This window comes from Cydia fagiglandana, chromosome 3 (assembly GCF_963556715.1).
Source record: "Cydia fagiglandana chromosome 3, ilCydFagi1.1, whole genome shotgun sequence".
NCBI lineage: Eukaryota > Metazoa > Arthropoda > Insecta > Lepidoptera > Tortricidae > Cydia > Cydia fagiglandana.
This window is the reverse complement of record NC_085934.1, coordinates 11,284,143-11,730,696: the sequence shown is the minus strand read 5'-3', so window position 1 is coordinate 11,730,696 and position 446,554 is coordinate 11,284,143. Positions and strand designations below refer to the sequence as shown.

Sequence of the window (446,554 nt, the reverse complement as noted above, 5' to 3'; positions counted from 1 at the left end):
CGTAATAGCAGACGGTGTCCGGTGTCCGACACCGGCGTCGCGCCGCCTGAGGCGACGGACGCAGCGCGGCAGCAGTCGTTGCAAAACTGCGACCTGCGACGCATGGAATTACCCAAGTTTACGCAACTTCCCTTATCTGGCTTTCAAGACAAGTTATAGCAGCATAATAATTTTGTTCAATATCGATCAAAACAAAGTTTACAAATTACATCAAAGTATGGTATTTTTTTATTCTGAAAATACGCTTCAATAGTAGATTGTGTCCCAAAACAAAATGAGGGATCAAAATGACATATTTAATTATTTGCGGCGTGGCGTGGGCGCAAATTAAATCCTGAGCGTATTGACGGATTCAACTGTGGTGGCGCCAAAGGTGGAAAAAAATATGCCACTCCATATACCTATGTGACACATACCTACTGCTTTTCACAAGACGTTCAATACTCTATACTAGCATTAAAATGTCCTAGAACAGAAAAGTACCATGTTGATCCTCCTAGCAAGGAAGAAAATTGCCACTTTGATCCCTTCATGGCATAGAAGAAAAGCCGTTTTCCGAATAGGTGAAACTTTACAGAACTTTGTGGAATAATGCATACTGTGCTGTTCTGTTGCTATCACCTAAGTACAGAAAGGCAATCGCAAGTCCATTCTACCGATGCGGAAATTAGGAAAAATCTATTACATATGAAGATTTATTTGCGTACTTTAAAATATTTACATGGATATTTGTGGCTTTCCATCACAGAAGGGTCCTTTTGCTTCAACGCCTTCAACTGAAGTAAGGTTCTTATCTGAAATTCCAACAGAAATTCTGATAGAAAGGCCTATTGCACATGAAGCATAAGGACTCTTCTGTGATGGAAAGCCACAAAAAGCCTGGAAAGCCTCACTTTATTCCTAAAGCAGAAAAAGAAGAAGAAATATCTTTATTAGCAAATAATACTTTTTTTTCATCAGTACTAACATAATAGTCTAATAAAACATGGTCTTCTCTTCCCAGTGACACAAGCCTACGTCACGATAACATGGCCGCTATATATAGCGCTATCGCATATTATCATATAGCGCTGTCGCATGATGACGTAGGCTTGTGTCAGTCACGTGACCACGAAAAGACGGGAAGAGAGTACAAGGCGGAGTATATATTATTATATACCATGAGTGCTAAGCTGTAGGCGTGCTATTTAACGCAAGTGCAGCGGGAGCTAGAGTCCATTTTACTCCCACGGGAGTTATAGCTTTTTTAGGGTTCCGTAACCTCAAATGGAAAAAAACGTACCCCTTATCGGATCACTTGTACGTCTGTATGTCTGTCCGTCTGTCACAGCCTATTTTCTCGGAAACAACTGGACCAATTAGTTAAGTTGAAATTTGGTACACATTTGTAAATTAGTGACCCAAAGACGGATATGTAATGTAAACAAATGAATTTTAAACATGGGGGTCACTTTTGGGGGGTAAATGAAAAATAAAAAATAAAGTTTTCCAACTATATCGTGATAAGTATACCTATATCAACTGATAGAACTCAGTTTGAGAATTTAAAATATGTATTTTTTTTAAATTTAAAATAAATAAATTAGAAACTCCGGCGGTAAAAATATTGCAAACTCGAGTCTTTAATTAACTCCAGCCTGTCGTGAATCTATAGACCTCGTCTCGTCGGTTAAACTTGTGTGGTTATGAACCTAAGATATAGAAACATTTATTTTTATCATATATGTACTTTCATTAATTCTGTTCAACCAAAAATATATATCTTAGCAAACGTTGAGCTATGTTGGCGAACAGTTTTCATAATAATTGTGACTAAAAATGTACGCTTCGACCGAGAGAGAGGCCGAATATTTAGTATTCGGCCAAAACTACTATTCGAGGCATCTCTTAAGACGAAACAGGAGCTGAGTTTTAAATATTTTAGGTAAATATACCGGCCTCGCTAACGGAAGCGGCTCCTAAAACTAGTGCGATAAGGACAAGGCGAAAATCCTGCGTAAAGCCGTAAAAATCTCAAAAATCGAGGTTTCGTACTCGACTGTTTCCTCCTCCAAAACATAAGCAATCCTAACCAAACTTGGAAATCTAAATAATTATGGAATTATCTGTGTCAGACCGTTTTGCTTTTTTGGCTAATTGATTTCAGTTTTGAATACTACGCCTCTCATTGCGGCATAGTCAATTAGGCCATTTGGGCCATTTTTGAAGGGCTCTATCGCCTTAAAAACAAAAATATCAAAAAAAGCAAAACGGTCCGACACAGATATTGACAATATTAATCTGTGTTGAAAGAATCATTGCTCTAGCATCAAAACCCACGGAGGAAACAGTCGAGTACGTTTGTATGGAGAAATGACCACTCCTGTTGGCTCTTAATAATAATGTCCCTTGTGCTCTAGCTAGAGCAAGCGAGGGAGTGCAACTTCGTAAATAAGTACCTAGGTCCTAGTATGAATACATTTTTCATATCTCATGCTCTGAAAGTGGGTCGTTGTTGTTCTAAAAGGTGCGCAGAAAGTGATACGTTTATGCTCTAGTGCAGAAAAGTGGTGTACTCCTCTGCGTCCCCGTCCCACGAACAACTGGGTGGAAACAAAATGGAAAAATAGTGTCTTTATTTCCTCGCCTGGAACAATTGGTAATTGTTTAATTTTATTAATCCAACGTTGATCCTTTTTTTATAAAAAATGATATAAGTGAATTGTTAAAAACAAATTATTCTTGATTTATTTCGTTGAATTCTATTTACTCGATTTCATAAGGCGGGAACCAAAAGGAATACACCAAAAATATTTTTTTAAACTTTACACTTGCGTAAATGGGCAAAGGCAGAATCTTATACAGCCACAATTAAACGTTTGTACGATATTAAATTGATTTTTAAAGATATTTAGCACTATATTCATGAAAATAAAACAAAATACAAGAAAAAATTACTTATATTATTAATCAAATTGTTATTTAATTTTTTAAATACTTTTATTATGTTATTACGTGGTGCGGCGCACCAAGGTCGCGGTGCGGTCCGGTAGTCTGTTGCGGCTTTTAGAACGAAAAATTATAAAATTAAAAAGTAAGAGGCAATCCCGCTGATTTTCATACTATAATGAACAAATCATTTAAAAATAACTGCAGTTTGTTAAAAAATGTGTGTTTTCGTAAATATTGCAATCTAAATGATTTTCGCTAGGGGTTATTAATCACACCTGTAAAGTCTCCGATTGCAAGTCCTAAAGCCTCCTCCACACTCGTGCGCGAATCGCGGCGCGAAGCCGCGAACGTGAGTGTGGCGTCGATTTTCGCAGACAGCGAAATCGACTCCACACTCGCGTTCGCGGCGTCGCCCGCGATTCACGCGCATAGTCTGGAGGGGGCTTAAGGAAAATAAATCATAGCCGTAGATCTATTAGGTACTTCCATTACTGATTTTGGAAATTGCCTTGTCTTGTTTGGTTTCCTCGCATTCGATATGAGGTAGAGTGTTTAACTCGGGTGAAAGGCACCATTTCTGTCTCGGACTATTGGCGCTCTCACTGCGTTCGAGCGCCAAACTACCTCGGCAGAAATGGGTGCCTTTCCACCCTTGGTTAACAATCTACTATTGTATATTATTTTGAGTCATACACTGCACATTTGAAAAAAATCTCCTTATACGGCTGCGTTTATTACAAGCTTTTATTTAGTTTCACCTGACCATTGTCTGTCTGTCTGTCTGTCTGTCTGTCTGTCTGTAATCAAATCTTGCAAGTTAAATTTGATCCACTTCCCGGTTTCCGATTGAGCTGAAATTTTTTATACATACGTAAGTCGGGTGACAATGCAATATTATGGTGTCATCGAGCTGATCTAATGATGGAAACCGGAGGTGGCCATAGGAACTCTGTGATGAAACAACGCAACCTAATTGTGTTAGTGGTTTTTAGAATTGTCTCGATGAGTATTAGTTGTATGTCGTAAGAAAAGTACAGTCAGCGATAAAAGCTTGTACCAAAAATAAACTTTTTGCCAAAAACTTATTTTATTTATTTATACAAACACATCCCTTACTACGCATCCTCGCACATCTCTGGTGGAAACGCAGCCTAATGGTTTTTGAAAATATCCTATTCTATTAACAGGTTATAACTTATAAATAAACCAAGACAATTTGAATCTAAATATCGAATTGCGTCGAAGATACGATATAAATACGTATGCTTATTTAACTTCCAAGAATTGTTTTTAAATGAGCGGTGAAAGCCCCACAGGTGTGTAACACATTATGGATATGGGTAGATGTGATGTGGTACCATTTTACGAAACTCTTTAAATTATGTCCCACGTAAACATGATAATAAACATAGCTGCAGCGGAGAGGCGGATACAGATAAGTAAATTATGATTTTATGATTATTTACTAATCTAGCGATGCTGATGTTTTTCAAAGATTATTATGATATTTATGATCTTAAGTTGTAATAATTCACTTGATTTGTAAGTTGTATTTTTTGTATACAATGAAATTATTTTACTTTGTATAACGTCTTTTCATTGTTAGATAATTTTTTGCTGTTATTAGGGTTCCGTAGTCAACTAAGAATCCTTATAGTTTCGCCGTCTGTTTGTATGTCTGTCTGCGGCTTCGCTCCGTGATCTTTAATGCTAGCTGCAATTTGGTTTGAATTGTGAAAAAAAAAGCGGCCAAGTGCGAGTCGGATTCGCCGATGAAGGGTTCCGTAGCAGTAAGTAACGTAATAAAATAGCGGTTTACGATTTATGACGTATTAAAAAAAACTACTTACTAGGTCTCGTTCAAACCAATTTTCGGTGGAAGTTTGCATAGTAATGTACATCATATATTATTTTTAGTTTTATCATTCTCTTATTTTAGAAGTTACAGGGGGGGGGGGGGGAAATATAATAAAAGAAAAGAAAAAGAGTAGGTACCTCCTCTACTATGTTATTTTAGAATTTTTTTTTGCGTTAATCCTATGAAATGGGATAGCGTCATCAAAAACCATTTTTTTTGATAAAGAGAATATACAGTTGGAAAATTTATCACCGAAAAATAAATTGTGTCTAAAAATTATGAAAGAAAATATTGCAAGTAAAACTTTCAATGAAGACTGTAGCAAACATGATCGGTTGACCGTTCTTGGGTTTTTACACTTTTTACAGATAGTCTTTCCGTTTTAGTAAAAGTGCTGCAAAGTGCCTTTTGCTTGTTATACACAGGATACCATCCTAATAGCCCTCCTCGTTCAAGGCAGCCTCTTGTGACAAGCGTTTAGCTACGGAACCCTACACTGAGCATAGCCCGACATGCTCTTGGCCAGTTTTTCCCATACCATACCACTGCTTTCTTCCTATTGAGTATTGAAGAGACTGATTTGAAAACAACGTGAGTACCGAATGGTCTAAAGGGGCCCACAGATTACCAGTTCGCCGGACGATATCAGCCTGTCAGTTGTAAGGAGTTGTAAAATTTTGCTTGTAACTGACAGGCCGTTATCGTCCGGCGGACTGTGGTAATCAGTGGACCCCTTAAGAGCATAGAGCAACGAAATCCCTCTTGTTATTGTACCATACTATCATTATTAATTAATCCGGGCGCCTGGCTGCTGTTCAGCGGTGGGTGTGACAGTGGTTGGGCAACAAAGGTTTTGTTCAAACTATTGAAGGTGTGCAATTTATAGAGAGGACCGAAAAGACCTTATAGCAATAAAGTCCCGTTTTTCACCCTTTGGGTAAAGAAACACGACAAAATTTGACCCAGTAAATGAGAGACTTGGCATGTTTTCGCGCATCTTGGACGTTACCCGACATCGACACTACTTTTCCCCCAGTTAAAACGCCTGGCAATGTTATATTCGAATTAAATACATAATTAGCTATTATATCACACCAAACTCGGAGCTCCATAAATTGTACACCTTCAATTTATTTGACACCTCTCACACCCACCGCTGAACAGCTGCCAGGCGCCCGAATTAATTAATAATGATAGTATGGCACACTAACTAAAGTGTTTCTTCACGCCCTTTCAAAGAAAATACATTATAAATCAAAAACACCCTGGAAAGTTATGCGAGTCGTAAGACTCGTAATATTAAAGAGAATATCACATTACGTTTAGTGACGTACCGAGTCCGAGTACCGACTATTGATTTGGCCGACTAGCCGACTAATCGGCCATCCGAGTGCCGACTAGTCGGCTAGTCAGCCAGATCATTAGTTTCGTCTTAAGGTTGGTTCAAATGCATTTAGGGCGAGTTACACCAACCACATTTGACAGACTGATCAACGCCAGCCGGCGGCGGCGCGCCCCGGCGCTTTACTATGAAACTTTCCATACATAAAAATTTAGCGAACTCTATAACGAACAGTTTGGTGCAACCGACCCTTAAACGTGCGAAACTCCTGACTTCGGCCAAACTTGGCTCCATTCGGCTCAGCATGCTCCGAGCAATTATTAGGGTTGGCACCACTTAACTTCCTTTTGCGTGTACGACCACAGATAAGATAATCACTTGTATTTTGACAACCCTAAATAGCCGAAAGGGATAGTGCCATATATTAGAAAAGGACAGCATGATTCGACCCTGAACCGCTGTCAAACTTCGGTTTTGTAGGAAGTTATCTTTCTGTTCGGCACATAGAAGGTAATCCTACCTCCTATACACCGTGAAATTTTAGTGGTTGTTTTCCCGCAACGAAATGATTCTGCTATCGATATACAGTCGACGTGTAATCTTTTTTTTAAATAATGTTAAGAAATGCCAGATTTATAAATGTGTCGAACGAAACTCGAAAGTGACCTAACACCAGTAGTAGCACTGCAGTACCCATACAACCATTTCCAGTCGCCGTTACGACACGGTGTAGACACATCTTGTGTCGACACCGTCTGTTTCGGTCACAATTCCAGTCGCAGAGTCGTCGCCGTGTCGACACAGTTACCAGAAATGGGGAAGGGTCGACACATGACACAAAGTGACATAAAGTGTGGTCGCCGTGTGCACACATTGTTTCGGGTTTGCGACTACTTTATGCCAAAATCATTCGTTCATTCGTTCATTTTGTTCCTGTCAAATGGAAACTGTCAGATGGAAAAATAGTTAAATAAAAATAAGTGACATTAATACGCCATCTCTAAAACGGATTACAAGACGTAATTATATATTGTTTGCATTTATATTACAATAGGACTTAAATTATTATGGGGAATTAAACTGCTCGAGTGATTTGATAAACTAAGTGTAATATAATCAACACGCCACCACATTGTTTTAGTTTAGCCGGAAAGGAAATTGTTTACTTCTCAGTGCTTGTGTTCATAAATATATTATTTGATGCATTTTTAGTACTTCGATGCGTATACTATACTTAAATAACAGAAATAACGCTTTACATATTACGAAACTTGTTAATTATGATGTATAAATATGGTTTAAGGCTGAGAAATATTGCAGTCACAAAGTAGTCGCAAATGTTTCGACTTTGTGTCGACTCTGTGTAGACACATGACACGCGCTGTCAAAAGTAATAACAAAGTTACTGGATTTGCAAAATGGCTCCTTGTGTTCATTTGTTTTCAGATATTCTCAAAGTGTAAAAATGACGTGGTCAGAGATGGGACTTAATAGATTAACTGTTTATTCGACTAATTAATGGAATAAAAAAAGTTAATCCTCAAATTTTAATCACGATTAGTTTAGTCGACCTAACATAGATTGAAATTGAATTAATCTGAACATTAATCGAATAAATTATCGATTAAATCTCGGTTGGAAGTTGACAGGGGGCCATTTTTGTACGTAAAAATAATAGAAATGTCTTGCATGCAGATGGTAGCCAAACACTTTGTCATAAAAGTCGAGATGGGTGTCTATTTATAGGTTTTAGGGAGTGCCGATTTCGAAAATGATGACCATTTTGGAATCCAAAATGGCGGCCATGCACTGTGTCATAAAAGTCGTCATGGATGTCGTTTTATACGTTTTAGGGGGCCCCAATTTTGAAAATGATGACCATTTTGGAATCCAAAATGGCGGCCATGCACTATGCCATAAAAGTCGTCAGGGGTGTCGTTTTATAGGTTTTAGGAGGCGCAGATTTCAAAAATGATGACCATTTTGGATTCCAAGATGGCGGCCATGCACTATGTCATAAAAGTCGTCATGGATGTCGTTTTATAGGTTTTACGGGGCCCCGATTTAGAAAATGATGACCATTTTGAAATCCAAAATGGCGGCCATGCACTATGTCATAAAAGTCGTCATGGGTGTCGTTTTATAGGTTTTAAGGGGCGCAGATTTCGAAAACGATGACCAATTTGGATTCCAAGATGGCGGCCATGCACTATGTCATAAAAGTCGTCATGGATGTCGTTTTATTGGTTTTAGGGGGCCCCGCTTTCGAAAATGATGACCATTTTGGAATCCAGAATGGCGGCCATGCACTATGTCATAAAAGTCGTCATGGGTGTCGTTTTATAGGTTTTGGGGGGCGCAGATTTCGAAAACGATAACCATTTTCGATTCCAAAATGGCGGCCATGCACTATGTCATAAAAGTCGTCATGGATGTCGTTTTATGGGTTTTAGGGGGCCCCGATTTAGAAAATGATGACCATTTTAAAATCCAAAATGGCGGCCATGCACTATGTCATAAAAGTCGTCATGGATGTCGTTTTATAGATTTTGGGGGGCGCAGATTTAAAAAATGATGACCATTTTCGATTCCAAAATGGTGGCCATGCACTATGTCATAAAAGTCGTCATGGGTGTCGTTTTATAGGTTTTAGGGGGCGCAGATTACGAAAACGATGACCATTTTGGATTCCAAAATGGCGGCCATGCACTATGTTATAAAAGTCGTCATGGATGTCGTTTTATAGGTTTTAGGGGGCCCCGCTTTCGAAAATGATGACCATTTTGGAATCCAGAATGGCGGCCATGCACTATGTCATGAAAGTTAACATGAGTGTCGTTTTATAGGTTTTGGGGGGCGCAGATTTCGAAAACGATAACCATTTTCGATTCCAAAATGGCGGCCATGCACTATGTCATAAAAGTCGTTTTATAGGTTTTAGGGGGCCCCGATTTAGAAAATGATGACCATTTTGAAATCCAAAATGGCAGCCATGCACTGTCATAAAAGTTGTCATGGGTGTCGTTTTATAGGTTTTGGGGGGCGCAGATTTAGAAAATGATGACCATTTTGGATTCCAAAATGGTGGCCAGGCACTATGTCATAAAAGTCGTCATGGGTGTCGTTTTATAGGTATTAGGGGGCGCAGATTTCGAAAACGAAGACCATTTTGGATTCCAAGATGGCGGCCATGCACTATGTCATAAAAGTCGTCATGGATGTCGTTTTGTAGGTTTTAGGGGACGCAGATTTCGAAAATGATGGCCATTTTGGAATCCAAAATGGCGGCCACTCACTATGTCATAAAAGTTGTTATGGGTGTCGTTTTATAGGTTTTGGGGGGCGCAGATTTAGAAAATGATGACCATTTTGGATTCCAAAATGGTGGCCATGCACTATGTCATAAAAGTCATCATGGGTGTCGTTTTATAGGTATTAGGGGGCGCAGATTTCGAAAACGATGACCATTTTGGATTCCAAGATGGCGGCCATGCACTATGTCATAAAAGTCGTCATGGATGTCGTTTTGTTGGTTTTAGGGGACGCAGATTTCGAAAATGATGGCCATTTTGGAATCCAAAATGGCGGCCACGTACTATGTCATAAAAGTTGTCATGGGTGTCGTTTTATAGGTTTTAGGGAGTGCAGAATTCGAAAATGATGACCATTTTGGATTCCAAGATGTCTGCCGTGCACTTTGTCATATAAGCCGTCATAGATGTTGATTTATAGGTGTTAGGAAGAGCAGATTTCGAAAATGATGACCATGACCAACAAAACTTGTCGTTGGTGTCGTTTTATAGGTTTTGGGGGGCGCAGATTTAGAAAATGATGACCATTTTGGATTCCAAAATGGTGGCCATGCACTATGTCATAAAAGTCGTCATGGGTGTCGTTTTATAGGTATTAGGGGGCGCAGATTTCGAAAACGATGACCATTTTGGATTCCAAGATGGCGGCCATGCACTATGTCATAAAAGTCGTCATGGATGTCGTTTTGTAGGTTTTAGGGGACGCAGATTTCGAAAATGATGGCCATTTTGGAATCCAAAATTGCGGCCACGCACTATGTCATAAAAGTTGTCATGGGTGTCGTTTTATAGGTTTTAGGGGGCCCTGATTTCGAAAATGATGACCATTTTGGAATCCAAAATGGCGGCCATGCAGTATGTCATTAAAGTCGTCATGGCTGTCGTTTTATAGGTTTTAGGGAGCGCAGATTTCGAAAATAATAACTATTTGGGAATCGAAGATGGCGGCCATGCACTATGTTAAAAGTCGACATGGATGTCGTTTTGTTGGTCATGGTCATCATTATCGAAATCTGCTCTTCCTAACACCTATAAATCAACATCTATGACGGCTTATATGACAAAGTGCACGGCAGACATCTTGGAATCCAAAATGGTCATCATTTTCGAATTCTGCACTCCCTAAAACCTATAAAACGATATCCATGACGACTTTTATGACAAAGTGCACGGCACACATCTTGGATTCCAAACTGGTCATCATTTTCGAAATCGGCACTTCCTAAAACCTATAAAACGATATTCATGACGACTTTTCTGACAAAATACGTAGCGGCCATCTTGGATTATAAAATGATCATCGTTTTCGAATTCTGCACTCCCTAAAACCTATAAATCGACATCCGTGACGACGCAAGTTATCTTTATTTTCAGATCTAACAAATTGCTACAGAATACAAAGGACAAAAAAAGAAGCGAGGAGGTAATGAAACAAGCAAACATACAGATGATTCCTCGACGCAATTGGATGCTTCTTAAATTGTGTCCAGATTTATTTGTCATAAAAGTTTTTAGTTTTCACGTATTACTCTCACAAGTTCCGTGACATTTCGACCTTGTAATTTTTTAAGTAAATGGTTTTGTTTATCTGTGAGGATCTCACTAGAATAATATAATCAAGGTATGTTTATATTTGATAATTGAAATAGTAACGCAAAAAAAAATTATATTTGTGTCTTATAATCCTACCGAAGACTTTTATTTTTCCTTTTCCTTCTACACAAGTTTGGTCAAGTAATAAGAATTTAGGGCTCTCAATTTTATTTTGACTTCTACAACAGTAAAGCTACGAGGCCATGTTTGGTATCGTTTTCGTATAAATTCGCAGTACCAAATTTAGTTATGGTATCACATTGACACCATTCCAAAGTAAAAACATATAAACTTACTTTCTCTTAAACTCCTCTTCACGCTTAAACTGCTGAACAGTTTTAATTTAAATTTAGTACACATATATTTTGAGTCCCGAGACAGGACATAATAAGTTATCTCAAAAATCATCCTTCAAAGGTGTGAAATGAGGTGTAGGGGGGAATTCAGAATTGACTTCTTGAAGTTAATACTGTTTAAGTTTAGGTTTGAAGTCATGTTTTTTTTTATCATTTTTAACTAAATCAAAGATGTAGACCTTCCCAAATTTAATATAAATCGGTTCAGCGGTTATTGATTTCCCGTACAAATTTCCACGCCACTTTTCACACCTTCAAAAGATGATTTTGGTTATAAGATCTATCCTATGTCCTGTTCCGGGACGCAAACTATTTCTATACCAAATTTCAACGAAATCGGTTCAGCGGTTAAGCGTCAAGAGGAGTTTAAAAAAACCGACCAAGTGCGAGTCGGACTCGCGTATTAAGGGTTCCGTACATTAAGTCCGACTCGCGCTTGACTGCACATTTCTAATAGGTTTTCCTGTCATCTATAGGTAAAGAACTATTTTGTGTATTCAGACAGACAGACATACAGACGCACGAGTGATCCTATAAGGATTCCGTTTTATGCATTTGAGGTACGGAACCCTAAAAAGATTTTTTTAATTTTGTGGAATGGTTTCCATGTTAAATGGATTCAGCAACCCAGATTTATACGAAAACGATACCATACACGGCCTAGCACCTTCACTGATGTAGATATATCAAGATAAAATTGAGAGCCCTAACTAAACTTTCAAGAGCGGATATCTCAAAAACTATTCAACATATCGAAAAAATTGACTGAATAAACTTGTAACAAATTAAATTAACTTTCATTTTGTATAAGTGGCCATGTCGCTAAGATGCATAGTTTCCGAGATATAATCGAAAAACCGGAAAATGGGACATTCAAAGCCCCCTCTCTTCAGTGGCGTGCAGTGCATACAAAAAAGGGTAGGCACTAGGGTAGGCAGTCCATACAAAATGACCAAAAAAAAAGTTGCCGATTTTTATAGTTTGCGTTACATTCCTTCAAGAATGACTCTTCTAGAGCCCGATTTAAGTCTTATCTCCACTGCACGCCACTGCCTCTCTTCCCCCCGCTCAAGGGCTACGGCCGGGGACTTTTGATATGTTCACCTCCTAACTTGTCCAAACCAAGTTACAGAGTCAAAAATTGTGTTCCGAGCATTTCCCTCTACAACTTTTTTGAGCATTCGTTGGCTGACCTAAGTAGCTTATTGCATTTCTTTAAAAACTTTTCTGTAAAAGGTTGACGGGTGTTGGGTGTTTATATGGTTTTGGTCGATTATTATCATTTGCATCGCCCATGATGACTTACTAGAATTACTTACGAGCACACGAGACACTAATAGTAGTTTGACAAACCTTGGTTTTCAAGAGGTATTTTATATTGACATTTGCTGTCACAAATTTGCTGTCAGATTTAGTCGCAAACCGCACGCAAAGTGCACACAAATGTGTCGACACCTTGTTACGGAAAAGTGTACACACGGCGACGACACTTTGTTTCGAAACAATTCTAGACACATTGTGTGGACTCTGTTACGACACATCTGACATTTAGTTACCACTTTGATGATTCTGCGACTGGAATGGTTATATGGGTAGTACCTACCTAATTCTTTTGAGTGAATGAAACAAAATAACCTAAAAAGTAGTTCCAATTATTTTTCCTTCACATATTTTACGTGCAGTTAGTTTGCAGATCCTTAAAAGTAAACATAACAAGTTAAGATCAAGCTTTTAATGATCAAAAACTTAAACAAACACTTAAACTTCCCGATACCGCAATAATTGTTCGAACTGCAATCCGCCTCATTCAATACACAATCACCTCTGCCCTGTGCATGTGCTGGCGTTTGAAACTGCCCGTGGTTAAGCAGCCGCTGTGTTGCGGCGACAATTTTATTGTTCGTCCGTGTGGAACTTGGGGGTTTAAAATCCCCCGAAGACGCAACGACTGTAAATGGTCCGGTTCCGCGTAAAGTCGCCGGGCGGCGTGGGAGTCGTAGTTAGCCCTAGCGTACAGCTGCACCATCGCGACGTACTCTAAATTAGAATATTCGTAATATCGATCCATTTACTAGAAATAGCAGTGATGACATTGACAGGATATGTTATCACATTAGTTTAATAAGCGAAGAGGATGTAATTATTCGATTTACCAAAGTTGACACAACGTAATGGCAATCATCAAACTAATAAGGTTTTATTTCAATTGTGAAGGAACAGTCTAAGTAAATTTTAATTTCAGTTGTCAAACAGTAAAGCACTCTAGCCTGTTACACAGTTTAAAAAAGTAACATGTGCATGTTTATTTGTTTATCTGTTTACAATATCGGGAACTGTCGTCGACTTGCAGTTTTAGTGCGTTACTATTGTTTTTCGCTTGTTCGAGTTTAGGTTATTTTTTTGTTATTTTTTTTTTTTGGAAAACAGTTTATTTATAAATTTGTCTATCATAATTCGAAAGTACTACCGATAGCAAATCGCCCTGCCGCGGGAAAACAACCACAAAAATTTCACGGTGTAGAAGTGGTATACGCGTGCCTCCGTGAGGGATAAAACATAGGCAATACGACACTATGAGTGGTCGAATTTATTTGTTGCCCACCATAACCCATACTAATTTATGGTGGTGAATTAAAAAAAATGTTAGCCTGTGACAAGGACAAACAATAATAGCGCTTTCGCTGCTACTCCTACTGAAAGATACATAAGACTATCCTGTTCGTGCCTTATCCAGTTAAAATACTAGATTCATGGTTCAGCAGTACTGTTATTTATTCTGTGACGCAAAGGGACGTCAAGTTGTGTCAACCCTAATAATTTTAGTAATAGAAAGAGCCGAACGGAGTCGAGTTTGCCCGAAGGAAAGAGTTCCGCAAATCCGCAGCCCTGATATTTCCTAATTTCTTGTTTCCCCAACTTTTCACTACTTGATATTGGATATTGGATAGATAGAAAAAGAATAGTAGGTGTAGATTTCAATGCAAGCGTGAAAGTGGGTAAAAATCTTAAAATAAGTCGCCTTTATAGAAAAGTGGGAAGGAGGGGGAGGAGTTTCCCCCCGCGGAAATGCTTCGTTTCTGAATTATTCATAATTTAATAGTTATAATTTAATGGCTCCTCTACACGATGGGCCAACGCCGGCCACTCTAAGGGACGCATTATAGAGATGCACCGGATATCCGGTTACTATCCGGTATCCGGACTATCCGGCCATTATTTTAGTATCCGGCCGGATACCGGATAGTAACATTGCTTGATTTCGGAGTAAACAAATGGGATTTAAGAAACAGACACGGTCATAATCGTACTTGTTTATTATTTTAATAGTAGTTTATGTGACTGCTACATAATGAAAGGCATTAAAATACGAGTGTGGGTTTATGAAACGAATGAAATGAGTTTCATAATAGTATCACACGAGTGTTTTAATGCCTAATTATGTACAGTTACATACACTGCTTTATCTACACACATATTATAAACTTTCTATGATATATTCACTAACTTCATATTACAGCCGACTTTGCTCTCTGGCGGAACTCGCGGATATGAGATGGCGTCTCCGAAATATCTTTATCGCACGTTTTACATGAAACTTTTGTTATAGTTCCTTTAAAAACGACAAAACAAATTATTTTTTACTTATAAACTAATTAAAAGATAAACTGTACGTCAAATGGCGGCAAATGAAAACTTTTTTCACGCACGTCACGCATCCGTAGTTTTTTTTTAATTCAGAGACAAACTAGAGTCGGGGTCGATTACCATATCGTCCGATACCAACTTACATGCGAGATTTGTCAATATTGTATGCAATTGTCATTTGTTTTCGAATAAAACGTCATCTCAACTGATGTTAGAATAGGGGTCAAATCAAATTGCCTTTTTTTCAGAGATGTTCGAAATTTGAAATGCATTACCAAATCGATTTTGATATAGTAATGAAGCTATTACCACATTTTCACAGATAAGAAATTTGCTGTAACAAAACAGTTTATCGTAATGTGGGCCATTATTTACGAATTTTGAAGGCATAATAGACAGTTTATGATATGTGTGTAAATAAAACAATTTAATAATTCCATTGACTTGCACGCGCATTCATTTCGAACCTAGAAATGAGTCCGCGCGAACGTCACTAGGAAACAGGTCAAACCTGCAGAATGCGCACCTGAAAAACCGAAATGTAGGTATAGTTCCGCTGGCCGAATATCCGGTATCCGGTATCCGGCCAAACAACTATCCGTTGCATCTCTAACGCATTTATGCGTTAGAGGGAGCAAGTGATATTGCTATCTCATTCTACCGCATCGCCGCGTCCCTTGGAGTGGCCGGCGCTGGCCCATTGTGTAGAGGAGCCATAAGGTTATGTTATGACAGTGCCAAAGATTGGGTTATTCGCAGACGGTCTAGAACGCAAAATGACTAGTGTAATATTTTGCCTATGTATTTTGCCTATCCTCTAGCCGCCCATACGTCAAACCTTGCCAAGCAAAATTAAATTTTATTTTGTCAACACAAAGTTCAAATTAGAATGGAACAGGAGAACTTTTTATAGGTCTCTGGGCGGCTAGAGGATATTATACTCGTATCACTTTTAGTCTACTTTTAGTCATTTTCGTCGTTTTATCTTTACGTTAGCGATGTCGACGGAGCCCCGCTGTCGCGGAGCTCCTATTCTGTGCTGTTTAGCCTTCGGCCATTTGAAGATAAGATAACTAACGAACGAACCTAACCTACCCTAGTGATATAAAGCGCCGTTCGCGATGTAGATTATAAGGGATTTAGGCAAAATATTACACTAGTCATTTTGCGTTCTAGACCGTCTTAAATATTCAATGATCACCAAAAACAAACTTATCTGCGGCAGCTAAAATTGCTTTAAATCAATTAAAAACAACCCAAAACAATCCCTCACAGCGTCAGTTATCCTCAAATAAGGCGACTAGTTTTAAGATCCAACCATTTGCAAAAAAATTACAAAAAGCAAATAATATTGGTTACATGAGTATTACTTACAGTTACGAATTTTCCCTTGAACTTGATTGATATTGTATATTACTTATATATTATTCAGCACTATAAAGTACGTTCTCCATTGATTTACATTGCATAAAATTAATCATATTTCATACAAATACACTCTTACATTTGCAATTTAAGTTAATTATTTTGACACAACAAAATTTTAAGTAAAAATAGCGGACGCCGGTTTTTCATTTTTATTTTTATTTTTTTCTGTTAACGACAGCCAACCTGGCAATGATAGTTCCATTCAGCCAAATAATCAAAGAGCATATATCTAATCACTATTATAAAGAGCTTTTTTTAAGTGAAATATCATACTTTATTTATAGTCTTTGTATCGTGTACTTTTACAATACTTACGTACGTAATACGTAAATAAATGTTTAATGGCAAAATAAAAATATACAAAGTTGATCCGAGCAAACATCCGAATGTGACCTTGTATCTTAGAGAATATAACTAAACGGAGTGGTCATTAACAGGCGTTCCCCTCTGTCGAAAATAGGCGGCCAATGGTCAACCTCATGTCAACCACATGTATGGACTGACGTTTATCTGACATGGCTATGTTTACGTTTTGTGTACATTTGATGTTATCCTCCCCCGCAAAAAACGGCAGACTATTTTGTACCGAAAATTCATAGATATAATAATATATACAGATACCTTCCAAGCGAGCTGTCAGTGGGACCACTTTTATTTAGTGTACGATTAACAAAGCGGCCCATTTTGCTGTAGCCATGTCGATAAAGTCATATCGATAAACTGTCGACATTTCTTGCAATTCTAATTTTACTTGAAAGGTTTAACGATACCTAAAATGAACAAAAACGCTTTTATTCTTTATTGTGGTTATCAGATCACAATTTTTGAGTCACGCCCCAGCAGGGAACCAAGGGAAAGTTCAGATATTTAATTAAAATACATAAATACCTACTAAAATAGGTGTTCTGCAATAATTGAATTATTTTATTATATTATAATATATTCATTATCCATTAGCATTTCAACTATGTTTATGTTTAGCTAAGATATTGAAGCTTCAATTAATCGTTATTTCGTTCCGCTGTGTAGCGTTTATCGATATATAACATGATTAAAATCGACTTTTCACATCCCTAAAAGAGCACACATATACGTTTTTACGCACACATGCACAACCTGGGTCACCTAAAAAAGGGACACTTGGACAGGGATGCCAACTTAGTGGTTTTACCACTAAATTTAGGGGGAAATAAACCAGCTAGGGGTTTTTTTAGGGGCTAAATATTTTTAGTGGTTTTTTTAGGGTTTTTTTTAAGAGTAGAAAAGTGCGGGAAATTTGAAAAAATGTAGGGCGAAGGGATATCGTCTCATAGAAAATTTGAATTTCGCGCCTTTTTCTACTGACAAGATTTTCTTTACCATCTATGTATAACGTTCATATGTATGATCATTAAAATGTCGAACCGGTTGAAAATCATAATAATGTTCTAAATTTGGAAAATCTATAATAATTTCTTTTATTTTTTATTTAGTGGGTTTTCCAAAATAATAGTACAGTTTTAGGAGTTTTTAAGTTGAACTCAGGGGTAAAAAAAAATTGGAGTTGGCAACCCTGCACTTGGATTTGAAATCCATCTTGTCAACAGTGTGGTTGTCCTTTTTTGACAAACGGCATTTTTAAAAGAGCAAGAAGAGAGAAATGATACTAGTTGCTGCGCCGTCAAAGAGATCAGAAAGCGTTGGGCCCTTGCGAAAATTATAGACATGGCGTCTCCATTGGTTATATTCTCTAAGCCTTGCAATTATGCATTAATATATTAATACTGCTCGACTTGGCGGGAGCACTGCCGTGCCCCCAGATGTAATATTTGAGCGAGAGAGAGGCAGATAAGGAAATTCCGATTTTCGTGAAACTCTAAACAATTTTTCATCGAATTTATTTAGTGATTTATCCAACAATTTTAAAAATCATGTATACAAAATGTTTTTTAATATGGCAACATACCAGTTTGACATGTGTCTTGTCGTCGTGGAAGGAGGGGGGATACGATACGCTCTTTTTTCGAAAAACCGATGATTGGTGCGGTTCGTTCGTGCTAATTTAGTAACTTTAATTTCATTTTCTTCGGTTTCTGGTGCTTCTGTGTATAGTTATCATCAATTCTACTTGGAAACATGTAAATATTCCTCTTTTTTTATTATTATCATAAGAGAACGTAACTTGATAACTATAACCTAAAAATTCCATATTTAAATTTAAACAAAAATTGTAAAAGGTGGATGAAGATACTACGCCAATATTAGATTACTAAAATATTTCATTATTTTTTTGTTAATCTGTATGTATGACAAAACACTTATGTTAAGAAGACTATTTCCATGAATTTATAGTCAAACTTGTAAATGTTTGATTGTTTTTGTTTTTAGACAATGTCGACCCTAATCCACGAAAAAATTTGGTTAGACAAGACCGTCTACCATGATGCGGAGCGGGATTACTACGAGTCCTTGTCAAAGGTCAGTAGCATCAGTTTCAGATCAAAGTGCATTAATTTAATTTTTTAAACGTATTTCATTCAATACCTTTATCTTTTATTCATCCCTCATCCATGTTGGTTGGTCTACGTACGTACTTATAAAAGTTTTTTTTATAAATATGAATAATATGATGTTGTAGGTCCGAGTTCCACTTGCCTCAACTCAGTCTTCTTTGGCTAATGAAGTGGCAAAAGCAAGGCAACATATCAAAAATTCCCTAGAATGTGTGAGTAACACTTATTTTACATAAATTCACACATTTTTTACACTACAACTTAACCCTTATAAAGAAGTACAAATGGAAAAGTAGTATAATGTAAAAATAATATGTGTAAAATAATATGTGTAAAATAATATGTGTAAAATAATATGTGTAAAATAATATGTGTAAAATAATATGTGTAAAATCATCATCATTATTAAAAATCATTATCAGAAGGTTCATTATAGGGGTTAAATAAAGTTGAGACTTGTTCATTAAGGACAATAGTCAATATAGATGCCTAATTATTAGAACATATATGTATATACCTATAAAAAGAAGGCTATACTTGCAGGATTTACATTTTGTAGAAGGCTATACTTGCCCAAACACTATTATTGAACCCAAGATACCATTAAATAATTGTAATAATTTCAGATGGATAGTGTTGCTTCGTTGGCTGGAGTTCCGAACACAGAGCTGACCAACAAAGTCAGCAACCTCGAGAAAGAAAACTCAGAACTCAAAAAGACTATGGATGACTTGCGCAAGCTCGTCATCAGCCTGCAGGCACGTGTAGAGACTCTGGAGAGCACCAAACCATCCCAAGCTAAGGCTGAGGCTCCTAAGGTGAAACCACTTATTTTATCAAATAACTTTTTATCTAATAGGGAATATTACACAAAACTCTGCCTGTAGAGGACATCACTTACTCAATCACATGGCCTACCTGAAACACGACAATCAATAGTTCTATTTCTGCCTCTATCACTCTTGCCTATTCATCAATGTCATAGTGAAAACTTGTCAAAAAACGTATGTGTGACTTACACACTGCACTCTGGTGGCACAATCATGTAGTACAATCATGGTAACATTCAAATTTAACCCTATAATGGTCCAGATTTACAAAAATACATGTAAAAGCCTCATTGCCTCTTTAAAGGCCTATAAATTCTAGGTATCATCTTGGTTTGTCCCATTCGTTTTTCGTCATGTTCTTAAATTAGTCCTATTCTGCTTTCGTCACTCATTCTACATTTGTCACAATCGTTGGTGGCTTTCAATGTAGAATGCGTGACGATAGCAGAATAGGACTAATTTAAGAACTTGACGAAAAACGAATGGGACGACCCAAGACGATACCAAATTCTGCATGAGAAAAAATACAAAAAGATGATGTTATAGGGTAGGCAGTTTTGCTGTATAATACCTAAGTGTGCCCTACAAAGGGTTAACTTGAAATTTAAATGGTCAATTTCTTGGAATTTATTGGCTTCTGATTTACATAATATTATAATTTATATTAATACTTGTTAATTATATTATGTATTGTTTAATTTTAGGCTGCAGTTAAAGAGGCTGAAGACTCAGATGATGGTGTTGATCTTTTTGGGTCAGATGACGAAGAAGAAAGTGCAGAAGCAGCTAGAATAAGAGAGGAACGCCTTGCAGCCTACAATGCTAAGAAATCTAAAAGTATGTATTTGTATAACACTGAATGTCATTGTTTGCCATCTCTGAAATCTCCTAAGGAAATGCTTAATTCCTATGCAGGCAAAGTTTCAGGCTAAGATCAAAGAAAGTTACAAATTTTTTAAGGGCTTACTCATTTGACATACTCTGTTTCTTGTTAAAGTGTATGTCCATTGCCATACAAGAAATGTGATTTTAAGCTGTTTTCATTTTGCTGCAGAGAGCAGGCCATCATAATCCATACTGAGGTATAAAGTAGAATTTATAGTATATACTTTTATTGCGGCCACAGCCACAATTAAGAGCCAACAGGAGTGGTCATTTCTCCATACAAACGTAGTCCTCGTTTTCCACCGTGGTTTTTGAAGCTAGAGCAATGATTTTTTCAACACAGATTAATATTGTCAATATCTGTGTCGGACCGTTTTGATTTTTTTTTTTTTTTGTTTTTTAAGGCGCTAGAGCCCTTCAAAAATGGCCAAAATGGCCTAATTGACTATGCCGCAATGAGAGGCGTGGTATTCAAAACTGATATCAATTAGCCAAAAAAGCAAAACGGTCCGACACAGATAATTTCATAATCATTTAGATTTCCAAATTTGGTTACGATTGGTTAAGTTTTGGAGGAGGAAAAAGAGGAGTACGAAACCTCGATTTTTGTCATTTTTACGCAGGATTTTTCGCCTCAGCTGCAGTTGTCCCTATCGCACTAATTTTAGGGGCGGAGTCAAGTTTCTAAATACGTACACAGCCAGAAAAGTGATGGGCAATAGTCGATAATCTAGTGATGTAAGAAGTTATCGATAAACCGTCTTGTGTGAAAATATCTAGATCCTCCTAAGACACAAGGGGTTTTGCGTTGAGAGGGAACACATTTTTGTAGTTACATAGGTACAATCTATTTTGAACTTTTTGATTCTAATATTTCAAATTAGAAATCAAAATCAAAATATTTTATTGCATGGTTATGGGTTTACAACATTTTTAGGTACAGTCACGCTCCGTAATTGTCGAGCAATTTAAGGTCCTAGCTAGGGAATGCAATCTCGCACCAAGATTGGCGATTCGAGATCTCGCACGAAAAATCCGAATCGAGATTGGGTGTTTCGAGATCTCGACAGTCAGATTTTCGGGATCGAGATTAATATCTCGACGAGATCGAATTTGACAAAGTAACTAAAAATGTGTTATTTTAATCAATAATCTCTAAGAATTCCATAGATATAGACATCGTAAAATCGGGCGTATCGAGATATTCCTAGGAATATAATGAAACGCCGACATTTCATGATCTGCCTAGCGAACACCAGCCATTTTGCCCAAACCTCAAGGTGTGCTATTCTGATATAGGCAAATTAAACAAAAGTCGTCTCCTTCACGATTTTCGTCGACATCTCTTCTAAATACCTAAAACTGGTATGGACGTGTTCCTCGTAGTCTCCAGAATATGAATAAACCGGTTTTTATTTTATGGAGGGGGGGGGGGCGTGTCGAAAAAAAGGAAGGAAAAAGTGGGCGGCCTACCAGCATTGATATTTGTTCACGTCTTTAGTCCTATGGGACCGATCGGTTCGTGTGAGATGTCGTTTGAAAGAGTATTAAACGTGCAATTATTGTTTTATAATAACCGTAGTCATGACTGTAGTCATTTACAAAATATTTAAAATATATGATTTTTTACCGTGCATGGATGGCATAAGTACTGACAAAACATGCGTCTACCTCAATAAATTATAACTTTACCGCAATTAATGTTATTATAAAATATACGAAAAATTTCATTAGCTTTCCAAAAACATAAGTTTTATTGATGTATGATATTATACATATAACAAAGTAATGATGAATTTTGTTCCGTCACGTAAATGGCGGGCGAATTATTATTATTTATTATTATTTGATCCAGACAGGCACTCGGTTTCGGTCTCAGCTCCGCTAGGATCGTCCGATCACTGTCTAGTGAAATCCGTGTCGATCCACTCTCCTCCTGATCTCTGCCCTAGGGGCACGAGGAGAGTATGGCGATACGAGTCAGCGGACTGGGATGAGATGCGGCATTTCTTTGCGTCTTTCCCCTGGCGGCAGGTCTGTTTTTCTTCGGGTGACCCCTCGTGTTCTGCTGAGGCTGTTGCGGATGTGATTCGGCAGGGAATGGAATATTTCATTCCGTTCTCCGACCTATCGCTCGATCACAAGACCCGAGCATGGTACAATTCGGACTGTGCTCGAGCCGAGGCCCTTAAGCAGTCTGCATACCAGGCTTGGGTATTAGCCCGCGATACCAAAGCTGGAGCACAGAGGGTTCGCGCGAGGAAAAAAGCCTTTAACTCAGCTGCCAAGTCCTGCAAACGGGTGCTTCGAAAGGCTCGATTCGACCACGTCAGTCGAATAGGGGCCAAACTCGCCTCCTACCCTCCTGGTAGCAAGCGGTTCTGGTCCCTGTCGAAAGCGGTCGAATCCAACTTCTGCCGACCCACATTGCCACCTCTGCAGAAACCTGATGGGACACTGGCCCACTCCGCGACAGAGAAAGCAAACTTGTTTGCTTCTCTGTTTGCGAGCAATTCACGTCTAGACGCAGGCTCAAAACTTCCACCTACGCTACCTCAATGCAGTTCCTCTATGCAGAGAATTGCTATTCATCAAAAAGAGGCACGCCGAGCTCTGCAGAATCTTGACGTGAATAAGGCCAGTGGACCAGACGGTATACCTGCACGTGTACTAAAGCAGTGTGCGCCTGAGTTGTCTTCTGTACTGACACGCCTGTACCGCCTCTCTCTCCAAACAAGAACGGTGCCGAAATCCTGGAAGCTTGCAAACGTGCAGCCAGTACCCAAGAAGGGTAGTCGTGCTGATCCCTGCAATTACCGACCAATCGCCATTACCTCCATGCTCTGTAAAGTCATGGAAAGGTTACTTAACGGCAAGCTGCTGGCATACCTCGAAGCAAATGATCTGCTCAGTGACCGTCAATATGGCTTTCGCCGAGGTCGGTCTACTGGGGATCTTTTAGCGTATGTCACGCACTGCTGCGGCGAGGCCATCGAGAGGAACGGTGAAGCGCTTGCTGTTTCACTGGACATCTCGAAGGCCTTTGACAGGGTTTGGCACGCAAGTCTCCTTAGCAAGCTTCCTGCATACGGCATCCCTGCTGACTTTTGTAGCTGGCTATCTGATTTCTTGAGTGAACGGTCGATCAGAGTAGTTATTGATGGCTGCTCTTCAGACCTCATGGCCATTGACGCCGGTATTCCTCAGGGGTCTGTTCTCTCCGCAACCCTTTTCCTGCTCCACATTAACGACATGCTGCAACCCAGCATTGTAGGTTATGCAGATGACAGTACGGTTGTTGAGAGATATTTGGCTAGTGCAGGGGACAGCAGGGAGGATATACGTTCACAGAGAGAGGCCATGGTTGAGCGAATGAACTTGACCCTTAGTCTCGTCTCCCAGTGGGGTGATGACAATCTGGTCACGTTCAATGCCTCCAAAACGCAGACGTGTCTATTTTCCGCAAAACGGAGTCCATTCGACCTGACTCCTTCTTTCCGGGGTGCATCTGTACCTATTGCCGACAGCCTGGAACTCCTCGGCATGGAGCTGAGTTCAGTCCTCAGCTTCGGCAGCTTCATTGAGTCTAAAGCACAAACTGCGGCCAGAAAGCTGGGCGTCCTAAATAAGGTGAAGCGATACTTCACACCTGGACAGCTTCTAACACTTTACAAAGCTCAAGTCCGGTCGTGTATGGAGTATTGCAGCCACCTGTGGGATGGCTCAGCTAAATACCAACTCGCCGCTTTGGACTCAGTGGAGCGCAGAGCCAGGAGGATGATTGGCGACAAGAAGCTAACGGCTAAGCTTCAGTCTTTGGCCCATCGGCGGAAAGTCGCCAGCCTGTCGGTATTCTACAGGTTGCACTTCGGGGAGTGTGCCCAAGAGCTACACGAGCTTATTCCACCGTCCCCATTCTACCATCGGACTTTTAGACGCACGGCCGGTTTCCATCCTTACTTGGTAGATATTCCACCAATTCGCACGAAGCGCTTTGCTTCTACTTTCCTTATGCGCACTGCCAAGGAATGGAATTCCTTGCCGGCGTCTATATTTCCGTGTTCTTATAACCCGGCAACCTTCAAATCAAGAGTGAACAGGCACCTTCTGGGCGAGCTCGCTCCATCGTAGGCCACGTCTACGCCTCGGCTAGTCTGTGGCCATGAGTAAGCCCATTCATAATAAAAAAAAAAAATTATTTATACTATAACCACTTGACCGTCCGACGATAGCATAGTATCCGAAAAAAATATGCTCTTAACCGTCCGCGGGAACCTTACTATCCAAAGGGGTGGAAGAAAGATTTGATTTCAGAGCCATCTAACGGAATATTTCAGCATTATTTACTAATTCTCTTGATGCGACAACGTAGCCTAACTAAATAGTTAGCTCTAATAAAATTTAGATGGCAGTGTAGTTATAATTTTTGTAGAAAATTGTGAATGCGCTGCGCGGGGTGTGCGTCGCTAAAAAACCCCGGACGGTTGACAGGAAAACAGTCTCGTGGGCCGGACGGTTGAGTGGATAATTGGTTTCTAATAACCGTAGTCATAACTGTAGTCATTTACAAAATCATTGAAAATATGTATATGATTTCTCGATCAATTATTTTACAATGCGCCCGCTATGAAGCTAGGAATATCAAAGAATGCATTGCTCTGATGGATCTGCCGTCTCTTTCATAAGGAAGATCGTGATATGCCTGGGTTAATATTAGATCAGGAAATGGTGGCGTTTCATGATACGCCAAGGATTACGATTTTACGATATGCCACCGACATACTACTTATTTAAGGTACCTCATGTTATATTTTGAAAATAACAACAACAAATTAAATATTTAACATAAAATCAATTTTAATTTTTACTTTACTTCTATGAAATGCTATCGAAATTAAACCACTATTTACCTTTACTTAGAAACTGCGTAACAATAATAGAGCTAATGGGCCCTGCCCCGCTGCTGGCGGCACCCTAGGTTAGGTTTTTTATAATGTGTTTATACTTATTTTTTGTTGTTTTTTATGTGTTTTTGTATTTTACTTTTATATCCATGTTATAAATGACCTAGCCTAAGAAGAAAAATAAATAAATGAAAATATAGAGCTAAAGCCGGACACATAATAGCACTGCCTGAACAACATGAATCTAAGGTCATATATTACTTAAAACAAAGTATTTCACTTTCAGTCTTGCTCGAGATCTCGAATATATTAATCGAGATCTCGACCGAGATTGCATATATCGAGATTTCCTGTCAACTAGGTTAAATTTCGAAAATACGTGCGAGATCTAGCGAGATCTCGAAATTGCGAGATCTAGATAGCATTCCCTAGTCCTAGCTGAATTGGTTGTTTCATACACTTACTCCTACTCTATAGAATATCCAATCCTGCCTTACAAAGACGTTAATATTTATATTTGTCATGTCTATACTTCGTTTCTGAGCATTATTGAAAAAAAAACTTAATTGATACTAGTATTAACCACTAAGTACGTAAATAGGGTAATTCGCCAGTAACAGGCCACTATTAGTAACTGGCCACGCCAAACCTAAAATGAATTCTATTCACCTATAAATATAATTCATTTTAGTATAAGGTGGCCAGTTATTGAAACCTTATACCTGCTAAAATGAATTCTGTATAGAGTTGAATACAATTAATTTTTAGTTTAGGGCGGCCAGTTACTGGCGAATTACCCTATTCGATATCGAGTTCCGTAAACGTAAGCCGGGTAAGTAAAAAAGTTCAATCGCAATAGGGTAATTCGTCAGTGGCCACCCCAAACCAAAAATGAATTATATTCACCTATAAATAGAATTAATTTTAGTATAAAGTGGCAAGTTATTGAAACCTTATACTAAAATGAATTCTGTTTATAGGTGAATAGGATTCATTTTTAGTTTAGGGCGGCCAGTTATTAAAAGTGGCCAGTTACTGGCGAATTACCCTACTTAGTAGTAGCAGTAACAAAAAGTGGCAATGCAAATTGCAATCAGTGAGGTGCGGGCCAGCGCGAGTACGAGCGCACCGCACGCGTCTGTGTGCGTGCATTACACATACAAATACAGTCTCTCACGCCGCGGTTACGCCCCGTCAGAGCGACGGCTATATTCAGCTTGAAATCTCAAAATTGACTTTTAGCTCAGCTCCCGTTTCGTCTTAAAATTTAAAGGTGGCTTATGTGCAGTCAGCCACAGAGACACTTGTATCCCCCCAAAACAAAGTTATGCATTGATAAATATCTCAGTAGGTGACTACATTCTGAAACATGATTTTCGACGTAATCATTAAGTAGATGTTTCATTGATACCTGTGGGGCCTGTGGCATATAGACATGGTATGTACAGACTAACCCCATTATTCATTAAACTTTATGGGCATGATTTAGTTATGTTTTATCCCTTTTTAATAAATACATAAGTCAAAATGACAGACAAGGACAAACGATTATTTGCTTATTGATGTTTGTAGTTTGTAGCCTGTTTATGAATAAAGGGGGTAACTAATTTTTTTCACCTCATTTTCCAACCTTTTTTTAATTTTCATTGATGTATAATATATTATCTGCTAAGATTGCTGATGAGATAACTGCATTCAAGTTAATAGATAATCTTGGTCCTACTCATTTAAAAAAGCGTGTTAGGTCCTGTTTTTCCAAAAAACTGATACTCGTTTTTAACTTAAAATTTTGATTTCCAGAGCCAGTGCTCATCGCCAAATCAAACATTATTCTGGATGTCAAACCTTGGGATGATGAGACTGACATGAAGGCTTTGGAAGAGGCAGTACGAAACATCACCTCAGATGGTCTCCTCTGGGGCGCAGCTAAATTAGTTCCTCTTGCTTATGGCATCCACAAACTGCAGATCTCCTGTGTAGTGGAAGATGACAAGGTTTCTGTGGATTGGCTCACCGAAGAAATTGAGAAAAATGAAGACTTTGTAAGTACTAATAAAGACAAATTAACAGCTTTATTGTTATGTTAGCCTAGTTACTAGTGAGAAGTAGTTATTTATTTGTCACAGATACACTTATCATTATCACAGATAGTGATGATGGGTGTTGATACTTCTTTTTAAGTTATAGAGATGTTCTAATACCCACGATACAATCATTAGGGTGCAAACTGAGTGGACGCTCGAGTGGGGCGACGCGACGTCCATGTTAAACAAATTCAAACTTATATGAGAGGCCTCAGTACACGCTGCTCAAATCCCTTGCAAGATTGATCTGTTGCTGCAGGCCCCGCCAAACGTGCCGCTGGTTCGCCACTGAGACTACACACACACACTACTACTATGACTAGGCGGCTATTTATTTTGTTCATGTCCTTCATATGTTTCATTCAATCTTCATGGAAAAATAATGATTATTCTATTTAGGTCAAATTTTAGATTACTTGTTGCATATCTAGGTGTGTATATATAAAGTATGCAAAATCTGCCACCGATTTCACGCCACGTTTTTTATTTACAGGTACAAAGTGTTGACATTGCAGCATTCAACAAAGTGTAACAACTAAGGTTTACTAAATAATAAAATAAAATCTTTCATTTTATTAACTATTTTTTTGACTCCCCGTCCTCATCATAAACTTACAGCTAAACGGGCAGACTATATATATTATATCATACTAATCAAGAGAAGAGACCCTTTTTATAGGGGAGCTACTTATTATTTCCAAAGAGAATAGAGTTATTAATAATTTTCTCAAATAAATGAAAAAAAAAGGTTTACAGTACATATTGTCCTATCATAGACCTGTAGGTGTTTCAGTGTCCTTTGTTCCCGCACTAGTGCGTAAAATAGCACTTTTCGTGCGTATGTCATGTACTGTAAAACATTGTATGTACGATACACGTGCGAATAGGAATTTGCTCTTTTCCGCACCTGTATTGTAAATATCTATTATTGCATGCCGCCTTTTTCTACTGATAAAGTGACTGTGCCAGTGCTTCAAAAAAAAAGAGTAGAATTTAAAAAGTCACAATACTGTAATGCCGTCCCTTTCAAATCAATGCATATAAAGACAACGGGACGATGCTACTGTGTTGCCACTGTTTAATTTCTTTCTACTCATTTCACAAATATTCAGCTTTTTAAAACTTGACTCAAACAACTCATTCTGAGCGTTGACAGCAGTTAATTAATGTCAAAATGACACACGGGAATACCGTACTGTAGCAAGTGTAGCATGCTTTGATTTTATTCACATTCTGTTTCCTTTTAATCCTTTTATAAATGTATTTATATTCAGCTATTTTGTGAGTAAAGTAAATAATTAAGTAACGACATATTGTTTTCCGTTTCTAATTAATCATGAATTGCAAGAAGTGTGAATCTCCCGGAACTGTAGTTTTACGGCAAAAGGATCACTACTGTGAAAATTGTTTTACAACTGGCATTAATCACAAATTTCGAGCCATTATTGGAAAAAATAGAGCCATACCACCAAATGAACAAGTGTTGGTTTGTTTATCGGGTGGCACTAGCTCGACAGTACTGTTGGATATGGTTTTTAATGGAATTTCTATGAGTAATCATAAGAAATTAAGGATTACACCTTGTTTTGTGCATTTAATAGGTAACCTTTATTTTATATGAATATTATTGAAGGACCTTCACCCTTTAGATAGTACCTAATCATAATAAATCTTTGACTTTCAGATAGTGTCCATGATAAAAATGCTGACAAAACTGCAAATATTGTTATAAACCAATGTAAACAATATGACTTCCAAGTTTACGTCATTCATTTGTCAGAATATGTTCAGGCTCACACCAACTTACCAGAAGCTAACAGTGTGCCTGCTAATAAGAATGAAGAGGAATTCCAAGCAATGCTGAGGAGTATGCCTGTTACAGTCAGAAATGATTATTTCATGAAAATAAGATCTAACTTACTTGTAAGAGTAGCAGAACAATTGCAGTGTAATTATATTTTCACAGCTGAAACTACAGCCACTTTAGCTATAAATTTGCTATCAAACCTTACCATGGGTCGCGGAGCACAAGTTCAGGATGATGTTGTAAGTACATATCATCTTTTTTGTAAAATTTGAAATCTGTTGATATATACGTATTTTATAGTATTAGAGCAAGATTGACAGTATTTTTATGTACAATGTTTAATATGTAAAATAACCTCATGACCTCATTAACCTCTCCAGTTGTCTTTTTATTGCAATGATAGAAACTAACAACACTTACTATGTGTATGTAATATAGTTTATTGGTCATTCATATATCTTCTTTCCTCACCACTCATAGTTTATTTATATGAGTGGTGAGGAAACTGCATTTGCCCTTAACCCTTTACCAGGCCCCGAAGAACCAGCGTGTCTTAATACGTACTTTATATGCTGTTGCAACCGTATTGAACGCCTTGTAAAAAATGTATTTATGAAAGTCGGAGATCTTCCTCTAAACCAGAAATAAAAATGTGGGTTACGGTTATCCCATCGCCTGTCTAAGTAATGAACTGTCATACTAGATTTTGTCTTATTATATTCTTGATCAGGCCAAGGGATATATTCCACCCACATCTTATATCGGTTATAATAGTCAAGGTTTAACTCCAAATCTCCTACGAACCACATGAATTCGCTCTAGGTTGAACACAAAAACTGTTTTATTACTTACGTGAGTTTTTATGACATGACAAGACAATTTACCGGGCCATGGGAAAAATAGCTCCCACACAGTTAAACTCTAATAAGGCCATGGGATAATGTCAACCCACATCCTAATTCTGGTCATACACAATAATGCATGAATATTTAGCAATGTTTACGATTACATTTGCTTTCAACACTCAAAATCTACAAAATATCAAAAAATTGTTCGATCTATGTACTTCTGTTTCATAGAAATTATGGAAAGTGTTCGAATTTCTCCGTAGTTTGCTGAAATTAGCGTTCAAGTGAATTGAAATGGCTGCCAAAGATATATTACGCAATTTAGAAGCGTGTTGTGAATGAAGATCATAAAATAATATTTTCAGGGATTGACAAAATATTTTGTAGGTGGTTTGGAGTTAAAACCTGACTACGGTAACCGATATAAGATGTGGGTGGAATATTTCCCTTGGCCTGGTAAAGGGTTAAACTGTCAACACTGAATCCTCATGTAGGTATGCATATACTCAACAATACTCATTAATTTTACATAAAATGTATGTTTGATCCCGGTAAATACCTAGATCACATGGGGCTAAAAGATGGCCTGCAATTACAATTTATAATGTGAATTAGTTTAAATTTGTTATTTTACAATTGCATTGTATCATTTATATGGAATAAGAATGCAATGCTATTATTCTTATGTGACTCCATCATTTTTAGATATTTGCCATGATAATATATGTACTTTAAACAAAGGCTTATTTCAGAGTTTTTATGATGGAAGAAATGATAGCATCAAAATATTGCGACCAATGAAAGACATTAGCAAAGAGGAACTGGACTATTATATCAAAATTAAAAACTTACATCCAGCTGACCAAAGCACTTTCCAACAAAACAGCCTGCAGTCCGTAATTGGGTCATTTGTTACTGAATTGCAAGACAGCTTTCCAGCCACAATTTCAACTATTTGCAAAACTGCTGACAAAATTGGAACTTATAACAATAACCAATCAAATGAAAAGTGTGTTCTGTGCAAGGTATGTAATGAGGGTTCTCACATGTGAATTTGATGTCATGAAGAGTCATGGAATGTATTGGTTTCCAAATATTTCAGGACTCTTCTATTTCCGCACAGACTCTAACACCTCAGGAGACCTTGAATCAGAGTTTGACTTTAAATTCCATCCCCGATTGCCCATCTATTGTGTTATGTAAGTCGGAGGGATATAGGCCAGAGGCAATTTTAGAATCTTTATGTGCAGCATGCAAACTGCAGACTCTGAGCCTCACAAATGCTGACTAGAAAGCTGTAATTTGGCATAGGTAGGGTCCTGTCCTGCTGTCCAACATTGATACTTATACACAATGCTTAATTAAAAATGTAGGTGTTAAGTACATTAATTAATTGATGGATGGATAGGTTGCCGGTAAGCGGTATGGATATTACTCATGCCTCAAAATTGATACCTAATAATGATAATTTACTCCCCTTTACATAAGTAGAGTTATTTCTGTTTAACTTCAAGGTTGAATATTGAATAAGTCTTTCAAAAACTTTAGGGGTTTACCTAAGCATAACTGTTCTATTTTTGGATTGAGGGACGAGGGACCCGTTTGCAAAATATTTATTAACTGTTACCCCAAAGATTAAAAGTAACCCTATCTATGGTACCTACTCAAGCGTGCCAATAACATTTGTGGACACATTTTAGTAGAAGCAGCAATAGAGTTTATTGCTTGAAGTATTGGAACCTCTACCAAATAAACGGGAAAGCCATCAAAATCTACAGCCAATCCGCATACTCAAATGTAAGGCGGATGAAAGGCTTGATGAAAAATCTAAACTAAACTATAGTATAATACTGAACTATGAAACGATGCTTGTACCTACATGTACACACACATATATGTAAGTATATCAGAAAGTTTTTTTTTATTTCAGAGTATCCTGAGGACAAAAAGCACAAAGTTAACCGCTCTGGAAGCAACTAACTTCTCACGAGTAGTGTCCCTTCAAAGCCCTAGTAATGCAGACTTCAAGAAAATGGAGCATCAAGCAAACTACAGTAATGAGAAATCCATGTTTCCTTATGTCAATGATCGTCTATGTTATGGTTGTAGCAGAAATTATTCAGAAATTGACGATTCAACGTTACCACGGTTTATTCATGATGCTATTCAGAGTATTACCTAGTGCTTGTTCAATTAACTTGCTCGATAACAACATTCAATCATGGCGAGGCATTGAGAGGAGTTGAGAGGAAATAGGTACCTATTTGTCAATCTATATCAGTAGCTTTAGGTACCAATTTATCTACTTATAGGAGTGGCATTAAGGTCTACAATTACTAAAATAGATTAGATAAGCAAATTATAAGGGTTGTACGTATTTATAAGGAGATGCTTGATATTAAATTGTCTAAGCATGCTCGATTTAGTACTTAATGGCTCCTCTACACGATGGGCCAACGCCGGCCACTCCAAGGGACGTATTTATGCGTTAGAGGGAGCAAGTAATATTGCTATCTCATTCTACCGCATGGCTGCGTCCCTTGGAGTGGCCGGCGTTGGCCCATGTAGAGGAGCCATAAGGGTTGCCACCCGTCTGTCCAATAACTTGGTCTAATGTCATTGCGTCTCACTCTCTCGTTAAGCAAAATGTGAGACAAAATACACATTGGCCAAAGAAATTGGACAGGTAGATTACCACCCTAAGTTACTGATTTGTTTATTTTGTTTAAATGGTTAGGTTAAAAAATTTAATACACAAGTATGTTTGTTAACCTCATAAACCTAGAGAAGGACAGGGCTCCATCTCCTGCATCATATACATGTGTTTTTATAAAATAAATAATATTGAATTTGAATTATGCACCTGTATTTTATTTTATAGAATCAATTGTGAATTTTATGGTCCGACCGAAGTTTCCCTTTCGCTATAAATCGTATTTCAAAAGGTTCGGTTTCAGCCAAAAACTTCCGAACCGAAACTTTCGTGGCGTACCGTGGCCTGTGGTGTTCACAAAGGCGCCATCGTTTGTTTAGTTTTTGAATTTTTGACCGCTTGATTAAATGTTGATAGCCCAAAATGTCATTATCGTGGAGCAATAAGAGACTTTTCAGTTCATAGATCAATCAATCAAACCAAATCAATTGATCAATCAGAGCCTGCAATTTTGTTTTCTTTTTGTTTTTAGGGTTCCGTAACCAAATGGCAAAAAACGGAACCCTTATGGATTCGTCATGTCTGTCTGTCCGTCCGTATGTCACAGTCACTTTTTTCCGAAACTAAGAACTATACTGTTGAAACTTGGTAAGTAGATGTATTCTGTGAACCGCATTAAGATTTTTACACAAAAATAGAAGACATTCAATTTTGGGGGTTCCCCATAATGGCTGGCGGGTTCAAGTTTTAGTCGGACACTATTTTTTAATTGAGTCCTATTTACTTGATTGAAAACCCTATTCAACCCTGCTGTCTTGCTCTGAGGGCCTACCGTGAACCACGTTCGATGTGTTGCCTCTCTGTCGCACTTGTAAATTCATGAGTGTGACAGGGAGGCAACACGTCGAACGTGGTTCAGGGTAAGCCCTGTTATTAGGGTCAACTATGATTAGCAAAAAAAGGGGAAGTACCAATAGTATCCAGTCCTTATGTACAGTCGCCGAATCAGATAGGTATATCGTAGCGGCCAAATCTCTGAACACGCCTCTATTGTCAGGGCCTGTTCGAACAAAATCTGGCCTGGTCTGCCAGAATGCGTGTTCAGATATTTCTGAGCACCTACCGCGACCCACGTGCGACGTATGTGTGACTTGAGGCAACACGTCGAACGTGGTTCGCGGTAGGCCGTCTGATTATTTGTATTTGACAGGTTACCAAAGTGTACAGTAAGTATATTAGGTACAAGAAATTTAAAGATACAAGCAAATCTCGTCCTTATAGTAAGCGACAAAGTTAGACCTTTGACTAGACTTCGACACATTTATATTTAGAAATTTTAGAATGAGACCTAAATTAGCAGTGCCCTGGCAGGGTTCATAGCTGTCCAATATTCTAAATAGACGTAGGTACCACCTAATGTAATGTTAATGTACACAATGTACAGCAAGATGTAGAGATAGAGTTATCTGCTTAATACTTTCAGATATAGAATAGTATAGTGAAGAGAAAGAAACCGGCTCGATCAGCATTAACAAATAATGTCAATTTTGTTCAATGTTGTAGGACTCAATCACAGCTCACAAAAAATGTTAACAACTTTAAAATTCTTACAAAATATTGGTTATTTTATATCGTTGTAACTTGTATAGTTTGGGTTATTTATTATTATTTCTCAGAGGCCATTTAAAAAAAAACATTCTGTATAGTTGTCATAAACAAGTTCAACAGGACAGGGAACCGCTTTGTCAGTAATTCTGTTCAAACATACCTGCATTAATATATACTATGGCAACCAACCTGAAAATATAGTGGCAATTGGTTTACAAGTCGAAAAAATGTTCAGGCAAAAAAGTTAGTATTGTTTATTAAGAAAATTTTGATGCAACAACTTGCAGTTATAATAATAAAAATAAATAATAATGAGGCTCACCTTTAAATTGAAGATAGACTTTATTCTATATGTATATAAGGACAGCTAACGTAACTTACTAAGAACATAGGTACTAATAAAAACAAGATTTAATCCGACATTGTCTATTAATTATAAGTTACTGGTCTTCGTTACCAAAATGTAATAAAAAAGAAAACAATTGATATTTTTAAAATTTTGTATTTATATTACACATATCTACATTTTACTTCTATTACATAAATACAAAATTTTAAATGTGATCAACGAAAAGCTGCTAACCAGTTAAACCAGTACTTGCAAAACGGTACGCAGTAGGTGTTATTTATTATATCATACAAGTAATTACAGTATCAATACCATAGGTTAATAAATGCAAATTTCAAGTGCAATAAAACTCTGAAGTACATTTTATCTTGTTCAATAACATTCAATTTTGTATTAAAAAAACGAATTCTTCATAACTTTAAAAAAATTTAAAACCCACCACTTGATACCTCAAAGTAACAGTAAAAATAAATATGCAGCTTTAGTTCATGTTCACTTTCATAGACTTGTTTTAGTAGTTTTACCACAGAGATGAAACACTTTAAAATAAACAATAAACCAGATTTACTAATATTAAACACTAAATTATATTGTCTTTCCAAACTATTTCCATTTATCAAACAATGGAATTACTTGTTGGTTCTCAAAGATGGTTACTTTCACAGATGTGTCACTCTGGGTAGGCCACTCCTTTGTCAGCGGCTCTCGTTTGGTGTTTAGTGTCTCTTCTGGAATCTTGTACAAGTATATATTCAATACATAGCATATAAAGTGTTACTATTTATTTGTAACAGTTTATGCCGCAGTATTTATTGGTCCTTGCAATGCATTGGGAGTCGGAGAGTTAGATTCAACTTTCAGCCGGCCCTGCTCCTTTACAATTGGATCTGTAATTGAAAAATAATCATGTACCTCAGCTGTTCTATATTATATATATATATAGTATATTATTACAATACAATAGTATATTATTATTAGCTACTGTTATTTGAATATGGGATTAAGGGATCTATAAGACTTTTCTTTACTAAGACAACTATTTAAAATGTAGTTTCAGTATTAATAGAAAAGAAAATAAATACACTACTGATCATTAAATTATAAAGGCATATTGTAACTGTTTTCAGTTTTCCAATTGAGACAAGTAAGTTCCATCTCATAATGAATCAGTAAGATAATAAAAGCACATTAGTAACTGTGTAATAGTGTTGAGAATTGAAATTACAATTCAGTATTAATTCCTCATATGTACCTACAATACTTATTTAGGTATAAGTAATGGCATAATGATGACATTAATAACTTATAATTTTTATGATATACTTACAGAAGTATGGGTGATCCATTGCCTCTCGTGCAGTGTAGCGTTCATAATGATCATAACGCAGAAGACGATCAAGGAAGTCTAAAGCTTCAGGAGAAACCAGATGCTGGTTTTCAGAGTGGACAAATCGTTCCCACCGCTTACGGGAATGCCTACAAATACAAAATTAAACATAGGTTAAATATAATAAATACAGCTGTTATACAATAATTTGCTTCACTATTTTTTGCCATTTGGCATACAAATACTACAATCAAGAAGAGATGGAGCATGCATTATAATATGATGTCAAACGAAAATATTATGTTAAATGTCAAACAACAACAATACAAACATGGTTTTCAGTTGCAGAGTCCACAATTTTTACTAAATTTAAAATATACATACCTGCCAAGTATATCATTAAACCGTGGATCCAATTCTATATGATATTTGTCCAAATATTCAAATAGCTCTTCTGTGCCCAGCACTTTTGCAATCCGAACAAGCTGATCGTAGTTATCATGACCATGAAAGAATGGTTCCTTGCGGAAGATCATGGATGCCAACATGCAGCCCAGTGACCACATATCCAATGAGTAGTCATACATTTGATAATCCACCAAGAGCTCAGGACCCTGAAATAGTGGTAGTACAAAAACTTACATGACAGAAACAAGATATATTAACCGACTTCCATTTCATAGAAGGAGGAGGTTCTGTATTCGGTTGTGGCAGTTTTTTTTTTCTATGTACGTTCACCGATTATTCTTTATTCTTTATTCTTTATTGTATTGCAGTCATGTTCATAATTACATTAGGTGTTACAATTTGTGGATAGTAGGTACATGACACCCTGTAAGGGCATTCAATATATCTTAAGTCTAGGTATTAAATATTTAGTACATGCATGCATCTTATACTAATAGCAATAAAATCTATATTCATAGTTTTAATATTTTATATTTTATCGACGTTTATGCATTTTTCAATGTCAAGTTCATTTATAAAGCTAGTAAAATAAAATAACAAGATTATGATGATTATTAATATTAAATGTCCAGGTTAATTTATAAATAAATTCAAGTAATAAACAATATGGTCACTATTAATTAATTTAACTATTAAGTAACTTTTAGAGAATGCATGAATGTCGATAGATGTTTACAATAATATTTCAATAAAAACTTAAATAATTTAATTTGAGTAAATACATAGTATAGCAATATTATTCCAGTGTTTGATCGTTCAGAAATTCGTCTATTGTATAATATGCTTTCTCTAGAAGAAGCTTTTTAAGCGTAATTTTAAACTGTTTGTCGCTCGGTTCCTGTTTTATACTGTCAGGGAGTTTATTTGTAATTATAATACATTACTCCGACATCCGTAGTCCGATTTGAGTAATTCTTTTTTTGTTTGAAAGGAGCTACCTCCGAGTATAATATAGGTTTCAAAGTAAGCAAATAATAACATACTAATTGTATTATTAATGGTTATAATAAACATATAACTCTCCCATATCTGAGAAATGTATAGGTCTCCAATAAAATACCATTGGAAATGGTGTGAAAAAATTGGTTTAAAAACAGTTTGTTGATTCAAGCACAAATGACTCACCTTGAAGTATCTAGACGCCACACGAACATTGTACTCTTGCCCCGGGTGGTAGAACTCAGCTAAACCCCAGTCAATAAGACGCAACTTTCTGTTGTCATGGTCAATCATCACATTGTGAGGTTTAACATCTCTGTGCATGATGCCCATACTGTGGCAGTAATCTAATGCCTTCAGAAGTTCATACAAATAATATCTGAAAGTGAAAATATACAAGTAAGTGCACTGTTCACAAATATTTGAATGCAAAATAGGTATTATTTTATAATTTAAGACAATTTCATACCTTATATCATAATCTGACAATGTTTGATACAACTGTTTAAAATCAGTGTTGTTGACATGTTCAAAAATAAGTGCCGGAGTTCGAGACACAGGATCTTTGACAACTGCTTGTAAAGTTATAATATTTGTGCCTCCTCTTAAATTTTCTAATATTTTAATTTCCCTTTTTATCTTCTTCTTTTTTACAGGCTAAAAATGAAAACTTTAATTAGAAATAGTAATTGAATAACCTTAGACTGGTGATTAATAAGGTGATCTGCAGACATTTATTAGATGTTTATTTTAAACAATTAATAAAGACTTGATATAGGCAACCATGCAAAATTAAACATAATAAAACTTGCCTTCAATATTTTTACTACACACTTCTCGTCATTTGTGATATTTATTGCCTCGAATACTTCACTGTACTTCCCGCGGCCGAGTTTGCGAACCAGCTGGTAGTCGTCCTGATTGCCCCAATCAACTACGTAGCTCTCATAGTCCCAGTACTCTCTCGGCTTCTGTGAGTTGACATCGGCGTATACCCGCGCTCTACTAGGTACTGCCATCGTACTATACCTCTGCCAACCTAAGGTTTTGTCGACGATAGTCTTTCCGGAAATTGCATATGTCTTGAGTAATGATACTGCAAATAGAAATATTTACCACGTCACTCCAACATATTAACACAATATCACTTTAACGTTCAAGTTGAAATGCTGATTCGATTTGTCACTTAGATTATGAGCCACGGAGTATTGTGATGTATAACCTAAAAACGACATCCAGCTCGATACGATTATGAGCTGGAACCACTAATATGTCACAGTAACAATTTGTTTTCACAATCTACAATTAACGTCCATTTCACAGATATAAACTAATTGTTAAATTAGGTTAGTCATGAAATATTTGAAAGTGTCTGTGGAGAGAAAAAACGCACGCCATTACTCGTCAAATGTTCGAATGGTTCAGTAAAGTAAATGTTCATACCTAAAACATTACTGTAGCCAAACCTATCTTAAACGACAACAAGTAACAGAAGACATGAAATCTTTTAAAACTAACAATTAACGTACAGTCAAAGCTACAAAATACACTTTTATCACAATTGAACCGGCTCAAATCTAGTAAAATTCAAGATGGACGCCCATCTACCTATGCTATAACCTCCCGCCACTCAGCACCATTTTGTGACTGACTCGTTAAGATTAGATTGCAATCGATTCAAACGGTCAGAATCGGAACGCGCAACATCGATTTGTGAAGTAAAACGAGAAGTAAAACGACAATTTTTGTTATTAATCTAAATAATAAATAAGTTAAGACCAATTTGCTTTGCATATTATTCACAGATTTACAAAAATCCATTTATCAATCCATAATTCTTTTTAGCGAGAATTTAACAAAATCTATCGTTGAATAACATACAAACTAGGTCATTGCACTGCACTAGTTTTCGTCCAGCTCTAGTTTTCATTCACTTGACGAAATTTGAACATAAACCTTTATTGCTGCACAAATTTGTCCTTATTGCAATCCTGGGCTACAACCGCGAAAATCGAAGTTCACAAAATGCGGGGATCTTTCTCTTTTACTCCAATGACGGCGTAATTAGAGTGACAGAGAAAAATCCCCGCAATTTGAATCGAATTTCGGTTTTCGCGGTAGCCCCTCTGAATGCCTAAACAATATTGTTTATAGATATATATATGTATTTATATAAAAAATATCTTTCGCTAGTAGCAAACTAAAGATAAAAAAGTAATTAATTAATTGGATAAACGAGTACTTAATCAGAAACCTACAATATTGTAAGATATAGTTGGTCAAACCACAAATTGGTTTCTTCAGTCAGTATGAACCAGAAAAACTATACTCATCTTTTTCTTTTGGATACTTGTACTAGTGTACAGTCTGAAAAAAAAGAGCAGAAATTAAAAAGTGGCAACACTGTAGTGCCATCCCTTTCATATATCAATTGCTTAAAAAGGGATGACACTACAGTATTGCCACTTTTTAATTTCTACTCTTTTTTTTTTGTCAGACTGTAAGACAAATTATAATATGATTTTCTCCGTCTATGATTGAAATGAGCAAATGAGACAGTCCTACGACAAACTATATATAGGATAGTACAAATTATGTTAAAGCCTACACTTATTGTTGCATTTTTCTCCAACTATTGCATGACTTTGGCCCTTTGTTTTGGCAAGGCTTTGGCCAAACGGCCAAACGGTCAAACGAATCATTTTTTCATTTTCATACCAAAGTATCGATTGCTGCTAAATGATTATCGATAAAAATCGATGCTTCCAAAATCCGACGACGACCGTTCAAAATCCGCATAATTTGTTGAACGCAAGCGCCAAACACGTTCAAAGGTAATAAATAATTATTGTAGCCACGAAGCTAGAATACACCGTGTTGACACCGTGTAACAGACAGTACCTATCACAACTGCTATCAAGTAGGACTCTTGATTTGCTAATCAAAATTGAACCATATAGGCAGGTCCGGATAGAACGAGCCGCCTCCCAAGGAAATTGCCGCGTGAAGCCTAGGGCGAGGCACATCTCTCTACCGACCGCGCTTTGCTGCGCGGAAAAACGCGATATAGGAATAGGAGACGAGAAATTCGAGAAAAGCAGTCCGAAAGAGTAGAGCACAGAATCCAAAGACTTTCTCGCTTACTCATGGTACTACACTCTGGCAAACTCACTTTGTCAGTAAAAAAGGCGCGAAGTTCGATTTTCTATAGGAGGTCAACTCTTCGCACCTACGCCTTTTTCTACCGACGGAAATGGCTTGCCAAACCCATATACCTACATATTTATAATTACGTAAAAGATGCGATTCTGTAGTTTGACTTGTCTGTCTATATAGTAATTCCACAAAGACGAAGTCGCGGGCAAAATTACTAGCTGTAATACTAAAATCCGTTGCGTGCGATGCGGCCCTGTGGACGGACGTCTACCTTAAGCCAAGGCACATTACCTATATAAATTTTCTTTGAGACGATATCACTTCACGCCTACATTTTTCAAATTTGCCGCCTTTTTCTACTGACAAGATCTGCTTGACCAACTATACCTATAATAATTACCTACTTCAAACACCCACCCGATTTTGGCTTAGATACTACCAAGATACTACCTTTACCAATAGACGACTTAGGTTCTGACTTATCATCCAGCAGACTAAGTAAAATACCTGCATGGGGCCCTACCCCGAAAAAAGAAAATCAAAGTTTTCTTTACCTGCCTCTCTATCACTCGAATATGCAAATAGAGAGAGAAATTTCAATTTTCGTTTTTCGTGGCACGCCTTCTGATCTAACAAAAAATCTCGTCTTCTCTTCCCTTTAAACTAATTAACGATCTCAAAAAATACTGATCCTATAAATGTGAGTGTGGTCTCATTCGATTCAGCGCAAAAAAATACACGAAAATGATACCTCACTTATGAACCCCCAGCACATACCCCCCCGAAAAAGGGTTAGGACACCTACATTTTTCTAGGACTCGGAAGATCCTCATTTCTAGTGCCAAGATAAAGGTCATAAACAAAGTTTCATGGATGTACATATTATGCCGCCAAAATATGCTACTTTTACCATACTAAAGCGGGCGATGTGTTGAAAATTACTTGACACGCTCTTATTCTCTTCACAATAAAATCGCGTCAAGATCATTTTGAACACCGGCCCGCTTAGCAACTTCTGCTGCTTACTGTACATGGCGAAACTATAAGGGTTTCTAGGTGACTACGAAACCCTAAATAACAGTCATCAGCAAAAGTAGCTACCTAACGGACTCAGGTAGTCTAAATGTTCTGCTGCATCTGCACACTTTCTTGCCTTTTTGAAAATGTTTCCCGCTCAGCAACTTTTGATGCTATATGTCGTTCATCAGTACAAGCATGGAATATAATTTAGTTGCCAACAACAATCGAAAAGAGATGATCTAAATATTGCGCGCGCTATTGGAACTATACGATACCTACGCTTAAATGACTGTAACAGGCCGCGAGTGTCACGGCCGCGTCTAAGGTCATGCTCCCTAATCATCCTTTAGTATGTATCAAAGAGAATATATTGTACTCAATCAATATATCTTTGGTATGTATATAATTTTCCGGCAGTTATGTAGGTAGACATAATAACTATGCCCTGTAATAATGTAACTGCACTTGTTGGTTTAAATATTATCATTATTTTCGAGAGTAGGTAGTCAAGTGTATTTATTTTAAAAAGTAGGACAAAATATAGAAGATACTTTGTCTTCCTAACTCAAGATCCGCTATCTGAAGACTAGGCTTGGTCTATAGCGCCCTCCAGACTATGCGCGTGAAGCCGCGAACGCGAGTGTGGAGTCTAGTTCGCTGATATACGAAATCGACTCCAGACTCGCGTTCGCGGCTTCGCGCCGCGATTCGCGCACGAGTGTGGAGCGGGCTTATAATGTAAAGCTTTGAGCCTCGCTCAGCGCACTCTATGCACAGCCGGTCCACCGCCGCGCTCGTTAGGGTACTGACTGAGAAGTAGGTAGGTATAAATAACGTACTCGTAGGTAACCGTGGTCAGTGCTGCTTATTAGTTGTTGCACTTGTTTCGAGTTTTGTGAGACCTGAATAATATTACTCAGTGAATATACTAGAAGAGGTACCACCACCACCAGAAGGGTGGAGAGTTGGAGACAGCAGAGGTCCCCACACCACGATCAGGATCACCTAAATTGATATTTTCTCATCATCCATTTATGAATTAGGTTAGTGTTAGGTGAGAACCGTACGATCATATCGTTAGGGAACAAAGTGCGCGCCCACTTAAAGGGTCTCTAAAAACCTATACAGGGCGTCCCACGGCTATGCCACATCGAGGGAAATTACCCTAAATATTGTAGATGGAACATTTTACTGAAAGAAGACATTATTTTAATTTAAAAAACAATTTAAACTGCATTCATAGATTTTTAAATAATTACATGGTTGAACCGGGAATCGAACCCGCCGCACGAGAAAAAAAATCACCCTGTAGCTTTATCATACCGATCGAAAGGCTTGATCATAAGGATTATTTTTTGCTAAAGAACATAGTGTCAGAAACAAAAGGAAGACCATGAATTTTAATTTGATGTGAAATTTAGCGAAATAATCAAAAGAGTGCGGCTTTGTATTCAACAGAATGAGACTACATTTTGAGCATTTGATAAATTAAATTGATTAATTTTGAATTAAACATGTTAAAATTCATGGGCTTCCTTTTATTTCCGACACTATGTTATTTAGCAAAAAATAATCCTTATGATCAAGCCTTTCGATCGGTATGATAAAGCTACAGGTTGATTTTTTTTCTCGTGCGGCGGGTTCGATTCCCGGTTCAACCATGTAATTATTTAAAAATCTATGAATGCAGTTTAAATTGTTTTTTAAATTAAAATAATGTCTTCTTTCAGTAAAATGTTCCATCTACAATATTTAGGGTACTTTCCCTCCATGTGGCATAGCCGTGGGACGCCCTGTATATTATTTTAGTCGGTGGAAAACGTTTTCTCTCGAAATGGAACTTCGTAGAAAAAAGTACCCTTATTTCGTTAGGATCGCAAAGCTATTCTGAAATAAAGCTAAATGAAGTTTTTTGACTGCATTTAATATTCGAAGGGTAGAAACTCATTATAAATAAAAGTAGCAAGAGCAAGTTACAAAACGCACCATTAATGTTTATAGATTCTAAGTCTAACAGCAGCACTATTAACTGACCATCATCTTACGTCTAAGCAATAAGGGTTACGAATTTAAAAGATTGAAATAGGATGGTATGAATTCACCTATGACATATATATATACATTTCATTTCATCACAAATCTATTAATTTATAGCAGGTAGAGAAAAAAATGTTTAATAAAAACGAACTTTAAAAAATTGTCTGTATAGTTTTGAATTGCTAGCTGTTACCTATTACTTTTAAACCATATATATATATATATATATATATATAAAGGGAGGGTTTATATATCTAAAAATCACTTTAGGTCGTAATATTTTATTCACATTTTACTCGTGTGCAACATAAAATATATTTGTGTTGCTATATTTATTTCAGTGATTATCTCATCATAGGTGTTTCATAAAATTCAACAAAATATAGGTATGTACATGACATATAGATACTCACCAAGCACAGCAGCGAGCCAAATATTAAATATCGTCCTATAAAGCCCCATATTCACTTAATAATCGGCACTCGACGATCACAAAGTTAGTAATACATACGAATACGACGGAATAAACGAGCCTGAACCATAATAAATCAGGTACTATTAACATACGCTCGTTTTCCTCTCGCATAAAGTTTACCTACGACATTTTGCAAGCGAATCGTAAAACTCGTTGCGAAACAGTCGTAAAACTTCGCACACAATATCGACAATCGAACAGTAATAATATGCCGGAGCTCTACGGAGTCTGGACGACGAGCAGCGAGGTGTCGGTGGGCGCGGACGCGTGCGCGAGAGTGAGCGCGGCGTCGGCCGTCGCGACCGGGGCGGCCGACACGGCGAAGGCCGAGCCCACGACGTAGGCGCCGGGCGCCGCGCACAGCGCGCGCAGCCGCACGCGCCGCGCCTCCCAGCGCTCCAGCCGCAGCGACACGCCCGCCTCGCCCGGCCCCGAGCCGCTCAGCGCGCCGCACCAGCCCAGCGACCGCCCGCCCTCCCTGCATCCAAATACACAGACCCTTTGATGACAACAGCCCAAACACACACGCACAGGTCCGACCCATCTAGGCACCTTCATTTACTTAGAATTAGTTAAATGCACTCTTATTCAAAATTTTAACCGTCTTAATTTTACCATCCGTCGGATTAGCTTTTTAATCGTAAAATGGTGAACAACAAATTGGCCTCGCAACCGGTGAGAAAAACCTTACCCTCTAGGTATATGTTAAGTAATATACGTTAATATAAAATATTGTTAAGGGGATGAAACATATTAATGTGCTATGGCAAAGTGTAAGGTCTCATTAGTAACAAAGTTGAAATGTAGGTAGGTATCCGGCGAATTAAATACAGATTGATTACAGATATAAAACGATATAAACACCAAATAAAGAAAAGAAAGATTTAAAAAAAAAACAAATTTACTTAATAAGCAATAACAATAAGCGAATTGTGTTTTCTCAGAACATACGAGTACGACCTTGTAGAACAAATATATATTTAGGCTCATTGAAGATTTCACTCAATGACGCAATCGTAAACCTTGGTTGGTTATGCGTGTGATGACGATAGCATGATATCAATTGTGTGACCTCGACCGAGGATTTAAATGTTAATTTCAACAGCCCAAGGTCAACAAGTTAAGTTAGGGTTCTCAAATAAAGCTGTTTGCGGAAGACGTTAGCGGCCACCGCGTTCGCACGCAACGACGCCTATTGGTTTTTTAAGACGTCGAGACAGACATGCTTGCTCGTATCAGTGACCTTGCAATTTAAACACCTTTAACCACCCATTAATTTATAAATATGTATGTTCGCAAAAACGGTGCGTGTAACGAGCAGTAATGTACCTAGGTTAAGTACCAAGAGTACCTAGAGTTATTTAAGTAGCTGTTGCTATGGAAACAAGGTAGAGAAAGTGGGTCATTTCACTTTCAAATGTAAACATACTTAATGCTATTTATGACCAGCCTCCCAATCTAATCGTCTAATCTACTATAAACAAAATCAACAAAAATCAGATAGGTCATACAGAAAAAAATACATAATAAATGTATAATGTGCTAAAGTATGTTGTCAATATAGCTTGTTGCATGGAACATACATAACAAATGCATTCAGTTGAAAAGTCTCCTTCGAAGCCAATGTACAAATCAAAAAATATATATGTGCATTACCTGTTGGTTTGTTTTGACATGTCAATAAACACGTTCACAGGGACTTGGTAACAGTTGACGATGTTGATAGTTATGGGCACCACGCACAGTTTATTCTTCTCGAAGTTATGACTGATTAGGTTCGAGTGCTCCATTCTATAGACGACGACATTATCTTTACTTTTCTTTCTAGTATCGTGGGGGTCTAACTTGATCTCGTATTCGTCGAGCTGCAACGGCGCTTCGGGTGACACGACTTCTCTCTCGCGGGACAGGACTCTGGTGAAGTCGTCCAGCCAGAGGTAATGCTGGCCATTCACAGTCGTCCCTTTCGTCCTGCGATGAGCCTTCCATCTCACCACAAACATGGATTGTATCAATCCCGCTTTCGTATCGGATCTTCCATTAGCTTCCATGTTATCTATGGAAGTATCGTAGTCAGTAACAAAGTGGGAATACGGTGAGACTGCTATATTGTCTTCAGGATCGGGTTGTCCCGTTGCAATCTTTAATCCCGACCAGCCTACTTTACTCTCTGGCGGAAAATCAAAGATTCTGCTAGCTTGGAAAACTAGGTGCATCTTTTCGCGAGAATGCAACAGTTGATTTTTATCGTCAGATGCAATCATAGCAGTAAGGCGCCACTGCCTACTGAGCAAGGAGGCTTCTAGAACTTCAATACTAATGTCATCATTTTTCTCTCCGCAGATATTCTTAATCTCAGTGACTAGATTCATGTTTTCGGAAATCTTATTCGGAGTGGTCTTTATGCTTCTCCGGGGTGTGACTGATATTTCCACTGCTTCCTGCAATGAATAGGTATCGGTATAATTTTTTTATTGAATACGTATTATGCGCGTATCTTGCTCAGAACAATAGAGTGTTATGATGTTAGTGTATTTAAATCGTGAGCATTCATATATTATGCGTGAGAAATTTGTATTGTTATCTGATTTAAGCGATATTAGCGCATTGCTAAGGACACGAATTGCTTAAATTAGATCAGTAAACAGGCAAGAGATAGCAATTTGGTTTGAAAGAAAAGTACAATCGGCGATAAAAGCGTCTATGAGAAAATATTTTATACAGATTTTTTTAAATAAATAGTATAGGTATAGTCGTTCGATTTGTAGCTGGCCCCGAACGGCTAATTCTTTGTTTATTTTTAAGTAAGACCGCATGTGCTACTTACCTGCATGAAAAAGGTTGGTTCGCTTTAACCAGTTATTGAATTACGACCCCATGGTAATTGGAACAAGATTCAAAATGAACTAATGGAAAAACATTTTGCGAGGCCGTTTGGTTCCCCTACGCGGTTACTTACCATCGAGATGCGTATACGTAAACTTAAGTAAGTACCATCGAGATGCGTATACGTAAACTTATAAGTGTATAATCGAGATGCGTAACAAAGGTGCGTTATCGGAGAGCGCACGTGCATCGGTTTTTTGTGCGTCGGACTACTTAACCCGCGCTCAGGTGCGAGTATACCATCCTGTGTTGGATGGTATAAGTAGAGTTATACCATCCTTTTTTTGCAGGTATAGTAGGACGTGCGGTTTTACTTAACAATAAACAAACGATCGGCCGTTCGGGGCCAGCTACAAATCGAACGACTACACTCGGTAAGACCGTCGTCGCGCTCACCTCGGGCGTGAACCGGAAGACGTGGCGCAGCAGCCTGTAGGCGCGCGGCTCGGGCGGCTCGGGCGGCTCGGGCGGCGCGGCGGGCTCGGGCGCGTAGAGCGCGAGCAGCGGCAGCTCGGGCGCGCGGGCGCGCGCGCGCAGCACGAGGCGGGCGCGCGCGCAGGCGCCGCGCGGCACGCCGCCCGCGCCGCGCGCCACGTGCCGCGCCGCCAGCGCGCGCCACGCGCCCGAGCGTGCCGCCCGCTCGTCTGGAACCGAACGAGATTACCTACTTTTAATTTCTGCAGACTGTAAACCTGTGTCGTGTCCTACTATTGGGTACTTATATAAAAAAATCGCCACTTTACCTATTTCGTTTATCTAAAAACGTTAACCGGTATACCCTGTATATCCTGTGTACTTATAATCTAGTTAATACCTATTTTACCCATGTCATCGAGCAATGTTTGCAAGTTCACATACGACAGTCGACAGTGTATACGCGGGACCTTTAGCTCCAGATACGTTCGGATATTTCGCTTAATCACTAAATGATATGCGCCAAGTGTGTCCAAGGATTCCAAGGAAACTCACCCGAATACCATATACCATACCGTATACCATAGGCGCCATATGCCTACCTACTTGTCGTCGTATAAAAAGTTAAATCGCTCCTCATTATCGAGTGTCAGTAGCTGAACGCAATCGGGGCGCGGCACAGCAAAGGGTATATAAGGGACTCGCATCCACGGAGACGTTCCGATACCTACTACACATAAACACTAATAAACGCTGTGCTTCAAGCGTACCCAAGACGACTCACCCGAGTACACCGTAGGCGCCTTATACTTCTCGTCGTATAAAGGCTTGAAGAGCTCTTCGTTATCGGGCGTCAGTAGCTGCACGCACTCGAGACGCGGCACAGCAAAGTGTATATAAGGGGCTCGCGTCCATGGAGACGTTCCGATATACCTAACCGACTTCACATAAACACTAATAAACGCTGTGTTTCAAGCGTGCCCTAGAAAACTCACCCGAGTACACCGTAGGCGCCTTATACTTCTCGTCGTATAAAGATTTGAAGAGCTCCTCGTTATCGGGCGTCAGTAGCTGCACGCAATCGGGGCGCGACACGGCGAAGTATACGGGCCCCGCGTCTACCGGACCCACGTTCCGGATCTCCACGTCGACGACGCGAAGCTCCCCGCTTATCACCTCCGCGCTGCTTTCCGTGAACGTCATCTGTCGCGAATAAATAGGCAAGTATAGTTCGTAGCTTCGTAACTGAGCCCGGCGGCTAATCCTATTGTCTATTGTTAAGTAAAACCGCACGTGCTACTTACCTGCAAAAAAGGGTCATACTTATTCTATTTGGCACCTGAGCGCAGGCTAGTCCAACGCTCAAAAAACCAGTGTAGTTGCGCTCTCCGATAACGCGCCTTTGTTACGCATCTCGATGACACATTTTAGACTGGCTCTGTAGCGTTCGACTCGCCGGCACTCAGTAACCGAAGTACGCAGGTTTTTATGCAGGTGGTGGTGGCACGTGGCACGAGCGGTTTTACTTAACAATAGACAATAGGATTAGCTCGGGCTCTGTTTGAAACCTACGAACTATAGCTTTAAGGCGTAGTACAATGTGACAATGACACGTTTCTCAGCCAAACAATAATGCTTTATCATGACAGACGTGGGTATACCTATACCTACCCTAGACCAATGGTTCTAGTGGTTCTTAACCGGTAGCTAACCGGTACGCACCTGAAGTCCGCGAATTTATAAACAGAACCACCCTTTCCAAACCGTTGATTAGACCAGTCAAATCTTACAAAAAAATCTCCTAAAAAAACAATGCGTGATGTAGTTCTGTATTTTTTGTATATTGTTTGGAGTCCTTGGAGGAATATGAGACTATGTTTTGCAAGCAAAAAAAAGTTGTGCTCTCTGTGTAATTTGCGTAAAACTGCAAAAATTTCAGACTTTTTTCAGAATTTACAGATTTATTGTAAAACTATGGGTTTTTGGTCAAAACTTGCTATGTAATGTTGAAAGTATATTAAATTTGGAACAATTTAAGCCCATAAACAGCGCCGTATGCCAAATAGTTCTTGAAATATGGGGCTTTAAAAAAAGGGTATTTTTTCCTTGGAATGAAATTACAAGTTTTTCCTATATTTTTAGACAAATATCGGCACAACCGCTCATGCTATGATATATATTGCAATGAATAAAGTTATAGCAAATTTAATTACCTTTCATTTAAGTGCTAGAAAAAGTCAGTAAGTCTTACAGTACTGAAGTTATCGTAAAAAAATGAAATTGCTATAATGGGGAAGGCAACTGATGTATTGTTTAAGGCATTGTCAAAATCCCTTCAAAAGGCAGTACCATCGTCGAGAACGCAATATACGATTATCTTTTACCGGTTTTCCCCGATAGCAGTAGAGCGACGTCGGAGATCAACCATTTTTAAAATGCACCCCTCTCTTAAGCACTTCAATTCAGTAATGAAATCAGGACACAATCTGTAGTTTGGCTTGTTTCTCGGCTCCATTTTTTGCTTGTAGCCATAGATCCCACGATGCCGATTCCGATTTTACAATTTGTTATGGTTTTGAACTTGTTTTAATACGACCGACCTTGACAATAGTTCACGGTAATCGGCGTGGTGTTGGTGAAATACACTGAAAGTCATGTCACTAGTATCTAGCTCGCGCTCGCTTATTGGTGCTCTTGAGTGAACTCTGAGTCGTGGTAATACAAGATCATGATAATATCCTAACCGTAACATAATGATTCATCAGAATCAGCTATCATTACCCACTCTAGGTAAACGTTTAGTTATAGGGCATGTATGTGACTCAGTCTTGTCATGTAACCAGTATATCAAAACTTCTTCAATGGTTTACCGAATTTACACAATAAATTACAAATTCATTTCCAATGGTTGTTAAGGCTGAAATGAATGTGGTGCTACTGCTCAGAGAGTTGTCAATCCACGGGTTGTAACTAGCAATACCTCTTTCACTAGTAGTATTTACTGTATAAAATAAATGTATTTATAGTAAAGAAATACAAATAATTGGAAAGTAAATGGGTCAATTTATCAATAGAAAACAAGCAATTGTGTGGTTTTATGAAACCACGATACAAGTGAAACTTTTTTCGGATTGTAGATATAGGCATTTAACTAAAAATATTCGGAAATTTATCGGATTTAGGGTGTTCAAAACGGGTTTTTTAATCTTAACTTAATTAATATTCTCTTTAATTATCTTATAAAAGCTCGCCCAACGCCAATCACGCCAGTTACTCAACATGATGCTGTAGTTCATTAATATCGCTTATACGAGTCAAGGGCTAAAGAAACCGGTATGTAAGCTTACCGATATGAAACAAATGTATGCAATCCGCCCGGCTTGGCACATCATGTTAACACACACTTATCTATACTTACCTACGTGTTTCGTTCAGTTCTTTTTCTATAAATGATTTGGTTTGTCAGTTTATACACCTATCTAGTAAAGACTAGTAGTAACAGGATATTGCCAGTTAAGACCCGTGGATTATAACACAAACGTATACCTAGAGTGGGTAATGGTAACTGATTCTGATGTATCAATTTGTTATGGTTAGGATTTTATCGTGATCTTGTATTACCATTACCACTCAGACTCAGAGTACACTCAACAGCACCAATAAGCGAGCGCAAGCTAGATACTAATGACATGACTTCCAGTAATTTCAGTGTGTTTCACCAACACCACGCCGATTACCGTGAACTATTGTCAAGGTCGGTTGTATTAAAACAAGTTCAAAACCATAACAAATTGTAAAATCAGAATCGGCATCGTGGGATCTATGGCTACAAGCAAAAAATGGGCCGAGAAACAAGCCAAACTACAGATTGTGTCTTGATTTCATTACTGAATGAATGAAGTGCTTAAGAGGTGAGTGGCGTGAGTGCATTTAAAAAATGGTTGATCTCCGACGTCGCTCTACTGCTATCGGGGAAAACCGGTAAAAGATAATCGTAGATTGCGTTCCCGACAATGGTACTGCCTTTTGAAGGGATTTTGATAATGCCTAAAACAATACATTAGTTGCCTTCCCCATTATAGCAATTTCATTTTTTTACGATAACTTCAGTACTGTAAGACTTACTGACTTTTTCTAGCACTTAAATGAAAGGTAATTAAATTTGCTATAACTTTATTCATTGCAATATATATCATAGCATGAGCGGTTGTGCCGATATTTGTCTTAAAATATAGGAAAAACTTGTAATTTCATTCCAAGGAAAAAAATACCCTTTTTTTAAAGCCCCATATCTCAAGAACTATTTGACATACGGCGCTGTTTGTGGGCTTAAATTGTTCCAAATTTAATATTCTTTCAACATTACACAGCAAGTTTTGACCAAAAACCCATAGTTTTATGAAGAAACTGTAAAATCTGAAAAAAGTCCGAAATTTTTGCAGTTTTTCGCAAATTACGCACAGAGCACAACTTTTTTTTGCTTGCAAAACATAGTCTCACATTCCTCTAAGGACTATAAACAATATACAAAAAATACAGAACTACATCACGCATTGTTTTTTTATTGTAAGATTTGACCGGTGTAGATGGCCTCTTGTAAAAAATAAAATTGATCGAGTGGTCCCTTATCATTGAAAGGTTAAGGACAAGGGTAACTGTGTCAATAACAATACCTGTAAACACGGAGCGGGCGGAATCACAGTGATTTGCAAGCGTTTATCAGAAGCATTGATTCCCGACAATAAATTCAGTTTCCCTGCTATAACCGACCCAGTTGCATTTTCATTGCCTCCTTCTCCAGCATTAATTAACCTGGAAATATAATAGTTCCTCAGATAAATGATAATATTTGCATTAAATTAACTAGATTATCTCAGTATTCATGAAATGATCATCAAATTGAGATTTTAAAATCTGAATACCATTTTAGTTACTTGCGATGGGAAATTTACCCTGGCTTTTCTTACATTTGTGTTGACTTGTTAGTTGTTGTTTCTCTAAGAAAATTGTAGCAATGGAAATAAATCTAAGAACTCACTTATACGCCACACCCTGCACACACAGCCGCCCCATGCGCAAGGGAGTCAGACTGAACGTCAACATCTTACTGCTCTCTCCCTCCAACACCACGGATTTGATCTTCTGCCCGCAAATCGCGCTGCTTTCCAAAGAGCTCCCGGACGCCACCATTGGCTCATTGTTCACAATTTGTTTGGAGTCATCGCTCTCCGAAACGAAATGCCACAAAAGCTCGACGTCTTTAAGAATGATGACTATTTTCAGCGGGTTTCGAAGAGTGATTGATATTTGTATTGGCTCTGTAAATATATATGGAGTAAATTGATTGATTTTGATTGATTGAAAGTGAAGGAAGCGAAAGAGGTATGTCCGGATCGTAGCAAGTGGAAAATACTGGAAATCCGTGGTCTCTGCCTACCCCTCCGCGAAATAGGCGTGATGATATGTACGTATGTATGATTGTAAATTGATTTATTGATTAGAATCCTATTACAATTACAAATGATTCAGAGGGTTTTCAGAATTTACCGAATAGAGAAACAGTCAATATAATATTTTAGACTTTCGCGTTTTGAATACATATTAACTCACATTATAGACGGGTCTAACGCGAATTATACTCAATTACCTTTATTTACCGACGTTTCGACACAGGTTTCACTGGTCGTGGTCGCGGCTGACTGATTGATTGATTGATAATTCGCGTTAGACCCGTCTATAATGTGAGTTAACAGTCAATATAACAAACATTGCGGAACGATCTTGTTCAAAGTCAGTTTTATTCGAGTGAAATAAGTCGACGGGGGGTTGAAGATCATTAGTACGTTGCTATGCGCCACTTAGGTATCTCTTATAGCTTGTGTCACGGTATCGTCTTGGGTCGTCCCATTCGTTTTTCGTCAAGTTCTTAAATTAGTCCTATTCTGCTTTCGTCACTCATTCTACATTCATTACAATCGTCGGTGGCTTTCAATGTAGAATGAGTGACGAAAGAAGAATAGGACTAATTTAAGAACTTGACGAAAAACGAATGGGACGACCCAAGACGATACCTGTGTCACATGTGTCCTAGCAAGATATTGCTACTATATAATAGGTACCAGTGATATAAATAAAGTCCTATCCCCTTATGCATAAAACTTTTAGCATAAGTATCTCTGTTTTTTTTTTAATTTATTATTTAATAGGACCTTTATACATTTGTACATATCGGCCCTATAAAGCCGCTTCTTATATCTTCAGAAATAAGTGTACATAAGTGGACATTTAAAATAAAAATAATTAGAATTTATTTGTTAAGCTATGCTTAACAAATAAGTATCTCTGTTACATTTTGGCTTTTTCTAACAAACACAAATGTCAAAATGTTGGACGGAAACAAAAGATTATGTTTAAGCTAATAGTGGGTATACAAACCTCCTTGCGGAGCAAACGGGTTCAAGTCGGTTTTGTTGGTGTAGAGGTCGACGGTGGGTTTGAAGATCATCGGCACGCTGCCGTACACCACTTGGAGCAGCATCTCCTCGAGCTTATGCCACGTGTGTTGTTCCTGGTGAGAGCAATGGGTACGTCACGTATGGATACCTAACATGATAATATGTTGACATTTTCTGTTTTTGTGACATTGTTTTATTTATTAATATTCTATTATTATTTCCTGTTTTTAATGTTAATGTTAAGTTGACGATATTTTAGTGAAACCTTTTGTTTTATCCTTTTGTGTAAAATACCAGCCAGCCAGGTCTTTTGTCTACAAATATTATTTAGCGTATAATTTAGTAACACAAAAACCTGGCAGGTGCTACTTGAATTTCTCCTCGCTGTCCACCGTCTGTTATGGAGCCCTCACCTGGCGGTCCGGCGTGTGGTGCACGGCGAGCGAGGTGGCGGGCACGCGGCCGGGCGAGGAGAGCGGCGCGGGGCCCACGCACAGCACCGACGTGGCCTCGCTCTCCAGCAGCGGCAGCGGCAGCACTGGCAGGTGCTCCTTGAATTCCTCCTCGCTGTCCACCCATTGCTGTGATTAATTAATATATGAGAATCACTACAGTTCTAGTACTCAGTAACAGGAATAGGGATACGCAACGAGGGTTATTTTCTGTCAAGACAGTCAAAACAGCGTTAAGTCGACGTATATAAGCGATCTTAAAATTGGAAAACCAGTTTAACAAATGATCGCTTGGGGGCTGTCCATAAATTACGTCATCGATTATTGGCGATTTTTGACCCCCCCCCCTAAAATCATCCAAAAATCATTCTTCGAATGACCCCGTTTCCTATTACGTCATGCCACCATCATCCGATGTCCAGACCCTAATTTTAAATGACGTAATTTATAAATAGCTCCTTAGTTAACACGTTCCCTAATAGCCATTCCATACATCTGTCGTGGCCAGATCATAGAATATGATATTTTCATGAAATGCCATTTTAGAATAAGTAGATCAGTTGATGATACCTGGTGCTGCAGCATGTACTCGCGCAGGAAGGCGTCCTGCTGCGCGGCGGGCTGGTGGCGCGCGGCGGGCGCCAGCGGCGCGCCGAGCCAGCGCACCGCGTCGCGCGTCAGCCGCAGCGCGCCCGCTAGGCGACCCAGCGCGAACTGCACGTGGTCCGTTGAGAGCCGCCAGCCGCTGTCGCGGTACACCTGGAAACCGACCACTCAATGTAAAAAACATATATACCACTTACATTTTAAATAGAGGTCTCACCAAACACCGAAGTTCGCAATGTGTCTTTCTCTTTTACTCCAATTAAGCCGTAATTAGAGGGAGATGCCCACAATTTGTGCGCGTTGGCCGCGCAATTTGTGAACTTTGGTGTTCGCGGTAGGCCCTCTGCTGTAATGCAAAGCGTTTTGTTCTCAAGTAACATGGCGCTGTGGGGATCGCTGTCCTGAAACACATCTTTTGCAAAAAACTGAGAGATATAAACTGACCTGGTAAGCCTGGTTGTAGCACCTATAAGCGTGTTTCTTCTGCCCCGCCTTGGAAAACCTATGTCCAGCCAGCACCATGTGGAAGGCGTATTTCCTACACATAGCCTTCGATCCGGGTCCAGAAAGGAAGCAAAGCGATGCTTGTTCGAGTAGCATGGCGCTGCGGAGATCGCTGTCCTCCGAAGTCATGCGGATCAGCTGTTTGGCGGCCTCGCCGTGCAGGCCGGCGCTGCCGAGGCAGAGGACTGATAGCAGTGTTGCTCGCACCGCGTACTGCACCATCCTAGAAGTCGTCCAAACAAATGCAATAAGTTATAAAACACACAAAGACATGTCACGAATGTTCCAGTTCAGTCTAGTTTCCTAACGAAGTGCGTGATGGGGGAACTGAAAGCGAGTTTCGTGGGGAAAATGTTACGTAACTGGCAAATCACTCGCCGTGTTATTTGTAACATTAGTAGCGGTACAAAATAAGTAGCGGGTGTCGCCAGACACCCGCTACTTTCGCACGCGTAGCTTACGATTTTTTAACCAGATATAGGCATAGTACAAAAGTAGTGGCGCTGTGAACTGTACACCTCGCGAACACCCATGACTCGAACCTCTCACGAACCTTCACGAGAATTTGTTGATAAATGCGACCTATAAAGGAGAATATCCGGACATACAACGGTCATTCTCAATAAATTCACATTTTTTGAGAATGACCGCTGCAGTCTAATTGCCGCGACCCATACAAAATGTATGTAACGAGTCGTGGCAATTAGACGCAACCGCAGACATATTCTCAGAGAATTAGGTACCTACAAAAGCTTCGCGTCGCTCGGTCATTTAGTAAATTTGATACTGAACACAAACATTAGTTACCTGCAGGTATTCAAGTAAGTCACGATACTCTCCTCCATATACCCATGCGTTTTCTTATTAGCGTCACCCGCCATGAAGGCACTGACCGCGGCCATCTCCAAGGCCCCGGCGTAGCACAGCCACGCGCTGTCGGCGTAGAACTCGCGCTTGGCCGTGTGGTACGTGTCGAAGGCGCGCTGCCACTGGCCTAATAGGAACCAGAGGTCGCCTAGACGACGCAGTTGGAGCTCCGGGCAATCGCTGGAATAGCTGAAATACAACAAGCAAAGTCAGCGACCGGAAAACTATTTAATCTTAAGAGCATCATCATTAAGAGCAGAAACTCTTAATGAATGATGATGCTTACATAGTTGTATCCTTTAATAAACTTATTTATTAAGATTAAATTAATAAATATTACTTACATTACAGTATTGTTGCCAGTTGTATTCCCACCCTTTCCTGTACCAAACCATCTTTTGGTGGCAGACAGTAAGGATCTACTAACACCTTTTCTATTAGCAACCTGAAAATCACTTTATATAGTTACAATTGGTTGAATGTAAACCAATACCAATAAATAACAACAGTCATTGTACATACCAGTTCAGATAGCTGCGATATTTGTTTTTCTAAATATGGAAGCAGTGCTTTGCCAGCATACTCTTGAAGAAATTTCTTGATGGAATCAATGTCATTGGCATTCAGAGCAAGTCCATGGACTTCAGTGGAGTAATCTAGTGGTTTTACACTGACATTCATACTCTCGGAGCTGCCTGAGAATGAGTGAGTCTAAAAAATATTAATGCATTATTCTATAAATATGTAAATTGTGAATTAATGAACCAGTGCACTTGGAATTACAAAACTAGACTATTGCATGGTTTAACTTCCCTTTTAACATTTTTAAATCCCCAGAAAATATCAAATTAAGTTAATATGCAACTTGGTCATCACTAGTCTCACCTGTAAGCTGTTAGCATTATCATAAAAATCATTCTCAGAAGTAGTCAGTGGATGCAAACCTTCTGGTGGAACATTTTGATTGGGTACAGTACTATCATCTGCAAAAAATAACATAAACCTCCTATAATTTGTTGATATCTTGCACTTGTTTGACATTAGTATGTATGTTTCCTTTTAGTTTTTGTACGCCCCACAAAATATAGTGTTAGATCTATTATTTTACCAACACAGTTGTCATTGACTTTATACACAATAATTCCAAAAAAAATAATTACCTGATGTGCAAGATCCAACAGGAAAAGGCTGTGGATCAGGGGGTGTTGTAGGCAGGTTTGACACTGGTGACAATATTTCACTCTGGAATGAATTATCAAACAAATTAATTGTTAATTGTTAAATAAGTGTAGTGTATTGAAATATGAGGGTACTTCAGCAAAACCAGTCTGGATATGTCAGGTACGCAAGCACATGTGCTCTCCCGAATTTCGGCTAAAATATCGCGATATAATAGTGGCGACGAGACAAATCGGTAGTAAAAGCGTGTATTAGGCTGTGTTAGTGAGTTTTTGTGAAGTTGTGAGTGCAAAGTGCGAAAAATGGGTATTAAATTTGGTGAATTTGATATGGGTCATGGGTGCTGGGAAAACTACATTACAAGGTTTGAATTTTGTTTAAGTGCAAATGATATTGTGGATGCAGATAAGAAAAAGGCGAATTTGTTGGCGGTATGTGGCTCTCAACTATTTGATTTAATAGTTTCTTTGTCATCTCCAACTAGTATAGCGAACATAACCTATAAACAAATTTTGGAATTTTTAAAGGCTCATTTCCACCCCACACCTAATGAGATTGTAGAATCTTTTAAATTTCACTCAAGAAATCAAGAAGAGGGGGAGAAGGTCAGAGATTATGTGGCAAATTTAAGGAAAATGAGTATTCATTGCAATTTTACTGACTTGGACCGAACTTTACGTGATCGGCTGGTCTGTGGTATTAGGAGCAAAGAGGTTCAAAGGAAACTGTTACAGTGTGAGAAGCTGACATTTACTCAAGCAACTGAGATAGCATTTTCACATGAGAGTGCCACATTTGATTCCAGTATTATTGTAGTGCCAGGACCATCTAAACCAAATGTGGAGGTCGATGAACCCATGGAAGTAAACAAGATCACTAACAAAAAGATTGATAAACAGAATAAACCATGCTACAGGTGTGGTAGGCAGCATAGAGGGGAGTGCAGATTCCGTTGGAGTAAATGTAATGCATGTGGCAGAACGGGGCACATTGAGGCAGTGTGTCTTAGCAAGAATAAACAGGACGGTGGACATAAATCAAATTGTAATGGGTTGTATGCAAATGTGAACAATGTGAGAGAAAATAAAGTTGACCCTTATATGGTAAAGGTGTCAATTGATGATTCTATTATTGACATGGAAGTTGACACGGGATGTGCGTTTACTCTAATTTCTGAAGTGACAGCCAGACTCATTTGGAAGGGAAAAGTACCTGTGTTACAGAAAGATGATATTGCATTAATTACATGGACAGAAAACCAATTGAAGATATTAGGAAAAACTAAAGTGCGAGCTTCGTTTAAGGGGTTACAGAATGACCTTATGATCTATATAGCCAGAGGTAATGGACCCAGCCTCTTAGGGCGAAATTGGTTTCAACCATTCGGAATACGGGTTCAAGGAGTAATGCATCTGAAAATAAACAGCGAGGAAATTAAAGGGCTCCTACAGAAATATAGTGATGTTTTCCAGGAAGGTTTGGGAAAGTATAAAGGCCCATTAGTCAAGATTACACCGAGAGAAGGAGCAGTGCCTAAGTTTTTGAAAAGTAGGCCCATTCCATTTGCTTTGAGGGAAAGAGTAATAAAGGAAATAGATAGACTGGTAGAGGAAGGAGTTTTGGAGCCAATTGCACACTCTGAGTGGGCTACCCCGATAGTACCAGTTCTGAAACCGAATGGTAATGTAAGGCTTTGTGGTGACTATAGGTCTACAGTAAATATGGTAACCGACACGGATACATACCCTCTGCCAACTCTAGATGAGGCTTTCACAGCCATACAAGGTGGCACAATTTTCAGTAAAATTGATTTAGAAAGGGCATATACTCAAGTTAGTGTGGACGAGGCAACAGCACAGCTATTAACAATAAATACACCAAAAGGCCTTTATAAAATGAAACGTTTAGCTTTTGGGGTCAAGGCGTGCCCAGGCATCTTTCAAAGACTAATGTCTTCCTTGCTTACAGGAATAAGAGGGATAGCTGTATTACTGGATGATATCGTTATAAGTGGCACAGACGTTGCTGAGCATAACTCCAGGTTAGAAATGGTTTTAAAGAAATTACAAGAAGCTGGACTAAGGGTAAACAAGGAAAAGTGTAATTTTGCAGTAAGAAGTGTGAAATTTTTAGGATGCCTCATTGATGAATGTGGTATACATCCTTGTGAAGATAAAATACATGCAATTGAGAGTACACCGGCCCCAAGTAATGTAAAAGAGCTCCAGGCATTCTTAGGATTGCTTAATTTTTATGATCGGTTTTTACCACACAAAGCTAATATTGCTGAACCGTTGTATAAGTTGTTAAATAAAGATGTGAAATGGCAGTGGAATATGCAGCATCAGAAGGCATTTGAAAAGTTGCGCAAGATGTTGTCGAGTACTGACACTCTAGTCCATTACGATGTGAATAAAGAGATAATTATGTCATGTGATGCGTCACAATTTGGCTTGGGCGCTGTTCTGGAACACGTGATGGAAGATGGATCTGTCAGACCGGTAATGTTTGCTTCAAGGACCATGAACGTTCATGAGAGGAATTATGGTCAGATAGACAAAGAGGCAGCAGCTATAGTATTTGGTCTTAAGAAATTCCACCAGTTTATTAGTGGCCGGAAGATTACGATCAGAACCGATCATAAACCATTGCTGGGATTGTTTGAACCGAAAAAGCCCATCCCTAATGTTATATCTCCAAGAATGCTCCGCTGGGCTTTACTATTGAACTCCTATGATTACTCCATACAATATGTGGAAGGTAAAAAGCTAGGAAACGCTGATGCTTTAAGCAGATGGCCGTCACGTGATCAATCGTCAGAAGAAGAATACTTAGGAGTCCTCCTCATAGAAGAAACTCCATCAGACCTGGAACTGTCAGCCAGTGAAGTGGCGAAACTTACAACTAAAGACAAGACACTAAGCAAGGTATTATACTGGATTCGAAACGGGTGGCCTAGCAAAGTGGATGCGGAATATAAGGTGTACTGGCAGAAACGTAACGAAATTTCAGAATATAAAAATTGCATTCTGTGGGGTAATCGGGTGATTATACCAGACAAAATGAGGCCATATATCCTACAGGAGTTACACTCAAATCATGACGGGATAGTGATAACAAAAGCCATAGCACGAAGTTATTTTTGGTGGCCAGCTATAGACAAACAAATTGAAAGTTTGGTAAATAAATGCGAAACTTGTGCTGAGAACAGAAATATGCCGGCACAAGTGAGCCATAAGTGGATAAGGCCGGAGAAGGCGTGGTCAAGATTGCATATTGATTATGCAGGGCCATTTCAAGGGAAAACGTTTCTCATCCTGATTGATGCTTATTCAAAATGGCCTGAAGTAAAGATCGTTCCTGATATGAGCTCAGGAACGTTAATAAATGTTTTAAGGGACATATTTGCAGAACAAGGTTTACCAGACACATTGGTCAGTGATAATGGCAGAAGCTTTATTTCAGATCAGTTTAAAGAATTCTTATGTACAAATGGAATAAGACAAGTCTTGACACCACCGTACCATCCAGCGTCGAATGGACAGGCCGAGAGAACGGTTCAGACGGTTAAGAATAAATTAAAGAAACAGTCCACACTTCCATGGAACATAAAATTACCTACAATATTGTATGGGTTGCGTACTACACCCAATAGTACTAATGACAAGTCACCGGCGGAACTTTTAAATTGTAGGCGTTTCAGGACAAAGTTTGACCACCTTAATCCCCTCATATTCAAGAACCAAGAGGAAACGCAAGTATGTGACAAGAATGAAAACACTGAAGTTCGTTCATTTCAAATGGGACAGACGGTGTATTTCCGGAATTACAGTTCAGGACCACGCTGGTTGAAAGGAGTCATAGAGAAGAGACAAGGCATTTGTAGGTATATAATAAGATGGAACGGGAAGCTGATGAAAAGACATATTAATCAGATACAAGGTCATGGGGGAGAGGCGAGAGATATCCACCAGAATACATCAGAAAATACTGGTCCTGAAATTATACATGACACGGAGGCGAGTAAATCACGTGAAGATAGTGATGACGATGAGGATATTAATGTAAGACTAAATGCTACTCCACCGGCCTCACAGTGGGCTGATATCATAGGGATTTCTGGGCCTCAGGATTATACGTTTAATCAGAGCCAAGAACGCATACCGCCAACCAACAAACGAGTAAGATCACCTTCATCACCACAAAACATGGAAGCCAAGAGATTAGCCATAGATTCCTATGAGAGTCTGTCAGAGTCTGATTATGAACAGACTGAAGATTCAAACTAAGACTTGTAGACGATGATACTCGTACCTAGTTAGATTTAGTATAAATATATATGATAGAGTGTAAGGACCTTGTAATAGACAATTGAATAGTGTTAGTGAACTACCAATAAACAGTGAAACTTAGTTTTAGTGAACTATCAGTGATTAGTGAAATATAGTTTTAGTGAACTATCCCGAGGGAAAGGCATGTAGTGTATTGAAATATGAGGGTACTTCAGCAAAACCAGTCTGGATATGTCAGGTACGCAAGCACATGTGCTCTCCCGAATTTCGGCTAAAATATCGCGATATAATAATAAGATATATATCAAAACACAGATACATACAGTTGAATCATTAGATCGTTTTATATACTGAGCCCAGTAATCTGTGGGTAAACTTGGATCTGTGGTGCTTTTAGAGTTAATTGACAGCATAAAACAGTTGCTGGACCCGAAGGTTTGTTTTAAGGTCTCAAATGCTGCATCAGCCCTGAAATAATGAGAATTTTTATTAGTTGACCTAGAAAATTTTATTTAATATTTATCATTAAAAATATTATAATGAATAAATCTTACAATCTACTTAGAAAATTAAAAATGTCTTAACATAAACTAACAACACAAAAACTATTTACCCCACGCCCCTCCAGATGCAAGGAGCCCATCACGCTCGCCGCATTGTGAATGTTGAACCGTGATGGACAACCTTTGCATAAGGAACGGCCCGGACAAAGTTGAAAGATATATATAGATTTGTTTGAGTAGTAAAACGTGTTAAGCATCTTACTTGTCTTTGCTTACAGCAGAAACATCATGTAACAAAAGATATGACTTCAGTACACCATTGTTGAACCACTTTGGCAATTTTGGTGGCGTAATATTCTGTAGCTGTGCATACTGCTGATTTAAGGTGTTGAATGTGTCAATGATATTATCATCGAGGGTTGTGCCCACGATGATGCAAGAGAGGAAGTGGTTGGTGTACTCATGGTCAGACGGGAACTGCACCTCTAGATAAGTCTCTCTCCAAGCTTCAAACCAAGGTGTTGATTGAGGTACATCAAATTTTCTGCCATCTGGAAATATTAAGTTATTAATGTTTTGTTTTTCATTATGCTTCTCCACCAGTAATTTATTTTGGCTGGAGTGATGACATGAAAATATAAATAGTTTCTGTAACCATTTTCATTTTTAACTGTACAGCGAGCTGCATAATTGAGTAGACACATTATACCTATATGAATTTCTTTAATTACATTTTTATATACAGGGGTGCTAAGGTGCTAGTTTTTCCGACTGTACATGTCTTTGCATCCTAATCTATTACTTATAGAGAATGTGATGTGATGAGTCACTGGAGCTGCACAATTGTAATCCAGCCATACTCTCGTATCCTAGCCAATTTACAACACGATAGAAACTGATCTTACATTTTAGCAAACTGGAACAAACAACAGTGAAAACTTAATAGGCTAAGATATAAAAACAAGGTTAACAAAAACATAATGGTATTCCTGTTAGAATCCATGATGAAGCTGGGAGTTTATTCATCTTACCTAACTCTAGTAAGACAGTTTTGTCAGTGTAGTTGTGCAAGACTGCATTGTTCAATTGTTTCCTTGCTTCAGTGGGCGGCAAAGGTTTCCAATGAACATCCCTTATTATCACTTTCCAGTTTTTAACAATACATACACTTCCACCTGGCTCTCGAATCTGACCTATGATAAAATTAAGTTTAATTAGAAATAAGAAGCCCAGATCAATATAATAAATACTAAATCTTTCTTTCTAGTATCTACTACTTTCAAACATACAACAAAACAAACAGATTTTTATTACAATAAAACTACTCCTACCTTCCCAGTCCATACTTCCGAATGGCTGTAACAGCTCCGTAAAAGACAAATTGTTTTTAGAAGTAACATGTTCTACTTTTGGACTGCATAGTACTGCAATGATAGGCGAAAAGGAGCTTTGAATAAATTCTTGCGCAGTTTTTCCCGATCTAGCCATATTTGTTTTAAATTATCTACAAGAGCTTCATCTTATAATTTCATGCAGGGTTCTGGATTGTACTTTCCTCTGAAAGAAAACACAATAATACAAAATACGTGACTTGTTTTAGTTATTTTACGTTCGCACTCAACAAGAAGAAAACAGAATAGAGGCAGACACCCATGAACAAACTGTCACTGTGTCACATCAAACGTCAGTTTTGACCGTTTTGACAACGGAAGGAGCGTTCGAAAACTATAAATTAATAGAAGCATTCACAGCTATAGTTAGTCAAACCAATTTGTCAGTCAGTAAGAACCAGGAAAACTATACTCATTATCTCTGTCTATCATTGCAATGAGGCAAACCATTTCCGTCAGTAAAAAAAGACGGCGAAAAATGTAAAATAGGTGCGAAGAATGTTCTTCCCGTGTGCCGGAGCCACACACTACGGGAGACGGCGTTGATTATTCATGCGGCCACACTGGGATTGTCGCGATAACGATGGCTTGATTCAAATTTCAGGCTATTTTCAGGCCTTTTTTCTACTGACTAAAGTCCACTAAAGTCGCGTCCTCTGATGTGCATCAAAGAGTATAGTATGATGTACAGTCTAAGCATGTCAATGTATGGGGCCCAATCAAGGCCCAATCTTCGAGCAAGCCGGTGTTGCTCGAAGGGCCCAATACAATCCACGACTCTTTCCGAATAGACTCTAGATGTGTGTTGTTTTCCAATGTAGGTCTTGGAGTAAAAAAAAAACTTGCTCAATGTTTATGTACTTAATTTTAATGAAAAATTCATTTTACAAATTTTAATACTCAATTCTATCGATCTAAAAATAAGATAATATCAGAGCCAGTATAAGTTCTTTATTTATATCCCAATAGGATGTTAGGCTCTGGTAAAAAGATTCAAGGTGGTCCTTATTTCGTCGAAGTTATATTTTTCTACGGGGCACCTGCTTAATGTGAAATCTAACACTAAAAAATTGTAATTTTTTTCTGAATCTAACAATTATTCAAAGTGGGGTAGGGGTTGGAGTAGCGACCCTTAAATGTATTTAAAAATTCTGAATGTAATATTACACTGGTTTTTTAATGATTTTACATTAAGCGGGTGCCCCGAAGAAAAATATAACTTAGACGAAATAAGGACCACCCTAAAAATATATGTTCTCAATGAAAATGTATACATAATTATCATAGATACTCTTTAATGTAAGTAGTAATTAAAAATAACTTAAAATAAAAATTGCTAAGGGTTTATTAGAATGTGTTGAATACCAAATGCGGCTAAAAGGTGAGAATCGGCGGACATATTGCTTACTAGTTTATTAACACTGTTCCCTAGCACAAAAATCAATATGGACTCAATATTCCCTTGGTAATAAGTTCATTGCAGCATTAAATACATGATAAAAGTTTCATGTAGGAAAATATAAAAAAAAGTCTTTCTCGATTTAGAGCTTGATGTCACGCTCATCAATCATCAATAAAACATTGTGACCTGAAAACTAATATAATAAAACAATTCATAATATATAATACTTGATTCACTAAACTTAATCATTTATGCGGCATTACACATTATACGTCGGTCTCCAGCGGGCGTTTTCGTGGCATGTCAGAATGATAGGTAAGGTTCGCAAATCAATCAATTCACTTTCGAGTATTTGTACTTAGTATTTGGTACCTAGTATTTATAATGTGAAATTCCAAATATCATAGCAACTAACTGCGTTATTTATAAACGTACTTGGACTACACATAAGTCAAAATGGCGAAAAAGTTCGTTTGGCTTTATCCGTCACTCAGACAATTTGCAGCTGTGAGAAAGGAACAAAACAAATGAGTTAACTGGGCATGTCAAGTTCTATGAACACGGCTATGTTACAAATACTAGGTACATTATAATACTCGTAAGTTAAGATTTTTTTGTAAACCTTACCTTGCCCTCAAACTGCCCCCTATAGTCCGACGTATGCACATTACAGTTACAGTTCATTACAAAATATGCCGTCATCACTGTCATCAGGCAAAACGTATAGATTTGTCCGTTGTCAGTGGGGCGACACTACTCCTTCCGGGCATTCTAGGCTCCGTTCGGCTGAGCTCCGAGCAATTATTAGGGTCGACACAACTTGACGTCCCTTTGCGTGCATGACCACAGATAAGAGATAATAACTTGAATTCTGACAACCCTAAATAGCTGAAAGGGATAGTGCCATACATTAGAAAGGGACAGCATGATTCGTCCCTGAATCGCTGTCAAACTTCGGATTTGTAGGAAGCGTCATTTCTGTACGGTAGTACTATTATATATTCTGTGCCGTTGTCGTCGTTATTGATTGGCATCCATGAAAGTGACACCTTATTTTTCCAAAATATGTTTAGAACAAATTCTAAATAAATCATGAAGCTCCATTGAAGCTCACATTAGGTAGGTACCAATTTAAAAGCAATATTAACATTAATAAGATAATAAGTTATCCTTCAAACATTTAAATTTTAGCAGCAAATGCAGTATTTATCTGATGTCAGATAATTTAAACTTAAAGTATACTCAGCCAGGAATAGGTGAACCTAACTTATTTCTGTTCTTAAAAATTAAATGTCTAAACCGTCTAATGAATAAAAAAAAAGGTTTATCTTATTGCTATCATATAAATGTCTATCTTAACCTATGTTTTTTTTTTAATTTACTTTATTACATAAAAATATATACGTATGCTAAGTAACTAGCTGCCGATCCATCGCTCTACCTTTTAGCCCATCAATCAATAGGTCGATAACACAATACCTAACTAGTCTCCACAATCTTATTCGCAATTATAAAATAGCGTCAAAAGAGAGTATGGTGAATTTGTGTTTTTTTACAAAGTAAGGTACATAATTTGTACAGTGGGTTGCCATTTATTGAAAGCTATATCATCCCGCGATAAAGCTCTAGTTGAATTGTCAACACGCAGAGTCGCGGACGTGGGAAGTGCTCGAGTTTCGTGTTACCACAGGCAACTGGAACAAACAGACGCTTAACTGATGTCAACCGCGGTCGATGATTGATTATGAGTCACCGGAAACCGCCGCATAGGGAAGCGTCTTTTAATAAAGCTGCGACACGTCTTTCGAATTCATGCGTCATCGATAGTTCAGTTGTCTCCGGCAGCACGGTCGATCAGGGATCGAACAGGAGCAGCGTCGCGCGACTAAGCGGGGCGGCAACCTCGGGAACCGTGGCGCTATTCGAAGTTGGAGTTGAACATGTTGATGTTGAGGTCCTCGAAGGCGGCGCCGCCGCTCTGGTCGAGGATCTGCAACATGTCCGACAGTTCGTGCGGCGCCGCGCTCTCTCCTGTGCCCGGCGCTCCTGCGCCGCCGCCCTGCCACGACCACATACCTGCGAAATACAACTTCAGTTTATAGGAACGCCTTTATAATGCTACAATAGGGAACTTGCAGTATTTTATTATACTACCCCTAGTATACATATTATAACTTATAAATATTACCATTTATTGGGACAAAATGCGGTTCAAAAGTGAATTTCTAACGCTAAAAGGGCCTGCAACATCAATGACGTCATATCTTTAACTCGGCTCAAGATTTATTGATTCAGCACATGGCAACACTGAATGAATGAACATAACGTTACTTCAAATCACGAAGAAACTTCCATAATATAAGAGTGTTCAGTAGTGATGTACCGACTATTGATTTGGCGGACTAATCGGCGCTCGGACGGCCGATTAGTCGGGCAAATCCATTAATAATTATTTTTACAAAACAGATCGGTCCAAACTGCACTGCAAAGGAGTCAACCCTCGTTCGGTCGGCCGTTGTACGTGTATACTGACCGTGTGCCGGGTGCGGGTGGTGGTTGTGGTGGTAGTGCGCAGGCGGCAGGTAGGCGGGCGCGGGCGGGGAGCGCGCGGGCGAGCCGTCGGCCGCGGGCGCGGGGCCCGCGCCGGCCGCGGGGGCCTCGCCGCTGTACGCGTAGCTCTCGCCGCCGGCTCCACCGCTCTGGACAAAAAATGACGCACTATTAAAGCATAATTTTTGTATTGTAGTATGTCGAGTTAAGTGGCATAAATATTTCTTAAAAAATTGTAAGCGACATAAAACCGTACGCCGGTGGATCGTTCTCGTGTCGGGTCTCCGGTACGCGTGACTTACGGGTCGGAGCGTGGTCCAGGTGGTGACGGGCGGCGTGTTGGCGACGCGGTGCGGCGAGTAGTCGGGCGCGTAGTGCGGCGCGTAGCCCGCGCCCGCCGGCGCGCCCGGCGACCGCGCGCCCGCGCCCGGCCCCGCGCCCATGCCCACGCTGCCCGCTGCAACAATAACATATTTTTCTCAAAAATGGAAGGCAAAGTCGACTTTGCCGTTTAAAAAATAGGTCGCGAAGCGCGGAGTTTATGGTCAGTCAAAAATTAAAAAGTTAAAAACATTGCAGTCTCGATTTTGGGACTGCAATGTTGCATACAAATTCCATTATTTGTCGAGTTCCAAACTTTTTAAAAGTTCAAATGGCCATATCAAATGAAGGCACAGGCCCATTAAACAGCCAAACAGATGATTAGTACCCGCGACTATTTAGTTGTCTCAAATAGGTTGGCGTATTTTCGGCAGAAAAATACACTTCTGTTTTTTTATTAAAAAAATAAAAAGGCGGCAAGGGCTTTTCTCTGTGAAAATATATACGTAAGAACGTTTAGTCCGGGAGCCGGCTGCATGAAACAAACCTCATCAAAAAATAGAATATACCTACCCTGTAGAGGTACCTGACATTTAGTAGATTCCAACGCACTTGGTCGGCCTAGGCTTAACCTGGCAGATTTTGTACAAATGGCAAAAACGTTGGACAAAAATTCATCAAAAAAAACCTCATCGAAAAATAGAATAGATACCTGACCTTGAGGACAGTAAAAAAAAAGTGGTCGGCCTCACCTTAGCCTGGCAGTTTTCGCAGTCTGACCAGATTTATTGGGTCACGTGAGAGCTACAATTTACCTCATCGAAAAATAGAATGAAACAAACGGATTATAATAGCTAAAATAAGCCTGTTGACGTATGTCTTGGTCGGCCTCACCTTAACCTGGCAGTTTTTGCAGTCCGACCAGATTTATAAAAAAATCATCAACATTTTTTTATCGAAAAATCGTATGAAACTTGTATGGTACGATAGCTGCCTTTGAGAACAGTAAAAAAAAAAGTGGTCGGCCAAATCCTGTGTTGGCAGGTTCCTGTGTCCGACCAATTTTGTGGTACCACGTAAGAGCTACAATTTACCTCATCGAAAAATAGAATGAAACAAACGGATTATAATAGCTAATATAAGCCTGTTGACGTATGTCTTGGTCGGCCTCACCTTAACCTGGCAGTTTTTGCAGTCCGGCCAAATTTATAAAAAAATCATCAAAAAATTTTATCGAAAAATCGTGTGAAACTTGTATGGTACGATAGCTGCCTTTGAGGAGAGTAATAAAAAAGTGGTTGGCCAAATCCTGTGATGGCAGGTTCCTGTGTCCGACCAATTTTGTGGTACCACGTGAGAGCTACAATTTACCTCATCGAAAAATAGAATGAAACAAACGGATTATAATAGCTAAAATAAGCCTGTTGACGTATGTCTTGGTCGGCCTCACCTTAACCTGGCAGTTTTTGCAGTCCGACCAGATTTATAAAAAAATCATCAACATTTTTTTATCGAAAAATCGTATGAAACTTGTATGGTACGATAGCTGCCTTTGAGAACAGTAAAAAAAAAAGTGGTCGGCCAAATCCTGTGTTGGCAGGTTCCTGTGTCCGACCAATTTTGTGGTACCACGTAAGAGCTACAATTTACCTCATCGAAAAATAGAATGAAACAAACGGATTATAATAGCTAATATAAGCCTGTTGACGTATGTCTTGGTCGGCCTCACCTTAACCTGGCAGTTTTTGCAGTCCGGCCAAATTTATAAAAAAATCATCAAAAAATTTTATCGAAAAATCGTGTGAAACTTGTATGGTACGATAGCTGCCTTTGAGGAGAGTAATAAAAAAGTGGTTGGCCAAATCCTGTGATGGCAGGTTCCTGTGTCCGACCAATTTTGTGGTACCACGTGAGAGCTACAATTTACCTCATCGAAAAATAGAATGAAACAAACGGATTATAATACCTAAAATAAACCTGTTGACGTATGGCTTGGTCGGCCTCACCGTAGCCTGGCAGTTTTTGCAGTCCGACCAAATTTGTGATACCACGTGACAGCTAGAATAGGACCACACATGCTGTATTCCATACGCATCATGACTTTGTGTACCTATCTGATGGGCGGGCGTATATGAAACGCCTTCTTGTACGTGCAGGTGATCCAGGTATACACCAAAGCTTAGTTTTCAATCGAACACTTGTAATATAAGAGGAAAAACTGCACGTGATCCTTCCAAAATTTAAATAAATGGTAAAATGTTCCTCCACGATGTTCTCAACGGGCATCTAGACTGCGTTGGATTGCTGTCACAGTTAGGGCTCCGCGCTCCCACGCGCCGAACTCGTCACACCACACTATTCCATATTCCCTGTCATCGTACCAATTATGGCCAAAATTCTATTCTATTAAATTCTGAGTAGAATCGCACGTACCTATAATAAATCGTTCCAAAACATTGACCCTTTCTTCTCCTCCAGACGTGTTTTCAAATCACAAATTGCAAAGCAACTTTCCTGGTAGTCACGCACTATCACATCCACTTACACACATACACCCACCCACCCACCCACACACACACACACACACACACACACACACACACACACACACACACACACACACGAACACATAAATTCCAATAAATGCATACAAACTAATAGATTCGCTCGTTTATGTAGGTAATGTATGTATTTTTATTTTACTATTTTTTATTTATTGTTTACGCAAAATTAGAGCTATACCTACTATTTTAGGATTTTTTTTCCAGTTTACAGTTATTATTAATTTTTTCTCTTTTTCCTTGTACCTTAAAGACTTACAAATTAAGTTATATTTACGATTCTTGTACAGCACAAGTTACAAGTCTACCCACAGATGATTTTTTATTATGTATAAATTACAGGAAGTTCTGTTATTGGCTATGCTATAAGTTCTCATGTTTTTTTGTATATTATTTAATGTAAACGCTGTTGAACTTCTCAATAAATAAAAATAAATAAAAATACACAAGATAACCTCACATATATTAAGTGATTATCCTATTGTTATTTCTTCGACTCGCAAAGGCGTTATGTGTCCTTCAAACCATTTGATCTTATACATTTCATCTCTTAATGTCCAGTCACAATGTGTTGCATCAAATTTGATGCAAGTGGATTCTGCCGCACACTGCCACATTGAATTTATGAAAGGCGCCCGTAACAAGCCATACGTCAACAGGGTTATTTTAGCTATTATAATCCGTTTGTTTCATTCTATTTTTCGATGTGGTAAATTGTAACTCTCACGTGGTACCACAAAATTGGTCGGAGACAGGAACCTGCCAACACAGGATTTGGCCGACCATTTTTTTTACTGTCCTCAAAGGCAGCTATCGTACCATACAAGTTTCATACGATTTTTCGATATAAATTTTTTGATGATTTTTTCATAAATTTGGTCGGACTGCAAAAACTGCCAGGTTAAGGTAAGGCCGACCAAGACATACGTCAACAGGCTTATTTTAGCTATTATAATCCGTTTGTTTCATTCTATTTTTCGATGAGGTAAATTGTAGCTCTCACGTGGTACCACAAAATTGGTTGGACAGAGGAACCTGCCAACACAGGATTTGGCCGACCACTTTTTTTTTACTGTCCTCAAAGGCAGCTATCGTACCATACAAGTTTCATACGATTTTTCGATAAAAAAAATTTGATGATTTTTTTATAAATTTGGTCGGACTGCAAAAACTGCCAGGCTAAGGTGAGGCCGACCACTTTTTTTTTACTGTCCTCAAAGGCAGCTATCGTACCATACAAGTTTCATACGATTTTTCGATATAAATTTTTTGATGATTTTTTCATAAATTTGGTCGGACTGCAAAAACTGCCAGGTTAAGGTAAGGCCGACCAAGACATACGTCAACAGGCTTATTTTAGCTATTATAATCCGTTTGTTTCATTCTATTTTTCGATGAGGTAAATTGTAGCTCTCACGTGGTACCACAAAATTGGTTGGACAGAGGAACCTGCCAACACAGGATTTGGCCGACCATTTTTTTTTACTGTCCTCAAAGGCAGCTATCGTACCATACAAGTTTCATACGATTTTTCGATAAAAAAAATTTGAATTTTTTTTTATATATTTGGTCGGACCGCAAAAACTGCCAGGTTAAGGTGAGGCCGACCAAGACATACGTCAACAGGCTTATTTTAGCTATTATAATCCGTTTGTTTCATTCTATTTTTCGATGAGGTAAATTGTAGCTCTTACGTGGTACCACAAAATTGGTCGGACACAGGAACCTGCCAACACAGGATTTGGCCGACAACTTTTTTTTTACTGTCCTCAAAGGCAGCTATCGTACCATACAAGTTTCATACGATTTTTGGATAAAAATTTTTTGATGATTTTTTTATAAATCTGGTCGGACTGCAAAAACTGCCAGGTTAAGGTGAGGCCGACCAAGACATACGTCAACAGGCTTATTTTAGCTATTATAATCCGTTTGTTTCATTCTATTTTTCGATGAGGTAAATTGTAGCTCTCACGTGGTACCACAAAATTGGTCGGACACAGGAACCTGCAAACACAGGATTTGGCAGACCATTTTTTTTTTACTGTCCTCAAAGGCAGCTATCGTACCATACAAGTTTCATACGATTTATCGATAAAAAATTTTTGATGATTTTTTTATAAATCTGGTCGGACTGCAAAAACTGCCAGGTTAAGGTGAGGCCGACCAAGACATACGTCAACAGGCTTATTTTAGCTATTATAATCCGTTTGTTACATTCTATTTTTCGATGAGGTAAATTGTAGCTCTCACGTGACCCAATAAATCTGGTCGGACTGCAAAAACTGCCAGGCTAAGGTGAGGCCGACCACTTTTTTTTTACTGTCCTCAAGGTCAGGTATCCTACCATACATGTTTCATTCTATTTTTCGATGAGGTTTTTTTTGATGAATTTTTGTCCAACGTTTTTGCCATTTGTACAAAATCTGCCAGGTTAAGCCTAGGCCGACCAAGTGCGTTGGAATCTACTAAATGTCAGGTACCTCTACAGGGTAGGTATATTCTATTTTTTGATGAGGTTTGTTTCATGCAGCCGGCTCCCGGACTAGTTGCTTTTGTAAAATGTTTCTCTGATATTTATGTTTCTTGCACCATTTTTGAGAAAAGCACTATATATGACTCGGCTGGAAGGCTACTTGCTGGCTTCGGATTCAATTAAACGGACTCCCAAGGTCGTCCGTTTAAAACGAATCCTCAGCCTGCAAGTAGCTACTTCCGAGCCTCGACAATAATGTACTAAAAATGGACGGCAAGGTCGACTTTGCCGTCTAAAAAATAGGTCGCGAAGCGCGTAGTTTATGGTCACTCAAAAATTAAAAAGTTAAAAACATTGCAGTCTCGCTTTTGGGATTGCAATGTTGCATACAAATTCCATTATTTGTCGAGTTCCAAACTTTTTAAAATTTGATATGGTCATATCAAATGAAGGCACAAGCCCATTAAACAGCCAAACAGATGATTAGTACCGCGACTATTTAGTTGTCTCAAATAGGTTGGCGTATTTTCGGCAGAAAAATACACTTCTATTTTTTTATTAAAAAAATAAAAAGGCGGCAAGGACTTTTTTCTGTGAAAATATATACGTAAGAACTTTGGTTTTGTAAAATATTTCTATGATATTTATATTTCTTGCACCATTTTTGAGAAAAGCACTATATATGACTCGGCTGGAAGGCTACTTGCTGGCTTCGGATTCAATTAAACGGACTCCCAAGGTCGTCCGTTTAAAACGAATCCTCAGCCTGCAAGTAGCTACTTCCGAGCCTCGACAATAATGTACTATTTCTCAAAAATGGACGGCAAGGTCGACTTTGCCGTCTAAAAAATAGGTCGCGAAGCGCGTAGTTTATGGTCACTCAAAAATTAAAAAGTTAAAAACATTGCAGTCTCGCTTTTGGGATTGCAATGTTGCATACAAATTCCATTATTTGTCGAGTTCCAAACTTTTTAAAATTTGATATGGTCATATCAAATGAAGGCACAAGCCCATTAAACAGCCAAACAGATGATTAGTACCGCGACTATTTAGTTGTCTCAAATAGGTTGGCGTATTTTCGGCAGAAAAATACACTTCTATTTTTTTATTAAAAAAATAAAAAGGCGGCAAGGACTTTTTTCTGTGAAAATATATACGTAAGAACTTTGGTTTTGTAAAATATTTCTATGATATTTATATTTCTTGCACCATTTTTGAGAAAGGCACTATATATGACTCGGCTGGAAGGCTACTTGCTGGCTTCGGATTCAATTAAACGGACTCCCAAGGTCGTCCGTTTAAAACGAATCCTCGAGTGCGTCGTATAACATATACCAACATTTGATATAATCTAATTTTAATATCATTCACAACATATAACACACGTTGGGGCTACCAACAAAAAATATATGTTTATAACATATATGGTAGAAATTCTCTAACATACTACGTATATATTAATAAATAATATAAAGTTTGTACTGGCTAATTATTTTTTTCATAACATTCATAACTTATAGGAATTATTACAAATAAAGATATTTGAAATATTTTATATTTATTATATTATATTTTTATATATAAACGCGAGCGGCTCTGACGGAAAAACCAAAAGAAATTATGCTCAATCGAAAGAGCTTGAAAAAATATCACTTTTGAATCGAGAACATGTATCCGCAAAATTCGTATTGTCGAGTATTTTGCATTTAAAAGTGAAAAAATTTCGACAATCAATGCCATATCAATGTCAAACAAAAGGTCGGCCATGTTGGTTGACATTGAAAAGTGCGTTCGGAAACTCTGAATTACCTTTGGATCCGGCATGCGTGTGATATACGGCAAGGTGTTTGGTTCGAGCGTGTAGAAAGCCTATTTAAAAAAAAAAACGACTACTGTCACTGCTCTGCAAAGATAATATAATCACTATCTGTGTAAAATGACAGATGCATTATTGATGGGAATGACGGGTAAAAACGAAAACTTATTTTTCAGTTTAAATGTTTGTGACTACAATACTAACGATGACACGGCACCAACGCGTAAAACAAATAAATAAATAAATAAATAAATATTTTAGGACATTCTTACACAGATTGACTAAGTCCCACAGTAAGCTCAAGAAGGCTTGTGTTGTGGGTACTCAGACAACGATATATATAATATACAAATACATACTTAAATACATAGAAAACACCCATGACTCAGGAACAAATATCTGTATCATCATACAAATAAATGCCCTTACTGGGATTCGAACCCAGGACCATCGGCTTCGCAGGCAGGGTCACTACCCACTAGGCCAGACCGGTCGTCGATAGAATCAGAATATATAAACCTATGCCGAAAATCGTGAGTATCTTCAAACCACATAATTGTTTCAACTTTCATTATTGTTTTGTTGTTGATACATAATTTCTCACATAATTTTGTTACTTGGACAAACCTTGCCACAATTGTTGGTTTATGACAATAGTTCCCATTGTATTCCATATGTGAGACCCATTACATGTTACAAAGTTCATAGCTGATAGCGCTGAACGTCTCTTTGGAACTACTTAAATACATAGAAAACATCCATGACTCGGTAACAAATATCTCGGCGCATCACACAAATAAATGCCCTTACCAGGATTCAAACCCAAGACCTTTGGCTTTATAGGTAAGGTCACCACCCACTAGACCAGACGGGACACAAATTTTATATACAGTATACTCAGTTGTATTTATACATTTCAGAATGGAAGGAAGAACCTTGAAGGAATGTGCTTGACAAACTAAAGCGAGATGAAAGTGAAGTTAAGTCACAAAAGTAATTCAAAGAAACTCTTGAGTTAAAGAACCAGTTGACTCCACTCTGATTATATGATCCAGTGTGAACCAGTGCGAACAACTACAGTGTATGGTGGACATATTTGATATTTGTGCTTTAGACTAACTTCAAAGAATCAAACTTGAGGCTTATCAGTGAATTGAATGAAGCTAATTTTTTACTGCTACAATTTCAGAGTCATAGTGAAGCTTAGTACATAGTACCAAAACAAGGTTGATTTTTAGATTCTGCACCCAAAGGGTAAAAACGGGACCCCTATTACTAAGGGTTTAGTTTCATTTCTACAGATTCCTATCACAGATTACCAATTCTACAGATTTTCAATTTTACAGATTCCCAAATCTACATAATTTCAATTTTACAGAAGCTTAATTCTACATAATCCCAATTCTACATAATTTCAATTTTACCTTAGGGGTGGCCAGGTGGAACGCTGGGCCTTCAGTAAGAAGTGCATATACTTGGAAAAATTCGACCTATGCCGCTGGGGTCCGGTGGCCAAATGGCACAGGCACCAGCGGCTATAGCAGAGGATGCTGTTTCGATTCCAGCCTAGGGCACTGGAGGCCTTGGTCACTTTTTAGGGTTCCATACCCAAAGGGTAAAAACGGGACCCTATTACTAAGACTCCGCTGTCCGTCTGTCTGTATTTCATGATCTTATGAACCGTGATAACTAGACAGTTGAAATTTTCACAAATGATGTATTTCTGTTGCCGCTATACATACTTAAAAATTAAATAAAAAAAATATTTCAGACCCAATATATATTAAAGCCAATACTAGGCTGTATATGACCGATGAAATGAGTAAGTTTTTATTAATATGTTTTAAATGCCATGTTGGTGGCAAACAAGCATACAAGGCTATTAGTCACTAGAAAGACTAGATCTCTGCTGTGTTACAAATCTATACACTTTATTAGGGTTCCGTACCCGAAGGGTAAAAACAAGACCCTACTATTACTAAGACTCCTCTATCCGTCTGTCTGTAGGTTGTATCTCATGAACCGTGATAGCTAGACAGTTATAACAACAAATAAGTACTAAAAACGGAATAAAATAAATAAAGTGGGGCTCCCATGCAACGAACGTATTTTTTTGCCGTTTTGTGCGTAATGGCACGAAACCTTTCGTGCGCGAGTCCGACTCGCACTTGGCCGGTCTTTCTTAGTAGGTATATGACATTTATTTCAGTTTACTTCACTGTTCGTCTGTCTGTCTGTCACCAGGCTGTATCTCATGAACCGTGATATGTAAGTAGCTAGGCAGCTGAAATTTTCACAGATTATGTATTTTTGTTGCCGCTATAACAACAAATACTAAAAACAGAATAAAATAAAGATTTAAATGGGGCTCCCATACAACAAACGTGATTTTTGACCAAAGTTAAGCAACGTCGGGAGTGGTCAGTACGTGGATGGGTGACCGGTTTTTTTTGCTTTTTTTTTTGTTTTTTTTTTGCATTGTGGTTTGCGGACGGACAGCAAAGTCTTAGTAATAGGGTCCCGTTTTACCCTTTGGGTACGGAACCCTAAAAAACCTAACGTGGGTTAGATTACGTTTTTTAGGGTTCCGTACCCAAAGGGGCGTCCGCCTGTCCGTCTGTCTGTCACCAGGCTGTATCTCACGAACCGTGATAGCTAGACAGTTGAAATTTTCACAGATGTTTTATTTCTGTTGCCGCTATAACAACAAATACTAAAAACAAAAAGATTTAAATGGGGCTCCCATACAACAAACGTGATTTTTGACCAAAATTAAGCAACGTCGGGAGTGGTCAGTACTTGGATGGGTGACCGTTTTTTATTTAGCTTTTTTTTGTTTTTTTTTTTGCATTATGGCACGGAACCCTTCGTGCGCGAGTCCGACTCGCACTTGCCCGGTTTTTTATTACATGCATATTTGTTTTAAGATATATCGGAATAGTACGTTTAGAGTTAAACTGTATGTTATGGATTTAAAGTTATCGGAGATGAGATAGGTATGTAACTGCCTTGATGAAGGTTTGAAGTCTTAAAGTAAATAATGACTCAATTCAAAATTAGTACCTATTATTATAATTTATTTTACCCGAGCGAAGCCGGGTTTTCATCTAGTCTTTATTAATAATCGCGAGCCGCTTTGACGGAAAAACCAAAAGAAATTATGCTCAATCGAAAGAGCTTGAAAAAATATCACTTTTGAATCGAGAACATGTATCCGCAAAATTCGTATTGTCGAGTATTTTGCATTTAAAAGTGAAAAAATTTCGACAAAGAACGCAAATGTTCAATTTGTTGATTGTCATTTGACAGCGTTTGTTGCGTTTAGAAACTGCAAACATGCTTACAAGTTAGGTTGGTCGTTTTTTTTTTAAATAAAAAGCAAGACGAATATTACTGTTTATTTGATGACTCCGGTATGTATAATGGTTATTATTTGCATTAAGTTTCGTTTCATATGGATATGTATACCGGTATAATTATTACATAATTTTTTTTTAAGCCAGAACGTGCGATAGTCTGTTACGGCTTTTAAGACGATTGCAACACTGCCTAGACGTCAACACCATTCGGCTTTGGGGTGTTTTGAATTACTAATTTATTCGAAAATACGTGATAAAAACCTGTTAAATAGTGTATTGTGTGTGTTAACAATAAAAAATAGTCACCGAACATAGTGCAAAGTGCAAACGCCATCGTAACGTAACGAGATTTGAACTTCAAAGCGTTCCATGGGAGTATTGTGTTTAGTATAAACATCGGTCTCTCAGTTGTATTTTAATATTTCAGAATGGTTCTAAATATTCTTACATGTCAATGCACTACTAGCTACCTGGAAATGCAAGTGAAAGCAACCTTGAAGCAGTTATGATAAACTAATAAGTGAGCGAGATGAAAATGACGTTGTTCAAAGAAACTTTGAGTTTAAGTGCCAGCTGACTGTAAACAGTGTGAAACAGTGAAAAAGCTACAGTGTATTGTGGACATATTTAATAACTGTGCTTTAGACTATGAATCAAATTTTAGGTGTATCGGTGAATTGGAAAGTGAACTAACTGCATAAAGCTAATAAGTTATCTCCGGAGTCAATGTAAGTTGAATATAAGATTAAATATAATAAGATATATAGATAGTATATATGTCGCAGTCAAAAGTGTGATCTGGTCAAAAGAACTTTTAACCGACAAAAACAGGCAAAACTGCTTTTGACTGAGCGTGTTGGTCAAAAGTAGTTTTACCTGAAAATCATTGGTTAATAGTAATTGTGACTGTTACTATCAGTCAAAAGTACTCTCAGAGATAGGTAGGTTAGGGTTATTTTTTTTTGCTACGCTCAAAAAATGAATAAAACTACTTTTGACCAACATGCTCAGTCAAAAGCGGTTTTGCCTGTTTTTGTCGGTTAAAAGTTCTTTTGACCAGTTCACACTTTTGACTGCAAAAGGTTGGGCTGGACATATGGCAAGGGAAGGTAAAGATAAGTGGGATAGAGAGGTAGCGGAATGGTATCCTAGAGATGGAGAAAGGAGAGAAGGAAACCAATAATGAGGTGGTCGGATGACATAAAGAAGCATGCGGAGCCGAATTGGATAGGGACGGCAAGGGATAGAGAGCTGGGGGAGGCCTATGCCAAGAAGGCAGACTGAAATAATTATTAAAAAGCAATGACATAAAAATTATTTAATAAAGTTACTAAGGAAAAAATATTGAAAAACTAATTGATATAAATGAAATGTGAATTTATTTAAATGTAATATGTACTGAAATTTAATTTTTTGGGCAATAAAGGCTATTCTATCCTATTCTATTCTAATTTGACAGGTGACAACAAAAAAAACATTAATTCCTGCTAAAATTTCAGAGTCATAGTTAAGCGTAGTACCAAAACAAAGTTGATTTTTAGGGTTCTGTAGCCAAAGGGTAAAAACGGGACCCCTATTACTAGGACTCCAATATATTATTAGAACAAAACAAATTATTTTCAGAAAATATTTAATAAGCCTTCAGTAAGTAGTGCATAAGTATACTTGGAAAAATCCGACCTATGCCGCCGTGGATGGCCCGGTGGCAGAATGGCACAGGCACCTGCTGCAATAGCAGAGGACGCTGCTTTGATTCCAGCCTGGGGCACTGGAGGCCTTGGTCACTTTTTAGGGTTCCATACCCAAAGGGTAAAAACGGGACCCTATTAAATACTAAGACTGCTGTCCGTCTGTCTGTCACCAGGCTGTATCTCAAGATCTCATGAACCGTGATAACTAGATTAACTAGACAGTTTCATTTTCACAAATGATGTATTTCTATTGCCGCTATAACAACAAATACTAAAAACAAATTAAAGAAATATTTAAGCGGGGCCAATGAAATGAGTAAATTTTTATTAAGGTGGATGTCTAGGGATGGGATGCCGATTATCAGCCAAAAGATGGCGTCACTGTGCACGAATTGTGGATTTTCACTATTTCTCCCAAAATACAAAGTTTCATAAGATGTGTTGATATGTGCGAAAACTAAGGACTGTATCGTTTATTATAAATACAACTTTACTTAGCCGTTTTTTCTGGTATTATATTTTTATTAAAAAATTACACATATAGTTTAATTAGTGCTTTAATAATAAGTAACATTTCGTCCTGGGAGATCACGTAAAGCATATGGTTTGGACAATATTTACCCAATCCTCCCGAGTAACTACAACGATTTTGGACAAATACTACAAGAAAATTTACGGTTTGCGAACAAGACGAGATATTACACAAAAAAAATCGTGCTATGTAAACAGCAATTACATATGATTCGTAAAGCGAAACATCTGGGCATAGTCTAATCATTTCTTTTAGTTGGAAAAAAAGTTTTGGATCTGTGCTTGGTGGCCTTTTAGAGAATATGGCATGTTACTTACGACAACCCCGACTTTGGTATACAATATAACCATCATGGAGCGTTTCTATCGACCTGTTCTAGCCATGGTTCAACGCCATGAATGTCCGTTAGGCTTTGGATTTCGGTAGATTCTTTTAGCTGTTTCCCTCATTTCGCTGGCGTCAGAAATTGACGGGAATCCAAAATGTTGCATAAAAAGTCGTTTTCATGTAAAGATAAAAATTCACCACATTTATTCTGTGGATGTTCAATTGAGCAATCATGAAAAGGACACTTGGATGGCATATTTTGGCAGCATATTAACCTTTTGTTTCTTTAAATCGTACCAAGGAATCGGTGAAATAGTCTCAAATTAAGCTCGATAGGCTTGTCCAAATTACAATTGCTAGACGATATTAAAATCATCATAAAGTCCCTAAAATAAAATAAATGTAAAACCTTCTTATATCAGATATGGCTTAAAAATACCCCCAGAGTATACCTTAAGAACATAGTAATACAAAATAATACACACGTCAACAGTTAGACCAGGTTTTATTTGTATTTATAATAAACGATACAGTCCTTATAAAAAATACTACATCCAAATCGAGACATGTTCAACTCAACATTGTCTCATTTCGTTATTACCGGAATCCAACTGCAAAATATTGCAATTTCTTGCATTCACGCACACTTACGTACTTAAAGTCACCTTAAAGTCAGTGTCAAATGTCAGCAGATTCGTAATGTTACAGTAAAGTAACCTAGAGGGCGCAGCGGATGAAATGTTTATTGTTGAAAAAAGATTGGAAATTAAATAATAAATTCTTGTAACATAATAATTACATGAGAAAAATACCTTCCAAAATATATGATCATACATGTAACAAAGTAATTCCTAAATAGTATCTTCTGCCGGTTGTTCTTTACTAAAGCAGGTCTCCGTTAGGTACGACGACGAGCGAAGCGAGGAGGAGTGTTAGGTTGAACTGCGAACAAACAGTGCGCGAGCCGAGCGAGCGAAGCGAGCGTGCCGCGGCAGCGGCCGGCGAAGCGCCAGAACGAAATTGGTCCATGGCTTAATAACTTACCGGATATTATTATTCATTTATGTTCTTCGATCTAGTAACCGATATAGTTTTTGATCGTTCGACTATATAATTTTTATGAAATTCAAGTTTTATACAATATGAAATTATGTACATTGAATGTGGTTCAAAAACAAATTAGCCATTTTGACGTTATACGATTTGGGTTTTATACAATGCAAAACTTATATTATTCAAAATTATACAAAGTGAGCGTATATCTTGTGAATGTTATATTAATAATTGGTATATATTATATTACTTACCCCGAATCCTCAGCCTGCAAGTAGCTACTTCCGAGCCTCGACAATAATGTACTAATACACTACACTACAGTCGACACTCCACACGCACTAGCTGCACAACCGGTGCAGTTAATAGTATTTTTCTCCAATATGCTCGGAAATGTTCACCTTACTGTAGCAAAAATAGTACGGGAAGTTCTTCGTTAATGTCAAACTCTAACTAAAAAACATCAAACTATCGCTGTCCTGTTCTAGCGGACGGGAAGTAAAAAAACACTACAGTAATAACTTATTACTGTAGTGTTTTTTAACACTACAGTAATAACTTATTACTGTAGTGTTTTTTACTTTTTAATAATAAAAAACGCAAACAGCCAATTATTATTGCCGCGAGCCGCTTCTACACGACCCGATCAGCTATCATTTCACGTGTATGATCGTGCGAATACTGCTTAATAAAATCAAAGATTATTTTTATATTTTTTTTAAATCTCATCCGTGTTCATAAAGCTTACATAGTTTGTCAAAGGACTTTCTCATTTCAAACATAGACAAAGAGAATCATACTATCTTTGTCTTACACTAGTACTAGCACCCAAAAGAAAAGGATGGGTGTAGTTTTCCTGGTTCTTATTGACTGAAAAGTTGGTTTGACAAACTATATTGCGCAATTATATTGAATGAACGAATATTGAATGGTACTGAATGGCAGAATAAGTTTGTGCCTTTAACTTTTAAAAATTAATTAAAGAGGGAAATTGTTTTTGACATTTTGGATGTGAAGGTTTGATTTGAGTGATGCTTGATGCTTAAATAATAATTATTTTAGCTTATTTCCTCGCATGTTTGGAGAAAAGCACTATATATGCCTCGGCAGGAATAGCAATTCGTGGATTCGTCTTCTTTGTCGGCTCCGCTTGGCGTCGTCCGACAAAATCGAAACTCATCCACGAATTGCCCTTTCCCGGCCTCTGCAATAATGTACTATTATACAATTATGATATAATAGAGCTTTTCAGTCGAGTACCGTGTTTAGGCAACGAAGCTTCCTGAGTTGCCTAAGGGAGGTACGAGATTGAAAAACTTGATTATATCACTAACGTATGCGGAGTGAAATTTGGTCAAAATTTGTTATATAAAAACACAAAAATCTAAATAAAAAATATGTGTTGTCAATGTAAAGCCAATATATCTGTCAATCAGTTTGGTAAGTCTCATAAAGATTGGTTGTTTAATTTGGTAATTATGGTAAATCAACAAGAACGCCGTCGTCAAACAGTATGTAATTTCTATAGTAGCCATCCCCTATGGCCGAAATCAAAGGTGGTGGAACATTTTGTGCAAATGGGTGAGAGTCGAAGCACTATTTACAATATTCTGGCGTCCTTTGCCTTGATGAAAACCACTGCCAGAAAGCCTGGTTCTGGAAACTATTCCAGCTTGAGCAAGGTTTCTGAGAGAGCTCGATTAAAGAAAATTACGGCCGGCCGTGTCGCACAATCTTATAGAGAGCTCGGAAGAAAATTTAAAACTGACGGCAAAACTGTTAAAAAATATCTTAAAGACATGGGCATTGATAAGCGATGTAGAAAAGTTAAGCCCACTGTCTCTGAAAACCAAGAAATCACTCAGAAAGTACGGTTGTGTAAATTAGTCAAAGAAATATTTTACGCTAAAAACAATGTCACTTGCGTTATGGATGACGAGTCATATTTCACGTTAGATGGAAACGAGTGGCAAGGCAATTACTATTTTGAGAACACCAATGGTCCAACCGATGAGAACGTGAAATATGTTGAGTATACAAAATTTCCTAAAAAAGTTTTGCTATGCTTGCCATCAGTCGACGCGGAATGCCTAAGCCTGTATTCTTTGAGTCAGGTTTAGCTGTGAACGCCGACCGCTACATAGAGCGTTGTTTGCCATTAGTGCGGGATTTCATAAATACGAGTCATAGAGGAGAAAATGTAGTGTTTTGGCCAGGCTTAGCCTCAAGCCATTATTCCAAAAAAACCCTTTGCAAAATGGCGGAGTTAAACATCCCATACGTACCGAAGACATCAAATCCACCTAATGTTCCGCAACTTCGCCCTATTAGTAGAAGAGCCGGCCGCAAATTTTCTAACCGACTTGATACCACGATGAAATGCACAATGGTTTCCCATAAAAGTGATGCTAAGTCCGAATTCGATAGTCTGCCACGGCGGAACTTGCCGAAAGTACGAAAAAGAAGGCCACTTCCGGTGCGAAAAAAGGGGGCTGATTTAACCCATCTGATACCGAAATAATAGTTATGGCAGCAGTTAGAAATTTATATGTAGACACATAAAAGCGAAGTCTGCCAGTATTTTTTTTGCCGGAAGTGCTTGGCAGACGCTCTCAAAGGTGGCCAGCGGGACCCCTAATTTAACCCATCTGATACCACCATGAAACCAATTCCAGTCGGTAGGTATGAACCCTCATGTCAGGAATATATAAGTCTGCCAAGGCTTTTCCTGCCGAAACACCTTGGCAGACGAGATTATGTAAGCAAGGTCGGCATCGGTTACCCTACACTAACCCATCTGATACCACCATGAAACCAATTCCAGTCGGTAGGTACGAACCCCCATTTTAGGAATATATAAGTCTGCCAAGGTTTTTCCTGCCGAAACACCTTGGCAGACGAGATTATAAACAAGATGACCATCGGTTACCGTACACTAACCCATCTGATACCGCCATGAAACCAATTCCAGTCGGTAGGTATGAACCCTCATTTCAGGAATATATAAGTCTGCCAAGGCTTTTCCTGCCGTAACACCATGGCAGACGAGATTATGTAAGCAAGGTCGGCATCGGTTACCCTACACTAACCCATCTGATACCACCATGAAACCAATTCCAGTTGGTAGGTATGAACCCCCATTTTAGAAATATATAAGTCTGCCAAGGTTTTTCCTGCCGAAACACCTTGGCAGACGAGATTATAAGCAAGATGACCATCGGTTACCGTACAGTAACCCATCTGATACCACCATGAAACCAATTCTAGTCGGTAGGTATGAACCCTCATTTCAGGAATTTATAAGTCTGCCAAGGCCTTTCCTGCCGAAACACCTTGACAGACGAGATTATGTAAGCAGCATCCACATACGAGGGATCCGTATTTTGGGATTATACAGATTACGGACATTATTAATAGCTGTAGGCTTATTTATTACTTTATGCTTATACATATTTGTATATTATTATGTTATTAATAAAATATATTTATAATTTATTAAACCTAAACTTAATACATTGGGAATTCATTACCTGCTTACGGCAGTAGTAGGGATAAGTGGGTCAGTTCTGGCTCACTGAGCCAGGCCAACAGTCCCTCCCCCTTTTTTCCCTTGTTGAGGCCCTGCAACCTTGCCTTGAACCCAAACTAATGTCATTGTAGCTCGAATCTAACCTAATTAATTTTTATTGCTTTTAGAATATTTCAATTATCTACTTTTGCAAAGTTAAATGTTGAAATCTCTATTTCGAAAAATGGAATTTTAATGTGACTTTAACACGTTCACTGCGTTACGGGGGCTTTAAGCCCCGTACGATGTCATCATTCAGTGCGAAGTTAAATTTATTTTAGAAGTTAAAGGGGGAGGGGAGGGTGCACACATTTTACCACTTTGGAAGTGTCTCTCGCGCAAACTATTCAGTTTAGAAATAAATGATATTAGAAACCTCAATATCATAAGCGATAAGACCGCCTGTTGTTACCTCTATTGTCTTTTTAGGGTTCCGTACCCAAAGGGTAAAACGGGACCCTATTACTAAGACTTCGCTGTCCGTCCGTCCGTCCGTCCGTCTGTCACCAGGCTGTATCTCACGAACCGAGATAGCTAGAGAGTTGAAATTTTCACAGATGATGTATTTCTGTTGCCGCTATAACAACAAATAGTAAAAACAGAATAAAATGAAGATTTAAATGGGGCTCCCATACAACAAACGTGATTTTTGACCAAAGTTAAGCAACGTCGGGAGGGGTCAGTACTTGGATGGGTGACCGTTTCTTTTTTGCTTTTTTTTGTTTTTTTTTGCATTATGGTACGGAATCCTTCGTGCGCAAGTCCGACTCGCACTTGCCCGGTTTTTTTATGTTATTGTCCATTTATTGTAAACTAAGTGTATGTGAGGCGTGCAATAAAAAGTATTGTATTGTATTGTATCATTTTTGAAGACCTATCCATAGATACCCCACACGTATGGGTTTAATGAAAAAGACATTTTAAGTTTCAGTTCTAAGTATGGGGGACCCCCAAAATTTATTGTTTTTTTTTTCTATTTTTGTGTTGAAATCTTAATGCGGTTCACAGAATACATCTACTTACCAAGTTTCAACAGTTCTTATAGTTTCGGAAAAAAGTGGCTGTGACATACGGACGGACAGACAGACAGACATGACAAATCTATAAGGGTTCCGTTTTTTGCCATTTGGCTACGGAACCCTAAAAAGGAGGTATTAATTCGGTTTTTTAATGTTTAATATCTCCGTCATTTTGGGATCGATTTTGAAAATTATTTTTTTAGTTGAGTTGTAACTTGTAAGTATATACATACAGATTGGTTCCGTCTTTGTCAAAACCCAGTTCTGATGGTGAGATTTATGAGGAATCGAGGGCACTCTTCAAATCTTGTAAGGGTGGTTCACGTTTGTATGGGAAAAATTCAAACTCTAGCTAGAAGAAGCGGCACCCCCTAATTTTGTTACACTTATTATGTTGACAAAATACGCCAAGCATCTTGCAATCTTAACTACAAGGGGGTGCTCAAACACATTGAAATTTTTCAAATTGTATGAAATCAAAAAAAATAAATAAGTTACTATTTTTTTTATTTTTATGTAAGTAGTAGTTTTCACATTATTTGAAAGTGTGATTTAAAAGATATTATTTTGTAAGAAAATGTTTTTCTACTTCAAAACTTATACATCACATGTGCAAATAGTGTGAAACCAGATATTTTAAATAAAATTCTGAATCATAATTACTCTTTTTGTTGGGTTTCAAACAACATACAAAATTTCAACGTGGTTAAGCACCACCTTGTATAGTAGTGTTGAGTCGCTCACTCGCGAGGCACCTCATTTGTACCACTCAACTCAAAAATGTCTTACTTCACTCCTCTATTCATTTTACTCATTTACTCGCGCGCATCACAAACACCTCTTGCCACACAAATCATTCACACACTTCAAATTTCAAAAAAACTCTTATCCTTACAAATTCACTCGCGAACCTCAAAAACTCAACGCTCCTCACAACTTGCAAAAGAGTCCCTGGATGGCACGAGGCGCTAGGTGCTCGCCTGCTCGCCGACATACAAAACTCAAAATGTCTCAAATGAAGAAAAGTTGCTTCTCTGTTGCACTTGTAAATTCCTACGTAAGTGTGACAGGGAGACAACATGACGAACATGGATCGCGGTACGCACTCTGTATACCAGACAGGCATTTACGAAACTTGCTTATAAACAGTAATCCTTTAGTGACTAAAATATTATTGAAATATAATACTGTAGCGTACACAATATATGATCATTTCAATAAGTTTCAAGTTTATTAAATAAAAAGTAAGTATAATTTGCATAGGTAAAATAAACATGTAGATGTAAATTATATCGATTTGAATTTGCAATACTTTTTATTAACATTATTTGTAAACGACTTCGGACTGACAAATTATGATTGTGACATATTTTTATTTATTTTGTTCGTTCGTACGTCGTTGTAGCTAATTTTAGTTCTCTAATACCTAATACCTAGTGATAATTCTTATAATTATACCAAAATAACAAAATATGGACATCGTTTTCGCCATTAAATTTACCCGCGGATCTTCCTTGGTGCCTTTTGCATGAAAAAATGAAATGTAAATGTAGCCGGCGGCGTCCGGAGCGAATGGTGCTTTGTTTAATATCATATTGGTGATATTACTGTTAAATTATCTGAAGTGGTAAGTTAGTCATTTCTATATAATAATGACTTGTGAAAATATTGAATTTGTTCTCCTTAGTTTGTTAAAAATGTGGTAGTTTTATGGTTATGAAATATATCACTACATATTATGAAACAAAGTCCCCCGCCGCGTCTGTCCGTATGTGTGTTTGTTTGTATGTTCGCGATAAACTCAAAAACTACTGGACGGATTTTCATGCGGTTTTCACCTATCAATAGAGTGATTCTTCAGGAAGGTTTAGGTGTATGTATAATTTGTTAACCCGTGCGAAGCCGGAGCGGGTAGTGATTATTATACTTAAAACTATATCAAGTAGCAAGGAGGAGGACAAAACAATCTAACAATAAAAAAGAGCTAAATTAGAACAAGTTTCATAAAAGCAGCAAATTAAGTTACTATGTGGGATCTTTCTCCTATAAGTTCTATTCTTACCTTCTACCTCCAGAATTGCACTCCTTAATTATTATTATTTATTAATTTACAAAGGAAGTGATGAATACATAAATATGTATATTTATTAAATATTTTTGCACCGTTGGCCCGTTGGATTAATAGAATAGTCGACGCTAAAAATATGCTAGTACCTCACCTCATTTGAAGTAAGACATTGTAATACCTCATTTTAGAAAATGAGGTACTCATACAAACTCATTTAAAATTGATGTCCTACCCATCACTATTGTATAGTTCGTTTTTTTAGCATTAGAAAGAACTTGCAAGAAGGTAAGCGATCTTAGCATGTCTTTTAATTGAAAAACGCTTTTCAAAATTCAAAAACTATTACTTATGAAAGCAGACGAATATAAATGATCGTACTAGATTAATAATTGTTACATATTTGCCGTAACTTATTTTTAAAATGTGTTTTTCAATTAAAAGACACATCAAGATTGTTTACCTAATTTCTAATGCTAAAAAAAAAAACGAAGTATAGTTGAGATAAATTAAGAAACTTATACACCAAGTTTCTTAATTTATCTCAACTATAATCTCAATTTATCAACATAATAAGTGTAACAAAATAAGGGGGTGCCCCTTAGGAAAAAACAATGTTTTTTGAACCACCCTAACATATAGTGATACTGGTGGATTTTAAACAAACCAAGCATTTACATTCAGAATTGTGACATTTGATGAAGTGAAACTGCTGATGATGATCAGAATGGAACTCTTCAACGACGCATAGCTCATGTTTGGGGATTTGTCCTCTTCGTTATGTTTGTTAAGCACGTTAGATTTTTAAGTCATATTTTCGTGAAGCTCAAGTTCTGATGATGGGATCCATAAGGAATCGAGGGAACTCTACAAATCTTAATGGCATTGTATAGTGACTCTTGTATTTTCATCAGGCAAACAAGGATTTACATTAAGAACAGTGGCATTTGATGAAGTGGTATTGCTGATGGTGATCAGAACGGAACTCCTCGACGACTTGTCTTTTTCTAATTGATTGTTAAGCAAGTTACCCCACTGGCAAAACAAGCAAGATTTTGAATTCGACTTCTACCTGAACCTGGACCCGGACGCGGACCCGGACTCGAGATCGCGAATTCGGACACGGACCCGTTTTCTATTTGGTTGGTGTAAATGGAGTTGGTGAATTTTTTGATTAATTCGGGCGAAAACTGGAAGGTTAGGTATCATAAAATGTTCATGAAGAGAAATTGTAAGAGATGGTATCATTACCAACAACTGTGGAAAATACTGTTTAGTTACTCTTTATTTAAAAATAGCAAAATCAAATTGCATGATTTCATTCGTTTTCTCCACTGTACACAGAATAAGTAATGATATTTATACTAGACAAAAAAATTCAAAATCGCTCTCCTTCTTGATGCGACTGGCAAATCATATTACTTTTTGGAAACCGGGTTTTTTAACCTAATTAGACCCCCGCTGAATCAGATCCGGTTGCTCGATCGAAATCTTGACCGGAAGTGAGATATTTGACATTAAAGGTCCGTTTTTTTCGTTTTTCATAAATAACTCTTAAACGGTGGTGTATAGCAAAAAATGTTCTATTACATAAGTAATATGCATAAAATTGCCTACAAGAAAGATTCAGTACAATTTTTCGCTAGGATCAATATTAAAAGAGATTTTAACGCGGGAAATTTCATTATAATCACTTCTAAGGTCCCGTTTTTTAGGTTTTCGTAAATAACTCATAAACGGTGGCCAATATCAAAAAATGTTGTTAGACGTTAATAATCTACACAAAATTTTGAACAAAAAAGATTCAGTACACTTTTTGCAGGGATCAATATTTAAAAAGATAATAAAGAGGGAAAATTAATTATACTAAATTCTAAGGTTCCTTGTTTTTATTTTTTCGTTAATAATTTGAAAAGTAAAAAATCTTATACATAAATAATAAACGTAAAATTTCCTACAAGAAACATGCAGTACACTTTTCGCTAGGATCAATATTTAAAAAGACAAAGCAGCGGGTAAGTTAATTATACTCAATTTTAAAGTCCCTTTTTAGTTTTTTGTAAATAACTCGTAAACGGTGTCCCATAGCGAAATAGGTTTTGAAGAATAAATTATCTACATAAAATTTCCTCCAAAAAACATCTAGAACACTTTTCTCTAGGATCAATATTTCAAGCGATATTAAAGGAAGAAAGTTAATTACAATCAGTTCACATGTCACTTTTTTTTAGTTTTTCGTAAATAACTCGTAAACGGTGGCCCGTTGCAAAACAATATTCTACATAAATATTAAACATAAAATTGTCCACAAAAAAGGTTCTGTACACTTTTTCGCTACGATCAATATTTAAAGAGGTATTAAAGGGGGTAAGTTAATTATAATCAATTTCCAGGTTCCTATTTTTAGGTTTACGTCTATATAGGTAAAGAACTATTTTATTTTAATTTTATTTTCAAAATTTAGACCCAGTAGTTTCGGAGATAAAGGGGGGGGGGGTATTTTTTTGTATTTTAATGTTTTATTTTGGGGAAGGGGGCTTTATCTCCGATACTACTGGGTCTAAAATTTTGAAAAGATATACAGAATAGAATCTATAGATGACAGGAAAACCTATTTGAATTATGCAGTCAAGCGCGAGTCGGACATTACTTAGTTTTTGAACCGATCCCTACAGGTTTTTTAAAGGCAATTCACTCGCGTTTAACATATATAAAATACACTGTTAAAAATTGGGTAATGTACGGAACCCTTGCAACGCGAGTCCGACTGGCGCTTGGCCGGTTTTTATTCATTTTGAGGTACGGAACCCTAAAAAGAGAAAAGTGTTCCATATGTCTTTCGTAGAAAATTTTATATCGATTATTTATTTACAAGAACATTAAGAACTTATTTTGCTATGAGCCTTATTTTACGAGTCATTTGCGAAATCCTAAAAATAGGGACCTGGAAATTGATTATAATTAACTTACCCCCTTTAATACCTCTTTAAATATTGATCGTAGCGAAAAAGTGTACAGAACCTTTTTTGTGGACACTTTTATGTTTAATATTTATGTAGAATATTGTTTTGCAAGGGGCCACCATTTACGAGTTATTTACGAAAAACTAAAAAATTGTGACCTATGAACTGATTGTAATTAACTTTCTTCCTTTAATATCGCTTGAAATATTGATCCTAGAGAAAAGTGTTCTAGATGTTTTTTGGAGGAAATTTTATGTAGATAATTTACTCTTAAAAACCTATTTCGCTATGGGACACCGTTTACGAGTTATTTACAAAAAACTAAAAAGGGACTTTAAAATTGATTATAATTAACTTACCCGCTGCTTTGTCTTTTTAAATATTGATCCTAGCGAAAAGTGTTCTGCATGTTTCTTGTAGGAAATTTTACGTTTATTATTTATGTATAAGATTTTTGTTTTGCTATGAGTCATACTTTTCAAATTATTAACGAAAAAATAAAAACAAGGAACCTTAGAATTTATTATAATTAACTTTCCCTCTTTATTATCTTTTTAAATATTGATCCCTGCGAAAAGTATACTGAATCTTTTTTGTTAAAAATTTTGTGTAGATTATTAACGTCTAACAACATTTTTTGATATTGGCCACCGTTTATGAGTTATTTACGAAAACCTAAAAAACGGGACCTTAGAAGTGATTATAATTAAATTTCCCGCGTTAAAATCTCTTTGAATATAGATCCTAGCGAAAAATTGTACTAATTCTTTCTTGTATGCAATTTTATGCAGAATACTTATGTAATAGAACATTTTTTGCTATGTGCCACCGTTTAAGAGTTATTTACGAAAAACGAAAAAAAGGGACCTTTAATGTCAAATATCTCACTTCCGGTCAAGATTTCGATTGAGCAACCGGTAAATTCGGATTCAGCGGGGTCTAATTAGGTTAAAAAATCCGGTTGCCAAAAAGTTATATGCTTTGCCAGTCGAAATCGATTTTATGAAAAATATGACCAGTCTAATTACTATATATGTTCAGAATATTATTTGAATAAACTTAGGATAGGATACTTAGGATAGGAAATAAAATGTGTGTTTTTATATCTTTAAACCCAATTACTAAGTAGACTGCACATACATTAAAGTCACATTAAAATTCCGTTTTGCGAAATAGAGATTTCAACCTTTAACTTTGCAAAAGTAGATAATTGAAATATTCTAAAAGCAATAAAAATAGTTTAGGTTAGATTCGAGCTACAATGACATTAGTTTGGGTTCAAGGCAAGATTGCAGGGCCTCAACAAGGGAAAAAAGGGGGAGGGACTGTTGGCCTGGCTCAGTGAGCCAGAACTGACCCACTTATCCCTACTACTGCCGTAAGCAGGTAATGAATTCGCAATGTATTAAGTTTAGGTTTAATAAATTATAAATATATTTTATTAATAACATAATAATATACAAATATGTATAAGCATAAAGTAATAAATAAGCCTACAGCTATTAATAATGTCCGTAATCTGTATAATCCCAAAATACGGATCCCTCGTATGTGGATGCTGCTTACATAATCTCGTCTGTCAAGGTGTTTCGGCAGAAAAGGCCTTGGCAGACTTATAAATTCCTGAAATGAGGGTTCATACCTACCGACTAGAATTGGTTTCATGGTGGTATCAGATGGGTTACTGTACGGTAACCGATGGTCATCTTGCTTATAATCTCGTCTGCCAAGGTGTTTCGGCAGGAAAAACCTTGGCAGACTTATATATTTCTAAAATGGGGGTTCATACCTACCAACTGGAATTGGTTTCATGGTGGTATCAGATGGGTTAGTGTAGGGTAACCGATGCCGACCTTGCTTACATAATCTCGTCTGCCATGGTGTTACGGCAGGAAAAGCCTTGGCAGACTTATATATTCCTGAAATGAGGGTTCATACCTACCGACTGGAATTGGTTTCATGGCGGTATCAGATGGGTTAGTGTACGGTAACCGATGGTCATCTTGTTTATAATCTCGTCTGCCAAAGTGTTTCGGCAGGAAAAACCTTGGCAGACTTATATATTCCTAAAATGGGGGTTCGTACCTACCGACTGGAATTGGTTTCATGGTGGTATCAGATGGGTTAGTGTAGGGTAACCGATGCCGACCTTGCTTACATAATCTCGTCTGCCAAGGTGTTTCGGCAGGAAAAGCCTTGGCAGACTTATATATTCCTGACATGAGGGTTCATACCTACCGACTGGAATTGGTTTCATGGTGGTATCAGATGGGTTAAATTAGGGGTCCCGCTGGCCACCTTTGAGAGCGTCTGCCAAGCACTTCCGGCAAAAAAAATACTGGCAGACTTCGCTTTTATGTGTCTACATGTAAATTTCTAACTGCTGCCATAACTATTATTTCGGTATCAGATGGGTTAAATCAGCCCCCTTTTTTCGCACCGGAAGTGGCCTTCTTTTTCGTACTTTCGGCAAGTTCCGCCGTGGCAGACTATCGAATTCGGACTTAGCATCACTTTTATGGGAAACCATTGTGCATTTCATCGTGGTATCAAGTCGGTTAGAAAATTTGCGGCCGGCTCTTCTACTATATAGAAGATTTTTGGCCAAATCTAAAGAGGCGAGTATATTGAAATAATTTTCGTCCCAAAAATCTACAGTTTGATTCGAAAAATAAAATCGGAGCTGAATAAAATGCCGACATCTGTGTTTTCGACAGCGGTGGACAAAGTACCACAGAACTGCCGTAAAGCATCTCGCATGGGTGTAACTTATTTTTTACACTAAGCCTTGATATATACATTATTATAAATACATAATTATTTTAAAAAAACGATGGTGTTTTTTTTATTTCAAATAATATTGAACTTTGTCCAAATTTCACTCCGCATACGTTATTGTATATAATATAATACTTTTTCTACGAGTCAACAAAAATAATACTCTGAATTAGTAGAACATAACTACATTTAGAGAGGTAAATAAGAAGTCAGTCGTACCAGGCGGCGCATGGTGTTGCTGGTGCAGCACGGGCTGCGCGGCCTGGTACACGTCGCGGTGCCGCAAGTGGTAGTCGTAGTTCTCCTCCGGCGGCGCCTCGCCGCTCGCGCTGCCCAGCGACCGGCTGCGCAAATAAAACAGTTAACCCCTTGATACTTTACGTTCCCAAACCTTACATTAGCAGTCTCAAGTGTTAGACACCCTCAACTCAAGTCAAATCAAGACAACAAATAGTTTTACTATCTCCTTAAAAAAATTGTGAATTATTTAAACTATCACAATTTTTACTCATTATTATTCACAATACACAACAATAATAAACTAGGAATAGTTTTATTCAAAGGTATACTCACTTTGCTAGCGTGTTTGTGCAGACAATATATTCAACATCGTCGTTGTACGGATTCAAAAAGGCGAAGGCTGACGTCCTCAGCCATATCCAATCCCTGGTTTTGGTACGAAACCGGTACATGAGGGATATGATCTGGCCTTTCAATTTTAATACTGGAAAATAAGATATAATTCGTGAGTTTCATGTCATGACAGCTCGTATAGCTACTTAAGGCTCTGTGAGTTGTAGACCACGTCAGGCGTGGCTCACTTCGCGATTTCGTCGCGTCGTCACGAAATGTTGATATTCAAACAATACAGTAGATAAAAAGACTTATTAAATGAGATAACTCTCAACTCTGTTGGTTTTTGGAACATTTTGACGCACAGTTATAATCACTGGCATGGGTTGATTAATGTAATATGGTCTCTCAACAACCGGAAATACGAAAGCATTTGCCCAAGCTGATACACAGCCCTTCGCTTCACGCAGAGTAAAAAAAGCGAGATCGACTCGGTTCACCTAATTCAGGTGTGTTAACTTCATCAGGCGTGGCTCACTCCGCAATTTCGTCGCTTTGCAACAGGTAGCTAAAAGTACATCCGTTCCACACCAATTTTGGTGGCTAGCCTGTCGCCACCTAGCGGCCATATCTGTCCTGATCGTAACAGACGCGTTTTGTTAGAGAGTGAGTCTTCTGTATCTAGTAGTAATATTATTTATTCTGTGGCATCATCATCATCACCAACCTTGATCGAAGTTGTCCCTCATATGCTGTTGGTCCTCCGGGTGGTAGAACTCGTAGCAGAGCTTGCCGAGCAGGTCGGCGGGCGCGTAGCCGAGCACCTGCGCGGCGCGCTGGTCCGCGAACGTGAACCGCCCGTCCACGGCGTGCCGCGACACGAACTCCACCCCGCCGCTGCACAGGCTGCCCTCGGCCGCGTTCGGCGTGGACGTCACCTGCACACATACCGAACTCCCTTACTAACACACACTTCGGAACCCTATTATTTTTCTACCACTACATCTTTCATTAGTATACGATTCATTATTCAAGTTGACAAGTAGGGAATTGTGAATTGGTTTCACTTGCAACTTGCATAACATGGTCATGGGATCAACCCTCCTCGTTGATCCCTTTGCAGTGCAGTTTGCACCGATCTGTTGGATGAAAAATGTTTTTATTGTCAATGTTGACTAAATTCAGCTGTTCCGATTTTTGGGTTTCAAACAATAAAAATCCTCTTTATTGCACAACATCAGAATAAATGTACACGGAAACACAAACAAAAAATACATGAAGACAGAAGTAAAGAACATGCGGCCTTATTTCTAAAGAGCGATCTATTCCAGACAAACCTTTAGGTAGTAGAGAAATGAAATTCATAATAATTTATTATATACATAATATGTATTAGGAGGTGCAAAAAACTAAAAACATTTAAAACTAAATAGCAGTAGAAATAATACCTTTAAAATTTTAGTCATAAAAATACAATACATATATTATATATACATAATACCTTACATTATAAACAATTTCGTCCTAAACTTCTGATTTGTCGTATTTCTCCTATGATATTTTATTACATTATTACAAAAATATGTAATAAGAAGTAGACAATAATGAAGAAACTTGGGATAGTTTTAATAGAAGGATGCTTATTTCTGCAGACAACACTTTTTTTCACGTCGCTCCGATGTTTGAGCGAGACAACGCTATGCGCGTTATATAGCGACATTCCGCTCGCACCTCGCACGTCGGAGCGACATGCGGATGCAGTGTGCCTTGCGGTTTGGTACTAATACCTATATATAGGTTATTGTTAAACTGACCTGTAGCCGTCCGATGGCCACGAGGCAACAATGAGACGCGTGCAGCTCGTCGTCGACCGGCCGGTCCATCTGCATGCCTGGAAACAAGTCTAATGTCCCATAGCAAATAACATTATGTTCTTTAATGGGTAAACAACATAACTATTATAAATATTCATTTATATTATAGCAAGTATGTTTCATTGGGTTAGATTATTAGACGACAGTGCAGTGGGACTGAAGAGTTTTTATATCAAACAGCTACTGTAAATGTGTAGTATAAGAACTCTGTATGAGCTACCTACATTAGGTTAGTAACCGTCATTGTCTTAATCGGTGTGTGCAAAGTACGATTCGCGAAGGGGCTTATGCTGGGCCCCTTTTATATTAAAGCATAAAAATATTAGCAATGATGAGTTTTTCTAATCTGATCTGGCACTTACTAATATTTTTATGATTTTATGATAGGACCCACTGTAAAGAATTTGATAGCTTACAGTTATGTAACACTGCATTGTCGCCAAAGTGCCCACGATAAATTTTAAATTAATCGGGACTCTGATTGATAAAGAATTGGAAAGGTTGTAAAACTACAATGAAGTTTGCGAATATTAATAAATGACTCGTGATATAAAATTATTGTAAATTTTATGCCCATTTTCATTACAACTTTTATTGTTACGCCAAACTTAAGTTATAAAATATACAGTTAATCTGTCACTTCTATTGATGAAATCTTTTTTGTTTCAAATTGATAATCAATTATACAATTACAGATGGGCCCAACCACCCGTTTGATTTTCTAAATGAAAATGCCCCCAAACAGAAAAACAAAATGGCATATGATGGTGTACCTGTAGGCGGCCAGTTCTTGATGTAACCGGTGCAGTGTACGACCGCGTAGTTGTGTCCGTCGTGCGAGGGGCCGAGCGAGTTGCGCGCGCGCAGGCGGCCGAGGTGCGCGCCCTCGGCCGAGCCGCCCACGCGCATGCGGCAGATGAAGCCGCGCCGCGAGCCCATCACCTGCCGCATGGACGCTGCATGGAAAACACACACATTATTGAATCATCATCAAAATTAACCTAGTATGTAAGGGAAATATTTAGTATACTTAATAGCCCCGTTTTGTAAAAAAAAATAGGTTCTGGTGCCTCTTTTTCCTTTTTAGACTTTTTCCCGTTTGCCGTGCCACTGACGCCACGGGGGTAAAATTTGGGTTTGTGAATATATGTGACGTTCCACGGGAAAAGGTACCTTATGAGGGTTTCTAGTTTCGGAGATATGAAATGTTTTGTAAAGAGGTGAAAAAATGCTCAATTTTTAGTGTTCCGTACAAAACTTTGTTTACGGAACACTTATGGGATCACTTCGGTCTTGCAAATCAGTTAAATACGTTTTTCTCAGAGACCGTTTGACATAAATACCTAAAATTTGGAACAGTTATAGCAATTACCATCACTCATATTGTAAATAAGTCAAAACTGCTTATTTCTTATTAAAGGGGGAAATTTAGGGGGTTGAGAGGGGTAGGCTGAAACTTTTTTCATTTGTAAGAATCGTGTGGGGTACCATTAGAAAGCTTGCAAAAAATTGAGTCGATGGACTGATTTTGACTTCATTTTAGACTGCAATAGTTTCGTCAAAAAATGCATTTAAAGTTGCAAGTTTTCATACAAAAATTTTCACCTCTGTCCTGGCGATTTTCGCGAAAACTATAGCTAACAGGCAGCTGACCAGTCAATACCCAACTTGAAGAAGCATGGAGACGGCGGGAAAATTATCAGCTTAACTTTATCTTTATTAGTTTTTCAACTGCAGCTTGACCTTTGGTTGCTTAGGGCTAGCTAACTGATGCTTACACTGGTCAATTCATATTAGGCGAGAAACATCCTTAGTTAAAACTTTGGCATTGAAATTTATGACTTATGTCTTTGACACAAAGTTTAATTCTGCTTGCTTATTTTTGTGGGATATTTAATTTTATCTCAATAGCCTACTATAAGTATGAGAGAGATCTACAAAATACGACCTTATTATATTGCAAATAAGTTTCAATTTCGAACGGGCTTTCCAACCAATGGACTAGGCATCTCAAAAATTCAAATTAAGAATTCCGTTCTTGACTGTCGTTGTGTTTTTTTTTTCCACAATAGGACACATAGAGTTAGTAAGGCGTATAGAGATAATAAAGTCATTTAATATTTATGAACAGCTTTGGCCTCATGTATAGATTTTATTGAGAGTATCTGATTCGTCGAAACAATATACACAATATTCCTTTTCATTAAGTACCATTAGTCATTACATTTCTGTATTAATTGTATAATTATAATAAAAAGTTATTGATATCTATTAATTATATTCAGTACTTATGTATATTTTTGAACGGATCGGTGAGCAACAAGATTCAGGGCTATAACCGCGAAAATAGAAGTTCGCAAATTGCGAGCATTTTTCTCTGTCACTCTAATTACGCCTTCATTGGAGTAAAAGAGAAAATCCCCGCAAATTGCGAATTTCGGTTTTCGCTGTAGCCCCTCAGTCCTGTTACGAGAAAATAATTTTGGAAGACATTAATAGTATATGACAGTTAAATATCACAGTTTTTAGAAACAAAGGTAAAATTGACGAAATATTTAAAGTAAGCCGATCTTGTTTTTTAGCAGTTCTAAATAATATTAAAGTCTATATATATGGCATAGAACTAGAAACAAAATCAAATAAAAAATAATAATGAGTTCTAAATTCAAATTGAAGGAGTATACATTTAAGGTATTATAGGCCAAGCGCGCACCACGATATTAATTTTTGCGACACGATTTTAGAATCGCGCTGTAATATATCGCAGAAAATTCACTGCGCGCACTGCGATGAAAATGTCGACGATTTGTTCATTCTCAACATGGATTTCGTACCAGTCGCTTGTCATGAAACGTGTCTTTAATATGCGATTGCTGTATGACTTTGAGCATTTATAACACAAAGGTGATCCCCGTCTATTTCCATAATTAAATGGTCAACATCTAGCGTCTCATTTTGAGACTCCATTGGAGATGCAGGTGCCGAGATGTTGGGGTTTGGAGAGCGAAATGCCGACTGAGGTCCGGCCGGGGTGCGATTTTATTATCATAGTGCGCGCGGGGCCATACAACTCCGCATGCTGCAATTCACTTTGCGACAATCGCGTCGCGAACAATCGCGGAAAAATGTGACAAATCACAATTTTAAAATCGCTGCGATTTTTTTGTCGCATATGCGCGCACTAACATATAAACACATACGTTGCATTTCTGCGACAAAATTATCGCAGGACAAAAAATCGTGGTGCGCGCTTGGCCTTACTCTAAATTATTATAATACATCAAGCATTCGCGAGATGCTCGACTTCGGTATTCAAACACAAAGCAATAGTACAAGAATATAACTAAATGCAAAGGCCGAAGGAGCGATTCGAAGATCCGAAGCGTCCGACAGACGCGTGCCTCCCGTAACTTTTCCAAGTATTTTTAAGTACAAGTGTCTAAGTCGCAAGATCCAAAGGCTGAAGTCGCATTGAGCCGAAAGCCCGAAGCATCCAGGAGGTCAGTTCTAAACACAGGTAATTAATACAAGTGTCTAAATGCGAAGGCCGGAGGCCGAGCTCCGCGTAGGGCCGAAGGCCCGAAGCCTGCAAGATGTCAGTGGTTAAACACAGAACTGACAGCCTGGACGCTTCGGGCCTTCGGCCCTACGCGGAGCTCGGCCTTCGGCCTTCGCATTTACATACTTATACTATTGTTCTGTGTTTAAGTACTAACATCCTGGACGCTTCGGGCCTTCGGCCCTACGCGGAGCTCGGCCTTCGGCTTTCGCATTTAGATACTTGTACTATTGTTCTGTGTTAAAGCACTGACATCCTGGACGCTTCGGGCCTTCGGGCTACGCGGAGGCCGGCCTTTGGCCTTCACATTTAGACACTTGTACTATTGCTCTGTGCTAAAGCGATGACATTTTGCTAAAGCTCGGCCTTCGGCCTTCGCACTTAGACACTTTGTACTATTGTTCTGTGTGTGTAGTTGAATACGGTATCCTAAAAACAGGCAAACAACCTCTGTAAAATGTAACGATGCGAGCGGTACAGCTACCATCAGTTTGGCATTGACATAAACGCTACCGTGGGCGCGAACGTAATTTACTTTCTATGTATCTCGCTCGTACTGACATATTAGTGCGAAAGAGATATACCTATAGGAAGTAAATTACGTTCACGACATCGTTTATGTCAATGCCAAACTGATGGTAGCCGTACGGAACACTAAATGCCTCGAGCTATCTCGGACTTGGCCAAATTATTTTTTATTGTGTGATCTGAAACCTTAATGCGTAACGTTTGTTTACCTGTTTTTATTTTAGTTATAAGTTAGTTATAAGCCTAGTAATGTCGTCTCAGAGTTTAGTAGAAAAGGTACCTTATGGAAAAAAAGATTGAAAATTCCCAAAAAACTAGTCAATACGGGAAAAGAAGTTTGGTAGAGAACTGTATTAGCATTCTGCAAAACTAATTTGATAATTTCAGAGTTCTGGTTGGGGCGCCTAGCAAATATTATAACCGTACATCGACCGACATCACAAATCCAAGTAGCCTGCTATTATACCAAAGTTACTCTCGTCAAGTCTTTCTTAACTAGAATAATCTTCATTTGGTTTGGTCGCATGCAATAAATCAGCCATTGGTTTGCTGAAAAATGCCAATACCCGACGCATTACCTTATGGAATATATGAGGTCATTGAACCTCAATGCCGCTTATCTTCAATGGCAACCAAAATATATTATTGATAAGAAATAGACGATTTATACCATCTTTACCCCAAAATATTATTAGTTTATCCTAACTGTTCCATCATCATCATGCCTCATCATGTAACTTAACCATAAGGTACCTTTTCATTACATACAATTTATTGGTCTTTTTTAAGATTATTATGACGAAGAACTAATTAAATTTGTGGCGGTTTAATGTAAATTAATATTTTCTATTCATAAAAGATAAACTGTAATGTTATTGATGTTTTGTAGTGATGTATTATTAGATTTATTTCCATAAGGTACCTTTTCGCAAATGTATGGAGCAAATACTGTTATTGTTATGTAAGTTTAAAGTGGCATAAGGGGTTAAATATAGTATTTAGTTGGGGTTTTAGGATTTATTTCATTTGAATGACAGAATTTCTTTCATATGTGCTCAGAAAAATTGATTGTGTGTCACATTAAAAGTAAAAATATTCAATTTTGTGATTTTATATGAAAAAGTCAGAAAATACATTTTCACCTCTAAATCAGTATTGTTTTTTGCTTAAACTGTCTGTCAGTGTCGTTTTCTAATAGATAAAATTTAAATCTTGAGAGCTCATTGCAATCAATCGTGAAAATGAAAGAAAACTTTATTTTTAAGAGATTGGTTAGTATACACATAAATCAGTCGATATCAAAAGTTTCTATTTGCATTACAGAACAAGTCGCAATATTTTTTTAATCTCAGATATATAAGGTATTATTATTTGTAGTCAACTATGTAACTTACTTCAGGAACATAGTTTTTTAGGCGGCTAAACTTAAAACTTCTCTATCGTAAAATTGCTCATTTCACAACATTATTTTCAAAAAATCATATCTCTGTAACTACGCAACCTAGGAGGTTGATCTTTTGTGTTATCGCTAGCTTATTTATTATAGATTACTGGGGTATGTATAACTCCATACCCGCCATAAGGTACCTTTGACCGTGGGACGTCACATATAATCCCAACCTAAAAGTGGGGTGTTTTTCAGTAGATTTTCATCAAAACACGATCGACGTCAAATGCCGTCTTTGGCGTCGTTGTCACGATTTTGCGTTGACGTCAATTGCCGCCTGTGGCGTTCAAAAGGTTAACGCTAAAGAAAGAGTCGCGTTACATATAGATTTTCGTACATTAACCCGCGTGTTGACATTTCTATTGCACTCGCATCATTATATTGCTCGTCAAGCTCGCATAGTGCCATTGACAACCGACGTCATGGGCGGGCGCGTCTCTTCTTTAGCCTCGCTTATTATTATGTTATTATCTCTTGTTTATACGTCCCACTGAGTCTCTTGAGCGAAAGGAATTAGGGCCGTAGTCCCGTAGAACTATGGATTTCGGACAACTTTGTGTTTCTGCTACATGTGTGCAGGTTTTCACTCTTATTAAGCTATAGGATCAGCCTAATAGTCTATACTATACTATACTATTAATTATTTGTTATTACAATGTATTAGCGTAAAAGAGCGTGCTTAATAAACTTACATTGATGTCCTTCTTTCTTCACCGTTCCGGTTTTCAGATCTAAAATGCGTCCTGTATTTTGTGGTTCTTGAGTGCTCAATTGCTCTCGAACCTTTTCGGTATCCTCTGGATGCACATGGTCATAAAAAGATGAGGAATACCATTCTCCCTAAAATATAAAGGTTAAAATTAATAATAGGACAGAATTATGAAATATTCGACAGATGCTATTTCTACGACCTCTTCTTCTTCTTCTTCCTCGCGTTATCCCGGCATTTCGCCACGGCTCATGAGAGCCTGGGGTCCGCTTGACAACTAATCCCATGATTTGACGTAGGCACTAGTTTTTACGAAAGCGACTGCCATCTGACCTTCCAACCCAGAGGGTAAACTAGGCCTTATTGGGATTAGTCCGGTTTCCTCACGATGTTTTCCTTCACCGAAAAGCGACTGGTAAATATCAAATGATATTTCGTACATAAGTTCCGAAAAACTCATAGGTACGAGCCGGGGTTTGAACCCGCGACCTCCAGATTGCAAGTCGCACGCTCTCAGCGCTAAGCCACCAGCGTTTCTACGACCTCTAAACAGTTAAAATAAAAATAACAATCTCATACCTGAGAATAGTTAAGTACTGGAGCTATACTGTCGCTGACGTAAATGACGCGACCAGAATCACAACTAACAACGAACAGGAATCCGTCTGCCGCTTCAAGGATTAAATGCTTGAGTTCTTGGTCAGTCAAAAACGATGGCTTGTATGTGCCATCCGTGGAAGTATTGCCTGTGCCTGGAAAATAGGAAAACTATTAATATGAATCGAGCTTCTTCTTCTTCTTCCTCGCGTTGTCCCGGCATTTTGCCACAGCTCATGAGAGCCTGGGGTCCACTTGACAACTTATCCCAAGAATTGGCATAGGCACTAGTTTTACGAAAAATATCAAATGTTATTTCGTACATAAGTTCCGAAAAACTCATTGGTACGAACCGGGGTTTGAACCCGCACCTCGAGATTGCCACGACCAGCCACCACCAAAAAAATAAATTTCATATTAATAAAGCTACCAGCGCTTCATTAATATGAATCGAGCTATTACGCATTCTAAAATATAATATAATAAGGCATATGTCATAACTTTATCGTGCCTTCAACCTTCAACAACAAAGCCATTAATGGTTTTTTTAAACTGTTCAAATCTCAAATGTTGGATTAGGGGCATTATTTTATGTTCCAAATTCAATTTAAATATACCTTACTTATACTTTTCGAGTAAAATTGGTGTGACATATGGACGGACAGATACTTTTATAGGGCATAGAGCGGCTGGCAAAAGAGTACCTGAGTTTAGTAGGTGGTATATATGTGCATCCGATCTTACCTCTCAATGCCTTCATATGAGCTACTGCCATACGCAGTATGGTGAGCTTGTCGGGTTTGCGTGCCAGCGCGGAGCATGTTGGCACCATGTCCGACAACTCTGTTATGTACGCCGTCATCTTGTTTCTTCGTCGTCGTTCAATCTCACAGTGGTTCTCACGGCTAACAGATAAGTTGTGTATTAGACAAGGTGTTTTTTTTTAAAGAAATGAAGTATAGTAGTATTGGGTTTGGATACAAAACAAAATGCTTAGTCATTGAAATCAAAACTGAAAATTTTAGGAATGACTGATTTCTAATATTAAAATATTATTAATAATAAATTGTTACTAGTTTCATGAAAAAAAATCAGAGTATGTTAATTCCTAGCTAAACCTTCAAAACAGTCAAAATAAATATGTATTGGCAGCGAATATACGGATATCGATCGGAGAGGATTCAAGCCCGACACGACATCAACAGTCGGCTATTGCTCTAGATAGAAACCATGACCGTCAAGTTTAAGGACAGCTAGCCTTGGTGGTACTTTTCTCGAATATGCTCCGAGCCATTGGAACACATTTATATTACATTCGTGAAACAGCTTAACTCAAACGGTTAGTGAGAAGTTATAACAGTTGAGGTTTAGCTGAATGAATCTGATTTAATGTATATTATTTATACATAAATACACAAAACTAGTTTTGTCCCCTTACCTTCTACTAGAAAACCACCGTGATATTTTTTTATTAAATGTCTGAGTTAAGCGACATACTGGACTGTAAATACCGCAAAATAGCGTTTAGAACGACGCGAATTGAGATACCGGTAAGTAACGGATTTTAAATCATTTGGCCGCGCTCCGCGGGAAGCGCGATGTGGCTAGGGCTGATTTAGTTAAAATTCGTTCAATTCCTCCTACTTACGTTTTAATAATGTTTCATTTAGTCTCTTTTTGGAAACTGAAGAAAATCGGTTCTAGGTATATTAAAATTGTACTAGGATGCCGACCCCGCAGCAAACATAGGGAAAAAGTGGTTTCAGTTCAATCTTAAGAAATTTTAGGATGATGTATATTAAAGTCTGCTGATTATTTTTAGGGTTCCGTACCCAAAGGGTAAAACGGGACCCTATTACTAAGACTCCGCTGTCCGTCCGTCCGTCCGCATGCATGCATAACTAGGGAGAAGTGGCACAAGTAATATATTTGTGTTACAGGGTGTGTCTTGTTCGCTTTTGGTTTTCCGAGTGCATAACGATAGGTGAGGAAGACAAAAAACATTTAAAAAATACTAATTTTTTTGCTAGACATGAGTGAAGTGTGTTGTAGAGCAATAACGCTATTTGTAACAACCAAACACCTATGCGTACCTACGTATAGGTGTTTGGTTTTATATCTGTAAACATTCTGTAATCTGAATGATTATACTCCGAAGCATCGTAAACAAACATCTAAATTGCCACTGCAGCTCGTACTCTCGGCACAAGTTAATAAAATATACATCATTATTGGCATTTTAAGGTGAAGGAAAAGTGCAGGTATCGCGTGATAAGACACGTTTCCAATCACACGCCAACGCCTTATTGACGACGGTGGGAAAAATGGAAATTATTTTCAAGTTGATGAATGCATTACCTCATTAATATGTCCATTAAACGAGATAGGATTAACCAAGCTAATTGAATGTTGTTAGTATATAACGGGGTCAATCAATAATGGCAAAGCAGCTTTATGTATTTCTTCGTCTTTAAATAATAGTTTGTTGGAATTTCCTAGACATTGTCGACAAGTGGACATCCATTTTGTCTAATTTGCGTAGCGCGGGTAATGAAAAGTTACTAGAGTAGGCTATCAAGTTATCAACAAGATAAACTGACACAATTTTATGACTAATATTGGAATTAAATTCCATTCTTAGTTGGGCATCGTAGTATAAACAATAAGTCAAGTTGAATGTATCAATAGTAAGTGGAGAGCCATAACTTTAAACAATAAGACTAATAAATCTTGCGCAGGTAAAGTAGTCCCAGAATCGATGCTATCTTTCGAGCACGGTGACAATAGAGGCCGTATCCAATGAGACACATTGATATCATTCTAAAAAAACTTTTTTGTACTTTATGATTTCCTGTTTTTGTATAAGCCTACCTATTCTAGACCCGTAATGTTGAAAGTCATCTTACCCATATTAATGACGTAGTTATGTAGCTACGTGAGCTGCGCTAGCTTGATGTTACGTTACGATGTGAAGCATTTGAAACGTCGAGGTAAATTTTATTCAAAATAAAGCTGGTACATCTTATTCATTGTCGAAAATGTTTTCGAAATATGTGGCATCACAGAATCGTACTTATGCTTCAAGTGCGATAAGGACCTTTCTATCAGAATTTCTGTTGGAATTTTAGATGAAAATTTCCGTATTGCACTTGAAGCACAAGGACTAGAGATGCACCGGATATCCGGTTACTATCCGGTATCCGGCCTATCCGGCCATTATTTTACTATCCGGCCGGATACCGGATAGTGACTTACTATCCGGCCGGAAACCGGATAGTAACATTGCTTGATTTCGGAGTAAACAAATTGGATTTAAGAAACAGACACGGTCATAATCGTACTTGTTTATTATTTTAAAACAATTTAATAATTCCATTGACTTGCACGCGCACTCATTTCGAACCTAGATATGAGTCCGCGCGAACGTTCACTAGGTCAAACCTTCAGAATGCGCACGTGAAAATCCGAAATGTAGGTAGGTATAGTTCCGCTGGCCGAATATCCGGCGGCCGGATACCGGATATTCGGCTGATGGTCAGGCCGAATATCCGGTATCCGGTATCCGGCCAAACAACTATCCGTTGCATCTCTAACAAGGACCATTCTGTGATAGAAAGGTACATTAAATAGTTTCTAATTTTGCATACACGCATGTACCTCATGCGGTAGTTATCTTAAAACCTGCGATAATACGACAATACACAACACACCTCTGCCTGACTGCTTCCCTATCACTCGAATATGCAAGAATGACAGGGAGGCAAAAGACGAAACTTCGATTTACCATAATTCGCGTCAGGTCCCCAGGTACTACATATTGCTTTTTGTACATGTGAAGTATGTACACAACATTCTAAACCAGGTGTAAATCAAAACAAAATATCTGAAATACAATATGGTACTTTGTGTTCACTAGCTAGCACAATACTTTGAAAGTGTCTATTTAGGTTCACTGCAAACATCGAAATTCAAAGAAGATTCTGTGTCCATTGCTACCTTGAAGGTTCATGATCATGATTATCGACCACAAGACCTACCAACTAAAAGACAGACACTAACAGAGAAAGTCTTTCAACAAGGTAGACCTACCTATACAATCTACCTGCAATCTGGTTAAGATTGCAGAGCATCATAATATGAAGACAACTAGAGACCAGTCATTGTAGGAAAACTCAGGAGGCTTTTTTCATTTAGCACTAATGATTCCAAATTACAAAGATTCGAATTTCTTACCTTGCAAATCTCTCTTTGTCTTGAATATTGTCCTCCTCCATCCTTGTGTACTTCCCCCCACTTGCGTCGTCTTCATCGGATCTGTCAATACAATACAAATTAGCACTTATTAAGATATGTATTAAATTTCCAAGATTAAATTCCAGCACAATTTATGATTTAAAGTTCTACATCTGCAATGTTAGGAAGGGTGAAAGGATTATTAGAAATCTCTGAAATATTTCAAAATGAATACTTATAAGAAATTGTATGAAGTTTCTGAGATCTTTCCACATAAAAAATCATACAATTTAGCTGACTTCCATTGTTAGTATTGGTACATCAGTAGGCATTATGTAAATGACCAAATGACTGTCTAGTTTTTTTGTATTATTGGAATTTTAAACCAGACGAGCACACACGTGTCTTGGAAAGGCGTTACTACTCTTAGGGATAAACTTATTCATGATTTCATGATATGGTAAAGAGGATGATTTCTAACTTTGATGACAACCAATAAGTACATAATAATTAAATTACATTTTGATAAGAAAAACAACATATTTATTCAATCACAGAATGTTACATATTAAAATCTCTTAAAATTTTAACATATGACCACCAACTTTGCAGGCAGTCAATACAAATTAGGAAGTGGTTATTAGATTCATTTGTTATTGTGTTAGATTCATGGGTAATTTATGCATTCCAAGGGTTTTTTTTATAATGTTTTAAATAGTTTAGGATGTTAAATTTGTTATGTACATAAAGTGAAATTTCGATGATCCGGCACATCAATGGTCTGGTATACCCAGTAATCCGGCACTAAAATTGGGATACAAATGATCATTCTATGTCCTAAATTACTATATGTGCTATCGTTTTTGGCCTTCAATCTCTTTATAAATGGCTAAGTTCCGGGTAAAAGTACATTTTTTTAAATTTAGTATTTTAGTAAAATGTATTTCTATGAAATACTAAAAAACACATCAATAATATGCAGATTTCCTCTAACTTCTAGTAAACCGAACTTTCCAGTAATACGGCTCTCTTGTGTCAGCATTAGTGCCGGATTAGTGAGATTGTACTGTACTATGTACATGTCATTTTATTGCACATAAACAGGTTTACATTATACAAGTTATTAGGTTTAGTTTAGCAGGAATAAGTATTTATCTGGACAGAGCAACTGGGATTAGATAAACTGAACTTCTATCTGAATGATTATCACTGCCAATACAATTCAAACATCTATTATGAATAAAATGCCTGAATATCTGCCACCCCATCACAACAAACAATTTTTGTTAACTACTTTTCTTTATGATCAGTTTATCAGTCTACTTTGTAGGGTTTTTAACATGTAAAAGACCTTTTCTTCTAGGTATTTAGTTGAAATAAATATCATACACAGGTGCTGCACAGCAAACTGCTATGTTGCATAGAATGTATAATATCAACTCATGAGTGACACACTTTTCAAATTAAATAAGACTCACCCAATACTGCCAGCACGGCGCTTTTGTATATCCTTTGCTGGGTCAGCCCCTACAACAAGTACTAGCTTGCTTATTTTATGAAATATGAATTTACAGCCACAACAGTGTTCAGAAATAATGAATGATAGTAGATATGTTTTATTTCCATATTTATTGAATAAATGTTCAATTATTATAAGGAAATTTTACACATGTATTGCAAATTAAAATTAGGTCATGTAAAGTGCATACTACTACTAACCACAGAGCATTAAATTGTCACTGGACTTTATACCTAATAAAAAACTATGCAAAAGATAACATTATGCAGTCATGTTAGGGAAAGTAAACTTATAAATTAAACACCCTATAGTACTTAGAAAGCACCCGTTCGAGGAATTCATAATTAGGTATGTTATGAAAACCACTTGACCTTAGTCAGCAATAATGCTGAACAAAAACAAATTAAACAAATCATGTCACTTCAGCTCTCGTTAACTGTGCTATGACCAAAATGAATAATAAATAGAAGTTTCAGAAGTTTGTGTCAAATATTAAATAAGTAATTGTGTTATTTGGCTTTTAACGTTGCTAACAACTCTGGACAACGTCAGTATGGTCGATAACATGTAACGGATGCTAGAACAACTTGAGAATACTAAATAATATGCATAAGATTACCATCTTTACATACACAATGGCTAGCGATCAAAGCGAATCTAAATGATGGAGACAAAATTTATTTCAACACAACGAAATAAGAACACCAACCGGGGATATTGGGAGCCACGGCAGACATCGGTCAATAAACTCATTAGTCCACGATATGGTATCACTTCCTAATAATACAATTTACAATAAATCACAACAAAATAATTACATCAATAAAGTACACACTGCAAACGTATGTTTATCGTAAACTGCTCAACATAAGCGCCATTTTTATTACTTTTGGCATTTTCTACTAGACATTCCATTTCTTGCCACCTGTAAAAGATTTTTCTACCATATTTCTTAATTTCTATTCATAGAGGTACAATAATATAGAGATAACACGGGGGAAGGGCTAAACGACCGAACGAGATGCACTTATGGAAATTTCAGTAGGAGTAGCAGAGAAAGCGGTATTATTGCTTGTCCTTGTCACAGTCTCATTTTTTGTTTGTTCCCCACCAAAAATGTAGTATGGTGGGCAACAAATGACCGGACCGAATTACGTAGATTGTTTTTGGTATGTTGTCAGGAATGTTAAAACGTGTTTTTAATATTGTCGCTTTGTGTATGTTTTGTCCCTCACGGAGGCAAGTGTATAGCTCATCTATGTAATACTAGGTCTATGTTTCTATTATACAGCTGGCAAAAAAGAGTAGAAATTAAAAAGTGGCAACACTGTAGTGTCGTCCCGTTTTCTTATAGTCATTGGTTTGAAAGGGACGACACTACAGTGTTGCCACTTTTTAATTTCTACTCTTTTTTGCAAAGCTGAGTGGCTACCGCAAAAACCGACATTCGCAAATTGCGGGGATCTTTCTCTTTTACTCCAATGAAGGCGTAATTAGAGTGACAGAGAAAAATCCCCGCAATTTGCGAACTTCGATTTTCGCGGTTAAAGCTCTGTATTTTAGTTTACGAGCCTAGTTAAAAAAAAAATATTTTGAACTAGAGAAGTTAATAAGACTTATGAAAACACATAAATTGTGTGTATAAATTCATGAACATATTTCAAGTGAAATCTTAAAGTACATATATAATATATATATTTGTTTTAAAATCTACTATGTTGCCTAATATTTACCTCTGGCAACATATATTAGGGCTGCCTTATTTCAATGAGACTTACCACGTGAAAAATAATAACGCGGCAAGTTTTGAAAGAATATCTGGCCACAAAGATATTACAACTATTTAAAGAATAAATTGCTATTTCAAAAAATAATACGTCATTACATTATCTAGACATAATATTTGGCAATATAAATTATGAATTTAAATGTGATGAAAACAAACCAAATGGACTAATGTATTAGGAATAGAATATAATGGAAAAACAGCTAGACGTGTTATCTGATAATGGCACTATTTACAATATTGTGTCCACATCTGAAGCTATACCAGATAACAGTCAGCAAAAACTAGACAGTCTTGCGAAAAAAGCTGCTCAACTAAGGTAAAATAGTATAAAAACAATTATAGGTACCTACAATTTTCTCTCCCGTGGACAATATTTAACAGCTTGTGGATGTGGGTGTGCAGTGGCGGCGCGTCCATAAAAGCCGATTCCCACCGGCTTGCCTGTTTTTGGACGTTTGAGCAGAGTTGTAAAGGAAATATGTAAGCCAAATTACCCCCGGCTTGCCTATGGATATGTTTGACGCGCCGCCACTGGTATGTAGGGTACTTATACTTATTTCGTTCAAATTGTAGCAATGCCTGTACGCATATTGTAGTCTATGCAATGCCTAGTCTAAACTGAAAGTCTAGTAGTCGTGTTTAATTACTATAATTACCCTTATCTACATCAAATCTGGTGGCCTAGCGGTGAGAGCGTGCGACTTGCAATCTGGAGGTCGCGGGTTCAAACCCCGGCTCGTACCAATGAGTTTTTCGGAAGTTATGTACGAAATATCATTTGATATTTACCAGTCGCTTTTCGGTGAAGGAAAACATCGTGAGGAAACCGGACTAATCCCAATAAGGCCTAGTTTACCCTCTGGGTTGAAAGGTCAGATGGCAGTCGCTTTCGTAAAAACTAGTGCCTACGTCAAATCATGGGATTAGTTGTCAAGCGGACCCTAGGCTCTCAAGAGCCGTGGCGAAATGCCGGGATAACGCGAGGAAGAAGGAGGAGATCTACATCAACTGCACACCCGAGCACCGAGCACTGAATATAAGTCTGGGGATGAGCGAATTAAATTAAGTTAAAATTTTAACGTAGGTAATAAAAGGCAATGCCATGCTTGAGTAGAGGTGCAAACTGGGTAGGTACAAGAGCGAGTGTTTTAACCTAATAAAAGGTCATTCTTAGCTTAAGTACCAATCCACAAACTTTTTCTATAAGATAATATTTATGTTACAGATGTATTCTTGAAAAGGATTTCAAAGCCTGTGACATGAAATGGAGTTTTTTCGTAGCAGCGGCGTTTAGTTTCAGATACGAAAGCTGTTTAAGGCCATTCCCTCCAGCTTTCTTAAAAAATGGGGTGAAGGACATGGACGAATTGGTAAACTCGTTTAAAGTGTATTTATAGCTAGCTACACACATTTTATAGATAAGCAAAATAAATAACAAAATTAGAAAATCATCATAAACAAGTCGACCTAGCGGTCGCCAAACTTTTGAGAAGAAGAGCCGACCACAGTAGGAATCACCAAGTTGAGGAATCTGAAGCAGCAAATGCCTACACAAGTAGTCCACAATTTTTGTTTTTCCACTCGAAGCTGGGCGCAGCAGTCCCACAGCACACATCAGCTGTGCGGGCGAGTGTTATGAAAGTTATGGCCGACAATGTGAACAGTCAGCATTCAACAAAGAAAACTATGCAGTTGATTTATAGGTAGGTATATAGACTGCTTGCCTAGAATAAATATGCTAACGTACTACTTTGTTTCAGTTGAGCGTTGTTAGTGACGTCCCAGCATTAGATCTCGTACTTGAACAACTGATAAACCTAGACGACTTGAGTAAAGTCAGTGATATAATACACCTACTGTTTTATGTTCTTGTGCGGCTAAAGGAGCCCGTACTCAAAACCTTGCAACCAGATTCGGTACGTTAATTAGGTATAAATAACACTGAGCATAGCCCCCGTTTTGACATATTAAATTTGTCCTAAAGATTTTAGCATATAAATTGGCGGTTCCCTATAGGTACTGAACGTCGTAGTTACTGGCCCGACCACAAACTAGAAAATAAACTAGTGGCTTTGTACCTACGCTGTAAAATGTGTAAATCTCGCGAGTCCCAATTTATCATTTTTATGAACATTTTCCAAAAACTGAACCTGGTTGCCTACCGCGAACCACGTTCGACGTGTTGCCTCCCTGTCACACTTACGTACGAATTTACGAGTGCGACAGAAAGGCAATACGTCGAACGTGGTTCGCGGTAGGCCCTCTGCTCAGCAAGTGCTCATGAAATTTCATGAGAATAGGTGGAGTAATGCGATCAGTAAAGGAGAACGCCTAATTATAGCACTTACAAATCTTCCATTTTCTGTTTTGCAGTATGAACAGGTTTTAAGCTACGTTGACTCCATTGAGCCTGCACCGAGACCTCAGTACATTTTCCAAGTGTTGAGTGCTTGCAAATCCAACGCGGAGCAGAAATGGAAGGATTTGTCGAGGAACCATAATATTTTCTACGCATATCATGGAAGTCACTTGGAAAACTTTTACTCGATGCTTAGTTTTAGTGTGCAACAGCATTTGAATAAGGTAGCCTATCAATCAGTTTGTATCGCATGGCCTATAATATGGCCTAGTACTTAAGTATGTATTATCAAATTAACATACCCGCACGAAAAGGCTACTCATCGATCGTCGTCTCTTGGAAGCTATTGGGTAAAAGCTATGAGGATGAACTGGTGTAAAGGAAAAAAATAATATGATTAAAAAATATAATAACGATTTAAACTAATATTAATAAAATTAAACACGTGCCTAATAGTTTGAAGAATTGAAAAGCAACAATATGTTGAGGGTTAAGTAGCTGAATACTTAAAATTATGCAGTCTTATCCAGTTCGTATCTATTTATCATGTAGCAATGTACAATGGTCGGAAACGGCCTGTACCTAACCAGCGAGCTGGGCGCCAGCCTGCCGTACAGTCGCGGCGGGTTCGGCTGGGGCGCCAGCTGCATCGGCGGGCACATCTCCTGCGTCGCGATCTGCGAGGTCATCGACGCGCCAGAGGGCATCAACTACCAGAAACCGAGCTCTAATGAAGGTCAGAAAGTCAGAATTTACACCAATCAGTTACTGCGCACTTCAAGGGTATCTACCTAACTTAATAAGTTGTGCGGTGCTGTTCGGATGTTTATCTCTTGTCTCTTAAGAATAGACTTAGACACAGTCTAGCACTCCCTCCCTCTAAGTCTAAAGTTTTTGATCGAAATTATATAAGGTATGTTTTAAGGAAAAGTTGGCAAAAAATATATGTACCTAGATCTGTTTCCTGTGTGATGTCTTTTAATTTTTAGGGTTCCGTACACTAAGGGTAAAAAAGGGACCCTATTACTAAGACTCCGCTGCTGTATCTCATGTACCGCACCGTGATAGCTAGGCAGTTGAAATTTTCACAGATGATGTATTTCTGTTGCCGCTATAAGTGCTATAACAACAAATACTAAATCAGAATATGTATAATAATAAACGGTACTGAACCCTTCGTGCGCGAGTCCGACTCGCACTTGGCCGGTTTTTAAATTTATATTATTTAATATAGGTTATTCCGGAGACACTGACCGGGCTGGATATGACAGACACATTCCCGACCACAGAGCTGCCGCTCACTACATCGTTACCAACAGTGACTTGATACGCGTGCGCTACATCTTGGTGTATGCCAAGCAACCGACCTTAATGAGGTTTCCAACCACGAGCGGCAACAGGCATAATTTTAATGGTACGTCTCTCTTATTTAATGTGTTGTGTGCAACACAAACACTAAATTTAAGATTACATACTTACGTAATAACGCCCTTTACCTATAGGTAGGGAGCAGCAGCCCTACAACGGAATACGAGTATATACATACATATAATTATAGGTGTGGGTACTTATCCATTATCCAAATAATCATGTCCTTTTGCTTCTCAAAGGTGACCCTCAATTAGCCCTACAACGGAATATAGATTTTAGATCTGAATGGGAACATATTTTTCAGAGCGCGGATTATGCCAATGGGTTTCAAGACATAAACTGTTTTCAATACTTCTTGGATACGGATTAATGCTGGCGACCATCGGATTTGCAAATAACCAACCAATGCAGCACTATTACGAATCATTACTGAGTAAATTTGATTTTAAATCTTGATTTCAAAAATAGTCGCTAGTATATGCATGGTATGATTGTTGTTTGATGACTTAATTGTTAAATTTTCGTAAATAATATTGTAATTTAGTAAACCAACTTACAAAATTGAAATAAAGATTTTTTAATAGCCTGATATTTTTTTACTAATTTCAGTTACTGTTTAATTCCATATTTTGAGAACGAAATGTACACCTAGTTTATTTGTAAACATTAAGTATTTACATTTAAATATTACACAATTTTCAAAAATATTGTCGCAAACCCAATTGTTCGTGTTAGAACAATGACGGTAGGTCGTCACGGTGCCCGTCATGGGCTGGAGCGCAATCATTGTACGATCTAATTGTTATTGTGCCGAATGTCCATCGAAACATAATGTTATGCTCATCTCACATGACTTCCGTCGTCCTGACTGACCGAACGACTGTCCCGGCATACACGCACGTGCACCGTATTATCGCAACGTCGAATCAAAGAGGAAAACAGAGATAAAGCGCGGGTTTGCACAACGGCCACGGTATTTGAACTTCCGTACCTATGTTTTGTTTTATTGTACATGGAAACAAAATGGACAGTGTATACTTATTTTGGTGCCTGTTTACACTCTCCTGTGTAATTGCTCAAGATCCTACTGTAACTTTACCACAAGGACGGATTGTTGGGGCAAGTATAAAATATATATTAAATATTACATTTATTTTATGTAGTATACCTACTTTGTGGCACCCAATGCTCCAGGAGCATCATGTTTACCTATGTAGTTAAGAAAATACTGAATTAAATTCACGACTTCGTCACCCTAATGAATCTATACTTATATTAATTGCTATATCTATAGTTAGTGTAGTATTAATAGGACTTTGTTGCCTGCAAAATGAAATTCGTCTATTAATGGCTCGCATCATCATCGGGCCTGTAAAACGCAGTGAAGCGGATATATATGCTGTCACCCCCGTTAGTGTTTTTAGGGAGGATGATAGGTATGACCGGTTCAATATTTGAAGGTCATAATTTTAAAAATACATAATAATATTATAATTTATTAGCTCTCAACTTTTTCTTTAGACAAGGGTTCCAGTTACAGTTGTTACATTTGGCCAGATTTGTGCGCAGTGGAAGCGTGCTGGGCTCATAACCTGATAAAAATTTATTACACAACTACATATAGATACTAACTTAGTAAAGAACATAATGTATAATGAAATTAAATATAGCTCAATAAAATAATGCAATACAAAATTAGCAGCAATATTAAGTTCTCAACAGAGAATATTTAACCATCTTACTCGTACTATTATTCAAACATACTTGGATTCTAACCCAAGTCTGTCAAAACTTGTCCGAATTAATTATATAAATTTTCAGATAAGGGTTTACACAACAAGTTCATCTTTAACTCCTGTCGAAGTTTTCTTTGGAGTTCCCTACGCTGCTAATGATTATTCTTCGGCTTTTACACATAGATTTGCTGTAAGTGTCACAAAATTGATTGTGTATAATGTATAGGTACACTTATTGTGTTTAAATGTTCGATTACTTATTTGAATACTATTTATTATACGCAGGCTCCAACACGACATCCTGGATGGAGTCGTACATTTTTTGCACACAAGATGCCACAGCGGTGTCCGCAGTTAAACGATAGTGAAAGCGACAACTTCAGTGAAAATTGTCTTTTCCTCAACATTTGGACACCACGGGTAAGAAATTGAGAATTTCATCAACATAAGTTTCATTAAACAATAACATACAAACTTTAACGGCGTAACGTTTTTCAGAAAGCGAGCGGATGGAAAATCTTTACCCGTGATGGTGATATTGTATAGCGAATCATGGTCTCGCGGTGGAGTGACTTTGCCGTGCCAAGAGCTGGCAGCAGAAGGGGTCGTAGTGGTGACCGTGGCATATCGTCTCCACGCTCTCTCCTTCTTCACATTAGGCTCCATCGCTGCTCGCGGAAACCTCGCCTTGCTCGATCAGTACTTGGCAATGTTGTGGGTTCGCGAAAACATAGCTGCATTCGGTGGTGACCCGTCTACGATAACCCTCTTAGGGCATTCAGCGGGTGCTGACAGTATATTGTATCACATTACGTCTCCAAGAGCTATTGGTAAAACTTAAAAAAAAATAAAGCCTGGTATGTTATACACAAAACTTGGCAAACTCTTAATCCATTTGCTTCTTTTATTGGCAGGCTTATTTCAGCGTGCGATAGTAATGTCACCTCGTGATATTTGGCAGGCCTTGGGTGAAGACATGCACTATAACGCCACTGACGCTGAGAAGATTTCGCGCGATTTGGCTCGTTCTCTAGGTTGCACCAGCGTTGTAGACCTTGAAATACTTCGATGCTTGAGAGCGAGTCCCTTGTCTGACATATTAGCCGTATATTCGGTAATTTCACGGTTCCTGTTTTCAATATTATAATTGTCTTAAAAACATATCACAATATTATGAACCTTACGCATTTTTTCAGAAATCAAATTGGAGCAGTGTCATGCGCCCAGTACCAGATAATTTTCTGCCGGAATCACAGTATTACCTACCAAATTCACTTTCCGTTGCACTCTCAGCTACTAAACAACCGACCATACAGCTTGACCTGCTTTTGGGAACGACTGACCTTGAAGCCATAAACTACAGAGGTTTGCATTTCATATATCTATCTGTTAAAATTTCGGTCAAGGTTCAGTAAATACAAATGCGAGCTGTGACAAATTGCTTTTCTCTGTTGCAGACGGACAATATGATGAACTATTGAAGCGTGGAGCGGCGTATGTTACGGAATATGCTGACACTATAGTTATACCAAAATTGTTGCGAATATTTTCATTGGACAAGTCCGATGCAATATCAGTGGTAAACCATACTCCTACTAACGGTTTATAATAAGATACTTAATAGTTTTGCACTGAGGTATTAAGCCTTTGATTGCTAAGTGATGGTGGATAGTTGTATGAGCTATCACGACCTTATGGTTATCGTAAGATGCTTCTAAGGAAATGAAATAAAACCCGCTGCTTCTCACCGTTACTCCTAAATTGTAAAGGTGAAACTTCGTTAAGAGTCTGGCTGCACTAACTATTAAGCCTCCTCCAGACTATGCGCGTGAATCGCGGGCGAAGCCGCGAACGCAAGTGTGGCGTCGATTTCGCAGATTGTTCACGTCTTCGCGCCTTGTTCTCCGTTTTTTGTCGGTATTTCGGCCCGCGTCAAAGGAGACGCGAAGCGCGAACTTGCAAGACTCCACATTACACACTATTTTGGCTCTTATGTGGCTAGATAAATATTAAATTATATTATGATTATATTACATTAAGCAGCTATATTTTACGGTTTCACAAGAAATCAAAATGGAAAAACAGCTAAATCACGTATGATGCCATAGATAACTACTACTTTCAGTTAAACTCGATCAGCTGATGCTTTTCCGCCATCTTGCCGCAAACCAAACTGCGAAATCGCCGTGAAGTGTGCGAGTGTGGAGTCATAAGCCCCCTCCAGACTATGCGCGTGAATCGCGGGCGAAGCCGCGAACGCGAGTGTGGAGTCTAGTTCGCTGATATGCGAAATCGACTGCAGACTCGCGTTCGCGGCTTCGCGCCGCGATTCGCGCACGAGTGTGGAGAGGCTTATACGTCAACTTCGCGATATGTTCGCTCCGCGACGTTGCGCCGCGATTCACGCACATAGTCTGGAGGGGGCTTTAGGAACGTCACTATGCCAGATAGGACGAATTAATTATAAGTAGGTACCTAAGGCGTGTGTGAAGCGTTTTAGTGTTATGTGGCGTGACGGTCAAAAAGTTTGCCCGTGAACACTCTGCCTGTGGAATGAACATCCAGCCAAGGTTTTCGCGGAGTATGACAGTAGGTAAGGCTTTGGGTACTTAAAAAAAGGAGTGTACCTACAGGTTTAAAGGGGTCGGCAACACGGGCTACTTTAAGGTAAGTATGCATAATAAGCTGCGGCTACCGCTTTCCGTCAGGCGGGACGTTTGCTACCTAAGTGGTATTAGAAAAATATATGATGATGAATCTATATATTCTATATATTCGAAATAGTTACAAGTTTTTGAGTATTAGGTAACTATAATGAGCCACTTTTACAATCCTCAGCTATCCGAAGCAGTTCGTTGGGAATATTGGGGCCCGCTGTCACGGGACTCTCAGGGATCAGTATTGGGCCGTGTGGAAGCAACAGGGCGCGCAGAGACAGCAGCCACCTGGGGCGCGGGCGGCGCGCTGCTGACCGCGCGGCTGGCACGACGCGTGTCGCGCCTCTTCGTGTACCGGTACTCGCAGCCCGGCGGGGTCGACCTGCAAGGACGACAGATCAATTATACAGGTAATCAAGCTTTCGCAACCTTTAAAAGAAAAAACTGGCACTAACTTCCCATTCTAACTTTACTTCAATGCTTTTGGGAATTGGGAGAGATGTCTAATGAATTACTCACAGGAGACCTGGGGGCCTAGCGTGAATCACGTTAGACGAGTTGCCTCCCTGTTACACTTACGTACGAATTTACAAGTGCGACAGAGGGGTAACACGTCGAACGTGGTTCGCGGTAGAACCTCTGACTACAGTTTTACCTATAAGGCTTTAGTATAAGCCAACCATGTACTATTATGAGGTCACATCAGTCACTGCATTGCCATTGTTATTTGTTAGCCTAGTTTAGTGTCCCACTGCTGGGCAAAGACCTCGCCTCCTTTCCTCCATTCAACCCTGTCGTTTGTACGTTCCCGAGTGCATAAATAAGTCAATTATTATATTTATTATATCATAAGTTTTCCTCTACCCCAGGAGCCGTACACGGAACAGATTTGGTGACTCTATTGGGTGATGCTTTGATGCTTCAAGTAGCGCGACGACCAGCGACTAGAGATGAGAGAAGGATTTCTTCCATGTTTCAAAAATACATCACCAACTTCGTAAAATTTGGGTAAGTTAAGATTTTGTTGAAAAAAGAGGAGAGTACAAAGAATTCTTAGGGTCAGTTGCTCCAAAGTGTCTGTCTGGCACCGTTTAAGAGTTCGCATATAAATTTTTGGTAGCTTCATAGTTCCTAACGCTGCTAAATGCCGTTTGTGCAACTTACAGAGTGAAATTACTGGCATAAAAGTCCATATTTGTGTTTTGTACAATAAAGTACATATAAATGAAGAGAAGGTCCATTCTTACCTAAATCACAGAATAAATAATAGTACTAGGTACAGAAGACTCACTCTCTAACAAAACGCGTCTGTCACGATCAGCACAGATATGGCCGCTAGGTGGCGACAGCGCCACGCGCGGCTTATGGCAAACCCCAAAATTGGGGTCGAACGGATGTAAGACTTTTAGCTACCTGTGGCAAAGCGACGAAATCGCGGAGTGAGCCACTGCCTAAATACCTGGTACCTAATCATTTTGTAAATATACGCCTTCACAGTTCAGTAGTAAAACCAAAGGCAAATTAAAAAAAAATTAGCCGCGTAAGAGTTGACTTTACATAGAATATTTGAATTTCGCGCCTTTTTCCACTTGGGTGTGTCTGAGTATAGTTTATGGCCGATGCAGGTCTCCAGGCCCCGAAGAGTGGCGCCGCTACCGCGCCGGGGACGCACATGTGCAGGAGTTGCGTGCGTGCACGACGGACGGTTGCGGCGCAGGCGCTGACGCAGGGCGAGACCCCGCCTTTTGGCTCCAGCACCTGCCGCGACTAGCTAGCTTATTCGAGGCTGGATATTCTGAACCGCTTACTTTGGAGAAAGGTATCCCTTCTATACTTACTTAGGTATAGTTGGTCAAACCAATTTGTCAGTCAGTAAGAACCAGGAAAACTATACTCATTTTTTTCTTTTGGGAGTTTTGGGTGCTAGTACTAAGTGTAAGGCAAAGATAGTATGATTCTCTCTCTCTCTCTATGATTGAAATGACACAGTCCTTTGACAAACTATAGTGTCGTCCCTTTCAAATTAATCCATATGTCACTGTAAAAGCCCGAAGTACGGCAAAACCTAGTATTTACCGGCAAAACCTAGTATTTACCGGTAAAACCTAGGTTTTACCGATGCCGATCAGTAAAAGCCCGAAATGTTAAATCTTACTAGTTTACTTCGGGCTTTTACCAACACCGCGATATGGTAAATCCTAAGTCTTACCACGGCGACCGGTAAAGTTTGAATCATGCACTGGTTCTCAACCCCTCCCGCTCAAACCCCCGTACACCGCACCGCATGCGTCGTTAAGTGGGTTAGGTTAGGTTTGAACTGCGATCCTCACAGAACCGAACAAAAGTGGGTTAGGTTAGAACTGCGAGCCTTACAGAAACGAAATGCTACTAGAAAAGTGGGTGGTTTTACCTCCTTTTCTACATAGTGCACCATCTACCATAATCTTTCATTGGGCCCCATAGAAGTCGGTTTTTTTTTCTTAAAAATTATCATCTAATAATCTCAAGAATCAGTGCATGATTCAAACTTTACCGGTCGCCGTGGTAAGACCTAGGATTTACCATATCGGTGTTGGTAAAAAAAGCCCGAACGGGACGACACTACAGTATTGTCACTTTATAATCTCTACTCTTTTTTGTCAGACTATGTATATATACTTGGTCAAGCAGATCTTGTCAGTAGAAAAAGGCGGCAAATTTGAAAAATGTAGACGCGAAGGGATATCGTCTCATAGAAAATTTGAATTTCGCGCCTTTTTCTACTGACAAGATTTGCTTGACCATCTATACCTACATATTTTTGCCCCAATTATATATTAACCTGTATATTCGATACTAGATTTAAAAAAATCCACTTTGGCTATCTAGTCCATTCTATTCTACATCGTTGTTGTAATTTGCTATTATACTTAATTACTTGTATTATCGCAGGTGAAAGTCGTCTGCGCGGCGGTGTATTCGCCCTGTGCGCAGTATCCGCGTTGTTGTTGCTGCTGCTGTGCGCGTGCGCGCTCGTGCTGCGGAGAGAGTGCGCGCGTCGCGCCGACCTTGACGATGATTCACATCACTCCCATCAGTGATTTGACGGCTTGAATTTATATACCTTGTGATTTCTTTAATAAACATGTGTATTACAAAAAATATGTTCGTGTTTGTTAATTGGGAGGGTACCTTCGTACCTATCTAAAATCTAAAGTAACAATAATAGTATAAACATATACTAATATAATATTATTTTCACGACACCAGGTCGTAAAGGCTTACTTTGCACTTCAACAACTGATAGCAAAGTTGCATTTTATTCACAGGTGAGGCCAGTGGCGGATTTGCCCTAAGGCACAGTAGGCCCGGACCTAGGGCGGCAAGATATTTAGGGGCGGCAAATTGTGACAAAAAATTCGCTGATGGTAACAAGAAATAACTCAAAATGTAGTCAATATTATGGGTGCCTTGAAAGGGGCGGCTATAGGGCCTGGGGCCTAGGGCGGCAAAGACTGCAAATCCGCCACTGGGTGAGGCAAAGTAATCAAATGCAAAATTTGAGTTGCTTTCTTATGTTTGATGGTAGAATTGACTTGAAACTTTAAATGATGATATTGGATGATAAATATTTAATAACAACCATTTGGATTTGATTTGGTTTGATTTTGTTTGATATTTTTGTTTAATATTTGCTTTCCTTCCGGGTTGGTGTGGTGAAAAATTTTGTGTTTCACTCGCGGGCAAATTTTGTTTAACCCTCGTGATTTGAAACCCTCGCAACACTCAAGATTCCATTTGAAAATATTTTTGCAATCTTTCGCATGCTCGGGTATCAATATTAGCACAAGCGGTTAAACAACAACTTTGCCCCCTTGTAAAAAACAAATAACTATTAAGAGGCCCTAAAAAGGGCGTTGAAAAAGCTGTCGTGCGAATAGGGGCTAATAAGCGCTATGGGAGTTTAGAATTTAGCGCCTCTTTAATAGCCATAACACACGAGCGCACCGCACCAAAGTCACGTTGCGGTGCGGTAGTGTGTTTTGGCTTTATCGATCGCCCAAAGACTAGGACGACTACTGTGAAAATCGTCAATTGCTTGCATTTTTCTCTGTCACTCTAATTACGCCTTTATTGGAGTAAAAGAGAAAGAAAGCAAAATATAGTAGGGTGCAGTATGGTGATACATTGCAAGATCTGTAGAGCCCTCTAACCATCAATTAAAAAAAAAGGTTAAATGTCAACGTCATTGTCAAGCAACTCGAGCAAAGCATCAAGCGCACACTACTTATTTTACTATTTTAGATCGTACGATTCACTAATTTCCCAGCAATAATTAAACTAGTTCGGTCTCTATACCCCATTGCATATTTGCTTATTTAGATTGCAAGTTCATCATCAATTGAGGATATTGAACCATGGCTTTGGCACTACAGCGACGTGCAAACGTAAGATATTCACCACTTATATTACCTAAACTCTTGTTTTGAATATACGTCGTAAGTTACCAAATTAAATGTGTCTTACACTTACCTTTGTCTGTTCTAGGTTCGCCTTCCACCTGAAGTCAACAGAGTTTTGTATATACGAAATCTGCCTTACAAAATCTCTGCCGAAGAAATGTATGATATTTTTGGAAAATATGGAGCAATTAGGCAAATCCGTGTGTAAGTTTATACGTTTGTTTGTTGAATATCTAATTTTGCTCATAAACCATGAGATAATTCTTGTGTTAAAGTATTATATGGTAACAGGTACAGGGTGTTTTCAGAAATGTTATTCTCCTACCAAAGGGCCATAAGACCTATGCTATAGAACAAGCTGCAAAGTCGTGGCTTTATTCATTTGAGGCTATAGAAATTATTTGTTTGATAAAACGGCGGGAAAGTAAAGTAAGGGCTCCAAAACTTGCTAACCTAAGAACCAACCAACCTTCCACTTTGTTTCACGGGTTGAAATGTATAGGATTAGGCTTTTTTCATATTTTATAATTTGGAAAACCCAAAGGACCATTATCTATCAAGTCAATCTGGTATTCATAGAATGTAGCTAAGAATAACAATATTACGAAACAACTTTTAATACTACAAACTTACTACTCTTATAACAGTGCCCTGTTTATCAAAAGCTTGTAATACAAGCGGAAGTCCCTTTCTAACAGGGCACAGAACTATGCATGAACTTGTAGAAACCTTAGCTAATGTTTTCGCTTTTTCAGAGGAAACACACCAGAAACCAGAGGTACTGCTTTTGTAGTGTATGAAGATATATTTGATGCAAAGAATGCCTGTGACCATCTCTCAGGTTTCAATGTCTGCAACAGATACTTGGTTGTATTATATTACCGATCAAACAAAGCCTTCAAGGGCATGGATATTGAGAAGAAGCAAGAGGAATTGGATACTCTAAAGAAGAAATATGGCATCTCATCAGAAGAACTGCGAAAATAATTTTGTTTTTAGATAAGATTTCTATTATTAAGATAATTAAATTTAATATAAGCCAATAAAAATATTATTTTCTTTGCATTCCTTCTGCTACCTTACATAACATTATCAAAATCTTGTATAGAGAAAGTATGGTTATAAATATGACAAGTGTTGAACATTTTATCAGCATCTTTCTCTCTCTCTAAAAGCAATCTGTCTGTAGATTTTTATAGTACAAACACATTACTGAAACACATTCAAAAAACCTTTAAATCTGTTTTATGGCACCTCTACACGATGGGCCAGCACCGGCCACTCCAAGGGACGCATTTATGTGTTAGAGGGAGCAAGTGATATTGCTATCTCATTCTACCGCATGGCTGCGTCCCTTGGAGTAGCCGGCGTTGGCCCATCGTGTAGAGGAGCCATTAGATTCAAAATAATATTTATTTTTTAGTGGAGTTGGCCTGACTCTCAAGCAGGGTGTTCCATACGAGTACGGTGTATGCTGTTGAAATCCCCTTGAGGCTTAACGCATTGACGCCACGCCGCGTCAAAGGTTCAGCGCACTGAGGCCGTACCCTATGCCATTTCCAAAGAGACTAGCTGCTGTTAAGTTCATTTAGACAAGGAATGATCATTACTGGGTGCACTGGTCTAGCTCTCTTTTCACTGTATTGATTTCATTTTAGTAATCGTATGTACCTACTATTAATTACCCCCCAAATTGTGAAATTTCCACCCACATTTCGGAAACATCTGATAATTTTGTATGAAAAATGAAACTTTCCACTTGAAAAATTACCTTTGCGGTTATTTCCTTTTGTAAATTTTCCGCAACTTGCAAGTCTCTAGTATATAGGTACTTAATTCACTAGGTATGGAAAGTGCTATGCGTTTCTAGAAGCCAGAGAATGTGTGTATAAGGAATATTACTCAAAACTCGGCGTAGGGGGCACCACTAGCATTAACTGTAAACTAACCGCATTGATGATGCATCAATGCAATGTCATAAATGTTTTTCGTAACAATCTGCGAAAACTTGTCAAAAAACTGTTTGGCATTGTATATATAAGTTACTATATAGTGTACGGTTTAGCGGCAGAAGTATTACTAGTCATATGCCTTATGGGAATATAGTTCAGAGCCGGAAACCGCTACCAACTTTTAGTATGTTGTTGGGTATGGCATTGGGTCTCCAAAACTGCCGGGAGACGGCGGCGCCGGCCATCTACTTCAGCGGAATGACGTCATCAAAATGACTCCCGCTTCGTTGCGAATATTGCATACTGCACCCAAACTATGCATAGCACATACACGTGTGGGGTATTAAATGAAAGCCGATTAAATAAACTATATTTTATTTATACAAAGTGTATCAAAATATGCAACAGTTTAAGAGAAATTTACAAAATAATAAAAATTACGTAAAAAAATATTCGATTATTTGGGTTTTACAACCAAACCAAAAGTCGGACGATAAAGCAATGTACTACAACATTAAAGATGACGTCTCAAGCCATACACTGATATCAATAAAATCAAAATTGGACCAAATATGTGGAAATTATGCATCAAAATGTAGATATTTGCCCATACAAATGCATAAAAGTTTAAAAAATCCAAATTGGTCATTTTCAGGATAATCCGCATAAGCTTCTAGTATGTTATTAGCAATATGACCTGGATTCTAAAACTGCCGGGAGACCATCTCTGTTGTTCCTCAGTTACAAATAATGACGTCATACAAATAATCACTGCCGAATTTCGTAAAATGTCAATTATAGCTATACCACGAGTCTCACATACACGTGAGTTACATGTAATGAAAGGTTATTAAATGTATTATGATTCACTTAAACATTATTTGTAAAAAAAATGTACGTTTAAGAGCTAGAAACAAAGAAATACCACGTTTTATGGAAAAAGTAGATGTACCTATATCAATTTTATAGCTAAACTAAAATCGTCAAAAAAAATTTGCGTATAATATATGAAAAACCAGTTATTCAACTATATATCACAATTTAAATTTTACATTTTCGACAAAAACTGTGGAAGTGGTGGAAAAAAAACTAAAGCGCCCCAACAATTCTACCTTAATGCGCTCATATTATGCAAAGAATAGTTCTATTTATCGAGTATTAAATGAATGAACATTACATAAAATACATGAAAACGACATTTTCGAATGGAACCATAATTAAAAAAATAATAATTTACTTGATAAGTAAGCAAAATACTGTTTCTTTAAGTACATAATCTCCTCCTTTCAAAGTCGGTTAAAATGTAGCTTTTGTGACCTGGGCTACAAAGACAGACATGAGGTGTCAATTTATTTGTCTTTGTAGCCCAGGTCACAAAAACCACATTTTAACCGACTTTGAAAGGAGGAGATTATGTACTTAAAGAAACAGTATTTTGCTTACTTAATTATTATTATTTTTAATTATGGTTCCATTCGAAAATGTCGTTTTCATGTATTTTATGTAATGTTCTTTCATTTAATACTCGATAATTAGAACTATTCTTTGCATAATATGAGCGCATTAAGGTAGAATTGTTGGGGCGCTTTAGTTTTTTTTCCACCACTTCCACAGTTTTTGTCGAAAATGTAAAATTTAAATTGTGATATATAGTTGAATAACTGGTTTTTCATATATTATACGCAAATTTTTTTTGACGATTTTAGTTTAGCTATAAAATTGATATACATCTACTTTTTCCATAAAACGTGGTATTTCTTTGTTTCTAGCTCTTAAACCGTACATTTTTTTTACAAATAATGTTTAAGTGAATCATAATACATTTAATAACCTTTCATTACATGTAACTCACGTGTATGTGAGACTCGTGGTATAGCTATAATTGACATTTTACGAAATTCGGCAGTGATTATTTGTATGACGTCATTATTTGTAACTGAGGAACAACAGAGATGGTCTCCCGGCAGTTTTAGAATCCAGGTCATATTGCTAATAACATACTAGAAGCTTATGCGGATTATCCTGAAAATGACCAATTTGGATTTTTTTAACTTTTATGCATTTGTATGGGCAAATATCTACATTTTGATGCATAATTTCCACATATTTGGTCCAATTTTGATTTTATTGATATCAGTGTATGGCTTGAAACGTCATTTTTAATGTTGTAGTACATTGCTTTATCGTCCGACTTTTGGTTTGGCTGTAAAACCCAAATAATCGAATATATTTTTACGTAATTTTTATTATTTTGTAAATTTCTCTTAAACTGTTGCATATTTTGATACACTTTGTATAAATAAAATATAGTTTATTTAATTGGCTTTCATTTAATACCCCACACGTGTATGTGCTATGCATAGTTTGGGTGCAGTATGCAATATTCGCAACGAAGCGGGAGTCATTTTGATGACGTCATTCCGCTGAAGTAGATGGCCGGCGCCGCCGTCTCCCGGCAGTTTTGGAGACCCAATGCCATGCCCAACAACATACTAAAAGTTGGTAGCGGTTTCCGGCTCTGAACTATCTCTGCGATCGTTTCCCATAAGGCATTATGGCACTATACTCCCTATTCCCAGGAATAGGGAGTAATATTGCAATGTTTTGCTGCTGTTAAAAAAATTGCCCAGATTGAATCTCCCAACTTTTTAGCACTGGTAGGAGCTGGAATTCTCCCCTATATATTTGGTGACTACCAGAAATATAAATTCCCAACTCATATCAGTATGTATACACAGTAGTAAAGAATGCTTTGGAAAAAATGAAAACACAAATTAATTATAAGATTTTTATTTATTTATTTCGAATGTAGGTACATACTTAATTACTAACACATACGGGTCATCGGGTTTTACATACTGAGATACACAGATCTATGGGGTGCTGCACACTGTCTATAAGTTTTAGTTAAAAGTTATTTACTATGTACTCGTAAATATGTTGAATACTTGTTTGTAATATATCTGAGTAACTGGTAATAATTTGAATATATAAGTAATCTTATAACAAAGAGTATTAAAAATTGCTAAACTTTAAGTAAGCCACCTCAAAAACGATCAACATTGAGATAAACAAAACGAAAAGATAAAAACATAAACATGAACATGCACTTCTTTCGTCTTTAACTTATATGTATAGTTACACAATCGTATAAATAGGAATAACATAGTCATTTCATTATTACATGAACAGAATACATTATTTATGCGAGTGATATATGTTGACTAACGTCTAACTCGATTTACTGTTTCATGTAATAAGTCTAATGTGGTTGAAACATTGATGCCGCTAACGGATGCGACGACACGATGGACGAACGATATGCAAGTGAGACAGTCCTATAAACTGTAAACGTACGTCTCGCTCGTACACCACCGCCGCATCTTGTTGCAGTGCCAGTGTAAAGACCACCAAAGTGATACTGTTTAATGTTGCCATTACACAAAAATACCTTTAAAAAAATAATGTCATTTAATCACTTATGAAGTAGAGCCGAGCCTCGCTCTGCTCTCTTTTTCTAGTTCCTTGTTTATATAAATGTCCTCATCGGTGGAAGTGTCGATGAGGTCGAGCGTGAGCAGCGGCTCGTTGGGGTTGAGCGGGTCCTTGCCCACGTCTTTGCAGATCCCCACGAACTGCAGTTCCACGCATAATTCTTGAAACCTAATGCAGTCTTCTACAGTCCAGTCTTGATGAAGCGGCCACACATCTGTAGGAAAAATGTAAATATTTACAATTTATATTTGTGAACTTTAAAAATAAACGGTATTAAGGACTGTATCGTTTATTATGAATACAACTTTACTTAGCCGTTTTTTCTGGTATTATATTTTTATTAAAACATTACACATATATTATAGTTTAATTAGTGCTTTAATAATAAGTAACATTTCGTCCTGGGAGATCACCTAAAGCATATGGTTTGGATAATTATTTACCCAATCCTCCCGAGTAACTACAACGATTTTGGACAAATACTACAAGAAAATTTACGGTTTACGAACAAGACGAGATATTACACAAAAAAAATCGTACTATGTAAACAGCAATTACATATGATTCGTAAAGCGAAACATCTGGGCATAGTCTAATCATTTCTTTTAGTTGGAAAAAAAGTTTTGGATCTGTGTTTGGTAGCCTTTTAGAGAATATGGCATGTTACTAACGACAACCCCGACTTTGGTATACAATATAACCATCATGGAGCGTTTCTATCGACCTGTTCTAGCCATGGTTCAACGCCATAAATGTCCGTTAGGCTTTGGATTTCGGTAGATTCTTTTAGCTGTTTCCCTCATTTCGCTGGCGTCAGAAATTGACGGGAATCCAAAATGTTGCATAAAAAGTCGTTTTCATGTAAAGATAAAAATTCACACCACATTTATTCTGTGGATGTTCAATTGAGCAATCATGAAAAGGACACTTAGATGGCATATTTTGGCAGCATATTAACCTTTTGTTTCTTTAAATCGTACCAAGGAATCGGTGAAATAGTCTCAAATTAAGCTCGATAGGCTTGTCCAATAGGGTGGAGCGAAATTATTTTTTTTGGATTTTGGATTTCTAATAGTGATAAAAAGTTGCCTTTAGGGTTTAAGATAAGAAGTTATTATGACGACTTTACTATTAAAAGGGAGTAAGTGCCTCCGCAAGGTCAATGAACTTTTGTATGAAAATTTTTTGTCCTGTATATAGCACCAACTTTGTTTAAGGATTATTTGGACTGAAAATGACAAATTTAGGTTTTTTACTTATTAATTATTCTTTTTTATTTAAAGTTATTATTTTAGGTGAATAAAAAGTTCAATCAGACATTCACCTCTATAGTAATTATTGATTATACCAGTAGTCAAATATGGGCGATATCCACTGCAATGACGTATATTTGAAATATAGTAAAATTGACCAAGTAGTGGTAAAAAAGTATGTTTTATGTCTTCATTATATCAGCGATGAAAGTGAATCCATGCTATTGCAAAATATACATACCAATTTGACGAAATTCCTGCGAATTCCAGTTTTCTATCTGATGATTAAGTGGAGGAGGGATATATATCGCTTTGGCCTTAAATATTGATTATAATATTATAAATAGGTACACAATTATATTGTTTCTGAATTATTTATCAAAGTTGATTATTTTTGTTTCAGAAGACACTTAGTTTGTCGTTGTATATAACTTAAATTGTAATTAATCACGTTTAATATCTTGTCGTCCTGAAGTGGGTTATACGGTGAGAAGAGTGTAGTCTTCAAATATATTGCAAAACTTTTTATGGACTCAAAATAAAAGAAAAAACTCTTTTAACACCTAAATGTATTCCAATACATATTTATCTAAAGTAAGAACCCTTTAAAAAAAAAGGAAAACAATATTTAACACATACATATGAGAGTAAAAGTTGCTTGCACTCACGTAGTGTTGGTGGTTTCTTCTTAGGTATTTGAAACCATTTATTATGGTTTATTTAACTGGGAAATGGATAATATCGAAGAAGGAAATTATATTTTTATGATATACAATAATCAATACATACATATCATGTTTTATTTTTTTATTTCGGTTATTTTCACTTTAGCGATGTTGATGCTGCCCGTAATGGATTTTCAAGGCCCATTTCATCAAGCAATATATTTTTTTTATAATTGGTACTTATATTTTTAATCCATATTTGTTTACTTAGGTGCTTACAATAACTGTATAATTAAATATTTAGGCAGGAAATAAAGCTTTATATCATTTTTGATGGTTACACACGTGTCACGTTTTTCCACTTCTTTAAATATTTTGAAGGTGATGCGGAGGCACAAGATGACGTCATAAAAAAATATAAAAAATCACACAATATACTCTCACCATAAGACAACTTTTCCGCACTATTAGAATTGAATTTACGAAAAAAAATTTTTTTCCATACAAGCGCGCTCCACCCTATTGTCCAAATTACATTTGCTAGACGGTATTATAATCATCATAAAGTCCCTAAAATAAAATAAATGTAAAACCTTCTTATATCAGATATGGCTTAAAAATACCCCCAGATTATACCTTAAGAACATAGTAATACAAAATAATACACACGTCAACAGTTACACCAGGTTTTATCTGTATTTATAATAAACGATACAGTCCTTACGAAATAACGATCCTATTGGAAATGATTATTTTTTGCCATAAACAAAAAATATTTGTTCTGCATGGTATTAAAATAATGTTTAATATCATGATAGATAACTTATACATACTGTGCCTTAAACTTTTTTTGACAAGTTTTCAAAGACAATAAAATATGACATTGATGTATCAAGGCGGTTTGTTAACAAGGGCCTACCGGGAAACATAAAAATTGAAAGTAGCTATCTGCCTCATTATCGCTCGAATATGCAAGAGTGATAGGTTGGATAACGAAATTTCGATTTTCTTGTTTCGCGGTAGACCAGATTGTGATGCATAGTAGTAATGGCACTCCCTACGCAGAGTTTTGCATCATATTTCCTATTATCTAATAGCTACTTTAACAGCACGGACATGACAGCGTAGCGGAGCAGGCGATAACGTCAAACATTCGCGCATCTCCGAGTAGAGGCAAGAAGCTGGATCTCGGCATCTCACTCGTCAGTCTCATCACTTGCTGGCGCCGCCGGGCCAAGTCATGTCGTGTCAAAGGCTCATAGCCGTTCGAGCATACCGCCGTAAAACTCTTACCTTCTGTTCGATATGTTTATTGATTGGGGTAGTATTGGTACAATTTGACAAATACCAACGATAGAAATTCAGTTTGCTAAAATATAAAGAAACGTGTAAAATCTTGTTAAACGAACTAACCATACAGTCTAGCCTTTATTGCCTGCGGCGGCAATGAGCGCGCCAAGGGAGCCTTGGCGGGCACGGGACGCAAGTCCTTAATGGCGAAGAGCGCCAGATCCCCGTAGTCGCAGAAGTACACTGATACCATTTCAGTCGATACAATTCCCGCTATTGTAACCCTGCAATCAATTATACTATTGAATAATTTTCTCTTCACCACACCAGCTCGCAAAGGTTCTCTTTATTCTTCAAAAAATGATGAGAGAAATTTGCATTTTATCCATGAGTGGCAACGTAATTATATGCAAATTTTGAGTTGTATCCTCATGCTGTTGGCTGGTAGAATTGACTTTTAAGTGATGATTTTGTATGATAAATAGTTGATAACGTAAATTTAGATTATACATATTTGTAATGTTGTATAATTACATCAGTATTTTCCTCGCGATGGTGCAGTGAAAAATTGGGTTTCGCTCGGCAACAGTTTATTTAAACCTCGTGCCTTAAAACCCTCGCAACGCCAAGATTCGGCGTTTCGAACCACTCATTACGCTCGTGATTAAATTTTGGAATATCTCGCTTGCTCGGGTATCATATCAATATTAACAACAACTTTGCCCCCTTGTAAAACGTAAGTATTAAAAAAATCTAATGTTTTTGTAGGTAGGTATGAGTACCTCCATTGTAAATTTCTACCAACCCGATTCAAACAAGACTAGAATCAAAGAGGTTGCCTTATTGTTATTATACAGGCAGTTATTATTCGACAGATCAATAATAAAAGAAACTTGTAACAAGGAAAATTTTAGTTGAAATGATCAGGAGTATCATGACCGCTTACCTATACCAGGAAGAATCTTTATTATAATACACAGTGTACAGTTCTCCAATGGCCGGTCTCGCCGGAGCATCTGCCTCGGTCATCTTCGGACACTCTTCCTGCAACGACGCCATCATCTCGACCAGCTTAGGCCTGGTGCTGTTCGGTTGAACCTGGTGTCAAATAAAGTGCTTAAGTATAGGCTGTGTTATGCATATTGCATACCTATTGGGAAATTTACCAGTAAATATCCCAGTAATTTTGTTCAAACTTTTTAATTAGTAAACATTATGTTACTCGTAATTTATTTAATTTCATATTATGAAGCAATAGTGTATGCGTAATGTTTTAATGAAAAAAAGAAACATGGTTTATGATAATTTACTCATCTTGTAAAATTTACTGGTAGCGGCACATCACTAGTAGTGGAGGGGTGGGAAGTGATTATGAAAAATTACTTCATACGGTCATAATGACAATTAAAAAAGTCTTCCATTAATTATGCCAAGTTTCCCTTATATATTTTTTTCAAAATCAATGTACATACGTACTAGTGATAAAATTAAAATGTATAAAATCAAGTCGCAGGGATCAGCGTCAAATATTGCGTTCTACTGGTGCCGCAAACTGACCAAGACAGCATGAGCACAGGCTCCTGATGGCCCCGAATCGTGAACATTCCAAGGGGGCGGTCCATAAATTACGTCATCGATTTTTGACGATTTTTGACCCCCCCCCCCCCCTATAAACATCCAAAAATTATGCTTCAAATGACCCCATTTCCTCCTACTTCATGCTACCGTCATCCGATGTCCAGACCCCCCCCCCCCTAATTTGAAATGACGTAATTTATGAATAGCCCCAAGGCCAATCAGTCGGTATAGCTACGCTACATATTCGGTCCTTGGTCGAACGTTCCGCGGTCGCTCACCACAAAGTTCCACGGGTTGGCGGCCATGGCGACGTAGACGTCGAAGCACTCGCCGAGCGCGGGCAGCACCGGCGGCGGCAGCGCGCCCGAGCGCTCCCGCTCCGCGCCCCCCCGCGCGCCCTCGCCCGTCGACGAGCTCCGGAAAATGCGCTCCTTCTTCCGGTGCAGCGCCTCCACGTGGTTCTGCACTCCTTTTTCTTCTTGATCGTCTTTTACCCTTTCACTGGAATTATTATGCTTCATAACTAATCATTTTCTTTTACACCTTAAATAAATGCTTAAGTAAATATCCCAATACTAGTATCCAGTAAATCCAGTTTACTAACATCTTAACAAGTGCACGTTCCGAGAACATATTTACACAACCTTATTGTCGTCTTATTAGAGGCGTGTAATTAAATAGGTATAGTTTTATAATGTTGGTTTTTAAACATGTTTGTGAACTCGACTTTACCAGTTTTAAACCATAAAAATGTGAATCTGGAGGCACAATATCTGACACGATCTTATTTGTAGCGCAATAAGAACATGTTTTTGCGGCCTTTGTTGCGTAACATATTATTACAGGTGTCTGTACACAATTCAATCATCAATTTTAGATTTATGGTGACAGTAAAGCGCTCTTAAATAAGAATAATGCCCCCAAAAGCGCATACTAGCGTCACAAATTGCGTTCGCATCTCCATTTTATCAGTCATGATCTTACAATCGAATAACGTGGAATCGGGGGTGCCAAATTGACGTTTCCGTTTACACCACCTGATTTGATCAGATTGGCGAAAGGATTTCAGGAAGTACCCTAAGACTTTTTGATGATCATCAGTGAGTAGGTAAGTGACGAAATCGGTGTTTTTAGATAATTTTTTTTATTAAGAACCAAACAGTCTTATAAAACAGATAACTAAGTATATAGAGTAACATTCTTCTAGTAATAGACTTATAGTTTCCTATATGGAAACAAATATTATAATAAAAACTTATTACTACGCATAAATGACATGCATATGTACTAGTATGTGTGACGAGATATGTGAGGAAATCTTAATTTAGCTGGTCATACAGGTGTTTATTATTTTAAAGAAGAAAAAACTAATTTTTTAAACAATCTTAGTGAGCTGCTAAATATGTCTACGTTTTGGCACTTTACATTGTACAACCTACATGTGCGTTTAATGTATGAGTGCTGAGCATGTTTAGTTCTGCTGCTTTTGATACTAAATAACATTTTATTTCGACAACTACGTTCTGTTCTGCGGGGTACGCGTAAATCTATATTTTCTAAAAGTTCAGGGGCGTCTACTAAATTATTGAATATTTTGAATAAGAAAATTAAATCAGTACAGGAGCGTCTTATGGAAAGAGATTGAAGATTGTAACTGGCTAAGGAGGAGGCGTAACTTTCGTAATTTCTACCTGTTCGGAATTCAAGAGCCTTTATGAATATTTTTTGTAATCTTTCTATTCTGTTTCTGTGTACATCATGACAGGGGTTCCAAACTACAGAAGCAAATTCTAAGCGACTTCTGACATAGCTATTATAAAGGGCTACAAATATAATGACCACCAAAAAATACTTTGGTACCCTAAATAAAATTACTGAACACCAAAAAAATAAGGCCTAAAATTACAAATGTACCACCATTTTAATTACGACTGCACTTCAAATTGTATTCGAATACCAAATATATTGAATGATTACCAAAAATCATTAATGATCACCAAATCTTGAAGACCAAATAAATGCGATATTTTCACCTAAATAAACCACTATGATACCAAAAAATTTATACATATTACCAAATAAAGTAAAATGATGCCAAAATTACTAGCCCTCCCGCTCAACCCCCGTACCCCGCACCGCATAACTTAGGTAGGCATACTGAAATGCTACTAGAAAAGTATGTTAGGTTAGGTTTGTACTGCTATCAGTTAAGTGGGCTAGGTTAACACTGCGACCCTTACAGAAACGAATTGCTACTAGAAAAGTGGGTTAGGTTAGGTTTGAACTGCGACCCTTACAGAAAAGAAATGCTACTAGAAAAGTGGGTTAGGTTAGGTTTGAACTGTGACCCTTACAGAAACGAAATGCTACTAGAAAAGTGGGTTAGGTTAGGTTTGAACTGTGACCCTTACAGAAACGAAATGCTACTAGAAAAGTGGATTAGGTTAGGTTTGAACTCCGACCCACACAGAAACGAAATTCTACTAGAAAAGTGGGTTAGGTTAGGTTTGAACTGCGACCCTTCCAGATAAGAAATGCTACTAGAAAAGTGGGTTAGGTTAGGTTTGAACTGCGAACCTTACAGAAACGAAATGTTACTAGAAAAGTGGGTTAGGTTAGGTTTGAACTGCGAACCTTACAGAAACGAAATGTTACTAGAAAAGTGGGTTAGGTTAGGTTTGAACTGCAACCCATACAGAAACGAAATGCTACTAGAAAATTTTGCTTTGCTTTAATAGGATAGCAAGATTTAAAAATTTGGTTATAATTTTACATTAAAATGGAGTTCTAATTTTGGTGGTCATTTACTATTTTTGGGTTTACAATGATTATTTTGGTGTCATTTTATTTAATAGGATAGCACGATGTAAAAATTTGGTTATCAATTGACATTAAATTGGGGTTTGAAATTTGGTAATTATTTACAATTTTTGGGTTAATAATGATTAATTTGGTGTCATTTCCTTTAATAGGATAGTAAAATGTATTAAAATTGGTAATCATTTCACATTAAAATGGTGTTATAATTTTGGTGATCATTCATTATTTTAGGGTGGTAAAGTAGATTTTTTTGGTATTAAATTTTATTAAATCTGGTGATCAGTTAAATAGCAGCCATTATAAAGTAACTTATACGTCAGGGGTCTTCGAAAGGGTTTTGCGACGCGAAGAATAAAGCCTAACTGTTTATACGCTTTATTATTATTATAGATATGAATAAAATCTAAAGTATAAGAGCTATGCAATTGAAAATTTGTATGCTTAATAATAGTAAGTCCACTATTGACATCATATCCCGAGAATTTTGTTTATCTGGTATAATCCAAACCCAAGTTATGAGGGTTCAAAAAACGACAAAGCGCTTCGAGAAAAGATGGGCAATCCTCTTATGCTTCGCTTTGCTCGTCTTGGTGGTGCCCTCTGATGTTTTTTGTTGATAATGGAGACTTTTGGGATGATTGATCACATTCTATGTCATATTGACCGGATCGTGTTCGTGACGGACGTTACGTAAATATTAAAATGACGTGCACCCTACAAAGGTGTGGTGTACTCACGGCTGCAGATAGTCGTACTCCATGAGGATGGCGTTGTTGACGGAGGCGAGGATGTTCTGCGGGCCGGTGCGCACGAAGAGCTCGACGTGCGGCGGCGCGGCGGGCGCGGCGGGCGCGGCGGGCGCGGCGGGCGCGGCGGGCGCGGGCAGCGCGCGGCACAGCACGCGCGCGCCCAGCAGCAGCTCGCGCAGCCGCGCCGCCATGCCCGGCGCCGCGCGCTCCGCCGGCCCCAGCCGCACCTGCTTGGCCTGGGAACGGACGCCGCCATCAGACGCTAAATATCCGCTATCATAACCACTATGTACAGTCATCAGCAATAGTATCTTACACAACTAGGGCCGCAAAAATATATGACGCGCTCTTATTGCGTTCCAAATAAGAACGTGTCACATATTTTTGCGGCCCTAGTTGTGTAAGATACTATTGCTAGTATCTTACACAACTACTCTTACTTAGTAGTAGTGGTGGCCCTAGTTGCATACTATTGCTGATGACTGTACATATGACTCAGTGGAAACGGACATTTTCTGCCGAGGCACCTATAATGCCTAGCAGAAGGTCTTTCTTTCCAACCCTCGGCAACAATGTACTATTTTCGTATCAGGCATATCCAATTTCTTTTTTCTTAAAAAAATCATATAGGTATGTACCATAATTTATACGAAAATAATACCAAACGTGACCTTATTGTTTATAGACAGGTAGAAATAGAGCGCAAACTGAACCACCGGTATCGTCTTCCCCGCGCCTTTCTCGAAGTTTAGCCAAGGGTAAATCAGCTTACAATTAGTACGCTACAAGGAAGAGTGATGCCCAGTCGCTTGATACACATATTTTAAGTTAGAGCAGACTGTACGGTTAGAACATTTTGAGATGGTCTTTAGCATACCTGATGCGGGTACGAGTCCAAAGCCTGGCTGAAGGCGGCGAGCGGCACGAGCGAGGACAGCGGCGCGCGCAGCACCAGCCCGCTGTCCACCAGCTGCGTGCGCACCGTGCCCTCGCCGTCGAGCCCGCTGATGATCGTGCAACGGACCCTAGAAACAAACCATTGTTTAGAAACCTCAGGGTTATCCAAACACTGGCAACAGATAGCGGTATTTTTTATAAAACTGGCAACGACAGGCAGACTCTCTAAACAGCGACGATACGATCAGGCCACGACTTTGCGCCAAATAAACCTCGGACCGCGGTAGGGCACGGCCGTGAGCAGCGCCAGCGCGTCGCGCACCAGCGCCGCCGCGCCCGCGCGCGACACCCACACGTGTCGCTCCCGAGCATGGACTCACCAGTCGCTCGACAGCGTGCGCACGATGTAGAGCGTGTGCGGCGAGGCGGGCGGGGCCTGCGGCGCGGCGGGCAGCTGGCGGCGGTAGGGCCCGGCCGTGAGCAGCGCCAGCGCGTCGCGCACCAGCGCCGCCGCGCCCGCGCGCGACACCCACACGTGTCGCTCCCGAGCATGGACTCACCAGTCGCCCGACAGCGTGCGCACGATGTAGAGCGTGTGCGGCGCGGCGGGCGGGGCCTGCGGCGCGGCGGGCAGCTGGCGGCGGTAGGGCCCGGCCGTGAGCAGCGCCAGCGCGTCGCGCACCAGCGCCGCCGCGCCCGCGCGCGACACCCACACGTGTCGCTCCCGAGCATGGACTCACCAGTCGCCCGACAGCGTGCGCACGATGTAGAGCGTGTGCGGCGCGGCGGGCGGGGCCTGCGGCGCGGCGGGCAGCTGGCGGCGGTAGGGCCCGGCCGTGAGCAGCGCCAGCGCGTCGCGCACCAGCGCCGCAGCGCCCGCGCGCGACACCCACACGTGTCGCTCCCGAGCATGGACTCACCAGTCGCCCGACAGCGTGCGCACGATGTAGAGCGTGTGCGGCGCGGCGGGCAGCTGGCGGCGGTAGGGCCCGGCCGTGAGCAGCGCCAGCGCGTCGCGCACCAGTGCCGCCGCGCCCGCGCGCGACACCCACACGTGTCGCTCCCGAGCATGGACTCACCAGTCGCCCGACAGCGTGCGCACGATGTAGAGCGTGTGCGGCGCGGCGGGCGGGGCCTGCGGCGCGGCGGGCAGCTGGCGGCGGTAGGGCCCGGCCGTGAGCAGCGCCAGCGCGTCGCGCACCAGCGCCGCCGCGCCCGCGCGCGACACCCACACGTGTCGCTCCCGAGCATGGACTCACCAGTCGCCCGACAGCGTGCGCACGATGTAGAGCGTGTGCGGCGCGGCGGGCGGGGCCTGCGGCGCGGCGGGCAGCTGGCGGCGGTAGGGCCCGGCCGTGAGCAGCGCCAGCGCGTCGCGCACCAGCGCCGCCGCGCCCGCGCGCGACACCCACACGTGTCGCTCCCGAGCATGGACTCACCAGTCGCCCGACAGCGTGCGCACGATGTAGAGCGTGTGCGGCGCGGCGGGCGGGGCCTGCGGCGCGGCGGGCAGCTGGCGGCGGTAGGGCCCGGCCGTGAGCAGCGCCAGCGCGTCGCGCACCAGCGCCGCCGCGCCCGCGCGCGACACCCACACGTGTCGCTCCCGAGCATGGACTCACCAGTCGCCCGACAGCGTGCGCACGATGTAGAGCGTGTGCGGCGCGGCGGGCGGGGCCTGCGGCGCGGCGGGCAGCTGGCGGCGGTAGGGCCCGGCCGTGAGCAGCGCCAGCGCGTCGCGCACCAGCGCCGCCGCGCCCGCGCGCGACACCCACACGTGTCGCTCCCGAGCATGGACTCACCAGTCGCCCGACAGCGTGCGCACGATGTAGAGCGTGTGCGGCGCGGCGGGCGGGGCCTGCGGCGCGGCGGGCAGCTGGCGGCGGTAGGGCCCGGCCGTGAGCAGCGCCAGCGCGTCGCGCACCAGCGCCGCCGCGCCCGCGCGCGACACCCACACGTGTCGCTCCCGAGCATGGACTCACCAGTCGCCCGACAGCGTGCGCACGATGTAGAGCGTGTGCGGCGCGGCGGGCGGGGCCTGCGGCGCGGCGGGCAGCTGGCGGCGGTAGGGCCCGGCCGTGAGCAGCGCCAGCGCGTCGCGCACCAGCGCCGCCGCGCCCGCGCGCGACACCCACACGTGTCGCTCCCGAGCATGGACTCACCAGTCGCCCGACAGCGTGCGCACGATGTAGAGCGTGTGCGGCGCGGCGGGCGGGGCCTGCGGCGCGGCGGGCAGCTGGCGGCGGTAGGGCCCGGCCGTGAGCAGCGCCAGCGCGTCGCGCACCAGCGCCGCAGCGCCCGCGCGCGACACCCACACGCGCCCCTCCTCCGTCACGCACCCCACCTCCACCTCGCACGGTTTCTGCACAATCCGACACCAGATATTTAACAAACAGTTATCATTTACGGTTGACCTGATAAATAGTGTCTTTTTACATTCTAACAAAACTGTCAAAAAAATGCCCTCTCCGGTATAGACACAGTGCGAGACAGACGAGACTAACAAGCCGTGCCGCTATCTTGTGTTAGACTCACGCCCAGTCTTTAAAACGAATACGATCCGTTGGTAAAATGTTAAAATCATGTAAAACAAGTGTGCGACGGTGAACCCGAGTGTGATGTGTGTGTGCGTGATGTGAAGTGTGTCAGTCGTGGGAGCTCCGTCATATCGTGTAGTGAGAATGCAGAAGTCGGACACGTATTCCCCGTTAAAGTTAAGGTTCGGTGCGTGTACATGTAAGCGGATCATCGCTCGCTATCGTTTGTACACCCTGCCCCAAAATTGTATGGTCACTTTATGAATGAATTCGTTCATAATTAGGCACATTAATAATGTGCCTATACTATACAATTTTACATCTTGCTGTACCTGAGTGACAGTGAAAGCGCCGGCGATGCAGAAATCGTGCACGATCTCCTTATTGAGGTTGAGGTCGCGCTGCGTGGACGTGTCGTAGAGCACCACGGCCACGGTGTGATCGTCGGGGTCGTGGCGCGGTCCGGGCATCGCCACCAGCACCTGATACAAATCATGTATTCTTCAAGTTCTCTATAAAATTACAATATTAAACGAGATGGGTTCATTAGCGCGAGAATTAAGCCCGTGACCCATAGCCTGTCCCAAGTCCCAAAACAGAAACCCTTATAGAAATTCAAAAACAAGTTACTCCGATTTTAAATTCCGGAGGATTCCCACTAATAGAAGCGTTTTATCTGAGATGGCATCAATATTCGACCCAATGGGATGGATCGCTCGAAGCGTCAAAAACTTACTAAATAGTTTTAATTGAAGCAATCTATAGCATAATAAGTCTAGCCGGTTTTGAGTTATTGCAAAAAATCTTCTCTTCTTAGTAAAAAGACGTACAAAGCGCTGCGAGGAAGACATAATTCGGTGTTTATTACTTATGATGTTTGTCATTGTTATTTAGTGACCAGAGGTGACCCTTGTTTACATTTAAAATATTAGGAACGTTCTTGTATTGTAAATAATGATGATTACCTCCCCGGGCAGCCGGCGCTGCACCAGCTCCGCGCCCGCCGCGCTGGCCGCCAGCTCCTCCGCGCCCTCCAGCCGACACAGGATGGCCTATATGAACAATGAGGCTAAATACCCACATTACCATTTAGTGCGATTTGGGTAATAAGTTCCACTTCCATCTGACAAGACTATTTATCATTCCAAATGCCATTTGTTTAGAATTTTTAGATTATTAAGGAATATTGTTGTAACAGTGTTTTTAGATATCACAGTCAGCAGCAGAAGTTGCTAAGCGGGCAACCTTACCTTTGACACGCTCTTATTCTCATAACAATAAAGTCGAGTCAAGATCATTTTGAACACCTGGCCCAATTAGCAACTTCTGCTGCTGACTGTACTAGCTAAATGTGATATGCTGATATGGTACCAATTTTATTGTTTTTTAGTTCGGTAAAACAACAGGTAAGAGATGTTTTATTGGAAATGATTGATAGAGGCTAGCTCTGATACTCGTATTGGCGAGAGCTGACCAAACTAAGAATTTTGAAGTCCCAATTCTTAACTAAGAATAGCCCTACCACAACAAGTTAACATTGTGTAGAATACCTGCGCGGGAAGTTTTCTAAACTGTGGCTCAAGAATCTTGATTTTGTTTAAGTCTACAACATCGTCGTCTCCGTGGTCGCCCAAAAAAACAGCCGCTGAATCTTCTTCGATTTCCAAGATTTTCGCTCGTTGCCATTCATCGTTATCTATGTTAACAGCGTACCTTAAAAAATATTGATAAGTAATACAGTTTTGCAGGTTATATTGACAGTTTCAAATCAAAATATCGAGAAACCTACCACGCATTTTTGATAATCATATTTTTATCAACGGATGTGCCGCCATGTTTATAAAATCTCTCCATATCGGCAAGTAAAGTTTCGAAGGCATCCTGCAATCAAATATTTGTACACGTTTAAGACGAAACAGGAGCCGAGTTTTAAATATTTTAGGTAAATATACCCGTTTCTCTAACGGAAGCGGCTCCTAAAACTAGTGCGATAAAGACAAGGCGAAAAATCCTGCGTAAAAATCTCAAAAATCGAGGTTTCGTACTCGACTGTTTCCTCCCCCAAAACTTAACCAATCGTAACCAAATTTGGAAATCTAAATGATTATGAAATTATCTGTGTCGGAGCATTTTGCTTCTTTGGCTAATTTATATCAGTTTTGAATACTACGGTCAAAAATCACGTTTGTTGTATGGGAGCCCCACTTAAATCTTTATTTTATTCTGTTTTTAGTATTTGTTGTTAAAGCGGCAACAGAAATATCATCTGTGAAAATTTCAACAGTCTAGCTATCACGGTTCGTGAGATACAATCTGGTGACAGACGGACGGACGGACGGACAGCAAAGTTTTAGTAATAGGGTCCCGTTTTACCCTTTGGGTACGGAACCCTAAAAAGCAAAACAGTCCGACACAGATATTGACAATATTAATGTGTTGAAAAAATCATTGCTCTAGCATCAAAACCCACGGAGGAAACAGTCGAGTACGTTTGTATGGAGAAATGACCACTCCTGTTGGCTCTTAACCAGTGTTGGCATCAATCTGAACTAAATCAATCCGGATTGATCAATCGAATTGACGCGTCAATCCGAATTGATCAATCCGGATTGATCAATTCGAATTGATTCAATTCAGATTGACGCGTCAATCCTATTGAATCAATCGGAATTAACGCATCAATCCTCAATTCCGATTAAATCAATTCTCAATCTAGATTAACCATAGTCCCTAAGATTACTTTTCAAAGGTGTCCTTTTTTGGGACTTACTTACTGGACTTAAAGTCGATATCTGAGGTTCCCAGAGGTTCGAAAACATGTTCCTGATATCAGTATTGACTGATGTCCCTTTTTGGGACATTTTTCGAAATTGGCCGATTACGTTCATATTCGTAATCGATGTCGACCATAGGTCCCGAAAGATGTCCCTTCCATTTCGGGACATTTTTTTAAATTATTCGTTGGCACTTTAAAACGATATCTGAGATTTCCAAAGGTTCATATGGTAGGTAACATGTTTCCGACGGCAATACAGACGTAGTTTCCTTTTTTTTTGGACATTTATGGGACATTTCTTAAAATTAACCGATTGCGTTCAAAATCGATATCTGAGGTGCCCAAAGGTTTCGAAACATGTTTCTGACGGCAATACCGAGAAATGACTTTTTACCTACGCTAAGGTTCCGAATCATGTTTCCCACGGTAATATTCCGAGATGCCCTGTTTTGGGACATTTTGGGACATTTCTTGAAACCAACCGATTGCGTTCAAAATTTATATCTGAGGTGCCCAAAGGTTGCCCAAAAGAATGATTTATTTTTATTGAATGCCTTGCGAGTATTACAGTAAGTATCGGGATATCCCCCGGTATTCACTGTAATACTGGCAAGGCTTTATATATTGAACTTTACTTGTTATTATGGATATTATTTATTCATTTATCTCACAATAACAATCTGTCATAAAAACATAACAAGCATCAAATGAAATCGAAGGGAGCCCGAAATATGATATTTTTTTATTGATTTAGACATAATTATAATATCGTATAGAAGTTATCTTCCAGATGTATTCTCATAATTATTTTTTATCCATTAATCTTGCACACGAAAATAACAAAGTGAAATTTTTAAACGCACATAACATTGTTCTAGAATAAAAAAAATGTACCTATAGATATTCAATGTTAACCTTTACGACAAATAATAGTTGGTAAATGTTACTTACCGTAAGAACAACTGCGATGTCCAATCCTCAAAGTCACGCCAAGTTAATCGTATGAAACAGTCCAGAAGTAAATCCAAAACTCCGTATAACAAGCCAACGCCAAAAGAAAATCCACAGTCCAATTTAAAACAAACACACACAGTCACACACCAACAAACAACAAGGGTTGAAGACCGAATGTCTTATCTCTACTGGACTCAAACTGGACACCACTAGAACAATAAAAGGATTAGAATCATGCTATCTCTTTCGCACTCGTACGTTTTTAGAACGCATCTTGTTATCAGCAGGGTGACGTAATGCAGGTAGTAAAGTAAGTACGCGGCTAAAGTGTAGAATCTAAATATTGCCGTTGAAACCATGTTTTGCACCTCAGATATCGATTTTGAATGCAAGCAGTCACTTTCAAAGAATGTCACTAAAATGTCCCAAAACGGACACCTTTCAATATTGCAGTTCAAAAGATGTTTAGAAACCTCTGGTTACCTCAGATATCGATTTTAAACGCAATCCGGTAATTTCTAGAAATGTCCCAAAAAAGGGCATCTCTCAATATTTCCCTCGGAAACAAGTTTTGAAACCTTTGGGCACCTCAGATATCGATTTTGAACGCTATTGGTTAATTTCAAGGAAAGTCCCGAAAATGTTCCAAAAAGGATATGTCCTTCATATTGCCGTCGGAAACATGTTTCGGAACCTTTGGTAAACTCAGACACCGCTTTTGAACGTATTTGGCTAGTTTCGAAAAATGGCCTAAATAAAAAGGACATTAGGTAGGTACATAGAAAGTAATCCGAATTGACGATTGAGGATTGACCGATCAATTCGAATTAACGATTAGTAATCGTCAATCCTCAATCAGTAGATTTAGAATTAGTTTCGTCAATCGTCAATTCGGATTGATCGGTCAATCCTCAATCGTCAATCGTCAATTCGAATTGATTTTTTGCCAACACTGCTCTTAACCCACTATGCGAATCTATTAAGAGTCGTTATACTATATCTAATACGTATACTGAGTCGTTATTACGAAAAATAATTTCAAAGCGACAGCAGTCTTGAGGCCGATTCTGATTGTTAACCTTTTCGTCGCCGAATCAAACACAAATGCTGTCACGCGGACGCCACGTCACCGAAGTGTCAAAACTGAAATTCAACTTTATGCATGTGCACGTAGGTCTATGTTGCTCTGTGGTCTATGACCGATTAATCAATCAGTCTCTGGCGTTGAACCTGCGGTGCGGATATATTGGTCAATGGCGTCCAAAAGGTTAAGGAATTTGGATTAGGCGTCACACGCGCAACAAAAAGTGCAATCAAAAACCTTCACAAGTTGTTAAATAAAATCGGCCTCCTGATGATGTTTAAATAGGTACTCATAAAATAGAAGGAAATATACTTACCCCCTTATTCATAAAACTTTACGGGCCTGATTTAGTTAAATTATGTTTTATCCCTTTCTTACAAATACAAATATAATCGAAATGACAGACAGAGACAAACGATTATTAGCTAATTGAGGTTTGTAGTGCGTTTATGAATAAGGGGGTAAATCACCTGCACCATTAAGCTTCCTCTTCTCTACGATATACATATTCATACTTACACTGTAATTTGGCCCTACAATCCGGAGCCAAATTTCGAGTGGAGAATTGGCAACGGTAACGAAAACATTCCAGTAAGCCTCTTCAGGGAACTTAAGTGGCGGCAAATCGCTGTCGCTTGTGTCGTCCGACAAACTGCTCTCGTGTAACAGCGGCGGCGCGCCCTGCAAACGAAAACCACTTCAACATCTACTTCAGACAAACTCAGACTCGATACGAATAAAATGTCTGATCTTTTGTAATCTACATTATAGTCTTATTTATAGGTTATAACTGTTATAAGTACTTCACAGCTGCGTCACTCTAAACTAAATCATGATCGGTGCAACGTGCAAGTTATTTGAACTTTTGAAAATTAATCAAAAAACAGGGCCAAGTTATTTTAAAGCAATAAATATGTCACGAAATGATAGCAATGTGATGAAATCGCTTTTGAATCAAGACGAAGATTTTGAGATGTTTATAATGATCACTGATCTCTATTATCTAGTATTCTAGTCTAGTATAATTGAACAGATAGGTACATAGACTGTTAGTTAGACTAGTTTATCTGTTGTTTTGACACATGTCATGGGGCTAAATAGAAGTTAATTAATTTCTTAGAATAAGGTCCAAATTAAAACGTGTGTTATCATCTGCTAAAACCCTGCAGCAAACTAGTGTTAACCAAACCAAACTCCATACCCCCTAATAATATAATAGAGGTCAGTGATTCATAGTATACATCCATCTATACAAGTATATAGAATCTAGCGAACGACAGTTAATCTATAAAATACAATTATTGGCTCAAAATATATTTGTCGCATAATTGAATTTTATAGCCTTAACTTTCGTTACCCTGCTTGTAAAAGAAGTGTACAATAAGAAATCTACAGGAGTGGTGTCAATAATTAGCAAGAGATATCTTCTCTACATACCTCTTTGTTAGGGAGAAGTACTAATAGTCCGTTAACCACTCTGTCTTTTAATATTCGGGGACAATTTTCCACCAGTTCTTGCCAGTTACTGGGCAAATTCTCTCCAAACTTTTGTCTAAAAACATAATTCAGCACTACATCACCACTTCCATTATTTATAACATGACAATGTCAAGTGTAAGTTAAATTATGGGGTTTAAATTGTTACATTTACTAGGAAGGACTGAAGTTTTACAATATAGTACATGATTGAATTGAAGGTAATTTTGCGTCATGCATTTCTTAGATATAAAAATATAAGCAAGTATAAGCAAGGAAATCGACTCGAGTGAGTGTTTAGTTAGTGTGTTCAGGTTTTAAATCAAGTAGTTAATGAGTCACGTCAATAGCAAAATTGCATGTCTGAATAAGTTACCAAAGAACTTACAAGTACCGTATACGATTACCTAACGCGAATCGTTTTAAATTGCAGAATAAATCACAAAACGCACTCTAATTGATATGATATTTAGGGCACCTGTTTTTTATTGCCAATATCTAACTCAATAAATTATTGGAATTGAATTGTTTCCTGTACTGACTAAATCTTATAATTCAAAAAGGATATGCTTATTGGCGTCCTCTCTTTAAATATAAGAGAATGCATGCACACATTCATCAAAACTTTGTCCCCTTGAAGAGTAAAATAAAAATAGTAGGTCAGTACCTAGTTTAGTTTGGTGTGGTTAAAACCACTTGGGGTTCTAATATTATGCATTACATTACATAATACTCTTAGTTTATGATTTGATAAAGTTTTCATGAAAGAAATAACTTCAATATAATTATTTACGAAACAGAAGGGAATATGTAATATGACAAAGCGTATACATTTTAATCATAAAACTGTGCAGTTTATCAATTTATCTACTGAACTGTTAAAGCCAAAACTTCAAGTGTTATATAGATCGTACCGATATAAGTGTGGCACGGTGCTGGCCCAGAGGCCGGCCTCGTGTTCGGCCACGAGGTCCGCGAGGGAGGCGACGGCATTGCCCGGCGAGGAGGTGGGCATGCCGCCCGACTGCGCGCTCTCTATCTCCACCAGCAGCTTCACTGCCGCCACTTCCTTGGCCAACTCTTGGGACGGCGATGAATCTGGATATGACGACGTCGAGTAGGCCGTACCAACCTGCAGTTGATATATATAATTTTAACCTTAACACTCTGCATACTAACATGCATTTTTGCTGACGGTAGTGACGGTAAATACGAGAATGAAATTGAGCTGACGGTGCATATCTATTAGCGTGTTATATAACATGGAAATATGAAACCAATAAGCGGTTATACCTTAATTGAGCAGTCGTAACTGACGGGTCCTCGTTTCGGTCGAATGTCGTGCACCTTGTAGACGGGCTGCGCTAATCCAAGCTTTCGACAGGTCCATTCCAACTTGTCCACTGAAGAGCTGGAGTCTGGTGGTGGTTCTAAGCTGTATGCTGGTGCTACATGTGTTACGGGACCGCTGTGCTCCTATAAATAGGTTTTGGTTTATATTGAACTCATAGCTCGCCAGTAAGACGTTTCTGTACACACTTGTTCGACATCCGCATCCGCATAAAATTGATGCGGAACTTCCGCGGGTGCGGATGCGAATATTCGTAACATCCCTGATACTTACAACAAAATCGTTATTAGTAGCCGGTAGGGGCAAAGGTATGAGATCAACAGTGTTCAGTCGGTCTCTCAGGCTGGACAATCTTTGTGAAGCCGACATCTTAGAGCTTTGCTTAATGTCAGGCTCATTTTCTGTGCGTATGGAATGTTTAACCTGCAATCATTTGAGAATGTACATAAAAGTCTAGCCAATCATCCGTTTGATTGGTGTTGAATGCATGTAGCATAAGATACAGGTGCCTCCTGATAATTTTCTTTGAGATTCTAGTATATAATAATCCTAAAATAGAAACGATTGGAATAGTTTAAGAAAGTGGTCATGGTTTGTGTGCCTCGCATTCATATTAATATGTTATGTAGGTACATACCTACGTAAACCATATAATATGAGACTCATTGGGATGGGTACTAGCAGAAACTGGGCGCCACGACATGTCGATTATTGAGCGTGACGAGATCATCCTTCTCCCACGCAATGTACTAGTTAGAAGAGGTGGCCAGCAATTGTCATGTAACTCACGTACCTATTATAAAGAGCCGCGCGCAGAAATCATGAGGACATGAAGTGTACTTACGTCTTCTGAGTGCATATTGACAGGTGCCAGGGGTACCCTTTCAGAGAGCCTTTCTGGCTCCCTCGCTGGCGCGGGAGGGTTGACTGGATTGGTAACAGCATTATATGTTCTCCTTTCCGTTCTCTCAGTATTTTCGGTCAATGGTTTCGATGTCGTTTTCGTTAAGGGGGGTTTCGTTTCGTATGGTTTACTGAATTTATTATTATGCTAAAATCATGTAAAGAAAATTAAGTACAGTCTGTCAAACCAAATTTGTCAGTAAATAAGAACAAAAAAGCTATAGACTCATCCTTTTCTTTTGGGTGCTAGTACTTGTGTAAGACAATGATAGTATGATTCTCACTGTTTGAAATGAGACAGTCCTTTGAAACTATATATTCACTAACCGGGAATTCAACCCGTGATGGTCGAGGTCTTGAAAAATATTAGTAATATTACAAATAGCATCCAAGCTTGGTTAGACGTTAACTAATGTAAATGAAGCATTATAGATATGTATTTACCTTGTTGCTATAATTGTTGTTGAATGGTGTTCCGCCTTTCGCTCGGTAATATTGGTTTGAGTACTGATTATTGTAATTATAGCTTGCGTTGTTATAGCTGGCGTATGACCCGGTGGTTGCGGGTTTGCGCCACGACCCTTCTTTTTTGGGAAACCGATTCTAAAAAACATAACAATGATAAAAATAATGCAGGGCTTTCTAATTTCTAACTCAGAAACCCCTGCATTATTTTAACTACCTACAACCATAACATATGAGACGTTACACGAAAAAGGTACCTTATGGCGGCCGGCGCTTACGTCGCATAGCGCCGCAATAATATTGGAGCGGCGTTAATAATAGCGTAAGCGCCAATCACCATAAGGTACCTTTTCCGTGGGACGTCACATATAAGTGGATACCTCTTATGTTCCCTCTTTAGTGTGTTAAGTTTTGAACCACTTTACAAGTGATAACTCCTAAATAGGCTAGAAGCTGTAGACCTCGCACTAAGCTTAGTAGAAAATACATACTTTGTTGAGTCATTACCACAACAAACTCACAAATCACAATGAAGTAATAACTATATACATTGAAAGGTACTAAAACTGAATAAAACCTTTGGTTTGAAATATTGTTCATGATAAATTCTGAACTGTAACCCTATACAATTCTTTACAAAGATGTATCCACTTCAAAAATATCATTTTGAATTTTCAGGCTAATCAACTTTTTTTTGCTGACATAGGTACCCTATTATGTAATTCTAATAAGGACAGTCTCTTTTACGATTGTGTCTGAAGGCATAACCTTGGCATAACTAAAGAAACATGTTACAAAAAAAGTTGATTACCCTGTTTAATGAGAGAAACATTTATCTTACAGTGAAATTAAACCTTGGTGTTGGCTTCTTGCTAGATTTTTGACGGGACACCATAGCTGCAATGTGTTGGGTTTCCTGACTTGCTATCGCATCAACATACCATTCCCCATTAATTTGGGTCACTTTGAAACCGGGAACATCAACAAAGAGCCTATCCAGTGTCGGATAACCCAGCTTTTTAAACGGTATCCACTCTCCTTGAAGTTCGCGGTAATCCCCTGTAGAAAATAAAATCAGTCTGTAAGTCCAACTCTGCCAGCCCAAACAGCACCTAACTTAAAATTATGAATTTCATTGCAGACTCGATACCTATTTCCCCAATGGAAAGCAAGCAAGGTAATGTTAAACATTAAATTATTAGTGTGCATAATGTGATCTAAATGTACTCTGTAATGCTTTTGGACTTTTATTTTTTACCCAGGTCACTTGCTCTTGGTTAAATTGAAGCCATTCTGTATGGCATTCTGCTTGCTATCCCACCCTATAATTACTATACATATGTAAGGCTTGACCAATTTTCAGGCAATTAAGGTTCCTTCCCAACAGGACACCACTGTAAGAATTAGATATTTTTAGAAATTTATCTAATAAATTAATAATGTAAGCCCTTGACCTTGAGTTCACATTTTTCTCACACCATGTGTTGTTGTAGTTTCTAGTTCCCCTAGCATGCACTTCTCGAAGGACTTTTATAGTATGTATACTATTCAAAATATACAAAAAAACTATTTTGTACTTACTGTTACATTGTTTGATGGTCAGAGCTCCTTTTACTGAGAGCAGTGTGGCTCGAAGTGCCGATATCACTTGTTCTTTATCAGCCATTTTCGCTACAATCAATAAAGACATATTAAGGAGAGATGTCGTTATACAAACACTATTAAGTACGAAGAAAGATTTTGATTTAAAGTTTTAAAAAGTTATGGCCCCAACCATAAAAAAAAATACTAAAATGTTATGGCCCCAACCATAAAAAAAATACTAAAATTAAATATTTCAAACATACGAATCTTAATATTGTCTTACTATAAACATGAATACAGGCTAATATACAATGTTCTACTATTTATTATTTTGAAGACATACCTTACTTGAAAATATGTTAGCTGCAGAAAACTGTCAGCGCCGGATTCAGTGCGGTATAGCAGTTGAAACAAGTAGTACACAAAAGAGCCTACATTTCTATTATACAAATGTTTATTGAATCATGATAAAACTCCTGAAAAAAAGATTTTGACGCGTAAGCAAGAGAAATCAGACGGTTTCACCAATTACATGTTTTTATTATTACTCTGCTATCGAGCAGGTATTCTTTCCCCATTTTTTTGTATAAATGCAACAGATTACGTCCTACCTTAGGAATTACGGCAAATTGTCTAATTCGGAATCTCAGTACTGCAATCGACCAACAATTTTTATTTCGTAAAGAAGTGGTAAGAATGTCGAACGAACGGCGAACAGTCAAGTCAATTTCTCCAACAAAACGTGTTGCAACGTTAAAAAAATATCATCAGATAAAAGCCAGCCTAAACGGGACGATCAAATGGACCGATTTGACCAAGAAAGAAATTGGCGCCAATCTCAAATTTTAACGTGGTGATATTTAAGTGGTATCCAGCTGAGATTTGTAGATAAAGACCTATTTTGTGTATATTTTCAAAATTTTAGACCCATTAGTTTCGGACATAAAAGAGGGAATGGTCATTTTTTGCCTATTTTCTTAAACTACTTCCAAAGTATTTATTTTAAAATTATAAAATATAAATATACAGGGTGGAAAGATAAGTCGGGCCCTGGAGGGAAACTACCTTAAATCCTTAAGCTGGCTTATTTTACTTAAAGGAGACATTCCTTTATTTTTAAAAAGAAACAAAACTGAATTCAAAGATTTTCTAAAACTCGCTTGCCTCGCCCGGGACTCGAACCGACTAAAAATTCCAAAAAATAAAAACTCGCAATTTTATTCTACTAGTCGATACAGTTAATGTTAATGATAACATTTCCCCAAGAAACATTAGGTCTTACACTCGTCTGTCGTACAAAATATCCATAAAAATCTAATATTTAGTACTTAAGATTTTTTTAGACAAGCCAAATTGAAGAAATAAAGAAAAAAACTTTGAATGCAGTTTTGTTTCTTTTTAATTAAAAATAAAGGAATGTCTCCTTTAAGTAAAATGAGCCAGCTTAAGGATTTAAGGTAGTTTCCCTCCAGTGGCCTATTTTATAAAGCTACAAGTTACAATTTACAAGCGGAAGTCTCGTTCTAACACATAGGGTTAGAAAGAGACTTCCGCTTGTAAATTGTAACTTGTAGCTTTATAAAATAGGCCACAGGGCCCGACTTATCTTTCCACCCTGTAGATGGTCAAGCAAATCTTGTCAGTAGAAAAGGGCGCGAAATTCAAATTTTCTATGATACGATATCCCTTCGCACCTACATTTTTCAAATTTGCCGCTTTTTAGGGTTCCGTAGCCAAATGGCAAAAAAAGGGAACCCTTATAGATTCGTCATGTCTGTCTGTCTGTCCGTGTATGTTACAGCCACTTTTTTCCGAAACTATAAGAACTATAATCTTAAAACTTGGTAAGTAGATGTATTCTGTGAACCGCATTAAGATATTCACACAAAAATAGAAAAAAAAAACAATACATTTTGGGGGTTCTCCATACATACTCCATACTTAGAAAAATATATGATGTACATACCATGCAAACTTCCACGGAAAATTGGTTTGAACGAGATCTGGTAAGTAGTTTTTAGGGTTCCGTACCCAAAGGGTAAAACGGGACCCTATTACTAAGACTTCGCTGTCCGTCCGTCCGTCCGTCCGTCCGTCTGTCACCAGGCTGTATCTCACGAACCGTGATAGCTAGACAGTTGAAATTTTCACAGATGATGTATTTCTGTTGCCGCTATAACAACAAATACTAAAAACAGAATAAAATAAAGATTTAAATGGGGCTCCCATACAACAAACGTGATTTTTGACCAAAGTTAAGCAACGTCGGGAGGGGTCAGTACTTGGATGGGTGACCGTTTTGTTTTTGCTTTTTTTGTTTTTTTTTTTGCTTTATGGTACGGAACCCTTCGTGCGCGAGTCAGACTCGCACTTGCCCGGTTTTTTTTAATACGTCATAAATCGTAAACCGCAATTTTATTATGTTACTCGCTGGTACGGAACCCTTCATGGGCGAGTCCGACTCGCACTTGGCCGCTTTTTTAAAATAGTATATCTAAGTAAATCTATAAACTGAAAAGACTAGGTACAGAAGACTCACTCTAACAAAACGCGCCTGTTACGATCAGGACAGATATGGCCGCTAGGCGGTGACAGCGCCACGCGCGGCTTATGGCAAACCCCAAAATTTTAGCTACCTATAGCAAAGCGCCGAAATCGCGGAGTGAGACACGCCTGACAATGGCCAGGGCGTGGCATGGCCCATCCTTCACCACTGTGTACTGGGGCCTTTACATTTCTAACAATATACTTAGAGGATTAGGCTATTTTAAATGAAAGAACAATTTAGAACTAAAACTATAATTCTGAAAAAAAAACACTTCAATAAAGTGACAAAAAAGAAAACATTGGCTATTAAAATACCAATCTAAACATTTTGGTTATTGCAGGACTAAACCAATTTTATTTGGTGTCATGCTAGGACACCGCCAATTGTACAGGTAGTACTGCAGATTACCATCACCTATGCCAAATTTCAGTGGCTCCAAGAACTCCTTATTCTCCATCAAGTCCAATGCATTGAAAACATCAAACCCTGAGTTCTTTGCAGTTATCAACGCATCATGCATTAAATCAACCCACGGGGTTTTAGTGGACACATTGTAAAATGCATAAGCAGCTTTCAGTGTTTTGTGCACAGGGTGGTAAACAACAGTGGATGGCAGTGTATAATAACTGACAAAGTCTGTAATAGAACCATCGGCAGCTTCCACAACAAAGCTGTCAATAATATCTGGCTGTGGAGTAAACCAGTGCTTAAAGTCCTCCTCATTAAAAATTGGAGTCAAATCAAACTTACTCAAGTAGTTATTCAATAATGGAACAACTTTTTCAGAATCTTGAGGCTCTAATTTCCGAAAACCTGGAGTTTTAGGCAAATCTGGGAGTTTAAAAAGTTTAAGAGTTCTTTGCATGGTCATGTTTCTCGACAGGTGACTAAATTTAATGTCGATTAGTTTTTTTGGGTTGAGGGATCTATGCCAATAGCGGCATGTAGCAATTGGTTTAGGCAGCACAATTCCAGCTGTGTAGACACCTTGGAATATCCCTGTCAAGTTAACTCTCCTAGTTATCTCCCTGATCAGAACAGGAGCAACTCTTTTAGCACGGAGCTTTTTGTGCACACAAAGAAAGTTTATTTCAACAACAGTTTGCACATGATCATAGATCCTCAACTGAGCAGGTATAGCAGAAATAAAGCCCACTAATCTTCCCGACTTCACAACACGCACACCGCAGTGCCAATCCATCCTCCAACCAGGAGGCTGAAGTGCCCACTTGAGGAAATCTGTTTGATAGTCGAAGCGAAACATACAGTCATCATCTTCCACATAATTTTCATTTAGCAATGTGTACAATTCCTTTAAAACCAAAGGCTCATTTAAGTTTAAGGTATCCCAATTAAAGCCATCGGGTAGAGTGTAAGGTTCCGCTCTTATATCCTCTGGTGACTTGGGTGGTTCTATAGGTTCATTAGAAACAATTTTTTCATCCATTTTGGGGACAGGCTGAGTAGACCAAAACTGGTATGACTTGTGGAGTGCTTCCTCAGTTGTCTTAGCTGGTTTCTGCTGTAGATTAAGGACGTCCATTGCCATTTTTAAATCTTTGATGGATATGTTTTGGTGAACGTCACCAGAACTGGGCACGGCCACTATCCCGTCAGCGGCGGGACTTGACCCGCCGTGGTCACCATCTCCGCCACTACGCTTTTTCTTGTTCTTATTCTTCTTTTTAGGTTTGACGTCATTGTCCTTGTGAAGGTCAGTAGACTGTGATGCATTTTGATCATCCATTTTACAGAATACTCAGATAATTATTAATTTATGGATGACTAATGGAAATCACGATATCGAGGGTTAATTTTTTTGTGGCAAATTTTTTTTTTTTTTTTCTTTTATGGCATCGCGCTCCTGGCGCATTCAGCCAAACGAGTAAAACGGGGAAACGGAATTAAAGGATTACAACATAACGGATAATTCGGAATTTTGGACAAGGATCAAGGAGAGGTATAGTATAATAAATTATAGTTTTATATTATGACGTGAAAGGAATGAATATAATATTTTAAATACATATGGTGAGGAATCATTAATATGCAGGAGAGATGTAATGGATGTAGGAAACGGAACTTTTATATCTGACAGCTGTCTTAACAATAAGGAACAATCACGTAGGTTACACGCAAAAAATATATGGTTAAGATCAGCGGGATCAGCTCCGCAAATACATGCAGAACTGGCCACGCGATTCAGCAGTTTCAGGTGTTGCGGAGTACATACGTGACCCAACCTCATTCGGATTAACATACTGGTAGCCGGTTTTGGCAACGAAATTTTAGCAAACCATGGTTTGGCAGGAATTGATGTTTGAATGCTCCGATAGTGTAACCCAGGAGCAGTACCTGCACCCGATGTCCACTGGTTCATCCACTCCTGTCGTAGATATAATTTGGGCAGAGCTAATAGGTCTTCAACAACATTTTTAAATGGGAACATGTCTCCACAGCTAATCGCATCTCGAGCTAATTCATCAACTTTTTCATTGCCTTTAATCCCTCTGTGACCAGGAATCCAAGCAATAGAGACAGAATACCCTTGTAGATGACATTTTAACAATAGGCTACGGATTTGATAGATAATTGGATTATGAGATTTAGATTTAAAAGGAAATTTAGATATTGACTGAAGAGAACTTAAAGAGTCTGAAAAAATAATTGTTTTCTTAAGATGCATTATGATGATAAATTCTAATGCTTTCAGGATTCCAAAGCACTCGCCACTGTACACAGAGGATTCTGGAGGCAATTTTATCTTTTGGTAAATATTGGATTGAATGTGAAGAACACCAATACCAACACAGCCATTGGTGGACATCTTAGAAGCATCTGTATACATATGGTTAGCACCCTGACAATCAGTACCAATAAAACCCAGAAATTGTTGGTTTTGATCTATATCATTCTTTGAAATACCTATATTCAGAAGAACCGGTGGGACTAATGTAAGAGACTCATATTCATGCTGAAAAATGGGAAGTGTAGAAGAGCTAACAGAGGGGGCTGAAATAGATTTAAGTTTTTGAAAACTTTTGATTAAACAAGGAGGACTCTTGTGTTTCCAATAATTGGATGTAGTTATTTGAAGAAGGAGGCTAGACAAGATAAACCAGAGTTGGTGATTAGAAAATTGGGAGCAACGGAAAAGAAATCTATCACAAAGATATTGGCGTCGTAAATGGAGTGGAGGCTCAACACACTCAACTTGCATAGCTTTGATAGGGCTTGAATTCATGGCGCCACAAATTATTCTCAGGGCTTTAGATTGAATACGGTCTAGTTTTTGGAATCCAGCTACATATCCAGGCTCTAACAAAAATGTCCCATAATCTAAAATACTTCTTATTAAGGCATTGTACATTAGTTTCATACAAAAAGGATGTGAACCCCACCAAACTCCTGAAACGCACCTGAGGATATTAATATTTTTTTCACATTTAGAAACTATGTAATCACAATGTGGAAGACCTGTTAATTTACTATCTAAAATAACACCTAGGAATTTGGTTTTATCTTTAATGGAAATTGAGCAGTTATTAAATTGCACATTGATCGGAGGAGGAAACATTTTTCTAGTAAACAAAACTACAACACTTTTAGACACTGAGAGCTCCAGACCATTTGAATCTAACCATAATTTGAATAAGCCTAAAGAACAAGTGACAGATCTACTGGCCTGTTCAATAGAAAGGTTTGGCGAATATAATAATAAATCATCAGCATATTGCAAGACTCTAACAGTGTCATTTAAAGATGACTCTAAATCAAATGTGTAGATATTATATAGCAAAGGACTTAATACGGATCCTTGTGGAAGCCCTCTCCACACTAAGCGGGAAACTCTATTGTTGTCATCTATGAGAAGGCTAATGGACCTTTCTGATAAAAGGTTTATTATGAAATTGGTTAACATTATTGGTATAGCTAATTTGTGAAGTTTTGCTTGTAACACTGAGACTAAGACATTATCATAAGCGGCGCTTATGTCAAGAAAAGCAGCTACTACTGACTCATTTCTAGAAAATGCCAGACGAATATCTGAAACTAAAATACCCAAGCTATCATAAGTAGACCTACCTTTTCGGAAGCCAAATTGACTATGAGAAAGTAATTGGTTTTTTTCTACAAAATATTCTAATCTGTTTTTAACTAAATGTTCTGCTACTTTAACAAATACTGAGGAAAGGGCAATCGGACGATAAGAAGAGACATCTGACACTGGTTTGGATGGCTTCAAAATAGGAATAACTATTTGAGATCTCCAAGAATCAGGAATTGTACCAGACTGGATAACAGAATTTATTATGTTTAAATAATAAGAAAGAATACCATCACTGGCATTTGCTAAAAAGGAATAAGGAACTCCATCTTCCCCAGGTGAAGTATCTTTCAAACCACTTAATACAGCTTTTAACTCCTCCATTTTAAAAGGCCCATTTAAATTGTTTAAACAGCAAGAGTCAAATAAAAAGGCAGCAGGGTGAAATACATATTCTTCGGGGACGGAAGCAGGTGCTAATCTGTCCATAAACTCTGTAGCAAGGTTAGGAGGAAAAATCTGTCTAGTGGTCTCATTGAAAGCATGTCTAAATCTTTTAATATTATTCCATACTATGGACGGTTTAACACTAGGACTAAGAGACAAACAAAATCGCTTCCAGCCATCAAACTTTTTCTTTCGTAACAATTTTTTAGTCTCACGAGCAACTTGCATGTATGTCTCAAAATTTTCATTTGTCATAAAATGACAATATTTTCTTTCAGCCTCCTTGCGGTTTCTGATTGCTTGGGTGCAATCATCATCCCACCAAGGCGGAGAAGGTATTTTACCCGATGCACTGTTTTTAACCGGGAAAACTTCATTGGCTACTTCGGTCATTGTCTGGGCTAATGCAACTGAGCAACTAACTACATTACTATCATCTATGGCCGGTAAACACAACAATTTCTCCTCTACGCGGGTTTTGAAAAGTTTCCAATCAACATTACTTAAATTATACTTAAGTCTAGGGCTAGGTTTTGGAGATGGCGGAATAGAAGATGGAAATGTAATAATGATAGGGTAGTGATCACTCCCATATGTTGACTCCAGAGTATGCCATGTGAGAGAAGATGCAAGATCGGCTGAACAAATAGACAAATCAATAGCGCTAATTGACTCTGTTGGAGCTGTACGGCGGGTTGGAGAGCCATTATTTAAAACACAAAGATTGTGCTGGTCTAAGATATTAATGAGGCGATCTCCATTATAATTGGATGCTGAACTACCCCAAACCTGGTGATGCGAGTTAAAATCTCCTAAAATTAAAACGGGCCTAGGAAGAGAGGAAATTATTTGTTCAAGCTCAACAAAAATAGATGATGATGGATGAGGAATATATACAGAAACGATACAGATGTTATTTACAATGGCAGCAACAATTGAAAAATCATCGCTATGAGATGGAAGATGAAAAGGTGAAAATGATATGGAATTCCTGACGAGTAGAGCTACTCCGCCCCATCCACCAGGAGTGCCAGGTCGCGAAGGACGGTCCTCTCTTAGACATGAATATCCCGTGACTCTAAGAAGAGCTCCAGGCTTGAGCCATGTCTCAGAGAGGGCAAAAACAAATGGTTGAAATTTGTTTAATAAATGAATTAAATCATGTTTTTTATTTATTACACTTCTGCAGTTCCATTGTATAATTTTGGCCATTATTTTTAATAGTTGAAACAAGTTCTTCAAGCATGGGGGCAACGTGGGACGGTATTCTTACATTGGGCTGAGATAAATGATTAATCAATGCTTGTATTTCCTCAGCTACTGATACATTATCTTTAACAGACTCCTGCTGTAGTGCACAGCCATTTTGAGGAGATGGGATGGTATACTCTTTAACTAAAGCATTGTGAGCTGCTACATCATACCCTGTTGTTATAAGTTTTTTAACTGTACGTGGTTTCAAAAAAGTTGTCTTTTTATAACTGTGTGACTGCATGATTCTACTTGGGGCTGGATTATGGACACTACGGTGTAAATTTGGCTGAGACTGTGGAGACTGCGACTGTGGCGATGACTGTGTCAGAAGGACATCAGCAAATGATTTTGAAACAGCTGGATGTAATTTAACTGCCTCGGCATACGAGATACAATTATTAGCCATAGTTACTTTAATATCCTTCTGTCTCTTGTGCTCCGGGCAAGCCCTGTTCGTGGCGAAATGAAAACCATTGCAAAGGCAGCAAGTGGCATCATCTTCCTCCACTGAACAGGTATGACCGGGATGCAACTGACCACACTTAAAGCACTTGGGTCTAGATCTGCAATTAGTTTTCGTATGGCCAAATTTAGTACAGTTGTAGCATTGGATTGTGGGAAAGATATACAGTTCAACAGGCAATGAGTTGTAGCAAGAAAATACCCGCTTTGGTAAAACTTGACCATCAAAAGTTAGGACAACTGTTTCAGAGGGTTGCCATGAAACGGTACCATTAACTGTGACTCTATGGTTCAAACGTCGAACTTTAAGTACTTTTCCACATCCAATGGGCACGGAAATGTTAGACACTATTTCCTCCTCCGTCCACTGTGATGGAATACCACGGACTAGGCCCATGCGCGTTACTGTAAACGATGGTATGTATGCTGTTAAATTTTCTTTGTCAAGTTGAGGATTGGTCACAAACAAATTAGCATCGATATGATTTGCAAAAGCCATAGAAATTCTTGTCCTACCAATACGTTTCACACTACCATTTATAATATTTTTGAAGCCGTTTTTTACTAAGAACCTACCAAAAGACACCGGGTGCAGGGACGAGTTAGGATCAGTTTGTTTTAATTGAACATGCACCGTAAACGGTGCAACATCAGATGTTGAAAATAAATTTCTGCCAACTTTGGTTGTTTGAATATCAGAAACTACTTTATTTGTGTCCGTATTTGTAATAGTATGAACTTGGGTCTTCTGTACAATTTCACACTCGCAAACATATTCCCCACCAGAATTTCGCTTTCTCTTTTTGTTACAATCTTTACACCTCTTATTTTTATATACTTTTCTTTTCAAATCGTTCTTATTATTTACTGATGTATCTGTGTCCATGCTAGATTCAATTTCAACATTAATACCAACTTGGAGGTTTTCCCCTCCAGGGTCAGGAGGATCATCCTCCGCCATGGTAAAGAATTACAAAAGACTTACCTAATATGAGTGAATGTCACAATATATACAAAAAAAAACAATATTTACATGTAATACTATCCAAAATATATACAATTTACCAATTCCTTGATCTTATTCTTATATTAAATTAAATTAAATGTACGAGAAACCAAAACACACAACCGCCACGTTTCACGTTTCCCGCGCTTTTTCTGTGGCAAATTGACAATGTCATACTGAACTGAATTGCCATACTAAAAATAAGTATAACTTTTTAATTATGCTCCCGGTATTATTAAGTAATAACCAGACGGGACAATTTGACCGTAGTTATGCAGAAAACGACCAACTCAATTTTTTTATCAATACAGAAAGCGACCAAAGCATAGACTTATAATATATAGAGACGGGGTCTCAGCGAGCTGTCACTGTTGCCACTTTTGTTTAGTGTGCGATTAACAATTTAACACCACCTTGCTGTAGCCATGTCGATAAAGTCATATCGATAAACTAGCGACATTTCTTACAATTTTAATTTTACTTCAAAGGTTTGACGATATCTAAAATGAACAAAAACGCTTTTATTCTTTATTGTGGTTATCAGATCATAATTTTATCGTCACGCCCCAGCAGGGAACCAAGGGAAAGTTCAGATATTTAATCAAAATACATAAATACCTACTTAGATATGTGTATGTGTTCCGCAATAATTGAAATATTTTATTATATTCAAACATATTTATTATTCATTAGCATTTCAATTATGTATATGTTTAACGAAGATATTGAAGCTTCAATTAATAGGTATTTTGTATTGAATATAATTATATGGTTTCAAATATGAACAGCATCTTCTTATATATTGTTTATTTAATCTTCTACCTTTACACACAGTATCTTTTTGTATTATAAATTCTTCTTCTTTTCTTCTTCTTTTATTTTAGTGGCGGTCTGGCCAAACTAGTTGGCACAAATTTGCCAATGTCAAGTGTTTTGATGTGTACACCTGCGAACAAAGGACAACACAGACAAATACCCACTCCCGCACAGAGCAAGGGCCACTACACGTTTTGTTTTAGCAGAGTAAAACAAAGGTGAGTGATTAGTTCAATTGCAGACGACACAAATATTATATAATCTCTTATGCCAAATTAGAGAGATACTATAATACAATGTTATTTTTCCTCAGAAACCTGGCAAGAATCCGGAATATTTTTTTATTTTCGGTGAGGCATAATAAGGACATAGATTTAATAGGGAGGGGTATTTTTAATTTTGTTAAGACAGAGTATAAATTAAAGAAGGGTGAGTTACGAGGGCAGTTAAAAAGAATATGGTCCAATGTACCGACTTCCATATTGCAGTCACACATAGGGGAGTCCCTGAGCTTGAAGCGATGCAAGAGTTCTGGCGAAGAATAAAAACCCAAGCGGAGTCTAATAATGATACTGGTGTGCCTTTTAGAGAGAGATCGATTTTTAAAAAACCAAGGACGAGAGGGTATCAAGGGTTGGATATACGAGTAAAAACATTTTTTTGACGATTTCCATCGTACGGACCAATTTTTAAACATTGTTTTCTTAGGGATACAGACTAAGTCCGAGGGGAAGATTTTAAAAAAGGAATCATTTCCGCGTAGAACAGCTTCTTTTGCAGCCTGGTCTGCTAGTTCGTTACCTAAAATGCCGCAGTGGCTCGGAATCCATCCAAAATATATGTCCAAATTGGCTAACCGACAGGAGAAAATTTCTTTTTTAATTTGAGCTATTATGTAATTACGAGCACAATTTAAGAAAGGTCTAGAGGAAATTGCCTGAAGGGCACTTAAACAATCAGTGAAAATAACAGATTTAGGGAGATTACTAGAGAGTATATATTTGATTGCCGCCCAAATGGCCAAGCATTCACCAGTAAAAACAGAGCACTCAGGGGGGAGTTTATATTTGATTGAGAGATTTAACGAAGGGCACACTACAGCACAGCCTACACAACCAAGGTCCGAGAGTTTAGAGGCATCAGAATAAAAAAATATATAATCTGGGAAGTTATCGTGTGCAAATTTATTAAATTTCGAATTTGGATGTAGCGAATTTTTATTAATGCCGCAATCTAAAATTACATTAGGAAGGAGAATAAGGGATTCAAACGGAACCGAGTATAGAGGGAGTGAGGGGTATCTTTGAATGGGGGCTCTGAGAGATGAAATTTTTTCTAAGCTGAGGACTAAATTAGGTTTAGACTTCTTGCTCCAATAAGGTTTAGTGTTACAATAATTTTGCAGCAATTTCAATTTGGGGATAAGGGGATGTGATGATAAACAAACTGTGCGGGATAAGAAGCGATCTGCTAAAAGCTTCCGCCTGAGATCTAGAGGAGGGTCTACACTCTCCACTAGGATTGCCTTCTTGGGAGAGTTTCTCATGCACCTTAATACAATTCTAAGCGCCTTCAATTGTATTTTTTCTAGAACTTTAAGAGCTTCGACACTACAAGGTTCAAATATGAAAGTACCAAAATCCAGGTGGGACCTAATGAAAGCATTATATAGAAGTTTTTGAGAATAAGGATGAGTACCCCACCACGCGCCCGAGAGGGCTCTAAGCATGTTAATATTTTTTTCACATTTTTTAGCTACATAATTTAGATGTTGAGCACCCTTAAGTTGACGGTCAAAAATAACGCCTAAGAATTTTACAGTCTCTGAGAGAGGAATTGATTCATTGTCAAAAAGAAATAGTGTTTGAGGGGAGCTTCTGGCTCTAGAGAAAATAATACCTGAGCTTTTTGATGGAGAGAGAGAAAGACCATGAGAAGAAAGCCACGTTTGGAGAGAGATAAGGGCTGTGTTAATTTTATTAGTGGCTAATTGTGGAGATTTGTCATTACAATAAATAACCAAGTCGTCCGCATATTGCAGAATTTTACAATGTAAATTTACAGATTTGTCAAGGTCCATAGTATATAAGTTATAAAGGAGAGGGCTGAGGACCGAACCCTGAGGTAGTCCCTTCCATAGACATCTTTTCCCCAAGACATTACCCTGCCATCTTAATATAATTGTCCTCTCCAAAAGAAGATTAGACACGAAGCTAACAACCTTTGAAGGAATTCCTATCTGAGACATCTTGTTTTTAAGGACTGAAAGCATGACATTATCGTAAGCTGAGGAGATATCCAAGAACACAGCAGCAACACACTCATTTCTTGAGAAAGCAAGTCTAATGTCAGTTGACAGAATAGCATGACTATCGGAAACACTTTTACCCTTGCGAAAGCCGAATTGAAAACGAGATAATAAGTTATTGTTTTCAATAGACCATTGAAGACGATTTTTCAAAAGATGTTCAGTAATTTTGCATAAGGTGGATGATAAAGCTATGGGACGGTATGAAGAGGCAAGATCCGAATTTTTACCCGGTTTCAGAATGGGAATTACATACTGTTCCTTCCAGGAGTCTGGGATAACACCATTGTCAAAAAAGCAATTAATTAGCGATAGGAAATAAGAAGTCGCCTCAGCGCCCGCTTTAGAAAGAAATGAGTAAACCACACCGTCAGGACCTGGAGAAGAGTCGGGTAGACAGTCAAGTACACATCGGAGTTCAGAGATAAAAAAGGGATTAGAAAGAAAATTATCTGGCAAAGAGGTAGACGAAGAGACAGAAGATGGAATTTCAGAAAAATTCGGAGCATAAGAAGGAGCCAATTTATTAAGAAAGTCGTCTAGCCAGGGAGGATTATTAGAAAAAGACGGAGGAGGGGCAGAGGGCCCCGCACATCGAAATATTTTAATTTTATTCCAAACAATGGTGGGATGAGTGGCAGGAGATATAGACTCACAGAAATTATTCCACCCAATTCTTTTTTTTTAATTAGTACCTTCCTGCACTTGGCCTGGATTTGTTTGAGCAAAATAAAATTTTCTTTATTAATGTTGTTGCAATATGTTTTTTCGGCATTTTTGCGTGCTTTAACTATTGAAGTGCATTCTGGGTCCCACCAAGGGAGGGAGGGACGCCTGTTTTTGGAGATATTTTTTTTTTAAGGGATGGATTCTTCCGCCGAGAGAAGTACAGATTTTTTAAAAAGAAGGTAGACATCTAGACAATTTGTTGAAGAGACAACAGGTAGATCAGCAATTTTGTTACCTAATGAAGAAGAAAACAGCGACCAATCAGCTTTTAAAAGATAAAATTTTTGAAGAGGAGGAGTCGAAGATGGCAGGGGGCAGTCCATAGAGATGGTGATGGTGATGGGGAGGTGATCACTACCATAAGACGATTGAGAGACTTCCCACGCAGCTATAGAAGTTAAGGCCGGAGAACAAATAGACAAGTCTACCGGAGATGGATTCTGTGTTGGGGATATACGACGAGTTGAACTACCATCATTTAAAACACAGAGGTTGTCATGGTCTAGAAGTTCTACAATTTTGCTACCAGAGGGGTCAGGAGAAAGAGATCCCCATAGGGGGCTGTGTGAGTTGAAGTCACCTAGCACAAGAATGGGAGGGGGAACGTTAGAAAGGAGGGACCAAAAGGACGAAATGATTCTAGGAGAAGGGTGAGGGATATATACAGAAAGGAAGCTAATATTTAAGACTCGAGCGGCTGTCACGTAAATATGCGGTTTGTTAATAAGAGAAATTTGTTGATAGTCTAAACCGTTCTTAATAAGAAGGCAACAACCAGCTGAGCCTTTGGGGCAATCCTGTCTGAGGCATGTATAGCCCTGTAAGCGAAATGAGAAAGAAGGTTTTAACCAGGTTTCTGAGAGAGCAATGACAGAAGGTTTATGTTTATTACATAAATATAATAAATCAGATTTATTCTTATTTACACTTCTAATATTCCATTGGAGAATCGAAATAGCCATACTACCCTTTAGGTAGAAGAGAGGAGAGAAGTTTCAAATAATCGGCAGCGTTGGACGGTAGTAAATTATTTTTCACCAAAAATTCTACAGCTAAAGAAACAATCGAAGAGATTATGTATGAGATGTTAGTATCTGTGCCAGAGGGGCCAGATGAAGTTGACTCTTGAGGATGGACACCGGGTTCACGGTTTTCACCAGACAGGCAGACACCATTGCCCGGAAGGGGCGTGTTATATCCAGATATTATGTCGTTATGAGCCCTACGGTCATAGCCAGGGGAAAGAGGAGCATGTGGTCTCCTCAGCGTAACCACTGTTTCCTTGTAGGAAGTAGAGGGGTGGGCAGAAGACGGGTTCTTGACTACAGCACTGTAAAGAGGTTTATTTTCGGATGCTTTTTCTCCGCCTCAGAGTAAGAAACACCTTCCTCCGACATGGTGATTTTAATGTTTTTTTGTCTGTTGAACTCAGTACAATTTTTGTCAGTTGCCATATGTCGACCTAGACAATGCAAGCAGGATACATTTGCTTCTTCTACCTTACACTCAGAGGCTTCATGAGGCTGGGCACACTTTGCACAGCGTGGTCGAGAGCGGCAATGAGCCTTTACATGGCCAAACCGAAGGCATCTGAAACATTGGATTGTGGGCAGATTGTAGGGGTCTACCTCTAGCGAGCAATGAAATAGAAAAACCCTTGAAGGGAGCGCCTGACCGTCAAAAGTAACCACCACTTTTTCTGAGGGCATCCATTGAATAGCCCCATCATTGGGATCCTTGGTTTTGTAATTAATGCGACGAGCCTTTATGGCTTTGCCAAATCCTTGAGGCGAGACAATAAGGGAAGGGAGTTCCTCATTTGTAAACTCTTTAGGAATGTATTTAACAACCCCTATGCGAGAGATATGAAAAGTTGGGATAAAAGCTTTGTATCCATCTATTAGCTGTGAATTCAAAAAGGAATTGGCACTGTCACTTGTTTGAAACTCAACCGACATTTTGTTGCGCCCTACTTTCTTAACACCGCCTTCTTTAATACCCTTTACACCGGTCTGATATAATAGTTGTCCGAACTTCACTTGATTCAAGAAGGTTTCTGATGAGTCCTTAGTAACATGTACAATAAATGGACCTAAGTCTGACACTAAGTAGTTATTCCTATGGGGAGTAGGGGGGGGTCTCATAAAACTGTTTGAATCTGAGAGAGAGTTTTGGGGGACCTCCATAGGGGTCACAAGGTTTTGGGAAGGGTCGGGAGAGCCACCCGCTGCTTCCTGTTCCAGTTGAATGGAATCTGATGACTTATGGAACTGAGATAGAGGCAGCTGCGATTCTTGGGAAGGGCCGGGGGAGCCTCCGGCTGCTTCATGTTCCAGTTGAATGGAATCTGATGAATTATGGAACTGACCTAGAGGCAGCAGCGAATCTTGGGAAGGGCCGGGGGAGCCACCGGCTGCTTCATGTTCCGTTTGAGTGGAATCTAGTGAATTTAGGGACTGAGATAGAGGCAGGTGCGATTCTATACCGGCAGACATGATAGAATTCATTTCATTAGAGCCATTATTCTGGGTGGTCATCTGCTTGGCACAGGGGGCCTCATCATCTGAATTGGATTCAGCGCGGTCTCTTTTGCGGGGAGTCGATTCTACTACATCCACGTGAACGGCTGGTGACGGCGGATTCGAAACAACCACGAATTCATCCGGAGGTTTCCCGGGGTCAAACGTGTTTGACGACATCATGTCGTCACGGAAAAGGTGGCAAGTACCTCACATGAAAGTAATTGCCACCCTTCCCACTGTTTCCACTTACCAAATGTTAGATAACGCTACCACACAGATAAACAACAAACACAAAACGATCACGCACAAAAAACACAATTAAAACCACAGAATTCTCCTGATTTCCAAATATTTTTTCGTCTCCACAACGTGCTCGAACGATGGCCGGAAGCGGAAAAAAAAACTTATAAATTCTTAACAATCTCCATAGCTAGTAATCGTGATGCAATCTCAAGTGCCACAGATAATATAGAGTATAGAGTAAATAAGTAATAAAAGGGATGTACAGACATTGTACTTCAACACTCTCCCTCAATGTTTATACATCCTTTTAACATTTGACCAAATTAAGTAAATTACACAGTTTTACAAATTTTTCACCTGATAAAGGTTTAGTTAGTATATCAGCTATCTGATCTGCTGTAGTTATATATTCAATGGTAATTAAGCCTTCTTCAACCTTTTCTTTTATAAAATTACACTTTACATCAACATGTTTCAAGCGTTTCTGATCAGGATTTTGAACAACTCTTATAGTACTCTGATTATCTTCAAAAATAACAACATTATTAATTTTAATGTTAAAATCTGACATTAACTTAATTAGCCAACAGGCTTCTACAGATGCTTCACATAAGGCAACTAGTTCAGCCTCCGTAGTACTCAAAGCAACTGTACTTTGCTTCTTTGATTTCCATGTCACAGTATTACCAAACAATTGAAACAAATATCCACTTGTGGATTTCCTGTCATTATCACGTGCAAAATCTGCATCTGCAAAACCTATTAGGCTTTCATTTTTACATTTACAATATATTAAATTATAATTAACAGTTTGTTTAACATATCTCAATACACGCTTTAATGCTTGCCATAACTTTAAAGTTGGTTGTGTTTGAAATCTGCTCAAATATGACACAGCTGTTGCTAAGTCTGGTCTGGTGCTTACCATAGCATACATTAAAGAGCCAATAAGTGATCTACACTTGTGTTCTAATGTCAAGTCAATTTCACTCGAGTCAAAGTCCAGTTTAAAATTAGGGTCCATAGGTGAATTGACACCTCTGCAATTCTCCATCTTATAAGATTGAACTACCTTTTGCAAATAGTTTGTCTGGTTCAGATAAATACCGTCATGTTTCCTTTGAATATTAATGCCTAAATACATTAGCTTTTCATTACCTAAGTCTTTCATGTGAAATTTTGAGTTTAGAAATTTCTTAACACTCTCTATTTCAGTCACACTAGGCCCTACAATCAACATGTCATCAACATACAAAATCAAGTATAACTCCCCTTTATTATAAAGACAGTAGTCATTTTTCGAACGGGTAAATCCATATTCTGTGATAACTTCTGTGAATTTCTCATACCAATACTTAGGACTCTTTTTTAAACCGTATAAGGATTTTTGTAGTTTTAAAACATGACCATCAGGAACTGTCAGACCCTGTGGGGGTTTTAAGTATAGCGCTTCATCAATTCTTCCATACAAGAAAGCACCTTTTACATCCATTTGGTGTATTTCATAATCCTTCTGAGCTGCAACTGATAAAAGAACTCTTAATGTTTGTAACTTCAAAACCGGTGAGTATATATTTTCTAATTTTTCTTTTTGTTGGTAACCTTTCACAACTAATCTTGCTTTACATATTTCTTCTTCTCCTATATTATTCTTTGTAAGGACCCATCTGCTATCCAGTAATTTTTCATTCTTAGGTACAGGTACAAATTTCCATGTTTCATTTTCTTTTAAAGTCTTTAATTCTTCATTTATTGCCTTCTTCCATTCATTTTCATCTCTTCTTCCTTTAATGTCATCATAATTTGTAGGAGCATCCTGATAACCTGTTAGTAACGCATATAATGCTGTATCATCCTTGTCAAGGTCCATTTAAGAAGAAGAAGAAGAAGAAGAAATACATTTATTTTAACGTCACAACATAGTACATGTAAAAAAAAGAGAAGTATGCAGACATAAAACAGATTAGGACGCTAAAATAGGATCCCCACTCAGCATGATGCCGCGGCAGACCGTGGCGCTGGTTTTCTGTGGGGACCTGACTTAATCTAAAATTGAATGGCGACACGTATTACGCCAACGACACACAAGTAAATTATTTACATTGATTAAAAAAAAAAACATGAACATTATTATTGATATAGCAAGGAAAACATAGAAAATTAATACACAAGTAAAAACCAGAAAAGAAAAGAACAATCACATGACATAGACTACCGTCTTTTTAAAAAAAAAATATATATAAAAAATTTGCGAGGACAATAATTATTGGTATTTGGTGTGGTAACACCAAACCACAGTACTTGTATTTGAATGTAGAACAGTTGCACAAAGTCACAGAAAAAAGAGAAGCCAAAACTTAAACTAAAGCAACTAAACTAAAACTAAGACATATCATAGTTTTGCTATAAACAGAAATGTGTGTGAGTGAGTAAAAACGTGTGAGTGAATAAAAATGATAATTGTAAGTATGTTACTGGAATGTTTGTAGTTGAATTTGTAACAAGTGCGCACGACTTTTTGTTTTGAAACCACTTAACGACTTCAGCGAACGGATACGTGGAGGCAGGTCATTCCAAATCTTCATAGCGGCGTAACGGAAACAACCACGAAAGGCCGCCGAGTTGTGACGAGGGCAGACAAGTTGCAGGTACCTAGCCTAGATGACCTAACCTCCGAGGATTTGGAGTTGTGAGCCCAGGTTAGCTTATTGTAAAGGTACGAAGGTATCTGGTGGTACACATTTCATAGTCCCGTTGCCATATTGGTTTTCTTACTTCTCTTTTTTCTCTCCCTCTTTCTGAGCTTTCTGTCTTCTCTGTCACAGTCTTCATCTTGTTTATGTCATCTTTATTTTGACTTTCTTCATTATCTTTATTCTTTAACTTCTCTATTTCCTTTTCTTCATAATTTTCGTCATTTTCCTCTTTTGTTTCCTTTTCAATTTCTTGTTCATCTTTACTCATTTCCTTCTCTGTCTTGTCCAGTACATATTTTGTATATTTGTCACAATCTGGTTTTGTCTCATCAAAGATCACGTTCCGTGCCAGTATAATTTTCTTTGTGTCGGGATCATAAAGTTTATATCCTGTGGTATAATATCCAATAAAAATCAGTTTTTTACCAGAGTTGTCCAATTTTTGTCTAAATTCTTTCGGTACATGATTGTACGCTGTACATCCGAATACTCTCATATTAGATACATTTGGTTTCCTACCTTCCCATAACTCTGCTGGCGTTTGCGTTTTCCCTTCAGTCGGGCTCCTATTTGTGACATAAGCTGAAAATAATACTGCATGGCCCCAAAACTCCTTCTTCAGTTGTGAGTCGATCAAAACAGTCTTAGCCTTCTCCATCAATGTCCGGTTCATACGCTCCGATACTCCGTTCATTTCGGGGTTATACGGCACTGTATACTGCATCTGTATCCCTTTACTGTAACAAAAGCTCTGAAATTCTTTAGAAATATACTCTCCCCCGTTATCTGATCTTAACTTCAATATGTTAGCATTAAAATGGTTTGTCACATAGAAATAATACTGTTTAAATTTGTCAAACACTTCACTCTTGTTGGATAGTAGGTATACCCATACAAAATGAGTATAGTCGTCAATAAATGTCACAAAGTATTTGTATCCTTCTTCAGTCACCGGGGTAATTGGTCCGCAGACGTCAGTGTGTACTAATTCAAGGGGTCTAGTCGCTCTACGTCCAGGTCTGTTAAAAGGTTGTCTTGTCATCTTACCTAGCAAGCATGGCTCACAAACAGGAATATTATTTTTACATTTAGTTAAATCATCCATACCATTAACCATTTGTTGTGTTGATAATAAGGTCAAATTTTTTATACCTAGGTGAGCATATCTGCGATGCCACAGCTGTCTCACATTTTTGTCACAGTTATTACTATAATTACATTCCTTTTCAAATAATGTTTCCATTTTAATTGTATATAATGACCCTACACGATTGCCTATCATGGTCAAACAATTGTGTTTGTATATTCTGACTTTTCCTATATTAAATTCAATCTTGTAACCATTTTCTTCAATCTTTGAAACTGACAGTAAATTGTTCTTTAAATCAGGCACATAGAATACATTTTTTATGTTTAAAATAACTGGCCGCTTACCTATGAATGCCCTTGCCCGAATGTTGCCAACACCTATTGCCATTAAATTCACTCCTTTCTTTGCTACCGAGATGGGCTTAGGCTGGCTGAGTTCAATATATTCTGAGAAATGTCTTTTATCATTAACATAATGGTCCGAACACCCCGAGTCTATATACCACATTAAGTCACACTTATCTTCTTTGTCATATCCTTGGGTTTCAGTCTCTGCAAGAAAAGCATGCTCAACTTCACTGTCAATTGACGCCACATACGAATGTCCACGTCCATAATCGTTCCCATAAGATCCTCGTCCTCGGTTCGAAAAGCCTCGTCCTCTGTTAGTAAAACCTCGTCCTCGGTTTGAAAAGCCTCGTCCTCTAGATGAAAAACCTCGTCCACTTGATGAAAAACCTCGTTCACTCGATGAAGAACCTCGTTCTGAATAACCCGTCTGTCCTTGATATCCTCTTCCATTTGATGAGCTGTGCTGCAGCTGGTGGGCAGGTTGAGCGCTATGATAATTTTGTCTTTCTCTACATTCATATTTTTTATGTCCCTCTTTGCCACAACTAAAACATAGAAAAGCTGATTTGTTGTACTCAGGTGCGCGTGGCATACTCTTATTTCTCTTCTCTTCTTCACCCAGCAGTCTATCCTTGACTATATCAACTGTGAGGTTAGGTATCGACTCGATCGCTGTCACTATAATTTCATAAGTGTCTGGCATGGATAACAAAATAAAGTTTATCTTTTCCTCGTCTGAGAGCGCACTCCCTGCATCCTTTAATTGTCCAAATATTTTTGATAGCGTCACAAAATGTTCCGACAATGGTGTCCCTTCCTTGTATTTAATGTCATTTAGTTGACGTCGTAAAAAGAGTTTACTTCGAGTCCCTTTTTTCATGAATTGTTTCTCTAACTTTTGGATCATATTATACGCTGTATCTTCTTCTTGAATGTAATCGATGTGACTGTCGGCCACGCCATTTATAATTATCGTTTGTGCTTTCGCCTCTGCATTTTTATTCTCAGGCACACTCGCGAAACCTGCTGCCTCTATAGCCTTTATGCAGTCGTATGCCCTTAAAATGCTACATATCCTGAACTTCCAAATGGCGAAATCCTCCCCCGCAAACTGTTTAATTTTAATCGAATTGAAATTAGCTTCCGATGACGCCATATTGCCGGCTTTTTCCTACCTCGAACTCCGTTGAAACACGCATTGAAACCACGCCGTTCTACCACTATTGAATATAATTATATGGTTTCAAATATGAACAGCATCTTCTTATATATTGTTTATTTAAGGCTACAAATATAATGACCACCAAAAAATACTTTGGTACCCTAAATAAAAAAATCATGCTTACCAAAAAAAATTACTGAACACCAAAAAAATAAGGCCTAAAATTACAAATGTACCACCATTTTAATTACGACTGCACTTCAAATTGTATTCGAATACCAAATATATTGAATGATTACCAAAAATCATTAATGATCACCAAATCTTGAAGACCAAATAAATGCGATATTTTCACCTAAATAAACCACTATGATACCAAAAAATTTATACATATTACCAAATAAAGTAAAATGATGCCAAAATTACTAGCCCCTCCCGCTCAACCCCCGTACCCCGCACCGCATAACTTAGGTAGGCATACTGAAATGCTACTAGAAAAGTATGTTAGGTTAGGTTTGTACTGCTATCAGTTAAGTGGGCTAGGTTAACACTGCGACCCTTACAGAAACGAATTGCTACTAGAAAAGTGGGTTAGGTTAGGTTTAAACTGCGACCCTTACAGAAAAGAAATGCTACTAGAAAAGTGGGTTAGGTTAGGTTTGAACTGCGAACCTTACAGAAACGAAATGCTACTAGAAAAGTGGGTTAGGTTAGGTTTGAACTGCGAACCTTACAGAAACGAAATGCTACTAGAAAAGTGGGTTAGGTTAGGTTTGAATTGTGACCCTTACAGAAACGTAATGCTACTAGAAAAGTGGGTTAGGTTAGGTTTGAACTCCGACCCACACAGAAACGAAATTCTACTAGAAAAGTGGGTTAGGTTAGGTTTGAACTGCGACCCTTCCAGATAAGAAATGCTACTAGAAAAGTGGGTTAGGTTAGGTTTGAACTGCGAACCATACAGTAAACGAAATGTTACTAGAAAAGTGGGTTAGGTTAGGTTTGAACTGCAACCCATACAGAAACGAAATGCTACTAGAAAATTTTGCTTTGCTTTAATAGGATAGCAAGATTTAAAAATTTGGTTATAATTTTACATTAAAATGGAGTTCTAATTTTGGTGGTCATTTACTATTTTTGGGTTTACAATGATTATTTTGGTGTCATTTTATTTAATAGGATAGTAAAATGTAATAAAATTGGTAATCATTTCACATTAAAATGGTGTTACAATTTTGGTGATCATTCATTATTTTAGGGTGGTAAAGTAGATTTTTTTGGTATTAAATTTTATTAAAACTGGTGATCAGTTAAATAGCAGCCTTTATTTAATCTTCTACCTTTACACACAGTATCTTTTTGTATTATAAATTCTTAACAATCTCCATAGCTAGTAATCGTGATGCAATCTCAAGTGCCACAGATAATATAGAGTATAGAGTAAATAAGTAATAAAAGGGATGTACAGACATTGTACTTCAACATTTTGTTCCGCTGTGTAGCGTTTATCGATATATAACATGATTAAAATCGACTTTTCACATCCCTAAAAGAGCACAGATACACGTTTTTACGCACACATACACAGCCTGGATGCATCAAAAGAGGCAACACTTGATTTGAAGTTCACCTTGTCAACAGTATGGTTGTCCTTTTTTGACAAATGGCATTTTAAAAGAGCGAGGAGAGAGAAATGATACTAGTTGCTGCGCCGTCAAAGAGAACAGAAAACGTAGGGGCCTTGGACCAAAGCCACTGAGTTAGGGTATAAGTCACTTTGACAAAAATAAAAAGTTGGTCGCTTTCTACAGAACTACGGTCATTTTTGGCACGACTGATTAAATTTACAATTTACTTGTGTGGTCTGAACGCGAAAATAAAATTCAAGCCAAAGCACATCGGCGGCTTGTCGATCGCACTATGAAATTGTGTACTGTAGAATTTTTTTACACTTTTCAGCCAAAGAGAACATAACATCATGCCGGCTACATACGTAACGATAAATCGTTGCGATAAAACTGTGCAGTCCGACTGTGCAGATAAATCGTTGTCGATTATCATAACGATTTGTCATACACAAGGTTCGATTTATCTGCACAGTCGGACTGCACAGTTTTATCGCAACGATTTATCGTTACGTATGTAGCCGGCATAAGAAAACGGGTCGAAACTACAGTATTGCCACTTTTTAGTTTGTAGTCTTTTTTGTCAGACTGCAGGGCCCAGTTTTATAAAGTTACAAGTTACAAGTTTACAGGCGTTTACTGGCAACACTTCCTCCGTTTTTTACAATTTGCGTTTTATAAAGTTGCTAACACACTATCGCACCGCACCAAGGTCATTGTGGGACGCACCCATAAGTAAGAGGGAGAAAGAGATATCGCTTTCTCCCTTTTACTTATGGGTGCGTCCCACAATGACCTTGGTGCGGTGCGATAGTGTGATAAAGGCTTGCTACACGGTCGCCGACAAGCCCCCAGACCGCGTGGCCTTGGCCGGTCCCGGACCGTGTAGACAGTTGTTACCAACAAAATTTGACCAAAACTGACCAAGGACAGACCAAGGTCAGACGGTTAGAAGGCTTGTCGGCGACCGTGTAGCAAGCCTTTTAGCAACTTAAAAGTACCGTGTTACAATTTTACAGGTTACAGGTACAAGTGCCTGTAGCTCAACCATAGACGAAAATATGGGAGATTAATAGTTTTAAACTCATAATCGAACAAGCGTTTTATAAAAATATTGTAAATTACAAGTGTAGATTGGTAAACTTGTAACAAAAACTGACATACGTCTTGAGTCCTGTAACAGCACAACAGCAGCTACTTGTAGTGTGTCTGATTCGCTCTTTTGCTCGTAATTCTTAAGTTTAATTAAAGTTATTCGTTTTCTTATTATCAGTTTTTGTTAATGTATCTGAAATATATAGTAAATAGGAAATGAAGTGACAATATGTTTGATATTGATTTTATTGATGATTCGTTTTATTTTATCTACTAGGAAACGGAAAGGGATTGGTGCCGATATTTGTCGTTGATTTATTAGCATTCGTCTCTTTATTTAAGTATAGTGCATTCACATTATGGTAAAGTGTACTATTCATAATTTTCGATACACAGCGTACTTATCTTTGAGCCACTACCGAAACGATACATTGTAATGTGAAACAGTACTTATTTACTTATTAGGTAAATATTTCATTAAATCTAACTTAATCTGAATCTGAAAACGGCCCGAAAAGTATATCCTTGGCATCAAACACCGCTCTCAACCACTCGATTTCTCCTTCATTTCTGGCCATTTTTCCAATACTTAACAGCAAACAATAACACAGCATTTAGTAGAGCACAGAGTATCTATGAATTCTATGACAGACATTTTTTTTAAATAGTGATGTTCTTCGCACCTGTAAATTTCACATGTAATCGAGATTGACCGTGGTGCTTTACAACTGTAATTATCTATGTGTATTTATAAAACACCTGTAGCCGTACACAGTGCATTACAGGTGCCTGTAGCCTGTACTCTTGTAACCTGTAACTTGTAACTTTATAAAACTGGGCCCTGTAGTCTGTATATTTCAAGGCCCCTACGTTTTCTGTTCTCTTTGACGGCGCAGCAACTAGTATCATTTCTCTCTCCTCGCTCTTTTAAAATGCCATTTGTCAAAAAAGGACAACCATACTGTTGACAAGGTGAACTTAAATCAAGTGTTGCCTTTTTTGATGCATCCAGGCTGTGTATGTGTGCGTAAAAACGTGTATGTGTGCTTTTTTAGGGATGTGAAAAGTCGATTTTAATCATGTTATATATCGATAAACGCTACACAGTGGAACGAAATAGCTATTAATTGAAGCTTCAATATCTTCGTTAAACATATACATAAATTGAAATGCTAATGAATAATAAATATATTAGAATATAATAAAATATTTCAATTATTGCGGAACACATATCTTAGTAGGTATTTATGTATTTTAATTAAATATCTGAACTTTCCCTTGGTTCCCTGCTGGGGCGTGACGATAAAATTGTGATCTGATAACCACAATAAAGAATAAAAGCGTTTTTGTTCATTTTAGATATCGTCAAACCTTTGAAGTAAAATTAAAATTGTAAGAAATGTCGATAGTTTATCGATATGACTTTATCGACATGGCTACAGCAAGGTGGTGTTAAATTTAACACCACCTTGCTTAATCGTACACTAAACAAAAGTGGCAACAGTGACAGCTCGCTGAGACACCGTCTCTATATATTATAAGTCTATGGTATATTTAGTTTTAGGTATTTTTAAATAAAAGGAAATAAACAATTTCGGGTAGTCATATCATTAATTATTGGCCTTTTCGCCGCAACGTCAATGAATTAATAGTATCATCAACGCCATGTCAAAAATTGCATGTAAACAAACCTGACCAAAACCACGACTTGATATGAAGTCGTGGCGTGTGAGGCACAAAATGTACTGACTTTAAGTTGCTAACACACTATCGCACCGCACCAAGGTCATTGTGGGACGCACCCATAAGTAAAAGGGAGAAAGCGATATCTCTTTCTCCCTCTTACTTATGGGTGCGTCCCACAATGACCTTGGTGCGGTGCGATAGTGTGTTAGCAACTTTATATATCAAGGCAATGGCGGCGAAAAGGTTAACCAACTAAATACAAAACCACCTGGACCAGCCAGAGGGCTTACCGCGAAAACCGAAATTCGCAATTTGCAGAGATTTTTCTCTTTTACTCCAATGAAGACTTGATTAGAGTGACAGAGAAAGATGCCCGTAATTTGCGAACTTCGATTTTCGCGGTTATAGCCCAGTCACTGAACAACCTGACTAAAGTAGCTAACACACTACCGCACCGCACCAAGGTCATTGTGGGACGCACCCATAAGTAAAAGGGAGAAAGCGATATCTCTTTCTCCCTCTTACTTATGGGTGTGTCCCACAATGACCTTGGTGCGGTGCGATAGTGTGTTAGCTACTTTATAAATGTACATTACTCATTTGATCGTGTAATGTTTTAATCTACCCTCAAGTCCCTCAACTAAGGCCAGAGTTACACTTGTAAGTTTTACTTACGTAAGTAGGGACACGGCTATACTACAGAATGAGAGATGAATATCGTTATCTCATTCTAACAAATAGCTTTGTCCCTACTTACGTAAGTAAAACTTACAAGTGTAACTCAGGCCTAAGGGTAGATATTGCTAACTTTTATTTACATACTTAAAGACATAAAGTAGTGGTTTTTTTCAGTTGCTACTGGTGACAACTAGGGGGAATTACCCAAATGTTTGAGTGGTAACAACTAGTAATAATAAATGAGCATGAACCACCAGGGACTTGGTTTGGTTGCTGCAGCCATTTGTGGATTCTAGATGTACACTCGCCATCAAATCTAACAGAATGGCCAAGGTGCTCAAATATATGAGCTAAGCAAGTAAGCATGCGCTTGATAGAGGATTTGTTCAGATAATATTTTGGCCACACCTTGGCAGCTTCGATATATCCGATGGCCACTGTTCCACCGTTTGGGGAAACTGGGAGTTTAGGCGCATAAATAAAAAACATTTTTATTATGAATATTCCACAGAATATAATGTAACAAATTACAAAGGAATATTCAATCAGTGACATTGGGGACCAAGTTTACAATCCGAGGTAAATCCAATGTACAACCGATTAAAGAAAGAAAGATAATGCAAGAACAAAAGCCAAAATCCAACTGAGATACATAAAAAAGAAAAGTTGTTATTTCCAATGACAAAAAACTAAAAGCAAACTTCTTAGTCAATGTAAATACATAGTCAAAGAGCCCAGTGGTATAACTTTCAAATATATAGAAACATTGGTAGTTGCGATGTTTTTGTTTGCGGAACTGCACTCCCAACAATCTTAATAAAGTTATATTTTGGAACGGTGCAATCCACTTTTTTATTTTTACAATTTTTATTTTATATATTTTTTTATATGAGCGGGACATGTCTAACAATAGTTGAGTTCAATATTCAAGCTTTAAACAGAACTATGTAGTTGTTTAATATACTATTAAAAGCTGGTCACTTCGTATTTACTTTAGCAATATGTAAATGGTATTACTCCTTCTTGGTGGCTTGCTGCTTAGCCTGGTGAGCCTGCAACACAGCAACAGCCTCATCTACTTTAGCCTTGAGAGATTCTCCATGTTCCAGCATGTGAAGAAGCTCGGAATTGTCAATCTCCAAAAGCATTCCAGTAATCTTGCCAGCCAAATCAGGGTGCATTCTTTGAATCAATGGGAAGAGACGTTCACCCAGCATTTGCTTTTGCTCCTGCAGTGGTGCAGCAGCTAACATTGAGGCTGTCAAAGGTTCCTGCCCCTGGATGTGTACAGCTGGTTGTGGTGCCGGAGGGTTGCGCATGTTTGCAGTGTACTTGTACCCTGCAGGACGTCCACTCTGGGTGACAAGTGGTGCTCTGATAGAAGCAGTGGCAGGGACACCTTGCTGGCCTGTGATTGGCCTTGCTCCAAGAGATGTGCGCAGTGCTGCTTGAGTTGGGCCTCTTGGTGCTGGACGGAATGGCGCCTGCATGTTTGGATAGCCAGAGGCAGCACTCTGTGTGCTCGGTCTAACCGGCGGCTGGGCGGTCCAACGCGGAGAGGGCCTTATCTGTGTCATCTGGGCTGGACCATAGAAACGCTGAGCTGGTGGAATAGTAGGGACAAAGTATCCTCCAGCACCACCTGGTTGGAATATCTGGCCCATCTGCTGCATGCGCATACTAGCCATACGCTGCATGTATTGAGACGTCAGATGAGCCTTACGGTCTTCCTTACGTTGGGCTAAAGCCACATACAATGGCTTAGTTCCAACAATGCGGCCATTCATTTCAGTGACAGCCTTGGTAGCTTCTTCTGGAGATGAGAAACATACAAACCCAAAACCTTTGCTTCGGCCATCTTCCAACATTACCTGTGGATAGCAAAACAAATTGTAGGTTGTAGATAAGGTTGATTTCAAATTGAAGCTTCATGGAAATGTCTTATTCACAACTAGTTGTATAGAGATACTGCAAATTGAAAATTTGAATTCTACCAAATAGCAACATTATATGCAATATATTTTCTATCATATTTTATTATTATTTGTCAGGCAATTGCAATAACGGATGATACCTGTATCCAAAATCATTTTGAATTTTTTCAGTGTTGATTAGAATTAGCATAATTAGTTCGAACATGCTCGCTCTATGTGGGTCGACCCAGCTATTGGTTAAATAATGCAAATAATTTTATTTATTCTTTTAACATAACATTTGATGGCCTCTTAATATACACCTCTATATACACTCCTGCTGAGAATATAGATTTAAATATTGGCTAATGCCATATTTTTATATTGGAACTCGGTGTCTGTAATCTGTCCAGGGATATCATAGCCACTGGAAAAAATTGGCTAATCAAGGCTGAAGACCGAGAAAGGTGGAAAGATATGGAGGAGGCTTATACCTGACAGGGGTCCTTAATATAGTAAAAGAAACAACAATATTAACAGAAAACTTCTAATGAAATACTATTTAAAGAAAAATAAAGGCTTTAATAAAATAAAATCTGTAATCTGTATATGACTCTGAGAGTCTGGCTGTGGTTCTATGCTGGCATTTAGACTTTTACCTAAATTGCATTTTAAGAAGTCATTTCAGTAAGTATTCTATTAAGAAAAAAAACTGTTAATAATTTATTAACCTTTTGGCCGCCGGACCTAGTCCGCAAAGACGCTCACTCACACGCCAGAGCAAATTTTAAGTAAACAACTAATAAAAAGTTTAGGGATTGCAAATAGTGATATCGATATTTACAATTTATGATAAAAATCTTTTTAATTTAGCTTTGTTCTTATCCTGTTTTAATTTAATTCCAAATTGCCAAAATTAAACATATGTTTTACACCCGAAAATGTTTAAAATATAGGGATTTAACATAAAAAACAACCACTAAACAATGTCGATTCAAGACGTGATATCGCCGCACTAGGCTGTACGAGAAGTCTTTTATACAGGACAACGGCGCGCATGGACTGCCCGCAGTGCAGATCGACAAGGACTGTTTCCGCGCGGATCAAGTAATAATAGTCTCTAGGTCAACGGCGTAAGCGCTTGTCGGTACGTAAACTTTATTGGCGTAACGTTAAAGCTGCGCATCATGTGTCGATAAAGTCAATATACCGGAACTGTTTTAGTGAAAATTACACGTGGGTTGAATTTTTAATGAGTGAAGATATTATTCCGGAATTAGAATCTATCATTATAATTTCAGTTTGGTTTACATTAATATAGGTAAACTCTTATCCAAAAAACGTTCAACGACTTGTTATAAAAAAATTACACATTAACTTCAATGTTATAACAAAAAACTAAAGTCTGATAAACAGGTATGTCCCTGTACCACTCTTGTGCGAAGCGGTCGCTGCGGTGTATCCCTTCCCACTAAGCTATAAAATAACATCAGTTATTTTTTTTATTTATCTCTTCTGCAATTCAATAGTCCACAATCTACAAGGGCAAATTTACTTGTCTGACTCTAGTTTATAGAACTAAAGAAGCTGCCTGAACTTTAAATATAGTTATGCCTATCTGACTCTCGTTCTACGTATTCTAGTAAGTAGTTATACCTACTATTCGTTGAAAAAAATTGGCGATTAACAAGTGTTCAAATACTTAGATAAAAACATATTTTTGACTTTATATTTACTTTAAAAATTCCCATATCGAGTTAACATTCCCATCCCTAGCTGTCTTTTATACAAGACAACGGCGACGAGGAACATGAAAATTGTTGAAAATTGGAACAATTTTTTTAAATGCCTTATTATAAAAGAAGGGATTTATATAGCGGCTTAAAAAGCAAATAAATGAAAAAACAAAGACCTTAAATATGAACACGAGTGTAAATGAAATTGCAATTGTTATTATTTTCACATTAACTCAGTGGTTGAATTTGTGTCTTGTATACAAGACGACGGCGCCAGCGTATCGTTCTATCGTTGTCTTCTATACCGGACAACGGCGGTCAAAGGGTTAAAAAAATAAATAGAGAAAGGCTGTGTAACAATCTTGTCACCAATACACTAGTTAGTATTCAGAAGAGTATTTAAATTGTATGTTCAAATCTATTTTGTGGTTTAAGACCCCATTACTACTGACAATAATGTGGACCTTGAAAAGAAGGTTGAGTAGACTGGTGGCTTACCTTAGCTGAGGTGATGGTGCCAAATGGAGCAAACTCTTTACGTAGACGTTCATCATCAATAGTGTCATCCAAATTCTTAACATAGAGGTTTACACCTTGGTAGCGAGTCAATCTTTCAGATTTTAGTTGTTCAAATTTACGTTTCAGTTCTTTTTGACGCTCTGCTTTCTTTTGGGCACGTCCAACATACAAGGGCTTGCCTTCAACCAGTTCTTTACCATTGAGCTCCATGCAAGCCCTCTCAGCAGCATCAGGATCTTCAAAAGCAACAAATCCAAAACCACGGGAACTTCCATCATCTTTATACATTACTTTGTGGCTAGTAATGCGGCCATACTTCTCAAACATATCTTTGAGAAGTTCATCAGCAAAATCTTCTCCAAAGTTTTTCACATATACATTTGTGAACAGTTTAGCCTTCTCTCCGAGTTCCTTTTCACGTTCCTTACGAGGAATGAATCGGCCGACGTAAACCTTCTTTCCATTGAGTAACATACCATTTACTTTCTCAATGGACTTGTTGGCAGCCTCTTCAGTTTCAAAATGAACAAAGCCATAACCCTTGGAAGCGCCAGTTTCATCTTGGGCCACCTTGCAACTCAAAATGTTGCCGAAAGCAGAGAAAGTGTCATACATGGCCTTGTTGTCAATGGTTTTATCAAGGTTTTTAATAAAGACATTGCCGACTCCAGACTTGCGAAGGGAAGGGTCACGCTGGGACCACATAATCCTGATAGGCCTCCCTTTAATCATGTCAAAATTCATGGAGTCCAAGGCTCTTTCAGCTGAAGCAAATAAAAAGTACAAATTATTTATCTTTCATTTATGGGTTCATGGAGAAAAAAAGAAAATGAGAAACTATATTACAATTTCAAATTGTAAAATTAAAAACCTTATTATGCCTACTTATACCATAAAATAAGATGAATGAATCTAATAAGCACCATGTTATGTTAAAATGAGACAAAATAGATAGGATACTGTGTGAATATTTATTAAGCAAAGATACATGCACTAAAAAACATTAGATTTATATTGCAGTCAGACGAGAGAAACTGGTTCTGTTACACATAAATTATGAGCATTTTTACATTCCAGATGTTCTAGATGCATGCACTAATGTACAAGATTTCCTAAATACATCAGTTAAAATTATTGATCACTCATTTGTGGTTATTGCACATAATTAGTATTAGGTAATCATTAAATAGTACTTAATGTATTAACTTATGTATACTAGACAAAATCAACCTAAGCAGCAATATTCTTTGATACATTATGGAGTGGGGAAAGCTAGGTAATTACAATTGAACTCAAGGTGAAATAGTGAGTAGGATTATTGAGTAGCGGTTGTATTATAATGTTTCTCTGGATATCAGTTTAAATCAATTGTTTTCTCAATCACACTGAGGTATTTTGAAATAGATAAGAACATTACCAAATCAATTGAAACTCTTGCAACAGGACGAAGATTACATTCATTGAAGAAACCAGTAATTTCCGGAAATTGAGAATTCATATTACAAGCTAGGAATGTTATTTTTGACACATTAATATGTAGAGAAGTATGAAACTCTTAATAGAACCAACTAGAAAGACGCTTATTGCAAGACTTAAAATAGTTTGGAATTTGTGATTTAGACACATGACTAAGTAATCTCCAATCTGAAGAATTCTTAACCCTGTTTAAAAAAATTAAAACCAAAGTGTGGAAAACAATACTAAAAGTAGACTATCTTTTATCAAACGTTAAGTTTAAGTATAATAAAGATTAAAGTACAACTTAAAATAGGTTATAAAAATGTTACTCACCATCGGCAGGTTGCTGAAAATTTACGTAAGCGTAGCCCAGGGATCTACGAGTAATCATATCACGGCAAACGCGTATAGAGAGAACCGGACCAGCAGTTGAAAATTTTTCAAACAACATGGCTTCGGTAATATCAGAGTGTAAATCCCCGACGTACAATGACGCCATGGGATAATTTGGCGGACCAGGATTCATTTTGAAAATCTTACTGTGACGGTATTATGTCGAACATTAACCGTAATCAAGAGCAACTTCACTTTCTCTTTACGTCGACTATCGCATTCCTTAGACCACGTTGCACGCTTACGTACTCCTAACTAAAATCGAATGATTCTCGTTTAAAATTTTGTTATTTTACTATTTTTTTGGATTTTTGTGATTTTTATGTTTTTTTTTTTATTTTACAAGAATATTTCACGAAATTCTGAGGTTTGTGTGACCTATTCCCGATGGAACACACAACCTCGCGTGAACACACCTTACTCACCAAAGGAAAAGGTGAGGTGACGTTTGTGAAATACAAAATGGCTACCCGTATATGTGGCCAAGCTGCGGTAGCTGGTGGGATATTATTAGGTCTTCTTGCGACAAATTTCACGTAATTATTATTTTGTTTTTAAAGTTAAGAACTATCTAGAAAATAGAAAATTAATTATTGAATTACCGCAGTAGTACGGAAAAGTATCACCATTTGTACTGTAAATAAATAAACATAATATATATATAACAAACTTCGATGAAAAAACAAAATATTAAAGGAAAATAAAGTCTGTCAAACAACTTTGCCAGTAAAAAATGAAAATTTTCTGGTGCGATAACCTTTCGCGCCTACATGTTTTAAATTTGCCACTACTGACGGAAATGGCTTGACAGACTATAATCTGCAACATACTAAAACTATAGCCGGTCAATCACCTTTGTCAGTAGTAAAAGGCGCGAAATTCAAATTTTTATAACCCTTTGCGCCAACATGTTTTAAATTTGCCTTCTTTCTATTGGCTTGACAGACCTTACGGTAGAATTATTTTTTCTATAATTTTTTTTTATGATTTATTTTTTAAATAAATACATTATGACTATACTAGAAAGAAACGCATCGAATGCTTATCGAATGTAGGAATAGCGCTAGCTTTTTTTTAAATTGCCTCGTGCGTTTTTTTTTTTTCATGCCAGTTATTTTTGTTAAGGCTCCGCTGCCACTTATAAACAGCGAGTGAAACACACCTAACTGCAATCGATTGATAAAATGCAGCAAAGTTCAATAAAGCGCATATGGAACTGAGCGGCTACCGCGAAAACCGAAATTCGCAAATTGCGGGGATCTTTCTCTTTTACTCCAATGAAGGCGTAATTAGAGTGACAGAGAAAAATCCCCGCAATTTACGAACTTCGATTTTCGTGGTTATAGCCCTGTATGGAGCTTGAAATAATGTTCACCATCTTTCCCAGATGCAATGAATTCAATATTCAATCACATGTTATTTGTCGCAATGTCTATAGAGCCCTGTAAAGCCCTTTGGTCATAGAGTATAGATTCTGAAATGTCATGTTGATATGACGTTTGTTATTGTGTCATATGTGACAGTCTTTTTCCCCATACTTGTTGTAGCCACCGGTTAGTTTTTAGAAATTAAATCTGTTTTTTTCTTATGTATCACATTATGATTTTACGAAATATTAGTGTTTCTTAGATAATATCTATCTAATAGCCCATCTTCCATAATATTTTACTTTATTATTTATTTTAGGTAAAGTAGTGGTCATCCAAAATGGGTAAGGGAAATAATATGATCCCGAATGGGCACTTCCACAAAGATTGGCAAAGATTTGTGAAGACTTGGTTTAACCAACCCGCTAGGAGACACCGCAGAAAACAAAACAGAATTAAGAAAGCTAAGGCCGTTGCACCAAGACCCGCGGCCGGGCCTCTGCGACCTGTTGTGCGTTGCCCCACTGTTCGCTACCACACTAAGGTCCGCGCTGGCCGCGGCTTCACCCTCCGAGAAATTAGGGTAAGTTCTTTTTCTCATATATTTGTAGAAGAACTATAAACAAAGCAATAAAGTGAATATGCTTGACCTTTCGATTTTAGGTTATTATTTTTTGTTGCATATCTGTATAGTTCGTTTTTTTTAGCATTTAGTACCTATTACTGTTAGTGTAAAATTGTAAATAATAGGTACTGTTTATATAAAATATTGTGATATACAATAAAAACCGCAAAATGTTGGCTAATACATCTGGTTGTTTTGACTTTTTTTTTTGTTTGCTACTTTGAAGTACATAGTAGTGAATTACCTCTGCCAGGTTGGATAATTTGAGTAAAAAGTAACATAATACCAATGTGTTGGAATCTTAAAAACAGCATTACACCTTGTGGTTGAAGCAGGTTTGTAAAAAGTATTCAGTTCTATATCTATACAAAACAGTTCTGATTTCTAAGTAATGTTTTTTTTTAAATTCTTAATCAGATTTTTGTTCAAAATGTTAATAATTTTAAACTAGTAACAATACTTTTTAATAAATATAATAAGTGTTTTAAATTTTAATTTGGCCCACATCTGCCTTTGTACAATGTACAAGTATTCTTCTCCACAAGTATCTCTGTAACATTTTTGTAGTATTCTATTGACTGATTGAATTATATGATCATTAATTATTTTGAATATTCTGAACTAATATTCAAAATAATTTATGATCATAAATTTAATAAGAACTACCCCTTCAAATTTTCTTTAGGACAGATTTACATATTTTTTTAGGTATAACAAGTAGATATTACCTAATTACAAAGTATTTTATTTCAGGCATCTGGTCTGAACCCTGCTTTTGCCAGAACCATTGGTATTGCTGTTGATCCTCGCAGACGCAACAAGTCTGTAGAGTCCCTCCAAATCAATGTGCAGCGACTGAAGGAGTACCGTGCCAGACTTATCCTCTTCCCTAAGGGCAAGAAGGTAATATCTCTAAGCGAGGTTTTCCATCTGTCCAATTTATTGATCCAAAGTCATTGCATCTTACTCTCTCCATTAACACTTTCGCAACCGGGCAAAAAACAGTGCACTACCCCAGAAACCGGTCGTCTATATCTGCATACAAAAGAACCCGCTGGGCGGGTTGTCCGGCATCTGAGCAAACATTACGAGTGCCTACCAGGCGGGTTCTCGGTAGTCAAAGTGTTAAGCAGAATATGACACAAAATACAAATTGGACAGGTAGAATACCACCCTTAGCTGCAAGTTACTTGCATTTCCTTCACATGGTATTGTGTGATTGTGTTTAGTGGCTCTAGAATCCAGTATGTAGTGGCCTGGGAGCCCCAATAGTACAGTCAACTGTAAAAATATGGGTGTAGCCAACTTATTCAAAAATATGTCCCATAGTTCTTAATTCACTGACATAAGGGCTATGGGGACATATTTTTGGGATGATCTGTTTTACAGTTGACTAAAAAATACAGCAATCTTGTGGTGCATGATAAACTTTAATTTCACTGGAATATTCTTTATTCAATTTAGTTTTAACTTCTAGCCGTCAAAACTTGTCAAGACACATGCAATTTTAACTGAAAAACTAAAGATTCAAATTAAAATGAGACCTTTTTATAGCCCTCTGTGTGGCTAGAGGTCAAGTTAGGTTAAGTAATGAAATTTCTTAAAAACTGCTTCCCAAAACAGTAAAACTGCCACATGATTATAGCCTTCATCACCAGTTTCACAGGTGAAACAATGTGTTTTTGAGAGCAATTGCTCAAGTTCTGTTGATATACATATTGTCTTAAAATATATAGTAGAATAAATTATGTTGCATTTTCAAGAACTGACTAGTGAAAAAACAAGAAAAATATTTTTTCACCACACCAGCTCGGAAAGGCTTACTTTGCACTTCAAAAACGAATAGCAAGGTTGCATTTTATTCACATGTGAGGCAAAGTAATCAAATTCCAATTTTTGAGTTGTTTTCTTATGTTTGCTTGTAGAATTGACTTTTAAATGATGATTTTGGATGATGAATATTTAATAACATTCATTTTGATTAGATTTTGTTTGATATTTTACATTTAATAATTGCTTCGGGTTGGTGTGGTGAAAAATTTTGTGTTACACTCGGGGGCAAATTTTGTTTAACCCTCGTGCTTTGAAACCCTCGCAACGCTCAAGATTCCATTTTTCGAATCACTCGCTACGCTCGTGGTTCAATTTTGGAATCTTTCGCTTGCTCGGGTAACAATTAACACGAGCGGTTAAACAACAACTTTGCCCCCTTGTAAAACAAATAACTATTGTTTTTTCGTTAGTGTGAAAATGGAATGCAAATCTTCTCATGTGTGACATCGGAGTCGAAATGATTATGTAACATCCTTTATGTAATGTTATTTTAACCAGGTCCTGAAGGGTGAAGCCAACGAGGAAGAACGCAAGCTGGCGACTCAACTGCGCGGCCCTCTGATGCCAGTACAGCAGCCAGCTCCCAAGTCCGTCGCGCGCGCCATCACCGAGGAAGAGAAGAACTTCAAGGCTTACCAATACCTCCGCGGCGTAAGTATACCACCCTACAATAAATAATCTGTACCACCCTATAACCTTGCGTAAAGTATGCTACAAAGACCCCTTGCGTTGCCTTTGCAAAGGGGCCTTAAAAATCACAATCGACTTTGTTTTATAAGGTGTGGTGATAATGATCATGGAATCTGGTCACAAAATTACCTGAAAATCGGTTGAGAATTGCGACTGTGTTGATAATGATCATGGAATCTGGTCACAAAATTACCTGAGAATCGGTTGAGAATTCTTCTTCTTCTTCTTCCTCGCGTTATCCCGGCATTTCGCCACGGCTCATGAGAGCCTGGGGTCCGCTTGTCAACTAATCCCATGATTTGACGTAGGCAACTAGTTTTTACGAAAGCGACTGCCATCTGACCTTCCAACCCAGAGGGTAAACTAGGCCTTATTGGGACTAGTCCGGATCCTCACGATGTTTTCCTTCACCGAAAAGCGACTGGTAAATATCAAATGATATTTCGTACATAAGTTCCGAAAAACTCATTGGTACGAGCCGGGGTTTGAACCCGCGACCTCCAGATTGCAAGTCGCACGCTCTCACCGCTAGGCCACCAGCGCTTCGACCTGTATATGAGAACATCCGGACATACAAAAGCAGATACCCAAGTCAAAACACAGACCCTCACTGACGCTTCGGTCAGATTTCCACTTTTGTTTCATTCATACTCGGAAAACTGTTATAATGGTATTTATATTTCAGGCTCGCTCTATCGCTGCCCTGGTGGGTATCCGCGCCAAGAGGCTGAAGGACGCTGCTGAAAACCCTGATGACGTGACTAAGGCGCCTACTGCTGTTAAAGATCCTAAGGCAAAGAAGTGATTTAATACATAAAATCTAAACAGATACTTTGTTTCCTTTCTATAGTTTTGTTCCCAATCATTCCTCGGTCCATTTTTAGGGTTCCGTACCCAAAGGGTAAAACGGGACCCTAATACTATGACTCCGCTGTCCGTCTGTCACCAGGCTGTATCTCACGAACCGTGATAGCTAGACAGTTGAAATTTTCACCGATGTATTTCTGTTGCCGCTATAACAAATACTAAAAAGTACGGAACCCTCGGTGGGCGAGTCTGACTCGCACTTGTCCGGTTTTTTCCTTTGCCAATCTCCGTACATATGTCCTGTATGCTCTTTTGCTTTTTAGCCGATCCATTCGGTATCTTGGCTGAATTTGCACGTTATTTGTAATGTCACGTAATGTGCCCGCGCAAGTAGCAAACGAACTATTTGTATTTACAGCTCTTATTTATGGATGAGCGAAATATTTGTTAACCTTCGAGAGGTTATTTCGTGAAACTGTAAACTCAGCCCGGCCCAAAGAGTCCCATAGTGTATATTAGGGGTCTCTATTGTTTCCCAAACAGTTTTAAGCCATAATGTATTGTTTGTCCGAATTTTCGTTAGTCATAATTGGTTTTTCTCAGAAACGCGTAACTTTTCAGGATTGCCATAAAACAAACCTAACCTAACCTATCCTATCTATAGAATAGCCTTACGAAAATCCTGAAAAGTTAACGGTTTCAGTTTTATGACTAACGATAATATGACAAACGTTACATTATGACTTAAAACTTTATGGGAAACAAAGGGACCCCGTATATTAGACCCGGCCATCGGATAACGACCCTTGTAAGAGAAATCGGGCCCCGTTCGCAATTGCCCGGCCTGTGCCTTTGGTACAGTAGTACTATTAGTTATTCTGTGGTTTTTCCTCAATAACTCTGAAAGTACTCATAGGTACTTCTGATTAAAATTTTACTGCTATCGAATGCAGAGTAACGCTACGTCTTACGTAGGCGAACAACGCGCGAACGCGGCGCGGCGCGGCGCGGCGAAATCAATCCTTTGATGCCCATAGAAGTGTCCTACGTAAGCGATCTTGTTGCGAACGCGGTGCGGCGCGATTTGCACGCGAATGTCAGGCGGCGCGGCGCGGCGCGGCGCGGCGGCGGCCGCTTTCGCCGCGCCGCGCCGCGCCGCGTTCGCGCGTTGTTCGCCTACGTAAGACGTAGCGTAAAGGTTCCGTCACACAGGCGCGTTTTATATATGTAAAAGCGGCGTGCCACGCTCACGCGCCTGTGTGACGGAGTCTTAAATGAAAATAAGAGATGTTTTTTTTTCTATCTAGCCAACATCAATTTTTTATGTAAAAATTCAAAATAATAACTGCAAAAGTAGGTTAATATGTGAAAGAGACACGAGATGATTGTTTCGTTCGGTACGGCCGTTTTTCCCTACACCAGGGGTGCGAAACTCCTGAGATCGGTCAAACTCGGCTCCGCTCGGCTCAGCACAAGGGCCCAACCTTTTCTGTTCTCTTTCACGACGCAGCAACTAGTATCATTTCTCTCACCTCGCTCTTTTAAAATGCCGTTTGTCAAAAAAGGACGACCATACTGTTGACAAGGCGGACTTCAAATCAAGTGTTGCCTTTCTTGATGCGCCCACCCTGTGTATGTGTGCGTAAAAGCGTATATGTGTGCTCTTTTAGGGATGTGAAAAGTCGATTTTAATCATGTTATATATCGATAAACGCTACACAGCGGAACGAAATAGCGATTAATTGAAGCTTCAATATCTTCGTTAAACATAAACATTATTGAAATGCTAATGGATAATGAATATATTATAATATAATAATATAATTCAATTATTGCGGAACACCTATTTTAGGAGGTATTTATGTATTTTAATTAAATATCTGAACTTTCCCTTGGTTCCCTGCTGGGGCGTGACTATAAAATTGTGATCTGATAACCACATTAAAGAATAAAAGCGTTTTTGGTCATTTTAGGTATCGTTAAGCCTTTGAAGTAAAATTAAAATTGCAAGAAATGTCGATAGTTTATCGATATGACTTTATCGACATGGCTACAGCAACGTGGGCCTCATTGTTAATCGTACACTAAACAAAAGTGGCAACAGTGACAGCTCGCTGAGACTACGTCTATATATATATTATGTCTATGGCTCAGCATTGCTCCGAGCAATTATTAGGGTTGCCACCACTTGACTTCCTTCTGCGTGCACGACCACAGATAAGATAATCACTTGAATTTTGACAACCCTAAATAGCCGAAAGGGATAGTGTCATATATTAGAAAGGGATAGCATGATTCGACCCTGAACCGCTGTCAAACTTCGGTTTTGTAGGAAGTTTCCTTTCTGTACGGTAGTACTATTATTTATTGTGCCTACACGAACGCGAGGAAAATACTCCTCAAGAGCCCATCAACGAGCACACTAGCGCCACTGCTAAAGAACATAGAGTAACTTATATCTAAAGAATCGTAATTATTCATAGATTATTTAAATTTAAGGGTTGCTACGTACTGTATTTAAGTACCTTTTGAATACATCAAACTATTGTACAGTTGCCTCCAGAAACTCGCGAACTAAATTGACAGGTCAATGTGCACAAATGATAGAGTCTGGCTAACCAAAAATTGTTGACAGATATTTCGTTGTTGTATCACCAATTGTCTATGATTTAAAAAAAGCTAAAAGTCAGTTGTCAATTTATGTCATTCATTCAAATTGTTTGCGGTTTATAATGGGTTTATTTTAAATAATATTAATAATTTCTATCCTGAGTGAGGTTCGCTAACTATTATTTAAGCTCGTAAATAATTACGACAATGTGCGAAGTCGACGTGTAGCGTTGTATAACGAAAAACTGCTATGTTTACAACTCCTAACCAAATGTAAACAAATAAGGAGGTTGGTGCTCTATAAATATTTTGATACTATAAGTACTAGTTCTAACATTTGCGTATTACTTTGAATTAAGTACGTGAATTTATTAATGCCTGAATCTCATAAATATGACAAGTGTACAAAGAAACGGATAAAAGTTCTGAAAAATATCTATAAAATCTAAATATTGGAACGTAAACATTAGGTGTTTGTCGTTGACTGTACTTTAAATAGTGGTAGAAATTATGTGATCTGACTTTGAGTGCACGTAAATGTTTATTTAACTTATTTCCTTAGGTACCTTACTTGTACACAGAATATCATAAATATTGTCGAGTATCAAAACTATAATTCCTGCTACACAAAGTGTGACCAGCCCAAAATTTTTTGAATTTCCCGCCAAAAGTTTAGGTAAAATTTCAGTAGCCAGACTCTACCACAGTTTGGCCAGTGTTGTTCATATCGATATTTTCAAAAAAGTTTGAATTAGAGAATGTCGGTATTTCCAAAATTGTGCAATTTTATAGTACCTAATAGAGACAAGGATATTTAATAAACATATTGTAATTAAATAAATATTTTATTATATTTATTTTGTTTTATTTCACTTACAGCTAGAGTAACAATTAAGTTGTAGGTGATAACATAGAAAAAGTGATTTTGGCTCAAAATACAAAAAAGGCCGGCCCAGACGGGGAAATATTTCGTATAATGTGATTAATTTCTCATTTAATTCGAGTGGTGTGGACGCAAAAATTAAATCGCCTCGGTATCCCTATGGCTTCGATTGTGAAGACCAGTCCCTAAACTGGACGTTTAAGTTGACAATTAGGTCAATATCAAGCAAATCTTGTCAGTAGACAAAGGCGCGAAATTCAAATTTACTTTGAGACGACATCCCATCGCGCCTTCATTTTTCAAATTTGCCGCCTTTTTTACTGACAAGATCTGTTTGACCAAGTATAAATAATTATGGATCAATCTCATCTACCGGCCACATGTATAAAATTAAATCACCAATTTTAGATTTATGGCGACAACCGAGCTCTTGAAATAAAGAACGGCAAGTTGCACACTAACATGACACTGAAATTTGTCAGTTTCTCATCCGCACCTCCTGATTTGATTGGTAACGACACAATCTTACAATCGAATTAACCACTTTTCTCGTCACATTCATATTAATCGAAATCGTTTGTGACCCCTTTATAATTATGACATGGGTAGTAAGTGCAATATTTTACTTATCGATATCATTTTATCGACATATACCCGTGACTATTTTTTCTTTGCTATTCCTGGTATCATTTTATTTGTCAAACTCATGTCAATTTAGTTCGCGAGTTTATGGAGGCGACCTTAGTTTATATTCGTCGGTCTATGAACAAAAACGGCCGTTTTCACTTTGGTCGCATAAATTGACGAATCCAGCAAAACTTAGTTTGATGTAATGATGTATTCAAAACGTACTTATATATAAAATAGAGTACGTAGCGGCCCCCTTTTTTAAATATCTTTCGTTTAATTTAAATAATCACGATGACCTATTTAGCAGAGCCAGTGTTGGGCATTCAAGAATAAAATCATTATTTGAATAAGAATTTCTAAGAATAAAATCACGTTGATTTTATTTCCGTCAAAATTATTCAAATAATTTTGGTCGGGAATAATTCGTGTGAAAAAATTGAATAAGAATAATCTTATTCTTAATCAAATGAATGTAATCATGATTTTATATTCTAAATAATATTCCTGGATTAAAAATCTAGTCTGAGTGCCGTTTAGACGTTACGTATAGATAGAGGTAAGTAATAGTAGTTTTTTCTCTAATTTATACCTATTTTTATGGAATAAAATCTTACAAATTTAATTTACTGTCACATAGTCTTGGTATTGGTACCCGTATTGCTTTTAATGTGATAACTAAATCATCAGGTACAATTCAGCTGATCTGATCGGGTGGTGGATAGCGAAACTCTTGAATAGCTCACTGTACCTAAAATAATGTAACAAATAAAAAAGGTGTTTTTAAAGGTATGATGAGGAGCTTGATGATGCGTATTCTTATTTCTCCCAGCAGGGCACAAATGTGAATAGGCGCTTCATAAAAATCATTCCCATATGCCTCATGTATCGCGGCGGTCACGTGGGGCAGGAACAAATGGGGAATACACTCATGATTTTTTTCTGTTTTCGAATTATGTTTAGTAGTTTCAGGGTCCGAGTTACAAGAGTTAGACCAAGAAAAGTCTGCAGCGATTTTGATAGCCCGTCGCAGTGCAAGTGTTATTTTAAATGTCAAACTTCTATGAAATTATAACGTATAAATAACACTTGCACTGCGTGGGCTATCAAAATCACTGCAGAATTTTCTCGGTCTAACTCTACCGAGACCTATGGTGTTTTTAAAAGTTCTTCTGATATTTAATATTTGCATTTATTATTAGACGGAAATGAACACTAGGTATTAAAATCGTTTGACACACCGCCTGCTGCACGTGTTTTGCATATGCTGACAATTCACCACGCCACGACTTAATCCTATTGTTGTTGCCAATGAGTAATAAATGACGGTCTCAAGTGGAAACAAACACGCCAAATAATATAATACAATTCATGCTGCGACCTGCGACTTTTTGCAAATCTAGCGATAAGCGTAGGACTCTTTTTCTTACCTGCTGTAATTTACTATCTCATTCACTTTCCGTAGGTGTGAAAGAAATAGCATACTTAAGAGCAAGGGTTATAGGTTGGTAGGGATAATATTTAAATTACTAGCAAAAGGCGCATGTGTTTAGCAAGTGCTAACAAAGAGTTCAACAACCACGACTTAAACCTATTGTTATATATACAGGGCGTCCCACGGCGATGCCACATGGAGGGAAAGTACCTTAAATATCATAGATAGCATATTTTGCTGAAAGAAGACTTCATTTTATTTTTAAAACTTAGTTAAATTGCATTCATACTTTTTTAATTTTTTTTGAAAAAAAATGTATGGAAAAAAATTATCGCGTCATTGGAGGAAAAGTACCTCAATTATTGTAAATGAACATCTTACTGAAAGAAGACATTATTTCGATTTAAAAAAACAAGTTGAATTGCATTTTAAATAATTTCATGGTTAAACCGGGAATCGAACCCGCTACACGAGAAAAAGAAATACCTTGTAGCTTTGTCATACCGATGGAAAGGCTTCAATGTGAGAATATTTTTTTTGGTACAAGGTATTTTTTTTTACTCGTGTAGCGGGTTCGATTCCCGGTTTAACCATGAAATTATTTAAAATGCAATTCAACTTGTTTTTTTAAATCGAAATAATGTCTTCTTTCAGTAAGATGTTCATTTACAATAATTAAGGTACACCTCCAATGACGCGATAATTTTTTTCCATACATTTTTTTTCAAAAAAAATTAAAAAAGTATGAATGCAACTTTACTAAGTTTTAAAAATAAAATGAAGTCTTCTTTCAGCAAAATATGCTATCTATGATATTTAAGGTACTTTCCCTCCATGTGGCATCGCCGTGGGACGCCCTGTATATGTTGCCAAATAATACTACATACAATTCATGCTACAAATCTAGCGATAAGTATCGGACTCTTTTTTTATCTGCTGTAATTTACTTTCTCATTCACTTTCCGTAGGTGTGAAAGAGATATTATACGTAAGACCTCAAGGCTTAAGGTTGATAGGAATAATAAACTAAATATGTACTTAATACGCAAAGGAATATACATTGAACCATCATAGAATATCGTAGTTTACTTTCTATGTAGCTTCATTATCAAATTTTCATCAAATGCTCCAAAAAAAATTTACCTTTCTATCAAAATAAAATATTTTTACGCTAAAAAAATCAAATCAATTCGACCATTGAAAAGAGGGGTGAAATTCATTTTATAAACTATAACCAATTGTACTACAAAAGTTAGCTTAATTCAGAATAACATTTTAATTGAATAAAACGTTATTTAAAATAATACTACTACTGGAATAATTATTCCGTGTTTTATTCTTAATTTAAAATAAAAGTGGCATGATTTATTCACTTTAATTTTATTCTAAAATAACGAGTGCAAGAATAATTCTTATTCAAATCGATTGGAATAAGAATAAAATTTCTGTTTTTATTCTTATTCTTATTCAAGTAAATTTTTGCCCAACTCTGAGCAGAGCTGATATTATAGAACATTACAAATCCAAGCGATATTAAATTCTACCAAGCAGTCAACAGGAGAAAACAACTCAATGTACATCAACTTTACTTTCCCACTCTTGTGGATAAAATGCAATTTTTTCATCAGTTTTTCAAGAATAAAAAGAGCCTTCACGAGCTTGTGTGATGAAAATAGACATGTTGATAAATAAAATTCACAATAAGTCTGAAATTCTGAATACATTTATTTCACAATAACATACAATAATCCAGTTACATTAATATAGATATAGGTCTCAAGTTTTTAAAAGTACTTAACTAGGCTACTTTTTTTCAAATAATTTCCATTTGTGTTACCAATATCTTCAGTAATGCATAACGTAAATATATATTTCAATTGTTATTGTTATTAAAATAGTAACAAAATGGAAAATTATTTAAAAAAAAGAATGCCTTACTTGATGTACATTGTACAGTACAATTGATAGACATGTGTAAATAACAAAAAAAAACTAATTCTTTAGTAGGTACTACACTAAAACCTATATTCTAGCTTAGACAATACTAAGAACTAAAATAGTACTTAATTCTAATCAAAGCAGACTGCAATAGCTTTACAGTTAGAAAATTTCTAACTTGAATATATAATACACAGTGCCTTTTAGGGTTCACTGCGGAACAGTAAATGACAAGGGAATTCGGAATGCTTGTCATCTCGTCACTTATAACTAATTGTTTTGAATTCATGTATAGGAGAATAGTTTGTGCAAACAAAATGAAGTTAGGCTGGGGTAGTAACCTCATTATTAGGTTTCTCAAGACTCTCTGCCACAGTGGTCTCTGTTTCTTCGCCATCAGCTTTGCCTTTCTTATCACTCTTCCTGAATTTGTCATACCTGTTTATGAAATAATTTAAAGTCAAAATTAAAATACTTCAATTATGATTATTGAAATTTATAAAATTACAAGGGTTGTCAAAGGTGTTTATAACTAAGGCCAGTTAACAATGTAACAGGTTTTTTTTGTACCACAGACATTCTGGCAGTTATTTCAACAGCTGAAGAAGATAACGCTTAGTAGGAGCCATATATGATGTGAATAGATTGTCAAAATTTAACGGTTCTCTCGCATTTCTATGATAATTTGCCTGTTTCAATTGTGCGGCATTTTATACGTGAAAGCACATTGGTTAAAAGATAATGATTGGAACACTAATCTACCTCCCAAGATCTTCGTCGTCGTCGCTGCCCTCGTTTGTGGGACGCACTTCGCGCAACAAATCACCAATGTCTTTATCCACATCGGCCCACAGTTTGTCTTCTCCTTAAAAAATAAAATAAAAATAAGTGTATTATTTTTCATACCATAAATATATATATAATTATTCGAATAAAATGAAACACCCGAATAAAGTTCGGATAAACTAAAAACTAAGTGAGCGTTCGGACAACCGAGTTTCGGAAAATGAAGGTTCTACCGTAAATACTTGTTTTTAATAAAGGCTTTTAATATTAAGAAATTGTACCTGTAGCATTAACAGAGTCGCCATTTTCAATCTTCTTCTTTTCTTCAGCAGGTTCAGTTTTCTCAATTTTGACTTTCTCAGCAGCATCGTCTTCATTGGCCTCTTTGTTTTCCTCAGCTAATAAAACAGATATCGATTATTCCAACTATATCATTACCTTAGAGCATTTAATTACCGGAGTCGCCATTAAGAGTCTACCTCTCTGCCGAAAAACTTGCACAATTGTGCAAACTTTTGTACAGACTGACAGGGTTATTTGTACATTATGTACAAATCATATAGAATTAGAAATACATTTGAAATCCCTCCCCTTCCGCAAAAATCGGCAGACTGTTTCGTACAGAACAGAAAATGACAGCCATGACGTCTCCAATTACTAAATGCTCTAACACACATTAAAAGCTAGTTAGTGTTAATTAGCTAGTGCGCCAAACAGTAAGTAATAAAATTAAAAACAATAAACCAAAGGCACAAAAAATTGTAACTATGCACTTAGTAATATAAAGCAGAGCTCTCTTTATAGTAAAATAAATATGAAAAATAGCTATGTTACTATTAGTTACAAATTGTTATGCAATAGGCCACTGAAATTAAAAGATTCTATTTAGTTATTCTATTCTATAAAAATTTGAAATGCTTACGCTACCCTTCGATTAGCTATTGCGGCGGTACACCACGTGCCGCAGTTGCAGCCAGTGCGTATGAGCCCTTAGGCAGTTCAGTTCTGGTTGATTGCACTCACCCCGAAGGCCACGGAACGTCGTGAATGCTCAACACTAACATTGAGTAAAACATAGTGTAAGACGGTCAGCGTGGGCGTGAGCGTGCGTGCGTGTCGTGGTCCTCGTGTATAGTCCGTTTTTTTAACATTAGAAAGAAGGTAAGCGATCTTGCCGTGTCTTTTTATTAAAAAGCACTTTTTTAAAATAAATCACAACAAATACGTAACAATTATAATTAATCATATACCACTATTTACATTTTTTTGCTTTCATAAGTAATATAAACTAATTTTTAAAAGCGTCTTTCAGACATTTTCAATAATAATAAGACATGTCAAGATTGTTTACCTTTTCTCTAATGCTAAAAAAACGAACTACAGATAGTAATAGCGTCGAGTAGTTACCTCGCTGCTGGTGCAGCTGGCGGTGGATGCGCTCGGCGTGCTTGCGCAGCGTGCGCGTGTCGCGGTGCTGCACGTAGCGGCCGAGGTGGTTGCGCAGGCGGCAGTGCCGGCGCAGCGTCTCCGCCTCCTCCGCGCCGCCCGGCTCCGTGCGCGGCAGGTACACGCGGCACAGCTCGCACCACCACACCTACGTCAACCCATGTATGTATATTAATAATTATTATATTAGGTGCCTTATAAAGAGGTGCTGTATTTCCACGTAAACGTTTGAAAGAAAGAAATAGTTATTTGTTTTACAAGGGGGCAAAGTTGTTGTTTAACCGCTCGTGCTAATATTGATACCCGAGCAAGCGAAAGATTCCAAAATTGAACCACGAGCGTAGCGAGTGGTTCGAAAAATGGAATCCTGAGCGTTGCGAGGGTTTCAAAGCACGAGGGTTATACAAAATTTTTCACTACATCAATCCGAAGCAAATATTAAATGTAAAATATAAAATAAAATCAAACCAAATCAAATCCAAATGAATGTTATTAAATATAAATCATCCAAAATCGTCATTTAAAACTCAATTCTACAAGCAAACATAAGAATTCGACTCAAAATTTGCATTTCATTATTTTGTCTCACATGTGAATAAAATGCAACTTTGCTATCGGTTTTTGAAGTGGAAAGTAAGCCTTTCCGAGTTGGTGTGGTGAAAATACATTTATTTACGTCATCATAGTTACAAAACCAGTTAAATTAAAAACAATATACCTATAGGTCAGATGGACGTTAAAAAGGATGTTTGGTGTACTGTGTGCGAAGATTGTATGGATTTAAGGCCTGTGCACACCGGCTTGCGTGTTTGTGGCGTGCTCGTGGGGCGTAGTGGTATACGGATCCTTATGATATGAGAGACGGCACACCGCTTGCGTGACGTGTGCGTGTGCGGTTCCAACATTTTAGAGCACGCGCACCGTCACGCACACTCAAGCCGGTGTGCACAGGGCCTTAAGAGCCGGTTGCACCAACAGCAATAAAAGGCCTGTCAATGTAAGAGAGCAGTCCCACGGTCGTCGCAGAGTCAACGCTCCGTCGTTTTAATTTGCAACACAAATACATTACACGCACCAGTGGAGCCTGGCCTCAACTAAGCATGAAACTTCCCGTATAATCAAATTTAGACGGAGACAAACAGTTTTCACGGTTTGGTGCAAACGAGCGAATGCATGATTAGTTTCCATATGTTAGCTAGAAACTTGGTACAGAATTGTAGAATGAAATAAGAGGAACATGAAAATGTTAGTTGATACACACCTCTAACTTCTTAATGTGGTCACTGCCAATGTTAATCTCCACCTTGGGTTTCTTGGGAGCCTCACTATCTTTCTTCTCAGTGCCAGAGTCCTCATCTTCCACCTCTGAGAATGGTTAAAATTAATTAAAACGGAAAATTACACTGACGTAAGTGCTTTTTAGGGTTCCGTACCTCAAAAGGAAAAAACGGAACCCTTATAGGATCACTCGTGCGTCTGTCTGTCTGTCCGTCTGTCAAAGCCTATTTTCTCGGAAACTACTGGACCAATTAAGTTGAAATTTGGTGGACATATTTTTTTTATAATTTTAAAATACATAGGTTCGAAGTTATTTAAGAAAATAGCCAAAAAATTACCATTTCCCCCCTTTATCTCCGAAACTACTGGGTCTAAAATTTTGAAAAAATACTCAATTTACTTCTTTACCTGTAGATGACAGGAAAACCTATTAGAAATGTGCAGTCAAGCGTGACTCGGACTTATGTACGAAACCCTAGAAACGCGAGTCCTACTCGCACTTGGCCGGTTTTTTTAAATATTATGTTAAGATACTAACCATCAACATCACCCACAGAGTCGAGAGTCATAAAGTTATCCAAATCAACATCCATGCCTTCGTCGCCGCTGCCTTCTTGAGCTTCCTTTGGGCTGGCGCGGCGAATAGTTCGGTTCGCCTTTTTCTGTACAATATAACAATATTTATTTATTATTGATATCAGTATGAGAAATTCCAAGTCAAGACGGCACATGCTCAAGAAATGAAACACATACATACATTGAAACTAACTAATTGCAATTTAGTGACCTTTACTACCAGAGTAAAGCTGTAAGGCATGTGACTTCGAAACCAATTGGTTTCTTTGGAGCTTGGGTCGGAACTGCATGAAATAATTATATTTACCAGTTGTACTTAATGAAAATAAAAACAGAATACTAATCATAATAAAGCCCGTCTTTCTTTTGGGTCGGAAGGTCAGATGGATATGGAGGCGTCACCTTGAGATGGTCTAGGGAGCAGATGTGGTGCTCGTAGATCATGGGCGAGCGGAAGGAGAGGCGGCAGACGCGGCAGAAGGGCATGAGGAAGCGCTTCATGGCGCGGTGCGTGTCGCTCTGGTTGTGCGCGAGGCGGGTGGTGCGGTGGTTGAGGCGGCACACGAGGCAGAAGGTGGTGTGCGCGGCCAGGTCGGCGCCGGCCGTGGCCTCCAGCGAGCGCTGTGCCTCGCGCTGCGCCACGCGCATGCGCAGCAGCTGCATCTTGTGGCGCCGAGCCACCGCGCTCATGGCCGCGCGGTGCTTGCTCGACATCAGGTGCTTGGCGTACCCCTATGGAATTACTGCACTTTGTAAAAACTTCATTTTAACTGGCACTGCAACTCCTTAGTTGCATGAAACCTATCAATGTGTAGTGGTCTAATTATTACGAACGTGGACTGAATTAATTTACTGTTACATTTGCAAGATGCTACAGGTTTAAAACTATTTCTAATAGTCTTGTGACTAAAAACTGAAACATATACCAATGCACTTGCCGCGATAGCAGAGGACGCAGGTTTGATTCTAGCCTGGGGCATTGGAGGCCTTGGTCACTTTTCCTTAGTATATATGACATTTATTTCAGTTTGTAATTTATACAGTAGTGTTTCTACTTGAAATAAAAACTTTTTTTTTTCTGAAAATAATTTAATTTGTTCTAATACTTCTAATATGTAGTAGTCTTGTGACTAATTGCTATTGAAGTGTGTATGATCAAGTAATTGCCTTATTATTTTAAGCTACTCCTTAGTGGTTAATTAAATTAAAACACTCAAATCATAAAAACGGACATTTGAGCTGGCCTGACTGTAAAGAATATATAGTGTACTTACACCGAAAGTGGCAGATTTGTCCTTGCAGTGCACACAGAGCAGGTGCACATAGGGCCGCTTGCGCGGCTCCGCCTCGGGCAGGTCGGGCTCCTTGTCCGTGTCCCCGTCGTCGCCCGCCTCGCCCACCTCCCCGTCAGACCCGTCCACGTCGTCTTCTGCCTATAAATTTTATTAAATCAAATACTTAGGTGTATTTCATTAAACCAATTTTCCTATCTAAAGCCATGAACGTGGAGTGCGGTCAAATGAATACTATGCATGTTACAATAAGTAACTATATAGAGTAGCAAGAGTAAGATGTAGCAACTACCTTAGGTGACTTGATCTTGGATTCCTTCTTGTCCTCGATGGCTTCGTCCTTGTCATCAGCATCCCAGTCTTCTTCAGTTGACGAGGCCTCATCTTCCTTAGACTTCACAGAGCTGTTAAAGTGTAATTTGATGTAATAACCATAATCACAAAAGTACTACAAGTATTATTTTATGCATTATATTATTTTATTATGTGTAATTTCTCATACTAAAAGTAGGCTTGTCTTTGCTTTTTATACCAGTATTTTGGAGTTACCTTGATGACATCTTTTTTTGCAGTATCATCTCATACTCTTCTTAGTATATCTAAGTTCTTAATCCTGTAAACCTAGGCATACATCATGGGCCTCATAGATACTATGTTCATTCCCAATCTGTGGAAGGTTTTCTCCAACACATCACATCCATAAATTCACAACGGCCCACGCATCTATCGGGGCATGTCACTGTCAGTTTTTCATCCCAACAAATAATATAAAGATAGTTCGGGTAAACCAAAAATAACGAAAACATAGTCGGGGGATCATATTACCTTCGGCCCTTGATAGATCTGAACGCGCGGGTGTAACCCAGCGGTCTGGTTTCGAATCGCCTATAGGAGGGGCGCGAGCGCGGGGCGCCGCGGTAGGTGGCGCGCGAGCGCAGCGTGCGGCCGCGGAAGGAGCGGCGCGTGGCGCGCATGCGCGGCGCCGAGCGGGTCGGCTCGCGCGGCGGGCCCATCGCGCTCGCCTTGCGGTACTCTCGGCTGGGCGAGCGCCTCCTGTCGTCGCCACTGAACGTGCGCCGTTCGCTGTACATCTCTTGTCTACCGCTGTAAGACCCGCCATAGTGTCCGCCGCCTTCGTGGCTACGTCTATCGCCGGACCCCTGTACACAATTCTCTCTATTTTCGCCACACGTTTTACAAAACCAAATGGTATTAAATTAAGGCACAAGAATGAGATATATGTTTTTATCTTTTGCCATAAAGCATTTCTCCTGTTTTGTTTTCTCTACAGTAAATTTCTGGGAATGAAGCATTGAATGGGTTACCCTGTACGTTGCCACTAGCCCGTGGAGTGTTTGGCGGCTCATGGTGTCGACTGTCAGCGCTCGACGGGCTAGCTTGCACCTCGAATATCAGTGTCATTGGACTTGTATTGCTCTATATTGCAAAACGGAATAAGTGGTGTATTTTTCCATCCCTTCAAATCATGGGTAGATGTTTGACAGCAAGATAGGCAGATTTGGAAGATGTGACCACAAAATGGTTCAATTGTTGAAATAAGTAAATTTCCTGCATCATTTGCTGGTTAAGCTCAAACTGACAACAGCATTCTCAAATGTGCTGAAATATTGTACATTTTAATTGGATTGTGTTGAAGATATTGCCTATAGCATGTGTAACAATCCTCATCAGTTCATTCTCTTACAAGTGGGTAAATAATTTGTCAACACTATATCTCCTTCAGTAATTTTTGACATTCTCATCTGCTTATTCTGTAATTGTATGCAATTGTTAGATTATATCCAAGTAAAAACTGTCTAGAGTAAATTACTAGGCAAAAATCAAGCCAATATCACAATCGGAAGCCAATATCACTTTCTGACTTCATTCATGGCTTAGTGCTAATATTGATTAGCACTAACATATTGATGTTAACATCATACTATAATGCATCAGATACTCAATTTCATTGTATTCTCTATTGCCTGAAACTCTTATCAAATTCTCCATTATAGTTTGACATCCATGGTTTAAACAGTTTGGTCTGCTCCTCATTCATATATTCTTTATTTAAGTCATCAATATAAGATTGCTACCTTTTCATATCAATGTTTATTAACTATAATGTATACAAACCTCCATTCTTATCCTTTTCCGTTCAGGTGATCCAGATCGGCCACCATAATCCCGATTGGAATAACCAGTTGACTCCTGTGAATAATGTTTAAGAGTAAGGGTGCTGCTGTGAGCCGTACTAGGAAGAAGTTAAAAATATCACAATGTAAATATTTATCTTCAGCCACCAACAACAAATATATAATTATTTTAAAGAGAACCCGGTAAAATAAACTATTTCTTTATGTTTGTCTAGAGCAGTGGTTCGCGAAGCGTCTGCCAGCCTTAAAACAATACAGTGAAAGATTATGTTTGTACTAAGGGGGTCGGGTCATGAAAAAGTTTGAAAAACATTGGTCTAGAATGAAAATAAACATCAAACTTATACAATGGAATCCTCTGTGGCATTTGGATTCTTGGCACTCTTAAAGGATCCAAATGCTGTTTGTGGATTTGACCTTATGACTCATATATTGATAAGTAGGCTTAATGTAATCAAAATCATAAAGCAAGTTCAACTGTATACAACTGACAATAAAGAACTTACAGATCTATAAGACTTTTTATAGGAATCTTCAATCCTATCCCTGCTTGGGGCGTATCTATTGCCACCGCTGCTGCTGTATCGGGACTCATTATTATAGGAGTAGCTGCCGCCACGTCCGCCGCGGCTCTCGTACGAGCCCCGGCCACCACTGCCGCGGTAAGAGCCACGGTATCCGCTGTTCGCTCGGCCACTGTAGCTGCCCCGCCCACTGTATCCACCGTATCCGCGACCTCGAGATGACATCTGCCCAATAATAAATAACTACTTTATAATTATAACATTAGAAGGTGACACGTTTTCTGTCTACTATAATATGTAAGGTAACAGACGGAATACACAGTTACATTAATTAATTGATACATTTAAGACAATTACTTGAATATTAAGGACTAGTAAGTCGTAGTTTAATACTTGTTTATTATAAAAGGGGAGACATGAAGAAAGCATTTACTTTCCAGAGGTATGGATATAAAATGGCGTCAAGCAAGAAGAGTCTAACGTGTGGATAGGGAAAGATATGTTAGGACAAATGTTTTAACATACATACATTCATAAAAAACTTTTGAACGAATCCCAAATCTTCAAAATTAAACTTGCTATCACAGTTTTGTAACACAAAATTTAATGGTTAACTTGGGGAAAAATCGCCATCACCGGGCCGGCGTCTTTTTTTCCGTCACGTCATTCAGTGTTGCCAGTGCCAGAAATTGCTTGCGATTGCGCTATCTACATTCGCTACATTGCGGCATTACTAAAGTACATCACACACGAGCAGATTTTTTCAATTATCGTAGGGTGTATAGAGCAAGTATAGAGCAAGTATAGAGGCGCTACTTTGACAATTTTGACATATCATAATTTGTTGATTTGGATCAAGCCGATCATTCCGATCAAGGAAAATAAATAAGTAAATGTTATTAATTTTTCTACTTCGTTAGGTACTGGTTATTTACCAGTGCAATGTTTATTTGAAGTGTTCTTTGTGCATGGTTTAAAATTGGACATGGAAAAGAGATCATTATTCGGAAATTCATTAAAAATGTAAGTCAATGTTAAAACATTTACACTCCTTCAGTAAAGTGCTGGGTTTTGTTATGGTATTTGCCCTATCTAAAAAATTATACATATATAAAAATCTGTTTTACAACTTATAAACGTAAATTCTTTTTCTTTCCTTCCGTATGTATTTCATCAGTATACCATTGTTTTTATTTACTAGTTTATTTCCTGTGTTTGAGTGAGAAGTGAAAACAAGGAACTCTTTAATTTGCTAATGTGTTTCTTATGTTTTCTTGAATATCTATCTTTGATGAAAAGTAAGATTGTGGGTTAGTTATTTTGAAAACTTAAATAAAAAAGATTGTGCAAGCATTAGGGTGGATAATACTTTTATTAAGCCTTTATAAGGCTGAGGGAATATATTTCCCACTGTATTTAGAACTTTATTTCAAAGTGATAGAGTTCAATTTTGCATAGTTCCTGACACCCTTATGCCTTATAAAGGGTTAAATTTGCTACTTCACAGTTCACACCACCTTCAGCAGCAGCAGCAAAATCACACTATTAAGTAAAATGTTTTTCTTGCAGGCATTACAATTGGCAACAATAAGGTCTCATGGAAATTTGAGGATGATCTTATCAGTATGCCTTATAAATAGAATATTAGAAACCTAATTTGAACTCTATTGCTTGCTATGGTTGATAAAATGCAGGCAAAGAAGCGATATATGACACTTGTTATATCATGTGCATTTTTAGTATATTTCTACTTCAGCAATCAACATATAAAATCAGATGCAGCTCAAAGCAGTTATTTGGACCAGCTGCCCTCATATGCCACATTAGATGAACTGTCAGAGATGCCTCCAAGAGAACAGAGAAGACCACATTCTGCACCAAGGCCTTGTCGCATGGAAACCTGTTTTGATTTTACAAAGTGTGGAAATGATCCAAAAATTTATGTCTACCCTACTGATGGGCCTGTTAGTGCATCATATCGAAAAGTATTATCAGTTATAAGAGAATCTCAGTATGCAACAAGGGATCCTAATGAAGCATGTCTGTTCTTGCCAGCTGTGGACACACTGGATGCTGACCCACTGTCTCCAGAACATGCTCCTGATGTTGCAGCACGTCTGTCAAGGCTCCCATATTGGAATAATGGTCGTAACCACTTGATATTTAACTTATATGCTGGTACTTGGCCTGATTATTCAGAAAGTGCTTTGGGCTTTGAGCCTGGTGAAGCTATACTGGCACGCGCTAGTGCATCTGAGTCGATTTTTCGTGAAGGATTTGATATTTCTCTTCCATTATTCCATAAGGAACATCCTGAACATGGTGGAGCGCCCGCTGCAGCCACTGCCAATCCCTTCCCGGCACCGAGACGGCATTTACTGGCATTTAAGGGCAAACGTTATGTGCATGGAATAGGCAGTGAAACAAGAAATTCCTTGTGGCATCTACATGATGGTAATAACATGGTTCTGGTTACAACTTGCCGACATGGAAAGTCATGGAAACATTTAAGGGATGAACGATGTGATGAAGATAATCGAGAATATGATAAGTAAGTTTGTCTACTTCATCTTTACTAAATATGTGCACTGCCAGCGCCAAATTTTCTAAAACAATGAATTTATGAACCCTGATTGTTTCAGATTTGATTATGAGCAGCTGTTGGCAAATTCCACATTTTGCCTGGTGGCTCGCGGGAGACGTCTGGGCTCGTATCGCTTCCTGGAGTCTCTGGCGGCGGGCTGCGTGCCGGTGCTGCTGAGCAACGGCTGGCGGTTGCCGTTCGACGAGCGCATCGACTGGCGCCGCGCCGTCATCTGGGCCGACGAGCGCCTACTGTTGCAGGTCATAGGAAATGAAAACATTCACTAAAACTTTTGATGAGTGGATAACTAGAAATAACAATTGCAGTAGGAACTCCAATAACATTTTATTTTATAGCAATTTATAGTATTGTGTATTTCTGCTGGTAGGTGCCCGAACTGGTGCGGTCGGTGTCTCCCGAGCGCATACTCGCGCTGCGGCAGCAAACTCAATTATTATGGGAGCAATATTTTTCCTCCATTGAAAAAATTGCCTTCACAACAATAGAAGTAAGTATTTCCTGGGTATTTTCTCTTATTTAATTAGTTTATTATTATCTTGGAGCACATTAAAGTTTTAAAAAGTTTTCTTTATAAAAAAAACTTACGGACAACAAACATCTTTGTTAATATTCCATAGTATTTTGTTTTATGTGATTTCTTCTTTGGTTTTCATAGCGGCGCCGCGTTTTCACTTACTCAAGTGTGCTTGCAACTCGAGTGCCATACCACTAGGTATAGTACCGTTCCAACATTATTATCAGTTCGATCTATTCGGTCAGATAATATTCGAGCGCGTGCTGATGGTGCGGAGGTCGCGGCAGCGCGAGGCGCTGGTGTGGAACAGCTGGCCGGGCGCGCTGGGCTCGCCGGCCGCGTACGGCGACTCGCGCGCGCAGCTGCCCCGCGCCGCGCCCGCGCCGCCGCCGCCCCGCCGCGCGCCCGCCCCGCCCCAGCCGCTCCAGGTACACTGCACGAGTCTCATTGCAGCTAGGGTTTCTGGTTTCTCGACCTTTTTAATTTCTCGAGGCACGGGAATTCTCGACCAAGATTTCTCGAGTTTCTCGAGTATCTCGAGAAATTTTGAAAGCTCCAAAAACACCATGTTAATTAATTTTTTTTGCTTTTTTTCAAATCAGACTCGTAGGTGAGATCAATAATCAAACATATGGTGCATTTTTAGTCACCATATATTGCACTTAATAATCAAAAATACAACAACAAAACTATAGTGTATTTCTTTAGGTATTCAACAAAATGTAAACAAACCACAATATGGTATTTTATGAGGCAGCAATATTCAAGTTAATAAATTTAACTCGATGTGACAAAAATTACAGAAGTTTTACTACTTACTATTAATTACTCGTAATTACTCAACGTAACAATAAAGCTGCTAAAATTCTAATATTTTGCTAATAGGATTATACCGGGATGATTTGATTTATCAATAGTAATTTAGTTTTGTAATATTTGCTATTACACTTATTACATGGTTTTATAATTCGTTACAATATTTTTTAAAGCGTTTTTCAATAAAAAGACACTACATGAATGTCATGAATCATGATAGTTCAAAAGTTTCAAAACATGAAAATCGGTTAAAGCTAGAACGATAGGGGACGGATCAAGGTAGTTTTTTATTTGGTTGGTAATAAATGTATTAAGTAAGTAAGTAGGTTCCTACCTGAAAATGTAAATAAAAACATTGTTCATATTTATTTAACTACCTAAATATTTATTTAGGTAGTTAAATAACATAACATTATAGACACATCATGAGTTATACGCGTGTTTTCTTTTTACTTATCACATGAGATTTATTTCTCGAGTTCTCGAGGCATTGAATATTTTTTTCCCGTCTCGACTTAGGACAAATTTCTCGAGATTTCTCGCCTCGGGAATTCTCGAGCAGAAACCCTAATTGCAGCCTACAACTACGCAGCCGTTACTGTACCACAGCACCACGGCTGCTACTTTTGGTGACTCACGAGCTTCCTTCTTAGTGGCGGATTTGCCCAAGGCACAGTAGGCCCGGGGCTAGGGCGGCAAGATATTTAGGGGCGGCAAATTGTGACAAAAAATTCGCTGATTGTAACAAGAAATAACTCAAAATGTAGTCAATATTATGGGTGCCTTGAATGGGGCGGCTACAGGGCCTGGGGCCTAATAGGGCGGCAAAGACTGCCAATCCGCCACTGTTCCTTCTAGCAGGCATGGCTCACTTCGCGATTTCGCCGCGTCGCTACAAGTACATGTGGCTCACACTAATTTTAGTGTCTAGCATTAGTACTTGCCGCGCACCGGTGCAGAACGGACGCCTGCTCGCGCTTGCGCGCCTTACGGTCATATCTCTCGTAATAGACGCATTTTGTTCGAGAGTGAACCTTTTGTACCTAACACTATTATTTATTGTGCTTGTAGTCACGCCCGTCGCCTGGCGCCTAACCTATATGCACCACTCTAGGCACAACTAAATTCTACATGAGAGAGCATCTACTCGACGAATTACATTTGCTATCTTTTTTGTTTAATAAAACTTTTAAAAATAAGTGACTTCTCGGACAGGCGCCCGATGTGCCGCAGGCCGCACCGCCGCCCACGCCGGGCACGTCCTTCACCGCGCTGCTGTACGCGCAGGCCACGTCGCCCGCGCTGCACCGCCTGCTGGCCAGCATCGCGGCCAGCGAGCACGCCGAGAAGGTAGTGTACCGACATACGACACTCACACACCTAGTACTTCTATACCGTCCGTTATTGCCTGCACTGTGCGTACTATTATAGCTCCTTGTCTACCTATAACTACCTACCTGGCCGTACCTGGTACCCCTGACCGTACCTGTACCTGGTGGTGGCCGTGGTGGTGGTGGTGGTACGTACCTGAGCGTACCTATAACTTAAAGTTGGTCAAGCAAATCTTGTCAGTAGAAAAAGGCGCCAAATTTAAAAAATGTAGGTGCAAAGGGTTATCGTCCCATAATAAGAAAATTTGAATTTCGCGCCTTTTTCTACTGACAAGTTTTGCTTGACCATCTAGAATAAATTCATTTAACTACCAATGAAAAGGGTCGTAATAGTACGACATAGTTCCTCTTAAACTTTTTGGGCCTACATAAGTATAGTCCGCCAAGAAAGTGGTAGACCATTTTCTTGGCTGACCATACTTTAGTTTGAACGATGATCCTGTGATTAGAAAAATAAGTAATACATGGGGCATTATCTATGAAAAGGGACCTTATTGTCGATGGCGCTTACAACGCACAGCGTTGCGCGGCATTGTATTTATATAATGAGGCGTAAGCGCCATCGACAATAAGGTCCCATTTCATAGATAACGTCACATATTATGACTGTATGTGTATGTGTAACAGGTGGTAATAGTGTGGGACAGCGACCGCGCGGCGCCGTCGCTGAAGTCGCTGGCGCGCGCGGCGGGCGACCCGCGCGACCCTCTGCCAGTGCTCGTCATAGATGCTACTACTCACTATCCTGGGTAACTAATCATTCAAACATTTCTTTATTATCTTTCGCCGTAAATAAAAGAGAACGAAAACATAGACTTTGGACTGGACTCTCTCAGTAGACGCTTGTATTCTCCCTCCCTTACTATGTCAACGTACCTATCGATATATTCGATATGATAACTTGTGTAGACTAATCGAGACATACGGCCCGATTCGAACTTTAAGATACGCCAAATATTACGACTAAATACGATAAGGATTAGATATGTCAGTGTCAAAAGTGACGTTTTTGTTTGAAGAAACCCTATCCATATCGTATCTAGTCTTAGAGGATATAACCCAGTGTTGGCCGAAACGTTAATGCAATTGAAAATGTTGGCCAATAACCATTATAAATTGAATCGTAAACTGTAATCGTCCGTTACGGTTTAAGGTTCAATTTATAATGGTTAATGGCCAACATTTTCAATTGCACTAACGTTTCGGCCAACACTGATATAACCAATGGAGACGCCATGTCTAAAATTTTCGGTACAAAATAGTCTGCCGTTTTTTGCGGGGGAGGGGCACATCAAATGTATAGGTACGTCATGTCAGATAAACGTCAGTCCATACATATGGTTGACATGTGGTTGACCATTGGCCGCCTATTTTCGACAGAGGGGAACGCCTGTTAATGGCGGCTCCATTGTTAATTACTCCGACTATCTAGTCGTAATATTTGACGTAAGTATCTTAAAGTTCGAATCGGGCTAATAGTCCTTGGGTTAGAAAGCTCTATTTCAAACCGCTTTCTCGAGTCTCATATGATCACCTATCTCACCTATCTGGCTCAGTGACAGGGTTCAATTTTAACTAGCAGCAATAGTAACAGTACTCTCGGCTTTAGGTCCATCATCGTTACATCTGTAGGAAACTGAGGCTAATGTAATACAGTAGAACCCACTTAATACGATCACGTTTAATACGACTTTAGCCTGCAACTTTAGGCCTGTTTTCATACATTTTTTTCACGTTTAATACGATTTCCCGTTTCCCTTTTTTTGCTTGGTCCCATCAGAATCGTGTTAAGCGGGTTCTACATTTCGTTGTGTGTATCAGGGAGGGCGTGTCGGCGCGCTGGCAGCCGCTGTGGGCGGTGCCGACGGCGGCGGTGTTCTCGCTGGACGGCGACGCGCCGCTGCTGGCCGAGGAGCTGGACTTCGCCTTCCGCGTGTGGAAGCACTTCCCGGAGCGTATCGTCGGCTACCCGGCGCGCTCGCACTTCTGGGATGAGGCTAAGGTGCGTTATTTTAGGGGTGCGAAACTCTTGACTTCGGCCAAACTCGGCTCAGCATTCCTCCGAGCAATTATTAGGATTGACATAACTCGATGTTCCCCTGCGTGCACGACCACAAATAAGATAATGACTTAAATTTTGACAACCCTAATTAGCCGAAAGGGATAGTGCCATATATTAGAAAGGGACAGCATGTTTCGACCCTGAACCGCTGTCAAACTTCGGTTTTGTAGGAAGTTTCCTTTCTGTACGGTAGTACTGTTATTTATTCTGTGGTTATTCGCCCATTTTGAACCTTCATCGTATTCAAATAGAGTCCGACGGTCTAGCAGACAATTTTTACTTCATATTTCGCGTGTGTATATGAGAGGTTAAGCTATTATTACGCCTATTTTGAACGTTCCTAGTATTTAATTAGGGTCCAAATGCCGCTGTGGGCGGTATCGACGGTGATGGTATTCTCACTGGGTGATGCACTGCTTCCGGCTGCGTGACTCGGCTTCGGCTTCCACCTGTGAAAATAATTCCATAATGAATTAGGGCCATCTTACACGTTTACACTTCTAGGGTGAGGCTTTGGCTTTATAATGTTTGCTGATTTTTAGGGTTCCGTACCTCAAAAGGAAAAAACGGAACCCTTATAGGATCACTTGTGCATCTGTCTGTCTGTCCGTCTGTCACAGCGTATTTTCTCGGAAACTACTGGACCAATTAAGTTGAAATTTGGTACACATATTATGTAAATTACTGACCCAAAGATGGACATATTTTTTTTATAATTTTAAAATACATAGGTTCGAAGTTATTTAAGAAAATAGCCAAAAAATGACCCCCCCCCCATTTATCTCCGTAACTACTGGGTCTAAAATTTTGAAAAATATACTGAAAATAGTTCTTTGCCTATAGATGACAGGAAAACCTATTAGAAATGTGCAGTCGTGCGTGAGGTTTTTAACCAACACTTTCCTGACGCGTCTCTATCATTAAATTAGAATAACAGGCAGCCAAGCCTAGTAACCGTCTTTTTAATCGCTTTAAAAAAAAGCTGTATTTGGGGTGCACGATAACGTGTCGTTACCTGTACACAGAACGCATGGGGCTACAGCAGCAAGTGGGGCGGCGCGTACTCGCTGGTGCTGCCGGGCGCGGCGCTGGTGCACCGCGCGTGGCTGGCCGCGTACGGCGCCGCGCCGCCCGCGCTGCGCCAGGCCGTGCGCCGCGCGCGCAACTGCGAGGACATCCTGCTCAACTGCCTCGTGGCGCACTACACGCGCCGCCCGCCGCTCAAGCTCGCGCAGCGCCGCCGCTACAAGCACCACCGGTACAGGTCACTGCCTTACAACTATTCAACTCTTTCCTAGGTAACAAGGGCGATGGCTGGTAATAACAACAACCAAAAGTAATTGCGTAAAAAAAAATTATCGAAACCAATCGTTCCAAAGCTGTTTACCTGTTATCATATTGTACGGTTCGCATCAAATAGATAGAGACGGCCAAAGTTGCCATTGCATTTCGGGGGGGTTGTTTCTATGTTAACAAAGATGTGTTACGATGTATTTGGCCACTTTAGCCGTCACTATCTACTTGACCTTAAATCGGACGTAGTTAGCTCAAGCATAGAATAATTTAAGTAAAGAAAAATGTAACTCCATACATCGGTTTTCTTATTTCGCGTTATTCCGTAGCAGGAATTTATCAGTACTGCTAGTTGCCAATAGATGTCTCGGAGAACGAAAACTCTGATGCTCAACAATTTTTTGCTAATATTAAAACCGGATTAACTGGAAGTCTATTTTCAACCCCTTCTGCTTATAATATTAGTCTTATGCTCTAGTTTCCTAGGATAGCGGGGCCGTCATATAGCGGCCGTCTCCATACTAAATAATACGGCTAAATATGGATGTCGTAGTATTTGTATGGAGATGGCCGCTATATCACGGCACGGCACCGGTATCCTAGGAAAACCGATCCTTAGTAGTACATTTTTAGTCAGTAGCTACACTTGTGACATCTGGTGTCAAGTAGGGGTACTGATAGTTCCACTACTTGACGTTAGATGTCGACTACGAAAATAACGCACGATTTGGTAAGAATACTGATGTATGGAGTTAAAATACTCTATGACTAAAATCCACATTGGTCGCAGGTCCTCATGGAGCGACCCGGAGCACTTCGTGCAGCGGCAATCCTGCCTGAACACGTTCGCGGCGGCGTGGGGCTACATGCCGCTGGTGCGCTCCGTGCTGCGGCTCGACCCCATACTCTTCAAGGACCCCGTCTCCACGCTCAGGAAGAAGTATAGGAAGATGGAGCTGGTCGCTTCCTAATTAGGTTAACAGTAAGCTTGATCTTGTGACTTATATTTATGTAGTCCGTGTTTTTTTCAAATTAAACTTTTGTATCCTAAGAAGAAGTGGTAACTTTATTCTTCCAAAATTAAATCTGAGAAACTCGGCACTGAATTACGAGGATACACATTATATATTATTGTATCTCAATATTAGATATCACATATATTTCGGAACCCTATATTTCGAAAGAAAAAGTTTATTACCACTACTTTTGAGGTTAGAAAAATTCTAATCATAAAAATAACATGGGGTATGGTTGTATGTATGGAGCGCACGTTCTTCAAAACTATGTTTTTACGTGTCATGCTCGTAAAATTGACCTCTAAGTCGCGTGTAAGCGGCATAAAGTTGCTTGTTATGTTCTAGAGCATAAAGTAAAATCATCTATTACGACCCTTATTGACTTAGCAATAAAGTTCAAATTCTGGCATACAATTAAATCACACTCAAGTTTACATTGAATAACTGAATTCAAGGGAAATTATTACCTAATATATTATTACTACGTCTGCGTGGAATGATGATTGATAAAAACTAGCCTCCTTCCTCGGTCCTCAACCTCAGACTATCTCCATATCAAATTTAGTCTATATCGCTTCAGCGGTTTAGTTCAGCGTGAAGAGGTAACAGACAGACAGTTACTACTGCATTTGTAATATTAGTGGGGATTTATCCTACTTGATAATTTTAGTTTTTTATGTTTTTTCTTTATTTATGTTTTTGGTTTTTTGATGAACTTAACTAGCTAAAAGTTCATCAAAAAACTGAAACATGGAGATTTTCCCTATTCTAATGAACATAAGTCATAGTAAAAAAAAACAAAACAGTATAAATGCTATCTTATGCAGCCGTTATAAACTGGCACCGCCATAGTGATAGAATAAGTATGTAAACGCATTCAAATTTTAAAGGCTTACCTCGCGAAGAAGAAAAAAAGCAAATTTGGCATACGGCTTGTATACTAAATAAGAAAACAATTTTGTATAGCATAAGTACATGTGATGTTTTTAACGAAAAGGTACTTACAGTTTCAGTGGTCGATAAGAGCGATTTCTAATTAATTCCTTACCTTTTTCTTAAAAAGGGCACTCAGTAAGGATTAGATAAGTGTAAATGTTGATACGCAGAAATCGAGTATACATGGGGTCCCATAAACAATCGATAATAGGTACAAAGAGTGAAAGAAAACTTATATTAAGTCACTATTAACATGTCGGTCCTCAGTGTGTATTGGCCGCGTAGCCAAGATGCCAATCGCTTACGCTCCGTAGCGATGGAAACGCAACTGTCACTGTCGCACTAATATGGAAGAGTGATAGGGAGATATAAAGCTTTTCGTTGTCGAAGCGATAGCGATTGTAATCTTGGCTAGGCCGGCAGTTATCAGCTGCAGATATAGTTGACCCTGCAAGAAAATACTGTAAATTTACCTATGTAGTACTTTACATTATAAATCATTATAATGATTAGTATAATAACGAGTGCATAACGTTTTTACTGTCACTTAAAACATAAATTGGACACTTATCGTTATATAATGAGCATAAATCGCACTCGAGGAGGGATTTTGCGAGCACGTCAGTTATTTAAGGTTTACATAAAAAAAATTGCAAGTACATGTACTTATTATTTTTTGTAACGTACAGTCGCCATCAGATATATCGGAGCGGTCAAGGTGCTCACAAATATCTAAACACGCCTCTATTGTCAGGGCGTTAGAGTGCGTGTTCAGATATTGTGAACACCTTGGGCGCTCCGATATATCTGATGGCGGCTGTACATACTATTTACACTCTAATTTAAGAATCTAACGTCAAAATTAAATCAGTCTAATTGCCAACATAATGTGTATAAACATTTTTGGAGCTAAAAGCTAAATAAATAACTGTCGTGCGTCATTATGATAATATACTTAGTTTTAATTCCAGGCGCTAGGCCTAGGCCTACCTACGTCATACGTATGATAATTGACATTTCGCCGAACATTGCTGACTGGTGTAACTAATAAAATTTTACCATCGTTACTATTAACGACCTGGAAATGGACACTAAAATATCAGTGTCAGGTGTCAATTGTCAGCGTGGTGAAATAGTCCCCCCGGCTACAAGCTCTTAGTACAAATACCTTATTCCGACAACTCGAAAATTGGTTGATTTATTGTGTGTTGTTAACTTTACTAACTTATATTATGCCCGCGTAATGCCCCGTCGAGTGCGATGTTATGCTATGAGTTCCTCTATTATGGTCATGACTCAGATCGCATTATTGTTCGTTTACGGGACACCCTGTATATGCTAAAGTAGATATTGATTGTTACTATTTGTCAAAATATCTATTATCTAAACGTTAGGTACTATAGTTGGTACTAGTTAATGTAAGTATCTGTCATATCCCTAGACCAAATAAATGAAGAAGACGAAAGAATCCAACTAATATCAACACTTTCATTTTCCATTACTTACCTATATCCTGTTTTTACTCCGAATTCAGGGATACTTTAGAGTATTTTTCCTAATACGTCAGTATTTATGCCGTTATCCGACTCAAAGCTTAGTAGTTATAGGCGCTATAGACAAAAGCTAGGTTGGTATCGAAGTTATGGTATAACTATATGCGATACACACTCACAGTATGCACCTATACTACATATACCAATTGCCATAGAAGTAAGAATATATTGAAGTGTGAGATAGAGTCGAACGTGAAAATTATATTGCTATTCATTGCAAGGTGTGAAATAGCTGAATCAGTCGTAGTTGCAGCCTTAACCTGTTGTACGCCACATGTCAAAACACAACCTGTCGTACCTATCACTGGCCTAACAAGTTGTCGCAACAGAGCAAAGGTTAGCAGTTTCTTCACAAAATGAAGGTTTCTTTGACAATATACACATTAACAATTACTGTTGTGATTGTTATTGCAACTGAGGAACGGACATACTGCTTTCCGGTTTAAATAAAAGTACTATTGTAAGAAGTACTATTCTAAGACTTGAGACCAACAAATACCTATTGGTATTTGTTGGTCTCAAATCTTTAGGTTCCGCTTGGGCAACAGTAGGAAAATGATGACATCTTTTATATAGGCTGATTTTGCTTTACTCTGAATTCTGACAGGTGAATTGAATATATAGGTCATAAAGTTATAACTTACTCTACTATTACAATTGGTATGAAATTCAAATCGAAGGGGGTTGATATTTTTAACAATTTATATGTGGACAAAGTTAGGTGGATTTACCCTTCGAAAATTACGCAACAATACGAATAATACATACATAGATTACATTTTAGGGAAAATAGGAATATAAAAATACCTAATTACCGAATAGATACGTATATATTTTCGACACTGTTAGTTTAAGTGCTTTACATTTTCGTTGAGCAATTTAGCGAACCGGAGCTAATAAAACTTACCTGACTCATTCACGGGTAAATTAGTTACAACATATCTTAGAAGTAAGTTTTGCGGAACGTAGTCATTAACGCTCTTATTGTTACACGCTACTAAATTACGGTGCCAACGTCAAAAATGCGGCCGCGTTTATACGAATGAGTCCTCGATCCATCCATTAGAGCTGACTGGTGTTTTTTGACGGTTGCCCGGCGGCGCGGCGACCGTTCTATGCAAGATGTATATTTACGCTGCATTACTGCTCTAATTTCCTAGGATAGAGGTGCCGTCATATAGCGGCCGTTTCCATACTACGACATCCATATTTAGCCGTATTATTTAGTATGGAGACGGCCGCTAATGACGGCACCGCTTAGGAAAACCGATCTTAAGCTAGCTTTCTGTTGTGAACACGAGCTGTGTTGGGTGGTATCTATGTTGTATTATACCTATAGTTCAAATTTTTTAGGCTGACCGTTTAAGACTACGGGGGCTCATAGTTCTAAACGGTCAGCTTAAAAAAATTCAACTATACCTACTACATGTATTGCACGTGCAAACGGTAGACTAAATGGTCCGGTTTTGTTGTGTTACCGACTTAAGTAAGAAAGTTGCAGATTGCGAAAACTTAAACGGCTCAACCGATTATGAAAATAGTTTTGATTGAAGCTTAATTTTAGAATTTCCTCATATTTTTTTGCATCCAGTTTACTTTATTAGATAAGTTAAGCCTTTCAGATCCCACTAGGTATATACAGGGTTAAAGTGAGCAAAACCATGTGTGGAATGTGTGCCGTAATTTTTTTCTACGTATTGTAGACAGGCCTCGGGAGAGTGAGCCATGGAGTCGATGCAAACATTAAAATGTAAATCATGCTCATTCAATAATTTCGCTCTGGAATGATTTTATAAATATCCTCAATATGAAATAGTTTTCAATTCTTTGTTTGAATTGAATTAAATATGATGCTCGACAGCAACGCTACATGCATCATTTTATTTGTTTCTTTTTTTAATTATGTACTTACACTTAGTGCCAGTTGCACCATCCGCACTTGACAGACTGATCAACGTCACCCGGCGCGCCGCGGCGGTTTACTATGAAACTTTCCATACTTCGGAAGCCGGTGTTGCTCGAAGTTTCCATACAATAAAACTTAGCATTATTTATTATGTGACTTAGCGAGTCTTTAACGATGACAAACAATTTGGTTACCGACCCTTAGCCATTCCCCGAAGTTAAATCCGTGGTCCATTTCATCTCATTTCAACAAATGCAAATGGGGTACGCCGTGTGATTTTTAATGTGAATAAAAATAAATAGAACTACCTATTCTTATGCAGTCAGGAAAGATAAGCCACCACCATTTATTTTTTTTATATTTCAATTTCCGAACAGTGCCCATTCGAAGGAAAAAATCGGGTCAAATCAAACTGCTTATTATGTGCTCTAACTTATGATTTATTTAGAATAGGTAACAAAATAAATGTTTCTTTATTTGATTTAAGTAGGTACGAAATAACCATTTTATATTGTAGGACAAAAGTTAGCTAGTTAAAATTCGGCAGTCAGGATCATTAGCATACACAGACAAGAGGTTAATAAAGTAACGATTATGTATTAGTGAGTTAATAAATGACCCATCGAACTGCATTGAATTGGTATAAGTATTGCATAAGTAGAACGCAAACTGACATAACGAAGACTTCGCAATCCAGCGGTGGCCTTGGCCCGAAAGTGGTAGCTTGGCGGGTACTGCGATGCATACCGAGTGAGCGCAGGCGAGTCGCACATCGAAAGACACCATCACCTTGTGATCTCAGGTACCTTAACAACTATACGTAAGCGAAGAGTGCTTTTATACTGGTTTGTCTGAGCATTGGAATCGCCGAGGTACAATAATTAGTTGGAATCCTATCCCTGGTAAAGCTGGCTGGCAATAGTAAACAACGACAGTGCAAGCAACGCAGCGCGCGCCGCCGGTGCCTTCGAACTTTCTGCTAAATCCTCGGACCACCTCTTCGATAGGTAAACGTGCATATTAGTGAACGTGTGTTAATGTCATTGTGAAACGTGCCAAGGGCTTTTTGGTGATTTATAAGTGTGAATGTGCATGTCGTTAGGATTTATTTGTTGTTCCGGTTGTTCGTGGACTGGTGCACTTGTACAGGGTATTCCCATACTATTTTGGGCGATACCAGGCAAAATATGAGTCCTTTAGAATACAATAAGTACTTATCTGAATTCACTTTCAAAGAAAGGCTAAGTCACCTCCTATTTGAAATTTGAAGGAAAGCTTCTGATATAAGAGTACGGGTACGGGTAACCATAAGTATAAGAAAACTTAGTTAGCTGTTGTTAATTTTAATAACCTTGTCACCTTGATGCGAAGTAACTGGTATGTTGTATAGGTAGGTAAATACTTATTTCAGATAAGCGAACTTAACTACGCTTTAATTAATTGTCAAATCAGCTTCTTTCTTACTACGAATATTTAGTTATTGACATAATACTTATCTATTACTTAATCATAATCCCATCAAAAACATAAATGTAAAAAAGGAGAGCCAAGTTCAATACAAAAATTATGCTTGGCTGTGGGGTTCGCCGCAAAAAGAATGGAGATTTAAATGAGTGCCAAGTTCTATGCAAAATCCAAATATGTATTTATAGGAACAAAATAACATTATAAACAAGTATTAAACTCTATTTCTTTGCTTTATTGGATACCTATAACAATTGCTGTTATTTAAAAAAAATGCGAGATCTTAACTGCATAGAACTTGGCACTCATTTAAATCTCCATTCTTTTTGCGGCGAACCCCACAGCCAAGCATAATTTTTGTATTGAACTTGGCTCTCCTTTTTTACATTTATGTTTTTGATGGGATATCAATACTTTTTGTAAAGAAAACTAGGCAGGTATTGAGATTTAATGTTTTTTCTTGTGTTTCCGCTGCATGTTTTTTACTTCTGTTCTTTGTATTAATTATGTGGTGCCGCGCGCCGCCAACGACACACCGTTGGCCGGTTGTTTAGCGCGTATTACAGGTTTTTTGTATGGGGACCCCCCCCTAATTTTTAACTTTTTTTATTTTTAGATTTTTTCCTACGCTTACACACAATTACCGAGCTGGATTCCAAATTTCATCCTTCTAGGTCATCTGGAAGTAGGTTAGGTTTAGGTACTATATGCCAGTCACAATAAAAAAGAAATTTGTATGGGAACCCCCCCTATTTATTAACTTTTTTTTGTTTTTAGATTTTTTCCTACGCTTACACACAATAACCGAGCTGGATTCCAAATTTCATCCTTCTAGGTCATCTGGAAGTAGGTTAGGTTTAGGTACTTATATGTCAGTCACAATAAAAAATGGTTTTTTGTATGGGGACCCCCCCTATTTTATAACTTTTTTTAATTTTTAGATTTTTTCCTACGCTTTCACACAATAATTGAGCTGGATTCCAAATTTCATCCTTCTAGGTCATCTGGAAGTAGGTTAGGTTTAGGTACTATAGGTATGTCAGTCAGTCTTAAAATTTACGACTTTTTGACCTTCATATCTTTATAACCGTTTGAGCTAGCTTCATGAAATTTGGGCTTCTAGATGTCCTTATGGATATAATTAAACACACGTAGTTTTATGTGTTTACGTTCAAGATGTTTTGAGTTATAGAAGGGTCAAAAGTGGCACCAAGTGGTTCGTGTAATATTACACTTGGCGCTGGCTAGCCAGTTCCTTTGCTTGAACTTGGCTTGACACGCTGCCGCGTGTCTAGATCAAAGATACTTTATATAAATAAATTAGTTGAGGGCTTGAGGGTATTTTTGGTGTAGTTAAGTCTAAGTACATAGGGATTATTGGTGTAGATTGTATTGTGTTACCCAAATATACCTTTAAATAAATAAATCGTTTATTTTCAGGTATAAGTATAAGGTCTATCTTATAGACTAACATAGTTACAATAATAATAGGTAGGTAGTAAAAAATACTGTAGTAAATCGTTTAGGCGACAGTTTTCTGAAGCAATACCCGTTGTAGAATTCAGCTACGGAACTGCCGAAATATCACACCCTTCGGCCATACTTAAGAGCGCGCGATACTCGGCGTACTTAATGTGACATCACACCTCAAAGTTGAATGAATTGCGGTCACCGGTATATACTTGACCGGGCCGAGCATTGCAACCGACCCGGGGCGTGCCGCATCCATGCCGTACTACCGTTCATCGGGTCATTTTTGCAATCATTACCATGCCTACTTATATTTCACCATTTCGTAGATCTCTTTTTACTGTCGAATTTGTTCCCCTATTCTAGTATTTAGTCCCAAAAATATGTAGTATGAGTAAGGTGCAAAAGTGTAAACATATCTTTGACGTCGACTGTACCTAACTGACTGGTACCTAATGAGAGTTAGGATACCTACATCCGAATTTGATTACTTTTATTTTATAAACGTTTCAGACCCTAAATTTCCTCACCAGTTATTTCAATGTTGTATTATGTACCTACTATACACACAGCCACGAAAAACGTTGTTTCCCTATCTGACACTGCTTGTATGGTCAGTATTAATAGACTCAAAGGCCAATGATGATGATGATTATGTACTGGATAATGTCGTATGACTTTAACGACACTAATTATTAATTACCTACTTACAATGAACATATTAAAAATAAATAGGCTAAATCAGAAATGTTCATTACCTGAGAAATCTAATAACGCGCCCTCGTTAACTTATTTACCTATGCAATGCATCAATAAACGACAATGAGCGGTTCCAGTTGCGTGTCTACGTAACATTTGTCAACGTTAATGTGAGTCTGATCAAGTTGATCAACCAAGAAGTACCCAAGTATCAAACAATGGGGAAAAGTGTCTGTGAGATAAGGTAAATTATGCATATAGATACTTACTGTCTACCGGTGTCGGTGATGCAATGAAGCCCGTAATGTTGCAGAGATCATGATGTCTGTGGTCGCTTTAAGTATTTCCTGGTCAGATACTGGATTAAACATGTAGGTACAGGGTAATAATGTACAGTTAAGTGTAAAAATATGGGTGTAGACAACTTACTCAAAAATATGTCCCATAGTTCTTAATTTGCTGTCATAAGAGCGGTTTCGCACTACGTCCGATCCGAATCCGATCCGAACCCGTGAAAATATAGTCCGTAGTAGCCATAGAACTATTGCTATGGTAAGTTATACGCGCTAGATCCGATCTCCGTCATTCCAGAATTCTAGTGCGTAACTTACCATAAAAATGATTCTATGGCTACTACGGACCACATTTTCACGGGTTCGGATCGGATCTGTGGCCATGAGTAAGCCCATTCATAATAAAAAAAAAAGGATTCGGATCAGACGTAGTGCGAAACCGCTCTAAGAGCTATGGGACATATTTTTGAGATGATTTGTACACCCATATTTTTACACTAGACTGTACCTACTTACCTAATTACTAAACCAGTCCCAGAATTATTATTACTAATATACCTACTTAATTATTTGTTCATGTTGCGATGGAATAATCCCTCACCTTTTGTATTTCGAGTGAAGGTAGTAAATAAGTAGATAACCATTCATTGCTGGACTCCTAGGCCAATCTTATTAAAATACGACGAATCGCTAAAACTTATCTGCACGATTAAATATAAGTAGGTATACCTATTAGGACTGTTGGTAGGTAGTGTAGTACCTACCTATAGCCAATTGCTGCTTAATGAACGTTTATTAATTTTATTATGGATCTTAATTGCAGTCGTCTGAAATAAGCTGCCGCCAAAATGCTACGAGATTTCTAAATGAAGTTAAAATAAAAACCTTAAAGTCGACGCAACATGGGCTGACGAGGAAATCCGTCAACGTAAAACTAAAACCTGTTACATAGTGAAATGCCAGTGGTTGCTGCGAACGGGAGTCCATTCGGCCCTGTACATAATTTATATCGCTAAAAATAATTGCGAACATTAAATGGCGTCAGTTTTCACGCTTATTTCTATCGACGTCAGCTTTGCATCGTCGAATAATAATTATTTTGCATAGCCAGTAATCAATATCTCTCATTAAGCACACAGGTTCATAGGGTATGCATGCGTGCACCTAATTAATTAGACCTTCGGTCAGCATTCAGTAACGGCTAATAGTATATTTAAATTAAATCTTTGATAATTAGAATAGCATGATTTTAGGCTTAAAACGTTAATTAGGTTCATTAGGAAGGTGTCGAAAAGTACCGAACTGACGCATGCAAACGAGGTGAAGTAGAGTAAACAATAAAAAGATGTATTATAACGACACTAACGTTCGTTGAGGGATGAGTTGTCGTACCTACTAAATGTATGGGAGGGTTTGAAGTTAATGTTTGGGATATTTCTGCTTTTATTTAAAAAAGTTATTAATGTAATTTTACTCATTGGGTAACGTACTTCCGATATCAATTTGAAGTTTTCTGATATCTGTTAAATTTACGGAATAAGTCGCCTGGCTACACTTAACGATTACACCCTGTATACTCGGCGCAAATCGTCAATGGGAGAACAAAAGCCCGATTCAGATATTAACCTGACGTCGGTTTGGGTGGTATTCCACCTATGCAATTTCTTTATCCAATGTGTATTGTGTATTGCGTCTCACATTTTGCTTAATGATAAGAGTGAGATGCAATGACATTGGGCAGGTGAAATACCACCCTTATACATGAAGGTACAACACACATAATAATACCTTATGTTCAATATGTTTCAGAAAAAGGGTCGGTTCGAGTAGCAGATCAAAGATGACGATAGGTAAACGCGCGGTCACCGTGCTGGCAGCAATCACCATCATCGCTGTTGCGGTGCCTTGCTTCACTGCACAACCAGTTCGTAAATAAGTACTATTCAAATCTACAGAGTTCTTATAACAGCACAGGTTTAAGGTTTCGTATATCATAGTTACATAGTCGTGCACAAGATCTCCTGCACTGACTGGCAACAACCCCCGCACTTATAGGGAAACAAGGTGAAGCGCTGTGGTCGAACAGGGAGGCCTTCTCGGGACTTAAGTACAAAATTTTCGGTAATATTTTAGGTCGCAAATAAATTCGTATAGTCGCACCAAACAAACTCTGCAGCGGATTTGATAGCCCACGCAGTGTAAGTTTTATATATACGTCATAATTTCATAGAAGTTTAACGTTTAAAATGACACTTGCACTGCGTTGGCTATCAAAATCGCTGCAGACTTTTTACGGTCTGACTATAGTGTGTAGTGTGTGTGTGTGTGTGTGTGTAAAGTCCCAAACATTCCTTGGGAGCATTGAGTCTAGCAATGTGATGTTAACAGTCTGGTGATGATGATGATGGACGCTATGTGAAAAGGCAGCGTGCGATCTCATTCTGCTGTGCCAAAATACCTACTAAAATAAAGGTAAAAGGTTAGTGTAGTGTGGTTTTTATAAACCGTACGCGAACTACCCGGTGTATTCCATCAGCTTCTACGTGTTGGGTTCGGCACCGCACACGCCTGTTATGTCCGGAACACCATTCCACGATGGGTTAATGACGCAAATTAAAATATTACCTGTGTGTTATTATTTTCAGCCATCTGCGGATGAATCCCCGGCAAAGGACCGCACTATTCGTCAAGCTGTACAAGCGCGAAAACGCGTCGCACAGACACCCAAATGGGGCTTCTTCGGAACGATTTTCCATGTGATATTGGAGGTAAATCTTATTAGTTATTATCACCCATATTTGCTGAGTTTCCTTGAGTTTGCTTGAGCACTTAGCAATATGTATTTTGATACAAGGCTAAGACAAAATGAAATTGTCAAACCTGACCCTCTCAGCAAAAATCTACCTATATCCTCTAGCCACCCATACGTCAAACCTTGTCAGGCAAAATGAAACTTTATTTTGTCAACACAAAGTTCAAATTATAATGGAACAGGAGACCTTTTTATAGGTCTCTAGGCGGCTAGAAGATAAAATACCCTAAGTATTACTTACAGCAAATATCTACCTATAAAATACCCTAAGTATTACTTAGGGTATTTTATAGGTAGATATTTGCTGCTTACCTTTTCCCTTTTCATAATACCAAAGTCGCATAATCTGACTGATGGTTTTACCCGAGTTGAAGTTAAGCGACTCATTAAGTACATTTCAGAGCGCGACGAATTAAAAAAAACAGTTTCGTTTCGGTTTTGACTCGAGGACGAGACTTGGACGCTACTTAATAATGCAAAATGCATTTTTGGTTTCAGCAAGTCAACGACACAAAAAGCGCATACAATCAAATATCGGATTTGGTGAATGGGCAGTTTACTGACGACCAGGTTAGTGGTTTCCCGCGGTCACGGTTAGACTAAGTATCATGATTTCATTTTATGTTCTTATGATATACGATACGAAATATTTGATGACCCTGGGCTTTTTTTTACTTTATTTTCCTTTCGTCGAAGTAGCTGAGGACATAACCGAAATTCATTATCAAAAATTAATTCTAATTAGTATACATATTTATATTAGCCAGGTCACAAGCAAGAACCTTGCTCATAAATGTAAGAAAAAGTTTTATCAAAAAACATTATAAAGGTGTAATGATTACTGATAGAAATATAGTTATAAATCTTTTGGGTTAATTCAGATATGTAGGTAAGTCGGTATTGTTGCGTCTACTTCAACGGATTAAGGGTTCCCCCACATCTAGCGTCTTTCGAGCGTCGGCGTCTACAACTCTATGGCCGCTGCTCGACGCAACGTCGACGCAACTGCGCAGCGACATCATTTTCCATAGCGCTGGCCAGACGCCGACGCTCGAAAGACGCTAGATGTGGGAGGGCCCTAACACGTGTAAAATGTATGTCCTTAGCCAGGAGTGACGGCAGCGCCAGCGCCGGACCCCGCCGACAATGGAACGACGCCAACGCCTAAAATATCTAGAGCCGAGTTTCTCAAAATACTTGAACGTAATTTGAAAGGCTTACAACGTCTTCGCCAGCTGGAGTGGAGAGAAGCGAAAAAGGTATTTGCTGAAATCAAGTCTCATTCATTATGCTGGTACCTACATTTTATGTATTGAAAATGTTCCCTCTCTTTCGAAAGACTCACGCTAATTAAATATGTACGGGAATATAAATTACTATTAAAGGGACAATTTTACACAAATAAAGCTTACTAGTTAAGACTTGTGTCGTGGGTAACTACTAGTCGTTCCTAAAATAAATAGTGGAGAATTCATTCTTTAGACCTTACTAATAAAATGGTCCTTCGAGCCGGATACATTAAAGTATTATTAAATACGTACGTTTACTCCACAGGATTCGATGGCAAATATACAGAGATACAAAGAAGAAATATTTGGCGGGAAAAAACCAAGGAAGAGATGATAATTACCAACCCTCTGAAGTGCAATCAAAGTCATAGGTTTAATTTATTCTGATACTAAATCTAGTATTATTATTTTATGGTGTTGTAAATATATTATAAACCCTAAGATAATTGTATTTATTGTAGCTCTAAGGTCGGGGGACACAATTATCTTTACTATAAATTACATTCAATTTCAATGTGACTACCTATTCCTATCCTATTCTTGGGACACACTATACGGTATATTGTGCAATAAACGTCCTCACGTAAAAAAGTGACTTACCTACGTTTGCCTCGTGACGGTGAAAATGAAAATAGAGATCAAAATAAACTACGACTGGTATTTCTTCAGCCTGCGGCAATTTTATTTTCTGTATTAATTTCTTTTTTCTTAGCACTCCGATTTGTGTAAAGATTTAAAATAGCACGACTTCCGGGGAACAATTCGTATTTAGTTTTGATGATTCCTCTTTGGACGCGAAAGGCCACGTCAGCTTGATCAAGCATCATTTGCATAGCTTCCTCTTGGCCAAGGCGATCAAGTACTGGAGCTGCTATTTTTAACTCACATCTATCAACCCCATCGACCTAGAACAAACATGCAAATAGAATAGTTTTTTATTCGTAAACACAGACAATAGACATACATAGAAAAAACATAGTGAAAAATAAAGTGTCACGAAATGGCCCCATCCCAGCATGTGGCTGGCGACTTCCAGCGCTGATCTTTCGATAAGACCATCAAGTGAGACATAGTCACGGAAGGTAACGGACAAAAAAAGAAATATAAAATATGCCGGAAAATAAATTACACACAGTTTACACAACTAAATTAGGTATAAAATTGTTATTTTATATTTAAGCAGTCCAATTACGTAATTCAAATTTAATACGGTAATTTGATATCTAAGTAGGTACTTAATCCTGATTAACATTATCGAACGCCATCTTTTTAGCCCGTTTATATCGACGAATGATTTTACGTGTTTCTTATTTAAGTTGTATCACAGAATAAATAATAGTACTAGATACAGAAGACTCACTCTCTAACAACACGCGTCTGTCACGATCCGATATGGCCGCTAGGTGGCGACAGCGCCACGCGCGGCTTATGGCAAACCCCAAAATTGGGGTCGAACGAATGTACTTTTAGCTACCTGTAGCAAAGCGACGAAATCGCGGAGTGAGCCACGCCTGGTTGTATTCATCTTATGTTCTATGTAGTTTGGATGTTTCACCTAAATGTGTCTCACTTATACTAAGTATAAGTATTATATCTTAAAATTAAATAGGAAAAAATGTTGTACCTTGCATAAAAGCGACAGCTTATAGTGGTCGTCAACCTTAGGCCATGTTTGTCCCAATACATTCTCCTGCCAGTTGATCAAAGGGGAGGATTGAGATATCCTTTTTGGTGCTGAAAGAAATCCTGCCCAAAGTTCAGAGCAGAAATGTGGAGCCACTGGTGACAGCATTATTATTAGAGTTGCCAATGCTAATTCGTATTCTTTGCTTTTAGCAATTACTTCTGGAGGAACTCTGTTCTGTAATTAAAGGCAAAATATTCAATACTAAGTTTAGTAGGTATATAAAAAAATGCTTATGATTAGTTGATTACCGTTGGTCTTTTGGCCAGCCGTGACCTTCATTATTCATAATCATGTTTATAGTTAGCATTACTAAGAGTTGTTCATAACATTAGAAAAATAGAATAAATTACAAAATTACCCTTAATGCATTAGTTAAGGCTTGCAGCCTCGATATGCCAACACTGAGCATGTGAGTATACTTGAAATGGTATAAAGTGTTAGCTGTAAAGTAGTTTCTAGAATCCCACAATTTGAAGTCAATTTTCTCAAACTCTTCCTTGGTAATATTATTTTGCTCATATAATGTGACATCATTCCTATGTTTGATAAAATCTCGAACAGTTATCCATAATCTATGCTGCCAATTAAGGACTCCAGGAAAGGCTGAAAATACATTAAATGGATTATAAAATTGGTCTGCAGAAATACAGACAAAATATATAGCTAGGTAGGTGTGATTATAGATCAGACTACAGTTATAGCAACTTTAGGTATATTTATATAAAATAATACACTTACTAGCTTCAGACCAGTGCCTGCTAGTTGCTGGAGGGACATCTGCTAATATTAATAGGCGCGTCGTATCACAGCCGTATGTACTCAACAATCTCTCAGGATTTTCTCCATTGTATTTAGATTTGCTCATCTTTTCCCACTGCACAACTACAGGTTGTTGCGTATGTTTTTCTATATATTTATTTCCTATCTTTTCCACATTTTCTGAAGGTATATATTTTCCTGATGATTTTAGTTTATAAGATTGTCCCATTACCATACCCTGGACTAATAGTTTTTTGAATGGTTCCTCATGTACAGTCCAGCCCAGAGAATGCAAAAAGTAGCTCATGAAGCGTGCATAGTATAAATGCAGCACTGCATGCTCTTTCCCACCAATGTAAATTTGAACAGGTGTACACCCCTCAAGCTTTTCTTTATTAAACGGCTCTTTGTTATTTTTAGGATCCAGGAAACGATAATAGTACCATGAAGAGTCAACAAATGTGTCCATAGTATCAGTTTCTCGCTTACTACTTGCACTACATTGTGGACATTTGCAGTTGACCCAGTCATGTAGATCTGCCAATGATTTGCTGCTAGTTTCTGCATAATTAAGTTCTGGCAGCTTCAATGGGAGCTGATCATATGGCACAGGGACTGGGCCACAAGTAGGGCAGTGTATGATGGGTATTGGAGTGCCCCAGTATCTTTGCCTGGATATGAGCCAGTCTTTAAGTTTTGAACTCACTAAATAACCCCCCACATCTTTAGATTTAGCTAGGTCAATAGCTCTTTGGTTCTCTTTTTCAATATTTATTGCCAAATGGGTGGATTTTACACAAAAATTAATCCTTTCTGCTAAACCTTTGTCATTTTCATCCACAGAAGGACATGCTAAGTAGATATCTCTCCCTTCTGGATAGTTAGCATCTTCACTTATATAAATTGGTATTTCAGCTTCTGTGATTGGATTTATAGCTTTCAACAGTTTACCGTCCTTGTTACTTAATTCCTGGGCTATAATATTATCCTTACTAATAGATAAAAATTCTCCATGAATTAATTTGTAAGGATCAGATGTCCAAACATCAAGTGACTTTAACTTATCATTTACCAACATATTAAACTTAACCACTGTGCCATTGCATTCACCAATCCAGTGTTTCTGTAAATTGATTATATCTTTCCAGTTTTCTAGTTGTTCACTGCTAAGCCCATCATAAAGCTTCTGTGCAAATTTTGTGGTTTTGATAAACCATTGTGTGAGAATCTTCTTTTCCACTTTGGCTCCGGAACGCCAAGAGCGGCCTTGCTCATCCACCTGCTCATCCGCTAAAACTGTTTGATCCACGGGATCCCAGTTGACACTGGCCTGTAATTTAATGTAAAATGTTTGATTTAATTATTAATTATTTTGAATTTCACAGTCTAAAATAATTATTTTCATGAAGAACTTACCTTGCTTTGGTATGCTAGACCATTTTCAAACAATTTCAAAAATATATATTGTGTCCATTTGTAATATTCTGGTTCACATGTTGACAATTCTCTGTCCCAGTCAAAATTAAATCCTAAATCAAGGAGCTGTTTTTTCATAGACTCAATATTTGAGGCAGTCCAATGCTGAGGTTTTACATTTCTTTCAATGGCAGCATTTTCTGCAGGTAGTCCAAAGGCGTCCCAACCAATAGGATGAATGACTTTATCTCCATTAAGTTTATGATATCTTGCAATGGTGTCAGAGATGGAGTAAACACGAACATGGCCCATGTGTAGGTTGCCTGATGGGTATGGGAACTGAGCCAACACATAGTGTAACTTTCCGCTGCTTACCGACTTCTCTCTTTGGACTTCTTCAGACCAGTGTTTTTCAATTTTTAATTTGATTTCCGAGTTTAAGTCTTGAGGCTGTAATTATTACTATATGAGCTATTACAGTGAAACCTGGTTAAGTGGGACCTGGATAAGTGAGAAACCTCTATAGCTGGGACTCATGGTGCGGTCCCGACACTTTAGCACTGAATTACCTCTGTTACTGAGAAAAAACGAACCTCTATAACTGGGATTCGTTATTGTGATTTTATAGTCACATTTACCTCTATAACTGAGACAGAGAGTGTATTTTACCTCTTTTACTGAGACTATATTTATAAGATTACATTTTCCTAATTGTTTTTTGGAATTTTATAGGGAATTGACTTCTGTATCTGAGATAACGTCAATCTATGACCTCTCTAACTTGGACTTCATTGAACAATTCCCGTATTCTTACTAACTCTTAGTCAAGCCACAAATTCCGCATTTGCCTGATTGTGTCTAAACAACTTCAAGTTTGATTTAGTTAATTTATGTAAGTAGTTAAAACTATCGAAACGAAAGCTGAAATTTTGATAAGTAACACGAAAAAATAAATTTTCATTTATTAAATTTCTAATACCCATTGAAGTCCGTATCAAATTTAATTTAATTTTGAAATATCTATCCTTTGGAGAATCATTCAAAATTAATTCAAAGAAATATTTAAACAGACTAAAAAAATATTTAGGGACAAGGATTATTTTACCCTATTTATTTTTAAAGATAATTACTAAATACCCTATTAACCACCTCTATAACTGAAATATACTCTATTCTCACCTCTATTAATGGAACCCTCTGTAAATGAGACAGAAATTTATTTGTACCTGGCTAACTGGGAGCCTGGGTAAGTGGAAAACCTCTTTAAGTGAGACAAATTTGCTCGCCCCTTGAGATCTCACTTATCCAGGTTTCACTGTATAATGTAATTGTATTCTAAAAAGAATTATTAAGTTCAAACGATTAAAATTTAGACTTCATACATATTTTTCTTACCCATAGTCCTAAGCTGCCGTGGAGTGACCTCAAGACGAAAAAAACTTGGTGTTTTCTTTTATGCAACGGTTTGTATTTCAGTGTGTTTAGAAACATTTTACAGAATAGATTTAGATCTTATGAATGTTTGACTTGCATAAGTGTAATATTAAATTGTACTAAAGTTTATACTGAAATGAAATATTGTGTAGTTTACATAGGTTATGTCAGGACGGTAAGACAATTCAGTGTAAGTTATTTTTAGGACTGACGATCAAGTGACATAATAACATTTTGGTATGAAAGAAATCTTCAATTGGAAATTGAATGCTCATTAATAAAATGTAATAAGTTTCAATCTAATTCAAATTTTCGATTTGATTTGACTGACTACCCAAATCCATTACTGTCAATGGTCAAAATTGACTTGGTAAACGTCAAAACAAACATAAAAGTACGTTCCGAAATAACCATAGCTCAAGCAGTAATAGACGGGCGTACCGGACCACGAGCATAAACCGTCAGCATATCTCTTTCTCTCTCTCTCAATTGAACCACGATCCACCCGTCTAATATAGCTCTAAATATCATACGATGGGTCGCTAAGTCTATAGAGCCCATTCTTGACCAGAGACAAAATAAATTGACACTTGACCAGGAAGTAAACTTTAGTTGCATTATGGTTTAAATAGTTTCACATCTCATGGTCTAGAGATTTTCACTTAAAATTAAACAGCGTAAATACCAGCAAAAACAATGGCAAAACCTAAACCCGAAGATGCAGCTGAAGACGCCAAGAAGATAGTAGATGAGGCGAAAAATTTCATTGAAAGAGCTGTTGCAGATATTGGAAAGACTTCTGCAACTAAACAGCTAATTTTAGGAACTGCGTCAGGATGGTAAGTAAAAATATAAGTTGTTCAAATTGCATCTTGCATTTTATTTTACATTCTGTTTTAAACGCATTGTTGTAAATAAATATGCGGAAACGGGTTAGTTGTTATTAAAATACATAACAACTTTTCTTTATTGTTTATTATAGGATCACAGGTTTCATCACCATGAAAATTGGAAAAGTTGCTGCAGTCGGATTAGGTGGAAGCGTCATTTTGCTACATATTGCCAGCCAGAAGGGATACATTGACATTAACTGGGACAAAATTAACAAAAAAGTTGATAAAATCAGTGACAAAATTGAGAAAGAAACAACAGGGAAGTCTCCTGATTGGTTTGAAAAAGTGAGTAAAGTTTGTTTGGTCCTTGCTGTGTGATACACAATTACATTTGTAAATTCAGGTAGTCATGAGGTTACAAAATTATTTTTTTTAATGTTCATCCATCACCATTCCTATAGCTTGATTGTTGCAAGTGATAGAGATGAAGATAAACTATGACATCAACCCATAGATGAATCATCAACCTTGATATAGTAATGCAAATATTTGTGTAGCACACTTAGTATATCCATTTCTAAAATAACACTCATATCTGATGAACAAAACAATAAATTGGCTCATGATCTGACACTTGTTTTCTATCAAGCTAATTTCATGTTTGGGTGACATAATTATAGCATCCTTGCAGTCTCGCATAACAGCAATTGTGTTTGTGTCCATCTTTACATCATTAGCTAAGATAGAAGGACCCTGGCAGCTTCTTTTTTTGTTATTGATATCAAAATTATATGTTTTTAATTAGTTCTGTGGGGCTGTATTTCAATGTAGGGTAAACATGGAAATACATGGTTACTGATATATGGCTTACTTCATGCATGTATCGCAGTTCCAATATACGTACAATAATTATTATTCTTGCATGGTTATTATGAATTAAAATCCTGCAGCTAAAATTTAATGGGCAGACATATCTACACATCTAAAGCCAATACATTATGACTTAAAACTTTACGGGAAACAATAGAGACACATCTAAATCACCTTCTTTCATAAATGTTCAACTGTATGTCTATCATATGCTTGACTGGTTTTCATTTTTTTAAATGTAAAAGACGATTTCCTTAATTGTTATAAGTTATAAATTATAAATCATTAATATTGCTCATATAAAAGGTGTACTATTAATGTTGGGTTGTTTCACACAAAGTTTAATAAATTGAAATTTATCATTTATTTTGTTGCAGGTATTATTATTTGTCAAAGATAATTCATATTACTCAGCAGGGTTCACAGGAGGATTTTTTTTTGGTATTGCATCATCCTGAATTTCAAATATCGTCTGTGAGTTCAATAAATATACATAATTGAGTCTTGAAATAAAACCAGTCAGGTATAATGATAGTTATAGATAGAGAAATCTAGATAGAGAAATCATTGGAAAGTGGTAGCTTATGTTGACAGTTAGTTTGAACGCATCTCCAGAATTAGTACTAATAGTAGAATTGTTTTTATTGTAGTTATTCCATAGACTCCACTCCAGTTTTTAAATATACTAGAAAATCATGAACATAATTTTAATGAAACCAAATTATCATTCATGATTCAGTATTAAATTATAAATTATGACAAGTAACTGTGACTGCAGTTTGTAAAGTGAAGTGGTTTAATAATTATATTGAGCAATTAAATCTTTTTTATTAAAGTCAAATATTTTGTTACAGGCGGAGCGCTTTGTTGATCGTAAATTGGATAAAGCAGAAGGACTATTGAAGAAGAAGGAAATTAAAGCAAAACGCTGGTACAACAATTTTACAGATGATGGCAGTTATCGCGCAACTGAGAGTCATGTGTTTTTAGCATCTTTCGTTGCTGGCATGGCAGTAGGGCTACTGTGTGGCAAATAGAATTCATAACAATTTAAAAATGTATTATTGTATTGAACATCCACTCCACTTGCATATTTAATAATTTAAGTAGATACTGTCTGGGGCAGGCTCTTACACCATTTTTACGATACTTTGCGGTGCTCGAAGTAGGCGCCATCCACGCCGAGGTTTTGGTCTCGTTGACGCCATATGCCACACGATAGCGTAAGCAGGCGACCAAGCTTAGGCCTATTTTCCCCAAGATCAGTAATATTTATGAATGTTTTGCTTGATATTTCTTCGTAGAAATAGTATGTATGGATACTTTAAACTTGTTTTTAAAGATTGAATCTAGTACTATATAGTATAAATTATTGTAGATATAGAAACCATAATATATTGTTGTATACTAAGTCATGATTGTCATTCATATGGTTGTAATATAAGTATATTAATAAACTCAACATGTATAATTAAACGTTTTTTTTTTACCATTATATATAACTTATGGAAATGAAACCCATATTTTCGTGACACAAAATTCATATACTGATGGGGTTGGTAGTAATCCATACAAAATACCGACATTCGATTCGACTTCGCACTTCTGGACTATACTAGACTAGAAGCGAGTCAGGCACACAGGCTGGAGTGAATTAAAGACTCGAGTTTGCAATATTCTTACCCCCGGAGTTACACATAATGTTTTAATCACACTCGCGAAGAAAAAACTAAATTTTAAGCGAAATAAACATCCTCATTTTCATTCTCATTACATATTTCTCAATAGAATAGTATATGAGGGCAAAAATCCTACACTTGCATATTTCGCGCTAGTATGGCATGTGACGGCAAAATCTTACACTTTTTTTCACCTAGCCTCCATAGGTACGCCAACCGCCCGATAAGGAACTTTGTTCCAAAAATAATCTCATCAAAACTTATTGTTATCCGATTGTTTAAGGTAGAACTTTATTACCTATGTACTTTAAAAGGATATATACTATTATGTCTTTCCCATCATGGAACAATTGTGTTTGAGAGGCGTGCACGGAGCCGAAGCCAAAACGTAGAGACCTTTTTGCCACTTCAATGAAACGTAAGGGGTACACCATAAGCGGATGCTGCCCTTGCCCGCGTAATGTAATAGGACTCACGCAGAGGCAGCACCCGTCAGAATGCAAGGCCTATTTAAGAGTTGATGGTATTTAAAATGAACTAGGCTATTGGGTGAAAGCGATGGACTAAATACTGGGCTATGGGGCAAATAACCCGACGTCTGCCTAATAGAACGGTATCCAATTTTATTTCCCGTTAGTATTATTTATAGGCTTAGAACAAGTGGGCCATGGTAGTACCACGAGCGCGGGCGCGAGATGGCTACTGTATTTTTAATATTATTAATGTCACTGTTTTAATAATATTATCTAAATAGAGTGGAACGGATCGCGCGTGAGATATTGTCGCAGTGCACTCGTGCTAAGCCTATTTTTTAGGGTTCCGTACCTCAAAAGGAAAAAAACGGAACCCTTATAGGATCACTCGTGCGTCTGTCTGTCCGTCTGTCACAGTCTATTTTCTCCGAAACTAATAGACCAATTAAGTTAAAATTTGGTACACATATGTAAGATTGTGACCCAAAGACGGATATGTAACGTAAACAAATGAATTTTAAACTTAGGGGCCACTTTTGGGGGGTAAATGAGAAAATTAAAAAAATAAAGTTTTTAAACTATATCGTGTTACATATCAAATGAAAGAGCTCATTATAAGAATCTCAAATATATATTTTTTATAATTTTATAATAAACAGTTTAGAAGTAATTCAAGAAAATAGGCAAAAAATGACCATTGCTCTTTATCTCCGAAACTACTGGGTCTAAAATTTTGAAAAAAAAATTAGTTAAAATAGGTCTTTACCTATAGATGACAGGAAAACTTATTAAAATGTACAGTCAAGCGTGAGTCGGACTTAATTACTTAGTTTTTGATCCGACCCTTACGGGTTTTTTAAAGGCAATTCACTCGCGTTTCACATATAAAAAATACATTTAAAATTGAGTAATGTACGGAACCCTTGGAACGCGAGTCCGACTCGCACTTGGCCGGTTTTTTTGGTATATCTAATGTATGAAATGTTAATAAAAACCTTTAGTAAACTTTAAGTCTTTAATTTTCATTTTTAAATTTAATGTAACGCTTAAATAATTCTGGTGATGACAAGCTCTCTAAATACCGTTCGTAATTCTTAAGATAGTCTTTTTGTATGGTACGCTTGGCTCGAGTGTATATGTATTTCTCTTTCGACGGCAAGTCCTTCCACTCGACAGTAGCGAGGTCCGGCCGCGCTCCACTTGCTTTAATTATTTCAAACAGCTCCCTGGGGCGCCTGCCAACAATACGGATGTTGACCCAAGTTGAATTTTAAGACATTAATCATTCACATCAAATTCACATGTTATCACAGAATAAATAATAGTGCTAGATACAGAACCCTCACTGGCTAACAAAACGCGTCTGTTACGATCAGGGCAGATATGGCCGCTAGGTGGCGACAGCGCCATGCGCGGCTTATGGCTAGCCACCAAAATTGGTGTGGAACAGAGGTGGCATTGACTCTCGACGAGTGTATACAGCTGGCATTAGATTTTAATATTTCACAATATCTTTATTGTATTGACGATTAGAAGACCATGGACAGGAAAAATGTTAAAATACTTACATCACAGAAGGCAACGTAGGTTCAGGTAATGGTGTATTCGTTGTAGTCTCATTTGTTTCCGGAGCTGTGGGCTCATCTACGTCTTCATCAATAACGGAGGCGGTGTAAAATCTGAAACATAAAATCATGTGACCTAGGTCTCATGGGGCGGTGGTGCGGGAACAAAAGGAAACATTATTCCCATCCACCGCCGGTAACATGGGAAATGGGAATACTTGTTTCCGTTTTGCTCCACCTGGGGTTTATATTACTAATATTACTCACGTCGTGGGCTATCAGAATATACCCGTATGTTGGCCGATTTTTCGTAGTTTTCGAGTTATAATTTTTTTTACTTTTGCTAAGAAATTCCGGGGTGAAGCTTTGCTTTGCTTTTATGCCTACTAATAATTGTTTGTGATATTTACGCTGATAACGCGACCCCATAAAATAACAGTAGGTATTAGAGCAGGTAAAAATGAACCCATGTAGATAAAAACCCGCCGCGACGCGGGTCCAGTTAAGATAATTAATAAGTTAAGGTAACTGTAGAGTGTAGGTATTCAAAACATGGATTAGCCGCCATTGAGATCTTTAAGAAAAGTCAGTCTGAAAAAGAAAGTTGTAATAGAAAATAGATTACTTACTGTTTTGGTACTTCCAAATTGCCAGTGGGTGTATCATCATATACAAGGTTCATCATTGATTCCGATTGATCGTCATAATCATCCATGTAAAATTCAACATTAAGATCTTCTCTGTAAGAGTAAAATGTGAATTTAGGTATATATTAAAAAGGGACACCAGTATCTTTATAAAATATAAAAACTGTAAAAAACGCACCAGTTGCGAGACAGACTCGCGCCCCCAGGGTTCCATAAATTATACATTTAGTTATAAAGTTTTATTTACATTTTCTTCAGATCACCTCATAGACCGGGAGATAGTGACACATTTTACTGGGTCATTTGTACCATTATGGCGGTTCGTCAGGGGTCTAAGTACGTAATGAAGGAAAGAAAAATGATGGTCATAGCGCTGGTACTGGCGGCCCAATCGTTTAAAATTAGCTTGGCACAAATGGTTGAATTGTTTTTTTTTAATTAATGTGTTCGCCTCAGTATGTTGGGCTGTAAGTCACACCGGAGAAGTATGGCATTACGCTACCGCCTACTTCTTTTTTTGGACTATCGGAAAATACGAGGATTTTTGTGGAACAAATCGTTCGACACTCGTATTTTATCCGACACGTTCGACTAACGCCCACGCGATTTGGCCGCCGGTACCAGCGCTATGAGCATCATTTTTCTTTCCTTCATTACGTACTTAGACCCCTGACGCCATACTGGTACAAATGACCCAGTAAAATGTGTCACTATCTCCCGGTCTATCACACTATTTTCAAAGTTAAGAACAGAAACAATTTATTTTAAAACTATAAAAAATATTTTTGTGATTCCCACAACCAGCTCTGATATTTTATTATATGCCTGAATGAATGAGACTAATCCAATTTATTCTAAATAAATTGTTCCTACTCGTGGCCACCCGTCACATGGGACAAATGTGAGCAAACTTTATAGGTTAAAAACTCACGGTTTATATACTTCCAAATCTGCATTGGACTGGGTATAACTATGTGAGTTAGTGGAGATGTTCAATGTAGATCCTAGTAGGCTGACATCACAATCCTCTTTAGTTGTACTCGTATTCATATTCGATGGAATATTTCCTTTTCCTCTAAAAAAATATATGTGAATTTTTATTACAAATCTTGTTGGAAAGAAGTTCCTTATTTTTAATGTATTGTTATCAGGAATATTTAATTGTACTATTGTCAATTCTGCAGGTACTAGTAATAAATTTAACTTTTTGTCTTGCCACAAATAAGCATATTTTAACAAAATGTTAATTACTCTTCTATCATGTGCTCGCAACTTCATCTGTGTGAGATGATCATAATGATTAAAACTATCCTATGTCCTTCCATATCAAATAATGTTTATAAATGTATACTTACTTTTAAATTTATTCTAAGATTATTAGTATCATTTGCAGAGCATTTCCACTTGTTAAAAATTAAAATTATACATACTTTGTAGCCTTTTTCTTAAAAAATGGTTCAGCATTTTCTAAAATACTGGTTATTTTCTTATTATTTTCAGCCTGCCACTTCTCAAATTTGTCCACAAACAACTTCTGTTCTGCAGGACTTAGTGATTTCCAGGCGTTTGTACACATTTGTGAATTCTGCAAATATATAACAAAATGAAGAGCAGCAGAATAAAATATTGGTACTTTTGTAACTGCGACCACTACTTATACCACATACTGTAAAGGGCACCGCAGGCGCCCTGTATGAAAGAGCGCCCAGGGTGCCAAATTACAAAATATGTCCCTGTAAATACCAGTAAATTAGCAGTTACCCTATAATTTATGCATATTTTCTATATGTAATGAGCATTCCCTACTCTTGCATGAGCAATTCTTTATTGTAATATTATGTATTATAATTTGAAGCTTAAATTTTTATACTTTTGTTCCAAGCAAATTAATTTTCCATTTTCAATGTACAGCTATATAAACAGAAGTCCAGAGGTTATTTTTACCGTCTTAGCTCAAAAAGGAAAACATTGGTTTTTTTTTAAATGGCTTCGGTACCAAAGCATGACAGTCCGCTAATCCGAAATTGTGTGTTGGGAGTTTTTTTGGAGATATTTATCAATATGGAATAGAAGGAAATTACCTGTCTACAGACTATTTTCTTTCTGTTACAGAACAGAACCGTGAAATACTCGGCAGCACTTGTTGGTGGCCTCCACTTTCCGTTCCTGCCCAGAATTTCCATGCTCATTTTCTTTCACGAACGTAGATTATAATCTGAATTGACCTTAACCAAGGACAGAATAAAATACACTACATCTACATCGTGTAATTTACATGTGATTAAATTAAATCAAACAAAACCACCAAAGACCAAAACATGAAAACCACAAAGTTCCAAACGTCAAAACTCCGGCAAACCCGGCAAACTTTTCTTTCACGCTCTAGCCATAGCTACATCCTCATTAAGCCCCCCATTTACACTCCTACCTTGTAGTCCGCCTCATTGGGTAGGATTGTGTATGGGGGTCGCGGACTACGTACCAAGGATATGGCTCACCGAAGACGAGGCAGTATGGCCTTTGGTCTTAGCCTGTCCAGAAAGGACGAATAAAAAAAAACAAAAAAATTTACACTGACAGCTGACAGCAAGCTCGAGGGATAGTCGTTTCATCTCGAAAAAAAAGGGCGGGAAACCGAAAAGACAAGGCGGATTTTTTGAAAATATTTCAATTAAAGTGTTTAAAGTCCTTTTTTTATTGACAAAACCAAGTTATTTTTTCCTTACTAACTGTAAATAATTGAATTTGTGTTTATATTCAGTGAATGAGCCCAGGACACGGGGGTGCGGGCGGCGGCCCCTCCCCCATGGAAACAGACACCGCCAAAACTACAACAAAAAGGAGAAATAAAGATGTTTCCAATACAGAAGTCACATCATGTAAACAAAAAATGACATACATACGAAGTCGTCGCGGTCTCTTCAAAGACCACAACCCCATATATGAAGATTTGACTAAAAGAGAGTACCCCGTACTACTACAATCTGCTTCAAATGAACTGACTCATAAAGTCCCCTTGGACATCCTCAAAGTGAATGGAATATTAAAAGAGATTACTGGGGTGCAATATGTAAAGGCTGCGGGTAACTTTTTTGTCAAAGTTTATTTCGGATGTGCCAAGGATGCAAATGCATTTTTGCTAAACAAACCACTACTACAAGCAAATACTTGGAAGGCAACAATCCCATATGACAGCATAGAGTGCCAAGGAATTATTCGTGCTCCTGTGGATCTAAGTGAAGAGACATTGCTCGAGGACTTGAAAGCAAGTTGTATGATTCTTGGTGTTAAGCGCTTTACCAAAAAACAGGACAATGGGCAATACAAACCACTCCCAACCGTCCTGGTTACATTTATGGCCTCGTCTAGACCTGACCATGTAATCTATGATCATATATGGATGCCAGTACAGGAATACATCAGACCCCTGCTTCAGTGCTTCAGGTGTTATAAGTTTGGACATGGCAGCGGAGCTTGCAAAAGCACTCAAGTATGTTCCATTTGTTCAGCTGCACATTTTTACAAGGAATGTACCACACCATCGGACTTCAAGTGCTCAAACTGTAGTGGACCCCATTCGGCAGTTTCTTATACCTGTCCAGTTAAGGCAGAAAAAAATGCACAAATTAAGAACAAGATAAATGGCAAATTCTCATATGCAACTGCAGCTGCAGTAGCTGTAACACCTAATAGCAGTAATAATCTAAACAGTAAGATTCCAAAAACTCCTGCTAAAACACCTCATGGACGTGCTATGATTGCTGACATTATTAATTCTGATATTGTTCTTAATGCAATCACCAAAACAATTTTAGAATTAATGAAGAAAAAAGAAGTCAAAAATACTTCCTCCGGTCCTATGCCAATAACGTCCCAAATGATTAAAGAGCTGCTTGTAACAAGTTTTACTACTTAAACTATGGATAGGTTGGGTATCACACAATTAAAAATACTTCATTGGAACTCCAGAAGTCTATTTCCAAAACTAGGTCAACTTGTACATTTTTTGCAAAGCTGTGACGAGAGTGTTGACATCATACTTTTTAATGAAACTTGGCTGACCCCTAGCAAAATTATTAAATTGCCCGGGTTTAGTGTAATTAGAAGAGACTCTAACCATCCGCATGGCGGTGTTGCAATTGCAATTCGTTCCAAATACAAGTTCAGTATTGTCAACACTCTATCACAGTACCATTTTCAAAATATATTAATCAATATTAACATTCATAATTTTTCTCTAGATTTGTTATGTGTATATGCTCCTCCACCTCCGAATGGTAAGTTTACTATAGATTCATTGAAAGATTCGTGTTCAAAATTTGTATGTAATAATCGTCTGATAATAGGTGACTTCAACGCACATCACTCATCTTGGAGTTCAAGAGTCAATGATGGAAGGGGTAAAGCTCTTCATGCTTTTGTGGAGAATTCTGATTTAATTTGTTTGAATGATGGCACTATCACCACTTTCGCTCCGTTTGGCCAACAAGGTAATGTTTTGGATTTGGTATTCGCTTCTCGAGCTCTTAGTTCTAGTTGTTCGGTATCTGTTCTTGATGACCTTCTTAGTAGTAATCACTTCCCTTTGCTCATTAATGTAGTTTTTGACTCGCCCACTCCTACATGTTATTCTAATAACTTATCTAATCCTCAACAAGATGATAATTCGCTAACTAAGGTAAATTTTAAAAAGATTGACTGGTGTAAGTTCAACAAGTTATGTGATGATAAATTTGAAGTTTTTGAATTTGTTGACAACCCTCTAGTAAACTATACAAAGTATTTGAGTATTTTACATGACATATTAATGACATTTACAAAAAAAAGTCACCATCATAAAAATAAATGCTTAAAAGCTGCCCCGTGGTGGAATGATGAATGTGACCGTGTAGTTTTACAAGCTAAAATTGCCTTAAGATCTTACAAACAATATCCTTCTATGGAGAATTACATTATATACAAAAAAGTAGATGCTTTAAAGAAAAGAACATTATTTGAAATTAAACGCGTGAGTTGGTTGAATCTTTGTTCCTCATTTAATCGCATGACATCGAGTAAAATTATTTGGGATTATATACGTAGATTTAAACATGCAAAACTGAATTCTGTTTCTTCATCTATTTTTTTTCAAAATCCTGATAATGCGATATCGTTTTTAGACAAAATTGCTTCCGACAATAATCATATATCAAATTGTGACCTTAATGAGTACTTTGAGAGTCGTGGCTGTCCGGAAGCTCAATGGATGGTCAAGCCATTTTCTATTAGTGAGTTTTTAGCTGCATTAGAAAATAAAAAAGAAACTTCGCCTGGTCCTGATTTAATTTCTTACAAAGTAATTAAAAACTTACCTTTTCATGCCAAGGAAATACTGTGTAAAATATTTAATGATTTGTGGCAAAGTAATTGTATTCCCCCAACGTGGAAAACGCAGCATGTCGTTCCGATATTGAAACCCTATAAGGATTCTAATTGTGTTGAGTCATATAGGCCTATTTCCTTAACATCTTGCTTTGCGAAAGTTTTTGAAACCATGTTAAAAAATAGACTAGAGTGGTTTACTGAAAAGAGCAAAGTTATTCCAAGTACTCAATACGGTTTTCGAAAAGGTAAAAGCACAATAGATAACTTAAGTTGTTTAATTGGGGACGTTAAGAACAATTTTCGGTCTAATCAATATACTTTGGCGGTTTTTTTAGACATTAAAGGGGCGTTTGATAACTTAGATCACTCATACCTTATTAAAAGTTTGTCTTTATTAGGGTTTCCTGGTCATATTTTACGTTGGTTATTCAATTTTCTTAATAATCGATCTTTAACTCTAAAAGTTAGATCTTCGTTAATAGGTTCTAAAGTTTCTACAAAGGGTACTCCTCAAGGTTCTGTATTATCTCCTCTTATATTCATTCTAAGTTTGGTTTGTTTCATGAAACAAATTCCGGCTTCTGTTAAGCACTTATTTTACGCTGATGATTTGGTGTTATATGTAAATTGTAAAGACATAAATATTGGTGAATCTATTATGAACAGTTGTCTGCGTAATATTCATAACATATTAACAAATTCACTAAAACTTGAGGTTAATGTTTCCAAATCTTCTGTAATTCTCTTTTCTCAAAATGGCTTACATTATCCTCAAATTTTATACAATTCTAACGTTATTCCTGCTCAGTCTTTTGTCAAATACGTTGGCCTATTTCTTGATTATGATCTTTCTTGGAAAACTCATATTGATACAATTTCTAAAAGAGCCGAATTGGGTTTAAACATATTAAAGTCATTAACTGGAGTAAAATGGGGAGCAGACCCAAAGGTCCTTAAAACGATATATATCGCGACAATTAGAAGTCATTTCGACTATGGTTGTATGTTTTTTGCTGATGCGAATACCCATCTTTTAAGGAAATTAGATATTATCCAAAATAGGGCGCTACGACTTATTACTGGAGCTATGATGTCATCTCCAATTAATTCTCTGGAAATAGAGGCTGGCATTGTTCCTTTATTTGTACGCAGATGTTATATCACTGACAAGTATGGTCTTAAGTTGGTTAGTCGTGATAACGATGTTACTTATAGATACTTAAATAATGTCAATATACCAAATTATAATTTAATACCGTTTCCTAATTCTTCTTCTCTAAGTGATGTTATAACTTATTTAAACTTTGAATTTCAAGATATAGTCTATTGGTCTAATTTGCTTCCCTGTTTTGAACATGAATACAATGATATTATGCGAGACGTGGTTGTTGAACTGGTCAAATTTGAATCGAAATATGACTTTTTGGAGTTTCTTGAAGATAAGACTGATTTTGTTAAATTATATACTGACGGCTCTAAAACTAAAGATAGGACCAGTTTTGCATTTTTTGACTCCTTTTTGAACATAGGAAAAGTTTTCGAATGTAGTAGTTATTTTTCAATATTTTCGGCTGAAGTATTAGGCATAATTTACGCTTTAGAACATATTCATGATAATTACATAACTGAGAATAAATTTTTAATTCTATCTGATTCCATGAGCGCTTTACAAGCACTTAAAAATAAATGTATAAGTGCATCTGTAAATTACTTAATTTATAAGTTAAGAAGTTGTTTAAGTTCTTTATTATATAGAAAAATTACTGTTGAATTTTGCTGGGTTCCGGGACATTCAGGAATTTTTGGTAACGAACTTGTAGATAAGCTTGCAAAATCCACAGAAAATATCCAAATTTGTCATTTAAAAGTACCTATGTCCGATTTAGTGCCTTTTGTAAAAGAACTTATGATTAGACGGTGGAACAACTCGTGGTCTAAATCCAAAGAAGTCAAAGGGAAATGGCTAGCTGAAATAGTCCCAGCACCTAGCACCAAGTCGTGGTTTGAATACCAAAGAAAATATGTAGAAAGGGCATTTATTACAACTATGTGTAGATTACGTATTGGTCATGCTCGTTTTCCTGCACATCTCTTTAGATTAGAGCTAAGTGAGTCTGCTGTTTGTGCACATTGTAATTTTAATGTATGTGATCTTGATCATATTTTTTTCCATTGTCCTGCATTTAATTTACAAAGGCTATTGTTTGCTGCCATGTGTACGGACACAGGTTTGCAAGTCCTGCCAAACTCCGTACAGGGTCTTTTGAAATATAAACAATTATATCCTGTAATCTATGAATTTGTTCTTCACACTATTGGCAGTTTGTAAATATTTTATAGTATAAGTGATTGAAATAACCATAAAGTTTATCTAATGTAACTTTTAGATTCATATTATAACATTGTATTTTGTAATAATTACAATGTTCGATTAGTAGTTGTTAGATTTTAGGTTCAAGCTGTGCATTGTAATTATTTTTGTGTTTTATGTTTTAAGTTTATGTCTAATGTAACTTTTAGATTCATATTATATTGTATTGTGTATTAGTAGTTAGATTTAGGTATAAGCAATGCATTGTAATTATTTTTGTTTTGTGTTTGAGCTGATGGCCTAGTTGCCAATGCTCATAATAAATTAAAAAAAAAAAAAAAAAGCAAGCTCGAGTCCGGACCGAATCAGCAACACGACACCATCACGACACGCACAATTTATTGATTAAACTCATTAAAGTACCACTAAGTAAAATTACCTAGAATCAAAAGAAATTACCATAACTTCAGCATAATTGTTTTGTGTCCGTATCGTTATGTCTAGCGGTAGTAAAAAGTAAGTTATTCTGGCATATTGTTTACGTTTTCATGGTAATCATAATCATGGTATTACAATACAATACGAATACCAATGCAATTGAATTGTATTTAGCATTATGCTTTGTAACTGTTGCCGTCCACTAATTGCTGCCTGCATGTAAGTGAACACCGCAACAAAACCTACATAGAGTATCCTTTGGAGCTCTAGCGATTTTACTATTTTTACTCACAATTAGGAATTCAACAGTACATAGCTTCAAAGTAGTAGTCATAGTAGGTAGCAGTGTTATTGTGTATAATCTTTTGCAAGTAGTTTTAATTGGTGTGTATTATTTTTCCTAGTGAATTAGTAATTTATATTGATATAATTATTATTTACAGGTATGGACTTATTTTACCAGACAAAGGTAAGCCGAATAAACCTATATTTGAAGCATCGAGGAATGTGTTCGGCAATGATTCTGAATCTGATGATGACTCTAACAACAAACCAGTATTATTGAGACCAAGTGACAACATTAATCGTCAGGTATGTTGCATTCTTATAAAGTTACATTGTGGTAGTTTTTAAATCACAATATGGTTGCTAAAAATTTAATTAGCAATAGGCCTTTCTTATTTCAAATTCAATTCCTTTGATTCAAACCCTGAGTTTTTCACTTTCACTTAAAAGGTCTAAACCTCAAACCTACAGGGCCTTAAGTTCCAAGCATTTGATTGCTCTTATGTTGTAACCTGTAGAAAGCTTCCTTTCCTTAGAATTACAGGAGAAGACACCATACATTATGTTAAATAAAGGATTTAATACAATTCTAGTTAGGGAAAAAATGCAAAACTTATTGACCCTCTTAAGTTTAGTAATATGGATCCACATAATAGTTTATCTCTGGGGATATTATTTTATGAATACATAGTGATATTATTGCAACAAATTCCTGTTTAGTCAAAGCATTTGAGGATAAACATAAATGCTATGTATTTTACAAAATAATATGTTTTTTATTACAATTATTTTTCAGGCAAAGATTACCCAAAGTAAGGCTATAGAAGAGGATCCTACAATATATCAGTATGATGAAATATATGATTCAATGACCATCAAGAAGGAAGAAAAGAAACAGAAAGTCAAGGAACTTAAACAACCAAAGTATATTGAAAACCTGTTAAAAACTGCTCATAAAAGGAAATTGGAAAATGAACGCAGGGTTGAAAGACAGGTATTTTCATATCCATTCAATAAAGAAAGTAGTAGGTTTTATTGGATTTCTTTTAACCCAACTTTAAAAAAATCTGTGCTTGGACACTTCCTGTAACAATTCCTACGAATAATATAATTTTTAAAGGTATAAATACATTTTCATCATATCATTGTTGCTCTTATAATTTCCGTTATGTGATCTATTTAATTATCAGAAAAGAAAACCTTATTATATAGTGATTACAGGGTTTTGAAAAATCGATCACATGTCGGAATTGACAAGCGTAGCGACAATATCTCATCAGTACAATGTTGAGTTATGCAATTTATATAAATTGGTAACCCTAATGAACCATTTTAAACAAAATTGAATTTTATGTTACTCAGATTCAAAAAGAAAGAGAAAAAGAAGGTGACGAGTTTAAGGACAAGGAAGTGTTTGTGACTTCAGCATATAAAAAGAAATTGGAAGATTTGCGTTTAGAGGAGGAGAAAGAAAAACGTGAAGAATATTTAGAAAAAATTGGTGATGTTACTAAGCAGAGAGATTTAGGTAAGAAACTAAAACTTTTTATATTATACTATTATCCAGAATTAGCTTATTAGCTTACAGCATTAGCAGTTTAGGTTTTTTTTGTATAAAACTGGTTGAGAATATAAACTGGTTCAATATAAAATATAAGGTTCATATGACAACGCGGTAATCTCACGAAATGGAAATGTCGCGAGTCCTCAAGAATATAACATCCAACTGTAATGGCTTCGCCACTGTTACGACGCCTTTACAAAAACATCCCTCTTGATTCCTCTGCTTACGAAATTTGCAGTGGCGTTAAAGGCATGGTTTTTGTGACTGTTGGGCATTCCAAAATTGTGTGTATTACTGATTTTGTTGCCTTTCATATTGCAGGAGGATTTTATCGCCACTTATATGAGCAGAAGTTGGGTTCAGACAAGGTATTAGATGTACCAGCGGAAACAAAGGACAGTCATGCAGATGAAACATTTAAAAATAAACGTAAAGCTAAAAATGAAGATAATGATGATGCAGCAAAGAAAAGGTCTTATAGGAAAAGAAAGTTATCTGCAGAAAATGATGGACATCTGTCTGAGGGAGAAATTGTCGATTCTGATGATGAAATTAACCGTGTAAATCTTGCTGATATTAGGTCATCTAAAAAACCCAAAGTGATTGAAGATAATATAGATGCAGACTCTGATTTTTCAATTGATTCTTCAAGTGAAGATGATGAGACAAACAAGACAAAAGCGAAAAAGACAAAGAAGAATGTGGAGACAAATGAGAATGTCAAGAATGCTAATGTCACTGATGCTCCTGAAGAGAGGACGCCACCGAAACAAATAGAAGAAGTTAAAGAAACGTTAGTTGAGACAAAAGCAGAGGTGGCTCCAGCACCCAAACCCAAAATAGACATATGGAAGAAGAGAACTGTGGGTGAAGTGTTTGATCAAGCTTTGAAAAGGTACTATGAAAGAAAAGCCGCTAAAGGTTAATTTAAAGATCTTTACTATACTTATATTACTTAAATCTAATATAATAGAAAATTCATTTCCGGGATCATGTACGGAATCTTCATTTGTGTTATACCACCACGTAATGTGCTTTGCAGTGGACTGAAAAAAAAAACAATAAATAACAATTCATAATTTTTGTGTTCATCTATAAATAATCCATAACTTTACGACAAAAGTACCTCTTCGGGCGTATTGATGTGTCATTGGACAGACCATTCAATTCATGGTGTAAAAATTCGGTATAGAAGGATTTTTATAGCACATAGGAAAGACATAAGCTAGAAAAAATCTCTTAAATGGGGTTTTATAAATTAAACTGCCAGGTGCTTACTATACTGCCCTGCTAAGCCAATTAGCGGTATAGTAAATTAAAATTGAATGCAAACCTATACTTTTAATTCTTTAATTTTATTTTCAAAATCGTTTATTTATGAGATACCTACCGCTAATTGGGCTTATTAGGGCGGTATAGAGGGTGCTTTGGGTCCTTTGACAGGTTGTTTGAAAAGATGTAAAGCTTATCTGTTAATGTGGTGAAATAATAATAAAATAATAATAATAACCTGTCATGTAAAGACTCGAAATTCTATTTATCAATGGAACCCTTTTACTGCAGCACCACATGCGTTGAGGTTTGCTTTTAAGTCCTAACGTAACGTAGCTTTTGAATGGTTTATTTTTATGTCCACATGTTATTAAAGGAACTTACCTATAAACTCCGAAACTGGATCATTTTCTCCTTCCGCACGCATGGTACCCGTGATCTCTTCATTTTCAACCATTGGCAAAACCAGTTGAACGAACTCGGGGGTATACGGCGGCGCTATTGCATCTAAAACCTGCGCACAATAAATACGTTTTAAATAATTGGAAAGTCTAAAGATATATTTATCCATTAACAAGTGTTCGTGAACTGTGAATACTGGCCGCGTCCCAACATGCCAATCGCTTTCGCTCCGTAGCGATCGAAACGCAACTGTCACTGTCACACTAATATGGAAGAGTGATAGAGAGACACAAAGCGTTTCGTTGTCGAAGCGATAGCTATGGTAACCCTGGCTAGGCCGGCGGGGGCACTTTGCACTTAAGCTTGAAGTCATGAAGTGAGTTTGATGTAGTTATTAATTCCGATTTTGGAAGGTGGCAATATAACTCTCAGTGCTTCCATTGAATGACGCCGGACGCGTCGTAAATTGCGTTTTTTAGGATTTTATACCAAAAAGCTTTTAATATAAAATCTGTCATATTGATTTTACCAAATTTTAAGCGCTCACAGTATTAGAAGGGGTGTATTTTTAATATTTATGAAGCTGTGACAATACAGTAATGAGTCGTACCTCCGTGATGAAGTATCTTATCAATGAGATGTCGGTGTCGCCCCGCTGCCAACACTGCTTGATGTAGCGCAGCACGGGCACCACGCAGCCGCGGCTCAGCAGGTTCACCATACGATCCAGAAGCATCTTCTTCAGTTCCAGCTATAACAGTATAAAAATGGCGTTATTTATAGACGTCACACAAATCTAAAATGCCTTTGACAATCGTTTATTCCTCCTTATCTGTCATATTGAAATTAATGTTTGTCGAACAAATTTTACAGAGGATGCTAAGTTTTATGTTCTTTTTAACTTCTAACAAACAAGCTACTATTATTCTCTGGCTAACCGGACAGAATAACAACAAGAAATGGTTGATCCACCCATGTTCACAAAGCTTTCAATTGACTACGATTTTTGGGAAGGTTAGTCAATAATAGAGTTAATCGATCCACATCTCATTTTTTAAATAGATGGGATTTATATAACCTCAGAAAAACAATGGATGTCCCTTCTTGTCCCAAAAGGTAAGGATACAGTAGCCTAATTTGGGTTAACGACGACAACCGGCCCTGAGATGTAGTTCTGGCCCGTACCAAAATTCTAGGTACCCCATCACCAACTTTCGGAGATCGGTAGAAGCATATTAAAACCTCTGTCAGTGTACTACTCTCACCTGTACTAAAATTTCCAATTCGTCTTGCGGCGATTCAAACAACTGGACGAGCAGCCTCAGCAGCCTGTGATGGAGCAGCTGGTGGCAGGAGGCGACCTCGTCCAGCAGCGCTAGGTGCACGGGGCAGTGCTCCGTGCACAGCTTGAAGTACGACGGCTCGGTCACGACGCACTCCACCCATACCAGCACTCCCATGCCTACTACTGGAAATCTAGAATGGAATGATAGAAAAAAAAATATTGTGGGTTCTTATCTTATCTATTAGAAAGTTTAAAGCCTTCCTCCTTTACGGCTTTTGGCGCGAATCACTCTCCAAAATACGCTACTCGGATCGGCGGCACTCGCAAAACTTACATACTCGTATATAGTGTGGACCTTTTCTTTCTAAATGTACATATTAATCTACTTATATCTTCTGTATATACTTATACATATACTCTGCCGATTTAACAACAGATAAAACCACATCACGTCACAGTTGTTTTTCGCTGAAGCTTTGACTTAGTAAGGTAACAGATAAGTAGTTATACTGGCAAGCCAACTAAATGAGTAGGAAAAAACGGCAAACGGAAAGCGTGAAAGCCGATCTTCCATGTACATTTGGTTTCTTTTTCTAGTGACTAATTTGGTAGCCAGACTATGGGCCAGTTGCACCACCCACACTTGACAGACTGATCAACATCACTCAGCAGAGAACTATGAAAATTCCCATATAATAAAATTTAGCGAACGGTGAACGACGCGACGGTTTGGTGCAACCGACACTAACTATATGTATGTTATTTACCTTATACAGTGATAGAGGGTAGGTAGTTCAGCAACGAGCTCGCTGGAGCTGGCGGAGCTGCCGCACACGGCGTGCACCTTCTCGATGGCCTGCACCGTGGCCTTGAGCTCGTCCTTCACCGGCCGCCCCGCGAGCCCCTCGCACACGCTCGCCGCGTACGCCAGCAGGTACATGTACTTCGACTTGTGCTCCGGGTTCAGCTTGCTTCCTAGTTTGAATAACGCATCCACCAGGAGTTCTGAAAAGGAAAAATAAAACTTATTAAGGCGATATTTACATTTGATGCGGTAGCTCGATGAGGTGACTTTTGTTTCAAACATTTCCTTCTGGCTTTATATTTAGATCATTGATACTTGTTATTTTTTTATGGAACTTCACGAAATGGGGTAAATCTAATTAGGGTACATCGCCAATTATTAGCCAGTTTTCAATTACTGGCCACCTATACTAAAATGAATTCTGTGTATAGGTGAATAGAACTCATTTTTGTAAGAGGCGGCCAGTTATTGAACGAGTGGGTTGTGGATAAATTTCAGTTACTGGCCATTTTCCTTATACTGAAAATGAGTTTTATTTATCTGTAAATAGAATTCATTTTTGGAATAGGTGGCCAGTAATTGAAAACTGGCTAATAATTGGATTTTCGTACCTTATATACTAAAATGAACTTTGTTCACCTATAAATAGAAATCAAATTAAGTGGCCAGTAATTGGGGGGTGGCTAGTAATTGGCGATGTACCCTATGTAATGTATAAGATATGGAATCCAAACATGTTCCAGCCATCTGCGCAGCAGTAACTGAAAGTAGTAATGATCTTATATAAGAAATCTACTGCAGTGCTCTTAGAAGGTTAAGTACAGTCAGTAATGTAATGTAATGTCAGTATAGACAACGTACTAGTCGTCGCGTAATAAAAACCTCACTCATAGGAAGGGTGCGGGGCAGCGTCGAAGTGACTATTACTTTTGGCGCGAGTTCATTGCCTTTTTTTACTCCATAGACTTTTTTTTACAATAAAAGGGGCGTAAGACGCGTTCGCAAGATTTAGAGAGAGATCTTTCGATTATCTAAATAATTTCTATCGTACTTTTTAAATACCTCGATCTACCCGGCACCCTATAGACACGTACCCAGGAACTGTGGGATCCGCAGTAGGTGCACGGGCGGCGGGTCGGGCTGCGTGTAGACGCGGAACAGCACGGAGATGTCGGCGGGGTTGAGCGCGCCGCGCGACAGCATGGCGGCCAGCGCCGTGCGCGCGCCGCGCCAGCTGTCGCCCGTCGTCAGCGCCAGCGTGATGGGCGTCACGTCGTGCCCGCTGCACATGATATGCACGTCTCATGATAATATTATGCGGGGAACCCTTGGTATGTGGTAGCCGCAGTATACTGAGTATGGTGGTCAGCATCAGATAATGACGGCCAAAGTAGCGTAATATACTGGAACATATCCTTATTTCTATGGCGACCAAGATGTGTTACAATATATTTGGCCATCGCTATATATTTCAAGCACATTTTGACTTGCATAGATCGCATTTCTTAGACAATTCTCGTCTTATTCTCTGAGCAGGTCTCTAATTGCTTAAATAGTTTTTTATTAAGAATTAAAATTTTGAAGTTTTTAAAATGGGTTCGCGAGATCTACAACTCATAGACCCACCCTGTTGTCATAATTTACCTTTGTTGTGCACATCGTGTAATTTCTTGACTAAGCCGTTTCATAATAGCACCGCCGCGAGGTTCCTGGGACAGTATGTGCACGATGACCTGGCTGTACACATATGTGTGGGCGCCGTGGCAAACCATTTTCTGAGAAAATCACATTTTGTAGTCAATATCAATAGTAGCAGATAGCACAACGAGCTAAAAGTATGTACCACCTTCTAGTCTAAAAGACGTATGGTTTGGCAAACGAATTATGGCACAAGAAAAAGGCGGCATGTTAATAAATGCAGGCATGATTGGCATGAAGGGTCCATCTTCCACAGATTTTGAATATCGCGCCTTTTTCTACCGACAAATTGATTTGCTAAAGTAAGGACACTAAGAACGAAGACTTGCGCCATTTCCTATCTCTCTGCCGCACGCGCTTATACTACTACGTATATTTCTGTCTCGCCGATGTTGCCGGCAGTCATGTCGTCGCCATATGCGCGTGCGATAGAGATAGAAAGCGGGTCAATATACGAAATATTTCGTGCTTAGCTCCCTTACTTTATATCTCTAAAGTTAAGTACATCTGCCAAACTCAAATTATTTTACATATTGAGATAGGTATAAAATATTGATTACTTTGAAAAAAACTCTTATCTGGTTTTGTCAATCAAAAGAAAAATGTGGTAACTGTGTATGGAATGCATACAGAGTTACTGAGTTTTAACTTTGAGTAGCAGTGCAGGATACGAGATTTTTTCAAAGTAGTTTCAATATGTAATAATTTTTTTTGTAAAGCTTATTAGAGAATGGTAGAGGCTTTTGTCTCTTGCCATACTTTTGGCTTTGGTTACTGGTGGACACTGTATCACCTTTTATAGAAATGTTGCTTTGTAATAATTTGGTTGCATAGTGAAAACTTTTAGTGCTATGGTGTCAGTGGTGAACATGTCAACAAATTGAATTAATTAGTAGATACTTACTGCACATTCATTCACACTGTTTTGCCAATCATCAGAACTCTGAAGAAAGCCAACTATGGCAGACTTGAGCACCCGAGAGAATACTTCTATCTGTTGGGCTGCTGTAGAAATGCTAGTGATTTCACCTTGGAAGCCAGCATCAGAAATTAACTGGGAACAAATAATAAAGTGGAAATTTGTCATTATATTAATCCAATATTAATTAAAAAACTTAAAGGTTATCAAATTAAAATGGAATGCATCTGTGAAGAAATTGAAAAGTATATGTGAAGTTCCCAAATCGCTTTGGGCCAATATGAGGACTTTAGCCCAATCCCTCATGTACAGTGGTTATGTATGTATGTATGTAAACACTTTATTGTGCATAAGACAGGTTAAATTACAATGGAACAAAAAATATACATAATGTACAAAGGCGAACTTATCCCTATAAGGTACATACATACAGCATTATTGTAGGTTACATACAGTATTAGGTTGTTAGTGGTTACATTTATTGATATCATGTATATTTGTTGATATTCACCTTAATTGTGAAGTTAAGCATAAGACAATCAGGGTATTCCTCTGCTAACCTATATATCAATGATCTCCATGTAGGGTGTTCTATCATCTCAGTCAGCCAAGCAGGAGTCTGTAAGTTAAGCAATAATTATGCAATAAAATGTAAATACAATGTTAAATCTGTTACACTTTGTTTATTTTTCAACAGAAATAATCTCTCTAATATGAGAATTGGGCATTTAATATTGTATTTTTTTTGTATAATGAGTATCATAGTCATAGAGATTATTTCAACATTATTCTCAATAAAGTTCCTTATAAAATTGTTGTAAAAACTCAATCATCCTTATAAAACACCTTTCTTTTGTAAAGTTAGTCATGATAATATAAAATGGTGTATATTACATTAAACTAATTTGAAAACAATATACTAGAATTTACATTTAAATTAATTTATATAAAGCACCAACCTCACCCTCCTCTGTGAATATAGTATCTGCTTTCTTGGGATCAAATGTTTTAAGAATCATATCTTTCAAGTGGTTTTCAACCATTGCTTGCACTTCAGTTACCTTAACACCTGCACAGATAAATAATTGTAAGTCATTTTTGTTATAATAAACGAAAAAACAAAATATTGATCACAGGGCGTTAAATTTCAACTGCATAATAATATATGGATGGGTACATCCAAGTAAAACTTAAAAAGATTTACCTCCAAGTATAAGCCACTCCGCTAACAGATTTGCCATTTGGGCAACGGCATTATAGTTGATTGATAACTGTTCAATCACTTGCTCTGGGTTCCCGCCAGCTTGGAAGTATCGTTTCAATTGTCCAAAAATTCCCGGTTCCATGATATAATCAGGAGTTTTAAATTTCTCAAGGCATTCTTGTAAAACTTCTTCTGGATTTTCAATAACATCTTCCCCGCCGTCTTCCTGTAAATACCGCAATATACAAATATGAAAAAGGACGCAAAAATAGTGATAGGTAACAACGACATTACAAGTGGCTAATAACTTACCTCAAAATGGTTATGATTGGATCCCTCCCACACTCGCTCTTCTTCAAACTGACTTGGCATACTATTAATTTACAAGATAAATGAAAGACTTTAAATGATAAATAGGAAATTATATAAATAAACAAACCGAAGCAATAAATTATATAGGAGAGCGCTTTTGACACAAACTAGAATTTGACACTTTTGACAGGAAGAGTGTCAAGAGTGACTTTGACTGACGCAAACTTTTCTCTATGGAAGGTAGAGATGAGGAAAACAATCTTCATGTATTAAAAAGTGTCCCTCAAAAACATTAAATAGGCCGCGCCGCGGCGCCACTGTGCATCGTGAACCAATTATTGACGGTCTTTTAGCCTTGTCGGTAGTGACCCCGCTTATGAAGCAGGAGGTCCCGGGTTCGAATCCCGATAAGAGTATTTATTAGCTTTTTATTATTTGTATTTGTAGGTATTTAATACCAATATATAAATTAATATTGATATACATATGTAAGTTGAAAAAGATAGAGAACAGAAATTGTGATGACCAGCATCACTGGAGGAGGCCTTCACCCTCACAGGAGGGGTTGTTGCAGAATAAATTACAAGAAAAAAATATAATTACTTACTACTTATTACATAACCAAGCATAATAGAACATTGATTTGAGGAATATTAAATATTATTGTAATACTAAACCTAATGTAAATTTAAGTTTATAATATTGTGTTTGTTTTACCGGCGAGAAATAAAAGGCTCTTTTTTGTTTTTCGTTTTTAATATTAATATAAAAGTAAAATATAAAAACACTTACAAAACAAAAAAAAAAAACACCCGAACACATTTTCATATATGTATATAATGTAGTGGCGGATTTGCAGTCTTTGCCGCCCTAGGCCCCAGGCCCTGTAGCCGCCCCTTTCTCAGCACCCATCATATTGACTACATTTTGAGTTATTTCTTGTTAACATCAGCGAATGTTTTGTCACAATTTGCCTGCATCTGACCCTTGTTCCAGTCTCTAGGTGTTGGTCGAGACTCTTCGCTATGAGACCGTCTGCTGAGACGACTATCGCAACAATGATCGTCGAGTCAACATCCCACATGGCGGTAATCTCGTATATAAAGTATTACTTACCTAAGTATCACTAGTGAGATTGAGTTGGAAATCAAAACCTGAGTGTGCGCGCTGCGCGGTAGTTTTCAGCGAATGCGAGTTCTTAGTTCGGGGCGAACTATTAGTAATTAAGACAATAACTTGGCATTTTTCCTATTCATTTTAGTTTTGGTTTTGGCTGCGGCGTAACGTTTATTTTTATATTTTGCCAGAAAGTGGGCTCGCATAACCACGTACATATCGATAACATTTTTTAATATATGTTTGAAATGGTCGACACATCCAACTTTTATCAATGCTCCTTTTAGTCATTCTTGCGTAATTTCACTGATCGTCTCCATATTGGTTAAAGCTTTGCTTATTACTCTTAACATACATTTCTCTATCATTTTGGTCAGATTGAATAGATCGTCACTAGCATAAATTAACCCGCCGTATAAATCCATTTTATCGATTACGTCGTTTCTCACTAACAGTTTTCCCTCATTAGGACTCATTTGTATGAGTTTTAAACAATTATTGCATTTTACGATTTTTCGCAATTTGCGGACGATGTACCCAGCAATGTAAGACTGAACCGCGTCACTGGTTTACAGCCTCGTTGTAATCATGGTCTTCATAACCATGAATCAATGGTTACCAGATCCTTCGCTCCTAGTAAGTTCTTCAGCAAATCCTTGCCGGAAACATTACAACCGGGCGTATTAGGGAAAAACGAGACGCCAATCGGTAAACTTGTGCAAACATTTTGGGATCAGGGTGATCGTTTCCTCCACACGAATATCTCATGACGGAAAAAAATCCGAGACGACTATCGCAACAATGATCGTCGAGTCAACATCCCACGTGGCGGTAATCTCGTATATAAAGTATTAGTAGGTATCACTAGTGAGATTGAGTTGGAAATCAAAACCTGAGTGTGCGCAGTAGTTTTCAGCGAATACGAGTTCTTAGTTCGGGGCGAACTACTAGTAATTAAGACAATAACTTGGCATTTTTCCTGTTCATTTTAGTTTTGGTTTTGGCTGCGTCGTAACGTTTATTTTCATATTTTGCCAGAAAGTGGGCTCGCATAACTACGTACATATCGATAACTTTTTTTGATACTTGTTTGGAATGGTCGGCACATCCAACTTTTATCAATGTTTCTTTTTGTAATTCTTGCGTAATTTCACTGATCGTCTCCATATTGGTTAAAGCTTTGCTTATTGCTCTTAACACACATTTCTCTATAATTTTGGTCAGATTGAATAGATCGTCACTAGCATAAATTAACCCGCCGTATAAATCCATTTTATCGATTACGTCGTTTCTCATTAACATTTTTCCCTCATTGGGACTCATTTGTATGAGTTTCAAACAATTATTGCATTTTACGATTTTTCGCAATTTGCGGACGATGTACCCAGCAATGTAAGACTGCACCGCGTCACTGGTGACAGCCTCGTTGTAGTCATGGTCTTCATAACCATCAATCAATGGTTCACCATTATCTAGTATATGGTCGAGGCTTTCCAGCCACGCTTGCTTAGCCTCGTTTGAACCAGTTACCATATCCTTTGCTCCTAGTAAGTTCTTCAGCAAATCTTTGCCGGAAACGTTACAACCTTTCGGAGGGCGTATTAGGGAAAAACAAGACGCCAATCGGTAAACTTGTGCAAACATTTTGGGATCAGGGTGATCGTTTCCTCCACACGAATATCTCATGACGGAGAAAAATCTCTGAAAACAAGTCAAAATTATTATTCAATAAAAAAATATAGGACCTCGGGTCTCAAACTATCTCCATAATTTTATCTAAATTGGTTCAGCGGTTTAAGCGTAAAGAGGTAATAGACACACTTTTGCATTTATAATAGTACTAATATTTGTATGGCTATGTTCGTTTTTTTAGCATTAGAAAGAAGGTAAGCGATAAAAAACGTCCACAGCCCAAAGTTACGCCTCATTTCAAAAGAATTAAACCCAAAAACACCAGGCAGAAATATATTGATGGGTACATTAAGTATATGGACTAGGTAGGAACTGTATCCTAAAAAAATATGTGCCACCTGTCATGCTTAACGGAGCTCTCTTAGACAGAGTACAGAGTTTCAAGTACCTAGGGCATATTGTTACTGCGGACCTCAAGGATGATGTGGATATGGAGCGGGAGCGGAGGGCGTTGTGCGTAAGGGCGAACATCTTGGCTCGCAGGTTTGCTCGTTGTAGTAGTGACGTGAAGATAACGCTTTTCAAAGCGTACTGCACGTCGCTGTACACGTGTGGCCTGTGGGCGGACTACACGCAAAGAGCGTACAACGCGCTCCGCGTCCAGTACAATAACGCATTCAGGGCGGTGTTGGGGCTGCCCCGCTACTGTAGCGCTTCGGGCATGTTCGCGGGGGCCCACACGGCCTGTTTCCACGCCACCATGCGCGTGCGCGCAGCTGCGCTGGTGCGGCGCGTGCGGGCCAGCGCCAACACTGTCCTGGCGATGATCGCAGATCGGCTTGACTGTCCTTATATTGTGCACTGTTGCAACAGGCATGTAAGGACAGGTGTATGTTAGTTTTGTATGTATTGTTGTGTTTTTGTGTATATATTGTATATCATTATTCTTTAATGTGATTTGTAAATTTTTAAATTTTATTGTGAATGGCATCATTTTAGCCTCGGACTATACTCTCACTGCGTTCATCCCTTGGTTAACAATCTACCAAAACTTACTTATTGTCGTCAATCTGAGTACCAACGCACAAAGGCCATCTTTCAACCGATTTTAAGTAATCGTAGGTGTTGTCATATGAATTAATTTTCTCCTTTAGTGGCAATTGTTCATTATTGGGAAAAATTACCTGCAATTAAATAGCAATTATGTTTCGTTACAAATTCAAATCATGCCAACCGAATTTATTGTTACATTAATAAACACTTACAGTGACAGTTAGATCATCGTTTAAACGTATATGATGTTTAATCTTCTGAGTTTTTGGATCCATTCGCATAAATTCCAGCCCATTAGGATTTTCTGCATGTAGCCAAAAAGGCGGCAACAACGAAAATGCCCGAAACTTACTTTTAAAATTCTCTATTGGATTTATTGTTACATTAGTATCCTGATATTGACTAAACAATGGTTCCGCAAAGTCCTGTTGTATCATTTCATAATCCATTAAATTATTAGAATCATTTTGATCTTCTGATAATTCCTGTTGCTCGGCATTGATTTGTTGTTGCTGCTCGTCCTTAGGTTGATTGGGGTATGGTTCGAAAGATTCCTCTATGTGAATAGTATTGGCTTGGAGTTCATGTTCGGGAATGGGAATAAACTGATGCTCAATCGTGGGCACAGCTTCTTCCTTAAGCGTTTTTCTTTGTGTAGGAATATATTTGAGCTCTCCTTTAATAGTTAACTTTTCGTACATATTTATATTTTCTTCTTTAAAATGAAGATGGCAAATATAATCATTTGCTTTTAATGCAATTCCTAACGACTTTTTCCAACTTTCTAACCGTGCCGGAGTCTGAGAATTAATAGAAAAATGAAGAATTGTTGAAGTGAAATTGTGAATTTTATAAGAAAAATATAAAAATCACAATATAATATTTTATTAAATAACTAGCGACCGGCTTCGCACTATAGTTCGTTTTTTTTAGCATTAGAAATTAGGTAAACAATCTTGATGTGTCTTTTAATTGAAAAACACATTTTAAAAATAAGTTACGGCAAATATGTAACAATTATGAATCTAATACGATCATTTATATTCTTCTGCTTTCATCAGTAATAGTTTTTGAATTTTAAAAAGCGTTTTTCAATTAAAAGACATGTCAAAATCGCTTACCTTCTTGCAAGTTCTTTCTAATGCTAAAAAAAACGAACTATAGTCAACAAATTATATACGTAAACCTTCCTCAAGAATCACTCTATTGATACATGAAAATCGAACTGAAACCGTCCAGTAGTTTGTTTATCGCAAAGATACATTCAAACCCACGAACAGACAGTCGCGGCGGGGGACTTTGTTTTATAAGGTGTAGTGAAAATTACATACTTACCGTTGGTTGGAAAAAAGATACGGATTTCGTAACATTTTTCTGTTTTTTCCTCTTACGCCCACTTTGGCAACTATTTACGATGCAAACTTTTCCCATTTTTACTATAGAAAATATATCCTATAGCGGTGGATTTGCCCTAAAGCCCCACATTCACACTCCTACCTTGTAGGCCGCCTCGTAGTCCACGTCGTTGGGTAGGATTGTGTATGGGGGTTGCGGACTACGAGTCGTCCTACCGTTTAGCCGTTTGTAGGACGGCTCGTAGTCCGCAACCCCCATACACAATCCTACCCAACGAGGCGGACTACGAGGCGGCCTACAAGGTAGGAGTGTGAATGTGGGGCTTAAGGGCTGGTAAGCCCAGGCCCGAGGTGGCTAGATAACAGAGGTGGCAGTCTATATGATGCGTACTGAGACAGGGGCGGCTAGTTTTACTGCACAAGGAAATCCTAAATTAAATAAATCACTTTATGAAAATTTTTAATAAAATTTCAAAAAACTGACAGCGCACTTCACTCAGTCAATAAGGTCTAAATTCATGTTAGTTCCCGGTGCTACCTACTAGCGCCACCGGAGAGATTTCGAACTATTCTTTATACTGACAGCTGGACACTTTTACAACCGTCTTATCATAAAAGATAGCTCTCCTTTACTTCTACACTCCATACTTTTCTCTATTCGGCTTTGACCATAGACAAATTGTCAAGGAAGGGACTTCACACACTTCACGATAATTTCAAGATCGATTGAATTCGTTGAATCTACGTTAAATAGCATGCGATTTTATGTACCTTTCTTGATCATACTGATCAGTACGCGCTTGGTACGCGCTATTATGATTATGATTATTCCTAGAACCGCTCCAAGGTTGCGGTGTAGTAGTCTGTTAAGCCTCAAGCCCCCTCCACACTCGTGCGCGAATCGCGGCGCGAAGCCGCGAACGCGAGTGTGGCGTCGATGTTCGCAGACAGCGAAATCGACTCCACACTCGCGTTCGCGGCTTCGCCCGCGATTCACGCGCATAGTCTGTAGGGGGCTTCACATTCACACTCCTACATGTAGTCCGGCTCGCAGGACTACATCAATTCAAATGGGTCAGTATGGAGAAGTCGGAGGGGCTACCGCGAAAACCGAAATTCGCAAACCTGGTCAATATTCTTGTTGTTTGTTTGTATGGCAACCAAAGAGTAAAGTAAGTATATGGCAACTTTTAATCGATGCATATTATAAAGTTGGTCAAGCAGATCTTGTCAGTAGAAAAAGGCGGCAAATTTGAAAAATTTAGGCGCGAAGGGATATCGTCTCATAGAAAATTTGAATTTCGCGCCTTTTTCTACTGACAAGATTTGCTTGACCGTCTTTATAGGTCGGGGGTGCTCGACCAAATATCATAAAGGGCCCCGAGACAAAACAAACTTCATTAAAAAAAATTCAAAATGGCCGACTTTTTTTTTATTTTTTCACGTTGGTCCGAGCGCGCGGGATTTGGCATGCGGCTAGCCTGGGGGCCCAAGATTACCATGTCAAAAAAAATTGAGCGAGCGAGCCCGAAGGGCGAGCTTCAAGCCGGGAGATTAAAAAAAGACTTGTTATTTTCGAGGCAGTTTCTATTTCTAATACATACGTACAGTTAGTTGGTCAAACAGGCTGAGTTAAGGATTAAAGGTCATGTCATTATTTTTAATTTCAGTACTTAGTTTGTTCACAGGTAGTACCTACTTATTATAACTGATTGAGACTGCTTTTACAATTATATGATTCTCATGAAGTCTTATTAGAAATAAACATTTAGGCAGCTGTGGGAAATCCTGAATATTTCTTGAGCTTGCCCCCAGGTTTAGGGAACTTACATACAATTTAAAACTTAAGTAAATACAATTCTTTCTTCTATCGACTTTCGAATTATCCGTTTCAAAGGTTGCTTATGAGTAATAATAAGTAGGTACTGTAACATTTGTAGAACGTTAACGTTTGTAGGTAAATGATATTTTGATGAAATGCTTAGGTACATAGTGTGGGTAACAAAATTGCACTAACTACAGGCTTTCAATAAGATAATTCGGGGGAGGTTTTAATCGACCAAAAAATGTGATGTCAATGCCGTGATCAATTTATGTTAGATACAATCTGAGATAGATTAACTAAACCGGGCAACGTTGGACGTAAAAATTAAGTCCGGAGTATGTAAAAACCAAATAATAGGTACCAAGAATATTTTAATCTCCACTGTCAAATTTGAGTTCTTAACTTACAGCCACTATAACAGGAGCATTAATTAAACTGTAGGTAAGCTGTAGTCCTCAAACTGACCAACATTCGTGCAGCGTTTTAAAAATAACTTATGTTTTGATTTTTATTACACTTCAAAGTTTATTCTAAGACGCAATGTATTTTTTGTTATGTTAACAAATAAAAACTAGGATATCTTTCTCCAGTCATGGACAGTATGGCGCCAAATTTCTTTTAAAACTCTTTTACTATAATACTTATTTGACGGGATTTGTGGTTTACTTTCATTATTGGTACCACGTCCATTACAGGGGTGTGGGGTGTAGGTTTAAATAAAGAAGCTACTAAAAGACGTATAGTCTATGTATGTATAAACAAAAGTTTCAAATTAATTATTGCAATGACTAAAGTGACGTAGGTATTGATGTTTTTATTAATATTTTTTATTATTTTGTAACATCTACTGTTTACGACAAAATTAAAAATGTTTACAGGTACTTATAGGAAATTATGTACAATTGTTTCTATAAAATTATTCGTCACATAAAGTTGGTAGTTTCTCTAGCACTTCATTTAAAAAACTATTATTACTTAAAATAACTGGACACCGGTAGTAACGTTTTTAATTATCGTAGTCAGTCATCAATTTAAGAGACCCAGGAACCCCTTAAATACAATGATTGCTTACTTACTAAATTGGTGCTTTATAATGGAATCTAGTTAGTTACTTACTTTACAAATAAAACAATGAGAGCAAATCAGTCTATAAACTTATGTTAAGCATGTTTATTTATAACGCGCATATTATGGCCCTTTTCACGTTGGGCCAACGCCAACGCCAACGAGGGACGCATTTATGCGTTAGAGGGAGCAAGTGATATTGCTATCTCATTCTACCGCATGGCTGCGTCCCATCGTTGGCGTTGGCGTTGGCCCAACGTGAAGAGGAGCCGTTAGATACTTGTACAATCTAGCAATATTGGACCGGGCTCAAATCCTGTTCACAGTGATGTTCCCTTTTATTACTAAGACATTATTGCATTGCATATTTATATGTATTTGTATACCTACTGGACTCAAGTTGCCCTATTAATATACAAATATTTATTTCCACCGTGGTTCCCGTACATACTAAGTACTTATTTGCAGTAGGCACTACAAGCACTGACTAAATATGCGAATAGATAAAAACTTAAGTTAAGTCCCCATTTCATGTAAGTTGTGTCACAGATCATGGTGTGTACAGTTTACAGAAACGCTTCAACTTTTTATGCTTCTTCTTCTGTGCCTTAATCTTCATGATTCTTACTTCTTCTTCTCAATTCAATTATAAATAGACATGATTAAGGCGCAGTAGGCTCAGATAATGGAGTGTTTGAAAAGTCGTAGCGCTTTATTAGATGACAATTCAGTTGCCAAATCCTAATTTAATTAGGAATCTTTAGGCCCTACCCTAGGTATTTTAGCGATTCGAATTCTGAGGCTTTGGATATAAAGAAATCACGAATATAGGTCTAAAATGCACTTAAAAAATATTAAAAATTTTGCACCACAACTAAAAATATGAAAAATATTTCTAAAAATGAGCAATATTATGCTTGATCTCAGCGATTACTTTTTTATTATTAAAACACACAAAAAATATAAATCTAAAACATGATATTCGCGGTCTCGAACACGCACATCCGTCTCGCTCGCGCTTACGCTCAGTGAGAGTGCGAGAAGGAAATGAAACTACTGGGCCTTAATCAAATTAATGCTGCAACAAGTAATGTTAATCTCAGGCAGGACATTCCGGTCGCGCATATTTGTGCAAGTCAAGCAAATTTCATATTTGAGTATCGTTTGGTACTCGGCTACCTATGGCCATTCGATTAAACAAAGTTTGATATACCTAGTAAAGTAAATCAAAGATTTATAAAATACTTTAATGTTCATAAGTGCCTGACTTGTCGCAAACAGTAGTAGGTAGGTATCTATATTAACATGGCAATTTGGAACTATACTTTACACAATAAAAAGATAGGTAATTGTAAAGTCTAATTGGAGGCAACAATAGGTCCCATTGTAAATTTTAATGCAGAACTGGCTAGGTCCGTTTTCTTTAGGTAATAATTAGGTAACCTACTATCTACAATTTTGGCTGCAGTGAGTCGAGAAAGATAGGTAATTTTGTTAAGGTTCTAGGGTGTTCTATTTAAGTATACATTATAAACGTTAAAATCTTAATTTAATTATTTTTGAATGACAGGCAAATTTTACCCTGCTTTTATCAAGATGCATCCAAAATTTTAAAAATTGGTTCAAGAATAGGATTGTTAAAGTTGGTGCTGTGTAAATATTATAGGTAAAGAATTCTGCATTGTATTGTAGGTATAGTATCGTAAGGAGATGCTGGCTGGTCCTCTAAAGATTAGAGAATAGGTTTTTACTTGATCCACTCTGTCTCTATTTCTATGACAACAAGCTTAATACCAAAATTAGTGTTCTATGTAAGTAGGTTAGTAGATAAGTCAGTTTTACAAAATGCTTTTTTTATATAGGTTCTATTATAGTTATTGATACCGTTGCATCAGTCTATTGCGTGTACATTAATTCCTAGGTTGCAATAAGCATTATCTAGGGTCCAAAATTGAGACTAAGTAGGCATCTATGTAGCGAAGGCAAGGAAAAAGTACCGTCAACCGGGGTGAATAGGGACAAAACTTAAAATGTGATTTACCTGACAATTTCCTAAACATACCGTAATCTATTATTATTTTTAATCGTATGATACAATTTGTGTGGGTATTTTTTAAGAAATATTCAGGTAAATCAATTTTAAGTTTTATCCCTATTCACCCCAGACATCCCTATTCACCCCGGTTGAAGGTACTTATTTAAAAATAAATTTACTTTTAAAATTGTACAATAAATATTGTAGTTTGAATATTGTTGTACGATGGTTGATTTCATTTTTGAAAGTTTGTATTGTCATAAGCAATTTTATTTAATTACAAAATAATAATAATTCGATGTTCACTATTCACATTCAAGGTGGAAATGCTTGCATTTATAATGCAATAAATTATTATAATTTAGATTAATTCAGAACTGAGTATTGTCATAATTAAAGTTATTCGTAAGTTTATTTCTCACAATGAACGGATTAAATCACAAAAAATCACATAGATGAGCATCGATTGATGGGCTCTATGATAGATATATATTGGGATTTTGTGGGTTTTTAGGAGATATTTTACTTTAGGTATTTCCCGATATCCCAATATTTAGACACCGAGTGGGATATGTCAGAATATGGCTATTTTAAGGAATTATTTTGCGTTGCGTTGCGGTTATAGGTAATGCAAAAAATATACTTAGGTATAAAAATTAATTCTGAATATTGCCTGCCTCTCCCAATGACTTCTTCTAGTTCTATTAATAAGTATATTAATAAAAATCATTTCACAAACTGATTAAATTTGCCGTATCATTTATTCATTAGTACTTCCGATCGGAAGTAGGTAAGATCGTTAGTAAATTTCACTGTATTGGTACTCCATTTGCCTTATTTTAAATTTATTTACAACTTATGACTACTATATTCAATAAATTTAAAAGCTAAGCTTTCACTCAACTTATTGATAAAATTCTGTAAAATGTCTTCTTATTCTCTTAACCTTAATATAATTATTAATTATTTTTAAAAGCAATAGGAAACAAAGAAATTAAGCGTATTTTTTACCTACTTGTGCTCGTTCTTATTTACATTTTAATGAAGAAACGAGTGTAATTGATAAGTTCATGCTACAATCGACGAGGCTTAGGCCATGGTGGCCATAGCGATACTGTACTCCAGTTAGGTATTTACAAGACACAAGTATCGTAACTTGGAGCCTAGGAAAGATAACATAATCGTTCGCTTAAAACGAAACAAAATTCTAAGATATACGTAAATAACGTACGTACGTACGTAACGTTATAGCGTTCCGTTCGGTTCTTGCAAACGATTGTCATCTTTGCTAGGCCCCCAGGGTGCCCAGCCAAGGTTGAAATCGCTTGCGCTACGACAACAAAACGCTTTGTGTCTCGTCTCTCTATAACTCTCCAATATTACTATTAGTGCGACAGTTGCGTTTCGTTCGCTACGGGGCGTAAACGATTGGCATGTTAGCTAAGCACCCTGATGTATAAAACACATAGTTCTTATTGACCGGCAGGAAACAGATCTGGATGAACATCAGTGGATTATTGCAGGAAGGAGTCGTAAGGCATCGACGGTACCTACTAGATAGGCTTGCAACCTTTTATCCCCTTTCGGTTTGCGCCTCTGAACCTATTGCATGACAAATCTGAATAATTACTCGTTGTATATATTGATTATTGTTTCAATAGTCACTCTTTGATTGTTTCAACCATTTACTACTCAATCACACTAGGTTATGCAAATAAGCATAATATAATTGCTGATTTGACTTAAATAAGCACCTATTGTCAACAAGGTTTTGTGTACACTTGGACAGTTTTAGCGACATAATAAATTGTGGAACATCATCATCAAACATTCTGTGAACGATACGAATTAAACGGGATATTAGTCGGGAGTGTATTCTAGAGAGAGGACCGTTGCATCGTTTGGGGGAAGTTCAAACGTCGGGCCGCAAGAGGTGAAGGTCGACGGCGACGTCGCGCCGCTGCGTGCGCACGATCCGCGGCGCGTGCGGCGCGTTCGCGGCGTGCGCTGCGCCAAGCAACGCGGCGTCCTCCGCCAGCGAGTCGCCCGAGCCGTAGCCGCGCTCTTCTCCGGCCTCGCCCTCCGCCTCGCCCTCGCACCACGACGCCGACCCCGAGCTGCCGGAGGCCCCCGCCTCCGCTTCAGTCTCTACGTCTACTGAGCAGCTCGCGCATACTTCTGAAATTACACAGTACTCTTATTAGATTACATACAGTCATGCAACAATTGATTTATAAATAGGACTCGTAGCTAGATGGGCGCCTTGCCAAATAAGTTTGTACCTATATCGGAAGCTCGCAAACTCGGAATGGAATGGCCTGATATATTTAATAACCTTGAACATTATGAAGTAACATCGGATTTAGGATGGAGAAATGTAATTAATATTTATAACAAGGAACTCATAGAAAGAACTGTGTATGGAACCATAGAGAAATAAGTTAGCTTAACTAGAGAGCTCCCTTTATACATCAGTTTCCTTAGGTACTTAATATTTAAGTCGTATAGAAGGTATGGTAAAACGTATTATTTACATATTATTTAAAGTAAAATTTCACTTAATACTTATTAAGCTTTAATCTTATTACAAATAAGTTTTCGCACAGCGCACTTCAAATTTATTACCTAAGTATAAATGGCTTTTATCTATGTATGTATGTATGGAGTGAGCACTACTTATTTACTTATTTGTCTATTATGGAACGAAGTTTCGTTAGGTAGTGTTGTTGGGTTAAGCTAGGTTGTATTGAAATTATACAATTTCAAAACGTCGAATAACATAATGTCGAAATCAATACGTCGAAAAATAAAGTAAGATATTGGTCCTGACACGTCAAGATTGTTTACCATTTTTCTAATGCTAAAAAAACGAGGTAAAGTGAAATGGGTTAGCGAATTATACACAGTTTTTGGTTCCCGGTAGGTTCGCCGTAAGAACGGTTTCATATTGTCCGATCCAATATTCAATGTACGATCACTATTAGGACGCTACATCCATCACAATGTCAGGTCGCCGGGTGTTACAACGCCATCTTCGCATACGCACACAAACAAAAATTATCGGCCCGACCCCGACAGCTGACAGGGCGTGAAATTATCGGTAGTGCCAATCCGATATCGGTGTCGGAGTGCCAATCCGATATCGGTATTGGATTAGAACTTCCGATAATTGTATGCCCTGTCAGCTGTCGGACCGATAATTTTTGTTTGTGTGCGTATGCGGGGATGGCGTCATCCATGACATCCGAATGTCGGGTGGACTCTATTGGAAAGGAAATACAGATAGAGATCGCCCTGTGGCATGAAGTCCGCCTGTTTTGGGTTAACATTCTTTTTTGCCATACAGATTTCGTATATGAATAAATAAATACACAAAAAAAACGTTTTACATTTTACTTCTATCCGATATCGGATCAGACATTGTAAAAACGCTGTAAGGAAACGAGTGTTGATTAGGTTTCCTTGCGAGCATACTTACACTCACAGGCACTATTGGTGATATTACACTACACCCATGATTTACACATGTTGTTGTTCGACGTTTTAAGATGATAAGTTGATAATCGCGGAAATACTAGGTACTTCAGTACCGTAAATGTATAAAACTTTGCCCTTTAACATAACTTTGCCCACGCGTCACAGTTCAGTAAAAGCGAAATAACTTATACTTCTTAGTTATTTCACTTTAACTGAACTGTGACGCGGTGGGCAAAGTTATGTTACTGGGCAAAGTTTTAGTTTTAGTCCTTATACGTTAAATTAGTTAAATGTGAATTCTTCAAGGTTGCCAGCCTAATGAATTACATTAGAATCGTAGTAAAAAATGTAAAAATGCAAGTAATTGCCAACCTTTCCCTTTTTGGTGCATTCATGCGTGTTGGTGACTTTATCAATTGTGCCTTCTATCGGCAATTCTATGACAATCTAAAACGCATTTGGCTTTTTGAATTTCTTGATGCTACATATTTAATGTTATGTGTATGTGATTATTTATTACTTACAGTTTATTTGACATGTATAAACATGAGGAGAGAAACCATTATTAAACTTCGCAGCACTGTACAAATATCTGAAGGCGCAACATATACAAACCGAACAAATGTCGGTAGGTTTATAGGTACTTTTTCCATATTCGTATGTATTGTAGTATCAATTCATTATCCCTGTCCTCATCGTGTATAGATATTACCTATAAGATTACTTTTGATGTAGGCATAGGTGCTTTGGAAGGTCCGAAATTTAAAAATGGTGTATCTCTACCAGGTACATCCGTAGAGTGCAATTATTTTCGGAAGATAAGTTTTTTTTGTGGCAGATGGCTTTTGGTCTCTAATACATACAAATAACAAAGTTTATACTGCAACTACTTAGATACATTTATTTATTTATTTTAATCTTTATCGCACAATACATGAAGGTGCAAATGGCGGGCTTAATGCTTAATGGTGGACATTGCGACGATTGTCTTTTCCTCCCAGCCCTCCGAATAACTAACTATGTCGGAGATAATAACTCTTACAATGTATACGTAATACATCTTTATTTATTTAGATATCAAATCAAATGATAAGTCCCACCTCCAAATCCTTTCGTTTAATATGTGTAATTTGTTGTCAAAAGCCCTTTCGCTTGCAAATACGAGTACCTACTCGTAGCTATCCGAGTATGTAAAATGCTTCTAGTTAATTAAAACTTTACGAATAAATTAACCGAAACCTTAGAAGACTTCTCAAAATAATTGCACTTACTGTAGATAATTAAATTATGTAATTCAGATAAAATTTGTACTTAAAGAATTTCTCAAATTCATGCTTTTATTAGATAGGTACATAGCATAGGTACCCAACAATTCGCCAACTGTACAGTTTGTCAACTGTACAGGACGAAATGAACCATCAGGGCATGAAAGGGGAAAAAGTTTAGGAGAAACTTTCTATTATTTTAGAATGCACCTAATTGACATGTAAACCAAAACCTAAATAGGTATGCACTCAATTAAGTTTATCCGCTCTCCCTATGTGTGCAAAGTTTATTTTTTAATTTATATGTTTCACATAATCTAGCTCGTCCAAAAACATACACTCTGTATTTATTTTATTTATTTATTTTGGTTTGCCAGCAGGTGCAATACAAAAAAAGTTATAAAATTGAGTATTCACCCAATTACGGGCAAATATAATTTGTTGCTTACACATTTTTTTTATCCTATCCTAAGAAGTCAAATGAGCTGCCTATCTGAAATATTTAAATTAATTTTCCTTTCATGTCCTGTTCGTTTTCTCATCCTGTATAGTAACACTATATACATAGGTAGTAATTAATTATAGCTGTAATATAATTATAGCTGTAATAGATGCGGCACCATGAGACTTAAAACTAATTGAAAGTATATTTTATTAAACAGGGCGGCAACATAAAATGCGAATAGGACATTCAACTATTAACGCGAAAAGCGGCCGAAATTTTACAGGTATCAGTGAAATAACAAATATACCTACTCCATTTTCTTTTAAATGTTTCATTATTGGTACCGTTGCCATATACCTAAAATGCACGGATGAAATAATATCTCAATATGATTCGCATTCGTGAATTTACTAATGAGCTTCAACACGTCGGCTCCACACACAATACCGTAAGTTTCAAGTACCTACGTCGATTATGTACATTATACACGTTTATGCTTTCCAGGGTTTCTAAGTTCTAAACTCTACATTACACAACATGCTGATTATAAAGGGTAATAATTGCGGGAGACAGGAAGATTAAACAATACAACAAATGTTACTGTGAATCTCTGTGGCTCGACACTGAACGCACACATTAAACGAATAAAAATACTTATAGTTTGATAATACCTCTTTTAAATAATTGTTATAAAACAGGTATATTGTGTACGAGTATATGATAAAGTTGCCTAGTCTTACCTTTTGCTCCAATGCAAAATTGCAATTAATTATTAACTGATATTATTATAATATTTTTAACCGACTTCCAAAAAATAATTTCGAACTTAGTAATCAAATTAAGCTTGTTGTTATTTGAAAGCTCGATGCTTCCGTATAGTTTGGAGGAAGTCGATTAAAACTTGTTTTTAGTTTCTACAAATCATCAGGTAATATGTAGGATGAAGAAATAAGAGACAATGGAATAACATTACATAGGGATCTATAAAAGACAGAAGATATTTTTGAAAATAATAACGAAAAATTATATAAATATAAATGACGAAACCAGGGTACAACACCTTTATTAGGTACATTCAAGAGCGGGAAACTTGTGAGGGTACAAGGTACAGGGCACGGGGCGGAGGGACACTATCATACACATTCCACATCGAAAGGGAAAGGCTCAGGACTCACGCAGCCGGCGGTGGCCGAATACAATGGGGCTCTCCCAAGTTGTCGGTCAGAGAGAGGTCGATGACGAATAGTCTTCATAAGATGCTGCAATTTTGTAACATTCGCATATTTATACCTATGGCAACGATGTTTAATTGGTTAATTAAGGAAATCGTACACTACAGCAAGTCTACAATAAAATGACTTGCGACAGATAGGCCTATCTATAAAAAAGTCATGAAGTATGTATTGTTAAAAGCATGATACAAACTTATTACAGAATGTCTATTACTGTATGTTGTTAATACATAAAAGTACAAGCGTCGACAGTGCAAATGTACGTGTCGTGTCAATGACTGACTGTGGATAACGTTATTAATGACAACACGTCAGCTGTATCTGATAAAGCGAGTCTTTGGTGGCATACGAACCGTTCGATAAACTCGTGTCAAATAGGTGACCGTGCATGTTTAAATAGTAGGTTACGGTTATTGTAACCTTCATATACAGAAGTTAAGTGTAATGCTCCGCTGGCCGAAACATACAGAAATTGGCAGATGTGAAGATATAAATATCGTAAGCGGTGTGACTTACCCGAGCTGTCGGTGACGAGCCGTGGCGGGGTGTCCTCGCGGTCCGTCGGCACTACGATAACTACCTCGTCATCTCGCGGAGATCCTCCATTTCGATTTGAAGATGTCCTTGAAATGAACATTATTGATAACATCTAATGAAATAATGTTTATAAAAATACTAAATAATGTCCCTTTTGTCCCTGGTCAAAGTACGAGTATGTTAAACTGCACGTGCACAAAAAATGTGTGAAAAAAAAACTCTTAATTATGCTAACCATGATGGGTTAGGTTATTGACGACAGGCGTATTCTGATTGTAATAATAGTTTATGAAATTGGTCTGGATACCCTGGATTTGTTATGGCTATGATTGGCCAATGTCAAAAGTGACATTTCTTCAACGAAGAACGCGACGTGTCAGGGTTAAACCTGACACGTCAAATCCGTAGCAAATCGAGATGATATTCGTAACCAGTAATTACAATTAGAATCCGCCTCCGGAATGCTTAGATAGCCTTTACGAATCGTTTTATTGGAGAGTACGGGATCGGAAATATTTGGGGTGCGGTATGTATGTTGCGGCGATCAGGAAATACTCGTGGAAATAGTCAAGCGGGTCGCTTCCGATATGGAGTAGGCACGTCACTTTTATGTCGGTTGAGTAGCTCTCACTACTTTATTTCTCTCTATAACAATTTTCTCGTGAGGAATGACGAATTCAGTTGTGATTTCTTGGAAATTTTTAATTGTCACTTGTTAATAATAATAATTTAAAGGCAGTTCATTAATTATCTTATTATTTTACATTGCGTTTAATTTTTAAATAATGCGTATTCATGCATGAAATTTTCGTTTTTGTTATCGTTTGATGAGTTTACCTTTCTTTTAAAATACTTTCTTAAAATCTTTTCCTACCACTGCCTCGCTTGAGAAATCCCAACATATAAGCGTGGCTTTTGTTACACTGTGGGAACACACAGCTTTGCTACGAGCTACGTCGTAGCCTCTATACTGTAGCGGTGTAAAAACGATTGTGTCAGACAAATGGGTGCACAGCACACTTACCTGACTATAACTTTTTTCCTCATGAATCTAGTTCCTAGATCAGAATAGCCCCTGTTCATGGGGCGCTTGTGCGGTACGGGCGCGGCCGCCGCGGGCGCCGGCTCGAAGGTCCGCGATACGGGCGAGTTGGGCTCCGAGCACTGCTTGTCGGACAGCGCGGGGCGCGTGCGCAGGGCCAGCGTACTCTCGCTCGCTCCGCCCTCCCCGCCGCCCTCACCGCCGCCGGGACATGTACTACCTATTCTTCTCGAGGACCTTCTGTCCTCTTCATACAATTCTAACAAATGATCCAACTTACTTTCTATATCATCTACCTGAAATAAAATATTTATAAGTAACGATTCATAAATTGAAATAATAACAATAAATAACAATTACTTACTTGTCTTTCAATTTTAACTACTCTGGAAGCTAGGCTGATTTTGGATGCGTAGACGTCTTTCGCTTTAGATCCTTGCTTGCCAAGTATTTGGTCTAATCTGAAGTTAATTAAAAGAAAGTGTAAAATTATGTTGCGTGTTCATTGTTTATAAATTGGCTTAATTTTATATGCATGAAAGAATATAAAAATATAATATGTAGGTACATTACATATCGTTAACAAACGCTAAAAAGAACTACGAATCACAAGTATTAGTTGAGTGATCATCAAAATAACAATGTACTATTTAAAAGCTGAAATATATTTTTTTCATTAATATAATTTTACAGTAGGTAAGTTGATGTTCACCCAATTAATATGACAACGTACCTGCGTAACTACTTGACTGAAACATATTCCTGATGCAAATATCGGACAGAAGTCGGTTACGCAGTTACCCTGTCGTTAAAAATATTATAATAACTTCTAGGTTGTAATATATTTCACAGACGATATGCATTATTTGTTAGTCAGTGATTCTATCATTTTGAAAATGCAGAATTTTCTATTGTAACTAGAAATAAACATCCTACACCTACATACAGTTGTTGAACGGCATGGATCGGGAGTGCGACCGAGCGGTTATTACTTATTAATGTTATTATGCAGTACATTGCAATTTTGGTATGAATACGTATAAAATACGTGTCCGATCCAACATATGGTCCATGGTTTCTTCGTTATTCAATATTCACTCAATAATGTAAAAGTTTGCTACATTGTCATGTACATATATGTTCAACTTCTTATAGCAATGTCATTACTTTACAAAATATGTCAGTTTATTACAATACATATTTTTGCTGATGTCTCTAGAAACATGAGATTCGCACGAAAAAGTAGAATCACCCACTATTGGTTTATAAACAGCACAAGGGGTTTATTTTTAAATTACATAATTGATTAATACTGCCACGCATAACACCCGTAGGTGACATTTAAAAAATGAATTGATTGTTTGCGAATTCTGGCGCAATGAATTCCAAAATAAAACAGATTTTCCAATCAATGTCGCTTGCGGTTTTTATGTGTGGTGGGGCAATATAGTTAATAATCAGGTTGATAATCTAATTGGTTTTTCTATTACTGAAATATCAGTTAGTATAGGTATGGGTGCATAAAACTCGTGCATTACAATACAATAGCATCCATTTTAATGCAGTGTTAGGCATTGAAATGGATGCTATTGTATTTGCCCCGATTAGCGAACCTTCCGAATAATTAAGATTAAGAAAGCACATTTATTAGCTCTTTCAGCCTCTGAGTGACCATACTCGGCATCGTGTTAAAGCAATAAATACATGCTTTGTAGGACACCAACTAAATAATTGATATCTATTTAAAACTGAGAATTCACTGTTTTCTTTTTATAATTCTAGGCTGGTCAGTAGGTAATTAGATAACAAGTATTCAGTCGGTGAAGTCGTAGCCAGATAGCACACTGAAAGAGTTGGAATCACAGACATGATAATGTTAAAGAAAGTTAAAATAACATATTTTTCGCCATGCATTGGTGTTGGTGCAAAGGTTAATAAACAGAGTACGCTTACAAATGCAGCCTCTAAGTATAAGAAGTTAATGCAGTGAGTTGGATGCTGAGCAAAGCGGTTTCTGCAGTCAATATTTGAAGTAAGAAGATGGATTATAAACACGAAGCGATGAAAATGAAGCGCATGAGACCTCCTAGCTTTCCAAAATTACTAACGGCTGGGAAAATGGGACAGCTTAAAGAGGTAGTTTATTTGGTAAGTACTTATACTTATCTATTTCATTAGACTATAAAAAAAACTACTTAATACATAACTATTTGTTTACTGTTAGTATTTATTAAGGTCATTGTTTGCTTGCAGTATTCGGATAATACATATATCCACTTAATGAGTAGGTATCGTAACATTATTTGTCACATTATGGCATCGAGATCAGTTCTACACAATAAAACCGAAATAATTTTGTATTAAAATATCGTAATAAATAAGACCGCAAAAGCTTAATGTTTACGGAAGAAAACCACTGATATAAAAGTAGCAAATACTTTATCAGTACACAGGTATTCCATCTGTAGCTCATGAAGCTGCAGACCATCCGGGTGAAATGTTACCGCTACATTAGCTTTTGTACGAAACTCCAGGAAGTCACTTATCGCTTTAATTTTTAAAATTTTGTACTTAGTCTTTAAATTGATGTGAGTTCTTGCAGTTTGCAATTGCCAAATGGTCTAAGAATATCAAATATATTTTCCTAGTAAGTGTATTTATAAAGAGTAATTGTTAAAACCAGATATTTAACCTGTTAATGCAAAATCGATTGCTCGTTCGTCGTTGGTAAGCTATTGTTCAATAGAAGGCAAAGTAAGCTAATTAATCGCTGGTGGAGACGCCAGCTTGCCAAATACACGAAAAGTTACGGTATTTGCAGCCCACATGTGTCAGGGATCGTAAAACTATTTATTTACTATTTTATAGCCTTTTTACTTCCTATTGTTTAACACATTTAAATCCTAAAGTTAAGATAATTCAATTGCGTTTTGCTTAGCTATTATTGTACTAAGATAATTGATTATTATGATTATATTTTGAACTTTTACTGCCTACTTATACATTTATAAATAGTTGAACTAAATCTCTTATTAATCTGTTTGGTATACAAATAGGTAATTAACATTTAATAATCAACCTACACACAGAAATACGAGTACACATCTACCTACTCTAACTACTAATACTGTAAAATATTTTATTTAAATATTGAATATACGAATATGTCAGTTTGCCAGTTACCAGTTAGTGCCACCATGCTACAATTAATGAATGCTCGCGAATACAGAAATGAAAATGTTGTTAATTAATTATTTGCTTGTGGTTATCTAAAATGTTAGGGGTGTAACATCGAATGATGTAACGGTGGCAATTGGCAATGACTGCAAATGAATGAAGCATCCCCGTCGGTGGATCGACGGGCGGCGGGGCAGCGGGCGCGCGTGAAGTTGATGGATGGCAGCAATGAGTGCAGCAGCTGCAGCCCTACTCGTGGCGGAGCGCCCGCGGCCCCGCGGTGGCGCCCGGCCCTCTCGCCTCACCTGTACTGCAGGTTCTTTGTGCGGTTTAGAAGGTCGGCGTGCCCTGAAGAGTACTGTTCTATCACATCTTTCACGTCGTACGGTTTCAACGCTTCTCTAAATCTCTTGCGAGCGACAAAATACTTGAGCTACACGGAAACAAAACATTTGGTTCTCTAAATTGGAAGGTAATACACTATATCACTGTATTTAGCATCTGTTATGTTATAGCAGGTAGGATACACAGACAGAGCTTATATAGAATTATGTGGAAATGTCGTCTGTACTTAAAATGAATATGCAAATATCGCATTTACTAGTTTCAGATAGATTTGAATATTCATTTGCCTCGATAATGCTAGATGTCACTAAAGTACGTAGAACCTACAAACTTATGATTGTGGAAGAAATAGTTTAGATGTAAGTATCTAAGTAGTCATGTTGTATTATGGTCCAATAAATATTAGTTTTCCCAGATATTAAAATTACGCAAGGATTCGCTTTCTCCTGCATTTATTTCTTTATTTAAAGGAATATGTGGAATAGTTATAATCCGTTCGAATTTTGTATAAAAATGCAAGAAATATAAATGTCCACCTAAGTATTCCATCTGCCTCTTCGTGTAAGACTAAGTAAGTACTTAACGGCACAATGAAGATGGTGTAGAAGAATTTGCGTAAAATATAGAACATATTTATGTAAAGCATGTTTAATAAATGCTTCAAGTAGGTACGTGTTTTGCAAGTTTGTGCAATGCATCAAAGTAAACATTGTAAAAGTACCTACCTATCAATCTACAGTTAGATCCCCACATTATCAAAGATGTTGATTGAACCAGGGAGTAAGTCGTATCGAAGCTCATGATTGACTGTGACTAGTCGCCATCACTAATCCAACGAGGTCGGCGTTACACAGTGAAGCTGCGCCATGCGGTCATGGGGTATTTACGTCCAGGTGATGAATATTATGTATAACATTATTATGCACATACTATGCAAGAGCATTTGCACACATACTAGCTACAATAGGATTATTAGGTTAAAGGCCAAATTCCACTACAAAAATCACATTACAATACAAATTAGGTACAGTCTAGACGAGAGGAAGATACAGAATGTAGTAGATAGTAAACGGTGAAGTGCAAGGCGTACGAGCGTACGCGTGAGCGGGCTACCTAGTCTGGACGTTTTTCACTCGGCCCAGCAGGTCCACGTGGCCCGCGGAATACTGTTCGATTACGTCCTTTACGTCGTACGGCTTTAGGGCTTCTTTAAACTTACGCCGTGCCACAAAATACTTCATCTGTCAGAATTTTACAACATACAAAATAAAGTAAGTACGAAATACCAAACAAAACTGTAGCGATATACACAGATAACATTTCGACACGTGTATTGTGTATTTAACTTTGTGTTAGGTGTTTCTTAACAACCTTAAGACTGTTCCTCGCTCAGTTTATTAGCTAAAATAATTACCACGTCCTTGTGGGCGAAATAGGCGATTAGCTTGTCGTGGATAATTCGGCATTCGGGCATACGGTCTCTTTGGTTTATTCTTTTAAAGTTTTTATTTTTATTTTTCTTAATATATCTACATCAATATTTAGTAGGGAATGTATATAAATTACACAATAATAAAATTGTTTTCAAAATTACACCTTGAATAAAAAAACGTTAGCGTTTATACCTCGCCTCCAAAATAAGACTATCATTATCTCACGACAAGAAAAACAAACAAAAGAAAGAAACCAAACAACAATATAAGAGAAATGTATAGTTATTTCCTCACGACTTTTACTGCCAAAGCGGGAAACCAACAAGTCCCGTGATGGAGGAGGAGGGAAGTTTTATTGTTTGCGCTTCCAAGACCGTGTGAACGAACAGCCTCATAATAAATGTATGTATCTGTGGACCACTGAGCCTGGAGACGCTCCGTTCCCGAGGGTTTACTCATTATATTTTCCTACAAGCGTATATGTGAGTGAATTTTACCTATACAATTGTATGCCGAGCTTATCTATTTATTGAATCGGATCGACGTATTTGATAATTTGAGGAGTGATACATAATAGAAAATTATTTTCGCGGTAAGCATCGGGTGACGTCTTCGCTAACATTTCGTGCCCGCGGGGGTCGCCCGGGATAATTTATCATCCAACATGGTAATTTAATTCACCCTCGGAAAAGGTTCGCCTCCGACGAATCCGTACCACTGTGTGCTAATTGTATGTTATGTGATGTTCTTGTATCGAATTCAGAGATACTTATTTCGTTTTTGTTATTGTCTTACAATTAGTTAGTTATTTGAAATCTTAGCAAGACGTTGTTAATTAAGAGACAAATATTTGGATTGCTAACAATTAAAAGTAAGCGAATTTTGAGTACCTATTTATCATATTTGAATTGTTATTTGCATTGTATAGACCAGTCAATAGTGCATGTTACTATTATTTTAGAGACAAGTTGTAAATACATTAAATACTAAGAATGTATAACTAATTGCATTTGTAAAAATGTGTAGGTACCTAAAGTTATGTTAGTACTTATGTGTATAAAATACACGGCAGTAAATTTAGTTCTACTATAAAACGTATGTTACTTATTCAAGATTATTAGATGCAATAGATCAGCGGTCGGCAACCTTTTAGCAGCCAAAGGCCACATAGTAGTTAACGAAGATGACGCAGGCCGCACTTTGGTAATATTTGTGGCCGCTGGTTGCCGACCGCTGCAATAGATCATTGTTGTTCTACAAAATACAATTATAGATATGAAGTGAACATACCTTTCTTATGAATCGAATAGCCGACTTGTGGCGCGGCGTGAGGTTCACGCAGCGGGGCTCCTCGTCCTCGTCTGCACCAAAATAGTTAGTCTTCAGTCATGGGTTCGAGAACATTGTTACCAGATATTGTTTGGACAGGTGCGCATTCTCTGGATGAAGCTGCGGGCGATTTAGTTACAGTTCAAGGGCGCAATTTCTTATTGTTTTCACAGCTCGTGACATTGCGTCATATGTAATATTTAAAACTTTTGCGTTTGAACACATATGTGTATAAGTCACATTTATATAGACGGATCTATCGCGAATTTATTTTATTAATTTTATTTACCAACATTTCGACACAGGTTTCACTAGTCGTGGTCACGGCTAACTGATGTCTCAGCAAAATGTCAAAACAAAGATTTGTGCAACTCGCCGACGAAAAGCGTATGAAAAGTGTATGAAACGTCGGTAAATAAAGGTAATAAAATAAATTCGCGATAGACCCATTTATAAATGTGAGTTAATATTATGCCATATGTTCAATTATAGTTTCGTGTTATTCATTCATTATAAACAAAAAAAATAGGAGTTCGTTGAAATCGTCACTTTTTTACAAAAGCCGTATGATCGCCATGTGACGAGCTGTAATAAAAACAAGTCAAGTCCATATAGTTTTCAGGGCTGATTGGATCACGTTCAACACAAAATGCGTTACATCTACATTGTTATTCCGTTTCATTACGTGTTGTGTCTTCACTGACGTAATTAAAACCTAAATTTATTTGGTTGAAATTGTTAAGATAATAATTACTTACACGGTGTTTTTTAAGTCCGTTTATTTCAAGGCTGCATTCCTGAGCATAAATTAAGTTTCTCAAAGAAACCGGTATTCTAATGAACTCCATTTTGGAGATAATCAATTATGTATTTTTGTCTGATAAGGCCCCTACGGGCGTGAATACTTGCCTTAGGGCCTTACAAATTTATTAGTGTTTAGAATGAGTTTATACATTTGCTACTAACCGCAAGTATTATCCCGGACGATTAATATTATATCCGTGTAACGCTATTAATTAATGAACGGAGTAAAAAACACCGTGTATAAATAATTCAGTTTTTAAATTATATCTATATACATATCAGATCCCTTTGTTTGACATAATTATTAAAAGTCATAATGTAATGATTGTCAGATTATCATAAGTCATAATTCTGAAACCGTTAACTTATCATGATTTTTCGTAAGGTTATTTTTTATTTATTTATTTATTTAAACTTTATTGCACAGTAAAAAATTTTACAAAAGGCGAACTTAATGCCAGAAGTCATTCTCTACCAGTTAACCCTCGGGCCAAACAGAGAACAAGTAGTAATAGGTGCAAGAAAAGCCGTTATTCTTAATCGAGAACGGAAAAGTTTTTGAGTGATTTTTGAAAATTTTGTATAGTAGAGGAGATTGACAGCAACTTTTTTTTTGCTATTTTGCAACCTTTTAACCGCTATAGAATTTTTCATCGAGCGTGGTGCGGTACGAAGTTTGTTTGTCTTGTTGATTGTGCGAAAAAAAAGCTATTTAAAGTGGGTAATATTGCGTTAGGTTGTTTTTTACAACTTATTTTTCAATATTTTGTATGCTTATGGCTATTCTAAATATTATGTTATGCTATAATAATTAATTACTCACCGGCACCGGACAAAGCCTGCGTTGCGGCTTGGGGATTTCTTACATATAACTGGAGTCTTTTTTAAGATTATGTGTGTTTCAATTTAATAAACTTTAGTAGATTAACTACGTACTAATTACATAACTTAATAATGAGTATTTTTATTTTTGTATTCGATTTTATATAAATTATATTTCTTTATTTCTTTTCTCTTATTGCATGATTTCATGGTAATGGACAATAAAGTTAAAAGAACAAAATAAAATTTTACAAGTTCATTTTAGATTCCACCAACTCTCAATAAAATGCTGCCGATGCGTGCTTCCCGTGACACGGGCAAGGTCAGTATTCGCTCGGTGTAGCCTTACATATCATTTAAGTGTCAAAAGTGACTCTACGTGTTGGCTTCGGCTCCGTGCAAACCTCCCTCATGTCCAGCACACCATAGTTTCGTGGCTTCGTGATGGCTAAAGACATGAATTAAAACAGTGGGGAAGGCAACTGTAAATTTCATTGTCTATGGCATAGGCTATTTTATCATACTTAATAGGCATGACAGGCTTTTGTGACTTGCGATAATATCAAATCTTTGTAATTACGACGGAATCGTAAGATTTCGTTTAGCATTGAGCGTGCGTCCGATAGACCACTGCACTACGACGCTGTCGTAGTATATTGGTGCTACGCGCACCCTTCGCGTAGCACCTGCTACGCCTAGTGCTACAAACTTAAATTGCGGTTGTTTAAAGCTGGTGGATATAATAAGTAATATTAGAGTTAATATGTATTCAAAATGTGCATATTACATATGTGTATGTAAGAATATAAAATTTTATAACTAGTTGAAAAAAATGGTTACTTATTTTTTCCTGTTTTTTTATTGCTTGAGCCATTAACATTATAGTAGAGTCTTTCAAGTATCTTAACTATTACAAGGAGATACCATCTAATTGTAAAAACAAATAGCATAAAACGATTAATATGGCGATTGCTTTGATTTAATGTTTTGTTATAGACTCGTAATGTTTAACATATGGTATACATCATATACCTATTAATTAACTATTTGCTGTCATAAAAACAAAGCCAGTTTCGTACCTGCACTTGAGCAAAGAAATAATACTTTGTATGAAAGTGGTTAGAACGATAATAGAAGAATAGGTTAAGGTAAAATCGCATGAAAAACTATGATTATTCGAAGGTATTATTGAAAAGGTCACTTTGGTACATCTACCTTACAAAAACGATATTTCTTCATGGCCAATTTGCTTGCATCTGGATTTCCAGCTTTTTTACCTTATTATTAGAACTTTTGTCTATTGAATTTATCGAATTTTGACGAAACAAAATATTACATTTCCATCTTACTTTCGCTGTACCTGGGATTTTACTTTGTGTAATACATGCACAATTATTAACAGTGCATATAATGCGAGTTTGTAGACCAATAGGTACGTTGATGTATGAAATTATATAAATAATATGCGAGTGGTAATATGCGGATAGCACACAAAGCCAAGTTTATTCAGAAGCGGCCTTGTAAACGAGTCCGATTTGCAAACGGGCTTTGTCTAGCAGGGCTTCATTACCGGCAGGTCGATACTCATCATTATCATCATCAGTACACGAATATTACGCGAATGGAAATCGATCACTAGTTGAGCTGAGCAACGAATCTGAGTGGGGTTACCAGATACAAACTTCAGAAGTACTGACAAAATTTATGTCATGACATCGCAATCCCACTTCAAAAACCTCTAAAATATATAAAAAAAACCGCCCGACCGACAATCCTGTTAAATAGATATTGGAGGTGGCAGACAGTTTTATTATCCCGTGTTTCAAAAACCTTCATTGTTTTATTTACCGTGTTTTATAGAGTTAGATCAAGAAAAGTCTGCAGCGGATTTGATAGCCCATGCATGTGTTATTAAATTTGTATGTCACAATTTCACGGAAGTTTGCCGTTTAAAATAACACTTTCACTGCGTGGGCTATCAAAATTACTGCAGACTTTTCTTGGTCTAATTTTACAAAATTTCTTCGACCTAAATGCCTAAGAAAATGTTAGAAATAGTCCTGATGTCTAGTAACTAGAGATGCAACGGATAGTTGGTTGGCCGGATACCGGATATTCCTACATTTCGGTTTTTTAGGTGCGCATTCTGCAGGTATGACCTGTTTCCTAGTGTACGTTCGCGCGGACTCATTTCTAGGTTCGAAATGAGAGCGCGTGCAAGTCAATGGAATTATTAAATTGTTTTAAAATAATATACAAGTACGATTATGACCGTGTCTGTTTCTTAAATCCAATTTGTTTACTCCGAAATCAAGCAATGTTACTATCCGGTATCCGGCCGAATAGTAAAATAATGGCCGGATAGGCCGGATACCGGATAGTAACCGGATATCCGGTGCATCTCTACTAGTAACGCATGGCATGTGTGGCACCGGGCGCCCGAGTACCACACGACAGTAATCGTGCGTCAAACGTCTGTCATTTCATTACGCTGTCCGTCCACGAGACGGGTCATGCTCATCGAATTAGTCAACCACGATACAATGCTACACACTATGTATCTATTGGTAGAAACATCTAGTCATACTGGTGCAATTTAACAAACTATTTGATGATTTGATTGAAGGGAATATCAGTAGAGTTAAAACCAAGCCAGTGTGATCACATTAGAAAAGACAGAGTTGGTCCATTTTAACACAATCGTAATAAATATTGAGGAACAGTTTAAGTGAAGAGTTGTAGTTAGTAACTATGTGACCGATAAGTGCCTACATTTTCTAGTCAAACGACATATCACACACACACGCACACACACAAATACCAGTAGGTAAAAGCTACACTAGGAAGTTAATTTTGCTACTGGAAAGCGACAATCAGAGATATTGCAGACGAACAGCATTTCTAATATGGAAAGAATTCTATTGTTTTACAGGCGTTTGCAAGACGGACCGTGGTCTTCTTACCGTCGGAGTTTTTCTTGGAGAGCTGCGTCTCGGCCACAGAGTCCTCGCTGAGCGCCGGGTTGACGGGCCGCGCGCGCGCCGCGCGCCCGTTCGTCGCGCCTGCCAACCCACACACGCTCACTTCAACACTACTCCAGCTTAGCCTCCGTTGTACGAGCCTCTACCCTTAACTCGCCTCAACTACACCGTAACCCGGCTCATTTATTAAAAACAATACAATTTTGCAAACAACATGTCCATTATTTGCATTTCATTTAAGTTTTAATGAGTAATTCTAATTATGTCCAAATCCAAACATCCAGGCTTTCGCAATAATTAAACATTTACAGTCCGCCTGTCTGTCTGTCAGCCGAAAGATATCACATGATAAATTTTACGTTTCAAGTAGGTAAATATATCGTTCACATGGTAGGTACAGCACGTGTTTTACTAAACCGTCTACGTCCAGTGTTATGTATTATTATACAGCCATGCAGCCAATCTTTAATGTTTTTAAGCAGTATTTCTAGATTTATAAAATCGTCAATGTATTTATGATTCGTTTATAAAAGTATATTGTTATGTTGTGATACAAGTAGGTACCTAATATACCTAGGTACAAAATATTCTAACAAAAGAAGCTCTTCAAGACAGATTAAAATGATAAAAATACGGTAATAATAATCCTATCAGAAGTAAGTAATTTGCCGTTCCCTGCCCTTAAAGCTTATGCTAAGAAGGATTTTTCTTTCATCTTATTTTGATTACAGGGTTAAGTAAATCCCACGGGAAAGAGTCGCGGAGCCTTACTGTCTTCATTTTCAGGATTGGACCAAAACGCTTAGGGTGTCAATTCATACTAACAAATATATACATCATTGTAAAATTCTTCGGACTGGTTATACAAATATAACTTGTAACAAAAATAGTGGGCACTGGGCATTTCCGGTATCGTTTTCTGATTTCTGATTGGAAAAAGTAGAAGAACCTTTAAGTAGAGCCTTTGTATGGAGGGTTGACCGACTTGGACGACCTGCCCCATAGATTACTGTTTTGCGTCAAAAATGATTTCTTAAACCGAATATGCCCTTAAACGAATCCCCACTATCCTCGTGCCGCCCACCATACAAAATTATAGCCAAGGAAGTTAGAATCTTGTCGTATTTTCAATTAGGTTGAATTTCATTTGTTCGAAAATTTTACGAGACAAATGATGCTACCTAGGTACTTTGTTTTTAATAATGGTTGACATTCCATCGAAACTGAGTGTACATCCTGATATACACTGGGCGGCACGAGGCTATTTTTGTTACACCTTTGTTTGTCTTTGTATATTCAGTTGATATGTAGCGTGTTTCTAGGTAATATGACATAATTATACCTATTATACGTGAAATAGCAGCAATTAGCAGAAAGATTTACTGATTGATTAGATCGCTAAAACATTTTAACCGGAACGGAACGTAATTGTGTGAGAATAAAAAATCAGTTTAATATTATTTGTGTAACTATAAATGGTATCAAGATACATACATATAAATATGTCAAGATAGATACATATAAATATACGTGAAGGTTGGTGAAGGTCAGGTTAGATATTATTGTAAAAAATATTGACTGTGAAACAAAGTTGAAAGACGAGGAATAATAATCAAGATAAAAAAATCCGACATAACGAATAAATGTTCTGATTCTGACATTTAATTTAGCCAATTCATAAGGCTGCATCGAAGAAACAACTTAATAATGAGGTCAATGCAGCGGTTGCCATTTAATGTCTGAGCAAACTATCGATCGATTTGTTATCTCTTTCTTACTTAGGTGCGAACGTTCCTAAAGAATGTAGCCTTCACAAAGGGTCGGAATGACTTTAATTTCTTTACGTGTTGCTCGATTCTTCAGATTGGAAATTGATGCGATCAAGGCAACTTTGAAGGAGTTATATCATTTATTTTTAATTAACAGACGGTGTTAAGTAGGTTAGTATGAAAGTAACTGATTCTTAGGACCTTTGAAATATTATATAATATTATTAAATAAATAAATATCGAATAAAAAAAAAAAAAAATAGTAGTCATAATTTAACACTATAAATATAATGAAGATACATGATAATAAACATTATCAGTAGGTATCTAAAATATTTTAAATAATTATATATATGTACCTACACGTAGCGTTGTTGCTTTTTCCGTTCAACTGTTATTTATTATTAGTTTTCTTTGTTCTCTTTGTATTTTTGTTATAAAATAAAAACAAAAGCTAAACGTTGGTGTATAATCGTATTTATATCTATAAGCTCTAAGAAATGGCTTTATTGACTTTCGGCAACAACTATAGAGTAACGAACGTAGCGTAAGATTCAATAATGCTACTGCACTAATATGTACATGTTGTACTCTTTTAACTAACAAATAAAATTGTGTTTATAGGTATTGTGTTCAAAATTACTTCGTATTAAGTTGCAAGTCTCAAGTATGTCGTAAAAGAGCGCCGAAATGAAATGACATTATTTTCATGTTGCAATCTGTTGAGTTCTGAATTTTTCATTTAATTTTACGGTTTGCGCCATACTTAATTTTCTGATCTTATACTTATACACTGGATATGTTTTAAGGTTGATAATAACGAATAACTTATTAGTAAAATCCATTTTGTGTGAATTATATGGGCTTTAATTTACGTTTTAAGACCGTTAAAAATATTTCAAATATATCCTCGTATTGTAGTAAATTTAATATAAAAAAAAAGTGTTTATTTGTAAAACATAGGTAAAACTGTTACAGTGGTGTCATAAATTATAAATTTCGTATCACTATGTTTTACCTATTGGCGTAGAAAAACATGTCCTAAGGATAATTTATATAATAAAATAACTTAGCTAACAAATATAGACAAATAGTAAATTGTCGTAATATACTATATGTGTAGGTTTTGTATAGTATATATTTCAAAGAATCGCATATGCGTCAATACTCTACGGCAACCACGTACGATCCAATCAAAAGTAATAATTTTTAGTAATAATTAGTAAAAGTAGTAATTTTTAGGATTCCGTAGTCAACCTATAGTTTCGCCATGTCTCTGCCCGAATCGAACTTTAAGATACGTCAGTTAATAGATCTACGAGTTAATAGATAAACGATATGTTCCAATCGGGCAGTCTGTTTGTCTATCCGTCTGTCCGAGGCTTTGCTCCGTAATCTTTAGTACTAGTAAGCTGCAATTTGGTATGGATACATTTATAAATCAATCAATCAGAAAAAGTGGTAAAAAAAAAATGTTTTTTAGGGTAGGTACCTCTCATACACGCAAAGTGGGTATGATTTTTTTTGCATCAACCCTATTTTGTGGGGCGTTGGATATGTAGGTCTTTCCAAACGAATAGGGGTCTTCAACATACATTTTTTTCATTATTATAATTTCGCAAATAACAGAAAAAATGATCTCTCCCTCTCCTCTAACTTTTGAAAGGTGGACAAGCTCGTACAAAAAATATTTGTGACATTCAATGATCATACATAGTTTCTTAAATAACTTCAAATATATATAAAAAAGTAGAATTCCACATACATAACATGTGGCTTTCCATCACAGAAGGGTTTTATGCTTCAAGTGTAATAAGGACGTCTCCATCTGAAATTCCAACAGAAATTCTGATAGAAACGTCCTTATTGCAGATGAAGCACGGTTCATCATACATATATTTGAGACACCCAACGAGCCCTTTCAGTAATTTAATATGTCACACGATATAGTTTGCAAGACTTTTATTTTATAATGCACTCTCTAAAAATGAACCCATGTCCATCTTTGGTTCACCGGCTGAAATATGTTACACAGATATAGTGAACAAATTTTAACTCTATATGTCCAGTAGTTTCGGAGCAAATTGTCTGTGATAGAGAGACACACGTGCGATCCCACAAGGGTTTCATTGCTTATTTTATTTTGGGGTACGGAATCCTAATGCGTGTTTCGGACGTGTCAAAGAATGAGTGTTTACGAAAACATGACAAAAATATTAAATCATTACGGTACTTTAAGTGGGTAGTTGCTATTTTTACAGTTATTTTTGTGTACCTACTAGAAAAATAATACGAAAACTTAAAATTCCGAGCACAGTTCGCGACATAGGATAACAATAAAACTCCTCTCGACTTTGGATTTCTTTTTCAATTGGAAATCTCCGCTTACTGTGCACGATAAGGCGCCCGACTTACAAATGCTTGAGGGTTGAAGGACCTCATTTAATGGATCGGGCGTTGGCTAGCAGATCTCAAAATGGCAATTTCCAGCACTTGTCGTGGGATCGGGAATACATACTATCTATTATCTAATTACCTACTTTGAAACGGACAAGCTTTTGTTGAAGTGCACTATTGTACGTATAGGAATTTACTAACGGCTTGATATTCCATCGTCCATTTAGGTGATTTAGGGTAGAACGAAGTCGAAATGTAATAATTCGCTGTTTGCTTTGAGTAGTTCATCAAATAACATTTAGGAATTAGGAAAGACAACAAGCAAATTTGACTTAAAGTAAATGTTTACAAACCTCACACAGAAACCCTTACAAAAGTTTCCATGGTTGTATTAAAAAAAAACACAACATTTCGCAGAGCTTTTTGTTTTTCGAAGAAAGTAACAGATTCATGTACATGCAACTAAATAGATATTAAATAATCCTACGCATTTATGTACTTTTAATAAGAATCCTCTTTCAAATGAAAGCCATATAAAAGCTCAGTTAATTATTTCCTCTCAGTTTTCGGTGCCTGCAAGTTGGTGATGGTGGATGGCAGTGGTAAGGGCAGAAAACACTTAAAAATTTCTTGTCCCAGTAGGTACAGTAATTGACTGGTGACGAATACCTTGCCGCAATATAATTTTGTAACTTTTAATTTGTGCAGTTTAATTTTGCTGTCTGAGATTTTATAAATATACTGTACGAGTATGACAGACTTATTGATAAGCAGAGCGACAAAAATGTCGGGGTATTCATATTTTATTCACTTTCGACGAAGGAGCCCTGAATGGCTAAGCATTCATCCTGAGGTGATCAAATACGAATGGTTCGTTGCTTACAACAAATTATACTGATTTGCCTCCAAAAGGCAACTGTTTCACCGCATGCCCACCGTCGGTGGTTTACGAGAAGAGAGTATGCTAGAGAAGAGATATAACCTACGTTTTTTTTCAAAGGGATAAAAGATTATTACTAGAGTCGGGCCAAGCTAAGCTAACTCTGCACAGACTTTCCACTCTTTGCAGTGACAGTGTATGGAATGCCGCCATAAAAGTGAAATTTCTTTGAAAATATGACATGACGTGTACCGTGTGGCCCTTACACACTATGTTATTTCAAAGTCTGATGCCAAGTTAGATTATATAAACGGATTTTAGTCGTTTCTCGCGTCGTGGTTACATAGACGACGAAATTAAGACCACGCCAATAAAAATTAAATGTTCTAATTTAAATGTATTTTTTTAAATGATCATTCTAAGATAATACTTAAGTGTTAAGTAAAGATTATGAAGACCATATTATGATTGGATAGAAAACCAAATAAATTGCTTACCCGTGTCTGCAACTTCGCACACCGATTGATAATAAAAAAAGTTGGTTATGTTTTTATGACAGCAGAGGTTATTATTAGCACTACATGTTCTTTGCGAGCGATTGAATTGCAGGCGACAAATTGTTGTTGCAAATAATGAATTCGTTATAATCGTGAGTACGGGTAGGTATGCCAGCAGTTATATATAAAAAACACTCTTCAACGAAAAGAAACTTGTTGAGTTACACCACTAAAACGTATTTACAGTGTACCTAGCAATTAAATTAATTACAACTGTTAATTGAAATACAAGTACACATGAGAAGCGTGGGGCGGGTGCTAAAACAGGTCCGTAGGTACGTGAATATACACGGTGTGGGTGATCTCAAAGAACACACGTGTTAGTGAGTACCTAAAGCTGTGTCTTCTCAATTGAAGTCAAAGTTCAGACAGGCGGACGCCAACGATATCATACCCGAGTATATACATAGGTACATATACTCACGGGATGCTCAGTTAGTTATCTCATTTCGAAGTAAATATACAAATTTATCATATTACAAATAAGTATTGTACTGATATCCTATTTGCTACCTGGCATGCACAATAAATAATGCAAAGCGGTGGAATATTTTCGTTTCCTTTAAGATTTTGGAACCAAATTCGAAAATGAAAGCCTGAATTTAAGCCATTCCAATAACGTCAGGTAGGTACGCTATTTGCCTTGTAATCATGAATAGTACAAAGTGTACCGTGTCAACTCTAAGATACTCTCAAGTTTCAACAGAGTAAAACAATATCTTACTCCATACGTCAGCACTGAAAGTACGCGGAAGCAATCATACTCTTAGAAGCATTCATCGTTACTCAAAATGGAGAATATAAAGCTTCGGATTGCAATGTATCTTAAAGATTTTCGAAGCGATTTGCTACGCGGGTGCCTTTTAATTAAAATAAAGTGAATGAAATAGAAAGAAGTAGAAGGTAGGGTAGGATGCCAGCAATCGTGTCTGGAGCTAAAACAGATAGCCAGTAATATAACCGGAAGTCAAATCTCTGTCCGGGCTCATTGTACTACGTCATAAAAAAACGCTTGTCGTGTATTCACATTCTCTTTTGAAAAATTTTTACTAGTAAGAATTTATAAGAAACGCAGCAGAAGTTAATCGATTGTAACTGTCATGCCATGTGCCGTCTAAAAGATGGAGAAGAGAACCTTTGAAGCAGCTTTTCCAACAATGTAGTAGACAACACGCACGGTCCCCGCCCGCTGTGCGAGTATCTACGGAACAGGGCAACATCAGGTCATCCTCCATACCATCGCAACTACATAATGCAATCATCAGGGTTGAGTGTCCGGTGGTGGGTGATATCGGTAAAGTGCGGACTAAATATTTGGTCAGTGTCTGTGGAGATGTCTCAAGTTGAGGTGCAGTTTTCTGATTGCTTTGAAAAAATCAATTCAAACACGACACTCAAATTACACAGCCAAGTTACAGCCTTAACTTGCTTCCAGTTTATGAAGTGTTATCGATATTTTATTAGCCAATATTCATGTTTATAAACTACGACCCACGTACGTAATATTTTTCACCAATTTTAATGGTTTATTTCTAAATTACAAGCCTAATAATAAACCTATTCAATAAATTTAGCGCCTCGCAAACATTTGGATTCATCCCAGGAAATTATTTATATAGAACGGAATGTTTTAAAGTGAGAGGATTGGTTAATTCAATGATTTTAAAGGCATCAAGTTGTAGTTGTATATACTACGAATGTAGATACGATTATTTTGCAACGTAGGTGATAAATTATAGATTAGTTTGTAGCACCGCGGTACATTTAAAGATGAAGGAACGAATCAATCAAAAACAAAAACAAATTTTGAAAAGTGAAATTTGGACATACAAGCTAAATTATTGTTAAAATTTGAGTGCTGCTTTAAAGAGTTGTTTAAAGATGTCAACAACGGAGTTAAAATGTTTTTGTTTAGTATCTGTATTTAGAAGTAATGCAGCTTCCTGATAGGAGCGTGTGATAATAATCATATACTATAAAAGTAAGCATAACAGCTGTGTGAGCTCACCGAGATTTTCTGCACTGGCGTTGACGTCATACCGGTGCGCCGGCTTGGAGTGCGGCGCGGGGGAGTGCAGCGAGGTGCTCTTGTGTCGGCGGATCGTCGGCAGCCGCGACACGAATGACGCGTTGTTCTTAAACGATGCGCTCATCACCCTGCTGTCAACCAAAACCAAATCATCACCTCTAGCAGTTAGAAAACACCACTCAAAAAATGTGGAGGAATCTTTACCTCGTCTGCGGACTGGGAAGAGGAATTTGATGTATCTTCCAGGTAGCCACGCTCATCGAGTGCTCATCAGCTGCATAGCAGCGCCAAAGCGCTTGGATGAGCGTCGCTGCCGGTTGCCGCCTCCTGATCATATGCTTTTGCCTCTGTTGCTGTTGTACTTTTAAAGCGAATCCTGAACCCAAGATACCCTGATGAAAATGAAAATGTTCGTTAGTATTGATTTCAGAAATACCTACGGCAAGCAATGAGTTGATTTGAGTAAATGAATCTCACAGCAGGGAGCGCGAAGAAAGATATCCCGAGTAGCGCGCAGAATGAAGCAATGAACTTTCCTTGCCAGGTCTGGGGCACCATGTCGCCGTACCCCACAGTGCACAGTGTGATCTAGTAACAAAACATACTACGTAAACATTCATGAACCTTCGTCGCATAGAGGAGGCTTTTAACGATAATGACGTATGCTAAGGTATCAGCCTATATTGTAGCTGTTGTTACAAGGGGTTTGACAAGGACGATCGATAATCACAAGTACCTTGTCATAACAAATTACGCCAGACAAAGCGGATTTACCAAAAGTTTTTAATTTACTTTGGAAACAATTGGAAACGGGATTGACAGTCTATTAATATACTTTATTGAAACATCTTGTCTAGAAATTTGTATAAGTGAAAACAAAATATTGATGGTATTTTACTTACAACTCCCCACCACAAAGCTTCGGCGAAATTTTTAAATTTTGTATGCTCGACGTCTTTCTCTGCTAAGTAAACCAAAAATGATGCAAAAATAAGGCCCAGGAATCCTATGTACAAAGTGGTGATCAGTTCCTGAAAAGAAAATTAAGTAGATTAGATTAAATTTTATGTCGAAGTTGGTGCAGAGTTAGCTTACACGAACTCTAGTTACTGAAATCTGCATTGATCGAACCAACAAAATGTACATACAAATGCGCGCGAGATGATCAGACATGAATAACAGTTTTATGGTTAGAATAGACCACCTGTGTCTTTAAAGTATGGGTTTGGTGTTACTTAAGGACTTCTTAGCCGAGCACTGACTAGTTTAATGAAGGACTCAAAGTATTAAAGCATCTGCCGTCTATATATTAGTATCACTTACTACAACAAATATTGTTAGAATATCTGTTGAGTAATTGTGGGAATAAGACAATGGCGTCGTCGTGTCATCGTCAGCCTGATACATTATGCCCCCGTCCGTCACACAATAGCCCTTCCGGCACGTAACGAAATGTTCGTTTGTGGCGGTCGAGTCGAGACAAACTTTTGTCTCTATTTTGTGCTACATTTATGTCGAAGCACGTTTCAATTATTTTTGCGAAATCTGTTGTTATCATAGTTTCCGATATTTCAACACGATACATAGGCCCTGATAATGGTAAAATACAAGAGAAAAAGATAGTAGGTAATTAATAAAGTTGTATGTATTTTTCCAACGTAATTATTATTAATTTAAGTACAAGCTCTAACTGAAAGCTAGCGCTGTAAATAATAACAAAAAATAGGTGAGGAACCCAATAGATACCTAATAAAGGAAATATTTTAAACCGTGAGGAATTTGAGGAACTGTGACTTCAATTTATAATACAATAAGAACTGATGTAAAAAAATAAAACAAATCCCGAGTAGGAAATCATTCCCGACCAAATCTATTAAATAATAGGAAGGAACTTGTGTATACACTTGCACTTGCGGAAACTGCTACAGTCAGCAGCCATCAATAAGCGACGCGCCAAAAGTATATGACTCCCAGGAATACTCTTTCCAAATAGATAGATCGGGTGGAACAAAACCAAGAACATTTATGCAAACAGGGAATTATTTAGGCTACGTACTTTATTTTTTACTTAAGATCTATTTAAGATCTGTTATTATTTTTTTTATTTAGATTTTTTTTTAAGTTTTTTTTTTTTTTATTTAATTTATTAGTATTTATTTTTTTATTTTTTTCTATTTAAGTTTTAAATTACGCGATTAAGTCCCGTTGTACAATTTAATAATGTGTAAAAATCGTGAAAGTTTAAATCAGTGTTTCACGTTAATATTTCTAACCGTTTGTGAGATACAGTTTGTTAAACATTAGTGCAAAAATCTGCATGTTTTAACCCTAGCAAGTACGTATAGATCCGAGCATCAAATGTAAAGTTAATGACACGTGTCAATTTAAAATGTAAATTTATAACTTTGTAGTGGTAGGGTTGGCACTGATATAAAAAATATTTGATTTTAATGATTTTGTTTGACTTTTTAATCCGCTTTATAATTATAATAACTCGATTGTAAGTAGATCACTTAAACAATATCCTTTCAGCTCAGTCTCTAGAAATGTTCCAAAAGTATACTTCACAGTTTAATTGTTGTCCATGTAGAGACATGTCTCTTTTTGTTAAGTTATTAGAGAATGATAGAAACGTAATCTGGATACGTTACTTTTAATGTTGACTGTATATAGGGACTATGTAAAGAAAAACCCATACGAATTACGAACTTTTAATCCTAACGTACGTTGTCGCTTGGCATACAATTTGAGCTGAATGAATTATACGTTTCTAAGGGAATTTTGCAATGCTAGGTTGCGTTACGTACGATCAGCAATTAAAATATGTGTATAATTTTGAACCTTATTCCATTGCGATAAAATTTAAAAGTGTGAGTATAAATATACGGAATGTGTCATCCATATAATAAGCACATGAGAAAGAAAAAAAAACAGGTCGAAATAATTATTTTTGTTTTAAAAAAGTGCTACAAAAATTATTAATTTTACATGACTAGGAAAAATATTATATGTAGATCATGATGCTCTGATTTTATCGTGTAGGTACAGTCTTTATACAAAAACAAAGCATACCTATTTTTTTACAATCTTTTATTTACTTTCACCTGACCGTTGTCTGTCTGTAATCAAATCTTAAATTTGATCCACTTCCCGGTTTCCGATTGAACTGAAATTTTGCATACATACGTAAGTTGGGTGACAATGCAATAAAGATAAAGATAAAGATAAAAAATAGTTTATTCAAGTAGGCATATTACAATGCGCTTATGAACGTCAAATAAACCTTTACCGGCTCCAACCGTACACCTCTGCCCCGAGAAGATTTAAATCCCCCCTCAATTGGAGGAGGGTATCCCAATATGGGACCGGCAACAAACTCGGCGGGACACATCTTTTCAAAACATTATTACATCTTATAATTAACATGCATTACGAGTAATTAATACAATTTAAATTACTATAGAATTCATGCAATTATACTCAGTGAGTACATAACTTTATAGAATTTGATATAAAAAATAAACATATATGCACATGAAATCACAAATACGTAGCTCTTTCAGAAAACAAATCAAATCTTACAAAAGGAAAAGAAAATAAAATCAATAAAAGAAATGAGAATACATATTATATGAATCTAACTGATTGTTATGAGATGCTTTCATACAATTTGATGTGCTTTCTTACCTGAGCTGAGTCACCTTTAACTCTACACATAATACAATGTTTTTAATTGCTACTTGTCGTTATTACAGTTTCTGGTTTGGACCATGCATGTTTGTCTGTCAAGTAGTCCTCGACTCTGTAATAAGCCTTCAACATCAATGACTTTTTTAAGTAATTCTTAAGAGCTGGAAAGGGTAATCTTAAAACATCCTCAGGTAACTTGTTATAAAAATGAATGCATTGCCCAACGAATGACTTCTGTACTTTACGAACACGAAACTTTCTGATAGCAAGCTTATTTTTATTTCTAGTATTATAGTTATGGACATCAGAATTCTTAGTGAAGGAGTCTAGATTCTTAACAACATAAATAATACTATCATATATGTATTGGGAAGCTACAGTTAAAATATTAATTTCTTTAAAAAGTTCTCTTAATGATTCACGCACCCTTAAATTATATATAGAACGAATGGCTCTCTTTTGTAAGACAAATATAGTCTGTATGTCAGCTGCTTTGCCCCAAACCAGAATACCATATGACATTACACTATGAAAATAACTATAATAAACAAGGCGAGCTGTCTCAACATTAGTCAATTGTCTAATTCTCCTCACAGCGTAAGCGGCCGAACTTAATTTGTTTGCTAGTGTTCTTATATGAGGACTCCATTGTAGATTTTTGTCCAATGTTAAACCAAGAAACAGTGCTTTATCTACCATCTCTAAGCATTCATTATTCAAAAGTATCTTAGTATCGACTGGTTTAACATTCGGCAAAGAAAATCGAATGCATTTAGTTTTCTTAGCATTAAGAAGCAAATTGTTCATAGTAAACCAGTTTAGTACATTAACGAGTGTGCTGTTAATTACACTGTAATCGGTAGATTTACGATCAACCTTAAAAAGTAATGATGTGTCATCAGCAAAAAGAACAATTTCACAAAGATTTTCTACTACACATGGCAAATCATTTATATAAACCAAAAACAGGAATGGACCCAAAATAGAACCTTGTGGCACTCCTAATTGGACTACAGTACCGCTAGACCGGGTTTTGTTTACAACAACTGTTTGTGTTCTGTTGCTAAGGTAAGAAGACATAAAGTTTAGGGCATTTACTGACAGACCATAGTGTTCTAATTTCAAAATGAGCGTTCCATGATCCACACAATCAAATGCTTTAGAAAGATCACAAAATATGCCAATTGCATCACAAGAATTTTCCCAAATATCATAAATATGTTTAATAAGTACCGAAGCAGCATCGGTCGTGGAACGGCCCTTTGTGAAACCAAACTGATTGCTTGTGAGTAAAGTATGTCTGTTGAAGTGACCCAGTAGATCATTTAACATTAACTTTTCAAAAACTTTACTTAGTACAGGAAGTATTGATATTGGACGGTAATTAGCCATATCACTCGAATCACCCGATTTAAAAAGAGGTATGACTTTGCTATATTTCATACGATCTGGAAAGACTCCTTGTGAAATTGAAATATTATAAATTACGGCTAAGTAAGGCGCTATTACGTCCAAGACATGACTAATGACTCTAACGGATGTTCCCCATAAGTCTTCCGTTTTCTTTAAATTGAGTGACTTGAATGTTTTAACAATAATTGCTGAATCTACTAGACTAAACTCAAAGTTAATATTACATTTCTTAACATTAGCACAAAGTAAGGAATGAGCTCGAGACGAAGATGAATGTAGACATTTCGTGGTATTAATAGCTATTTTAGAAAAATAATCTTCGAATGCCGAGGCAACATCGTTGTTTGACATGGTCTGTTGTTTATCCGAGACAATGTTGACTTGACAATCGCGTGATTTACATTTACCAGCTTCCTTATTTATAATATTCCATGTTGTCTTCACTTTGTTGTCCGACACTTTCAGTTTAGAACTTGTATAGTTTGCTTTGGCTGTTAAACACACTCTCTTGAAGATTTTTGAGTAGTTCCTCACATAGTCCAGGAAATCTGTATTTTTGTTCAGCTCTCTCTCACTATAAAGTTCATAAAGCCTTTTTCTACTTTTATAAATGCCTGCAGTAGCCCATTCACTAAACTTTGTTCTAGTTTTTGACCCACTAATAGTTTTCATACTGAAATTTTGATTAAAATGATAAAGAATTACGTTAAAAACATCTTCATACAAATTATTACAGTTGTAATGTGAAAATGGTAACCTACAAAGACTTTTTTGAATTTCATTTTTGAATAATTCCAAGCGACTACTAGTAATGGGTCTATATGTTATTGTTTGTGGAGTATCACGAATATCGCTTAAGAAAACAGCCCTTTGACCGCTATGATCAGAATAAAAACAGTTAAATATTTGCTTATCTATACATTCACAATTACAAAATATATTATCCAGACATGTTGCACTAGTTACCCCTACCCGAGTAGGTTCAAGAAACAAGTTAAATAAATTGAATGATTTAAACAAACACAGCATTTTAACAGTGTTACTAGAGGACTCGAGCAAGTTAACATTAAAATCTCCACAGACTATAACATGTTTTTGGCCCTTACATACTAATTTCAGCACACTTTCCATTGTAGTTTCAAATGTGCTGAAGTCAGCTGATGGTGGTCTGTAAACACATACAATAATATATTTTTCTAATTCTACACAGGAAATTTCGATAATTCTTTCTATGGAATAATTTACAATATCTTTACGCTCTTTAGATTTCATGCAATTTTTAACAATTATCAGGGAACCACCATGAACAGCAGACTGTCTAGCAAAAAAACTGACTAATTTAAAGTTAACAAAATCAAATAAAAACTGCAATATTATGGTGTCATCGAGCTGATCTGACGATGGAGACCGGCAGTGGCCATAGGAACTCTGTGATAACTGATAAAACAACGAAACCTAATTGTGTTTTTAGAATTGTCTCTATGAGTATTAGTTGCCTGTTGAAAGAAAAGTACAGTCGGCGATAAAACTTGTACCAAAAATGATTTTTTTGCGAAAAACTTATTGTACACTTGCTTTTATTGTTGACTGTACTTCCTGTCCTCTGCACGTTTGTCGACTCCTCCTCTAGACCTTTCTAATGAGCCAAACTCTATGTGATTGCGTTTTTACGACGAAGAATTCCTTTGGCAACCTTCCGACTGCCTTATCAGATCAACTATGTTAGCATTGTCATCAAAATTGCGGAACTATTCACCGGGAAGTGGATCAAAAAGAAAACTATTCACTATAACACCGGGAAATGGATCAAAAAGTTAAACGATTTAATCAAATGTATATTCATTTGATTAAATCTTTTAACTTTTTGATAATAGAAACAAATTATATGTATTGGTGACTGTTATAGTTCCAGTATAGGTATAGTAATTGGCCACTCCTTACAAATCAGAAAGAAACAAGCTAATTGAAACCTTATTATTAAGAGTGGTCATATAGATATCCAATTGATTTGAGAGAACATCTACGCTTCCTGTTTGCGTCATAAACGTTTAGTTTATTTATTCGTCTGTTGTGGCGATTACCTAGTCGTTTCCCCGGCGGGGCTCGCTGCGGCGCAGTTGTTGTCTTTTGTCATTCCAACGATTTGTGTGCCGACCGCAATTCAGAATCACTACCATTCGTGTTACGTCCATACTTCCTAAACTTATTTAAAATTGGGTAGGGAATAAGTATATTAAGTACCTATTCTGCTATATATAACAGAAAAAACTTAGGTGTTGCGATTTTACGCTAATCAAGTGGTGCTATAAATCGCCACGGGCGACTTTCCTAAAAGCAGGAAATTGAAATAGAGTAAATATTTTGGACATTTTTATTCATTTACCATTAATTTCGTAGGAAGCTACTTATCGAATTTGATGCGAAATTCCGGGATTCATCTTTCGCGCTTTTACTTATCTTCACTGCGTACATTTTTTAATTGTAACGTTTGTTGATTAGATGTACTTATAGTAGGTATATTTCTGCAAAAGCATAACTAATAGACAGCAATTAAAACATGGATCAGTCAACAATTCTTCAATACTAAGCTTAGTATCTTCTCACTTTAAAAAAAAATATTTTTAACTGAAAATTTGGTTGTTCAGGTAGAGTTGCTGAAATATTGTATTTATTAGATAAACAATTTTTATACAGAAACATGAATCCATATTACTTACTTATACAATCCTGTTAGCGTAAAATAAGAAGCACTTTGATATTGAGTTTAAATCACATTTAACTATGTTAATATAATGAAAATATTTCTTTAGTTACTCACAGGGTCAATCTACTTACATAATAAATAATACGTATAATGTAAGGTAATAGGTACTGCCGAAGTTGACATTATGCAATAAAACCAAATATAAAAACTTAGACAGTAAAGCGTAATGCGTTTTCGCGCATTCATCAACCATCAAACCTATTTTAACGTAGGTGTAAAGCTTAGAGGGGATTAATGTCGCAAAAGTTATTACCTCTAAACCACTGCATCCACGTCATTATCACATGACATAAATCATCTCATGCAAATTAAACCCCGGCGCGAGAACTTGCAAGCAATATTCGATGCTCGTGCTAACTACAGAGTACAAGTACTTACAATGAATTCAGTCGGTCGACCAAATTCTGCAACGTAACGAAAATCGCATGCATGTTCTTGGTGGCCTTATAAACCGCAAGCTACCGACCGCATGCAGGATTGAGTGGTGGCGCTGTAATTATCGCTACCGATGAAACAAAATACCTAGCCCGGTTTCCAGCTATTGTGTGATGTGGATGTGCCTAAAAATTGCGTTGAATGACTAAAATGTTCTGAACATGTTCCTTTAATACATTGACAAACTTTAGGTACCATAAAACGGACTGGACATGGTAGAATATATGGTAAAACTTTTGACAATTCTGCAGGCCTGCCGGTTGTGATGTAGAACTTGTTTTCGATAAAACCCCCTTCCCTTGTTAACGTTATGCGGTTTCTTAATCGAAGGCGAAGAAAACGGCGGAGGGACCCAAACTCCTTTTACGCCCCTTCTATATTTGCGAATTTACTCGCTCCTTCAGTAAACGAAGCGTTCTTATTTATTCATATAAGTATGTACTCGTTATGTATGTGTGAATAATGTATATAACTACAAATAATACGAGATTGAGAATCCTGTGATTAATGTGTAGGTAATAACTGTAGAAATAAGTTTTCTACGGAGGAAGGTAAACTGCACGTATTGTCTAAACAACAGCAGATTTAAGTATCAATTACTTCAAATGGTGTATTCCCATTTGTTCCCGCCCCACGTGACCTTGGAAACACCTAACCCTATCTGTACCCGGTGGGGACAAATGAAAATACACCCTTCAAACGTTACGCGTCCCGAACCCGTACCCGGTTTCTAAAATAACGGCAAGCTTTTTAAGAGTCAGATTAAGTCCAAATATTTTTAGTCAAGGTGCAGTAGCTGAGCTTAATCGTGAGCGAGTTGGCTAGAAACAATAGTATTTGATGTGAACTATTGATAAATGCATTTAAATTACGGTAGTTTTGAACAGTTCGATTAGTATGAGTACTTACATTAACTAGAACGATGAAACAGGAATAAGAGAGTTCCGTGTACAGAAAGGTAGGTACCAATGTAAAATTATTTCTTGGGTACAATATTGTTGGTAGATGAGTAAATAGTTAAAAAAAAATACAACATACCTACCATCCTGTCCTTGGGCGTTTGGAGAGCATTACTACTTACAATACAATAATTAATCATTATTTTTTTGTACGCAATATTTTGCTCGATGAAAAATTGAAAATATCATAGTAATAGAATATGTTCAACAATGTAGCCTACGATATGAGCTGCGGAGTACAAGTCTATAAACAGATTGTTAGATACGTTAGTTAAACTGTTTCGGAGTGTCCATACAAAAGAGCGAGAAATACGGCAGACTGGCCGCTTTATTCTCTGCAATGTGATCATGCAACTTTAACATGAACCAATTGTGTAGACATCGGGTCCGCCTTATGTTCGGCCCCTGCCCCGTCGCGGAGGAAATTGCGCCCAGTCCCGCAACGCTTACTCAGCATGGTTATGCAAGAAAACGATCAGGCTCGCTAATGGGACTTGCTAACGTTGGATCGAAAAAAAGTGTCATTCTTGTAAATATATTTTTATAAATTACACAGTAATTAAATACATGCCGTGGATTTCAAAAATCCTGAGAGTTTTAGAAGATATTAGGAACAAGTAGGAACCCTCATCTACCTCTAGTTTCGCCATGTCCGTCTGATTCTCCGTCCGTCCACGGCCTACCTCAGTGAAAGTTATTAATTGAAAGGTCAATTGGCATAGGTAGATACGTATATGTACATATATCAATTACGCTAACTAATCTTTTTTTGCGGATTTCGCATCAATTCTCCAGTGTGGGGTGTCGTTGGTTAGATCTTTCAAAAGAAAATAACGATCTTGATAAATTATTTTCTGATAAACTGTATATTTTCAGAAATAATCCGAAGGTCTAAAAAAGTGTTCCTCAACCTTAAACTTTTGAACCATGATTCCAAAACACATGAAAAAAAAATCACGACAGTAAAGCTTAATAAAGACAAACTGCCGTATTCGAACTTCAAGATATTCACAAGAGACGACACGTACTAGATCCATTCTAGATACGTTATAGTTTAAATATCAACTAGTTCTCTTTTGCAGCGCAATTCGGGCAACCAATGTCAATTTTACGCTAGATAGAGTAAGATATCTATTAGATGTGAATTGGATTTCTAAGTCATATCCTGTGTAAATCGTTCAAGAGTATCTCCAGAATCGCGTAAATGTCAAATTTGACAGATTAGATCTTAAACATATCGTTATCGTATCTTGGTGATGTCTAAAAGATATCTAATAGTTGTCTATTTCAAAATCCGAATCGGGCCCAAAAAACGGAACATATTAATCGGTTATGTAAAAAGACATAGGGGACTACTAGTGATTGAGAAAATAAACTTACATATTAATTAAATCACAACAAAACAGAACATCTCATAATATAAATATTATGTACAAATACTCGGAACTGTGGAACTGTGAGCCGAATACATATTCAATTCGGCGCTCTCTCGGTAAACGTGTCATAAAAATGAGCCGCAAGGGACCTTTCATTCTGTGTCACTTAATTCTTTCCCTTCTTGTTTCTTGTGAAAAAACTTTGTAAATCTGCAGTCCATAAAGTCCTCGCAAGCGCCGTTTTCAACGTCAAGGCTCGTTTAGCCGCTCTGCAATGTACTCATTCGGCAGCGTCGAATTGCGAGAAACACTTCTCCCAACTAACTGAATTGTAGATATGTAGGTATTTAGCTTGTGCTTTTATACTACGTATTCAGGTTGCGCGTAGCGCAGCGCTCGTCGCATCAGACTCATACTAAACCACTTCCATCTAAACGGTTATTAGCTAATGTATTTGGTATTCTATGCACCATCAAGTGGAGAACTAAGACTAGACTTTACGTTACGCAAATGCTTTCGTCAAATCTAGTTTGTTAAGACTCGTTATTGTTCGTGTTTTAGTATTAAAAAATGAGTACCTATAAAAAGGAACCTAGTCGCTATAACGTGTCATTAGATTGCTAGTTTTTAATTATAACACACTGGAGGCACATCACTCAATGAAAGATATAATATTGGCCCGTATAGGCGAATAATTAAACGATGTTTAGCATAGGACGTAAGAAATACCTATATTGAGATATTTTTTTCTTAGAAATACAATGAATAATTCGGCCCGCAATGTAAAGCAACTTAAGCAACACACAAGTTACGAGATATGAGCTTTTTTTAAAGTAACTGTCAACGCTTGTTGGTAGTTGCTATAAAAAGCTCGTATCTCGTATTGTCTGCAGTACATTGCTGCTCGGTAAATTTTCAAAAATTAATTACTGGGTCCTAATTAAGTGTACTTAACTTTAAAAAGCTTGTTAATTAATGATGATGATGATGATGAATGATTACACGGATTTTTATATCTGGTTTAATTTTTTGCCCGTATTAGATTTACCTACATATATAGGTATGTACTATTTCAATTTATAGAAATACCTACTCGTAGTAAATACCTACCTACTACCTTCCCCGTGGATAGTTTGACCTGTTTTAGTAAGTCTACACTACACGAACTCTCGTCTGAACCTACCTATAAATTACACCTGCGTTTCGTTGTCAGAAACAGAAATAACGAGCAAACCCATTGGAATTAATCCACATAGCTCCGTTAATGAAGCCCTTAAAGTAATCAGGGTTACCAATCAATGTTGAAGGTTAGCATGGTTACTATAGAAGGGCGGTTACAATCTCGCAGAGTGTAAACGTTCACGCTTAGGGTACTTGGAGCGTACAAACTTTTCTAAATGACCCTTGACGTTAATTGAGTCGTGTGCAAATTTAGCCGTAACGGTTCTTTGATGTGCAAACGATTGTTTTGAGAGGCGCGGGTTGCTTGCGTCCCTCCCGCATCACTTTCAAGCTCACAAGCGTAATTTCTGTTGTTAGAATAGCTACAAAGCGTCTTCTCATATATCTAAAGCTAGCGGCGTTGTATGAGTAAGTATGTAGTAGGTATATTATACAGTATATAATAACCTAACTTGCGCTGGTTTCACTACAGTATAATAATAGAAGGTTGTTAAACTTGTTAACCAAAGGAAGATGGAAGAAATATAGGTAGCTATTTCATTTTATATAAAATATTATACTACTCCTTGTGCTTTACTCCTTACATTTTTTTTACTGAAATCTTTCTATTGATCGGTAATTATATTATTAAACCTCAGACCACAAATGTCTTTTGATTGCAAATAATCTGCTATCTTTGCTACTCGCAAATATTAGTAAAAAGATCTAAGTATGACGTTTCCATACGGATCGAACCCTCCTACACTTTCGTTAGGTTAGGGCTGATGCTCTGTACCTATAATAGAAAAGTATAATCCATTATGTGTCTCATCGGGTAACAAACGTGAAAAAGTGAATGTTGCAAATGCAAATCTCAAATATTAGTAGGTAGATAATATTGCTATCCCTTGATTTCGGTTCGTCTAATTCCGTTTTATCGGGCGATAAGGTAACGAATTGTTGACACTGATACTCTGCGCCTCCCAAAGCTCTGTGATATCGGGGAAATTGATAGCCTAATCCCGCCCGATGCGGATCTTCATACAAAATTACTTTGATTTCCGCGTCACTGATTATTCACATTTTTTGTGAACAACAATGACAACCAATGAAATTGGTACGCGATGAATTGGGTAAGTATTTGGCGAATTTGTTAGAAGATCGCTGGAATTTACTTATCAGAATGATTTATATTTAATTGAAAAATACAGCAACTCTATACCTATGTATAATTCGCTCAAGTGCCCGTTACCTACCTAACTACTTTAGTATGAATATAAAAAAAAATGTAATATGTCGTGTACGTAAGTCTACGAATGTGTCCATTACGTAGAAATGTACTACCTATCAGTGGCGGCGCGTCCAACATATCCATAGGCAAGCCGGGGCTAATTTGACTTACATATTTCCTTTACAACTCTGTTCAAATGTCCGAAAACAGGCAAGCCGTTGGGAATCGGCTTTTATGGACGTGCCGCCACTGCTACCTATGTCAGCAAAATTCCAATTCAAGATAAAGGCCTGTGCACATGTGCGTGCCGACCACAGCATACGCGAGTTAAAATAGTATTGTTATAGCACTTATAGCGTTATGAGCACCCAACCGCAGGGGTGTGTTTTGGGTGAAACTCCCAAATGTCCCTCGACGGGGAGGTTGTAGTAGTAGAAACTGAGAAATAGTTGACAAAACTTATAATTTTATTTGTAGGAATTTAAGTGTAGACGTTTTAAGTCTCCGTTAAGTTCATTTTGTGTAAATAAAATAAAAAATACTAAGTATAACTTGACTTATCGCTAAAATAAAAATAAAATAATAATACTAAGAAATAGTTCCAAAGATTATAAAAAAATTACCTAGGTACATCTCTGGCGTCAAAATATCCTATGTTTATACCCTACCCTTTTTAACCGACTTCCAAATCTCAAAGAAGGAGGTTATCAATTCGGTTGTATGTTTTTTTTTATTTTTTTTATTTTTATTTTTTATTTTTTTTTATGTTTGTTACTCCATATCTCCGTCATTACTAGGTCGATTTTGAAAATTCTTTTTTTGATTGAATGTATATGCATACAGATTGGTCCCGTTTTTGTCAAAACCCAGTTCTGATGATGGGATCCATGAGGAATCGAGGGAACTCCTCAAATCTTAAAGGCATACATATAGTGATTTTTGGGTTTTTATCAACAAATCAAGCATATACATCCAAAAAAGTGACATTTGATGAAGTGGAACTGCTGATGATGATCAGAACGGAACTCTTTAACGACGCATAGTTCACGGTTGGCGATTTGTCCTCTTCGTTATGTTTGTTAAGCAAGTTAAGTTTTTAAGCCACATTTTTGTCAAGCTCGAGTTCTGATGATGGAATCCATGAGGAATCAAGGGAACTCCTCAAATCTTAAAGGCATGCGTATAGAGATTTTTGTATTTACATCAGAAAATCAAGCATTTTCATTAAAAACTGTTGCATTTGATGAAGTGGAACTGCTGATGATGATCAGAACAGAACTCTTCAACGACGCATAGTTCACGGTTGGCGATTTGTCCTCGTCGTTATGTTTGTTAAGCAAGTTAAGTTTTTAAGCCACATTTTTGTCAAGCTCGAGTTCTGATGATGGGATCCATGAGGAATCAAGGGAACTCCTCAAATTTTAAAGGCATGCGTATAGAGATTTTTGTATTTACATTAGAAAATCAAGCATTTTCATTAAAAACTGTTGCATTTGATGAAGTGGAACTGCTGATGATGATCAGAACAGAACTCTTAAACGACGCATAGTTCACGTTTGGCGATTTTTCCTTTTCGTTATGTTCGTTGAGCAAGTTAAGTTTTTAAGCCACATTTTTGTCAAGCTCGAGTTCTGATGATGGGATCCATAAGGAATCGAGGGAACTCCTCAAATATTAAAGGCATACGTATAGATTTTTTTGTATTTTCATCATAAAATCAAGCATTTACATTAAAAACTGTCGCATTTGATGAAGTGGAACTGCTGATGATGACCAGAACAGAACTCTTCAATGACGCATGGTACACGTTTGATGATTACGAATTTCGATTTTGACTTGGACTGGGACCCGGACTCGGACTCATACCCGGATCCGGTTCGGACCCGGATCCGGTTTGGACCCGGACCTGGACTCGGACCCGGATTCGGACTCGGACTCGGAACCGGACTCGGACCCGGACTCGGACCCGGTCTCGGACCCGGACATGGACCCGGTCTCGGACCCGGACTCGGACCCGGACCCGGACTCGGACCCGGACTCGGACCCGGACTCGGACCCGGACTCGGACCCGGACCTTGATCCAGAAAACCACTATGATACCTTAACTAAATAAACAACTATGATTACCTACCATAAAATTAATGTAGGTATAAAGTACGATGATGCCAATCTTACTAGCCCCTCCCGCTTAAACCCCCGTACACCGCACGGCATGCGCCATTAAGTGGGTTAGGTTAGGTTTGAACTGCGATCCTCACAGAACCGAACAAGGATTAGGTTAGGTTAGAACTGCGAGCCTTACAGAAACGAAATGCTACTTGAAAAGTGGGTTTGATTAGGTTCGAACTGCGATCCGCACAGAACCGAACTGCTATCTGAGGAGTGGGTTAGGTTAGGCTAGAACTACGACCCTCATGGCTCCTCTTCACGATGGGCCAACGCCGGCCACTCCAAGGGACGCATTTATGCGTTAGAGGGAGCAAGTGATATTGCTATCTCATTCTACCGCATGGCTGCGTCCCTTGGAGTGGACGGCGTTGGCCCATCCTGTAGAGGAGCCATTATACAGAAGCGAAATGCTAGTAGAAAAGTGGGTGGTTTTACCTCCTGTTCTACATAGTGTACCATCTACAGTAATCTTTCATCGGCCCCCATGGAAGTCGGTTTTTTTTTCTTAAAAATTATATTAGGGTTACGTAGTCAACTAGGAACCCTTATAATTTAACCATGTCCGTCTGTCCGTCAGCCCTCGGCTTTGCTCCGTGATTGTTAGTGATGGTAGAAAGCTGCAGCCGCACATAAACCGACCTAGTTTGAATCAGGGCTGCCAGTACATAAATCTTGATTATACGATCCTGTGCCCGCAATTATACGAAATTCGATTGCATTATATGAGTACAAAAAAAAACTATTATTTTAAATCGATTTTTTAATAACTGGTGAATTTCGGTTTTCACGGTAAGCCCCCAAATTGCGGGGATCTTTCTCTTTTACTCCAATGACAGCGTAATAAGAGTGACAGAGAAAGATGCCCGCAATTTGCGAACTTGGATTTTCGCGGTTATAGCCCACGTTAGTCTACTAGTTAGTCTACCGCGAACCACGTTCAACGTGTTGCCTCCCTGTCACACTTACGTACGTATTTACAAGTGCGACAGAGAGGCAAGACGTCGAACGTGGTTCGCGGTAGGCCCTCTGATTGGCACACTGTTTTTTGAAGCATTGACAGTAGTAGTTTGACATCGGTGTTTTTTTCGTATCCAATTATACCGATTGACCAACTATACGACATGTATACGAAAATAATTTCATTATACGAATTTCGTAGCCTATTATACGATCTGGCAGCCCTGGTTTGAATGCCGATTGTCAACTTACCTACATACGTTTTTGATAGTAACTGTTATAACTATGCACTGTTCGTTTAACTTGAAAATGTATTCAGTTTATAATGTTTCCAAGTTTCCATGTAATTGAATTTTTAATTCTTATGAGTATAAAGAATCTTTAACCGTATATATAAATCATGCATGGCGTAAGAACGGTAAAATATAAAGTACAAAAAATGTTGTACACTAGGTACAGTCAGCAGCAGAAGTTGCTAAGCGGGCGAAGTGTTCTAAATTATCTTGACATGCTCTTATTCTCTTAACAATAAAGTCGCGTCAAGATCATTTTGAACACCTGGCCCGCTTAGCAACTTCTGCTGCTGACTGTACACTGCCATACAAATTGGATTTAAAAAAAAAACATTTGCTTTAACCCAAGTCTCAGGTCTTTCAAAATAAATAAGGTTCTTCAGCAACCACTTTCTGATAAATTGAATATTTGGATTGGTCAATCTAATTCCAGATCCCACTTGAAGTTAGAATTAGAAAAAACGCTGCAACCAATATGCATAGCGATAATATGAATGAAACCTGTCGATGTGCGTAGACGACGGAGCCTAGCAGCTTCCAGGTGCCGCCGCGCCGGTCCATGCGCACCATGCGCAGGATCTGGAAGAAGCGCAGCCCGCGCAGCGCCGACGCCGCGAACACCTGCCCCGACGAGCCCATGCCCAGCACCACCAGCGACGCCAGGATCGTCGTAACATCTGTCACAATGCAAACTGGTGTTTAACAGTAGTAACCAAAAAGGAAAACATTGTTTGTTATTTTTATACTGAAGTATGTAAGGTAAACGGTGCTCGACGCGGTCCCAGTACATGTCATCTTGAAACTTAAGTCATTGTCAATAGAGGTGACAGCAATCTATTGATCATTAACATGTCGAGCACGTTTACCTTAATATAATATTGTAACATAATAATTATGAAATCTCCTGGACTACAACAAACTTAATGCGACAGTCCCGTTTACTGAGCAAAAATGTAGTAAAGTCGTGAAATTTTAACGACGTAATAATTATGTATATCAATTTTAGAGCAAGCCAACGAGCCCAAAATTGATCCACTTGCAGCGTAGAGAGTGTTTCGAAAAATAGGAATCTTGAGCGTTGCAAGGGTTTCAAGGCACGAGGGTGAAACAAGTTTGCTACCGAGCGAAACCAACATTTTAAACACGAAACATAACAATGCATAATGTACACGGTGTTTCCTATTAATATTAAGTAACTTTCTCAAAGAAACCGGTATTCTAATTAACTCCATTTTGGAGATTGGTAATTAATGTTTTATTCAGGCCCCTACGAGCGTGTACACTTACTTTAGGGCCTGTTTACATATTGATTAGTATTTTATGAGTTTATACATTTGCTACTAAACGCAAGTAGGTACTATTTCGGACTATCGAAATTCGAAATGGCATTGATATGTCATAGTTTTCAATTGTTTGGTGGAAATAAATATAAATATTTAAATATAATAACTAGTAACATTTCGAGGCTTATACTCGAACTCTTAAGACGCTCGTGGCTTAACGCCTCAATGGCGGCAACGACGATTTCTTACATCCATACGCGTAAAATAAATCAATATAATAAATAAATATAGTCGAGTCTTCAAGACTTACGAGTCTACCATACCACGGAGTGTAAAAAAATGGTTATCTGTAAAGTCGGTATACGGACGATAATTTTGCGTGATAACACTGATAACGTCATAAGAAAACGTGGCCGTAACGTTACCATGGAGATCAGTCCACAACGTTACCACGGAGATCTGTCCACATCGTGACACTTTTTCGCGCATGCTACCGGTGTTCATCGATTTATAAGACCTTGTCACGTCAAAAAAAAATACCGGGTATAAAAATCAACAAAGTTGGGAAATTACAGTGAAACTGAAACTACAAGGGGAAGCAAATGCGATCGAACTGTGTACATCAGTACAATATTAAGTTCGTTTTATCACTCAAATAACATTTCAGTAAGTACCTGCTTCAAATTTGCTTCGTTTTACTGAAATGTACCGAAAATACTACCAATTTAATTACACATCATGCGTTATCTTTCTATCACAATCATGAAAATATTAATTAACTAAGATAATATAATATTGCGTCAATATTTTATTACAAAAGGCGTTTTCATCTGATTTTATGCTACCTACTGAATTCAAAGGAGAGGGGAACTGCTGCGCTGTATTATTGTCATGTTACTGTTATTATAATTAGCAGTATCCGTCGTAGGTATATGTACGACGGATATCTACGTCTGGGAGGACATCATCATCATCAATTAGCAGTTATTTGTGTAGGGCCACGGTCGTCGGTGCGAAGAAACAGAGCCCTTTTTGGATACATTTGTCGCCGTTTCTCAAGACCCCTTTTTTACTATAGATAAGTACGAAAGCTAAGACTCGACGTCTTTATCCACTTGTTTAAGGTAGAGTGTACTTTCATAACATAACATACCTGTTATCTACTTAAAAATAAGTCCGTTTTAAAATGTAAAAACTGTGATTTGCAAAGTATTTGTTATTTTTAGATCTTACTTAGTAATCAATATGACACAATGAAGGTCCAAGAGATAGACCTCTAGGTAGATAATTAGGTATAGTTAGTAGATACAGCATTAAATTATAATTATTTTGGTACGTCGTAAATGTATGTTTAGTTTTTTCCTCAGTTCGGTAGATACTAAACTTAAAATCCAAAATAGGTCAATACAATACATCGCCAGCATTATTTTTGATTAAACAAATGTTCCGTGGCGTATTGCTATTCGTAAAACAAAAGGTCAAAACGTTCCCCATTTCCGTTCATGCCTTTTGTTTGTGCCGTCTAACTTCAAACGAATACCAAGATGCTCCGTGTACCTACTTCGGCATCTATCTGTTAGTGATGATCCTATGTTTTGCTTCAATGTTGTGCATTCTATAAGTGTTCATGGTGGAGCTTGTAAGCTGATTACTGTAAGATTCTGCAGATTGACGAATAAATAGGTATTATGACGTGGATTTAACACACGCACTAAAGCAGCAGAAACTTTCTGGTTTGCGAAAGGACAAGATAAAGGTATGTAATCAACTACTCTGTAGATAATAGCTGTTTAACTTGCCAGTTTTACCTGTTACACGCGACACAATGTGTGGTCCGTAAAATAGATTGACATGGCAGTCGGTTTTCCTTTCAGTATATTCCGAAGGCTACCTGCCTGCGGTTCTTATAACATGCTTCCTCGCTTTTTCAAATCGATTCGCTGACAAGATACCTTTCGAATTGAAAAAGATTGATCAGTTGCAATTTATATCAACGAGTGATAACATCTCTGCTTGCGTGAGGGGTTCGTAGAGGAAATACGAGAAAAGTTATTTATGAGAGTGCCGCAAGTATTATAAAAGCTAATTTGTCTGAAATACGACTTGGTTTTGAGGCTCCTAATATTACTAATAATTTTGTTATCGTTATAATCAAAATAATAGGAAATCCCTACCTATGCCAACACAACATAGAGAGAAGTATTCTCAACATCATAAGATAAAGAAAGCCAAAAATAAAAATAAGCACTATAAGAAAAAACACATAATTAATGGATGTATCCTATGTATCAAATAACCTTAAATGGAAATGGACAGGACACATATTGAGAGAACCAGGACAACAATGGACAACAATTGTTAGAACCCGGTACATATATACCTCGAAGATGGGAAAAGGAAAAGAGGCAGACCTTGCCGCAGATGGGAAGTTGACAAAATAGCTATCGCTGGACCTGGGCCTATGCCGACCGATGTCAATTGTCAACACAGACCACCTCAACTACTAGACGGAGCACACAAGTCAATCGAGGTCACCACACAAATATGCTTCACCGTACAAATTTAGTATGGGAGCGCGACCGCTTATTTCAGTTGCGCCCACAATTAGGACCACAACTCGAGTATTTTGAAAATATCTATAATTATTTAGCTTTAGGGGTGTTCTTGGGTTATTATGGTATAAAATTGTGTATAATACAACTCTATTGAGCTGCTAGATTCGTAGCAATAAATGGCTATTTTATTTTATTTATTTCTTTAATAAATCATTTAGCGGATAGCAGATTATGATATGAGCCAATTCACTTGATTTAAGGTCAGTTAATTAGCTCTCAAACAGTGAACACTATAGGTACTTTACTATTTGTTACTAGGTATATTTATAATTTTGAGTCATGTTGTTTATATTTATTATTTAGGTATGTTCAAAACATAATTTTACTTAACATACTCAAGTGCGTATAAGGTAGATATACCTATCTACCGTTACATATCCTGTTAAAATCATAATCATAACCCTTTCACTAGTTCGGTAGAAATATATTATAGTTTCAGTGTCAGGTACCTAATACTTCACATTCTTTATTTATTTATTGTACGGATAAGGAGGCGTATTTTGATTGTAATAACAGGATTTATCTGGATTTTGCAATTAAGAATTTGATTTATAGTTCGCTTTTTAGCATTGGAAAGAACTTGCAAGAAGGTAAGCGATCTTGACATGTCTTTTAATTGAAAAACGCTTTTTTAAATCAGTAACGATTACTTATGAAAGCAGAAGAATATAAATAATCGTATTACATTCATAATTGATACACATTTGCCGTGACTTATTTTTAAAACGTGTTTTTCACTTAAAAGACATTTCAAGATTGTTTACCTTTTTTCTAATGCTAAAAAAACGAACTATAGACCTCCTGTTAGTTTCAAAACCTACGTTTTAATGATATAATAATGTAAACTGTCATTCTATGAAACTTGCTAACTATGTAAACAAACCGCCATATTGAAATTGTCTCTGATAGTCATGCTTGTTATGAAAAAAAAGCTGCACTTTAGGAGGAAAACAAGCCGCTTTGCACGATGATAGTAGAGGCCCATTTAAACATTTTTTTTCGAAGAACCCGTCATTTCGTCCTTTAGGAGCCGAGGTGGAGCGAGGTCCCTTAAAAACAGAAAAAAAAATCTAAAAGTGTCACGGATCATCCGATTTCGCTAAATTTGGTGTCGATTGTAAGAAAATGACTTGCTTCATCGTAAAAAAAATTAAAACCAATTATGTCAATACAAAAATAATGTAAAAAAAAATTAAAACCTATTTTTTCCATTTACACTTTATTTTTGCAAATAGTGTGTTCCATATAGGAAAAAGTCTACAAAAAAGCACTAAATTATAAAATTAAACATATATATTATCGTATACTGAAAACCACATCAAAATCGGCTAAGCAGTTTAAGAGATCCATGTTTCAGAACTTGGCCTAGTTTTGTTTATTTATTTTATAGACCAAGAAGCACGTAAATCATAGTAAATTTTAAGTATCTTGTGGGTATTTACTTTATCTATTTTAAAAATATGTGTATATATTCACAAAAAAACCGGCCAAGTGCGAGTCGGACGAAAGGTTCCGTACCATTACGCAAAAAACGGCAAAAAAAATGCGTTTGTTGTATGGGAGCCCCACTTAAATATTTATTTTATTCTTTTTTTAGTATTTATTATTATAGCGGCAACAGAAATACATCATCTGTGAAAATTTCAACTGCCTAGCTATCACGGTTCGTGAAATACAGCCTGGTGTTTACCAGTTCTGTTCGTTTGGATAGACGGACGTACAGACGGACAGCGGAGTTTTAGTAATAGGTCCCGTTTTTACCCTTTGGCTACGGAATCCTGAAAAGGTCTATTCGCCGTCATTCGTACTTGGCTCACATGGTACGCTGCATGCAAGGTATGTCTGTGAAGTGCAGCTTGAGTTGAGGGAAGGTTAGTTACAAGTTTGTTCTTTACTGTAAAAAACCGTTCAGTGCTCTGCATATACGTCATACAATTTAATGAAATGGTTTGGTTGGAACAAAAAAGCTTATAAAGGCAGGTACTTCAGGATGCTACTGGACGCTGGACATCCGACAGGCGTGTTGGAGTATCAGGGCCTAAATATACAACTGCTTCCGTGAGCGCGAAAACACAGCCTCATTTGGGATGCGACGTGTGTAAGCACACTTGCCCTTGTGTGAGGACACCTCAGGCCACAGGGCGCGTCGGAGCAGCCGCCGAAAACGCAGCAAAACTTAAACGAGCGAAATATTCAAATTTGGAGCCTGCCTACGAATTTGTACATACGAGTAGGTACCAGTAGCCGCAGAGACAAGCGGTTCTTAGTGTGCTGAGGCAAAAAAACTATCAATAAGTTAGGATAATGATGCCTACGTGAAAAAAGGGGTGACCCCAGGGTCGGCGCATATTTAGTCACACAGCGAAGCAACGCGAGCAGTGTTATAGGCAGGCAGAGTTCATCGGAACCATCTACCGCAAAGATACTGCAAGTTACCGGCCCTAATTCTGCATCCAAAAAGGAGTCAAACAGGATGATCGACCCACTATCTCCAAAGCTGTTTACCTCTCGCCTGCAAGAAATCGTCCAGAAACTGATGGCTAAATGGTAAATAATGGGCATTGACGTCGGCGAAATAAGGTTGATATTGACAAACCTGCGTTTTTCCGACGACATAGTCTTCTTTTCCCCCACTGCACCTCATTTAGAGAAAATGTTAGAAGGCCTTAGACCAGCCAAGTCTTGAAGTCGGATTCGAAATGAACAGGACAAAAACCCAGTTAATGGTCAATGGCGTGAAACGTTGGGTCACGGTAGATGGGCAGGATATACAATTTCGTTGACGAATACTCCTGCTTGGGCGAGATAACATCCTTCGATAATAAGCAGTCCAAGGAAATCGATCGATGCATCGAAAAAGCCTGGAAGAGTTTTTGGTCCACGAAGGGCCATCTTCCACTGGCATCAAAACTCAAACACATCAACATGTGTATCCTTGCTTATCCTAACAACCTATAGTGCATAAACTTGGTTATTAACAGAAGCAAAAGTCTCGACTAAGGAATATGACAGTACTATCGCCTAGTAAATAAAACTTAGCCAAATTCTAAAACTTGAATCTCATAAACGGCTTAACCGATTTTGATGCGGTTTTCAATATACGATAAGAAATATATTTGATTTTATCATTTAGTGCTTTTTTGTAGACTTTTTTCTATATGGAACACACTATTTGCAAAAATAAAGTGTAAAATGAAAAAATAGGTTTTCAATTTTTTTTACATTATCTTTGTACTGACATATTTTATTTTAATTTTTTTTTACGATGAAGCAAGTCATTTTCTTACAATCGACACCAAATTTAGCGAAATCGGATGATCCGTGACACTTTTAGATTTTTTTTTTCTGTTTTTAAGGGACCTCGTTCCACCTCGGCTCCTAAAGGACGAAATGACGGGTTCTTCGAAAAAAAATGTTTAAATGGGCCTCTACTATCATCGTGCAAAGCGGCTTGCTTTCCTCCCAAAGTGCAGCTTTCGGGCAAAAAAGCTTCATAACCAGTAAGACTATGAATGATGAATTTACTAGTCACTTTTGTTTATATAGTTAGCAAGTTCCATAGAATGATACTTTAATTTTGTTATCGTACGCAAATTGGAATCGGCCTTAACCTAAAACAACCCTTTGACAAGGGTCGAATCAGGGCGGAAATGGGAAATTATAAGGTGCAAAGTTATCAGCTAAACATGCTAATTGAAATAAATAATTCCTGCCACTTTACTGCCAGCCTAGGTATTCCGAATGTGAATCAGAGCTTAGGCATGGATATTGCAGCTATTAGAGTAGCGTACTGTCAACATGTATTTAAAAAGATGTTACTTGCTTTAAATTAAATAACTGTCTCAACAAGGATAATGTTGTACCAACTTAATCATTATGTTTGGCCAGGTTTTATTTCCCAAGTGGGTTGTAGAGGCGAGCCAACTGTTACATTCTCGGGTCAGACAAAAGTAAGTAAGAACTGATAATAATAGAGAATAAGATGGATGGTCTTGTTCACCACGCCAACAACGAACTATTTCGACTCGATGAGTTATGGGCTGTTGTAGAATCAATAAAGGAATAAAATGCCCACAACTGCACGTTGTAACAGCTACTGTCTGGTATGGCCTTAAGAAAATCACATTAATCGATTTCTGTATATCGATTCGACACCGCTGTCCGTTTATTACCAACGGCATTTATGACGGAACGTCGTCAAGTTTTCGATACATGTAGATTGTAGATCTATTGTGCTCGTTAAGTTACAGTTTCACAAATATTGATTTGCAAATTACCCTCGCGTCTGGGTGACGGAGAGGTTAATTAACACTAGTGTCATTCTCAATACAATCTACCCGTTCAAACAGACGCTTTTGTTATAGGTATACCTTTACTGGAATACCTGATATTTGATATCGTTTATTAGGTCAAGTATACACGCAAACACAATTACGTGCGCTATTACTATTAATAATAATAACGCTTCACATATTTCAAGCCCTTTGAACTTTGCGTTTTACTAATCAAGTATAAAAACAATAGCGCCGTGAACATTCACTGCCTTTGTTTTACTATTAAATTATCTGCATGAGAAAATACGATTTAAATAATTTTTATTACGTACCAATATTTTTCTGTTTGATGGGATAATATCGACTGTACCTGCCTAGCAAGATTTTGTAACTACTTTAGTTAAACTTTGCTATCGCTATCCTTGTTTACAGGTTTACTCGTTTTTACGCATTGGAAATGGATCAACTAGGAACCCTTTTAGTTTCGCCATGTCCGTCTGTCTATCCATCTGAGGCTTTGCTCCATGATCGTAAATGCTAGGGAACAGTAATTTTGACATAAGTCGACAAAGTAGTGGAATAAGTAATTGGGGGATGTTATTTTCGCTTTAACCCTATGATGTGGGGTGTCGTTCGTGTCGGTTAAAACGGAAAGAGTTTCTAACTTTAACTTATTTACGGTTATAATTCTCTTTCTCTCTCTTTGTAAACATTTTACCAAATAAAGCAAAATCAACACTACATATAAGAATAGTCCAGCAGAGTGGATTAAATAGTGTGTTAAAATCACGCTCAGACAAATTGTTACTTCCGACTCAGCTGAATTGTATTAGGTACGAATAAAATATTCAATGATGCCCCTGCCAAGATTAGAACCCATAGCTCGGCATCGGTAGGAGGTCCATTGAGCTACAAATTTTGCATTGCTGTTACGAATTTATAGAGGTCCGAAGTGCGCGAACCTTACGTAACTTAATAAGGTGAAGTCCCTCATCAATTGGTAACGCGGTTTCCTCTAGCCAGTTCAGAATAAGCAATGTAATTTTCTGTGTAGAAATTTAAATAATCGTAGGAGGCGTTTAAATAATTCGAGTGGAGTTGTTTGCACGTTGGTCGTCGTCGTGCGGTAATGTTTGCCGGTGCGAAGGCTGGTCTCGCGCGGGCCGGCTCCCCCGAGAGCGCCGCGGCCGCACGAACTAGCGCCAGGGGAGACCGTCCGAAAATGTGAAGGTCGCGGCAGATTGCTCGCACCTGAAGGCTGAAATAGGGTCACTTCGCCACGGTTTATAGACGGGGCGTGACTTTTACTTGGAAATGTTGAGGATGACTGTATACCTATGTAACACGATATTTTTATGAACTGTTTTCTTTATGATATTTGTTTGCATTCCGACCCAATTACTCGTTGAGCTTGTTATTTTCCTGTTTGTGGAAAGTTGCTTATATATATATTTACGAATTCGATTCGATGAAATGTATTTTCAATACAGAAAATTCAAAATTTCTTTAAAAATGTTGTTTGCTTTGATGCCGTAAGCTAAGTAATAACATCTGCAGTCTTTGAACAACGCAATTTTGCTTTCGGAGAATCTTAGTTATTTCGATGGATTTTGCTATATGAGCGAGATAGTATGTATCTCAAAAACTGTTTTTGTTTTATAATAGTTTTTTTAGCTCTTTTCTTTATTTACGATGTGATCAACCTGAACGGGTAAATTTTTCTGTCGGTTTTTGTATGAAAATTTGGGTCTTCGGTGGTTTTGTAGGTATAGCTGCTGTGGGCCATCTATTTAGATTTATATTTTCTGACGTGTACGTGCGCCTACATGTAGGATTTTTATTATGTACTTGACTCATTTGAATAATTAAGGTACAGACAATCTGCTCAAATGCGATTCTTTTGTATTTTTTTTATCATTGAGCACATAACTGCGATTTTCGTTTAAGCGTTGCTGTCGAAATAAGTCCTTCTTGAAAAGCAAGGTTAATTACAAATAACCTACTTACTACAATAAAAAAAGTTGCACGAAAAGTGGACTTCATTATATGACAATGCGCGAAGCTAGTACAACTTTGTTATCGACTGAGGGCACACTGAAAATTGCATTTTTAGCATGAAAAAAATGTCGTGCTAACAATATAAAAACAGTCGACATACAATTTTCGAACTGCGTTCTTAAAATACCTACACATCACAGACCAATAAAAATAATTCATTTTTAATAAAACAAATCCTTTCGTGGGGACAGCACGGTAATAATGTTATGAACAGACATCGTAAAATTTTATAGCATTTTTGGTGCAGCGGAGTGGTGTTAACGGAATTGATATAGATATTTCCAACTGAGATGGTAAATTAAGGTTATAATTAACGTATTTAACGGTAATTAATCATTAGGGTTGAAATTGTTTATACCATATCCGTTAACACCAGTCCGCTGCACCGAAAATGCTATAAAATTTTACGATGTCTGTTATATATGTCTGATTATGAAACAGCTATAGATAGTATAGGTACCTGCTTAGGATAACTAAATGGATTTGTATAAACCTCCGAATACAAACTGTAAAAAGCCTAAATCATGGGATTTTTACCTATGACGAAAAGGCCAAATCAAGTAAATATTATTACAGTACAGTACCTATACGATTTCTAGACCGTATAGTATAGGTATGTATACTCCTACACTACATAGAAATTAGATTAATGAGATTCACACTTACCTATTATGCAGAAAGGCCGCCTCAAGAACTTGAGGCGGCCCATTGAACCCTGGTACCGGGACCGGCATCCTGACGACCATAACCTGAATAAAATGGAAACATGTTAACTTTTGCTAACTTTTAATAAAATGAAAGTGGTTAGGCATTATTCGCTATTATTTACTGCGAGAAATACAGATCATATATCCATCAGATTGAGCATGTAACGCGACTCGTGCCTACGACGAATAAGTGCTCTCATTTCCACTTATTTCAGTTTGGTTTCAGTTACCTTCAGTTAGTTCTTTGGTTGGGTACCTAAATTAAAAATAGAATAGGTAGACACCAAAGGAATAAACATGTAACAAGTATTATTAAAGTTTACCACGATATATATATATAGGATGCAACGGAATTAATTAGTGCGAATCGCGCGGCATACCTAAGTGTACATCTCAAGAGTTTGTACACGGTTTATAATTATTATAGTTAATGCGAAGTTTACGGGATGTAATCAATGGGAGGCAACGAACGCAGAGAGAGATAAGCCGAGTGGCGAGCGAGTCGAGTAATTCGTCACTCGTTGTGGATGGATCGTTCGGTGTTCATCCCAAAGCCGGCGCTCGCCTTACATTAAGATGAACCATTTATTTTTCACTCAGAACTAAGATTGTAAAAAGAGAGTTATCTCATTCTTTTCTTTTGCTTAATATACTTTTGCGGGAATTCTTTTCAATTCCTAATACGGAGTTTGACTTTTAAATGACCTATTTGTATAAGTAAGTAGATTGTAAGTAAAGGTCACAAGACTGAAATTATGCACATTGGTAATCGATCATTTCGCGATTCATGGTAAGCTTTATTTTGTTTTCAAACAAGGAGTGTTCTTATAATGGAAAATGCTTAAAATAATACACTTAAAGACACACAAGTTATAATTGTTACCCTCAATGTATGTTTGGACAGTGAAATATAATAAATAAATAATAATAAATAAATATTATACGACATTCTTACACAGATTGACTAAGTCCCACAGTAAGCTCAAGAAGGCTTGTGTTGTGGGTACTCAGACAACGACATATGTAATATTATAAATACTTAAATACATAGAAAACAACCATGACTCAGGAACAAATATCTGTGTCATCACACAAATAAATGCCCTTAATGGGATTCGAACCCAGGACCATCGGCTTCGCAGGCAGGGTCACTACCCACTAGGCCAGACCGGTCGTCAAAAAATATAGTAGATAATGTTGGCAAAACGATTATGTAGGTACTTATATAAAATTAAATAGTTCTATAATAGAAACAATTAATAATGTAAGTAATATAAACGAAGTGCCGGAAGCCGGTAATTTGTATAATGAAAAGGGGCCTGCTGCACCACTCCCTGACCGAACTACGGGGATTACGAAAAATTATAAATATTCTTTAAGTTTTACGTTTATCCTCGTACCTACTGACGACTGACTGGTCTGGCCTATAGTGGGTAGTGACCCTGCCTGTAAAGCCTATGATTCTGGGTTCGAATCCCAGTAAGGGCATTTATTTGTGTGATGACACAGATATTTGTTCCCGAGTAATGGTTGTTTTCTATGTATTTAAGTATTTATATATTATTTATAATACAGGGCGTCCCACGGCTATGCCACATGGAGGGAAAGTACCCTGAATATTGTAGATGGAACATTTTACTGAAAGAAGACATTATTTTAATTTAAAAAACAATTTAAACTGCATTCATAGATTTTTAAATAATTACATGGTTGAAACGGGAATCGAACCCGCTACACGAGAAAAAAAATCGCCCTGTAGCTTTATCATACCGATCAAAAGGCTTAAAGGATCAAAATGCAGTTTAAATTGTTTTTTTAAATTAAAATTATTATTATTATTGTTTGTATCTCCTTTCTGGATTTCACGGGCCTATAAATCCCGGTCTTTTGATAGGCTTGCGTGGGGATACAGATCCAACACGTAGAGGCCGTTTGGAGAGCTTTAATGTCATGTAGAACGCCTGCTGGAACCCGTTCACAGGCGCAACAATAGACACCCATGAACCGGTCACAGCAGGCATTGGGACTATTGTAGAAAAAGTGAACAGCGTTCCGGTCTATAGATTGCAGTTTGGGTGGACAATGAAACTGGGCTATTGCAAAGAGGTCCGGACACCTGCCATAACAATGTTAACACCGTCATCGAGGCAGGTGGTGACTCGCCGCTGACTAGATGGGCCCCTGAAACTGCCGTCGTAAAGACGACCAGGAGCAACATCGATGTGAGCGGCTCAGGGGTGTCGAGAGGTGTGCGCCGCTTTCTACCCAGTGGCTGTTACCAGCCACTGTGCCAACTCGCGTCTTATGCATCTTTCACTTCCACCCCTGGAGCATATAGCTCTAGCGACTCCTCTCTGGACGGCCAATGAAGGCAAGCCAGAGCTGGGAGTCCTGCGGGTCCCCTTGGGGTCCACTCCGACCGACGAAGACACGCCGGAGACGGAGACCCTGACCGACTCTCGGGAGCACTCGGGTCCGTGGGGTCGTTACTCCCCAACAGCTCGCCACAAGCTGCCCTGCGGGCTTATTATTATTATTATTATGAGCCTATATTGTCCCACTGCTGGGCAAAGCTGGCCAAATTAAAATAAATAAATAAAATAATGTCTTCTTTCAGTAAAATGTTCCATCTACAATATTCAGGGTACTTTCTCTGGATATGGCATAGCCGTGGGACGGGACGCCCTGTATATCGTTATCTGAGTACCCACAACACAAGCCTTCTTGAGTTTACTGTGGGACTTAGTAAATCTGGGTAAGAATGTCCTATAATATTTATTTATTTACCTACACTATTTATTCAGTGTACTAACTTACTCTACTTTAAGTACTCAATTTCCTGCTAATGGAAAAAGATAGATAGGTATCTGATAAGTAGTGAGAGAAAGTAGACAGGCAATTCTTTCAGGACTTTATGAACTAGTTCTCACTTTCAAGTAGGTATTATTTATGGCTTGGTAAGGGCGATGCGTGGGTACTAAGTATTAATTAAAAGTATGTTGATACTATTATTCATTTTAAACGTTAAACAAAACGTTGCGATAAGCATTGACATAATGTGATTTTTTTATAGGTAGGTATTTAAAAAGCTATCTCAATATGTAATATTAAGCAACAAGCAAGAACACACAAATTATTTCAAAAATAAAAATGCAAGAAAACGTTTGGACACAGTCGCGTTTCAACACACTTCTGCGCCTAGTAAAGCAAGTTCTGCCATAAAGGGAATATGAGGGTGTAAATATTTTATCCGTGATCAATACATTCATAACACCGTCTGCCTAGATTGAATCCAAATAGAACTGAATTAATGATGCACTATCAATAATTCATAAAAAATCTTGACCTGGATCGTTTTAGTTCCCTTTACGGGCAATCATGCTCACCTCAAGTGGTAACAAAATCAGCATGGTTTTATGGAGTGGCTTACCTTAACACAAACTCGATAGCGAACCAAATGACGACGACAGTTTCCATGTAGAAGAGCACTATCCCGGCGCGAGCCTCGTACTCCTCGATGGTGGAGAACACGGACAGCGACAGGCACATGAATACCATCAGGAACCTACCAAAATACACTATGTAATGTCTACTTCCCATAGGGCCACCCTGAACTAGCGTCTCCCGAGCGTCGGCGGAAGGCGTCTAGTTAACTCCATGGCTGCTGGAGGCCTACCGCGAACCACGTTCGACGTGTTGCCTCCCTGTCATACTTACGTACGAATTCACAAATGCGACAGAGAGGCAACTCATATCGAACGTGGTTCTCGGTAGGCCTTTTGCTCTACACAACCTTGGCTCAACTGGCCAGTGATGCCTTTTTCCATAGCGTTGACTAGACGCCGACGCTCAAAAGATGGTAGTGTGGAGTGGCCCTACATAGTAGGTAGGTAGATTGTTTACCAAGGGATGGAAGGCACCTATTGACGAGATATTTTGAGGGCCAATAGCTCGAGTCAGAATCGGCGCCTTTCATCCCAGTTAATTTACTTTTCAATTCGAATAAGAGGAAAGTAATATACATGTGTATCACAAAACATGACTATTTGTTGAGGGTTTTTTCAATGGACAATTTAGGATTTATGAGAACGGGAGTTAAACATCAGTATGTAAATTATGTAACACAAATCCAAGTAAAAAAAAAACTCCCTTGGGTCGAAACGTATCGCATTTGACTTTCTTCATAGATAAACAATGACCCACTATCATTGCAGAGCATGAGAAATTAAAAATATTTTTATAATAAAATTATGTAATTCAATTCTAATAGGTTTAATATCGGGACATCATTTAGTACCTATACTGCAAAACGTAATTCAAGACCAAAAAAAGTAAGAAATGTGCCACTTTTTTACTAGCGCGTCTTGTATTTATGTACAAATAAGTAAATAAAAGTATTTTATTAAATAGTAGGAGTAAAATTACCAATGAATAAATTATCTTAGCATGATTATTTATCAAAAGGAATTTGCTATTTTACAAACAAATTATTGCAATGGCAACATTGTCTTACTTTTTTGGTCATGAATTTACGATTTTCAGTATAGTTGGATATAGTTTAGTACTGCTCAAAGAACGTTTACCTTAAAACAAAAGCAAAAGCTCTGAAAGTTAAAAGAATTACATACATGTACGAGTATAATAACCTCTAACTACGTTAGTAGCACTCAAAATAATCTTGTGTTCACTCTTCTACGGGAAACTTTCCACATCATCATTGGAAGTTTATAAACACCGAAATAGTTTTAGTAACAGCAAACCAAAGTCATTCTTAATGTGCACTTAAACTGGACTGTCTTTTAAAATGCTATCCATAAATGTAATATTAGTATATACAACTTGGAACTTATCCAAGAATATTAACTTATTATTCAGCTGAACTAGTATTAGGCAATTGAGCGAGGCAAATAGACCCAGTATACTAATCGTTGTAGTTATAATTTTGTACTTTTACAAGCTCATAAATCTCATATTTGTAAATGATTTGCGATTTGGAATACAAGCACGGTTCGAGTTCGGTTCGGTGATACCGCTTAACGTCTCATTTCATATGCCATAAAAATAAAGTGCGGGATTTCGATACGCTGTCAGTTGTAAACGGAAGTATTTACGAATGACTTTAAATTGTTTATCTTCAACGTTAATATATGACAAGTACTTATATTTTACATGTATGTATTTAGACACACAATGGTAAATATATTAAATTAATAAAACACCGTTGATCGAAGATCGTAATAACCTAATAATTCCTATAAATAATAATACGAATATAAATGTTCGTTTATTCCTCTGTTTACCATCTTAATCTTCGTAACACAAATTCTCGGCACAGAGAATTGCTGTAAATACAAGGACAAAGTTATATGTGCAAATAAAGACATTGAGAAACTAGGATAGCATTCATGAAAAGGACGAGATAAAATAAAACGTAGAGTCTTGTTTACAAGCAGAGGAAATCGGGTTAATGTTCAAAGTGGACGACTTACACAATCATATGATACAGGACGGCCTTAACGCCCCTCGGCCGTTCAAGGAAATTGTAGAACTTGGATTGTAGGCGGCGGTAACGCGCGTCGCGACGCGTGGCGCGGTAGCTGAGCGGTTTGCCCAGCAGCGACATCCGCGGCGTCGCCAGCCGGTCGCCGCCGCCAGGCTTACTCTCACTGCGAACAACACCGCACATCACTGCCGTTCAAATATATCCTCACTGCTCATCTACTCTCTCCGCTATACCCTTATGTTCTTTTCCTCTAACCCCCACTTTGTTTTTCAAGCTCCATGTTATTCGTATTGTGCGCCTTAAAGAGCTGTTGATTTTCCGAGAAGCTCTTGAATAGGCCGTGTGCGGAGCGCGGCACCCTACTCTTGTGCCGAGACGCTGTCAATAACACGTAGTTACCATCGGTGCGACTATTTATACGCTTGCCTTGTTTCAATGAGACTATGCGAATAGAGCTCATAATTAATGCGTTTATCGCACGATAAGCAGTAGTGTTTTATGTCTGATAAATAAAATATACGTTTAAATCATATCAGTAAAATTTGTAGAATCAATAGATACTGATTAAAATTTCCAGATGTATAAATACAAAAAGGTCGGTAAGAATAAATGGAGCGAACGTTTCTGGCTGCTACGCCACGCTCCCCTCGTGTTGAAACGAGGCATCACCTGCCCGATTCGTAAGCGATTTAACTTTACGTCACGCTATGAAATCATGGGCTGCTATGCGACACAAAGTGAAAATTTCCTATTCAATAAATCAGATTCCTTTTACACGACAAGCAATAATAGTTTTTTTGCTGCGAGGTTTGTCCTCGCAAGACTCGGAGTGCTTCAGCATTTTCGATTTTCATTTGTGCTGACAATATTTAGGTTTAGGTAAAAAATACGTTTATATAAGTTGCGGTCATAATCAAGGGCTACCCTATAGCTATAGTGAGAGTGTTTCGTGCACTGTTATATTAAGTGTGGTGCTTTCAATGTTATCTACCTACATTAGTGTGGTGCTTTCAATGCAAAATTGTAGCTTAGCATTTTTAAACGCTAGAATCAAACTAAAAAAATTAAAATAACTAAAAACTATTTATGATTCACATTCTACAATTAAAACGTTGGGCGGAAGACAACTAAATACAGATAATTACTACTATCTATGAAACCGAAAATGAACGAGCTGGTGGCTAATATTATTATTTGAATTAATATTTCAATATCAAATACCTATTTATAGGAAACTGTAACGTAACGTTCCACTTGATTGTTAGACAATAACTAACACAGAGAAAAAATACGTCTTAAAAATTAGTTTCATGCATGTTTTGTTGAAAGATGACTATTGATACTACCGGAGAATATAATGTTTCTAATAAATCTGACATCCCAGAAACTTTCAATATGCAAATGTAAAAGTGGCGCGCGCACCGCGAGTTAAAACGCTCCGTGCGAAAAGCACGCTTGCTGTAACGTCATTATGGTTTAGAATAAATGGAAAGTGGAAAAATTACTGTCTTGGGTGAGACTTGCGTTAGCCCCCTTTTAAGTGGTTTTCGGCGTTTGCGGACATCCGGTTAAGAATCGCTGCTTTATAGAGGGTACAGGGATTACGTATGGAGAAAACAGTTAACTTTTAAATTTCGTGATTAATTTTTAGGGTTAGATTAGTATCGGCCAGACTAGTGAGGAATCGTAAGCACTATTATACTCGTATATAACTTATTGTCAAATAAATAATGTATACTTATTTAAATAGGGTGTGCATCAAGCGAAATTCTAAATGAAACCTTATTTACTGAACTTAATAAATAATTAAGCAATCAAAATGAAGAAAGTTAATTATTATTTTAATATTCCTTTTTAAGTCCATAATTGGGGAGAGAGAGATTGGTATCGAGTAGTTGATTTTGTTAGTTAATTACGAGCTAATTTTGTACAAATGCACAGCTTCCACTGCGAAAGTTGTATTTATTATAGTTAGTTTATTATAATGCATTGAATATTAAGGTTTGTAAAAAAGCTCTTTCTAAGAAGTTATTAAGGGCTGCGAAGCGAAATAATAATTTAAAATAATATGAAATTAGTTTTAGGGGTATCATTCAGCATGTTAGGCACAAAAAAAATTGAAAAACACAATAAGAAAAGTATCTTTTCTTAAAAATTGAGGCTTTTGTAGCTGTCCAAAAGAATAACTATGAAGAAAAAAACTAAAGTTAAGCAGGAAAAATCATTATACCTAAGTATGCGGAAGAAAGCGCAAAATGATTTGAGCATGCTTTAATTTCTAGCTAGGCAATGCAAGATACGCGTCCATGGGGATCGATTCTGTTTTTATAATTTATTTAGTTTTATCTAGTTTTGACACGCTCTTGAGTCATATCATTTATCTCACGCGCACCAACAAGTGCGAGCGAGATGCCTAATGACACGACTGCCTTGTGCATTTCGCACGCACGGAATTAGCATGAGTTATCGTCAAGGTCGTATCATAACAAGTTCGCAATGTCAATAAATTGTTAAATAACAATCGGCCTCCGTATACCTCATAGCGTCGCATGGTAATATTGGCAATAGGTATATACCTATATCTATCGAGTTAGGTATAATTTTTAACAATCGTGGTTGTGATCACAATGACCTTTGAACTTTTGGCTCGGGATGGGTACGACTCGACTTTTCAAGATAGGGGTTTATATATCTATACCAGCCGTCGCGGCGCGGCGGCGAACTGTCGAAACGGAAGAAATTCTTACCGACATTGACGAGGATTATCCTTCAAATAAAAGGAACTATATACTAAAATAAAATAAAAAACATGAAATGATTCATACCAAAACGTCTGAAAAAAGTTAACACAGAAGAAACAATCGTAATTTTTATTATATTTTTGTGCTATATATGGCCAAAAACATATGTCGTTGTATATTTGCAGTAATTACTTACTGAATTTTTATTAGTAAAATTTGCCAACAGCACGTGGGACTATGTTCAATGAAAATTACTGGCTGTTATTAAGTAGGTGTTAGCTAATTTAAAAAATAAATGAATTAAATGATCATGTGCATGTGATGCATGTCGGACCACTCAAAATGGAATGTTCCGTACCTTCATATGATATGAACAAAACCCTATGAACTGCGAGTCTGACTCGTACTTACACCGAGGGTTCCGTACAAACTATTTGAAAAATAAATAATTTCAGCATGAAAAAATTAGCAAACTTTTAAAACGAAATCAGCATGTGGAAGGGAATACTGTCTTATGTACAATAAAGTGTTTACATACATACATACATAAAACTAAACTACTTACAGACTTGTGAAAAAGTAAACATTGATTACGAGAGGTATAGAATTCATACAATAACAACTCTTGAAAAATGCCGTAAATACCGATTTTCACTCGCTTTCACTTTCATAACATAAATCGACCGCGTGTACGTTACAGATCAATCTCAAAATTTATAATGAGTTGCAAAATTTCACGATTCTAGGTAAATTAAGATAAATTAAAAAATAAACTATCAAAGCATGTATTTTTTTAAAAGCTTTTCATTTTTATATACTTGTAGGTAAAGCATATTAAATGGGTCGTTCTTCGACATTTGTAATGAGAGTTACTATGCAAGTTTAAGCTTTATTTATCTTTTGATAAATATATGAGGTACTTTATTATCCATAGATATAGGCATTGACATTTAAAACAAAACACGCAATGAATAGGTATATATTATCATTTATTACGATGGATTATTCCTTTTCTATCCAGTAAGCCCTACAATGTATCTATATTAGTCTAGTAAGCCCTAATTGCTATCAGTAAGCCTATAATACGCAAATATTTACGTTCTGCCCTCGGTTTTAACCCCAGTCAGGGTTAAAATACAGTCTGATTGAGGCTAAATTACCTACAACATACTTGCTATGATTTCATACATGTTTAACATAATCTATTTTGTAGACTATTGTGAACCTAAGTAGGCCAAAATCATTACATAGTAGTATGCAATAAATCATTAAAAAAATAAATAGATTTCATGTTGATATCTTAGCCTGATTATTCATTTATTAAATATTTATAGCAATCTCTCGTTTAGTTGCCAAAAAAAATTAATGGATATAATTTGTTAGCATACAATATTATTAATTCTTACCTCTAATGTTAGTGTTGCCAAATAGGTAGTTCTGTTTTTTCGATAGTTAAAGCTAAGGTAATCTACACAAGACCAAATTATTTACACATCGTGCTTTTGATTTCCTTGCTTAAATAGCTCATGGTTCTAAATTAGATATATCTCTGTATTTTAGAATCTTTCTCTTGCTCGGGATTAAAAATAAGCACTCGAAAAAATAGGTATCCAACTTTGCTCTCTCATTGCACGTATAACTATTCGACTGTACATTTATTTATATTAATTACTTATATTAAAGTAGTATCTCTTTGTATTTTTGCCCACGTAGGTTTTAATATAGATACATTGTAGGTACTTACGCTCTATTAGATATCGGCTTATCATAAATACCTAATTGGAATATCAATATCCCAGCCACAGATAAGCGTAAATGCACCTATTTACCTGTGACATTAAAAACTTATATAAGGGGTTGTTAACCATAATATACGTATATAAACCTTCTAAAAGACTTATCCATTTTCGTATTGATCTACTTTAGTAATACGTTAAAGAGTAGGAAGTAGATGAATTTCAACATGTTTGCAGATACAATAATAGTATATAGTAGTGTACCCTATGATGGGCGTGGAACCAGTAATGGGACAAAAAACCACAAATCCTGTAAAATAAGTGTCTAAAAGTAGTTTATAAACACTGCCTGTATATTATCATAAATAAGAGTCCTAGAGCTGTTTCAGTTTGAATTTTTATTAAATTTGGTTGTTTTTTAAGAAATTGGCGTCAACCCAAAAGTTGTCGTGTCACTGAAAAAAAATACCACTACGAATTCTTAACAACTTCGCTAAGAGAGGTGAGTTAATTTATTAAATTTTAATTAATTAATACTTGATGAAAACTAGAATGTGTTTTGTTAATTGCATTTACCATGAGATAAGGTATAACAACATACTATGTTGTGACTCCACAGATGTAAAAAAATAGTGGTATTTGGCCCAATCCCATTATAGGAGCTGTAAAACTGCATACCTCCTATAATGGGACAATTTACACAATGATGCTTGCCATGCCATCATTTCATGTTTAAACAATACAGAAGTAAAATGTAGTTACGAAATATGTCAACCATGTCCTATGCTCGGACTTCGGATAAATTAATATCGTTTTTAGGGTTCCGTACCCAAAGGGTAAAACGGGACCCTATTACTAAGACTTCGCTGTCCGTCCGTCCGTCCGTCCGTCCGTCCGTCCGTCTGTCACCAGGCTGTATCTCACGAACCGTGATAGCTAGACAGTTGAAATTTTCACAGATGATGTATTTCTGTTGCCGCTATAACAACAAATACTAAAAACAGAATAAAATAAAGATTTAAATGGGGCTCCGATACAACAAACGTGATTTTTGACCAAAGTTAAGCAACGTCGGGAGGGGTCAATACTTGGATGGGTGACCGTTTTCTTTTTGCTTTTTTTTTTTTTTGCATTATGGTACGGAACCCTTCGTGCGCGAGTCCGACTCGCACTTGCCCGGTTTTTTTTCAAACTTTAATTTAACTTGCCCTGTTAGTTAGTGTGGGTCAAATCTTGGTAGCCGAGTTTGAGCCACTTTCCTATTTCCAATTGAGTTGAAATTTTGTATTCGTAATTAAATATGCAAATCGGATGATAATGCAATATTATGATAACATGGACCAGATCTGATGACCTATTTCAATATTTTATACTGATAGGAGCAGTGTCCATTACTGGGGGGCCCATTACTGGAGCTTTGGTGTCCATGACTGGAGAAAAATAGCATAGTTTTAATTTGTTAAGTATGTGGAAACTCATTGCAGTATCTTTGATACAACACGCCTGAAACATGAAAGACGGATAGGACTTTCATCTTTCAATACGCTAAGCGGTAGACCATTCACATGTATTAGGGAAATATCACAAATACTCCAAATTCCCTCTTAAATGTCCCATGACTGGTGCTGTTACTATATATTGATAATATACCGAGGGATCGCCTCAGTACTGCCGATCCTATGCCGTATTTGTGTCTTTGTGTGTTCTGTACAATAAAGAATACATATAACTTATTCCTTATTTTAAAATTCAACTTAGTAACCAATTTATTCGACGTTAATTTACAACCAGCAGGCAAGCAGTTAATATTTGATTAACATAGGTGTTGGTTCAAGTACTCAGGCTCCGAGAGTACGTCGTAAAATGAGGTAACTTAAGTTACGAAGCTACTTGTTTCTAGCTCATGAATAGATCATTCAAGTTAATTTTCTTTGGCACGATAATTAACCTTATTCTGCAACAAAGCACATTTTGCATAAGTAACGTACAAACATGTTTTAACATTTCAAAGTTTACGATACTGTAGTTACAGTTCAGCATAAAATATGATTGCACAAAGAATTTTTAATAAATATTTTCAGGTGTTTTCAAAACTAAGTTAGAAAGACAGCACACAAATAATATTAGTTTTTAATTGCGTATAATTAAAGCGCAAATACCTAATAACTAGAAAAAAAAATCTATTAATATCTGATATCTATCTACGAGTAGCAAATAATAAAAATTGTTAATTAAGTAAGGTATTATTTGAAACGAAGAAAACTTAAAACCTAAAAATATTTTCTACGCAAGAACTACGAATATTGCGAATGTAATAGAAATGTAGAAACATATTACCTATGTCGTATAGCATCTTCATGTACACGAACACGCCTTGCCGATTTCATTTTCACCTAAACATTTTATGCCAATCAATAAATTTTATATTAATATGTGCCATCATATTTTTATTTAAAATAAGTTAATTGGTTGGTAATGTTGGTATAATTTTGTTGGGAGTCGATAATTTATTTAGTCGCGTCGGTATTGAGAATTCCCGCGCCGGCCCGCTGTCTCCGGGTAAAAACAAAGACTGGCCCTCAATACGAGCTCGTGAATCATGTGCTATACGTCCTATAGACGCGAAGGCTACGAGGTTGCAGGGCTATTGCGAGGATAACTTAGGTACATACGTAATAAGGCAATCTAATTTGTGTATTAATATAGCGTCTCGTATGCTTAAATGTTAAGGAAGCTCATACTCACTAGCCGCAAGCATAAACTGTACAGGGCTAAAGCGATAATTTATTATTTATTATCAATTACGTTAAATTATTATTACAGTATGTATTGTTATTTTAACTTCAGATCAAGCTTGTTCGGCGTGATTATGTTTACAGATGTTGTTTCTGCATTCCTTGGTCGAATAGGTTTTGTTAACAGAAACAATCTATTTGGCTACCTACCCACTACACTTCTGTATCCAAAACATCTGGAGCTGTTATTATGAACACATGAATTGCATGCCGCGGCGCGGCGGCGCACAAGCCCTACACGCTATCGTTGTTTTAATCGCGTTTTAAATTACTTAATGCAAAAATCAGTTACGGAACTCTACATATCTAGGTAATGGTAAACTATCGATCCAAATATCATAAAGGGTTCGTGCGCCACAAACTCAAATCATTGTTATTGGCAATCATTTCGAAGGCACAAAGCACTATGCGGTTTCGTAAGTGCATGCTATTTATTTGGTTTATGAAAAACGTTCATCAGTCTCACTGACGCGTGATATACAGTCTACAACGATGTCGTGCAAAAATCGAAACACCAAACATTACTTACGTACCTTAAAATTCACAGCCAATCTAAACAACTGGAAACTGACATCCATAAATATTTACATTCCGGTAGACGTGAGACGCGTAATCGCGCGTGATATAGTTGGTGATGTATAGTGTGGTGCGGGGCGCGGCGGGCACGCGGCACGTGGGATGCGGGCCCGGTGCGCCGGCATAATAGCCGCGCTGCAGGCTCGCGGGCGCAGCGTGGGGCTCGCGGAGAGCGGCCGCCGACTGACGGCCGGCACCGCCGCCGCGCCGCCACCGCCGCCCTCGCCCGCTGAAGCCCGGCCGCCCGCCCGCCCGCGCACCTCTAATTCTAATTGTTGGCCTCCTCCAGCGATTCAGGTCATCGTACCTGCACTCGAATTCGGTCCTAAATGAAAAACTCGGTTATTATTTGCATTTTTAATGGCCGTTCTTTTGATTATTTTTTTATTGGTGTAACTTTCGCCCACTAATATAACGTACGTATCTATATCTAAGTGCTGAATAGTAATAATAAAGTCAAAAGTTCAAACCTATTAACTCTGAACTAGATATGAGCGCCGATAGGCATTTAGCCGGCGGCGGCGCGCCGGTCAAAATCGGTCGGCGGCGGCGGCGAATCGGCGGCGTGGCCTTGAAACACCTTTGATTAATGAAAAAAGAATTAGAACCAAAATATTACCGAAAATACATATTTTTGCTGTAAGAAAGTTATAAAATAAGTGCATTTTTCTATTTCAAGCAATATTTATTGAATAAAGGTACGAAATTGTTTTATATAGTATAAACGATATCGCGCAGCATCAGAGGCGGTCTTAATCTTGGCGAGGCCCTCGCCGGAAGATCTTTGCGTGGCCCTTATCTTTTGTGGTAAGTAAGAAGTAGCGGATTGACTGTATCAGGGAAACGTCTGGTCGACAGTCCAAAGAGCCGAAGTGAAGAAAATCAAGGTCCGTCATTAACCAATATCGACCCAATAAACCGATTTATGGCCAAGGCCGAGCTCCACCTAACACCGAAGACCTGATTCCGACGCCTTCGACGCCGTTACAACTGAGCTTCTGAAAGCGGGAGGCAAACCTGCACTGAAGGAGCTCCAGAACATCTTTAACGCCGTTCTCTTCGATGGGAGAACTCCAGAGGTATGGAGTAGGAGTGCTGTCGTGCTGTTCTTCAAAAAGGGAAATAAGGCCCTATTCAAGAACTACCGACCCATTTAGCTCCTAAGCCACATCTACAAGCTGTTTTCGAGGGTCATCACGAACCGCCTAGCACGAAGACTCGACGAATTTCAGCCACCGGAGCAGGCCGGATTTCGAGGAGGATACGGCACCATATACCACATCTTCACAGTGCGGCAGATTATACAGAAGACTGAGGAGTATAATCGGCCTCTGTGCTTAGCATTTGTGGACTATGAGAAAGCCTTTGACTCCATTGAAATCTGGGCTGTTCTGGATTCCCTGCAGCGATGCCAAGTCGACTGGCGATATATCCAAGTGTTGAGATATCTGTACAACGCAGCTACCATGTCTGTCCAAGTCTAAAACCAGCAGACTAAGCCTATTCCCATGCATCGTGGCGTGAGACAAGGGGATGTGATTTCCCCCAAATTGTTCACAAATGCATTGGAGGATATATTATGTTTAAAACGCTCGACTGGAAGGAACATGGTATCAATATTAATGGCGAGTACATCTCACACTTGCGATTTGCGGACGACATCGTCATCATGGCTGAGACGTTGCAGGATTTAGAGCATATGCTGACCTGTCTAGCTGATTCTTCTCAACGGAAAGGTCTCCGGATGAATTTTTACAAAACAAAAGTTATGTTCAACGAACGTGTTGCTCCGCGACCTATTGCAGTACAAGAGGCTGTTCCCGAGGTTGTTCAGGAATACGTCTACCTCGGGCAAATACTGCAGCTAGGAAGGAACAACTTCGAGAAAGAGTCGAATAGAAGGCTACAGCTGGGCTGGGCAGCATATGGGAAGCTTAGTCGAGTCTTCACGTCATCAATCCCACAGAGTCTGAAGACAAATTAAAGTCTTCAATCAGTGCGTCCTACCCGTGATAACATACGGAGCCGAAAGTTGAACACTCACGGTAGGACTGGTCCATAAATTTAAAGTCGCTCAGCGAGCTATGGAAAGGGCTATGCTCGGAGTCTCTCTGAGGGATCGTATTCGAAATGAAGTCATCCGTCAGAGAACTAAAGTCGTCGACATATCCCACTGGATTAGCAAGCTGAAGTGGCAGTAGGCCGGTCATATTAGCCGTAGAACCGATAACCGTTGGGGTAGACGAGTTCTCGAGTGGAGACCGCGCATCGCCAAACGTAGCGTAGGACGCCCGCAGACTAGATGGAGCGATGACCTTCGCAAGGCGGCTGGCAAGAACTGGAACAGAGTTGCCGCAAATAACGCAAATCGTGCTCAATGGCGTGCAATAAGAGAGGCCTATGTCCAACAGTGGACAAGAGTAGGCTGATGATGATGATGATCGAAATTTTGAATTTTTTGGATCTAAAATACCTTTTGAATGTCTATAAGCTATTCAGACTAGCCCCGTTAAAGATCTAAACTACATAAAATATATATCATCTGTGATTCTGAAAGTAGTAGTATCTACAAGGTCACGCCGATGCCACGCCGATAGCGCTACGTCGGCGGCGGCGGCGCGAAAATTTTGTCGGCGGCGGCGGCGCGCCGGCGCGGCGCTCATATCTACTCTGAACGTCAAAAAATATATTAACCTGCACTCGAAAGTAGTTCACTGTGGTATAGTTCACTACGTATATATGCATAGGGCTACTTGTTATGTGAGTGGTTTTTCCTTACGCGCCACAAGCAGAACGCGTACGGGAGCGTGCTGCAATCGGATACGCCGTCGAATGCCGTCGAAGCCAATGGTTGATTAATTGTAAATGGTTGTCTGCTTTCATTGTGTAAACAGATGCACATAGGTATTGGTGCATTAAGTCGTAAAGACTATAATTATTTTATGCTCAGATATTACCTAGTCTAGCCATAAATTATGTCACTATGTATAACATACAGATATTAATTAAAAATTAGTTCGTATAGTTTTACATATTTAATACCTTGAGAGACACTACTTACAAATAAAAGTTAATGATTATTATATACATAACAACACAAAATACCTATATGAAAAATAAATATATACTCAGTAGAAAGAAGACGTACCTATTAGAGAAGGGTTTTTTAAATTTATGTTATTTTAAAAATCTACTTCCTTAACCTCAAAACGAGTATTTTTACCCGACTACGGCAAAGCCAAAAAAGGAGGGTAATGTGTTTGAGATGTATGTATGTGTCCATCCCTGTGTTTCTATAAAATGTATTTAATACCTATTTACCTATAAAATTGTCTACGTATAGTACGAACATAGGTATTTCGTTTTATATTATTACTTAGGTATCAACAACATTAAATTTACGCCAACTCATATTACCTAAGCTAATCTGTTGGCTCAACACAACGGAAAATCTAAGTGCCTGCTTAATGGGGTCGTGCCCTATTGGCCTTTTTGTAAGAATACTTTTATAATAAAAATAACCTACTTAATATTTTAGCTGGTTGACAACAGCAGTGCCGCGGGCAAAAAGCATTTTCTTTTTTGCAATAAATGGAGTTATCTGCGGCCCCTACGCCTAGGCGTAAATCACTGCGAGTCAGTTCCGTGGACTCACGAGGATTCTTATAAAGTTTATTACGTCTTTTGGCTAGAGCCCCCTATATGCGTTCTCTCCAACTATATCTACCAACCATATTGCCTGATATATTATGTAGCTTTATTGAGCGAAATGCGCTTGGATCGGAATTTAATTACGCTCGAACGTGAACGTTCTGTTTTCAATTACAATTGTACTCGTATTTCTGAAAGCACTCAAGAATTCTTACCTTATTATTATATTTTTATTTTGCAAATATTGATTGAAATATAACTATTATGTAACCAAATAGAGGTAATATGTTATATGTGTGTATATATGTAAAATTAATGTCATATCATACTGTCCTTCAGCTTCATGTCATGTGTAACAAAACTATATAGAATGAAACGATTTTGAATTTATAATTTGACATTTTAATTTTATTTGTATTACTTTTTAATTTTATTTTATAGATAAGTTAGCTTATTATCTTTTTATTGTATCTACTATGTATGTATCTACTGTTTGACTCGAGTGAAAAGCAAGCGGGACTTATAACAAAATGACATTATTTAGATATCCACATAAAGTATCATCCTTGATTTTATTTGACGTAACACTTTGTCTAATTAACACACATCGTAAATTTTATAGCAACATCTGAATATGGCCTGCGAACCGCTGAGAACTGTGCTGCTGCTTCTGCGTATGAGATATTCTGTTCAGACATGGCAAGTTTAATGGCCTTTTGTCGACCATATTCATTGCATACTTTTTCTGTAGCAAAGTGTCTGCCGGAACAAAATATACATGTCACATGTTCTGGAGCTACATTGCATCCATCACCGGGGTGTTTTTGTGCACACTTATAGCATCTGGCATCAGACCGGCACTGTGTTTGAATATGTCCGAACCTAAGGCACTTCCTACATTGAATAATTGGCAGTTGATACACTTCTACAACTAGTGAGGTGTAGATTGCGAAGATTTTTGATGGTAAAGATTGCCCTTCAAAAGTAACCACCACTGACTGGGTTGGTACCCAGGATGAGGAGCCATCTTTTGTCACCCTTCGTTGCAGTCGGGATTTTTCCTTTACCTTCTTTGAGGTTTGTGCCGTTGACTAACTCCTCCATCGACCAATCCGAAGGAACTCCTCGCACAACTCCCATACGCGACACATGGTATGAAGGAATATCAGCTATAAACTTATGTTTGTCTAGTAGCGGGTGTTTTAGGAAACTATTTGCATCAGCTGCTGTGGAGAAAGTTACTGCTACTCTGTTGCGACCTACTGATTTAATACCACCTTCTTTCTGGATATTATGAACATTTGCTTGAGTAAGCAAAAGGCCTACATTGATGGGTTTTAGAGAGGCATTGGAAGATGGTGCAGACTCTCTAGAGACATGAACTATAAATGGTCCATCATCTTCGGCATTATACTCTCGGTGTTTGCTGTCTAGACTGGGGTGTTTGTATAAATGTGGGTTGAACTCATCTGAATTATTTTTGTTTAAATCAACTGTATTAATTTGACTTGTCTCGGCTGGATCATTTTTGTTTAACTCAACCACAATACTGTTGTTCGACTCCACTGTATTAATTGTATTACCCGATTGATTGGCGGCCTCTGACGGGTCGATTACAATTTTTTTAGGAGAAGGCTCCAGCTTGGTCGGTGACAAATCCAAGTTACGTTTACGTTAGACTGTCTCCCAGTTCATGTCATTATCAGCCTCGTCTGGAGGCTTCTCCTTCTCGTTACCATCCATCTAAACGCCTCACACTGGAACCCGCCCATACATTGCTGTGCTCAAAACTACAAAAAGTAAAATTAAGCAAAAAAAGTACCATTCTGCATTCGTAATGTCAAGTAGTGCTTATAATAATTATTATTTACATTATATTTGTATAAAAAAAATATTCCTATGATAAAGGTACATATTCATCGATAAACATATCGACAGCTTCCGGGTGAAATATTTTTGTATTCATAATTGGCAGAGGTCGTATGCTGGTGATGAGGGGATCAGAGGAAACCAAGAGCCTATTAAAAACATCCGTCATGTTGTCGATTCTGGAAGTTTTACGACTAAATCTCTCTCGATAGTTTTTAAAATCCTTATTCCTCGCTTAAATTTATAAAGGTCTTCAAATTTGTTTTTCACTGTTTTGTATTTACTTTTAAATATCGTGTTGCACAATTCTCGTCGTTGAAGTAAAATTGAATCGCTTTTCTCATCTGAAACCGTCGAAATGAATAGAAGTAACCTTAGGGTAAAATATTACGCACTAAATCATTGTTTTAGTGCGAAAAAGTTACATTTTCGCTACAGTAAAAACGCCTGATCAAATAGTCAGAGCAAAAAATTTCGTCCGTTTTCGAAAAATGGACAACATCTTTTGCTTTCGAATAAAGAATAATAATAACGACCACTTTTTTAGCTATCGTGCCTAAAAAGTATCAAAAGATGTTTTCCATTATAGGAATTATGACCATTTTTATTAAATTACAATATAAGTTATTATTGTCCAAATATCACAAACACAAAAGTGTTTTTAGAATATAAAATACGTAAAACGTAATCAACATACCTTGCTCAAGATGAGACATTGCGGATTTTGAGTTATTATTCCTGCTATAACTTGAAACAAGTTTATTTAATAATCGATGCTAATTACCACTGAACGTGATATATGAAATCTTAGACCTTTGACATAATGCAACTACGTAATGACAACTGATAATGAAGGTATTTTGCTGCAATGAGGTACAATACTTCCCTGGTCATACATATATTTCAATTTCAGTACAAAATACCCATAATTGCTAAGTTGAGTTTTAAACACAGTAATGTATGGGCGGGTTCCAGTGTGCGCCTATAGGATTAACCTACAGTATTATATTTAAATATACCACCACCTGATTAGTAAACAAGGAAAGTTGTTTTATTTAAGGAAATATAACCTAAAAACGAACCACTCACTCAACTCCTCAATCTCGAATCAAATCAAAAAATCTCGGCACGTACAAAGCGCTTCCTAGCAAAGGCTAAAAAGAGGGGATGGAAGGGATTCTGTGAGAGCTTATCTCCTAGAACCCCTCCATCACTTGTATGGCGGAACATAAAGAGGTTCAGGGGTTCATTTTATCCAGAGTCTATGCCCACTACAGATGCTCCTTGGCTGGCCGACTTTGCGGATAGACTTGCCCCGTCAACTGTCCCTGAAGCATCCTGCTTGTTACTTCCCCCGCTGTCAGGTACCTTGAGCTCACTGGACATGCCTTTCTCATATTCAGAACTCAGTCTAGTGCTTAGTGGATTGAGAAATACTACACCTGGAGAGGATGGCATACCATACTGTTTCCTGTCTAAGCTCAATTCATCTTCACAGGAGTATCTGCTCGGTATTCTAAACCATGCCTTTGACACGGGAGAGATCCCAGTTGACTGGAAGACCCAAGTTATTATCCCAATCCTAAAACCGTCTAAAAACCCAGACGAAGCTAGCTCATATCGCCCGATTGCTCTTTCCGCGACAATGGGAAAGATATTAGAGCGTCTGGTTAAAAATAGATTGGAATGGTTTGTGGAAAACAAGGGTATTCTAGCTGACACGCAGTTTGGCTTCCGAAAGGGTCGTAGTACAATGGACAGCTTAAATATCTTAGCAACTGATATCCGACTAACCCTTTCAAAAAACGAATATCTGCTGGGATGTTTTCTAGATATCTCTGCGGCCTACGACAATGTCCTTCTTCCGGTGCTCAGGGCAAAAATGCTACATCTGAGCATTCCCGCGAAGATTGTACATATTGTCACCAAATTGTTCATGGGTAGGTCAATTAAAATTAGGAATGGTAATTCCTATTACCCACCAGTAGAAAGTATTCCCCGATTCTGGCCCCGCCTGTCAGTGGTCCCCGATCCTGACCCCAAGGCCGAGCCACCGCCCCTGCTGAACCTAAAAAAAAAAAAAAAAAAAAAACAAATAGCCCCCCATTTGAATTGATTGCGCTAGGTCTCAGCAGTGCCCGGCGCCTCCTTCAGGGACTTACGAAATACGCTAATTAAACAATACACCTTGTTCACCACGGTAACAATAGGCTTATCGACCCTTTTCTATTGTTCGATCTCGACTCGGGCGCGCTATTGTGTTACCGAGCATACTACCTGCCTGGACCCTTTCCTTAACCCACCGACGTCTCCATTCATGCCTTCTTTGTGTGTATACTGTAGGTGTTTGTGATAGGTATTTTGCAATAGGTATTAGCGACAGCTATTTGCAATAGGTATTAGCGATAGGTACTTATTTGTGATGCATAGGTACTCTAACTATCAACTCTAATAACCCGCATTATCTTATTACCTCTTGGAGCTATTTCGATTTATAAGGAATACAGTTCTAACCTTCTTCTGACGTAGAATTTACACTAGTAATCCTTTGGCAGCCTAAACTAACCTTAACCTTTTACCAAACCTAACTTATTCTTCGAAAACCTAACCTCAACCTAACTTGACCAAACCTAACTAAAATCAACCTAACTCATTTCAAACTAACCTGCTTTCACCTAGTCTTCCGATATAAAGTAAACTCGTAGTTACTTGTTTCTTTCTATTATTTAAAAAAATAACGAGGCGTGTGAGGCATTTCTTGTGCACTTGTGTTCATTGTTATAATAGCTTAATTGTTTTATTGATAGACGTCTATTATATTTTATACTGACAATGGATTTATTGTTTCCTATACCTATTCTTTTATAATTTGGGTTTGAGTAAAGAGAACGTCTGTTTAGATGAACTTGTTGATACATGTTACTTTGTGTGATTTAAAAAAAAGAACGAGACATGTCAACTGGTTTCAACATGATTTAGTCTAATACATCAACATTTCTTGTGCGTTGCTATTCATTGTTATAACAGCATAATTGCTTTATTAATAGACGTCTATTATATTTTATGCTGACAATGGATTTATTGTTTCCTATACCTATTCTTTTATAATTTGGGTTTGAGTAAAGAGAACGTCTGTTTAGATGATCTTGTTGAGACATGTTACTTTGTGTGATTAAAAAAAAAGAACGAGACGTGTCAACTGGTTTCAACATGATTTAGTCTAATACGTCAACATTTCTTGTGCGTTGCTATTTATTGTTATAACAGCATAATTGCTTTATTGGTAGACATCTATTATATTTTATACCGACAATGGATTTATTGTTTCCTATTATGCTTTTGAATTTGGGTTTTAGTAAAGAGAGCGTATGTATTAGATGAACTTGTTGAGACATGATTTTAACGGTACTGTACCCTGGTCATAGTGACACAGTATAAAAGCCGAAGAGAAATGAGTTTGAGTAAGTATTACCGTCGTGGCAGTCCACTGTATCAGAGCTCCTTGTATCTATTGCAGTATATAGAAATATAGTGTTAATTCAACAGTGAAGTGTTTAAGTGTTTATAGAAAGACCCAACAATGGATGTAAGTATGTCTTTAATTACCGTAACTTACTTTGTTTTGTTTTCACTTGTGTTCTTTGTGTTTTAATTATCAAGATTGTAGACAGTGTGTAAATTATTGTTTTATATTGTTTCAGTTCACTGAAAATACTTTCAAGAACTATTACTACCCGGATAATAATAAAGACGAATCAAGCGATGAAGAGGGTACGCTTGGTTTCAAAGTTAAACAAGCCATCGCAAAGAAACGTTCAGGAAACAATATCGATAGTTTCTTTGAACGACCTAAAAAGCAACCCAAAATTGTGAAACGGTCTTCGAATGTGAGCAAAAGTTCACCAGACGGTGTTGCAAACTTATCATCCGGACAAGACGACGGGGCATATGCATCACATTTGATTAAAATCGAGATATATGATATGCAAACAATTAAAAACGTCCCACCCATGGAACACTGGAAGCATGCGGACTTCAGATTGAAATATTTTGCGCTGGAAGACGATTTGGAGCTACAAAATACGCGAAATATTATTTATAACATAACAAAGCAATTAGCTTCTAAGGACAGTAGTGTGAAATATTTTATAGATAATAAGAAACAGTGATAGTTATAATTATTAATGATAGTAGTAGCTTAATGATTGTGTTAACGTATTTCTCATTTTTTACCTCTCCTTAAGTACATTTTCCATGTAACAGATTATTTTTATTGTATAACATTACAACAAGTTTTAATTTAAACTTCTCACTTGTAAAGGTCACAGTCCCCACTCTTAGAAATCTTATACGTGTAGTCAACTATTTAAATGAAAGAAAGCACTGTATGATTTCTCATTTCATAATGGACTCTTTGAGCTGTGATGTCTACGATCTTGAACTTATCAGACTCTGTGAAGAAATAGAAGAAAATGAAGATCTATGCGAGGCTGCCCGTCTTGTGAGCCAACTTCATCGAGAGGCGTAAGTAAAAATATTCCTGTTCATACATGTTTATAACTCTTAACCGGTACCTGTTTAACAAAGGATGGGTCCCTAACTTGTTGTGACCTGAACTAATTGTTAGGATAAACGTGGGGTGGGAGAGGACTGGTTATATAAGCGGGGTATCTCGAGTTCATATCATTCAGTGTTTTGGTGCCGTGCTTGTATTGTGATATCCTTTTCCATAATGGTGTTTACTTATTATCATATTGGTCTTACCTTACCTCGTGATAAGATTGAGGAATTAAGTAAAGAATTTATTGTATCATATTTTCATAGAAATATTAGAATGTGGTACATTTCAAACAAATTACCTCACACGTTACTGGAAGATTCTGATATTATACCGTATTATACACCATGTGATGGGCATATAAAAAATTCCAAGGGGAATACTGAGTCATCAGATGTGATTGATGGAGTTTTGATGATGCAGGCCTATTGTCAGCAGTGTCGAAAAGACTTACGTTAGTATATACAACCAACCATTTTAGTAATTATTTTTATTTTATCTCACATTAAGATATTTATGTTTATTTTGTATTGTTATAGATCTTCTCAAATAGGACGGGGAGTAAAAAGGACAGCTGCAGTTTTGGAGACTGAAGAATTCTTGTTGAAGAAAAACCGTCCAGCAGCTGCTGAACCTGTCACATCAACATCACCCGAACCAGTTCCCGATGTCATTGTGAGTACAAATAATAATCATGAAATTGAATGTTACGTGTGTAATAAGTTTGTCTTAAAAATCATTTAAATAGTAATCTTCACAAAAATAATGTTTTAAGGGCTGACATTGAATGGGTTAATGTTCAGTTAATTGAAAATGCTTTTAAGAATAGGGTGGCCACTTACAGAATACTATTAAATGAAAATGTTCACCAACCATTTACTCCCGAATCTATTTTACTAGGAAATAAAGATAAAATCTTTGCATTATTGGATCGTTCCCTCACTGATCACCATGCTTTAAAAGTAAACTTTATTTTAAATGCGGATTTTACTCAAGAGAGCAAACAAGTAAATAATACATTTGATTTCCAATTATGTAACAATGTAGTTGATGTTAGCAGCGACAAAGATGAGATTTTCGAGTCAGTTGTTAAAGATATATTAACAAAATTATTTAACTTTGAGAGAAAAGATAGTGGATGGAGTTTAGTAAAATTTAACTATCTAGATGTCAATGTAAACAAATTTAATCCATTGCGTGGTTCTTCCTTTATCGAATTACCACGTGATATTCAGAACAGAAAAGCAGTTATTAATGTAAAAAATAGTGATCATGAATGTTTTAGATGGGCTGTATTGTCAGGCTTGTATCCACCTACAAGTCATCGTTCAAACACTACGAAATCGTATATAGCGCATAAAAATAAATTAAATTTTGGAAATTTAACTTTCCCACTTAAAGTTGGAGATATTCAGAAATTTGAAAAAATGAATGATATAAGTATAAACGTTTTTGGTCTTGAATACAATTCGAAAAGTAAAATACATGACGTAGTAGGCCCATTACACTTAACAAAGTGCAAAAAAGCTACCCACTTGAACTTATTGTACATATCCAAAGACAGTAAGGGGCATTATTGCTATATCAAAAATTTATCTAGGTTAGTATCCAAACAATTATCAAATACACAGCATGCCGCACATATTTGTGATGGTTGTTTGGCGAACTTTACAACTCGTGACAATTTAATGAATCATCAAAGAAACGATTGTTTCCATGTTTGTACACATTTACCTTCAGAACAGGATAAAAAGAAAAACTGGTTCAATGAAAACGTTTCCTCCAATATACTTACTTTCGATAATTATGAACGTAAATTAAGGGTACCTTTTGTTATTTATGCTGATTTCGAGGCCTTTCTAAACCCGATTCAAACAGGTAAAATTAATCCTACATCCTCAACAACAAATATACAAAAACATGAGGTATATAGTTTTGGATACTATATTAAATGTTCTTATAATGATAAATTGTCAGTGTACAGAACATATAAAGGCAAAAATTGCACCCAGGAATTTATGAAGTATATGGAACAAGACTTAAAGGCCATTTGTAGGAGAAATACTTTTGTAAAAACTCCATTGCCTTTATCTAATGCAAATAATGTGCATATTTCTCAGAGTAGTACATGTTATATTTGTGATAAAAATTAAAACGAGGATTCAGTCATTTCCTATAATTACCATACTGGTCTTTATGAAGGAGTGGCACATAAATTTTGTTCTGAAAAATACAGGGCACCTAATTTTGTACCTGTATTTTTCCATAATTTGTGTAACTATGATAGTCATTTTATAGTGTATGGGCTTGGTTTGATGGAAGGCGACATTGAACTGATTCCAGAGAACAAAGAGAAATACATTTCATTTTCTAAGAATTTGCAAATAAATAATCGCACAGTTAAATTGAGATTTGTTGATTCACTTAAATTTATGTCCAGTGGTCTTGACAAATTGGCAAAAAACTTGTTGCCTGAACAATTTCATGAATTAAAATTGAAGTTTTCATGCGAGGAGGATTTTAAAGGAGGAGGTCATCATACGATTCTTTAAACTTGACAGCTCTTCCCTCTAAAGATGATTTCTTTAGTTCCTTGTCTGATAGTCACATCTCAGAGGAGGATTATGATCACGCAAAAGATGTTTGGTCTCATTTTCAATGCAAAAATATGGGTGATTATTCTGATTTATATTTAAAAACTGATGTTTTATTACTGACTGATATATTTGAAAATTTTAGAAACCTTTGTCTTAAGACGTATGGATTAGACCCCGCTCATTATTATACTGCTCCGGGATTAAGTTGGGATGCAATGTTAAGAACTACAAAAATAAAACTAGAACTCCTAACTGATATCGATAAAATAGCTTTTATAGCGAAAAATATTCGAGGTGGCATATCACAATGTAGTAATAGATATGCGAAGGCTAATAATATTTTTTTGTCATATTATAATCAAAATATCCCATCGTCATTTCTTATGTACTTTGATGCAAATAACCTTTACGGGTGGGCTATGTCTCAATGTCTTCCTACCGGTAAATTTGAATGGGTAAATACAGATACTGACTTTAATATATCTGATGACGCTGATCATGGTTTAATTTTAGAAGTTGATCTCGAATACCCTAACGAGTTGCATGACTCTCATTCAGATTTGCCATTCTGTCCTGAAAACGTTTGTTTGGGTAATTCCAAAGAAAAAAATTAATTCCTAATTTAAATAAAAAAACGAATTATGTCATTCACTATAGAAATCTAAAACAGTGTTTAAAAAATGGTTTGAAATTGAGTAAAATCCATCGCATTCTTAAATTTCAGCAGTCTATGTGGTTAAAAAGTTACATAGATTTGAACACCCACATGCGATCACAGGCATCATCCGATTTTGAAAAAGATTTCTTTAAACTAATGAATAATTCAGTGTTCGGTAAGACCATGGAAAATGTTGCAAAACGTGTAAATGTCAAATTATTAAATAACTGGGAAAATCGAGGAAAAACGCAGGGGGTTCAATCTTTGATAGCGAAACCCGAGTTCCATAGTTTATCCATATTCTCTGAGAATTTAGTGGCCGTTCAGTTGAAAAAAACTAGAATATTTTATAATAAACCGATTTATTTGGGATTTTGCGTATTAGATATATCAAAAACTTTGATGTATGACTTTCACTACAGCTACATGAAAACCAAATATCCAGACAATCTTAAGCTTCTTTATACAGATACTGATAGCTTAGTATATCAAATTTTCACGGAAAATTATTACGCAGATATAAAATCAGACCTTAATTTATATTTTGATACATCTGACTATCCTCCTAACAATAAATATGATTTGCCGTTAATTAATAAAAAGCGATTAGGGTTTTTCAAAGATGAAAATAATGGTAGAATTTTAAAAGAATTCGTAGGTCTGAGATCTAAAATGTATACCTTAGATGTTGAAAAATATGACGAGAATGATGAGAAAACTGAAAAATACGGTGTTTTATCAAAAGCCAAAGGAGTCAATAAATGTGTTACAAAAAAATTTACTCTTGACAATTACAAAACGTGTTAGTAATAAAAATTTGCAACGCGCTCAAATGCTAAGATTTAAATCTATAAAACATATAATATTCACTCAAAAAATAAATAAAATATCATTATCGCATGAAGATACAAAACGATACTTATTAGAAAACTCTTCTGACACTCTTGCGTGGGGTCATTATAAAATACCGCAATAATTAAAAAGTTTCAAAGTTGTAATTTAATCACACAGAACATTCGAATTCCAAATTATTGTTTGTACATTGTATATTTTTAAGATATTGTAAACATGTAAAAAAAAAAGTATGAATTTTATTTTATTGTATCTTTTAAGGTAGTTTTGTAAATAAGAAACAAAAAAATTAATGTTAAAAGTGTGATCATATATAATAAATTTATTTTTTTACGCAATCCTTTTGTTTTTTTCTACTATATCTGAGTTGTTTAAATAGTAATCTTCTTTCTGAATATTACCATTTAAAGTCCATCCGTTAACATATCAACACTCACCCACACACACACATACATACACATAGATTACGATATTTAATAATGATTCACTTTTATCATCCTTTCACCACCATTGTCGCAGGTCCTAGTGGCTGTGGTAAAACTCAATTTGTCACAAACTTTTTGAATAACTCCAAAGAGATAAGTAATGTTGAATTTGATGAAATTATTTGGTGTTATGATGAAATGCAACCTCTCTACAATCTGGAAAATGTAAATTATAGTCAAGGAATACCAGATTTTTCAATTTTTGATGGGAAGAAACCTAAACTTCTTATTATAGATGATTTGATGAGAGAATCAGATGGACGAATCGTTGACATTTTTACGAAAGGTAGTCATCATAGAAACTTAAGTGTTTTTTATATTACACAAAACATATTTCATCAAGGTCGAGGTCAACGTGATATTTCATTGAATACAAGCTACATTGTATTTTTTAAAAATCCCAGGGATAAAACTCAAATACGCTACCTGTCACGACAAGTTTACCCAGAAAACTCAAAGTTTGTGGACGAAGCCTACAAAGATGCTACAAAGGAGGCTCATGGTTACCTCATGATTGACCTGAAACAAAATACAAATGACATATGCCGTTTCAAAACAAAAATATTTCCGTTCGATGGGCATTGCACAGTGTATGTACCTAAAAAGGGGTTTAAATATGATAAAAATCAGCATATTTTAGTCAGTTCTACATGATGCATGCAAGAGTAAACACATATAAACATTTACTTGAAGCATTGCAGTTGCTTAAACCCAAATATCGTACTGCGTTACTTAAATCTTGTGACGATGAAGAGATCAACATTATTTGTGAGTGTATTTATAACGTCCTAAATGGGAAAATTCCATTAGAAAAAAAAGAAAAGACGAAACTAAAAAAATATAAAGATATTTTAAGAAAATTAGTTTCGAAAGGGAAACATAAAATAAGAAAAACTGTTATAGTTCAAAAAGGAGGTGCATTTCTACCTATTATTTTAGGTGCAGTTTTAAGTGCTTTAGTGAACTCTTTATCATAAACAAAATGGAAAACACAAAAAAAATGTTATTAGTAGAATCAGATTTTATTGAAAGACTGAAACGGAATGAGAGTCCACCCGAAAATTCCTCATCTCGGCTAGATGGAGAGATGCAAAAGATCCTTAAAAGTAAAATGAATGATCGCGAAAAGTGGACGTTATATTCTCAAGCATTACAAAGATTTCTACATTTTATTGAAACAGATCGAAAACCGTTTAGAATACCCATCGTGATGGAGGGGCTAGATCAAGTCATCAACGAAAGTAATGATATTATAAAAACAAAAGTGAACAAAAAGGAAGAGAATGAAAATAATGAGTCAGTTACAGATAATGTAACTGAAGCAGCCACACCGTCATCGTTTAATACACCACCTGGTGAAATAAATCAAGAACTAATGCCAATTAGTCCATCAAAAATTATAAACATATTACCTAAATCTTATGAAAAAAAAGCTCGAACGTTGTTAGATTACATTGTTTCAAGTAAACCGAAAATTTGGTGGAAACAGACTGGTGAAGTTGTTATAAATAACCAAACCATTCAAAATAGTAATATTACTGATTTGGTAAGCGACACCGTTAGATGTCTTAAACGTCCTAAGCCAATTGGATGGGAAGTGTTTGCTTTACTTTTAAAAGATATCGAAGTGCCTAGGTCATGCATAGGTAATCCTACAAATTTAGCATTTATTAATGGTACTCCTTTGATTGAACCCTTTACCCCCTCCACATCTGTGAAGACGAGAGCCTCAACAGATAAAGATAATAATACTTCTACACCTCTTGCTACACGGGAGCAAAAGCGATCCGGAAAGAAAATAGAGTGGGAAAGATGGACTCCTTATTAGACATTAACAGAATCTACTATGATGTCTCTAATCCAGCTGGCTATAGCAGTTTAAATAATTTATCAAAGGAAATGAAAGGTCAAATGAACAAAGAGGAAGTGAAAAAATGGTTACAATCTCAAGATACGTACACGCTGCATAAACCTACTCATAGACGATTTACTAGAAATAAATACATTCTCTCGAACTTTAATGAACTTTGGCAAGCCGATTTAAGTGATATGAGTACTTATAGTCAATATAATGATGGGTACAAATATATTCTTTGTGTTATTGATGTATTCAGTAAATATGCTTTTGCAAGAGCCATGAAGAAGAAGGATTCAGCAACTGTTAAACAATGTTTTGAAAGCATATTTACTGAAGCCAACTCTGTTCCCCGTCACATCCAATCTGATAAAGGTACAGAATTTGTTTCAAGGGCGGTTAGAGATTACTTTAAGAGCAAAAATATTAATTATTATACCACTAATAACCCCGACATTAAAGCAAGTATAGTAGAAAGGTTTCAAAGAACACTTAAAATGAAAATGTGGCGTTACTTCACTCATAAGAATACATATAACTACACAAATATATTACAAGATCTTTTACATTCTTACAACCATAGCTATCATTCTAGCATTAAAATGCGCCCAGTTGATGTTAGCTCTAATAATATTATGACTGTTTGGTGTAATTTATATGATCGCAAAAAAGATAGGCAAATTTCATCAGAAACTAAAAAACTAAATGTAGGTGATCATGTTAGAATCACTAAATATAAGCACGTGTTTCAAAAAGGTTATGAAAGTAATTGGAGTGATGAAATATTTATTATTGATTCGATTATTAACAGATCGCCACGAGTTGTTTATACAATAAAGGATTTAGAAGGTGAACCCATCATTGGTACATTTTATTCTAAAGAATTACAAAAAGTAACTTACCTCCCCTCCAACGAGTATAAAATTGATAAAATAATACGCTCGCGTCGAGTTGCGGGCAGAAAGGAAATACTAGTTAAGTGGCAAGGTTATCCTAATAAATTTAATTCTTGGATACCTGAATCAAACTTAAAGAAAATATGAGTGAAAATAGTTTTTATCTAACTTTGTTAAGTAATAGTTCATCAGATGACTACACGGATAACACGACTGCACATTTCTTAACTAAATTACCAAAGACCATTAAATTGGATGGAGAATGGGTAGTTGGGTTGGTGGAATTTCAATACCCTTGTTCCATGTATAATGTTCAAGAGCACGAAAACATCATTTATTTAAAGAAAACGGTGTTATCACCCACCGATAAAACTACAAAAATAGTGGATATAAAAACTCATATACCAGCCACTACATATGATAATATAGATAATTTTCTTCAAGCGTTTAATGAAAACCCACAGTTAAAAAATAACGTAAAATTTCGATATGATGGATTAACAAAACTGGTTGGAATAGCAACAACAAATAAAGAAATAACATCTATCATAACAACTCCGATACTAAGTCTGCAATTGGGTTTTAAACCGAGAACAAATTTAAAACAAAATACATTAGGAAAAAACCCCGCAAATTTATATTTAGGTTTACCATCTCAAATATTTGTTTATACTGATATCATACATCCACAAGTAGTCGGAGATGTTATTACTTCATTACTCAGAATAATACCTTTAGATCCAACTAAGTTCATTTATGGAGCTTATAAAACTCACATCTTCTCACCCGCTCATGATGTACCAGTTTTACGAAGAGAGTTCGATACAATTGAAATAGATATAAGAACAACGACTGGTGTCAGAGTACCATTTCAATTTGGATCTTCTTGCGTGAAGCTACACTTTCAACGAGTAAAATGATTTACAACAGATCGTCAGTCTCTTGTCCTTACGAACATTATTATTCACACCAAGCCGGCTCTGGGATAGGTATTGTCTATAAGGGAGTTCCATACCAACGAGGACATGGTATAGGCAGTTTTTTGGGTGGACTATTTAGATCAGTGCTCCCTTTGTTATCTAGCGGTTTAAAAACCATTTGAAAAGAAACCTTAGGGGCAGGGGTTGGTCTGTTATCTGATATGGTAAATTCTCGTCCTATGGATAGTTCCATTCGATCACGATTTAAGGAAGCGAGCGCTAACCTAAAAAGAAAGGCTGATGAAAAAATTGATTCTCTCATGTCAGGATCTGGGTATAAAATGTCGAATAAAAGATGAGAACCGCTCATTACTCGAAAAGCATCGCGACGAAGAGGAAGTAAAAATAATAATAAAAATAACGATATATTTTCAAGTTGAATAATGTCATTTCTACACAGTCATTCATGTGAATGTGCAAAATCAGAATTAGATATATTTGCCCTTCCATCAACTCAAACAAGTATTGAAAGCGGACATTGGATTCATTACAAACCAATTTCATCTTTAAGTGATGATGGCCCCATTGAATTTCAAGTACCTGGATCAGGAGATGACTACATTGATCTATCACACACAATGTTACATATTACTGCTAAAGTGTTGAATCAAGATGGGACAAAATTAAAAGCAGATGCCGGAGTTGGACCCACCAATAACTGGCTACATTCCCTTTTCAACCAACTTGATGTATATTTAAATCAAAAACTCATATCACCCCCAAACAATACATATGCTTACCGTGCTTATATGGAAAATCTTCTCAACTATGGACCGGCAGCCAAAAAAACCCATCTTACTTGTGGGTTATGGTATGAGGATACCCCAGATTTTATGGATACCGTTGACGCCAACAACAAAGGATTTCAGAAAAGACTAGAATTTATCAAGTGGAAATGATTGGACATTTGCATGGCGATATATTTAACCAAGAGAAATTCTTGATAAATGGCGTTGAATTGCGTATTAAGTTAGTCCGATCAAAAGAATCGTTTAATTTAATTTGTCATCAAGATAAAAAATTTAAAGTACAAATAACAGATGCTAGTCTCATTGTTAGAAGAACAAAAATTAATCCTAGCGTTTTGTTAGCCCATCAAAAAGTATTGGCAACAACGACTGCGAAGTACCCCATTACGAGAGCAGAAGTTAAGGTTCTCACAATACCATCAGGGGTCCAGGGTAAAACATTGGATAATATATTTCTCGGACAAATTCCTAAACGGTGTATTATTGGATTTGTATCAAATTCAGGTTTTAATGGAAATTTAGCTTTGAATCCATTTAATTTTCAAAACTATAATATGAATTCATTTAGTTTGTTTGTAGATGGTCATGAAATTCCTTCTAAAACATTACAACCGTCATTTAGTTCTGGTTTAATAGCGGCGGCATATCACACCTTATTTTCCGGAACTGGTATTCATTTTCACAACGAAGGTAATGGAATAAGTAGAACAGATTATGGTGGAGGTTATTGTTTGTTATGTTTTGATTTAACCCCAGATTTATCTGCTAGTTCAACTTCACATTGGAATCTTGTTAGACATGGAAGTGTTCGGATAGAAGTACGCTTTGATTCGGCTCTAACTAGCACCATTAATTGTATCGTTTATGCAGAATTTGATAACATTATTGAAATAAACAAAAACCGTGATGTATCTGTAGATTATAATAGTTGAAAAACATAATTATATAAATACAATGTTTTCTTTCGTTTACTTTATTTTGTTGTAGTCATTGTTTGCAGCATCATCAAGACAAAAATTGTTATTAATTAAGTAATTATGGATACTAATGAGATACAATTTTGTATGAAGAAATTAAACCCACTTTTTGAAACAAATGTTTTTGCTGCTAACAAAATACCTATTTGGGTCGATCTACCTGTCTTTATTGTTAGTAATTTGGACCCTGACACGAAACCAGGCTCCCACTGGGTTGCCATACACATTGATGTTACTGGTATAGGAGAATATTTTGATTCCTTCGGAAGGAAGCCTTCAGGTTACCATAACTTATTTTTAAAAAGAAACACCAGACAGTGGTTTTTTAACAATAAACCTCTTCAAAACCATTTTACTTCAGTTTGTGGTGAATATTGTTTAGTTTATTTGTATTTTAAATATCATGGAAAAACTATAAAAGATATGCTAAGTTTGTTTTCTGATAATTCTGTATGTAATGACCTTATATTAAGGAATATGTTTAAAATATTTTTTGTGAAATAAAATAATACGTGTACTTAAATAAGATTTTTTATTTTTTCATATAATACAAAGACCATTCTAAACTATACATTTTTTTAAAATTTTATTATTTACAAAATATTTCTTAACATTCTTTGTTACTTAAAAACGAGACGACACAAAAAAATCTGTTACATGGAAAATGTACTTAAGGAGAGGTAAAAAATGAGAAATACGTTAACACAATCATTAAGCTACTACTATCATTAATAATTATAACTATCACTGTTTCTTATTATCTATAAAATATTTCACACTACTGTCCTTAGAAGCTAATTGCTTTGTTATGTTATAAATAATATTTCGCGTATTTTGTAGCTCCAAATCGTCTTCCAGCGCAAAATATTTCAATCTGAAGTCCGCATGCTTCCAGTGTTCCATGGGTGGGACGTTTTTAATTGTTTGCATATCATATATCTCGATTTTAATCAAATGTGATGCATATGCCCCGTCGTCTTGTCCGGATGATAAGTTTGCAACACCGTCTGGTGAACTTTTGCTCACATTCGAAGACCGTTTCACAATTTTGGGTTGCTTTTTAGGTCGTTCAAAGAAACTATCGATATTGTTTCCTGAACGTTTCTTTGCGATGGCTTGTTTAACTTTGAAACCAAGCGTACCCTCTTCATCGCTTGATTCGTCTTTATTATTATCCGGGTAGTAATAGTTCTTGAAAGTATTTTCAGTGAACTGAAACAATATAAAACAATAATTTACACACTGTCTACAATCTTGATAATTAAAACACAAAGAACACAAGTGAAAACAAAACAAAGTAAGTTACGGTAATTAAAGACATACTTACATCCATTGTTGGGTCTTTCTATAAACACTTAAACACTTCACTGTTGAATTAACACTATATTTCTATATACTGCAATAGATACAAGGAGCTCTGATACAGTGGACTGCCACGACGGTAATACTTACTCAAACTCATTTCTCTTCGGCTTTTATACTGTGTCACTATGACCAGGGTACAGTACCGTTAAAATCATGTCTCAACAAGTTCATCTAATACATACGCTCTCTTTACTAAAACCCAAATTCAAAAGCATAATAGGAAACAATAAATCCATTGTCGGTATAAAATATAATAGATGTCTACCAATAAAGCAATTATGCTGTTATAACAATAAATAGCAACGCACAAGAAATGTTGACGTATTAGACTAAATCATGTTGAAACCAGTTGACACGTCTCGTTCTTTTTTTTTAATCACACAAAGTAACATGTCTCAACAAGATCATCTAAACAGACGTTCTCTTTACTCAAACCCAAATTATAAAAGAATAGGTATAGGAAACAATAAATCCATTGTCAGCATAAAATATAATAGACGTCTATTAATAAAGCAATTATGCTGTTATAACAATGAATAGCAACGCACAAGAAATGTTGATGTATTAGACTAAATCATGTTGAAACCAGTTGACATCTCTCGTTCTTTTTTTTAAATCACACAAAGTAACATGTATCAACAAGTTCATCTAAACAGACGTTCTCTTTACTCAAACCCAAATTATAAAAGAATAGGTATAGGAAACAATAAATCCATTGTCAGTATAAAATATAATATACGTCTATCAATAAAACAATTAAGCTATTATAACAATGAACACAAGTGCACAAGAAATGCCTCACACGCCTCGTTATTTTTTTAAATAATAGAAAGAAACAAGTAACTACGAGTTTACTTTATATCGGAAGACTAGGTGAAAGCAGGTTAGTTTGAAATGAGTTAGGTTGATTTTAGTTAGGTTTGGTCAAGTTAGGTTTAGGTTAGGTTTTCGAAGAATAAGTTAGGTTTGGTAAAAGGTTAAGGTTAGTTTAGGCTGCCAAAGGATTACTAGTGTAAATTCTACGTCAGAAGAAGGTTAGAACTGTATTCCTTATAAATCGAAATAGCTCCAAGAGGTAATAAGATAATGCGGGTTATTAGAGTTGATAGTTAGAGTACCTATGCATCACAAATAAGTACCTATCGCTAATACCTATTGCAAATAGCTGTCGCTAATACCTATTGCAAAATACCTATCACAAACACCTACAGTATACACACAAAGAAGGCATGAATGGAGACGTCGGTGGGTTAAGGAAAGGGTCCAGGCAGGTAGTATGCTCGGTAACACAATAGCGCGCCCGAGTCGAGATCGAACAATAGAACCACTCTTTAGTATTAACTAAGGTCAGACTTATGCCAAGGAAAATACACTCATCAAGACCGCAACGCAAAGTGGAAGCACCATTGGATACCTCAAAATTGATTGACACCGCCACTAGGAACAGCTTTGCATCGAATGTAGAAAACAGGCTTAGTTTAGAAACCTTACAGGCCTCTCAAAGCCTTGAATCTGCTTGGGCGACCTTTAAGACCACTCTTATGCAGACAGCTACGGAGTTCCTCGGGAGGAAAGTTAGGAAACAAGATGACTGGTTTGCTGAGAATGAACACATCTTACAGCCCCTTATCGAGGAGAAGAGAAATGCTCATCTCAACTACATATATCACCCAACCGTCACTCGTTATAAGGATGACTATAATTCTGCGAAATCGAACCTACAACGCGTCTCACGGGAATGTGCGAACTCCTACTGGGTTGATTTGTGTGCGAGGATCCAACTATGCCACGACGTAGGCAACTACAGGGGAATGTACCAGAATATCAAGACAGCAATCGGCCCTACCGTCAGGAAACGTGCTGCAATCAAGGACCTAAATGGCGAGCCGATTTTGGACAAGGACAAGCAGTTGGAGAGATGGGCACAACACTACACGGACCTTTACGCGGAACCTATCTCCATCAACGCTTCGGCTTTAGAAACCCTTCCAAGATTCCCTGTAGCATCAGACTTAGATGACACACCTTCCTATGAAGAACTTCATACTGCTGTCAGGGGGTTAAAATTAGGGCTCGCGGACGTGTCCGGGTTTCGTGTACACGTGTTCGGTACCCGTTTCCGAACTACACGTACACGGTTTTCTGACCCGTTCTGCACGTGTAGTCGGGTACACGTGTAATTAACATCCGTGTATCCGGGTACCCGTGTACCCGTGTACACGGCGAAACGGACCTTAAATACACGCGGGCCTAACCCGTCTTTGGCGTGTAGCGGAGATTGAAGTAATGTATAAAGTTATAAATAAAACAAAGATTCAGGTTCAGGAGCTCCGATTGTTTAGCAGTTTTATTTTATCGGATGTTCAATGTGATTGATATGTGTTGTACAATATAATTGATTTTCACCTCAGCAGCTCGAACAAGGGTACTTTGCTACTTATAAAAAAACCGGGAAAGTGCGAGTCGGATTCGCGCACAAAGGGTTCCGTACCATAATGTAAAAAAAGGCAAAAAAAAAACGGTCACCCATCCAAGTACTGACCCCGCCCGACGTTGCTTAACTTCGGTCAAAAATCACGATTGTTGTATGGGAGCCCCACTTAAATCTTTATTTTATTCTGTTTTTAGTATTTGTTATAGCGGCAACAGAAATACATCATCTGTGAAAATTTCAACTGTCTAGCTATCACGGTTCGTGAGATACAGCCTGGTGACAGACGGACGGACAGCAGAGTCTTAGTATAGTGTGAATCAAGCGATCTGAGCTAGTTTACTCAAAGAGTCTCAAGAATACAATACCATTGAGTGGTAAACCACAAATTAGGATAACCGCCTCGTAGTAAAAGCAGATTATAACCGCCTTGAAATGTTAGTACTTATAGATTAACGACTCTATTTCTTTAAACAATAGACTACAAAATACACTAACTAAATAATGGCTAACCTAACTTTTTTTGCATTTAACAACCATCGACACTTAAAAAGAATGCACTCAGTAGAAAAACAGCTATGAGATACCATAAAATTTCATTATATTATCGGCTCTATAGTCTTATCATAAGGATAAAAATGCTTTAAAGGTAAAAATAACACTTCACACGTTTTGCATTTAGAGATAACAGATGTGCCGCCAGAGTCGTACTTGCATCGCATTGTTACAATTGATAAGCACGTGGTTTATCTGTTTATGTCGGAATGTTATTTAGTGGTAATTTTTTCTGACCTATACCTAACTACAATTGTAATAAAAGAGCAAGCGAGACACCAATAAAAAAATACCTAGCATGTTATCAAATTGTGTGTTAAAATTATAGGCATATTTTTGTATAAGAATCTGTTGATTTTGGATACATGGGTTAATTTTTTATATATACATACACTTATGTAACTTTTTTTGGCTCTAGTAGTATGTAAAACATTTTGCAGATTGAAGATCGATATATATTTGTATAAGAACTTGTTGATATATAATAGGGTCCCGTTTTACCCTTTGGGTACGGAGCCCTAAAAACAGTGAGCAAAATTTGATTTTGCTAAAAGAAAATATAATATATTCCGTTCGTTGTAGTTTCAGTAAGCATAACTATCTACTTTTTTATTAGGTTATCATTTAGGTTTACTTTAATTATTCAAAACTACATCAATGAAGAAAATTAAATACCTATCAATGAGGTGAACGGTTACTAAGATATTGTTAATTTTAATCTTATGATTATTTAACAAAGTGTACTACTAGACCTATTATTGACATTACCAATCAATCCAGTAAAACTGCAAAGTAGGTAATCGAATCTTCCTAACCTCCCACATATTCAATCGTATGTCTTCATAGCACGAATCTCCGCTACACGAGAGTGAAGGGTCGAACCGGCGGGTAAATAAGATCCGTTATTTCGTGTATCCGTGTACCCGTGTACACGGGTACCCGTGTAAACGTTTCCGAATCCGGGCGGGTTCGTGTAGTTCGGGTTCTTAAGCCCGCCGGGCTTAAGAACACGGGTACCCGTGTCAGCGTGTAACACGTGTATCGGGAGCTCTAGTTAAAATTAGGGAAAAGCGTTGGGCAGGATAATATTCCCGCAGAACTTCTTCGTGTTGGTTACGTGTCTTCACTGCTGTTCATTGTACTTCTGCGTTGCTGGGAAGAGGGAACTGTACCACAGGACGTGAGAGACGCCAATATAGTTACATTGTATAAAGGAAAGGGAGACAGAGGGGACTGCAATAATTACAGAGGAATATCACTACTAAGCATTGCTGGGAAAGCTTTGGCAAAAGTGGTTCTGAAGAGGTTAGAGATACTAGCTTGTCGAGTCTATCCAGAATCACAATGCGGCTTCAGAGCTGGAAGGTCTACCATGGACATGATTTTCTCGTTAAGGCAGGTACAGGAAAAGTGCCGTGAACAACAGGTGCCCCTCTATACCGCTTTTGTAGACCTCAAGAAAGCCTTTGACACGGTCAGTCGCGAGGGGCTCTACAGGGTACTTGAACACATTGGTTGCCCGAACATTCTCTTAAATATCATTAAATCCTTCCATGACAACATGCGTGGTACTGTGGTATTTGACGGGGAAGAGTCTGACCCGTTTAACGTAAATCGAGGTGTAAGACAGGGATGCGTTCTTGCTCCCACCCTTTTTGGTATCTTCTTTTCTGTTCTTCTCTTGGTGGCCTTTAAAGAATGTGATGTAGGAGTTCATCTGCATACAAGGAAAGACGGGCGCCTTTTCAACATCCGTCTGTTAAAATCAAAGAAAAACAGATGCCACCTGTTGGCCAGAGAACTCCTATATGCAGATGATGCTGCATTGGTCGCTAACACAGAGTATGGGCTCCAAGATCTGCTAACAAAATTTAACAATGCCTGCCAACTTTTTGGAATGACTGTAAACAGTAAAAAGACTGTGGTTCTCGTTCAAGGCACGGATCACATGCCCAGTATCATGCTTGGTGACGATACTCTTGAAGTAGTCGAGAACTTTTGTTATCTTGGATCGACTACCACCAGCAAGTTGTGCAATGATCGAGAGATTGATACACGGATTGGTAGAGCTGCGGCCAACTTTGGAAAGCTTCAAGCTCGAGTCTGGAATAATAACAAGCTGAAGCTCTCTACCAAGATCCTAGTATATAAAACATGCGTCCTAAGTATCCTCCTGTATGCATCTGAAACATGGACAACCTACACCAAACAAGAGCGCCGCTTAAATGCTTTCCACATGCGCTGCCTCCGTACGATCCTCGGAGTCACCTGGAGGGATCGTATGACAAACGAAAGGGTTCTCGACCTTGTTGGCTGTTGTAGTATCACTGCTACCCTAAAACAGAGAAGGCTGCGGTGGCTGGGCCATGTTTTACGTATGGACTCAGATAGACTTCCCCGGGCAGTGATGCTGAGTGAAATTGCATACGCCAAACGTCCAGTCGGACGCCCGTTGCTTCGCTTTAAGGATTCCTGCAAGCGGGACATGTTGTCCTTTGGCATCGACCCGAACACCTGGGAAACGGAAGCCCTTAAAAGAGCGGAGTGGCGTAACCTCTTACATGACGGCATAGCGAAGCATGATGAAGTCTGGCTCGATGATTTAAAGCAGAAAAGACTTCGGGCTTCACAGGAACCATCAACGGATTCGCGTTTCACCTGCGATCTTTGTGGCAGGAAGTGTCGTGCTGCGATTGGACTTTACAGCCATAGGAAAAGGTGTGCCGCACCCCCGGTCTCCGACGGCGCACAGACCTCTTCTCAATAAACTGTCGCTGCAACAATCATCTGTCAAGATGCTGTGGCCAATGATGATGACCGTGGTGAACAAGGTGTATTGTTTAATTAGCGTATTTCGTAAGTCCCTGAAGGAGGCGCCGGGCACTGCTGAGACCTAGCGCAATCAATTCAAATGGGGGGCTATTTGTTTTTTTTTTTTTTTTAGGTTCAGCAGGGGCGGTGGCTCGGCCTTGGGGTCAGGATCGGGGACCACTGACAGGCGGGGCCAGAATCGGGGAATACTTTCTACTCCCACCTCGAACTTTGTGGCGTGGTCTCCCGCAAGGTATCGGTACTCAGTCCCCTGCTTTACAGTATCTACACCTACGACTTGGAGCAATCTGTCCTATCCTTCTGTAATATCTTGCAGTATGCTGATGACCTAGTCTTATACACCCCAGCAAAATCAATGGACAAAGCCACTGCTAGTCTGAATACAGCTTTGGGTTACCTCAAGGATTGGCTTGATGAACATGGTTTTGACCCTATCGCCAACAAAAAGCTGTGTAGTGACTTTCAGTCGCAGAAGGACCATGCCTGACGCAGATGTCCGTTATGGTGGTGTGATGATCCCAAATACAGAGTCAGTAAAATTTCTAGGTGTTATTTTAGATCATAAAATGTCTGGCACCTCGCACCACAAATATGTACTGGGTAAATGTGAGAAAAATATTAATATTCTTCGAGCATTGTCAGGTGTCTGGTGGGGCTCCCATCCCTATTGCCAGAAGCATCAAACATCAAACATCAACATTTATTCAGCAAATAGGCCACAAGGGCACTTTTACACGTCAACATTGAATTTACATAAAAGCAAAAATAATAACATCAACAATTTTATAAAATAAAACTAACAATTCAATCTAACGTATTACAATTACTAAGAGATGTATATGGTCTCTTAATGTCGAATTACATACAAAATACAGATAAAAAAACACACACAAAAAAAATCTATAATATTTAGAGGTGTAAATGTCTCTAGGTGTCAGAACTATAAGATTATATAGTTTATCAAGTTATCCTTAGAGATGTATAAGGTCTCCAAGAGTCAATACCCTGTATAATTAATACATTCATTAAAAGAAAAGAAACATACGAGAACAGAATGAGGCGTCTCACTGTAATTAATTAATAAAAGTTACTAAGTATAGTATATATAGCTAATAGCTCGTGTTAGCTTAACAGACCAGTCTCCACAAACAGCACCCGTTCACGAGTATGACGCGTATCTCAGCCATCGCCTCCCTCAACCTTCATTCGGGAAAGTGGCGACCCGATCAACAACGCCACCGTAAGCAAAGACTTTTAAGCGAGCATGACATGTTCAAGCTACCGGCCTATATTAATATTAAAATAGTAATAACATGTAGCTGTAAGACACGGCATTTTGTGCTCATATGTTACATAATAGCATACGAAGCTACTATACAATGCCATCATACGTAGCCATATAGACTATGGGTCATTTTTAATGGAACCCTGCAATAAGGATGGTCTAGATAAATTAGATCTTATACAGGCGAAATGATCATACTAGGTGCTATGCTTCCCTCTCCCAAAAATGGCATGCAGGTGGAAGGTGTTGAACCGCCGTTGGCTCTACGCAGACAATACCTCGCCGACAGGTTCTTGATTAAAGCCAGCTCTTACAGCAACCACTTGCTGCTCCCGCGCTTGCAGGCGCTGGCACTGGAGGTCACTAAAAGCAGATATTGGACATATAAAGCCTTTCCCAGAATAGTAATTTCTTTTTCAAAATTAATTAATATCCGCCCCAGTTTATATCAATCAGGTGCTAACCCATTATTTGAAGTGGCGTTTGGGACCCTAACACACTCACCAAAGGTCATATTAGACATAGGAATTTTCAAAGATGATCCAGGAGCAAACAAATTTAATAAATTTTTAGATAAATGGCAAGATTACTTACCGGTTTTTACTGACGCTTCTAAGGTGGATCCTGCAAGATGTGTGGGAGCAGCGGTGTGGATTCCACGGTACAATATTGTCCTTCCATTTAAATGTCCTCCTCAAGCGTCCATTTTCACAGGTGAGGCAGTTGCTATTCTTGAGGCTGTCAAATATGCAGACACACATAACATTAAAAAAACAATTATCTTCTCTGACAGTAGGAGTTGCCTGCAGGCAATAGTAGGCAATCAATTAAAATTTAAAGCCAAATTTCCATTGATTCTTGAAATTAAAGCTGTGCTACGTAGGTGTGAATCGAGGGGCCTGCATATTGTTCTGGGATGGGTTCCAAGCCACTGTGGTATTAGAGGCAATGAGATGGCTGATATATGGGCAAAACGGGCGATTGAGATTGGTTCACTAAAACAGGAAATTTACAGTACTGACCTGTTGAGTTGTGCGCTATCTGATATGTTTAATACATGGCAGAGGCAATGGGATATCTCTAGATTGGAGACTGGTAAACATTATGGCTGTGTACAACCTCGAATTACTCGAAAACCGTGGTTCTATCGATTCCGTACTTCTCCGAAGTGGGTAATATCCACCATTTGCCGTTTACGCTTAGGCAAAGTATGTACCCCGTTATTTCTGGCTATGATTGGTGTCCGTGCGAACTCATTGTGTGAATGTGGGTTGGATGAGGGCAACTTGGACCACATCTTCTTTGCTTGTACAAAATGTAGCTACTCGCTGTACGATGTATTACCCGATAATGTTCCACGACCTATATGCTTTAGCTCGCTTCTTTGCCACATGGATACTAAGCTAACTTCTATTCTAATTAAATATTTACAAACAAATAACATAAAACTCTAAATATTGTCTTATCTTTTCTAATTTAATGCGTATAATTCAAGTCAATCTATACTCGTTTTATTCTATACTCTCTATTTCTATCTACATATATTATATATATCGTTTTCTTCTCTTCCACTTCCTTCATGTTGGCACTACTAACGTTCTGTCATCCGCTTCCCGCTTTTTTGCTAATCGTTGTTATTCGTCATGTGTTTGTCTGTGATGTTCATAACAATTATTTGTTTTTAGGTTTCCCCAACTACATCCTCCCAAAAGTGCAAAATTATTATACCGAACATTCTCCTCACGTGTGAAAGTCAACACCGACATTGGCAAATTCACCCTGTGCAAAATTGCAGGGAGTAAGCCAGAAAAAAAAAAAAAAAAAAATATTTTATAGCATTTTCGGTGCAGCGGAGTGGTGTTAACATAATTGGTATAAACAATTTCAACCCTAATGATTAATTAGCGTTAATTACGTTAATATTAACGTTAATTTACCATTGAAGTTGGAAATATCTATACCAATTCTGTTAACACCACTTCGCTGCCCCAAAAATGCTATAAAATTTATGATGTCTGCTAATTAGCAATTAAATAAAGAATGCAAGATAGCACTCTAGAATTTAAGGGATAACTTTTTTTTTAATTTTCATACTGCCTGGACTATGGTATCACCCTTATTAGTGCTGGGTATAACATAGTGTAGTAGTAGACAGGTAGGTAGGTATACATCAGTAATTATTAACCTCATTTCTCGTAATGTCCATGAATTTAGAATTTTAGAGGATACATTTAGATACTCGTTAAACTGAGGCTATGTGATCAGTGTATAATGGAAATAAAACACAACACAGGGGTACAGTTCACAAAGCTATCCACGGCTACGATATCTATAAGGTGCAGGGGGCAATTTAGACTGCGGGGTAATTTAAACTAATCGAAATATGTTCTATGCTTTACATTGTAAATAAAACCATGCCATGCCAATGCCATGCAGGCCATGTAAAGTTTACATCATAACTAGAGTCACACACAATACACCACATCTTTTCCGCTTTTCAAAATATTATGGTTGTTGGAAACCCTTTTCTACACCACTGGGTTAAACCGAAAAAAAATTTGGAATATGGGAGGTTGTACCTAATAAGCTAAAAAATTTTTTTTGTAAGACTTATATATCTATTTTTTATTTTGCTGATCTGCCGCCATACAAGATTTATGTATCTATGCCAAATTGCAACTTTTGAGCACTAACGATCACGGAGTAAAGCCGCGTACGGACAGACTAACGGACGAAACTACATATAAGGGTTCCTAGTTGCTTACGGAACCCTAAAAAGAGGAGAAGTACGACTCTAATTTTATGCCTGACTTACGTGAATCGATTGTATATATTACATCAAACGTGAGACGTGAGTAGTCGCTACGTAACATACAGACGTCTAATTGCCGTAAACTTCCGCTCGAAATGTACGAGTAGGTAACTGCTCTTGGCTACGTTTTGCCTCTTTATTTTTATCAACCTTTTGTGGGACCAGTCCATAAATCATGAATCGGGAGGTTGTCGTTGACCTTTTCGGGATTTGGGGACGAAATTTTAGGGGTTTTATGGTAATTTTAGAGATAATAGACCGTTACAGACGCACGGATTCAGTCTTGCGGGTGCGGGATCGGTCCCGATTTTATTTTTGTTTAGTCAACGGATTTTCAAACAAGGAAAGATTACGAGTAATAATGTTATATCCTCCTACATACATAAATGTAGGTAAGTATACCTGTAGGAACGTATAGGGCAGTTCGAACGAACAGTGACATCACAATAAATAGGTATTGTCATGAATTTGAAGTTGTCATTGAATATTTTCCTATCGTTTTGTTTTAGCGTAATAGCCTAAGATTCAGGTTTATTATTTATTCTCATTAATCTCGTACCATGTCAATTTATTACGCTAAATTTCTTTTAAAACTCGTGTAAGAATCAGTAAAAATGGAAAAGTATCTTAGACCCGAAAGATTCGAAGCGGATCCGTTGGATAGCCAAAATGATTCAAAATGGCTCCATTGGAAAAAGACATTTGAAAATTTTCTTCAAGAATGCAAAGCCGAAACGGATGCGGTAAAATATAAACTGCTTATTAATCGCATAGCGCCAAATATTTACGAATATATCGCTCAAATAAGTGACTATAACAGCGCTATGTCTACGCTGGAATGTTTATTCGTCAAACCGAAGAGTGAGATATTCGCACGCCATAATCTGGCCTCCCGACGACAACAGAATGGTGAGACTGTCGACCAGTACCTTCAAGCGCTTAAACTACTCTCTAAAGATTGCTGTTTTAAAGCAGTTACCGCCGACCAATACGAAAAAGATTTTATCAGAGATTCATTTATCGCGGGTCTATCGTCTTCCGCAATTCGTCAACGATTACTTGAAAATATGACTCTTACGCTAGATGAAGCTCATAACCAAGCTCGTGCCTTAGAATCAGCCCAAATACAATCGCAAAGTTTCATTCCACAACAAACCGCTGCAGTCAGTCAATCCTCGCCAATTCCTGCACAATCCACGTCCGCTGCCGCAGCTACAGCTTTAACTCGCAAACCTAATACATACTTGACAAATTCTCAAAATGAAAAATGTTACTTCTGTGCAAACCCACGCCATCCTCGTCGACTGTGCCCTGCTTTTCAAGCCACCTGCCTTAAATGTGGCAAACAAGGCCACTTTGCGAAAGTATGTAGAGGGAGCGCCCTGCAAAACGCAGCTATAGTAACAAACGATGACGAACAAAGTGGAAACGAGTCTTTATTTTTGACACTAGCAGCAAGTGGGACAGAAAAATGCATCACAACTATCGAGGTAAATGGAATAACTCTCCGAGCCTTGATCGACACAGGAAGTTCAACGAGTTTCATAGACGAAGAAGTCATTAAACAATACGGTCTAACCACGAAGCCCTGGGGCCAAAGCGTATCAATGGCGACATCAGAGCACCAATCAAACGTTACGCAAGTCTATTCAGCAACGATAACCCTAGAAAATCGGACTCATTCTGGCATAATCCTTCGAGTATTGAAAAATCTGTGCTGTAATGTTATATTGGGTCGTGACGTACTGAGGCAATATTCTTCAGTAGAATTTGATTTTGGCGGTCACTTACCTCCATTAAAACTGTTCGCCTTAGAAGAAGCTTATATCGACCCCGTCGATTTATTTGCCAATATGTCACCTGAATGTCACCCGGTTGCAGTGAAATCTCGCCGATTTGCGCCTCAAGATCAAAAGTTCATCGAAGATGAAATCAAGAAACTTTTAGCTGACGGTATCATTGAGGAAAGTAAGTCGCCATGGCGCGCTCAGGTCCTCCTGACAGGCGGAGCGCAACACAAAAAACGTATGTGTATAGACTACTCGCAAACAGTAAACAAGTATACTCACCTAGATGCATATCCTCTTCCTAACATCGAAGACGTTATTGCGAAGGTTTCAAACTACAAAGTATTCAGCAAAATCGACCTAAAATCAGCCTATCACCAAATTCCTATTATTCCTGAAAATAAACCATTAACAGCCTTTGAAGCAGCGGGCAATTTATATCAATTCCGCCGTATCCCGTTCGGGGTGACGAACGGTGTTGCATGTTTCCAAAGAGCTATAGATTCAATAATCCGAAAAACAAATATTGATGGAATATTTCCATATTTGGACGACATAACTGTATGCGGAAAAGATAAGAAAGACCACGACGAAAAACTAAATACATTTTTAAAAATCGCAGAGAAGTATCACCTAACCATCAACAAAGAAAAGAGTCAATACGCTTTGACAGATCTCAGTATCCTTGGATATAATATAAATAATGGAATTGTAAAACCCGATCCAGACCGTCTACGTCCGCTCCTCGATTTAGCACTGCCTCAAGATTCAGCATCCCTAAAACGAGCCATAGGACTGTTTTCACACTACTCTAAATGGGTGCCCGACTTTTCAAATAAGTTACACCCGCTAACACTAGTAGAGAAATACCCTTTGGACTCCAGACAAGCAGCTGCATTTGAAGAAATTAAACGCATTATATCTAAGTCTACGCTGTCCGCCATCGATCCTGATGAAACTTTTACTGTTGAAACAGATGCATCAGATTATTCCATCGCTGCCTCGCTAACACAAAATGGCCGACCTGTGGCATTCTTTTCGAAATCTCTAAGCGAGAGTGAGAAGAACTACCCTATCATCGAGAAGGAAGCTTACGCTATAATAGAAAGCCTTAAAAAATGGAGACATTATTTACTCGGACGATCATTTTATCTCGTAACAGATCAAAAATCAGTAGCTTATATGCTACAAGGACATGCCAGTAAAATAAAGAATGATAAAATTCAGAGATGGAGAATAGAACTTTCAAATTATACTTTTGATATCAAATATCGTCCAGGAAGTCAAAACACTGTAGCAGACGCTCTGTCAAGGCAAGTTTGCTGCGCGGCGTCAACCGATGACCGTCTAAAGGAATTACATCAATCACTTTGTCATCCTGGTGTGGCTCGGCTAACACACTGGATTAGATCTAAAAATTTACCATTTAGCTGTGATGATGTAAAGAGAGTCGTATCATCATGCCCTACCTGTGCGGAAATCAAACCCAGATTCAGTAAATCCGCCGGGACTTTAATAAAAGCTACCGCTCCTTTCGAGAGATTATCTATGGACTTCAAAGGGCCAATACCATCAGCAACGCGAAACAAGTATATTTTGACAATCATAGACGAATACTCCAGATTTCCTTTTGCGTATGCTTGCTCAGACATGAGCACGGAAACCGTCACAAAACACCTCACCGAACTATTTTCTGTATTTGGATACCCGGCAACTATTCATACGGACCAAGGGACTTCTTTTATGTCCACTGAAATGAAAGACTTTTTACACTCTAAGGGCGTGTCCACAAGCAGATCCTCACCTTACAATCCTCAAGGAAATGGACAGGTCGAACGCCTGAATGGCACTCTATGGCAAACAATTCGCCTTGCTTTGAAAACCAAAAACTTGCCTATCACCATGTGGGAGACTGTGATGACACAAGCGTTACATAGCATTCGATCTTTACTTTGTACCTCGACTAATAAGACACCGCACGAGAGAATGTTTAACCACTGTCGACGATCTTCGTGGGTGCAATCTATGCCAGCATGGCTACAGCCCGGAAAAGTCCTCCTCAAAAAATTCATTCGTGCAAGCAAGTACGACCCCCTGGTAGAAGAAGTTGATTTAATAGAAGCAAATCCCAGCTATAGTTCAGTGAGATTATCAAACGGCAAAGAGATGCTGGTTTCTAATCGTCACCTCGCTCCCAGGGGTGCAGTGCCACTAACGGAGTCTAACACTAACACAAATGATCCTACTCCCATACACGGTGTAGAGAATGAAGCAAATCATGATTTTGAATTCCATGGAAATGAAATACTTGCAGATCCAATTGCTGGGCCCTCTGACCCCGCGACTGAAACAACCCCAACTGTCGGAGCTCCAGACGTGACTACAGAGCCAACTCCTAGCCCTTTTATTCCGAACGAGCCACGTCGTTCGGCTCGAGCTCGACGACCCCCTTCCCATCTGTCGGACTACGTTCAGGACTAAGGAGGGAAGAATGTCATGAATTTGAAGTTGTCATTGAATATTTTCCTATCGTTTTGTTTTAGCGTAATAGCCTAAGATTCAGGTTTATTATTTATTCTCATTAATCTCGTACCATGTCAGGTATGATATTTAAATTAGGTAATTTAGTCATCATGCGAGTGTAACGCACGATAACTAAATGACGTCATTTAGATATCATTATGATGTCAGTGTACGTTCGAATTGGCATTTACGTTCCTTCTGCCTTACTTTAAAACTGATAGTGATATTTTACTTTTCGGGCTTTGCTGTGGAGTGCTACGCCGTAGCCGTAAGTAGTAGGAAAATTATGCATAACGAGCGCGCAGCATATGTGTCATACACAAGAACTAAATGATTAATGGCGTTACTGGCCTGAATTAGTTATGAATTTGAATTTATCTGTCATGTTGCCTTATGCATTTGTAAGAAAGGGATAAAACATAATTTAACTAAATCACGCCCGATGGTGGCGTTAATATTAATATTTAATAAGTTAGCACATATCAGTGAAAGAATAAGGATCAAAGTCAAATGGCGTTCTAACAGTTTTATGTTCTGTCCAAAAATGGTAGTAGGTAATTTACAGAGGCTAAATAATTTACTTTGAAAATCCGCCTCTATACACTCTATTCTCTTTGGTGGAAGTAAGTTTAATTTTTTATTAGGGTTTCGTACCTCAAAAGGAAAAAACGGAACCCTTATAGGATCACTCGTGCGTCTGTCTGTCCGTCCGTCTGCCACAGCCGATTTTCTCCGGAACTACTGGACCAATTAAGTAATATATTTTTTTTTTATTAACATAAAATATACATCTTATACAATTACAGTGTCCCACAAAACAGTTTACACGGTTTGACTGTGGGATCGTGCAGTCTCTACTCTCTTATATTAGAAAAAAAAAAGTTAACATCTATCATAGTAATAATGCTCATCAATTGCTATAAGTACGCGATTTACGAGGTAACTACGCAGCAAATTTGGTACACATATGTAAGTTTGTGACCCAAATACGGACATATATGTAACGTAAACAAATGAATTTTAAACATGGGGGTTATTATGGGGGGTAAATAGCAATGCACGCACGAGAACTTTCCAAAGTTGCGAAACTTTCCACATGAGAAATTCTCGGTAACTTCTGAGAATGTTCTCGAGAACGAGAATTTATTTATTTATCGTTGTTAATACCATGAATATTCACGATAATTTAGGTGTAGTCCTTACCCCCAGAAAATTCCGACTTTTGGTCGTCCGCTTCCGGTCAGAAAAATGTATGACAGCCCGGCCAAACGGTCAGACTTAGCTGGGGGGTGCTCGACCAAATGTCATAGAGGGACCCTGGTAGTTTTTGACGCCGCCATTTTTTTTCAATATGGCCGACATTTTTTTTAAACTTTTTTAATTTTGTCCTAGCGCGCTGAAATTTTGGTCACGGAATCTCGGGGTCCCCTAGACACCTATGAAAAATTTTTTTTTGGAAAAATGCTACAATTGTGGGAAAACAGGCTACTTTTATTTTGTATGGCAACTTTTAAACGGTGCGTGATAGGTGGGGGTGCTCGACCAAATGTCATAGAGGGCCCCGAGACAACGTTCTCGAGAACGTTTCCGCTTTTTGGGAATGTTCTGCAATTTGTACATTGAAAAACTTTATTTTTTAATTTTCTCATTTACCCCGGGTAAATGAGAAAATTAAAAAATAAAGTTTTTCAAACTATATCATGTTACATATCAAATGAAAGAGCTTATTGTAAGGATCTCAAATATATTTTTTTATAGATTATGCAAAAAATGACCATTGACCATTCCCCCCCTTTATCTCCGAAACTACTTGGTCTAAAATTTTGAAAAAAATACATCTAATCGGTCTATACCTATAGATGACAGGATAATCTATTAGAAATGTACAGTCAAGCGTGAGTCGGACTTAATTACTTCGTTTTTGATCCGACCCCTACGGATTTTTAAAGAGATTTCACTCACGTTTCACACAAAAAAATTCATTTTTAAAAATTGTGTAATGTACGGAACCCTTGGAACGCGAGTCCGACTCGCACTTTGCCGGTTTTTTTAGGATCTTTTCTACTGAATGGTTCTGTTTTGAATATTTAATTCTACCGCGTATTTTGGAAATAATCTCCGACTAGCTATTGGCCGGATTTTATATGTAACGCGGACAAATATTAAACAATGTTTACTCCCTAGGTAGGCTTAATAACGTACCTATCACTATTACTCCTATCAACTTCATTTTAATTTGGGCAGACAGATGCCACTAACTGCAGCGTAGCCGCATAATTTCACTTAGTTAATGAAAAACCCTGATGAAAAGTTGGAGGCTCGCGAGTCGGGATAAAAACAAAATAAAACTTTGTTCCCTAGCTGTGAGCCTCGCTGCTTAGCGTTTCCTCTTCAATCAAAGCTTTGAACGTAAAAGCTGGCTTATAGGGACATTCTTGCCTACTAAACAGTGCAAACTGGTCCAATAAAGAAATATTTGTTGAAGGAGGGTCAGTTTAAGAATTAGTTTGGATCTGCGCCTCTCGAACTTGCGTTTGATCGTGCTATTTGCGCCATGAAATATGTGACTTTACCCTTATTGAACGAAATATTTAAAACATGAATTCAATTCGAACTTTCTTTTTGACATCAATATTATCTTCGTAAGACCCACAGCTCGGCCACAGCAAGGGGGAGGCCTATGTTCAGCAGTGCATGGACGTCTTATGGCTGAGATGATGATGAAGACCCACAGCAATTTTGGCGCTTTTCAATTTAGAACTTTCTTTTATTTCTATCACAGGACCGAGAAAAGTGGCGCTGTCTTGTGTCGGAGGCCAAGTCTCATTTTGGGTCGCTGAGCCAACGGAGTGAGTGTGTGAGTGTGAGTTTTATTTCTATATAAATTCAAAACTCGAATTAAATTTGTAAGTACTTAAAATAGTTACTTGACTTTGTTATTAAAACTTTATGCTTGAATGGATGTTAGCTAAATTACTCAATGAAGCTCATTATGGTTGTATAGTAGGTAATAATAGCCGGGCCCACACCATGTCCACACAGAGCGTGCATAATACGAGCGAGGTAATTTCCTCGCGCACAAAACGGCCAGTGTAGACGTGCCTCGGCCGAGGCGGCGCGCATTTGATTATTTTAAGGAATCGCATACTTAAAAGCTATTTTTCCAGTGTCAATATCCAGGGAGAAAAATGGGGACTACTTTAGTATCGTGAAGTGGCCATTATCCTCTTAAACAGAATGCACATGTATAGCATGCCAGCGAACAAAGCCACATTACGCTTATTATCTGCCTGCCGATGCTACTGTAATTAATCGCTCAGAAAATGTTCTGAGATGAGAAGCTTTACGCTTAACGCCCTCTAGGGGAACATATTGTGAACTACTTTCACTTAGCTACATTGCAACTCCACATAGCTCTACAAGTTACGGGATTTGTAAAGTGCGCGTGAGAGGGCGATGTTGGACCATTAAAATATACTCGACACATCTTTATATATAAACGCGAGCCGGTTTAACGGTAGACCTAAATGAAATTATGCTCAATCGAAAGAGCTTGAAAAAATATCACTTTTGAATCGAGAACATGTATCCGCAAAATTCGTATTATCGAGTATTTTGCATTTAAAAGTGAAAAAATTTCGACAAAGAATGCAAATGTTCAATTTGTTGGTAGACATTTGACAGCTATGCGTTGCGTTTAGAAACTGCAAACATGCTTACAAGTTAGGTTGGTCGTTTTTTTTTTAATAAAAAGCAAGACGAATATTACTGTTTATTTGATGACTTTCCGGTATGTATAATGGTTATTATTTGCATTAAGTTTCGTTTCATATGGATATGTATACCGGTATAATTTATTACATAATTTTTTTTTAAGCCAGAACGTGCGATAGTCTGTTACGGCTTTTAAGACGATAGCAACACTGCCTAGACGTCAACGACAGCTGTTATTCGAAAATACTTTATCCGGTACTCCAGACGTGATAAAAACCTGTTAAATAGTGTATTGTGTGTGTTAACAATAAAAAATAGTCACCGAACACAGTGCAAAGTGCAAACGCCATCGTAACGTAACGAGATTTGAACTTCAAAGCGTTCCATGGGTGTATTGTGTTTAGTATAAACATCGGTCTCTCAGTTGTATTTTAATATTTCAGAATGGTTCCAAATATTCTTACATGTCAAGGCACTACGAGCTACCTGGAAATGCAAGTGAAAGCAACCTTGAAGCAGCTGTGATAAACTAATAAGTGAGCGAGATGAAAATGACGTTGTTCAAAGAAACTTTGAGTTTAAGTGCCAGCTGACTGTAACTCACTCTAATTAAGTACATTGACAGTGTGAAACAGTGCTAAAAGCTACAGTGTATTGTGGACATATTTAATAACTGTGCTTTAGACTATGAATCAAATTTGAGGTGGATCGGTGAATTGGAAAGTGAACTGCATAAAACTAATTAGTTATCTCCGGAGTGAATGTAAGTTGAATATAAGATTAAATATAATAAGATATATAGATAGTATATATGTCGCAGTCAAAAGTGTGAACTGGTCAAAAGAACTTTTAACCGACAAAAACAGGCAAAACTGCTTTTGTCTGAGCATGTTGGTCAAAAGTAGTTTTACCTGAAAATCATTGGTTAATAGGTAGTAATTGTGTTGTGACTGTTACTATCAGTCAAAAGTACTCGCAGAGATAGCTAGGTTAGGGTTATTTTTTTTGCTACGCCCAAAAAACGAAACTGTTCCCAGAGATAGGTAGGTTCGGGTTATTTTTTTTTTGCTACGCCCTAAAAACGAAACTGCTGCCAGAAATAGGTATGATTTTCAGGTAAAACTACTTTTGACCAACATGCTCAGTCAAAAGCAGTTTTGCCTGTTTTTGTCGGTTAAAAGTTCTTTTGACCAGTTCACACTTTTGACTGCAACAGCTTGGGCTGGACATATGGCAAGGGAAGGTAAAGATAAGTGGGATAGAGAGGTAGCGGAATGGTATCCTAGAGATGGAAAAAGGAGAGAAGGGAGACCAATAATGAGGTGGTCGGATGACATAAAGAAGCATGCGGGACCGAATTGGATAGGGACGGCAAGGGATAGAGAGCTTTGGAGAGAGCTGGGGGAGGCCTATGCCAAGAAGGCAGACTGAAATAATTATTAAAAAGCAATGACATAAAAATTATTTAATAAAGTTACTAAGGAAAAAATATTGAAACTAATTGATATAAATGAAATGTGAATTTATTTAAATGTAATATGTGCTGAAATTTAATTTTTTGGTCAATAAAGGCTATATTCTATTCTATTCTATTCTAATTTGACAGGTGACAACAAAAAAAATATTAATTCCTGCTAAAATTTTAGAGTCATAGTGAAGCGTAGTACATAGTACCAAAACAAGGTTGATTTTTAGGGTTCTGTAGCCAAAGGGTAAAAACGGGAGCCCTATTACTAGGACTCCAATATTATTAGAACAAAACAAATTATTTTCAGAAAATATTTAATTTAGGCTTAGGGATGGCGAGGCTCCATAAGCCTTCAGTAAGTAGTGCATAAGTATACTTGGAAAAATTCGACCTATGCCGCCGTGGGTGGCCCGGTGGCAGAATGGCACAGGCACCTGCTGCAATAGCAGAGGACGCTGCTTTGATTTCAGCCTGGGGCACTGGAGGCCTTGGTCACTTTTTAGGGTTCCATACCCAAAGGGTAAAAACGGGACCCTATTAAATATTAAGACTCTGCTGTCCGCCTGTCTGTCACCAGGCTGTATCTCAAGATCTCATGAACCGTGATAACTAGATTAACTAGACAGTTTAAATTTTCACAAATGATGTATTTCTGTTGCCGCTATAACAACAAATACTAAAAACAAATTAAAGAAATATTTAAGCGGGGCCAATGCAATGCTAGGCTGGATATGACTAGGGTTGCCAGATGGTCGGGAATTGGCGGGATTTTCCCGATTTTTAGTATGTGTTCCCGATTCCCGACAAAGTGTAAACTGTCCCGAAAAACAGCTTTACGTTTTAAACCAATAATTTCAACATCTGAACTGTCGTCGAGAGAGCGAGCTGACGTAGTGCCAATAATGTAAAATAGTATTTAATACAATTACTTTAATTTGAATGGTTTTTTTCCCGACTTAAGTCCCAAAATCCCGAAAAATTTCTATTGTTTCCCGATAATAGCGCCTTTCGATCTGGCAACCCTAGATATGACCGATGAAATGAGTAAATTTTTATTAATATGTTTTAATATAACATGTCATATTGGCAGGTGGCAAACAAGCATACAAGGCTGTTAATGCCGATGGTAAGTGGGAGTTTAGACTAGACCTCTGCTTCTCCAAGGGACTCAGATTGCTGACCGAGTAAATTTTTATTAATATGTTTAAATATGACATGTTGGTGGCAAACAAGCATACAAGGCTGTTAATGCCGATGGTAAGTGGGAGTTTAGACTAGACCTCTGCTTCTCCAAGGGACTCACATTGTTGACCAAGTAAATTTTTATTAATATGTTTTAATATGACATTTTGGTGGCAAACAAGCATACAAGGCTGTTAATGCCGATGGTAAGTGGGAGTTTAGACTAGACCTCTGCTTCTCCAAGGGACTCACATTGCTGTCCGGTTACAAATATATTACACTCATACTAGGGTTCCGTACCTGAAGGGTAACTAAAAAACGGGAACCTATTAGCGATTCCGACTCGCACTTGGCCGGCTTTTCTTAGTAGGTATATGACATTTATTTCAGTTTTACTTCATTGTCCGTCTGTCTTTCTGTCTGTCTGTCACCAGGCTGTATCTCATGAACCTTGATAGGCCTAGGCAGTTGAAATTTTCACAGATGATGTAGTTCTGTTGCCGCTATAACAACAAATACTAAAAAGTATGGAACCCTTCGTGCGCGAGCACTTGCCCGGTTTGACACTTCAGGCTCCGTCACACAGGCGCGTTTCGCGTGCGGCGCGTGAGCGGGGCGCGCCGCTTTTTCATATAAAACGCTCAGGCCCGGCTCTGAAAACGCGCCGGTGTGACGGAACCTTTATTTCAGTTTACTCCACTGTCCCTCTGTCACCAGGCTGTATCTCATGAACCGTGATAGCTAGACAGTTGAAATTTTCACACATGATGTATTTCTGTTGCCGCTATAACAACAAATATTAAAAAGTGTTCCGTTCTTGATGGGTGAGTCCGACTCGCAATTATCCAGTTTTTTTTTTGTAAACGAATTTAATATTAATTAATATTAAAGAATGAAATAGTAGTAGTTTCACTTTAGTGCCATGAAGGGTAGGTACAAAAGGGTTCCATCTTTTGAAATTGGAAAGTGGGCTAGGTTATAAATGCGGCCTTCACAGAACCGATCTGCGACCAGAAAAGTGGGTCAGGTTAGAACTGTGATCCTTATAGAACCAAACTGCAACCAGAAGTGGGTTAGGTTAGGTTAGAACTGCGACCCTTACAGAACCGAACTGCTACCAGAAAAGCGGATTAGGTTTTTTTAATTACATATTTGTTTTTAGATATATCGGAATAGTACATTTTTCGAGTTATAATTGTATGTTACGGATTTAAAGTTTTCTGAGATGAGATAGGTTTGTAACCGCCTTGATGAAGGTTTGAAGTCTAAAAGTAAATAATTACTTAATTCAAAATGAGTATTACCTATTACTATTATTTAATTTTACCCGAGCGAAGCCGGGTTTTCATCTAGTTTAATTTAATGTATTAACTAGACCGGAAATTTACTATACGCTTTGTTACGAAAATATTCTGAACCGAGTTATAAACATGTATAAACCTTGAATCTATGTCATTTCCCCTATAAAACAAAATTGTCTCGTCAGTAAGCGACATGGCTGTTTGGCACGCCAAATTAAATTGAATGTGCTGCAAAATATCATGTAAATACTGTAACTACTTATTTAATAAAACGTTGTTGCAATTTATTATTCACATTTTTTCTCTGCAATATCGAATAATCTGGATTCATCCTATATCAAGATTGATTTTGTGAAGAAAAAAAATACCTGCAAGTCTCCTCCAGTAGCTCCAAGGTTTCCATTATCTGTTGTGATGTTTTTTTGTTGATTTCTAAATAAAATTCCATTTGATATTATATTCCAGTATGTTTTGTATGTAAGCATCACAATAGTTGATATCCTGTATGTTACTTTATACTGATAATAATCACATGTAATATGCACCTGACTTTATACTTTTTGGTTATTGTATCTATGGTCATGTTTGTTGAGGGAGAACTGTCAGATTTTGGCGGCGCTTCATTGCCCGAGGTTATGTTGGATTTGTTCTTTTGTAATCTTATAATTAATCCTGTATGTCGCTGTAATAAAAGAAATATTACTGGAAGCAGTGGTTTGTGTGCTAAACCCCTTTTACTGAGCATTAAATCTATGGATGATTTCAACTCAGAAAGCGGGATTGTGAATTCAAATGCCCACATAGAAATTGGTTAATTGTTTTCACCTGTATAGAGGTGCTATATTGAACCATCGCACTGGGAGATTTCGGCACAAGATCGGCAGAAGTAGAGGTTTACAGTGAATAAAAAGTGCAAGCCTTTGAAGAGCAGAGGCGAGTCGAACTCGACGCAAGATGAGTTAAAGGCCCGACCACCTGCGGTCTTAAACTACAATTTTGTCGGAAGTGTGCAGACCTGCGGTGAATGTGGATGTTCATTCACTGCAAAAATAGGCTACGTCAGCCACCTGAGAGGTCACGATCATCGTTCTCACTAGCCAGTGAATACTCAGTCGCCGAGGCCGAAACCGGCTAGGACAGGATGATCAGAGGTGCGTAGCAATGTATGTTGCTTGGTTTTTAAAAAAAAAAAGTTTGAGTTTGTTTGATTGACAATTGGTTTCATTTGCTTACCATAAAAGGTGTTTTAAATTTGCAATATAAGTACTTGATGTTTGCTATGTATTGATCTAGTTTCTAACCCCTGTTTTTTTTTGTCATTGTTTGTTTTTGGTCTGAGAGATGACACGTTGGAATACAATGAGAATAGATCTCGACGAAAATGCAAGCAAGCAACCATCAGCTTCATCACAGTGAGATTGGTGAGACACAGAGCCAACATGGTTACGAACGAAGTCAAAAGGGTAAGGATGACATTGTGCAGTATTCAGGTACAATATAGGTGCTTAGTGAAGTTAGTTATTAACACTGAGTTGTATAATGACATTAGGTGAATATACTAGGTATTATTACTATTTTGGATAGTCTAATGACACTAAAAGGTATTTTATTTCTAATGATGTATGAGTATATAATGCCTATATATGGCAAGAGATAACAATAAAATGTTATGGATTGGTATCACAGAGGTTATTGCCATGATGAATTGATAGGATAGCGAAGATGAGAGGAAGAAACTGATAGCGGGCTAGAATTGTAGATTGGCCCATGACGGTTATCAGTGGAAAGAGTTAAAAGAGGCTTTTACCAAGCACCACACTTATTGAGATATAGCTCTATTTCTATATTCCGGTCTCTAATTCAGAATAGGTGGATGTGCATATAAATTATTTTAGATAAAAGACTGAAGTTAGTTTTTGATTTGACAACAAAGAAATTATTTATAAACTTTTGTATATGAAAAAAATGTTAATTGAAGATATTGAATGGTATATTCTACATAGGTAGGTACATGCATTTAGTTTCATATCATTGTTATATTGGAAATTATCAATCTGGATACTTAGAGAGAAGCACATACAAACAATAATGAATGAATGAAATTACACACAGTATAAATTCGAAATTTGAAATGACACAGGTAGTTTCATATCTATTTCATAACATTTATTTAAAGGTCATGCATCTCAACAATCCAATTCATCATTGAAAACCCGGCTGCCACATCACAGGCATAGCCTAGTGTGGGGCCACAGGATATATATATATTGTCAACAAGGTTATTTGAAATAAATATTATTCTGATTCTTATTAGATTATGTAATTCATTCTGAAGCCTGAATTTTGTATATGAGCAAGGTTTATATAATTTAAAAATGAAAAACAGATGTGCTGAATTTTTGGAAATTGTCCAGGCTTACCTCACGCTTCACATACAAATCAAGGAAGTTTACATTAATGATATTAATATTTCAAAATGTAAAAGAGACTTGTACTATTAATGGTGTCACAATTATGTTACATCAATTTACCAAAGAATTAAGTTTGAAAATATAAGTAACAATTACAAAGCATCATTATTATCATTCAGGGAACATGATGCATGGTTGCATTGTGGATACTGACATTGCATATTAAAATGAAAGGGTTAAGATCTCCTTGTAGGTATTTAAAAGAAAGTGAATAAGTTCACTATATTTGGAATTCTTGAATATCTACTTCATACCTTCAAATTGTTGACAAGTGGTATTTATATTTAAACCTTATTGCACAAAATAGGTATACACCAGTGTTCAAATTTGTTTTTCTGAATTTATAAATTTAATGCAGGTCTTGTCTAATGACTCTAGTGAAAGCGTTTGTTGCACGGGATTGGCTAGACAAGAACAGATTACTTTTCGGTGTTGACACAATATTTATTGTCTAATAATATTGCATAGTATTCAGTTATATTTTTAAAATTTGACTAGGTATGCGAAGTTGAAATAGTACAGTTATACATCTGTAATACCATGGATTGCGATGAAAAATGATTATGATTACAATCCAGTAATAAACCACAAATGAAACTATGAATTATTGTTGCTATGAAATACAATTTATTTGTGGCTTTATGGGTTCAGTTGCATAAAAACTTAACAGCTGGTGATGCCTAATTAAGTTAATCAAATGGACGGATCCTAGAGGTCATAAATTGTGGAATTTGGGTTGCTAAGAGGTGGGTAATGGTCAGGAATAGTGTCGGTCGAATGCAAAAGCAGATTACTTGTGTATACATTATCAATTATAAGAGGGTCCATTTATAAAATTAAAATGTTGGCAAGAGCAGTGCCTGTTTGGAAAGACAAGACTTAAAGAATTCTCATTGAAAATTGACTTAAAGAGTAAGGTCGATGAGTGGGTACAAATAATGTCACAAGTTTTAGTGCAGGGTTTTAGTATGGTTTTGTGCAAAAGTCTGTGACTGACTTAAACAAAAGACTCAACACCAGAGTAAGTTGAATGAACGAATCTAAAAGTACATAACATTCAAATTTAAAGAAGCCTTATAAAGTAGGCTGTGTAGAAGTAACTTGGAGTTAATTTTTATTTTACATTTCTTTTCAATTCATTAAACTTTGAAAGTATCCTTAAAATTTGGTTTATTGTTAGGTTTAACACATGGTACATTTATGATTTTATGACGAAGACACAGTGATGACAAGAGAAATAGGTTGGTGATATTAACCATGTGATCCATGATTCATAAACACAACATTTATGGTTGCAGTTTTACAGCCATAGCCGATTGGCTCTAACTATTAAAAAAAAAGGTGTATAAATATATTGGAATTTAATTACTTCCAATAGTTTCAATAATATAGTAGGTGGGGTAATGACGCTAGTATTTGCTACGGTGTACTCGGTGTAGTATACGCTTGTACCTATTTGGAGCCTTTTCTTTCCGGGTGCATGTGACCCCGAGATTTAGTGTTGCGTTTTTTACCATCCCTGTGGCTGAATATTACTATGGTGAAATGTTGCACGAAGTTTAGGACAAAACATCAGGACCATCAGGTTATTGAATAAATATCTGTTTATATAAATTCAACAAAATAAAACATGATTTAAATGTAATCTTCTCAAAGTTGATAAATTGATGAATATTTATTATTTTATTTTATTAATGTTGAGGATTTTTGATGAAGATAATGATTGATATCCATGACGACATTGACGTCTAATTACAATTTTAGTAACGATGAGTAGGTGTCTAATACAAATACTTTATTTATAACGCTAAGGAAGATCTTAGGTAACAGAGGTCCGATAATGATGATGATGTAGGTATATGACTGAACATGTCTACTAGTTAAGTAAGTGTCGATGTCGGCGACAATGTTTGCTCCATGACTATGGCAGGGTCAATAACTGGCCATATCGATGATAAAAACGGAGCTGGATGATTTCGATGACAATGTCGGCGATAAAGCTTGACTGACCACTTTGATGACGATATATAGATGACGTTTATAGTAAGATTAATTGATGATGGTAATGATTGACTGATTCCATGTGTATAATCAATGATTAAATTGTTGACGAGGACTGAGACTAAAATGATCGTTGCTACTGCCAATAATTATAACATTTGTTTTTATTTTTTTTATGTTACAACGCTGGTAACCTGGCTGAATGGATGAAGTTGATAATGAGCGAGGGCTTCGCAGCAAGAGCTGACTGAAGTAAAGGAGGTTAAACTGTTAAGACGGTGCTGCCAGCAGTGGGCAGGGCCCAAGCTGCCGATGGACAGGGCCACAGAGCGAGGAACCGACATACATACGTGCCGTGTCCAAGATTACTGCCTTCTGCATCTGATCCTTGATCCAGCGACCAGCGAGAGTATCTACAGGTGTTGTTTTGGACTCTTAGCTGACAAGATTGCTATTATATTAATATTATGAATCTAGAATATAACCGTTGAGTTTTGGCAGACTGTCTAGTGCAGGCCGTAATGGCAGACTGTCTAGAGCAGGCCATGACTGTTTATTATGTTAGTTTATGCTTTGGCAAAGTTAGGTTCTTGTAATATGGGCCTTGTTGTCTGATCCAAATAAATATATATACATATTAGTTTATACTTTGACAAACTGTCCAGCGCAGGCCTTGAAGGCAGACTGTCTAGGGCAGGTCGTGATTGTTTATGATGATTTATACTTAGGCAGACTGTCTAGAACAGGCTTTGATAGTAGCCTGTCTTCTAGAGCAGGCCATAACAAATTAATTAGGTATGAATGTGCAGACTGTCTAGAGCAAGCTTTGATAACAGCCTGTCTTCTAGAGCAGGCCAAAACAAATTAATTCAAATAATTAATTAGGTATGAATGTGCAGACTGTCTAGAGCAAGCTTTGATAACAGCCTGTCTTCTAGAGCAGGCCAAAACAAATTAATTCAAATAATTAATTAGGTATGAATGTGCAGACTGTCTAGAGCAAGCTTTGATAACAGCCTGTCTTCTAGAGCAGGCCAAAACAAATTAATTCAAATAATTAATTAGGTATGAATGTGCAGACTGTCTAGAACAGGCTTTGATAGCAGACTGTCTTCTAGAGCAGGCCGTGATGGCAGACTGTCTAGACAACTCAAGTCTAGAGCAGGCCATAACTATTTATACTTTGGAATGATATCTAGAGCAGGCCTTAAGGGCAGACTGTGAATGTTTATGATGAATTATACTTTGTCAAACTATAGAGTAAGCCTAAATGGCAGACTGTGATTGTTTATGATAAATTATACTTTGCCAAACTATTTAGAGCAGGCCTAAATGGCAGACTGATTGTTTTGATGAATTATGTTTTGCAAATCATTTAAAGCAGGTCTTAATACTGTGATTGTTTATGATTAATTATGTTTTGCCAAACTATTTAGAGCAGGCCTAAATGGCAGACTGATTGTTTTGATGAATTATGTTTTGCAAATCATTTAAAGCAGGTCTTAATACTGTGATTGTTTATAATGAATTATGTTTTGCCAAACTATTTAGAGCATGCCTAAATGGTCTTAATACTGTGATTGTTTATGATGAATTATGTTTTGCTAAACTATTTAGAGCAGGCCTTATAAGGGTAGACTGTCATTGTTTATGACGTTTTATACTTTGCCATACTGTTTAGAGCAGGCCTTGAGGGCAGATTGTGAATGTTAATGTTGGCTTATACTTTGGCAGATGTCTAGACCAGACCAAGACTGTAAGTTAGTTCATATGTATTGAAAGTTTATTGAAAGAAGGCTATTAATGCTACCAGGTGCTGGTTGTATTAAATTACTGTTTAGTGTTTATATGATCTCAGGTTATAGCATGTGAAGATTGTGAAGTGTGAAGACTGATTTCTCAATAAGGTTAATATATGCAACTAGTCATTGGTTGTGTGATTGACTAATAAAAGTCTATAGTCAGAAGTTTACAAAAACTGTTCTTATGAATGTTTGTTTGATATCGATAAAATTGTTATGATATATTGCTGTTGTTATTAATGTACAATTGTTTTTAGTGAGAGGACTCACTATAAATAAAAGGACGGCCGAGTTGTAAGCATCACAATAGTTGATATCCTGTATGTTACTTTATACTGATAATAATCACATGTAATATGCACCTGACTTTATACTTTTTGGTTATTGTATCTATGGTCATGTTTGTTGAGGGAGAACTGTCAGATTTTGGCGGCGCTTCATTGCCCGAGGTTATGTTGGATTTGTTCTTTTGTAATCTTATAATTAATCCTGTATGTCGCTGTAATAAAAGAAATATTACTGGAAGCAGTGGTTTGTGTGCTAAACCCCTTTTACTGAGCATTAAATCTATGGATGATTTCATGTATTTGAATGTCCGTAATTTACGTCTTGGTTTTAGGATTTAAAATGGCATATTGTACAATTTCACAAAATCCGTTTGCCTTGTTCAATAAATTTAAGGCTTACCTAAGGGCTCAGGTTTGAATCCTGGTAAGGGCATTTATTTGTGTTTATGAAAAACATTTATTTCCGAATTATAGGTGTATTCTATGTATATAAGTATCTATAGATATATATAGCAACTATGCAGATATTTATTTAGGATAGTGAAGTAAAAACTAAGATAGAGTATTCAAAAATTTTATTATAAATCCATAGTCAGGTCAGGAGACAATTACTAACTTATTTGATAAAATACAACTAGATGGTAAATGAACAATTGTACCTATACTATCCCCCTTTCTTCCATTTTTCACCAGGCGTGTAGTTAGTCATAGGCTGGCCAGAGATACCACATGTACCAATACCAACTCTACCAGTCAAATTGTCAGGAGATGCAAAAATGCTTTTAGTTCGAACTCCAGGCTTTTTGGATGCCTTAGTATGAAATGATAGCCATTTATTTTTTTCACTCTCTCTTTCTTCCTCAATTTGTTTAAATCTTTGTTGTTTTTTCTGCTTTTTCTTCTTTAAATATTCTCTGTTGTAGCCTTTCCCATGCCTGTAAAATGAGAAAATAATCATGCAATTACTAAACTTAAGACTGTCACAAAGAGACGGGCCTGCGTAAAGCAATGATCAATATTAAATTTAGAAGGTGGCCAATTTAGGCGCAGGTTTTGGTAATTACAATTTTAATGTCACACTCATCATAATCAGGTATCTGTACATGATATTGATTAATTAATTTCTTTTGGAAAGGTGACCTGATGCAGAAAGATGTTTTTTTAAGTAAAATAGTCAAACATTAATACTAACTTGCTTTCATCGGTACTTAATCTTCTTTTCAGTCCTGAGCCCACTGGCTTAACATCATACACAGAAACTGTTTCTACTGAAGTATAACCATCAAATTTTACTTTTAAGCTGTCTGCTGTTATTTCTTCAACAGTTGCTTCGTATAACCTAGAACAGATTTTTTTTTTAAATATTTCACTGGTGATATACAATATCTATACATAAGTACTGTTAAACAACTCAACTATAGACCAAAGTCTCCCAACCATGCTCCAAACCTCACTTGAATGGAGACATTCAAGTACTTACATAGATGTTTACTGATATGTAAACTCTATAATAAGTTGAAGGCAAACAAGAGCAAGCAAAATCTACATCTAAAGTTCAATAAGGGTTGTGATTATGAATAATGCAACTTGACATCAATCAAATTCACAATAGAAATATTGCAAAACCATGTTCAGAGGGCCTACCGTGAACCATGTTCGACGTGTTGCCTCTGTCATGCTTGTAGATTCGTATGTAAGTCTGGCAGGGAGGCAACATGTTGAATGTGGTTCGTGGTAAGCCCTCTGGCACTTACGTTCCATCAGTTTTGTACTTGGCAAGGCATTTGTCTCCAACACGCCACTGAGCGGGAGCGTGCTGCTCCGTCTCCTCCTCGGCCGCCAACAGCGACGCTGTAACATCATCATCATTACTAGAACCGTGAATATTCGTGGCTTTAGATTCACCTTCCTGTGTTTTTATAAGATCTTGGGTCAACTCAATTACTTCTTCCAAATCGCCTTTTAATTTCAGGAGCTCCTCATTTTGAGGATCAGTTAACAGTGCCGCTTCAACCTGAAATTGGTTATTTCGAGATAATTTTATATTTTATATTTCGTTTCGTTATCATGTAGGTACACTCTTAAATATTGTAATACGTTTGCTCCCCTGACATACCTGCTGTAATTGTAAATTATAGTTTCTTAAGTCTTCAGCCATCCTGATGGATAGATTAATATTTAATTTACTATGAACGAATTAATTTACACCATGTAGAGGCTACAATACAATAAAAATTAATTAATAGTTGAATAATTTACACATTATTTTTTGACAATGACAAAGGCGTCCATATTTGTGATAGTGATGTACATGACGATTCGACGAATCGATTATTTATATCAATATGGCTAAGAAAATCGTAAATTAACGAATCAGAGAATCTGAAACAATTCGGTTCATATTCGGTACTTAATGTATAATTAAAAATAGCTTAAAAATCTGATTCAATTAAATGAATTTGCTATTATTAAATAAATAAATACTCGATTATAGGGGATTCGAAAACATCGATTATGTTGCTTTCGATACATATCACCTCGGAGTAATTAACAATGGAGCCGCCATTAACAGGCGTTCCCCTCTGTCGAAAATAGGCGGCCAATGGTCAACCTCATGTCAACCATATGTATGGACTGACGTTTATCTGACATGACGTACCTATACATTTGATGTGCCCCTCCCCCGCAAAAAACGGCAGACTATTTTGTACCGAAAATTTTAGACATGGCGTCTCCATTGGTTATATCCTCCAAGCATATCACCTATAGCCCGCTCCACACTCGTGCGCGAATCGCGGCGCGAAGCCGCGAACGCGAGTCTGGAGTCGATTTCGCATATCAGCGAACTAGACTCCACACTCGCGTTCGCGGCTTCGCCCGCGATTCACGCGCATAGTCTGGAGGGCGCTTATCACTTATCTATAGGCCTCTACAAACCCTGCAATTGCAACAAACCGTATGCGATTTTAATAGAAAGTTTAACGAATTCAACTCCATCAAAAGCTGCAATAATCCAAAATATTTATAAATATGTACATATAAGCATTTTGTTGCAAGATGAGTCCAAAAAAGATTATAGTATAACGTATAGGACAACGCCGATCCGGTCGTACATTATTGAGTCGTACATTGACCGAACTCTCATCTCATGTCACAGCCGAGTAATGTCAAAACAAAACCTACATCTTATATGAAATAATATGGAAATAATGAAGCAAACGAAGTAGAAAATAATTAGATTCATAAAATATAATAATAATACTACTATACAGTTACTGTAAGTCATGTAGGTCTATGCTTTTATTGTGCTATCAAACCGTAGAACTCTCGTGGCAAATCTGAAAACTGTAAATTTGTTAAACACATACCTTTAGTCTGAAAATGTCACTAATAATACCATTCTTTATTTTAATAACTAAGATAACCAAGGTGTGGTTAAAAGTATTATTACATAGAAATCTACAAATCTGAAATCTGCATATGAGGAAGGACAATTTACTTAATTTTGTTTTTTTTTACTTTCAGACCTAACACACATACATGAACCATGAACATCAAGAATATTCTTGATTTGCCGGATGAAATCAATATCCTGATAGTGAAACTGTTAGACATTGAATCCCAGAAGAATGTTTATTATACATGCACATATTTCAAACATTTAATAAGCATGTATGGAGTAGTAACCAGTTGCAAATTATGTATGAATATTATGGCCACAGCTAAATCACTAAAACTGGAGTTTTTTAAGGACATTGGCATCCACTTACGAGAACTCAACTTATCAGCTATGAGTGATTTAAATAAAACTTCACTAGTACCTGCCATTAAGAAATTGAAGAAATTGCATGTTCTAGATGTTTCTTATACTAAAATAAATATTATAGATTTGCTTGATGTACACCAGGCTTGCCCAACTATAAAAGATGTTTCTATCAACTTTGCATTCGACAAATGTGTTCAGATAACAGTTCCTCAAAGTATTATAGAAAAATGTCAAAATATGTTTAAAAATTATGAGAGGGTTCATTTTGTAGGTATATTGACTAATCTATTTTGTTCGAAACTGCCCTTAAGACTGCTAGAAAAAGCCAAATTAAATGAGTTACAGTACACTATAACAGATTGTGCATTTTTAAGATCTGTTTATGATAATGATATAGATATGGAAGAAATGATACAATTTAGGCTACTGAAAGTATTTTTACTCAACTGGCACAAAGAAAACCAGTACTATGGACGCCTAAACGAATCTGCTGTTCTTTCAATGTTAGACTTAAGCAAATATGAGCTCATCATGGTTTCCAGATGCACTATGGATGTGTTGCAAGTTCTAGTTTCTCCTAGGTTTAAGGACTTCTTTCTTAAACAATTTGGTGTACAAGCAGAAATATTCACAACATGGACTAACCAGGAACTTGGAGGCAATGTTGCTTTCATGATTTGGAATACAGCAACAACTGTGTTTGATAGTTCATTTTATGATCGGTTATTGAAACAGTTAAAACAGTTCTTTCCATATCATTTAAAATCAGCTTCTGGTGATACTCAAATACCAGCCAATACTGATTCGATTTACACAAGACCAAATCAAAATGACTTTGCGAGATCAGTGAGAAATATTGAGCCTGATTTTAAGAGAAGAAGAGTAGCTCCACAAGGCATCATTCTCGACTATGACAATGTTTGTAAAGACATGAAAAATATTAAATTAACTATTTTGTTTGAAAATACGATTAGATGTCTAGTGACACTATCATGTAGTAGTAACTATTTAAAAAAGATAACTCATTTAAACTTGACTGGTCATGTGGTTTATAGCTCTGATTTTTTCAAGATATTATTTACAAATTGTCATAATCTTGTTGCCATCAGTTGCACATCATCACCAAATGCTACCCAAGCATTAGGACGATACATTTGGCTGTGTAAATATATTAAACATTTGCGTTTAGTTGCAACAACAATTGATTTTAAATCATTGTTTGTTTCCTTAAGTCGGTGCAAATACATAGAGAATGTACATTTGTACAATATGACATCCAGTGGTGATATAGCTGAACCAAAGGATATGTTTGAAAGATGTTGTTGTATGTATAATTTGTCAATATGTATGCCTATGTCTGATACTTTAAGAGCGAAAAAATTGCAGACACTTAATAAAATTAAATCTATGTACTCGAGAGATCATTTAAATATAGAATTGTGTGTTGCACCTGATCTCAAGGCTTATGGATATGATCCTTTCGTCGATGTTTTCGATTTGAATCCAATAAAAGTAGTTTAATTGTTTGTTGTCTATATTTACTTAATACTACCTAAGCCAGGGTTCTCCAAACTGCGCGCCGCGACGCCCTGGTGCGCCAGACAGTAAAGAGGGGTTCTCACCTATAGTTCGTTTTTTTAGCATTAGAAAGAACTTGAGAAAAGGTAAGCGATCTTGCTTTTTAAAAATCAGGAACTATCACTTTTGAAAGCATAAGAATATAAATGATCGTATTAGATTCATAATTGTTATATATTTGCCGTAACTTATTTTTAAAATGTGTTTTTCATATAAAAGACACATCAAGATTGTTTACCTTATTTCTAATGCTAAAAAAAAACGAACTATAGTTAGAGATTAAAGCGCCGAGATTAAATTTTAAACTTGCGAATGCGTCGCGGACTGGAAAAGATTGGGAGCCTATGACCTAAGCCATTATATCCCAGATAACTGAAATAGCTGACCCAATCGCCTGCCCGCGTGGTATAAAAATTTAGAGAATGAGTTGTTTAGAAATGTAAAGTGTCATTCTATAACTTGCTAACTATGTAAACAAACCGCCACATTGTTATTGTCAGTGAATGATGATTTCAGTATGGCGGTTTCTTTACATAAGTAAGCAAGTTCCATAGATTGACATTACGTAAATTGTGTCTGAATAATCAAACACATAGTCTCTGGAAACAATAACGGATCAGTTGGAAACAAATTTCGACATCCAAACTGCAATAAATTCTCGCACACAAAAGCTCCTAATACCTACTCATTTTGTATAGAAATCAACTTTTGACCGGTACTGTCTGGTACTGTAGGTATTGAAGTGTTGGTTCAAAACAAGTTCAAAAGCAAACGCATTTATCATCAGCTTTAAGTTTGTATTTCATTGAAAAGTTGAATGTCAATAGTTCCATTACATATGAGATTATCTGAGGTCATTTACATAACAAAGTACAATAAAATCATTGAGTAAGCGATCTTGTACCGTTTTTTAAATTACTCTCTTCATACAATTGACCCCGTGAATTTAAATATCGGCATATTTTATTTCCAGTTGCTAAGGGATTATGAAAAGACTAGCCTATTTAAATTTCGTTATCAGCCTCTCTATCGCTCTTGCATATTCTAGGTATATTCGAGTGACAGAGAGGCAGATAACAAAATTTTGTATTTCGATGTTTGCGGTAGGCTCTTGGCCGTGCCTTAACTGCCCGGCCCGGGTTCGGGCCGAGGCAACCGACACTTCATTTCCGATGATAGGTGACCGGCGATACGTGATGCTTTCAATAGAAATCGGAGTCACGGATGCCTCTGCTCGGACCAGAGCCGTTCTAGCGGTAGTCACCCTACATAAAGGTACTACATATATTTTTGCGAAAACGCGCAATATATGTTTATTATGCTGATATGAGTACATTAATTATTTTTATTATTATAAACACAACCTTTGTATTAATAAATAATCGGTAATTATTTAGCAAACGTACTATCGGTATAGTTGCAGGTCAAGCTGTTCTTAAAAATTAATTCTATGTACATTATAAAACGTTAATAAATAAGTCTCTTAGTTACGTAAAAATATTAAAAAATAAGTATTATTTGGAATGGCGCTTTGCACAGTGGGCTATGCATAAAGCCTCATGCCCCATATTATAACCCCCAATAAGTCTAGCAAGGGATGCCGTTCACAATCTTATTGCTGCCGCCTTCTTTATATATGAAATCGGGTACCTAGGGTTTAAAATAGTTTTTCACAGGTATTCGTTTCGATATATAAAGATGTGTGTGTGTGTGTGTGTGTGTGTGTAAGTATTCAGAGTTAGTTAACCCCGTAAGCGCTAGGTATTTTTTTATTTTTAGGATAAATTTCTGGCTTGTTATAAACTCATAACCATTAAGTACTAAAACAAGGCGGCAGATTTTAAAAGTGTGTATGTGTAAACCAATAAACCCTGGTCACATTTTTTATTAACTATATCTTACAAAATATAGTTTACTTATTTCGTAAAAGTTGACTTTGTTATGTTATGAACTAATGACACTGGTCCTGCCTGAGTATAGTCGTGGCAGTTAAAGGGTTAACGTCAAATTTGGTCGTCAAAAATATACCACACTAAAATCGCCACTTCAGAAGAGTATGCATTCACATGCTAATGGTAGTTACAGCTACCATAAATCACCCCTATTACTGATCCCGACCAAATTTTTTAGTATTTTTTGTATTTTTTTTCAAGAAGCATTTATAATTAATAGAAGCATTTTTATCTGTTAGTACCCACATTTTTACAATACGAAAGGTAAATGAATAATAGCGTTATTCATAAACGTTGGTCAAATCTAACAAACCTTTGATAAATGATAATCAATCACTGTTTGATAGAAAGAGACAAAATTAAAGAGAGGTTTGTAAAAGCTCATACACACTAGCCAGCGAGCCCGGCGGGTATTTGAGCCGCATTTTCATTTTTATATTCCCGCCCTGCCAATACCCGCCGACTGTGCCGTCGGTATAGTGTGTAGTAGCCTGTGTGTGTGTAACTTTTATGAATAAGGGTGTTAGTGTGTGTGTGTCGGCTATGTGACGCTGACGAGGTGGCTCTGCACGTTGGTGGACTGGTGGTAGCGGCGGCGCGAGGCGAAGTCCTCGTTGTCGTCGTTGAGCCGCTCCTGCTCCACGCGGATGTCGGAGTGCACGGGGGTCACCACGAGCTGCTCGTACTCTAGCGGCCGTTTGTGTGTGTATATGTATGTGTCGGCTACGTGACGCTGACGAGGTGGCTCTGCACGTTGGTGGACTGGTGGTAGCGGCGGCGCGAGGCGAAGTCCTCGTTGTCGTCGTTGAGCCGCTCCTGCTCCACGCGGATGTCGGAGTGCACGGGGGTCACCACCAGCTGCTCATACTCCAGCGGCCGTTTTCTGTACATATTTAAATTGTATCAAATTGTGTAAAATATGGGTGTGGGTGTGAACCCATATTTTATTTGTTCAAACAAATACTAACGTAATTATAACGCAACTTTTAGCCCGTAGAATAAGTGGGATAGCGAGCAGTCTACATAATTCTGACGCGGTTGTAGGCATTGACAGTCGTGGCTCACTCCGCGATTTTGTCGCTTTGCTACAGGTAGCTAAAAGTACATCCGTTCCACACCAACTTTGGTGGCTAGCCATAAGCCGCGCGTGGCGCTGTCGCCACCTGGCGGCCATATCTGTCCTGATCGTAACAGACGCGTTTTGTTAGTGAGTGAGTCTTCTGTACCTAGTACCTACTATTATTTATTCTGTGGCATTGACATAAAATATCGTAGACGCACAGACGCGAAATTCCCGAAAATATGTCCCATGAGCGAGTCATGACTATGATCAAGTAGATGCGACATCACTGAAGTTGTATTCCAGAATCAACTAGAAAATCCAAGTATTATTTAAGCCACAAGAAGGTTTAAATTCTGATGCGGTTGGGCTAGGCTTGGATGCCAACAATGAAGCAAAAGTACGGCCTGAGTCTCGACCGAGCAGCATAGTGTTCTGTGTAGCGTGCCTTCATGCCAGACTTATACATTTACATTGGTTGATTGCTACACGCCTTGCCCGAGCTTAGAGGCGCGCAAATAATGTGGGGCGTCAGTAATCTACAAATTGAATACTAACCCTATAGCTTGTAAGAAGGCGATCTTCAGCCAGTGGAAGAAGCGGAACTCGGAGGCGCGGCCGGGCTTGACGGCGGGGTTGGCGGCCCCGATGTATAGCCACAGCAGCCACAGGATGCTGAGGCAGCCGAGTGCGTACGCCCAGTGCACCAGGAACATTAGCAGCAGCTTTATTGCCACCTGGATATTATATTATTTATTTAAAGTTTATTGCACAAAAGAAAACTTATCGTACAAAAGGCGGACTTGATGCCAATAACATTCTCTACCAGTCAACCTTAAGGCAAAGCAGAGAGATTATTCTTAACAATATAATATCTCAACTGAGCCAATGGTGCTATACATATAACCCAGTGTATCTACACTTAACTATTTGCTGCTGATTTGTAAGGATAAGTTGCACTAACACGCCCTTACGATTTACGAGTAGTTCACCCTCTAAAAAAAATCTTTCTTATGATTATTTTTTGTTTCTTATTATTTAGAGGGCGAACTACTGGATTCAGACAAGCTTGGACAAAAAAGCACCAACGTTGGACATTGCAACAGTTATTCCTTAATTAATTTATAGGGTTGTTTCCATATATTTGGGGTTATTATACTCGTAGGTAGTGGTATTTCACTAATTTGCTTGCCCGTGCTTGGCTGACGCCTGCCCCGGGCAGTCATTATGCCATAGTCGAATGGGCAAGAAAGAACTCATGAGTTAGAGGAATTGCGGGATTTGCTGTCGAATATAGGTTATTTTCTATTTTACTTTTATCTACTCTGTGGTAAGGCTTGATGTTAGGCCATCGTAAAAGAGAGAGAGACCAAGGCTTATGGCCGTAACACACTATCGCACCGCACCGCGACCTTGGTGCGTCGCAACCATAAGTGAGAGAGGGACACAGATATCTCTTTCTCGCTCTCACTTATGGGTGCGATGCAGCAAGGTCGCGGTGCGGTGCGATAGTGTGTTACCACTATTATAAAATTTATAAATATCGTATTAACTGACCCCAACGAGCGACAGCCACCGGTTGCACAGGTGCGAGTACCAGTTCTTGTCCTTGGAGTGCACGCTGACGTTGGGGCGGCGCGCGTCGCCGTCCGCGCCGTCGGCGTCGCCGCCCGCTCGGCCGTTCATCATCGCCGGGTCGGTTGGGGACGGCGTGAAATCCTATAATATTTGCACAATAAATTGTCATGTTGATATTCTGGTCTGGACATGTCTTCTGTATTTGTATGCCATATGGCGAAGCATAGTGATAATTTATTATACGCTTAAGACCTACTGTCGTACCTATATTTAACAAATAAATAATTTGGAATTGGATCGGTGTTATATGAATCTATTCTATTGTTTATGAGGGAGTGAGTAACAGAAAATTTGAACAACTGCATCAGAGAAGAGAAGTCAGAAATGTACGTCAGACCACACACAAGCGTCTCGAGCGTCGGCGTCTAGTCAACTCTATGGCCGCTCCTAGACGCAACTGCGCAGCAACGTCATTTTCCATAGTGCTGCCTAGCTAGACGCCGACGCTTGAATGACGCTAGTGAGGGTGGCCCAGTGATGTACATTTTTACTAAATTGGCTTGGCTGCGCAGTAGCGCCGACGTTGCGTCGAGCAGCAGCCATAGAATCGACTAGACGCCGACGCTCGGGAGATGTTAGAGCGGGGTGGCCTTAAAGCGCGCACAAAGGGCTTGAAAAAAAAAATATCTTCCATTTTGCCACACTGCAGCGTGAAAAGATCGTGAGCTGGCTGAATATTAAACAAATCCCGCGTCAGTGTGTTGAATCCTTTATATATGGTACTGTGTGTAGGTGGTAATTAAATAGGTGAGGACAGTCGCCATCAGATATATCGGACCGGTCGAGGCTCTCATAAATATCTGAACACGCCTCTATTATCAAGGCGTCATAGTGCATGTTCAGGTATTGTGAACATCTTGGCCGCCCCGATATATCTGATGGCGACTGTACTTAGTTAATTTATCAACAGATAATAAGCGCTATTCCCCGATTTCTTCCTATTTCTCTTAGGAAGCATTTATAGGCAAGCGGGGCTTTGAGCGATAAGTTCAAACACGACTATAATATAGTCATATAGTCGTGTCAATATTATAGTGATGGGGATCAGTGTTGGCCGAAACATTAATGCAATTGAAAATGTTGGCCATTAACCATTATAACTTGAACCTTAAACCGTAACGGACGATTACAGTTTACGATTCAATTTATAATGGTTAATGGCCAACATTTTCAATTGCATTAACGTTTCAGCCAACACTGATGGGGATTATTATAAGTTAAAATTTTATGAAATACTTACACCAACGTTTTTATGCCTTATTCTTTCAGGGAACAATAGATCCAAGTCACTGCCAGTAGCGCCATACACTTGCGTATCTCTCTGCGAATGCCCCTGGAATCTGGAAGTCAGGTATCCTTTCTATTAGATTTATTTATAAGACAAGTAAATGATACTCACGTTAAAACAGCTCAATTTATATTTAATTCTAATACTTTTTATAAAACGCTACCAATTCTACAATGATTGTGAAATACAAAGATATGATGACTAAAAATGAAAAATCTGTCAATAAATTAGAAGTGGAGTGGATTTCAACTTTACTAATAACAATGCTAGCACTTTTGCTTTTGTATGTCAGTACATAATTCAATAATTATGCTCATGGAATCGGTCACTTTTCAAGTAAATTTAGAGATAAATATTGTGGCCAGCCCATAATTCTTATTTGTCACATGCTGTTAATAAACTAAGTAGAATACCACTCAAGAACAAAAAAATAGAAACAATATCATACCTCATCTCCCGCCTATGTTGCAAATCAAACGTTTGAGCAAGGGCAAAGTAAGAGTAATCAATGCTAGCGTAAGTGATAAGGAACGGCATGGTCACGATGGGTGCAAGCTTGTTTATGTCGCCTATTATGATGAACGTTATGGTTACTATGGCTACTACGACCATTGAGTATATGGGAACCTTATTTGGACCTCTCTGTAAAACAAAAAGTATGGTAAATTATAAATGTGATAATTATGTGCTAGATTTGCTGGGGCGGGAATGTTTTGTAATTCATATAAGAACTGGCTAAGTATCTGTAGCTCATTTTGAGGAGCCCAGTGACAAGTATTACTACAGTCATGTTCATAAATATGTACATTTGTTCACCTATACCTATACATTTCTTCACCTTAATGATTAAGGCTTAATCCATTGTAATAAGGTGAAAATATGTATACATATTTATGAACTCGACAGTACAGTAGACGTCAATTAGATAAGTTCACACTTCACACTTTTGCACCTTATTCCTTTGTAATAAGGCGAAAAATGAAAATATATCTATGACGTCAACTGTACCTACATAAAACTTGCTGTTACATTCTTTCATCTTCAAACTTTTGAAAACTGGATTGAATAAAAATTACAATAGTTGATGTTACACTTGGCAAAGAAGCAAATCAAAGAAATCTATCCAACTCCAGCAAATCGATGTGGCCTGTGAATATGATGAATCTATAAAACTACAAATGACAAAATACAATAAAACTTACACCATGCCCGAGGGTCTCAAGTCCTGGTATAACCTTCTCATTTGCAATGCTCTGTAAGACTCTGGGGGTTCCGTACATGGCTCCCAAGCACGAGCTCATGGAGCTGACATACAAGCCCGCCAGGAGCAACACCGTAATGGCCGATATGTCTGTTGCGATGGAGAAGTTCGTCAGCAACACTTCCCTGCTTACGGTCGCTGCTAGGGTTATGACGAACATCAAATATAGGAAAGTCCTGGAAAAATATGTATTTAATATTAAATAATAAGTCATTGTGTCCCTAAAATTAATATATTCAGTGCCGAAAACCCGACTATCGGGTATTTTATGATTTCGTTCCCAGGCTGGATGGCCGGATAGTCGGGATCGTGGTACTACAGCTTTATATATGACAAAACACCGCCCTACAAATCCACACAGCGTCCTAGAAATGATTGCGGATAAGTTTTTTCCGTATATCACATTTTGCTGCGGACTTCATACGCCCAGCAGCACTGTGGTAAACACATTGAGAAATAGATGATGGTTGTCAATGTGCTTACCACGGTTGCAGTAATTTTGTAAATTATAATATTAAGTATGTGTTTAGTGTTTGTTGAATGATAATACCTGTATTTGAATTATGTACTTATGAGTCACAGATATGACGAAATTGTTGTGGCCTGGCGCGGATGACTTGTTTGGTGGGGTGGCAATGAATGTGTTAATATGATATCACTGAGTATTGTATTGTTACACTGTTACTCCTTTAGCCCTACAAGGCAATACGTAATATCTAAATAAAACGCCAAGTAAAGGTGTTAAATATAAGATTTCTAAAAATAAATGCTTGTTAATTCACTGTTAGTAATTTTTGTTATTATTGTCCATTCAAATAGTTTATTTGTTCTACATAGGTAAATTATTACAAGATGTAAAATAAATGTTTCAATATCACTATGTCACCATTGTTGTAAAGCAATAGAGTTAAAACTTACCCTGTGCCAATAGCTGCTAATGAACCATTAGGGATATTCATGGAGGGATTTTTCAAGTCCCCACTCATGTTGATTCCAGCCAGAATGCCGGTAATAGTGGGAAAGAATACGCCAAAGCATTTGAACCAGGTGTAGTCCTTGTATTCTGGCCACATATTGTAGGATATTGTGCTATTAAGCCATCCATTAAATCCAGGTACATCTGCAAATAATGATGAGTTTTAATTATTACAGTGTGTAATCGACCCAGATTGGCCTTTAGGTCATTCGTGTGAAAACGCAAGTAAAAAGATAAATATGGAATTTAAATATGTATTTTTAGAATCGTATAAAAAAATTAAAAATGTGTTTAACACTTGTAGTTTGTATAAACTCCAATTCATATAAATATGCCTACCAAAGCCTACCTAGTTTAGAAAAGATTATGCCTTCTAGTTTAACAGCTGAAATAGATGGCACTATGACCAATGTCATACATTTTGTGGTCACTGGATTGCCAAACATCAACTTTTGTCTACAAGATTTGGTGTTGGTGGGACCAGTGTACTAACCAGTGTGAGTTGTAAATGAGCCAACAAAGAAGTCCAAAGCAGCCATTAGAATGATCAGTAGTAAAACAAACTGCAACTTTATGACCCATTTGACGCCTGCGATATTTATTGTGCCCAGCAGCAGCACTGCGGCGATGGCGAATCCACGCGCTGCCCACGTTTCCTCAGTCCCAAACAACTTGGCCATTGATTCTCCAAAACCAAATACATTTAAAGCACAACCTACAGCCTGCAACAAAGATGTTATGTTTGTATGAAAAACAAATACATATATACTGCAGTAAGTAAGATAAAACCTCAATAACTAAGGTTTTCAAATATCATCAAATTGAGTTCACAAACATCTTCACAAGCCAATTTCTCAAAAACATATTTACACATGTCTGCGACGCTGACAATAAGGTTGTGTAAAAATATATTTAGAATGTTGGCTTGAATAGATGTTTGTAAACACAACCATGCAAAATTACATGCCTTATGAATAGAATAGAAATATTTATTTGCCAGAATAAATTACAATTAGGTCTTAATACAGTATTCGTTTTAAACCTCAACATTTTAAAAGGAAGTACTTTAACTTAGCTGGTTGATTACTGCTGCTATAGATCTTTGGTATTTTAACTTTAAAAATTACAACTATAATACCTGGCCAAAACAGTAGACAATTCCCAGTGAGCCTCCCATCCTGGAGCCCAATGTATGAGCGAGTAAGAAATACACTCCTCCACTTTCTATCCGACATCTTTCACAAATACCAACTGCTGACAACACTGAGATCAGGGCCACAAACACTGAAGATAATAAAAACTTTGATTATTATTGAATGTATGTAAAAAACTAAGCTAAATGTATCTTTTGTCATATATTTTCACTAGGATACTAACAAAGTAGCTATCAATATTTTTGAGTTATATATATCTGCTATTGAACTTTTGAAAAAAACCTGTTTCATAGACAACAGCCGACTAAAATAGGCATGGACATTTCATTATTTGGCATTTCATGTTTGGATTGTTAGTGAAAGTTGTAGTAGTAGTAGTAAACACTTTATTGCTCAAAATAAGTACATAACACAGAGAGAATACAATAAATGTGTACAAAGGCGAACTTATCCCGTTAAGGGATCTTGTTGTTTGGTGTGGCCAGCATATTTAACCCTATAAAGGATTGATTTCTAATTAGCTAGTGCCAATCAAGTGTCTAGTATATTTACCTGTGAAAAACACTATTAGGATAGCATTGACTAAGCCTGCCTGAGCCACTATCCACCCAGACCGCAGAAATACAATGACTCCAAAAATATTGATAAGGCAAGATGTGAACACCCCATCCCAGGTGCCGAAGAGGACTGGTTGTGATATAAAGAAGTTGGATTTCCACCATGGTACATCTCCCTGGAAATGTAAAATAAATATTGAATTAAAAATTGAATTTTTCACATGGAGTAAATTAATAATAACTCATGAAATACTTAATTAATTTTTAGGGTTCCGTACCTCCCTTATAGGATCACTTGTGCGTCTGTCTGTCTGCCCATCTGTCACAGCCTATTTTCTCAGAAACTACTGGATCAATTAAGTTGAACTTTGGTACACATATGTCAATTAGTAACCCAAAGACACATAAACAAATTAATTTTAAACATGGGGGCCACTTTTGGGGGGTAAATTAGAAAGTTATAAAATAAAGTTTTTCAAACTATATTGTGTTATATATCAAATGAAAGAGCTCATCTTGAGAATTTCAAATATATATTGTTTTATAATTTTAAAATACATAGGTTAGAAGTAATTTAAGAAAATAGTCAAAATATGCCATTTCCTCCCTTATAGTTCTTTAATAGTTCTTTACCTATAATTGACAGGATAACCTATTAGAAATGTGCAGTCAAGCGTGAGTCGGACTTAATACGGCGTCTTTGTGCTTAGTACTACAAAACTTAGTACGCAAGCCCGACTCACACTTGGCCGGTTTTTTTAAGTCTTTTTAGTGCACCCCCTTTGCTTTAGGCGGACCCAGTACTGTTATTACAATATATTTTCATCTTAATTGCTTAGATTTCCTTAATATTCAAAATCTAATCTTAATCTCCTATTTTTAGGGTTCCGTACCTCAAAAGGAAAAAAACGGAACCCTTATAGGATCACTCGTGCGTCTGTCTGTCTGTCTGTCTGTCCGTCTGTCACAGCCTATTTTCTCCGAAACTAATAGACCAATTAAGTTGAAATTTGGTACACATATGTAAAATTGTGACCCAAAGACAGACATGTAACGTAAACAAATGAATTATAAACATAGGGGCCACTTTTGGGGGGTAAATGAGAAAATTATAAAATAAAGTTTTTTAAACTATATTGTGTTACATATCAAATGAAAGAGCTCATTATAAGAATCTCAAATGTATTTTTGTTATAATTTTAGAATAAACAGTTTAGAAGTAATTCAAGAAAATAAGCAATAAATGACCATTCCCCCCCTTTATCTCCGAAACTATAGGGTCTAAAATTTAAAAAAAAATATATAAAATAGGCCTTTACCTAAAGATGACAGGAAAACCTATTAGAAATATGCAGTCAAGCGTGAGTCGGACTAATTACTTAGTTTTGGATCCGACCCCTACGGGTTTTTTAAAGGCAATTCACTCGCGTTTCACATATAAAAAATACATTGTTAAAAGTAATGTACGGAACCCTTGAAACGCGAGTCCGACTCGCACTTGGCCGGTTTTTTTGGCTTAACAAAGAAAATAAATCCCATCCCAACTATCTGTTTCTCACAACATGCCGTCAAAATTAATGTTGTAAATACTAGAAGCATTACCTGAATATCTGCAAAGATTTCGTTAGCCCCAGAGGCTTGGTGTCCGCCTGTTCCATATTGTGATTCATTACCCAGATCCACGAACCCGCCGGATTGTCTTCTCATACGAGCCCTATCAAAGCCTGCGTCATCACTACGAAAACTGTCTATATCTAACTCGTTCCTCCTTCCACGACTATTTGGTTCCATCTTGAAATACACAATTCATGCGAAATACTAAATAAAATTTGTTTATCTCGCGCTACTTTGCATACACATTCTGAAAATACGATACGTGAATCCGAGACCTCCGAGTATACCCTACACCCAGCCCATCGACACCCCATACTATGATAAACTATGAACGTACTTGTTACCAACATTGAGGCATAGAAATAATCTTATCGAATTAAAATGACTGTTGTTGCATTTTGGTAGCACATACCATACTTGCTTTCAACTTAGTCGTATTATACTTACTTTTCTTTAGGTTGGTATGATCGGTAAAACGTCAACCGTCATTTTAAATTTTCGTGACAGCGGTAATATTAAGTGATTATTTTTGAGTATAAGACAAAATTACTTTCTCTTTTAGTTAAATGGGGGGCAAATCTTTGCGAAAATGTGAAGTTTGTGGGGTCAGGCGTGTAAGGAGATTAACATCTGATATATTTTTGGCGAGATTTCCGCTTGACCCCAACAGGTCGATAAACTGATGTTTTATGCGATATTTTCATTTTGAGTCGTTACCAGATACTAATTTAATTAGTTTGGAGCAGTTTTTATCGTTTACAATCCTTGATTAAAACGAAAACATTCTGTGAATAGGTTCTTCTTGTAAAAAACTAGGTAACCTAAGGACACGAATAGTGTGCGAACAACTTGTCGATAATCCCTTTATTTCAGATGTCGATTATGGGTAAAGTTGACCGGCAACGAAGATTTGGTATATTTACCCATACAAAGATTAAACGAAAATAAATTTATTTGTGGAGATCATTTTCCACCAACTGCCTTCAACAAAAATGGAAACAGGCTAAAAAGGAATGCGGTACCAAGCCTAAATCTCAAGGCGCCCCTCTCGGACGAAATTCTGTCGTCATTCCCTATTGTTCCAGAGTTTGAAAAACCGGGCAAGTGCGAATCGGACTCGTGCACAAAGGGTTCCGTACCATAATGCAAAAAAAAAAGATGCAATACCATAATGCAAGATTTAAATGGGGCTCCCATACAACAAACGTGATTTTTGACCAAAGTTAAGCAACGTCGGGCGTGGTCAGTACTTGGATGGGTGACCGTTTTGTTTTTGAATTTTTTCCGTTTTTTTTTGCTTTATGGTACGGAATCCTTCGTGCGCGAGTCCGACTCGCACTTGCCCGGTTTTTAGGGTTCCGTAGCCAAATGGCAAAAAAAACGGAACCCTTGTGAATTCGCCATACCTGTCTGTCTGTCTGTATGTCTGTCTGTCTGTCCGTCCGTCCGTATGTCACAGCCACTTTTTTCCGAAACTATACTGTTGAAACTTGGTAAGTTGATATATTCTGTGAACCGCATTAAGATTTTCACACAAAAATAGAAAAAAAACAATACATTTTGGGGGTTCCCCATACTTAGAACTGAAACTCAAAAAATTTTTTTTCATCAACATATGGGTGTGGGGTGTCTATTGATATTGAGGTTTCTGATATCATTTTTTTCTAAACTGAATAGTTTTCGCGAGCCGCGAGAGACACTTCCAAAATAAGAGAATGATAAATCTAAAAAATATATATGATGTACATTACCATTACCAAATCGTAAACCGCTATTGTATTATGTTACTTGCTGGTACGGAACCCTTCATGGCCGAGTCCGACTCGCACTTGGCCGCTTTTCTTTAACTAAAATCAGGCAAGTAAATTAAAATGTTTGATTATGTTACAGTGGTTTCTGCTGGAAGTGTCTCAGGACAAAAACGCAAACTAGGAGGTAAAAGATAAAAATAATACTTTAATTATATTTTTATTTTTTGACTTTCGTTTGAATTGAATATAACGTAATTTTACAACCTTGTTTAAGGTGAAGATGATGATTCCACAAATTCAAAACGAAATAAGGGTTATGGCCCAAACAGTGTGCCATCGACCTCAACTTACGAGATTTCTGATAAAATGGCACCACATCATTCAGAAAGAGGTATTAAAATTTTATTAGTATTCATAATTTGCTACCTTTTTTTAGGGTTCCGTAGCCAAATGGCAAAAAACGGAACCCTTATAGGTTCGTCATGTCTGTCCGTCTGTCTGTCCGTCTGTCCGTGTATGTTACAGCCACTTTTTTCCGAAACTGTAAGAACTCTTGACACTTGGTAAGTAGATGTATTCTGTGAACCGCATTAAGATTTTCACACAAAAATAGAAAAAAACAATAAATTTTGGGGGTTCCCCATACCTACTTAGAACTGAAACACAAAAATTTTTCTTTCATCATACCCATACGGGTGGGGTGTCTATGGATAGGTCTTCAAAAATGATATTGAGGTTTCTAATATCATTTTTTTATAAACTGAATAGTTTGCGCGAGAGACACTTACAAAGTGGTAAAATGTGTGTCGTCCCCCCCTGTAACTTTTAAAATAAGTGAATGATAAATCTAAAAAAAAATGATGTACATTACCATGCAAACTTCCACCGAAAATTGGTTTGAGCGAGGCCTGGTAAGTATTTTTTTTTAATACGTCATAAATCGTAAACCGCAATTTTATTATGTTACTCGCTGGTACGGAACCCTTCATGGGCGAGTCTGACTCGCACTTTGCCGCTTTTTATTCTTAAACTGAATAAAGGCAAGTACATAATTTAATAATGTTATGTTACAGTAGTTTCTGCTGGACGAGTCTCAGGACAAAAACGCAAACTAGAAGGTAAAAGATTAAAATAATACTTTAATTATTACTTCCCGGCCGCCTAAACTGGGCTATAACCGCGAAAATCGAAGTTCGCAAATTGCGGGGATTTTTCTCTGTCACTCTAATTACGCCTTCTTTGGAGTAAAAGAGAAAGATCCCCGCAATTTGCGAATTTCGGTTTTCGCGGTAGCCGCTCTAGATAACGTAATTCAAGACCAAAAAAAGTAAGAAATGTTGCCACTTTTTTACTAGCGCGTCTTGTATTTATGTACAAATAAGTAACTAAAAGTACTTTTTTAAATAGTAGGAGTAAAATTACTAATGAATAAATTATCTTAACATGATTATTTATCAAAAGGAATTTACAATTTTACAAACAAATTATTGCAGTGGCAACATTGTCATACTTTTTTTGGTCTTGAATTACGTTTTGCAGTATAGGCGTTCAATTTTGTATGAAATTCCTTTACAGTTCTCTGGAGTTGCTCCGCCCTAAACGTGATACTTCGAAGCCTGATATAACGCCCGGAGCGACGACATTTCATTGCATGTTTGAGAAAAAATTGTTATTTTCTCAAACATACTTCGAAATGTATGCGTTAATATCATGAAATGAAGACATGAAGTTGCTCATTTGCTCGTCTCAACAAGATCTTTGACACAAGATAGTACTCAGGGTCTGATGATGGAGCCGGAAGGTGGTCACCGGTACCAATCAACCATGCAACTAAACCACTTCGTGTTTAGGCTCGTTTTATTCGTCTCAACAAGATCTTTGACACAAGATAGATAGTACTCAAGGTCTGATGATGGAGCCGGAAGGTGGTCACCGGTACCAATCAACCATGCAACTAAACCACTTCGTGTTTGGGCTCGTTTGATTTGTCTCAACAAGATCTTTGACACAAGATAGTACTCAAGGTCTGATGATGGAGCCGGAATGTGGTCATACCAGTTCGTTTTTAAACCCTCGTTGATACAAACTTTACAACCTATAGGTACCAAATGCAACGACGAAACATGTAAATAAGCGAGTACCTATAATTTCTTTCGAGTAATATACCTTCATAAGTACGAGTATGGGGCTATTAATAAATTACGTCGTTTCAAATGGAAGGAGGGGGGGGGGGTCTGGAGATCGGATGATGTAGCATGACGTAGGAGGAAACAGAGTCATCCGAAGCATGAGTTTTGGATGATTTGAGGGGTGGGGCCCCGGTCAAAAATCGTCAAAAATAGATGACGTAATTTATGAACAGCCCCTATGTACATTTGCACTGCATTTAGTATTTTCGTACTTACCAAATAACAGTTTTAGGACTTTAAAAGTTAAGTACAGTTAGTGTTGTTATGGTTGATTTCAATATGCTTCGCGAAGGATCAAGAATGTTTAATCCATCATTGTAGTGCGAGTGTGGTAGAAGGAATCGGCATACTGAGCACGCACGGCCTGCCGCAGCGCGTAAAATACCTAAACTCGCTCAACCCCGAAATGTAATAGCGCTCTTAACGCCTTCTCGTAACTCATGAGGTCCTGGTAATTGCTCCGCGCTAAATTAAATTTTTAGACAGTTGTTTTCTCGATTTTGGCCACCGTAGCCTATAGAGACTAACAAGCAACGCTAAGTGGTTTTCGTAATCTATGGATGTTGCTATATTAAGGGTGTCACATGCGCGTTTCTGACTTATGAAGCAATTGCTTCTACTTTACAACCTAAAATAAATAATTTCCTTCATTACTTAGTAGTTATTTTAATTATAATATTTTCTTATAACGTTTTTAATTTATTAAATTTTTTTTATGCAATGTTTGAGAAAAGCACTAACGCTACGTCTTACGTAGGCGAACAACGCGCGAACGCGGCGCGGCGCGGCGCGGCGAAATCAATCCTTTGATGCCCATAGAAGTGTCCTACGTAAGCGATCTCGTTGCGAACGCGGTGCGGCGCGATTTGCACGCGAATGTCAGGCGGCGCGGCGCGGCGCGGCGCGGCGGCGGCCGCTTTCGCCGCGCCGCGCCGCGCCGCGTTCGCGCGTTGTTCGCCTACGTAAGACGTAGCGTTATACAATCCTTGGCCGGAACAGAGATTGCAAGACTCGCTTTATCCGGCCTCGTCTACGACTCAGCCGTCTACCGCAATCCTGCAATCCCTTACTTCACGGCCTCTGTAGTAATGTACTATTACGAATTACGATACAAGTGCGGAAAAGAGGAAATTTGAAATATCGTTTTAAATCTACACGAGTTGCTAATTACCTATTTGCACGTGTATCGTACAACGTTTTACAGTACCTACATATGGCCCTTTAAACTTTTGACATCGCACGAAAAGTGCTATTTTACGCACTCGTGCGGGAAAATAGGACCATATGTACTGTAATAGTACATTGTGTATTAAGGGCGGGAAATAAGAAATTACGAACGAGTGTCAATTTTAAGCCCGACGCGAAGCGCGCGAGTTAAGGGTGCCAGCACCCCTAATATATCTTTTGTCAGCGAAAGCTAATTAGAAGATTCAGCATTGCGTAACTGGAACATGCGTCAATGCTGAATTGCATTATTTAATTATAAATACTAGCTCTTAAGTAATTTTAAGTTAGAATAATCTTGATTGTAAGCTAAGTGGTTACTCTGTCAGTTTAAATAAATATATTTTTTAAACTAAAGTCCTTGTCATTATCTTAATTGGCGCTGAGGACAGGATACCCGTCGTTTTCCTGACACGTTCAGAAGCCGATCAAATATCGCGAAAGTACCGTGCCGGACTACGTACGTTTCTACGTTTCAACGGGTAGCCGAACAAATAAATTTATTAAGAAATATCAAGAGGACCTGCCGCAGAAGAAACCAGTCAACCTAGCTGTTCCAGGAAGCTGTCCATCTCCAGCCGACCGGAAGCAATCCTGAGTATTCCAGACCATCTGTAAGGTGTCGTGAAAGCTGCCGGGAGGAATGTGAGTCAATCTTTTTCATCATCCTTTCTGTTCCTTTTATACGTATCCTTACTTGTTTTAAATATATGTGTTATTAAGGATTAGAAAACGCCGTAATAACATTATTAGGTTAATTTTTTTGTGTTATTAAGGATAATTAAACGCCAAAATAACATTCCTAGTTAACAATAATATTCGCGTTATTAAGGATAATAAAACGCCACAATAACGCTAGTAGTTTAAAATATTAGGTATTGTATATTAAGGATAAAAACGCCATAATATCATTCCCAATTTAGGATATCTTCGCGTTATTAAGGATAACAAAACGCTATAATAACGATATTATTTTAGAATATTAGGTATTCGTATTATTAAGAATAAAACAAAACCGTAACAACATTTATTTACAACGTCAGCGAAGGTGTTAAAGTCCACGTTCAATTGACCTACTTCGGTATTTTGCAATCAGTTTATTTTAGCGTGTTTAAATTTTATTTGCATTTAAAATGGAAGGCCTTACTTTAGTTCCTGAGAATGTAATTAAGATGATCCCGATTTTCCGAGGGGAAGTTAGGGAACTGGCGGTGTATATTAATAAATGTGAATATGTCATAAATAAATTTAGAGGAAGTGCCGAACAAAACGAATATTTATTTCATGTATTAACTAGTAGACTCGCGGGTCCCGCAGCCGTCTTAGTCGGAGAAAGGAACAACATTCGTACTTGGGACGTACTTAAAACATTGCTAAAGGAACATTTTGGGGATCCCAGGACAGAGAAATGCCTCCTATTAGAAATGCAAGCCTTGAAAATAAATAAAGGCGAAAGTTACTTAGATTTCTGTCACAGAGTTCAACAGTTTAGAAGCATTTTGTTAGCTAAGGTCGCAGAAACCATTGAAGATGCCACAATACGAACCGCGAAACAGGAAATCTATACTAATACTTCCTTCGATGTTTTTCTTTATAATTTACCACAATATTTAGTTAAAATGATCCGTTTAAGAAATGTCAGCACACTAGAGGGTGCATTGAAAACCGTTCTAGAAGAAGAAAATTTCAACACCGTTTATAACATGAAAAACCCTTTTAGGAGTCCAGTAAATAATAGACAAAATCAAGGTAATGTTAGACAGAATCATAATGGTTATAATTATTCGCATAATGCCGAGCCTCAAGATAGAACTCTTAACAATAATTTTAACCCCCCTAGACATAACTTTAGCCAGAGGCCACAAAGTAATTTAAATTCGTTTAACGGTTCACAGCAGATTAGAAATAATAATAGACCACAAAATAATTTTACTAATAATTCATCTAATATGCGTAATCAATGGCAACCAGTAACATCGCAAACGCAAAGTCAGCAACACGCAGGTTATTCACCACAGTCTTACACGGCGCAAAATCAAAACGTGCCGGCCCGTAATATGACGTCGGGTAATAATACTGATGTTACTATGAGGACAGCCAGTTCAAGACGTGTTAATTACATAGAAAATAATGACGCGGAACCAATATATCTTGAGCCGTGTTACGAACCAACATATCTTGAGCCGAGTTTCGAACCAACCCCGGGTCCAAGCACCGAAGTCAGAAATTTTTTCCTTGCGGCCTCGAACAGAGGACTAGAATAGTATTAAATTATAGCCGAAAATTAAAACTTCCTCATATTGCAGTTCCTGAATTACAGGCTCTCTTTATGATTGATACAGGAAGCGAAAGGTCATTTATGAAACCGGAGTTAGTTGAAAAATATTTTAGTAATTTTAAGCACCAAGAAATTTTTGAAGTAGTAAGTACCCACGGCCGCAGTACACATGACACGGTCATTTATATTCAATTACCCAAAATTTTTAAAAGTGAAGAACGTCATAAGTTTTATGTGTACGACGTTGATGATAGGTATGACGGCTTAATAGGTAGCGATTTATTGGATCAGTTACCTGCAAGCGTTAATTACAAAACTCGCATGCTGGAGACGGATTCAACGCAGATACCAATGCTGTATACTCCGCCTATTAAGGAGACTTTTGAATTGCCTCCTCGCAGTGAGTGTAGAGTTAAGTTACCAGTAACGTTATTAAATGGAGATGCGATTTTAGAATTTCAACAGCTCTCGGAAGGGATAAGAATGCCCGCCGCGCTGGTAAAATGTGTGAATGGATACGCATCCACCGTCATTCAAAATTGCACATCAAAAGGCATGACTTTAGTAGTCACAGCCCCGTTTAAAGTAGAACCATATCCGAGCGAAACATTTGTTAACGTAAATTTCACCGCGGACACAACTTCAAATGATAGGTTGTTGTCTGAAAATCTCTCCAAATTGAGATTGGATGACTTGAATGAAGAAGAAAGAAAGGCGATCAGTCAGTTATGTGAGGAATATAAAGATATATTTTATTGTGAACACATTCCGTTATCATTCACTAATCAAGTTAAACATAAGATCCGTACTACAAATGAGGATCCTGTTTTTATTAGGGCACATAGGATGCCTCCTGTTCAAGCACAAGAAATAAAAAAAGCAGGTAGATAAAATGCTGAAGGACAACGTCATTCAGGAGTCACATTCTCCTTGGAGTGCTCCAGTCCATTTAGTCCCAAAGAAGATGGACATGTCAGGTCAGCAAAAGTGGCGTATGGTGATCGACTATAGACGTCTTAACGACATCACAGTCGACGATAAATACCCTCTACCAAACATAAACGACTTATTCGATATGTTGGGTAAAAGCACATACTTCACAACACTAGACCTGGCCAGTGGATACCATCAAATAGAAGTCGATGATGCTGATAAACCTAAAACCGGTTTCAGCACCGGATTCGGGCACTATGAATTTAATCGTATGCCGTTTGGACTTAAGACAGCACCTGCAACCTTTCAGAGAGCAATGGACAACGTCCTAAGAGGTCTACAAGGAATACACTGTCTGGTATACCTTGACGACGTAATAATATTTTCTAAAAGTCTACAAGATCACGTCCAAAAACTTAAGGCTGTATTCGATAGATTCAGGGAAACTAATCTTAAAGTACAGCTAGATAAGTCCCATTTCCTCAGAAAGGAAGTCCTCTACCTTGGACATACCATAACGAGCGAAGGGCTAAAACCAAATGACGATAAGATAAAAGCAGTTCTTAATTATCCCATACCTAAAACCACGAGTGATATTAAAAGCTTCCTAGGTTTGATAGGTTACTATAGAAAGTTTATAAAAGATTTTGCAAAAATAACTAGACCCATGACAGCATGTCTGAAGAAAGGAAGAAAGGTAATTTTAGATGATGAGTATAAAGAAAGTTTCGAACTTTGCAAGAAAATTTTAACCAATGCACCATTATTACAGTTTCCAGATTTTAAAAAACCTTTTATCTTGACTACAGATGCGTCAAATTACGCGATAGGAGCGGTTCTATCACAAGGACCAATAGGGTCAGATAAGCCAGTTGCCTATTTTAGTAAAACTTTAAGTGACACTCAAGTAAGATATAGTACAATTGAGAAAGAACTATTTGCTGTTTTAGAAGGAGTTAAGCATTTTAGACCGTACCTGTATGGCAATAAATTTTTCATTTATACAGACCATCGTCCACTCGCTTGGCTGTACTCCCTTAAGGAACCCAATAGTAAACTTACAAGATGGCGTTTAAGGTTACAGGAATATGATTTTGAGATATATTATAAAAAAGGGAACCAGAATACAAACGCAGACGCAATGTCTCGTATAAGACTAAATATGACAAACGACGACAATGAATCAATGGTAGTTAATGTAGATGAAAAAGAAAATGAGTTACAGAAGTACGTACAGTCACTAACGGATCAAATTGCAGAGTTAAGTAGACCAGAATCAGAACCAGAAATGGAAGTGGTAGAAATCTCTGATTCAGACGACGGAGCTACAGCTCATTCCATCTCTAACAGGGAACACGAAGGTATCCCAATATTAAATGAAGCTATAGATTTAAAACCAAAACAAATATTAGTATATGCATGGTTCAAAGACGACATTAGCGTTAAAGATTTATCAAACAAAAAACAAAAGATCTTGGAAGTACACATGCCAATAAATAACGTACAATTAGTAAACAAATTTTTAAAAGAGTATGTAGACCTTAAAAATAAATATTTTATCTATTTCGAATCACCAGAATTTAGAAAAACTTTCAGTAATGTCGTAACGCAACTTTATAAAAAAGGCACACAAAATTTAATCGAATGCACAGAAAGAATCGTAACATTAACAGATGAACATGACATAAAACAAATAGTCATAAAATATCACGAGGGCAAAACATGCCATAGGGGCATTAATGAAACGCTAGCAAAACTTAAAAGAGATTATTGGTGGAGTAATATGAAAGAGACCATTGCAGCTATAATTAATGCGTGTGAACAATGTCGTAAGATGAAATATGAAAGGAAACCCATGAAACCGTATATCCAATTAACACAGAGTCAGGAATCACCATTTCAGGAAATATTTATAGATCTTTTATTTATCGAAAGTAGATATTATTTAACAGCTGTAGACGCGTTTAGCAAGTTAGGCCAGGCAATAAGTATACCCAATCGAAGTACGCCGGAAGTAGTAAGAGCTTTGATTAAATATTTCAGTATGTACGGCGTTCCCAAAAAGATTAGCTGCGATTCGGGTACAGAATTTAACAATGAACTTATGAAAGAACTATTAAAATTATATAAAATAGAATTGCACATAGGAACTCCGAACAATCCTAATTCAATGGCCGTAGTAGAACGATTTCATTCTACAATAATCGAAATTTACCGTTTAGCGAAGTATGATAGAAGTGACCAAGATGCAGCATCAGTCATGACGTATGCCATAATGGCTTATAATAATTCAATACACAGTGCCACGACATTTACCCCTTTCGAATTAGTTTTTGGGCACACAGAATCAGGAAATACATTCGATACGGATAGAGAGCGAAATTTAATGCAGAAATTACTTATAGATCACAGGAGAAGGTTAAAGGTATTGTACGAATACGTGAGTGAGAAATTAGTTAATGATAAAATTAAAGTCAGGGACAAGAAAGGCGGTGAAGTACCACCAGAAATTAAAGAGGGTGATACCATTTACATGAAAGATACTAGAATCCGTAAGGCTAAAGAAAAACCTAGGTACGAAAAAGCCACAGTTATAGGTAAACCGGACAAAAACATAATTCCCGTACAAGTTAGAAAAAGAAATACTCGTGTAGCACTCAAAAATGTCAAACGACCTCCACAGGTGGCGAGTGATATTACTGATGGTCCTGGTACATCAGGGATGCAGTCTCAACATCCAAAACCTCGAGCGGAATCCGGGGATAGCTCCAGTCAGGATGGGCACAGCTCTGATGAGGACTAGCTCCTGGAGCATTATTAAGACTATAGATTTAGAGTCAATAAGTTCACTATTAGAAATAAATTTAGATCAGTATAACAAGTTAAAACATATAATTGATAGTAATATAGATACAAGAAGAGAACTAATGGGTTTAGAAGTACAAATAAATTCATTTACTGAACTATCCCGAGATAGACTTTTACAGATCTTACCAACTGCAAGAACTAAAAGAGGTATTCTCAACCCATTAGGATCCATAGTTAAGGTAATAACAGGTAATTTAGATAATAATGATGCTATTAGATTTGATGCGATAATAGAAAAGATGAAACATAAGGAAATATCAGTAGAGAATAAGGTAACATTACTCCAAAAGGCACTTGATAAATTAACAAACGTTTCGAGCGACATTAATTTTAACGTTAAACACTTGGGTTATAAAACCAAACAACTAGAGACAGTCCAAAAAGACGAGACAAAACTTTTCAATTTAATTTCCTTAATGAATAGCATGTATCAGATTCTAAATAACTTTCGCACTATTTACAATATTATACAAGAGATAGAAACAGCTATTGCTTTTAGTAAATTGTCAACCTTGCATCAATCCATAATAAACTCAACTGAATTCATTAAAGTCCTTTATGAAGTAGAAAAACATGCAACCTTAGTTTATCCCGTGTCAAAGGAAAATCTAGTTAAGATAGAACGTAGTATAGACCTTAAGTCATTTATTAGTCATAGTCGCTTAACTTTTATACTAGATATCCCATTAATTGAGAAAAACACATATATTTACTACAAAATTATACCTGTTCCAATTTACAACCCCGAAACCAAAAAGACACTTACCATTATTCCCAAATACCCCTACCTTATGATGAATAGATTGAAATTCCGACCCGTGGCAAGATACTGCGAGGAAATCGAAGAGGACAAACACATCTGCACGGACAACGATGTAGTACAACATCCAGCAGCAACATGCATAGAACAACTGATGTTACTTAAAGATAACATATCGAAATGCAACCAGCAAACCATCAAAACAGAAGACACAGTTATACAGAAGATTACATCTGACCATTGGCTTCTTTACACCAGAAAAAGAACAGTGATAACCGAAACATGCGGAGACGAGGTTTCGAAACACAACTTGGAGGGAACCTACATATTGACCCCAGCTAAATACTGTGAGACGCAGATAGAAGACATCATCATGAAAGCAGTAACTAACACTACAATTACCAACTACATTTTACCCCCTGTTGTACTGCCGGAACTGCAAGCAGAGATCCAGAAGAACGAGAACGAGGTAGATCTGCGAGGCGTGGACTTCAGCGACGTAAAAGACATTCTCAACAGCGTAAAATATAACAGTGAAAGTGATTACAGTGAGAGTTATATCATTAGTAATAGAGTCAGTGTCTGGACCATCGTTTTATATACCATTTTACTTGTAATAGTAACTATATACTTAACGTATAAACTACATTCTGTATTTTTCAGACGAAATTCTCTGAAGCCGACTTTGCCACCTTCAGATAATTTCTCTCTTAAGGAGGGAGGAGTTAAGGGTGCCAGCACCCCTAATATATCTTTTGTCAGCGAAAGCTAATTAGAAGATTCAGCATTGCGTAACTGGAACATGCGTCAATGCTGAATTGCATTATTTAATTATAAATACTAGCTCTTAAGTAATTTTAAGTTAGAATAATCTTGATTGTAAGCTAAGTGGTTACTCTGTCAGTTTAAATAAATATATTTTTTAAACTAAAGTCCTTGTCATTATCTTAATTCGCGCGCGTTCACGAGTTCGGAATTTCTTTACCGCCCGTGGCACACACAATGTTTTTCATCACACTTGTAAGGAAAAAAAGGAGAATTAATAAAAACAAACTTCTGTATAAAACACTTTTCCGCCCTAGGGCGAAAATTTCAATTTCCCGCCCGCAAGCCCTACGTGTAAATAAGTGTTTTTCATCACACTTGCTCGGAAAAGATTTTTTCCGCCCTAGGGCGAAAATTTCAATTTCCCGCCCGCAAGCCCTACGTGTAAATACATCTTTTCCGAGCAAGTGTGATGAAAAATATATTTTGTGACTTTCCTTTAAATATAACGTAATTTTAAAATCTTGTTTAAGGTGAAGATGATGATTCCCCAAGTTCAAAGCGAAATAAGGGTTATGATCCAAAGAACGTGCCATCGACTTCAACATACGAGATTTCTGATAAAAAGTACACCAGGTCGGTTAATAGTTATTATTAATTAGCGACCCGCCCCGGCTTCACACGGATTAACAAATGATACATAAATCTTCCTCTTGAATCATTCTATCTATTTAAAAAAAACTCTTCAAAATCCGTTAGCCCCATTAGTAAAATGTGTCCCCCCCCCCCTGTAACTACATTTACTATGCAAACTTCCACCGAAAATTGGTTTGAACGAGATCTAGTAAGTATTTTTTTAGGGTTCCGTACCGAAAGGGTAAAACGGGACCCTATTACTAAGACTTCGCTGTCCGTCCGTCCGTCCGTCCGTCCGTCCGTCCGTCTGTCTGTCACCAGGCTGTATCTCACGAACCGTGATAGCTAGACAGTTGAAATTTTCACAGATGATGTATTTCTGTTGCCGCTATAACAACAAATACTAAAAACAGAATAAAATAAAGATTTAAATGGGGCTCCCATACAACAAACGTGATTTTTGACCAAAGTTAAGCAGCGTCGGGAGTGGTCAGTACTTGGATGGGTGACCGTTTTTAGGGTTCCGTACCCAAAGGGTAAAACGGGACCCTATTACTAAGACTTCGCTGTCCGTCCGTCCGTCCGTCCGTCCGTCTGTCACCAGGCTGTATCTCACGAACCGTGATAGCTAGACAGTTGAAATTTTCACAGATGATGTATTTCTGTTGCCGCTATAACAACAAATACTAAAAACAGAATAAAATAAAGATTTAAATGGGGCTCCCATACAACAAACGTGATTTTTGACCAAAGTTAAGCAGCGTCGGGAGTGGTCAGTACTTGGATGGGTGACCGTTTTTAGGGTTCCGTACCCAAAGGGTAAAACGGGACCCTATTACTAAGACTTCGCTGTCCGTCCGTCCGTCCGTCCGTCCGTCTGTCACCAGGCTGTATCTCACGAACCGTGATAGCTAGACAGTTGAAATTTTCACAGATGATGTATTTCTGTTGCCGCTATAACAACAAATATTAAAAACAGAATAAAATAAAGATTTAAATGGGGCTCCCATACAACAAACGTGATTTTTGACCAAAGTTAAGCAACGTCGGGAGGGGTCAGTACTTGGATGGGTGACCGTTTTCTTTTTGCTTTTTTTGTTTTTTTTTTGCATTACAAAGACGGTATTGTCACTAGATTTACTGCATCGGTAACACAAATTATGACAAGCACTAAAAGTGAGGTGAGTTGCACTACAAATTTCCTGTGATTATTTGAATTGTAAAGATCTTTATATGTAAACCAGGGATGTTGCGGATGCAGATTTATTGACATCCGCAGATGCGGATATTTAAAGCCTCACATCTGCGGATGCGGATGTCAAGATTTGGTACTTAAAAAACGTCAAATATTATATTTTTAGCATTCTTTATTAAAAAAAACCAAACATTTAGTATTTGAGCAAGAATATAGGTGCGTTTTTTTAATAAACAGTAACTTGGCCGACTTTTCGGGATCTAGACGATTTCGTTATATATAATGACGAAATTACCTAGCACCTACGCCGCCGCCGCCGCCACTAACAAGTTCCTGTTACCAACTTGGTCGACATCCGCATAATGCGGATGTTGAAAATAATGCGGATGTTCCGCGGTTGTGGATGTGGATGCGAATATCCGCAACATCCCTGATGTAAACTATTGAAGGTCCATTATTTAGCCTCAGTAAGAAGTTAATATCACACAAAATATTGCAGGTCGCATGGATTTTGAGCCATCTGAGGGCAGGTACCTGGCTTACCCCAACAACAGGGAAGTGACCTTATTGGAGTATGAGACTTGGGGACAAAGGATGACATTCACACACAGCTCAGTTAGTATTATTTCACTAACATGAGACTAATGTACATTACAATGCACATTATTCGTGCAACCTAATTTGAACCTTCCATGAACCAAATAAAGTAGCATTTCTTTTGTTTCATTGTTTTTTAAGACAAACGAAATTCGTTCTAATTTACTTATCAAATAAGGTTCAAATTAAATAATTGTAAACTTTATATGGTGGATCTTAGAGGTTAATGCAGTCTTTCATTTTGCAATAAATTGTTATTGTAATTGGTAAATATTGAACAAAGTCTGATGTTTTTCTACCTGAGGAAGAGGCATAGGGCCAGGTGGGACCTCCATACAATTCAATGGACTTTGTGCACAAATTATACTGGAATACATAATTGTTCACTCTTTCCAATAATATATTGGATTATAAAGGAGCCTACTTAACAGTGGCGGCGCGTCCATTAAAGCCGATTCCCACCGGCTTGCCTGTTTTTGGACGTTCGAGCTGCATCGGTTTCCTCATCACCGAGGGTCGTGGCCACTTCTAGGGAACAGCTTCCCTTTGACAATTTGCCGCCATCTCTTTCTGTCTGTCGCCGAATGTATATAATTATAAATCACCAAATTGAGCAAAACTATCAGGGAATAAAGAAGTGGACCCAGTTACAAAATTGTCCTTATTAACAGCCAACCTGATGGCTTCAAGTTTTAATACTAATGATTTCTTATTTCAGGTAATGACTTGGACAATTTGATCGAAAACTATAACAGTGACGACGATGACAACGCGATATCGCTAGAGAAGCTCAAGAATGAAACGCTAGGGTTGGGGACAGTGAGAGACGAAGACGAGTCAAGACCCGTGTCGCGGCACGAGCCGGCGGCGACCACGGTGCCGCCGCAGGCGCCGTTCCAGCTTTCTGCGACCCCGGGACACCTTGAACATAGGTACGAGAACTGTTAATATATATCTAAGATACTACAATGGTGATGATGACAACGCTATATCACTAGAGAAGCTCAAGAATGAAACGCTAGGGTTGGGGACAGTGAGAGAGGAAGACGAGTCAAGACCCGTGTCGCGGCACGGCACATACAAATTAGATTCGCGTTCACAAAGTTACTCACCACCTTGTACCATCAGCCGCAAAAGTGCATGGCGACTATGAATGAATTCATTCATAATTTCTCCACGCAAATTCGCCGCAGCTCATTGTACTTCAAAAAACCTTTAATTTATTATAAAGCTTAAAATTATGTTGTTAACTGCATATGGTTTTTACCATTCCAGATACATGTGCTGGAACGACATCGGCATAGTCCGATGCCACACGCAGGAGAACGGCGAGTCGACCATTGACGTAGAGTTCCACGACACCAACCTCCACCACGGGATCAATCTCAACAACTACCTGAATCACACCATGGCCAGCCTGTCTGCGAGCGTGCTGGTGTTGGCCTGTGAAACGTCTAGGTTAGTTAGGCCCATTTGTATCATTCCGCCAACCCGGGGTTAACCGGTTAAACCTGGAGTTACCATGGTTATTTACCAGTACAATTTGACACTAGGTTAATGGTGAAAAAATTACTTATCCTTCCATAGAAAATGAACCAGCCAAAATGTATGAAACACCCTTTTCTTTTTCGCCATTTCGGTGTTGTCCCCATAGTAAAAGTTGTTCAGTATAATACCAAACCTGCCTGGCAACGGGAATGCAGTTATATTTTAGCCACCATGTATATCATTTTAATAACGTTAAAAAAACGTCTATAAAAATTATATAATGCATACCTAAGTTGAATTAGTTGTTATTTTCCTTAAGAATACATAAAATGGGAAACACTATGCATTCATCTCAAGGTTAATAATTATGAATGATTTGCGAAGATGAGGGTGAATTTTCCTTGCTAATGGGTATTTCTATAACTAATTGTGACAAATCAGATTTATGCAAATAATCTTTTAATGGTGCAATAAAAACTTTTTTTTGTACTCGTCGACTATAATTCTTGAATTAAGATTTCTTATACCAAACTTCAATTGGGTATTTTTAATGTATGGGCTCCCAACTCAACTATAATATTCATATCGATTCTGTTTAGTCAACTATAATGAAACTGACCAATCACAGCTTGCCGCGATCAAGAGGCCGCCGAAAGACGCTGGATGCGGGTCACTTCCAACCGGTACGAATGGAGGTCCAAGGGGGAGGCCTATGTTCAGCAGTGGACGTCTTATGGCTGAGATGATGATGATGATGATGATGAAACAAAATCTACCCTCAAATGGCTTCTTAAGTAAGCCAGTTGAGGTTGGATGAAAACATTACACGATCAAATAACGTAGGTTAAAGTCAGGTCGTTTGGTGACATATCTAGGCGGTTTTGCATTTGGTTGGTTAACCAATAAATCTTATAACTACCCGAAAATGTAAAAATTGTTTGTTTACTTTTATTTAAATACCTAAAGATACAGACTACAAGTGCTGGTATTAAAAAAAAGGTGGTACCAGAGTTAGGCTTGCAACTTTCAAAAAGATGATTATACAATCAAATCCTTTATTATGTATGACCTTTCCGGAACATCGAATTGTGTGTAATGCCAACTCCTATGTTGAATAAGACATGCACAAGATTTTAATGGTGATTATTATAGATAGACTACGCAATAGCTAATCTATTAAAAAAATATCTATATCTTACAGCAAACTAGTATGCATATCGCTGGTCGGCAGCAGCAAGGAGTGGAGCGTTTCCATGCCCGATACCGAGGAGATCCTGTGCGTCACGGCGGGCAGCGACGTCGTCGCGTGTGCGACTAACGCGAGGTTGCTGCGGCTGTTCACGCCAATGGGCACGCAGAGACAGGTCTGGTAAGTATTTTTTTTTAATACGTCATAAATCGTAAACCGCAATTTTATTATGTTACTTGCTGCTACGGAACCCTTCATGGGTGAGTCCGACTCGCACTTGGCCGCTTTTTAACGCGTGTTGAAAAAGCTCCCGTGCGAATGGGGGCTTACGTAATTTTAGAGATCTAAGCATACATACAGACAGGCAGCGGGAAGCGACTTTGTTTTATACTATGTAGTGATGAACAATTTGTTACTAATCATAATTATTATTAACAAATCATTTTGTTTTAGATGATGCTTCGACTTCAAGGGTAAAAACGAATAAAACCACAGATTGTATACGAGGAACACCGCCAAAATATGGCTACAGCAACATAGAAATGACTCCACGAAAAAAAAAACTTGTAAAAAAGTTGCAGCGAACACAGTGTTTGTTATCATCACTCTCAAAAACATCCGTCGATTTGGACAAATTAGATTCCGATTTTATGAAAAATGTTGTATCAGACTCTCTGAAAAATCAAGCCCGGAAACAAGCAAACCGGAATAGCGGAGGCAAGCGATGGAATTTAATTAACAAAATTTCTGCTTTACAAATTTTTAAGAGGTCACCCAAGACATACCGTTTTCTGCAGCATATAATGCCTTTGCCCAGTGTTCGAACAATTCAACGCTTACTTAAAGCCGGGTCTATGAAATTTGTAGGTAAAGTGGCTAAGTGGCAACACTTACGTGACGCAGAAGCCATAAATACTGGAATGTTGTACTTTCATAAAGTATCTTCTGTAATGCTAGATCCAAAACAAAAACATAAAATGAAAGTGAAATATGCCGCTCAAACTCTAAGTAATACTTTCGCAGCTATTCTAAAGATGATTGCAGAAAAATATGAAGACACAGAGTACGGAAAAGAAGTGGCACAAACATCCGAGGTAGTACGGGACCTTAATAATTTATTTGATTCTACTAATGGCCCATCAAACCCAAAAGATGTAATAAAGGGACAAAGACAAAATGTGTCTCGTAAAACCAATCACATAGAAATCTGGAATAGTTTTTTGAAACAGCTGAAGTCAATGGAGTTCATGAAATCAGATAGCAGGTTAAGATTAAAAAGACTCAGATGCGTGGAAGGTTATATTGTAACCATAAATTCGCTTAAAGATATCTGGTGTTATTGTAAGAATCAAGGATTTAACTATTTGAATTTACGCTCACTGAATCAAGACGCTCTTGAAAACCTATTCGGACTTATACGACAGAATAGCCCTACAAATCGAAATCCTACCTGCACACATTTTGTAAGTGCATTGAAATCAATTCATATTTCTGGAATGAATGCACCACATAACCGAGGATCTAATTGCGAAGAAGATTTGAACAAGTTATTGCTTGTCAATCCATTATGCCAACATGATGTTGATGGTGATGAGAAACTCACATCAATGACTACCAATGAAGAAGAAGAATATCCTGTTTTAATGATACCTGAAAATGAATTAGAGGAGCAAATTGAAACAGATTTAACAGACATAGAAAATCAACCTATTGTATATTTAAGCGGTTACATAGCTTATAGACTGTTGAAGAACGTAAGCTGTCAAATGTGTTCTAATTTGCTGAAACTGGAAGATGTTACAGATCACCCAATGTATAAATTTATAAGCTTGCGGGAGTGGTGGCAAGAAAAGAAATCATTAACGTACCCATCTATCCAGCTGTGTCGTACAATTGAGGAAGCGAAAAATTATTTTGAAAAATATAGTCATTTATTATATGAAGAAAATGTCGGGCAAATGTTTTGCACACTTTTTGCGGCAAACATTAACATAACCTGGTGGACATGTAAGGAACATGAGGATTTCATGAAAAAACAATTATTTTGGCTTGTGACCAAAATCTTAATTAGAAGACAGTGCCAAATATTAAATTCGGATATTATTAAAACAGAAGAAATTTCTGCGAACGCTGCAAAGATAGCTCAACTAAGAAGCGCTGCAAAATAATATATGTAATTACGAGTATACAATATCAATTCCACGCGGACGAAGTCGCGGGCAACACCGCGACTTCGTCCGCGTGGAATCTTATCTTCAACATTTTACATCTTTAGTACCTATAATTTTCATATCCAAGCAATGTTGACATTTTTTAGCAAGTTGTATGAAGTTTTAAGTCAAGTGGATTTTGATGTTGGTTGCTGAAATTACTTTTCTTGTATTCTCATAATAGGTACCTATGCCCTTATACAAAGATTCAAGTTCCGCATTCCGCACTCACAAAATATCTGATCTCCATACAAACTTTCAACCCCTTTCTCACCACCTTGGGGGATGATTTTCAAAAATGCTTGAATTAGTTTTCATGTTTTTTAATTATTAACTTTTTTTCCAAAAAGTTAAAGTTCCTAGCTTAAAATTAAATTTACACCCCAAGACGAATTTTCATCCCCCTTTTAGCCCCCTTAGGGATTGAATTTCAAAATACGTTGCAATTACTTTTTTTTATAATCGGCTATTATATCTTTCTAAGAATTTTCAAAGCATTTGTAATGGATTTAAACTTTGAAACCCATTTTAACCCTGTTAGGGGATGAATTTTACAAAACGCTGAAATTACTTTTATTGTCTTCCAATAGTATCCCCAAATACAAAGATTCAAGTCCCGCGCTCGAAAAAATGTTTGATATCCATACAAACTTTCAACCCCTTTTTCACCACCTTAGGGGATGAATTTTCATAAATGCTGAAATGAGTTTTCTTGTATTTTAATTTAAAACGTTTTTACAAAGTTTCAAGTTCCTTGCTTAAAATAAAATTTGCACCCGCAGACAAACTTCCATCCCCTTTTTAACCCCCTTAGGGGCTGAAATTCCAAAAACGTTGCAATCACTTTTTTTTGCAATCGGCTATTATGCCTTTCTAAGAAGTTTCAAAACCATTTGTAATGGATTCAAACTTTCAACCCCTTTTTAACCCTGTTAGGGGATGAATTTTACAAAACGCTGAAATTACTTTTCCTGTCTTCTAATAATATCCCTAAATACAAAGATTCAAGTCCAACACTCGAAAAAATGTTTGATATCCATACAAACTTTCAACCCCTTTTTCATCACTTTAGAGGTTGAATTTTCAAAAACGCTGAAATTAGTTTTCTTGTATTTAAATAATATATCTTTTAACGAAGTTTCAAATTCGTAGCTCAAAAGAAAACTTTAACCCCATACAAACTTTACGTTCATAACATAAGCGTATTGTAATAATAAACTATCTGTATCATATCTTTAATATGTTAAATAAAATTATTATTATATTTTGCTTTTATTTTATTAATCCTAGTGATACTCAAAATTTACTGTCACTATAGTACAGTACAGCAGCATGTACAGTCGCCATCAGATATATCGAAGCGGCCAAAGTGCTCACAAATATCTGAACACGCCTCTATTGTCATGGCGCTAGGTGCGTGTTCAGATATTTTTGAGCACCTCGGCCGCTCAGATATATCTGATGGCGACTGTATCGCACATTTATCGATATCGATAAAGAGTAGGTACGCCAGTAGTGGCAAGCCCTAGTGTTGTTTTTTTTTTTGTATTGGCAATATTGACATGTATTTGGTGTGTTGGCACAATGTACGTTCATAATTCGGTTTAAGGCTTGTTCGAAAGTGCCGACTCTTAAAACGTAGTGATTATATGCTCTTTGCCTACACCATGAATACAACAGTACTTAAACTGTCAAACTGCTGTCAGTTTTGACAGCTACGGTTGCTAGGAGTAAAAAATATGGATTACACCATGATTACACGCATCACTCATTTCCACAAGACAGTTGTGGTTTTCTGGGTTGCGTTGTGTAAAAGGTCTGTATCTAATGTAACTTGCAATAGTTCTAATAGACGGGCGTACCAGACCGTGACCTTGGTCCGGTGCGTTCGGTGAGCCCCCCATTCACTCTCCTACATTGTAGTCCGCCTCATTATGTAGATTGTGTATGGGGTCGCGGACTACGTGCCGTCCTACAACACCCAAGTAGGATGCCTCTTGGGTCCTACAAGTCCTGTAGGCGCCGTCCACCGCTGCAGTCCGCCGCGCAGGATTGTTTGTCAGTTGATGTCCTGCGTAGTGGACTGCCGTGTTTAACGTATGACAACAGTGCGCGCAATTTTTTACCGATTTTACTAACAGTACCGTATGTGAGCTATTTCTTGCTCCGTAGTCCTGCAAAGCGAACTACATTGTAGGAGGTGTGTGAGCTATATCCTACTCCGCAATCCTGCGAGCCGGACTGCAATATAGGAGTGTGAATGGGGGGCTTAACGATGGACAAACAGGCTAAGCCCCCATTCGCACGACAGCTTTTTCAACGCGCGTTAAAAAAGCGCTTGAATCTGTCCGCACTCTAAATTCGATTTAATGACCAAGGCTTAAAGTCGGAAATCCAACAACGCTTAATAAAAAGCGCCACCGCCATCGTGTGAATAAATACACATGTATCCATTTATGCCATTCGAACGCTTTTTTAACGCGCGTTGAAAAAGCTCGCGTGCGAATGGGGGCTAAGGGGTTTTCACAATTTACAAAGAATATCGCTGTTTGTGGGACCAAAAATCACCCAATCACTAAAACAAACAATGGAGAAATAGGCATTGCAACAGTTAGGCCCCGTTCGCACGGCAGCTTTTTCAACGCGCGTTAAAAAAGCGTTTGAATGACGCAAATGGATAACCATGTATGTATTCACACGAAGGCGGTTTTTAAGCGCGGCGCTTTTTTATCGAGCACTGTTCGATTTTCGGCGTTGATCGTTGGCGTCAAATTGAATAGAACATACGGAACTCTGTGTATCTGTTCTCACAAGCGTTAAAAAAGCGCCGGCGCTGCTGTCAGTTGGCTGTCAAGTGTCAATTTTTGGTGTCAATCGTCAAGTTTATTATTAGTTTCACCTTAAAAATGTCAACTTATGCTTACAAATTCCTGAAATATTCAAGCTATAGTCAAATAATACATCGTAATAGCAAATAAAGTATGGCTTTGCTGAGATGCGTACGTGGCAGTACGACTCACAAGTGATTTTTAAGCGTTCATATGAACACAAATATTGAAAACGGTAAAAAAGCGCCAACGTCGGGTTTTAACGCAACGTTTTTTAAGCTGTCGTGCGTATGGGGCCTTAGAAGTCTAGTCTAGGCTAGCCAAGTTTTGTTGACGGATATAAGATGGTCAAGCAAATTTTGTTAGTAGAAAAAGGCGGCAAAATTGAAAAAAGTAGGCGCGAAGGGGTATCGTCTCATAGAAAATTTGAATTTCGCGCCTTTTTTACTGACAAGATTTGCTTGACCATCTATATTTCCTTGTTGTAGCACCAAATATCTATGCTTATAAAAAAAAGTTAAAAGTCTGTTGTCATTTCATTCAAACTGTTCGCGGTTTATAAGGCGTTTATTTTAAATAATATGAATAATTATTATAGCAAGTGAGGTCCACAAACTATTATTTAAGCTCGGAAATAATTAAGACAATGTGCGAAGTCGACGTGAAGCGTTTTAACAAAAAACTGCAATGTTTACAAGTCGTAAACAATGTAGTAGGTTGGTGCTCTATTAATATTTTGATACTTTAAGCACTATTTCTAACATTTCCCTATAACTTAAATTAAGTACGTGAATGTATTAATACCTGAATCTCATGAACAGGACAAGCTTGTGTGAAAAAAAACCGGATAATTTAGAAGTTCTGGAAAATATCAATAAAATCAAAACATAGGAACGTATACTTATTGACTCTGACTGGGAATAGGTAGGGAATGCAAATCGGTTATTTTTTGTATGGAAATAACCGCGGTTTCGGTTAAAAACCGATTATTTCCATACAAAAAATAACCGAAAATAACCGATTTGCATTTCCTACTCTAACTGTACTTTAAATAGTGATAGAAATTATGTGAGCTGACTTTGAGTGCACGTCAACGTATATTTAACTTATTTCATTAGGTGCCTAACCCTGGCTACTCAAGTACTCACGTAACGATAAATCGTTGCGATAAAACTGTGCAGATAAATCGAACCGTGTGTATGACAAATCGTTACGATAATCGACATACACACGGTTCGATTTATCTGCACAGTCGGACTGCACAGTTTTATCGCAACGATTTATCGTTACGTGAGTAGCCGGGGTTACGTGTGCACAGAAAATCAAAAATATTTTCTAGTATCAACACTATAATTCCTACTACACGAAGTGTGACCAGCCCAAGATTATTTAAATTTCCCGCAAATTTGTGACATTTGTGTAATATTTCAGTAGCGATAGCGCACTGAATCCGGCGCTTACAGTTTTCTGCAGTTAACATATTTTCAAGTAAGGTATGTCTTCAAAATAATAAATAGTAGATTTAGTAGAACATTGTGTATTAACTTGTATTCATGTTTATAGTATGACAATAGCGGGATATTAAGATTCGTATGTTTGAAATATTTACTTACTTCTAGTACTTTTTATGCTTGGGGCCATAACTTTTTAAAACTTTAAATCAAAATCTTTCTTCGTACGGAATAGTGTTTTTATAACATCTCTCCTTAATATGTGTTTATTGATAATAGCGAAAATGGCTGATAAAGAACAAGTGATATCGGCAATTCGAGCCACACTGCTCTCAGTAAAAGGAGCTCTGACCATCAAACAATGTAACAGTAAGTACAAAATAGATATTTTTTGTATATTTCGAATGGTATACATCCTTCGAGAAGTGCATGCTAGGGGAACTAGAAGCAACAACAACACATGGTATGAGAAAAATGTGAACTCAAGGTCAAGGGCATACATTTTTATTTTACTAGATAAATTTCTAAAATATCTAATATCTTACAGTGGTGTGCTGTTGGGAAGGAACCTTAATTGCCTGAAAATTGATCAAGTCTTACGTATGTGTTGTAATTATGTGTTGTACTTATATAATTAAATTGAAGCCATTCTGTATGGCATTTTGCTTGCTATCGCAAAATGCCATACAGCATGGCTTCAATTTAATTAAGAGGAATTGACCTGGGTAAAAAATGAAAGTCATAAAGCATTACAGAATACATTTGGATCACATGATTCTGTGCACACTAATAATTTAATGTTTAATGTTACCTTGCTCGCTTTCCTCTGGGGAAATAGGTATTGAGTCTGCAATGAGATTCATAATTTTAAATTTTAAGTTAGGTCCTGTTTGGGCTGGCAGATTTGGACTTACAGACTGATTTTATTTTCCACAGGGGATTACCGCGAACTTCAAGGAGAGTGGATACCGTTTAAAAAGTTGGGTTATCCGACACTGGATAGGCTCTTTGTTGATGTTCCCGGTTTCAAAGTGACGCTAATTAATGGGGAATGGTATGTTGATGCGATAGCAAGTCAGGAAACCCAACACATTGCAGCTATGGTGTCTCGTCAAAAATCTAGCAAGAAGCCAACACCAAGGTTTAATATCACTGTAAGATGTTTCTATCATTAAACAGGGTAATCAACTTTTTTTTGTAACATATTTCTTTAGTTATGCCTTCAGAGACAATCATAATCGAGACTGTTATTCTTATTAGAATTACATGATAGGGTACCTATGTCAGCAAAAAAAAGTTGATTAGCCTGAAAACTAAATACATCTTTGTTTGCAGAATTGTATAGGGTTACAGTTCAGAATTTATCATGAACAATATTTCAAACCAAAGGTTTTATTCAGTTTTAGTACATTTCAATGTCAATATGTACTTAGTTATTACTTCATTGTGATTTGTGAGCTTGCTGTGGTAATGACTCAACAATGTATTTTTTATTAGGCTTATTGCGAGGTCTACAGCTTATAGTCTATTTAGGAGATACCTTACAAGTGGTTCAAAACTCAACACACTAAAGAGGGCAACATATAAGAGGTATCCACTTAAATGTTATGGTTGAAGGCAGTGGCGGATTTGCAGTCTTTGCCGCCCTAGGCCCGAAGCCTTGTAGCCGCCCCTTTCTCAGCATCAGCACCCATCATATTGACTACATTTAGATCAGGCAACGGAAAGATATATTATAGAGGGAAATGCTTGGGACACATTTTTTTACTTAGTAACTTTTTTTGACTCGTTAGGAGGTGAACATATCAAAAGTTGGGGGGTTTGGTTTGAAGGTCACATTTTTCGGTTTTTCGCTTATTATATCTTAGAAACTGTACGTCCTTGTGACATGATCATAGGAACATAGGTTTTATGAAAAAAATAAGCAAATACTTATTCATTTTAAGTGACAGTTTTACCAATAACATTGACTTTCATGTACCTACAAAAACTTTAAAAACTATTTTCTTGAATAACTGCTAAACTATTTATCCTAAAATTATAAAAAAAATCTGAGATTCTTACAATGAGCTCTTTGATTTGATATGTAACACGATATAGTTTGAAAAATTTTATTTTTAATTTTCTCATTTACCCCCCCAAAATATGGAGGCCATATTTAAAATTCATTTTCATCACACTCGCTCAGTAAATATGGAATTGCACGTAGGCGTAGCGGGAGTTATAGAAAATTCGTTTTCCCTAGGGAGTTATGAAGTTTCTAGTGCCATAATTAACAGTTTTTTGTCTTCAAACTTATTTTTTGTATCGCAAGTGTGAGGAAAAACATTGTGTGTATCTCGGGGCGTAATAATATTGCAAACTCGAGCCTATAAATCGCTCCGGCAAGCCGTCGCGATCTAACTTACTCTCGTTTGCAATATTCAACTTACGCCCCATGTTGCACAATGTACTATTATTTACGTTACACGTCCATCTTTGGGTCACAAACTTACATATGTGTGCCAAATTTCAACTTAATTGGTCCGGCAGTTTCGGAGACCTCTCTCTTCCCCTGGCTCAAGGGCTACGGCCGGGGACTTTTGATATGTTCACCTCCTAGATAGTTCAAATAAAAATAGGTACAAAGTCAAAAATTGTGTTGCAAGCATTTCCCTCTATATATAGGTACTTTTTTGAGAATTTGTTGCCTGGTCTAATTTTGAGTTATTTTTTGTTATCATCAGCGAATTTTTTGTCACAATTTGCCGCCCCTAATATCTTGCCGCCCTAGGCCCGGGCCTACTGTGCCTTATGGGAAATCCGCCACTGGTTGAAGGTAGTTAAAATAATGCAGGGGTTTCTGAGTTAGAAATTAGAAAGCCCTGCATTATTTTTATCCTTGTTATGTTTTTTAGAATCGGTTTCCCAAAAAAAAACCTGCAACCACCGGGTCATACGCCAGCTATAACAACGTGAGCTATAATTACAATAATCAGTACTCAAACCAATATTACCAAGCGAAAGGCGGAACACCATTCGACAACAATTTTAGCAACAAGGTAAATACATAATCTATAATGCTTCATTGACATTAGTAAACGTCTAGCTTAGCTTGGATGGTACTTGTAATAATACAAATATTTTTAAAGATGTTGACGATCGCGGGTTGAAATCCCGGTTAGTGAATATAATTTTCTTCACATGATTTTAGCACAATAATACATTCAGTAAACCTTACGAAACAAAACCTCCCGTAACGAAAACTACATCCAAACCATTGACGGAAAATACTGAGAGAACGGAAAGGACAACATATAATGCTGTTACCAATCCAGTCAACCCTCCCGCGCCAGCAAGGGAGCCAGAAAGGCTCTCTGAAAGGGTACCCCTGGCACCTGTCAATACGCGCTCAGAAGACGTAAGTACACTTTCATGTCCTGATGATTTCTGCGAGGTTTACTGTGCGGCTCTTTGTAATAGGTACGTGAGTTACATGACAATTGCTGGCCACCTCTTCTAATTAATACATTGCGTAAGAGAAGGATGATCTCGTCACGCTCAATAATCGACATGTCGTGACGCCTAGTGTTTGCTAGGGCCCATCCCAATAAGTCTCATACATATATGGTTTAAGTTCGTATAAGGCACACAAACCATTACTTCTTTTTTCCCCTGCCCTTATCCCACGTTATGTGGGGTCGGCACAACATGTTTTTCTCTTCCAGTCTCCTCTGTCTTTCGTGTCCTCAGTACTCACTCCTTTCTTTCTCATATCCTCTTTCACACAATCCATCCATCGTTTTTTGGGTCTACCATACCCTCTCCGTCCATCAACATTCATTCCTAACATTCTTTTGCCTATATGGCATTCATCCCTCCGCATTACATGCCCATACCACGCTAACCTAGTACTCCTCATTTTCTCCGTTACTGGGGCTACTTTCAAACTCATTACCACTTTCTTAAATTATTCCAATCGTTTCCATTTTAGGATTATTACGTTAGATTATTACGTTTTTTGGGTCTACCATACCCTCTCCGTCCATCAACATTCATTCCTAACATTTTTTTGCCTATATGGCATTCATCCCTCCGCATTACATGCCCATACCACGCTAACCTAGTACTCCTCATTTTCTCCGTTACTGGGGCTACTATCAAACTCATTACCACTTTCTTAAATTATTCCAATCGTTTCCATTTTAGGATTATTACATACTAGAATTTCAAAGAAAAATATCAGTAGGCACTTAGTGTATCTTATGCTATATGCATTTAACACCGATCAAACGGATGATCGGCTAGGCTTTTATGTACATTCTCAAATGATTGCAGGTACATTCCATATGCACAGAAAATGCACAGCGAAGCTCTAAGATGTCAGCTTCACAAAGATTGTCCAGCCTGAGAGACCAACTGAACACTGTTGATCTAATACCTTTGCCCCTACCAGCCACTAATAACGATTTTGTTGTAAGTATATTGTAATTACCTAACTAAATACAATATCTATAAGGTACTTTTTAAAAGTTTCTTATAAAACTATGCCTTGACTTAAGAGACAACCAATTTTATTCACAAGTTGAGGTTTTTGCTATGTGCCAAAAAAGTTGTGAATAAATGAATGATGAATACGCCATTATAAGTATTATATTATGTAAAGTTTAACACCTAGCAATGGATACCTACAATAACTCAATGTCATTTAAACGAGCCATGAATTCGATATAAACCAAAACTTATCTATAGGAGCATAGCGGTCCCGTGACACATGTAGCACCAGCATACAGCTTAGAACCACCACCAGACTCCAGCTCTTCAGTGGACAAGTTGGAATGGACCTGTCGAAAGCTTGGATTAGCGCAGCCCGTCTACAAGGTGCACGACATTCGACCGAAACGAGGACCCGTCAGTTACGACTGCTCAATTAAGGTATAACCGCTTATTGGTTTCATATTTCCATGTTATATAACACGCTGATATATTATATGCACCGTCAGTTCCATTTCATTCTCGTAGGTACCGTCACTACCGTCAGCAAAAATGCATATTTGTATGCAGAGGTGTTAAGGTTAAAATTATCTATATCTTGTCAACTGCAGGTTGGTACGGCCTACTCGACGTCGTCATATCCAGATTCATCGCCGTCCCAAGAGTTGGCCAAGGAAGTGGCGGCAGTGAAGCTGCTGGTGGAGATAGAGAGCGCGCAGTCGGGCGGCATGCCCACCTCCTCGCCGGGCAAGGCCGTCGCCTCGCTCGCGGACCTCGTGGCCGAACACGAGGCCGGCCTCTGGGCTAGCTCCGTGCCACACTTATACAGGTACGATCTATATAACACTTAAAGTTTTGGCTTTTACAGTTCAGTAGGTGAATTGATAAACTGCACAGTTTTATGATTAAAATGTACGCTTTGTCATATTACATATTCCGTTCTGTTTCGTAAATAATCATATTGAAGTTCTTTCTTGCATGAAAACTATCGAATCATAAACAAAGAGTATATGTAATGTAATACTACAAATTTATTAAAAAAAATGCATAATATTAGGATCAAGTGGTTTTAGCGACACCAACCAAACTAAACTAGGTACCTACTATTTTTATTTTACTCTTCAAGGGGAAAAAGTTTGGATGCATGCACAACATGATATGGTTTATTTAAAGGCCCGTTTTTCTCTTATATTTAATGGGGGGACGCCTTTTTGAATTATAAGATTTTGTCAGTACAAGAAACGCAGCCAAACGGAAACTCTAGTGAGAAAATTAGCATGTTCCAATAATTTATTAAATGATATATTGGCAATAAAAAAACAGCTGCTCTAAATATCACAATTAGAGTGCGTTTTGTGATTTATTCTGCAATTTAAAACGATTCGCGTTAGGCAATCGTATACGGACTTGTAAGTCCATTGGTAACTTAAAATACAGACATGCATTTTGCTATTGACGTGACTCTTTAACTACTTGATTAAAACCTGAACACACTAACTAAACACTCACTCGAGTCGATTACCTTGCTTATACTTAATTATAAGTAGGTACTTACCTTAAAACTATTTTTTAGGGTTCCGTATCCAAAGGGTAAAACGGGACCCAATAGGGTCCCGTTTCCCGGTTCGTGAGATACAGCCTGGTGACAGCGAAGTCTTAGTTATTACTAAGACTTCGCTATCCGTCCGTCCGTCTGTCACCAGGCTGTATCTCACGAACGGTAATAGCTAGACAGTTGAAAATTTCACAGATGATGTATTTCTGTTGCCGCTATAACAACAAATACTAAAAACAGAATAAAATAAAAACTTAAGTGGGCTCCCATACAACAAACGTGATTTTTGACCGAAGTTAAGCAACGTCGGGCGGGGTCAGTACTTGGATGGGTGACCGTTTTTTTTGCCGTTTTTTGCATTATGGTACGGAACCCTTCGTGCGCGAGTCCGACTCGCACTTGCCCGGTTTTATATGTAAGAAATGCATGACGCAAAATTACAAATCAATCATGTACATACTATATTGTAAAACTTCAGTCCTTCCTAGCTATTTAAACCCCATAATTTAACTTACACTTGTCATTGTCATGTTATAAATAAAGGAAGTGGTGATGTAGTGCTAAATTATGTTTTTAGACAAAAGTTTGGAGAGAATTTGCCCAGTAACTGGCAAGAACTGGTGAAAAATTGTTCCCGAATATTAAAAGAAAGAGTGGTTAACGGACTATTACTGCTTCTCCCCAACAAATAGGTATGTACAGAAGATATCTCTTGCGAATTATAATCAGTGATCATTATAAACATCTTAAAATCTTCGTCTTGATTCAAAAGCGATTTCATCACATTGCTATCATTTCGTGACATATTTATTGCTTTAAAATAACTTGGCCCTGTTTTTTTATTAATTTTAAAAAGTTCAAATAACTTGCACGTTCGACCTTTTAGTTTAGAGTGACGCAGCTTTGAAATACTTGTAACCTATAAATAAGACTAAAAAATCAGACAATAATCAGACATTTTATTCCTATCGAGCTAAAGTCTTAAGTTTGTCTGAAGTAGATGTTGAAGTGGTTTTCGTTTGCAGGGCGCGCCGCCGCTGTAACACAAGAACAGTTTGTCGGACGACACAAACGACAGCGATTTACACATACATACCATATAAACAACAGCGGGTCAGTGATTGATATAAATCTATAAACTGAAAAATCTCTTCATTGCTCCACGATAATGACATTTTGGGCTTTCAACATTTAATAAAGCGGTCAAAAATTCAAGCTGTCAGTGATATATGTACTAAACTAACAATGGCGACTGTGTGAACATCACAGGCCACGGTACGCCACGATTCCTTTGAAGTGTGCCAAAAAAACCGATAACTCCACGGCTGACAACTGACGGGCAGTCATCTGCCATTTTATACCATTGCCCCCTGAAGGTCTACCATGAGTTCCGTGAATGACAGTCGATAGTGAGAAAGTTAAGGACAATGTATGGAGTAATTTATGGAGTAATTGCGGGTAACTATGGCGGGGCCCTTCGGGGACAAGGAATAGAGGGAAGGTAAAAGAAAAATGGCTCGGCGATATCGTGGCTACAGCCAGGCAAGACTGGTCACAGAAGGCAAAGGACAGGAAAAACTGGCTGAATCTGGAGGAGGCCTTCACCCGAAGAGGGGACAAAATAATAATATTTTTTAAACTTTTTAAACCATTTTTAATTTTTTATGTAATATTATAGAGGTGGTAGACCCGCTGTTGTGTATATTGTATGTATATGCATGTATATGTATATGCACCACTATATAATAAAGGATTTGGATTATATTTCATTTATTTTTATTTTATGGAGTAATTGTACAGTGCCTCTACCGGTCACTTAGGCCCACTTGCACCATTCCACTAACCCGGGGTTAAGCGGTTAAACTTTTAACCTAGTGTCAAATTGTATAGATAACCGGTTAACCCCGGGTTAGTGGAATGGTGCAAATGGGCCTTTAAGAACTAAAAATTTCAATTAGTACCATGAGCGCGGATGACATAAAAATGACGTAATTTTGCTCACAGGATGATATTTGTATTTAACCCTTTATAAGGCAGAGACGATTTGGAAACCACTTAGTTAATTAACATTTACGGAGAAGAACATCCTCTTTTTAGGGTTCCGTACCTCAAAAGGAAAAAACGGAACCCTTATAGGATCACTCGTGCGTCTGTCTGTCTGTCTGTCTGTCCGTCTGTCACAGCCGATTTTCTCCGGAACTATTGGACCAATCAAGTTGAAATTTGGTACACATATGTAAGTTTGTGACCCAAATACGGACATGTAACGTAAACAAATGAATTTTAAACATGGGGGCCACTTTTGGGGGGTAAATGAAAAAAATATTTTTTAATACAGTTGCTCAAAAAGTGCTACTTTACGTAGCTGTTTAGCGTGCGGAAAGTTGGTTATCTCGAACTAGTGCTTTTTACTTTTCCAATTTTTTTAAATTTATACTTGTTCCAATTCACGACTACTTATTGATGAGTGTTAATATTAGTTTCCTTTAAACGTCGTAATCAGCATAAAAACCTACCGTTAATGTAAGAATACGAAAAATATTACATATTTCATATTTAATTACTTACCTCTTCATCATTATAACACGTTTATTTTTTAATATTCAATATTGAAAATTCCGTTCTTAATAAGTTGGCTGAATGGAACGGAATAGCTGCCAAACGCCCATAGATATAATATACTTAAAGACGACGTCTAACCGAGCTGTCACTGTTACCACTTTTGTTTAGTGTACGATTAACAATGTTTTTCTTATTTTTTCGCAACTGTATTAAAAAACGTCGTTCGATACACGTGCGGAAATGTCATTCTTCACTCGTCCCGAGTCTTGCCACTCGCCTGCGGCTCGTGGCAAGATATCTCGGTACTCGTGAAGTAATGACATACCTTCCGCACTAGCATCGAAATGTACTATTTTTTAACTATCATGTTACATATCAAATGAAAGAGCTTATTGTAAGGATCTCAAATATAAATTTTTTATAATTTTCTAATAAACAGTTTAGAAGTTATTCAAGAAAATAAGCAAAAAATTACCATTTCCCCCCCCCCCCCCCTTATCTCCGAAACTACTAGGTCTAAAATTTTGAAAAAAATACATAAAATAGGTCTATACCTATAGATGACAGGAAAACCTATTAGAAATTTACAGTCAAGCGTGAGTCGGACTTAATTACAGTTTTTGATCCGACCTCTACGGATTTTTTAACGAAATTTCACTCACGTTTCACATAAAAAATACATTGTTAACAGTGCCGGATTATTTAGAGTAGTAGTTTTCTTAGAGTAATTGGTGATAATTTTCTGACGAGTAATTGTAAGGTCAAATTAAAAATAATGGTTAAAAAAAATGTTAAATTGAGAGCTAGCTTAAAGTTTTTTGTACTCGTCGACTTTAATGGTTGAATTAATAAAGACTTTGTAACCAATAAGCAAAACAAGCACGTGCTTAGGGCACCACGTTCAGGGGGGGGGGGCACCAAAATGCCAGGTTGAATCGTTTTCACCACACGATTTTTTTTAGCTATCCAAAAGCTAATTTGCAAAAATAATGGCGCGTAATTCTTTGGGAAACAATCGGTAGCAGTAGAAGAGTCGTGATTACATGCATAGATTCGATTTCAACCCACTCTTTTGCGGTTCAGCGTTAGGTCTTATGCGAGGCCTTCTGCCTTACGGCAAAGTTGATCTTCTGCCTTAATTACACTTGGGCGTGGATCCAAATCCAAGCTTTTCTCTTTCGCAGCTGGGCCTATTGCCTTTCTCACACTTCGCCAATTCAATTCCAAGCTCTGCTCTCTTGCATATTTTATGCATGAAAACAACCTCGCTGAGACCCTTAAATATCGAGCCCTATGTCACAGGGCGGACACGCCATACATCGAAAATCATTTGCGTTTATATGTGTGCACGGCACGTCTGTACACGCGTCATTGTATGAGTAAGTGGCTTAGGGCTGACTCGTGCGGCGCGCGGGGAAGGCGAAGCCGAGGTTTGCCGAGGCCGGCCGAAGGACACGAGCGGCCCGCTGCGTTGCATAATTCGACCGAAATACGTAAAAAAACAAAATATAGGTTTATGTTTAACAAAATATAGGTTTATGTTTTATTTCGCTCCAATTGTTGAATTGGCTTTGTCAGTTTATAGTCCTGCACGTACATACGTACGTACTTGGACTTTCAACACGCCATTATTAAATGTACCTTATTGTTGATGCCTATTGATTATTTTATATAACATACATAATTATTTCTCAAATTCTTAAAATTAAATTAAAAATCAAACGCGAATGTCCCGCGACCACCAATTCTTTTTTGTGAAAAGAGTGTTAAACTAAAAATAACATTTACGAGGAATATCTATGTAGAAGGTCTATTTACCTTAGGTACTTTAAATATCAAATGTTGGCTTAACATTCACAAATTCAACGAGCGGGTTTTAATTCATATGATATTATTATTTTTACGCAAAAGTATAGCCTTATTTACTGATACATATTTCGTCTCTTTAACTATATTATTATTCATTTCTACAATAAGTAGGTATCCGTACTACCCGTACATCGCACAATACACCGGCATTTTGAACGTTGCGTCATCGCGTCGCGGCGTCGCTAGCCGTTGGCTAGCCGAACTGAGCGTACGTCAGGAGTCCGTCAGAACTCAGTCGCGCGGCGAGGTAATCCGAGTCGGGGCGGGGCGGTGCGTGTCCGTTCTGTATGATAATACTATTACTTATTCTGTGCCTATGTGAAGCTAGGCTGATAGAAAACTGTCCCATCCCTTCTCTGTATGAAATCCTGGATTCGCGCCTGGTTGGGACTAAAAGTAAAATTGCGTTATTATATCGAAAAATTTTCGGGCTCGCTTCGCTCGCGTTTTCAATAACTTTATATGGTATGGTAAAGGTGACATTCGAGTGGCGACTGCAGCAACATTACTCTGTTGCAACGTTACTGCTGCAGTACTGTCAACTTCCGTGATAAAATGATTGGACTGATTTCCATACTAAAAGTAAAAATGTACAACTGTCTATCATATTGCGTTTTTATATCGAAAAATTTCCGCGCTCGCTTCGCTCGCGTTTCTATTACTTTCTAAGCTATGATAAAGGTGACATTCGGGTGGCGACTGCAACAGCATTAGGTACTCTGTTGCAACATTACTGCTGCGGCACTGTCAATTTTCGTGATAAAATGATGTGAGTGACTTCCATTCTCAGCTGTTATGCGGCAATGAGCTTCTCTCAATTTACCAAAAAAATCAATGTAATCTTGATGATCCTAGGGAGAGGGGGCACATAGAAATGCTGAGGGCATCAAAATATCTTAATCCGGCACTGATTGTTAAAAATTGTGTAATATACGGTACCCTTGGAACGCGAGTCCGACTCGCACTTGGCCGGTTTTTTATTTAACTATAATGGCTATATATAGCGAATATATCAGGCTTTCTTTCCTCATTCATACTTTTTTGGTCAGTATTTAATTTTAGTGTAATTAATTAATCTATCTATAGTATGTGGTCAATTTATGCACTATGCCTGTAAAGGGAAGCAAGCTATCGTCATTATTTCCATTGTACTATTAACAATATACACGTCGCTGTATCTAATAATTTGAATTATAGCTCTTGCAATTCACGATGGCGAGTGGCGAGACTCTTATTGGTATGATGACAAGGTCTAATTTTGATAAATCCACTCTCCATCGTGAATTGCAATAACTGTACTACGTTGCTGCCGTGTGGTGGCCGGCTTTAGAATAGCGCCAACCTTCACATAGGATAGGGTGTCGTACGAGGCGACAAGTCCACAAACGAAGTAAGAAGCTATGTCGTCACAGGGGAGATGGTCCTCTTAGCATTGTTTTGCAATCCATCTAGGAGAAGGATACTCCAAAATAAAACCCGGAATGGAGTTTCCGTAAGGCGCGAGTAGGGTCCAACCTGAAATATGCGGCAGATTCCTGCAGCTGACCTGTCTCCACACGTATTGGCTCGCCTTTCCTGTGGCATAAGACAGTGAAGCCGAGAGGGTAATGCAGGTGCTGGGCATCCCTGCGTTTCCTTAATTCCGTCCCAGGCGGTGTAATGTATGTTACACCATAAATCGTCTGCAATAGACGTAAAGGCCAATGACTACGTTGTTTGTAGTGTCAGGAAAGTGTATCATTTGCCACTTAAGATTAATAAAATTATAAAAGGTTGTAGTCCGGGAGCCGGCTGCATGAAACAAACCTCATCAAAAAATAGAATATACCTACCCTGTAGAGGTACCTGACATTTAGTAGATTCCAACGCACTTGGTCGGCCTAGGCTTAACCTGGCAGATTTTGTACAAATGGCAAAAACGTTGGACAAAAATTCATCAAAAAAAACCTCATCGAAAAATAGAATGAAACTTGTATGGTAGGATACCTGACCTTGAGGACAGTAAAAAAAAAGTGGTCGGCCTCACCTTAGCCTGGCAGTTTTTGCAGTCCGACCAGATTTATTGGGTCACGTGAGAGCTACAATTTACCTCATCGAAAAATAGAATGAAACAAACGGATTATAATAGCTAAAATAAGCCTGTCGACGTATGTCTTGGTCGGCCTCACCTTAACCTGGCAGTTTTTGCAGTCCGACCAGATTTATAAAAAAATCATCAAAAATTTTTTATTGAAAAATCGTATGAAACTTGTATGGTACGATAGCTGCCTTTGAGAACAGTAAAAAAAAAAGTGGTCGGCCAAATCCTGTGTTGGCAGGTTCCTGTGTCCGACCAATTTTGTGGTACCACGTAAGAGCTACAATTTACCTCATCGAAAAATAGAATGAAACAAACGGATTATAATAGCTAAAATAAGCCTGTTGACGTATGTCTTGGTCGGCCTCACCTTAACCTGGCAGTTTATGCAGTCCGACCAAATTTATAAAAAAAACATCAAAAATTTTTTATCAAAAAATCGTATGAAACTTGTATGGTAAGATAGCTGCCTTTAAGGACAATAAAAAAAAAGTGGTCGGCCAAATCCTTTGTTGGCAGGTTCCTGTGTCCGACCAATTTTGTGGTACCACGTGAGAGCTACAATTTACCTCAACAAAAAATAGAATGAAACAAACGGATGATAATAGCTAAAATAAGCCTATTGACGTAGGTCTTGGTCGGCCTCACCTTAACCTGGCAGTTTTTGCAGTCCGACCAAATTTATAAAAAAATCATCAAAAATTTTTTATCGAAAAATCGTATGAAACTTGTATGGTACGATAGCTGCCTTTGAGGACAGTAAAAAAAAAGTGGTCGGCCAAATCCTGTGTTGGCAGGTTCCTCTGTCCGACTAATTTTGTGGTACCACGTGAGAGCTACAATTTACCTCATCGAAAAATAGAATGAAACAAACGGATTATAATAGCTAAAATAAGCCTCTTGACGTATATCTTGGTCGGCCTCACCTTAACCTGGCAGTTTTTGCAGTCCGACCAAATTTATGAAAAAATCATCAAAATTTTTTTATCGAAAAATCGTATGAAACTTGTATGGTACGATAGCTGCCTTTGAGGACAGTAAAAAAAAATGGTCGGCCAAATCCTGTGTTTGCAGGTTCCTGTGTCCGACCAATTTTGTGGTACCACGTGAGAGCTACAATTTACCTCATCGAAAAATAGAATGAAACAAACGGATTATAATAGCTTAAATAAGCCTGTTGACGTATGTCTTGGTCGGCCTCACCTTAACCTGGCAGTTTTTGCAGTCCGGCCAAATTTATAAAAAAATCATCAAAAAAATTTTATCGAAAAATCGTGTGAAACTTGTATGGTACGATAGCTGCCTTTGAGGACAGTAATAAAAAAGTGGTTGGCCAAATCCTGTGTTGGCAGGTTCCTGTGTCCGACCAATTTTGTGGTACCACGTGAGAGCTACAATTTACCTCATCGAAAAATAGAATGAAACAAACGGATTATAATACCTAAAATAAACCTGTTGACGTATGGCTTGGTCGGCCTCACCGTAGCCTGGCAGTTTTTGCAGTCCGACCAAATTTGTGATACCACGTGACAGCTAGAATAGGACCACACATGCTGTATTCCATACGCATCATGACTTTGTGTACCTATCTGATGGGCGGGCGTATATGAAACGCCTTCTTGTACGTGCAGGTGATCCAGGTATACACCAAAGCTTAGTTTTCAATCGAACACTTGTAATATAAGAGGAAAAACTGCACGTGATCCTTCCAAAATTTAAATAAATGGTAAAATGTTCCTCCACGATGTTTTCAACGGGCATCTAGACTGCGTTGGATTGCTGTCACAGTTAGGGCTCCGCGCTCCCACGCGCCGAACTCGTCACACCACACTATTCCATATTCCCTGTCATCGTACCAATTATGGCCAAAATTCTATTCTATTAAATTCTGAGTAGAATCGCACGTACCTATAATACATCGTTCCAAAACATTGACCCTTTCTTCTCCTCCAGACGTGTTTTCAAATCACAAATTGCAAAGCAACTTTCCTGGTAGTCACGCACTATCACACCCACTTACACACATACACACACACACACACACACGAACACATAAATTCCAATAAATGCATACAAACTAATAGATGCGCTCGTTTATGTAGGTACTGTATGTATTTTTATTTTACTATTTTTTATTTATTGTTTACGCAAAATTAGAGCTATACCTACTATTTTAGGATTTTTTTTCCAGTTTACAGTTATTATTATTTTTTTCTCTTTTTGCTTGTACCTTAAAGACTTACAAATTAAGTTATATTTACGATTCTTGTACATCACAAGTTACAAGTCTACCCACAGATGATTTTTTATTATGTATAAATTACAGGAAGTTCTGTTATTGGCTATGCTATAAGTTCTCATGTTTTTTGTATATTATTTAATGTAAACGCTGTTGAACTTCTCAATAAATATAAATAAATAAAAATACACAAGATAACCTCACATATATTAAGTGATTATCTTATTGTTATTTCTTCGACTCGCAAAGGCGTTATGTGTCCTTCAAACCATTTGATCTTATACATTTCATCTCTTAATGTCCAGTCACAATGTGTTGCATCAAATTTGATGCAAGTGGATTCTGCCGCACACTGCCACATTGAATTTATGAAAGCCGCCCGTAACAAGCCATACGTCAACAGGGTTATTTTAGCTATTATAATCCGTTTGTTTCATTCTATTTTTCGATGTGGTAAATTGTAACTCTCACGTGGTACCACAAAATTGGTCGGAGACAGGAACCTGCCAACACAGGATTTGGCCGACCATTTTTTTTTACTGTCCTCGAAGGCAGCTATCGTACCATACAAGTTTCATACGATTTATCGATAAAAATATTTTGATGATTTTTTTATAAATCTGGTCGGACTGCAAAAACTGCCAGGTTAAGGTGAGGCCGACCAAGACATACGTCAACAGGCTTATTTAAGCTATTATAATCCGTTTGTTTCATTCTATTTTTCGATGTGGTAAATTGTAACTCTCACGTGGTACCACAAAATTGGTCGGAGACAGGAACCTGCCAACACAGGATTTGGCCGACCATTTTTTTTTACTGTCCTCGAAGGCAGCTATCGTACCATACAAGTTTCATACGATTTATCGATAAAAATTTTTTGATGATTTTATTATAAATATGGTCGGACTGCAAAAACTGCCAGGTTAAGGTGAGGCCGACCAAGACATACGTCAACAGGCTTATTTAAGCTATTATAATCCGTTTGTTTCATTCTATTTTTCGATGAGGTAAATTGTAGCTCTCACTTGGTACCACAAAATTGGTCGGACACAGGAACCTGCAAACACAGGATTTGGCCGACCATTTTTTTATTACTGTCCTCAAAGGCAGCTATCGTACCATACAAGTTTCATACGATTTATCGATAAAAATTTTTTGATGATTTTTTTATAAATCTGGTCGGACTGCAAAAACTGCCAGGTTAAGGTGAGGCCGACCAAGACATACGTCAACAGGCTTATTTTAGCTATTATAATCCGTTTTTTTCATTCTATTTTTCGATGAGGAAAATTGTAGCTCTCACGTGACCCAATAAATCTGGTCGGACTGCAAAAACTGCCAGGCTAAGGTGAGGCCGACCACTTTTTTTTTACTGTCCTCAAGGTCAGGTATCCTACCATACAAGTTTCATTCTATTTTTCGATGAGGTTTTTTTTGATGAATTTTTGTCCAACGTTTTTGCCATTTGTACAAAATCTGCCAGGTTAAGCCTAGGCCGACCAAGTGCGTTGGAATCTACTAAATGTCAGGTACCTCTACAGGGTAGGTATATTCTATTTTTTGATGAGGTTTGTTTCATGCAGCCGGCTCCCGGACTATTACATGCTATATCGAAATGTATTGTAATTAGAATTTTTTGCATGGTATTATGCACCTTAGCACCTTATGTTTGTTATGTCAATGTCAATGAATAGGTGTATTGGAAACAGATCATCTGAAAACTCAAGTGCACTAACAGGCTGAGTGCATATATTGACCGCATGTTTTTCTTAATGATTTGGTTTTTATTTTGCCGTAGATGTGTTCCCCAGTGCATTACAAACATGGTAGTGTACGAGTATTTAACTTTCACGTAGCATCTGTATAACTGGGGCCTTATAAAGGGTTAAACTTCCGTGTGATATATCGCACGAAGTAATAAAATAAGGCACGTATTTAACCGGTCAACTAATTTATCGAATTTGGGTAGTTTAAAATAATATAAATGGGTACAAAAATTAATAGTTTGGCAACTAAAACGGAGCCTTAAAATATATCAATATGAGTTGTATTTTAGCACAGCACTTTACAGTAAGTACAGCTTTTGTTTATTTTTAGGCAGGTACCAAATATTTATTTGGCAACTGAATTATAATTGGAGACTATTTATGAAGCACATTTTAAAAAGAAAACAGTTCTAGTATCTTTTGACTCTGGCAGAACCTGGTAACTATTGAAATTAGTAATTAAAAATTTAAAGACCTAATGGTACCTACGATGGTCATAAGGTGTTTCGTGATTAGGAATTTCAACTATAAGTATAGTAGGGTATACGTAAATAAATTTGTGGTGTTTTGTGGATTAGTCAATTTAAAGTACTAGGTATGCATATGTTTAAATTTAAATTATTTAAAAATTGAGCATTTAAAGCTTATGTTTATAGGTATCTTAGGTATTCTGTTTATGTACAAAATATATAAACAACCAAATTTTATGACCGCTTTACAATATTAGGTGCCAAATTATTATTTTAGACGCCTATCAATTCAAGTTCCCTATATTTTTTTTGGGTGGCTCTGAAACTACTGGACGAATTACCTAAGTTGTCATTTGATATACATGTGTAGGTCTGACACCCAAAGATGGAGATGTAATGTAGATAATTACATAGGTACACATAGGTATTACATAGGTAGGTAGGTATAGGTATTATTCACATCACCATTTTGAAAACGGGCTTCTTCTTCCTAAGCGGGCCCACACTCGTGCGCGATAAAAGTGACACTTTTCTATTCTAGGGTACAATTTTTTAATTCTTTCTTTTTTTAGCTCTAATACCTTGGCACAGAATAAATAATAGTACTAGCAGGTACTAGGTACCTACAGAAGACTCACGCTCTAACAAAACGCGTCTGTTACGATCGGGACAGATAAGTATGGCCGCTTGGTGGTGACAGCGCAGCGCCACGCGCGGCTTATGGCTAGCCACCAAAATTTGTGTGGAACGGATGTGTAGCTACTTACCCCTGACTATATTATGAATTCACTATCTCGGGACTCACAGGCAGGCGAGACTCGAACTCGAGACTGCGAGATATCAGTCTGCAGTGGCAGCTGTCTCGGCTTCATAAAAAAATTACACAGCTAGTGAAACAAAACATTACTTATATTACGGAGGTTTATTTCCATATTTTCGGATACTTTAACTAGGGAAGGTAAAATGGAGCAAGTACCTACCCCCGTGAGCCCTGAGGGGCAACTAGACCTATCGACGAATTCAGCTATGACAAAGGGAAAAAGGGGTATTTCTACCGTTCCTGTGCTTATCCTATCCATGCTAGAAAAAGCATCACGGTAACAGACAGGAAAGTTTCAAAAAAGTTCGATAAGTTCTCAGAAATTTTAGAAAAAATTCACCGGATACAAAGGAAACTTTTATTTTGGAAATAGAAAAATTCGATTCCCTTGCACAAATATGGAAAGCTTTCACAATTTTACCATGCGGAAATTTCGCAAATGTTGATAGTTTCCGACAGCATACCAGTAATCACGGTTGATGTGGCTCCCTTACGCCAGTCTATTGATTAATAACTTGTAACTTAAATTTAAATGATTTATTCCCGGTATCAGAATGAGTTTTTTATGCCCCGACGGTAGCAAACATACGTGGAAAAACATGTGGACCACCACCTGTACGGATATGATGGCCGTATTTGTCTACGTGACAGCGTGATAAAACGATGTCCGTCTCTTTCTATCCCGCAGAGTAAAAAAGTGACAGTTGTTTTATCACGTGGATAAATGTGGATAAAGCGATCCATAATAGGCTTACTGCTGTTATGTGGCCACCGCAGCCTATAGCCGATTGCAACTCTAGTGGAATAAGAAACGGCGCCAAAAAAACATGTATACTTAGATACTTTACTAATAGAATATGTACGCTTAACTGACCATCAGTGAACCATATATCTATGCAAATTGCAGTATAATTCGACTTCTAGCCCTGACATATTTCATACCTATGTGGGGTTCTGTAATAGGACTGATGCACTTTTTAGGGTTCCGTAGCCAAATGGCAAAAAACGGAACCCTTATAGATTCGTCATGTCTGTCTGTCTGTCTGTCTGTCTGTCTGTCTGTCTGTCCGTCTGTCCGTCCGTATGTCACAGCCACTTTGTTCCGAAACTATAAGTACTATACTGTTGAAACTTGGTAAGTAGATGTATTCTGTGAACCGCATTAAGATTTTCATACAAATTTTTAGGGTTCCCCATACATAGAACTGAAACTCAAAAATTTTTTTTTCGTCAAACCCATACGTGTGGGGTATCTATGGATAGGTCTTCAAAAATGATATTGAGGTTTCTAATATCATTTTCTTCTAAACTGAATAGTTTACGCGAGAGACACTTCCAAAGTGGTAAAATGTGTGTCCCCCCCCCTGTAACTTCTAAAATAAGAGTATGATAAAACTAAAAAAAATATATGATGTACATTACCATGCAAACTTCCACCGAAAATTGGTTTGAACAAGATTTGGTAAGTAGTTTTTTTTTAATACGTCATAAACCGTAAACCGCAATTTTATTATGTTACTTGCTGTTACGGAACCCTTCATGGGCGAGTCCGACTCGCACTTGGCCGCTTTTTTGTTTTAATAGTAGTTCTACATCTAACTATATACGAGTATTATAAGCAGGGACGGGCTTTGGACGGGCCATGTTATGACTGATAGGCGAAGTATAACTAAATAATCAGAAACTGTAAGTCCCACTGTAAGGTCTGTCAGTCCTAGCAACATCCTTGAAGACAACTATTCAATTATTACTATTAATAGTAATAAATACATTAGTAATAAGTATATTAGTAGCTAGCCTCACCTGAGTTGATTCGGTTAGAAGGTCGAACTACTACATGTACTGTTCTACCTTAGGAATAGCCAGGCGTCGCCATAAATCTTCAGTAAGAATTGTATATATGTAGGTATGTACTTGGAAAAATTCGACCTATACCGCAGTGACCCAGGCCGAATGGCTCAGGCACCTGCCGCCCCGCGATAGCGGAGGACACTGGTTCGTTTTCAGCCTTAACACTGGAGGCCTTGGACACTTTTTCTTAGTATATGACATTTAGGTATTTCAGTTTATAACTATTGTAGAGAATTTAAGGCTTAGGTAGAAGGTATATTTCTAAAGTAGGCTAAAAAAAAGAAGTAGGTTAGCTATAAAATGTGTACACCTAATAAGATTAATTTTAAGTATACCTAATAGCGCGGGTGGCGCTCGAGAATAATATACGGCGTTGCATGAACAAGAGATTTCCTTTGGCAGGATTGGTCCTTAGGACCCAGGGATGGATTCAAGAAGTGGAGCCATGCCACGTTGGATTTTTGATGTAAATTTTTAGGGGGGGGGGGGGGGGGCTCTCAACTTGATCTTGATATCTGTATCATTTAAGCTACTAGGTCAAGTTTGGTATCGTTTCCGTATAAATCGGGGGTGCCTAATTCATTTCTGATATCATAATGACACCATTCCGAAGTAAAAACACATAAAATATGAAAAAAATACTTTTTTTTAAATTCCTCTTCACGCTTAAACTGCTGAACCAATTTAGTTAGTTGGAGTCCCAGGGAATAACATAGCATACTTTTAATCTCAATAATCATCCCTTAAGGGTGTGAAAAGGCAGGAGGAAATTATTTGTATGGGGATTCAATAACCGCTGAACCGATTTAGATAACATTTGGTATAGAGATCGTTTGAGTCCCAGGGAAGAACATAGGATAGTTTTTATTAAAAAAAAATACCTTAAAAATGAAAGGTAAGGTGTAGGATTGTATGGGAAATCAATAAACGCTGAACCGATTTCAATGAAATCTATGTCTACATCTTTGATTTAGTTAAAAATGATACTAAACTTGACGCTTAAAACCCCTCCCACCCCCCACCTGCATCAAAAAACTGGGTGGCTCCACTTCTTAAATCCATTCTTGGGTCCTAAGGACTAATCCTGCCAAAGGAAATCTCTTGTTCATGCAACGCCGTGGTTGACCTTTTTTTGTTCTGAGCAAACACAACTATAAGTAGGTACCTATGTACTTATAAAAATAAATTGCTGTGCCCTTACAGGGTCTGTATGCATTTTAATATTATGAACAAAAATATGTTTGAATTTGAAATAACTTGCTACTTATAACTTGCTTCAGTTAGGCTAACCTAAATAAACGTTGCAACAAAATGTCATGACAATGAAATTGCCGACAACAAAGTTGGCCAATAATCTTGATTTAAGTATTTGGTCTCAATTTTTTTGACAGAATTTGCGTTCTCTAAACTCTGCCTAGCAAGCAAAGAAACATTGTAATTTTGAGTATTGAATAAATTACTAAACTATATTATATTTGAATTAAGATATACAGAGGCTAATAATGTGTTTGAACCAGGCAAGAACCAGTACTAGAAATGTAACGGAAATGTGAACTTTACTCAAGGAACTACGACAAGCGCTTTTATTCCATTGTATTAAAGATGTTTGCTCCTCGTTGACAAAAAGTTTCCCTAGTTATCCCGAATCCTAACATGTTATAGGAGAAAGTAATTTTCTCAAAAATGGACGGCAAAGTCGACTTTGCCGTCTAAAAAATCGGTCGCGAAGCGCGTAGTTTATGGTTAGTCAAAAATTAAAAAGTTAAAAACATTGCAGTCTCGATTTTGGGACTGC

The 446,554-nt window shown here is 37.6% G+C and overlaps 30 protein-coding genes and 1 long non-coding RNA gene across 53 annotated transcripts; 17 read left to right on the top strand and 14 right to left on the bottom strand.

Moving 5' to 3' along the window:
* The first annotated feature begins 18,446 nt into the window (after positions 1-18,446).
* On the top strand, positions 18,447-28,234 carry LOC134680041 (probable elongation factor 1-delta). 2 transcript variants are annotated; one of them, XM_063539026.1, is made up of 7 exons: positions 18,447-18,581; positions 18,832-18,921; positions 19,082-19,168; positions 19,583-19,774; positions 20,491-20,623; positions 27,376-27,617; positions 28,153-28,234. In XM_063539026.1, exons 2-7 carry the CDS (start codon positions 18,835-18,837, stop codon positions 28,189-28,191), a joined length of 780 nt encoding a protein of 259 aa, XP_063395096.1. In that variant the 5' UTR covers positions 18,447-18,581; positions 18,832-18,834; the 3' UTR covers positions 28,192-28,234. The 2 variants fall into 2 exon arrangements, with proteins under 2 accessions (XP_063395096.1, XP_063395097.1); XM_063539027.1 differs by lacking the exon at positions 19,082-19,168.
* A 608-nt stretch (positions 28,235-28,842) lies between these two features.
* Positions 28,843-32,747, top strand: LOC134680040 (cytoplasmic tRNA 2-thiolation protein 2-A). The gene is made up of 4 exons (XM_063539025.1): positions 28,843-29,260; positions 29,344-29,705; positions 31,067-31,339; positions 32,245-32,747. Exons 1-4 carry the CDS (start codon positions 28,996-28,998, stop codon positions 32,494-32,496), a joined length of 1,152 nt encoding a protein of 383 aa, XP_063395095.1. The 5' UTR covers positions 28,843-28,995; the 3' UTR covers positions 32,497-32,747.
* A 2,058-nt stretch (positions 32,748-34,805) lies between these two features.
* On the bottom strand, positions 34,806-44,348 carry LOC134680094 (casein kinase II subunit alpha). 4 transcript variants are annotated; one of them, XM_063539134.1, is made up of 7 exons: positions 44,285-44,348; positions 38,471-38,754; positions 38,128-38,315; positions 37,845-38,037; positions 36,636-36,865; positions 36,252-36,400; positions 34,806-35,811 (listed from the first exon to the last, which is right to left on the bottom strand). In XM_063539134.1, exons 1-7 carry the CDS (start codon positions 44,331-44,333, stop codon positions 35,720-35,722), a joined length of 1,185 nt encoding a protein of 394 aa, XP_063395204.1. In that variant the 5' UTR covers positions 44,334-44,348; the 3' UTR covers positions 34,806-35,719. The 4 variants fall into 4 exon arrangements, with proteins under 4 accessions (XP_063395204.1, XP_063395207.1, XP_063395206.1 ...); XM_063539137.1 differs by lacking the exon at positions 44,285-44,348 and adding an exon at positions 39,267-39,302; XM_063539136.1 differs by lacking the exon at positions 44,285-44,348 and adding an exon at positions 39,102-39,260.
* A 189-nt stretch (positions 44,349-44,537) lies between these two features.
* Positions 44,538-64,008, bottom strand: LOC134680120 (trafficking protein particle complex subunit 8). Its single transcript, XM_063539170.1, has 19 exons — positions 63,836-64,008; positions 63,536-63,697; positions 62,767-63,055; positions 62,325-62,469; positions 57,691-57,772; positions 57,416-57,513; positions 57,053-57,241; positions 56,875-56,975; positions 56,471-56,719; positions 55,604-55,886; positions 55,124-55,312; positions 54,515-54,682; positions 54,082-54,214; positions 52,685-52,964; positions 52,320-52,458; positions 48,642-48,849; positions 47,629-47,876; positions 46,003-46,787; positions 44,538-44,824 (listed from the first exon to the last, which is right to left on the bottom strand). The coding sequence occupies exons 1-19, from the start codon at positions 63,990-63,992 to the stop codon at positions 44,566-44,568; spliced, it is 4,164 nt and encodes a 1,387-aa protein (XP_063395240.1). The 5' UTR covers positions 63,993-64,008; the 3' UTR covers positions 44,538-44,565.
* A 733-nt stretch (positions 64,009-64,741) lies between these two features.
* Positions 64,742-110,307, bottom strand: LOC134680039 (aryl hydrocarbon receptor nuclear translocator homolog). 3 transcript variants are annotated; one of them, XM_063539022.1, is made up of 14 exons: positions 110,122-110,300; positions 109,372-109,420; positions 107,894-107,974; positions 104,405-104,565; positions 103,643-103,815; positions 103,047-103,194; positions 97,594-97,776; positions 96,761-96,849; positions 95,674-95,884; positions 94,947-95,097; positions 94,593-94,717; positions 68,150-68,304; positions 67,831-67,996; positions 64,742-67,373 (listed from the first exon to the last, which is right to left on the bottom strand). In XM_063539022.1, the coding sequence occupies exons 1-14, from the start codon at positions 110,147-110,149 to the stop codon at positions 67,216-67,218; spliced, it is 1,878 nt and encodes a 625-aa protein (XP_063395092.1). In that variant the 5' UTR covers positions 110,150-110,300; the 3' UTR covers positions 64,742-67,215. The 3 variants fall into 3 exon arrangements, with proteins under 3 accessions (XP_063395092.1, XP_063395093.1, XP_063395094.1); XM_063539023.1 differs by having other exon boundaries at positions 96,761-96,837; XM_063539024.1 differs by lacking the exon at positions 109,372-109,420 and having other exon boundaries at positions 110,122-110,307.
* Positions 110,308-111,291: 984 nt separating this feature from the next.
* On the top strand, positions 111,292-115,499 carry LOC134680038 (protein mono-ADP-ribosyltransferase PARP16). The gene is made up of 7 exons (XM_063539020.1): positions 111,292-111,517; positions 112,427-112,571; positions 112,962-113,117; positions 113,575-113,784; positions 114,113-114,296; positions 114,795-114,974; positions 115,236-115,499. Exons 1-7 carry the CDS (start codon positions 111,390-111,392, stop codon positions 115,385-115,387), a joined length of 1,155 nt encoding a protein of 384 aa, XP_063395090.1. The 5' UTR covers positions 111,292-111,389; the 3' UTR covers positions 115,388-115,499.
* Positions 115,500-115,682: 183 nt separating this feature from the next.
* LOC134680037 (carboxylesterase 5A) lies at positions 115,683-122,442 on the top strand. 2 transcript variants are annotated; one of them, XM_063539018.1, is made up of 11 exons: positions 115,683-116,050; positions 116,753-116,857; positions 116,953-117,087; positions 117,170-117,497; positions 117,582-117,781; positions 117,864-118,032; positions 118,125-118,246; positions 119,506-119,734; positions 120,194-120,332; positions 120,950-121,143; positions 122,256-122,442. In XM_063539018.1, exons 1-11 carry the CDS (start codon positions 115,925-115,927, stop codon positions 122,402-122,404), a joined length of 1,896 nt encoding a protein of 631 aa, XP_063395088.1. In that variant the 5' UTR covers positions 115,683-115,924; the 3' UTR covers positions 122,405-122,442. The 2 variants fall into 2 exon arrangements, with proteins under 2 accessions (XP_063395088.1, XP_063395089.1); XM_063539019.1 differs by lacking the exons at positions 115,683-116,050; positions 116,753-116,857 and having other exon boundaries at positions 116,985-117,087; positions 117,166-117,497.
* Positions 122,443-123,554: 1,112 nt separating this feature from the next.
* LOC134680117 (splicing factor 3B subunit 6) lies at positions 123,555-135,142 on the top strand. 2 transcript variants are annotated; one of them, XM_063539167.1, is made up of 4 exons: positions 123,555-123,751; positions 123,852-123,970; positions 124,522-124,759; positions 135,126-135,142. In XM_063539167.1, exons 1-3 carry the CDS (start codon positions 123,722-123,724, stop codon positions 124,751-124,753), a joined length of 381 nt encoding a protein of 126 aa, XP_063395237.1. In that variant the 5' UTR covers positions 123,555-123,721; the 3' UTR covers positions 124,754-124,759; positions 135,126-135,142. The 2 variants fall into 2 exon arrangements, with proteins under 2 accessions (XP_063395237.1, XP_063395236.1); XM_063539166.1 differs by lacking the exon at positions 135,126-135,142 and having other exon boundaries at positions 124,522-124,809.
* On the bottom strand, positions 128,493-152,336 carry LOC134680123 (tudor domain-containing protein 7-like). The gene is made up of 22 exons (XM_063539175.1): positions 152,204-152,336; positions 151,936-152,068; positions 151,590-151,679; positions 150,850-151,067; positions 149,988-150,146; positions 149,485-149,691; positions 148,914-149,063; positions 148,583-148,765; positions 148,204-148,421; positions 147,251-147,365; positions 146,333-146,494; positions 142,789-142,880; positions 142,550-142,712; positions 141,965-142,051; positions 141,332-141,481; positions 140,625-140,824; positions 138,446-138,593; positions 137,557-137,804; positions 134,278-134,500; positions 133,368-133,519; positions 132,545-132,705; positions 128,493-129,427 (listed from the first exon to the last, which is right to left on the bottom strand). The coding sequence occupies exons 3-22, from the start codon at positions 151,672-151,674 to the stop codon at positions 129,198-129,200; spliced, it is 3,351 nt and encodes a 1,116-aa protein (XP_063395245.1). The 5' UTR covers positions 151,675-151,679; positions 151,936-152,068; positions 152,204-152,336; the 3' UTR covers positions 128,493-129,197.
* Positions 152,337-154,375: 2,039 nt separating this feature from the next.
* LOC134680035 (glycylpeptide N-tetradecanoyltransferase 2-like) lies at positions 154,376-155,965 on the bottom strand. The gene has a single exon (XM_063539017.1). It carries the CDS (start codon positions 155,885-155,887, stop codon positions 154,472-154,474), a length of 1,416 nt encoding a protein of 471 aa, XP_063395087.1. The 5' UTR covers positions 155,888-155,965; the 3' UTR covers positions 154,376-154,471.
* Positions 155,966-158,281: 2,316 nt separating this feature from the next.
* Positions 158,282-161,494, bottom strand: LOC134680034 (uncharacterized). The gene is made up of 2 exons (XM_063539016.1): positions 159,353-161,494; positions 158,282-159,309 (listed from the first exon to the last, which is right to left on the bottom strand). The coding sequence occupies exon 1, from the start codon at positions 161,310-161,312 to the stop codon at positions 159,804-159,806; it is 1,509 nt and encodes a 502-aa protein (XP_063395086.1). The 5' UTR covers positions 161,313-161,494; the 3' UTR covers positions 158,282-159,309; positions 159,353-159,803.
* A 4,853-nt stretch (positions 161,495-166,347) lies between these two features.
* Positions 166,348-256,755, bottom strand: LOC134680080 (negative elongation factor D). Of its 2 annotated transcripts, XM_063539115.1 has the most exons (13): positions 256,591-256,755; positions 256,279-256,504; positions 256,034-256,143; positions 255,586-255,693; positions 255,060-255,209; positions 254,102-254,232; positions 253,552-253,739; positions 252,420-252,657; positions 251,633-251,843; positions 250,978-251,118; positions 250,350-250,479; positions 249,696-249,739; positions 166,348-166,357 (listed from the first exon to the last, which is right to left on the bottom strand). In XM_063539115.1, the coding sequence occupies exons 1-12, from the start codon at positions 256,648-256,650 to the stop codon at positions 249,708-249,710; spliced, it is 1,725 nt and encodes a 574-aa protein (XP_063395185.1). In that variant the 5' UTR covers positions 256,651-256,755; the 3' UTR covers positions 166,348-166,357; positions 249,696-249,707. The 2 variants fall into 2 exon arrangements, with proteins under 2 accessions (XP_063395185.1, XP_063395184.1); XM_063539114.1 differs by lacking the exon at positions 166,348-166,357 and having other exon boundaries at positions 249,626-249,739; positions 256,591-256,754.
* On the bottom strand, positions 178,846-184,822 carry LOC134680033 (polyadenylate-binding protein 1). Its single transcript, XM_063539015.1, has 3 exons — positions 184,317-184,822; positions 182,505-183,289; positions 178,846-180,228 (listed from the first exon to the last, which is right to left on the bottom strand). The coding sequence occupies exons 1-3, from the start codon at positions 184,507-184,509 to the stop codon at positions 179,371-179,373; spliced, it is 1,836 nt and encodes a 611-aa protein (XP_063395085.1). The 5' UTR covers positions 184,510-184,822; the 3' UTR covers positions 178,846-179,370.
* Positions 185,830-189,715, top strand: LOC134680106 (large ribosomal subunit protein eL13). The gene is made up of 5 exons (XM_063539153.1): positions 185,830-185,929; positions 186,063-186,326; positions 187,122-187,271; positions 188,700-188,852; positions 189,577-189,715. Exons 2-5 carry the CDS (start codon positions 186,084-186,086, stop codon positions 189,694-189,696), a joined length of 666 nt encoding a protein of 221 aa, XP_063395223.1. The 5' UTR covers positions 185,830-185,929; positions 186,063-186,083; the 3' UTR covers positions 189,697-189,715.
* Positions 197,011-205,905, bottom strand: LOC134680032 (zinc finger protein on ecdysone puffs-like). Its single transcript, XM_063539014.1, has 13 exons — positions 205,779-205,905; positions 205,232-205,474; positions 204,706-204,780; positions 203,395-203,729; positions 202,862-202,973; positions 202,552-202,710; positions 201,680-202,009; positions 201,240-201,363; positions 200,685-200,788; positions 199,385-199,571; positions 198,259-198,375; positions 197,954-198,056; positions 197,011-197,629 (listed from the first exon to the last, which is right to left on the bottom strand). Exons 1-13 carry the CDS (start codon positions 205,782-205,784, stop codon positions 197,515-197,517), a joined length of 2,010 nt encoding a protein of 669 aa, XP_063395084.1. The 5' UTR covers positions 205,785-205,905; the 3' UTR covers positions 197,011-197,514.
* Positions 206,092-217,359, top strand: LOC134680031 (exostosin-1). Of its 3 annotated transcripts, none has more exons than XM_063539013.1 (10): positions 206,092-206,272; positions 206,819-207,800; positions 207,892-208,093; positions 208,222-208,341; positions 208,614-208,796; positions 210,400-210,534; positions 211,203-211,324; positions 212,397-212,577; positions 213,663-213,895; positions 214,721-217,359. In XM_063539013.1, exons 2-10 carry the CDS (start codon positions 206,926-206,928, stop codon positions 214,899-214,901), a joined length of 2,232 nt encoding a protein of 743 aa, XP_063395083.1. In that variant the 5' UTR covers positions 206,092-206,272; positions 206,819-206,925; the 3' UTR covers positions 214,902-217,359. The 3 variants fall into 3 exon arrangements, with proteins under 3 accessions (XP_063395083.1, XP_063395081.1, XP_063395082.1); XM_063539011.1 differs by having other exon boundaries at positions 213,663-213,901; XM_063539012.1 differs by having other exon boundaries at positions 206,092-206,310; positions 213,663-213,901.
* Positions 220,228-227,772, top strand: LOC134680112 (uncharacterized). Its single transcript, XM_063539161.1, has 6 exons — positions 220,228-220,348; positions 225,077-225,191; positions 225,913-226,035; positions 226,578-226,649; positions 227,186-227,338; positions 227,634-227,772. The coding sequence occupies exons 2-6, from the start codon at positions 225,108-225,110 to the stop codon at positions 227,700-227,702; spliced, it is 501 nt and encodes a 166-aa protein (XP_063395231.1). The 5' UTR covers positions 220,228-220,348; positions 225,077-225,107; the 3' UTR covers positions 227,703-227,772.
* LOC134680070 (leucine--tRNA ligase, mitochondrial) lies at positions 228,033-232,994 on the bottom strand. 2 transcript variants are annotated; one of them, XM_063539081.1, is made up of 6 exons: positions 232,626-232,994; positions 231,231-231,680; positions 229,794-231,144; positions 229,414-229,658; positions 228,993-229,229; positions 228,033-228,273 (listed from the first exon to the last, which is right to left on the bottom strand). In XM_063539081.1, the coding sequence occupies exons 1-6, from the start codon at positions 232,719-232,721 to the stop codon at positions 228,034-228,036; spliced, it is 2,619 nt and encodes an 872-aa protein (XP_063395151.1). In that variant the 5' UTR covers positions 232,722-232,994; the 3' UTR covers position 228,033. The 2 variants fall into 2 exon arrangements, with proteins under 2 accessions (XP_063395151.1, XP_063395152.1); XM_063539082.1 differs by lacking the exon at positions 231,231-231,680 and having other exon boundaries at positions 232,626-232,993.
* On the top strand, positions 233,273-235,424 carry LOC134680030 (FUN14 domain-containing protein 1). Of its 2 annotated transcripts, XM_063539010.1 has the most exons (4): positions 233,273-233,503; positions 233,647-233,842; positions 234,745-234,841; positions 235,222-235,424. In XM_063539010.1, the coding sequence occupies exons 1-3, from the start codon at positions 233,361-233,363 to the stop codon at positions 234,823-234,825; spliced, it is 420 nt and encodes a 139-aa protein (XP_063395080.1). In that variant the 5' UTR covers positions 233,273-233,360; the 3' UTR covers positions 234,826-234,841; positions 235,222-235,424. The 2 variants fall into 2 exon arrangements, with proteins under 2 accessions (XP_063395080.1, XP_063395078.1); XM_063539008.1 differs by lacking the exon at positions 234,745-234,841 and having other exon boundaries at positions 233,274-233,503.
* On the bottom strand, positions 237,516-241,067 carry LOC134680533 (uncharacterized). Its single transcript, XM_063539653.1, has 6 exons — positions 240,813-241,067; positions 240,162-240,316; positions 239,663-239,806; positions 238,714-238,824; positions 238,088-238,198; positions 237,516-237,754 (listed from the first exon to the last, which is right to left on the bottom strand). The coding sequence occupies exons 1-6, from the start codon at positions 240,918-240,920 to the stop codon at positions 237,535-237,537; spliced, it is 849 nt and encodes a 282-aa protein (XP_063395723.1). The 5' UTR covers positions 240,921-241,067; the 3' UTR covers positions 237,516-237,534.
* On the top strand, positions 243,568-246,664 carry LOC134680066 (uncharacterized). The gene has a single exon (XM_063539075.1). It carries the CDS (start codon positions 243,671-243,673, stop codon positions 246,422-246,424), a length of 2,754 nt encoding a protein of 917 aa, XP_063395145.1. The 5' UTR covers positions 243,568-243,670; the 3' UTR covers positions 246,425-246,664.
* On the top strand, positions 246,755-249,772 carry LOC134680096 (nuclear speckle splicing regulatory protein 1). Its single transcript, XM_063539140.1, has 5 exons — positions 246,755-246,922; positions 247,288-247,435; positions 247,926-248,123; positions 248,492-248,657; positions 249,015-249,772. Exons 1-5 carry the CDS (start codon positions 246,903-246,905, stop codon positions 249,617-249,619), a joined length of 1,137 nt encoding a protein of 378 aa, XP_063395210.1. The 5' UTR covers positions 246,755-246,902; the 3' UTR covers positions 249,620-249,772.
* Positions 256,756-263,300: 6,545 nt separating the features above from the next.
* LOC134680072 (potassium voltage-gated channel subfamily KQT member 4) lies at positions 263,301-334,139 on the bottom strand. 9 transcript variants are annotated; one of them, XM_063539088.1, is made up of 16 exons: positions 333,886-334,139; positions 326,067-326,243; positions 324,008-324,142; positions 320,537-320,619; positions 310,142-310,317; positions 294,095-294,223; positions 293,670-293,780; positions 293,397-293,584; positions 293,172-293,323; positions 285,543-285,641; positions 280,915-280,985; positions 278,152-278,279; positions 275,034-275,130; positions 274,652-274,965; positions 273,607-273,713; positions 263,301-268,849 (listed from the first exon to the last, which is right to left on the bottom strand). In XM_063539088.1, the coding sequence occupies exons 2-16, from the start codon at positions 326,198-326,200 to the stop codon at positions 268,584-268,586; spliced, it is 2,190 nt and encodes a 729-aa protein (XP_063395158.1). In that variant the 5' UTR covers positions 326,201-326,243; positions 333,886-334,139; the 3' UTR covers positions 263,301-268,583. The 9 variants fall into 9 exon arrangements, with proteins under 9 accessions (XP_063395158.1, XP_063395155.1, XP_063395154.1 ...); XM_063539093.1 differs by lacking the exon at positions 333,886-334,139 and adding an exon at positions 273,034-273,117 and having other exon boundaries at positions 268,740-268,849; positions 326,067-326,489; XM_063539085.1 differs by lacking the exons at positions 278,152-278,279; positions 333,886-334,139 and adding an exon at positions 279,305-279,432 and having other exon boundaries at positions 326,067-326,490.
* Positions 334,140-356,775: 22,636 nt separating this feature from the next.
* LOC134680444 (uncharacterized) lies at positions 356,776-361,173 on the top strand. Its single transcript, XM_063539575.1, has 2 exons — positions 356,776-357,529; positions 359,504-361,173. The coding sequence occupies exons 1-2, from the start codon at positions 356,776-356,778 to the stop codon at positions 361,171-361,173; spliced, it is 2,424 nt and encodes an 807-aa protein (XP_063395645.1).
* A 16,635-nt stretch (positions 361,174-377,808) lies between these two features.
* On the top strand, positions 377,809-384,109 carry LOC134680029 (uncharacterized). 2 transcript variants are annotated; one of them, XR_010100425.1, is made up of 3 exons: positions 377,809-380,297; positions 380,452-382,479; positions 382,876-384,109. It is a non-coding gene; the product is annotated as an uncharacterized LOC134680029 (long non-coding RNA). The 2 variants fall into 2 exon arrangements; XR_010100424.1 differs by having other exon boundaries at positions 377,809-382,479.
* Positions 384,110-384,429: 320 nt separating this feature from the next.
* On the bottom strand, positions 384,430-386,145 carry LOC134680028 (survival of motor neuron-related-splicing factor 30). The gene is made up of 4 exons (XM_063539007.1): positions 385,988-386,145; positions 385,626-385,885; positions 385,064-385,210; positions 384,430-384,806 (listed from the first exon to the last, which is right to left on the bottom strand). Exons 1-4 carry the CDS (start codon positions 386,027-386,029, stop codon positions 384,536-384,538), a joined length of 720 nt encoding a protein of 239 aa, XP_063395077.1. The 5' UTR covers positions 386,030-386,145; the 3' UTR covers positions 384,430-384,535.
* Positions 386,146-387,418: 1,273 nt separating this feature from the next.
* LOC134680026 (uncharacterized) lies at positions 387,419-389,159 on the top strand. Its single transcript, XM_063539006.1, has one exon. It carries the CDS (start codon positions 387,419-387,421, stop codon positions 389,156-389,158), a length of 1,740 nt encoding a protein of 579 aa, XP_063395076.1. The 3' UTR covers position 389,159.
* A 2,703-nt stretch (positions 389,160-391,862) lies between these two features.
* Positions 391,863-401,019, bottom strand: LOC134680025 (solute carrier family 12 member 8). Its single transcript, XM_063539005.1, has 11 exons — positions 400,704-401,019; positions 399,097-399,277; positions 398,529-398,674; positions 397,884-398,112; positions 397,333-397,534; positions 396,356-396,590; positions 395,602-395,795; positions 395,106-395,205; positions 393,785-393,946; positions 392,786-392,964; positions 391,863-392,050 (listed from the first exon to the last, which is right to left on the bottom strand). Exons 1-11 carry the CDS (start codon positions 400,890-400,892, stop codon positions 391,891-391,893), a joined length of 1,977 nt encoding a protein of 658 aa, XP_063395075.1. The 5' UTR covers positions 400,893-401,019; the 3' UTR covers positions 391,863-391,890.
* A 17,363-nt stretch (positions 401,020-418,382) lies between these two features.
* On the top strand, positions 418,383-420,766 carry LOC134680081 (uncharacterized). Its single transcript, XM_063539117.1, has 2 exons — positions 418,383-418,768; positions 419,042-420,766. Exon 2 carries the CDS (start codon positions 419,131-419,133, stop codon positions 420,754-420,756), a length of 1,626 nt encoding a protein of 541 aa, XP_063395187.1. The 5' UTR covers positions 418,383-418,768; positions 419,042-419,130; the 3' UTR covers positions 420,757-420,766.
* A 4,312-nt stretch (positions 420,767-425,078) lies between these two features.
* Positions 425,079-428,153, top strand: LOC134680532 (tudor domain-containing protein 7-like). The gene is made up of 4 exons (XM_063539652.1): positions 425,079-425,119; positions 425,357-425,446; positions 426,014-426,231; positions 427,975-428,153. Exons 2-4 carry the CDS (start codon positions 425,362-425,364, stop codon positions 428,128-428,130), a joined length of 459 nt encoding a protein of 152 aa, XP_063395722.1. The 5' UTR covers positions 425,079-425,119; positions 425,357-425,361; the 3' UTR covers positions 428,131-428,153.
* Positions 428,154-428,274: 121 nt separating this feature from the next.
* LOC134680531 (uncharacterized) lies at positions 428,275-432,869 on the top strand. Its single transcript, XM_063539651.1, has 5 exons — positions 428,275-428,477; positions 429,395-429,532; positions 429,809-429,991; positions 430,162-430,379; positions 432,131-432,869. Exons 2-5 carry the CDS (start codon positions 429,437-429,439, stop codon positions 432,228-432,230), a joined length of 597 nt encoding a protein of 198 aa, XP_063395721.1. The 5' UTR covers positions 428,275-428,477; positions 429,395-429,436; the 3' UTR covers positions 432,231-432,869.
* The last annotated feature ends 13,685 nt before the right edge of the window (positions 432,870-446,554 follow it).

Excerpts from the sequence above, each read along its gene's own strand:
- LOC134680041 (XM_063539026.1), top strand. The coding sequence starts at position 18,835 with ATGTCGACCCTAATCCACGAAAAAATTTGGTTAGACAAGACCGTCTAC. Across the intron at positions 19,775-20,490 it reads CTAAGGCTGAGGCTCCTAAG|GCTGCAGTTAAAGAGGCTGA; the intron begins GTGAAACCACTT and ends GTTTAATTTTAG. Across the intron at positions 27,618-28,152 it reads TTGAGAAAAATGAAGACTTT|GTACAAAGTGTTGACATTGC; the intron begins GTAAGTACTAAT and ends TTTTATTTACAG.
- LOC134680040 (XM_063539025.1), top strand. The coding sequence starts at position 28,996 with ATGAATTGCAAGAAGTGTGAATCTCCCGGAACTGTAGTTTTACGGCAA. Across the intron at positions 29,261-29,343 it reads TTGTTTTGTGCATTTAATAG|ATAGTGTCCATGATAAAAAT; the intron begins GTAACCTTTATT and ends TTTGACTTTCAG. Across the intron at positions 31,340-32,244 it reads AAAAGTGTGTTCTGTGCAAG|AGTATCCTGAGGACAAAAAG; the intron begins GTATGTAATGAG and ends TTTTTATTTCAG.
- LOC134680094 (XM_063539134.1), bottom strand. The coding sequence starts at position 44,333 with ATGGGGCTTTATAGGACGATATTTAATATTTGGCTCGCTGCTGTGCTT. Across the intron at positions 36,401-36,635 it reads TTTAATGATATACTTGGCAG|GCATTCCCGTAAGCGGTGGG; the intron begins GTATGTATATTT and ends TTGTATTTGTAG. Across the intron at positions 35,812-36,251 it reads AATGGATCACCCATACTTCT|ATCCAATTGTAAAGGAGCAG; the intron begins GTAAGTATATCA and ends TTTCAATTACAG.
- LOC134680120 (XM_063539170.1), bottom strand. The coding sequence starts at position 63,992 with ATGGCTAGATCGGGAAAAACTGCGCAAGAATTTATTCAAAGCTCCTTT. Across the intron at positions 57,242-57,415 it reads ATAATGCTAACAGCTTACAG|ACTCACTCATTCTCAGGCAG; the intron begins GTGAGACTAGTG and ends AATATTTTTTAG. Across the intron at positions 55,887-56,470 it reads ACTTACTTGAATACCTGCAG|GATGGTGCAGTACGCGGTGC; the intron begins GTAACTAATGTT and ends GACGACTTCTAG.
- LOC134680039 (XM_063539022.1), bottom strand. The coding sequence starts at position 110,149 with ATGTCTGCCGTGGCTCCCAATATCCCCG. Across the intron at positions 95,098-95,673 it reads GAGGGACAACTTCGATCAAG|TATTAAAATTGAAAGGCCAG; the intron begins GTTGGTGATGAT and ends CTTATTTTCCAG. Across the intron at positions 67,374-67,830 it reads CCACCCGCACCCGGCACACG|GTATGTGGTCGTGGCAGGGC; the intron begins GTCAGTATACAC and ends TGTATTTCGCAG.
- LOC134680038 (XM_063539020.1), top strand. The coding sequence starts at position 111,390 with ATGGAAAAACAGCTAGACGTGTTATCTGATAATGGCACTATTTACAAT. Across the intron at positions 112,572-112,961 it reads TGAAGGACATGGACGAATTG|TTGAGCGTTGTTAGTGACGT; the intron begins GTAAACTCGTTT and ends ACTTTGTTTCAG. Across the intron at positions 113,785-114,112 it reads TGCAACAGCATTTGAATAAG|CAATGTACAATGGTCGGAAA; the intron begins GTAGCCTATCAA and ends TTTATCATGTAG.
- LOC134680037 (XM_063539018.1), top strand. The coding sequence starts at position 115,925 with ATGTTTTGTTTTATTGTACATGGAAACAAAATGGACAGTGTATACTTA. Across the intron at positions 117,498-117,581 it reads TACGTCTCCAAGAGCTATTG|GCTTATTTCAGCGTGCGATA; the intron begins GTAAAACTTAAA and ends TTTTATTGGCAG. Across the intron at positions 119,735-120,193 it reads ACGACAGATCAATTATACAG|GAGCCGTACACGGAACAGAT; the intron begins GTAATCAAGCTT and ends CCTCTACCCCAG.
- LOC134680117 (XM_063539167.1), top strand. The coding sequence starts at position 123,722 with ATGGCTTTGGCACTACAGCGACGTGCAAAC. Across the intron at positions 123,752-123,851 it reads CACTACAGCGACGTGCAAAC|GTTCGCCTTCCACCTGAAGT; the intron begins GTAAGATATTCA and ends TGTCTGTTCTAG. Across the intron at positions 123,971-124,521 it reads GCAATTAGGCAAATCCGTGT|AGGAAACACACCAGAAACCA; the intron begins GTAAGTTTATAC and ends TCGCTTTTTCAG.
- LOC134680123 (XM_063539175.1), bottom strand. The coding sequence starts at position 151,674 with ATGGCTGATAAAGAACAAGTGATATCGGCACTTCGAGCCACACTGCTC. Across the intron at positions 149,692-149,987 it reads ACAACAATTATAGCAACAAG|CATAATAATAAATTCAGTAA; the intron begins GTAAATACATAT and ends ACATGATTTTAG. Across the intron at positions 137,805-138,445 it reads TGGACTCGTACCCGCATCAG|GCCAAGCAGGTGCGGCTGGG; the intron begins GTATGCTAAAGA and ends GTCCGTTCCCAG.
- LOC134680035 (XM_063539017.1), bottom strand. The coding sequence starts at position 155,887 with ATGGATGATCAAAATGCATCACAGTCTACTGACCTTCACAAGGACAAT.
- LOC134680034 (XM_063539016.1), bottom strand. The coding sequence starts at position 161,312 with ATGGCGGAGGATGATCCTCCTGACCCTGGAGGGGAAAACCTCCAAGTT.
- LOC134680033 (XM_063539015.1), bottom strand. The coding sequence starts at position 184,509 with ATGAATCCTGGTCCGCCAAATTATCCCATGGCGTCATTGTACGTCGGG. Across the intron at positions 183,290-184,316 it reads TTTTCAGCAACCTGCCGATG|CTGAAAGAGCCTTGGACTCC; the intron begins GTGAGTAACATT and ends TATTTGCTTCAG. Across the intron at positions 180,229-182,504 it reads GCACCATCACCTCAGCTAAG|GTAATGTTGGAAGATGGCCG; the intron begins GTAAGCCACCAG and ends TGCTATCCACAG.
- LOC134680106 (XM_063539153.1), top strand. The coding sequence starts at position 186,084 with ATGGGTAAGGGAAATAATATGATCCCGAATGGGCACTTCCACAAAGAT. Across the intron at positions 186,327-187,121 it reads TCACCCTCCGAGAAATTAGG|GCATCTGGTCTGAACCCTGC; the intron begins GTAAGTTCTTTT and ends ATTTTATTTCAG. Across the intron at positions 188,853-189,576 it reads CTTACCAATACCTCCGCGGC|GCTCGCTCTATCGCTGCCCT; the intron begins GTAAGTATACCA and ends TTTATATTTCAG.
- LOC134680032 (XM_063539014.1), bottom strand. Across the intron at positions 199,572-200,684 it reads ACCACATTAAGAAGTTAGAG|GTGTGGTGGTGCGAGCTGTG; the intron begins GTGTGTATCAAC and ends GGGTTGACGTAG. Across the intron at positions 197,630-197,953 it reads GACGACGAAGATCTTGGGAG|GTATGACAAATTCAGGAAGA; the intron begins GTAGATTAGTGT and ends TTTCATAAACAG.
- LOC134680031 (XM_063539011.1), top strand. The coding sequence starts at position 206,926 with ATGGTTGATAAAATGCAGGCAAAGAAGCGATATATGACACTTGTTATA. Across the intron at positions 208,342-208,613 it reads TTGCCTTCACAACAATAGAA|ATAATATTCGAGCGCGTGCT; the intron begins GTAAGTATTTCC and ends CTATTCGGTCAG. Across the intron at positions 208,797-210,399 it reads CCCCGCCCCAGCCGCTCCAG|GCGCCCGATGTGCCGCAGGC; the intron begins GTACACTGCACG and ends CTTCTCGGACAG.
- LOC134680112 (XM_063539161.1), top strand. The coding sequence starts at position 225,108 with ATGACGATAGGTAAACGCGCGGTCACCGTGCTGGCAGCAATCACCATC. Across the intron at positions 225,192-225,912 it reads CTTGCTTCACTGCACAACCA|CCATCTGCGGATGAATCCCC; the intron begins GTTCGTAAATAA and ends TATTATTTTCAG. Across the intron at positions 226,650-227,185 it reads GGCAGTTTACTGACGACCAG|CCAGGAGTGACGGCAGCGCC; the intron begins GTTAGTGGTTTC and ends GTATGTCCTTAG.
- LOC134680070 (XM_063539081.1), bottom strand. The coding sequence starts at position 232,721 with ATGTTTCTAAACACACTGAAATACAAACCGTTGCATAAAAGAAAACAC. Across the intron at positions 231,145-231,230 it reads GTCTAGCATACCAAAGCAAG|GCCAGTGTCAACTGGGATCC; the intron begins GTAAGTTCTTCA and ends ATTAAATTACAG. Across the intron at positions 229,659-229,793 it reads CAGGCACTGGTCTGAAGCTA|CCTTTCCTGGAGTCCTTAAT; the intron begins GTAAGTGTATTA and ends ATGTATTTTCAG.
- LOC134680030 (XM_063539008.1), top strand. The coding sequence starts at position 233,361 with ATGGCAAAACCTAAACCCGAAGATGCAGCTGAAGACGCCAAGAAGATA. Across the intron at positions 233,504-233,646 it reads TTAGGAACTGCGTCAGGATG|GATCACAGGTTTCATCACCA; the intron begins GTAAGTAAAAAT and ends TGTTTATTATAG. Across the intron at positions 233,843-235,221 it reads CTCCTGATTGGTTTGAAAAA|GCGGAGCGCTTTGTTGATCG; the intron begins GTGAGTAAAGTT and ends ATTTTGTTACAG.
- LOC134680533 (XM_063539653.1), bottom strand. The coding sequence starts at position 240,920 with ATGAGCATGGAAATTCTGGGCAGGAACGGAAAGTGGAGGCCACCAACA. Across the intron at positions 239,807-240,161 it reads TTTAAGAAAAAGGCTACAAA|AGGAAAAGGAAATATTCCAT; the intron begins GTATGTATAATT and ends ATATTTTTTTAG. Across the intron at positions 238,825-239,662 it reads GATTTGGAAGTATATAAACC|AGAAGATCTTAATGTTGAAT; the intron begins GTGAGTTTTTAA and ends TTACTCTTACAG.
- LOC134680066 (XM_063539075.1), top strand. The coding sequence starts at position 243,671 with ATGGAGAATTACATTATATACAAAAAAGTAGATGCTTTAAAGAAAAGA.
- LOC134680096 (XM_063539140.1), top strand. The coding sequence starts at position 246,903 with ATGTCTAGCGGTAGTAAAAA. Across the intron at positions 247,436-247,925 it reads GTGACAACATTAATCGTCAG|GCAAAGATTACCCAAAGTAA; the intron begins GTATGTTGCATT and ends ATTATTTTTCAG. Across the intron at positions 248,658-249,014 it reads TACTAAGCAGAGAGATTTAG|GAGGATTTTATCGCCACTTA; the intron begins GTAAGAAACTAA and ends TTCATATTGCAG.
- LOC134680080 (XM_063539115.1), bottom strand. The coding sequence starts at position 256,650 with ATGCCAAGTCAGTTTGAAGAAGAGCGAGTGTGGGAGGGATCCAATCAT. Across the intron at positions 254,233-255,059 it reads ACAGTGTGAATGAATGTGCA|AAAATGGTTTGCCACGGCGC; the intron begins GTAAGTATCTAC and ends TGATTTTCTCAG. Across the intron at positions 253,740-254,101 it reads ACACGATGTGCACAACAAAG|CGGGCACGACGTGACGCCCA; the intron begins GTAAATTATGAC and ends TATCATGTGCAG.
- LOC134680072 (XM_063539085.1), bottom strand. The coding sequence starts at position 326,263 with ATGTGCGGTGTTGTTCGCAGTGAGAGTAAGCCTGGCGGCGGCGACCGG. Across the intron at positions 285,642-293,171 it reads CGCCAGTGCAGAAAATCTCG|GCGCGACGAACGGGCGCGCG; the intron begins GTGAGCTCACAC and ends GTGGGTTGGCAG. Across the intron at positions 274,966-275,033 it reads TAGTTAAAATTGAAAGACAA|GTAGATGATATAGAAAGTAA; the intron begins GTAAGTAATTGT and ends ATTTTATTTCAG.
- LOC134680444 (XM_063539575.1), top strand. The coding sequence starts at position 356,776 with ATGCCAAGGAAAATACACTCATCAAGACCGCAACGCAAAGTGGAAGCA. Across the intron at positions 357,530-359,503 it reads GTTTCGTGTACACGTGTTCG|AACTTCTTCGTGTTGGTTAC; the intron begins GTACCCGTTTCC and ends ATATTCCCGCAG.
- LOC134680028 (XM_063539007.1), bottom strand. The coding sequence starts at position 386,029 with ATGGCTGAAGACTTAAGAAACTATAATTTACAATTACAGCAG. Across the intron at positions 385,886-385,987 it reads ATAATTTACAATTACAGCAG|GTTGAAGCGGCACTGTTAAC; the intron begins GTATGTCAGGGG and ends AACCAATTTCAG. Across the intron at positions 385,211-385,625 it reads AAGTACAAAACTGATGGAAC|GTTATACGAAGCAACTGTTG; the intron begins GTAAGTGCCAGA and ends AATCTGTTCTAG.
- LOC134680026 (XM_063539006.1), top strand. The coding sequence starts at position 387,419 with ATGAACATCAAGAATATTCTTGATTTGCCGGATGAAATCAATATCCTG.
- LOC134680025 (XM_063539005.1), bottom strand. The coding sequence starts at position 400,892 with ATGGAACCAAATAGTCGTGGAAGGAGGAACGAGTTAGATATAGACAGT. Across the intron at positions 399,278-400,703 it reads AAATCTTTGCAGATATTCAG|GGAGATGTACCATGGTGGAA; the intron begins GTAATGCTTCTA and ends TTACATTTCCAG. Across the intron at positions 392,051-392,785 it reads GCCTTCTTACAAGCTATAGG|AAAACGGCCGCTGGAGTATG; the intron begins GTTAGTATTCAA and ends AAATATGTACAG.
- LOC134680081 (XM_063539117.1), top strand. The coding sequence starts at position 419,131 with ATGACTCCACGAAAAAAAAAACTTGTAAAAAAGTTGCAGCGAACACAG.
- LOC134680532 (XM_063539652.1), top strand. The coding sequence starts at position 425,362 with ATGGCTGATAAAGAACAAGTGATATCGGCAATTCGAGCCACACTGCTC. Across the intron at positions 425,447-426,013 it reads GACCATCAAACAATGTAACA|GGGATTACCGCGAACTTCAA; the intron begins GTAAGTACAAAA and ends TATTTTCCACAG. Across the intron at positions 426,232-427,974 it reads CACCAAGGTTTAATATCACT|AATCGGTTTCCCAAAAAAAA; the intron begins GTAAGATGTTTC and ends TATGTTTTTTAG.
- LOC134680531 (XM_063539651.1), top strand. The coding sequence starts at position 429,437 with ATGTCAGCTTCACAAAGATTGTCCAGCCTGAGAGACCAACTGAACACT. Across the intron at positions 429,533-429,808 it reads CCACTAATAACGATTTTGTT|GAGCATAGCGGTCCCGTGAC; the intron begins GTAAGTATATTG and ends ACTTATCTATAG. Across the intron at positions 430,380-432,130 it reads TCCGTGCCACACTTATACAG|GGCGCGCCGCCGCTGTAACA; the intron begins GTACGATCTATA and ends TTTCGTTTGCAG.